This window comes from Acomys minous (genome assembly GCF_964271855.1).
Source record: "Acomys minous genome assembly, chromosome: 17".
Taxonomy (NCBI): Eukaryota; Metazoa; Chordata; class Mammalia; order Rodentia; family Muridae; genus Acomys; species Acomys minous.
Window position 1 is genome coordinate 31,144,823 of NC_140500.1, and position 457,797 is coordinate 31,602,619.

Consider the following 457,797-nt stretch of genomic DNA (forward strand, 5'->3'; position numbering starts at 1 on the left):
GGCCAGCCCAGGCTATTTTCTTGTCTCTACAACAAAAATAAAACAATAAAGGAAAGAGACTTTAACAAAATCTATGCTATATATACAACATTCTGGAACATACAGTAACCATAAAAGCAACCACCTTAAAGCATGGTCAGCCACAGCCCACCTAATGCAAATGTCACCTGCCTCCAGGGGTGGCGGGACCAGGTTGAATGTCTTCTCCCTTAGTACAGCTCTGAGTTGTTAGAATGGTGAACTTGGGTGTGGACATGCTTTGGGCAGGGGAGTGGCTGGCACCCCTAGGTCATCACAGAGTCTTCATCAGTGCATGGCTCCACTCCCAGGCCAAGCACATGGTGGCAGCCACACTGCAGGCTGCTGTGGTGATCCAGGACAGCACTGGGTGGCAGGCTTGTCCTGGTTTTAAGGACACCGAGTCCCTGCAGTGTGGAGGAGGCACTGCTGGCCCAGTGCCTGTATCCTCCCACAGGAGGCGCTGTCCTAGAGTGACCCCAGTCAGTCTGGAATGCAGATCTGCCACCTACCCTTTCTCCCAACCCTTGGGGCCCACTAGAGTGCCCACGGCTTTTCAGAATGTTCTGCAGGGTAGGCAGATGCATTTTGCCCCCTGGGGTCCTGCCACAGCTACTCTTGCCCTGACCAGACACTAGCTACGCAGTAGGCCTACACTCTAGCCCAGCACATCTCTGGTCACTTCTTGCATCAGCCCTGATCAGCCTGCCCCAGCAGCAGGACCAAGGCAGCCACCAGCCCCATAAATCCTGGTGGTGGTGGAGGTCATTGAAGAATGCCCTTCGTGGCCCACTCTATCCACAGTCTCTTAGCCCCTCACCCCGTTAACTCTGGAAACTAAACATTTTCTCCTACTCTTCCTCCAGGTCAGCCTAGGATCTAGGATCATTGCCCAGACCCGTTATCTCCCTCTAGGGATACTGAGGTCTCTTTCAATAGACATCCTATATTGCCTGACCCCCAAGTCCAAACTGCCTAGCATACTCCATCACCATAAGTCATTTCTTCCCAGCATCCTGCTCTCTGCAGAGACCTGGGTCTGAGCCGTCAGCAGATAACCTTCCCCCATAGGCCTGGACCCTACCACGCTGTGGCCTTGAACAAGGTACTCTCCTCCCAGGTGAGTCATCTCATTAGAAAACTGGCTAATAGCCCCTGTGCTACCGGGGGCAGGAGGATAGGCACCAACGTTCCCAGCTAGTAAACACTGTCTCTGCCATAAAGGGGAACATTCATTCATTCATTCATTCATTCATTCATTGCATATTGAGCATGTTCTATGAGCCTAGCCCTGGACACATAATGGTTGGCAAAGTGCAAGGCTGGACCAGCCTTCCTGAGAGAGGCCATTTGAGATCATTCACGTGTACAGCCAGCACGTCAGAACGAACACCTACTGATGCACAGTTTTAAAGGTCAATGGTGGCTCTCTCTGCCTACCAGAGATGCCACATCTTGATTTCAGCAGGATACAGGCCTCTGTGTGTGGGGAGAAGGGGGTGGTGTGCAGGCATCTGGAATCGAGCCTTTACATTGTGGAGAGGGAAAGCCAGAAGCTGAGACCATCCCTGAGAAGTTCATATGTGGAGCTCTTTCCCAGGCTTTGACCTCAGGCCCCATGCCCTGCACCCAAGCACGACAGCACACATGCCACCCTGGACCTGCAGAGAGAGCAGGAATGATGTCATGATGACCAGAGTGGATGATGACCAGAGTGGAAGTTACCCGTGCTGGGCTCCCTCTGTTGCCGTGCTCAGATTCCTGGAGTAACTCAGTTTATCCAGGGAACCTGGTTAAAGGGGATGGCAGGATTCAGGGGCATCACCGCATCTGCCTGGTTGGAACAAAGTTTCAAATTGTTCACACTGCTCCTGCTTGGGGGAAACTGTGTCAGAGCCCTTCCGGACCTGTCAGTATTAGCCGCCCACAACTTTTCAGAGTTTGGAACTGAGTAGTTCAGAGGGAAAAAAAATGTCCTAGTTTTGTAATTGGCTCCCATGGCACTGCTCAACGGTTATTAAAATACGGACACAAACCTCCCAGAGAAATCGCTCTGGGCTTCTATTTATCATGTACGTCTTAAGACAAGCAGAAGCCATTCCATGGAGTGTCGGCCACCACCGGATGCTTCAAGGTCAGGTGAGTAACTTTATCAGGAAGAGTTGAATTTGCAAAGCCAATGTGAATGAGGCCTCAAGAGCCTCCCCCTCAATAGGGGCCTAGCGCTGGCCTCAGCATGTGATGTTCTCAATCGCATCCCTTCTGAGGTGACTGTCTCTCCCATCCCCAAAGCCTGCCAAGAGGTCAGCAAACTCCTGGGACAACACACTAAGTTCTCTTCATGCCTCTGCTGTGTATTTTTTCTAGGTTAGTAGTTCCTGTGACTGTGAGGCTGACAGAGGTAGCCTGCCCTAGGAACATTCTAGAAATCCCCATTCTCGGCTTCCTTCCCCAGAGGCACTGGGCATGCAACCCAGTCCTGTATGTTTTCGCATGCACTCTATCCATGGTCAAGTATGATGTATGTGAAAGCCATGCTCCGCAGAAGGCAGCAGTAGAGAGTAAGGGTGCCACTTTGACAGGGCTTTTGTCACGAAGGGGCTCCCTTTAGGAGCTGTGGAGCTCTAGGTGACAATTGTTGCATATCTCAGGACCACAGACACAGCAAGTGTGACAGCTCCTAGGAGGGTGAGGAGAGATGGGAAAGAGACAGAATAAGGTGAGTGGTCAGGGCCAGAGGGTGAGATAATTCACTCAGCAAACATTTGCCAAGCTCCTATTATGTGACCCTAGATACACACCTTGGTAGGTCACATATTCATGGTGTTTGGAGGTGAGGCCTCTGAGAGACGAATAGGTCCTGAGGGCTCAGCCCCCATGGAGTAATAATAGGCTTGTGGGTCACACAGGAATGACTTTGCTATGAGAGTAAGCCCTGTCGGGCATGCTTGCTGTCTCACCATGCAGTGCTCTGTCACCTCTGGATCTTACAGAAGGCCCCTGTCACTTGCAGCTCCTTTTCTTAGGCACCTTAGCCTCAAAAAAAACTATCAAGTAATAGGGGGTTGTTTTACTTTGTTTTTTACCAAATGACCCACTCTCAGGTCAGTCTCTGTTCTAGTCTATTTTTAAATTAGATTAAATTTATATTTACGTATATATGTCTATGTTTGCACCTGTGTGTGTAGGAGCCCTCTAAGACCAGAAGATGATATAAGAGCCTCCAGTTGTGAACTAAGTCGATGCTGAGAAATTTAGGTCTGCTGCAAGAGCAAGTGCTCTTAACCACTGAGCCATCTCTCCAGCCCAGATTCTGTTCTGGACACTGGGAACATGGGCAACAGAGTCCCTGCCCTTAGGAAGGGTGTGTGCTTGCAGGATACAGGGATACAGGGGCCTTGCACTGATGAAGGCAGTGAAGGTGGTCAGAGAAGGAGCCAGCTCAGAGAAAATGGCAAGGACAGCATCCAAGACTGGAGGAGCCAGTGATCAGCTGGTGTGGGGAACGTGGAATGGGAGAGCAGTGGACTCTGCTTCTCTAGGCCAGATTGGGTCCTCCCTCTCCCGCCAAGATAATGCCCACCACTGACTCCAGGGACAGTTCAGTGTCCCTTGGTGTAACAGGAAGATCCTAGCTGTATATCAAAACCAAAATAAGTGTAGAATGGCAGCTAGAGACGATTATTGGCTCGGGTATTGGGAAAGGAGGCGATATTTGTCATCTGAGCATGAACTAAGGGCAGGGCCCTTGGGGGACAAGAGTAATGGGATGATCCTCATCCTTGGGATGCAACTAGGTCCACATTTAACAACTTCGTGGCCTAGGGAAACCCTGGCTTCCAAATACAGCTGCCTCCTCTGAAGGCAAGTGGGATGGCTCCCTCTGGTATGAACACCCATCCCCAAACTCATTTGAAAAATCAGTTGCCATAGGGGCAGGATCACGATTTAGGGCAGGGTCATTAAGAATTGATGGCTTCTGAGGGCCATCTGTGAATAGATTGATGGTGTGACTGCAGACGTGACTGCAGGTGTAACTTGATAGCCTCACTGCTTCACACCCTCACTTGTCTTTGCCTTCTCCCATGAGATGATCCAGCTCTCACAGAACTCTCACTAGATGCCTGCACGATGCTTGTGGGCTCCTCAGCCTCTGAAAACCATGAGCCAGACAGACCTTTACTGTTTATACATTACCCAGTCTACGCTGTTCTGTTACAAAAGTAGACTGTGCCAATGTCCACTGTAGGAAACAGTGTTTATGGGATCTGGAGCAAGGCAGGTGATAGGGTCCAGAGTTGACCTCTGGTAGAAGCATAGGTGAACAGTGGGAAGCTGTGAATTTGGAGTGGATCACTAGGAGCCATAGATGGAGTGACTGGCCACATTCTTTCAGTTCTTACTTCACCAAGCCTTGGCTTTCTCCCTTGTACAATGGGTGGGAGAGCCATCCATGTCTGGGGACAGATGTAAGGGTCAGGTAGGGTTGACATCCGACATCTTCCCCAATCACTTTTCACCTTTGCTTTTGAGACAGGTTCAGCCACTAAGCCAGGTGTTTGCTGACAGGCTAGAATTGCTGCTCAGCGAGCTGTAGGGATCCTTCTCTCTCTGTTTCCTCAGGTCTGGAGTTACACCTATGTGCCACCACAGCTGGCTTTTTACATGGAGCCTAGGATTCAAGCTTGGGGTCCCCATGCTTTCACAGGGAGCACTTCACTAACTGAGCCATCTCTCCAGCCCCTGGAATGTGTGGCTCTTAGCACAGTATCTGGAAGAAGCCGAGCCATCACTAAGTGGTTGCTGCTGTTATGGTTGTCACCATCATCCTTGACACTTGTGGGCAGAGAGCGATGTCTCAGGACTGCCTGAAGAGTGCCCTGAGTGGTGATGCCTGGGTCATCTGCTGCAGGGCCCTCTGATGTGACCCGTACACAGGAGAGAAGCAGGAGGAGACAGGGCATCAGCCATAACCCAAGAGTAGCAAAGCAGGGGCAGAAAGGAGATGAGTTATAGTCCCCTCTTCCCAGAAGCCTTCCTGGGTTTTTATGAAGTCTCCTTGCACTGACTTTAGGGGCCACAAGTCCTGACTGTGCTCTGATAGCCTGTCCCTCTGTCAGAGTGAATGCCGCTGGATGCTGACACCTGGGAATGCTTTACACTTTTGGGGTCAAACTCAGGGAATGCTCCATCCTTACACTTTTGGGGTCAAACTCAGGGTGTGCAGCAGGTACTTAAATGAAGAAATGCCTGATTAAAAAAAGAAGGAATGCCTAAATGAATGAGAGTCAATTCGTTGATTCATTGGTTGGTCCAAGAAGAAATAATCTGGCTTTGGAGGCAAGGTACCCTAGACCCTGGAAGCCTCTTGACAGCACCCAAACTGCATCTTCCATTTGGACACAAGGTGGCGCTACCACCATAAAGCTCTGCATGCAGTGATTGAAGAAAAGGCAACCTGGTTCTTCAGGCATACAGGCCTGTTCCCCTTGGCTCTAAGTTATCCTAAGAGCTTGAAGGTGATGACAGTAGCTCACAGCAGCAGTGATGAGCTCAGGAACACACCCAGGCCCTTTCCTGAGGCGCCTGTGCTTCGAGCAGCAAAAATCTCTCTCTGTAGTGAGAGCAGCCCTCAGGGTCCCGGCAGCCACTGCTGGAAAGGGAAAGTGAAGCTTTGGGGCCCTCCTCCCTTCTCCTGCTACAGCACATGATAGCTGGGAAAGCTTAGCCAAATAAGACCCACCTTCCCCATTTTTAAAGCACTCGAAACTTGCAGAGGGCTGCAGCTGCTGAACCACTTGAGAACTTAACATGATGCCCCATTGCCCCTCCCTATCTTGAGTGTGTATGTGTGTGTGTGTGCGTGTGCGTGTGCGTGTGTGTGTGTGTGTGTGTGTGTGTGTGTGTGTGTGTGAAGGTCCCTCCTCTAGGGCTGGTATGCTATCAACCATTACAGACTCTGAGGCTGAGGGACTCTGCCATCTACCCCTTTCCAGAGATCCCTCCCTAAGCCCTGGGAAGTTGCCTCACATGCTGTGCTAACCAGCACTATCTGGTCCTCTGGTTTTCTGCCTGCAGGCACTAGCATCTTTGAGCCCTGAGGAGTCTCCCTTTTGCCTCCTCAGCACAGGAGACGGATCTACCAATCTTCATTTTCTGTGGCCAGGAAAGTTCCACCAGAAAGGAAGCCTGGTGTCGAGGGCTCCCTTGTTCCCTCCGGAACACTGTGCCATGGTCCTACTCCCTCAGAGACAAGCACCAGTATTTCATGTAATGCAATGTAGTGTAGTCTTCTCTTCTTGGTTGGTGGTGGTACTGCTGCTGGTGGTGTTTTGGGTCCTGGTGGTGGTGCTGGTGTTGGTGATGGGGTGTTGTTGTTGCTGTTGATGGTTATGGGCACTGGCTATGGTGATGCTGTTGGTGGTGGCAGGGGTAACAGTGGTGCTGGCGGTGTTAGGGAGGAGGTTGTTAGTATTGTTGGTGGTGGTGGTGACAGTGGTCATGGTGGTATCTTATGGAAGGGAATTTTTCTTTAGGCCATGGTTTCAGAGTATGTCCTTCCAATTCCATTTTTCTGGGCCTTTGGTGAAACAGAGAATCATAGTATTCAGGAATCAGTGAGCAGGTATATCATTCAAAGTGACACCCTAGGGATTGATTCCCTTCCCCAGTGAGGTATACCTCTGATATTTCTACCAACCTGCAACATAGTACCACCAGCTCTATCAACCTTGTCTTGGACTTACCATCATGCCACCAACTCATTAAAGTCTCCAAGAACAAAGCCTCTACAGGTTGGATCCCTTCTTGTTAGGGATTCCCATACTCCCAACACAGAGACTGTCTCAGAGCAGCTCTTAATGCTTGATGAATGGATGGGTGGGTAGGTGGATGGATGGATGGATGGGTGGGTGGGTGGGTGCATAGATGGATGGATGAGTGGATGGGTGGATGCATGGGTGGGTGGGTGAGTAGATAAATGGATACGTGGTTGTATAGATAGATGGATGGATGGATGGATAGATGGATGGATGGGTAGATTAATAGATAAGTGTTGTATGTATGTATGTGTGTATGGATGGATGGATAGATGGATGGGTGCGTGGGTGAATATGTGAATGGGTGGGTAGATGAATGGATAAGTGTCGTATGGATGGATGGATGTTGTATGGATGGATGGATGGGTGGATGGATGGATGGGTGGATGGATGGATGGATGGATGGATGGATGGATGGATGGGTGGATGGATGGGTGGATGGGTGGATGGATGGATGGATGGATGGATGGATGGATGGATGAGTGGATGGATGGATGGGTGGATGGATGGATGGGTGGATGGATGGATGGGTGGATGGATGGATGGGTGGATGGATGGATGGGTGGATGGATGGATGGGTGGATGAATGGATAGATTGATGGATGGATGGATAGATGGATGGATGGATGGATGGATGGATAGATTGATGGATGGATGGATAGATGGATGGATAAATGGCTGCATAGGTGATTGTATTGTATGGAGTACAGACTTCAAACCTATGGCTGAGTTTCTTTTTAAATTTTGTATTTTCATTTGTGTGTGGGGGGGTATCTGATGTCTCAAGGTACCCAAGTGGAGGTCAGTGGACAACTTTCAGGAATCTGTTCTCTCCTCCACGGTGGGATCTAACTCAGGCTGTCAAGCTTGCACGGCAAGAACTTTACCTACTGAGCTACCCCCTGACCCAACGGCTGAGTTTCTTCACACAGGATCAAAAGTGGTTCCTCTTCTCCGTTCAGAATGAAAGCAGTGAGCAGGGCTTCCCTTTTTCTCTGGAAGGATTTCTGTGTAGTTTATCGTCTGCTTCGCTTTCCTGAGCTCTCTCAAGTCAGTGTGATCAATAAAGCAACTCACAAAACGTTTCTGAAATAGAATGAGCAGCATCTGATCTTGTGCATAGGAGAAATCTGCCTTAAGGGGGATTCTGGGGGGGGGGGAGTGTCTGGGTTATCTCCAGCCTCCCAAAGTGAAGCAACTACATTGCAACCTTTAGTCTCTATTAAACTTGCTAAGTTGGAACTAAGCACTTGTTTTTTTATGCGTGTTTGTGGGAGGATGTGTGTGTGTGCGCGCGTGTGCAGGTGTGCTCACCCACACATGCATCTGCAGAAGCCAGGCAGCTTAACTGGGTGTCTTTCACCATCACTCTCCAACTTTTTAAGATAGAGGGTGTTTGTTTGTTTGGTTTGGTTTGGTTTGCGCTTACATCTTTATTGAAATACAAAATGGTGCAAACAGTGAAGTGCCCGACTGGTGCCGAGGAAGTCATGATAAATGTGAATACTGGATTCACAGTAAGAGCACCCCCAGCTAGACACTGACAGACAGGGCAGAGGGCAGGAAAAAGACAAGAGAGGTGCCAAAGGCTCCTCAGTAAATGGAATGGAGATAGAGTTTCTTATTGGTTGACCTAAAGCCCATGGATTCACTTCAGTAGCTGGCCAGCAAGCCTGGGGAATCTGCCTGTCCCCACATCCTCCAGGGCTGTGGTGTGGGGCCACACTTAGCTTTACATGAGCTCTGGAGATCTGAACTCTGATGTTTATGCTTGTCTGGCATGCACGTTATCTCTAAGCCACCTTTCCACCCCTAAGAGTTATTGGACTTTTAAATTTTATTTTATTTTTATGTGCATGGATATTTTGCTCACATGTATACCTTTGCACATGTGTGTGCCAGGTGTCCACACACGCCAGAAGAGGGACTCAAATTGCCTGGAACTATATTTAGGGGTGATTGTGAGCTGTGGCCAGAATGAGCCACTGCCCGGACTTGAGCCTGTGTTTTGTTGGGTTTTAATTTGGTTTTTTTTTCTCTTAGATAAAAATATAAGAGCTGGAGAGACGATAGCTAGGTAGGTAAAGTGACTGCCCTGCAAATGTGAGTGACCTGAATTCGGATCCCCAAGCTGGGCATGGTGGCTTGTAATCCCAAAGCTGGGAGTGGCAAGTTCAGAGACAGGAGGGTCTCTGGGTCTCACGGACCAGCTAACCATCCCAAATCTGTAAGCTCCAGATTCAGTGAGAGACCCTCTAAAGGTAAGACAGAAGACCCCCACATTGGCCTTTGGCCTCCCTGTATGTACATTTGTGCGTGCACGCATGCATGCACACACACAAAATGTGGACATATACACACACCACACACACACACACAAAATATAAAGTAATAAAATATATTCTTAGCTGTGAATATATTGCCTGGAAATTCAGTTACTACCCTGGGTGTGGTTTGGGGGGAGCTGCCACTAGAGTTATCTTTGCAACTACTAAACACACAAAAAAATTAATTTCTCTCAAATTTTAGTGACTTAAAATAGCAGTTTTATCCTCTCGTGATTTCAGTGGGTCAGGGGCCTCACAGAAGCCTCGGCTGCATGACTCTGTTGCAGAGTACACCAGAAGCTGAGCAGGGTATGGGGTGGGACTGGCAGGGCTTCCTGTGTCTTCACAAGTCCCCAGGCCTGCAGGGACATCTTTGGGATTTCTCATAGCTCAGCAGCCTGAACTCTGCCTTCCACGGTGGCTTAGAACTCTGAAGGAGCATGTCTACAGACCCCTAGGGGAGATGAAATTGCCTCTTATGACCCAGCTGTAGAAGTCAAATCATGTCACTGATGCTGGTCTCTGTAGGTGCAAACAGGAAAGCCCACCTAGTCTGGGAGAGATAGGAGGAAAATACAGTCATATTAGCAGCATGTGGAGGGGCCTGGGGAGTTGGATCAGCAGGTGAAACACCTTGCCCACACGCAGGAATGAAGACTGATGTCTAATCTCAGCACCATCATAAGAACTGGGTGAGGGCCAGTGAGACGGCTCAGCAGGTGAAGGCATTTGAGGTGTGAGGCCTGTAACCTGAATTTGATCCCCCAAGCCCATTAAAGATGGGAGAACCAACTCCACAAAACCGTCCTTTGACCTCTACACACGTTCCATGTCATGTGAACCAACCCCCTTCAGTTATGCACATACACTGCAAGATTTGTTTTTTTTTTTTTTTTTCAAAGTAAAGCAGACATGGTGGCTCACTTGCAGTCTCAGCACTTAGGTGAAGACAATGAGTCATCACAGAAGCCAAATCAGCAAGGAAGTCCTGCATGCAGTGAGAGACCCTGGCTGTTGTAATGAAGTGGGAAGCGGTCAAGAAAGACACTGGATGTCAGCCTCTGACTTCTGCATGCACGTGCACTCCCTCAGGTATGCACACACATATGTGAACACATGGACACATGAACATACACCATATACATGTCAAACAAAGGAGGAGCATGTGGGGTGAGGGGCTTTCTTGTGTCTGTCTTTGCAAACTGGCCTGCCACTGCAAGCTTGGGAGACATGCTCAGGACAATTTTGATTGTACCAAGGGAATCTATAGAGTAATGTGATAATGTGCAACTACAGAGGTTGAGGTGGTCCAGGCCAGGAGGACTGGATACAGTGAAGCTTGTGGATCAGGAGTAAGAGATAAAATTTGTTAGTCAGGGGAAGGATTAAGGAGGTCACCACCATCATATGTTTGACATAGCTTGTGGGCAACAGGGCATCTCAAGGTCTTTTCCTCCTACATATGAGGTCTTTCCCACCCTGTTTTCATCATGGTATTTACTGACACCAAACTTAATTGCAGTTAATTATTTTCCATCTGGAAGAATTCTGTATAGCTTAAACACACACACACACACACACACACACAGAGACACACACACACATAAACACACAGACACACACATAGACACACAGATACACACACACACACACACACACACACACACACACACACACGTGCGCGATCATGATTTCCCACCAGGTGGGACACTGTGATAATTCTCTTCCTTTCTCCCAAGTGTCAGCAGCATGCAGAAGCATGTGTAATGTGTTACCATTAACTGAAATGTTGAGATGTGTGCACAGATCATTGTATTTTTCTGTAAACAAGTAATTACTTCAAGTACAAGTTTTTCCAAAATACCATAAGTTTACCTTCTGAAAGTTCTGGTTGGCTATTTTTATCTTGTTGTTGTTGTTTTTCATTTCTGTGAACAGCATTTGTACTGTTCCTGATGAATCTGATCTCTCAAGGTGTGTGTGTGCGTGTGCGTGTGCGTGTGTGTGTGTGATCTTGGATGCAGTTTCTCAGGCCTATCACTTATCTTTTAAGACAGAGTCTGTCACTAGCCTAGGGCCCACTGACTGGGATAGACTCTGGCTAACGAGCTCTAGAGATCCATCTCTACCTTCCCAGCTCTGGGATTACAAGTGTAGGTGGACTTTAGATAGCTTCCTACCAATGGGGCATCTGTGCTGTCTTCCAGCCACGTGACCTGCTGGTGCTGGGGATTGAACTCAGCTCCTCATAACACTGTGTATCAAAGACTGGGCCATCAGCCCAGATCATGAATATCTGTGTATATATGTGTATATATATTTGTGTGTGTATATGTATGTGGTATCTATATATATGGAATGTGTGTGTGTGTGTGTGTGTGTGAGAGAGAGAGAGAGAGAGAGAGAGAGAGAGAGAGAGAGAGAGAGAGAGAGAGACAGAGACAGAGAGACAGAGAGAGAGAGAGAGAGAGAGAGAAAGAGAGACAGAGAGAGAGAGAGAGAGCTCTTAGTTTTTCTAGCTCTTGCCTGTGATAGCTGGTTTCTGGTATAGTTTGTGATTTTTACTCTGAAGTGTCTGTTTTCCTTATAACTTTGTTTTTGCTCACTCTTTGAAGTCTTCAATAGAGCCAGATCCTTCCAGAATAGAAGTGTTTGCTTCTTCAGTCTAGTGGAGTGGTGCCAAGCCTGGGCTTTGTTAATTTCATTCTGCACATGTGGTCTGGGGACCGTGTTGGTCTGAGCTCTTAGAGGCTATTTCTCTTCTCTTCACCTGGTACCAGGGACAAGATGAGCAGATTTGCTTTCTGTCTGCTTCTATATGGGCTGTGCTTTTGAGAAACACATTCCAGCTCACTTTGCCTGCACTCTGGGCTGAGGTAATGGGTGTTGGCTCTGCTCTCAACAGCCTTGGTAGGATAGTGGACTTTGAAAAGCTTCCTACCAATGGGGACATCTGCACTGTCTTCCAGCCACGTGACCTGCTCAAATCAGCACCTGTGGTTCGGTTTCCTAAAGTAATGTAGAATCAGCCCCATTCCCATAGGCTTTGCTGAGGATTTAGCCACGCTAAGCCAAGAAATGCACTTAGGCCCGAAGCTGGCTTCAGATCGCCTCTCGGGGAAGCAGAGCTTTGCTGGAGAATGCCATCTGGTACAGAATCGAAGGCCCCATATGGTGACGTAGGAAGAACGTAGACTTCCGGGCAGACCCCAGTGCAAGGCCTGGCTGAGCCACTTTTTATCCATATTACTAGACAAATCACTTCACACATTGCCTTCATGCGTTCACCTACCCACTCCCACCCACCCGTCTACCCACTTACCTGTCCACCTATTCACCTACCCATCTACACATTCATCCCATCCACCCACTCATCTGTCCAGCTGCACATCTTCCCATCCGCCCATCTATCCACTCATCCATATACCTGCCCATCCATGGACCCGTCTACCCATCCACCCACCCACCTCTCCACCTCCACACCAATCTGCCCGCTCACTTAGCCATCTAGTCACTCCTGCAGCCATTTATGTACCTACTCACCCACTCATCCACTAATGAAAGCGCGCGTGCGCGCGGGCACACACACACACACACACACACACACACACACACACACACACACACACACACACACCCCACTCATCTAACCATCCACCCACCCATCCTTCTACCCGGCAGCTGTTTTCTCCACCTGAGGACTGGTCAGTAGATAAGGCAGATCCTGGCAAATGAGGCCTCTGTGACACTGCACCATAAATGTGTGTAAAACTGAGTTTTCAGTGTGTGTGTGTGTGTGTGTGTGTGTGTGTGTGTGTGTGTGTTTAAAGCCATTCACTGGTGGAGAGGGGTACATTATTTCACTAAATTGGGGTATTTCCTGGGTGCTGTGATTTGGTTGAGCTCAATTTGCTGCGTTGAGAAAGGGCCTAGACTGGTTAGCTGTCGCCCATCTCTCCCCCACCCCTGTCTCTCTTTCTCTCTTTCTTTCTTTCTTTCTTCCTTCCTTCCTTCCTTCCTTCCTTTCACTGAGTCACCGATTCACAAGAAAGGCCTGTGGATATAGTCCGTGAGCTGACGAGTCAATGTGATCCCAGCCCTGAGAGAAGAACATGAACATTCAGGACAGGTTGTAGGCAGGGAACCAACAAGGCCCAGAGTCTGGTGTCTGCTGTGAGGGCATCATCCTCTGGAAAGTCCCTTGCAGAACTGCCCTGTAGCAGGACGCTGAGTGACCTGGCCTGTGAACATGGGATCCTCACTTAGCTGGTAAGAGCAAACCCTTTGTGGTGGGTGCTACGCCTCCAGAAATCCATGGTTGGGTTCTACCAGAGGGCTTTGGGCCAAGTCTTGAGCTCTGCATATGCAGGGAGCATGGCCCCCTGAGGCTCTGGACTCAGTTACCTGTATGATGACGGGCAAGATTTTTAGTCTTATGCTTTAGGTCAGAAGCACTGGGGCCGACACAGAGTAGATGCTTAATAAATGTGTGCCATAGGAAACAAGGTTTTATTGACATGGTTTCTCCTTCCCTCTTGCTGGGACTGAGTATGGCACAGTGCACAGCTTCTTCCTCACAGTCAATCCCAGGCACCCTCAGAGCCACCCCTGTTCCAATGTTTCCTCTAGCCGCTGCCTCTAGCCCCATCTGACCCTCCATATGCCAACCATGCCATTAGTCCACTGCCCACCTCTCATTGCCCCCCCCTTATCTCTTGCCTTCAGTCTTGCCCCATCTGATCCAGTCTCACATGGCCAGGAGAGACTTCCCAAGATGGGCTGGTAGGACCACCCCATCCCAAGCATCATCACTCACTACCCGCCCGCCCCCCCCCTCCCGCCCAGATCAGAGGGCAGAAAAACCTCAGTCCTGCAGCTGAGCATGGGTAAGAGCTGAGGGGGCCACAGGTGCAAGGAAGATCAACTCAGAGGCCTCAGAAACATAGATCAGAGGCAGGGGCAGCCAGTGGGAGCTACATGCTTACCTGTCACTGCTCTGTGGCTGGACTCCAGACTCTTTGAACCTTCAAATGAGGCTAATGGAGTCCTCACCTCCAAAGGCTCCAGGATGACTCCCTGCAGGTAAGGGGCTTGAAGGAGCATCACGGCTATCGTGCATACAGGACACTATAGTCTATTATAGGCGTCTCCATCCTGAGGGCCATTCCTGGGGCAGAGCCTGCCATCTCAGAATCTTTCCCTTTCTGCCGCTCCACGTAATGGCCTGCCCCGCGAGACTGGCTGTGTTTCCCATTTTGGCTCTGAGGCGGGTACCAGTCTAGAGTGTGCTTTTTGAGGATGGATGAGTGGATGCCCAGCCACTCTGCAAACTGGCTCTTTAGCTCTAAATGATTCATGTGTCAGGTTACAAATAGTATCTTAGGCTCCAGTGTCTTGGGATCCCTGAGGAAGCATAAGGCTTCCTTAGCACTCTGGACTACAGCGCTGAGGCAAGATGGGGTCCTGTAGGCTAAAGTTAGGCCTAGCCACTCCTAGATGGAGCAGGGCACTTCAGGGGCAGGGCAGAGCTTGCCTCTCTCTTCTCTTGGCTCTGGAGCTTTGCTACCCTCTTAGTAGAAAGCAAGCAAGGCTGGGTTGGGAGTGAGATATGCGTTTGACCCTTGGCATTCTCTCACACGGCTGGTGGCACCTCTGTCCTTCCCCCTTCCCACTCATAAGACACAGACAGAAATCTCAAAGGCAAGGCAGTTGGAAGCTCTGGATCTGCCACTGGGCTCTGTAGTCTGAAGAAACATTACAGGACATCCGTAGTCACTTTAGGAAATGCTGTGGGCCAAGGTGTCTGTCAGCTCTGTCGCCATCATCAGACATCATCTCTTAGCACCCTGGGAAGCTCTCGGAAAAGTGCTTGCTGAGGACATGAGGCCACCTCTAGATAGTGAAGACCAGGTCAGCCAGACAGCCCCGCAAGGAGGGTGAACTGGAGTGAAACACCCCCAAGTCCTGTTTTGCCTAGTGGTAGCCATCATGCTGGGACAAGGGTCAGCAATCTTATCTCCCTGATGACATGTTTAGGTGCCAACTTCTGAGTTGTCTCACCCTAGTTGTAGCTGCATAGAAACCCCTTATGGAAGCCAAGCCTGTGGTGCCTTCATGTTAGAACATATACCAGTTAAAAGCCCTGGAGCTTTCTCTGCCATTAGGAATACGTATGTAAACCTGAAGACTTTTCTCTCTATTTGTCTCATTGCCAGACCTGGATGGGCCCAAAGGTAATACCCAGAATGCCCTGCTCACCAAGCCTCTGCAGCACATACAGTTTTCAAGGAGAGATCTGACCATCTCCTGTATTTTACCTCAGCTAACCACCTCAGTGCCTGTCTCCTCCTGCAGCACAGGGTATCAGTCTGTGTCAGTGCTAGGTCCTTGGCACCCAGGACAGAGTTTAGCATCCCTAAGCCACATGCCCACATCATGACCCTCACATGATGGTCCTGTAGGGTTATAACAGAGATGAGAAGTTGGCATTTCCTAGTGACATCTTAGCTGCCACAGCCTCATGACAGCATGTGACTGACACATCTTCAGTGATGCTAGGCTCATAAATTCATGCCAGTTGTGTGACAGCGGGGCACGTGCAGTGACGTCAGGCACTGTGGGTGATGGGTGACTATACTGTGGGTTTATGTACATTGTGATTTCAGCATTTCCTCCTGATTACGGAACGTGACTGGAGTGTGCTGTGCTCTACTGCCTCACACATCCCATGTTTACCTGTCTTGGGTGCTTTTTCTTGTGCTCTATTTAATCTGGGACTGTTTGGTGCATCAGTGCCCTAAGAATAGCAATAGAAGGTGTTCTTGTGTGCACACACATACACGTGAGGCAAGCACTTTACTGGCTAACTTTAACTGACTAACTGATAACTGGATCATCTAGGACTGTGTAAATAAACTCTCAGTAATGCTTCGCACCATGGGAAAATTGCCTGATGATGCATGTGACAGGCGATGCCCCAGTGATTAGCGAGGCGTGACTGCCTGTGCAGCAGCAGCAGCTCCATACGTGCCTGTGGCTTGGTTAAACACAGTGTATTCATTGGTGGGGCAGAATGAGCTTAGAAGCTCCATAGCTGTGTATGCAAAAAGGTGTCTTTCTTGGTTTGGTGATTCAGGCACTTTCTGATTCTGCCATCTTCACTCAATGGAGGTGGCATGTTGGCTTAGCAATGATATACACACACACCCTTGACCCACAGTCTGCAGGCCAGCTCTAGTCAGATGACTAACTTGAGGCTAGACACAGAGAGAGCCACATATAGCTCCCTAAGAGCATCCCTAGCCCTTTGGGTAGGACTAGACTAGGAGACAGGCCCGTTGGGACCCAGTGTTCCCTTGTATGTCTTCTCCCAGCTCTCCAGGGAAGTAGAAATAGTCATTCTGGGGATAGGAAGAAGGTTTAGTGAGGAAGGTGCTTGCCTCGAGAGCAGAGGACCTGAGTTTGATTCTCATAACACACAAGAACATGCCAGGCATGGTTGTAAGCTCATAGAACCCCATCCCTGGGGAGGCAGACAGGAGGATCCGTGGAGCTCCTTGGCCAGGCAGTCTAGTCTGATTGGTGAGAGAGCCTGTCTCAGGTGAGGTGGACAGTGTTTCTGAGGATGAATCCTGACCTCCCACCCCCACAACAGGTTCACACTTATACGCTTTCATGCATATACAAACATACATATAGACATCAATAAGAAGATAAATAACATCTCTAAGGACAAGTGAACCGAGGCTTGGTGTGGATGACCCCATGCCTAAGTTCACAGGGCCAGCAAAGGCAAACCTGAGGAGAAAACTTGTTTTCTCTTTCCAATCCCCCAGGCTCCCACAGAGCTCCAGAGAGCTTTTATCAGGGAAGTGGTTGGGCCTACATGGTGCAAAGAAAGTAGGGTAGGGACAGAACAGGGCAGGGGTCACACAGGCTGGCAGTAGCCAGAGGAAGCCCCATGTCTGCCATCTCCAAAAGAAGGAATCACTGTGCTGGGAGAAACCACTCCTGAGGTAATCAGAGGTGAATGTGTGTTTATAACATGCCAGGCCCTGGGTTCATCCCCGGCAGTGAAAATACAAACATACAAACCTCCATACATGTGCGTGTACATATATACTACAAACATGCATGCACATGTACACATCATGGCTTGATCTGTTGGCTACTCTCTGCAAAAGCTCCTGGACCCTCCATCAAGCCACTTGGGCTTCTCCTCCTCTTGGCGAGATGAGGACTTTTTTTCCCTAAGTTCTCAGGTTATTTTTGAAGCGAACATTCTCTCCACCCTGTGGAGAACTCATTATTCAGGGCTCTTTTTTCTCCCATCATCTTCTTTTTTAGTAGAGTTGAATCCTAGAGGGGATAATAAATATGTACATACAGTCAGGAGCCAAGTAGAAAGAAAGAGGTAAAAACAGGCTGTCAAGCCAAGGGCGGTGGTGGCGCACGCCTTTAATCCCAGCACTCCGGAGGCAGAGGCAGGTGGATCTCTGAGTTCAAGGCCACCCTGGTCTACAGAGTGAGTTCCAGGATAGCCAGGGCCACACAGAGAAACCCTGTCTCTAAAAACAAACACACAAACAAACAGGATGTCAACAAACCAGCCAGCAAACAGGTATGGACTGGACAGTGGCCTTTGGGGAAACAGCTAGCCTTCACAGGGGCTGTAGGAGAGTTTGCCTAGATTGAGGGGTCAAAGAGAGACATCAGCACATTCACTTCTATGCACACTTCATGGCTGCCTGCCTGGCCCCTGGCCCCCCTTTGCCCTAATTCTGCCCCATTTCCCTTCCCCGGGACAATCCACAGGGGCACTTGTTTGATCACATTTCCCACTCAGCACATGAAAAGTAGGTCACAGATTTGTCTCACAGAACCTGGAGCGCTGAGTGTCAAGACTACTGCATCAGGTTGCAGGTGGCAGCCACCTCAGGGAGCCTGGGGGCGGGAGGGGTAGTGTGGGAACCTAAAGGACAGGACTTTAGTCCTGTAGGGCTGCAAGGCCCTGAGCAATGCCCCAGCTCTACCAGGAAGCCATCTCTGCCACTCTGATTACTCAGAGCACACCCATGGCTTCCTGTCACCTGCCTGATGGACCCAGACACCGTGTGGACTCCAAAGCCTGTGGTGTTCTGGCCTCTCTGGCTCATTCTGCATATGCATCATGCTCCAAAAGCAGCAGTGCCTCTGGCCCCTTCCTGGCCCCTCCCTCCCCACCTCACTGCACTTGCTTCTCTGTGCCTGCCGCCAGGCTCCCCTCCCCTCCCACTCTATTCACCAGGCACACACGCATGATTCTCCACACACGGTACTACAGGACTATAGGACAGACGGTAATGTCCACAGATTCCTTAATAAAATCCTCATGCCCAAAGATAAAGGTTTTGGGATGTGGACCTCTGGGGAGGTGACAAGTCATGCAGGAGGAGGCCTTACAAATGGGATCAGTGCCCTTAGGGAAAAAGCAGCAGAGGGTCCCCTGGTGAGAAAGCAGCAAAAATGATGATTATGAACCAGAAAGTGGAGCATCCAGATACTGAGTCTGCAGATGGCCTTGGACCTCCAGCCCCCAGAACTGTGGGCAGCAAATCCCTTTTATTCTTAAGCTGCCTGGACTGTAGTTTTTTGTTCTTGCAGCTGCCATGAACTGAGACACATCAGCTCACGTGTGCTTCCTACAAGTGAGCACATGCTAGCGCATGGATACACATACAAAACAAAGGATACATGCACACACATATGTGAGGGCACATAAACAAACAAACACATTCACACACATGTATACACCTGAAATCATGCATTCATACACAAATACATGCCTGCACTCATACATAAACACAAACATGCATGTATGCACACACTTCTTCTCTTACGGACACAATCACAAACAGATGTGTGCATGAACCTTCAGACAGACACGTACATGCAAATGTGCTCAAGCATGCATACCTACACATGTGCACAAACATCCACCAGCAAACAGGAGAATGTGTACACACACACATAATAGCACATGCATGTACATATGTACAAACAGATACACAAGTGTACAGGTACATGCAAATGTGTAACATATTCATATATATACTCACATGTATGCAAATATACATGCATGTGCACACACACGCCCATGCACACACTCACAGAGCTGCTCACATGTGTGCCCAGACAGTTTCTCAAGGTGATTCTAGATTCTGTCATAATGACAATAGAAACCACCACAAGGACTGAGAACAATCCAATCAGTACACACGTAAGCAAAATAACCCCAGCGAGAGGCAGAGTGCTGAAAAATAAGGTGGGTAAGATGGAAGGAGGCTTCAGAAAAGGCAGGTGGGGGGGCTGCTCTGAGAAGATGAGATTTGAGCTTAGCTCCCAATAAAAAGATGAGATCAGGCATTCGAGGACCAGGGAAGGGCAGTCCATGCAAGTGCAAAGGTCCCAAGGCCCGAGCAAGCTTGGTGAACTAGGGGGATAAGGGGAAAGCCTTGATGGCAGGAGCTGGAAGGGCTGGGGAGGTAAGGGGTGAGAACGGGGCCTCCGCTTGTCCCTGTGAGGACTCCCAGCCACGCCCTAAATGTAGACACCCTGAGGGCTTGTCCTCACACACCAGGGGCTGATTAGCGTCCAACTTTGCCACCTTGCCCATGGGACCCCTTCCCCTGCCCCCCGACCCCCACCCTCCCAACTCCCAACTCCCACCCCCACCCTCCAACCCCCATTCCCCCACCCCCACCTCCCCACCCACCCCCTCTGCCCACTCTCCCGTGTTCTGCCCAAACTCCAAGCTTTTCGAGCTAGAGCTGCTGAGTCACCCTCCGCGCTGCCCGCTTCCTCTGTACATCGTATTATCCTCATTCCCTTTCTAAATGTTCTCCAGCCCGTTCTTGGCAGCCCGGCGCCTCTCACTGAAGCCAGTGCCCCTGGGTGACATTGCTGCTGTCACCGCTCCAGTTGTCTCATCATCCCCCCCCCCCACCACCACCACCACAAAGCTCCTTAAACTAAAACCTGGCTGTGTCACCCTCTCTGCTGAAACATTCCGTAGCTCCCTATAGCCAGTGGGTGTTGCGCCCTCCGTGCCTGGCCACGTAAAGACAGATTGAGTAGCAAGCTGATTAAGATTTAAAATTCAGCTACTTGGCCCGCATGAGCCACAGCCAGTGGTCTCAGTAGACACTTGTGGCTCAAGCTACCCTACGGGACAACACGGGTACAGACTTTCTTTTGCCATGGAAGTTTCACTGGACAAGTTAGGGCTTTGTGAGGGTAAATCTAAACTCCTTGGCCAAGTGATCTGGGCTCTCCTGGCCTATCCTGGCTCACTTACCACCAGCCCTTCATTTGTACACTCAGTTCTGGCTGCTATACACACCTGGCAATCCCCCAATGTGTCTAACATTCCCTCATAGCCTCTCACACCAACATGTGCCCATATGGACATGCTCCTGTGTGTGTGCCTGTGTGAGCCCATATGTATGCCTCCATGTAGCATGGTGCCCTTCCTTACAACCAAGCTTTCTTTGGGCAGGGTGAGAATATTGTAAGATTAGGTTACGGTTATAACTCTAAGCGCCCCAAAATTTTTGATTTGTCACTCACTCAAACTAGGTCAATGTTATATTACTAACATAAAGTATGTTTCAGTAAACTCATTAAAACGCAAGGCAGCCGGGCCAGGCAAATGGCTCAGCCATTAAAGTTTTTTTTTTGGTTTGTTTTTTATTTTGTGTTTTTTGTTTTTGTTTTGTTTGTCCCACAAGCATGAGGATTGGAGTTTGGATCCTTATCCAGGAGTCTCTGTAAATGCCAGGTTGGCACGGTGACCTACCCATGACTCCACCTTCAAAGGACAGAGGCAGCGCTCCTCAGAGCAAGCTGGCTAGGAAGACCAGCCCTATGGCAAGATTTGGATTTGACTGAGAGACCCTGCCTCAATGTATAAGGTGGAGAGTGACTGACATCAACCTCGGGCATGTGGGAGGGTGGGGAATAAATAAACACACTCTTGAAATGAGGTGTGTGAAAGAAAAAAAAAAGATAGAGGCACCACGTCACTCTCCACTCTTGTGTTTCATGGTCTAGCTTGCTGCTCTTTTCTGATCACTGCTCCAGAGTCCTCGTTCTTTCTACAGCTCCAGAACATTCCATAATGTGAATTCACCAGCCGTGATGTACTGTATCTCCTGTCAACAGAAACTCGGGGATGATTTCCAGCCCTTGGCTGCTGCAGTATCTTAACATACACCTCTCCAGGTGCCACTGCTGGGTCAGAGAAATGGTCCTTCGACTTCTTCTTCTTCTTCTTCTTCTTCTTCTTCTTCTTCTTCTTCTTCTTCTTCTTCTTCTTTTTCTTTCTTTCTTTCTTTCTTTCTTTTGTTTTGGTTTTTAGAGACAGGGTTTCTCTGTGAAGCCTTGACTATTCTGGACTCGCTTTGTAGGCCAGGCTGGCCTCAAACTCACAGTGATCCACCTGCCTCTGCCTCCCAAGTGCTGGGATTGAAAGTGTGCACCACCACCGCCCGGCTCCTGTGACTTCTTCTAACAGGTGCCATGAAGCTTGCTCCATGGGCTGTGGCTGTGCTGGCTTCCATGCTCCCACAGCAGCATGTGGGAGTGCACTTCCCAGGCCTCATTGGTGTATTACTGCGGCTTTAAATATGCTTCTCTCAGATGGGCATGGCGATGCACACTGTGATTCCAAAACCTGGGAAGCTGAGGCAGGAGGATTGCTGCAAGCTTAAAGCTGTCCTAGGATGCATAGAAAGACCCTTTATTAATAAACTAAAACAAAGACAAAATTTGAACCTGCCTCTATTGCCAGTGAGGTGCAGTAGCTGCCGTGTGGATCTGATTTGGGGACCTGCGTGCTGCATCCTTTGTACACTTTCTGTTAGGCAGCTCATCTTTTTCCATCTAGTCTTCTAGAACAACATCTATATCCCAAGGATCAAATCTTTGTGACCCCAGTTTGAAATGTCTTTGCTAACTTTGTTTACGGGGTTCTCTTTTGTTTTGATCACCACATAGAATGTTAAGAGGTTTTCTTTCATTGTACTGAATTCATCCATTATATATATATATATATATATATATATATATATATATATATATATATATATGGCTTTTATATTTCTAGTGAGAAAAAGACCTCACTCAATGCAAAGACCGAAAGGAGATTCCCTGTGCTTTGTGAGTTTGTGTTTTTACCTTTAGACTAAAACTGGAACCCTTAGAGGCCACTTTTTACCTCAGGGGAACCCCACCTTCTCTCAGTGCTGTACATTTGAAAATGTTAGATTTACTTATCTTTATGTGTATGTTTGTCTTGCATGAATGTATGTGTGTGCACCACATGTGTGTCTGTGTCAGAAGAGGGTGTCCAATCCCCTGGAACTGGAGATACGGGTTTGAGCCATCATGTGGGTGCTGGGATGTGCATCTGGATATTCTGTAAGAGCAGCTAGTACAGCCAGCACTCGAGAGGCAGAGGCAGGTGGATTGCCGTGAGTTCGAGGCCAGCCTGGTCTATGAAGTGAGTTCAGGACAGCCGAGGCTACACGCAGAGAGACCCTGTCTTGAAAAAAAGAAAGAAAGAAAGAAAGAAAGAAAGAAAGAAAGAAAGAAGAAGAAGAAAGAGAGTAGCTTAGTTCTCTTAACATGTGAGCCATCTCTCCAGCTCAGCACTGCTCATTAACAAGTCTTTTGAGGAGCCACTGGTCTGGGGCCTTGCCTTTATCTTATGCCAACTTTCTGTGAATTAGAACCCATGTCTGGAGAGAGATGGAGGCTGTGTGGGGGTAGGCTGAGGGTAGGAGGGTCTCAGCTGGGTGGGCCCAGGATGGAGGTGGTATTTAATCCTAGGTTCTCAGACCATACCTTCGAACACACCTGAACTGGGCCTATACCCTGGGCCCCCCTTGACCAGGAGAACAGTTGGGTACAGCTTTAGGAGTTGGAAAAACACCTCAAGGTGGAGCTGTACCCTGGCCTCGAGGCCTGGGAAAGGTCCTGACCGCCAGACTCAACTTGAAGAAGGAACAATTTGACCCTCCCTTTGCCCGGCTGCAGTAGTCCACCAGAAACAATGCCTCTTCTTGTGCTTCCCACAGAGGCCGCTGCTGCCGGCCACTGCGCCTCACCCAGCTGTGAACACGATTCCTGATTCTCATTGCCCGATTAGGCCACTCCAACATGTAGCACGACCGCCCTTTCCAGCTCCTGGCTGCACCAAACTCACCAAAATGCTGCGTACTATTCCGAAGCTTAGGGTCGATGCTTCAGCACCTGGGTGCCAAGACAGATGGATGGCGCTGGATGAAAAATCAAGCTGAGTCGCCAACCAGGGCGTCACACAGACCCTGCAGGGCCACCCTAAGGGCTGAAGGTTGTGGTTCCAATTATTTTAACACCAACACCCTCCCCAGAGGTCGACTGTATCCCAGGCTAGTTATCAACTCAATATGCAGCGGCAGATGACCCTGATCTTCTTGTCTCTACTTCCCAAGGGCTGACTACAGGCCTGTATATGCACCAGAACAACCATTTTTTTTTCTCCTGGGTTCTTTTCCTTTTGGTTTTGCTTTCTGAAACAAGGTCTCACTGTGTAGCCCAGGCTAGCCAGGGACTTGGAGAGTCCGTCCTGTCTCATCCCCACCTGGTGCTGAGATTAACTGGCTTACACTTTGTGACCTTTCTTACAGTTCGTTCTGTGCCTGTGAGAATTCTTGTCTTATTTGATTTTGGGCGGCAGGGGGAGGGTGTGTTACTAGTACTTCTCACAGTGTTTCTTAGGGACCCTCTCAGGGGGAATTAGATCTTGGCGTGGCAGATGGAGAAAATGGAATTATTGATAAATATAATTTCTTAAACAAAAAAAAATTTCTGCCTGCCTGATTCTGTGTGCCCATCCACACACTTCTTTCTGATAGCAGCTGGTTTTGTTAGTTCGAGTTTACAGTGAAACCTTTCTGGCTCTCCCTAGGCTGTCCATCTCTCATCCCTAGACATGTGGCCTTCCTCCTTCAGCCTCAGCATCTGATAGGGCTCAGACCTGCAGGTGTCTCTCTAGGGAACTTCAGCATTTTGCCAATGCTGGGGGTACTCCTGAGACACAGGACCCTCAAGAGCCTCCAGGGGCCACTGTTCCTGTGTTGTCGCAGAGCCTAAAGCCCCACAGAGGCAGCCCATCTGGTTCCGCCTGCTTTGCTCTGCAGGAAATGAGGCTGGAGTTGGCTTGCTCTTTCTCCTATCACTGTGACAAGGGTGTCCAGTGCTGCCGCAGATGGCCATGCCTCACTGAAGATCTTGGAACATCTTGGCAGACTGTGGCTACCATTTCATTTAAACTACACAATGCTGCTTAAAGGGGTGCACCACAAGTGCTTGTCCCCTTTAGCACATGACACCAAGATGTCTCTGACCTGCTCCTGGAGCATACACCATTCTACTGTGGAGTATTTGGATAAAATTAAAAACCCCACACTGTCACAGTTCATACCATGGGGTATCGTTTCTGGGCCTTGTTAGGCCCCTGTTCTTCTTAGGCAGCGAGTGGTACCCTGTGGCACTCTCCAGCAGGGTGACCTTAGCCTGGCAAGTCAACCCCCCTCTGTCCATTTTTCCAGCTGCCATACTGACTCTTCGGAGGTCAAGATACTCAAGGCCCCAGAGAGACCAACCTCTGAGCTTGGGGGATGGTGCCTGGGCCTCCTACCAGCCTACCTGCCATCTCCTGCCCCTTCTACTAAAGGCCCATCTGTCACCAATTCCCTTGGTACTGAAGTTTCCAGAGCCCAGACCAGCATCTTCTCTCCCCTGTATAATTTCACTGTCCCATCTGGTCCTCAGGAAAGCCCACAGGGTCATTGCAACACTCAGAGAATCCTCGCTGTTCTTTTATTAGCATTGGAAGCTTTAGTTCTGAAAGAACTGTATAGTAAGCACTGTGTAGGAGCCATGCGTACCCTTACCCTCTTTCCCCCAGTGGCAGCATTGTTTGGCTGTCCTGGACTCACTTTGTAGACCAAGCTGGCCTCAAACTCACAGAGATCCACCTGCCTCTGCCTCCCGAGTGCTGGGATTAAAGGCATGCGCCAGCACGCCTGGCTTTCTCTGTCACTTTTGAGATAAAGATAGAGGATTGTAGTACCATTCTAACTTGGATCCAGAGATCCAGGTTCAAATCTTGACTACAGATCAAGGAATTTGGCAACTTATATTGCTTTTCAGAGCTCTAATTTCTTTGGATGTAAAATGTAAACGAAGGCATTTCCCTTGAAGAGTTGTTTGAAGCTTATATAAGATAATGCAAAGTTCTCAAAAAAGAAACTTACATATGAGTAGCATTCAATAAATAATAATGACCTGTAATGGTCTAGCCTTGACAATCAATGCGTAATAGTGACCTGGATGGTCTAGCCCTTGCCTGCCCTTCCCTGTCTCTCTGCACAAGTCACACTGACTCTTTCCCCAGTTTTCCCCTGTAGGTCCCCCTTACCCCAGGACCTTTGCACATGATGTTCATCTGCACCATTTTCCTGGGAGCTTCTTATCCCCAAACCCTGTTACCTCTATTTACTCTTTGGTCTTCAGCCCACACATTTCTTTGTCTCCTTTAGCAGAGAAGCCTCTGTTAGCTGCACATGGACCTGTAGGAATTTCATCTCACAGTGCTGTGTGTTTAACTTTCCTTCATGGAGAGTCATTTCAGGGTACAAACGTCTAACTAAGCCGTATCTTGACTCTTGCCTCCACGGACTGTGAGTCCATGAAAATAAAAGTACATTTGTTTGCCCATCAAAGTTTTCCTAGAACCTGGTAAAGGTCTTGAGAAGAGAAGTAAGAACTTGTTGGAGAATTACTGAGCAAATGACCAAGAAGAAGATGGAAAGAAAGGGAGCAATAAAGGCCAGTGGTGACTATTGATCGGCAAACATTTATTGAGCACTTATTATGTACCCTAGGTATGTACTATCTCATTTAACCTGCCGAAGTCCTTCTTTATCCAGCTTTCTATTTCCTTTCAGCTTTTCATCCCTGACTGATTTTATATGTTCGTTTTATGTCCGATTTCCTCCTTCATGTAAATGCAGGAACTCAGAACTCTTATCTTCTGCCCTTCTCTGTCTCTAGGAAGGATACCAAATGCCTGGAACATCATCAGTGCTCAGCGGTTAGAGAAAGAAATATATAAATGGAAGAATTATCACAATAAAGATGTAAGGTCAGCATAGCTGCTATGTGACTTTAAAAAAATATTTTACTTGAGAATGTCCTAAATGAGTAATGTGTTTACATCATTTCTACTCTCCCTCAGCCACTGAAATTCCTCCCATTCTCCTTCTCTCTCTTAAACTATTGATCTCTCCTTTAATTATGTTACGTATGTATGTTTGTATGTATGTGTCTTAGTTAGGGTTACTATTGCTGTGATAAACACTATGACCAAAAGCTAATTAGGGAAGAAAATATATTTTACTTGCAGTTCACCATCACAGTTCATCAAAAGCAATGAGGGCAGGGATTCAAACCAGGAAGGAACCTGGAAGCAGAAGCTGATGCAGAGGGTATGGGGGAGTGTTATTTACCAGGTTGATCCCCATGGTTTGCTCACCCTACTTTCTTATAGAACCTAGAACCACCATCCAAGGGGTGACACTTACACATGGGCTGAGCCCTCCCCGATCAATCACTAATTAAGACAATGCCCTACAGGCTTGCCTATAGCCTGATCTTACTAGAGGCATTTTTCTCAATTGAGGCTCCCTTCCAGTGACTCTAGCTTGTGTCCACTTGACATTAAACTAGCCAGAATAGTATATGTGTATAAATACAGCCTCTGAGTCTATTTAGTGTTGCTCATATGTGCATGTGTTTAGGGCTGATCACTTTAGACTGGATAACCTATCAGGGGGATCATCCCTAGGAGAGACTGATTTCCCACCCCCCCTCCCTCAGCAGCCATTAATTGCCTGTAGCTCTTCATCTATGGGAGGAGCCTTGCGCAATTTCTGCATCCACACTGGATTGCTAACTGTTGTTGCCACTGTTCACGTCTCCTTTAGGGGACCATATTGCTGAAATCCCATTGAGCAACTTGCGCCATATATTAAACATAAGATCTTGCAGCGGATGTGCTGGGCCTCTGGCTCATGGTCTTTCTCCGTAGTCTTCCCAGTGTTCTCTGAACCTTGTGTAGGAGTTGTGTTGTAGATGTTCCATTTGGTGTGTGACACCTTATGGTCATTTGTTCTCTGCCTTTTGACCAGCTGTAACTTTCTGCGATGGTCTCTCTGTTGGCTGCACAGTGAAGCTTCTTTGGTGAGGGCTGAAAGATACATTTATCTGTGGTTAGAAGGGCACAGTTAGAGATTGTGTTGGTTTAGGAAAGTGACAGCAGTAGGTTCTCCTCTGAGACCCATGACCTCACTAGCCACAGATAGTTGGCTGGGTTTATAGTATGATTTCCCCCCTAGTGAGTGGGCCTTAAGTTCAATTACATGACATTGGTTGCCCCCAAGATGTGAGCGCCACTGTTGCATCCTTGGGGGCATCTTGCCATGCTGCTCACTGTTATGGTCCACAGGTTTTACATCTGGGTAGGACTTTCAATTGCTTTTCAACTTTGGCAGCTTACACGACTCCTTCAGGTACTATGAGAGCCAGTGCCCAGGGGGGAGGCTTCCAGGCCAGTTCCAGCTTGATTCCTCCAGATCCTTTTTCTGAATGCATGGTGTCTTGAGCAATAGGGTCTTACCTTCAAGTCCTGTGGGAACATGTATGACCCAACCAGTTGAGGAGCAGAGAAGGAAGAGCTGAAGATTTACAAAGTGTTAAAAAGGAAGAAGGGCATATGACTGACACTCAACAACAACAACAACAAAAGAATGCTCTGGGATGCTCTACACTTGGCCTTCAATAAATAACAATGGCCTGGAATGGTCTATCCCTGCCTACCTCTTCCTGTCTATAGTATCTTCTTGTTTCCCTAATGGCCAAACCTCTTCCTAGGAGGCCCCACCTCCTAAGGGCCCTGCTACTTCCCAGTAGCACCACAGCCTAGGGCCAAGTCTGCAGTGTATGGTCTTTAGAAATACTACAGGTGTAAGCCATAGTCAAAGGAAACTGAAAGTGGAAGACACTGAGCCGAGGCTAGGGATGGACCCAGGCCTTGAACCTAGGCCTTCACCCCTAAGTCTGAGCTCTTAACTGAGCTGATTAGTTTCTTGGATTTTCCCAGAAACAGACCTCCTGAGATGAGATGCAAGGAGTTTATTTTGTGGATGATTCCAGGAGAGTCCACAGGAGAGGAAGAATTAAGACGGGGCAGCACTATGGGTCTCCAATGGGAACCAATGGATAACACTACCTCAGTGTTACTGTGGGGGAAAAGGATTACAGAGTGCAGGCACCTGCTCTGCAAGTCACCGTGAGGATCGCTCATGGGGCATCAACTCCCCACAGGACTGCCTTGCCCTTCCATCAACATTAGCTTGGGGATGAGCCATGCCCAGACAAAAGGCCTCCAGTAAAGAACTGTTGTACTTTCTGCCAAGAGGACACAGAGGGAACCTGGCAGTGCTGTTTTGGGATGCTACACAGTCGCACTCCCAAAAGCCACTGCCTCTTCACCAAGATGACATTTAAAGGCCATATACACACTACAGAGAAACCTTTTCCTCTTGGCAGCCCTCCACCTCCACACCCCACCCATCTCCTCGCACTTCTTGATACTTAAGATTCTTCAAGGCTCAGCTTAAGCCACATGCTAGATCTGGCCTGGCCCAGGCTTAGCACAGCTCTACTGGGTTTAAGTGTTCTCCAAGTGTGAAAATTTTAAACTAGTTGGTGACATTTAGACATCAAAGTAGTCACACAAAAACTCCAAATGTCCAACTTCTCCTGACAACATAAAAAAGATTGACAGTCTGGGCTTCTATCCCTGCCTGGCCATAGCCACAGTGAGCTGCACACCCATCCTCCTCATTCAACAGGGAAGGTAGGTGTCACTTCCTATCCTCTCATCACCTCACCCCAAATCATCCTCCCTCATCCTTATACCCCTCAATTCAGAGCTTGGTCCTCACCTTCTCAGCCAGCAGTCACTGAGGAGGGTAAAGCCCTGACGAGGCCATGTTCTTAGGGGTGCAGGTTGATCTTGGGTGGCTCCATTCAGCCTCCTCTTGCCCTCTCCAGTCACAGCTGGTCCCTTAATGACTTAGAAACTGTCCTCTGTGCCCAGCTTTTTCTGTAGTCCCTGAAGTGATAGTATTCCCTGCCTACAGTTGTATCCACTGTTTCTACTGTCGGCCTGGCTAGTAGAGCCACAGCCTGAATTCCCAGCATCCCCTGACAAGGGTATGGCTCTTGATCTATGTGAGATTGTCCCCATCTGAACCTAGGGACTTGTACCCCTGGAATTAGTACAAGGTGGCCTTTTTACTCTTACCTCCATGCACACAGCCTCTCTAAGGAAGGGATCTTTGAAGCCTGGAATCATTCTTCCACAGACTGCCAGTGTACATTCAGGGTCTAGGTAACTCTCCCTTGTAGAGAGCTATGCTTGATGTGTGGTCCACACTTTTGCCTTCCTTTTTCCACGTCCTCTTATGTGGACCCTCTTGCTACCATGGCCCAGGCCTGCCGACCTAAGCATTTGGCTTTGGTACAACCCTGAGCCATATGGTTATGCCCCCTTATTTTCCCCCTTTTGAGTCCCAGCTTGAGGAAACCATACTATGCCTACACATCTTTGAGTCCTGTCCACATGCAAGGGACCACTCACCATGCTGGGCATGCGCACATGAAAAGCAAACAGATGGGTGAATCCTCAGCCTGGATCCCTCAGCTGTGACCACCTAGTCTAGTACAGATGTTGTTCAGTGTCTGGTGGGCTGGCGGTGGCCCAGGTTCTGCTTGCTTCAGGACAAGAATGGATGGACCTCAAGGTCAAAGGTCCCCTTCCTCTTAGGAATAGCTAGAGTACTTTAGAGCAAGGCCCATGTGCTAGGCAAGGTTCTTGATCTCACTGGGAGGGATGGAAATTATTTACCACTGGATGTTATCATTTAGCTCTTTTGGAATAAAATTGCTGGTATCAGACGGCAGTAGAGACTCAAGAGCTCCACAAGCCCATGATGATACTAAAAGTGTTACAGCCCTTTGTCAGAGTGTGAGGAAGCAGGTGGGTGTATGAAACCGGCCGGCTAACAGGTCAGGTGAGATGTGGCCCTGTGGAGCTTCATCAGCGGTCAGTACCGCCCGTGCCATAACGGAACAGATTTCATTGACTGCCAAGGCAGCTCTGCCATCACTGCCTTAACTGCCTTGGCAGCAGTCAAGCCCCAGGCATCCAGCAGTGGTTCTTCCTCAGAACAAATGGAGTCTCAGACAGTTATGGTGGAGGAATGGCATGAACATCCATGAGCACAAGCCAGACAGCCTTTATTTTTAAACCTTGGCCAGCAGGGAGAGGTTTGTGGGTTAATATATCTGATTTGCTGGGGCTCAGGGTGCGAGGGTACTTAGTCTACATGCAACAGTACAGTACCTCAACTACATGCAGTAGCATGGGGCCCTATCACAAGAAGGAAAACACAGAACTTAATGATCCTATGGCTGGGTGGAGGGTGGGGGGAGGGGGGAGAACTTCTAGGTAGAATTAAAGGTCATTTGCTTAAGGCTAGCATTCCTTACCATAGGGTGGGGGTATTCCAGGAATTCCCAGGTGCTTACTGAACAGGTTCTATCAGGAGAAGGTTGGGCCTGTAATCTTCCCTGGGGGCTATGTGATGCTCCTTAGGAAGCTGGGGGTTCCCTAGAGCAGGGAAGAGAGAACCCCACTGAGAAAGGACGTCTGTCATAATAGACCAAGCTCAGTTGGCTATCCAGATATGCCAGACTTTGGCCTCTCCAGCAGCGCCCCACATGCAGAGACGTCGTCTATAAAACTGCAAAGTGGGCATGAGTGATGATTGGTCATTTGGCTCTCTAGAAGCAAGGTCTAGTTTAGGAACTGTTTTATTTTAATTATTATAAGAATTAACATATTATAAAAATTAACAAGTTCCAGAGTAGCATATCCAGATGTGTATATCACATGTTTTGATCATGCCTGTCCTCCATGATCTCCGCCTCTCTATCCCCTCCTACACCAGCCCTTTCCCAGGCGTGACATTTCCTCTTCTATGCTCATTTTGTTCTTTCTATTTTCTACTTTCCCTTTCCTCCTCTTCTTCTCCCTCCCCTCTCCCTCCTCCTCGCTTCCTTTCTCTTTCTCCTCCTCCTCCTCTTCTTCAGCTTCATTTTCAACTTTAAAAAAAAAAAATAAATGAAACAGGATCTCACAGTATAAAATGTGACATTATACAGCTCAAGCTGGCCTTGATCTCAGCAGGTATCCCAGGCCAGACTAGAGCTCACGGGTAATCCCCCTGCCTCTGCATCTCAAGTGCTGGGATCAGAGACACACTCTGCATGCCAGATCTTCAGTATTTCAGTTTTTTTAATTCTCCACATATGAGAGAAAACACATGATTCTGTCTTTCTGCATCTGTCTTGTTTTGCTGATTATGATGACTTTCGTTGCATCCACTTTACTGCAGAGGACAGAATGCCAATATTCTTTATGACCCAATAAACCATCACACACACACACACACACACACACACACACACACACACACACACATACACACACACACACACACACAATTTTCCTATCCATCTGTAGGTGGGCACCTAGGCTGACCCAATATCTAGGCTGTTGTGAATCGAACTATAATGAACATGCATGTGCAGATGCCTCCTTTGTATTCTGACCTCATTTCCTTCAGTTATATTCCCGGGAGTGGCATGGCTATGTCATATGGTAGTTCTATTTTTAGGTTTTTTTTTTTTTAGGAAGCTCCCTACTGACTTCCATGGCAGCTATGGTAATTTACATCTCCACCAATAATGTGTAAGGGTTCACATTCTCCACACACTCATAGCATTTGTTACTTGTCTCTTTTATTATAAATTTTCTCATTGGATGAGACAAATTTTCAGTGCCATTTTGATTTGCTTTTCTCTGATGGCTTAAGGATACTGAATATGTTTTCATGTAATTTTTGATCATTTTTACCTCTTGGTTTGAACTGTAGCTGTTCAGTGTACCTGCCTACTTACTAGTCGGATTAGTAGAAGAATTCTGTTAAGCCATTGAGTTCTTTCTATATTGTGGCTACTAATCCCCTGTTAAATGAATAACTGGCAAAGACTTTCTCCTGCTTTATTCTGTCCCTCTTGTATGTGAATTTCATGGGGCGGGGGGAGCACTCTCCAGTGAAACTCATTGGGGAAAGGAGCTCTTTGGGGAGTGGAGTAGAAGGTTGGTACAGCCTGATACTGTGGTGTGCACTGACTAGGAAGTAAAACCTTCAGTTTATTGCCACCTGCTCATTCCCATCAGCTAAAGCCAAGGTCCTCTTCAAAGGGTGCAAGTGAGAGAAGCCAGAGCCATGGATCCAGGTCTTGGGGAGACTGCCTAGTGGATAGAGGGCAGGTGGGATCTGCCTTGTCGAATTGCTGGGCAGATGAGACCAATCCATGTGTTTAAATACTAAGGACAGGGCTAGGGATATAGCTTGGTGGTGCAGTGCTTGCCTGCCAGGTTTGAGGCCCTGGAGTTCTGAGGAAAACAATGCTGAGGGTCCTATGGTGAACCAGATGAGAAATGTCCCGTTGTCTCAGGTACTTGAACTCTTGTCTCCAGTTGGTAGTGCTGTGAGGGGAGACTAATACGTGCAGTCTTGTTGGAGGAAGCACATCACTTGGCCTGGGCATAAAGAGTGAAAGGTTTCTTTCTCTGCTTTGGGCTTTCAACTTCCAGGTCCTGCCACCATGAGTGCCATTTGTCGCCATGCCTCCACTCTGCCATCGTGGACTGTTAGCCTTCTGGAAGCAGAAGCTGATAACCCATTTCTTCTGTATCTGCCTTGGTTGTGGTATTTATATAAGGACAGAAAAGTAACTGATGCAGGTGGTAATTGAAACATTGCAAATCTTTCTTGGAAACCCAACTACTGATCCACCTGAAGTCTTCTTCAGTGTTATTAACTGCTCTTCAGAGTTAATTGGCTTCCTCATCACTTGGTGTGTGTGTGTGTTGTTGTTGTTGTTGTTGTCCTCTATGTGTATTCTACACACACACACACACACACACACACACACACACACACACACACACGCACACACATACACACGGGAACCAAGCAAATATCACACACATAAAAAAAAACCCTCCCAGCTCTGAAATGTGCATGGTGGAATGACCCTCCCTCTGTCCCATCTTTGCTGGTGGCATTTGGTACTGTGAATATGCCAGCTCTGAAATGTGCATGGTGGAGTGACCCTCCCTCTGTCCTATCTTTGCTGGTGGCATTTGGTACTGTGAATATGTCATCCTGCCTTATATTTGAGTGACCTTTTTTTTTTTTCCTGCTCTCAAAATCCCTTAAAGGTCATGGCCTGTTTTGTAAATTCCTTTACCCCTCACTCAAGAAATGCCCACTTAGCCTACGAGGCAGACAGTCTTGAGTTCTGCAAGACAGGGTGAGATGTGGGAAGCACCCTTCCAGCCTCTCCCACTGCACCCACAGAGTCCCAGTCAGGAGCCCAGGCACAGGCCTACAGCTTTCGTCACCAGAGTGGCCTGGTGGCAAGTTCTCTAGGTAAGTGAGGTGAAAACACACTTGTAGTGTGCTGGGAAAGGTGAGCTCCACCCACCAAGTATCGGACATCCACTCATTAGGGCATCTCCTGCGTTTTGCTTAGTGGGATTATTTGTGAGTGTGTACGCATGTGCATATGTATGTGTTCATGTCTGTGTGTTTGTGTGTGTGTGCATATGCACAAGTGTGGAAGTCAGAACAATCTCAGGTGTCTTTCTTTACCTTCCACCTTGTTGAGTCTATCTGTCTATCATCTGTCTATTTGTCTGTCTGTCTATCTATCTATCTATCTATCTATCTATCTATCTATCTATCTTGGCTCTTCTTCTCTCACAGTTATCTGCCTTTCCCAGGCTACCTGGCATCTGAGACTCCCCCTAGGATTACAGATGTGTTCTACTGCCTCTGGCTTTAAATGAGTTCTAAGGATTTGAACTCAGGTTCTTGTGTTTGCATGGCAAGTGCTTTACCCATTGAACTTTTTCCTCAGGCCCACAGTAGTGGGATTGTTTTGTGCCTATGCAGTTACTAATCTCTTGTGACTAAAGCAGTTTAACACATGGGCATTGAGGGGAAAGTGAAAGGCAGCTTTAATTCTGACATAAAAGAAACACAAGGAAGAGCTTTCCCTGCTGCCAGCAGGTTTCTCTCCAGCACACAAGCACCAGGACCAGCTTCCTCTCCTTAGGAAGTCAGGGATGCTGGACACCTCAGCTCATCCTGAGTGTGCTTACTCCTTTCTCTTCTTCCCAGTCCTGCAGACAGAAGCAGCCATTTCCCTCCTGCCTTCCAGTTCCATCTCCCAAGAAGGCTCCAACTTTCAGGAGTCTGTCAGGGCCCTATTTTTAGTGGAGTGAGACTTCTGCGGGGTGTCCAGATTGGCGCACTTCCTCTTTACCAGATGGGCTGCGGCAACCATGGAGCCTCCTGAGTCCTCAGTTCCCACTCTGGTCACCTCATGTGACCTTGACAGTTCTGTGTGCACTCCCTGCCCAGCACCAGTCCACTCCCAGATGAGAAAACTGAGGCTCCGAGAGGGCCATTGGCTACTTTGGATCCAGTTCTATATGCAATGGGGAAGGAACCAGGCCTGCCTACCTGGAGTCTCATCCCAGCCCCTCAGCTGGTTTCCCTCCTGATACTCACATGATCCCTTATGCCTCTGAAATGGGCAGGATCACAGCCTACCAGAGAAGAGAGGCTGTATGTGTCTAGCATGTTATTACCCAGCACTGATATGCCCCCTAACCAGGGCTGCAAGCTGCCAGCCTGAGGTCCCAACACTTAGCACAGCTAAGTGTTAAAAATTCGTTGATGGCATTTAAAAATCCAGAATGCTCATATAAAAAATTCAAACGTCCAGCTTCTCTGGTAAACACAAAAAACTCCCACACTGTCTGGGTTCCTATCTATGCTTGGCCTCAGTCGAGTGGAGCCGCGTGGTACCCATCCCCAGATGCCACAGTCTTTGGTGTGCCTGATGGCCTCCCTGCGGCCAGCACCTGATGCTGTTGGTCACCGTGAAGGCAGCATTGCTTTCTCTCATAGGTAGAGTCCAGAACAGAGAGGAGTAAACCCCAGCGAGCTCTGGGAATTACCTGATCCTCACAGGCATTTGAGGCTGCCCTCCCTGTTTCCATTGTACCTAACAGATCATTGTGGAAAATCCCAGCACCTTAAATACACAGTTGGTACTCAGGAAGAGCTGTGCCTGAATGAACCTTAGGTGTGGCCATGGAACGTGTCGTTCTTTTAACAGAAGAACCAGTGGATTCAGAGGCTTGCCCCATGCCACATGGAACTGACTCTCGCTTCCTAACTTTTGTCTCTCAGGACAGAGTATCATTATCTAGCCGAGGCTAGCATGAAATTCAGAGCAGTCCTTCTGCCTCAGCCTTCCAAGTGCTGAGATCACAGGTGTGAATTCACTTTTTGCCTCTTTCCAACTCGCCTGCTGGTTCCTGAAGATTGTACAAGAGACTTGCTAAGCCAGGGCTACGACACTCTGACTAGGAGGAGACTGCTCAAGAGAGGAAAGGGCATATCACAGGACAGCATGGCACAGAACTGGACATATGTGGGGAGGGGCGTTGAGACCTAGCAGAAGAGTGTAGGAAGGCATTGGATGGAATCCTGAGACTGTGGGGCTTCTAGGCCGTCTTAGTTAGGGTTACTGTTGCTGTGAATAAACACCATGATCAAAAGCAACTTGGGGAGGAAAGGGTTTATTTGCTTACACCTCCATTTCACTGTTCATCATGGAAGGAAGTTAGGACAGGAACTCAAGTAGGGCAGGAACCTGGAGGCAGGAGCTGATGCAGAAGCCATAGAGGGGTGCTGCTTACTGGATTGCTCCCCATGGCTTGCTCAGCCTGCTTTCTTATAGAGCCCAGGACCATCAGCCCAGGGACTGCACCACACACAATGAGCTGGGCCCTCCCCCATCAATCATTAATAAAGAAAATGCCCTACAGGCATGCCCACAGCTGGATCTTATAGAAACTTTTTCTCAGTTGAGACTCCCTCCTCTCCAGCCCGGCTGTGGTGGCGCACGCCTTTAATCCAAGCACTTGGGAGTCAGAGGCAGGCGGATCACTGTGAGTTTGAGGCTAGCCTGGTCTACAAAGCAAGTCCAGGATAGTCAAGGCTACACAGAGAAACTCTGCCTCAAAAAATAAAAAAAACTTAGAGAGAGAGAGAGAGAGAGAGAGAGAGAGAGAGAGAGAGAGAGAGAGAGAGAGTCTCTTCTCTGATTACTCTAGTTTGTATGAAGTTGACAAAACCATCCAGAACATAGGAGTCCTAGGGAGGCATGCAAGACTTTGGCAGGAATAGCATGATCAGTGTCTGGCTTCAGGTAATAGCACAGAGGTCGAAGCCATCGTGAGGACCTGCAAGAGCTAAGAGCAGAATGTGAGGCCGCTCCAGAAGGCTCTGCTGACTGGCAAGTGGGAACATCTGAGTGGCTTAGAAGGTCTACAGTGTCTTCAGCTGGGGTCGGGGACTCAGGAAGAGATATGCATGAATGTGGCATTGGTGAAGGGAAGACCTCTGGTGTGGAAGGTGTGGTGTGGAAGATACAGGTAGGTGTCACCTGCCAAGCTGAGTGTGGATCAGTGAGAACCCAGCCCTGAGCCAAGCCCAGCTTGAGGACACCTTCTGTCACACCTAAAGGGATCTCCACCAGGTGGCTGGCTCACAGCCCCCTCTCCCTTCCCTTCCAGTTTAAGCCCTACACCGAAGTAACCAGCGCTCTATCCCAGAGCTGTAGAACTCAGGCCTGGTGGATTTGGGCCCACAGATGGTGTCAAGGTCCAGAGTGTCCCCTGGAAACAAGTGTCCAGACATGAGGACTACAGGGTCTCCTCTCAGTGACCCTCCCTCACCCAGGGAAGCCAGCCAGGGGAGGTCAGTTACCCTGCTGGGTCCATCGGGTAGGGGCCCATCTTCTCTTCGCCTGCCTCCTGTGAGAAGTGCATTTGGCTTTTTATAAAGTCAATAAATAAATAAACAAGTGGGCATGATTAATTGATGGCATGGCGAGGACCCAGGCGCTGGGCTCCGAGTCAGTGGCCTGGCTTCTGCAGGAACTCAGCTTTTCTGCGACTTGGGGCCTGTGCCAAGGAGGGGAAGCCTAAGTGGAGAGGTTGTTTCCTGGGGTGCCTGGGTTTTTCAACTTGCTTCTTGGGCTGGGCCCCTTGGTCCTGAACTCCTCCAGGCCCAAATCGGACCATAAAGGAGGCTGAGGGCCAACCATTGTCCTTTCTAGGAGAGTCAGAGATCTCAGGACTAAAACTCCCAAGGTCGATCCGACAATCCCCTCCAAAGCTGGCCTTTCTGCAGACCCAGTGCCACCCATGTCACCCATGTCACGGGGGTGGGGGGGGGGGCTTTCTGACCCGCGGGCAGAGGAGGGGAAAGGGAAGTGTTTAGGTCCTCTCAGTGAGGGCTGTCGGGAGGGAAGGGGCTGTGACCAACAGACGGAGATGGAGCTGGTACCCCGGAGAGAGATGCGTCTTCATGGCCCACCCGCTTGAGTGGCCCGGCGCGCGAGGGCGGGGGGGGGGGGCGCTGTCCGAGCCGAGTTCGGGGAGGGCCCGAGGGGAGCGGGGGAGGAGGGAGCGGGAGGAGGGAGCGGCGGGCGGAGCGCAGTGCAGCGGCGGCGGCGGCGGGAGCTCGGGCGGGCGCGGGGCGCAGAGGCGGCGGCGGCGGCGGCGGCGGGGACGCAGGGCCGGGCCGGGCCGGGCACGCAGCAGGGGCGGCGGCAGCGGCAACGGCAGCGGCGGCGGCGGCATCGTCGCCCCGGAGCGGGCGCAGGTGAGGGTCGGCGGGACCGGGCCGGGGCCTCTCTTCCCCGCTGCCCGCATGGGTTCTGCTTCCTTTCCCGCGGCTTCTTTCCTGTCGCCCGGGGACTCCGCGGCCTCGGCTGCAGCAGGAGCGCGGCCGGCCCCCCACCCCCACCCCACCCCGGTGTCCGCGGCGTCCGCGGCGTCGGCGGTGACCTTGAGCGGGCACTCGCCGGCGGGCGCAGCGCGGGGAAGGGGAGCGCAAACTTTCCGGAGCTGGGGTCGTTTAGAGCGTGGCGACCCCCATCAGCCTGCTCCCCAGATATCCCCGGACTCCTGCACCTGGCTTCTCACTATCAGGGGACTTGGGGGCGAGGGTATGTTCAGACATCCTGGTGCCTGTGCGCCGGGATGCTTCTGACAGGGACCGGGCTGGAGACTTCTCTCCCCAAAAGTGGCTTCCCGGTGTTCGAGAGGGCTCTCTGTCCTGTGCTCTGTGCATCTCGGGCCTCACGTTTTCTGGATGCTCAACATCTGCCTACAGTCCTTCCCCAAGCTCTCACGGGTCCCCCACCTGGTGAGAGGAGAGCTCCAAAGCTCGGAAGCCCCAGCCATTTGTCACTAGAGCCGCAGTGTGGGTTTTCAGCCCCAGTGCACAAGCTGTTTATGAAAGCCCTAGACAGGTTTGCCTCAGGCCCTCATGGTGGACCACTGTGTTTCTGGACACCTGGGTTCACCCCAGGCCTGGTCACCCTAGAGAGCCTTGGTCACTCCAGAGAAAAGGATATTTTGGCCATAGGGGGTGCCCTTGCTCTAGAAACACAGCCTCTTAGATCATTACCCTTGGAAAAGGGAGGTAAGGCCCAGAGAGGGTGAGCCAGCTTCAAGGTCACACAGCCAGGAGAAGATGAACTGGGTTTTCTTGTCAAGATTTATCTGGTTCCTATGAGAGAAGGTTCTGGGATCTAGGATGCCCTGCTTCTTATTAGCCCTAAGATTCTCCTATAAATCATTGCCACTCTCTCTCTGCCCAGCTCAGTTTCCTTATATGTAAAATGGTAGTAGCTACCTCATTCGGGTTATTTTGACAACTAACGGAGGCAATATTCTTTGCTTTTGCCACAATGCTTAGTACATGGTCTGTGACAAACCAACCAACCCATCCTTGGTATGGTTCCTTTCTGTGCCCAGAACCGGGAATAAGGAAGGTCCTCAGCCTGCTTCCTTCCTTATACTTCTAGGACAAGGTGGGCTCTGCCCTGTGCCATCATAGATGGGTAGGCATAGTGTCCGCTGACCTGTGTCTTTATGTATCCTGTTCAGTAGAAATGAAGACCCAGCAACCTCAGGTGCCTGCTGCATCCACTAGCCAGCTTAACAGGGCTGTGTCCAAGGGGGAAATCAATACTGATTCTCAACTGGGACAGGAAGTTGGGTGCTACTGGGGAGGGGGGAGAACAGACCCCCTGCTCCCCTCTGCTGGGCACAGGCTCATTCCTCCATCTGATTAGTTTTTCTTACTTCAGTGAAAGAGAGGCCATTCCTCTGTCCCCAGTGGTCCTGGCAGCAAGGACTGGGGCTCGCTAGCTCACTCACTCACTCACTCATGTGTACGGTCTTGATCCCTGCCTGAGAAATATCGGAAGTCACGTACAGCTCCCAGTAAGGCAATTCCTGACAGATGCCAAGCATGTCTCAAGCCTGGAGACACATCCATTCATTTGATTTTATTAACTACATGCTAAGCACTCCTGAGTGTGCCAGGGGCACATTGGTAAATAAAATAGAGCTGGCCCCAGTCATCTAAGTGGAGACATGAGAGTAAAGTCATAACAGCACCAAGGCAGGCATAAACCAGGAAGGATCAGCCCTGCTGGGATATGTGCTATTCAACCTGGGGTGTTCACATGCTGGGGGGGGGGTGGGAGAGAGAGAGAGAGAGAGAGAGAGAGAGAGAGAGAGAGAGAGAGAGAGAATGTTAATATTTTTCTTAGCACTTGCCTTTTGCTAGGCTCTGTGCTGAAGACTTTAGGCCAGCATCCGATTTATCCCTCACAAACCCACAAGGCTGGTATCACCATATATATGCAGCTAGTCAGAAATGGAACTGGGACCCTTTAATTCTTTGACTGTTATGTCCCAGACATGAGGGGCACCAGAGAGAGCTTGGGGTGCTTGCACTCCTCTCAAAGACACCAGCAGGTGGCTGCCAGCCAGCAACACAAAGGCTGTGTGGTAGATATGTAAAAGTAAAAGCAAGCTGACTTGGGATTGGGCGGGGGTGGGGGGCTGAGGCATGGTACCCAGCTTCTGCATAGAGAAATCAGAGGCCGCTTCCTGGAGGAGGAGACCTTTGATCTGGACCTCAATGGGGGAGTTAGGAGCTTGATAGACTGTGGAAGTCATTGGGGAGTTGTGGAGGAGGTGTTTCAGACCCAGATTGCTAAGCAGAAAATGTGGGGGTATGCGGACTGTTTGGAGACAGCACTCTCAAAGTAGGTCCAGGACAAGACTCAGATCTGGAACAACAGAAGCCTTTTGAGGTTCCGCCTCAGCAGGGTGTGCAATGGCTTGTGATGTGTTGTGAAGTTCAGAAGGACTTGGACAGGTCCCATCATTACTGTATTTGGGAAGCAGAGACGGGAGTGAGGGTGATGCTGTATTGGGGTTGCAGAGAGAGAAAATTGGCATTCAGTGGAGTTTCCATCCAACAGGGCTTCTCTTTCGCTAGATCGATCCTGTGGCCTGCCTGCAAGGTCATGCAGTCAGTGGATGACATAGGATCACTGCAGAAGAAAAGGGCCCATATCTGGTAGCAGCGCAAGGGCTTCCCTGAAGCCGACTGACCGCCAAGAAGAGAAATACTAACCTAGCAGAGGCCAGGGCTTTTAGCAATGTTCTTTGGAAATAAGAAATATGAGCAGTATAAATTAAGTACTGCCCATTTGTTAAATCCCATACAAGCCACTTTAACACTCTACTTTCTGTTAACCTCAGTTGCCATATGAATCTGAGACTAATAAAATGCATTTTAGTAATAACTTATTTCCTGGGCTCTTCTGGTTTGCCTCTGGCCCTGGCTCTCCAGTTAAATGAGCATGGTCATCAAGAACCAAGCAGAGGGTTGGGGTTCACTGGGAATTTAGGGTTAGAAAATCAGAATAAAAAGATTTGGGAAGCAGAAGAGAATTTTATATAAAGGAAGAGAGGGCAGAGGTGTGTTTGTGTGTGTGTGTTTTGAGACAGAGTTTCTCTGTGTAGCCCTGGCTGACATGTACTCGCTTTGTAGACCAGGCTGGTGTCGAACTCACAGAGATCCACCTGCCTCTGCCTCCCAAGTGCTGGGATTAAAGGCGTGCGCCACCACACCCAGCTCTACAATTCTTATCAGCTGCAGAGGCCCATTGTTTGGTTTTGAATTGGATCCAAAAATTAAGTCACTGATCCTGGGCAGGGTTGGGGAAAAATTGGGAGGTAGAAAGAAGGGGAAAGACAACAGGAAAAAGAAAAGAAGGAGTGTTTAAAGCAGGGGTAGAACAGAGGAGGCAGCTCAGTGGTAGAACATGTGCTTAGCATATATGAGATGCTGGATTCCCACAACACGCACGCACGCACGCACGCACGCGCACACACACACACACACACACACACACACACACACACACACACACACACCCCAAATTTAAAAATAAAGCTCCTGCCAGGTGCCCACAGCTGTGTGAGACATTTTCTTCTGTTCATCTGTTATATCTTCTCAGTGATCCTATGGAGCAGGTAACTCTAGCCCTGGCTGAGCCCTGTTCAGGTGTGGTGAGCCAACAGGTAAGGAGAAGGCTGTTCGTGAAAGTAGAGTTTGTAACTTAAGGTCCCAAGAGGTGGGAGCCCTGTGCTGGCCAGGACCACCTAGAGAAGCATGATTGGCTAGGAAGTAGAGCATGCCAGGGAGGAACAGGCCAGAGCTTTGGTGTGGTCTGCCTGGGAAGGCAAGGTGGCCTTAGGGATGGTCCGGTTAGGGTCATTTCGGTAGACATAGGGGTATTAGGGCTGTTCCTAAGTGCCCTGGCACCTGGCCCCTGACTAGGGCAAGGGAATCCTGGTCCTGAGAGCTGCGTTCAGTGAAGGAGGTGGCTGAGCATCCATGCTGAACTGCTTAGATGCTGTCTCCAGGAACTAGTCACCCCTGGCAGGGACTCTTTCCAGATTCAACAGGGCCCTCTGGGTCAAAAACATAAAATATGGGGGGCAGGGGGGACGGGAGCTATTAGAATCCACAGTGACAGATGTGAAAAGTGAGACTAAGAAATTTTCAGTAAATGCCCAGATCCCTCCAAAGGTGTGCTGGGTGGAAGGCTTGCTGGGTTCCAGGGCTCTGGGGAGTGGCAGGTGTTGAGCCCTCATAAATACTATTGTTCTTCTCCACTCTTAGAAGGGTTTAGGGGATTGGCAGACAACAGAAATAGAGTCTCCTAACTGCCCCAACACACATTCCAGATCTATAGGTTAACATTCCTGGATTCAGCCAGCCTCAGATGAGAAATATTCATGAAAAAAATTTACATCTGTACTGAACTTGTACAGGTTTTTCTCCTTGTCATTATTCCCTAGACAATATTATTTGCATACTGGGAGATATTACAGGAGGAGAAGCCTGAAGGGAACAGCAGAGTGTGTGGGGTGGGGGTTGGGGGGGGCCTATGCAAACACTACACAGTGTTATATAACGTCCTTGGGCATCGGTAGATTTTCACACAGCGAACTGTCCTGGTACTAAAGGACAACCGTGCATTTTTTCTTCTTAATGGCATAGAGGTGGAGTTAGAGGGCAGGGCTGGGACAGGCAAAGGGGAGCCCAGGATGAGCTTTCTAAGACAGATTCCGTCCCTCCTGAGATGACTGCCTCCATAGGGTGGACCTAGGAAAGGGACGGGGAAAGTCAAAGGGAGCTGCAGAGTCTCTTTACAAAGAAGGGTCCCTGGGAAGTGACCAAAGAGCAGGTGTGTTCTTGCTCACCCGTGAACTCCCTTCTTTAGCTCAAACACAGTACCAAGCCGGGCTAGGCATCTTGAGACGTGTAAGGATAGGATGCCCCATATTTTCCCTCAGAGTCTCAGAGGATCCTTGGCTCAAGAAACAGGAAGCACATGAAAGACATAATGGAGGCGGGGAGGGGGGCACCAAAAAGGGCCCTTCCCACCTTGCTGCAGCCCTAGCCCAGGTGTTACAATAGCTGTAGCCTGTCACTAAGGCAGAGCTTCAAAAGTGGAGCCGAAGGGACCTAGGAAAGTGGTTCCATATGTAAAGTGCTTGCAATACAAGTTCAAGGGCCTGAGTTCAGACCCCAGCACCCACATAAAAGTCAGCATGGTGGTACACATCTGTAGCCCCAGTGCTGGGGAGCAAAGACCAGTAGATGTCATGCCCTTTGCTGTCAGCCAGTCTAGCTCAGGTTCAGTGAAGAGACCATCTCAAGCCCTAAGGTGCAGAGAGCAATAGAAGAAAACAGTCCACGTTATGTTAACTGCTGGCTTCTACATGTGCGCACACACACACACACACACACACACACACACACACACACACACACACGGAAGAAAAATATGGCACTTAAGAAATGAACATCCCCCTTAGTAGACTCAGCTTGATAAAAATAACTTTAGAAATGGCTGAACATGGCCAAGACACAGCAGGTCAGGTTAGCATGTCTCTGGGCATGCACAGAAGTGGACATCCATGCACATCTATTTTTCCATGCTGTGCTGTCTTTGTGTCATTCTGTCAGGAAGCGAGTCAGATCAGTGAGCAGTGTACACAGAAGGTGTCTATGGGTGTTTCTTCTGCATGTAAAGCCACAGTCGATGTTGCTTCACTGTGACTTTGCCTATGTCTCCGTAGCCAGGGTCTTCTGCTCTCTCTGGGGTCCATCTACATAATCTTACAGGCATCTCAGTCCAAGCTCCCCACCCTAGCCCTGTGTTTAACCTCCAGATATTTGGCCTCTAGTTTCCTCAGTGCTTCTGAGTTTACCAGACTAGAGAGCTGTAGTCAGAGGCAGAGGCATGGGGGTGGGGATCCTGGCCGGAAAGAGTACAGTAAACCCCAAATCCTGTCTCACATGACTAGGGAACCATGCCCGAAGAAGGTGGATCCTGGCTGCAATTCTATATGTATTTTTTCCTCTTTTCAAAATAAAAGTAGTTCTGTCTCCCCCTGGCTATGTAGATGTTATGTAATGATTATGTAAAATTCAAATGGTATCAAAAAGGATAAAGAAGAAAGTAAAGCTCAGATGAAATGTAGTGAAACAGGGCTTGCTCCCGCTAACATTCTGTCAGCTGTCCTTCCAGAAGGTTCTCTGTGGCTGATAAGTACGTAGATGACTTTTTTGAGCCTTTCTGTGACACAGTAATAGAGCTTGAACATCTTGGGTATCAATAGATACTTCTCTACCTCATTTTTTATGACTGGCCCAGCCGCCATTTGTTTGGTGCATCTCTTCCTGGTGGGCACCTAGGTTACATTCAGGATTTGCTATCAGAAGGAACACCGTGACGGTATCCAGGTATTCTAAGGATGCACTCAGAGAGGTGAAGCCAGCGAATCTTCCAGAAGTGACTATAGCAAAGGAAGAGAAGAAAGACACAAGATGACTGGGTAGAGAAGAGGCCTTAGGGACCATTCATGAAGATCTGCAGGAAGGCGGATGAAGGGAGATCATGGCTGGTTATAGACAGTAGAGAGTAGGAAGGCCCAGACTTCTGTGATGTTTCAGATGAGACATTCCGCAGGCAACGGTGGATGTGGTGGCAGTTTTACTCTCTGGGCAAAAGGCAATCATGCAGACTTTATCATATGCGATCTCTTTTGAGCCTTTCTACTACTCTGGAAAGACAAAGGACAGAGGGTATCTCCTTCTTTTATCAAATTCTCCTCCACTATCAAGCCGATTCCTTCTTGTATCTCATTGACAGACACTGGGTCACATAGCCATGCATAAACCAGTCAACATTTGCCAGAGAATGGACTGGCAAGACATAAACAAACCAGGCCCAATGTCTGAGTCAGTAGCCACAGGACCACACATTAAACAGTTAGGGTTCTGCCAGTCAGAAGAGTACAGGGAACAGCTGCTGGGGGGAGGCAATACCCAGAAACTGTTCACTGTCCACTCACCTGGTCAGGAATGCTGTAGGGAGAGGGATTCTTGTGGTCTTCAGAGACCAGCACAGTAAACTATGGATGTTGATTGGTTGGTTGGCTGATTAATTGGTTAAAATGAATTGTTACCTATTACTCCTTTTAACTCTGACTTTCAGGAGTCTCTGGGCATCAGGAACACTAATGTTCAGCCAACCGGGAAGGGTAGTGCAGAGTTTGCAGAGATTGCAGAGACAGTGTTTACCACTGAGATGTCACAATACAAAGCCTCTATAGGACATGCCACTGGGCTTGACTTTAAAGCAGACAGGTTCTCTTGGGAAGAAGCCACATCCATAGGTGCCAAAGACATTGGAGGTGGCCCACAGGTACAGCAGCAGGGCTGTGTGTGGACACCCTCAACAAGAAGCTGTGAGGGTGACAGAGCCAGAAGGGAGCTCTACTGCTCTTGAGGGATTACAGTGTTCAGGACACCATGGCAATCCTGCTGCTCCATTCCGCTTTCTCACGTCTGTGCAGTTGGCATCTTCCATTCTCAGATTGTAGATGAGGAAGCTGACGCTCAGAGAGTAGGGTGGCTTGCCCTTCATCGAGAGCTAGGAAGAGGCAAGTTCTGGTTTGGAATATGACTCTGTTCTAGAAAGTTGTGGAAAGTGATGAACATGGTGGACCCACTCAAGACCAGTGGGTAGTGGACTGTGAGTGGGCAAAGGGGGAGCCTGGAAACTGTCAGGAAGGCCTAGAAAAGATTTGATGGGAGGGGCACCTACAGCAGGATCCAAGGTAGGCTTGGGGAGCTGTGTCCATTGGCACTGAACATCATTTCAAACTCTTTCTGTACCAATTAGCTGTGTGACCCTGGACTGGATACTTCCCTTCTCTGTGCCCCAGTTTCATCATCTGTAGAAGGATCATGATTAAACATGTGCTCAGGGCCCAGCGCGTTCTGCAGATTTAATAAACAGAATCCTTGTTGTCATCATCCAAGGCATTGGGAACTCTGGGTATTGGGGCTTGGGCCTCCCTTTCAGCCTTGGTTAGCACCATGTTGGGTCCATTCCTTCCAGGCTGACTTCCCAGCATCTCTACCTATGATAGGAGTGTCAGTCACACTATTGACAAACAGGGGCATCTGCTCTGGAATCATGCTGTGTCTGCTAGAAAAGAGAGGTGGCCATGAGTGAGGGGCTCAGAATGGAATGTGTGTCATTGTTGGAAGAACTAAGTGTAAGGGATAAGGGCAGATGGAAGAACAGCCAGGAGACAGAGCAGGCCGAGTTCTGGGAAAGACCAAGTGGTGATGACCTGGGCTGATAAAGCCAGAAGGGTCCAGAGGTGACCAACAGGAACCAAACACAGTAGCAAGGCTAGAGAGCAGCAGCACCTGATGTGTGTGTGTGTGTGTGTGTGAGAGAGAGAGAGAGAGAGAGAGAGAGAGAGAGAGAGAGAGAGAGAGAAGAGCATCATGGCCCCTGATGGTTGTTTGATACCTAGAGTAGGTAGGACTTTGAAGACTGTGTTCAAAGCCTGAAAGTGAATTTCCCAGAAGTTTTTCAGGAATGGCAGAGGCTGTGCTTGAGTATATGCCTATGAATTCCCCTTGTGTTCTATATATGGGGCCAAGGTTTTATAACCAGAGTCAGAAATCGTGTGGAAGTGTGTGGGTGGCTGACCCTGGACAGCTTCCACAGCAGAGAGGAGGAGAGGGTATTTTTATCTGCAAACATGAAACCACAGAGGCTGAGGCCAGGAGGAGGCTGCTTCCCGCCCTGAGCATCTCACCCACTGTTGTGTTAAGATGCAAACTGTCTTTGACAGAAGTTGCAGGAGCTCCTTGCTCAGAGTGGGTAGCAGCGTCAGAGGCAGAACCAGGGAACACGTCTGCAGATCAGTCCTGAGAGCTTCGCTGGGTGTTTCCCCCTGCCTCAGCAAGACAGATCAGCCATCAGCGTGCACCAGACCAGCTTGTTTACCCGTCTGTTACCTTTGAATTTGCGGTCTATATGTCAGCACACAGCGGAGGGCATCCTGGGTCTTGGATGGCTGGCTCCCTCACTGTTTACAGTTTGCTGAGGCTGTGAAGACCATTCTGCAGAGCCTGGTGATTTCCTGTGTGGTGACAATGTGCTGGCTCCAGGCCAGGCTATGGTGACCTCAGCTGAGACCGCTCTGTTCCATGCAGGCTCATCCCTTAATGAGCCCGAAGTCACCTGTGTAGCAGTGGCAGAAGTAGGAGTGAACAGTTCAGGGCAGTTGAGAAGACAGTCAGAAGCAGCACCAGAGCAAGTCTTAGTTCACCACCAGTAAGCCACGTTATCCAAACATCCAAGAGAAGTCCCAAAGCGCCACCTGCACAGGGTGGGAATACTGAGGGCTATGGGTGCCTTCAGCCCCACAACAGTCAACATTGTCCCTGTGCTCAAGTGATGTTAGTGGAAGTCATCTCCTTAAAGTCTTGGTTGTGCCCACAGGTCTCTGGCTGTGCAGAGTTCTCCAGAAGAATCTAAAAGAAGACAACTTTTCTTATTTGGCTGAAAGGTGTTTGGGATTTTGTTTTTTTCTCCCCCTCCCCTCTGTGTGTGTGTGTGTGTGTGTGTGTGTGTGTGTGTGTGTGTATGTGAGTGTGTGTGGGGGAGAATGAGAAAAAATTGGACACTGACTGTGTACTCTGCCGAGCAGTTTCCACACTAAGAATCATTATACAGGGGCGATTAGGCAGCATCTACTTGGATTAACCCCAAGTGTGAATTAAGCAACAGTGGCATGCCTACTTAATAGAATACTACCCAGTAATGAAAAGGAACAGACTACTGCTATATGCAACCACCTGGGTGAATCTCAAAGAGTAAAAACACCACAAGTCATTTCCTACTGCGAAGTTTCATTTTTGTTAGTGCTGGCCAGATGATGTGAGAATAGGTGTGGTGATGGCCGGGGCTGGCTACTGGGGACTGAGGAGAGGGGCACTTGGCTCTAAGGAGCCAGGGAGGAATGTCGTGGGATAGTGTGGTGCCTTGAAGGCGGTTATGCACAGGTAGCATGATAACATTGCAGTAAGATATGTGTACATGTGCTCCAACAGACACAAGGCAGGAGCCTGGGCAACAGTGACATCACCTTGTGGCCACACCTGTTTGTTTGTTATTTTTTTAACTTTGATGCTTCACTCTTAGCAAGATGATAACGATAACTTTGGAAGAGGCCAGGGGAGAATGCATGGTCTTCTCTCTTCATTTCCTTGAAGCCCCTGTGAACCTGTAATTATTGCCAAACAAGAAGTCGATAATAAACACACACCTGCTCTGGCCCAGCAGGTGCACTGGGTAGTGTCTGCAGCCTAGAACTGGGAGTCTCACGAAGGTGGCCTTCCAGCAGCACTGAGAACAACCTGAACACATTCATTCACCTAATGAGCACTTGCTGAGTACCTACTGTGTGCCAGCTGCTGTGCCAGGCTCTGGAGGTACAGCCGTGAGCAGCATATAGTGCATCCCTGGCCTTGTAGTATTTGCGTGCTAATGACTGGCCCACAAGAAGGAGCTGGTTCTATCCAGCAGCCCCCATCCCAAGAAATTCCTCAGGCCAGAGAAACTTAGGAGGCAGTCCATGTCTCACCACTAACAGGGTTTCACCTGAAGGTCTCTTTTCCATGTGGAAAGGGCAAGAAACCAAAGCTGACATCTAGGACATGATTTGCTTAAAAAACAAAGGGTCAGAGTGAAGTATAAGAGAGACCAAGCTTTGTCGTGTACCTGGCCAGCCATTAAGTTGGTTCTCCTCATTAGAACCAAAGTCCCGTGGGAGGAGCACCATCCATTCTGTCCCTGTGTACCCTCACATTGGAGCAAGCCAGGCACATGGGAGATGGTCACATGTCTGCCAGAGTAGGGTGCACCAACCCAGTTTATATACCGGCATGTGGTCCTTTGCAGGGACATCATGGTTTGCCAGTATAAAGGGCTGTGCAACATGGATTGAGTGCTCAAGTCTTTGAGGGTCCCGGATTCCATGTCTGCCAACTTTGTCTCCAGGAACATACTTCCCACCCCAGATCTGAAAAGCAGTGTCTGCACCTAGACGTTAAGAGTGCTAAGTTATTAAAGAGGACTGGTGTTCAGTTTCCTGCCCAGCCCCTCCGAGAAGTCTGCAGCCAGGCACTGATAGATGCCTTGAAGCCAGAGTCTGTTTGGGGGTCACAGGGTCACAAGCAAGGACCAGTTAGTTAGAGGTGGCCACTCAGCCACCCTTGGAAAAATTCCCAAGTGCACAAGAAAGCCTTTGGAGGCTGGTAGGTGACTTCATTTCTCTCCGCCTCTGCTGAACCCATTCTCCTCTCCCACGTGTCTTGTCCTCGAGTGAGGGTGGCTTCTGCTACTTTCTGTGGTGTCTAACACCCACACGATCATCACAGCCCAGGACAGATCCTCAGAACCATTGCAGAGTCAATATGAGCAGATGCCTGGGGCAGGGGGTGGGGTGGGGTGGAGCATTGGTTTGATTGGTTTTTCGTGTGTGTGTGTGTGTGTGTGTGTGTGTGTGTGTGTGTGTGTGTGTGTGTGTGTGAAGGCAAGTGTTGGCTTCTCTAAGAACACGTGTATAGCACTTGGCATTGGAGCTAGGAGGAGTGAGTGTGATCATCTCTATTAAACCACCATGAGTTTATTTTCTTTGTAGGGTTGATTAAAAAACTTAACCAGTGAGGACATTAAGACAACAGCTTAGTACGTGTCCTTTGAAAGTCACACCTCTGCTTTCAGGGGTGTCTTACTTTCCCTTAAGCACACCCTCTTACTCCTATTCCTCCTGTTTGGGGCCAGGGAAGGTAGAGCAGAATAAAAGATCTAAGAGTTGATAATAATATCTTTTAATTATAGTATGCTTGTTTAATTTTTTATTTTGTTTGTGATGCACACGTAGAGGTCAGAGGATAACTTGGGAAGGATCAGTTCTCCTCCTAGCATGTACGTTCCAGGGAGAAACTCGAGTCCTCAGATCTTTGCCTACTGAGCTGCCTTGAAGACCCTTTTCTCATAAATTCTGGGGCTGAAGAGATGGCTCAGCAGTTAAGAGCGCTGACTTCTCTTGCAGAGGACCTGGATTCAGTTTCCAGCACCCACATGGTCGTTAATAAGCATCTGTAACTCCAGTTCTAGGCATCCAGGGCCCTCTTCTGGCCTCTGCATGTGCTAGGCATGCATGTGGTACACAGACATACATGCAGACAAAACACCATAAATGTAAAAGTAAGTAGTTTTTTTAAAAACATAGCTCATTCATTTATTCATTCATTCAATAATCATCCTTATGGCTGGTCCTGAGGACTTGATTCTCCTGAGCCTGCAGGTGGGTAAGGAGAGCAGTTTTCCCAATGTGGCCTCAGAGGCCCCAGAACTTGCATCCCAGGAATCATACAAGCCAGCTAAGATGATGATACTGGAAGACGTTCTGGGGGTTGTGAAGAGAATCATTGCATACCCAAGGACCTCTGCCCCCTCCCCAGGGAGAACATGGCCAGTAGCTATGACCATGACCTTGGCACGCCCCATCATCTGCTTCTCACTTGGTCCTTGTGAACATCTTTTAGCCTGCTACAGAAAAGCCTGCAGGGCCAGATGATTTCTCGGCAGCAGGCGAGCCCCAACACCCATGGAGAAGAAATTAATGAATGACACCTGGGAAAGAGTCAGGAATTAAGACAGCAGCTATTGTGAGCTCTCTGCCAAGGCAGCACCCAACACCAGCCTCTGCGAGGTGACTCTGTCCACACTTTGAGCAGAAAGGAGAATCACGTTGGCTGGCCCAGGTTTTTTTGGCTTGCCAACTTGAGACTTTGTGTCTTATAAAATTATGCATATTTTCAGCTAATAAAAACAGAGTTCAGTGCCACCCATCTCTCAAAATAGGATCCGTCTATGTCTTACTCCAGTGACCTAGAATAAGGCTGGATGAACTGGGTTCATGTCTTCTCTCCATTGGCTATTAACTTTATCTCTGGGCTTCAGTTTTCTCAACTGTAAAGCAAGGATTGGATGGTAGCAGTTTTAGGTTAAGAAGGGGTCTGTGCTTTCACATGAACTCTGGTGCCCCATATTTGACTACGTCCCCTGGATGGGGAGGCCTGGTGGCACTCAGAGGAAGGATAGCAGGCTACCAAGAAGAGACTTGATACCCTATGAGCATATGAGGAGGTCCCCCTCAGTCACAGTCTTAGGGGAGGGGAGTAAGGGGAAAGTGGGAGGGAGGGAGGAATGGGAGGATACAAGGGATGGGATAACAATTGAGATGTAATATGAATAAATTAATAAAATAAAATAAATAACTCAAAAAAAAAGAAGGGGTTTGTGAGCCGGGTGCAGAGGGCATACACCTATAATCCCAACACTCAGGGAGGCAGAGGCAGGCAGATCTCTGTAAGTTCCAGGCCAGCCTGGTCTACAAAGGGAGTCCAGTACAGCCAGGGCTACACAGAGAAACCCTGCCTCGAAAAACCAAAAACAACGACAACAACAACAAAAAAGAAGGGGTCTGTGTATAAATGTCCTCACCCCCCCCCAGTTGACGTTGGACTCTATAGAGCAAGCCAACACATGCACCACACATGCACTCACACATGCACCACACTAACAGTCTCTCTTATTTTTTAAGCGGTGTCCAAGCACAGAGGTTCTAGGGTGAGTTACTGGATGACCCTGAGCATTTTGCCCGCCCTGGCCCACTGGTTTAAAGTGTGCGTGGAGGAAATCCCCATCCTCTGACTCAGTCTGGAGCAGAGGAACAGAAACAAGACATTCTCTAGTTATCGGTTTCTCCTGGAAGGTCCCAACTGCAAGCATACATGACCCTAGGGGCTTCTGTAGGCCCTCGAGCCTGAGCCCAAGTGGCGTGAACTGTGGCCCATGCTCAATTTTTCAATATGTCTAGAAAGCAACCGTTTGTCTTTGTAGGCAACCTGAGCTTCACCTCTCCTTAGGATGCTGTGGAAACAGTGGAGCTTGTGTGGGGACAGAAGTGTCACTCATAGGTGATAACAAAGCAGGCTGAGGAAGACCCTTTGGGTACTACAGTAGAGCTGGTAGGTATTGAGGACCACAGCTGGAACAGCTGCAGGTCTCAGGTCCTCTCCTGTGGGTCTACACGGCTTCTTGTTTTAGTCCTCTGCCTTAGCTACTGGGTCACAACTGTCAGAAACCAGCAAAAAAAGGGAGCCTAATGTGGTAGTCCTGGGGACTCACTACATGGGACATAGGACCTGGAACCCTTCTTCTGTGACATGATCCTCTGTGTAGTGATTATGACCACCACTCTGTAAACAGGGGAGGTAGAATTTCCCTCACTCCATATTGCAAATGAGACCCCCCCCCCCCAGAGTTCTAGAACACTGAAAAACTCCCAAAAGCCACCCAACTGGGAAACGGCTGGGTCAGGGTTTCCCCAGTGCCTACACTGACATTTGTGTTCTAAAAGATGCATTCCAGCTGGGTATTGGTGGTGCAGGCCTGCACAGGCGGGATGATTGCTGCAGTTCCCAGGCCAGCAGAACAGGGCCTGGGGAGATGGCTCAGTGGATAAAGTGTTTGCTGCACTAAGGTGAGGGCTTGAGTTCATAATCTAGCACCGACATAAAAGCCAAGTAGGTGTGGCAGCCACCTGTAATCAGTGATGATCATCAGAAGTGGAGGGATGTCTGAGACAAGCTGGCCAGCTAGAGTAGCTGAGTCAGCAAGTTCTGGGCTTGTCGAGAGACCCTGCTCCTTAGTCAAGTGGAGAACTATGAAGGAAGGCACCTGATACCAACCTCGGGCTCCCACATGCATGGGCACGTGCACATGCATGCACACACTCACAGCATCCCACATACACGTGAGCCCGCCTACCCGCACATTTACCATGTGTCCCCACAACATTCACCCCTATACTTGAACATACATTTGTAAGAAAGCATGCTACACGTGCATACACATTTGAAAAAGGGAACTCTCTCTCCCTACCTCCCCCCCCCCCCTCTCTCTCTCTCTCTCTCTCTCTCTCTCTCTCTCTCTCGCTCTCTCTCGCTCTCTCTCTTCTCTTCTCTCTTCTCTCTTCTCTCTTCTCTCTTCTCTCTTCTCTCTTCTCTCTTCTCTCTTCTCTCTCTCTCTCTCTCTCTCTCTCTCTCTCTCTCTCTCTCTCTCTCTGTGCTGATCAGGCCTTCGGGCAAACAGCTCAGCCAAGGTTCAGCAGACACTAGAGAGCCTTCTGCATCCCAGGCTCCCACCTCGGTATTTGGGGGTACAGTGAACACAAGAGTGGCTGAACAGGTAGTTATGGGTTTGAGTTTTAAACACACAGTTCAGAGGCTCTTTGAAAAAAGTTTACCTCCCCTTGGTGGGGAGGCCTGATGGTGCTCAAAGAAAGAATAAGCAGGCTTCCAAGATGAGTCTTGATAGCCTATGACCATATAGTGGGGGAGGAGGGCCCCCTCGGTCATAGACCTAGGGGAGTGGAATAGGGTGAAAGTAGGAGGGAAGGAGGAACGGGAGGATTTAAGTGATGGGATAACAATTGAGTTGTAATCTGAATAAATTAATTAAATTTTAAAAAAAAAGAAAAGAAAAAAGGTTGGGAACCTTGTACAGCTTGAGAATTCCTTATCCAAAATTGTGGGACAACTGATGTGTGGGCTTTTTTTTTTTTAATTTGGAAATGTTTGCATAGATGTTATTGTTTATACATGCCTAATCCCCAAACCCCAAATCCAAAATGCTCTGAAATCCAAACCTTTTGAACATCATTTTGGTGCCCAAGGGCACTTTGGAGTTTGGATTTGTTAGTTTGCTTGCTTGTTTTTGGATTACATTACCAGGCAACATGTCCTGACTGTAGGTGAATACTTTTCCTCTAGGGGCCAAGTTTTCCTCCCTTCCTTGTTCCTCTGTTGAGTACTTGGTCAATCGGGTAGACTAGGCACCTGCCAAGTCCAATTTTATCTCCAATGGGCACCAACTTCACACCCTTTAATCATCAGACAAAAGAGAGCGCGCAGAGGCACCTTAAAGCCTCTGTGAGTGAGTGACCGGGGCAAAGACAATGTGCAGAAGCCTCAGTTTGCTCTTCTGTGGAATGGGTAGCTGCTTTTGCAGAGCATGACGGAGACATGAAGAGTCATGCCTGCATCTGTTTTCTCCATCTGCTTCTCAGTCACTCAGGCCATTCCCGCAGGTGCACATGCTGAGGATGCGACAGATGGGGGCATGCTGTGGGTTGCATACTGCATATTTTTTTTTATCTTAGAGACCTCTTTTTGAGGATCTAGTGTGTCCATCTCAGATTATGAACCAAGTCACTGGGACTAGGATCCTCTTGATGCCTCTTTGTGGTTGCCAGGGGCATAGGATTCTTTTGATGTCAATATTATTGTTGGTGTGTAAGTGCCCAGCCCCAGTCATCATGTCTGCCCTGCCGTTTAGCTACAGAATTTTCTGGGGGTTAGGGGGTGGGCAGGATTTTCATCTCTGCAAAGCTGGCTTCATTTCGCCTTGAATATTCTTCCTCCTCTGCCTTGTTCCCTCATTGAACACCTGCTGTGGGTTCTGCCCACAAAGCCCACGGCTGGGAAAGTGTGTGCCGAAGCATGCAGGGTAACAGATCAACATCCACAAGGCTCTCCATGTGTCAAAACAGCATCTTAGCAGTTGCTCAGCAACCAAGCCAGGCCAGTGAGGGGCTGGCCCATGGCTGGAGAACTTCCACGCAGAGGAAGAGAAAATGGGAGTGGTAGGGACTGTTCCACAAAGCTGAGATCTGGAGCCCCTTCTTCTCCTGTGTCCCCTCCTTCCTGCTCTGTCTGTGTTAAAGCATCCTTCTATGATAATGAGGCTAGAAGCTCTGTTTCTTTAAAAATATATATATATTTCTATTTGACAGTATTAGTTTGACTCACCCAATATTTTCTTCTGCTTGTTTTATTTTAATTTTACTGAACCTGCACTTCTCTAAGTGTGGAGGAAATGAAGTTACTGTACTTTGGGGGAAATGGTTATTTATTTAATTGGATCAGTGGTTCCATGAAATCAACATTATCATTCCCAGCACACAGCTGAGAGAACTGAGTGCTGACAGAATGTCCCTATACCCTCCCTGGGAGTTGGGGGGTGGAATAAATCTCCACAGAAGCAAAGGTGGGTCTCAAACTTCTTTTCTAAATCAGGCCTAAATCCTTGTCTGCCTTAGCCTCAGGCTTCTGACAGAAGTTCTGGGTGGCCTATGGAGGTAAACGTCCAAAACACACTAGGCTATGCCTCATCAGCCCACGGGTCTGTTTCACAGGAAGACCCAAGACCCAAGACCCTTTAGTTATTGGTAGGAAACCCTCCCACAGGGCACACTTGACCCTTGTGGGTCATGTCCTGCTCTCCCCAGATCCACAGCCAGCAACGTAATCATGACCCTGTTGGTTCTCACATCAACATGGTGATGTAAAAGACCATGACTGCTCTCTTTGTCCCTTCCAACAGAGGCCACACTGATGCTTTTGGGCAGTGCTTTATCAGGTCTCCACACTGTCCATGCATCTAGGAGTCTGTCTGGACAGTCTGCTGTCAGGGGAGGTTCACAGCCTCTTAGTACGTTGGTAGTTGGGGGCTTTGTGTAATGACTACTGGGACCAGGTAGCCAAAGACAACTTGTTGAGGGACAGGACAGCCATTGTGAAGGGCTGTTAGTGTTAAGATCTCTGAGAGCGAGTTCTCTGGCACCTGGTGGGTCTTTTGGCACAAACCCACAGAGACAGACCTTTAACTACCATAGATGAACCTTTTTTTTTTTTTTAACATAGAGTTTCATGTATTCTAGGCTTGCTTTAAATTCCTTATGTAGCCAAGAGATGATCTTGACTGATCACCCTGTGTCTACCTCCCAAGTGTTGAGGCTACAGGCATATGCCACCATGCCTAGTTTGTGGAATTCTGGAGAAATCAAACTCAGAGCTTTGGGCATCCTGGACAAAGACCCCACCAAATGAGCTACACCCGTAGCTCCATTCACCCTGACGTTTGAATGATGGGATTCTGAGATAAAAGGATATGAGGAAGATGTGCCCTTTATGTTGTGTGTGGCTTGAGAAAAACTGCAGGCTGCTGATAGACTCCTTAGGGACCAGACCTCTCCTGGGAATGGCAATATCTACCCACTTGGGCACTGTCTGTTGAGGGGCAAGTCCACATACATCATCTTCACTTATCATCTTCTGGGCATTTCCTGAACCCACTAAGTCAGTCAATATGAACTGGTCTCACTCACAATTGGAAAAACTGAAGCTAGAGACAGGAAGGTGATGAACTGAAACAAAACCCTAGGTCCCTTACCCACAAAATAGAAATGACATTTAATACCTTCTCCTCAGGAGTCATGGTGAGAATTTAATGAATACATATATGAATCCATATAATATTAATTAGTCAGTGAAATATTTTAATTATGAAATGAATGTATTAAATATTGTCAATGTTTAATATAATATAATGAATATGTAAGGTACTTATTATTCATTACTATTTAATGTAACGTATATATACATATATATAATCAAAATAAGTATTTGGTTTATGGAACGCATTCACTAAATGTTAGCTACTGCCTGTGATTATTCGTAATGACACCCAGGAGATGACTGGAGGCCTTTATAAGCCCCAGTGGCCCTTTTAAATTCTGTTTTATCACCAAATTCCTCCATCTGTTCTCAGCATCTATGAAGAGTCACTCACCTATCCTTCAGAGCAACACTTTGAGAAAGGTGGTCAACTTTTCTATGGGGGAGATCTGGGGTGCTGAAAGACCAGGTGTGCCCCTCCCACCACAGCAGTAAGAGGAGGACTGGTTCCAGATGTGCTCCTTTTCTGTCCCTGAGATAAAAGGACTAGGATTCTCTACACCTTTTCCAAACGCACTGGGGCTCAGTGTCATGGCAGAGGGAGGATGTGAGGGATGAGGTCGCTCACTTCATGGAAGGCAGGAAGAAGAAGGGCAGACAGGAAGAGGCCATGGCCAAAATACACCCTCAGAAGCATGTCCTCCTTAAATCTACTCCTCTAGTCAGTCCCCACCTCACCCAAAGGCCCACTGAACCCTGAGTCCATCAGTAGATGAGGGCGGAGTTCCAAGAGATGGTCACTTCCCAAAAGCCCCATATGACAGCATTGCATTGGAGACCTAGCCTCAACCCAGAAGGATTCTGGGAGTGCTCGTCATATATAAAGCAAGCCATAACAGGTGGCTCTACAGCACATCGTCACCCCAGTATCTCAGAACTAGCTGTTTCCCGGAAGTGGGCCCCATTTCACATGTTTTTGGCTGCATTTATCAAGAGGGACAGAAATGCTGGGTACCTCAGTTTACCCATCTGCGAAACAGGGAGGAGGGGGACATCGCTCACAAGCACAGTGCCCTGATCACAGTGACTAGGAACCACTCTTCATGAAACCAAACGGTGTCATCCTGTAGAGACACTTGTTCTAGATCCCCATTGGGGGTTGCCAAGGCACTGTCCCTCATCTACGAGCTTGCTGTCTCTCTGGAATCTCTACGGAGATTTCCTGGGGGCACAGGAGAAGCAGGAGTCTGCCTTTAATCCAGGAGACATTAGACATCCCAAAGTCCACTGCTCTTTGCCCTGAAGGTGGGATCAGGATGGAGGGAAGGAAGACAAGGGCTGTGAGGAGAATTAATAGTTCACTAAAAGGCATCCTGCTCCAAGTGAGTTCCTTTGAAGGCAGCTCCTCCGGGTGGCATCTAGAAAGCAATTAGATTTTAGAAATGGGAAGCTTCTTATTGGGGATTAAAGAAAGGATCAGTGAAGGACTTGAAAGTTCTGCTCACTAGAGATCAGTCTTACGGGTTGTCACCTCATTCGCCACTGCTGCTCCACATGCACGGGGTCATGTGACATTGGGGCACTGGATGTGCATGCATACCCAAAGCTGGACCATAGGACATGCTGGGAGCACATTAGGACAAAAACACCACTCTGGACAGAAGTGGCCCCAATGCACTCTGGGAAGTGAAAGGGCCAGCTGTAAGCCCTTTGGCATCCTGGCTCTGCAGGGCTGTGTGCAACACACACACACACACACACACACACACACACACACACACACACACACACACACACAGAATGCACATTCTTCTCTCAGGCTGCAAGCAGAGCTCTGAGCTCTGGCTCCTCACAGGTGGAGCCGCAGCCTGAGGCCCACAGGATACAGGCAGCATTTACTTTCTAAGAGTCCTTTCTGCAAAACCCACAGCTTCACTCTGCTTGCTCAGTGCCATCTTGAAGATAATCTGTTTTGTTCTGGGCCTCTTCACGACCCATCTGCTCCCTGGGAGCTCACTTGTTGCATTGACTCTGGAGAGTGATTTCTTCCAGTCAGATCCCTGCTTGTGCTAGAAAACAAACCTGACCACCTCCAAGCATCCTGACCGGGAGGCCTTAGTATGTCCCCTGGGCAAGTGGGGCCTCAGTGGTGCAGAGCTCAGGGGAAGGGTCTGGCTGTGGTCTCTGTCACCTGACCCTGGCAAGCATGAGCTGTCTCATGTCTCACGATTCCAGCAGTGGAGAAGGCAGAGTGAAGAGGCTCCATCCATGGTGGTGAGAGTGTGAAGTGGCCACTTGTTTACGTGGCGTTGACCAGGACACAGGGCGAGCCGAACAAAACCAGTGGAAGGTATAACCCTCAGAGGCAGCCTCTAGTGGCCCAGGTCCCACCTCCTCAACACTCCACAGCCATCAGAGTCATACCTCACACTGGAGACCAAGAGTTTGAAACACGAGCCTTTGGGCGGTGGTCCAAATGGAAACCATAAAACTGGTTCTCACTAGTTGTCCTTTATGAGTGCGCACAATTAAGGCCCAAATGTTGTCTTGATTGTATCTTGCTCCCAACATTCCCTTCAATGTGTTACTGGAGGCTGGGCTCTCTCTGTTTAGAAATGGTCTTCAGATGCCATGGCTGTCTCCTTGCCCCAAAGACTTCAGCAAATGATAATCCTGCCTGATATCTTCCATGAAGCTGTAGCTTATCAGGGTCATGCCCACAAAGAGGCTGGATAGCTGACGATTAGATGGGCCAGTTGTCCAGTTGCTGGTAAGTCCTTTAAGGGTCCTATTTAATGGAGCAATTTCTGTCCCTGAGACTGGATCATGCACAAAGTAGCTTAAGCAAACATGTCTATGTTGGCTCATACTAGTGCAAAGCAATGTGTGGGGGTGTGAGGAGTTACCCAGGTGACTCCAGAGGCTCGAGTCACCCACTAGGCCCTGTGCCCTAGTCTTGGCCTTGGCCTTGGATATTCCTTCCTCTTGGTTCTTACAACTGGCTCAACTCAGGCGGAGGTCAGTTTTCTCTTTCCCTGTCTGTAATGTTGGAGGAGGGACTGGGGTTGGTCCAGGTGAGCCCACGTGACCTCTTCTTCCGTCATTCACTGAGGAAAGAGGGATAGATTTCCGTGGTTTCCCGGTGGGCATCACTTCCCGCCTCCAGCCCTGAAGACAGGAAGGTCTGATTGACAGCTTTCCCCATGCACTGGGATATGGGCTGCTTGTTATCTCCGGTAGTGATGCACACCGTCAGGGTGGGTGAGGCTTCTGGAAAGGACAGGAAGTCTGCAGGACACTCTGGCAACTCAAGATTGCAGCACAGTAGGGCTGGAGAGATGGCTTAGCAGTTAAAAGCCCTGGTGCTCTTGCTGAGGACCTGGGCTCAGTTCTCAGCACCTGTGTTAGACAGCTCACCAGCATCTTTAATTCCAGATCCGGGAGATCTGACATCGTCTTCTGCCCATACATGAGCACATACACACAGACACGTTTTTTAAAAAATTTAAAGGATTGTATTTTCAAGCAATAAAGTTTTAGGTTAAATGAGATGAATAAGACACAAAGATGTATCTTCTCGAATGCTTTGGCATTCGATCTGGCAAACGGGCTTTGCAGAGGCACAGCAGAAGGAGTGGGCAGTACAGTGGGGAGGGAGGACCTTGATGGACATCTCCATATTGTAGATGCTAGAATACTATGCCTATGCCAGCCTTCTCTGCACAGCTTCTGAGATGATGACCACAGTATGCGCAGTCCTTAGCAATAACTCCGTGGGCTATATTGTGCCGTTGCTGTGCACCTGTACCCAGTCCCTTTTCATACCTTCATAGTCCCTCCACCCGAAAGGTGCCAGTTAGTATTAGTTCCACTTTTTTCAGATGGAAAACAGGCTTCACAAACATAAGGACAGAGCTAGTGATGGAAGCCAGGATCTATAGGACTCAGGGCTGTGCTTGTATCCCCAGGCTTGATGAGAGTGACGAGCATGGGAGGAAATGGGGGGGGTGGGGGGGGTGGGAAAGCTTCCTTTCACACAGGAGGGCCTGGGCAGTAATGACTAAAGAAGACATCTGCTGGCTCCGTGGGACCCGTGTGCTCATGTGTACAGTGGGAGGGCAGAAGCAGATGGGACAATCTGAATAATGAGATACCACATTTCTCTTGGAAACTCCCATGAGTGGCACAGTACCTCAAGGCCGGCCCAAATCTGCCATGAGGTACAGGTCAAAGCATCCCACAGCTGATAGGGAAACAGATGGAAAAGCTGTCCCAGGAGGCAGATGTGCCCTTGAGGGCCTCTCCCTCAGCCTGTGACCACTGTGAGGTCTCTATGGCTTGTTGATGGGACATCAGGATGTGGAGTCCTGGCTTAGGTACCTGTTTGTCTGGCAAACTCCTATTCGTCTGTCATGGCCCAGTTCTTGTGTTCAGTTCTCAAAGGAGCCATACCTGACTGCCTCAGGCATCTCCCACTGCCTACACTGCCTGGCATCTATTCATCTACTAGCCTCTTTAGGGTATCCCTGTGTGCTTGGACATCATCATCAATTCTGTTTATCAAACTGCAGATTCCCAAAGCCACAGCTAAGGTGAGCAGAAGAGTTCAGTTTTCAGGCTCTGGAGACAGATGGAGAGGTTGATAAACGGGCCTCTTTGTGCCGAGTACAGGAGTTACTGGTCACAATGCGGCAAGCATCCAACAAGCTTGCCAGGTAGCTTGTGCTTAGCACATGTCCCTGGCGGTGCCAAGCCCTGCTTTTCACGACTGCACCTTACGTGCAATGCCTGACATGCCTGTTGGAGTGTATGTGAACACACAAACCTCCTCATATGTGCAGTGGGCACACATTCATCTGCCTCCCAGCTTGCTGTGATGATTGATGGGGTACATGGGACGTGCCGTGCCTTAGAAACCCAGAAGTGGCCAGCACACCGTGGAGAGATCACAATCTTTTTTTCCCTTTAGTGACAGTGGCCTGGAGCCAGGCTTCCAGGACCCCAGCATGGGGCTGTGGGGGATGTGGCCATTCAGGGAGGGCATGGAGGGTTGGTAAGGCGTGGGAATCTGCCAAAGGGATCTGCAGCCTACAGGAGGCCAGCTCAGGGGAGAAGACCCTGAGAGCCGTCCTGTCCCTAGACACCTGTGAATCTGCCAGCCTGTACAGTGTGCCTGTCAGAGAGGAAAGACCAAATACCCTTCTCTTTTCTTTCGATGTGGGTAACATGCAAGGAGACCCAGTGCCACAAGGTCACAGGCCCTGTCTGGTGTGTTGAAGATGGGTGACAGTCCTCATTCTCTGTCCAATAGCGGCAAGGCATCGAGAGGTAGGTAACCTGCCCCTGGGTGCCACTCTGGCACACTCCACCATGCTTGGTGCAGAGGCAGCCCTGTGAGGAAGTCCTGTGGGGAGGTCCTCTGAGGCTCAACAGAGAACATCATTTGTGACACTCTGTGCCTATCACACAGTCTTACCTGACAGTTCCCAGGGCTTCTAGAATCCTGCAGATCTACAGACTCTCAAGCAGGAGGAAACAGATCAGCGTTGCACCCCTGCTCCAAAAACACTTTTCAGATGTGAAAGTGAAAGTACCGCTTCCTTCCCCAGGGTCTGGAGCACATTGGAGGCTGGGGCTGGGACACTGCCGTGATGTGATCTTTGAGACTTTCTTTTTAAGTGCTGTGAGAATGTTTTATTTTTGATTTTTCCAGAATATTAAATATGTATGCATATAAAATGTGCCTTGATCATATTTCCCCATTATCTTCTCTCACTTCCTCCCAACCTCAACAAACCCCTTTTTACCATGAAATCCCCCCTTCTACATTCTTTGTGTGTGTGTGTGTGTGTGTGTGTGTGTGTGTTCAAAGCATTTAATTAAACTTTTTTTTTGCACTAACCTAGGTAGAGGGCTATGAATTTGAGCAAGGGAAACCTAGTAGTGCTTACACCACTGAAGAATATGGCTCACACACACCTGCACAAACAGCATCCATGAACTGCCTGTCACTCCTCAGAGAGGGTGGGGCCTTCCCCCAACCATGACGGAATAGTGATAGTCTTACTTTTGTGCCATTCATGACCAGAAGACCGGGGTCCCTGCCCTCTTCCTCGTGTCAGGGTTTTGCAGAGGATGACAGCACCAGCATCAGCACCATTCACTCGAGTAATGTTTATTGAGTACCAACTATTTACCAGGCTTTTTAAAGGAAAAAAATAATTCTAGAGTTGCAGTAATGAGCTAAAGAAAACTCCCGTGGGGCCTAGTGCACTGTTAACATTCTCATATTACTGGCTGGGGATATGGCTCTGTTGGTAGAATGCTTGTCAGCATGCTGCAGCCCTGGATTCCTGTTCAGCATCATATAAACTAGGTATGGTGGTGTATGCCTGTCATCCCAGCACTTAGGAAGTGGAGGCAGGAGAATCAGAAGTTCAAGGTCTTCATCAACAAATAGAGTTTGAAGTGAGTCTGGGCTACATAAGACACAGTCTCAAAAAAAAAAAAAAAAAAAAACAAGACAACAAGGGATTGAAATCATTGAATCTTCCTCCTATTTCATTGCTTCTTTCTCCACCTGGACATGCTGTTCCCGCCCATCTGGTACATGTGCAGTTAGAGTTCTCCGTGCCATGCATCTGTGCACCTTCCAGGCTCTCACACAGCCCTGGGAGGCTCTGGCTGGTTGTACAATGGCTGTGGTGTGGTGCACAGGAGCAGGTGCTCATCCCTTCCGCTGCCTCTCAGCCATGACAGAGCCCAGTGAACGTTCCCATCAGCATCTCTGTCCACAGCATCAGTGCTGTCCCCCGAGCCAGAGGTGCTTCATGCCACCACTCCTCATCTATACTTCACTTGCCATCATGAATAATTAAAGACCAAACCCCACTATAAGTCCCTTATATGAAATAGTGTGGGCTTGACCTGGGACATGCACACGTCCTTATTTGACACCCACCTAATGCCTTGTCAGCACTGGATCCCCACTGCACTGACCAAAAAAAACCCCAAAAAACAAAAACAAAAACATGGTGACAAAACATCTATACAGCCTGTACAGATGGTGGGTTCTCCCCCCGCCCCAAATATTTTAACTACAATTTGTAGAATTCGCAGATGGAGGATGCATGAATGTGAAGGGTCAGTTGTAAGTGTAAGTGGACTATTGTCTCAGGTGATTCGAGAGCAGCAAAGGAGGGGGTGGGAGAGGTGGGGGAAGAGGAGAGGGGAGGGGAGAGAAGAGGACAAGAGGGGAGGTAATGGGAGAGGGGCGGAGAGAGGAAGGGAGAGGAGAGGACAGGAGATGAGAGGGGAGGGTAAAAAGGGAAGGGGAGAGGAGAGGAGGGGAAAGGAGGGGAGAGGAAAGGAGGGGAGAGGAAAGGAGGGGAGAAAGGCAAGAGAACCTGGTAGATAAATGTTAACAATCAGTGACTGCAGCTGAAGAGTGTGTAGGGCTTTGTTGTTGTTGTTGTTGTCATCATCGTCATCATCATCATCTTTGTCATCATCATTTTTTTTAGTTTTTCAAGACAGGGTTTCTCTGTGTAGCCCTGGCTTTCCTGGACTCACTTTGTAGATCCGGCTGACCTCGAACTCACAGTGATCTCCCTGCTTCTCCCTCCCTGAGTGCTGGGATTTCAGGCATGTGCCACCATGCTCAGCTAGAGCGTGTAGTTTATGAGCATCCATTGAATCCTTGGAAATCTATAGGATTGAAAATTTTTCATGATAAAAATTTGAGAAAGGAAAAAAACATACTATTTTAAATTTAAAAATCACCCGTCATGTTATGACTTTGTCATATTAGATAATTAATATAGATCATGATAATCTTCTAAGTTAAGGTTTTATAAACAATTAAAAATTCCAGCCAAATAATGGAAGTAGCCATCTTATTGATAACTTTTGGGCCAACATATTGAAACAACCCATAAAAACAAGCTTCGGGTCAGGCTTGATCTAGGACCAAAATAGGTGACCCATTTTTCTCTGCTCTGTTTCTCGGCCCCACTCTCTCTGGTTCATGCTCTCCTCCTGGGTTTTAGATGCTTCTCAGGGCCAACCAGTCAGAGGGACGAATCCCCAGAGGAGGGCAAGCAGATGCTGGAAGCTTGCCCTGCACCGGGATGTGACCAAGAAGCCCATGGCCTTATTATCCTCTTGGTATAACCGGAACTCAGAGCAGTGCAGCCCATCTAAGGCCTTATGCGGAGAGGAGGAGAGCTCTGAGGGGATTTGAATCTAGGCTGCCAAAATTGGCCTTTTCCTATGATAGGACTTCTGCAAGAAAGAAAGAAAAAAAAAAGAGGAAAGAGAATTCCTGACCTCCATAAGACACCCTCATTTTTATATGTTCTTTCTTACCTACAAATATCTGTCTCTCCCCCCTTCCTGTATCTCCTCTGTCTTCTCCCCTATTCCTTCTCAGAATATTGAAACTAAATGTTCTTGTGAGGCCCCCTGAAGACCCCTCGGCCACCTGGCAACACGCCATCTGCAAACTTACAAAAGTGCCAGAGATACCTGAGCTCAGGCTAACCCTTTCCCATGTGCCCAACCAGAGCTGTCCCATAGCTGACACATCCTTGAAGGAAGGAAAGCCCAGTGACAGAACTGGCAGAGACTTCCCTTGTGTTGCAGCTTCTCCTAGCCCCACTCACATCTAGACCTTCACAGCATCCTCAGGGATGCCAGCCTTCCCCATGCTAGCTTTCAGAAAAGAAAATTGAGGCTCTTGGAAGTGAAAGGGCCCTGAGGTCATCCAGCAGCAGGTGGCCGAGCCCCCATCTTCAGACCTCTGGGGTCTTAAGGTCCCTGAGAAGCCTGAGAACCCAGGCGCAGACCCCCCAGGTTGTAAGAACTGCACTCAAAGGCTGCTCTGTTTGTCCAAGGAAGCCTAGGAATTCTGCTCCAACCGGGGGACTTCTGTCAAGTGGGAGGATTTGCGCTAATAAAAACAAGTGTCGGTTTACAGCGCTCTCTGTAAATCTGTTAGTGGCCTTTAATAAAAATGTATGACCCTAATAATCTTGTTCTGCACACCCCGCTCAGATTACCACTCACCAGCCGGTCATCTGCTGGCCTTTGCCGCCTGGGGACAGCAGCCTGGGTCCTCGCCAGGGGTGGCTCCCAGGGATGTCAATGACCTGGTAATGACTAATCTAAACTGCCCTCTGCTGCTGGCTGCTGGAGGAGGAGGAGCTGGGCCCGTGAGGCAGGCTGCTGGCTGTACATCCTAGCCACAAGCCCAGGGAGACTTCCTAACGTTCACACCTATACAGGCAGTGAAGGGAGCCCCCAGCTGGGACCTGGGCCAGGGACTCTGCTGGACCAGTGGGTGTACCCACCACTGCCTCTAGGATGAAAGCAGGACGCGAAGAAGCCAAGTGGATCAGGGCCTCCAGATCATGTCTGGCCCAGGTCTCTTGTGGGAAAAAGAGGCTTTGATTTTTATTTACTTTATTGTGTGTGATGGGTGGGGGTTAGTACAGGGGTGTAGGGAGGCCAGAGGCCAACCCAGAGTGTCATTCCTCAGGCACTACTCACCATGTCTTTTGTTTGTTTGTTTGTTTTTGAGACAGTGTCTCTTACTGGCCTGTAACTCACCAAGTAGTCTAGCCTGGCTGGCCAGAAAGCTCCAATCTGTCCCTGCCCCCTACTCCCCAGCCCTAGGATTATAGCATGGGGCATCATTACTCCTGGCTCTTTCTTGGCTTCTGGAGGGTCAAACTCTAGTCTTCATGCTTGTATGGCAGGTACTTTATGGACCAAGTCATCTCCCCAGCCAGAGCCTATGATTTTAATCTTCTAAGAAGGCATGATGTCTCAGGTGACGGCCAGACCCACTGTAGGCCCCTAACTCCTTCTCAGGTGCACACTCGACTGTCAGGCCACAGAAATTGCTCCAGTGTCATGAAGACCCTCCAGCCCTCCCTGTCTTCTGACCCTATTTGTCGAAATGTGTAGTCACAGATTTAGGGAGTCCTCAAAGATCACCAAAGTCCTGAGGTCCCATTCACTAAGATTGCACATTTTGCCAGCCTCTTATTTGGAGGGGGACTCTGCAAGTCATCAAGACATCTATACTCACAGGGAGGGAAGCGAGATTTTCTACCATCGGTTGTCCACATGACAGACTTTCTGGCAACCCGGTCTGTAAGCTCAGGGTGAACCCCAGCCCAGAACTCTCACAGTCGGACAGAGATTTCCCATCAGAGCAGCATCTCAGCTTCTCTCCCGGGCAGCCAGCTGACCTAAGGTTGCCCAGGCCAGGGAAGTGGCAGGGGTCTGAGGAATAAGCACTCTGGATTCCCTAAGGAAATGGCATCAAGCCTACATAATGGGAGACAAAGCTGGGAAAGCTTGTCAGGAAGAGTAAAAAGAGATCTGTGGTAGGCACTGGGATGCAGGGTGGGTTACCTGTAACAGGCACTGGGGTGCAGGGTGGGTCACCTGTAACAGGCACTGGGGTGCAGGGTGGGTCACCTGTAGTAGGCACTGGGGTGCAGGGTGGGTCACCTGTAACAGGCCCTGGGGTGCAGGGTGGGTCACCTGTAACAGGCACTGGGGTGCAGGGTGGGTCACCTGTAGCAGGCACTGGGATGCAGGGTGGGTTACCTGTAGCAGGCACTGGGATGCAGGGTGGGTTACCTGTAACAGGCACTGGGGTGCAGGGTGGGTCACCTGTAACAGGCCCTGGGGTGCAGGGTGGGTCACCTGTAACAGGCACTGGGGTGCAGGGTGGGTCACCTGTAGTAGGTACTGGGATGCAGGGTGGGTCACCTGTAACAGGCACTGGGGTGCAGGGTGGGTCACCTGTAGTAGGCACTGGGGTGCAGGGTGGGTCACCTGTAACAGGCCCTGGGGTGCAGGGTGGGTCACCTGTAACAGGCCCTGTGGTGCAGGGTGGGTCACCTGTAATAGGCACTGGGATGCAGGGTGGGTCACCTGTAGCAGGCACTGGGATGCAGGGTGGGTTACCTGTAACAGGCACTGGGGTGCAGGGTGGGTCACCTGTAGCAGGCACTGGGATTCAGGGTGGGTTACCTGTAGCAGGCACTGGGATGCAGGGTGGGTTACCTGTAACAGGCACTGGGGTGCAGGGTGGGTCACCTGTAACAGGCACTGGGGTGCAGGGTGGGTCACCTGTAGTAGGCACTGGGATGCAGGGTGGGTCACCTGTAGCAGGCACTGGGATTCAGGGTGGGTCACCTGTAGTAGGCACTGGGGTGCAGGGTGGGTCACCTGTAGTAGGCACTGGGGTGCAGGGTGGGTCACCTGTAACAGGCACTGGGGTGCAGGGTGGGTCACCTGTAGTAGGCACTGGGATGCAGGGTGGGTCACCTGTAGCAGGCACTGGGATGCAGGGTGGGTTACCTGTAACAGGCACTGGGGTGCAGGGTGGGTCACCTGTAACAGGCACTGGGGTACAGGGTGGGTCACCTGTAGTAGGCACTGGGGTGCAGGGTGGGTCACCTGTAGCAGGCACTGGGGTGCAGGGTGGGTTACCTGTAGCAGGCACTGGGATGCAGGGTGGGTTACCTGTAACAGGCACTGGGGTACAGGGTGGGTCACCTGTAACAGGCCCTGGGGTGCAGGGTGGGGAGTTCAGTGAAGACCTCAGGCTCTCCTCCCAATGATAGCTACAGGCCTCTATCTGCCTCCCCCAGGGGTTCTGCTTTTAGAACCAGCTGGGGGAGGGTACAGGGGGTGAGGGAACATCTGAACCCCCACCTCCAGCCTCTCAGCACCAGCTACAGTCCTCCCCCACATATTCAGGTTCTGTACCCACAGATCTAACCAAGCTCAAGCAAAATAGAATATAAACCAGAAGAGGTCTGCACCCAACACGAACGGTCTTTTTCCTTGCTATTCTTAGAGTCCAGCAACCCACAGGCCCTTTACATAGTATTAGGTAGACATAAAGTACACAGGTGGCACATGGTATATGCTTAGCTTATATACCATGCCATCAGTATGTGGGACAACTGTAAATGACTTTGGAGATTCAGCACCCAAGGACTCAGGACTGCTGTGTTCAGCAGGAAAGCTATAAGCAACTGCCAACTGGACTTTCAAAAACATGAAGCAAGTCTTTATGAATTTTGCTTTCTTTCTCCTTGAAATGGGATTGAGGGGACCTTTCAAACAGCTCTGGTAGTCCCTTCCATCCTGAGGACACCTCTCTGGGTTTCTCTGACAGTGAGGACAGAAGCCCAGCCCAGCAGTGTGGTCAGGACATTGAGTGGAGTGGGTGGAAACCGGATTTAGGGCTTCTTTTTTCACTCTCCACTGCAAAGGGAGGTTTGAGGGGCAGGTGTAGGAGGTGATGGATTTGTGTTCTCAAAGATTGTATGCCAAGCCCAGGAGAGAGGTGCCAATGGCTAGGGTAGAGGTCGGGCAGCAAGAACAGGGGAGAAAGAAGGGGCTGAGGGTGAGGGCAGCTTGGGTGCTGATGATGCAGAATGGGCAGATGGACAGTCTAGACATCTCCAGGGTCCTGGTTCCCTCATCTGCATACATGTGCATGCCAGCTCCTGAGATGGGAGAGAGCAAAAAAGATCAGGAGGTTTGTAGAAGAAAGAGACCAACATCTTTCCTACACCACTTGAGAGTCCCTGTTGCTTTCTCCTTCTATGGGAGGCCCATGCGGAAGTGCATGTATTTCGTTCAGTCTGATTGCCTCTCTGAGAACAAGCCTATTAAGACCCAGCACTGGACTCGAGGCTCACGTGTTTTTTGGTGACCAGGATTAGTGCTTAAGTTCCAGCAAAGCTTCTGGGATAGGCAGAGTTTAACCTGCCTGCCAGCTGAGTCCCATGATCAAGGAGTCTGGGGATGGAAGTGCTGGCCAGTGCTTGGTGTCACTGGGACAACAGAACTTGATCTATGGGACTAGATCAGTGGCCTAGACTTGGCCTGGGAGGGGGGCTTTGCACTAATGGACAAAATGTTTGTGGGGGGTTCTGCGGGGGAACCCATAGCAGCTATGTTGGAAATAAGCTGTGTTCTCTCATAGGAAAAGCAATGTGATATCCTCATGGGGGAAGAGAGGGCAGAGCCATGCTGGGCTTGAATCTAGTTGCCTCACCCCTGGCCTTGTGCTCACCTTCCCATCTGTGAAGTGGGAAAGGGTGTCTGACCCCCAAGGGCCCCATGAGAAGGTTCACAGACCTGGTGTAGGATGCTGTGGCTCTCCTCAAGTTTATGAACTTTGGAATGAGTTGGCAGCACCCCAAATCAAGCAAAGGCTTTCCCTCATTTGTCCATGGCCTTCCATGGACAGTATAAGAAATACACAAAGATGGAGACTGCTCTCCGCCCCCCCGCCCCCGTGCACTGTGCAGAGTGGCCTTCACTGGGTAAGCAGAGGGTAGGCCCCTTCAGGGATTCCCTCCTCAGGGACCCTAGGCTATGATGGGAAATTCTGAGAAGGGCTTTGTCCCAAGTCATGACCTCCCTCCTCCTTTTGCCTAACCTCCCCAGGCAGAGGTCAAAGCCCAGCGGGCCTATGGGAACTATAGAAGGTGGTCTCCCCATTTCTAGCCACTGTCTAGAGCAACCCACTGTAAGACCCGCTGACCTGACCTGAGCCTTGTATTCAGAGTGGCTGACCTTAAAAGCCCAGCTCTGTCCTACATTGTAGGAACAGCCAAAGCCATCTCTTCCATTATTTCCTCTTTCACTCGGGGGCAGGGGCAGGAAATCTAAATACTGTTCTATGTCCACCCAACCCAGGGCACCTGGCCCCGCCAGCTTCTGCCCACATCTGTCCTGTTCCCTTCACTTGTTCTGACCAAATAGTCTCTGAAGAGAAGCTTATCCCAGGACCATTGCACTCACTGTGGCGCCTCCATATCCTCAATGCTAACATCTTGTCCTTGGGGTCTCAGTTGATGTCGTGTGTCTTAAAAGTTATACCCAGGACATGACCCTGATAGTTTCTTTCAAACCCTTGTAACAACTCCTGTCACACAGATTCCTTGTTCTCTTGGCCTCACTTTCTCTGTAATGTGCTTAGCCTGAGAGTAGGAACTTTGTCCCCCTCCCCTATATCCCGGGTACCTTTCGCGGTGCCTGGCGACGGTACCTGCTCTTATGAAAATGACTGTCCTTGTCCAGTCATGTGTGGAAGGATCAGAGACTGGGTAGGAGCTAGGTGGAAAGAGGCCTTGAATTCCAGGATCAGGCATTTGGACCTCGTCCTTTGAGCAAAGAGGAAGTTATTGGTTAAGGTCATCATCTCCAACTGTTGCAAGGAGGGGAGGGAAAGAGAGAGTGAAACATGGCTGGATGCTCTGCATAGCAAGGGCCATATAAGTAGACTCTCTCTATCCTGAATGTGTGTGCCATTCCTCCCTTGCTGCTCCTGACCACAAAGGGGATTGATGTGTGTTCATGTGGCACGAACCCAGCCTTGGATCATTCTGGAACTTCTCTCCCTGTGGATTACACTCCTTTGTATAAACGGGGACTATGCCACAGCCTCTATGGCCACATTTCTCTAACTGTCTTCATGGCTTTGTCAGGCCCTGTTCCAAGCTGTGAGATGCAGGTTCCCTTGCCCAGCCTCAGGTCTCCAGGGAATGGCAGAGTCTGTTTTTTGTTTGTTTGGTTGGTTGGTTTGTTTTGTTTAGTTTTTAACCAGCTTCCCAGGGGATTCTAATATGCCACGGAGACTATGGAACCCTGCTGCAAGATTCCTGGCACCTATTCACGACTTTCCTTCTAGAACTTATGCCCCAGATGGCATAAGATAAATATGCACTGTGGGAAGCAGAGGATGTGGATCTCCTCTGAGCCCCTGTTCTCTTGGGAATATCTTCCTTGTTCTCACCCTAGTAGTACCCCACTGGGACCCTTCTTTTAGGACCTGTCTTCTGCAAGCAGCCTCCTGACCATCTCTCCCCTGTGGGGTTTGTCCTGTCTCCTCTGAAGCTTTGTGTTTCTCTGCAAGATCCTCAAATGGCATTGTCACCTCTGCTCAAGTCACCCGGTCACTGAGAAAATAGTTACCAAGAACTTTCTATTAGTTACTTATATGTTGCTGTAAAAAAAAGAAAAACACAAAAGTAACAAGAAAGAAGTGGTTTACTATGCACAGATCAAGATTACATAGAGGTCAAAGTGATGGGGTCACAGCAGCAGGAACGTGAGGGTAATGTCACTTTATGTCCACAGTCCAGAAGCAGAGAGAAATTAACGCCTGGGCTCAACTTGCTTTCTCTTTTTCATACAGTCCAAGGCCCCAGCCCAGGGGATGGCGTCACCCACAGTGGATGTGGGTTGTCCTCCCATCTAACTTAACCAAATCATGCCCTATGGGCATACCCAGAGGACTGCCTGCCTTGCAGGCAATTCTAGATCTCAAGTTGACAATTAAAATTAATAATCACACCTCTTTTAGGTGTGCTCCTAATTAGATACTGAGTTATCAGACAGACACCACACCGTCCCCAGAGACACTCAACACAGTGAGGGAGACAGACTGACAGACACCATCATTAAAAACTCTTGGTGGCACTTTTGGCACTTGGTGGCACTGGCTGCCAGGATCTAAATCCTAGGCCAACCTCAATATCTGTATGTCCTTAGGTAGGATGTTTCTCACCTCTCTGTGTTTCAGTACTCTCATTCATAAACTGGGGTTGGTTCTAGTGCTGGTCCTGTGGGTTGGTGAGAGAGATGAATAAGGGACCAGTATGTATAGTTCATTCCAGGATCCAGCATGGAGGTATCAAGGGAGGCAGGGTGGATGCTGTGGAGAAGCCCTAGGAGAGAAGAGGCTCCTGTCTCACCCAAAGCAGCCTGGAAGCCCCTGCCCCAACCAAGGGTAAGGTAGGTATCACAAATGGGTGCTCGAGCCAAGAAAGTACTTGTGCAGAGAAAGGGTACAGAGGACCTGGTAGGCAATGGGAACAGCCTAGGCACAGGTCTGAAGCAAGGGAGGGAATGATGCCTTTGGGATGCACTGAGAAGGCAACAAGTGGAGACTACTCAAAGTCAGAATACCTGCCAAGCCTCAGTTTCCTCCATAGCTGCCTTGTGGGGACAGAGGACCAGATAGAAAGCACCACACATCAAAACTGAGCTAGGGGCAAGCTCAGGAGTTGTTACTAAATGCTGGGGAGCCTGCTAGGAACTTACTTAGGTCCTGCTCTTGGCAAGGCATTCTGTAAATTTCCTTGGGAACAAGCCGCATTAGGAGTGTGACTAACCACATCCTAGCTTTTCCCTGTTCCCAACCCCCATGGTCAGGCTGAGACACCCTCCCTCCCCTTCCAACGCCGTCTCTATCACATGGAGTAAAGATACTTTTATACTCTTATGCCACAGCTAGTAAAGACAAGGCTTTGTGCATTTCAGACAGAATGTCCCCAGCAGGGGTAACAGGTGTACCCAGCCCTGTGACAGAAGCTGCCTCCTGGCCTTGGCATATGCCCCCTAGGCAGAGGTCAGCAGTGACTTGCCTGGCTAGCTGGTTACACACCCAGGCAGGGACCTGTAGCTGGACTGTTGTTCTGAAATGCTTACTGAGAAAATTCCCATGAAAACCTACAAAGAACTTCCATGTAAGTGTTTTGGCTTTGATTTCCATTAATTGTGGTAAAACACACAGAACATGAAATGTATCCCCTTAAACATTTTAGGCTGTCAGTTCAGTAGCACGAAGCACACATGCACACTGTGCTGCCATTATATCTAAAACACTGACGCTCATTCACCATCAAATACCTTTAGCACCTGCCTTTTACCTTCTGTCTCTGTAGAACTGGCTTCTCTTGGGACTCCATAGAACTGGCATCATGTAGTGTTTTACTCCTGTGCTTTAATTTAGGGTTTCATTACTGTAAAGAGACATCATGACCACAGCAACTCTTATAAAGGAAAATATGTAGTTGGAGCCAGCTTATAGTTTCAGAGACTTAGTCCATTGTCATCATGGTGGGAAGCATGGCAGTGTGTAGGCACACATGGTGCTGGAGGAGAACCTAAGAGTTCCACAGGCAGCAGGAGACCGTGTGTCACACTGGGCATAGCTTGAACATATGAGACCTCAAGACCGGGGCCCCGTAGTAATGACCTTCCTCCAACAAAGCCACACCTACTCCAACAAGGCCACACCTCCTGATAGTGCCACTCCCTATGGGCCAATCATTCACACACATGAGTCTATGGGGCCATACCTGTTCAAACCACCACACTCTTGGCAACTTTGCCTAATATCCTCAAGGTTCACCTATGTGGTAGTGTGTGTGTCAAAAACTTTCTTTTATGGTTGAATAATATTCCATTGTATAAATGTACCACATTGTGGGTTTTTTTTTAATATGTAAAAACAAAGTTGACTTTGGGCTATTATGAATAATGCTTCTTTGGGCAGGTGTAGTGTGTGTATACCTGAAAGCCCAGCACTGGAAATGATGAGACAGGAGGATCCCAAGTTTGAGGACAAGTCCAAACTAAAGTAAAATCTCAAAGGCTTTCACCTCCTATCTATTGGAATGCTACCTTCCTGCCCTTTAAGTGTATGTTCTAGTAGGTCATGTGATGATTCTATAAGATTTTCTAGGACTATCCACTGCCTCCCATGGGAGCTGTGTTAGAGTTAGAGAGTGTTAACTGGGAATGGTGCGGATCTTTTGAAACCTAAAAGTCCACCCCTACAGTGGCACACCTCCTTTAGCAAGGCCCAACTCCTAATCCTTCCCAGACACGTCCACCAGCTGGGAACTAAGTATCCAAATATATGAGCCTGTGACAGTCATTCTCATTCAAGCCACCACCATCTAGTTTGTGTCAGACGCTAACCCCTGGACCAGCCAACCTTCCTCCAAGATGGGCTCATACGATTTGCATGGTGGCTTCTCAGTGGTTATGTGGACCTAGTGATGTGTCACAGTTCCCTAGGATGACATGGACTTCATGGGCAGACGGAGCCTTTCACAGAGCTTTCAAACTCATATTTAAGAACAGACAGCTGATTTTTTTTTTCTGCTTGAGGATGATGAGATGGCTAATCTTAATTGTTAATTGGTGAGATTTAGAATCACCAAAGAGACATGCCCGTGGAATGATCTTCATTCTGTTCATTGAGGGGGAAAGACCCGCCCATTGTGGGAGTGACCATTCCCTAGGCTGGGATCCTGGGCTGTGTCAAAACAAGAAAAACCAGCTACTTCAGGCTCCCATAGCTGTGGCTTCCCCATCATGGTGAACTGTATCCTCAAACTGTGAGCAAAAATAAAACCTTTCTTTCTTAACTTGTTTTTGTCAGTGTTTTATCACAGCAACAGGAATGGTAAGACAGATGGACAAGCCAGCGAGACATGGACCATGAAATTCCATGCAAGAGTGCTTGCCACATGCACCAACAGTCCTTCTTCAACTGGTCCAGATCTGAAGGGAAAAGTACCAGGATACCCCTTACTCACCCAGATACCAGACTGGCCTCTCAGACTCCACTGAGCTACCAGTCCCAGGCTGATCTCCAGGCTGCTTTCAGCTCTCTCCTTGTAATTTGCATTTCCACATGCTCCCAAATACGTACTCCCCTCTTCCCCCACCTCCATGTCTCCATGCACACATCTTTCATGGTGCATTAGATAGCCAAGCCTGAGCATCCTGAAACAGGAGATGCCCTTCATCCTAGCACCAGGACAGAAGCTTCCCACCCTCCCTGTGACAGTCATCTTTCCTTCCCTTCTGCCCCTTTTGTCCCCTAGAGTCCTATTTTTTTCATCTGTCCCCTTTCTATTCAACTTAATGACTTTCTGTCATCTCCTCTCAGAGATGAGGAGACGACGTCACCTTGACTATCTTGGCCCATCATGCCCTCTCCTTGCCTTCCCATCTGGCCGCTCCACAGGAGGCCTCTACATTCCTGCCTGCTCCTTACTCTTTCCTTAAAACTTTAGCTGAGCCCACATCTCTTCTAGGGACAACCTGGTGCCCTCTTCGCATCCATCTTCCCTGCTGCCTCATAGTTGCTGATGTGACATGGCAAAGAAGGGGACAGTGCCATCCATCCTTTGCTTTCTGGACTATGAGCCTCAGCTTCAGAAAATGACAAGTTTTGAATTAGATGATCAGGGGAGAGAGAGAGAAAAAAAAAACGTAAGAAATCAGAGCTCCCGTTTGCCACCCCACTTGCCATGCTCACACTTCTGTGCCTTCTCCCACACTCAGCTGCCGAAGTCTCTGAGCACACCTGAGTCCACTTCCCATGCTGCCAAGGCTCTCTCCTTTGTCTGCCTGGGGAAGCCTTTCTATACCCTGCGTCCTTGCTCTTGGTAAGTTAGGTTCCATCCTTCCCTCAGGCCAGATATACTCCACATCCTTTTCCTTCCTGCATTCTTGCTCTCAGAAGGCTCCTTCCTCACCTAGACCCCCACGCTTTCCTGCATCGTGGCGTGGAATCATTCTCCTTTGTAGTTAGTGCTTTCCCTTACCTGGCAATTAACCACATCCTGCCGAGTGCCTCTGATGTTGTGCAGGAGGGTGCTTCGTGCCTGGGGCTATTGTGCAAGGTGCATGTTGTCTTACCGATTAGTTCAGGAGGGGAGAGTAGGCAGGGTGCCTCACCGGCCCTGAGCAGGGATCTGTACACATGAGGAGCTTGATCCTGGAGTGATGATGGATGAGGTGGTTGCTGGTTTTTCTCCAGCTCATCTTTTATTATGCTGTCAGGAAACCTTTCTTCAGCTTGCTCTCATTATCCACCTCATCTGCTTCCTTCGATTGAGTCAGCCAGAGCACCGAGTCCGCTCAGTGGGTGGTACATTGGGGATGCAGAGGGACCCCCTCCTAGGGCCCTGCTTGCTCAGAAAATGATCAAGACATGTGGCATTGCACGGGTGATGACATATAAGATCTTGCCAATGTGACAGGACACTGTAGATGTGGGGTGCCTTGTAGCTCCAGGCATGGAGGCTGACCTTGAAGAGTGAAAGGACTTCAAGTAGACCTCCAGGATAATGGATTGGGGATGAAATAAGAAGGAACAAAGGAGTTTAAGGTGGGAAGCATTTAAGGAGCAAAGCAACTCAGATACCAGAAGCACTGAAACCTCTGTGTCTTCTTGGGTAACCCCAATACAGAGGGAAAGGTCCAAAGCCACCATGATCTTCAGAAGCTTATTGGTTTATCCGGGTTGTCATTGTCCCTACTTAAGCAATTTGCCCACATCCTAAGTGTCAGCTCTCTCAGATACCAGCCACTCTGCTCCCTTCTTGTTACTAAAGCCAGAACACCAAAGAGATGGGATTTGGTATTGTTTGTAGGAAAGGCCATCTGCTGAGGCTCCTGGTCACCCATGAAGAAGGTGTGGGTTGCATCATCCTGAATCTGATGGTCCAACCTATTCTAACAAGTTGTAATAGTTTTTGGGGTGTGTGTGTGTGTGTGTGTGTGTGTGTGTGTGTGTGTGTGTGTGTGTAAAGGTCAGGAAAAACTGGTGTGAATCAGTCTTTCCCTTACTCTACATGGGTCCTGGGAATTGAACTCAGTTCTTCAGGCTTGGTGGCAAGCTCCTTTACCCACTGAGTCATCTTCACAGCCCAAGAGATTTTCCTCTTGTCATGACTCCCTAAGTATTACCACTATTTACACAGCATTTACATAGTATTTGCAAATTATAAATGGTCCTTAGACTTATAAAAATTGTAAGAAAATCAGAGATTATTTAAAGTATATGGCAGGGGGCCAAGGAGATGGCTCTGCTTGCTGCACAAAGGGCACCTGAATTTGGATCTCCAGTAGTCACATAAAAAGCCAGGTGTGGCAGTATCTATCCATAATCCTAGTACTGGGAAGGAGGAGGCAGGACAGTCATGGGGCTTGCTGTCTAGACAGTCTAGCCAAATCAGTGAGCTCCAGATTCAGAGAAAGACCCTATCTCAAAAAGTATAGAAAGCAACGAAGGGAGACACCCATTTGACCGCTGTCCTCCATGTGCCTGTGTATTCACTTCTATATGTGCCTATACACACATATGAAAACATTTATGATCATGTACACACACTAATAATAACAGCAGTAGTGTCTATGATAGGACTGTGCAGGCTCTGTTGAAGGACTGAACAATTTCATGTAAGGTGCTTCAGCACCCTCATGTTTGGGATCATCAGTAGGTCATGGAAACAGTCCCCCATGAGTTCTGAGAGACACTTCTGCCAACCTAGCTGAGTTCTGTGTTTCATATGACTGCAGCAAAGTTCCTGCCAAGGGTCACAGATCATCCTGGGAAACACATGAACTGTGCTGTGAGTACCACGACATCACAAACAGCAGCAAGGGGAAGCCTCCATCCCATCACACCCATCCCGCACTGCATTTCCATCACACAAGGAGCTTGGATATGTTCAAGAACAAAAGGGCTCTTGCAGCTGGGTGGAGCTAACCGAAGAGGAAGAAATTGGGAGCGTGGCAGCAGGATCCCTTTCTAGAGTGTTCCTTGATAAAGCCACATGGCTGAAGCTACCAAGTTCTGCTTGCTAGGGCTGCATCAGCTTTCTGCTGCTGCTTGTTTCCTTCACTGAATTTTCCCTTTGATTCCTCTTTACCAGTTGGACACTTAGCTGGGTGATGTCTTGCCCTGAGGTCATCAGTCACTCCCTTTATTCCATTTAGCATCAGGCCTTTCTTTAAACATTTTATCTCCTTGAACACAGGACTTGGCTCCAACAAAACATTTCCTGGAGCTATTTTTCTCCTCAAACTGCACATTATGCACTTTTTCTTACCCAGCTTGCTCCTTTTCATTATAGATTTGCACAAGGGTGATTTATAAAAAGCCATGTGACACAGTCAATACTAGGCTGTCTTGAAATCTCCTCTGCCAATGCCATTAAAACAAATGTTTCAATTTGCTCTCCGGCGAATTTTTACGACAAGGGCAAAAAAAAAAAAAAAAAAAGCCACATTCTTTGCCAAAATATCACGAGGACGGTCTCTAGGACACTTACTATTTCCCTCCTTCCCTGAACCCTCATGAGATGGACATGCATTGCTCTCAGCACCATCGTCCTTCATGTTCCTACTAGGATGGCTCATTAGGCCCCACTTAAAGTGTTCATTACTTTCCTAATCCAAAGTCCACATTCTGCCAATAAGCAGCATGGTCAGGGCCTGGCACAGCAATGCCCAGTTCCCTGGTACCAACTTCTGTCTTAGCCACTGTTCTATTTCTGTGAAGAGACACCGTGACCAAAGCAACTCTTATACAAGAAAACATTCGACTGATGCTGGCTTACAGTTTCAGAAGCTTAGTCCATTATCATCATAGTGGGGAGCGTGGCCACAGGCATGGAAGGCATAGTGCTGGAGAAATAGTTGAGAGTAGCTGCTTTCTGATGTATGGACAGGGAAAGAGCAAGAGCCTGGGCCTGGTATTAGCTTTTGAAACCTCGAAGCCCACCCTCAGTGATGCACTTCTTCCAACATGGCTGCACCTCCTAATCCTAACTCTTAGTGGAACTAAATAGTTCCGCTCCCTCGTGACTAAGCATTCACTAAGCCTACGGGGATCATTTCCATTCAGACCACTGTACCTAAACTTGCTGTTTTGACTAGTCAGGATAACCAACTTACTGCAGGATTTCCTGTCTCTTCTTCTCAAGCACTAGGGCTACAGTCAATGCACGGTGTCCACCTGATGAGTTATAGAGACACAAATTTGGTACTCATGCTTGCATAGCAAGCACTTTACCACTGGGCTAGCTCCTTGGCCCTCTTGGCCCTCTTATGTGAGGTTTATGCTCTTTATGGTTCTTAGACACTGTGATGTTTATATTTTTTAAATGGAGAATCATCTCTTTTATTATTGAAAGTTGACTGTCCTTATCATTGATAGTGAGTGTAGTCCTGTAGCCTTTAACTGTGTGGGATAGAGTATATTTTTCTGCCATTTTATTGTTTATATCTATTTATACGTCTCTTAATATTTTAAATAGATTTCTTGTATAATACAATTGTACTTTGTACATCTATATATCTTTTCTCTTTATAACTGAAATACATTTTTATACAACATGTACCTTAATTATTAACTCAGTTTGGTGCTCTCTGCTTTTTAGTTGAGGTTTAAGATAATCACATTTATTTCAATCATGGGTATAGTTAGCTTTAAGTATCTTTCTAACTCTATCTAGATTTGTCAGATTTTACTACTTTGTGTCATCTATCCTCTCCATTTTCCTCATTTTCTGTTAGCTTTTGGATTAATTGAATACATGTTTATTAGTTGTTTTAAAAGGTGTGTGTGTGTGTGTGTGTGTGTGTGTGTGTGTGTGTGTTATGAGTACAGTGCCCTGCAGAGCCCAGAAGGGAGTGTTGTATTCTTGAAGCCAGAGTCACAGGAATTGTGAGCTACCTGACATGGGTTTTAGGAACTGAACTCAGACCCTCTGCAAGAGCTGTATGTGCTCTTAGTGACTGAGCTGCTTTTCTACCCTCTAGCTGAGTACCTTTTTTGATTCTCTTTTTGTATTTTGTCAGCATATTAGCTCTAGGTTTTTTCTCTTATATTAGTAGGATCTGTAGCTCTCACTTACTATGCTCTATTTTCAGGGGATATTTTCCCACTTCACATGCAGGGTGCTCTGCAGAGTTGCAGGTCTGTTTTCCCCTTTTTGACCTTTGAGCCATGATGTACTCTAATTTTTCCAGTTTTTTTTTTCAATGTTTACTTATTTTTATTTTATGTGCTTGGGTGTTTTGTCTGTATGTCTTTAAACTACACGTGTACAGTATCCATGACATCCAGAAGATGGTTAGTGTCTTTGTTATCATGTAGGTGGTAGGAATCAAATTTAGGTCTTCTGGAAGAGTAAAGAGTGTTCTTTACCACTGAACCATAAATCTAAGCCTATTTTTCCATCAATTTTAAATACCATATTTCCTTGTAATCATTTTTGGTTAAGCACTTAATCTCTTTTAAAGAGTTATTGTATGTGTATGGTGTGTGTGTGTGTGTGTGTGTGTGTGTGTGTGTGTGTGTGTGTGTGTGTAGGTGAAGGCTAGAAGTTGATGTCAGGTGCCTTCTATGATGGTTCTCCCCACTGTGTACTGAGACAGGATTTTTCACTGAACCCAAAGCTCATTGGTTTGGATAGTGTGGCCCCATTTCGCCAACCGCATCCTGGAATTACAGGCAGGCCATCACTTACCTGTTTTAGGGGTCTCCACCTGTGTTCAGCTGGCTCCAATGCTGTGGGCCTATGAGGTGGTGTCACATAGCAGAGAGGGCACCATTGAACACTTTGTGGTGGCCAGAAAACAGAGAGAGCACAGAGAAGGATCCAGGACATTTGTAGCCCCCACAATGCACCCCATTGGCTTAGTTCCTCCAACCAGGCCCCTCCACACAGTCTGCATTTCCCAGGAACGCCACTGGATTAAGGCTCCGGCAGCAGCTTAATCTTAGTCCATTGATCAGTGCAGAACCCTTTTGATCCCATTGCCTCTGTAACTGGACCTACCAGCTGGGGCCTGAGTCTTGAACACATGAGCCATTGGAGACCATTCCTGTCCAGACCAGTGGCCTTATGTAACACAGAGTTTACACCTGACTACTATGGGGAAGACAAAGTTGCTCACTGCCATCCTTGTGGCAGAAGCCTTGCAGGTTCAGTGACTCAAGAAGCGGTGACAGGAGGATTGTAAAGTCAAAGATTGCCTGGGCTACAGAGCAATTTTAAGGCCTAGAAAAAATGTATGTGTATATATGTATGTACACACACACACACACACACACACAACTCTCCAAGCTAACAAGAAACACATGTGCACATTAGATTGCCCTCTGGGGCCCACCTACTGGCCCTGAGGTCCAGTGAACTTCCCAGAGCCTGCTGAGCAGATAAAGGCCATGCCAGGCCTGGCACCTGACTGCTGCTGGCTCCGCCCACTCCTCCTAGCCCATTCAGCTCTGGGTTCCTTCTCTTCTTATGTAATGACAGAATCCTAGGGCATCCCTCCTGGCGTGACAGTCCTTCTGACCCCTTCAACTGCCAGAAGGGAAACTAGAAGGTAGAGAAGTGGCTCAGTGGTTAAGGGCACTGACAACTCTCCCACAGGTCCTGGGTTCAGTTCCCAGTGGCTGCTCCATATGGCTGCTCACAATGACCTATAATTTCAGTTCCAAGGAATCCAATGCCCTCTTTTGACCTCTGTAGACACCAGGCACACACATGGTGCACAAACATAAATGTAGGCAAAGCACTCATACATATAAAATACAATAAAAGGATCAGAACCACCTTTGCCTTTCTTTTCTGCTCCATATACTCTGAAGCACCAGGTCAGTTTGGATCCCAGGCACCCAGAGGAAGAGGAGATGAGGAAGGCATTAGGTTCAATCGCTGTCCCCCGTGCCCCACCCCTTCCCTCACCTCTGCGGTGGGCTGACCTCCCACCTGCCAACAATGACAGCAAAGTGGAGTCCACAAGAAGTGTGGCAGTGCTTTTAAGTTCTAAACAAACCACAGTCTTCACAGCAACGATGTTCCCTGAGCTGAGGAAACGGGGCCTTGGACGTCCAGTAGTCAGGATTGAGAAGCCATTACCATTAAGGCCCTCAAGTGTTGCCAATGAGCATTCAAGAGACTGGCTCAAACCAGCACAGAGCAGCGTCCCTCACACGTAGCAAAGAATGCCTGTTTTGTCCTGGGGTGGGGACTCACCGGGCACCCGGTGACATCCAGTGCCATTCTCTTGGACCTGGCCAATAGTCTTGGCAAGCTGACATGAGTGTGTTTACAGTGAGGCACTGAGCTGAGCACCCTCTGTGCATCCCGCCCCACCCATGTGGGTTGTAAAAGGATTGCTGCTTGGCAACATTTTGTTTCAATGAATCGAAGCCAGGGATTAATAGAGTTCCAGAGCTGAGCTGCCTGCTTGGCAGGAGGTGGAAAATAAACAGAGCTTGAAGAAAGTTGATGTGTGTGGTAACAGCTTTTATAAGGAGCATGCGCAGATAAGGCTTGGGGGGGGGGGCACAGGGGTGAGTCCAGAATTCCCGGAAGTATCCTGGGCTCTGTCCTTGCTTGACCTCTTCTCAGCTGTAGGGTCCTTAAACTGCAACCAACTCTCTGAAAATAGCTCATCAAAGGGACTGGGAAAGTGACATGATGCACGTGGTGGGGGCAAGGTGTCCTATAGGCTCAAAAGACGCTCAAAGAACATCTGTAGCGATCCCAGCCCTGAACTGTATGTGCCCTATAGAAAGCTCATTATGAAAAAAGGGCCATGTGTACACATGCCTGCTAGGACAGTTACCCAGATTATGAATTGGCAAACTCGTCTACTTGATGGGTGTGGTTTGCAATCCCAGCCCAGTGGCATAGTGCTCTCCTAGCCATTCATAGATAAAGGCAGAGTGGAAGCATGTTTCCACCTGAAGTTGAACAGGGTCACTCTCTTCTGGGGTCAGCACTAATGTTGTTAACAGTGTTCTGGTGGTGTACCCAAGTCCACAGTTTTCTCATTCTGTGCTTCATTCATGCTGATGGTGTGGCTGTTTACAATGGCTGCCACCTGAAGTGCTGGGAAAAAAAAACTGAAAAAGTTTTTGGGAAGTGTGATGTTTTCACACATGGCACATGGTACAGTGCTTGCTGCTGTGACTTCAAAGCCAATGAATACACTCCCTATGCCTGTAATCCTGTAATAAAATGTCTGAGACATCCCGAAAGGTATGGAGGTTTGAATGAAAAGATGTGTTTGAACACTTGGTCTCTGGTTAGTGGAACAATTTTGAAGAGATGACAGAAGTTTTAGGAGGGGAGACTTGCGGAAGATGTGCACTACTCGGGGAGGGCTTTGCATCTATAGCCTTGTCTCACTTGCAGTTTGAGCTCTGGGCTTCCTGTATGTGGTCAAGATGTGAGTGCTCGAGCTTCTTGCTTGTGCCAGCATCCGTTACTCACCACTGTGGATACCTACATCACTGGCACTGTAAGGCAAAATAAACTGTTCCTTGAGTTGTTTTGGTTGTGACATTTTATCACAGCAACAGAAAAGTAACTACCACAAAGGGTTTACTTTAAATTGGAGAGATGGCTTAGCAGTTAAGAATGCTCTTTGCTCTTGCAGAAGACCTGTGTAGCTCGAAACCCCTGTAAATCCAGATCCAGGGGACCTGGCACTCTCTTCTGGCCTCCAAGGGCGCTGCACTCATGTGCAAAATGCTAATACACACATACACATAAATGAAAATTGAGGAGAAAAAAAAAGAAATTCACAAAATGTTGGCTAAGTATGGTGGCACACTCTTACATTCCCAGAGGCAGGCAAATATCTGTGAGTTCAAGGCTTATCCGGACATATATAAGGAACCTTGTCTCAAAACAACAACAAACTGTTTGCTTTAGCTCATACCTTCAGATGTTTCGGTGTCTGCTTTATGCCTGAGGCAGCTCAACATCATAGCATCATGGTTAGAGAGGGAGGAGGCAAGGGACAGAAGAGGGCTGTTTACCTCATAGCAGGTAAGCCATGAAAGAGAAGATAAGGACGAGCCAAACTCTCTGCTTCTGTTCCCAGTGACTTGAGGTGACAGAGCTTACTTGAATCAGAGAACTCAGAGTACCAGGAGAGTTTCTATGGTTACTGTTCCTTTTTTTTTTTTTTTTTTTTTTTTTTTTTGGAACAGTTTGGTTTGGTTGCTTTTCTTTTGGTTTTGTGATGGGGGTTTCACTCTATTGTGGTTTCTTTAAAAACCTAGTTTTTGTTTGTTTGTTTTTTCTTTATTCCCAGGTGTGGGATAAGAGGCTGCTTCAAAGTAGGTGATTATGCTTTACCTCATGCACTAGCAATGTGTGATCTTTGCCGGCAGTAGATAGTTTAATTCTGGAGACTCTGAAGAGAGTATAAATGGGAGAGCCCTGAGAGGGCCTGTGGCAGTTGCTGTTCTCCATGCTGCCCCCCCTCCCCCGCTACTGGTTTGTCCTGCTGCTGCATCTGCTATTGTGTTTGCTATTGCTGGATTACTGGTTTGCTGGTTTGCTGGAGATTCTGACAGACAAAGACTGGGCCTGCCTCAAAGAACTCTACATCCCTAATCAGCAGGAAGTAGTCTATAGAGGTCTACACTCTCCCTTCCTCTCTAACTTTTCTCTCCTACCTAGTGTTGGGTGTTTGAAAGACATTAGGGTGGAATAAGGGTTTGAAGGGAGGTAGAGGTATAAGAATCCAATAAAATAGATTAAAAAAACACTCCAATACTCTATAGCTCTAGCTGGCCTGAAACACACTATTGTAGACTAGGCTGGCTGTCTACATCATCATTCTGGCCTTAAGCATTTTCATGTCTCTAAAATGAGTTAAAAAAGAAAAATTAGTTAGGGGATTGCCTCTCCACACTTGGGAGGTGGAGGCAGGAGGATCAGGGCTCTAAGGCCATTTGCTATTATATAGTGAGTTTGAGGCCAGTCCTGGCTACATAAGACCCTGGTTGGGGTGTGGAGTTTCAGAAAAGAGTAGAGTTAGGATTCTCACATTTTGACAGTTACTGTGATTGTTGAATACTTTCACAAAGGCCATAAAGGCAGGATGGAGCCTATTAAATCTGTGCCACTGTCAATGTCATCACCTTGTTCCATGAATGTCCCCCTCCGCTGTAGCCAGGCTCCCCCTTTTCTACCTTCCTCCCTCTTGTGGATCCCCATCTTTCTCAGGATAAAACCCAAGGTTCACCCTGTGCAGCCCTGGGTGCAGGTCCCTGCCCACATCTCTATTTTTGACAGATCCCACGTGACCCCTTATTCTTGGATTTAATGACATGATGATCACTCAGGTCCTCCAACATACTGTATGTACCCTGTCTGTTTCAGGTCCTTTGCACATGACAAGCTGCCCCTATGCCCATACCTACCCATCTTGTCCCAACACTTTTTCCTGTTTCATCTGTCCATACTTGAGCCCCACTTTGTCATTTTTTCCCAATGTTACTGGCCCTAAGAAGAAGTGGGCTCCAAATGTAGCTCTTAATTTGCCTCCTCCTTTCATAGCCTGTGTCTGGAGACCTCTCTCATTTATTTGCATGAGTATATGCTAAATGGGCACCAGATGATTTTTTTTAAAAAGCCCTGTAAGGCCAAACTCTGGGGCCATATAACACCACTGTGTCGCCAAAGCACAAGGTGAGCCCAGCACATTGGAGGCACTCACCAAACACTTCACAGTTCAGAAAAACACTTGTCACTGCTGCACCCTGGGGAGAATCCTAATGAGGAATGCCCCAGCCCTCCCATGCAGTTAATAGACAGGACAGATCTACTGACCTTGTAGGTTGTCACAAAAGTGAAGCTTCACCTGTTGGAAGCTATGGGGCTTGGAGGATCAGTTAGAGCACAAAGTCAGTGAGGGTTGGGCCTGGGCTCCAGCCCCTCCCTGCTGCCTAAGCCCCTCCCTGCCGCCTCTGCCTTGTGCTCTCATTCTGTCTGTCTGTCAGTTCCACAGTGCTGTTTGCAGTAAGGGGATGCTGCAGCTGAGGGCCTTAGCATCTGGCTTCATCACTCTCCCTGCCTCTTTCCCTTTATAGGAGCTGGGTCCAAAAGCAGAGGAAGTAGGGGCCCAGGCTGGACCATGTTCAGGGCCTTTACACACCCCTACAAAAGGGGCTCTCTGCATGGAGCAGCCAGTCTACCTGCCCAGCATCCCTGCAAAGGGTAGCCTTAGCATCCCTCAGCCATACAACACTGAGAGTGAAATTAACTTGACCCAACGCTCCTGTGTTTGACATGGGGAAACTGAGGCCCGTCCCTGAGTCACAGAATGGGTATCAAAAGCAAAAAGGAAAACCAAAAGCTCTGGACTCTCTGGCTACGACACCCATCCTGGCCTCACGGCTCCCTAGTGAATGGGGTATGGGAAGATGCTGTGTCTACCTGTCTCCCATGGGATAAGAGATGTCACCACACATTCTCTGGTCTCGGAGGACTTTCTTCAAGTTCTGTACAGAGTGGAAACATCCATGGATAGGTGAAGTGGGGCAGGTGATCGTAAGTGATCAGAGATGCTGTGGTTATTCACTCATGTATCCACTCATCCATTTACCATCTGTCCATGCCCTTCTCTCTCTATCTGTGTCTCCAGCTACCATCCATCCATCTAATCTAATCATCCATCTACCACCTGTCTATCCTCCCATCCACTCAGCCACTCATCACATGACAATCCGTCCACTCACCCACTCTACATTGATCCATTATCCATGCACCAATCCACTCATCCATTCACCCATTCACCCATCATCCATCCAAGTATCCACCCATCATCTGTCTCCATCTACTCACCCATCCATCTACTCATTCCCTTCTTTCTCCATCCATCCATTCATCTACCCATCTATCTCTTTCCTTGTCTGTATCGTCTCCACTCACCCATTCATCCACCCACCCACCTGCCCCCCTTTCTCTCTGTTGTATATCGGTCTTCCATCCAGGCATTTAGGCATGCCCTTTTGTGACTGTCACTGAGTGCTGCTGACTCTGTGACTGGCTTCCTGGGAGATGAGCAGGCTCATCTGCAGCTTCCTCAGAGCTTGAAGAACCCTGACAGCACAGGGCAAGAAGCTTCATTTCCCATGTGTTGAGATGGTTGTATTAACAGAGGAACCTGCTCTTGGCCTCACAAAGAGACAACCAAACAGAAGAAATGTGCAGTCACTATCCCTGAGAGCTTTGTCTCAGCTTTTGCTGTAAACACTGGCTGCTGAGCCTGTCAAGGGTCCTGACTTGTGTATGGGCATTTAGTGTACCTGTGTGAGCTATGGCAGATTTCTAGAGCCCAGTCCTTCACAGCCCTCCCTCTAGAGGTGCCAGTCAGAGTGCCTACACCGAAACCCCTGCCTGACTTTATTCAGATAAGCTAGTTTATTGTTGTTGCTGCTGTCATTGTTACCAAAATAGTCTTATTTTAGAATGAAGCTTCATTGCTACCATAAATGGACAAACCAGCAATAATAAATAGAAAATAGCAACTAGGAAATTTGAAGAAGAACCTGAAAGCCCAGAATTTGGGAGGTAGAGGCAGGAGGATCAAGAGTTAAAAGTTACTCTGCTACAAAATGAGATAGAGGCCATCCTGGGCTACATGAGGCCTTAACTTTAAAACATTTGGAGAAGGCTAGCAGCTAGGATCCTTAAATTCTGGGTGCAGAACACTTCCTGTCTGTAGGAGGCCACACTCCCTACTTCTGAATGATCCCCAGGAAGCTGGCGAGTGGATCAACCACCCACACTGAACTGACACCTTCTCCTCAAGTTCCCACAGTACACCACCTGTCACTAGGGGACAACAGAGATAGGTCACCACTGAAGGCCCCTGAGTGACATGGGGTCACTCCTACTCTAGAGGGAGCTCTGAGTGCCGCCCTGTGGATACCCTTGAGCTGGCCCCACTGAGACCTCCAGGAGGAGGTCAGGAAGTGGAATGGATTCTGTAACCCAACCTGATGGGTGTGCATCAGGCCCTGACCTCTGAGGAAAACCAATACAGACAGCAGAACCAAAGCCTTGTGAGTGTCAGGTATAGCCCTCCTTCCCAAAGAACTTGACCCTGGCCATGACACCCCTAATCCCCAATGCCCATGTACCAGGCCCCCAGATGTGGCCTTTTGAAAGCCTCACAGTATGGTCAAGTCTAAGCAGATACACCTTGCTCAGCCCTGCCTCTGCCCAGTGACCCATGCAGACCGTTCCTCCTCTGATAACATGTGTCTGAGGAACCAGAAGCCCCAAGCCTGGGCTAGGCTGGGCTCCAGCACCCCTCCATGTCCCCTGACCCTCCTCTGGAGCAGCAGAGGTAGTATCAATTGTGTCCCTTATCTGAAAAAAAAAATGTCCCACGATGGGCTCAGATTTCAGAAGGGTATTTGGGATCTGAGAACTGCCACTGGCTCTATTCAGACACAAAGAGGCCCACTTTCTCCTTTGGCCTTGGCTCCTGCCAGGTGCCAGCCAAGAGGAGGGTTGTCCCTGCCCTGTCCCTACCCCAATCAGAACAACCCAGCTAGGGAAGGCAGGGAAGACTGGCAAGGGCTAGCCAGTGCAACACGGCACATACCTCAATCCATCCTCCATCTTTCCATCCAGTCATGGCTGATGTTTGACACTCGAGCAAGGGAGAGCCCTGTGAGCTGCCTAGAGATCAGCGCTTGCCAAGGCCACCTTGGCCCTGGTCACACGTTCTAATCATGTTGAAGTAGTGTCCCCCAGTAGTTCCTCCTCAGGAGCACATGGCCTGCTGCTGTAGAGAAAACAGGCCTGCTAGTGCAATGCAGAGATTTAGGGGATGGAGAGAATAGGAGCGGGAGGGGGCATCCACACATCTTGGCCAGAAATGAAACAGGAACGTTGTGAAGAGAGAGAGGGTGAAATTCCACACCCCAGATTCTTATTGGCAGAGTGGGCAAGGTGCCTGAGACATCAGTGGAGCCGCCTCTCCTCAAGGCACACCCTGTGGAATGCTAGGTGATTCCAGAAGAGATCCTGACTGAGATCAAGTAGGGATGGGAAAGGCCGGGTCGGGCCAACCGAAGTTGGCATCCATCAGACAGGACTTTGATGTATTTGTTCTCTTGTGAAATTAACAAAGAGGCTCAGGTGCTCGGCATGAGACAGTCCTTCACATATTCCACTTGTGGTGTCAGATTTAGAGAATGCTGAAGATTAGTGTTCCCCAAAGCTCATTCTTGTGACTTAAATGTAACCCAAACCCCAGCCCACAAGCAGGGACACTCAAGCCCGAGACAGGTTGACATTTTCCCAGCATCCTACCAGAAGCCCTGAGATAAGGACCTAGGACTCCTGGAAACAGGCTTTGGTGGGGGAGTATATAGGCTGGGTCTTGGGAGCTACTAGCATGTGAAATAGTGGGTTTCACATGGGCTGACTCAATCCTGGAGGAAGCAGGAGTCCTGCTGAAGATCCAGGGAACATGAGCCAGTACCCTATGATTTGATGGGCCAGCCAGAAGAAAACCAGGTGCATGCTGGAACCTCATTGCCTCCCTATCTGCCCAGAGGGGACCTCAGGGTTCCCCTAAGTTTAGTCCCTATGGACTTGCAAAAAGTGCTATTGCTTTAAGTGTATCCCCAGGTGCCCTATTCCAAGAAGCCTCCTGATTGGCACCATACTGCCTTCCTACTTCACCTACCCAGATGACTGCTCTTCGGTGACTTTGGCCTTTACCCCACTCTTCCCTGTAGGCTTTTCGTTTAGCCCCTGTGGCACCCCCTTGTAGCTGCTGCAGAGTGGAAAGGGTTAAACTTCACACACAGGTCACCAGTGCCTTCCTTGTAGCCTCTGGCCTGCCACTCCCTCAGACTTAGCCATGCCACCTCTGTCCCAGTGCACAGAGGAGAGGCCTGTGGCTGAGGAAAGGAAGCTCCCTTAGGAACAAGGCCCCCAGCACTGCCCTGTTTCCTCTTCCTGGTCACTGTGACATCAGGGTCCCCTGCATTCTGCCTGATACCACAGGGCCATGCTTCTCTGCAGTGCTACTCAGCTGCCCTGAGGCCTGGGCTGCAACTGTGCTCTAAGGACGCTGTCCCCCCTCAACTGGCTGACTGGATAGAGATCAGGGTGATAGGGAGTCACTTGCAGTTCAAAAGGTCATGGAGTATGAGCTGACTGACACTTGTGACAAGCTCTGGCTTCATTCCTACTTCCCCATCCTGAGACCTAACTCCATCCTCAGGTCTCTCCAGAATCTTCTATGCTAGAAGGTTAGGGAATGGGTCCCTACAGAAGCTCCTCTCCCAGCCTTTGTCATTATTCATAAACAGAAAAATGTGGTTACAGGTTCATAGCCATGATCAGTGAGGACAAAACCTTAGCTGAGATGACACCCAAGAACTTCCCTCCTGGACTGAGAGATGGGGTCTCCTTTCCTTCATAATAAAAAATTCACCAGCCAAGGCAGATAACTCATCAATCTTTCATCCCGGTCCTTGCTGGGGGAGATGGGACACCACAGTGAACCAGAACTGGCTGCCTACAGCCTGGGGACAACACCCCCATCCCCATGAGCTCAGGCTCTTGGGTGACAATAAAGCCTTGGGGCTTCCCAGAAAGGGCACTAGGCAGGACAAGTGGCCGATTCTGTGCTTTCTGCTTGCTATAGGAGAGCAGAAAAGGAATATGTGGATAGAATATTACTCAGCCATTAAAAAAAGAATGAGATTCCCATCACTGATGGTAAAGTGGATGCAACAGGAGAACCTGGGGTTGAGTGAAATAAATCACATGCAGAGAGACAAATACTGTTTGTTCTTAGCGTTGAAAAGTTGATCCAGCAGAATAGCATAGGATAGTAGTTACCAGAGCCTAGGGAGGATGGGGGAAGGATACAGGACCTTGATGGGCACAGGGTACTGCTGGGTAGGAGCATCTCCCAATGGCTACAGAAAGCTGACTGTCAGCCATACAGTATCTATTTTGATATAACTAGCAGAGAAGATGGTGAGTGTTCTTAACACAGAAATGATGTATGCTTAAGCTGATGGGCATGGCAGTGACCCCACCAGATCAACACACGTGATATTCACATATTGAAGTGCCACCTCGCACCCTATGAATCTGTACAGCCTGTCTGTGGAGAGGAAGTATCAGGAAGCATTACAATGGTTGTGTGGGCACAATCTCAACTGGGCACCACATGTGAGGACCCCCGTGCAGGGCAGGCTTGGCACCACCAGCTGCCAACTGACTATGCAGTGTCTGTGTTGCCCTAGGGCTAACCTGCCCTGTCTGCACATTCTCCACAGCTTCCCTGGGACTCCTCCTCTGTATTATGAGATCAGCAGTATTAATAGTAATATACCTAAAATTAAAACAATCCAGAACATTATCTCAGTAGACAGAGTGAAGATACAGATGAGGATAATGGGCACTTTAAACAAACAAAATTTACTAGATCGACTCTGATTCCTATGTATTTACAACTATTTGTTCTCTATGAACTGTTTTGTGTTTGGAGGACTTAAATTATCTTTTCATTTTAATCTTTCTACTGGCCAGATTTATTTTATAGCTATAATCTGGTGTGGTGAGGCTGGTTCTAATCCTTAAGAAAGATTGGCATTTCATGAGGTCCTCTGGGTATATAGTATAGATATATTATGGCTTTCAGTTTACCATTTCTATGGGGCTCTTGAATATGTGGAAGAGTGGGTCTCTGACTCCTGTGCCTTTTCTTGGGCTCTTTTCCTTCTGATGGTCTGCCTTGTCCAATTTCAGTGTGATTGCCTCTGTTCTATCTTAATTTTCATTTTGTCGTATTTAGTTGTTTCCTCTCTTAGAAGCCTGTCCTTCTTAAATGGGAATCAAAAGGGAATGGATCTGGGTGAGAGGGGAAGAGAGGAAGGCCTGGGAGAGACGGAAAACTGCAATGAAGACATATTGTATGAGAAACAAATCACTTTTGAGAGAGAGGGAGGGAGAGAGGCTCAGCCTCAGCCTAGTGGTTGAGGGCAGCCTTGATGGAACAATGAAAGTCAGTCCACAGTAGCTGCAGCCAGGAGGGAGGGACAGCCCGCAGGCAAACAGACCCTAGGTTCTGCCACTTTCTGGCCACTGCAACCTTTGCCTTTGTCCTTGGTTTTCCCAGCTGTGAAAGTCAAGCGTTTGAGAAACACTTGGCTTTCCTCTGGTGTTGGGTTCTGGAGGCCTGGCAGGAGATTACTGCTTGTCTGCTCATCTTTTGCCCAGAAGAGCTCTAAGGAGGGTGTTTGGACTGCCTGCTCTGGCCCGTGACTACCCTACCCACCAAAGGCCTTATGTTCCTGTGACTCCACACCTAGCTCTCTGTGAACTCAGGCCAGGTGGCTTTTCCAGGAAAGGGACAGCCTGGCTCAGGTCTGAGAAGAACAAGAAGGGACACCATGACAGGGAACAAACAATGCGGTAGCAGGAAAGATTAAAGAGCAGGACTCTGGGCTGGGAGGAAGGTGAGAAACAGAGGCCCACGGTGCAGGCTGAGGCCACCAAGCAGAGCCAAGAGGGTCAACGTGCCCAGTGCTGATACATAGTCATAAGGTAGAAGCCAGCTTTGGGGACCATAGCGTTTAGTTCCTGGAGGCTTGTGACCTGAGGGGTATGGAGAGAGCGGGCTCTGTGATGAGTAGGGAGTAAAGGTGCAGGGGCACAGGGGCACAAGGCCAGCTGTCTGGTGTTTGCCCACTAGGATCTGCTCCTTGCCATCTTTCAGCCTTGTCACATGCCTGGAAGTGTCCTGGGTAGACTGTTTCACTGTTGTCTTCCTGTTACATCCAGCTGATGGAAAGCTCTAGAAAGATTGGAGTAAAGGTATGGGTGGAGAGACACTATAAAGTGTCTAGTCTTCTTCTCTTGGGATCACCTGGAAACTGGTGTTTGTGTGACAGCAGGTGTCTGCTCCTCACCACCCTCCCTGGGCCTCGGTATGGAACTCTACTCCCACCCCATCCAAACCAGAGACACCAGGACAGGAATCCCCAACCTGTGCTGCTGCTGAGGGGCCCCCTGCCTACACCTGTGCCATCCCTAGAGGACATGGTAGCCTCACATCCCTGATTGGCCCCTAGAGTCGGCTATACACATCATGCCCTTCTATTTGCACTGGTTCTTCTCACCCTTCACCTCCCAAAGAACAGGTCCAGCCCTCTCAATTCCAAGCCCCGCAAGCTAGCTTCTGACCTCTAATTGTTCATGGCGGCATGTGTGATCCCACACACAGACATCATTGTCCTGGCTGGTTATTTCACAACTTGACCCAGCTAGAGTCATCTGGAAAAAGGAACCTCAATTGAGAAAATACCTCTGTCAGATTTGTGTGTTATTTAGTAATGATTGACATGGGTGGGCCCAGCCCACTGTGGGTGGTGCCTACCTCTGGGCAGGTGGGCCTGGACTGCATAAGGAGGAAGAAGCTGTCAGCAATGGATCCCGTCAGCCTCTGCTTCATTTCCTGCGTCCAGGCTCCGACCTTGAGCTCCTGCCCTGACTTCCCTCAGTGATAAAGTGTGACCCGAGAGATGTCTCCCCAAGCTGCTTGGGGTCATGATGTCTTATACAGTAACAGGAACCATAACTAAGACAATTATACGTACACAAAAAAATTATGTTAACGTTTTTCAATTTAAATTTAAAAATTACGATCTGAACCCTTGGCAGCCGAGCCGCCTGATGTGCCTTTTTGCTTTTGTCTTCCTGCAGGGTTCGCCACCCTCGGAGTACGGAGCTCACAGCAGTGGAGGAGACAGGTGAGTGTGAGCGGCTTGCCCCTGTGCGCACATGCCAGCTCTGCTGAAGGCCTTGATTGAGAATTGCAAACCCGTGTGTGTGTGTGTGTGTGTGTGTGTGTGTGTGTGTGTGTGTGTCCTACCACCTGGATACTCTGCTCCTGAGAAGGGGGGATGGGGGAGGGGCAGGGGGAGGGGCGGGCCCGTGGGTGGTGCGTGTGAAAGTTATAGTTTGGACTGATTTTCTGGCTCTCTACTTTGCCTGGAGTTCTATGGGCCCTGAGAAATGCCTCTCAAAAACCAATGTGCTTGTGTGGATATGTGGCTATCTTATCAGCCATTCAGCCATAGTATCTTTTCATTACATCAGATTCATCCCATTATCATCACATTGAGGCCAAGAGGCTTTTTAAAAGCGGGGTTGGGGGAGGGGGTGTCAGGACCTTGAGAAAGCAAAACACTAAGCATGGAGCCTGCTCTACAAGGACTTGGGAGCCTGCCAAGGAAATTCCCTGGAACCCACTGACTGCTCTGGGCTAGCTACTTTTTGGCCTCTGTCCTCTACAGGACAAGAGCTCTGTGGGCTAGCCTGGGCCATTCACCCTCATGAAAGGTGTCTAAGGCTCCAAGGTACTTGTTTACAAACAAAGGTTTATCGACACGGTGCCTATGCCTGGGGGCCACCTTGGGCAGGCAGCGGCTTCTCTCTTGCCTGGTGGATGTGTGTGAAGCTGGCACTCCTCCCACAGGGGAAGGGTGGTAGCTGGAGGGTGTTTGACAGGAGGATAACCTTCCCTTGCCACCTGGCTGGCTAGTGAGCCCTAAATTGGTTTTCCATGGCACTCTCTGTGGGAAATGGGGAAAGAAGCCTAGAAACTTCCATCCAATCACCCATGGGGTGGCTGTGACAATTGTCAGGTATGGCTATGGTGCTATCGGCAAGGATGGCTTCTGTGCGCCACGATCCATGTAAATGGCATGCCTAAAGCTCCTGTTTCTATTCAAACGCCATCTGCACTGGTCTGCAAAACAGGCCCTATTTGTTGTAGAAATGGTCTGACTGGATTGGCCCAAGCAGGGGCCCCCAGGTCTTGGCAGCTGGGACCTTGCAGCTCTAGCAAGTGAGAGTGGGGCTGGCCTCTGTAGTTCTGGCAAGAGAGATTTGGTAGTCACCTGAGCAAGTCATGGTTGTTCTCTGGACACTACAAGGACCTGGTTTGGCACTTAGGCTTAGGTCCGAGGACAAGGCCTAAAAGGAACTGCATCAAAGGAAACTCATAAGGGTGTAAAAAAGAGTCTCTCATCAGCTCAACCAGAGGACAAGGTGGGAGGAGACAGGTGGAGAGACCTGAGGTCAGGCCACAGCAAGGAGGAAGGATTGGACCCCAGGCCCACACATCATCACCCTACCTGGAGACAGGAGATAGAATGCGCCTCCCAGCTTCACCCACTTCTCTCCAGGAGTATGCTGAGGGGTGTTGTTCTCCCCTGCCTTGTCTGTGTGACATGTCCAATCAGTGCATCCTCCTCCATTACCCCATGGTAATGGAGTTAACGTAGTCATGAGTGTTTGTAACCCAGAAGAGCAAATGGCAGGTGGGCATGTTGGCCATCACAAGTCTTTAGCATGTGAGCCTCTCTGGTTCAACCTCCACAGATATGGGCAGCCCCCATTCTCTGGCCTGGCATACCGGAGCCTTGTCATGCTTGTAAGAAGGCGCCATGATGGTCTGAGAGCATCCTACCAGCTCCCCGGGCTGGAGCAGAGACCAGTACTTATGGATACTGCCTCAGCATTGTGGGTAATGTGTGAGCCCCTGGTCTTTCCTGTCATGTAGAGGCAAATAGCAGACACTCAGACTTCTCCCTTTCCATCTACAAAATGGCTCCCCACTCCACAGTGTCAGAAAAGCACCCAGGCCACCCCTTTTCCTTATGCCCCATTGCCTCTTGTCTTCTCCTGTCTCCCTTCCTGGAATTCTTATTTAAAGGGCACCTTCATTTCAGCCAGTGACTGGGAGCCACTTTCTTGTGATGACAATGGACCCAGGTTTCTCTTCCTTTTCCCTTTTATCTTTGGGAAATGTTTATAATTATGCCACAGACCCTAGGAAATTGTCACACCCTCACCCTGCAATGTGCCTTAATGACTAGAAAGTGTTGGCACTTCCTCTTTCACAGTGTCAGTAACTCCTAACTAGTAATCCCCCTTCCAGGAAGCCCGCCCCGAGGAAGCTGCCTGAGACGTGTACAAAGATGCATTCAGGAGGATGTTTATCAGGGCGTTTTTATGTTAGTTAAAAATAGAAAGAAGTGCATGCCCAAGTAGGGCAGATTGCAGACTCTACTGAGCCACCTGCAGATATGGAAGATTCTGGAAGGCAGCCATTGAAAACTGCTTGAGAAAAACCTTTAATAATGTAGGGAACACCGTCATATTTCAGAGTTAAGGGGAAAATGCAGTTTTTGCCAAAATTATGTTTCTGTAAAAATATGGGAAAGAACACAGGTTAGAAAAAAGAGCCAAGGAGGAGGAAGGGAGGGAGGGAGGGAAGAGGAGGAAGGGCGAGGAAAACAGGGAGGAGGGAACGGAAGAAAACCATAGACAACTTTGCAGGGGGCATGAGGAGTTCATTTTCTTTGTTGTTCTTTTTTCTGTGATCCCTCAGTTTCCCATGGTGATTTATTCAGCATGTACACATTCACAGAACAGTTACCACTCAGCCACACGTCTGCCCCACCTATAGGATCCAGTGGGCATTTTACAATCTGATGTATGAAGTAAATGTAGTCTGATACTTTTCCTTCTAAAGTGTTTCTTTCTCAAAACCTTTTTTTTTTAAAGATGTGTTTATTTGTATTTCACGTATATGAGTGTTTTGCCTGTGTGTGTATATGTGAACCATGTCTGTGGAATTCCCTCAGAAACCAGAGGAGGACATCAGATACCCTAAAACTAGAGTTACAGAGAGTTGCAAGCTATTGTGGGCGATGGGAACAGAGCTCAGGTCCTCTGAAAGAGCAGCTGGTCTCCATGCCACCCCTGGAGCTGTGACTCTGAGGGCATTGGCTTGGAGAGTGTGACTGTGCTGCCCAGTGCCGGGGAGGGTACAGCGTAAGCAGTAGAGGTTTATTCTCTTGTAATTCCAGAGACTGGGAGTCCAAGTTCAAGGTGTGGCAAGTTAAGTTCCTTTTGAGGGCTGTGTACTGCTGTCCTCCCCGTGGTCCTCCTTGGTGATGTTGGTGTTTTGTTTTCTTCTTAAAAGGACCACTTGGATGGGATGTGGGTCCACACTCACTACTTCATTTTAATTCATATCCCTCTGCCTCTAATTAGGATGATTTACAGTGGGGTTCCCTCCTGATTGACTCCCCTAATGGAGACATGGATACTGAGAAATCACTAGCACACCTCACACACTTAGCATCGTAGTTTGCAGCACAGCATACATCCTCAGAGGGCCATGGTCCCCACACTGATCACAGGGTGCTATGACCAAGTGCCATGGCAAGCATTACCAGAGACTATGCCATCCTGGGGTAGTTGAGGAACATGCCAGAAGCATAGTAAAGAGAAAAAAACTAATTTAATTTTCATCTTAGGTAAGATATCTCCTGCACATAGGCAGGCTCCTGCACATAGGAAGAGACTTGGGGCTTCAGCAAGTAAGCCAAGAGAAGTGTTCAGTCTACAGCAGAGGTGCCCTGTCCAGGTGACTTTAGCCACTTAGTTGACAAAGCCACTCTAAGTTTGGAGAGGGAGCAGGAGGGAGGTGGTTCATTGTCCACTCCGAAAAACTCGTGGGAGGAATGGTGTGACCCCCAGCTAATCCTGTACGTGACTGACCTCAACCTATCCAGCAAGACCAGGAGCAGCAATGTGACCAACTATCTATCCCCAACTAAGCCCATCACTAGAGTTGGCCACCCGAAAGACATAGTAAAATCACTCACTGCTTACACATTCATTCTGTTTGAAATCCTGAAGCCTTTGAGGTAAGAAACACCGATATAAAAAAAAAAAAACATTAAACACTTACAGTTGTGGTCTAAATGTTAAAAACCAGACCTTAAAAAGTAATTTTTCTCCATGTCAACTCAAAAGTGATTTTGATTTATAAAACCAGTGGCAGAAAGAAAGAACAGGCCAGTTGTATCAGTCACTCTCTGTTGCTGTAGCAACATATCTAAGGCTGTATACTTTATAAAGAAAAAGGACATGTTCAAGCCCTCCCATTAAGAGAGACCTTTTGATCCTGCAGTCAGTCCGGGTAGGGGTGGCAGTTGACTGATTTCACCCTGAGTCCCTCCGTGGCTTTTTCATCCTGGCCTGCGTGGTACACTGTCCCAGCTTCGGTGTGTCATCTACTCACAAAGCATTCTTTGCTTTAGCACAGACTGCTAGAAACTGCCCAGTCCTTCCGTGATTCCTTCCACGTCTCTGTGAATAAATCTTCATTTAAGGTGGTTAGAAAGTAAAGTGCTGTGCTTACTGTGTTTCTGAGTAGCAGGTTGTCCGTGAGTCACCTTTGCTAGCCGCATCTAGGAAAGGCATTTATTTTTAACCTTGACAGCCCGTGCCTCTTGAGAAGCACAGAGGTGATGAGGCGGATGGGCCCTCAGGGAGGAGGAGTGGTTGTTGTTGTTGTTGTATGATGTTGTTTTATTACTTATAGAACAAAGAAAGTCAAAATAATCAAAATGTTTATAGAATGTATTGGCGGGGGTCCACAGGTGTGTTACATGCCAACTGCAGCTTCCTCTTCTCCCTCTTCTCCCTCTCCTCCCAATCCTCCCCCTCCCCTGTCCCTCTATCTACTTCTCCCTTTCTCTTCAGAAAGGGACAGGCCTCCTATGGATATCACCTAGCCTTGGCAATATAAAGTTGCAGTAAGACTAGAGGCATCTTCTATTGAGGCTAGATGAGGCAGACCAGTTAGGGGAAAGGGTCCCCAAATCAGGCAACAGAGTCAGACACAGGCCCCTGCTCCCACTATTAGGAGTCCCACATGATGACCAAGCTATACAATTGTTACCTATGGGCAGAGAGCCTAGGTCAGTCCCATACATGCTCTCTGGTTGGTGGTTCAGTCTCTACCAGTCCCTGTGGACCCAGGTGAGTTGATTCTGTTAAGTTTTCTTGCAGTGCCTTTGACCCCTCTGGCTCCTACAATCCTTCCTCACCCTCTACCACAGGGTTCACCAGGCTCCACCTAATGTTTGGTTATGGGTCTCTGCATCTGTTTTATCAGTTGTTGGGTGAAGGCTCTTTGATGACAGATATGCTAGCTCCTGTCTGAAAGTATAGCAGAATATCATCAATGTGTCAGGGGTGGGCTCCTCTCATGCCATGAGTCTCAAGCTGGAGTAGTCATTGCTTGGCCATTCCCTCAGGGAGCAGGCTTTCTATTGGAGGAGACAGACCATGAGCAAATGGATCCATATGTGTCAGATGCCAGGGACCATCCTGAAGGATGCAGGCAGTGAAAGGATGTGATGGAGGGGGAAGGATGGGGGAAGGGACTGTTTTATATAAGGGGGTCAGGTGAGCTTCCTTGCCTCTGGGGCCAAAATGAAGCATCATGAGGATTTAGGATAGGCTACAAGGGGCTCTGGGGGAGACATCCCCTCAGAGCTATTTGTAGAGTATATTGTAGGCTTCAGTAGAAGCAAGAGACCAGGAAATGGGGTGTTTCTGACAAACTTATGAGGAATGATGGTGGCAGGACCAGGGCAGGGGAGATGACCATGTTTGGAGCCTCTGGGAAGGTTGAATTGATGAGACATACTGTGATCGTTGGTGTAAGAAAAGAGGGAGCCGGGAAGACAAGGGTGACTCGGGTACTCTAATGCCAACTGACATCCTGCACTCCCTTCTAGGACTGTCCACCAGGAACTAATGGCGATCTCCCAAGTTCAAAGTTTACTAAGTCCCCGGTGAGACTGACTCCGCTCAGGTGCCACTCATAAGTGGAATCCCTAGACTATTGCACTTAAGATGAATTTGGAGTCCCATACCCTTTTGGCAAGATAATTTGGTTGAACATCTCACAGGACACATAAGTGTAGTTGTCATCATACTGTGGTGTAGTTGTCTATGACAACTCAAGTCACTCAGGTGCTGACTACACACAGGGTGAGTTCTAAGTGTGTGCTGAAGGCATGGCCCATGCCCATGAAGTAGGGCACCTTCCCATCCTGGGACATGGATGTGCTATGTAGCCAGGACCATGCTGAGTCCTCCTGTCCTTAGTTTGCAACAAAGTGTCACAAACCATAAGCCCTGAGATAGCACTCTATCACTGGCCCTCCCTGTGACACTGGCCGATTCTAAACGCACACCTTCTGCCCGTGCCTCTTCTATACTCAGGCACACATGTGTCTTCTGTACTCAGATTGTATCGTAAGTCTCACATCTCTCAGCATAAACCCACCTCTTATCTATGAGGCTTGTGACAGTAAGGACATTCTCCTCACTTGCAAAAAATTCAGTACCTCAAGGGACAGAAACCATTTTGTTTTCTTTCTGGGTGGCAGGGTGGGTGCCTCAGGCATTCTCTAAGAGCCACAGAAACCTTGAAGGAAGGGTCTGAGTTTGGCAGGTAAAGGTGGAAGGATAGGTCAGGGGCATAGGAACTTCTGGGCTCTAGTGAGACATTACATATGGGGAGGGGATGGGGCTGGAACATGTGGATGGAAGCTGGAGCCCAGGGAGAAACCAAGACCAGAGCCATGCCTCTGGGGGTAACTGCAGAGAGAAAGGAGCAGATGGCCGTGCTTGGGGTGCCCAAGAGCAAGTGATTGGGGAGGGGGGAAATGGGCAACTGGAGAGATCTTCAAGCACGTACTACAACGAAGGGCCAAGCAGTGGCTACTGGCCATGGCCAGATGGGGCCATGATAACCTTGAACAGAGAGCTTTGGAAAAGGAGAAAGGACCAAGGTAAGAATGGTTGGTGAAGTAGAGACAGAGAATAGGAACCCCAGTGGGACTGTGTCCTCGATGGGATTCAGCTGGATGCTGTTGTGGCCAGTCTGGTGGTTGCAAAGAGTGCCCTAATGGTTAATGGGTGCCAAGGCCTGATCAATGGGATACACAGTCAGCTAGGCCAAGCACAGATGTGCCACGGCCAGCCTACCAAGCCCCAATGACACCCGGTTCACAGAAGATAAACTAAGGCCCAGAGAGGGAGATCAGCCCCAGGTTCCTCCTAGCAGCCCTTATGCATTTCTTTTCCAAATATTTTCCTACACCATGAAAGCAAAGAAGGAGGAGTCAAGGGAAAGAACATTCTAGTTCACTTTCTGTTGCTGTGACAGGCACAATATTCTGACCAAAAGCAACTTAGGGAAGGAAGATTAATTTGCCTCACACTTTCAGATCATAGTTTATCATTCAGGGAAGTCAAGGCAGGAACATGAAGTTAAAACCATGAAGGAATGATGCTTGCTGGTTGCTCACTGGCTCATGCTCAGCTATCTTTCTAGCCCAGGACCACCTTCCTAGAGAATGGTACCACCCACAGTGGGCTGGGCCCTCCTATGTCAGTTAACAATCAAGACAATCCCCCAAGACATACCCATCAGCCAGCCTAGTCAATTTCCCAATTGAGAGTCTCTTCTTACAGTAGACAATTAAAGCTAACTAGAACAGACAGTGAAAGAAGGCAGGAAAATATTAGAAGAGGCAGTGGGGATTTGGAAGAACAGAAGCTAGCCTTTCTTTAGGAAGCCTGTTAAGAATTCTCGTTCCACAAAATGTTCAGAGTGAGCAAGGCCTGGGGCATTCTCAGTGGGGGAACGTGTCAAGCCAGTTGCTGTACCTGGAAGTTCATGACCAACTGTTTCTCTCTCCTCATACAGTGAACATGCAGTGCTCCAGTCACAGATCAGGAGTCAGGCTATGGACGAGAAGAATCTAGTAGGACCAGGGCACGATAGTTGGCCACTTCTGTGCCCACATGCTTTGAGAGGTTCTTATTTTGTGCTGAGTCTGACAATGCTTGTGGGCTGTAAGCAGGGAGCTCGGAAGACAGGGGACACGGACCCCCTCTTGCCATCTTCACCTGACAGCTATAGAGGAAATTCTTTAAAAGCCAGAGTCATGCAGTAAGAAGAAATTAGGTCTGGGTGTCCATCCAGAGCATAATGTGTTTGCCTTGCTTTGGGAATCCCTTGACTCCAAATACAGAAAATGCTCCAGAGTTCCTGAAAATGTCCCCCAAATGAGCCAAACAAATGGAGGCTCTGGGGGTGCCAGTGTCAGAACTGAAGGCTCAGGGAGCATGATTGACAAATAGTGCCCAGTGCTGGAGTGAGGTGGGGGAAATGGAAATTAACATGCATGCATACATACACACACACACACACACACACACACACACACACACACACACACACACATACAGTCTATGTATTTCCATTACTGTTACATATAAGAGTCCTAGGAAGAAAACATAGGTATGGAAAGACTGAATCAGATAGGCTATCTGAGCTCTCTGTTTTTCAAGAACTATGTCAAGCCAATGATGGATGTTCAGACCGTGAGGTGACATCAGAGGTGGTCCATTGTGATGAGGGCTGAGACATCACAGGATGAGATCCTTTCATGTCAGACTAAATATCCAATCACCTGCAAATCAGTGGAAGCTGCTACAGAGCCTTCCAGCCTCTTAGAGCCCTGAGGCACCCACCTAAAGACACCTAGGCCATGGCAAGATGTGCCACCCCAAAAGAGCAAGACCCATGTCCTGCTTGGTGTAGAGGCTGCCTCTGGGGGCTGCCATCCACCACTGTACCACCCCCCTCTAGTGGCACTTTGGTTTGTGGTGATGTGTGGTCTCTTTGAGGGTCTTTCTTAGCTTTTCCTTCTCATGCACTTGGAAAGCACCTTGGAAGTCTGGCCACCACAGAGGCTGCAGGAGGCTGGACCAAGCTGGACTCAAAGATGCAGGAAGGGAGGGGAGGCTCCTGGCTGCTGCCACAGCCGCAGTCCCAGGTTGGGGCGACCGCTCTGAGTGCCTCTGCCACCAGCAGCCAGAGCTCACAGCTCCAGGCCCTGCAGACCCCCCGGGTGGGAGCCACAGACAGGGGTTGTTGACTGGCCTGGCACACCTCACCTGGGGCACACTGTGAAGGGTAAGTGAGTGACATGGAGGCCTCACGGGCTCTAAGACTTCCTGAGAAATCACTGATAATGCTGTTGTGGTGAGCACTTGTGCTGTTGGGACTGAAGGAGGAAAAATTCTGTTCCTGGGGGTTCTGCGAAGCAGCCCAGGATTTGGCTCTATCCACACAGAAGGTGCCCTAGTTCTGGGGAAGGAAGGTTGTTCTTGGCTTGTGCCCAAAGCGAGGCCATTATAGGGCTTCCCTGAAAGTCCTGTGTTCCTTCCCTCACTCCTTGCCAGGTGTGTACTGAGGTGCTAAGAAATGCCAGGCTTTCTGCAATGTATCAGGGACTCAAGAAAGTCCAACACATAGCCTGTGCCCAGAGCAGCCCCCTGATCTTAAAATAACTGTAGTGCTGTGTGTGAAGTGTGTTAGAAGAGGGGCTGCAGAGAGGCAAGTTAGGTTTCAGAGTGCTTGAGATTTACAGAGGAGGGGCCATTTCAGTTGAGTGGTGAAGGAGGAGTCTGTTAATGGGGAAACAGTAGGAAGCCAGGACATTGTGGATGTAACATAAAAATACTTGGACATACAGCATGGGACAGTGTTTGGAGACAGGCTGGGCAGACCTAAGCAGGCTTCAGAGTGACTGACAGGGCTCTGTCACAAAGGATCTCTGATGCCATGTGTTTGGGCTCAGTGTTAGTGGGCACTCAGGCAGATTTTACAGCCATCAGTTTGTGTGCTTAGCCTGTGGATCGTAGAAGCTGCTGTGGAAGGGGATAAAGACAGAGGGAGGGAAACCTGCAACTCCACCTTCATGAGGAGTTGGAGCGGCAGGGTGAGGAGGTGAAGGGACAGGCATCTCTGCCCTGCTTGAATGGACGGGACGAGTCTGCTGGTCTCTAGTTGGTGAGGGACTTCTTCAGAATATTAGGGACCTAAGAGGAGAAACAGGTTGGGGTGTGGAGGTGAGGAGACGGGGAATAGCCTCAAAGGCAGCATGTTGAAAGATGCCAGGGTGCCTTATCTTCATGGACTCCATGGCAAACCCCTGGGTTTGCTGAGTCAATATAAGGCTGTCAGCTGCCTGCCTCCAGATCCCTAGTGTATCCCCACATACTTGCCACAGGTGGTATTAGCCACAGCCACAGTAAGATGGTACCCCACATCACTGCCAGGGCATGAAAAGTAGAGGAACAAATGTGGACATGGGCTCCATGTCCCAGTGGCAGGCATCTCCAAGTGGTGAGCAAGCAAGCAAGCAATCTGTGGCGTGCTGACAGCATAGAGCCTATGTCAGATAACTCATAGTGAGGATGGTCTTGAGTCCCAACGGGTACCAGAGACCCCAGCAAGGTAACAGGTGGGAAGGAGACTTGCCTAGCCTGGCTGGCCTAGCATGTCTCAGCCACCTCTGTTCCTTTCCCCCAGAATGTCAGGGGTTCTACTTGAAAAAGACCTAGGGTTGAGATTGCAGTGTAAGGGTCTAAGTTTCCAGCTTTGTGGGGACCCCCCCAGTGATATGAAGCAAAATAATACCTCCACCTTTTTGTGGAATTCTGTTGGCTTCTCGCCTACTGGTCTATTCAGTGTTCAACAGGCAACCAGAGTCACATAGCCAGAGTGTGACTACACCAGTCTCTGTCCAGGAGCCTGGTCTTCTCTCTTCCATATACAACAAGGCCAGGGTCACATATGGGACGCGGAGCGGGGGAACATTGAATGGCAGACATTGGACATAGTATAACATTTATACGTGAGTCATGGAATTGTTTGCTCAAACAGAGCCTGATGGGAGAGCAGAGGGTGCATGTGCACGTGTGTCCAAGTGTGTACTCAGGGCTCCACAAGTCATTACCACAGAATGTTAAACACGGGCTGGGGGTTTCATTATTTCTCTTTCACACAGCATTCACTGTGGGAATAGGTCATCAACCCCCAGTTTTGTGGAAGGGGAAGTTGAGGCTGGAGAGTGGCAGAGACTGGATTCAAACCCAGGACTCTTCCATTAGAAACAGGAGTCTGTGCTAATGTTGCTTAAGGTGCCCTGATGTCCAGCTTTTGGAGGCATACCACCTTGTGCTATTTATAAAGTGCTGAGGATGGGCCCCAGGGCTTGGTGCATGCTAGGCAATCGTTCTGCAGATTGGTCCACATCCCAACCTCCTGCCACTTTGTTACAGAAGAAAGACATGGGTCCAGAGAAGGGAAGATGCTGTGGAGGGCCACTCAACAAGAGGGCAGAGACCCTGGTGGCTGCCCAGCATAGCTCTTTGCAACATATCTTATGATGGGCCTCACTAAGGTGGATCCCCACCCCTCGACCTTGAAATATGGCACAAGGAGCTGAGGGGAGATGTGGAAAAGATAGCTGAGAGGTGGGGACAGTGAAAATGAAATCAGAGAGAAGGCCAGCCCTACAGTCTACAGAGGAGAGGAGGAGGGCAGTGCAGTGGGGTGGTGCCTGCTGGGTATGACCTAGATCAGCTCCTAGCTTTGCCACCAGTACCTAGGTGACATCCTTGCCGACTTAGTCACAGAAGGCACCAGTTCCCCTCAAGTGCCAGAAACTGTTGTTTTTCCCCATGTCTGCAGACCTCCCACACTGGTCCCCAGTTGGCCATTCATGTTTTCACTTTTGCGGTACTGAGGGTGAACCCAGGGCCTCACACATTGTACTAGGTGCATTACTGCTGAGCTACGTAGCCAACACAGCCTGATGTTTTTTGTTTTTTCTAAGTTTTCCATTTTATGGGATTCTATTAATTTTTTTAATCTGTTTTTTTTTTAAATTGTTGGTCTTTTGAGGCAGGGTCCAGGCTGGACCCAAACTCACTCATGATAATCCTCCCAAGTGCTGGCATGAGCTACCATGCCTGGCATGTCCTTAACCCTTCATGATGCTTCTTAATAGAGTACATAATATTGCTTATCACAAGTAGAAGCTCCACAACAAGACCAAGGCTAAGGAGGAAAGGAGGATGCTGGGAGGCAGCTCCACCCACTGCCTGCTCTGCCTATCCAGAGCTGGCCAATCAGTGCAGGAGGTTCAGTAGGTACCTGTTCCTGGAGCCCCTTCCCCTCCTAGAATCAGGTCCACCACTGTGGCTTGGTATCTCAGTGAGGCCTGTATGTGCCATGGAACAAGAAGCCTGTTGGAGGGTTTTGTAAATGCGGTTGCAGAGATATAAGAGCACCCTCCCCCAAGTCACCTCTCAGCACCCTTAGTGCAAGATCAGGCTCTGATGGAAGCCTAGCCAGCAACAGCCTTGTAAGTCCATCAGAGGAGGAAGGACAGCAGTGGGCTGGATTCTAGGACAGGTTTCCTTCAGGACCTGAGAATTGAGAGTGCCTCTGACGCTCCCCTTGGTGAGAGCAAGAGGCAGACCCAGTCCAATAGAGGTAGTGGGGGGAAAAGGGGTGTCAGGGGACTCCTTCACCCCAGTGCCCCTCAGCCTACCTGTAGAACTTGACCTCAGGTTAGCCCTGGCCACTTTAAGGAGCAGCGCTTGAGCCTGGAATCCCTTTAATCCCATATTAATGAGTTATGTGCCCATGAGCAGGCTTAGCTGGGGAGAAATGCAGCAGTTCCTGTCTCTCCAAGATGAAGGTGTGGCTGGAGGGAGCTGGAGTGGCTCCTCCCACCCCCTACCCCCACCCCCTACCTTCCTGCTTAGCTCCCAGGGTCAGAGGACCAGACAGTTGTGGGCTTCCCTATTGTCCTGTATGAACTGTTCAGGCAGATGCAGCCTGCAGATGGCCCTCCTTGCCTGTGAGGGGACCTTCCCACTGGCCTTTGATGGGCCGTGGCCATAAAGGGGAGCTGTTTAAGTGGCCAGGTTTATTCTGAATGACAAAGTAGACATTTTATTAAAAGGCTCTTGAAGACCTCCAGTTCAAAGGCATTCTTAGCCAGGGCTGCAAGTGATCTCCAATGAACAGGATGAGGGGAGGGTCTCACAGCTGTGGGTGGGGGGGCGAGAGCTCTCAGGTCCCCTCCCCCATTGGGCCTCCTCTCAGAGTTCTTGTTCAGTGTGCAACCTTAGCATTACAGCCTGTGCTAATGATCAGCCCAGTAGGGAGCGGTTTCTCAGCGCCATGCCTGGCACACAGTGGGTACATGGTGCCCATGAGGGGACTTGCACTAACAGCTTCCCTATGGGGTTGGTACGTCCTCCTTCCGAGCATCTCTGGGCCTTTGTAGAGGGATTGCTTGAATGCCGGGCGGAGGTCTGGGATCCTCAGCTGTGAGGTGAGACACACCACTGTTCCCACCACTCTCCTGGGACTTCTCAGCCAGGCACACGTCATCTCACCTAACTCTGCACCCTACGGGCACCCCAGCTTCTTATCCCAGCTCCGACTCTAACCTGTTTCCTCGAACAGAGAGACAGAAGACGGGGTTTCATATAAGCCAGAGCTGTTGAGGCCAGGGCAGGAGGAAGAGGACAGCAACAGAGCTGCCTGATGGGGAACCCAATCTTCCCTGGACCCCACTGGGAGTTTGAAACCAAAAGCTTGAGAATAAATCCACCGCGAGGCTGTAAGGGAGCCAGCTCCCACTGTGAAAGGGCCTTTTGTTTTAGCTCTGATCTGATGTGCCTGCTTTGATTCCATTTTAATTGACTCTGCTGTGCTTGGGCTGGTCATGCCACCAGGGCTTTCTGACTTGAGGAGTCTGAGAGACTGTGTCAGGCCTTGTAGACAATAAGATTGCCCAGAGCCTGGGAAGTTACACTTGGGGGTGGGGTGGGGGGCGTCGGGCAAGAGGAAGATAGGGTGGGGGGCGTCAGGCAAGGGGAAGATATTTCTTCTAACACTTCACCTACCCAACAGAGACTCCAGTGGCCGCAATGGTGGAGATGGCTTTTCTGCTCACTCCCAAGCCAGGCATCTGTGGAGTCCCACAGCCCTGGCCCCTCTGCTTTCTTGGACCATCTTCTTCACCAGCCACTCCCTGCTTCCCTGTCCTGAACACAAACACCACTTAGCCAAGCAGAGCAGACAGATCTCAGAGGCCAACACCCTTCTTACCTGTCTCACTTTGCACTGGAGTCTGTGGCTTTGAGAGATGCCTGTACCTTCCCCCCTCCCCCGCTGTGAGAAGCCCTTTGAAATCCATGTTGTCCCCTCCCACCCAATACTGTATCATGCACACTGCTCTAAAAATGATCCCCTGTAATTATCTGGACTCTTACAGACCGCCTGCCCTCTATGTGTGACAAACATCACTCAAGGACACAGACTCCATCTTCCTTATTCATCTTTGCTTGGCAAAGGTCATGTCCCCAGATGTGATGGGATAAAAACTCTTATAGTACCTGGTTACAGAGAGTCCACCTAATGTGACCTGATTGGAGGTGAGAGAGTCCACCTAAAATGTGACCTGGTTGGAGGCGTGTCTCAGTGGTACAGTACATGCCTAACGGGAAACAAATGCCTAAGTTCCACTCTCAGCACCAGGGAGGAACAAACAAATTTCACGTCATGCTTATTCTGATTTGAGAGCTTGCCCAGTCTCCAGAGCCTCCCTGGGTGACACTTGGCTATGCAGGTCCCCAAACTGGGTAACACTGAGGACTCAGGGGTGACACCAGAATGTCAGATCCCTAATCCCCAGGAGGATAGACATGAAACTACAGCTCAGTGAGACCCAGCTGTCATAGAGGCCTGAGGGGGCTCAGGCATGGAGCAGAGATCCTGAGCATGGATGCATCACTGGGGAGGGTGAGCCACAGTCTCCCTGGGGAAGAAGAAACCACAGTTAAGAGGAGAGGGTGGAAAGCTGAGGAAATCATTGAGGTGTGAGGGGAGCCTCAGGGGGGACCAGGATGGAGGAAGAGCTGGAAAAGACAATAAGCCCACTCTAATGAGCTTAAGTAACAAACCCAGCTCCCAGGCTTTGTCCTGAGATTTGTGCTCAAAGGGGACAGCAGAGGGGGCTAAGGCAGAAACTAAGACAAGGGCCCATTTACAGGGAGCCTCCCCAGCCCTGGGCAGACATGGACTCTTATTTTGCTAAACAAACTGTTGTCTTGGTGACCAACAGTTGGCATAGGAATGCAGGGTACATTATGGTTGTGTTCAATGCTTTTCTCCCAAAGGAAAATCCATACACACCAGGTAGACAGTTTTACTAAGTGTGGTAACTTTATGGAAAGTGATGGGGTCTCTTCAAATGCATCCTAGAAACTTGGTGTGATGATGGGTTCAAGTTTTAGCTCTGAGATGCCTTACTTGTGTGACCTTTGGAGGACATTTTAAGTCACTTCTTGACCCCTATTCCTTTTGAGTCCTTTCTTTATCTGCACTCAAGGTCATGTGATGTCGGAGCAAGATAAAGTCACAATAAGACATTGTGTATTCAGACAAGCTGTGTCAGCCATGAGCCCAGGTGACTCTGGTGAGAACTCTCCACCAAGGCACGGGCTGCTAATAAGAACTTCCATCACACCCAGGGAAGAGAGGCCCAGAGACAATTATTAGAAAGGAGAAGGGAGGAAGAGAGAGAGGGAGGCAGAGAGAGAAGGAGGAAAGGGGAGATGAGGGAGAGAGACAGGCAGGCCCACTGGGAGATGACTCAGTTGATAAAGTGCTCGCCACACGAGCAGGGGGACCCGAGTTTGATCTACAGGAACCATGCAACAACCTTGTTGTAATCCCTACACTGGGGAGGGAGAGACAGTGGATCCTGCAGGCTCACTGGCAAGCCAGCCCAGCCTGTGTGGCGGCCTTTGGATCCCAGGGAGAGACCACTCAGAAAACAAGGTGGATATCTCCTGAAGAATGACTAGGTGGCCTCTACACACACATGCACACACACACACACACACACACACACACACCACAATCATGCATCCACATGCACACACATACATAAACTAACTGACTAAATAAGTTAAATGGAGTCATTGTTTAAATTTTGTTTTATGCATATGGGTGATTTTTTGTTGTTGTTGTTTTGTTTTGTTTTGTTTTGTTGCCTACACATGTACACCATGTTCAGGCAGTGGCTGCAAAAGGGCATCAGATCCCCTAGAACTGAAGTTACAGTTGACAGCCAACATGTCAGTGCTGGGAATTGAACCAGAGTTCTCTGTAAGAACAGCCAATGCTCTTAGCCTCTGAGCCATCCTTCCAGCCCCAGAAAGTCACTCTTGAAGTGCCACGGCTTCTGTTTTAGTATCCAACAGTCTGCCTCTCGGATTGAGGGTCTCCAGCTCACCCCTTTTCCAAGAAGGTGCCCAGATACTTAGCAATGGCAGGCAGCTAACGGCCCAGGTTAGCAGAAGGTGCCAGCTCTTCCAGCTGGAGTTGGAAAACCCTGCTCAGAGAGTGCTGAGGTCAGCATCCTAGAGCCAATCAATATTTAGCAGCCTAGAGCTCTCCAGGGTCCTGACCAGCCCAGATTCTTGAAGCAGAGAGCGTACAGGAGCCATGTGGCTCAGTGCCACGGCTGAAGAACTGACTGTGGTCACCACAGCTGGAAGGACGTGGGTGTGTAGAAGAATGGCATTTAAAACCACGCAGATCATTTAATAGTTTAAGATCTTGTCTTCAAAGCCTCCGTCTACTTACCTATATTTGGGGATGGCAATCTCATTTTCCACCTGTGTGGATTAATAAGCACAGGAGGAGCTAATGCAGTGGCCGGCGCATGTACGTGCTCTTTACAAGGCTGATGCTCATGGGCTTCAGTATCCAAGGTCATAGTCATGAGTCCAGCCAGACAGATATTCTCAGAAAGGCTGAGGCCCTAGAGTGTGGCAGGAGAAAGACCAGAGACATTTGCTCCTCTCATTTTTATATGTAGAAGGGAAAGGAATAGAGCCATGGGCCTTTTGATACCTCAAATATTTCATCAGAATAGTACAGAATGAGTGAGTGAGCCTCTGTGTATGCTAAGGTCAGTATCTCAGGCCAACCAACCACACTCAAAATAGTATCTCTGTGTGTCAAGTAGCTTGTGGACCCCTTTTTCTCATGCGCCTCAGATTCATGTGTGTTTATATCAGGGAGCATTTTGTTCCTGATGGTACTCAGCACCAATGTCTTGGGCAGTATGTGTGTGTGTGTTTCTGCGTGTGTGTGTGTGTGTGTGTGTGTGTGTGTGTGTGTGTGTGTGTGTTATATATATATATATATATATATATATATATATATATATATATATATATATATATATATATATATGCCAGAGGAAACCTCAGTTGTCATTTTTCAATTGATGTACATTCTGGTTTTTGAGGCAGGGTCTCTCACTGGCCTGGAACTCATGAAGTTAACTAGGCTAGCTAGCCAGTGGACCCCAAGGATGCAACTGCCTCAACATCCCTGGTAATAGGGATGCAAGCATGTGCCACCATGCCTGACTCTTTTCACATGGGTTCTGTAGGTCAACCTCAGATCCTTGTGCTTGCATAGCTAGTGCTCCACTAATCCATCTCCTGAACCTCTCAACATTGTCTCTTAAGTATTTTCAAGTACAGTGAGGGGCCAACCGAAGGTCGCACTAGGCTGGCCACAGGTATAGGAGCCCAGCCTTTGGATGAGTGGCCATAAGGCTCATGTCTTGACGCCCCCCACATCACCTCCCTGTGTTGAACATTCAGACACTATCACCCATCCACAGAATAGCCTTGGTGCCTGGGATCACTACTCTATGGCTTGTGGTGTGTTAGGACCAGGAAGCCAGGGAACCCCAGGAGCTAGCTGGTTTGGGGAAGCTGTTCCCCACCTCTGAGCCTGAAAGACAGATGAAGAGCAGGAGCTTCAGGCTCCTCACCAGTGGCAAGTCAGTCATCTCCTTCCCTGTGGCTGTGGAGGAGAAGTACCTGGGGGCTATGAGCAGGAGAACTCACAAACCTGGGGTACCCATGGCCCTGGCAGCCACTAGGAATTCCCCACCCAAACAAGGCGCTGAGAGTCTGTAAGAGCCATTTCACCCTCTTTTCTTTGGCCATGCAGAGAAGCGAAGCCTGCTGTCCTGGACAGCCAGTGCTGCAGGGGATGATGGAGCTGTAGCCCTCAGCCAGCCCCATATGCACCAGAAAGCATTGTCTACAAATCATTATATTTCTTTATTTTTTTTCAGGTTTATTTTCTTTTTCTGTGTATGAGTGTTTTGCTTACATGTGTGTTTATGTACTACGTGCATGCCTGGTGCCCACATGGGCCAGAAGAAGGCTACTGAGTGCCCTAGAGCAAGAGTTTATAGTTGTTTGTTTGTGAGCTTCCATGTAGATGTTGGAAATCAAACTTACGTCCTCTGGAGGAGCAGCCAGTGCTCTTAACCACTATGCTATCTCTCCAGCCCTCTACTTCTTATCATGTGGTAGAATTCAGCTTTTATTTTTTTTAGTGTACAGTTCTGAGAGTTTTTACAAGTGCCTATGAGTGTGACCATGTCCCTGACTAAGGTATGAACAATTCCATCACCCTTCATGTTGCCCAGTCACAGTGGAGACAAGACAGCCCCTCCCCATTGAGATCACAATGGAGATTCAGTGCAATAAGGCCTGCCATTCCCATAACAAGGGAGCTCCCCCACCCCCACCCGGGAAGCTCTGTATGTGGGAGGGGAGGACATGGCTGAATCTTGCACTCTAGAGTTCATAATGATGCTGGGGTTCAGGCCTAGCAAAGCTGGCATAGAGGTGGGCAGAGGGGATTATTTATCAGCTTTCCTGTGGACTGGCTTCAAATGAGTTGTGTCCAGTGCCTCAGTGTCTAGCTGTGGGACCACTGGAGTCGCTGGAGAGCATCAGAATGTGTCTGGGGTGTGACAGGAGCGTGTGGGGAACAGAGGAAGTCCTGCGCTCCCGTAGTCCACGTGCAGGTGTTGACAATGTGTGCAGAGGATGCCCATGGCAGCGTACTCCTCCTGAATGACCACAACCTGAGACCGCTCGTCTACAGAGACCTGCTACTCAGATTGTCTAAGCATGCCTCCTCCTTCAGCTGTATAAAATACACCTGCCTTCCCTGATTCAGGCCTACAAAATAAATGAGCTGGATTTCAGGACTGCTTCTGGGGCATCTCTATCCATGCTCAGGGTCCACTGGACTTGGTCCCAGCTTTTCTATGTATGTGTCTGCTGATCCTTCACTCCACATTACCCCAGTTAGATCAACCCCTCATCCATGCAGGTCATGGAAGGCAAGGAGCAAGAATTAGGCACTTGAAATAACAAGCTGTGGAGTCCTTTTTAAACATGTGCTTTCTCTTTTAGACCAGGCTTCCACAGGGCAAGCTCCCCTTCCCATCCCTGAGGACACTGGATACCGTTAGCGAAGTTGCCAATCATGGTGGCCAGAGCAGTACTACCTGCCCTTTTCCCCCCACATCACTTTTCATCAGTGTTTTAGCACAGTAACAGAGAGCAAACTAGGACACCAGGCATGGGGCTGCCCCTATCAATGAGCTTTCTCACCCCAAACACATTCCTGAAACCTGCTCCAGCCTAGCGTCTCAGTAAGGACCTGTGCTAAGCACAGCAGCTGGAAGGCAGTGAATGTGTGCCTAGTGGTAGTCCAGTGAATGACTGACAGGTACATTTGAATCCATGGATAAGTGAAGTCTGGAAGGATTGGGCCTCGGTGCACACATGGCACCGCAGGGTCGATGCAGCTCCTAGTCTCCTTTGCTCATGCCAATAGTACTGTTTTTAAATGCCCTGCTATGGGGGCTGAAGAGTTGAGCCCATGGTGAAGAACACTGGCTGCTCTCCCTGAGGACCAGGGTTTCGAGTCTCGGCACTCACAATAGCAGCTCACACTGGTCTGTAGCTCCAGTTCCAGGGGGCCTGACACTGTCCTCTGGTACATGCAGCACATAGTACATTACACATACGCACATTCAGGCAAGCACCCGTACACATAAAATAAGTACAGTCTTCTAAATATCCTGCTATTATAAAGCAAAGCCTTTAACTATGGGAAGCAGATCGCAACGTTAGGAAGACACAAAAGTGTACACTGAAAGTATCCTCGTGCTTATGCATGACATGGTACTCACTCACCTCACCAGTGTTGACTGGTTGCTTGCCTGTGCACCAACTATGATACTAGGCAATTGGAGACATGTAACAGCAAGAGACACAGACAGGGCAGGAGAGAGAAGAAAGGAAGGGGGTGGAGAGATGGTTCAGTGGACAAAAGGGGTCACTGTGCAAGCATAAAGACCTGTGTTCTGATCCCAGCACCCACATAAAAAACCAGATATAGTGGAGCGCCGTGAAGGGAAGAGACTGGAAGATCAGTGTGGCTTGCTGGCCCCCATCCTAACTCCAGGCTCAATAAGAGAACGTGTCTCAAAGGAATAAGGCAGAGACTGGGATAAAAGGTGAGATGGGACAATAATGGCATTAGTGTGAGGTGGGAAGAGGCCTGGATACGTTGTTCTGGGTGGGAGAGTGGCAGGTACAAAGGCCCTGTGGCAGGAGTGAGGCTGCCTGCTCATGGCACAGAAAGAAGGCAGCTAGTGTCAATAGGGAAGCTAGAGGAAACGCTGGAGATGCTGCTGAGGGCCAGCCATGAGCAGTCCAGGCCAGAGAGTGGCTCCGCTGTGGGCCCAGGAGAATTGTTGACATTGGCATCTACACTTCCTAGGGTTTGGATTCAAAATGTTTGGGGACAACACCAACAAGACTCCCTGGCAGCTTGGATGCAGAGGCTGAGGGAGCTAGCGGGTAAGAGACTTCCTGTGCAAGGTGGTAGCCATTTGCATAGGTGGAGATGGGGAAATCCTGTCACTTTTGGGAAGTCTGCTAGATATCTGGTTGGGTCACGGCAAGGCATGAATAAAGAGAGGTAAGGCAGGAAAGCCGGCCATGCAAAGGCTCAACAGAGACGTGGAAGTGACAGTCCTGTGAGTCTCAGCTTCTGGCAAATGCCGCTTGTCCAGAGAGTGGCCAGTCTGGTTCTTCACAGTGACATGAAGCACACCCTGCCCTTCTCTAGCCCATGTGGGTGGACCCCTGTGTCACAGGCCTTTGGGTGTTAGGAATCACCTGGAGAGATCAGCAGCCCTCAGCCTCAAATGCCTGCGTGACCACAGAATAACAAGAAAGCACCGAGTTCCAACCTCACAGTCCAGGGATGGCCTGAGCTCCACACACTCACTCCTCCCTTCAGACAGCAGTGAACAAATGTATCCCCTGCCTCTCCTCATCCTACACCCACAGATGGCTAGCATCTCTCCCCCAGATCCTTTGCCTTCTCCAGTTGCCTGGGCCTTCTTGTCCCCTTTCAGTCTCCCTCTGTACAGACATGGCTTTGCATGGTAGTCCCAGCTGAGAGCCCACTGCCTGGCTTCATAGCCACTCCCTGCTCACATTACGTCTTTCAGAGGACAGTAACTGCATCTGTCTGTCTTGCCACAGTGTTCCAGGGCCCAGCAGGCAGCAGGCACACAGCCATCAGTGGCAGACTTGAACATCCTATGGGGTTGTCTTTGAGCAAGGTGGCACTGTGGTCTCCAGCCTGTGTCTGTCAAGGCCTTGCTGGTAATCTGGGTCCCTGCCCTGTCCAGCCTCCTCTAGTCCCATATAACTCTATACTTTTTCCTTTAAGTTGTCCCCTCTCTAAACTGCCCCAGGCCTCACTTTCCTTGTCTACTAATTGGGCCTTGTTTCTTCTCCCATCGTGTGGGTATAAGGAAACACCTTAAGTGAACTAAAGCACAGGCTTAAACTGCTGCTGTCAAGTGGAGTCAGCCCTTGGGATGTCAAATGCCGGGGTGAAATGTGGGGTGTAGATAGGGTACCCCAGTGCCAATATTCTCACCATGAACAACTGGGCTGGGCCTGAGGAAGCAGGGCTTGGGGTAGAGGGGACAGGCTTTGGCTTTTCTTTGTACCATTTGGATCTATTGCTAGGAAGGTCAAGGGTCAAGGGCTCCTCAGGCACTTGCCTGAATACTATGGAGAGCTCCAAGAGAAACCCTTCATTAGAGGATGTTCTTTTATTATCTCTTCTTTAATGCTCAGCCATCAGCCACTGCTACTCTAAGCATGGCCCCAAATGCAACACCCCGTACTCGAAGAATGGCCCCAAATGCAACCTCCCCAGATTCTTGGAAGGGCCTTGATTCTTGTCACACTGTGTTCTCTTCATCCCAGTGTCCAGCCAACTGAGTTTTGAGAGTAAATGCAAGAAGGCCATGAAGAGGAAGGAAGGTGCCAGAAGCATATGCCTTGCTTTATGAAGAAGTGAGCTTGCTGGGTGCAGCACAGGGAAGGAGGACCCTTAACTCTGCCTACCCCTGTAGCTCCAGCTGTCGCCAGGGTCTCCAGATGTCTGCTAAAAGAAGGTGCAGCTGCTGGGCATTCTATATAATCGTTAAACACTTACTAAGTGCCTGCTGCAAACTGAGCACAGCTTCAGTGCTGGACAGCAGCTCCTGAGGAACGCCATTCCCATGAAATGCTGATGCATAGTGCCAGCTCACCTATGCCACGTAGTGTCCCCCTCTATTCTTTGTATCTCTGCCCCCCCCCATTGCACCACAAAGGCCACCCAGAACCTCCAAATGGGTCTGGCTTGTCTGTTGGGTTGTGCCTGCCTCTTTCTCTCACTGCATCTCAGGTTGGTCTTCCTCCATCACACTGCACCACAGGCCTTTCCCTGAGTCACTAGGCTCCAGCTCTTTCTAAAACTTTGCAATTACCATTCCTCCCATCACCAACATGTTCCCCAAAATTTGTATGACTGGCTCATGTGCCCCATTACTCTGTCCAATCAAAGGTTGCTTCTTCCCTGTCCACCTTAGATTCACAGCCCTCTGTCCCACTTATATTATTTTCTGCAGAGTGCATAAAACCCGAGCAGGTGTCTCAGAGTAAGCAGCTAGCTCATTCATCTCCATGTGCATTGTCTCCCTGCTGGGACATGTACCCTGGGAACAATGGTCCTCCTTCCATCATGCTCACCCTGTGCTCACAGCACAGGCTGGAAACAGGTGCCCCTATGTGGTGGCTGACAGAGATGCCCAATCCCTCCCTGAGACCCCTCTTTGAAGAGAATAGGCCAGAATGCTGGCTGCCAATCCTGGTTCTGGGTCCGTACCTGCAACCTGTCTCCTTCCTGGCTCTGGAAGCTTCCAGTAGCTTCTGCAACAGCTCTGGTCAGCACACTCCGCGTCCAGGTGCCAGGGAAAGCAGTGACCTCAAACTGAGGATTCCTCCCCCTGGACGGCACACTGATGCCTCAGAATGGAGAAGGTATTTTTAAATGTTCTCGCAAGTGCCAAAGTATGTCTTGTTAAAAATAAGGTCTGTGCGCATTGAGATGCCGTTCAGGTTCGCATGCCGCCACAGTGTTTAAATTAACCACATTGTGCGCCCAGCGAATTCCGAGCAATGTGTGAATCATTCGGGGTGAAAAAGTTGGGAGCTGATATTTGCTGAGGTCCTTCAGTATTTACCCAGCAAACCCCTCCCCAGAACTGCTCCGTGCCCGGCTCCGCAAATATCAAAGCCTTCAGGAAGTCTAGGGCCAAGAGTTCAGTGGCTTGGCCAAATTCTGATGACTGGTGCCCTTAAAGGGAAGTCTTAGTGGCATTTGGTGCCCACATTTCCCCCACCTAATGAGGAACATGGGTCCTTGGTGAAAATTTTTTGATTCCTGGCAATGCCAAAGAAGAATCTCCCATGCGTGCCCTCGTTGGTAGCCTTTTGTGACCCATAAATGTCATTTTCAGAGCATCCATCTGCAGTTTCTGGGTCCTCAGCTGTGGGCAGTCATCACAGCTGGCTCTCACTGCCCACAGGCACCATCATCCCAACTCCGTAGTCCCTGTCCACCCAACGGGCTGGCTGTTCCTCAGGGGCTCAGCTCAGATTCCACCTGGCCTGGGGGTCCCCATTTGCCCTCCCCCAAGATGTCCCTATGCTGTCAATACTGCCAGCTGCACTGCTGTGTTCACCTTTGGTTTGCAGCTGGAGTTGGCTCTGGGCCACTAGGCCTGGTGCTGGCTTCTGGTAACATGACTTTGGGAAACCCCAGCACCTCAGATCCTCTGGTCCACGTTGATGACATGGGTGTGCAGGCATGGGTGTGTGGTGGCGGCACTTGGAGAGCTCCTGTAAGGTTCTCCACAGGAAGCTGGGGGCTCTCAGTTCGCACTCAGTGTGAGATGGAGGTCGGGAAGCTTTTCCTGTGAAAGGTCAGGATGCTGAGTGTTTTAGATCAATGCTGGATACAGGAGCACAAAAGCCCATGGAAAGAGCACATGCATTGCAACCATGCAAACTTCATTTAGAAAGGCTGCGGGCAGCTGGCTCGGCGGGGCCTTATGTGTGTGCTGTGGAGCAGCCTGGAGTTTTAGCCTCTTTGAAATGCTAAGAAAGATTAGGAAAGAGAAAGTTCTCATCCTAGCCTTTCTGGCCTTCTACCTGGAGCAAAGGACTAGAGGAAGGGAGGGAGGCACAGACAGAGATAGCGGAGGGACAGGGAACAAGGAGATAGGGGTGGGAAGTGGGGCCAGAGAGAGAGAGAGAGAGGGCAAAGGCCATGGAGAGAGAGGGACAGAGAGAGGCTGAGGAGGTGTAGCTATGGGTGCTGGGCTCAGGACAAGGAGACAGGAGTCAGTGGAAGGTGGCCATATGGAGGGACCTAAGAAGAAGCACCCGTCAGAAAACCCTTCCCTTAGTGACCCTGAACTCTGCACAGAATCAGTGATTCCCTTCCTATGATATGCAGTGTGCCATGTCCTGCCGGGGTCACAGGAAGCAAGCACAGATCCCATTACCTAGGGGAGCCTGATCAAAAGCAGAGGGGCTGACAATAACCTGGGCACCTGTCGGGGAAGCATTTTGTGGGTATTCAAAGCCTTCCTGTGTGTGTGCAAGCCGTGGTGTAGACATCTTTTTCCTTGATCTTTTTCTTTGGTGGAATTCCTGGGCCATTTGTAGCCCCATATCCTCATCAGACTTGGCACCATGCATCGGTTTCAGTTTAGCCATTCAGTATCCCATGGGAGGCCCAGGCTCCCAGGTCTGCCCTGTCCTTCCCTGGCAACATATGTCCTTGAGCCTGCCAGGACAGGCTATTCTTTTGTGCGCTCTCAGAACCGACACTGCATAACCAAGACCCTCCTTCCTGATTGGTCAAGCCTGAGAAAGTTCCCCCAGAGAAACAGCCTGTTCTGGGGTCAGAGAAGTAAAGTGGCACCAGCACTCTGAGGACACATGCCTCGCTATGGCCCAGCCTCAGGCTTCCCTAGGCCTGGACCCTTTAGCTGTGCCCAGGGGATTTAAGCTGGGACAGGAGGCACCAGAAATCAATATCTGAGACCTTCTCTCCACTGTGCCCCAGTGTTACATTACGAGCATCCCCCTGCCTCCCAACCCCGCATAGCCTGGTCACTACCCATGACCCAGAAAGAAGAAGCAGGCTGCTGTCTGGGGCCCCTGGGCATCTCTTGAGTTTCTGTGGCATGACAGTGGGGCTGCTACCCCACCCACCTACCCTCCCCATCCTAGCCACCACACCCACTGTTCTCCTATGCATGTCTCCATGTGATTCTCATATAGATCCTTTCTAGAAACACCAGCCTTGTGGCCAGTGTCTGGAGTCCCAGATTCCAATAAGGTTCCCAGAAGACATGGATGCTGCTGACCTCTGGTCATACAAGGTGCCCAGTTCCCAGAGCTCCCTCCCCATATGAGCAGCACCCACGTTAGTACCATCCTGGCCAATGCCTGAAAGAAGCTGAGGAAGAAAAAGATGCTGGCTCACTTGGTGTGGTGGCATATACTCATAATCCCAGCGCTCAGGAGGAAGTAAATTCAAGGTCTTCCTAGGCTACATGGTAATCTCAAGGCCAACCTGGGCTACCTCCTGTCACAGGAATGAACAAAGGAAAACGAATTGGCAAAGTAGAGCTGGGGAGACAGCTCACGTGTGTGTACACCAAGAACACATCCACATGCGAAGTGAAGAAGGTATTTTTGGTGCCCGCAGGGTTAGGGGCTGTCATTCTACCAAGGAAGGGGCTGCAAGTGGTAGGCCATAGCTCCAGTGGCCGGAACAAGAGGCATAGCTGGTTCATATAGCTGCAGGAAGGAAGCAGAGGAAACAAGAATGGGACCAGTAGTGGGTGTAACCACAGAGATGCACCCCCAGGAACCCACGTCCCCCGGCATGACCCTATCTCCTAAAGGTTCCTCAGCCTTCCAAACAGTGCCACCCTCAGTCCAGCCCCTGGGAAGTCAGAACCCGGAAGAGGAATCTAGACTGGCCATTTCCCTGACCTGTCATCCCTCCATGGTCTGACACTGGGAGGGTAGAGCAAGGCGAGGCCTAGACATGATCTGCAGATTTGGGCTTAAGGCCTGGACATGGCCAGCAGGCTTAAGTTAGGGTGCAGATGCGGCCCACAGGCCCAGGTCTGAGGCTTGATTCTCCCCCCAGCAGCTGGGAAGAAGAAGTAAGGCTGGTTGAAGCCTCCACTTTAGCTGTGAAATGAAAACACAATGTGCGGAAAGCATGCCCCTTGCTTATTAGGGGTAACACCCCCGCCCCCAGTGTAGGGTGATGTCACATTCTAGGACTTGTCTGGAATTCAGCACGTGTGCTTCCAAGACCCAGACTCTAGACTGGACAGCTTCTCCCTAGAGTTCTCAGCTCACCTTCAGGTTCTCCCAGAAGGCTCTAGATTTAGACAGGACTTGAAAACGTGCTGATGCATGGAGCCAGGGCAGCCCTGTGTGCCTAGCTTCTCTAGAGACAGTAGGCACAGTATGGCACACCAGCCCAGTGCCCAAAGCTCTCCCTACCCTTTCCTCCTGAGACTCCTCCCCACAGACTGATCCTCTCTGATCTCTGGTGATCCACTTTTCCTGCTAACTCCTGTATGCTTTTAAATGAACCATAAGCTTCGCATTATTCAAAGCAGGTATACTGAGATGGTGAGAGCTCAGGAGAGGTCATCCTGAGGTAACCTTGCCCAGTGTTCTCTGGGTGAGGGCACGGGGTGTGGATCAGGAAGATCCACAGGAAGGCCCAAAGAAACACCTATGGTCACTGCCAGGGCCACCCAGGGTAGAGCTGCAATCTGTTCAGTGGGAGCCTAGCAGCCAAAGCTCTAAGCCAGGTGACGTGCAGGCTTAGGAGACAGCTGTGCCCTTGTCTGAGGGATAAGGGGACAAAAACAGACCAAAAAAGAAAAAGAAAAAAGAAAAGAAAAGAAAAAAAAGAAAGAAACTGGGAGAAAATAGAGCCCATGCAAGATGCAAACGATAAGTTCTAAATGCCAGAGTAATTAGCTAATATCTCAGAGCACTGCTCCATCCAGGAAACAGCAGAGCAGTAAGAGGCCCCTTGTGAGGACGCAAAGAGCTCTTGGAAAGAAACATTTGAAAGTCACAGAAAGGACCCTTGGTAGAGTTCAGAATTAGAGCCGGCAAATGTGGCTCTTGTTAGCTTTTGGGGGAGGAGTGGCTTTGAGCAAAGGGCCAGGCCAAGGCCACCTTTGCTGGGCTGGCAATGTGTACAGAGGAAATCAATGGGTTCCTTTAGGTGACCTGTGCTCCAGAACAGCTCAGAGGAACAGTCTGCCTAGGATGGGAACCCATTGGGGGCATTGACCTTGGAGTGTGGAGCCGGGCACCCCGACCTGCCAGACTAGAGTCTGAGTAAGAGAAAGGAGCATGCAAACTAAGGCACCAGCCAAGGACAATACAGTCGGTAAACTTTAAACCCCTACCCAGATCTAGCCAATGGACAGAACATTCTCCACAGTTGAGTGGAGAGTGGGGTATGACTTTCACATGAACTCTGGTGCCTCACCTTTGACCATGTCCCCTGGAGGGGGAGACCTGGTGGCACTCAGAGGAAGGATAGCAGGTTACCAAGAAGAGACTTGATACCCTATGAGCATATACAGGGGGAGGAAATCCCCCTCAGGAACAGTCATAGGGGAGGGGAATAAGGGGAAAATGGGAGGGAGGGAAGAATGGGAGGATACAAGGGATGGGATAACCATTGAGATGTAACAAGAATAAATTAATAAAAAAATTTTTAAAAAGAGAAAGAAGCATGTATTTTAGCAAACTCTGGGGAATTTAACAGAACACCCTGAGAGACCCTGTCTGAGGGGAAAGGGAGCCAGTTGTCAGGGGTGTAGGTAGGAGTCAGAGGTGACTTTGAACCCCATGGGACGGTATTCTTAGAGGAGTAAGCCAGGCTGGGCCATGCAGGTGCAGGGAAATCATTACTAACTTCAAAATTGCAAAACTGCTCTTCGATATTCAGCAGCAAAATCATGAATTCAGGAAGCAATTAACATAGATGTTCAATCAATTATTCATGGCCTCACTGATGTGCAGCAGTAATCAAATTGGCCTTTTAATATGTATTTTTTTCTTTTAATTAACCCTACCCCAAACTAAAGATTCTACACAGCAATGTATTTGACTTAATTTTTAAAAAGGAGGAAGGTGGGAGTTGATTTCTCATTATCACTGTGTCAAAGAAACCCACAGGCAGGGCCTGACGTGCGTGTGTCTGTCTCTGGGTGTGTGTGTGTTTGTGTGTGTGTGTACTGGTTGATGTCATAATGACATGGCTTGAAATGTGCTCAGAGTCCCCAGAGCCATCTCCTTATGCCTGCTGGGGTCTAGCCTCCGCCATCCGTGATTGAATGCAATATGGTGTGCCCGTCTGTGGTAGATTAGAAAGTGCATACAGTAGGATCAAGGGTCCATATTCCACTTTTTAAATCAACTGCCATGTCACTGTGTAATCTTGGGTTGCCTCTTTGAGCCTCAGTTTCCCATGATGAGGGGATTGGAGCTAGACACTTTCTAAAAGCCTCTAACTCAGATATAATTCTCCAACCACAGTGGCCCTTCCCTGCTGCCCACGAGTGTGAACAAGCACTCCTTCTTCTAAGAAGTGGGCAAAGCAGGCAGCACAGCCCTCCCCTTTACTCATAAATAGTAGCTCCTTGTAGTAGAACATATGGGGTGCCCTACACTGCTCACCGCCTGGTCACTGCTAACACTTACCAAGCTCTCTGTGATGAGTGAGATTTTATTATTATTATGGTTAAATGTACATAACTTAAAACTTCACACTTAGGCTGTTTCTAAGTATGAAAGTCAGTGCTTGGGTTTGAGGTTCAAGGGGGATACTGAGGCAGATTGTCACTTGGGATTGAAGGTCTATTAGAAGAGATAATCATAACACAAATGCCCCTCTCCAAGTGCTAGGATGACAGGTGTGAGCCACCCTGCCCCCCAACTTCTTCAGCAGTCCTTTGCTGACAAGTCTGCAGATGGATGGGATTGACTGGTCCAGGCTTGCCTCCTTCGTCTCCAAGCCTCTGCCTAGGGTTGGCAGGCTCACTGTGGAGCTGTTCGCACAGTGAGGCCTAAGCACAAAGGCAGATGGACCCTGACCTGCCTGACCAGCTGAGGTCTAGACTCTAGCTGTACCTCTCATTCCGTTAGGAAAAGCAAGTCACAAAGCAAGAGAAGGGAACAGCTGCAGTCACCTCACAGGTGGTCTCTGGGAAAGCGCCAGAATATGTGTCAGTTTTACAGTCTTCTAGAACTTCATTTTAGGGTGTCAGTAATCCCAGCCTCAAAAGACCACTTGAAAGCATTAGCTGGGGTACTTCGAGAAGTCATAAGATGCCAGCATATACTGAGGATCCTGGCCATGCTGGCTTCCTTTGTGAGGAAGTGCATCCTATCAGGGCTGCAAGCTTAAGAAGACCAAAATTTCCCAAAGCAGTGGGATCCACCGTTCTTACACAGTAGAACTCTCTAGAACCCCAGCTTGGCGTTACATGCTGCCTTCCCTGGGTGCCTTCCCTTATGAGGTTGGGCTCTTACCAACCTGTCTGCCCTATATTCTGTCCCTACCTTGCTCCCACCACCTCTCAGCCATCTGCACTCAGGGCAGAAGACCCTATTCCAAGCCATCTGCCACTGTAGACTAGGCAAGGCACAATGCCCCAGGGCTCCACACACTGTGCTCTCCCAGGCCCCAGAATTCCTGCTGAAGGACTCATCCTGGACATCATCAGGCAAAGGCAATCTCCAACTTCTCCCAACCTCAGGGAGCTGGAGACCCAAGCAGTGTCACTGGCCTATAGATAGCACATCCATATAGAAAACATATACTGAGATGACCATAGCACAAGGAAACTTCTAGAACACCATCTCCGCCTTAGCACCTGAGTTCAGTGTGGGCTTTTAGAAGAACAAATATGTGGAGAGGTTTCCCTTTTTTATTGCGGACATTGGGAGTTGGGGTGGGGCATGTGGAGGTGAAGATGGCCAACTCACTGATACAGAAGGTGGAGTTAAGCCAAGCCCTCTGTACAAGCTCTAGTTTGGGCAGAATTTGTCTTGGTGATGGTTTGGGGAGCAGGGCTTGGGGACAAGGTGTTTCTCTCCATAGTGGAGAGCAAGACCATTCGAACTTGGGACACAATGGCACTGGAGGGGCTGAGGCTGTGTTTAAGGTGGGTCAGCCAGAGCCAGAGCCAGAGCCAGAGCCAGAAGCTCCTGACTCCAGGCTCTTTCAGGGACCTGCTCAGCCCAGCTCATTGCCAACACTCCAGGGGGTTCTCCATGCCACTCTTCCTAAGAAGCAAACCATGTGTTCAGCTCCTTCAGCTAAAGAAATTGAGGAGTCTTTGTTCTAGACCCACCCTTAATTGTGTGAAATCAGTAAAGGCATTCATAATTGTTTCAGGAGCAACAAATAGTCCTGTGATGATGGCCCAGCCCAGCCCGCTGTGGGTATGGTTTTCAAAAGCAGAACGAATGGGCCAGGCATTCATTATGACCATGGGAGTGTGGGGTCCTCTGTCATGTGACTTGGGAGTGCCGGTTATCCCCATTGTCACTTCAGCTCTCAGGTCAGAAAGTGCCTGGGCGGCTCTGGCTCTGCAGTGAGTTGTGGCAGAGTTGGGATGAGAATCCAAATGGTTAGCTTCTCGATCCTAGATATGGTCCTCATCCCCGATGGGTCTCAATCTGCCCTGTACACCTTTATCTCCTGGGGATTTCCTTACACATGGGCATGACCTGAAACCCTGTGTGTGATGGGCTGGGTGAGACCGTCCTTCCCCAGAGTCTCAGGCATTTGAACACTTGGTTTCTAGTTGGTAGTACTGTTTGGATAGATTTAGGGGGTGTGGCCATACTGGAGGAAGTACATCCCTGGAGCTGGCCTTTGAGGTTTCAAAGTTTCCCACCATCCGCAGTGTCCACTCTGTACTTCACGCTTGCAGTTCAAGATGTCAGAGTGGAGCTTCCCGCTTCTGCCACCATGTTGTCACCCGCCCCCCCATCATGGGCTCTAATCCCCTAGGAACATAAGCCCAAATAAACTATTCTATCAATTTTGTTGGTCACGGTGTTTCATCACAGGAAAAGTAAGTAAATACGATGGGTTTGTGATAAATGCCCCAAGTCAGTTCTCACTCCAAGACTTGGAGGGAGGGACCTGTCTGTCCCTGTTTCATAGAAAAGAAAACAGGGGAGAGGAAGCATAGAGGAGGATGTAGACTACCAGCTCCCAAAGACGTCAGCACTCTCATCCTGGGAACCCGTGAACCTAGGTGACAAAGGGGATTTCACAGTATGATGAAGGTCGAGGAAGCTGATGTGAAAAAAAAAAAGGCTGACTAAAGCTGCATCTTTGGCATGCAGAAGCTTCCTCAACTGTGGTCAGGAGCTGGGACCATAGCAAGGGGGTCAGGGAGGTGTTGGCATCGCTAGCTCTGCAGACAGGGAGGAGGGGACAGACATAAGCCAGGAGGGCAGACAGTGTGGAAAAGGTCCACAAGTGGGTTCTTCTAGAGCTCTAAGAGTCTGTGATCCTTCTGATAGGCAACTTCGACCCATTGAGGCCTGTGCTGAGCTTCCAGAGCTATCAGCCTCCAAGTCTGTGGTACACAGTTGACTGGGTAGCAGGCACAGCTGGAGTGGCAGCCAGGGCAGGTGGAATCAATGTCAATCCTTTCATCCTTCTCCTCTGGGCAGAGGCTGAACTCTAACTGACCACTTCTAGAGGGTGTTCTTAGAGGAACGATAAACTGGAATCCTAGAATTACAGAAAAGCCTGCCAGGCCATGGAGGAACTCTGAACATGGATTGGGCGCCAAGCTACGGGCTGCTTACCCACACTCGAGGCCTCAGCCTTCATGGTAGAAGGATCCTGGAGAAAACCAATTGTTCTAAATCACTGCCTGGAACCCACCAGCTCCTGTGCCATGTCCCAGGGAGGGAAGTCACAAGAGGGACAGTGTCCTCTGTCCACCATTAAAGTGGCCCAGCTTAGCACCCCGTTTTGCTCCTTTCTTCCCACTCCTAGAAGCTCTCCCGAGTCCTCTGGCTTCCCAGACATCCAGCACTGTATTTGGGAAATAGCACCCACAGACGCAGGCAGATGGGACCATAACTACCTCCTGTGGCCCTGTGTCAGTCAGCCTTAGAGCCCCCACTGCCCTGACAGGTTCCTGCACTTCTGGACGCTCAGCCCCTCCACCAGCACCCTTTCTATATTGAACTCAGGCCCTTTCTGGCTCCAGCACTCTGGAAGGCTCCAGTTATAAAGGCTCTATGGTCCTCCTTGGCCTCCCTGCCTGAACACCATCTGCAGTTTTGTCCTAGGGGCACCCTCTGTGAGCTCAAGTTTACATTCCAGTTGAAGTGAGAGGTGTGTGTGTGTGTGTGTGTGTGTGTGTGTGTGTGTGTGTGTGTGTGTGTGTGTGTGTCTGGTGTTTCATAAAAATAATCTGTAACTGATAATTACTTTAAAATCTGTTGAGTGCTGCCCAGGAGCACTAGCATACTCTGAGAAGAGGGAGATGGCTTCACAACATCCCCTTTCTACAGATCCTTAGGATGGGACCCGAAACAAAAAGTTTGAGGTGAGGTTTCCAGTTTGTCACCAAAACAATGTAGGCACTTGCTACACAGTGGCACTTTCTTTCCTGGCTATCTGTTTTATCACTGCTACTAGGGTGGGATGTACCTCGAGGCCACATGAGGTGCTGGTACATAGTTCTGATGTCGCTTTTGTCTGTCTCCTCTCAAAGGCTCTGCTTCCTCACCTGTAAGAGAAGGCAGGGCAAGCCTGCATCTGAGGTTCTGTTGAGATGACATTTTTGTTTTTGTTTTCCAGTTGATAGCAGTGGGAAGGTTTGAATTTTGCTGCCTTTGGTTCAAACAAAAGCCAGGTGGAAAGTGGAAAAGTGAGGCTTTTTAATAACCAGAACAACGGTCTGCAAGCTGAGGAGGGGCACACAGGAATGGCAAGCAACAAATCGGGGGAACCATTGTATGTACAGATGGGGTGACTGGTCTTATCAGGGACGTGCCTCATGCTTGCCAATCCAAACAAGGCCACAGCCCCAACAACAGACTCTTAAAAGGAGCCCCAAATATTCAGTTGTTAGACCTGAGGTATAGGATCTGAGGTCCCTCTTTAGCTTCTACTCCTGAGTGCCCCAGTCCTCCTGTATGTTGGGGACATGAAGTTTTCTGTGGAGTCTCCTGGAAAGAGCCTCTTCTTTCCTAGAAGTTCGGGTGTGCGGGTATCTGTTCCATGGTCACCCCTTCTGTCAATCCTGTAGATGCGGAGGAGTGGGAAACCCTCACGGGTGTACAGTCATTGGGTCAGTGAGCACATGAGGCAGGACACAGGGAAGCTCCCGTCTGCCTGCCATTGTCCTTACTTCCTGAGGCATAGAGCCAATCCTGACCCTGGATGACAAAATGTCCCTCTGCTCCGTCACCCTGCCCCAGTCTTTGTCATTAGCCCTACACAGCAATTGTTCCTTTGCTGATGCTCAGCATGAACCCAAGAGCCACCCACTCCTGCCCTGTGAACCTTCAAGGTACTGGCACCAGACTGGGTCCATTTCAACCCCTAAGGAGGTTGTGTCTCCCATGACTTCCTGCTGAGATGATGATGGATAGACCTGGGCCCCACCGGAGGATGTTAAGGCAGGAGCCAACTTGCTTTTAAACCTAGCTTTGCTACTTAAGAGCTGTGTGTCCTTGGACAAGTGGCTTAGCCTCCCTGAGGTCCACTTTCCTCTTTTGCAAAAGGAGGATGCCCTTGGAGAGTTGTTTGCAGGGGTTCTATGCTCATTATCTAAGCAAGATGCTTTGACATAGTGGCCTGGTTTACTTTGTGTCCTTTTAGGGAAGTCTGGCCTGAGTGATACTGAGAGCTCAAGAGCAGTGGCCCCAGTCCCTCCCTATCTGAATCTAACGCTGCAGCTGATATAAGGGTGGGCAGGGCCTAGGTTTTCAGCTTCTGGATGGCCAGATGCAAGGAGGCACTGGTTTCTAGATTGTACAAGGCTGACCCCAAACTGCCAGTGCCTGGCTGGGCCCCTAATGGAAGCCTGGCAACAACGGAAGCTCTTTACAGTCGATATGACAATACCAAAAGAAATGAAGCAAAAACTCAGAAGACAGTGGGAGGCCGGAGGAAGACAAGAGTGCGGAAGCTGCATCACAGCACGGCTGCTTTAAGTTTGGTTGTAGGTTTCCTAGCTGCCAAAGCAAAGAAGGAAACCAAAGTGGTCAAACACAGGCACGGTTGAGAGAGACTTGCTACATCATTTTTATCATATAATATGTGAATAGAGACTATAACTTAGTTTCTGCCAGTTGACATTCAGGCTGCTTGCAACTTAGCAGTTGCTCTAATGTAGCAATTTAGCCCTGGACAAGGTTCAAAGCTTAACTCTGCTGCTTGAAGTGGTGAGGCCTTAAGTAAACCAGTTCACTTCTCTGAGGCTGTTTCTCCATCTCTAAAGTGAGACGGACACACGCGTGTCAGGACCCGCAGGTGAATGTTGGGGTGCCAGGGAGTCATGGGTTGTGCTAACCTACAATGCTAACGTTAGAACTTGAGTGCACTCCTGACTGGGCATTCCTACATTGCCTTTCTCCTTTGTCGTTCACTGAGTCATTGGAGCGCATCCTATCTGTGAGGTGGTGCAGCACTAGGCCGCCCACAGAAACCTCTGCTCCTAGGAGCTCCAGGGCCACTGTGGAGATGGGAACTAAACTGCCACACAGGTACGTGGCAGCTCCCAGTGCAGTTCTGTCAGTCACGCACAGGGCAGCATGCAAGCATCATGGGACCGTTCCCTGCGAGTCGGGGAAGGTCTCCCTGCAGCAGTGACCCGGTGATCAGAGGGATTTAGCAGGACACAAGCTTTGCAGGCAGAAGGAACTGTACTTGCCAAGGCCCCACGGTAGGAAAGAATTGTGTGCCTAGCCGAGTCCCATACGTCACGGCACAGGAGGTAGTGCTGTGGAGAGGGCAGTGGAGACGGCAGGAGACACACGCATTTAGAATGGCATCCTCACTGAAGACGGGACCACCTTCTTCTATTCTTCTTAGTCACCACATGCTGTGCTCTTCCCCCCCCCACACCCCCCTTTCCCCACTCCCTTCCTCTAGCTTTCTTTCCTGATCCTCCATCCTTGCCCCTTAACCACAGTCCTCAGGACAGACTGCTTTGTCCTGGGAGGATCCACCTTCAGAAGGCTTCCTCTAATCTCTCCATGTGGCTATGCTCATGTCTGGCAATGGGGATGCTGACATATGTACGTGTGTGTGTGTGTGTGTGTGTGTGTGTGTGTGTGTGTGTGTGTATGTGTGTGTGTGCGCGTGCGTGCGCGTGCGTGTGCGTGTGTGCACGTGCGCACATGTGCAGATGCACGCATGCTCATGAGAATGAGAAGAGACGGGGTTAATGTCAAGTGAGTCAGCCACAGGACCTGCCAGGGAGCAGTGGGAAGCAGTGTGTGGTGATGAGCTAGGACATGGGACAGTGGCCCATAATATGCCCTGACAGACTACAGCATCAAGTGAAGGGAGGCACCCACAGGCTCTAGGCTGTAGGAGCCACATTCATGATGAGAAAAACAAAGAGGTTCTGTCTAGGTAGTGGGTCCAGCAGGGACCAAGGGATAAAAGAATGGAAACCCTTGGAATGTTCTTTGGCTTTCTGGTTACATCAGAACCACGCTGAGCTGACCCAAGTGATATGCATGTCTTTCTCAACCACCTGCCCAGCTCTGTCCCTCCCACCCCTGAGTCCAGGCCTGGGCATCTCTTCCCAGCCATTCTGAGAATCTGCGGACATATATTGCCTCTGCAGAGCCCTGGCTCCCAAGGGCTCCATCGTGAGTGGCAGCAACGCCTCATTATTGGTTATTGGAGGTGTCCACTACCCTGTGGCTCTCTGGTTCTCGCTGGCTTCTCTACAGCTCAGCGGCTGCCTTTGAGCCGCTCCCATCTCATTATCCCGGGAGTCCCTACTTCTTTTTGTGAAAATTTAATTGCCTTCTGTGTTTGAAAGGGTCTCAGCCAGCTACTCAGGTTTAGGGAGTTGGAGTTAAACGCACCCTGATCAAAGACTGCGTGAGGCCAGCGTGGTTCTCCTGAAGACTGGAGCCACTTGACTCCTCCCAAAATGGAAACCAAATTGCTCCGTGCGGAAACTTGAAAGGATCCTTGTTGCGCAGCTCAGGAGTGTGAGCTGCCTGCTGCAGACCTAAATGGAACTCCCTGGGAAGTAAACACTCGGGGTGCAGGCCTAGTTCCCTGTGAAGATGTGGGTGCCCAGCCCCAACTCCTGCATGGATTTCAGGTCCCTTGAACATTCCCTTTATTCTTTTTAAGAACCAGAAGACAGATTCTCCAGCCCAAGCTGGTCTCAAATTCTCTCTCTATGGCCTTCAATCTCTGGCCCCCCTGCCTCTGACTCCTAAGTCAGATGTCACAAGCGTATGCCATCACAACTGCTTTCTGTGGCTCTGGGATTGAACCTGGGGCTTCCTGAATGCGAGGCGAGGACTCTACCAATGAGCCACACGCCCCAGCCCTAGGCATTCCTTAACCATCAAGCCAAGATGAATTGCAAGGCACCTGTGGGCTCCATGGATCTTCTCCAAGTACTTCAACCCCCTCGCAGGGAGTTGATGTAAACCCAGAACCACAGGCTTTGCAACCTTGAGCATCTCTCTGTGCTGTAGCTACCTACCTACACAGACTAATGCTGGAGGTCCTCCCCTGTCTTCTGCCACACATCTTCCTGGGTTCTCTGGTAATGTACATAGTGTCAGCTGTTTCTGATATATCTAGGAACACATCACACCCACCCTAGTTAACATCATTCACCCTGGGACTCGCACGACATAACTAGGGACGCCAGGGGAGCAGGTAAGCGCTTCTCAGCAAGGAAGAATATCTCATCCGGAACACGTTGGGAAACAAATCTGTGTTCGAAGGGCAGAGATTAACAGGTGTGACGCTGGGCTGAGAGCCCCGGGTTTATAAATAGCAGAGGAGGTGACAGGAGCAGCTGGCCTCACTCCTGCAATGCGCAGGGCCACCTTCTGCCACTCTCCTTAGTCACCATATTCTGTGCCCTTCTCTCCCGCCTCTCCCCTTCCTTCTTCCAGCTTTCTTTCCTGTTCCTCTACCCTTGCCCCTTAGCAGACATTTTCCCCCACCCTCCCTAAGTTCTATTCCCATTTCTGTTGGTTGGCCCAAGAAGGCTCCCAGTTCCTCAAGCCAGGACTCTTTCTGTCTAAGTAACTCTGTCTGGCTTAAACACAAATGGGAATTGATTGGCCTGAGTGGACTTCAGGCATGGCTGGATGCAGGGATGGAGCAACGTCATCAACAGCTACTCCTTTTCTCTCTCTCACCTGCTGTGCAGGCCAGCAAAGGTGCCTCCTACAGCCCCAGGGTTCTTTTTCCCTACTGCAGCCTCACCAGCCAGAAGCGAAAGGCAAGCACTCAGCTCCCTGTGGCTCCAGCAGGGATCCCAGCTGCTGTGACTCACAGGCCATGTGCTCATCCGCAAATTGGCCACTGGTTTGGGATTGTTAAGTGAGAGTCTCGGTTTTATCCTAGGAGTCCCAACTGGGATCAGCTCATCAGAGCAGTCAGAGTGCCCTGCCCTGGAGGAAGAGGAGCCAGAGGCTGGTTGGGGCCCCACAAGGACCCACATGAGCCCACAGTGCCCCATCTCTTTGACAAGATCCTTCCTAACACTGCCTCATTTGTAACCAGTATCTCTCAGTTATTGCTGTCTGCAGCCGAGAGGTGACTCACCACCAGCGCCCTAACTAGCTGGTCTCTCCTCCACACCCTCTGCCTCCCCCCAAAATGGCCCACTCACCGCACAAGAACAACAGAGAGAAGACTCACTCTGCTCGGGGTTCCAGTCCTAATATGCCTCATCCTAAGATGAACAAAACAACAGATGTTGCAGTCTAGATATTCCTCTGTGACATACGCCCTTCCTCTGAGTCCTGCCACGTTCCCTCTCCTGAAAACAGCCCAATAATACTATGTCCCCTTGCTCTATGCTGCCAGATACCCAAGTGCAGGATGCTCCACTGAAGCCTTGGGGTCCTCTGTTTGTGTACCCCATAGTAGCTATCCCTTCTCCTGGCCTTTCTCTGGGAGCCCAACTCCACCCTTGGTAGCTCAGAGCTGCGAGGGCTGAGAAAGCTCAGCAGAGCAGCCCTGGTTGGCTTTCCTGGGAGTTCCTTTTCCAAGTCCGCAAGAGTCCAGCCTTCTAAGTCACCAGCCCTGCAGCATCTCTGTCTACCTCCTATGTAGGTGGCATCTCTGCACCCCTAAGACTGTGTCTTCCAGAGTGAAAGGATTGGAGTCCACACAGGATACATAAGACCAAGTTCTAGCACAAAGGAGATTTATTTGCTCCAGAGAGACGAGGGGCAGGGAGTAAGAGACAAAGACAGGAGACAGAGGCTGAAGGGGAAAGGAAAGGGAATGAGGGAGAGAGGGGAAGGGATATTTGCCCCAGAGGCACAAAGTACTGCCTCTGTGTAGAGAGGAAACAGACTTGGCCCATAGGCCAATCAGTTTCTGAAGGGAAAGGGGGAAACCCTGTGTTAGGATGAGGTGTTTAATTTTGATTGGATGGGTTTATTAAGGTAGCCAAAAAGGGGCTTTGGGTGACTGGATTTCAATACTTTGATAGCTGGACCTTGGTGGTCCGCCTCAGGAGGAGGAAGTTGCCCAATAGGGGAATAGACCTTGGTGGCTAGATTGAGAAATGTGGTCTAAGGGGGATAGGGAGAAGAGGGTGGAAGGGAGGAACAAGGAGGAAAGGAGGTAGGGAGGGGCTACTACCGGGATGTAAAGTGAATATATAAATTTAAAATAATTTTTTTTTAAAAAAGGAAGGTAACATAATAGTTTAGCAAGGCAGAGGGAATGGGGGAGGGCAAGACCTGCCAGACCCATGCTCGCTGTGCTCGGGCCTGTTGGAGCCGTTCACAGAGCCCGCAGCAGCCAGCCTGAGCCCAACTCACACACTCACCCAGCACCTCAGAACACAGACCTAGAGCCAGGGCGGGAGTGAGCCAGTCAATCCTGAGGGCCAACCATGATTCATGGCAACAGGAGTCAAGTTAGGCACGTGAGCAACTCGGCAGCCTAGAAAAAGCAAGAGGGAAAAAGCAAGGCCTAAAATGTTACCCAGTTCTTCATTCGGATTGTGCCCCCTCCAGCCACAGGCAAAGCACTTCACCTCTTTGGGCCTCAGTTTTGTTCCTCTGCAATGGCGGTAGGACAATTGTATTCTCCCTGGAAGAGTCACTGTAAATATACAGAGCCTCCTCTATGGGGAAGGGTCAGTATGAGAAATTCCTTATTAGTAAAATAGGAATGAATAAATCAGTAAGGACAACACATATTTTATGAAGTGAGTATAAATACCAGGATATAACATTTCAGCTCGTCATAGTTTTCTGAGCACCTACTACATGCCCCCTGTGGCCTCTTGATCATGCCTGGGCACGGTGTAGCCTGAAGGGTTTACTCTCGCTGCTTTCTGCCCTGAAACCCTCTTCCCTGATCTTGTAAGATTTACTCCAGTCTGTGCTGAAAAGCCAGGCTCAGAGACACTGTCCCAGCCCTTCTTACAGAGTCTGTGCTGGCTGCTCCCATTCAGCTCTGTCACCCGTGCCTGTAATAATCTCTTGTCTAATTGCTGTGGTAAAAATACCCAATGAGAGAGCAACTTAGGACGGGTTTATCATGGCTCATGGTTCCAGGATACAGTCCGCCGTGGCAGGAAGGTGTGGTGGCAGGAGCACGGGGAGACTGGTCACGTTGCGTCTGTAGTCAGAAAGCAAGGAGAATGAATGCTGGTCTGCAGCCCACTTTTTTTCTCAGGCAATGGAATGGTGCCAACACACACTCAGGGTGGGTCTTCCCTTCCTCAGCTAAGCCTCTCTGAAAATGCCTCACAGGCTTGCCGAGAGGCGTGTCTTCTAGATCATTCTAGATCCTACCAAGTTGGCAGTCAATATTAACATCACAGCAAACCTAGAGAAATCCCTCTCCTGAGGCTCTTATCTGATGTGTAAGTTGATCCACATTTGTCCCCCACACTCTCCACAGTCCTCTTGAGACTGCCTAAAGGAGATAGAATCGGGTCTGGGCCCCCTCAACAGGCATTTGCCATGCACCTTCCACATGGTGAGGCCCTTCTAGGCACAAAGCCCTTCTTGGAAGCAGAGGAAGCTGGCCTGGCTTGGAGAGACTGAGAGATAGGGTTGGTGTACCTTGTATGTTCCTCTATGCTGTCCTTGAGGAGTGCAGGGGCCCTGGGAGCTGGAAATGGCTCCTCTCCAGTTTCCATGAGAAGTAGCCAATGTCTCGAAGCCTTAAAGCAAGTGACATAGACTGGAAAAGACTTTTGGGGTTGGGGTTCAAGAGAGGTGGCCATTGCATCAGACTGCTAAGATGCCTGCAAAGGGGAGGGGGGATCCTATGAGGTCACTTCTCTGTCCAGCCTTCTTCATCCAGATTCATCATTCCCAGGCCCTGACTGGCTTCTCTCATGAGTAATGACTGGTAGAGGCCCATTGTACGGCAAGCAAGAGGGTCTTCTGTGCTCCACCACCAAACAGCCCTGGGCCCATGGCCTTGGACTTGCTTTCTCTGTGGAGTGGTAAGGACAGCATAGAGGAACATACAAGGTTTTGGTGAGCATGCTCTGAGGCTACTTCTCGTGGAAACTGGAGAGGAGCCATTTCCAGCTCCCAGGGCCCCTGCACTCCTCAGAGCATGCTCACCAAAACCCACTAGTCAAACACCTGGGAGTAAAATGGGTTGCTTTGGCTCACATTCCCAGATGGTCCAGCATAACCAAGTTATCTCATTTCCTTGGGACACTCTGCGCCACTCCGTGGTAGTGGTGGTGGTGGGTTCAAGGGCATCTTGTTGGGGGCATATGGTAGAGAAAAACAGCTCAACTCCCAGCCAGAAGCAAAGAGAGGAAAAGATGAGGGTCCTATGCCCCCCAGGGCTTCACTCCCATTGACCTCAGGCCTCTCAATCAGCCCCATCTCTTAAAGTTCTCATCACTACCCAGTAGTGCCCCCCACAGGGACCAATCCTCTACACATGGGCTTGGGCCACTCAAGACCTACCTGAGCATCTCTCTCCCCATTTCCATTCGTGCAGGCTCCATGAACACATCCATCAGCCTGCCATTGGAAGTCACCTCAGATTGGGCCTAGTAGGTTCCTGGTTGTGGGATTTGCCTATGGGCATCTTGGAGTGGCTTCACTGCTGCATGCCACACCCAGAAGTCGAGAATGGCTTGAGGGCTTAGGCAAGCTGGTCCCTGAGGACCTCAGCATCCTACACTGTGAAGTGAGAAGGTCGTTGTCGTCATCATCACCTTCTCTGGCAATTTTGAAAGTGGTGAGGTGACATGGGTCCCAGGGTCTTACAAAGGGCCAGGTGCTGGACTTGAGGTGAATTCTTTGTGCCTGGGGCACCCAGTAGCTATGGAGCTCATATCTCACTGGCACTCAAATCTTTATGTACTTTGCTCTGAAAAGCTATGCCCCACCCCCACAGCCCCCCCCATGAATGAGCATGGTTTGTCAACCGCTCTGCTAAATTATAATCTCTTGCTTCTTTTCACAGAACCCCAGGGGCCCCTGGGATTTGGGAACTGGGGAATGTCACTCAAGGCTGCTTATTGAGCACCAAACAATGGCCCTTCATGAGGTCAGCTGGCAGCCTAGCAACCGCTCAAGCCCTTAGTAACAGTCCCAGAAGTGTTAATATTTACCCGGTTGGAAAGTTTCTCTTATCTTGGTAAATGCCCAATTCCTTCTCCAGGGCACTTGCAAGAAGCCACTCTCAGAGAGTGGCAGCCCCCCTTTCCTGAGCAAACTACATAGGACAAGGAACCAAGGCTCATCCCAGCTCTGAACACCTCTCCAGGCCTCAGTTTCACCCACTCAATGGGTGTCAGACATAAAGAGCACTAAACAGCGTGACTGTATGCCCCCCCCCCCAGTTATCAGTACCCTTAAAAGTGTCCTTGCCATTCTCAAGTCTCCCCAGTGAGGAAAAATCACCCACCCATGAGGCCCCGGTCAGTCTTTGGTCCCATTATTTTCCCTCCATCATCTTCCTTGGTTCTGAATTAAACTAAAATAATCTAGCCAAATATTGGGGAAGAGGCTTCCCTAAGGCATACATAGAGATAGGCACTGGGGAAACTGAGGCAGACCAGACCTGGCCCTTGCTTTCTGAAGTTTCAAGTTCTGGAGAGAAAGTATCTAAGCACTCTGCAGACATCTAGGATGGAATCCAGGGCCTCCCCTGCTTGTCCTCACCAAGCTATTTTAGTCCGTAATAATACTCCTCAGTATGCTGGTGGCATTTTGCAGTCTCTAAAACACTTCCCTTGTGTTACCTCATTTAACCCTGACGTCATCTGAGAGTGAGAGTCTAATATGTCCCCATTGCACAGACCAGAGCTGAAGGTCACAGGGCCTAGAGAGCTCTGTCTCTACTTCCTCCTTCCTCTCCTGTGGGCTGGGATGCTAATGCCTGCTTCACAAGACCATCTGCAAAGGAGACAGGTGGCACTCAAAAACCTCCATAAAAGTGATGGCAGTTGTCCACCATGAGCACTTCAGACCCAAGCTGTGAGCAACCCCAGCAACCTCCTGAGTGTGCACATTCAGATGTGTCCGCAGACCCTCACGGAAGGTCTTCCTGTCCCATTTTAGGATCCAGGAAACATCTCTGGGCTGAAATCCCAGTTCTGCTGTGTAGCCTTGGCAACCTCCTGCCTCATCTTATCCATCTGAAAAATGGGTCTAAGTCCTGTTGTTCTGAGGATGGAATGGAATGAAAAAGACAACAGCAGCAGTGTACTGGGCTAGCCTGGGCTGGGCTGGGAGTGTGGTTTAGTTGGTAGAGTGTTTGTCTAGCTTACTGGTGATTCCCAGCACCACATCAGTTAGAATGCTGTTCTAAGCTTGTAGGGTTATTTGGGGGGAAGCAGGGGGATCAGAGGTTCAAGGTCATCCTTGACAGTATATGGAATTCGGGGCCAGCCTGGCATACATGGAGCCATGTTTCATAGTCCGCACACAGACAGCAGGCCTGCCTGGGGTCAGGGGAGAGGCTCTGTAGCATATTAGCATTGGGACCTGGCTCTGGAAAGGAATGGGCAGGAGATGCCCTCAGTCTGGGCAGGGCCCACTTTAGTGAAAAGCCCAGCAAGGCTACTGTGCTGCTTAGGGTTTTTTGTTTTTGTTTTGTTTTGTTTTGTTTTGTTTTGTTTTGTTTTCCAACTTGATACAAGCTGGAGTCATCTAGGAAGAGGGAAACCTGAATTTGAGAAGGTGATTCTATTATATTGGCCTGGATGCAAGTTTGTGCAGCGTTTTCTATTTTTTGAATAATTTATTTTTATTTTTATTTTTATTTTATGTGCATTGGTGTTTTGCCTGCCTGTATGTCTGTGTGCGAGTGGCAGATCTTTGGGCTGCAGACTGTTGTGAGCTGTCCTGGAGGTGTTTGGGGATTGAACCCGGGTCTTCTGGAAGAGTAGTCTGGGCTTTTAACTGCTGAGCCATCTCTCCAGCCCAAGCATTTTCTTGATAAATGATTGGTGTGATAATGACCATCCCACCCCGGGTGGTACCACTTCTGGCAGGTGGTCCTGGTGGCATTAGAAAAAAGCAGAGTCAAACGAATCAAGCCTGTGAGACATATTCCACTATGGTCTCTGCTTCAACTCCTGCCTCAAGACCCTGCCCTGAGTTCCCTTCATGATGGATGAACTGTGAATTATAAAATGATACGAACTCTCATCTCCCCCACGTTGCTTTTGGTCATGATGTTTATTACAGTAATAGAAAGCAAACTAGGACAGCCACCTTCCCTGAGCTTGGCATTTAGCCACATCCCCTTCAAAGAGTTCAGCTGATGCAACTGTTTTCCCAAGCCCACCTCACCATACAGTGGGGAGCTAGACCCCCTCACACACATACCCTTTCTTTACTAAACTCTACGGGAGCAAAGCTGTCAGATTCCCTGGTGCCACCTAAGTGGTTTCCCACCCACACCCCTGCCACGAGCTGAGTCACTCGGCACTGGCACCGAGGCGGACTGTGGGAAGGGTGTTCCTTCCTCTGCTGCGGAGCCGCCGCCGCTGCAGGCAAGCTCTCGAAAGCCAGAACCCAGCCCATGGCAGGTGCCGGGAGGGGCCTTATGCAACTTCTGACATTGTTCAAAATCACTTCTACAGAAAAGCTGGGACCCAGGCTGCAATAGGCAAAGCTAACGCTTTCTTATGTAACCTTTACCATTGTTAAAAAGCAATGCGTGTTCACAATTTCCATTTGCCCAGGGCCTCAGACATCTGGCCCGGCCAGACCTCCTTCCTGTTCTGCCCCCAGCAGCTCCAACAGAAGCTAGAGTCAGCTTTAAACTGGTGAGAAAAATAAGACAGGTTTGGGGTGGCATAGCCCAGACACCCCAGCGGCAGCTCCGTTACCCTCGCCCCCCCCCCCCCGTCCCCTCCCACCTCCACGCCCACGCCTCCACTGGCCAGCCCAGACACTGTTGGGAATTGAAAAGAAACAGAACAGGTAAATTTGTTACATTTGATTCTTCTCAAAATAAAATAATCATGAGTAGCTCTCAGCTAATGACCTGCAGGAGGTCTGAACTCTGCTTTCTGAAACAGAAAAGTGGGCTAAGGAGATGCCTCGGTGGCTAAAGGTGTGTGCCACCAAGCTTGATGACCTGAGCTTGACCTCCAGAACTTACACAGTGGGAGGGACAACTGACTTCTGCAAGTTGTCCTCTGACCTGCATGTGTGCACCATGGCACATGCACACTAATAATAAAAAAGAACTTTTTAAAAAAAGGAAAGGTTATCAGATTATTGGTGTAGAGCAAAAAAGTGTGTTTATTGCAAAGTCTTTTATTTGATTGATTGATTGATTGATTAGTGGGGTGTGTGTGTGTGTGTGTGTGTGTGTGTGTGTGTGTGTGTGTGTGTACACATTCAGAAGAGTGGTGTGTTCACATGCCACTGTGTGCATTTGGAGGACAACTTGCAGGAATTAGTTCTCTCCTTCCGCCATGTGCATCCCGGGTTTTCAGCCTTGGCAGCAGGTGCCTTTAGCAGCTGAGCTATCTTGCCACCCTGGGAAAGTGTCTTTACATGAAACTGAATTACTCTCAGGGGCTGTGTGACATGAGGGCCTGGAACTCAGAGTCGGGGGCCAGGGGTGGGGAGGAGCTGCAGCAGAAGGCAGTGTTCAGCAAGGCTGATGCTAAGCCTGACACCTCTGTCTTATTCTCTACTACACCCACCATGTGTGCCAACGCTGTCACCGGTCTGCACCAATGCCTAGCCACACTAAAAACCATGTCTCCTGCTTTGGTGAGGGGTCTGTCTTTCCCTGGCCACTCACTGTTCCTCGGCAGGTATTCTCACCCAATCCCTGGCTCAAGGATCATGGCCCAGAGTGGCTGCATACAGAGAATGGCAAAGCCCTACAGTCGTTTGGGTACAGTGTGAAGCAGCCCACCCACCCCTGTCCTGTCTTAACAGCTGCACTTGTCAATCACTGGAACAGGGGGCCTGCCATGTCCTGTCAACAAGGCAGCCTACCTAACAGGAGTATCTGCTAGGCCTTGCTGACTGAGCCTTGCAGCGTCTGTGTTTCCTAAAGAGCTGTGAATGGTCCCCTGAGAAGGCACAGGGACCTCACCAGCATGGCTTCCTGCTGTTGAAACCTTCTACACCTGACTCTGTAGATCTGGGAGTGGCATGCCTCTTGCTGTGACCAGACCAGCATATGATGCTAACGGCCAGGCCGTCAAGGAACCAGGAAGAGACATGCCAAGTCTGGACATGTGTTCTGTGAAGCTGGACTTTCTCAGAACCATGCTCTTGTTAACATTCCACAGGAATGGAAAAACTGTTCCAGATGGGGCAAGTGTTTATCATCAAAAGATAAGAGGCCTCCATGCCACAGGTCACACTGGGCTCTTTTTTTTTTTTTTTTTCCATAAAGTATTGTGTGGAGAAAAATGTACTTTCTGAAAGGGAAAATGAGGTTCCTGTTTATTTTGGTGTTAAGCAGGAAAAAAAAGAAGAAAACAGTTAATTTCTCCTCAGGGAACATTGAAAACATATTCCACAGTGAGGTGAAATAGCTTATGTTCCAGCATAGTCCTGACTCCCCAGCAAGGTGTGCGCCCACATGTCTGCTCTGGGGCTTAGTGCATGCTCAGATGTGTGTCTCCTGACCTCCTATTGTGTTGGACACCTTTTGCCTTTTATTATTCTCTGCTTTCTGGTCTCTCTGTCCCACAGTCTTCAGAGCCTCTGTTCCCTGTGACTAAGCCAGTCATAAGACTACCTGATGCCGACTTCCCAAGACTCAGGGTGTAAGTGGTAGCCTTCAAGGTCTGGACACTGTTAACACTGTGATACCACAGCAAGATATTAGAAACACATATGGAATTTGCAGCCAGACCATTTTCTTACTTGGCTCACTTGACTCAAGCTGGGAAAAGCCAGGCTGTGCCTTGAGCTGATGACTTCCCCTGTTGGAGGCACGTGTCTCCCTCTATGAACTCCAGGTCATTGACCAGGATCAGCCGCTGCTGTTGTGGACCCTTACCAGTGAGCTAGAATTGGTTCCTGTGCCGTTTTGTGCTTTTCACTTATTTGTCATTCCCAGCCTCCAAGAGCAGAATATATGTCACCTGTATGTCCTAAGAGCCCTGCACAGGACCTAACAAGAAGGGGAAATACAGAGGCAAGAAAGAAGGGGAAAAAGAGAGGGAGGGAAAATGGAATGTAAATTTTAATTGCTCTGCACCACGTAGCCATGTCCCTCTGGCCTAAGTAATATGATGTGCTGAATACAACAGTTTTGCTCCTGCGTCATATTCCCACATGCAGCCCTGCGCTGGACATGGTGTAGGTCACACAGGTTCGGCACCATATGCACTTGTGAGTCTGCCTACTGTCCCCAAAGGCTTCTCAGGAGGCATTATCTGATCTTCCACTTAGGTGACAGATCATGGTCCACAGGAGAAGTCTAGACACACTTTTCTGGCCCCCACGGGTACCTGTACTTAAATGCACATAAATCCTTTGACTGAGTGAGGAAGGAAGGAAGGAAGGAAGGAAGGAAGGAAGGAAGGGAGGGAGGGAGGGAGGGAGGGAGGGAGGAAAGGAAGGGTGGAGTGGTTAGTATTCCTCCGTAATCATTTGCTCCTAAGCCCTCCCATTTGTTCTTTGTTCTTACTTCCTATTGTGTATACGGGCTGAAACAAATTCTCTGGGACTGGATTCAAATCTAACCTTCTGATCATTAGCCACGGATCGGTCTGAAGGTCTCCTGTCTCTCTCAGAAATCAGCCTTGGTCTCGCCAGCAGTGTTTTTTTGTTGTTGTTGTTGTTGTTGTTTTCTTAATGGAAACCAATCTTGGCATTAGGACCCATGGGCAAGACAAAGGAAGGCTGGAAAAGGAGAGTAAGTGAGGCCAGTCAGGGACAGAGGTGTCACCAAGCAATTCCTTACCTCTGTGGGCAGTTGGTGCTTGGCACACTGGGGACAGTGGGAGCTAGAATAAGCCCTTAGCTCACAGTGTTCCCACCCAAGGCAAGGAAGCAGAACCATTTATGTACCAGCTCCCAACACCACCCACCACTGGTGAGGGGCTGAGCTGGGGTGTGATACCTGCTGGGAGAGACAGAGATGTGGGTGTGCAGTGGACCCTGCCTGCCCCTCTATTATCACATACACCTCTGGCTTCTGTCGCAACTCCATGCTGATATAAGGGTTAAGTGTGTGCATGTGTGTGTGTGTGTGTGTGTGTGTGTGTGTGTGTGTGTGTGTGTGAATGTGTGTGTACACATATGTACGTACGTACATAGAGCCAGGTGTTGATATCAGGTGTCTTTCTCAATCACTCTCCATCTTTGTTTTTGAGGCAGAGCCTCCTGTGGAGTCTGGAACTTGCTAACTCATGTAGACTAACTGGTCAACAAGCCCTAGGATTCTCCTGTCTCTGCATCCTCAGCACTGACATTACAGATATGCACTGCCATGCCAGGCTTTTTTAAAACGTGTATGCTGGGGAGCAGACTCTGGTCCTCATGCTTGCCTGGCTCCCAGCACTTTATAGACTGGGCCATCTCCCCATGCTGGGAGTCTTAGAGAGCTATCCTTGATGTGTATTAAGCACTTGATGTTCCGTGCCCTATGGAATCTTTGCCCAGCACCACGTGTGTGATACAGAATGGGTTCCCATGGAACCAGCTCCTCAGAACCCCCTCACCATCTGCAGGATAACGTGGCCCTAGAGAGTTCCAGGAGCTGGGATACAACAGGGAACCTAAAAAGTCGGGTCCTGGACACCCAGCCTGCATGGTCCCTCTAGGCGCATGGGGCAAGGCTGGAGCACTGAGGATGCTGGAGGCTGCCTCATTCAACCCCATCACCTTATGTAAAAAGGAGTGGTTGGTCCTAGGACACATGGCTACAGGGTAGCTCTGAGACCGGCCTCCCTTCAAAGTAGAAATCAGACACATGGAGGACACTAGCTTTCTCAGCCTTCCTGCTGGGTGCTCAGAGTTCATTTCATAGTGGTGACAGCATGCTCTGCCAATGCCTCACCTGAATGTGTTTCCTGGGTTGATACTCGTCCAGCTTTAGCACAAGATGATTTTGCCTTACAGGGGCTTTAGCTTCCTTGGGAGGCGTATGCAAAGTCCATGTCTATCATTTCCTTGAGAACAAGCACTCAGAAGTCCCATGGAACAGGTGATTGAGGAGAGCACAGGCCTGGGCCAGCTGTGTGGCCTCAGGCCATATCCATTCCCTCTCTGAGTCAATTTCCTTATCTGTAAAATGGGGGCTGCTGGGTAATAGCAGGCACAAGAACGCTTAGGAAGGTGTGACTTTCCAGGTCTCATGGATAATGGAATGGTGTTCTCCTTAGTGTTCAGGGGTGGAGGTGTGGGGTGACCCCATTCCAGCCAATTTTTGAGTTTCTGACTTTTTTTCTTCCCATGAGTTGTTGTCAATCCCTCAAGTTCCTAGGAATGTTCAGACAGCTCTCCACCCCCATGGCACACAGCCATAGATTGCAACCTCAGCAGATCTAAGGTGTCTACATCTTATCGTGAGAAAAAAAACAAGGTCTTTCCCAAGGCCAAGATACTCAGCAGCAGCCAGTTCTGGAACCCTGTGGGTTCCCAACGTCTGCTGTTTTCTAGCATCCTCTATGGGAGCTGTGCCCAGGCTCCTCAGCCCTCACCCCTGATCCCAGCTTCTCTCCTCTCCTCACACCATCCCCAGCCATGCAGAGTGCTGGGGTGTTCAATCCCCACTGCAGGCGTCACTTCCGCCTCTGAGTGTGTGTGTGGCAGATGGCTCAGTGGCTATTTTCAACTCAAGAGAGGACATTTCACAAGAGGATAGCGCTCACAGACGGGGGCAGCGGGTTTGGGACTCAGGCCAGCATCCATTGCCTGGTGGAGGAGCCCCATAGCTTCAGCTCCTGTCCTGGCTTGGGCCTCAGTCCTGTATACTGTGGAATATGTGAGCTTCTGGAGAGCCTCAGTCTCCCCACTCATAGACTAGGGCAGGGAGGCCATTAATAGAGCTTTAGCATCATCAGCCTGGACAAACGGACCCCAGGGAGAAGAGGCAGGTGTAGTGGGGGCTTTGAGAGAGCCTCACTTTCCAAACCGGGAAGGTCCTTGGGCCTGTGGAATGGAGCTGTCCAAGGTACACAAGTTTCTGTGCTTAAGTAGGCCCAGCAAGTGGTGAGGCTGGTGGCTAAGAGGCACTAGCTGGAGCCTGAGACCCAGCCAGCTCTTTGCTTCCACCTGAGGTCTCAGCCAGGACAAATGAACTGGGAGGGGAAGGCCCCAGGAGAACATGATCTGGGACAGGATGTAAGGGGTGGAACTCCCACCCCTGCTGGACACTGAACCTCAGCTACCAGGCACTTTATTGTGAATAGGGTAAGGGCATGAAGGAGAGTTCCATTCACAGGCCAAGGGCTGTATATCTGGTTTCCCATCACAAATACTGTGTGCAAATGAGTTTTCCTACATATCGTGTTTACTACAGAATATAAGGAGTTAGGGGCATATTGTAGAAGAACCAAAACCTTTGCCTTGTCAGTGTTGGCATCTGGAGGGACCCCATGTCCTTTTAGCATAATACCTTCTTTCTAGACACTGGACACAGTAAGAGTCTAGTTGGAGCCATACAAAGTGAAATCCTATTTAGTTTTGTTTCTGCATTTTTTGCTTGAGTTTCAGATATTTGCCTGGGTCATTAAATTTATTTGAAAACACTGTGTTTTGGTAGATACATAATAATTTACTGCTGAATAACTTATTTAACCAATAACCATCTCATAAAGACACCAGTTAGCTTGCCTCTCATCTTATTTAGTTGTCCCTTTAAGAGCACTGTTGCACCCACTGCTTGCACATAACCTGTAATTGCAGCAACTTGAAATAGGAAGATAGTGGGTTCGAGGATAGCCTTAGCTACATAGTCAGACCCTGGCTCAGATATCAAACCAGGGGGAAGAGAAATAGCTTGGCAGGTATGCTACTCACATAAGGCTGACTATCTGAAGCTGATGCCCAAAGTGTAAAAATCACTGGTGTGTACCTGAAGTCAATACCTGAATGTAAAAGTCACTGGTGTGCACCTGAGGTCAATGCCTGAGTGTGAGAATCACTGGTGTGCACCTGAAGTAAATGCCTGAGTGTGGGAATCACTGGTGTGCACCTGAGGTCAATGCCTGAGTGTGAGAATCACTGGTGTGTACCTGAAGTCAATACCTGAGTGTAAAAGTCACTGGTGTGCACCTGAGGTCAATGCCTGAGTGTGAGAATCACTGGTGTGCATCTGAGGTCAATGCCTGAGTGTAAGAGTCACTGGTGTGCCTGAGTGTGGGAATCACTGGTGTGCACCTGAGGTCAATGCCTGAGTGTGAGAATCACTGGTGTGCATCTGAGGTCAATGCCTGAGTGTAAGAGTCACTGGTGTGCACCTGAAGTAAATGCCTGAGTGTGGGAATCACTGGTGTGCACCTGAAGTAAATGCCTGAGTGTGGGAATCACTGGTGTGCATCTGAGGTCAATGCCTGAGTGTAAGAGTCACTGGTGTGCACCTGAGGTTCCACTTTCCTATGATAAGGTGGGAGGTAAAAACAGGATAACAGGCTAGATGCTCAGGTATGCAGCACAACAGCTGAAACAAAGGAGACTCTGACAAAGACACTGTGGGAAAGGAGGGATGTGATTCACCCCCACCCTACCCCAAGAGACATCATCATCAAAGAGAGCCATAAGGAATGAGCTGAGGCCATCACACACACTGAGCACCCTTTCTCCAAAGGCTTGGGCCAGACATATTCCAAGGCCACAGTTTTCCTGCTTTGGGAATGCACATAGCCTTTACTGGCTAAGCACCTCAGTGTATCCATCAGAAACTCAAAATCCAAAAGTTTGGGGGCAAACCTAATCATTGTTTCCACTTTGATAGCATTTTTGTGTTTCAAGTTTTATACTGGCTTTAAGGATTTCTTTTTTACTTTTAATTATGTGTATCTGTGTGGGAGTTTATACTCATGAGTGAAGTACCCACAGAGGCCAAAAGAGGGCACCAGATCCCCTAGAACTGGAGTTACAGGTGACTGTGAGCCACCCATTTATCTTACCTCTTGATGAATCCTTTGTTTTAGGGTGTGCTAACGAACACACGTCCTATATGAGTGTAATATATGGGCAAGTGAGTCACTGCACACATGTGGAAATTAAAGGAAGACTTTGTGAAATCAGTTCCTGCCTTCCACCTTTACATAGGTTCCAGGGATCAAACCCAGGTCGCCAGACTCAGTGCCAAGTATCTTTACCTACTGAGCCATCTCACGAGACGACTCACCATTACCTGATGACTCCTCTGCCCAAGCCCAGTTTTGTAACCTCACACCTTGTTCACTGAGTTGTACACACCCAGGTGTTTGCACATTTTCTCATATAGTCTTAATTTTAAGAAACCATGCTTGTTGCCTGACCACTAACCTCCTAAGAAAAACATTTTAAGAACTGGGGAGCCATCAAGCTTACAGTGGCAGGCGCCAGTTTTCCTGAAGCTTTTCATTTTGAAAGCTCAGACTCTTATCTTTGGTGCCAAGCGCTGTCCATTGCTTTCCTTGGAGAGAAGGGCACCCTGGGTATATTTTGGAGAAACTGCCTGCCTCAATTTAAATAGCTATCACTTCTTGCCAATCATTTGTATTCAAATGGCCTTCCGTGAAAACAGAGGCTACGTCAGCCAGCAATATGAAGGACGGAATGCACGTTCTTCCTCCTTCAGCCCCCATAGGCGAGTGCTACGTGCCACCCTCTGAGTTCGAGTGTGGAAAGTTCATATTAAAAAAAAACAACAACAACAACCATTCTCACCACTGTGTCTAGGATACTCAATATGTGTGACTGGTGGTGCAACCACAAGCAGGTGATGGTGAAGAATATAGTGACAGCCCACCCTGGCCTTGTGCTGAACCTCCAGGGTCTCCATCCAGCATTGATGTCCAACTGTTATCAGTGAAAATGGCACATAATGTGCTCTGGGGATTGTTTTGTCTGAGACCTCCAGAAGGCCTTGGAAGCTCTCCCAGGACACGAAGCACACCTTGAGAGTCAACAACCACACCAGTTACCTTTCTTTTGCTGTGACAAAACACCAGACATTGGCAACTAAAGAAGGAAGGTTATATTTGGGGTCACAGTTTAGGGGACAGTCCATCATGGTGGGGAGACCACAGTGGCAGGCTTGTGAGGCAGCCTGTCACGTTGCACCCAAAATCAGGCAGCAGAGAGATGGACGCTGGTCCTCAGCTTGCTTCCTTTGTGTGTTCATTTGGGGACCCCAGGCCATGTGATGGTGCCATCCACATTCAGTGGGTCTTGCTTTTTCTTCTGTTAAGCCTTTATGAGAAGGCCCTACAGACAACCCCAGAATTGTGTCCCTGGGTGATTCGAAGTCTAGTCAAGTGGACAGTGAAAGTTAACTATCACATGGACTTAGGAAAAAACACAGGAAACGTGGAACAGATCTTAGGTGCAGAACCCTAGGAATGTGTAGGGCTCAAGTCACGTGGTCTGCATGTGGCCGGTAAGAAACTGCATGGCCTAGGCCTGGGGTCAGCGTTCTGTTGGAGCTGGTACGGTATAAAGAAGGATTTGTTCTGCTCACAGTTTTGAGGCTCAGGGCACAGCATTGGCTGGGCTCCTGTGAGGGCTCTCATAATGAGCGGCCTCACTGTACAAGGTATGGGGGGAGGGCCCATTATGACCGACCAGGAAGCCAGACAAGAGAGACCATCTTGCTCCACTAATGCCTCATTCTAATTGGAGTAGCTAGATTCCCACATATCTCTCTGTTACTTTGAGGGCAGCATCCCCAGGAACCTGCCCACCTCCCTGTGGGTACCACTTCCTAAAGGTCCCACTACCTCCCAGCAATGCTACTTTGAGCATCCAGATGCTAGCGTGGGAACTGTTGGCAGACCGTTGGTTATGGGTAAATGTGCTTCTGCTGCTCAGAGAAGTGGAAGGGAGGTAAGCAGGCATGAGGGCCCATGCTGAAGGGGCATGCTCAACTGAGTCATCAGCTGCAGGAGCAGAAGCTGGGAGCAGAAGCTGGGAGCAGAAGCTGGGAGTGTTCACATCTTGATTCATACCATTGGTGAGGTCAGCACCGCCCAGATTCCCATGTTCCCTACACAGACCTAGCAGAGGTGGGACTTGAGACCCTGAAAACAATTCCAATATGGGTTTCTAATATGCACCAAGTCTGCAACTCCATGGGTTTGCTCCAAGCCACCATAAGCATCACCTTAACAGCTCTGAATGGAAATGCCTTGATGCTCCCATTTTCCTTGTCTCCTGACTGAAAGGAAGGTCCTCTCCTGAGTCGGGTGGCAAGCTAGGAGCCTTTGAAAATGGCAGGCATTCCTGAGAGCAAGGTTTGATTAATAGTGTTAAGATGAGCTGAAGTATGCTGGCAGATGCCTATGATCTCAACACTGGGAAGACTCAGTCAGGCACCTGGATCCCATGAGTTCTAGGCCAGCCTCTGCTACATAGAGAGTTTTGGGGCAGCTGAGGCTAGAGGGGGGAACACACACACATGCACAGAGAGAGAGACAGAGACAGAGACAGAGAGACAGAGACAGACAGACAGACAAAGACAAAGAGAGAGAGACAGACAGACAGAGAAAGACAGACAAAGACAGACAGACAAAGACAGAGACAAACAGACAGACAGACAGACACAGAAAGAGAGACAGACCGAGACAGAGACAGAGAATATGAACAGAATTCAGGAAAACCTCAGGCAGGTGCAAGCATGAGTTTAGAGGCTTCTGCCTCCAGGCTAGAGTCGGGTCACTATCCAGAATCTTCTCACTAAGAACAGCAGAAAGCCCCTGACACACTCAGAATAACTAAAAGACTGACAGGTGAATTGGGGACACAGGCTGACCAGGGGTAGAACGAGGCCCCAAGATCCCACAGTGAAAACTCTGGGTCTTTCCACGGCCAAATTTATCCCAGAGTCAAAACTAAAGAAACTAGAACTGAAGCCTTGGCAGCAGCTACCCCCAACAACTCCACCCCAGAGCAGCAGTTCTCAACCTGTGGGTCATGACCCCTTTGGGGGTCAAACAACCCTTTCACAGGGGCCCCCCAAGACCATGAGAAAACACAGATATTTACATTACAACTCATAACAGTAGCAAAGTTACAATGATGAAGTAGCAACCAAAAGTAACTCTCTGGTTGCGGGTCACCACCACATGAGGAACTGGGTTACATACAGGGCCGCAGCATCGGGGAGGTAAAACCTCAGGCCGGGAGGATGCAGAGCCCAAGCACATACTCCAGACACTGGCTGGCTGCTCTTTTTCAGCCAAGCACCAAGAAACATGGAATGGGGCAGTGGGACCTCCACCATCACCAGGCTATAATGAGGAAGGCCAACACCACCCTCCTACACACACAGACACACACACACACACATTTGGGGTTGTGTGAGAGAACACAAGCATCAGGACTGTTAGCTCCATGGTATGTGTGTGTGGGGGGGGGGTGGCGTGACACAAGACATGTCTTCAGTTCCCATGGCACCTGAGGAAAGCTCATGGGAGGCTGTAAGGACTCCAGACCCTCCAACTAGAGGGATCCCTGTCCCCACTCAGCAACAGCAAGGAACACACAGACACAGACACAGATACACACACACACACACACACACACACACACACACACACACACAAACACACACACGCACGCACGCACGCACGCACGCACAAACACCAGTAAAGGCTGACCTGAAGATGTGGATGTGGGCCCCTGTGGGAAATTAGTAAGCAGGCACTCCCCTGCAGCTGCTGAAGTAGGGCAGAGGAAATGGAAGGTGTGAATGAGTCTCGTGATGTGATAGGTTTCCAGGGAAATTGATAGGTTTCCAGGGAAATTGACTCGTCGGAAGCACCAGGAAGAAGTCTGGCTCAGTGGAAAAGAGCCATTGACAAATGCCAACCCAGATGGCAGAGATACCAGAACCAGCTAACAGAGATCTCACAGTGCCCAGTGTAAACATACTTCAGGGAACTGCTCTGATCACGCTGGAATCAGACTTTTTAAAAAATCAGAAAAGAATAGAAATCAAAGTACTCCTGAAAATTTAAAAAAAAAAAAAAAAGGCACACACTCAGTAGATGTGCTTGATAGCAGAATAGAGAGGGTTGAAGAAAAAATCATTAAACTGGAATATAGGGTGATGGAAATTACCTGATCTAAAAAATAAAGAGAAAATAACAGGGGAAAAATATGTCAACAAAGCCTTAGGACCTGTGGAACTATAAACAAGGCTCTTGGTACTAGACTTCTGCAGGAAGGCAAAGAGAAGGAGGCTGAAAAGCTAGTGTTTAAATAAATAATGGCTGAAAATGACCCCCAAATTGGTACACACACACACACATACACACACACACACACACACACACACACCTCTGAAGAGCCAAGAAGCTCAACAATTTCTGAGAAGTATGAACCCAAAACAATCTACTCTAAGCAGCAAATAAACTACTCAAAACTAAAGATGAAATTTAGAAAATAGTGGAAGAAGTAAGAGAGAAATGGTACCCGCTAGTAGGGTGACAGTATTAATACCTGGCATATACACTGAAATTTAGTTTTAAAAACACCAGGGTCAGTGAGATGGCTCAGCAGGAAAAGGTGCCAAGCCTGAAGGTCCCGATTTGGATCTCTGGGGTCCAATTTCCTCTTTCCATGCCCTACGACCTCTGCATGGAACTCAACAGACAAAATAAATGTAGCAATTTTTAAAAATAAATCACGACAATTAGATGCTGAACAGAATACATGGAGGCACTGCTCTGAAGGTGGTGTGTAGTCAGCAAAGTACACCTGCGAAGGTGCCCCGCACAGCTGGCCACTAGAGAAATGCAGATGAAAACCACAGCTAACGGCAGCACACTCCATCAGAGTGGCTGACTTGGAAAGTGATGACCCCAGCAGGCACTGATGAGAACGCCAAAAGACTAGGTCACTCAGATGTCCACTCAGAAATGTAACACAAGACAGCCACTCTGTAGGATGGTGTAGGGGTTATATCCAAAACTGTGCACTCTGTAGGATGGTGTAGGGGTTGCATTCAAAACTGTGCCTCTACCATCTGACCTGCCGATGATACTTTGGGGCATTTGTTACAAATAAATGGAAACTGTTTTTGACCCACACACAAAACAATACCTTACACAACTGTTTGTGCCAATGTGTTATTAATAACAACCTCTCCGATGTGGAATGACTACCCACATAGTATTATCAGTAAATGCTTACACCATTGTACATCATTCATAGTTGACCACTGAACCATGTATAGCCTGAACCACAGGGCAAGGAGAGGTGGCTGGCTCAGTGGTTATTGTGCAAGCATGAGGACCTGAGTTCAAATCCTCTGCATCTGTATTTTTAAAAAACGAGCATGGTAACATGCACACCTGTAGCCTCAGCCCTGAGACAGGATGAATGCTGAGGCTGCCATCCTAGCTCAGGGTTCAGTGACTCTGTCTCAGGGAATTAAAATCAAAAATGATAAAGCCTGACATCCTCCTCTGACCTCTGTGCACACTTTCTCTCTCTGTCTCTCTGTGTCTCTGTCTCTGTATCTCTCTCTGTCTCTCTGTGTCTCTGTGTCTGTATCTCTCTCTGTGTCTCTGTGTCTGTCTGTCTGTCTGTCTGTCTGTCTGTCTGTCTGTCTCTCTCTCTCTCTCTCTCTCTCTCTCTCTCTCTCTCTCTCTCTCTTTCTCTCCCCCCCACCCCCCCCCCGCATAAATAAAATATCAGTCTCCAGAAAATTATCCCAAGGAAAACAAAAAACCTACTTTCAGAAAGTTCATCTAGGCCCTGGTTTTATGTCTCTCACATCACTGATGAACAATATTCTGCAACCCGGGGTCAGGATGAGGTGGGGATGGAATGGGGTGACTGTAAAGGCAGAGCCCAGGGAGCCTTTGTAGTGTGAGACCGTTTGCATCTTGACTGTGACACTGGTGCCGTGGATTCACTCATGGGAGCATGCACACAGGCACCACTACTGCCTTGAGGATGAGCATTAAGAAGCATCCGCGGTCTCTTGCCTAGTTTTGGTGATAGACTGTGGTTACACAAGATGTGAACCTCATTTGTGGTGAAGGGATGGGGCACAGGGCCTCCCCGTGTATTTCTTTGCAACCTCCTCTGAAGTGATGACTACCTCAGAATAAAAAGTGGCAAAATAAATGGATGGATAGATGATGGATGTGTGGGAGGATGAGTGGGTGGTGATGGAGAAGCAGGAACTGGGGAAAAGTTGGATTCTTATGCAGAGAAGCTCTCTCTTCTCTCTTCTCTCTTCTCTCTTCTCTCTTCTCTCTTCTCTCTTCTCTCTTCTCTCTTCTCTCTTCTCTCTCTCTCTCTCTCTCTCTCTCTCTCTCTCTCTCTCTCTCTCTCCATCTCTCTCTCTCCAGAGTACACACATCCTCACACAGCCCATGCCAGCCACAAATGGGGAGACACCCCCCAATCACTGCCAACTGTACACTTGCCTGAGCCGAGCTTAGTCCTTGAGAGGGGAGAGGCCCACAAGGCAGCTTTACCGAGTGGGTGGCCTGATTCCTATGTGTCTGGGCCAGCCAACGGGGGAGGAGCAGCCTGCTTCTCAGGAGTTCACCTCCATCTCCACCCAACACTGCTCACCCAGTTCTAACCATGACCATTTTCTCCCCCTGTCCAGAGTTGAACTTGGTCACGTAGTCCCCAGAGCCAGCAAGTCATGGGTCCCATTGTGCCACTCCTGATGTCTCTGATGTGACCAGAAGATGTGGAGGGGTGAGTTGAAGGCTGGGGTCTTTTCAGGGGAGGGGGTCAAAGTGTGAGAAGAAAGCTACTATGCGTGTGTACACTTGCATAGGTAAAGAGTTCTGGTGGAGGGACCATGGAGCAGGAATGGAGTATGCTTGAAAACAACCACCTTCCTCTGCTGTCCTGTTGGGGACGCCTGTAACAGTTATTTAGCACTTGGTGGGTTTGGGAAATTCCCAGATCTCTTTGGCATTGAATCGGTACAGTAGAGAGAGCAGATCAACTTCTTCATGTCCATCACCTGGCTGACCTGGTCTCAGTCCTGTGTCTTCTCTTTCCTTTCCTGATGTTGGTGAGCCATGCAGATCTAGCACTGTTTTTGCCTTGGGAGGACAGATAGACAGCCGCCCTTGGCTCCTTTTCTATCAGTTGGGCTAACATGGAGCCTCAGAGGTGGGGCTCAGACTGGCTTGCTGTGACGTGTGCTGAAAGTTGAGAGGGGACAGTGCCATCCAGCCAGGTGGCAATGGCATATGTGGGGCCTGGACTCAGGTCTGGGCTCAGAGCATCAGTTGGGCAACTCTCAGTTGGTTTGCCCCTCTCGGTCTCAGTTCCTTCATTTGTAATGCGGGGACAATGGGGGCATCTTGTGGCAGTTGTGCAAAGGTGCTCCTGTAAAGTGCCAAGCAGAGCGAGAGGATCACACCAGGTACTCAGTTGACACGTGTTGAATGAATGGCCGTGCCAGGTGCCTAATCTATGTCATTGGAGAAACAGCCCGCTCTCCGGGGTCAGGATGCCACCAGGCAAAGCCACCATGGATGGAAACTCTTTGAAGGTCCCCTGGGAGGCACCATGCCTCTGTAGGCCTTCCTCTGCACCCTGTTTTTGCTTTGCTGTGCCCATATGTAATGTCTAAGCCTTGGGGTTCATGCCCTGTGCACCCAGAGCTGACACTATTCATCCTCCAGCCTCAGACCCAACTTCTGTGCTATGAGAGGATCCTCTGCCAAGCCCAGTCACCACCCCTGAGTTTGCATCAGAACGGGCATCAGTTGTGAGCCTCTATCCTGTCCCTTGGCATCATCCTCATGAAAAGTGGTTTCTCATCCAAGCACTTGGGGACTAACCAGATTACTTCCAAATATATTCTGTAATTGCTCATATATCTGCTTAATGTCATCTCTTAAATACCAGGCAATGGATAACTCAGAACAGATACATAAGCATCTAACCCCAGCAGTTTCATGTAGGCATGGATGAGGAAAGAGGTCAGACAATCATTGATGGGCCATCCAGAGAGGGAGGAGGTGACATGGACCCCAGTGTGCCCCAAGATTTCCCATGCCTGTAGCTAGCAACCATACGGTAGAATTTCCTCAGCGTGTGTGTGTCTCATTATGCAATGAAGACACATTACTTCCTCTCATGTAAAGGATGCTCAAAGCCAGGGCTTGGCCACCTGTTTATTCATTTGCCATTTTCACTGAGCCTTTTCTGTGTCTGGTCACAGTGAAAACCAAGTGTAAAAGATGACTTCCAAATATGATGAGCTTTTTGAAGGAAGCAGAACGGGGTAATTAGCTGAGAGGTGGCAAGTTGACAGAGCAGAGTGGACTTCTGAGAAGAGGTCTCAGTAGCAGAAGCAGCAGCAATGTAGGCCTGAGGCCCAGGAAAGCACTGGAGCAGATGTGAAGGCTTCTGGGAGCACATGAGGCTGGGATCGGAGGAACGGTAAGGAGGGGCAAGATAGCTAGGCAAGAGTGTGCAGGTCCAAGGCAAGCCTCGTGGACAGAGGATCACCTGTGGATGGATGGTCAGGCAGAGCCCAGGGGTTCCTAGAAGGAGCATGAATGCAGTAGGGAAGCTGTGAGTTCTGAGGCCTGGTGGTAGATGAGGAACACCTTGAGAGCTGGGGCAGGAGGAGCAGGGAATGTGTGGAAAGGACCACATTAGCTCTAGGTCCAGGGCCCAGAGCTAGCCAAGAATCAAGGAGGCCATAGAAGGGACTATGCGCCCCTTTCACTGCCTTCCAGCCTCAGAAACACACTGATCCAAGGTGATCCCACACCTTAGAGGCCACTCAAAGTAACCTTATTTTTCCCCCCTCTGGCCACTGTGGCAGGCTGGGTCTGATAGCCAGTAGGAACCATGATCACACCAATGCCACTAAGAGCACCTAGGTGCCACTAAGCATGGCTAGCTGCTGTTACATCAACTTGACCCAGGCTAGAGGGGACCTCAACTGAGGAAATGTCCCCACTGGATTGGCCTGTGGTGCGTTGTCCTAATTAGTGATTGATGTGGGAGGGCCCAATTCATTACGGATAGTGTCAAGGAGGCATAGTCTGTGTTTGCAAATAATCTACCATTTAGTCTTTACAATGATCCTGTGAGGTAGGCGGGATGTGACCTGCATTTTACAAAAGGCAAAGTTGAAGCACAGTGTGAAATCACATGCCCCAGGTAAGATTCAAACCCTGGCAGTCAAAGGGAATCTAGGTTTGGAGTGGAGTTTGGGAACTGGGGGTCTGCCTAACACCATCTAAATCTGGGTCACGACCTTCACCAGTCCAGCCAGTGTTCTCACTGTGCCCTGGGCCAGGCATGGCCTGAAACCTCAGAATTGTGTTCCAGGAGTTGCCAGATCTCCCCACCTCAGGATCTCTGGGAGCCAGGGAAGAGGCTGATCTAGCCTCCCACAGCCTCACTGCTCAGGACCAGAGCAGAGGTACCTCCCAAAGGCAGGCCCTCCAGCAGCCCTGGAAGGACCTACACTAGAGCAGCCTGAGGAGAGCAGTGTCCCCTCTTCCAGAGAGAGAGAGAGAGAGAGAGAGAGAGAGAGAGAGAGAGAGAGAGAGAGAGAGAGAGAGAGATGACGCATCCGTGCCTGTGTAGGAACATCACCTGAAGCCACCACAGCTGAGCCTGGTGGGAACCACAGGTGTCTCCTTCCACACAAAACATTTAATTGATGGTCTTCCACATCCAAACCGTATATTAAGCTGATCATATGGAATGATTCTTAGAAATGCAATAACCCCCAAATCAGCAGAAAAGTAGGAGCAGAAACCAGGGATGCATGTGGTGACCCCAAAACAAAATGACAATCATGAGTAATCAAAACCAGATTCAAGCACATATTAGCCAGGTGTGGAAGCCTGAGACTGTAATCCTGATACTCAGGAGGCTAGCCTGGGCTACCTTGTGTCAACAATCAAACAAAAACAACTCAGTTCTTAAAATAGCGATGATATACTGTCCCTCAGTATCCACGAGGAACCAGTGGACGTTCCAGCCCCTAACGTAACATGGTGCACATTGGCCCTTAGCCCAGCAGCAGCTTCCCACACACTTAAGCCATTTTCCTCTGACTTTCAAAGCCTAATGCAACACTGGCACCATTTAATAAGCATTGCACAGTTCAGGGAATAACAAGTGAAATGCCTGTATCTGTTCAGTAGAGGAGCCATCTTAAAACAAAAAAATGCTGGGGCCAGCAAGATGGCTCAGCAGGTAAAATGCTTAGGATGCAACCTTGATGACCCGAGTTCAATCCCCAGAATCCACGTGGTAGAAAGAAATGACTCCACAAAGTCCTCTGAGTTCCACACACTCAGGCTATGGCACATGTGCACCCCCCACGATGATGATGATGATGATGATGATGATGATGATGATGGCGATAACAGCTATTAATTGGATTAATTGATTTTTATTATTTTATTTTATTATCTCAGTATATAGCCCTGGCTATCCTAGAACTCACTATGAAACTCACAGAAGTCTACCTGGCTCTGCCTCCCAAGTGCTGGGATTAAAGGTGCACCACCATGAACATATTATAAAACAATGCAATGCTTTCAAGCCTTGGTTAACTCTGTGGGTATGGAATCCACAGTTGTGGGCACCGGCTATAATGCCAGGTGAGTCTGGTGCTGGGCTGTGGCCTGTAAGGAGCTTTGCAAGCAAAGTAGACTTGCCTGAGCAAGGCTGTGATAGCACCAGAAGATTCTAGCAGTGTGTCCAAAGAGGGAGCTTGAGTATTTCACACAGTCTGGGTTTCCTTGGGAGCCTCTCCATAGCCACACTGCCTAAAAGTCCAAATCACAGGGGACAGATAGACCTCAGAGGTTATGCCAACACACACCCAACACACACTTCCACACACTCAGGCCCACATGTAAATAATAATAATAATAATAATAATAATAATAATAATAATAATAATAATAATAATAATAAATTTACTTACTATTTACTGATTAATTGAGTGACTGAGAAAGCCTGGAATCAATGTGTGGATGCCAAGAGCAATAGCATGCCATGCCAGTTTGGTGAGATGTCCCTGTGCCACCAACACATACCTCTCGCACAAGTATGGGTCCTGCTTGTACTGCCCTGGGCAAGTTATTGTCACTCCTCTGATTTGGTTGCATTTTCTTTTGAATGGGAGTAAAAAGTCTACTGTCTGAGGATGCTTAGGAGGAAGTGAGAGAAAAGTTATGAGGTACCCAGCTTGGTACCTACATGGTAGCTCTGATTCCTTAGTGGCCTTGAGTTATAGGACCCAACCCTATGAGGCTGTGTAATTTGCTGTCTGTGATTAGATTTCAAGGATTTCTGTGACACAGAACCGCAAACTGAGTAGTTTAAAGTCACCAAAATTCACTGTTCCACTTGGAGGAGGCCAAAAGCACAAGACCAAGACATCCCTCCAAAACCAGAGCCTGTTCATTCTGAGCCTTCCTCCTAGCTCCTGCTAGCTCACACCAGCTGTCTCTGTCTCCTACCCCTTACTGTCACCTCTCCTTCCCTCTGTGCACCTGTCTCTGTGTCCAAAGATCCCATGTTATGAGAATGCTAAGTCACATCAGGTCAGGGCCACCTTGTGGCCTCATGTTAACTCCTCCAACTCTGTTAAGACCATATTTCTAAATGAGGCCACATGCATAGATCCTGAGTATTGGGACTCCAGTGTGGACATTAGGATAGAAACAATTCAGCCCCTAATTGCATTGTAACTGTGTGCACTTGATCTCCAGTGGCCATGAATTCACTTATGACTGCAGGAATCTCAAATATTCAAAGAACATTTACATCAGATGACAATGTTCCCCTCAAAACATCTGCCCCTTTGGCTCCAGAGGCTGTCCTGCTAGCTCCCGGCCTCATGAAATCCATCCAGGCTCCCTGGTCGAATTCTCCTGTGAAAAGTAGGAGGATTTCAGGCTGTTCTTTCCCAGCACAACTAGGCTCTGGACACCAAGATGGCATGACAAGCCAGGGTCTCCATCTGTGAGGCAGTCATACGTCAGAGTGTGGGTGGAATACCATTCCACTGGGGCCCTTTCCCAGAAGTGGCCTTCGTGGAGTGAGAGAGTCACTTCCTGTCTTGATTTTCCGAAGAGGACATGCTCTTTCTAGGTGCTCTGAGAGCCCTGAGGACTCAACCTGGCCCTGGTGTCTGTGTGTACTGAGTATGCCCACAGGAAGTTGAAGTTACCCAGAGACCCAGAACCATTGCCCAGTTGAGTTGGAATGGGTGGTTCACCCTGTGTTCTTTTTAATTCCTTTCTGTTTGACCTCTCCTGGCCTCTCAGGGGTCAGGACAGGTGAAATAAGTTATCCTAATCCCAATACTAGTTGCTCCCCTGTGCTCAAGCTGAAAGCTGTCTGTCTGTATTCCAATCTCATGCCACTACTAGGAGTCACTGATCCTGTGAACTGGTCAGATGCATCAGGCCAAGGCAGAAGCAGTCCAAGGTTCTGAGTTCAAATCCAATCCCGAAAGTCCTGGTAAATCTTGCCACTTCTTCAGCCTCTGTTTCTCAATGGCCAAAGGCCAAGTAAACCTGGTTCCTATCTCCCAAAACAAGGGGTGTCTGTGAAAAGCCTTGAGCAGGCCTCTGCATTCTGTAGAACCTCTCTGCTCTCTGGTCTTTAGTCTCCTCCCGGCTAACAAGGACACTGATATAGACAGGTCCAGCCAACTATGCCTGTCTCCTGGGGACTCTACTATCTCTATCGACCACCCAAAGAGGCTGAAGCAGGGCTGTGCCATGTTGAGCTTGTTGGAGTGGTACCTGCTCCACTTCCCGGCCTGTGAAGAAATGCCCATAGCCTCTATCTAGCCCAGCGGCCAGCCATGCGGACCCTTGTGCCTCACCAGGCACCTCCAACACCAGCTTCTCATTCCACTGGCCCCTTGGTTCTGAGAGTTCAGGACCCTTCTGTTTACAAAGGACAGTCTTGGTGGTAGGAAAGTCTCACTGCCTGCCCTCAGAACCCTCTTCCTCTGCCATTTTTGTCAAAAGTAAGACCCAACCTCAAGCCTGTTCTTGCCTTACCACCATCTCACCAATATTCTGAGCCAGAAAGAGGTGGAAACAGGAAAACACACAGGAAGTAGAATGGGCGTCCCAGGTAATAGGGAAAGCATAGTGTGAAGCTGAAGTCTGGCTCTGCTGGGTGCCCTCGCCACTGGCCTCCCCTCTTTGGTTGACTAATATGTGGATGGACCATGGACAGCATCACAGGTTGACGTACAGACCACACAGTCCATGTACCTTCCCCAGCCTACTGCTGCCGTCTTGCCACGTCTGCACCAGCCCACCATACATCAGGCCCTGCCCCCTCACTCGGCCCCTGGCATCTTGCAAGCAGCCTGACCAGACACCCAACCTCAGGATACCATGGAAAGGGGTCACCTGGGCTCTTCCCGCCCCATTCTTAACTAAAAGCACTCAGTTGGGTCACTGTGGGAGGAGAGCAAGTCACACCTGCCCCCAAGCACTGCAGAGCCTCGAATCGCCGCTGGGAGTGCCATGGCTCACAGTCCCTAGATGGGCAGCCTTCATCCAGAAAGAGTTCATAGAGTCTCAGCTTCAACCATAATTTTAACTAAGGTCTAGGAAGTAAAGGGAGAATGAGAAATAAAAATCACCGAGGGTGAGTTCCTGATATTCAAAATGCTTAAAATGGCATCCAAGCAGAGCAGGAGTTGACAGTCACCTGGGCACTCACTCATGTGGAAAGGGGCTGCTTCCTTGGGATGCTGGAAAGTTGGACAAGACACTCCCTGGAGAACAATGAGTGTTTTCTTTTTGTTCTTGATAGACCAGAGTGGCCGGGTGTGTTCTCAGGGAACAAGCAAGGAGTGTCCTGGCCAAGAGATGGATGGCTGCCATGCCCCGGTACCTTTTTTCCCCCTAAGCCCAGAGAGGCTTCCTGGAGGAGGCACATTCTGGCTTCTTGACCCAGGCCTGCCCATGGGCTGACCTCTACTAGCCTCTCACAGTCACATGGCCATCAATCAGGAGCCTCCTCAGGCAGGGCACCTGTAATCCTCCTGGCCTCCTTCCAGTTCCCAATGCAGCTCTTCGTCAGCCAGTTGTACAGGCTGTCCTCAGAAGAAAGGAACTTCCAGGTGGCTGGCCTTCAGCCAGGCTGTTACCGATAGGATCAGGGGGCCATGGAGGAAGCCCAGCCATGTCTACCACCCTCACTGCTTTTGGCAGAGTCTCCTGTTTTGTCAGGGAATGGAAGAAGCCAGTCCCCAACCACTGGTGCCCAGCCATGCTCCCCGCCCCTTGCCAGCCTGGCTTCCCCCTCCTTGCCAGTCCCTAGATCAGAAAGAGAAGTAGCTAGGTACCTGCTTCACCTGCCAGGGGCTTCTTCACAGGGTATAGCCACAGGCTACAGACAACTGGATTGCTGGCTCTGATACCAAGAGGTCAGAGTGGGAGTTTGTGTTGGGGGCCTGGAGCTCAGAAGGGACTCCAAGCAGGATTCCTCATCATCTCCAGATCAGGTATGAGAGGCTGGGCTCATGGGCCTCCAGTATGCCAGGGAGCCTAGGTCTCTGGGGAAGGCAGTTGACCAGCTAGAAAGACTGTGTTAGGGAAGACAACTGGGAAGTTGGAGTCTCAGGCCAGAGGGAAGCTGGAGGGATGGGAAAGCCTAATGGATGCTAAGACGGGACCCAGGGGACAGTCCCTGACTTCCCACAGCTGGCCCTCCAGAAGGCTGGGAAAGTATGTGAGAATTGGCCGAGAGCCAGGCTGACACCCTTGAGTCACTTACAACACTTATTTCAGGCCTCTGTGCCTCCGTTCCCTGCCCTGTAAACTGGAAAGAGGAAGGCATAATAGTGGGTACCTAAGTGATATGACCACTGTGAGGCTCAAGCGATACAAGAGGTGTGTCCCCTCAGCACAGGTATTTGCCAGCAGATGTATTCCCACTGCACGTGCAGCTTCAGCCACAGGGGCAGTAAGTCCACAGTGGAAGCTGGGTCAGACATCTGTAATGGCTCCTGTGCCTTCGTGGGTGGCTGCAGAAGAGGCCAAATCAGGCACGGTGGAGTTTGAAACTTCTAGCTAGCATGTCTTGGATTGTTTTCCAGCCTCCAATGCTATCTGTCTCGTATGTGAAATGGGCTTTGGGACAGGACTGTCTCACTGCTGCCTGTAAAGATGGAGTGGGCCATGTACATAAAGGGCTGCTCCTGCTCCTTGCATGCCCGCTCCTTCTGCCACCACCGCTATCACTCTTGTCACTGCTGGCCCTTGTTATTGTTATGGGGAAAGGGAAACTAAGAGAGAGGCAGGGGCTTGCCCAGGGTCATACAGCCAGGAAGCAGACAGGACACAGCCCCGCCCCAGGCTATGTTCCCCTTATCATCTCGGAGCCCTTGCTGGCCTTGTCCCCTCTCTGCTCTCCTGTTTCAGGTGGCTGTTAGTCCCTGCTAAAATGCTTGGCGTAACCCTTGCAAGAGGTTTGGCAAACCCTTGGAGACATCTCTCGTCTCCTTGTTTCCGGGTTCCAGTCTAGGGATGCCATGCAGAGGAAGATGGCATTCCCCCAAGAAGCTGAACCTGCAGAGCCTAGGTTGGGGTTTTGACTTGTCCCCATGGTATCCATGGCAACCAAGAACTCTGCAGCACTCTCCCCAAGGACTCCCAGCCAGCCAGAGTCTCTGAGAAATGGGTATAGCTGAGGGGAGGTGTCTGAGTACCACAGGGCACCTTGTATCTCAAAGGACAGCTTGAGCCCCAAATTCTACCAACGCATTCCTGGGGTTGACACCAGGTCTGAGATCTTCCTTGGGGATCTGTGGTTCTGCTTTATTGATAGGTAGGACCTACCTCAGCAAGCTTGTCAATGCCTCTATCATACTGGCCTCCCCTGGCAGACAGGGACAGGGACACAGAGCAGGCAAAGGAGGCAAGAAAGGAGCACTGGGTTTGCTTTAAGGACAGGGGACATGGCATACATGCTCATAACACCAGCAATGAGAAGATGGGCCCTTGGCTTGAATGGCCCCAGAACCCTGTTAAGAACCTGCTTACTGTGTATGTCTCAGTTCACTTCAGCCTCGGCTGATCTGGTAGAAGATCCTATGACATCCATTTCATAGATGAATAAACTAGAAAAGGCCTGTCTGTTTGCAGTAGGGAGACTACAGGTGCCAAGCAGTGACACAGGATGATGCGAGAAGCCGGGATGAGGCAAGAAGGAGCTCTGGGGGTAGTGGCCAACTGATGTCATCGGGTCATTGAGCTCTTCAGAGGTGTGACATGAATGTATGTGCTCAGTGAGTGAGGATGCTGACCTCTGACAGGCACTTGGTTACTGCCTGTGAAACCAGCATGGAAGCCAGCCTGCTTCCGGTAGCTGGCGCTTCCCCTCTGAAGTATCTTAATTTAATTTTTAAATTTCCTACACAACTGCCACATCTCTGAGGAGCCTAAGAATCTGAAGAAACTAAATATAGTGCAGGGGAAAGCAGAGCTGGGCATTGGCAGGTAAAAGAAAGCAATTTAGATCGCGTGTGGAGTCTCCTGGATATTAGCTCTTGGACACCGGTTCCCTGTGGGATGTTTGCCTTGCTGCTGTGAGGCACATAATGAGGGAAAGTGGGGGTGGGTGGGGGCAGCACCTCCATCTCATCTTCACAGCATTTGGACAAACTTAACATTGTTGTACAACAACAAGGTCTATGTAGAAATACGGCCTGCAGGGGGCTGGCGAGATGGCTCAGTGGTTAAGAGCATTGGCTGCTCTTCTAGAGGACCCAGGTTCAGTTCCTAGAACCTACCTGACAGCTCACACTGTCCTGTAATTCCAGCTCCAGGGAGATCTAGCACCCTCCTCTGGCCTCTACAAGCACAGCTCTCTCTCTCTCTCTCTCTCTCTCTCTCTCTCTCTCTCTCTCTCTCTCTCTCTCTCTCTCTCTCTCTCACACACACACACACACACACACACACACACACACACACACACACACACATTAAATATAAATATATCCTCCCAATAAGTAAATATGCCTGAGTCTGAATGGGGGGCATTGAGACTGCCAGTTTGCATCTTTTGCTGATATTGCCCCTCTTTTTTATAGAGAGGGAAACTAACGCACAAGCAGAGGGAGCACTTGTTTGAGACTTCCATCCAGAAGGCTGGTCCTTGCTGTGGTTGCAGAGGAAAGAATGAGACAGGGGTCTTCTGATCCACATGTGCCTTCCATGGTCACCCTGAAACAAATGGCCAAGCACACTTGCTTCCCTCAGCTTCAGCCTCTGGGGCCCCTGAACAATGGCTTGAAGATCTCTCAATGGCCCCAGACCCACAAAACATGTTCTGGAGGACTGTGTCACCTTTGACTGCAGCTAGGCTCTGTGTAGTTGCAGCCAGGGACCACTAGAGGTGTCTCTATGTCACCATGTCCATTGCAGAGTGGCCAGTCAAGGATACCATGAGTTTTGGATGGGTGGATGAGGGAGGATGCCACCTGTCTGGCTGAGGGCACACAGGCATTCCAGACTGCCAAGAGCAGTCTCCAAAGCTAGGGACCCAGGGTCACACCCTGGCTCTGCTGCTTTGGGCACATAACATGGACAAGTTGCTTCAAACCTCTCTGTGCCTCTGTTTGCTCACCTTCAGATGGGGGTAGCGGTACCTGCACCTGCCTTGGTTGCTGAGAACCCATCAAGAGTTAATGGGTGTGTAAGAGAGGGAAGTAATACAGCTGAAGAGAGAAGGAGAGAAAGGGCGGGTGATTATTGTATGCCACAGAGAGTTAAAAACTTGAGCAGAGCCATGGGAGTGCCCACCCCAGAAAAGGGGACCACTGTTCCTTGGTGTGACATATTTTTGAAAGAGGCAGGCTGCTGGTGTCCACATCCCAATCCCCCAACTTATTGATCATGTGACCTTGGGAAGTGGATTAGCTTGTATGTGTCTCAGTGTTCCCATTTATGAACTTGGGGGATACTTAGGGTGCTCACTTCACAAGGGCGCAGGAAATCCCCTAGTGCACAGTGCTTAGTGTTCCACCTGCCGCTGCTAGGACAAGCTCTTGTTGGGGTGAGTGTTTGTTGTGCACATGGGAAGGGGCATCCGTGATCAGGAGAGACAGGTCCAGGCAGTGTCATCTCCCCGTATCTCATGTCCAGGTAGCAAGGCTGGAGGGGACCCAGGAGACCAGTCATCCATCCCTGTGGCATCCTCCTACCTCCAGCCAGCTTCCAGGGTGAGCAGCCTCGGCATTCTGGGAGAAGCCAGAACTCTGAATTCCTAGGCACGGTCCTCCAATTTTTCAACATTGGCATTTAATTCAATTTTATTTTAAGCTCCAAGCAAAACAAACAAATGTATTTTAAGCTGCTCTTGCAAATGGGCCATTTGTGGTTTCTACTCCAGCCTGGCCCTGCCAATTTGCTTTCTTTCATTTTATGCTGTGGCGGGGAGAAAAAGGAAACTGAGGCTCGGAGAGAAATGTCTGCACCTCACTGTGTGTGACAACTCATGGAGCCAGTAGATATGGTCCTCACCCCACCCTACCCCCATCTAGCCATCCTAGGTCACACAAGCTTCCCCGTAACCAAACCACCCAGCCAAGAAGGAGAGGATCCAATGGAATTTTCCCCTTGGCCCAGAGTTTTGAAGTATGATGTCACTTCACCCAGTGACAGATGCAACAGGTATGGGGTGCTGGATGAAGAGGAGGGACATCCACCCCCTTCTAGAATTCTAGCAGAGATTGCTAGGTGTGGCAGGTTTGTAACCAGAATTCAGGGGCCCCTGGACCTCACCATATACCACAATAAATGCTGGCCAAGGTAGCCTGCCAGGGAGAAACTGTCAAGTTTGGCTAAGGAGACAAGAAGGAGAGGCAGAAGTTAGGGAGCCAGCTAATTGACAGGTGGGCCCTAGGCAACCCTCCAGTTGCTTTTTCCTTGCCTTGAAAGCTTACCACTTGGTTCCTGTTTAACCTGCTAGCACTTCCATTTTCTCACCTGTGAAAAGGACACTGAAAAAGTCCTTGTCTTGGGATGAGGGTAATACAGCACAACATAGGCAGGGGACAAGATGATGGAATCACCCCGTGTGGTCACCAGCAGCTGCCACTGCGCCAGCCCTTTTGAGACTCTCCATGCTGCTCTTTCTACCCCTCCCCTTGGGCATGTTTGTGACCTTCAGAAAACTTGGGTTTCTCTCCCATCTGGGGAACACCGCTCACATGTCAGGTCCTATGTGAGACTCTTCCACATTGTCCTCGTACTCAGAGCAAGCCTTGAAAGACAGTAGCAGCAGCTTTGCAGATGAATAGACAGAGTCTAGAAAGGATTGGTCAGATATAGCTGAAGTTACCCCAGATGAGACTCTGACACTAACCTCTCTGTTGAAGGACGCATGCCCAGGCTGCTACATGGTGCCGTTGGGCTGTGACTTGATCAGCAGGCAGTGTTGAGTTGAGACCTTCTCAGACTCACTTCTGTTTGGGGTTCAGTGTGTTTTGCAAGCAAGAGCTGTAGAGCTCTTGGACAGTTTCCAGAATGATCTCTTCCCCAAAGCCTATAAATGCAGTGCTGGCTTTAGCCGGGGCTGTCACAAAGCAAGGGCCTACAGCACAATGACCATGAAACAAAAGGGACGTCCGTAGACATGACAGTCACAGGGTGACAGGATCTCAGGGAGGACCTCAGGCTGGAGATTTAAGAGATGCCGGATAGATTCTGGGTCTTTTACATCCTAACTGTGTGACCTTGAGCCAACTATGGAACTTCTGTGAGCCTCTCAGAGAGGGCTGTTAGGACGAGAGGGATAAGCAGTTGAGAAGTGAAATCTGGATATGCATCGCATCTGTGAGAAGAGGACCAGGTCTAAGCCTGGGGCTAAGGATCTGGAGGCAGGCAGACCACACACAGTAGAAGCCTAGTTAGGGACCCCTGGGAGCAGCTTAGCTGAGGAACCCAGGAAGAGAGAGCTGGTTAGGGAGACCCACAGAAGATCCATGCCTGGAGCATACATGGCTGGGGGGCAGGCAAGGCCTCTGTATATAGGGAGCTGGGCTTGCAGCAGCCACACAGCGTATATCCACCAAGCTGGATTAAGCCTCCACTTCCCTGTTCTGACTCTGCCCTCCTCATCTTTCACCCCCAGAGAAGTGTGGAAGAACAGGGTGTCTACTACCACAGTACCTGGGTTCAAATCCAGCCAGCCTGCCCTAGCTGGTGTCTTGGGTTCCTCCTCTCTGACCCTCAGTTTCTTCTTCTATGAATGGGAGGAACAGCACTGCTTCCGTGGGGCTGCTGGGGGAGGCAGAGTGGCAAATGGCCTGACATATAGTGGGGATCTGGAAGATGCAGAGCAAATATTGATGTGGCATGCAAGGTTTGTTTTCTAGAGCTGGCACTCAAGTTGACTCTAGCCCTCAAGTGACACAGTGCCAGCACCATGGTGGACCACCTTGGCACTGAAGTTTCCTCTCAAGTGACACAGTGCCAGCACCATGGTGGACCACCTTGGCACTGAGGTTTACTCTGGGACCCCAACTCCTGTAACCAAATGCTTCCCATTAGGCCCCACTTGCCACATTAAGTGAACCAGCCCTCCCCAGGAACAAGAACAAGACATCTTCAAACTGCAGCTCCACCCACCTGGACTCCACCTTGCAGGTTCACACTGGCTAGGGTCTTGGGCAAATCCTTAGCCAGTGTCTAGCTAATGTTCACCAACCCAACATGCAGTACAAAGCTTGCTCTGGGAGATCCCTTCTCCAAACTGGAAATGGAATCCCCTTTTTATTAGCTTGGTGTCATGGGGGAATGTCCTCCCCTACCTACAAGGGCCTCCAACCATTTATCTACCAAAGCATAGCCTAAGGGCCACCCCCGTGCTGTGTGACCTGGGGAGGCCACAGACATATGTAACTTGATCCAGTGTGAACAGCAATAACCACAAAGGCCAGGCAAAAGCCCACAGCCTCGCCAGCCAGGTCCGCCTGGTCCACCTGCGGGAGACTCACTTCCCCTGAGTAGCCAGGTTCCTTGGCCTGTGTTGCCTAGAAAAACAGGGGTCTGATCTTGAATCTAGCTCACACCCTCCTTTGCCACCTGCTCCTCCCTGGATCCACCACCCAGACCTCTCCCTCTGGGCCCCCAAGCTAATTACATCCTTCTCCAAATCATCGAAAAGAAAAGCTAATTAAATCGGGGTCGCCCATCAATTTCCTGGCTAAAAACACACAGCCCGCAGCCTGACACCTCTCTTCCTCACTCTGGGATGCCGAAAGCGGCCGGCCTGCAGCTTCCTCTGAGATTGCGGTAGGGATTTAGTTCCCAGGGTTTAGTTAGAAAGCACAATAAGACAAGACAATGTTCAAACTGTTCTTGTACCTTTTTCTGGGTATAACTGGGTATTGAGGAAGCCCTATTCCCAGTTTTCTGAAAAAGCGCCAGATAGATTTCCAAAGTGGTTGTACAAGTTTGCATTCCCACCAGCAGTGAAGGAGTGTCCCTCTTTCTCCACATCCTCGCCAGCATGTGGTGTCATTTGAATTTTTCATCTTAGCCATTCTGATGGGTGTAAGATGGAATCTCAGAGTCGTTTTGATTTGCATTTCTCTGATAACTAAAGACATTGAGCATTTCTTTAGGTGTTTCTCAGCCATTCGATAGTCCTCTGTTGAGAATTCTCTGTTCTACCCAATGGACAGGACATTCTCCACAGTTATGTGGAGAGCGGGGACTGACTCTGACATGAACTCTGGTGCCCAATATTTGACCACCTCCCCTTGGTGGGGAGGCCTGATGGTACTCAAAGAAAGAATAAGCAGGCTACCAAGATGAGACTTGATAGCCCATGATCATATAGTGGGGGAGGAGGTCCCCCTTGGTCTTAGACCTAGGAGAGGGGAAAAGGGTGAAAGCTGAAGGGAGGGAGGAATGGGAGGATACAAGTGATGGGATAACAATTGAGTTGTAATCTGAATAAATTAATTAAAAAACAAACAAACAAACTGCACTTGTACACCATGTCAGGGTGCCAATGTAGATGTGAGCCCCATGACTGGATATGTGTAGACAACGATTGTGTACAAAGAGAGGAAGTCGGGTGACAAATGCCAAGTAGGATGCCCCCACATTCTGCTGGCATAGGGTGAGCATACAGCTTTGCATTTAGTACCAACCCTTTTATGCTCAAGCAGAATGCTCCAGGCCAGGGCTGCAACTTACAAAGAGCCTGCTGTTGGCCGGCATGGAGAAGGTGACAAGCCTACAGCTGTAGCATGAGCAAACAAGTGTACCATCTGTTGCACAGGCTAAAACAGAGTGAAACCCAGGCAATAGTAGGACAGTGTCCCTCTTGCCATGCTTTGGACCTAGAAGTGATCATGGGGCAGGGAGCTTAAAGTCCTCAAACCAGTACTTGAAGACATATATTGAGGTGTGTGGAGAGAGATGGCTCAGTGGCAAAGAACACTGGCTGAGGACCCCGGTTCAGTTCAATTCCCAGCACTTACAATACCAGCACCCATTACCATTTGTAACTAGATTTTCTGGGGGGGTCTGATGCCCCCTTCTGGCCTCCACGGACACTGCATGCATGTGGTGCAGAAACAGAGGCAAACATTTGTACACATTAAAATAAATAAATGTAAAAGAAGTTTTAAAGAAAGAGAAAAGAAATATTTTGTATGAGAGCAAGCAGAGATTGACACTGCTTAGGTGGAGCAAGGAGCTAAGTACCTACCACCCAACAATGTGGCCCCACCCACTGTCACTCACCTACAGACAGCAGATAATGCCCTTTCCTGGGCCTCTATGTCCCCTGTGTAAAGAGGTTGCCTGCCCTATGTGCCCCAGCTGTGACACGCACCTGTTCCTGCTCTGCTCCCATATCAGCCACATGCCGGGGAACTTCCCTGAGGGGTCTAGGCATTAGGAATTAGACCCTCCTCTCTAAGACGTCATTCTGTTACACAAACCAGCGGCTCCTCCTCTCAGAAGCTCATCTGACAATGAGAACTCACGTACCCAGCAGGCTGGGACTATGGGTAGCCACCATTGTTTATCCCCATCCTTGCCACTCTATTATAGGTGGTACAAGTTCCTAAAGGCCGGAAATTACTAGGGGAAGGTCTGCTCAGCTGAGGGGCTGCTCTGTGTGCCATGCTCAGCCCAGAACCAGGGAATTAAGACGCTGTGTCATCAAGCAAGCTGCTTAGCCTTTCTGTGCTTCCTCCTAATGGGTCATTGCAAGAAACAGATGAGCTCACATGGGCAAGTTCTTAGAACCAGGCCCCGGGGTACACTTGGTGATCTCAAATCTCAACCACTGCAACTTGAGGATGAGGGTGCCGCTTGTCCATGTCACAAAGTGACATCCCTGCTCCACTTCTGTCCCCAACGAGGAGGGTCTAGTAACACACCTTCATAAAAGAGTGGCTCAGGGAAGGGAGGCATAATGGGAAGAAGTCCTCGGCCAGTTGTGGTGGAGCACACCTGTGGTCCTGGCACACCTGTGGTCCTGGCACACCTGTGGTCCTAGCACACCTGTGGTCCTAGCACACCTGTGGTCCTGGCACTTGGTTGAAACAAGAGGAGTATGAGTTCAGGGTCAGCCTGGGCCACACAGCAAGACCCTGTCTGAGAGGGGCAGATACCTAAGCAGGGCTGGGCCTCCCTCTGAGGCATAAGTGGTATGGGGAGGTGCTATAAATATGAGAGGCGAGGGGCTTTCTAACTAGGCCAAGAATGTGTGTTAGTCATTGAGGTCAGGACGCCGTGGTGGTGCTTGGTTAGAAAAGGCTTATAAGGGAGCTGCTCTCCCTGGGTGCTGAGGTAGCCAAGACCCAAGGCTGGGGAGGAGGACTCTGCCAGGGTGACCCCACAATGCCCTCCTGACCAGAGCCATCCTCCCTACACAGGTAGCCCCTTAGAGAGCCTCCTATACCTTCTAGCCTCTGAAAAATCTCTCCACAGCCTAGAACAGCTCCAGAAAACCTAATCTCCCAGTGGGGTCTCAGCCAAGGTTCCCAAGGGACAGACAGGACGTCATCCCCTCCATGAACAGTGTGCCTGTCCTGCTTTAATAGCAGTGTGCTTACTGTACCATAATAGGCAAGCACAGCTTATGATAAGACAGTCATCCCCTGGGATCTAAGAGGGGTGGGCTCTGGGACCCCCAAGGCTGCTGAAGCCACAGCGAAAAATGTGGCAAGTGGTAGAAGCCTCTCCACATGACTTATAACACCTAAGACATCCATCTGGTGTGTAAATAATTCCCAGCACAGATGCATCTCTGAAGCTATTTCCAGTCACATTTGGTTGAATCTGAGGTGTGGGGATCCAAGGATACAGAAGGCCAGCCACACTTAGTTTTGATAAGGGAATTGTTTCAAAGACATGTTAAATCACACTCTGTGTGTTAATCAGATTTCTGTCACTATAACAGAACACTTCATACAATCACCTTATATGGCAACAAAATTTGGGGTCCGTGGTTTTGGAGGTTTCAGTCTGTGATGGAGTGGCCATTTGTTTTGGGCCTGTGGTGAGATGGTACATTGCAGAGTGAGAACCTGTGAAAGCTAAGCAAAACCTTCACTTAACTGCCAGCCAAGCAAAGGAATTGGGGAAGGGCACATCCCCTCCAAGGGCGTGCCCTAAAGGACCTTACCGTCTAAGTCCAACAGCCCTTTCACAGGGGTCGCATATCAGACATCCTGCATAGCAGACATTTGCATTACAATTCATAACAGTAGCAAAATTACAGTTAGGGAGTAGCAGTGAAAACAGTTTTATGACTAGGAGTCAACACAACATGAAGTTTGCAACATTAGGAAGGTTGAGAACCACAACTCTAAGTAGTCAGCCATCTTACAGTAACGACACTCTGGAAACCAAACACTTGGGCGTATGAACTGTCACAAGACTGATAACCTGTAGGCTGCAAGACCTCACTGCTGATGTTTGGGGGTTCTGCCGCAGAGTGGTACCTACCCTCTCTAGGTGCCTTCTGTGAGTGCCACTGCAGGCCCACATCCCTTTCTTCTGTCCTTGCTGCTGGTCATGCCTTCCCCTCTTCCAGTAGGCAAAGTCCCATGAGATCGCCATCCTCTGAAGGGCTTTGTTTAGTCAGTGGGTTTGGTCTTAGCTTTTGATGTTGTCCATCAGCAAAAGAAAGCTGGGGATAGAACCTGGAGCCCTGGGCATCTTACCAGCACTCTGTCACTGAGCCACAGCCCAGCCATGATAGTGACCTGACCCTCTGCCCCCACAAAACTGCCACTTCACAAAGCAAGCCTTAGGGCCTTCTGTGCCCTGTCCAGTGGGCCCTACTTGGAGCCAGAAATAGGCTATGGGATGGCGGGGGTGCGGGGGGGGGGCACCCTGTCTATACTCTGGAGCCAGATGGCTCAGCACCCCTGTCTATCACATGAACAGCAATCTTCCTTCCCTTGCTGGTCTTGAGGACTCCATGCTGTCAGCACTCCACAGATAGTGGCTCTGAGTGTCGCCTTCGTCCGCACCACTGTCATTTCCAGGGTCCAAGGGACATTCATAGTGTAAGCCCCAGGGGAGCAGGTCAAGCTTCTCCCTAGCCTTCCTCAAATCCCCCATGCCTATGGCCACAGCCAAGGCTATGGGCCATGTGAAGCCGCTGGGTGGGAGGTCTGACTTCATAGAAGGAGACACAATCCTGTCCCCTGTAGCTGCCTCAGGTAGGCGGAATAGACATGCCCTTTGTCAATTGCTATTTTTAGCGGAGCAGGCAAGGATCAACAGAATCCTGCACGGGAGCTGACTACAAATGACATTCCTGTGGTGGGTTGTGGGTTTTTTTTTTCCCCCAAAGCACATCTTAAATTGCCTGTAGAATCCAGCCTTGTCCTTCACAGTAGCCCAGCAGCTCTCCAGAGTGCTCTCCATGCCAAGCCCAGCTGGCAGATCTCTCGAGGGGATCTGTGTGAATGGGACGCCTCACCCACATTTTAAATGTTGTTAGTACACCTATGTATTTTTTATAGCGTGTGTGTGTGTGTGTGTGTGTGTGTGTGTGTGTGTGTGTGTGTGTGTGTGTGTACAGCGAGGGCAACTTGCAGAAATAGGTTCCATCCTTCCGTGATGTGGTTCCCATGGGTTGAACTTAATTCATCATGTTTAGCAGCAAGTGCCTTTCTTTACCACACAGCCATCTCAGCCGCCCCTCATGTCTCCATTTGTAGATGATAAAACAGGGAAAGGCAGCGGTCAGTAGAGCTGAGGTCAGTGCACAGGACTCACAAGAGCTTGTGGATAGCACCATCTCCCTGTTACACCCCTGCTCTGTGGGTATTGCCACCCCCCTGTTACACCACTGCCCCAGGGATAGCGCCCTGTCCCTATTACGCCCCTGCTCTGAGAGGCAGCCCTCTTAGGCAGTGCCAGATACACAAGCTCTGGATTAGAACTCATTCCAGGGTCAGTGGGCTTGTAGAGCATAGGAAAGTGACCATGGCAAGAAGAGGCCAAGATAGTGAGTATCTCGTGTAGTGGGGACACTGGGGAATTTAAAGAAGGAACTCTCAGTGCTCCAGAGGCAAAAGGAGAGGGCAGTGGCAGAAGCTTTGGGTCCAGGAACAAAGCAGGCAAAGGGAAGAGAGGAAGGAGAGAGGCCTTCACTGGCCAACCTAGGGCGGTCCTTCACCATTGTTGCCTGGAACCCTTGGGCAAAAAGGCAAGGTGGCAGGTCTTCCAACTGCCATCAGAGCCCAAGGCCAGAGCAAACGGAACAGACCAGTCAAGAATATGGAGGTCAGCCCCAACTGCCAACACTGCTGGTACCTATGCACATATGGCTCTTAGGAAAGCAGGTGTCATCCTTGTGGGGTTTGCTCCCACGTGGATGGGACCTAAGCTGCCAGTAAAATCATAGGCAAACACTGCTGGCTCTTGGGATCTGTACGAGCAACTCCAGGGCCCACTGGGCAAGACTGCCCCCAGACACACCATGCAAGGTGCTGGTGCTTGTGTCCCAGAGAAGGGGGTGGTAGGTAATTTCTCAAAGAAGGTTGTGCATGCCACACCTAAGAGGGACAATAATCTAGGCCTTGTCTCCATTCATTCCCAGGATATACTCTAAGATGGACGTTCCTGGCCACTAACTGATTTTAAAAAAAAAATAGGGCTCAGAAAGATAGGAAAGATAGAGCGACTTGCCCAGAGCCACACAGCCAATGCATGGCAGAGTTCAGATTTGAGCTTCGCTTCACATACACCGGTGTGGATTCTCTCATTATGCCTGTTGGCCTCCAGCCAGCACTGTTTTTGGAATTGGGTTGGGGCTAGATGGTCCTTAGGGACCGAAGTGTGGGATCTTCTATGGGGAGGCATGCCAAGCCATGGAAAAGATGGGTTCTAGCTACATGGTAGTCTCTAGGGTGCTTGAGGTACCCCAGGAGAGGGAAGAGAGAAAGTCTACCTACTCCAGGACCGAGGCACTCCTCAGCCCCTCCCCCAGAATTCCAGACTCCCTCCCTCCTTCCCTTTTTTGTAACCAAGTCACCCATAAGCCCTAGAAGACAGTCTCTATACCACTTGGCATATAGTGTGTGGGGAGGGGGCTGCTTACTTAATGCTGAGGCACAAAGCTGGTGCCAACTTGAGATTCAATCTCATTTGGTTTGAAATCAAAGGCCAGCTACATCTTCAACTGCTGGGTTTTTCTGAGCAGCTGTTATGTACCACATGTATATACACAACACACTCATGCCTCCTGGTGTTCCCGAAACCTCAAGAATTGTTCCCACTTGGCTGATGTGTAAGAATTGAGGTTCAAACCAACTCAGTAACCAGCTCTCAGCCACCCAGACCTAAATAGCAGAGGTGAGGTTCAGCCCCAGTCCCCTTGACCCAGAGCCCTGCTGTGCTCACCTGTGCCCCCCTTAAAGTACCTTGAAGCAGCTGCTCCTACTGGGGAGACCCTTCCACATCCTCCTTGCATTGGCCATTGTCACATGGATGACAGCTCAGGGGGGCTAGGGGATGAAGTCAGAATGTCCTAGACATCCCCGAGTCTCTCTCATCCTGCTGACTGCTGGCCCAGTGTTCTTTCCTGCCTCCCGGGCTACCTGCTGTTGGCTGGTGGCCTGCACTCAGACAGACTGTCCTGACCTCGCTGATGCAGCTCTCCTTGGAGAGCTATGGCTAGTAAAGATGGGCTCCAAGCAAGGTGGCCTCACGGGGTAGCTGGGGTTCCTCGTGGAGAAGACACACCCTATCCTTGGCTTTGTGGCGCATGTCTCAGAGGAAGCAAACCCTGAGCTGTAAGAGGGAAACATTGGGCTGAGTCAGGGGGAAGGAGGGGGAGGCTGGACCAGGTCAAGCCAGCTCTCAAAAGGAATTCTCAGCAGCCTCTGGGGAGGATGCTTAAGACCTGGTAGGGACCTGCTTAAAGAAACCAGCTAGGCTCCATCAGTATCACCCAGCTCAGCTCTAATGGGCAGCCAGTTCATGAGGCCCAGCTCTGCCCCCTCCACATCTCTCCACCTCACTGTTCCTCCCACGGCCTCCTGCAGAAGCCCCCAGCAGCAGCCAAACCTCCCCCAGACATATAGCAGGAAGACAAGTGTGGGCGGGGCTCCTCACTCACTCAGCCCACATCCCCAACTATGCCTGCCAGCCTGCTACACTTGAGCCCGACATCTCTGAGCCTCAGGCTGGTCATCTTTGAGATGGGGTTGCACCTCACACTGCCTTGAAGGTCCCAGAGAGGCTTTCAGTGCATTCTCATGTGAGGAGGTCCTAGGGGAAGCTGAGTGTACAGTGATGTGTCCAACCAGCTCATCTCTCAGGATCACTAAGCAACTATCCTGGCTGCCCTGAGGCTGGTGCCAGCAGGGCCACCGTAGTGGCCAGTCCAAGACCCTGTTGGGAGACATTGTGCCCTGACCGGTGAGCCCTATTCACAACCCAGTTCCCACTACTGCCTCCTCCACACTCTGGGCATGGCCACTGGTGTTTCTAATGTTCTCCACAGGCCCCTTTCACTCGCTAACAGGCTTGGCTACTGGACATGAGGGCGTTGCCTGGGAAAACAGCAGGTTACCCAGAGCAGATAGACCCCAGCCTTGTTTTCCTTTGGAAGCCTTTCTCTAATGTCCCTCCCCAAGATAAGGATGGGCATCCGTAGAGTGGTCCCAAGGCTGCTGCGTGCCACTCCTCTCCCCTCGAGTTCTTCAGCCTCCTTTCCCCATTCCTAAAAGTTGCATGGTGCTTCTCCAGCCTCAGGACCTTTGCACAGGCTGCTCCTGTTGCCCTGCTCAGCCTCCAGATCCTGCTTAGTCATAGGCCTGCAAGGAAGTCACTGAGTCTTGCCCTCACCAAGGCATCAGATGTGTGTCAACAATCTATGTCCTGTCTCCGTCTCCTGTGAGTGTACTACAGCCTCCTGTGTTCTCTCCATACCTGACAAATTCCCAGCAGCCAGGAAGTAGATGTGTTGGATACTGAGTCTGTGAGCCGATGGAGGAGTGGGAACTGTGTGGAACTGTACTTGTCATTTGGAAAGAGAAGCCAGAGAGGTGAAGGACTTATGCAGCTCCGCCGTGGGCTCTGGGCCAGGGCAGCTCCAGCCCTGTGCTCCTAGCACCTACTTGGGCTTCCCAGTCATCTGAGGGTACTGTGGAAGTCTGAGAGACAACGGAGCCACTGAAAGTCCCCAGAAGGTCTGAATGGCAGGGAAGGGCTGCAGTAGCTGGATGCAGCCCCAGAAATCTGGGCAAGAGTGAGCCACCCAGCTATAGGATGGAAGCCTTCCAGAAGAGTCTTAATTTCTGGTTCTTGTTCTGTCTATGGAACCCTGGGCTAGGGGTGCCCACACTCCACCCTGCTTCCTGAGCAGTACAATAAGGCAGTACTTCATACACTGGGGCTGGTGTGAGTGTGTGTGTGTGTGTGTGTGTGTGTGTGTGTGTGTGTGTGTCTGTGTAAGCACATGTGTGTAGATATATTTGTTGTATTTGTGGAAGCATGCATGTTAGGACTCAGGAAAGCACTAGAGAGAGGTCACTATGTGACACAGACATCCCTCCACCCTAATTTCTTACCCGTGGGTCCCCGACACTCGGCAGTTGGTTCCACCCATCACCTGTTACCCATCTGCCTCACTCTCTGGGAAACCCCAGTCTCTCCCAGGTCCCACAGCCTCCACAGTGAGGGAGAGCAGAGAGATCCCAGACAAGGAAGGCTGTGTTCCAATCTGCCACGCAGCTGTGTGCCTCTGGGCAAGCCACACACCCTCTCTTGGCTTGTCTCCTCACCTCTAGGTTGAGGACTGACAATAGTAAGTGCTCCTGAAACAGCGATGAGCAGCAAATGGCAATTCATGTGCTGCAAGCAAACAGGGAGTGGGGGGGGGCCTGACAAGTGCCCGGTTCCCTTCCTCCTTCTGCCATCCCAGGATTCATTGCCTCCAGCCTGTCTATTACCACCTTCCCACTCTTACTCTGTCAGGAAGCCAGCCACACGCACTTGAGTAAGCAGAGACCCCGGCATAGAGCCTCCCATGCAGTGATAACTGAAGGCTTGATTGGCTGGAGCACTGAGAGAAATGACCCTGTGACCTGTGGCTGATGGGACTTTAAGAGAAAAGAGCTCCAGCTTCCTGTGCCAGTTAAGGCATCTGTAGACAGGGGGCCCTGAGTGCCCTTAGGGGTTTCCCTGTATCCTCTCCAAAGTTGGCACGCAGAGGGAACCCCACTCGTTGGCAAGTTTCCTGCCCTAGAAGCCTCAGTTCAAAGAACATTTCCAGAGCCTACCAAGAAAGGCAAACATCAGGGGGACCTGTCCCAGGGATTGCATTTCCATTCAACAAACTTGTGCTCACTAATCCAATCAATATATGTTGAGGCTTTGTGTCCATTGCCAGGAATGCTATAGGCAAATGAGACCCAGGTTCCTGTCCCCAGGAGGGCATTAGCATGATAAATACATGTGACCAACTAGAAAGACCAGCGATGGAAAGGGGGAAATCCAATAAGTCCTCTTCAAGAAGAGACTGCCAGAGAGGACTCCTGAAGGCTGAGTAGGAGCTCTCTGGGCAGGGAGTGTGTTTGGGGAGCAGAGAGGCTGGGTGTGGAGTCGGGGGTGGGGGGGTGGGGAAAGGGGGTGTCAGAGCAGGGCTGCAGAGGGTAGGCAGGTGCAGAGTTGTCGGGAGAACAGGCAGAGACCAAGGGCATCAAGGTCATAAGGCACGGTAGACAGCTGAGAAGTGGCCATGCACAGTGACAAGGTTGAGCCGGCCTAAAGGAGGAGCACAAAGGAGATGGTTCCTGGCCTGAGATGCTTCATCCACGTAGTCCTCAGGGGCCACCATGCCCAGCTCTGCAGTGCTCACTTCTGCAACCTCTTTGGCCCCATTGCTTTGCGAGCTCAAAGCCCAGGAGGTCTTGGCTTCCCTTCTCAGAGGTCAAAGCACATATCTGCCCACTGGTTTGGGAGGCAGAGATGACAGCTTCTGCCCTCTGACCAGAGAAGAAAAATCCAGTTCCCTTCCCATACCCACCTTTGTGAGGTCTCTGGGCTGAGCTCACCAGGGCTGTACTTTTTGGGTACGAGTATCCACAATCTCTAGGTCTTTGACCCATTGCTCCAGCTTACTCCGCCTCAGTTTTCCTATCTGTAAAATGGGGCTGCAGCAAGGACCGACCTCCCAGGGTTTCACAATGAGGGTGTTGTGGCAAAGGCTTGATGGGGAATAGGTTGTCAATGTGTGGCAGTCACTGGAGACCACCTACACCCTCCCTCCCATGGAGGAACCTAAAAGCAAAAGCCAGGAACTGGGGGCTTGGGTGGGATGCCATCGTCCCCTCTAGAGAGGTACCTAGGAATGTCTTCTACCAGGGAAAGGGGATGGAAAAGACCCAGCATCTCATATTTCTATGGGGTGTTTCTCAGGGGCCTCCAAGTCCTGTGTTTACTCTATTATTCCTGCCGGTCTCTCTTGACTGACACCACTGCCCAGTAACTAGCTTTGTTCCCGACTGTGGCGATGGGCCAGCTGAGACCCAGAGAGGTTGAGTAGCTTGCCCAAGGTCACCTTGAAGGTGAAGGGGTGAGCCAGTTTTCAGATCTGAAGGACATGAAGCCCAGCTCCAGAGCCAGCTGGGTGCAAGGCTTTGAAGCAAGTGGTGGGAGTGTAGAGTAGGTGTGGACCCCGGCGCAGCTGAAGAGCTCTCGGGAGACCCAGGCCTAATGAGCTCCTGGGTACACATTCTGACCCACCAGAGGCATCAACTGCAGACTCCTTGGCTGCTGCCTTAGACTTTAGAGACCTATAGTAGCATCAGAGGGCAAGGCCTAGGACGGCAGTGGGACACATGTGGGTTCCAGCTTGGCTCCCCCTTCTGCCTCTACTTCTTACTGGGACCCCATATTCTCAGGGCTCCATTTTCTCTTCTGTAAAATGGGAAGGGGCCCATACGTAGTTGTGTAGGTCAGTGACAGGTATGGAAGGTGCCTTGGGAAGGAACATCTCCCCTAGGATACAGATGCTCTTGGTGGCAGTGGCCATGTTACCAGAGCTGCCTGGGATCCTACCCAGGAGCCTCAAGGGCACCTCCTATCTCTCCATGGAGAGTCCACTGGCCTCTGACTCCAGCAGTCTGATCTTGGCAAAGTAGATCTCTCCTATTCACCCCTGGCCCTGGCCCTAGATCCCTCCCCAGTGTAGCTAACCAAGCCCAGGAGTCATCAGGCGCTTGCCCGTTCTTTCTATTTTTTACCTCTGCCCTGTCCCTGACCCTCAGACCAGGTCCACCATGAGCCAAATCAGGCTGGATGAAAAGCTGTTGGTGACACTCTCTTCTGGCTACCTGTCTATGTGCCCTATTCCCTACGGGTGGCCCTGATCCGTCACGTCCAACCTCCCCAGGATTGCAACATAAATGCCTTGTTTGTCTGATTGCCCAATGCCCCAGCTTGCCCAGACCCTAACCCCTAGCACATCATGTAAAGGCAACACAGTGACCTAGAAGCAGTCACAACCAGCAGAGGTGAGCCAAGGTCCAAGGCAGGGCAGACAGGTGTCTGTGGCTACCTCCCATCCTCAAGGGCATCATTAGGCAAAGGATTTATAGCTCTTCCCTTGAAGCCTCAGCCTGTGCCACTGTACTGTGCAAGATCCAGTTCCCAAGGGTCTTGCTTGGTCTGGTGCTTGGTGGGTCAAAACTACACAGCAGTGATTCATCCGGGCCTTTATTTCATCTAGAACATGCTGGCACCCAGCATATGGGGCCCTAGGGACCCATCTGATGTAGACACAGCCCAGTGAGAGGCACAGACCTGCAGACCGTCACAGCGTGGTGTGGTCAGGGATGGGACGGAGACATGAACTGAGCATGTGGTATTACATAGGGCTGTCCGGCAAAGAAGCAGCTGAGTATGGCTTCGCAGGATGGGCAGAAGCACTTGGGCCTGGAAGCCACCGGGATGTAGACTAAGAGATGGAGGGGCAGGGAGGCTGGCTTGCCAAGGAGATGGGTACTTGGGCCCATTTCTGTTCGCTGCTGGTCTTAGACTCTAAGAAGCAAAATGCATGACTGATTGGGAACTGGAACTCTTGGTGTCTGTGAGTGACGCCAGCATGTCTCCACGGAGGGGACTGGCCAGGCTGCGCTCAGTTCTTCAAAATAGATGAGTACTAGGGCGCCTGCCAGGCACCCCACTACCTTCTACCTGTAGGCAGCCTGGGCTTGGGACTAACAACCTCCGTCACTGGGGCAGTTTATCCAGACGGCTGTGCAGCTTTGCCCTGACGGCCACACCCAGCTTTCTCCTCTAAGTGTTCACAGTAGCCCCCCAGGGTGCAAGGACCTGTGGTTTCCTGATCTGCAGGTGGCTCTGTACCCGAAATAGGAAAGGACATAATGTGGAAATCATGGCTCCCAGCCAGCATCCCCCACCCCAGGTTCTCTGTTCGCCAGGGAAAATAGCTTGCCCCAGAGACAGGGAAGCATGGTGGCAGACTCCTGCACACACAGTGAGCTGCAGAGGCCTCTCATTTGCTAACCTCTGGGCATAACTCCCTGAACCAAGGCCCAATGTCTTCTCTAGTCCATTGTGAGGACAAGGTAACCTCTAGCCTCTTAGCTTGGCTCTTGGTCCTGGGATGGGGATGCATAGGGACAGTACTGACTTGGAATTTAACCCAAGGTGTGACCAGTAGAAGACCCCAATAAGGGTGACGTTCTACCTACAGCTTTGAGGGGAAGCAGAGATGAGGCCATTTTGAGGGCCCCCAGCCCTGACAAGATTCCCTCTGATGGGGCCCAGGGCTGCCCAACGGGAACCCTCAGAAGGAATCATCCGTGAGTCACATTCTTGTTCCATGAGGCCTGGGCATCCTTACAGTCTTGGCACCCCACCCCGCACCCCTGGAGAGAGAGAGAGAGAGAGAGAGAGAGAGAGAGAGAGAGAGAGAGAGAGAGACAGAGACGGATGGACAGAGGCAGAGACAAAGACAGAGGAGAGGGGAGAGAGAGAGACAGAGAGAGAGAGGAGAGAGAGGGAGAGAGAGGGGGGAGAGGGAGAGGGTTCTGCTTGGCTGGGGGAGACAGGACCCTCTGAGCAGTATGGGGGGTGGAGAGTAGTGTCGGTGATGGTGGTTGGTGTGGTCCTGCTCTGCCTTGAGTTCCCCTCTGGTCGCTCCCTCCTCTGCCCCTCTGCGTGGCGGGTTCTGATTTTGGTGCAGTGCAGACTTTCAGCTTAACGAGACAAATTGATATTCCGTGCCAGCCAGGGATGGAGCAGCACCAGACCGCTCAGAAAGGCGGGTGGCTCCTAGGTGGGCAGAGGTGGGGGTGGGGGAAAAGGCAGCCTCTGTCTGGAACTGGCTCTAGGGGCCACACACACACACCCTTGCCCTGCCCCTACTGCACCCGCTCAGGCTGACAGGTGTTCCAAGGCATTGGCCTTGAAGGTCCTTCTATAGGCCATGCCCGCTTCCAGGCAGGATGCCCCTCCTGAGGTGTGGGGAGACATGGCCACCGGGGTGAGGGGTGCCTCAGTCAGTGTGGGAAATGAGAAGACACCTCGTTCAATGAGGCCCCTCACCTGACTGCTAGGGCCCTGATCCCACCTGTCCGGAATTAGAGTCCACAGGTTTGTCCTGTGAGGAGGTGAGGGAGGAGAAAGTGAGGGGGGGGGGGGGAGTCCATTCCTGCAGACTCCAAAATGGAATCACTTTGGAGTCCCCAGACACGGTTAGTCTTCAGTGCCGTCACTCCCCAACTCCTCACAGATACCCTGGCAAACAGTGGGAATGTGCCAGTACTCCAGAAGAGAAATGGCCTCTTCAAGGCTTCTCCTGAGTAGGCCAGTCCCCACCGTGGGCAAGTGGTCACACCCAGGCAGCATATGGGGCTGCAGAGGGGTGTTGGTAGTTGCACACTGCAGCTAACTGGGGCGTCTGTTCCATAGACCCTGTCACCATAGGCACGTTTAAGTGTGCTGCCTCGGGCAGTCTTTGCTCCCAGATATAGAGGCGTCGTGTCCTTATCCAAGGGAGGCTGGAACCCCAACCCTATCTAACAAAGTAGGAAGTGACTTAAGGAAGACATGAAAGCAGTGCGTCCTCCGTTGCTCTCAACGCCCCCCTGCTCGTCCGGGGCTGGACCCTGACCCCCCCCCCCACCTCCACCCCTACCCCCGCGCGTGCCCTTGACACAGCCTCCTGCACGAGGGGAGCGGGCCTCTCCCTGGGGCTCTGCGGGCGGCCACCTATGCGTCCCGTGGGAGCGATGCCCAGCGCTGTGCTCCCGGGCGCGGGGTGGTTCAGTCCGCGCTCGCGCCCCTCCCCCGGCGGCCGCGCCCCCCCAGCCTCAGGCGCGATGGTACAGTCTGCGCAGGGACCGGGCGCGCGGGCTGGGCTCCGCGCGGCGCCAGCTGCCGCACCGCGATTACGGGCTGCCCGCCTGGAACCCGAGCCGATCGCTGGCGATTGCCTTAGCCAAGTAAGTAACCGGCATCTCTCCCCTCATCCAAGCATGAGAAAATAAAAAATAAAAAGCGCCCGGTCCCGCTCTCCCTTCCTCCCTCACCTATTTTATTTGATTTGGTTGCATTTGCCGTTTTTCTTTTCCCTTAGTGCTGATGGTGGCGGCGGGAGGAGGGGGGTGGTAGGAGCTTGGCTTGTTTATCTGGAGGCAGCCGGGATGCTTGGGAGCCCGGGCTGAGGGACACTCCAGAGTGAGGGGCTAGGGTGGGGGCTGGGGACAGGAGCAAGGAGCCCTGCAGGAGAGGATGCAGGGTCTCAGGTGGATGCTGGTGGCCTCCAGACTGCACATGCCCCCAGGATGTTATGCAAGGGCTAGTGGTGGCAGCCGGTCAGCAGGGACACCAGTCTCCTCTTGAGCCTAGTCCCTGGGAGACAGAGTCCTGGAAGGTGTCCCGAGAAAGAGACAAGGAGAGGCCCCTATGGAGGGTCCCTTTGATGGTGGGTTGCTATGTGCAGGGATCCACTGGATGCGGAGAGCCAGGCAGGTGGTGGCAGGGATGAGTCCCAAGTCCCTTCCACGGAAGGAAGGAGCAGGAGTGGGTGGCCAGGCCATTTTGCAGCAGTCATGCTGGATGGATGGTGGAGTTGGCACTTTCATCCCGGAAGCCCAGCTCCTCACTAGCCTGCTAGCCTAGCTGGTCCCTCTGAGCACTGAGGCACCTGGGGCTCCTCCCTGCCTCCTTGCAGGGTCTGGACCTCCTTTGGTGGTCAGGTGCTGGCAGCCACCCTCTTTAAACCAAGTAACTGACCTCTGCTCCACACACTAAGTGGGGAGGGGACCCTGCAGCTGGCAGACCCCCATCAGGGGAGGGCCCCTCAGAGGCTGAGCCTGGCTCGACCTTCAGAAGGGTAAGTGAGTAGGCCAGCCACCAGCAAAGCTAAGAGTAGAGGGTCTTATTGTGATGCTGAGCCCCAGCAGTGTGGAAGGGGCTCCCTTCCACTGGGCATGGCTCTCCACAGCGCTAGGAGGAGGCAGAGCTGACGTTTGGGGCATTTCCCAGAGCGGCGGTTGCCATCCGGAGAAATTCTCTTTTGACGTGTGCAGTAGGAGGGGGCTTTGGAGCACAGGCCTCTGAGCTTGGGGCTTCCGCCTGATAACTTCCTTGAAGGAGCATTGGCAAGGAGGGGCTGCGGTCTGGGGACTCCCGCAGGGGGAGGAGGACTAGGGGAGGGTACCAACGGCCTCCCATTTATCCACCCTCACAACCCAGTCCATTTGCATGAGGGTGCGTGCATATGCATAGGTTCATTCCAGCTTACGCCGGCCAATATAGAACCCACAAGTAGTGCGCCATACGTGTTCAGATCATACATGTAAAATACCCAATCCCTGTACCAACAGATGCACTGTATTCCCTGCACACACAGCACACATCCCTGGCTTCTTAGGACCCTGTGCTGAATGCACTGTAAATAACCCAATGAGTGTAGCCTGCCCCTACACGCATGCAGCCTTCGCACACACAAGGATCTGCAGCAGCTACCATAGTGTGCTATGGTACCCATGTGAGGGCTGCCCCAGGAGTGCAGGTGACAAGTGTACAACACCCAAATGGCTGTCAACACAGCCCCCTGGAATGTGCCCCCACAGGTGAATGCCACATGTAAGACAGCAGTGGGGCATAGCTGCTGCACCTCTGCAGACACTGTGTTGCCCTCTCAGCTTCAAGAAGCAAAGGTAGCCCTGTGAGCTCTGGGGAGAGGCCCCCTGGGGAATTGACTGTGAGGCCAGAAGGACACTGGATCCTGAGTGGCTACCTTAGCTTCCTGAAGGCCCGAGGGGCGGGTCAGCCCATGTTTCCGGAGAGCTGTGATTGGACTGACCGAGGCCATCTGTGGTGATTGATGGTCTACAGGGAAGGCTGCCTGGACTAGGAAAGGAGACAGAGGTGGGGGGTAGGTACAGCTGCTGCCTATTGGTCAGACCACCTGCAGCCCAGAAAGCCCACCAGCCCTTTCTGGAACCAGGAAGCCAGCCCACTGGTATGTGGCATCTGAAAAGCCAGGTCCCCCAGAATTCCTTGAGTAGCCTCCAAGTCCTCTTGAGTTGAAGGCAGAAAAGCTGCCTATGATATAGGGTGCAGAGCCTGAGAAACCCACCCCTCATCAGCCTGCCCTCCACTCCCCTCACCCAGCCTTAGTGGGAGTCCTAGCAAATGCCACAACAGCTAGCATCCGCAGAGCTCTTTGCCCTGTACACATGGCTTTTGTGCAATTATCCTAATGTTCCCATGTCTCAGGTGAGAAACATGACACCACCAGCCAAGGTCACACAGTTGGAACTACTGACACCTCCTTGTGAGTGATCTAGCCCCCTCCCCCCCCATATGAGGTCAGACCCAAGGAGGAAACTGAGAGGTGCTAAGTAAGGTATGCTGTCCCCAACAGGGGTGGCTTTCTGTCTCTGGGCTCTGTGTCAAGAGCATGGGAGGTCCCGATGGGCTCTTTCAGATCCCACAAAAGAAGCGACAGTGACCCATGTGGACCCTGAGTGTCCCAATGTGTTACCTCCAGACCTAAAAGAAGAGCACCCGAGCTCTGCTCCTGGCCACCTGTGTGACCTTGGCTGCACACTGCAGCTCTCTGCCTCCGAGTCTCATCACCTGTAGCCAGGTTTCCTGCCCTCACCTCATCTTGCAGTTGTCTGAGAGCTGGACACTGTCGTGGGCTGTGGGCAAAGAACCAGCATCTGGATCTGCAGGCATGCTAAGGGCCAAGTCCAAGGTCAGACGGAGGAAGAAAGGAGAGGAAGGGAGTGTAGGAGCTGAAGGGTCTCTTCCCTTGGTGGCCAGAGGTCACAGAGTTGTCAGGAAGTCCCACGTCTGGCCCCTTTCTTCTGTGCTTTGGGAGGTCTGGGCTATCATTCCAAGTGCTCCCCGGTCTCCCCCTTTTACCTGCACCCCAGGAGCTCATGGGAGCTGGAAGAGGACTTGGGGAAGCTAGGTGGGCTTGGATATCATGCTGGGGAAAAATGTCTTTAGAAAATGGCCCCTCCTGTCTTAATTCTTGTTTCTCTATAATTGAGGGGATTAAAGTAAACTATGGGGGAAATTCTAATTGCTGTGTGACCAGCCTATAGGATATATAGGGTCAAGCTTAGGAACCCGAAAATATAGAATGAGGCTCCTATCGTCCTCCACTCCTAACATTACCAGCATCCAGCTTAGTGTCACATACACACATGTCATGGGGGATCAGATTCTCCTATTTTTACCTGGAGCATCCAGCTCAGTGTAGGAGGTAGGGTGCCTCTCCAGCTTAGAATCTGAGTACCTGGCCCACCCTGCTCTTCCTGCAGACCAGACCCTTGACCCTGTAGAAATCCATTTCTTCTTCCCGGTGAGATCCTCAGATAAGAAAGTGGTTAGGGAGAATGGACAGGGACAGCTAAGAGCATGTTATGTCCCTTATGGAGAGCTGATAGAAGGCAGGGGAGTCAGCAAGGCACTGCCAGGTTGCGGAAAGGAGGACACAGCCCCAGGTCCCTAGGTGACAACAGAAGAATGACAGTACCCACTTATCGGGCTAACGTGAGGGAGACTAAAGGACCGCAAGGAACTGGGTGGCAGTGCCATACTGCCAAGGCACCATGGGAATGGTTAAAGGCGGAATCACAGAGTGTGGGTAAGAGGACCTACCACTGCTGATACCACCACTCAGGAGTTGCCCTGGGCTAGCAGTTTTCTGTCAGTGGGAGTTGTGCAAACCCGTGCACTGCCCAGAACAGCTGTGTGATCATAGTAAGAACAGAGGACCCTGTATATAGCAAGATCTGCCCTGGCAAGAATGCTGAGGCCACCCTTGGCGTCCAGTAAGGAGCCCTGTGATGAAGGCTTGCAGAGTTTTAAGACATCAAGGGTATCACACGTGAGCAGGGAACCCCTACTGGGATAGAGAGCTGCAGACATGGCCAGGGAGCGTGGTGGTAGGAGTGGGGAGGCAAGATGGAAAGGCATAGATAGGACAGACGTCCCCTGAGACAAAGAGGAAGCCTTGGCCTGGGAGACAGAGTGGCTCACTGGCGGTCTCGAGCTTATCACTTGTGAGAGGCCACCAGGGTGCCTGCGGGTGGTCTGCAGGACTGATGGTGGAGGCCACAACAGCTGCCACAGCTGTGGCTCTTTCTCCAGCTGCTGCCACAAATTCCTTCAAGCTGTGTGGCTTAAACAACAGAAAAGTTTTACTCGTGGTTTGGAGGGCAGAGGTCTGGTGTTGGGCATGCCCAGTTGATGCCTCCTGGAGGGGCGGGGCTGGGAGAATCTGTCCCTACTTATCCCCTAGCTACTGGCAGTAGTTCTAGTCTCTAGCATCCCTTGGCTTGGAGCGTGTGGCTGGTCCCTGCCTCTGTCTTCAGGCCCTTTCTTCTCTATTACCCAGTGTCTCCTATGAAGATGCTTGCCCTGGGCTTGGGGTCAAAGAGTTGTAACGAACACTACGTAGAGACCCTGTTACGTTCTGAGGGTGCTGGGCCTGGGTATTTACTTAACATTTACAGCTAAGAACTGGCTTCTCCATCATTTACACCCATTTTACAGCTAAAGGAAGCAAGGTATGGGGAGGCTAATATGATCCCCCAAATCACACAGCAAGTGAGAGAGCTGGGTTGTAAACCCGCAACTTCTCTATATTTCCAGAGCTCTTCTGGGAGCCATAGCCAGAATTCCAAGTGGCAGGGGGCTCCTGGGCCCCAGAGAGGGGCGATGCACACAGAGGGAAGAAGGACCTACCTTACCTGTGGGATGCCAGCATGCAGTAGTGGGTCCAGAGCCACAGTCCCCTCCTAAGAAACCCCACCTGCCCCCGTGTCCTCATCCCTGTGGAATCACAGTCACGTACCAATACACTGGTTGGTCCCCTTGTGAGTAGCTATGCTGTATCCTCAGTGTTTGGTAAATGTTTCTTCCGTTTGCTGCGTGGGAGGGGATTGCTTCTTGCAAGTTGCATCTTGGGGAGCTGGCTCCACCACTCAGCTGCATGTAGTGACACTAATGGCCCACCCTCAGTTTGCACATCCATAAAGTGGGCATGACACTAGTGCTCATCATTCTTGTGGTGGGGGGAAGACTGTGAGGGGCAAGGGGAATCAAATACTCACCTTGGCACAGTCCATGTGGAGCCTTAATGCATTCCTTAGCTGTCAAGTGAGTCTGTCATGTTGTCACGTCATAGTTTCCTTGTAGCAGTTGGCTCTCTAGGAACATGCGTTTCCCCTTCTGTGGATTCTCAACAGCAGCCTAAGAAATACTCGGTGGGCTTGGGAGAGAGCTCAGTCAGTAAAATGCCCGCCGTGCAGGCATGAGGACCTGAGTTCATATCCCTAGCATCCCCATACAAAACTGCCCATGGTTGGTCGCAGCTGCTCTCTTAGTCCCAGGAAAGCACAAACGGGCATATCTTAGGGGCTTGCTGCCTGGCCAGGCTAGCAAATCAGTGACTTCGGGTTCAGTGAGAGTCCCAGTGTCAACAACTAAAGTAAATAATGAGAGTGGAACAGTCCCAGTGTTGACATCCAGCTTCCACATGCACGTGCACACGTGTGACACATACGCACACAAAACACTCAAGGAAAATTTTACATCTGTGCCGAGCATCCCAGACATTTTTATTATCTTTCCCCAAAATATCACAGTATAGGAACTGTCTGTGTGGGGCTGGATATTATTGGTCACCTGGACCTGGTATTAAGTTTATGGGAAGGTAAAAACCAAACATGGTGGCACACACCTGTAATCCCAGCACTGAAAAGGTAGAGACAAGAGGGTTAGGAGTTTAAGATCATCCTTAGATGCACAGCCTGAGCTATATGTGACCCTGTCTTGACCACAACCACGAAAGATCTCTGAGAGGATGCTTGTAAATTACACACAAATGCAGTGGTGCTATGGGAAGACCAGAGACTCTGGGAATTGTGGGTTTGCAGGGGGTTTATGTGGCCCAGCATCTAACATTTCCAAGGCTGCACGAGTCCTCCTTTGCTGTGTGAGGGTGTGGTGAGGTGTTTCATGGGAAGCAAGCACTCTGATGGGTTTCCATGCCATCAGAGAGCCTTGAATATAAACCCCAACTGAGTGTGACTGCTGTGTGACCTTAGGCCAGGAGCTTGGCTTCTCTGGGCTCAGCATTCTAATCTCTGAAAGAAGGGTTGGCTTCAGATATCAGCGAGGAACGCATCTGAATGGGGTCCTGCTCATGCCAGGGTATGCTAAAGGCAACCCCAGAAGGGCAACCCTAGGCCAAGGAGGAAAGTTTAGGAAGATTCCGAGGCTCCACCTCCTGTCTTTTTGGTGCTGTGGCAGAGCCTATAGGAGGAGCCACAAGTGAATGACCCCATTTTGCTTCTAAGCAGCACAAATCTCTGAAGGAGGAAGCAGGTGTGCCCTGTGCCACATTAGAAGGCGGGGTTTATAGGAAGGCTTGTCCCCCTATTGGGGGCCACTCTAGGAGCTTCCTGGCTGCCCCACCTGGCTCTGAGAGACACCTGCCTCCTTTGGGCCAGAGCTCAAGGGTGACGTGGGGAGCTGAGCCATTGAGCTGTGCAGGACTGTGGGATCTACTGGCGATATTGGGGGACATCAGCCTTCCTGGGCCTTCTCGAGCTTTCAGGCAGGGTACAATCCTCATGGCCTGGTAGGTGGCACAGTGGTTAGAGACAAAAGCTAGGCCCAGGCTGTTTGGGGTCATCTGGGCTTGACCACATGGGTTGTGCAGCATTCATTTCTGTATCTGAATTCTCACAACTGTGACCTGGGCAGTAAGTGTCCACCATGCCACGGCATGTCCATACAGACAGATGGTCTCTAAGATGTCACTCTGACATTTTGGCATATTCACCCCTCTACCATGGGGGTATGTTTACTTAACCACTTTAGCTTTCTTAAGCATCTGTGCATCTTAGTACTGATATAGCTTAGAGTGAACAAAATCCAGGGAGCAAAATGAAAGGTTTAGCAGGGGTCACCAGGTTGGGGGGTGGGTAAAGGAGCCTCTACCTCCCACATTCCCGGGAGCCCCTGACTCCCCCTAAAGCTTGAGAGTACTCACCCCTCAGAGCTGCTATCACGGTGTCTGTGTGCAGTTGGTGCTTAATAAATGCCAGCTCAAAACAGTAAACACCGCAGTGCAGGGAGGACCTGCACTCTGAGATGCGCTGTGAGATTCCAGCGCCCGTTCCTTCTGTTTCTCTTCTGTGTGATCTACTGTAAGTTCCTTAACTTTTCTGTGCCTCAGGCCTCCTGCCTTTGAAGTAAGGATACCAGAAGTCTCCAACTCAAAAAAAAATAATATTAATCAAATAAAAAGGAAGTACTTAAGTCGAAGTGCCAGCAACTGTTCCGTCATGAGCATCTCATGTGTTCCTTCTGATCCCATAAATAATAGAAAAATGCTGCTAAAAAAGTAACAGCCACCAGGAATCCCTAAGGGCTAAATGTTGGTTTTCTGTGGTTGTGTAGCTGGCCAGGAGCTGGTCAGTGTGGACTCTTTGTCATGGGGGTCTGGGGCTCTGTGATTCTTACTGAGGAAGGAGTTTGGTGAGAGGGAGGCAGGCATTGTTGATCCAGATTACTCTGGAGAAGGAGGACCCTCATCAGACAGGGTTTCCCTGCCTGTCCCCCATACCAGAGGAAGCGACAGATCTGGATTGCACACCAGCAGAGCCTGCTGACCACCCTGCCCTTTCCCAGCCAGCTCCTGACCTCGTGGAGGCTGCCAGCAGTTGCTGCAGAGTGACAGGAAGAACTCTCTCCTAGAGAGACCAGAAGCCCTGGGGCACCCTATTTAGGTGCCAGGCAGGGATGAGCCACCAACTGGCTGGTGGAAGGCAGGGAGCTGCAGAGACCTGGGAATGGAATGGCCTGGCATTGACAGACACTCTGGCTAACGTTGGACAAGCCCTTCTCTAGATATTAGTGTCTCATCTCTGGAACAAAGACTTGGCCCCAGATGACTTCAAAATTCTCAAGCTCAAAGTTGCTCGAAGTTTCTGAGAGTCAAGGTCATAGGAGGGGGCAGGTGAGAGGAAAAGAGCTGGTATCTGTGCAGGGAGGGCATATCCGTCACTATGTCTCTTTTGTGGGACGTAGCTGAGGACATCACTCGGGAGGAAGTGGGGCAGGACAGTGAAGAAGCTATGATTGCAACAGTGCGTGCCTCCAGCTTGAGCCTCGGCCTCATCTTTTGGGGACTCTGAGGCATAGCCTGTACCCCAGTACATCTCCTGAACTGTGGCAAGTACAGTGACCCTTGGTGCCCTGACTGGGAACAGTTGGTGGCTGTGTCTGCCCTCTGAGCATCAAGCTGTGAAATGCGAGCAGCCTCTTGTCCTAGTTCAGGCATCTGTATGCATAGGGAAAGCAAGTGGGATTCCTGTGGGTCAGGGGCCTTGGCAGAGAAGCCCAGGCTGGTGAAGGGGGCCTGCTGGGACCCCACTCTGCCCGCTCTCCCATGTGTATCTGGAGCCCAGGCTGCCGTGTCACAGTCTCCCTGCGAGTGTCTGAAGGCAGGATATTAAGAGCTCTTTAGGCCACTTCTAAATTTATCAACTTCAGTGACTCACTTCAGATGGAAATGAGTCCCTTCTCATGCCGCCCCAGCCCTGGCTTCTGAGCTTGCAGCATCTTGGAGAAGGGAGGGACTACAGAGCTGGAAACAAACATGGGCTGAGCACTTGGGGGTGCCAACACTCTGGCTGGGGACCGGCTATGTCAGGCAGTCGCTGATAGCAGGTGTCCAGATGGGACACACTGGCCCCTGAGCACCTTATGGGACTCAGATTTAGCCTGGCTGATTGATTGGGTCCTCCAGGGCCTCCATTTCTCCATCTTTACAATGGGCCAGGTTAGTGCAGAGTTCACAACCTAGACTGCCCTTGTGTTTCAGCACCAGGAGTGGTGTGGACTGTGGCTAGGCACTGGGGTCCACAGCTGCTTACGGGCCTTCGTTCCCTGGGAGACCTAGGTCTCTGATAGCTTCGGAGGAAGGGGATTCTACGCTGAATGAAAATGTTGGCATCCTTGTCCCTGGGGCTTCTCCATTCTCTGAAGGGAGAACGGCAGGCATGGTCACTTCCCCTTATCCTCTCAAGCCTTAAAAAACCATATACTCTAACCATGAAAATGTCTTCCAAGAGAGGCCTTGGTGACCGGACTCATATGCAGGCATAGTCTGGTAGAAGGGAGACATCTAGAGCTGAGTACCCAGGCATCCCCCTAGACCAGACCCCTGTTCTCCTCGCCCTCCCAAAACAGAAGCAGAGGAATTCACGCCCAGAGCAGAGGCTCAGAAGGCTGGGCGCTGTCCATGGTACCAGTCGCTGGACTCAAGGCCCCAGCCCTAACAGACAGAAGAGAGACAGGGATAGATGATTCCTTCTCCACAACACTTAAGGTCGCGGTGTCCTTGAGGCTGAGTACACCTGAGAACTAAGGGCAGCCCTGACCTTTGTCCTTTCTCCCACCAAAGATCAGAGTCCAGCTTTGGAGATGGGTGCTTTATTGTGTAAGCATCAGCCAGCCACAGCTGAGGTAATTCCAGCGTCACCATAGACAGGTTGAGTGCTCCATGACTGTAGAGAATTATCTGAGAGTGAGGAGGTGGCTGTGCCCAACCCTGCCCAGTGCTTTTTACAGTTCCTGGGCTGTCACCATGGCTAGCAGCATGTGCCCTTGCTTCATGGATTCCCAGAAAGGTCTCAGGACTTGTCCGCATCATGGGACAGGGAGGAGGTGGAGCATAGGTGGGTGCTGGTCAGATATGGTGCTCTGCGGTCCACGTTGTGCTGTTTATGAGGTTTCAGAGGGCAGCCGGACACTGTCAGAAGGCTTTCTCTGCCAGTATAGATGAAGGAGCCAGCCTAGGACAAGCACACTCTTAGCCCAAGGGCCTAGACTGGATTCTCCAATACTTCCTTGCTATGTGACCTTGAGCAGGTGACCCTATGCCTCAACCTCCTCACTTTGGGAAGAATGGAGGTAAATAAAAGTACTGATTTCCTCGTACAGGAAGCAGTCTAGAATAATCCCCGGCAGAGAGTATCCTCCACAAAGTCATAGCTATCACTGTGCTTGTTAATGAGGGGTCAGAATGCTAAGGGAGAATGAGACCCTAAGTCCCTCCCTGAGTCTCTCCCCAACCTCTTTGACAGCCCCCATGCCATCAGGGCAAGCATCACTCAGTGTCCATCTGGCCTATCACTTTTGTTTAGTCTTCAGTAACCCTCCTCTACCTAACAGACAAGGGAAGACTAGGATTCTTTCTTATATCTGTGCATATGAGATGCCACAGGCCCTGGCCACCTTCCCAGCCCACTACTCCACACCTCACCTTTGCGCTCCATTTATTGACTGCTCAGTTAGTTAGTCAAGAGTTCAGCCATCAGAGAGAGGGCAGAGGACAGTGTCCATTCACACCAACCTTCCCCCTGCCCTCCCCCCACCCCACCCCCTGACAGCCTTTGCTGTCACTGTGCCCCTCACCCATCTCCAACCCCTTGCTGAGTGCTCCCTTCCTCAGTCAGCCTCCCAGGGAGGCAGTCCCAGGGCCTCTAGTACTAGCCCTCCAGCCTCCATACTCTGGTTGCTTCTGTTGATGTTTAGAGGATTCACCAGAAAACTCTTGAATGCGCACACCCTGGGAAGGGACATGCTTCCTTTGTGGTCCCCACTCTCTCTTCCTCACACCATCCAGATACCCCATCAACAATAGAAAACAGGTTGTCCTGCCCTGTAGTCCTCCCCTCAAGGCTCCCTGCAATCCTCCCCACAGTCCTCCCTGCAGTCCTCCCCCACAGTCCTCCCTACAATCCTGATGCACAGACTCAAGCCCAGACTCCTCTTCATAACCTAGAGTCTCTTCTGGGTTTGGTCCTCACTCCACCCACTCACCACTCCCCTCTCTTACTGTCATCCTTTCCTCAAACTCACTTGGCTCTTTGCTGCCTCAGGCCCTTTGCACGTGCCGCTTCCCCATGGAGAGCATGGTTTCCCCTTCACTGTATATTATGTGTTTGTTCTTAGGACGCTAAGTGGTATCTCCTACTTAAGACCAAATCTTTGGTCTGTGTGAAAGAGCGGCCCCCATCCCTGCTGGCATTCTCTGCCACTGGACTTTGTCACTAGCGTTCATCACGATGGGCACCTGTTTTTATCTGAATTCCCTTGTTTGCTGCCTGATGAGCAAGCACTTGAGGTAAAGATGGTGTTTTATTCACTCCTGTGTCTGAGGAGGGAGGTCTGTGTGAGCATGTGTGGAATTAATTAATTCATTCATTCATTAATTCATGTGAATCCACCAGAACACTGTTGAATGAGCCACAGGGTTGTCACCAAATGGCCCCAGGACACTGATGTCTCTTCTCTTGGGAAAATTCTGGACCATCCCAGAAAATGTCCTCCAGAACTGTTCTGTGCTGTGGTCTCTGCCAAGCTTAAGTTCTGACTGGTGACTTCTGTGTGGCTGTGAAAGGAGCAAGTTTCCTCAGTGTCAGAATCCAGTACACACATCCAAGACAGAGGAAGACAGAGAAGCCACTTGCCTCCCGGGAAACCCCTGAAAGAGAGAGGAGGGGAAGGAAGGGTAGAGGGTATGGAGGCTTCCGCCATGGTGTATGTGGGGAGTGAGCTGGTGAGGGTGCTGCAGAGACAAGCACTTGGTGGGGTCTAGGTGTGTGTGTGGAGGGGTGCTGTTGAGGCTCAAAACCAGGTAGATATCCCTAGATCCCTAGTGAAGAGCTCTCTGCATCCTGTCCTTTGGCCAGTTTGTGTGTTGTCCCATTGTCTGTAGCACCACACGGGACTTTTGGACTCAAAGGAGCCCTTAATGGTGGGTATGGAGACCAAGCCTTCATTAAGTGACATTTCTGCTGACAAAACCCACACAGAAAGAGCCTAGTGTCGGTCACCAGACACCTACCTGCCTTCTTCATTTCCAGCCTTCTCCGCTTGCAGAGGATACCTCATACATAGTCCCCAACCCATACAGTGGCCAACAAAGAGCCTGTAGAAACATCTGGAAATCCTACTTTCCTTTTTAAAGCCATAGCCATTAGACTTTCAGAAAGAAAGCTTGTGAAAAATGGGGGTGGGGGGGAGTGTGTGTGCTGGGGGTGACAAAACTCTACAGCTTCCCAGGTGTATGGGAAGCCCTTCTCTCTTAATGGGATATGACACCACAGCGGCTCTTAAAATCCAGCCTCCAAGTGGTGATGCGGCCACAGGCTACATCCCCATCTGCTTGTCCTTTCACATCCTGGCAGACACAGGTTTTGTTTCTTTTATTTATTATTATTCTGTTTTATTGTGGAGATGTGGGCATGTATAAGTATGTGTTCATGTTTGTGTGTGCGTGGGCACACAGGTGTGCTCAGGGGCACACATATATATGAGGTCAATCTCAGGAGTCATCTGCATTGCTTGTGAGGGGACAGGGTCCCTTGATTAGGCCAGACTGGCTGGCCACCAAGCCTTAGGGATCTTGCCTGTCTTTACCTACCCAGCCCTGGGGTTATAACTGTGTCTCACCACACCTGTCTATGGACCCATATCCTAATGTTGTACTGCAAGCACTTTGCAAACTGCACCATCTCTCTGTCCTCCTTTGCAACTGTGTTCACTTTATTTGTAGCCGTGGTTGTTGGTCACTTTGTTGTATGTGGTGTTATGCATTCTGGGGCTTTGCAGGCTTTGAACCAGAAGCTGTAGAGGCAAGCATAAAGACAGGAGTCTGAAGGTCCCATGCTGTTATGCATTGACCAGTGTGTGCGTCCACTCTGCACCCAGTGACCAGATTAGAAGCAAAGACACATGGAGCTGCGATGCCCAGGTTCAGCACTTACCACTATGCCATCATGGAACATGTCACTATTTCCACCACAGCCAGTCCTCCATGATACCCTGGGCCACAGCAGGGACGCTGAGCTCATGCCAAAAGCCAGCTAAAAGCACAAACAGGAGCAGGAGGCAACATCAGAGCACAGCTCAAAGGTCAAAGAAGAAAACTGAATGGCAGAAAGCATGGGTGCAAAGACTGTCCCCTCACCCCAAAGCAAACAAGTTGTGTTTTTAAAATACCAACAGAAAAAAAAATAGAGGCCTCTTAATAAGGAGGAAGTTACAAAAAGGACAAGGTGATGTACCATGCCCCCATGACTCCAATGGGTGTGAGAGGCCTGGGCAGCTGGGCAGCTGGGCAGCTGGGCAGCTGTGCGCCTGTAGGCTGCAGCTTGTGTGCAATACCGGCTGCTGTGTCCTGGCCCTGCTCTGTAAGTTCTGCATGTTTCATTAGAGGAAACTGAGGCTTGTTTTTAATCTTGCCCTACTGCTGCCATCTCAGGTTCCGAGCTACCTACAGGCCCACTCCTAGCTGGCAATGATGTCACCGAATTCCATTTCATCCGTTTAAGGTGATCCCAAGGCCCCCCATGTGGATAAATAGGCAAGAGAGAGCTGGAGAGCCTCTGTACAAATGGGTAGCTAGAGAAAGAATGCTGGCAGGTCCCTCAGATTAGAAGAGAGATGGACCAGCCAGGCTTGGGACCACATGGCCACCATGGACCTTGGCTGTAATCCTGCTGTTTACTTAGAAGTCCCAGACCGTGAGCAGGGAAACAGACTGGAGGAGCCATGCATTCCATCCTGATAAGGGCTTCAGGCTTGTCATCCAGAGACCTCTAAGAGCCACAGGCAGAGGAATGCACAGGTCCTCTGTGGCATGGAGGTGACAACCCATAGCTGAAAGGGTGGGTGCATGCATTCATTCCACAAACATGAGTTAACATCCCACTGTATGCCAGTGCCCGGGAGACACCAGAATGGGTAGAACAGGCTGTTAACTATTTGCACACATCTGTTTGAGTAAGTGGAGATAGATGACAGCCCAGGATGCAAGCCTGCCTAGGAACCCCAAGGACATGGAGAATAAAACTGAGGGAGGAATCAGTGAATGCTTCCCTGAGGAGGTGGCATTTTTTGCCAGGAACTTAAAAGTTGCTATGTGGCCATCTGGGGATAAGTTTTGGGCAATATTAAGGCCTTACCCGGTGGGTCCAAGGAACAGTGAAGGGGTTGAGCTGTGGAGCCGAGTAAGGAAGGCAGGGCCAAATGAACTCAGAGAGGCTCGGAGTGGCCGGGATCACACAGTGACCTACGAGCCGCCATAGGGACTCTGTGGTTTCCTGAGAGGGTAGCAGGAGATACAGGAGTGGCTGAAGTGGAAGAGAGCTTTGTTGTGGCTCTGATGTATGAAGAATGGCCTGGGAGGAAAACAGGAACCAGGGGTCCTCTGTAGCTGGTGAGATGCGGCAGGGACGTGAATCAGGCTAGACATGGAGGTTGTAAGATGTACTCCCATTCAGAAAGTGTCTGAGAACAATGCAGGCATTCATGGGCGACACTTGATGATACTATAGTTATGGAACTGAACTGAAGGTATTGTTCAGAAGATGGGAAGTACTCAATAACAGTGGGAGAAAGGATGGATAGGGAAGTCTAGATGATAGATGATAGATAGATAGATAGATAGATAGATAGATAGATAGATAGATGATATGCAGACAGACAGATGGACACATGGGTGGGTGAGTGTATATATTGGTGAGTGAAGGATATATGGATAGATGCATGGGTGGGTGGATGGGTGGGTAGGTGGATGAATGAATTGGTAGGTGGTGGATAGATAAATGAGTGGGTGGATGGATGAGTGGGTGGATGGATGGATGGGTAGATGAATAACTGGGTAGATGCATGTATGGGTGGGTTGGTAAATAAGTAAATGAATTAATGGATGGATAGACATGAAAATGGGAGGGTGACTGGATTAATTGATGGGTATGTGGGTGGGTGGGTAGATAGATGGGTGGATGGATGGGTGGGTAGGTTGGTGAATGAGTGGATGGATGGGTGGATGGAATGGGCAGGCATATGGGTGAATGGGAAAGTGGGTAAATAGACAGGTAGATAGAGGGGAAAAGAGACAGAAAGCAGGGAGAAGATAAAGCAAGCATACTATGGCTACCAGACTAAGAATCAGTGGGAGCCCTGCATGTTCTTGAGTAGTGGTGTGACAGGAAAGACACTGTTGGAGCTACAGAAGCATTGGATGGCTCCTGGCACATGTCCCAAGCTATGGTAGCCCATGAGTACTGGCCAACAGTCCTCTCTCTTTCCTTCTGCCTGACCATCACCTCACTCATTGATTAATAGGTTTGGGGGCAGTACTTAGCCTGAGCTGAGGATTGGGGGGGCATTGGGGACATGTGTGAATAAACCAGGCACAGTTCCTGACCACAGGGCACATTCTCCAGTCACTGGCAGGGTCACAGAACCAGAGATTTAAGGCTCACCAGGTTTGTACCAAGAAGTGTCAGGTTACTCTGCACTTTCCAGGGACCTTAGTTTCCTACTGCCCCCACAGAGGTGCCGGGTAAGCCAAAGATTCCTGGCAGCTGGCCTTGACCTTAAGACTCCAGCATTGCCTTGATGGCAGGGTTTGCTTATACAGGTGGGAAAAGGGGCACTTGATTTACCTGTATATTTGTAATATGTTCGTGTGTGTGTATGTGCGCGCGCGCGCATGCATGCCCATGTGTGCATGTTCAAGTGTGTATATGTATGTGTATGTGTGCATGTGCACACATGTACATGTGTGTGCATGCACATGTATGTGCATGTGTGTGTGCTCGTGTGCGTGTATGTATGTGTGTGAGTGTGTATGTATGTGTGTGAGTGTGTGTGTGTGTGTGTTTCTCCATCTGTGTATGGAGTGAGAAGGCGGCTCTGCTGATGTGCACTTCACGCCCACTGTGTTCTGTGATCTATGTATATTTATCTGTTTATTTAACTAATACTCTTGAGACCCTGCTCTGGGTCATCATGCTTGTGGCAGTGGGGACACAGTGTTGACAAACATAGGCAGTGTCATCAGTAAAAATACATAATTTTCAGCCACTGGTGATTGCTATAAGGACAACTAGCAGGGTCCTCCCAGGATAGGTTAGGTAGGGCAATCAGGAGAATCTTCACTGAGGAGGTGACACGGAAGAGGATGGGGAAACCCTCACCTTGCCTCCATCTAGGGAACAGCTGTCCCAACAAAGGAGCCTGTGCAAAGGCCCTGTGGTGAGAACAAGCAAAGATCCCAAGCCATTTGTGGCCCAGGAAAGGGCAAAGGGCAGAGAAACGGGGGTGGGGGAAGAGCCCAGACCATGTGAGATTTTGCAGGTGATAGTACAGAGCTCAGCTTTTATCTTGACATTGGAAGATCTTCATCCAAGGGTATACACACCCCATGTGCCTGCCATGTAGAAAGCCTTGTCCTCCCTTACTTGATCCTCATGCTGGTCAGTGGATGGTGACACCTCCATTCTACAGACAGGGAAACTGAACCCGATAGCTAGCGAGTAGCATAACAAGATCAGTGTAGCCATGTCCCAGCTTGACCAGTGACACCTCAACAGGCTCCCAGCTAGCAAGTGACATGAGAGTGCAGATGGCGGATGCTGCCAGGTGGGGCCATGTCCACTCACTCCCACCCCTGCCACTGGCCACCTCTGTACATGACCCATAGCCTCCTGCCCCTCAGCTTCCAGTTGTGTCCCTAGTGTCCTGGCACAGCACTGGCTCTGGGCCATTGTGAGGTGAGTGCAGGGAGTATGGATCTCACAGGACTGTTCCAGAAACTTCTGCAGAACGTTCCCTTGCCGTTGGCACCTGGCATCCTTTCAGGGCGGCTACTCCCACGAAGCCTGATCCCAGCTTCAGGTCGTAGGGTGTGATTCATGCAGGCTTCCCACTCCAAGCACAAATAGACAGTACAGATAGGGTTCAGCTGCTGGGGTCTCCATGGTCAGCTGTGGAGCTGCAGGAGGAATGACCCAAAGCAGAGGAAATAGATGTAAGTGGGCAGCCTGCCCAGTATGCCTGGCTAAAACAAGCCATGCCAGGGAGTGCCCTTCATCCCCCACCAGGGTATGGGTCCAGCCACTCTCATGCCTTGAGCTACCCACCTGTGCCTTCACCCATCCCAGAGCTCAGGGACAAAGACCCTTATCCTGTGATATTCAACTAAGGAGCTTCACCTCGCCAAGTCTAGTCTCCATGGCTATGAAATGAGGAGGCCAGGCTTGAGGGAGGAAGCTTCCGGAACCTTGCTGTCCTAGTTAGCTTTAACTGTCAACTTGGCACAGCCTAGACTCATCTGAGAGAAAAGCCTCAGTGGAGGAATTGCCTAGATCAGATTGCCCCGTGGGTACATCTGTGGGGGGGGGGGGGATGTTGTCTTATTATTTGATGGAAGAGGGTCCAGCCCACTCCAGGTGGTGCCAACCCTAGGCATGTGGTACTGAATGAATAAGAAATCTAGCTAAATGTAAGCCTGTGAGAGCCAGAAAGCAGCCTTCCTCCATGTTTCTGCTTCCAGCTTCTACTTGAGCTCCTGACCTGACATCATCCCTCAGTAATGACCTGTGACCTGGAAGTATAAGCCGAGTAAACATTTTCCTCCCCAAGTTGCTTTTCATCGGAGTGTTTTTGATAGAGCAATGACAATCAAGCTAGAATGCCTTCCCTCAGCACCTTGCACAGGATTGCAAGGTCTAAGTATCCCTGGGAAATTTAGTAAGATCATATTTCTAAATTTTAAAAAGATTTTAAGGGTATGGGTGTAGCTCAGTAGGAAATGCTAGCCTACCACGTGCAAGACCCTGGGTCCCATGCTGACCGTACGTGCACAGGCCCTAGGTTTCACCCCCAGAAATCAAGACCAAATACATTTTTATGCCAGTGATAAATGCTTTTTTTATTTTGACCAGCCTTCAGAAAACTCCCTCCCAGCCAATCTTTGTTGTCACACCCTTCCTACCTGTCCCACGGAAGTGACAGCAGACTTGAATTGGAGCCCTCATCCAGCCCTTTACTGAAAGGGCCTGCGTCAGCTCTTCCAGGCTGTCGCCCTGGCCAGGCTTTGTGCCCAGGGGCTTCTATCTTAGCCTTTAGGGATCCTAACCCACAGTGTGAGGATGTGGCCTTATGCCCACATCATGGCCCAGAGCACAGGGCTTGGCAAAGTAGAGGAATCCCTTCTCAGCATCCAGGGCTCAGATGCAGGTCTTCACAAGGTTTCCTCTCCCTCCTGCAGGGGCCATACCTTGGCTGTTGGTTCTTCCAGGCTCTATATATGGGAGGTACCTTCCCACTAGTGTAGAAAGCTTGGAGTAGGGCAAGGGGTGAGACCCCAGCTCTGCCTACTACAGTCAGTTGGTTACCTGCCACATGCAGGGTCACTGGGGCAGGGGGCAGGCCTGGCATATAGGAAGAAGAGCGTGCTGGTGGGATGAAAGACTGGTAGATTATGGTAGAATCTAGGATTGTGGCCAGGATGAGGGAAGAGGGAGTCTGGAGGGTCTCTCCAAGAGCCTCACCATCCTGCAGATACTCAGCCTGTCCCTGAGGTGATCTGGGTGAGTCCCATGCCCTCCCAAGTCACACTGAGGGACCACCTTGCTCCCCAAGTTAAGACCCTCTGAGTCTTGCTGCAGGGTGTGTTCAGACCCTTCTCCTCTTGGGAACCTCTGCCCTACAGGTGCCTTCAAAGCTCCAATGGCTCCATTTCCCCCACAGTCCTCTTGGACTCAGGCTCAGGAACTCAGGAGACTTAAGGTCAGACAGCACAGCCAACCACATCCAATCCCAGGCAGAGGTTCTGCTCAGAGAGGCCCAGTAGCCTTCAAGGGCACAGAGCAGACAGAGCAGCAGTAGAGAGTCCAGGCTGATATCCCCTGGGTAGTATCCATCTTTACTCTTTCTCGATTTCCTTGGGAGAGAAAGAGGTCCCATGCTTGACCCATGACCTCAGCTGTCAACCTCTGTGTGGTATTGGAGCGTGGGGAGGAAAAGGCTATGTCTATATTCAGGGCCTGGCCCTCCCAAGGGCGTCTCCAGTCACCAGGCTGCAGTGGGCTCGTCAGGCAATTGAGTTCCATTTTGGAAGGTTTTCTTCAGGAAGGCGGCTGGAGGCCGGCCAGCAGGCCTTTTCCACCACCATGGAAATTCCCAACAATGGAACCTTGACAAGCTCGCAGGGCCCTTCTTCCACCCACGTTGTTATGAAAAACACCTCCTTGGTGGCCTGGCAGGGGACAGAGCAGCTGAGATCCCACAGTTAAACCTACTGAGAGTTCCCTGTGAGCTGCTCCAGGGTATATGGCTAATCAGGCCCAGGGGTGGCAGGTGGGGGAGCTTGGCCTGCAAGCTGGTGCCTGGCAGGAAGGGAACCAGGGCAGCTGCGGGGTCTCTCTTGCTATGGTGCAGGGGCAGAGTGGGCACAGCCAGCCTCACACACCACTGACGTCATTGATAGTGGAAAATATGTTGGTTAGTTGACAAGGAAGTAGGTAGATTCCAAGAGGCACTGGTGGGGGCAGGGCATGCTGGGAAGAGCACCTGAAGTTGGCGGGGGTGGGGGGGTGGGGGGGTCGGGTGGGGGTGGGGTGGGCATGGATGTTGTGCCAGACAGCTCCTCTGAAAAGTGAGGACCGTTACACCCACCACACCAGGGGCTCTGACATGAAGAATGTAGCTCAGTTGGTAGGGTGCTTGCCTAGCTTTCATGAAGGCCCGGGTGTGGCGGTGCCTGCGCATGCTCCCAGAAGTAGAGGCAGGGGACACGAACTTCAATGTTAGCCTTAGCTACATAGCTAGCTCGAGGCCTGTCTGGGCCACATACGATCCAGGGAGGTGGGAAAAGGAAGGAGGGATAGAGGAAGAAAGGGGAGGGAAAGGATTGGGACGGCTATACATTTTGTCACCCCAACATCACCTTTCCAAAGACACATGTTGGGACAAATGTCAGACAAGCTCAGGAGACAAACTTGAATCCTCCTTCCCCCCCTCCCCCATTAGAACTCTAACTGTGCCCTACATGAGCCATATTGCCTTAACTGAGGGACCTTACCTCTCTGGGTCTCAGTTCCCTCCTCCATAAAATAGGGAGAAGAGAAGTTACTTCTCTCTCTTCTTGTGAGTCTCCATATCTGACCTAGAGGGCAGGGCTACAAGACCAAGTATGTACAGCAGGCCCAAAGGGCAGTGACAGGGCTAAAATGGCTGAGAAGCCTTTGGGGGAACTGACAGAGGTCAGAGGTACCTGTAGGACATGGGTAAAGGTGTGGCCACCACACTCAGGGATCCATCCCTACATGCCCTCTGCTACTCTCTCCCCAAATATCTACCTGGCTGCAGACAAGCTGCCTTCTATCAGTTCCCATGCACCTTGCAGTGTGTGGTTAGCTGTAGGTTGCCTTTGGCCCATGGGTGACTGCGGGTAATAGGACAAGGGTTAGTGATGTGAGCAGAGATGGTGAAGACAGAGTCACGGCCTATGAAGCAGCTAGGATCTGGCCTTGGGTATGGGAGAGCTAGTTCTGTCCTGATCTTCCTGTGTGGCCAGGCCAGCCTCATTTTGTAAAATGGGGCAGCAAGAGTGCCCCCTACAGGCTAGATGTGGGGATGATGTAGCTCAGGCTGGACTGCCTGACTAGAGCCTACCTACCCTTAGTCACCTACTCCCCTGAGTACTAGGTACCTGTGATGTGCCAGGCAGTAGTACACAGAGCAGTGTGTAAGGATCCACATGCCATTTGCCCAAGGCATTCCCACTTTTGACTTAGGAATCCTCATTTGCCAAGAAGCTCCTAGTCTAAAACAAGCCTGGGCAGTGGGCACTCTGGCACGCTCTCTTCCCTCTAGGCAAGAGACAGACAAGTAAATGTCACATACACAAAAGCTACAATTCTGTTAAAAAACAAACAAACAAAAAAAAGTCAGCGAGTAGAGGCAGAAGCCTACTCTTCTCCATGGAGATGTCAGGACAAACCTCTATAAGGAGGTGACAGATGAACAGGGACATCATGCGGCGTGGGGGGGGGGGGAAGAAGATGCGTGGACATCTAGGCAGAGCAAACAACACCCACAAAGCCAGATGTGGAGAGGCACTGGCCTGCTGGAGGGAGCAAGGGAGCCTGTTGTGAGCAGGGCTGGCCGACTGAGTTCCTTGGGACTCCCTCAAGAGGCAAGTGCTGTCTATACCAGTTCTGGATACCCGAAGGAAAATGGATGTTGTAGGGGATTAACTTAGGGGAAGGTCAGAGGGATGTGGCTTCAGGCTGTGCTTGACCAAGTCTTCCTGTCTCTGCTTTGCTGTATGTGGGTCGTCTTTGTTCTCAGGACCATCCACCCCTACCAGGCACAGCTCACACCTGTCTATACGCGAGCACACAGTCAGTCACTCTGTCCTGAGGTCCAAGTATGACAGGTGTAACAAACTAGAGTCTAGTGTGGTTGAGCAATAAGTGAAATGAAATAGTGGAAGCCAGATAGGGCCAGGGACCCCAAAAGCCTTGCAAACCCAGTAAAGGAGCTGCTAAGCATAGCTCTACACATGCTGGGAACCCCTGGAAAGTCTTGGGATATTTTGTTTAGTTGGTTGGACTGACTTTTTTTCCCCCATTACTGGAGGTTGAGCCTAGGTCTCGGGCACACTGGGCATGGTCTCTACCATTTAGCTACATCCCCAGCCCTGCTGGGAGGGTTTAAGAAGGAAGATGACACCATTGGCTTATGTCCTCTGGCTGCCGGGTTAAGGGCAACAGGGCTGAAAGGGCAGCAGGGACTTTGGTGAGAAGCTGGTTCAGTTGGCTGGCAAGGATGCTCGGATAACGGAGAGATGGAATGAAGGGCCTGAGTGTGTGTTGAACCTAAGGGAAATTCTGGCTGAACCTGGGTCCGGGTGGGGTGCTGATGAGAACTCGGCAAGGTCTCATCAGTTAGGGAAAAAATGGATGGGAGAGAGCTGTATGTCACAGACATGTTGGAAGCCCTGAAGGCCTGGGGGCCCTTTGCTGACTCCTGGGTAGTGGAAGGTTTGGCCCTGAGCCTAGATCCCTGCTCTGGGAACAGAGGTGGACAGCAGAGTAGAAAGGGCCTCTTGCTTCATTTCTTCTGGTCTTGGGTCCAGGGCAGGCCCTAATTTCTAAATGCAGATTCCTGACTGGTCCCAGTGCTTCCCAGCTTCCCTTCAACTGGGAACCAACTACTGGGGACAGCCAAAGGAGCTCCCTGTCCCCAGAGAGCCTCCTGTGGCATATGCCAGAGCCACCTGCAAGAGAAGAATTTGCTCTTAGCAGGCCCACTGCAGGATGGCCCACCCAAGCTGGACTAGATAGCTCCGCCCCTCCCCCCACTGAAACCCACGGTTGTGGATACGCAAACAGATGGGATGTTTCCGTTTTCCACAGCTCTGCTCCGGGTGGGAATCAGACTTCAGCCATGGCTGTGTCTGGTTTACAACGAGGTTAACGGGTCTGAGGTAGGCATCCGGAGCATCTCCAAGCTTTCTTTAGAAGAGGACTGAGTCTCCTTTCTCTGTTCTGGGCCATGCCCGGGCCCCAGTGTGGCAGCTGAGAAAGGGAGCCTGAAGCACAGGGGCCAAGGGAGAGTCTGGCATTGACAGGTCTACCTTCACCCAAGATCATTTATGGTACTTTTTGGGGGCCTGGTGCTTTCACACACATTTTTTTTTCTAACACCATAACCCTGCAGGGTGGCGGTATTATGTCTACCTTACAGAGGAGGAAACTGAGTCCGAGAAAGGGCCTGGGTGACGTTTATCACATGGTTCCCAAATTCATAAAAAGTTAATATCACCCCTCCTGTCGCCCCTGAGGCCATGTGCTTAGCTGTGGGGGGACCTGAGTGTGCCTGCTGCAGAAAGGAAATCTGCCTAGCTCGGTGTGACTGCCACGTCCCATTCCCACCCCCTTGCGCCTCTCGCCTTCCTTCTCTCTTGAATTAGTAACTGAGGCCCATCGGTGTGCTATGAGTGATGATCAAATGAGGCACAGGCCTCGCTCTCAGTGGTCCAGAGTCAAACATTAACGCAGTAGTCACACGAATCCACAGAAAATACATGTGGCAATGGGACCTGGCATAGGTACATCAGTGGGGACCTTCTGGAGGAGGTGGAGTTAAGCTGAGAGCAGGGGGATGACAGGAAAGGAAAGCATTCCAGTCGAAAGGAGCAGAACAAAGGTCATACAGAAGGGAGAAGTAGTGTGAGGCTCACAAGGAACAGTGGCCCCAAGGCACTCGGAATCACACTAAGGCATTGTCTTTAGCCTAAGAGCAAGATGAGCAGTTGAGGTTGCTGTGTGACCAAAGATGTGGGGAGGCCACTTAAGAGCTGTCATAGTCTTCTGAGCAAGGATAAAAAATTCGGTGACACTGGGGCTGGGAGATGTGACTTGAAGGAAATAAAGCAGACAAGCAGAACCCCGGGAATCCGATGATGGAAGAGAGAGTGGCAAAGGCCACTCGTGGTGCCTGAGCGGTGACATGAAAAGAAGATGAAGCCCCTGGTGGTCACTGTGATCCCCAGAAGCGTGAGCTCAGAAGGCAAGCTTGGACGTTACCATTTCAGATGGGCAGACTCGGAATCTCCACCTCACACTACACAGAGAACTAAGCCAAGATGGAAGAGGGCATGGGGCTGCTTCATGACACTAGATTTAACAGTGATTTCCTAGATATGACACCAAAGGTACAGATAGCAAATGAAAAAAATTAATAGTTAAGTTGTACCTCATCAAAATTGAAATGTTTTGTACATCAAAAGATGTTCCCAAAGCCAGGCAGGGGTGGTGTGTGCCTTTAGTCCTAGCACTCAGGAGGCAGAGGCAGGGGATCTCTGAGTTCAAGGACAGCCTGGTGCATGGAAGGAAAGATACTCCCACAAAAAAAAAATGGAAGTAAAGCCAGAAGACAGGAGAAAATGCTTGCAAGCCATGTGCCTAAGAGGGGATGAGTAACCACAATGTATAAAGAACAACCACTGCTCAATAACAAAAAGAAAAGGACTGAAACAGGTGTTTCTGTAAAGAAGATATTGTCACACAGGAAGAGAGTCTCAACACACTAGTCCTCAGAGAAGCAAAGTGAAGCCAAGCCTCACGGAGACACCACTGCATACCCTGTGTCAGATACCTTGAAAAAGCATTGGAAGTGTGTGGGGAAACTCACACCCTGTGCACTGCTCATGAGAGAGTAAAATGGGACGGGGGGCTTTAGAGAAGAGTGTGACAGGTCCTCAAAACAGTTAAGCACACAACTACCACAGGATCTGCAGCTCCACCGTGGGACACACACAGAACTGAAACTCAAACAGACATATTTGTGTGCTTGTTTACAGCATACAGATTGTTCACAGTAGCTAAAAGATGGCAACAGCCTGAATGTCTGTCTGTGGATGAGTGAGTAAACCAAAAGCTTGGGATGGAATACAACCTACGGATACTCTGGTGCGTGCTACCACGTGGTGGAACCCGTGGACAGCCTAGTTAAAATAAATCGGGCGTGGAAGGAAAAGGACCATATGATTTCACTCACATGAGGTTCCGAGAGTGGCCAAGTCCATAGACAACGTGAAGCCAAAGACAGCATTGGGAAGAGGGATCATACGGGGTTAGCGTTGATGGGGACAGAGATTCATCTGGGGGAGTTGCAATGTATCTGGGGAAGGCAGACTGGGCTCAGTTCCCAGTACTACATGAACTAGGCACAGTTATGCGCACTCATGAGCCCAGTGCTGCGGAGGTAGAGGCCGGAGGAGCAGAAGTTTGTGTTCATAGGGAGTTCAAGGCCAGCCTGCGATGCACGTCTTTAAAAAAATAAAATAAAATTAATTTAATTAAATGGCACCAGCAGCTGTATGACATTATGAATGGGCTAAACACCTGTGAGCAGAGCAGTAAAACTGGTTAAAATGGTGAATTTGTCCCATGTAAATTTAACCACAGTAAAAAAGAAGAAAAAAAAAAGGAAATTAGATGAAAGGGCTACATCAAAGGGCTTGTGGGCCTAACTAGAAAAGTACAACTATGAACCTTCTAGAAGAAAATAGAACATCTTCGCCAGCTAGGAGGAAGAGATAACACCTCAGAAAAACAGAAGACATCATGAAAGGGAAAAATGGATACAGTGGGCTTGAGAGCTGTTGGGTGTGTGCTGAGAAGACACCCAGGTAGAAGGGATGGCAGGATGCAGTATTAGTCACCCGTGGAGTGACCTGGGCCGCAGGATGTCTGTGACCAAGTGATGTTTCGAGCTACGAGGCTGCGCTTTGGGTCTTGTGTTACTGTTTTGTGTTGCTGTGGCAAAATGCCTAAGAAAATCGACCCAAAAAGTTGTACTTGGGTGCAGGCTCGCAGGGGGTTCCAGCCCCCGTGACTAGGCCTTGCGTCTAGGCCTTGCTGAGGGAGGGTGCCAGAACTGCTCATCTCAGAGTGGTCAGGAGGCAGAGGTGAGCATGAAAAGCCCAGGACGGAGGCACGCCCACGGCCACACATCCCCAAGCACCCACTCTGTTCACCCAGATCCACTTCCTGTCACTTCCTATTGTTCTATGAAATGAGGACCGGGGAATGGATGGGCCCGTGTGTGAGGTCAGCAGGAGGCCAAAGGAGACCACAGACTGTGCTTAAGAGACCTGGCTGGCTGGCCCCAACCGCCATGCAGTCACAGTCACTGCTGATCACTGGGTCTAGAGAAGCTATGGAGGCCCCACCCACCTCACCCCACCCCACCCTCCCCCACCCCTGATAGTCTCAGTACGGTCCTGGACTCTAGGTTAGCCCAGTCTTGAACCATGCCCCTCACTGTCCCATGCCCCTGCTATTCTGTGCTTTCAATGGCTCTGGGACTCATTAGAAAGCAGGAAGCAGCTGTGTCCCACCAGAGACTTCTTCCGACCTGGAGGTCCCCTAACCTCCACAGGCCCATCTTGAGAAGCCCCTTCCAGGGCCCCTGTTCACAGTAGCTAAGTGTAAATAACCTCATCTTGAAGATGGAGCACGGCAGTCACTTGGTCCTGGGAGCCAAGATCAGGGCCCAGGTCAGCCAGCCCAGCTGCATGCTGCCCTGAGGTGCAACATGGCAAATGTTTGTCAAATGCACTACCTGCTAGGCACACTTTGCTGGACAGCTTCTGCCAGCCTTTGTTGGTGGTGACATGGAACAGGTAACAGAGCAGCAGCCAGGGACAAGGGGTTTTTGAGTTTGCCCTATGACAAGGCCCTTGACACCCTGTGCACTGTTTCCTGCATAATAAAGTCTCTTGTCCTGAGCTCAGGGCAGTAATGAAAGGATGAACTTGAATGCTGGGTTTTGGGGTTTGGGGATTTTTTTCCCTCTTTCCCATGTTTCCCCTTCTCCCATTTCTGTGGCAGGCAGGAGGCAGCACCCACTCTGCGTGCTTGTCATACCTGGTCCTCTTTGCCACTTCCTACTCTTGACCCTTCCTTCCAGCGGCCCAGGCTTGAAGCAGACGGGTATCAGCCTATATAGACAGAGCAGAACCACATGTTTACCTAAGGATTTTAAAGCTCGTTCTGGGGACAGTAGGGAACCATTGACGGCTTCTGAGCAGGGAGACACCTATGGGGGCTGCCAGCATGGCGTGTGGCTCTTTGTCCTCTTCTCAACCTTCAAAGCCAGGCCTCAGCCCTGAGCCTCCTCCCAGCTGTCCAAGCTCTCTCCTGCGATGATCTCACCATGTCCCAGCCTGTGAGCCCTGGCCATGAGCTGCTGATGCCCACATTTCTGTCTGCAGTTAGGGCTGTCCTCTGAACTGCCCGACGTCCCCCTCGACGTCTCGCAAACCTCTCAGTGTCACCAAACCCCAAACCAGACACTTGGCTGTGTTCACCGGAGCCTCCGCACCCATCTCCCCTCACTCCCCCACCCCCATCTTCCAGTCTCCTCCTCTCCAGCCCCATCCTGTGGGGTCTACTTCCACTCCCTCCTCTGCCACCACCATGTCACCGCTCGCCGCTGACGCAGGAGCCTCCTCGCTTCCGCTGCTCTTGATCACACTCCTGACAGAGGTGGCAGATCTTAAAAAAAAAACAAAAAAAAAAAACACAATTTACTCTCCCACCAAGGAGTCGTCAGAGCTGTCCCTCTGGCACGGGAGGGAACCCAGGCTCTAGGCATAGGTCTGATGCTGACCATGACCTCTTTGGCTTCCATGGGTTATTAAAAGCAACTCTCGGCCCCTTCTCACCCATGGTTGGCCCACTCCACCTGGCCACACTGCCTGGCTCTTTGACATCCGCTCTGCAGCTTCCCTCATAGCAGTTTTGCAGTCTGCCCACCTGAAGAGAAGCCTACACAGTAGGTGCTCATTTAATCACATTTGGGTATACAAATCGCTAAGTAGACGGGGTTAGAAGTAGATCAAAGGGAGACCGAATGACACGTGAAAGGATAAGATGAATAGAGGAAAGCACCGGCGCCAGAAAGAATGTTTGGTTTTGGTCTTAGGAGACCCTAGGGACCCAAAGGAGGCTCTTGAGCAGAGACATGGATGTGGCAATGAGAGAAAGGACTATCTGTCTGATGATTGAGCGGGCTCTGAAATCATGTTGCCTTGGGTGGGATCCTGGTTCAATGATTTCCATCCTACAACGTCATCAGAACACATGGGGTGCTGATGAGGCTCACACAACTGGCCCCTGGGGCGCTCAGGGAAGCGGCACGTTGGGCCACCCTCAGTGCTCGCCTCACATAACGTGAAAGATGTCTAGGAACTTGAACCGACCCTGCCACTGGGAAACGCACAGCTGATGAAGGCGGGGGATGGCAGACCGGCCTCTGGTCAGAGCTCCCCAGACCAAACACCCACAGTGCAGAAGGCTCGGCCCAGACAGAACTTTCTCTGAGACGGTTGGAGGAGGTTCCCAGAAGCAGGGACATCAGGGAGACTATTCCTTGAGAGAATGTCATCGTCAGCAACCACTGGCCCCTGAGGAGGGAGGGGGAGTGTGTTCTGGCTGCGCAGTTCCCAAAATAACTCAGATCTGAGGGCGGACAACCCAGCAAGCCACAGAAGCTGAGAGCTCCCGGTAGCTTCTGGTGACCTTGGAACAATCCTTGTCCTGTTTTCCCAGGCAGGTGGGACAGAGGAATGGTGTCAGGGACAAAACTGGCCCATGCTAAATACCGGAAGCAGGGTGCAGACCCTCTCTCCTACTGACCCCTGTGGTGGTTTTCCTTCTATCTGGCCAGGCAGGGCCTTGGCCACCAGGGTTCCTCCGGAACACCCCTCCAGCTTGGTCTCTGAGTCTCTGGTTCATGTCCCACAGATCTGCTTCCCTCCCTCTCTCTGAGCCTCTAAAATGTTTCTGTTTCTTGCCTCTTTTCCTCCTTGTCCCACTCAACCTCTCAACTTCCCTCTCACCTTTTGCTTTCCCACCTTCCCTCTATTCCTTTCCTCTGTCTAGTAAAAAAAAAAAATTCCTAGAAAACTTACACACGTGTGCACACACTCATAATCACACCGTCTAGCTGAACCCTCTTTAAGACTAGAGGCCAAGCTCCCAGTTCCCTGGGTCCTGGGACTCAGAGATGAGGCCAGTTGGGTACAGAGATGGGTACAGAAGGCACTGTGCTGGGGAGAAGGTGTTTCTGAGCTCATTCTCCTCCTGAGGGCAGTAGCTGGGCATCCAGGGCAGGTGGGCCTGCACAGCGGGTCACTGGGTGTTCAGTAGACTCAGAAATAGCAGCTTCTGTGAAGTCTTGACAGAGAGCAAGCAGGCTGTTCTGAGGCTTGAGGCCGCTGTTCTCTACCACTCCAGCCATCCCTCTGGGGTAAAGCCTGCTATCCTTTGCACACCAGTGGGTCCCCAGGTCAGTATCCAGTGTGCTGCTGCCATGGTAGCAGGTGTGTCTCTTTCTAGCCCAGGCTCGGGTTTCACGAGGTGAGGGTGAAGGAGAGGGGGTGGGGAGAACAGGTCTGAGTCTCCTGGAATCAAGGGTCACCCATTAGGGAGTGCTAGCTTTGTTCAGGGCTGGAGTTTGTGGTATTTTTTTTTTTCCTGGAGCTTGAGGAGAATGAGACTGGTATCCCTGAGGCTAGGAGGCCCCTGGGCCTGGCAGGAGACTCTACTGATGGGCTGGGTACGGTGAGCCAGGCTCAAGCCTTCAAGCATGAGTTCAAACCCTTCATCCTTGCTTCAGCCAGCTGGCAGACAGTCTCCCCGCCCCCGCCCCCCGAACCCGACCCAGGCCCTTGGGAACCTTGCTTCAGTCGCCTTGCCTTGGCTTGGATCTGTCAGGCCTTCATTATTCACCGGGCTGGTGGCCTTAGAGAGGTAATGAAGCTTTTTCAACCTTCAGTCTCTCCATCTGTGAAATGGGCATGAGGCATCGTCTGTCCCCTATTAGGTTGCTTTGTAGGTGAGATGGGCCACCGTAGAGAATCGATGTAGTCACCCCTCCCCCAAATGAGGTGGTATTTGTCACTTTGTAGGCTGTGATTTCTGCCTCAGCCTCCAGGTTGGAGATGGCCTTCATGGTCCTCACTAACTTCCTGGGTCACTTCAGGTTACTTACTTTTGTTCTTGGATCTAGGTCCCCCTCCTGCCCCCCCCCCCACATCCACACAGTGACCAGAGGACAAGTGCTCAGCTCTGAGATGTTAGCACCACCCCTACACAAACTGCCTTAGGCAGTTGCTATGATGTCACACCCAGGAGCCTGCCTCAGGAAATTCAAGCTTGCTAAAGGTGAGGGATGGCATACCTGGTTACCTAGCAACAGAGGTGTGAGCCAGGGAGGCTTGAGTGTCAGGGTGTCCAGTGGTGGCAGCACCCATCCAGGAGGCACTCTTGCCTGAGCCAACCTCAAAGGGATACCCTTCCTTGCTTCCCATGGCTGCCCAAGTCTACCTGCAGGGAAGTCCTTGGCTCTGGGTCATTTCATAGGTGGAATACATGGCTGGGCTCAGAGAGACTTGCACCCCCTCTGGCTGCCAGTTGACTTACTGGCTGTCACCACCACCCTCTCCCTGGAAGCTCCCAACCAAGTATGCCTCAAAGGTAAAGGACTTTTTGACCTCCCCCGCCCCCTCGCCCCCTTTTGAAAGCCTGGTGCCAACTCCCAGGGTGCCACACATAACCCTACCAGACCTTCATACCTTCAGCCTCCCCTCGGGGTCTTTTTCATTTTTGCTCCTTCTACCAGCACCCACAGCTCTGTGCTCCACCCAAGTAGCCTTGGCAGGTCACCGATTTCCTTCCTTCCTTCCTTCCTTCCTTCCTTCCTTCCTTCCTCCTCTTCCTCTTCCTCTTCCTCTTCCTCTTCCTCTTCCTCTTCTTCTTCTTCTTCTTCTTCTTCTTCTTCTTCTTCTTCTTCTTCTTCTTCTTCTTCTTCTTCGCCTTGGTTTTCTTATCTGTAAAGTCAGACAGCAAGAAGGTTGGCCTCATAGCTAGGGGGTGCTGACTCCTATGGAGTGGTGAACATGGAGCTTGGCATATAGAAAAACCGTTCCCTGGCAATTCCCTCCCACTAGTCTTACTAAACTGCTGCAGTATGTATGCCCTGTGCCTAGCAGGAAGGGAACCACACCCAATTGCTTAAGAATAATTAAATCCTGCCTCAGGCCACAGGCTGCCTATGGGAGGCCCCCCTGGAAGAGTTCATCAGATGTGTGGAAATGAGCATAGCCCCTGACATTAGCCATTACTCCAGGAACCGAGCACAAAAAAAAAAAAAAAAAAAAAAAAAGTCCCATTAGCATCATTTATGGAGCTACTCCAGTATCGCTCGGCCCTCCCGAAGCTGTGTCACTCACAAGGGACCCAAAGAGCACTTACAATCTCCACATAGACCTTGCTCTCTGCCCTGGGCTGGGTGGGGCGAGAGCAGGCCCCTGGGTGCTTCAGGCAGACGGAAATAGCCCGGCAGACAGATGGTAGTGGAGCGGGAGCTGGCACCACAGAGAACCCAAGCGCCAGCAGTGTCTCCTTGCACGTCCCGCCCTCGGTGCTTCCTTGGCCTCCAGGCCCCACTCTGATCCCAGCACAGCACCTGAGTGACCTTGTCAAACACATCACTGTCCCTCCTGGACCCTCAGTCTCCGCATCTGTGAAGTGGCCACTTTCCTCCAAGCTCCATGGTTACAGACCCAGGAGGTTAGACTGTAGTGTCCCTTCAAGTGACAGCCCCTATTTATAATGAGGTAACAAAGCAGCCATGGAACGGGGCCAGGCTGGTGGCTGAGCCTCCCCAGGGCCTGTCATTCGTCAGCAAATCCGTACTGGGAGGCTGCCAGCCCTCTGACCCACAGCCAGGCTGGCAGCTACCATGCCCCCCCCATTTGACTTCTCTGAGCACAGTAAGGGGCTGCCATCTGTTTACCGCCTCCTCCTACACAACGCAGGTCAGCCAGAGCCCCTCACCTGTTCCTGCTGTAGGGCTGGCCTCATACCTGGCCACAGAGTTGGGCAAGAGATTCCCCTCAGGGGTTCCTTACAGTGCTAGAAAGCAAGAGGCTTCAGTCCCTGCATGCCTCCCTCTGGTTGGGAGGAAAGAGAGGGCAGCCTTGATCTTTCCTCTTCATCAGAACTCCATCTTGCACTCCACAAGGCAACTGTACGTGCCCCAAGTCCAACTCCAGTGTCACCAAGGCCAAAGTACAGGCTTGATGGTCTGCCTGCACCCAGCTGTGTGACCTTGGCTGGTCACCCCACCTCAGTGAACCTCAGTTTCTTTATTTTTAAAATGAAGGAAATCAGGAAATCCATCTGGGGACCTCTGTGTGCATCCTTAAAACATGCACAGAGAAAGGGAAACTACAGGAAGCAATCCTGGGCAAGACAACACATGGAGATTCCTGGTAAATTTACTGCTCTCTCAGATGGCATTATCCATCTGGCCAGCTCCTTGCCAGAAAGGTGACCCTCCTGACCTCTGTGTCTACCTCAGTTCTGACCCTCCCTGGGATCAGGGCTAGGTGTACAGCAGGCACTCACCGCTCACCCAGCCTTTGTGTTTTAACACAAGTGTTGGGGTCTCAGACAGTTTCTCGGGACAAGGCTTGAATTCCTGCGGGTGCTTTTCTGTGTGCCTACACTTGCTGTGTTGTGGCTATGTCTGTCAGGTATGTGCAGGAGACATGGAGGTATATGAGCCCTGAGGGGGCACAAATGGCGAAGTCTTATGGATGGCTCAGTTCACTGTGCCTGGAGAGTGGAGTCAGCACATGGCTTACCGAGGAAGCATTTGCTGAGTTGGGCTCTGGAGGGTGAATAGGAGTGTACAGGCTCACCAGCACAAGCGATGGAACCGCATATGCCTAGGCTTAGTGGACAATCCACAAAGCGTCTCAGAGTTGATGTCTATGGTTTTATTAAATGAGAAGCTCTCCATGCATTTATAATGATGATTATTCAGGGTTCTCACATGCCCACTGGGGCAAAGCGTGCGTGTGTGAGTCAGGGAGCCCACTTCTCTGTGTCAGAGTCCTGGTGGCAGTCAGTGTGGAACTATTACAGCAATCTAGCCTGACTTCCCTGTGAGAAAGTTAGGGGAACTGAAGCCCAAAGAGCAGACTTGATGGAGCAGGGATGGCTAACTGTGGGTCTCCTTGACATGGTTTTCAGGGGAGCCATGGAGGTGTGTAGTCTATGGATGGCCGCGAGCCTTGAGGTCACACCTGCAGGTGTTACTGCCTGTGGCACCCACCACAGACCCATGTGTTCTCTCAGCTTCAGTTTCCTCCTGTGAAATGGAAATTACAAGTGGATCCTCTGAAAATTCAAACAAAAAGCCATCAATGAGCACTCGCTTCAGATGCTGGTATGTCCCAGGCTTTGTTCATGGTCAACCTTAATGGCAGATTTCCCTGGAAACCAGTTGCCAGCAGGCATGGTTTGGGAGCCCTGTGGCTTAAGGGTTCAGGACCACCTGTGGTGGCGGTCACAGAGAGAGTGACAAGGTTCAGTTGTGAAACAGCCTTCTTTCTGGCCCTGAGCCCTACCCACCTGGTTCCCAACCTGGGAGGATCAAAACCCTACTCCAGACCAGGGAGGCTCTGTCATCTTTCCTGGTTTTATCATACCTAACATACACACACACACACACACACACACGCACATGCACTAACATATACACATGTGTGCATGTCCACACACATGTATACATGTATGTATACACATATGCATACGTACACAAAAATCACATGAACATGTGTGTATGCACATACATGGGCATACTTATGTGCATATATGCAAGCGCACATACACACATATACATGTGTCTTCCCATCTCAGAACCCACCCCACTCACACAAACTCAAAGGCAACTATTTGGCCCTGCTTGACACACCCAGACACACACACACACGTGACCATCCACACATGCATTTGCATTTCGTCCTGCTCTAACACATAGTTTCAGTCTCTCTGTGTGTGCACCTCTTGCACAACTGTATATATTTTTCCTGGGGGATGCACCTGTGTGGTGGAGAAAAAGTGGTGATGGCCTATGCAGTGTTAATAAGACACACTAGGGACCTAGATAACAATTACAGATGGTTAGTAATAGGAGACCCCCACTTATCCCAGAGGACTCTGGAACCAGTGCATTGGCACAGACTGCCGTGGACATGACGTGAACCCCCTGTCAAGGGAACCGGGTACCACAGGGACTTCCACCTCCAAGCTCTACCCCCAACTCTACATTCAAGTGAACTTGGAGACTTGGGGTCACTTCTGAGCCTTGTGAGCATGTGGACTCTGGGGCCACCACTGGTCTGGAGGTGGCCTTTCTAGTTTCCCCCTAGGCAGGAAATGAGGGTCCACTACTAAAGACACAGCTGAGCCTAAAGGGTCCACTACTAAAGACAGTTGCATCATTCTCAACCCTGGAGAGAAACTGAGGTGGCACCCCGACCTTGCCCATTTCTTGTAATCTGGAGTTCACACTCAGAGGGAATCACAGCTTGGCGACCTGCATTTGAGCCCCAGCCCTGAACCTCACAGTCATATTCTAGGAGAAGCAACCCCGAAGGCAGCAGGATCTGAGCCTGGCATTGGAAGGGACTGTGGTAGACAACATGGCAGGACTCGAGGTGAAAGCCCTCCTCAGACACAGAACTACAGAGAAGGGAGCTTCCAGGCAGGGAGAACGGAGCTGAAAGGTAGAGGGTGGCATCCTTGAGGTTTGAGGTTTGAATCTATAAGGGGACTTGAGAGTTTAGGCTGGTTCTTGGCAAGAAGTGAGGACAGGGCACTCAGGCTCCTTCAAGCCTGCCAGGCCTGGCTCAGAGGGGAGGGGTTGACACTCAGAGAGAACCATGCCCAGGATGAAGGTGGGTGCGCCACTGGTGCATTGGGAAGGGAAATGAGGTTGGTGGCTCAGGAGGGTGACGCCTCTGACAGGCCTTGGGCACATGTCCAGCTCCACCAACAGCTGCTCCGTGGCTCTGAGCCAGCACCTTCCACTTCTCTTCTAGAAATCTGTCATTCCAGGTCAGGGTGAGCTATCACTGACCTCCCAACGCCACAATGGAGGGGAGGGATAGGAGACCCAGCTGTACCATGGTGACTCAGGAGAAACAGAGAGAGCAGCCTGACTGAGGCCTGCGTGGCCACACGCACTGAGCAATGGAACCCCAGCCCTCGTCACTTGCAAGGGAAATGGCCCGTGCTTAAAAGATCCACAGAGTAAGATGCCCTTGTGGCTAGAGAAGTTGTCTAAAAGAGCCATTACTGGAAACTGTGGGGCCTTAGAGACCAGCAATGAGGTGGAAGGTGACAGGTGCAGGGGTGGGGGTGGGGGTGACGACACTGCAGGTGTGATCTCAGAGCTCTATGTGGGCCACTGGGATAAAGTTGCTTGAGGGTCACAGAAGGAGGAGTCCAGAAGAGAGCCATTCATCTTGGAGCCTGGGCATGAAGCCCATGGCTCTGCATAGCTTTAACAAGGCTAGGGTCCTCTGGGCCCTTGTTCCCCAGGAGGCTGCATTCACATCTGTCCTCTCACAGATGGCTGGTGAGAGCATCTAGCAGCCCCCACCCCTACCCGGACCCCCTTCTGTCGCAGGCCTCGGCTGTGCCTGGGAGTGTGGTACAGCATAGTTATTTTTAGAGGTGGCACCATCTGTTCAACGTACCGAGTGGATTCTGTGTGTCTCCGCAATGGCCGGGGACAGCCGTGCCAAGTCAGGGGAGGGTTGCAGAGTGAGCTGAGCCCACCTCTGTTGCTTCTAGCTGGGATTGTTACTGACCAGGCTACCAGCCTGAGGTCTGCAGGACATGTGTTTCTGGGGGTGCCAGAAACCAACAAATGACACAAAGGACAACCCTAGGGAGGCATCATAGGCTCCCACACTCCCTACTGGATATATCCTTGTAGATTCTGAGTGTCTTGGTTCTTACCTCCAGGATTGAGGTGACCAAGGGAGAGACTAAGGAAAATGCTGGGAGACAGTCCGCAAGTACCCCTACAGGACCTGACACTGGGTATGGTGAATACCTGTGGCTGACGCCATTGGAACAGAAGAGCTGGGACACTTTTCTACTTGATTCTCATCTGTGTGTCCCAGCACCAGGGCAGTCATTATGTCACACTGGTAATTTGGAACAGTGGCCTAGACAACAGTCTTCTGGAGTTCAGATCCCAACAACAGGTGACCCCCCAGACAACTTCCTCAGCTGGCCAAGTCTCTGCTTCCTCATATAGGAAGCCAGGTCCTAGTAGCTGCTGTGCCACAGGGCTGGATCTGGGCTTGCAGAGGCCATGCCTGCATGCAAGGTGCAGTAATTACCCTTGGTGAGAGAGCCCTGGGCAAAGGCTGTCCAGAGCAGAGGACTCCCAGAATGGTAAGGGCATCTCCGGAAGCCTGGGGGCTTGGAGCCCCTCCACAGGGACTCTTGGCAACCTCAGGAAGGCCACCAGGTTCAGCTGTGAAGTACAGACCTTTCCGTGAGACCTTTGTTCTGGGTCCCTTCCATCAATTCAGGGCACAGCCAGCAGTGGTGGAGTCCAGCCTGGCTGAAGACTGTGTTCGCAGAGTGCTCACACTTCTAAGGGATGGGTGTGAGCTGACAGATGCCAGCCGGGGCTTTGGTGTTGAGGGGTGAACTTGTGTAGGTGCTGGCAGCAGGAGGGTAGGACTTTGGAGTAGAACGGGATATAGAGAATTTTACAGAGAAGTTGGCATTAGGGTTTGTCTTGGTGGTAAGGTTGTAGTTAACAGAGACTGGGTGCCTGGGCATTCTGGATGAGGGCACATATGCGAAGGTGGGGGGAGGGGGCAGGAGCATGAATTAGATCAGAAATGGCAGATGTGGCCATCAGACCAGAGCTCCAGGGGTTGGCATGGAGCCAGCTGGGCCGGATCCTAAAGCCCAGGCCCTGAATAGGTTTCTTAAGAACAGCCACTAGGGAGCTATTGAAGGCTTTTAGTGTGCAGGGTCAGAGGGATGATGTAAGAGTGGGCGTGCAGTGTATTGTGGGTATTGCGGGTATAGTGTGTGTGGAGTGGTGTGTGTGTGGTATATGTGTGTGGGGTGTGTGGAGTGGAATGTGATGTGTGTGTGTATGTGTGTGTATGTGTGTGTGCTGGCATGGGTTTGTGGGTATGTATGTGGTGTGTGTGGTGTATGTATGTATGTGGTGTATGTGTATGGTATATATATATGGTGTGTGTATGTATGTGTGTTTATGATGTGGTGTATGATATGTGTGTGTATTATGTGGTATGTTTGAGTGTATGTATCATGTATGTACATGGTGTTAGTATAGACATATGGTGTATGTGTGTGGTAGGATATGAAATAAAATGGTAGGATGTATGTGGAATATGTGTATGTGTGGTATGTGTGTGGGGGGCAGGGTATGTGTTGTACATGTGGTGTGTATGTACGTGTATGTTGTGTGTGTGATATATGTGGGGGGGTATACGTGAAGTGGTGTGAAGTGTGTGCATGGTAATATGTGGCATGAGTTTGTGTGTACGCATATAGTATGGTATATGTGTAGTGTGTGGATCTGGAATGTGTTTCTAATGTATGGGAATGATGTATGTATAAATGATATATGTGTAGGGTGTGTATGTGTGTTATATGTGTATGGTGTGGTGCATAGAAGTGGGTGTAGTATGTGGTTCTGGTGTACGTATTGTGTATGTGTGTATAATACATGTGCGGTGTGTGTGTTATCTGAAGCATAACAAGAGAGCGCGTGCAGTGGCTGGCCTATGCTGAAAGGAACCGCGTGGCACAGGATCACTCTGACCACCCCACTCCTGTGACCCAAGAATCCTACTTTGTCTTTTTTATCAGCAATAGTTCCACAGACTTCTACAAACTCGGGCTGCATAGAAGCATTTTTCTCTCTGCCTCTCTAGATCCCAAGAGACTCACTGAACTATTGTAAACAGTGTCCCAACGTAGGCACTTCCGGATATAGATTTTCCTCCCTTCCCCATGGAGAAAAGAACTTAGTAAGTTCAGTGAGAGGCTTCCCAAAAGCCCAAGACTGTAGGAGCCAGGGCCCAAGGACTGTGCTCCGAAACAAAGAATAAAGCACTGGTTACTAGCACTTCTGCAGTGAGATGCTGATGGGTTACACCCATGTACCCAAGTGGCAATGAGTGGCATTTTGCAGGGTGCCATCTTTCTGCCTGGTTGTGTCCACTGCAACAGGCCCTATTTTCTGAGAAACACCCTTTGAGCATCACTGTTGGATGTGAGGGACATCCTCCCTGTGCCCTTCCCAGCACCCACATATTGCATCCCAGATCCACAGACACTTTAACTCTGACCTTCTCAAACCCCTCTGCCTGGCAGCTAGCCTTACTGTCCTGGAGAATATTTGCAACACTTTGTCTTATCAGAACTAGAGCCTGTGGACAGCTTCCTGCCAGGCCCTCCTTCAATTCCACCCTCCCTCTGGATCAGCACCTGGGCTATGAGGACAGCTCCGAGTGGAGTCTGTGGCCCTGGTGTCTTCTTGGGGTGCTGGACTGGACACATGAGCCTATTTCAGCATAGAGACCATGTGGACAGCTCATATGCCAAGGTCTGCGGTCAGCTTGCAGGGAGTGGCACAGGGCTGATGTTATCAAGTTCCCTGACACTCTGTGGCTCTCAGCACCTTCCCCAGTCATCTATCAACACTTCCTCCCCAGAGGCAACTCCCTGGGCCCCAGCCTCCCACAGTCAGAAGTGACTGTAGACACATCAGCCAGCTGGAGGGCTACCTGGGATAGTATTCTGTCCACAAGAGGCTTGATTTACTGAGACCAAAGAGAAGGGTAAGGATCCTGAGCTGCTGGAGAGAAGATGCCAGCGTTGTTGAGATTACATTTCATAGCCCTCAGCATGCAGGGCAGCCCCAATGTGATTATTCTTCCTTTTTTCCCCCAAGGCTCTGCTTGTAGCCTGTGAGGACAGAGCAGGAAACTGGGGAGAGCAGAGAGAGCGCAATGCCTGAAAGGGACAGAGTCACTGTGGTATCTCAGAGCTGTGAGCTTTCGAGACGGCAGAGAGAACCTAATGAAGTTCTGTGCTGTGGTGGCGCAGGAAATGAATCTGAGAGGTGGTTGAGGCATATGGCTGGACTCAGGGATAACATCAAGATCACTCATGCCATCCCGGGTCCACCACTCAGCCCAGCCTTCTTGCTATGCATCCCTCTCCTGCACCTTCCCAGTGTTTTGTGGCATTGAAACCTTCTCCTATCCATCTGCTAGGGACTTGACTGTTTTAGCTTGGCCAAGACACTCATAGATTTCTTCTATGGGAAGGTCGTTGAGCTGGAAGCACACAAAGCAAGCACACTGTAAGTCAGACATTGCTGTACAGACGCCTCAGCGGGAAGCTGTGAACATCACAGACAGAAGGAGAATTATAACCAGCACGTGCATCTAATTACAGGGTGTTTCCTCTTCCTTTTGCCTCTATCCAAACAGGACTTGCCCTGCAGCTGGGATAGTCCTTTCTGGAGACCAGTAGCAAAAAAGAAAGCCCAGGAAATTGTGTTCCTAAGAAACAAGCGTCAAGGGGCAGGAGGGAGGAGGCACTGTCCAATGATATGCTTGGCAAAGGGTTCTGATGCACAGATAAACAAAGGCTTGGGGCCATAGCAGACCTGTTTCAGGTGTTTGAAATTCCACCTTATGACCTTGACCATTGTTACATCTTGGATCTCTAGCCTCCTTGCCTGGAAATTAGAAACAACGTGGAGGGCACTTGCCATGCGGTTGCCATTGGCAGTAGTTTAAGCCACAGCTGAGACCCAGAGGACGTGATGGCCAGGCAAGGGATGTTTTGTTTATATTCTTAATTAAAAAGCACTAAACCAAATTTTGGTGTGAATTTTCCAATTCAAGCTCCAGATCCTGACCTGCGGGTCATGTGAGGGCTGTGTGGCATGATGAGCAGATCCTGTACAGAGGAAGAAATATCTGAGAACTTTGCTTCCCTCCCTATGAGCCAAGTGTCCTGGATAGGACCTGAGATGTTCTTTGTTGGGTGTGTGATTGGGTGGGTGGATGGATGGGTGAATGGATGGTTAGGTCATGGTAGGTAGATGGATGAACGGCTAAGTGATGGATGGCTAGATGGTGGGTGATGGTTAGATGGATTGTTTGGTAGTTGTGGGTGGGCGGTGACTAAATGAATAATTAGGTGGATAGATGGCCAGGTACTGAGTGATGAATGGGTGGTTGTGTAAATGGCTGGATGGGAGGATGGGAGATAATTGATGTATGGATATTTGGGTGTATGAGTGATTAGGTGCATGGATAGGTATATTGATGAATATTTAGGTGAGTGGGCTGTGGATGGATAGACAGGTAGGCGATTGGTTAGGTGGATGAATATATAACTGGATGAATTGTTTGATAGGTGGGTAGGTGGGTGGGGAGATGAGTAGATGGCTGGTTGCACAGTGGATGAGTACAGGGATGGATAAATAGGTGGACTGATAGATAGGTGGTAGGTGGGTCTATAGATGGATAATTAGGTGGATGGATGGATATACTAGAAGATGCTTAAATGAGTGTGTGGGTATATGGTTAGGCGGGTGGTAGATGGATGTTAGGTGGTAGGTGGGTGTACCGATGGGTGAGTAGATGGGTACGTGGGCACATTGACAGATGGTTAATTGAGTGGATGGATGGTTAGGTGGGTGAATAATGAGCATGCAGGTAGGTAGTTAATTGATACATGGATATGTGTATGAGGAACCTGGAGAACCAGAGATAAATGTTTGTCCCTACCACCTACCATGGGCAGCTCCTCTGGAGACCAGTGACAATGGAGGAAGTTGACACTAGAAGAGATGCTGTGGAGAAGCCCCAGGTCCCTAACTACCTACCCTGCTTCTGCCACCTGTGTCTACAAGGCTTTCAAGGCTCTCTCTGTGGGAATTTTCCCTTTCTTTCCTTCCTTCTTTCTTTCTTTCTTTTTTTTCCCCCTTTTCTTTTTTAGAGTTTCCTTTTCTGGTTAACAGAATAACAGTTGCCTAAAAATAGCAGTAACGTTGCTTCTGAGGTATTCATTTTCAGCTCCTCTTACCCTGTTCTCATTCCTCAGCTGTGAGGATACAGAGCTGAGGTTGTCAGCACCCGCTTTGACGAGCCCTCATGCACTGCAGGACTTGAACGTTTCGATAGGAGTAGCCCAGATCTCTCTCGCTCAGTCATGTTTCCACACTCCCATGGACCTATCCAGTGGCCTGTGTGGTTCCTCATTCTTTGGGGACCTTCACACCAAGCACACATTTGACATGCTATACATAATGCATACCTGCTGAGCCAAGCCCCATACTCACCTGCACAATTTCACCTATGCTCACCCAAGACCATCAGCCTCTTTCCTTTTCAATACATGTGTGCAGAGAAAATTACCTCCTCCCAAAAGAGATGTACAAGAATCTCCCCTATATCTCTGCTTATTGGGCTGAGCTTGCTGCTTCTCTGGCCTCGTACCCAGCTCCCCTGTACCTCCAGAATTTGTAGCTAGGAGAGAAAAGAAAATGCCTTGTCCCAAGGGGGCAGATAATTAGTTCACTTATACCAGAGCAAAGGAGACAACACCTATGTGCTGAGCTGGGCAGCAAAGCCCACTTTGGCTTGCTTTAAAGGCAGCACTCAGGGGGACAGGCCAGTTTAGCACGTTAGAAGCAGAAGGTGAATGAAATGGCCATTCACCAAGTAACAAACACTTCCTTATTGCCAGGGCCTGTACCAAGCTCTGCTTCACTTAACCCTTACAAAGTCCAGCCAGATAGGATGCTCTCTATCAAGGAAAGATGGGCACTAAGACACAGAGCTTAGAGTCCTGCCAGAGCCATAGAAGCAGCAGAGCCAGACCTGGGTGGCCTGGGACCTCCATTCTTGTGTCCTCATATCAGTTCTTGCCGCTAGAGATGATTCAAAGAAAGTGGTGACTTTAAAAATACATATTCAGGTGGCATTTAAATTCAGCACCTCTTAAAACAGAAGGATTTGGCATCCAGGGGTTATTTTTAGCAGACAGTTCATTTGCAACCATCCCAGCTACCAGGCATGCCTTAGCTCAGATCAGAAAAGCTGTTGGTTTGAGCTAGGGGTTGGTTTTTTTTTTTTAATCTTTCCTTTGAAATATAGATTCCCTGTTTGTTAAGTTAGTATATATATATATATATATATATATATATATATATATATATATATATATATATATATGGACTTATATATTCCCTTTCCCCTGTCACTGTCTCACTGTATCTCCTGGTGAAGACTTTTTCTGAAGCACCCTAACCTATTCTTGAATCACTGATTTGACTCATTTAAATGCTAAAATGAAACCAAAATTCAGAAATCCAATATTGTCATAATGTTCTGGTTTCTGAATGGCTTGGGACTTCAGAACCTGAAGGGACCCTGGAGAAGGCTAGTCCACTCTCTTCACTTTCCCCACAGGAAACTGACGCACAGAGACAAAGTTTGATCAAGGTCACACCACAGAAACTGGGTATGTGGGGAGGAGGGCTCATAGTGTGACCTGCTCTATTATGCAACCTATCTTCCTCCCTCCTTCCATTCCATCCACACACCTATCCACCCATCTATCATTCATACATACATACATACATACATACATACATACATACATACATACGTGTGTGTGTGTGTGTGTGTGTGTATAAAACATCCTTCCACCTATCAATGTATACACCCATCTCATAGACAGCAGCCGGAAGACTGACCTAGCTTCATTCATTCACTAAATACGAATGGAACACATGTTGATGCCCGTACTATGCTGTCTCCATAGGAAGCATGGCTTTTGCCCATGTGTGGCTCTCCAGCCCTCATGAAAAGGGGACAGTTCACCAGGGCTGAACAATAAAATGTGATTTGTACATAGAGCCAGGGGCGCATATTTAGGCTGGATGGCCAGAGACACTTCTGAGAGAAGGGCAGTGAAGCCAAGAAGGACAGCAGCTGCTAGGAAGGCCATTGCCTGGGTAGAGACAAGCGTTACAAATGTGACCACTGCAGGGCTATTGGCATCAGATGGCTGATAGGGTTAGCACACACTTTCGAGTCATTGGTTCCTTCTGCCTCCCTGAGATCACTGGGGTTCTACCACAAACTTCTGTGGCTATGAACCCCATGATTTTGAATTGGTTATCTCTCCCAGGCAAAGGAAGCCCCAAAGTAATCTGTGCAACTTAAATTTTTTAAAAGGTGCCTGCCCAGAACAGGGTGACCTTGTGCAGGTACCTGTGAGATGTGGAGATGGGGTATAAGCTGCATCAGAAGAAGAGAAGAGTCACCTCAAGTTGTAGCTCATTTGGTTACCCCAGACTTTCATCTCTCTGCACTTTCTCGCCCAGTCCTTCCCACCTTTACTGACAACCAGTTATGCATTTCTATTTCTTTCTGGCACAGCTTCCTATTTACATGCTAGGTGTAACTATTTACCTACTCCAAATTCCTACTTACCTACTCAAGGGGTCTGCAGCACCCAGGACTCTCCATGGTGGCAAGCACATCAAATCATGGAAGTCATGATTTTCATTGTCATCCTGTCTGTCAGCTCGTAGATGGCAGGGCCAAGTCTTGACTGTTCATTGCCTGGCACCAAATGGGCTCCCACAAAACTCTCATTGAAAAGCTGGGTGGGTTGAGTAGGAAGATAGATACCCAGAGAGTAGACTGATAAATGGTTAAAAGGAAGATGGAAGGGAGGAGGGAGGGAGGGAGAGAGAGAGGGAAGGAGGGAGGGAGGGAGGGAAGGGAGGAAGAGAAGGAGGGAAGAAAGGATGGGTGGGCCATGGATGGATTAACTGAGAGGCAGTAGAAGGATGACAGACAGATGAATGTGTGGGTGGGTTGGATGGTATATGGGTGGATGGGTAGATGGATATATGGATTGATTGGTAGGTGGGTAAAAAGATGATAGATATAGGGATGTGTGGGTGGGTGGACAGATGAGTACATGGATAGATAAGTGGAGGGAAGCAAAGAAAAAGAGATGGTGTGTGTGTGTGTGTGTGTGTGTGTGTGTGTGTGTGTGTGTGTGTGTGTGTGTGTGTGTAGGTGGATGGATGGGTGGTTAATGTGTAGGTAGGTAAAGGGAAGAAAGTAAGATGGTGAGTGGGCAGATGGGCGAGTGGTCAGGTGGATAGGGTTCAAAATCGGTTCATCCTAACCCACAGTCCTTAATGTCAGTAGAAGCCCATTAGCTCATGCCTGCTATTGTGATCATAGAGATAATTGCTGCTAGCACTTCTCCTGGCTTGTGCTGTCACAGAAGTAATTATCAGTGCCTGTAAGCCATGCCACAGGTATCAAGGGATGGAGAGAAAACAGCACCTTAGGTTTAAAAGCCCCTTGTGGTTTGCAAGCCACTTTGCTTCCCATATGGTGCCTGGTTTAGGCCTCGTGGAAAGTCCCTGAGGGAGCGTCACAAGGCAAAGGCCCTGGAAGCTCCCAGAATAAGTGAGTCTCTGTACCCATGATGCCCAGGCTCAAATTCCAGAGTCATTGCTGCCAGCCCACATGAGCCTGGGTAGCTTAGCGGCATTCCTCAGCCTGAGTTTCACATATGTTCTGTGATGATATCCAGGTCTTTGGTGGTTGTACTGATTAATAATCACTTCCTTGTGCTTCCTGGGCTTGGTCTTCAGCATGTCAGATGCAATAACTCACCAAGGCAAAGCAGTACCTGTGAGAGAGATGCTCTTATGTCGCTATCTTTGTAAGATGATGAAATTAAAGTTAGTTTGCTTTCCATTCCGGTAGGAGGTGGAAAAGCCACCATTTAAGCCAATGCATGGAAGTTTCCAGAGCCACTGCTCTTTAGACTTCATGTTATCTCTGAAATGATGCCCCTGTAACATACTATGGTGCCTAGCATCTATTGAATGATCAGTAAATATCTTTCCATGTGCCAGTGGTGTGTATCACATGCAAACCACAGTAGCACTCAGGCCCACGGTGTTCTTTTTGCCACTAAGCACTGGGCCAGGGGTTGCAAAGATGCACTTTCTGCCTCCTCTACCTCTGCCTCTGCCTCTGGTCCTGCCCCTGCCCCTGCCCCTTCCCCTGCCCCTGCCCCAGCCCCTGTCTCTGCCCTGCCCCTGCCCCTGCCCCTGCTCCTGCGTCTGTCCCTGCCCCTCCTCCTGCCCCTGCCCTGCCCCTGCCCCTGCCCCTGCCCCTGCCCCTGCCCCTGCTCCTGCGTCTGTCCCTGCCCCTCCTCCTGCCCCTGCCCTGCCCCTGCCCCTGCCCCTGCCCCTGACTCTGCCTTCTATGCACACTGTTGCCTGGGCCTGAGGACCAAGAGGCCTCCCAGGTTGCAAATAAAAGCTCACCTCTTATCCTTGAGAAAACAAAACCTGCTCTAGAAGGTTTCTAGCCAGCCCCTCCCTCCAGCCATAGGTCCACCTACCCTAAGCTCAGACCCAACGCCATCAACAAGGGTCCAAGATGCTCCACCTCACTGGATCTTCATCTAGCTCACAAGTCTCTCTGGGTTCCTTATCCCGTCATTGTCCTCTCCAGCTGTGCGGTGTGTCTCTTATTTTCTTGGACTTCCCCAAGACACAGTCTGCAGAAGGAAGTGTGTTGCTCATCACACAAGTCCCTGTGTCCCTTCTGTGTGGGTCCCAGGCCTCCTCCAACCTAGGGCTCAGAGAGAGCTCCCCACACCTCTTAACAGCTGATGTATGCTGGGTGCAGGATCCTACGGAGGACTTGCAGTTTCTTGTAGCCATGGGGAAAAAAATAGTGAGCCTGTGTCTCAGGTGCCAGCACTTCCCTAAGAGGCTTTGCTCCTTAGAACAAGCTCTAGACAGGCCCTTCCTATGGCGTGGTGGGCCACAGTCCACAGTTTAAAAATTCCCTAACATCTCCCCTGTTGTGTTACCTTGGATACATTTCTTCAGTCCCACGGGGCTCATTCTTTTTGTCAGTAAAATGGGCTTAATTATCTTATCTAGAGACCAGAGCATCCGGAGTTCAAGGTCGTTGCATGACAGCCTACATACAAGAGATACTGCCTCAAAAAGGGGAAAACCCCTCAGTGATACATTGCTTTCTTTTTATTTCATTCATCCATCCATAGTTATTTACAGGATAAATACTAAGATATCATTTAGCCAGGGCAACACATGAAATGCACTGCGTGCATCCTTGGAACATAGCTCTTAAAAGATGATACTATATGGTGTGTGTGTATGTGTGTGTGTGTGTGTGTGTGTGTGTGTGTGTGTGTGTGTGTGTGTGTGTGTGTGACCTGTGTGTCTATATTACTAGGGATAGGTCCCAGCATGTGACGTAAGCACTGCACTGCTTACCTGCATGCATGACATGCATATGTGGTATTACATATTCAGAGACCTTTTAGCATGTCATCTGATGTGTGGTACTTGTTTAAGAAATAGAGGAGAAAGGCCGTGTGTGGTAGTACCTACATGTAACCCCAGTACTTGGGAGGTGAAGGCAAGGAAGATCCTGAGCTCAAGGTCAAGGTCATCCTCAGCTACATAGCAAGTCTGACTCTATTTTGTCTCAAAGAGAAATGAGGGAGAAGGATTAGTGTTTCTATTCATGTACAGTTGGCCTTCACATCACCTGGTGCCATGAGGTGAGGCAGACCTCATGAGCTCTGGGGACGGTGCCATTGCAGGCCACCGCTGCATTGAAAGAAAACTTCAGGCATACATTGTTTCTGGTGCCCAGGTCTCCTCTTGGAGCATCATGTGAACACTATGCTCTGCTCTGTGGGATACCTATTGGTCTCAATGTGTATAAGCCATGATATGCTTCCAAGCTCTGCAAGTAGGAGTGTCTCCTAGTAGATGACATGGGATAACTCAGCCAGGATGCAGCAGAGTCCCTTATTAACTCTGACATGGCTTTCCTGCCAGTGTTCACCTGCACAGTCCATCCTTACCCAGCACATCTGAGAGAACTTTCCCAAGAAAGGAAGAGGAGGGACATCAGCCCCACTGGTCTCTGATCAAGCTCCCTTCTCTCTCTGGGGTTCCTCACCGAGAAAATGGAACAAACCAACCTGATACCGGTGCCTCTAAAATGTGGGGGAAAGGCCTGTGGAGAGAATGGTCAGAGAGGTGCAGGGTGGAGTGCTGCTTGCGCCTTTCTTCCTCCTTCTATCACCTGCTCCTCACTGCCCACTCAGGGTGGCCAGCTGGCTGTGACTGATGGGAGAGACTGATCCCTTGCCAGGCTCAACTGAGCTCAGCGGGGCCCTTTGTCACCCAACTCTTGCCGGGGCCTCGGCTTCTGGTGTTGGGTGTCCTGGCAGATTGAATTCTCTTCCTGGCAGCCCACAGACACTACACTCCTGAACAGGCAGCCTGGACAGCAGGGAGAAGTGACTCCTTCCCTGCTTGCTTCCAGAGGGACTTGTGGGCTGCTGTCTGCTGTCCTTGGTGCTGACCAGTGAGTGCTCCAGGTGAGGGCTCCACGGATGCCAGCTCTTGTTGGGAACCAAAGCTCTGGGCTCAAGGACAGCCTCGTGAAGACGTGTGGTGACTCCTGTGTCACCGGTCTGAGTGCCTGGAGGACTGTGGTGGGGAGCTGTGGGTAGACACGGGGCTTGTAAGAGGGAGTGTTGTAGGAGAGGTGTCGGGGACTCGTGGGGCCTGCGAGAGAGGGTGTTGTGGAGGAGCTGTCAGGGACTTGTGGGGAAAAGAGTTGTGTCCCAGACTATGTGGACAAACAACATGTGTAAATACATAGGACCAGTCAGAGAAAGGAGATGGGGTCTGCTGTGTGTCTATGAGGGGACATTCAGTTACATGCCTAGAGATGCGACTGTGTGGCTGTGTGTACGGAAGGTGTCCCTGTCAGGGTGACACAAAATGGAGCCCTGTGCTGGGATGTACGTGACAATGGAATGAGTACAAAGAGGGCAGTTGGTGTGTTGCATTGCATTTTGGTTGTATTTGAAAAGAGGGCATCTGCACCCCATATGTGTGGGAAGTCAGTGTGTCATGTGGGTTAAGGCATGTCCTGAAGTAGTCCCAGGTTATACCTTAAGACCTGAACAGCACGGTAGCCAATGGACTGGCAGCATGCCAGTGTGTTGAGGAGATGTTGAGACAGATATGTGTGGTAGACTACATAGGTATGTAGACAGTGATTCCTGAGGATGGCGTGTTGACGCCTGCTCCTTGACCCTCCTAAGCACCTATCCCATGGGACCTCAACTTCTGATGCTCATCACTCACTCTGTGATTGTCTCCACAGGAGCTGTCCCGACCATGTAGATGCCAGCCCCAGGGATCAGCATGGACCCCACTGAATGGAGACTCCTGGGTCAGCAGCCCTGAGCCTCTCCGGCCCCTGGACTTCACCCCACTCCTGGGGACACTCCTCAGAGCTCTCCAGTGCTGTTGCTAGCCCACCTCAGCCATCACCTCCTCCTGGGACTTGGAGTCAGCCACCTCAAGCTACTACCCTCTGGTGAGAGTATACTGAGGACAGCCACACGCAGCCATCACCCTGAAGCTCCTTTTCCAGTGCTGACCCTCAGGCCCAGCCTGAGCAGAGACTTCAGCAAACATGGGTGATATGACCAACAGCGACTTTTACTCAAAAAACCAAAGAAATGAGTCAAGCCATGGGGGCGAGTTCGGATGCACCATGGAGGAGCTGCGTTCCCTCATGGAGCTGCGGGGCACCGAGGCTGTGGTCAAGATCAAGGAGACATATGGGGACACCGAAGCCATCTGTCGGCGCCTCAAAACCTCGCCTGTTGAAGGTAGGTGAGGGAGGCTTATACCTCGGCTGCTGTGGAGTTAGCTCCAAGGGCCTGTGTCCATGAAGTCTGACAGTGGGGATGTCTCTAAAGTGGGTGGAAACACTTCAGATCCCAGCTGTGTTCTATCAAGGAGGTCGAACCTCATCACAGGTCATGCCCCTTGTGGAGAAAATGTCAGTAAAACAGTTGGGTGAGGGCTGTACTCTGGAAAGAAGGTGACAAAGTCAGCCTGGGGTGGGGGGTAGGGGGGTGGGGGTGGGGTCACTGTCACCTCTGTGAGAACCAAGAGGCATCTGTCTTTGAGGTGGGGAAGTTGAATGACTGGAAGGGACTCAAACAGAAGCCATGTCCTGCTTGCCTGTGTCCAAACACTGCATGAGTTCCATACTGTGGTTGTAGCTCAGAGTCCAACCTCCAGCCCACGTCTGTCTACCATGCCCTAGCCCTCCTGATGGCAGGCTTGGGCTTGGGCGTGGACCCCACCCCCACCCCCTCACTGCAGACAGGCTGCCAGTTCCAATCATCACAGCATTCTCCACACAGCAGTGGCACTTGGATGTCCCAGATCCAGATTCTGAATGAAGATCACTGGGACCCTGGAGGGGAATGGGCTGGGGAGCCAATTACAGGCTATAATGGACAAGATTGATGGGTGTCCTCGTAGGTAGTGTCTTCCCTGGAACATAGGAGTTGGGGGAAATGTTTTACAACTTCACAGAGTTGTTGTGAGCAGTACTCTTCTGCTGCCTTTCCAGAGACAACCAAGAGATGGGGCATTTTCAAAGAGACAGAGTAGAGAGAACCTAGCCCTGCTGGGCCTCCGTTTCTACTCTGTCTGCTACTAGTTACCTTCCTTACACAAAGCCAGAGGCACAGACAAGGGGCTCTACCCCGAGTCTCCGAGTCTCCCAGGCCTGAGACCTAGAACAGTGGCTGCCCTGAGCCTAGGTCTCTTCCTCTGGAATATGAAACCAGTGCTCCCCATGTAAAAGCTTTTGTGCAGACTTGGGCATGCAGTAGGCACTCAATAAGTGGCAACTGTGGTTTTTCCTAGTGGACAGCAGTTACTCCCTCAAGTAAAGATTTCAGTCTAGGATATGGGTGGCAACTAGGTTTGGAGAAAGCTGTCCATCCCACCCCCACCCCAACCCCCACCCATGTCCTGTGCTCATAGCTGGGCATGACTAGGCACCATCCCTGGGCCATTAGTGCTGGAATTCCTTTGTGGAGCTCATGAGGCCCTTCAGGCCCAGCCAGGTTGACTGATGGTCACATATTAGTACCCTGCCATTTCTCAGTGTCTATTGGATGTCTGTAGTTTTCCCTCTTGGGCCAGAAGGTGACGCTGAAGAAGGTTTCCTCTTTTCATTCTGCCTGCCCTCACTGATACCTTGTCCTTAGGCTGAGCCAGGAGTCTGAAAGGATTATTCGCTGGGGAGAGGAGGCACAGAGGAAACGTCTATTCTGGCTCTAGACTTCAAAACAGCCATGGGGGCCCTAAAAAGGGTAGGGACTCAGCTTGGGGGATCCTGCATCATACCCCCACATTCCTACCAGTCAATTTTTGGCACAAGGGACCATGTTCACCTGCCATCCGGCTGGTACCTAGCCTACCAGGAGGCAGAGATACCTGAATGACCTTTGCCTTTGAATGGGGGACCAGTGTTGCTTTAAATGCCACTGAGCCCTAGTTCTAGGAAGAAGCTGATGGAGGCTGTTACCATCTCCGCAGGCAAAGAGCAGACTGTTGAAAACATATGTAGCTCACTGCTTTAGGGTCTCACATAGGTGTGGGCCCCAGATTAACAGCCCCACTTCTACTAACCAAGCTCTCTGAATTCCAGAGTGTGGGGCTATGCATGACCAAACTCTAACACTAAACAGAACCATTTCCAGATAGTTGCCTGCTCTGTACTGCTGGAACTGGGTGGGTGAAGCAGGTATGAACCAGAGGGTAAGAACTTGGTCTCCTTTCTTTGTGCCTGCCACCAAAGAAGGCTGAATAGCTGTCCAGGGACACCCTGACATGTGTCCACTGAGTCCCTGCCTCACAGGGAGCCCTCTCAACAGCTGGGTGTCCACGCAGCAAGTAACTGGAAGTGAGTACAGGGATGGTTAATGTTCCCAGGAGTGGTGAGGCAAGTGGAGAGGGGGAAACCTGGAAAGCTTCCTGAAGGAGATAGATGTTTGGGCTTGGCTATGGAGACAAGAGACAGGAGTGTGTGTATCATGCCACAGAATGCTGCTTCTTGCAAAAGTCCAGACATAGGACATGTTGAGAAGTTAGATGCGAGGTGTAAATGAATGGGTTTTTTCCCCTGTCTGTTGCTCAGCCAGTCCCATGCCTCTGGGTCTTTGGCCTCTCTGGGCTTTGCTTTGCTTCACTGGACCTAGGAGCTCTGAGGAGAGAAAGCCACCATTGGATTAATCAATCCCGCTACACTGGTTTCTAGAAAGTTCTTTCAGGGTGGCAGGTGGAGATGGAAATATGGAGAGTGGCAAAGAGGAAGACTGCTGCAGATCTCCAGGTGTGGCGGACCTGGGTTCAATTCCCAGCTCTGCCACTCACTGGCTGTGGGACTCTGGGCATGTTATTCAATCACTCTGTACCTGTTTCCTTGTCTCTGTGGAGCTAATGGTTGCAGTGACCGTCTAGGCTTGTGGTGGGAGTAACATGAAGCAGCTCAGACTGACAGTCCAGTCAGTCCCAAGACAGAACACTGCCACTTTCTGCTGAATACAGTTGGCTGTGCACGCTTGATTTAAACCAAGTACCCAAAGTCTAGGTACCCAGCAGCAATGGCTCTTTCTGTTCTTGGAGTTATGGAAGAAGCCGTCGTGCCCTCCCAACAATGATGTATGAGTATTTGGATCAACAGCTGGTGTTCTGCAGACATGTGGAGGCTACCACTACCACTCAGATTGGTACAATGTCACACCCAGGGGCACCTCCTGGTAGACCAGGCATAAACATGGCTGAAGTCCTATAACACTTTTCTCCCTGCTGTCTCAGGTTCAGCATCTACTCTGTTGTGTTTGACCTTATGGTTTAAAGAGCCCCAGCCTCTAATTCAGAAGCCACATAGTCTGGGCTGCGCATGCTCCAGATGGAGACTCATACTGGCTGTTCTAATACCCCCCTGCCATTCATGGGCTGTGTAGATCAGAGAGCTGGTACAGGAAACTGCTCCGGCCTTGTTTGTGGCAGTCTCCTCCTCATCCAGCTAAATTTAGGGAGAAAGGTCTCTGAGTGATAGATGGGATCTGAGGCTTCCAGCAGTGTGACTCTGCCTGCAGCACTGCTTTCTGCACCCAAGGGCTCCTGTGGTCAGCAGCACTGGGTTGTCAACACAGAGGTCTGACTTTAGAGACACACCATGAGGCCAGTGCACCCTGTTCCTCTCTGCACAGTGCACAGTTCCTTTCTGTGTCCACTGCTACGCAACGCCTTTCCCTGCTCACTGCTGAGTCGTCTTCTTCCACACTCTTCCAGCCTGGGATGCTAGGGTTTCAATCCTGCACGGCTTTCAGTGAAACTTCTAGGGTCTCTGATGCCTAGTCTAGGGATAGGGAAAACAGCAGCACCTGGTGGCCATTTGATTCCGTAAGTCACTGATGTAGCCAAGGTGATGCAGGTCACCTTCGCTACCAGCTTACGGAGGAGTGCTTTTAGAAGCAGTACACATAGCCCTGGCCCTGTGAACAAGTTAGGGGGATAGATAAGGTAGTCCCCAGTGAAGAGTCTATGAGCTCTCTGAGGTAGTAGAAATGGGGGACCAGTGTTGGGGGCCCAGGCCTGGAACAGAATCTTGCATTGTTTCCTCGGGTGTACCCATATTACAGGGGCTTAAGGAGTATCCACAGAGAGGAAAAGGGATGAGGGAGAGACAACCGTGCCTTGTGACTCTCCCTGCAAGGGATGGAGCTGGGGCCTGGGGAAGGACATGGAACACTTTGTGTCACTCATGAGACAGGTAGCTCTGGTTTCCCTGTGCCCAGCATGGCCCTGAGCCACATGGGGCTCTGTGGCGTCACCCTTCCCTCCATGACCCCACAGGAAGGATGCCTGCGACAGGTCCCTGTCAGGTGTTTATCACCGAGTGTCTCATGGTGGGGAGAGCAAAGAAGACAATAGGGCCAGGACAGCACTGGAACTTGACACCATGCCGGGCGGGCGTTGTAAAGGGGAGCCTGTGGTTAATTTTAGATGACTCCCAAGCCAGCCTACACCATGGGGCAAGAGGCAAGGGATGGGGAGCAGGTCGTGAGAGATGGGGTATATGCCTTGTGCAGAGGAGGTGTGATGGAAAATGGCTCTTGTGTTTTAGAACCAGAACCATCCATGGAGCTGCCATAGCCTGGGGACCCAGAATAGATGGGGTAGTGAGTGGAGCCTTCTATCTTTCTGTCCTCTTGTCCTATGTCTTCCCACGGGACACTGGACCCATAGAGGGTTAACCGGGAAACCAAGGCAGCCAGAGATATATCAGTGTGCTGGGCAAGGTAAAAAGGGGGTACCAGAATGCAGATTCCACATGGGGACACCTCCACAGACTGGAGACAGGTGACACGGCTCCCCTGTGACCCAGAAGTTTTTCTAGAAGAGTTTATACTCCATTGTAGGGCTTTTAACCCCATATGGTGTAAGGCCAGAAGAGTGGGACTCACACGGGTACTCCTAAGGCCGAGAGGTTTAGCCACCTTCTCACACAAATGAGGAGCAAGAAGAAAGGACTGGAGGGCAGTCCTCACCTCAGCCCGCCTGCTAAGGGGGCTTGAGAGTTTGTGGATTTGTTTTCTTCTGTGAAATGCTATTTGGGTCCCCTTTCCTCTGCCTCAAGGAGACAGTGACTGAAAGCAGCCTTGAAAAATCATCATTTGGGCCTGGGGGTGTGACTCAGTGGGCAGAGTACTCATCTGACTTGCACAAGCCCTGAGTTCCATTCCCAGCACCACATAGACCAGGCATGGTGGTGCACACCCATAATGCTGCACTCAGTAGGCAGAGACAGGAGAATCAGAAGTTTAAAGTCATTCTTAGCTACATAGGGAGTTCGATGCCAGCCTGGGCTACAACAGACAACATCTTAGTGGAAAAGAAATACATTCTCCTTGTAGGACTCACTGAGTTGCTGTTGACTGGTGATTGTCTCACATAGGCTTTTGCCGTTTAGAAGGGTTTTTCTGTCTGCACGCAGACAGGTCAGTCACAGGCATGGCAGGCTCCAGGGCTTCCGGTGCTATCTGGATGACAGCCCATCCCTCCTGCTCTGCCTAACGTCTACTGTTCCTGTGTTGGCTTATTTCACAGACGGACACTGGGGACTCTTGTAGACTCAGACTGAAGTCCTCCTGTACCAGTCTCCCCAGAAGCGAAAGGCATCGCTTTCCTCATAACTCACCCATTTAAACCCCAGAAGAGATTCTCACTGGGCCACTTGTAGTCACATGACCACCCTCAAACCAATGGAATCTGTCTCCCCAAGACCAATAGAGGTTAAAGAGGGGGCTAGAGCCAGAACCTCAGTGACTTCTAGGACCGCTGCACATGTGACCAGGGAAACAAAAAGTAGACACCATGCGCCTGAGGAATGCTCAGCCTGTGCAGGAAGAAGAGGCAGAGGAGGCAGCTAAGGGACATGGAGGGTTACATCAGGTATACCCCAACTCCAGTCAGCAGCCCAACTCCACTCCTTAATAATCACACCGAGGAGATGCCAAGGTAGCTGGCATGTTCCAGCCTGTGACAAGTGTGGCAGCCGTGGGGAGACTGGCTGGGGTCATGGCCAAGTCTTGCTTCCTCTTCCTGTCTAGGTGTGGGTCTTGGGCCTCAATTCCCTCATTTGTAAAGTGGCATGAGACTGTGTCACTTTCATGACATTGCTGTGTGGAGTAAAGAAATCCACACAGTGTGGTGTGCGCCTGACACGTGGTGACTGTGGCCTCAGCATTAGCTATTGTTATTCTTCTCTGGTGATTTCCACGTGACTTTAGGGAACGTGTTAGGCTTGAGTTAGTGGTGAAGAACCATCACCCAATCCTGGCAAGTGAGTGAGCTTGTACAATGCATAGGAGTCTATGGGTTTTTTTTTAATAGCCTGCTATTTGCTTTGGAGTGCATACACACCCTCCCTGAGACACCCCTGCCATGGAGAAAAACCCTCTAAAAGCGAGTTGATCTGGACGCCTGTGAGTCAGTGGAGCAGCTCTCCAGAGTGGCGCCCACACAGCATCTGAATCATCAATAGAATAAATCTAGGAGCCCATCGGTACATGCTGGGGATTGTCTCCAGTATACGGCTCTGCAGGGGTACAGGGGAGAGCAGAGAGAAGTTTAAGAAAGGGCCACCCTGCAGCTGGCCAGAAGGCTCCTGGGTAATCTCAGCAGGATGAGGAGGCCCTAATGGCCGTTCAGCAGTGCTCTGCACAGCCATGCACACAGCAAGGTCACAGTGTTTGCAGGAGGGGGCCTTACTTTAGGCAGACCCACTGAGGGTCAATGCTAAAGCTGAAAGCTGCTGGGTCGCTGTCACTGACTGTGGGCACAAGAGTTCCATTCAAATGCTTTCAGCACAGGCTCCTGGCAGCCTCAACAGAAAACAGAAGTGTGGAAAGGGAAGGTCGCCTGGTTCTCAAAACAAAGCCATCATTGTTTTACACAACAGATATGCACTAAACAGTAAGCACCTACTATGTACTCAAAAAAGGAGGAAGAATGAGAACGTTGGCTTTGCACCCTGACTCTCTCATGGAGGCCCTTGAACCAGTCACTCCTTCTTTGAGCCTTATTATAAATTGCATATCTACAATGTGCAGGTTTAGACCACATCTCTTCTGTAAAGAGATGAGCTATCTTCCAAATGTTTCCTAGGGAACAATGTTTGTGCCACATGACTATACCTGGGATGCTGAGGACCAGGCAACCTTTACAGACACCCACTTCTGGTCCAAGGTCAGGTTAATCGAGCCAGAAAAACTAGTGTAAGAGTTTGTAGGCAATCTGGAAGCCACGGGCAGCCAGGGCTTCAGTCCAGCCAGTGGAAAGGATGCAGGGGAGATAGAATCTTTCTCAGACAACCTCTCCCCCAACCTCCTAAAGATCCCAAAGGGAGTCACCAGCGGGCTATAAGCCATGCATACCATATCACTCTGTGGTCTAGGAGAAGTTCTATTTACAGCAGGGGACCGACCACAGCTGTGACACCACGGACCAGTTAGAGCGTGCTTACCCACAGAGTCCCAACCTTCATGGCTTTGTGTCCCATTGTCCTCCCATCATCCTTGAGAACCAGGAATTATTTCCATTCCAGCTGACACAGGAGGAAATCAAGGCTCAGAGCCTCTCAATTAGCATGTTTCTCTGAGGCTACTTGGCTGTGAATGTGACAGACAGAAGAAACTACAATGAGAGGGAAAGTGCCAGAAGTCAGAGGAGCACTGGTCCTGCCTAGGGAGGGTTAAAATTGGTAGAGGCTTCCTCTGAGCTCAAAGGTAGAGAGGCCTTAAAAGCCCAACCATGGGAAGAAAGTATGATGTCATTGGGGAAACAGCAAGAATAAAGACCCTGGTGTGAGGGCTAGGGTGAGTGTGAGACATGAGCAGTTCCTAGGGCAGCTTTCCAAGAGCAGAGGCCTCCAGCCACCAGTTGTAGATGGGGTTTGTTTTTGTTTGTTTGTTTTTGTTTTTATAGTCTGGGATTAGCTGATGTGAATGTGATGTGAGTCTAAATTGTCAACTTAATAAAGTCCAAAAGTACCTAGAAGTCAGACTTCTGGGCATGCCTGTGGGAGAGTTATCTTGTTTATTAAAGAACACCTGCCCACTATGGGTGGCATCATTCCCTGGGCTGAGATCCCAGGATATATAAAAAAGAGAAAGTGACCCGAGCACAGGCCTTCATTCTGCCTCTTGACTGTGGATTAATGTGGCAAATTTTCCTATTGAGACTCCCTGTTCCCCTCCATGATACCCTGTATCCTCCTCAAACTGTAAGTCAAAACAAACCCCTTCTCCCTTAAATTGTTTGTGCCCGGGTATTTTATCACACAAAAAAGAAAAAGGAATGAATGCAGTTAGCTTGTTTGTGCTGCATGTTTAGACCATTACCTGAAGTGGTACTTACTGGTCAGCCCAGTCTGTGTGGAGTATGAAAAGGACCTCAAGCTCCCTAAGGATGGAGTCTTGGCAAGTCCATCTGCAGGGGCCAGATGAGCCAAAGAAGTGAGAACTCAGGGAAATGGTTCTCATAGCAGGTTTCCTGGTGCTCCAATGTTCCATGGAGGTTCTAGAGAACAGGAGGGTATCAAGTGCCTGGGCCTCCCACTCCACTGTAGACCCAAACCCCCAGCATCCTTATCTGTCTCGTGTGGTGATATCTGTTGAGTGATATCTTATAAAATGTATTTCCAATAGTTCTGGAGGTTAAAGGTCAGGGTCAGGGAGCCATGGTTGGTGAGGTCCAGTGTTCCAGAGATAAGGCAGAAGGGATGAGAGCCAGAGAAAAGGACAGAGGGAGAAGGAAAACATCTTGGCCTGTCCTTTCCTCGGAACTCGCTCCTTCACTGACTAGTCTCACTCATAGTTACTAACCCTGTCCCACCGCAACTAATGATCTGTTCATGAGGGCAGAGCTCATGTGACCTCTTCACCCTTCAGAGGTCACTGCCATGTGCAATGCTGGGCCTCCAACAGGGGACATATTGAGAATTCAAGCTAGAGCATGCCCCTGGCCTGGCCGTCTGGCTTCGTGGTGAGCCTGCACATGGGTATCCCCTGGTAAGAGATCCTTGGTTTCTGAAAGTTCAAGGGCCTGATCCTCAATTTTCAGTTACTTCCCCTCCCTGGGTCTCAGTTTCCCCATATGTCAAAGGGGCTAAGGGAAGAGAAATATTGCTTAGTGTTTGGACCAGCTCTAACATTTATGGAGCTTCAGCTCTTAAGACCAGCCTGGGTCCCATGGGGCCAGGTGTGGCTCAGGACAGCCGAAACTGCCTCTCTTTACAGGTGCCTGTCACCTGAGAGGCCTAGGCAGAGCAGATGAGTTACCTACACAGGCCCTTCACCTCCCAGTGGTTACCTTACTCCACCTAGTGTAGTCCTGGCCCCTGCCATGGTTTCAGACAGTTATTTATAGCCCATGGAAATGAGCACCCCAGGCCCGTGGCTCCCTAGTACCCAGATGACAACATTATCTTCCACCTTAAAGAAAGCTCTCCACAAATCCCTGTGGTCTACCCAAGTAGCCCCATAAGGTTGGTGGAGAGAAGGGCTGTCCCCTCTGTAAGATGGCTTTGGACAATTCTTTGCAGAGTTAAGAGTCAAGAACTGGCATTTCTGGCTGGAGGATCTAGGAGGACTTGCATGGAAGAGGCACTGTCTGAACAAGACTGTTTTGAAATGTAAACAGTTGCAGGAGGAAAAGGTGCTCCAGCATAGACAGGAGGTGCTCCAGCATAGACAGAGTTGCGGAGATGAGGAAGAAAGGACTATGGAATGGGTTTGGGACAGAAATTGGAGAGGGAAGTTGTAATCATTCAGAGTAAGCCAGTAAGCAAGGTGTTTCATGCAACCTTCTGAGGCCCTGAGAAATCTCTGTCCCATTGAATCCCCACAGTAACCCATACAAATAAGTGCAAGCATCCCATACTTGCAAACAAAGAAACTGAGGCACAGGGAAATTAAATCGCCTGCCTGAGGTCACACAGGTAATGTACAGAGAGGAACGGAGGCTCACGGTGGGCTAGAACCCAGTCACAGGAGGGACAAGATGGCTCATCAGGTAAAGGCGCTTGCTGAGAAGCCAGACGACCTGGGTTCAATCCCCAGGACCCAAATGGTAGAAAAGAGAACTGACCCCTACAAGGTGTCCTCAAATCTCCTTACACATGCTGTAACACACATGTATTCACACACATGCATATGTGCACACACACACAAAAAGTAAAATACATTTTAAATGGTTTGATAAGAATACACAGAGATATGGATATTGAAATGAGAAGCTTGCATGGTAGTGGCACATGTCTTTAATCCCAGCACTCAGGAGGCAGAGGCAGGCAGATCTCTGTGAGTTCAAGGGCAGCCTGGTCTACAAAGTGAGTTCCAGGACAGCCAAGGCTACACAGAGAAACCCTGTCTCAAAAAAACAAACAAACAAACAGCAACAACAACAAAAACTTAGGGTAAAAAGATTGGGCATCTGGCAGAAATCCAAGTGACAGCCAGGTGCCCCTGGGGGCTCAGTTCTTCCTTGTGTGACGTTGGGAGCTGGAGATGACAGGTGGTTCTTTAATGCCAACATGAGGACAGCAGCAATGTCTTCCCCCCCCCCCCCCCCCCCCCCGCTTCTCCGAGTAGCTACTTGGAACATTCTGACAAATGATATGATAGTTAAAGAGAACACAAGACAACAAGGATGAGCCTGGCAAAATAGCATTTTAAAGGAAAGAGAGATGCTATGGGCTGAGGAGATAGCTTAGCTGGTAAAGTGCTTAGCACACAGACGTGAGGACCTGATTTTGGATCCCGGCACACACATACAAAGCACCAGAGAAGTGGAGACAGGGGGATCCCTGGGGCTTGTAGGCTAGCCAGTCCAGCCGAACCAGTGAAAGAGCCTGCCTAAAATATAAGGTGGAGAGGAAGACACACGTCATCCTCTGGCTTACACACACACACACACACACACACATACACACACAGAGAGAGAGAGACAGACAGACAGACAGACAGACAGACAGACAGACAGACAGACACACATACACACTTATGAACACACACAAACACAGAGAGAAAAATGTGGGGTTTGCCTTGTGCATGCCAGCTAAAAGAAGCATCTAGAATGTGCCTGTATTGGGATGGCTCTTTCTTCTCTTGGTCATGTCTTTCCAAGAGTGTTGTCCGCTATGGTTGCAGGTTGCGATCCACAGAAGGGACCTAGTGACATAAAATAGCAGGGGTATAGTGACTGTAGGCTCTCAGAAAAGGAACCCCAGGAATCCTAGCCAAGTGTTGCAGAAGGTTTAAAACTGAGATGTGTACTGCTCAGTGGCAGGTCTGACAGAACAGCTGTCTTTTGGAGAGCTTGGGGTGTGTGTGAGGGGGGCCATGGGGGTAAGGAACAATCAACTCCTCACATCACTGAGGATTGATTCTCAGCCAAACTGTGGTGGAAAGTGTGCAGCACCTAGCTCTCCGTAGCAGGAGTCTCCTTTGTAGTGTGCGTCACTTCCCATGGTATAAATACTACTACTGCCCTGGTGTAGGGACAATAGTAAACAAGGGGCTGGGAAGATATGGGCTGCATTGTGTCCACACCACACAGTCTCCCCAGGAGAGACACCTAGAGAGACGTGTTCAAAGAGGAAGAAAGTGATGACCTTGGAGTATCTATGTCTTCTAAATAATTTTTAAGTGGGTGCTATCCCTGTATGTATGTCTGTGAATACTGTATGTGCAGTGCCCATGGAGGCCTGAAGAAGGTGCCAGATTCCCTGGGACTGGAGTTTCAAACAGTTCTAAGTCACCCTGCAGATGCTGGGAATCAAACCCAGGTCCTCTGGAAGGGCAGCCTGTGCTCTTGACCAATTTACCATCTTTTCAACATCTCAGTTGCCTTTTAAGTGGAAGTTGATACACTTACACACTTATACCACAGAGTTCTAATGGCCGTTTAACAACAAGCCGGAATGAGCCACCCCAGCCAGGAAAGAGCATCTCCTCTAGAAGGTTATTGGCTCCATTTGTTCATGTGCTCACCCCCAGGCCAGGACGGTGGTGTATCTGATTGACAGCTCTTCCATGTTGGCAAGTCCTTATGTCCTGCAGGAAAGAGCTTTGTACAAGCCAAACCTGGAGTGCATTTTGTCTGCTTCTTCATCATTTCTTTAAGATATGTTTTCCAGTTCTATTTTCTCTTTCCTTCTGCTTTTTGCCTTTCACCTTTACTTCCATTTCCTTCTCTTTCCTCCCCACTGTCCCCTTTTTTTCCCTTCTCTTTCATCTCTCCTGTCCTCTCCTTCCTTCCTTCCCCTCCCCTCCCCTTTCTGCCCCTCCCCCTCTCTTTATTTCCTTTCTGACTCACAAATGCACAAACTCCCAGGGAGTTTTTAAGGGTTCCAGGTGTAACCTTGAGAAGGGCAATCAGAAAGAGCAGTCAGAGAGGTACAGGGACTCTGCGTAGCCGTGCTTGGCCCCACCCATGCCTCGTCTTCTCCAGGGGCAGAAGTAAGTGAGATAAATATGTCTCCTCGATACCTGTCCCTGTCTGGATGTCTTCTTCTGGAAACTTCCCTAGACTATAGACACCCAAGGTGACAAGCAAACTGGAGCAGACCCAATGAGAATAACAGAGGTAAAAGGATACCGGAGGCTCTTTGGTGGCTAAAAGCTGGAATAGTTGTTCTTCAGATTTTGGCCCTTTCTCAACACACAGGCAGGTGGCCATGCTGGGCCTGCCTCATCATGACATAACCAAGAGCCCGCTGATATGCCAGAGGCAGGAGTCCAACTGCAGACCTCTACTGTCTCTTACTTGAGACCATGTGGTAGACGGAAGGCTATCGGGGGACCTGGAAAGGAAGGGAGCCTGTAGGGAGAGGGCACTGCCCTTCCTCCAGAAATAACCAAGAAGATACTGGCCTTTTGCCAGTAGTGCATACCTGTAGGAGGGAGACACCTCCACTTACCTCATTTGGTGGATGAGGAAACTGAGGCAAAAGAGATTGGCTGACTTGCCCAAGTCACGTGGTTTTTGGAAGAAAAACTAGTCCTGGACACTAGCCCAAGGGGCATGTCCCATGAAAGTCTTCACCTACCAGGAAAGTAGGATAGAGGTGAGGACATCCTATTGGGATTCTAGGTGAGAGAAGCATGGGAGAATGGGGAAATAGAAGGATCCAGAGGGTCCTAGAAACCTACAAGAAGAACATTATGACGGCCAGATCTGGGCCCAGGGGTTCTGCTCAAACTATGGCACCAACGAAGGGCAATGCGTGCAGTAAACATTGAACCCCTACCCAGATCTAGCCGATGGACAGGGCATTCTTCACAGATGAGTAGAGAGTGGGGACTGACTTTCACATGAACTCTGCTGCCCCATATTTGACCATGTCCCCTTGATGGGGAGACCTGGTAGCACTCATGGGAAGGATAGCAGGCTACCAAGAAGAGACTTTATACCCTATGATCATATACAGGGGGAGGAGGTCCCCCTCAGTCACAGTCATAGGGGAGGGGAATAGGGTGAAAGTGGGAGGGAGGGAGGAATGGGAGGATAGAAGGGATGGGATAACAATTGAGATGTAATATGAATGAATTAATAAATAAAAAAGGTAACAAAAAAGACTCAAAAAAACTAGTCCTGGGTAAGTGAGAACCTGTGGTCTTGACCATCCATCATGGAAGATGAGGGAGGGCATCTACAGGCCTCTGCCCGCCTTGGAGGCATGGGAGTCCAGCTCAGGAACCCGACACCTTTAACTTTCTCCTAAACACACCAGATATGAGTGGGTAGGTGGGATGCCAGGTATGTGGTCTGCCCATGAGACTGAGATGTCATTTACCTGAACCACACCCAATGTGCTAGATGCCTAAAAGAGCCTTCTGTGGATACTGAAGGTGCATGAAGCTGTTTTCGGGTCCCTGTATCTACTTCTTGGGTCTACTAGTCCCTCTATGAGCCAAATAATCTTTGTGGTCTTTGAACATCACAGAAGTTCTGGAGAATAAGCTCATTAGCCTCCTATTTTATTGAAAAGAAATGGATTCTCTGGGAGAGACTGGCCCTGGACCAGTGGGTAATCCTGGGCTTTTGTTCAGGGGTCCTGCCCTTGCTGGCCCTCTGGTTTTTCCTCACCACCCTTCTTGTTGGGAGGCATTTGGAGAATTCACAGTGGCCAAAAGAGAAGCCTCTTGATGCTAAAACCAAAAGGTAGCCAGTACTATGGCCTGTGCCCAGGGAAGAGGCCTGGAGGAGTGTGCTGGGTATGGCTTGGGGCAGAAAAGAAATGACCCTGCAGAGGTGTGCTGCTGAGCACCATGCATGGCTTTAATGTTCTCAAACTTCCTCTCAAGTTATGAAGGCCCACGTGTCTCCCATTCCATAGAGAGAGGCAGCAGAAGGCATCTCTTGAGCAGAGACATGGCCCTAGGTATGGGGTTTCCCACCTCTTGAAGGCAAGGGAGATTTCATTCCCTCTGAAATGCAACACCTAGAAAGTGTGTGTGTGTGTGTGTGTGTGTGTGTGTGTGTGTGTGTGTGTGTGTGCGCACACACACACACACACACACACGCGCGTGCAAGCTGAGGGCTCCCTTCTACCCAGTCTTGCCAGTAACCACAGCCTAGTCCCACTTCAGCCATCTCCTCCCCACAGCTTCCTCATTCACATCCCTAAGGGGCCTCCCTGTCCCTGATGAGAAAAGAAAGCTCTGTCCCTTTGACCCCACTGACCCCAAGCACAGAGAGCCTCTCAGCTGGCCTGAGCTGGCAGAGGTGCACTCCAGCTCCCCCCTCGTTAGCCTTGGGTCACAGAGGGAGGCTGGCCAAGATCTGGGCTTGGCTCTTGTGGGAGGTGGAAGGCTTCCTCTTGAACAGGAAGACGGGAACTCCAAGTACCCAGACAGAGGACAGAGCAAGGGAGTGTGGTGCTTGGATGCTGCAGGACCAGGATGTGAATTTGTCTCTCTTGCGTTCCTATTCTGGGTCTGATGGCTCTGTGACCCCAGACTTTGAGCTTCTCTACTGTTCCACCCCCACCCAGCCTTGTCCAAAGTGTGCTAACAAGCACCGTGGGAGAAGCCAGGCTTCAGGTCGCTAATGAAAAACATGCAGCTATGTGGAGCCGGATAGAGGCCTCCCCTGGTTGAGCCAGAACAGCTGGGAGAAGGGAGGAGAAGCCCTTTAGGGCAGCAGCTGCTGTCTGTATTGTCAGCAACCTTCAGATGAAGGGACCAAGGCACTGTGTGGCAGGTCACACTCTAGCAAGTGGCAGAAGTTAGACAGGACCCTAAGCCTGCTGCCTCCAGCTCTGTTCACTCAGCCTTCAGGTTGGTTCCAGCTCTCCAGTTCGTATGGCTCCTCAAGGCCTCTGGGAAAACATGCCGCCTCAGTCCTGGAGTTTCAGCTCTGTCCCTGAATTTGCCAGGGATGGTCACCTTCTGTTAACATGCTTTCCAGTCGTGGATGGTTTAATAATGCTGTAAGTGTCTGAAAAAGAATTGCCTCCAGTAGATGTTAAGCCAATGAGCATAAGGTTTAAGGGCATTGGCCTGGCTCCTTTGTTGGGGGGGGGGGGCAGGGACAAATAAACAAACAAACAAACTCAAGATGTAACCAAGGAAGCTGAGGCCAATGGAAACCTATTAAGCCCCAGGTATTGGGAAACTAGCTTTAGTGCCAAAGGCAATGCCCTGGCTAAATGTGTACATATCTACAAATGACCTTTAGTTCACCTATGGTGTCTTGAGCACCTATTGTGTGTCAAGCACACTCCAGGCCCAGAGATATAAACAGCAATTAATAAGTCATCAATGTGCCTGAGTTCACGGGGCTGGCATGCGAGCATGGGCGGCAAGGAAAAGCCAAGGAACAGAGCAGTGTGAGAGCTTACCCAGGGTTCTGGAGGATCTTAGGGGTTGAGAGCAAGAAACTACATTAGGAAACAGCAGAGCCGGATGCGTGGGCACCAGGATGTGGAGGCAGTAGGAGCTGGAGCGTGGACCAGAGAGGGTGGCAAAGGCTGAGAGGTAGCATCTAAGGGGTGGGACCAGGGGCTTGTGGGGGGGGGGGCAGTAGACATGGAATGGAGGCCACAGAAGGACTAGGGACTATCCTCTAAATGTGAGGTATTGGAGGGGCTGCATATTCTTGTTTAATTTTGGCCAAAAGCCTGCATCAGTCTTCCAGGGAGGGAACAGCTGAGGCCTAAGGGAAGAGGTGGCTTGCCCAATGAGATGCGACAAAGTCACTATTTTAGCACAAACCTAAAGCTACCCACACTGCCTACCCACTGTGGTCTGCCCAACCTGAGGATGTCCCTGGCTTCCAGCATCATGCTCTATACCTGAGCATCTAGGTGTGCTGTTCTGTCATTTTTGTCTTCCTGGCTGAGCCTCGGGCGGAACATAACTTGGTGGAATGCGATTTGAGGGTTCGTTCAGAACATCCTGTCTCCCATATAATTGCAAGTAGTTACATTCTTGGTTACTAGGCAGCCAGGTGCAATCCAGTGCAGGGGGGTTGGAGATGGGGGGGATGACTCATCCCAGGCACCCACCCTTCTTTGCCTATGTGCTTCAAGATACAGCCCCTCCTAGACAAGCAAAGGAACCCACCCCGCCCCCCCACCAGGCAAAATAGATGCAAGCAGAAAAGGTAAATACTTCAAATCAAATGGCTTCTTCCCCAAGGGTTTCCTCTAAAAATAATAAGAAAAGCTCTTCGTGGCCATCATAGTGGTCGATGTTTTTGACCAGAAACCAAACACTGTTCCCAGCAGGTTCACATATGTGATGGGTGCATCTTTTCCCCCACAATAGCCCTGTGGGGGTGGTACTATTCAACCCCTACTTTATAGATATGAGGAATAAGGCATTGTGGATGTTAGTATGCACAGCCTGTGCACAGCAGGGTGAGGCATCACAGCCCTAATCCAGCATCAGGACCAACAGATACATGGCAGGCCTGGGGCCTGGGTTGAGGACCAGTGAGGAGACATAAAAACCCCTGGGGAATCTTCTCAAGACTAGAGCTAGATCAGTTGACTTGCTGAGGTTGGTGAAAACAGTCCAGGGGACAGTAGACCTGATATGGACTGTGGCAGGTACAATTAAGGAGAGAGAAGGAGGCAGAAAAGGGTGGAGGTGGGTGTCAAGCAGAGTGAAAAGTAAGGAAAAGTAGAAAAAGGGAAGATGCTTCCACAGAAATCAAGATGAGCTACCACCAGCTCACCATTTGAGGCTTAGCACCTCCAAGCAGGTGAGGGACAGTTCTCTGTACCCTTTGTAGACAAGATATACGTAAAGCTCTGGATACAGCAGCTATAAAATGTTTACTTGAATATGTGATCAAAGAAGAATGGAAAGGGGGAATGGGAGGAAGGAAGGAGTGGGGAAGTGGAAGTTAGTTGTGATCCCTTGGGGAGGGGAGCCCTGACTACACAGTGAGTCAGAAGTGGGGCGGGAGGAAGGCTCCTCATTGAGGGTCCATTGTAGAAATAGACAAGAGAGAAAGGTTTAGAGTCTGAATTTAAGTGTGACCTCAAGAACAAAGAAAGGACAAATCCAAAAACACCAAGGAGGCTGATCTTTATAGCCAGCCAGAGGAGGAGCAGATGTGCAAGAAACAGTGAGTTTGGCTGACAGGCATGTCCAAAACCACAATAAAAGGCTCTCCTTGTGTGCGCTATGAAATTCTGTCCCCGGTATTGAAAACAAAATAGAGACAGATTGAAAGACATTTCAAGTCTTCCCTTTCTTAACCCACAGAAATGACAGACATCACTAATCAATCCCAGTGCTCAGATCCCATCACAGCTCAACCCTAATAGCAGGTCCTGTGATTCTCCTGCCCTGGGATCTAGACCCAGGCAATCTCTTGTCGGAGCTTGTGATCTAGGTCTCCTTGCAGCCAGAACCCCAAGCCCTGTCTTATAACCCAGAAGGACACAGACATAGTCAACCCAAAGCCCCTTCTCTGCCGAAGAAGGCCACTCATCCCCAGCAGGAATATCACCAAGATGTACTCAGAGGCTTGTGGCTCAGTGGCCATCCAGGGCCCTGGTGTTCTGATCCCAGTGTGGTGCTTCAAGAGAGCCAAGCAGTAGAGCTGGGTGCAGACAGAGGCACCCGTCATCACATCACACGGGCTAGTAAATCTCACGACGAGACTGTGGCTGGTTCCCCACAGAGGCCTAGCGTTTTGTCATTTTGAGGAGGCAGACTTGGTGATGATGGGCCCAGCTCTACCCAGATGTTCTTTCCCCTCAGTCACTATGGCTATTGTATTTGCACAGCCCAGCCCTTCACCGATCCCACAAGAAAAGGAAGTTTCTTGTTTTCTGCCACACTGAACTGCAGACCATGGCACCCAAAGTGAAGAGGGAAGCCCTGGGAGGGTCCGTTGGGGAAATGCACTGGGCATTTTGGTTGCTGACAGAATTCCAGTGAAGCATGGTGAAGCATCACCAGGCATGCTTTGTAAACACTGACCCATGCCCAACAGAGTCTAACATGCACCAATGCAGAGCTGCATGACCATGGAGAATTTAGCAGCCACCTGAGCTCTGTGGAGTGTGACCTCTGCAGTTGAATCAGGGTCTCTACCCTTTAGAGACATGAGGTACTACTGTTCACCAAATGTCATCCTGTGCAGAGCACTGGCTGTTCCACACTGCCTCATAAAGCTCTCTAGAGCCTGAAGAAGCCCCTTGCTTTAAGCCTGGGAAGCCCAGAAAAGGTAGATGACTGTCCCTCACACCACACAGCTGGAAAGTAGAAAGGCCAGTCATTGGATGCTGTGACATGCCACTCAAAGGCCTGAGGACAAAAAAGAGATGCTGTGTTTTCTCTGTGCATGCCCCAGCTGCTCCCATAAAATTTTCACCCAGCCTATGGTCACAGTGGTGCCTCACCAGGCTTCCAAATAAGTGCAGAAAACCAAGGGAGATGGCTCTGGGTGCTTCTGCTCACTGGTATGTGACCCCTTACAACAAAGAGCAGTCACAGCTTGGTAAGTGGGAAAGTGAAGAGGTGGTCACGGGGAGATAGTACCCCGCAAGGGCATTCTGCACACTCTGTTGGCACACAGGCTTCAGCTTAGGAAATCGGTACTTTACACACAAGGAAACCAATGCAACTTGTTGGTGGTCATACAACTAGATGACAGAGCCCAAGTTCTACCCCAGGGCCCTCCAGAGCCTATAGTAGTGGTAAAAATGGGGCATTCAGGGTTCAAAGAAGTTGCCTCTTAAAACAGTAACATTAGAGATCTTGGGACATGGCTCCTTTGGTAAAGTACTTGCCTGGCAGGCACAGAGCCCTGAGTTCAATCCCCAATACAAGATAAGCAGGCTGTGGTGGTGCACACTTACAATCTCAGCACTTGGGAGGTGGAGGCAAGAGAATCAGAAGTTCTAGGTCATCCTCAGCTACTTATCATGTCCAAGGCTAGCCTGGGCTACATGAGACCCTGTCTCCAGGAAAACAAAATGAAACAACAAAGGTGATAGTATGCTGCTTTGAGCAATCCAGGCTGTCCACCCAGGCACATCACATCAGTGAGTTGCCTCTCTCTCTCTCTCTCTCTCTCTCTCTCTCTCTCTGTGTGTGTGTGTGTGTGTGTGTGTGTGTGTCTGTCTGTCTGTCTGTCTGTCTGTCTGTCTCTCTCTCTCTCTCTCTCTCTCTCTCTCTCTGTGTGTGTGTGTGTGTGTGTGTGTGTGTGTCTGTCTGTCTCTCTCTCTCTCTCTCTCTCTCTCTGTGTGTGTGTGTGTGTCTCTCTCTCTCTCTCTCTCTCTCTCTCTCTCTCTCTCTCTCTCTGTCTCTCTGTCTCTCTCTCTCTCTCTCTCTCACACACACACACACACACACACACACACATTTTGCTGCTTTGAACAATCTAGGCTGTCCATCCAGGCACATCAGTGAATTGCCTTCATGACTCTCTCTCTCTCTCTCTCTCTCTCTCTCTCTCTCTCTCTCTCTCTCTCTCTTATTTTTTCTATTTAATTCACACTGTCCTTGAACTCACTGTGTAGCCCAGGCTAGCTTAAAACTCATTTAGCAGGCCTCTTGCCTTGGCTTGCCAAGTGCTGGCATTTGTAGGTGTGAGTCACCATGCCCATCTGCTTTCCCCTTTCTTCTGTGACTCGGTTTCTTCACTCAGAATGTGAAATAACCCCATGCTTTCACAACCTCCCTCATGGAATTCTATCCAGCCATAAGGACCTAAATTCATGCTCACCGGTAGGGGCCATGATTCCGGGCATTAGATCCTGGATTTCAAATGCAGGCAGACCCAGTGGAAACCCAAAGGAAGTGACTTTATACAGCTCCATGCCTCAGTTTCTCCATCTAAAAAACAGTTCACAAGTGAGGTCACAGAGAAGCCATAAGCAGTAAATTGTGCAGTACACACAGAGTAAAAGACAAGGATACTGCGACCATTGTCCAACAGCGTTGGCCAGATATGGACCAGAGCTGACTCTTCTATCTGCCTCACCCACAATGGCCCCGTGAGTACTGTGGACCTGGGAGGCCCCTCAGGAGACTAGGGATGGAGGCAGCTTCTACACCAGCCTCCATGGGGACTCAGTCTCAGCTGGCTGCAGTGAGTTGCCTCACACCTGGCCCCCTAGAGCCCTCAGAATTCTTTCATTTGTGAGAGAGCATCCATTTCCATAGTGTGTCTCCTGGCCTGGTCCTTAAGTCACCATTTGTAAAAGCAAGAAGGGCCTAGTGGCTCTAGAGTTTTCTGGGGCGTTAACATCTGGAGGCCGCAGGCATCTATGTTAAGGCTCAGGCCTCCAATGGGCATCTGTTCAGCAAGCCGGCCCCTGGTCCCCACAACCCTGGGGCTGTGCCTGGAGCCTCTCCTACCCTACTTGTCAGCAAGAACACAAAGCCACTGAGAGTAAGCTCAAGCACAGAGGGATGGCCAGAGGAGACCCCAAGTGTCCCTCCAAATTTCTGTCCCTTTCACAAAGACACCTGTCTTGAAGAAGATGTCACTTTATAGATTCAAGTAGTGTCCCCTCCCCGTCTGGTCTTCCTAGGTGTGTGTGTCTAGGAAAGGCCATCTGTTTACTCCTGTAGTTCAGAACAAAACAGGCCACACTGCCCCTGCCCTCACAGAGCTGACAGTTGGCAAGGGAGCCAAGTATAAGAAAAAAAAAAACACTTGTGTTATTAATGATGTGAATGGAAGGGATTTGGGCGACAAGAAGAGCATTGGAAATGGAGTCCACCCTCACCAAGAGAGGCTCAGAAAAGAGGAGGACATTCCCAGCAGAGGAAACAGCACATGCAAAGGCCCTGTGGCAGGACTGCACTGAGTCGGAGGCTCAGGAAGGAGGCTGGTATCACTGGAGCATAAGGGTGGAGATGGGGCAGTGAGCCGGCAGAGAATGGCAGGGACCAGGCACTGGGTCTTGGATAAGGATTGTGACTTTTAGCTGGATGTGATGGGAGCCACTGGAGTGTAGTTGATAATGGTTTAACGCAGTGCACTGCCCGCTGTGAAAACACAGACTGAGTGTGGGAGCAGAGGCAGCACTTATCCAGGGCGGCAATGACGGTGACCTCACTGGCTGTGGGAGCCAGGCAGGAATAGTATGGCCAGAGATGAGGTTTTTCTTTGCACAGAGTTTTGCAAAGTATGTGCATCAGGGTTAAGAGGCTGAAGAGAGCCTGGCGTACCCTGGGATAATGATGGCACACACCTTTAATCCCGGCACTCGGGAGGCAGAAGCAGGCAGATCTTTGAGGGTTCAAGGTCAGCCTGGTCTACATAGTGAGACCCTGCCCCCCTGCCCCTAAAAAAAAAGAAAAAAAGAAAAGAGATGGTAATGAACCAGAAGGAGGGGTGTAGACAAGCTGCAAGGGGGAAGGAGAGGTGATGGGGCCATCCACAAGCACCTGGCAAGTGCCTGGCTTGCCATGCTCTGTCTTCATCTTCATGACTAGGCTGTGAAGTAGGCACCATCCTACCTCTGACACTGAAGTGCTGAAAAGATCCAGTCAGAAACACAAAGATCACAAATATGGCTAAAATATTAACCCAGGAATGTTATCGTCAGGTCCATTTCACCTAAAAGTGACATGGGAAAAAAAAAATCTTTGTTTTCTTCCATGTTGATTTAAAAAAAATAAATTAAACTTTAGTTACTCAGATAAAACATACTCTCCTGTTTCGAGTATCCATTCACATATTCCATGTTCCATTCATGGATTCCAATCAGAGCCCACCACCACAGCCATCCCACTGCCTCCTCCAGGAGTCAGTTCCTCCTTCGTGAGGAGGAGATCCTTGCACACCTCTCGCCACGTACTCGTGTGTGTGCAGGCAACGAAATGTGGCATTTTCTGTATTACACAAATGGAATTGAACTGTACATATTGTTCTAATGCTTGTTTTCACTCACCAGTTTCCCTTGGAGACTTCTATGTGAGTGAACATAAACTGAGCACATTTTTAAATAACTGCCATATAGTATATTGTGGGCTAGATGCACTGCAGTTTATTTAGCCCACTCAGTTTCCAAAGACAGAGGCTCATTTTTCTATAAATGTAGCACTTAAAGGGCTTGTAGGGGTTTTTTTTTCCTCAAAATATAAGGCTTTTATTTATGCTAATGGAAGAACCCACATCACACCGACAACACAAATATTTAGCAACACCCAGCTTGTTGACTACATTGTCCAAATCCCCTTCAGGTGCCTCGGAGCTAGCTCTCATCCTCAACTAAGACTGTAGAGTACAAGCCTGTCTCCAGAGCAGCATGAGAGAGGCAGGGTTCTTGCCTTTGACTTGGGCACTGGGTTCTGATGCAGGCAGCTAGTTCACACGGAAAGAGCAGCCATGGAGCCTCCATGAGGCAGGCTTTCGCTATGTGTCATGGCCATCAGAAGGCAGGCAGCCTTGCTGCCAATTCAGTGTGGTCAGAGCTCAAAGAGGGGAAAAGTAGAACTAAGTTGTCCCTAGCCCCACTTTTACAGAATGGAGAGGCTCAGAGAGAGGCACCCACCTGCCCAGTGTCCATTGTGCAGGGCGCCCCCTCCTGGAGATGTGAGGAAGTGCTGCTAGCCAGGTTTGGGAGCACCCCACCTGTGGGGGTCAGATGGGCAGTGAATTCAGCTTTGGGGGTTCTCTACTTTTCCAAGGGGCATGGACCAGCCACCAGGCTGAATAAAGTGTCTTCTATAAGGTTGACCGAATATGAAACAGAGTTTGTGTATGTACAACAAGGCTTAGTCTGAGGGAGATAGGCACCCAGTAAGTCACACCTCCTTACCTCTCTACCACATGGAGAGGGCTACAGTGGAAGGCAGCCCAGGCCTCTTTTGCAGACAAATCACTTTGCTGAAAGGCCACGTCCCTTCCATGTGTCAGTGCCTCAGTTTCCTCCCCACTGAGTCACCATGGAGCCATGCTGCTACAGCAAGGTAGATCCGAGGGAGGCCTAGAGGAACTCTGGGAGCATGCTGGGCAGATCAGTATCACTTGTGTTTCAGGTGAACAGCAAGTGATTAATTTGCTACTTGTATGTCCCAAATATCATACAGGACATCGCTCACACTAGAGAACTTGTTTGCTATTTATCCTAAATGCCAAGAGGCTGGCTCCCTGTTTCATCTGGGAACTCATACTCCGGCATCTAGCTCTTTCTTAGTACAAATAATTGACATTTTCACAGCATCTAGAGATTCCCACTAGCCAGCCCCACATGCGCCCTACCCATGAGCCCCCTTCCCTGCTCACATAGAACATTCTGGATCCATGAACTGAGATGTTCACCACAGCAGTCCCATCATGGAAGAGCGGCAGTAACTCAGCTTGACTTGGATCAAAGACAGTAGGGGTTTTGAACCAGTGAACCACATGTCTGTGCCTAGAACAGGTTAGAGGTCCATGTACTGCACCATGTCCCTGTGTGTGCACTACACTAGAGGACTTGGCTTACAGAGAAGCTTGTCTGTATTGTGGCCATGCAGTGTCATGTCTGCTGTGAACCCTGAGTTCACAGGCGGGTGCATGTGTGTGTGCATGTGTACGTGTGTGTGTGCACGCGTGTGCATGTGCATATGTGTGTGTATCCACATGCATGTATATATATACCAGGTCTACACACCAGCATATAACCAGTAAACATGCTCACTGCCCTGTGAGCATTTATAATCACTACAGACTCTGGATCCACAGGGTACCCCACTTAAGACTGCCAAGTATCAAGAGGGCATGCTTTCCCACCCTTCCCATCAAGAACCAGGATGTGATCACAGGCTGTACACATACCTGACATGCACACTGGGTAGCAGCTAACTCTGCTACCTAGCATGGCCCTAACAGACCCAGGCCACAGGGAAGGTCCACATGTTTGCAATTTTCCCACAGAGGCTACGCTCACATGGCTTCCGTAAAGTACAGGCTTTCTTTCTACTGTGTTCCAGTGTCTCTGACCAGCCTAGGCACCCACATCCCCATCCATAAAGAAACAGGGGAGGATGGACGGCTTCTTGGGGACCCCCCTCGGGATGCCACAGTGTCCAAAAGATGGTAGCAGCAAGGTCGGGTCTCAATCAGGGTTCAACTTCCAAGGCCAGAGTGTGGCCCAGGGGTTAGCCTGGGCTAACAGTGTGTATGACTGAAGGTAGGAGGTGATGATGGGGGATTGCAGGGAGCGGTGAGAAGCCTAGGTTGTTCTCGCTGTGTAAATCAAGAAAGGCTCCCAGGAGGAGGTGGTAAACTCCCACCAGGGTCTCTGGAGACTAAACATGACAGTCAACAGAGGGAAAAGGTCAGGAGAGGGGGTTCTGGGTAAGAGCCAGTGAGCCAAGACTGAGAGAGCAACTGCAGAGATGAGCAAGGCTTGGGGCCTGGTAGAGAGGGCAGTAAATGTGATGCCTTGAGGCAGAAGGAGGCCTTGGAACAACCTCAGAGAGGCTACAGTAACCCAGGAACAGGGAGGTTGTGAAGGGCTTGGGCATGTGTTCAAAGCAGAACGTGAGGGTGAGTGTCTGACTGCCTACCGCCCTCACCTCCTCTTCCCGGCCCCTTTCTCTCCCTGCTGGAGTTTTGGCTTCCTCCTCCAGTCTTCCTCAGCCCCAAGTGTGGCTCTGTTGTGTTCTCAGCCAGATGCATCTTCTGCACTGACAGTGGCCTCCTGGAGGCTATGAAGCTAAAAGCGGCTTAGAAACCCCAAGAAGTCAGACAGGTCCCACGGAAGCTGGGAACCGTGCAGAGTGAGCACAGAGCTGACTCTGATCTGAACCAGTTGCTGTTCTCATCAGGCCAGCCAGTGACCCAAGGCCTATAGGACTTGTGGGCCCAAGGTCGCCTAGCAGCCATGTTCCTTTTGTCCTGCTTCTACAGGCCAACAGAACCTGCACTCCCCTCTCCTGAGGAAGCTGGCAATGACACAGATAGCAGGCCCACCCAGCGACCTATGCAGCAGGTCCAGGTAGCATCTGAAAACCTTGCATTCCCACGTCCCCGTCCCCACCCTCCCCCAGTTCTTGGGAAAGGCTTCTGTCTGAGGACCACCATACCCCAGCAGCGTGGCAAGATCCCCAGGGAGTTCTTTCTACACTGAGACATGGCCCTGCCCAGTTCAGTCACAAACTTAGGACCCAGGCACTTTAAATGTCCCTAGATGCCGGGTTGGGACCCTGCACCTGCAGGTGGTTACTATGTCGGTGGCTCACAATGATAGTACCAGCAGCCAATGGGCCCTTAGCACAGGAAAGGCAGGTGTTAATTGCCATTCAAATGTCTGCCATAAGGAGAATGAGGCCCAGAAAAGGGAGGCCACCTGCTCAAGGGCACAGAACTAAGAACAGTCCAGGTGTCTTATCCTATTTCATCATTTTAGCCAATTGCTGCAAGTCCCTAGTAGTGGGCTCCTGGGAGCTGCCCATTGGGCTAGCCTCTGGCAAGGGATAGAGCCTGTGGACTCCCACAGGCAGCTGCACCATGAGACTGTCAGTGCCCACCCTGCACACCAGCACAGCTCCTAGAGCTGATATTATCACTGAAGCACCACCAAGGTACAAATGGGGTCCTGACCCAGCCACACCCTTGGGCACACATACAGGCAACCCACAGTCCTCTGCTTGTGCTAGGTCCCACAGCTAGCATCTGAGGCCTCTTGGACACTGTCTAGTTTGAACCACTGTTGTTTTGTTGAATTAAGTAGCAGGGCCCTGAATCTGTCTACATGGTTTCAATTCCCTAGATACCTGGAGGTTGCGGGGTCCAGGCTGCTGTGGACCCATTATCAGATGCAGGCACTATGGGCTGGTAGAAGCTTCCTTAGTCTGCTCCACCCCCACCCCCACCCCAACCACATCAGGCTAGGGAGGGCCTGGTGGCTGCTGGGTTTGTCTCACTGGCCTTCCCCACAGCAGGTCCCTAGGCCTCAGTGTGCAGGTCTGTACAATATGGCCCAGGCACTTGACTATGTACAAAGCTCTGCCAGAGTCTTGGTTCCCAGAGACCTTCAAGGACAGTTGTCCAAGGCCAGCCAAAGAGAGTGTAAAATCTACTCAGAGTCGAACGGCAAGGAAAGATAGGTCCCAGCCACATCTCCTGACCCAGAGGAGTGCTGATACCCTGGTGGGGTTCTGACACCTAAGACAGGTGCACATAGGGCCTGGGCTGGGGTGTAGCTCCAAGGAAAAGCATTTCTCACAACACATGCAAGGTGCTGAGTTTCTAGCATGGCGAGAAAAACTGTGTCCAACATTCCAGGACCGCAATAGGAGTGGTGACAGTGGGGACACGGCAGTCAGTGGAAGTGGTGAGAGTGTGGTTGTTCGTGGTCAGCAGTCGTAGCTGTGGTAATGTGACATTTTGTAGCCCCCAGTTGTTAATGTCACATGGCCTTAGATGGCTCACATTGGCAACTGGAAGCTGAACTCAGCCCATAGGTAAGTTGAATTTGGCCCCAAAACATCTTCAACAGAGATCTCGTATCAAATTCCAGCCTTCTGCTTTATAAAACACTTGGAAGATCTCTCCTCCGGGACCCGCATCCACCCTTGCAAGCACCAATATGCTTTTTGCCTTGGTCACCACTCCTGACTGCCTCCCTCCTCCCTCCTGCCTCCTTCACTTGCCACTAAACTTGTCATCTCACAGCTGTGACGTCCACAGTCCCAGTCCTGAGCTCCTGTTCTCCCGTCTAACCACTCAGGTCTTCACAAAGATAGGGTTCCCAGGTAGTCCTGGGGGTTCCTGAGCAGTGGAATTGGGGTTCTGTTTTTACACATGTGCCTTCTTGCAACCTGGTGTGTGAGTAAAGAAATTGGACATATAGCGTTAGGATTAAGACAGGGTCTAAAACTCATCCATACTTGGTGTACACAAATAAGGGGTGCATCTTCCTCCAGGGAGTTGGAAAACAGGGGATTTTGATTACAAGAATAAAGCCCAGAAAAGCTGGGACGCAAGGCAGAAAGGAAGCCTCAAGACCTCTGAGGTTCCCAGGAGCAGGCAAGGCTGGGTTTGTTTTCTCTGTATGTGGACATCCCAGGTGGGAAGCCCAGCACGGACAATGGGGACAGCGCTTCCATATATGGACCACAGGGCTCACAGGGCCTCAGGGAAGCCCCCATCCTCCACAAAGTAAATGGCACAGCCGGACCCTGACTGCACATTTTTACTACGCAGATGGTAGCTGGGCTGCCCAGGGCATCCCTTGCCTCCCAGAGAGATCACTGCAGGATCCCTGGGTATCAAGTAAGGATGCTCCCTCTCCCTCTGGGCCTTGAGAATGGTCTCATTGTGACCTTTCTCCCTGCTTCTTGTGAAGCCCAGGCCCAGATTACAGCCATGGGCCACACACCTGCTGCCTGTACACCAGGCTCCTTCAAGGCTCAGAAACTATGGACTGATGAATGAGTGGATGATCCTACAGAGGACTAAGACACAACCCAAAAGCCATGTTATATTACCTTCTAGGGGCGGTCCAGCTGGCCCTGTGGGTAAAGGCTCTTGCCACCAAGCCTGCTGACATGAGGTGTGTGGAAACTCAGAGTCAGGAAAAGCACTGGCTGCATGGTTACCTCCACACTCACTGAAGCAGACTACCTCCTGCTGGGGTCACCCTGCGACAGGAATGGCTTCTCTCATGGCTCTGGAGGCCCAAGTCCAAACCAAGCTGGAGTGGTGGCTGGACTCCGCCCTGGGCCCATCGGGAGAGGCCATTCACAGCTTCCTTCAGCTCCTGGTGCCTCTGTGAGGTCCTTGTCTGTAGCTCTGTCACTCAGATCTCCCTACCCATCCTCTTCTGCGACTGTCTACCTGCCTGGGTCAGCATCACCCAAGAAGACACTTATTCTGGACAGAGGGACACATGGATAATCCAAAATGCTCTGGCCTTATTCACATTTCAGGAGAGTGTTTCCCCAAGGCAGGTCACTGGCCAGGTCCTGGGAATTAGGCTTAGATAGTCACGGATGTGGCGACTTTTAAAGGCCTGGCTAAGAGTTTTCAACCCTGTCACTGGGTAACAGCATACCCAGACAGCCAGCCTGGTGATCACCTTCAGTTCATACCCAATAAATTACAGCAGATGGTTAACACCTTAGTATGAAGGAGGCCTTGCGTGGTATGACTCCGCTGAGCTATAGCGGTTTGGGCGGGGCTGGGATGTTTGGAGTCAGGTGTGTGAGATGTTCTTTGGCATGTGTGTTTATGGGATGGATACCACCGTGAATTTGGAACCATCCACATCTCTAGGTTCCTCTCTATTCCTTTAGCCCCCGCCTAGTATGGATCTCTTGGAACACTGGGCTCCTAGGCAAATGCCTGCAAAGTTCCTACAGTGTTTGCACATTCCCTCCTCAGCTCCCAGCACTAGGCGTGCGTCTCTCCTGGCCCCAACCCAACTCATCTGCCCTCTGTCCACAGGTTTGCCAGGCACCGCTCCAGACCTAGAAAAGAGGAAACAGATTTTTGGGCAAAACTTCATACCTCCAAAGAAACCAAAAACCTTCCTGCAGCTGGTGTGGGAAGCACTGCAGGACGTGACGCTCATCATCCTGGAGATCGCAGCCATCATCTCCCTGGGACTGTCCTTCTACCACCCACCCGGAGAAAGCAATGAAGGTAGGGTAACCAACAGCACACGGCACGTAAAAGGGAACATGTGTGTGCAGCGCTCACAGCACTGCACAGAGGGAGCGAGCTTCCCGGGGCCCAGGACACAGAGACCAATACATGCCCAAGACCCCAGTCAACCCATGAGTGCAAGGCTAGGCCAACAGTAGTAATAGCTAAGGTAAACATTTATTAGGCACTTTCAGTATGCCCAGCTCTGGACTTGCATCTACTTTAAAGAAGAGAAAATGGGTATAGTGAGGCAGTTACGCTGCTCTGGGCACTCGGTGCCTAAGTTCATTCTTCTTTTATTCTCACAAAATATCATAGACTACGTGATTTGTAAAGAGGCATGTCTACCATTCTGGAGACTCTCAAGTCCAACAACAAGTTTGGGGCTTGAGCTGCACTATGATGTGATGGGGGCGTTACATAGTAAAGCCAGGCATTTATGCTGGCTCAGCTCTTTCTTTGTCCCAGGTTGGACCCACCCTGTGACTTCGTCTAATCTATGTTGCCTCCCAAAGACCTATATTGGAACCTGGAGGTTAAATGTCCATCATGGGACCACAGTGTCTACCCAGAGAGAGGCCTCAGGCTTGGTTGTGGAGCACGTTACATCATGCTTCCAGGCTTTTTCCGAGGCCATTTCTTTCTGTCACCAGGGGTCAGTTCTCTCTTTCCACCGTGTGGGTTCTTGGGACTGAATTCAGGTCATCAGCTTTAACCACTGAGCCATCTATCAGGCCCAGTCTTCTTTTTTTTTTTCCCCACATGATCTCTTTCCATAGAGGATAGGAGGGAAGGCAAGTAAAAGTGTCAGGCAGAAACAATGGAAGCAAATAAACCAGTTATCATTGCGACTGTGACTCAGATTTAAGCTTGACTTGAGCTTCCTAGCAGCCAGGGCACAAAGGGACGGTGGATGATTTTCAGAGGTCAAGTTATCAACAAGAAGGAAGGTGAAATTTTCTGACAATAGACACTAGGATGGACGTTTCCATAGGGTAGTAAGGCGGATGCACTGTGGACAGCCTTTCTTATGGGTTCAGCAGGTGGTAAGACTGATATACGCCCTCCAGTTTCCATAGCTACCCCAAGTTGGGAGCTGTTATGGCAAAAGCCCATTGCCTCCTCACTTAGTCCACACAGTAACTCTGTAGACAGGTGTGTGTGTGTGTGTGTGTGTGTGTGTGTGTGTGTGTGTGTGTGTGTTTATTTGATTTTGAGACTGTATTTTAATTACATTTCTCCTTTCTTTTTCTTCCCTCCAAATCCTCTCACTCACCCCTCCCAGCTTCCCTTCAAATTTATGGTCTCTCTTTTTATCAACTGTTACTGCATGCATATATGTATGTATACATGCATATATATTCCTAAATATAACCTATTGAGCTCATATAATGTTAATTGTATGCATATTTTCAGGACTGACTATTTGGCACTGGACAACTAATTGGGGTGCTCTCTCCTAGAGAGGCCCACCTCTCCTGCTCCCGATTGTACTCAGTTGTCTGTAGTGCTTTGTGTAAGGTTGAGGGGTCTCATCGGCTTTTCCTTTTGGCAGTTTAGCATGTTTACTGGTGTCACCCTTGTTCAGCTCACCTTTGGGTGGTCGCGTTAACGAGACATTATGAGTCTCCCTCGAAAAGCTGCACTACAGTGATATTACACACTATAGTGACGCTACACAGTCCCATAGCAGAATTCCTGATCCTCTGGATCTTACAGTCTTTCTGCCCCTTCTTCCTAAATGTTCCCTGACCCTCAGGTGTGAGGATATTTGGTCAGTGATCCATTGGGACTGGGCTCCACTACTCTGCATTTTGATTGGCTGTGGTTTTCTGTAATGGTCTCCATCTGTTGCAAAGGGAAGTCATCATTGACGAGGAATAAACACTCCATTTATCAGGCTAGACCTAGGAGAAGTTAGGTGCTATTCATATGGTCCCCTGAGCCATGGAGGATGTGCCAAGGTCACCCACCAAGGGGCTGAAACTCTGTGGCTCTGGCAAAAAAAAAAAAAAAAAAAAAAAAAAAAAAACAAAACAAAACCAGCTCCTCAGGCAGGGCTGGGGCTGAGTCACCATATCATTGGCCTCCCATGGCCCTACTGAACAGGGTAAGATGAGAGCAGCTGGCAGAGGCCAAGGTAGAACATGACAGAGATCCTGAGATGTACCAAGAGAGAACCCATGGCTCCAGGCAGATGGCTGCTGCCATGAACATCTATGATATACATAAACCCAAGACCCAGTGATCACGGCTTTGTGGCTGGAGTGTGGCCCCAGTTGGCCTGGCTCTGCCCCTGCCTCATCTCACTTCTGCTCCAGCCACACTTTGGGTAGAAGATCTGAGCTTCTATGTTAGAATATTGGTATTTTTCTTTTTCTCACTGCCCCTGTGAGACTGGCCAACCTTGAGAGTCATAGGCCCATACTGGGGACTGTCTAGTGCCAAGAATGGGGTACAGGGTCCCTTTGGGTCAAGTAGCAGCCTATTGTCTTGAGTCCCATTGTCCTTGCTGTGGCTTGAGTTGGGGAGAACCTGCTATGTGCTAGGTGTGCCCAGGAGTTGCCATTTTCCTGCCCCTAGGCCTCAGCAGGTGGTGTCAGCAGTGCCCCTCCCCCACTTCCATGGTATTGCATACAAGCAGGCATAGCGTGATCTCAACACTGAGAAGTGGAGGCAGGGGGATCAGGATCCCAAGATCATCTCAACTACATAGGCAGTTTGAGGCCAGGCTGGGCTACATGAAATCCTGTCTCATGAGAAAACTGAAGCTCAGAGAAAGAGTCATTCATTTGAGTTCTAACAGCTGGGACAGAGGTGGGAGCAGAGGGACATTCCGATGGTGGCTTTGAAGCCAGGCTGGCTGGGTGGCACTCTCACTTTCTACTTGCCCTTCCTAGTTAGTAGACCTCTCTGAGAATCCTTAACATCCCCATCTGTGGAAGACATAGAGCAAACACCCTATAAGGTGACTAGGAGAAGCCCTGTGCCTGGAGCACGGCACACAGAGGCACCTGACCAAATGTGTCGCCGTCACCTGATTGCGTGATTACTTAACATAGCTAAGCTATGTGCCAGCTCTTGTCAGGTGGCCTGGGAACCCACTGCCTCCCCTTGTCTCTCTACAGGATGTGCCACAGCCCAGGGTGGGGCAGAGGATGAAGGTGAGGCAGAAGCAGGCTGGATTGAGGGGGCTGCAATCCTGCTGTCAGTCATCTGTGTGGTCCTGGTCACAGCCTTCAATGACTGGAGTAAAGAGAAACAGTTCCGGGGCCTGCAGAGCCGCATTGAGCAGGAGCAGAAGTTCACTGTAGTCCGGGCCGGCCAGGTGGTCCAGATCCCTGTGGCTGAGATCGTGGTCGGGGACATCGCCCAGATCAAATATGGCAAGTGTCCTGCCCATCATTCTAGAGCTGGAGTCTGGGTAGAGGTGGGACAGGACAGGCAGATACAAAGAGCCTAACCCAGGGAATGGGGCGGAGGTTACCTCAAAACTGATTTTTTCCTGTAGCAGACATGACTAATCAATCATGCTCATAGTCTGAAAACAACCTCAGAAGGCTTTCCCAGCACAGCGTCACTAATACTCAGGGTGGGTTTTTGAGACACAATCCATTTCTCATCCATGAACTGACTTCAGAGAGATCTGTCCAGGCTGATGGAAGTTAGCAGGAGTACAAGTAGGTGGGTGAGGATCCCAGGCCAGTCAATTTCTATTTCAGTTGCTATTGAAAAAGCAGGTAGGCTGGCTCCAAAGGGGGGAGGGGGAGGTTGGATAAGGTATGTCCTGGGTCAGTAGACACAGAATGGGAAGATTGGAGTGGGCCTCCTAACTTGGTCCTAGAGGCTCACTTGGTTGGGGTATCCTCAGTCTACCCAAAATATCCTTCTCTGTCATTAAAGACCTCCAAGCCATAAAAAGACTACCAAAAAAAAAAAAAAAAAAAAAAAAAAGAACCGCAGAGCATGCTGGGCCCAGAGACACATGCAGGTCAAAGGTATATGATATGAAGGACATGCCTGCATGGGGTAGGGTAGCTCTGTGTGTCAAGCCCCAGAGTTGTCACTTTAGCTGCCCACTGATCTGCAGGCACCATCTTGGTTCTGCATGCTGGGGCCGAATAGGTACATCTCACATGGATGCCCCAGCTTCTCTGGCCACCTGACTCTGCTTGACTTCCTCCAACCAGGTGACCTCCTTCCCGCCGACGGCCTCTTCATCCAGGGCAATGACCTCAAGATCGATGAAAGCTCGCTCACAGGGGAGTCTGACCAGGTGCGCAAGTCTGTGGATAAGGACCCCATGCTGCTGTCAGGTAAGCTGAAGCCTACAGTGCCCCTGAGGCCAGTTTCCCACTGGCCACGGGGAGGCTGGTGTGGTTCCTGGCTAGGGGGTCACTGACAGTTCCCCTGTGAGCGCTCCACCCTTTTCCAAGCAAGCTCACATTACACCCGCCATGCATGAACCATGGCCAGGCCTGGCGCTACCTCGACAAACATCACAGGGCGTCCTACCCCTGCAACATAGCTTCTACTGACTTGGTTTCCAACAAAGCAATAGTATTTCTGGACACCCACGCTGCACCAGGCTCTGTGACAGGGGAGGCCGTGAGAGGGCGCCAGCCTTGCCACTCCTGGGGACGAGCTGACAGAGCAGGAAGGAAAGCAAGTGCAAAGGGCCAGAGGCAGGACCACCCTGGAGCCAGGGATAGAAGGGGGTAGATGTATGGATCCTGGTAGCCGGGAATCTGGACCTTATTCTGAGTAGGATGGGATTCCTCAGATGGTGTCGCCTAATGACTGGCATTTTTCTGTCTGCCATGGGAACAAGATATGGGCTGAGGGGGAAACCAGCTCTGTGAAATCCTTCCCTACAGAGGCCTCATTCCCTGACCATGCTGTTGTGATCTCCAGCCCAAAGTAGATTGGGAATGCCCCCCCCCCAAGCAGATAACACCACAGGAGAGATATGAAACAGTATGCAAAAACCAAGTAGGAAGCAGAGAGGCCAGAGAAGGTCATATTGAGCTGGGGTTTAGAGGGTGAATAGGAGCTTGCTTGGTCCCTTTCCCTGCAGGCGAGTGGGATGCCCTGCCAATACAAAAGAAAGATCCGAGAGTTTTTCAAGTAATGGAAAGGTTGAAGTGCTTGCTTATCTAGAGTTTATCGCTGTGTGTCTTAGTCAGGGTTGCCATTGCTGTGATGTAATAACATGGCCAAAAACAACTTGGGGACAAAACGGGTTATTTCACTCGCTGTTCCATATAACAATTTATCAGCAAACACAGTTAGGAAGCCAAAGAGGCCAGGGTCCTGATGCACTGGGCCATGGATAGGCACTGCTTTCTAGCTTCCTTCCCATGATTTACTCAACCTGTATTTCTATAGAACTCAGGACCACCTGCCCAGGGGTGATACCACCTACAACAGGCTAGGCCCTCCCCCATCAATCACTAATTAAGAAATGCCCTCCAAGCTTGCCTACAGCCCAAGATCATGATGTCATTTTCTCAACTGGGATTCCATCCTCTCAGCTGACTCTAGACTGTGTCAAGTTGACATAAAACTAGCCAGAACACCCCTACATCTATTAAGCACCTACTGTATTCCGGTGGCTAATGGGACAGACAGGTCTGTGCTGGTGAGGGCGGCAGTCCGGGAATGAACACACAAGCAAACAGCAAGGTGATCTCCAGGACAGTAGATCAGAGACACAAGATTGCAGTGAGAAGTGACCCTGAGGCCGGGAAGACTCTCAGCAAGTCAGGGACCACCTGACTTATGAGGTTACATTAGATCAGTGATTCTCAACCTTTCCGATGCTGTGGCCCTTTATTACAGTTCCTCATGTTGCGATGATCCCCAACCATAAAATTATTTTCACTGCAGCCTCACAACTATAATTTTGCCATTGTTATGAATCACAATGTAAATATTTTTGGAGATAGAAGTTTGCCAAGGAGGTCACGACCCGCAAATGGAGAGCCGCTGCTTTAGAGCTAAAATCAGAACACTGAGAACTGCATTCTGGGCAGAGAAATAGCAAGTGCAAAGGCCCTGGCGTCTTTGTGAGGGGTCATGGAGGATCTCGAATGCCCTCTGGGAGCACAGGGTCATGTGATAGGTCAGAAGGTAGTCCCAGCCCCATTGGCCCTGGTTCTGGCCTCTGAGCTACAGGAGTTGACAGGCGGGCACCCAACCTTGGGGGAAAGAGTGCAGTGGTTTCCATGGGAGGCCAGGGCCTGAGTAGATGGCAGTAAGTCTCCAGACAGCATGGAGAAAGATGCTGGCAGAAGCCTGTTGGAGATGGCATCCAGAGTCACTAGTTAACAGTGTCACAAGCCAACCAAGGAGGACTGCAGGGCACAGAGAGATCCCAGAATGATAGAGTTGCTTGGGAATCTGGCCATCACCTGTTTAGGAAGACTCACAGGGTCTTGGGTCCCTCACAGAGGCAGGAGGCCCAGGGGAAGACAGGAGGTTGTTCCAAGGAGGAGGCAGGAAGGGAGCCATGAGGAGGAGTCTGGGGAGCACAGATAGAGCTTTTGTGGTTCCTGTTCTTTCCTTCTCTTAAGGAGAAGGGTAGAGCTGGGGACATCTCAGGGGCTGGAAGTGCTAGAACCAGAAGAAGATGAAGGTCCAGGGTCCTAGGAGAGGAGATAGGAAGCACACCCCAGATGAGCTAAGATGGAGCTGGGGACAGAGAAGACACTCTAGGTCTCATCATGATTCAAATGGGTCCTTGAAGCATAGGCTGGTGGTCAGGTCTGGAGCAGGTGGCATGTGAGGACCAAGACAAGGCGGGGAGATCTATAAAAGCTACCACAGGTCCCCAAGGCTATGTGGAGTCAGAGAAGTGAATTTGCTTTACCCTCCAGATATCAAGGTCCAGGGAACATCCTTAAGGGCAAGATGTAGAAAGATGGCTAGATCAAAGATTCCCATAGGTTGTGATGACCTGGTGTAGGGGGTGGGGGCTGGGGGGGTGGGGGGAGGGGCAGGGACTGGTGAGAAGAGATGGAAAACATTCTTCTCAGCTTGAAAGGGCCTGCTCACAGGGAGGGTAGAAAAAGGAGAGCTGGACAAAACCCTCAGGTACATAATAAACTAACTAGGTGGATGAGGAAGAAGCCAGCCGCACACAGACACCCAGCTGGGTGGCAGAGCATGGGCAAGGTGTGGTCAGCAGTAGGAAACAGAACAGATACAAAGAGAATAGGCAGATAGTGCGTCCCCATGCTGGCTGCATGAGCAGAGCCTGGACCGACCAGAGTGACCTGCTGGGAGGGCATTACATCTGATGCCCTCTCAAACCTGACCTGTTTCGCCCACCACCCACTGGACCTCACTACAGGCCCATAGGATTTGTTTCCTCCAGCCACTGGGGACAGACAGACCCTCCTCCCATTACCCATCTCTCCTCCTCTTTGCCTATTTAGCTGCTACCATCTATCTGCTCAGGACCCGCCTCACTAGGAAGGTCCCCATGACCACTGGTGCCCTCCACAGCCACGCCTGTTCATTCTCTGGATACTGCTTTGCAACGTTGGTGAGGTCTACACTGTGCAAACCATCAAAAGTCAAGAGCAGAACTGACGTCCCCACCAGACCTAATCTAACTGGTCTCTCACTGAGGGGCCCTGGCCACAGCAGACAGACTTCTAAACCAAGTCTCCAGCAAATCAAGTCCAGGGTAGAGGGAGCTCTGAGCCTCAGGCCGCTGCCATCGGGAGACTGTGCCCAGCTGTAGCCCTGAGCCCTGCAGAGGGAGAAGGGGGAGGACGGTGCGGAAGGTAGAAAGAGCAGGCAACGCAGATGAGTGGAACCTGAGCTCTGGAATGCAGCTGCTGTGTGGCCTCAGTTTACCTATAAGTCTCATAGCGTGTCAGGGGTGTCTCAAAGGAGGAGCACTGGCGCAGGGTCAGTAGAACACACCGAGGGCTCCTATGGATGTCCTTCCTAGTGGCTGGTGGAGACAAGGCTGTGTTCTAATACTCTTTGACTGGGGACCCCAAACAATCTCTTTAATCTTCCCTCAGCCTCTATTTGCTCGTGTGTAAACTGGGTTGGTTGTCCCAGCTCATAGGAGTGTGTGGAAGCAAGGAACTTTCCTTCATCTCTGTGTCCTGCCCCGCCCCTGCCACCTCTCAGAGCTGTCCCTTTCCACCCCAGCTCTTCTGGGTGGAGCTTCTGGGGTTGCTGTCATGACTAGATGCCTTGAATTCTCTACCCCTGCCAGGAGGCCTTGCCAGCCTTCCTGTCTGCTGACCTTTAGGGATGTATAGGCACTCATTTTGGGGTATCTATGGACCTTCCCCAAGCCCCATTTTCAGAGCCCCCTGCTGGCACATGACACATCTGACACCTGGACACATCAAGTTCTACTTGTTTGTCCCAGCCGTGCTCAGCTGTGGTCCTAGAAGGACCCTGAGCCTCTAGGAGCTTGTGTCTATGTCTTTGGTGAGGAGTTCTTGTAGTCTTTAGTGGGGACCACAGTCCTGCACTCACTTTCCAGCACAGCAAAAGTGAGGAGAAAGAGAGAGAGAAAGTGAGTCCTGGCTTAGCACTCGCCGAACCCCAAGTTCATCCCCAGAATCGAAGGGAAGAATCTAGAAAGAACTCAGATTCAGGCTAGGTTGTGGGCATCCACACACCTGACCCCAGGATGGACAGGTGGACAAACACCAAATCGTAACACATCAGAATACCCTGAGAGAAGGGCTAAGAAATCCCAGAAGCCCAAGTCTGTGGCCCTAGGGGTCCCAAACACCAGGACAAGGCTGCAGTTGCTCTATTGTCACCTGGAGAGGCACCAGCCACAGTACTCACCCAGCAATCCTCCTGCAGCAGCTGAAAATCTGGAAGTTTACAAACCAAACCATATTCCAGTGTTTACACATAGGCCAGAAATGTCGGCATTTCATAGGTACCTGAGAGGCAAGTGATTGGATAGACTCTGGAATATGAATATTAGCCTGGGTCAGTTTGCTTCACTTTAAGACCCTCTCAAACTTTCAAAAAAAAAAAAAGCTTCACATCTGCCAGGGTGAGCAGTCAAGTGCCAGAGGTCAAAGGACAAGCAGCACAAGATGGCTGGGATCTCATCCCAGGCTCTGATTGCATCACTGGGGCCTCAGGGAGCCAGCCCAGCCCTTGGGACAGTGGTTCTTAACCCATAGGTCTCTACCCCTTGGGAGTCAAATGACCAGCTCATGGCTGCTGCATATCAGATATCTACATAATGATGCATAACAGTAGCAAAATTACAGTTATGAAGTAGCAAGAAAAGAGTTTTCTGCTTGGGAGGCACTGCAACAGGAGGAGCTGTATTAAAGGGTCACACTTTGGAAGCGCCAGGAAGGTTGAGAACCACTGCCTTGGGAGGCATCTGCACACATTGTCAGAGTGCTATTTGGAGGACAGGAGCTGTGTCTGCCCCTCCCCCACCCCACCCCACCCCTGCTTCTATCCCTTGGTAGGCCTGAGGAGCCCCTGGGGGGGCGGTTCCCAGATCTGGTGAGCTCTTTGTCTTCCACGCCCCACCCCCTTGTTCTCTGTCCCCCTATCTACTAGTTGCCCAGGTTACAGGAGCTGCCAGCCCCCGGGTGGTGATGGGAGTGATTAGATTAGCAGGTGATTTGAGGCCTGCTTATCTTGGGTGGAAATTGGCCCCCGACACCTTTTTCCATCCCTTCTCTGCTAGGCAGGTGGAAAACAGCTTTCCTGTGGCCTCCAGACCCAAGGAGCAGCGCAGCCATCTCCTGACTAGCCTCCTCTCGCTTGGATTTTAGGGCTAGCTATTGGGGCCTTTCTCCTGGAGAGAAGTGGGCTGTGGCTAAAATCTTAGGCTGTGTGGAGCCTGGGGCAGGCCTACTTCACCCTTCCAGCCTCAGTTTCCCCCCCATGTGAGAGCTGAGATTACTGCTTGTAGGGTGGGGGTCGACACGGTGCCAGCACACAGTCGAAGTTCCAGATATTTCCTTTGTGCACACAGTAGGTGTTCCCAAGATTTCCTGGGCCTTCAGTTTCCTCATCTGTCTCATGAGATAGCACATGAGCAGAGTCGATACCCAGAGCCCTGGGAGTGGTGGGTCCACTTAACACTGATAGTCTCACAGACCAGGCATGGCTACCGATGCGCCAGAGCTGGCTGAGGATCAGAGGGCAGAGGCCACCCTGCACTTCCCTGTGGATAGACTGGTTGGTGAACATGGCTGCTATCTGCTTCCCAGGCAGTTAGATCCAGTGGTGTTTAGCATCTTCCTGTAGCAGAGACACGCTCCACCTCCAGAGACTTCCCATGTTCCCCCCAGATGAAGCTCAGCCTGACCTCATGAAACTCCAGCATCCCGGGTACCCTCCCCTGGCAGACCCTGGCAACCCCACTCTACTTCCTATCTCTCAATTTGGAAGCTTGTGGAACTCATGGCTTTAGGATTCCAGTTAGCTTAGTGTCCCCAGGGTTCCTCATGTCTCCGTGTGTGGGGGCACTGCCATCTCCTGAAGGCTGACAGTCTGTGTGCAAGAGAGGCAGAGAAAACACCTTTTCCTGCCTTTGTTTTGTCTCATTGTTTCTTAAAACGATTTCATGTAGCCCAGGCTGTCCTCAAACTTGCTATATAGCTAAGGCTGACCTTAACTGAGCATGACCTGAACTCTGATCCTCCCACCTCTTCTGCCTCCCAAGTACAGGGATGACAAACATGTTGCCTTTCTCCCTCTCCCACAAGTTCTCCATGGTGTCTAAGACACCCACTCTCTGAGCCTGCACATAGAGGCCTGCCTTCCAAAAAAAGAAACTTGGTGATTCAGAAGCCCCAAAGGTGCTGGCTGGAGACACAGATCGGCAGTTAATAGCACTTGCTGCTCTTGCAAAGGACCCAAGTTCAATGCCCAGCACCCACAAGGTGGCTCACAACCTTCTGGAACTCCAGTTCTGGGGCACCCAATGCCCTCTTCTGACACTTTTTGGTACTGCAAGCATGTGGTACAGAGATACATATAGGCAAAACATGTATAAACATAAAAAGTCTTTGAAAAATAACAACGATGTATAAATGTAGAAACACTTCACTCAGTAGTGCCCCTCAAGACCCATAAGAATTCTAGGGATTTCTGGAACTCATATTGAGGAACTTAAGATTCTAAAAAAGTATCTGAATGTAACACAGGCCTACAATCACAAACAATCACAGTGGCTGAGGCAGGGGGATCACAGTTCAAGACCTGCCTAGGCTCAAGTGAGTTCAAGACCAGCTTAGGCAGGTCTTGCTTAAGACACTTGCTTCAGACACTTAATGAGACAGTGTCTGAAAATTGAATGCCCAAAGGCTAAAATGTAACTGGCAGACTGCTTGCCTAGCGTGTACTGGTTCCATCCCTAGCAACATATAAACTAGGCATGGTGGAGTATGTCTGTAAAACAGCATTGGGGAGACAGAGGTGTGGGGATCAGTAGTTTAAGATCATCCTCAGCAGCACAGCAAGTTCAAGGCCAGGCTGGGATACATAAGAACCTGTCTCAAAATTGGATGGGGAGGGCACTCTGAGTATTAACCTCAATTGCACAAGGCCTGGATTTAATCCCTAGTACCTCAAATAATAACCATGACAATAATAATAGCAGTAGTAGTAACTTTCTAGGGAAAAGGCCTGAAATTTTCTTTTGTAGCATAAATGCCCCAGGGAGTCTGATGTCACTGTATACCCACCTCCTCAGCATGAAACTCGAAAGGCCATAAAACACAATGCACAGGATGACTTACCGAAAACAGTTATACTGAAGTAAAGTAGTTCTAAAGTGTGTCGCACAGTAAGGTCTGTGTTTCTAGATTAGCATAAAAAACAGGATCCAGCAGGAAGATAATTTACTGGTAAACTGTCAGAGGGATGATAGTCAACATCTGCCACAGCTGCAAATCATATGAAAAGAACCTGGAGTCTTTATAAGGCATCTACAACTGTGTGTTATGTTATTGATGCTGGGTTCTATTTTTTTATGTGTACTCATAATGGGGGTGGGGGTAAACACTGAATTTCACTTTGAGATTTGTGAAAACATATATATGATTTGAGGTTCGTCTCTGTTCACAGATCCCTGAATTCTCCATTAGGGGGAAGGCGGGCCAGTTCTCAGTAGTACTCTCTAAGCTTTAGTTCCCATTTCTTCCTGTTTGCAGAATGAGGTCTGATTCTAAATACTATCTGTAAGAATTGTTCTCTGGTTGGCCTATAATGGTGGAAGAAGAAGTGGGAGAAGAAGACAAGCAAGGGGTAATTGCCCGGGCTAGAATAGGAGCTTCTGTGGAACAGAAAACTGAGAGGCAACAGCAGTCTTGTAATACTGTCACAAGCCCATCTCAGCCTCCCCTGAAGTAGTATCACCTACAAAGTCCACACCGTGCCCATGACGTGGCCCCCTTACCTGAAGGTGCCACCCCATGATCTCAGTGGGAAAATTGGTAGAAGCTGATGGACACCTGTTACTTCTGTTCATTTGGGGAGGAGTCTTTGGCAATGTGATAGTAATAGGGCTTACACCTTCCTTCCCCAGGGACCCACGTGATGGAGGGCTCAGGACGAATGGTGGTGACTGCTGTGGGTGTGAACTCTCAGACTGGCATCATATTTACCCTGCTGGGAGCTGGTGGTGAAGAGGAAGAAAAGAAAGACAAAAAAGGTAAGCCTCCCATATGCACACACTCCAGACACCAGGAAGGGAGCTTTTAAGGCCACATTTTCCATTCACCTGTTCACTACGCATCATAGAATGCCTACTATACCATCCCCTGTGCCAACAGCTACCACCTTTGTCCTCAAGGCCTGCTGGAGTTGGGTGGGTCCTGTATGTTGCATCATCCCTAGTCTCTGTCTTGTCCAGTCATGTCACAGAGATCCCTCCTTTCCCTCAAGGCCAGGCTCAGGATGCTGGGCATGCCATTCAATTGCCAAGCTCCAGCAGTAGAAACAACCAGCAGGGGCTGGCTCCTCCTCACCTCAGTATTGAGTATAAATCCTCACCCAGAGATGTTCCTTCTGACGTTGTCAATTCTACCAGCAAAGATGCCATTCCATCCAGCATAGACGAGTGCCGGGCATGGGCAGAGAAGACTGTTAGGGAGGTGGGGAATTGGTCCCACGCTTACTGCTCTGATTCCCCTTCCCCTTTCAAAGTATGAGTACGTCTCACCTGGTGTCCCTCAGTGCAGTGAGTAGCAGTCTATGATACAAATATCTTTCAGAACAGAGGAGACATGCTCACACAACACCCTGAGCCCAAAGCCCAAAACAGCCACCTCCTTACCTGGAATCCACACTCAGTCTCAAGCAAAGTCTCCCTTCAGACTCTCAGTCTTTTGTCATCTTTCCTAAGCTCTAGGGCAGCTCCCCCAACTGAACTTTGGAAGTTTGGGGAAGGTTAATAAGAGAGAAGATGGCCCTCCCTAAGTTCAGACACATATGCTTCCTATGGCCAGAGGCTACCAGAATACAAAACCTGCATCAGGAATGAAGGCAGCTGGTACCTGAGGGAAGAACTCCTTTCCAGGGTATCCCTGCTAGGGTCACGGCTATCCCTTCAACATCCAGCATGAATAGTGAAGATGAGCTGTTAGCTGGGAAGTCAAGAAGCTGGAGAGAACAAAGTAGGACTGAGTTCAAACTGGCACACGGTGCTGGCTGGGAGTCCCAGCAGGTATTGGGACAGGATCTCATGTAAGAGTGAAGTCCTGTAATCTGGGTGAATAGAGTGTATGCAGTGAGGCAGATCTAAGAAGCTGTTGGATTACAGTAGTTTGTACTCATGTTCCAATCTCTGTGGGGCTGGGCTGAGGGACAGATACCCAGAAGCTCATGAAGGCCAGCCCTACATCTGACAATGTCTTGAGGAAGACAGGCCTCAGTGGCCCCTTGGGTATCATCTGAGGTCCTTTGCTGAAACTGAACCAGCATACAGAGAGGCACAAGATTCACTTCTGGCTAGGGAGTCAAGGTGGAGTAAGAGGGCTTGTGGCAGAAGAGCCAGAACTGGAGCACTTGGTCTTCCCGTCCTATCATGTCAGCCTGAGACACAGCTCAGAGTCCAGGATGATCTCGTGTATGGGTGTGTGTGAGTGTGTGTGTGTGTGTGTGTGTGTGTGTGTGTGTTTGTGTGTGTGTATGTGTGTGTGAGTGTGTGTGTGTGTGTAAATGTATATGTGTGTTTGTGTGTGTGTGTGTGTGTAAATGTATATGTGTGTGTGTGTGTGTGTAAATGTATATGTGTGTGTGTGTGTGTGTGTGTGTGTGTGTGTGTGTGTGTGGTCTGGCGTGGTGTACACATGAAGCTGTATGTGATTCTCCTTCATTAACATGTCTCAAAAATCATCACACAGGTGTGAAGAAGGGGGATGGCCTTCAGCTACCAGGTACAGTAAGACAACCCTCAGGGAAGATGGGCTTTTAGAAATAGCTGCAGCTGTGGGCCCTTAGGCCTTGTCCCCAGGTCAGGAGCACACAGTTGGAGGAGACCTCATCCCTACTGGAGATTATCCCCTCTAGACATTCCTATGTGATCTCCTATATTCCAGCCCAGAAGGACAAGGAAAAAAAAAAAAAACCTCCCTCTGCCCTCTTGTCCTTATGTCCCAGGCCAACTGGCACCTCCATTGAAGCCTCACACACTAGCATGCAGCACCTCTCTTCTCATAGCACTCCTGCCCCCCACAACCAACTAGCACCCCTACTGAGCTGCCTCAGCCCCTGTCTCCAAGCACACAGTGTGTGCACCTCACTCATTAGTGCCCCTTCCTCTTGCTTCCCATATAACTGTATCCCGCCCCCCCCCCAAGAAAGAACTCCATAGGGCTGAACTTGGTGGTGCCATACAATTGTTAATTTCTAAGTTAAGATCTCCCTGATAGCTGGGCGTGGTGGCGCACGCCTTTAATCCCAGCACTCAGGAGGCAGAGGCAGGTGGATCGCTGTGGGTTTGAGGCCAGCCTGGTCTACAAAGCGAGTCCAGGACAGCCAAAGCTAACACAGAGAGACCCTGTCTCGAAAAACCAAAAAATAAAAAAAAAAATCTTCCTGATTAAAAAAAGGAGACGTCTAGAAGCCCCTTTCTGGTGAGATACCTCACATGGGGGATACTGCAGAGATCATCAGTGAGCTGATCAGGGAAGCAGAAGCAAGTGGTGAGCCGTGGCCTGATCCTATGTCACCACCATTGTGGTCACAGGGAAGGCCTCTTACAAGTTACTAGGCTATACAGCATCACTGAGCATTTTTAACTGACTTCTGGTCATGGGTCCCTGGACTGGAGTTTTCTTATTCCGTGGGGTTCCTGCCTGACCAGCTAAGCCAACAAAGTCCAGAGGTCACCATAGAACTGCCATCCCAGCTGGGTGTGTGGCACATGTCTTTAATTCCAGCACTCAGAAGGCAGATGCAGGTGGATCTCTGTGAGTTCAAGGGCAGCCTGGTCTACAGAGCCAGCCCCAGGCCAGCCAGGGCTGCACAGTGAGACCCTGTCTCAAAAATAAATAATCAAGTGCCATCCACCTGACCATCTGACCACACTCCATGCTATCCTTCACAGACCCTCTGTGCCTGAGTCCCCGTCCCCACCCTCCCTGTGACATCCATAGGAGCATTTCACCCCACCCCCGATTTGAGTTCCTCACTTTCCAGTAGAGGTTTCTTTTTTTGTTTTGTTTGTTTGTTTTTAAGAATAGGCCGTGTGATTATCCCTCAGTAGGTTCATATCTCTGTCGTCGCCTTCTCCATTGTGACATTGCATTTTCCATCCCTCCCACCCCCACAGCGGCCGACGGCGCAGCACCTGCAAACGCTGCAGGTAGCGCAAATGCCAGCCTAGTCAATGGTACGTCTCCACGGCGAGCTCTCGGGCTGGGTTGCTGGGTGTCTTCTTCTCTTACTCCCTACTTGAGGCTTTACCTATCCTGGGTCCCACAGACCTCTGACATGCATGGCCACCCCAGAACACTCTCCCCGATATGGGACAGGCACCTAAAAGTAGAACCATGACACAAGAAGTCAGCTCCACGTGACCTTGGCTTTAGATCTAGCCCTATGCAAAGCAGCATGCCACCCGGTGTGGCTCACCCATAAGCAGAACTCTGGCTCTGGTTTTTAGGAAGGTAACCTGGGGTCAGGAACTAAACAGAAGCCAGCATTTGAGTCCCTAGCAAAAGCTCCAAGCCTCCTCTAAAACTCCTCAATGGCGGAGGAGACTCAGGCTGGAGTCTAGCCCCTTAACCCCACCTAGCATGGCTGAGCCACGGGTAGACATGTCTTCTTCTGTCTCTTTCTCTTCTCTCTTGCCAAGCCAGCAGGTGTTGAGGCTTGTGGGACTTGGACCTAATCTGTCTCTCTAGTGGGAACTGGTGTGTCTCGCTGGAGCCTGGGCTGGAGTGTCTATGGATCTCTATATTCTTGCTTCTCCATGGGTGGCTGGCGGGTGTGGCTGCCTATGTTCCTGGATCTTCATCATCTTCGCCTCACACACAAACATAGAGGATTGTAACCACTTATCCTAGGGGTCTCTGCTGTCCACAATCTTCAGATAAACCCCTTTTCCCAATTAGGTCCTATGGTAGCCACCAAGGCTGCACCTGAATGCTCGGGGCATTAGGGTTTGACTGTAAAAAAAAAATGGGACAGAAACATCACTGAGTGTCGAACGTATTTCTTATCTATTAACTTCCCAGCCCTCTTGCAGAATGTGGAGGCCCTGCCCCACCCTATCCTTTCACCCTATACCCGACACCTCTAGCCAACCTACCTGCCTTCAAAGCAACCAATACACCCACCCAGGAGATGTCAGGGGCTGCACAAGGAACCTCTGCAAGCAGTTGCTAATTCTAGTGTGGGTCTATTTCAAGCCCAGGAGGAGGAAGGAAGGCAGCTGGGGCTGTGGGTGGTGTCAAGCAACAGGGAGGGGTAGCTTAGAGGTGACAGAAAGAGCCAGCATGGCCAAACCCACAGCTGAGGGAGAAGGAACCAGGAACCCACTTTCCCTAGGAGACCAGCACACAGGCATCATCCACCACAACAGCCAGTTCCACAAGAGAATGGGAGTTTCACTTACAGGCTGCAGCCAGAACCCACAGAGAGGAGGGGGAGCTTTAGTTTCTGGACCGACACTGCTGTGAGCGTTTCAAGCTCTCCATCTCTTTCACCCTCATGAAGGCCCTGCAACACAGCTGTTATTGTCCAAATAGGAAGAGGCTGACACTCAAGGAAATTAAGACCCTAGCCCAACCCCAGCACAGCAGCACATTCCTCTACTCGCAGCCCTCAGGAAGCAGAGGCAGAAGGATCACTATGAGCCCCAAGACCAGCCTGATCTACAAAGTGAGTTCCAGGACAGCCTGGGCTACGTAGAAAGACCTCGTCTCAAAGACAACAACAAAATAGCACTAGCTTCTAACCCATGAGGATGCTCACAGCTGCCCTGTAGCTCCAAGTAACAGAAGATCCAGCATCCTCTCCTGACCTCCACAGGCACCAGCCATACTTGAGGTCCATAGCCATACATACAGGCAAAACACTCACACATCCCGGAGGCATCACCATCACTATTTTTATTTCATTATTTTCATTTACTCTCATGTTCATATCACTGTCAATCAAGACAGATGATGCATCCCTGTGACTTCCTGGCCTCTTCTCAGTTCTCAGCAGGTGCTTTTCCTAAGCATCCCTTTGGTTGCCGTGGGCCCATTTCACAAAGAAGGGAAGAGAAGTGGTCTTCCTAAGGTCTCCTAGCCTGCCACCACCCAAGCTTGATTATCATCACCCATCCAGGGATCTTCCCGGTTCCAGACGGCTCCATCTAGAATATATGCAGAACAGAGCCTCTGAGACCCCACTCGCCTTCTATCCTGGGTCCTCTCGCTCACCCTCAGGGCTTCCAGGTTCTGCACGGTGACAGGGCCGGCTGCCACAGTACAATGCAGGGCCAGGTGGGCACCAGTTTTGTAAGAGCCTCAGATAAGTCCCTTGCTTCTGATAAAACAAGGCCATCTGCAGCAAAGCGCTCCCAGAGACGGCTCCCTTTCTCCAGCATGTGCACTGGTGATTATTTGTCTGGCCGTGTAATCACTGTGGCAATAAAAGAGAATTGCTGGGTTTAACGGGCGCACACAGCGGCTAGGACATCTGCTAATATGAGGCAAAACAAGCCCTTCCTGCATTCCAAGGGTGCTTCTGGGAGCACAGTCCCTTGGCACCCCTTAGCCTAGTTAGTGAAATTGTTATAAGAAACAGAATAATTGCTGCCCATTATTCTTTTCTTTTTAAGAAAAACTTTTCTCTCGTATTGTTTCTAATCCAAAAGAAAACATTTTACAATAGGAGATGGATCGTTAGCCTCAAACCCCAGGTAGGACACTGGCACTCTGCTGGGAGTTAGGGGTGACAATTAGAGAGCCGGGGTCTGTCTAAGTCACCCATCAGGTGTCCACAGTGATGGTAGCAGGCTAACCACAACGCCCTGGGGTTGTTCTGGAAGTGTCCTGTGAAGACAAGCTGCCTCTGGGCATCCGTCAGCCTCAGTTTTCTCATCTATAAAATGATGAGGCTGCCAGGACAGCCAAGGCTACACAGAGAAACCCTGTCTCAAAAAACCAAAAAAAAAAAAAAAAATGATGAGGCTGATGGTCCCTCCCACGTGACCTTGTGTGGCCTGACAAGACAAGAGAGGACACTTGCAGAAATGTCCTCAGCCAGATGAAGGCTGGACTCTGGAAGTGGTTGTTATCAACGTAAACCCCCCAGGTGCTCCTAGGGCTTACATACATCACCCCGCAGTGGTGCCGAGGTGGGAACAGGCTAGGAGAGGCAAAGCCACACAGCTGCTTGGTGTCAAGACAAGGTTCTCAGAAACCCCTCACAGTACCACCCCAAGCCCCCTGCCCTGGGCTCAGAAGATTCTTGGCAGAAGGAACTGCAGAATGGAAACATTCGCACCCCAAGGCAAGCTCTCTGCCGAGGCAGCCCCCCTCCCTCTCAGGCTCTCAGTTTCTCCTCTATAGACGGGCGGGGGGGCGGGGGGGGGTTGTCCAACATTAGCATCTTTCTCTGAAGAGAACAGTGACAAGAACTAAATCAGTGATTCTCAACCTGTGGGTCACCACCCCTTTAGGAGGCCCCATATCAGATATTCTGCATATCAGATATTTACACTGTGGTTCATAACGGTAGCAAAATTGTGGTTAGGGGGTAGCAACAAAAGAAAGGATCGCAGCATTAGAAATGTTGAGAACCACTGCACTAGATGAAAGTGTGGAGGCCATGTAAACCCAGAGCCTGGTGGCCTGGCAGAAGATGTCATGGGTAAACTGCCTTCACCCACCCCTCCTGAGGGATCAAAGCTATAGGAACAGTTTTAGTGGGTGGCACAAGCCTAGTGGGTCTCAGGCAAGAAACAGAAGCCTTCGCGTCTGCCTACAGTGGCCAGGTTGGGGCAGAGGTTCCCGCACAGCACTGATGGCCAGTAGCAGGCCTCACACCCAGCCCCACCCCCACATCCAGCAGCATCAGGCCCTGGCATGGTCGGTAGCATCCAGTGTAGCCACTGGTTCTTATCCTGCCTGTGGATCTGGAGCTACTGCTTAAGACTTCTTCTCCAGGGGCCAGGGGCTTCCTCCCAGGACCAGGGCATTCCCATAGACCTTCAGTGGCCATTGCTGTGGACCCCTTGCTCGCTCTCTGTCCTGTACACTCTACAGGACTTTAGGCAGGGGCGTCCTTAGTGTCTTTAGCATCACATCCTTCAGAGGGATAAGGAGACTCCACACCCAGCCCAAAACAAGGGACAAAGAGATATATTGACCTTCGTTTCTCTCCATTCTAGAAATTTGATCATTGATCATATTCCATATTCTCTCTCTCTCTCTCTCTCTCTCTCTCTCTCTCTCTCTCTCTCTCTCTCTCTCTCTCGTTCTCTCTTGCTCTCTCGCTCTCTCACCCTAAAATAAAGATTATGTAGCTAAAGGGCGAACCAGGAGGATCATGAGCAAGACCTTGTCTCAAAAGTCAAACATAAAACGTAGAGGGGCTGGGTAGAGTGCCTGCCTAGTATACACACGAATCCTCATTACTGCATAGGGATGGGAGAGGGGAAAGAAGGAACGGAGAGAGGGAGGAAGGAAAATTTTGAAAGTTTCTCTTTCAGCCATGAGCATCATGCCAGGCTCAGTTTGGGCATCTGGGAGCCTTCCTCTGCTTCCAACTCATTCTTTCCAGCTATAAAACACTCGAGGCCAAGGTTATTCCAACAGAAACACGCTCTCCCCCATCCTGCCCCAAAGAGAATCCAGAGCCTTCCGGCCCCACGGCCCCCTGTGGCTAACATGATGGCCGGGCTGGCCTTGATTCCAGTTTTCCTCAACACCTCCCCCAAGCAGCTTAGCCTTTCCTGTCTGTGACATGAGTGTCTGTGGCCTGTTGCGTCCTCGTGATGACCTGTGCTGCCTGTTGTTTGTTGAAATTCTCTGTTGTGTAGGTAAAATGCAGGATGGCAGTGCCGACAGCAGCCAGAGCAAAGGTAACTGCAGCCATGGGGCTCGAGTCACACAGAGATAGGGGCTCCCCGGGGCCAGGGGCAGACACACCCACGCCTGCAGGGAGCTCTGGCATCTTTGGGGGGCGCAGTCATGATTCTCATGATACTGGGTAAGATAAAGAGGTTGTCATAGTGAAGTGAGGGATGCACCAGAGTGCCTACCCATCAGCTGGGGTCTGGAAGTTGGCTCCACTATCACAAGTGGAAGGTTGGCTGGCCTCGGCTCAAAAGAGCCCCAGGTCCTTCTGTCCATCCCACACTAGCAAGGACCCCCTTGACTGGAGATGAGGGCTTGATACTTGTGCCTGGGGCACCTTACTTTCTTTGTAAGCCATGCTTTGTGTCCTTCCTATTGCTAGCTCCTAGCAACTCAACGGCTTGGCCTCAAGAACACCCAGGGGAGCCCTTCTCTTCCTATGTGACTGTAAGAGGGCCAAGGGCCCATTTAGTCCTATAAAATCCCAAACGTGTCTCTGGTCCCAGGATCCAGATACCACTGGGCCCCAGAGACTGCAGCTGGAAGGGGCAGGCCCCATCGAGGCTTCTTTAGCAGCCGTGCAAAGGTCCAGATGGGGCACTCAGCGTTTCTACTGGGCAGGCAGGGTGGGTGCTAAGCATCCCCAGCCTATAGGCTAACCTGCATGTATGTGTCTGTGTGCACATGCATGCTCTGCCCCTACAGCCAAGCAGCAGGATGGGGCAGCCGCTATGGAGATGCAGCCCCTGAAGAGCGCAGAGGGTGGTGATGCGGATGACAAGAAGAAAGCCAACATGCACAAGAAAGAGAAGTCGGTGCTTCAGGGCAAGCTCACCAAGCTGGCTGTACAGATCGGCAAGGCGGGTGAGTTCACAGCAGGGACCTCCCTGCCTAGCCCTGCCCGACTCTGCTCTCTATCTCCTCACCTATAAAAGAAGAATCTTGATTGCAGTGGTCCTCGATGGTCCTCGATGGTCCTCGAGGCCTGCCCTCCTCCAGATATACAAAGCCGGCCCCCTGCAGATAGACCTCCCCAGTCACAGCTTTGAGGATTTGGGCTCGTGGCTTCCCCAGCTCTGAGGACCTGCCTACTCCTCTGTGAAGGGGGACAGTTCTTGTCACAGTATGGCTGATTGCTTTGGGAATTAAAGGTGACTATGTAGATAGAGGGACCTAGACTGTGGCTTATATAGTAGTGGGCCTAGAGTTTCAGACAACGAAGACGTTTATCCTGAGGACAGTAGGAAATATGGAAGATGTAACAGCAAGAAAGCCCCCATGGATTTGGACTAGGTAAAGACCACCCTAGCTGTAGGGGAGAAGGAGGACTGATGGGTTTGAGTACAGAGCCAGGAGCCCATGCGGAAGGACTTGTCTGAGCCCCAGCAAGCAACCCAGGTGATAGCTGTGGCAGTCTTCTGGACCCCGGAAGCCAAGCCCAGCTGCAAGGTGAGCCCAGCCCTCCGGCACAGCCTTGACCTCCCCTTGCACTGAGAATGTATGAAGGACAAGGCCTCCCACCTGGCTACCGAGGCCTCTGTGGCTGTCTCCATTTCTAATTATAGACAGCGCAGCAGGGGACAGCTGCAAATTATAGGCTCAGCGGTCTATATTTAAACCCGGTGACAGCTCTCTCTGGCTGCCGGCTGCCGGGAGCTTGGCTTCCCGCCCCTGCGGCTGTCAGGCATGGGTAGAGCCAGGCTCTGATGCTCCGCAGCTGGAGCTGGGGTGGGGAGATACGGGCTCAGGGATTTCCTCCTTCGCTGCCATTGCTGTCACAGGCAGGTGACTCCACAGTAGCATGTGGCACCAAGGGACCAAGAAACTAAGTGATGACAACCTCTTGGCTTCTGAAGACCTCAGCCCTCGCTCCCACTCCACCCTGCCAATGATAAAGTTCACAGGCAAGCTTCCTGGGCTCCCAGCCTCCCGCTCCCTCCCTCTACGGCTGAACCCTGGTGGCCAGGAATTTATGGATGGGCACTCCAAGCTAAGTCTGCTAAGCAAGAAATGCATATCAGAGAGGGAGGATGGAACGCCAGATTTTTAGATTTGTGGAGAAATCCTAGTCTTTGCTTCACGTCATGGGACCCCTTAGAGCAGAAGCTACGTGTCAGGGCACACCCATCATGCAGAGCTGCCTGGGCTTTGAGACCCATATATCAGCCAGGGGATTGTGGGCATGTTTGGGATGGTTGCACCCACAGGCCCTTACCATCACCCCTCTTTCATTAGAGAAAGGGGGTAGAACAGTCCCCACAGCACCTGTGTGGGCACCCACTGCAGGTCAGGGAGAGGTACACTGATCTGGCAGGAGGGACCCTAAAACCCAAGTATATCTCTTCAGCTGCAGCGTTATCTGAGCCCGTGTCCATCAGCTAGTCACTTCCCCTATTTGAGCTTCTGTTCCCTTATCCAAACAATCTGTTCCCTCCACCTGGGCCACTCTTGCCAAGACCAACACATATTCCTGATGCTTCTTCAATTACCATCTCCTCCAAGACACCACCCCTGGTCTTCCTAGCTGCCGCAGCCACTCTGTAGCACCCACATCTTCCTGGCATTTTTCCTCACAGCATCAGTCCACATCTATAATCTTACTATAGCCAAGCATGGTGGCGCGCGCACACACACACACACACACACACACACACACACACCTATAATGCCAACATCTTGGCATGTACTTATTTTACCAGATTCTTACCTACCTCTGCCTGGGCAGGGTATCCGTCTTTGGTACTGCCAGATCTCTGTGTCCTAGATGAAAAAGTTCCATGCACCTGGCATATCAAAGCTGTCTGTTGAGCGAATGAGTTAAAAGATCTCAACCTTACCTCTTTATTGTGTATACAGATGCCTCTTGCTGTACCCATGTGTTCTCTGGCCACATGTTTTAGTGTGGCTGAGTGCCGTGTGGGCAGGCACCCTGCCAAGCACTTTATCTGCATTTCCACATAAGTGTTAACAGAACCCTAGGAAGGAAATCCACCCCCTGTGCCTCACTGTACAGAAGAGGCAGCTGAGGCCCCTGAGGACCAAAGCAAGGCTCCTGACCACAAAACAACCAAGGGCAGCTAGGAGATGAGCTGAGGTCTCCCCAAGAGGCCGTTTAGTGAACACCTCACCCCCGCCCCTCCCCTGGAGCCCTCTGAACAGGTGTCCCCATGTCACAGGCCTGGTGATGTCGGCCATCACGGTAATCATCCTGGTGCTCTACTTCACCGTGGACACCTTCGTGGTCAATAAGAAGCCGTGGCTGACGGAGTGCACACCCGTCTACGTACAGTACTTTGTCAAGTTCTTCATCATTGGTGTGACGGTGCTGGTGGTCGCTGTGCCCGAGGGCCTTCCCCTGGCTGTCACAATCTCACTGGCCTATTCCGTGAAGGTAAGAGAAGAAAAGAGCAGTCTTGGGCAGCTGGAACAGGCCCGGTTGGGGTTCTGTTGGGGAACCAGGGAGGGCATGGCACTAGAACTTGGAGATGGTCTAAGAAGTGTGCCCCTGTAACAAGGACTTGGAGAGAGTATCTGAGCAAGTACCCCAAATTCAGACACCTCCAGAAGCAACCCCAGAGCTAGGCCCTGGCCACAGGAGCCCACTTAGTCAGCCCAGCCAAGCATGGCTTTATGGGGATGCAACCTGGCTGGCCAGACCTTCAGAAGTTTTCTCAAAAAGGAGCCAAAAAGTCTATATTTCTTACAAACCATCCAGATCCATATTGGCTATTGACTCAGACTTGAAAAATAAAAATGGGACTGGGGGCTGGCTCAGACAGATCGCTCAGTTGGCAAACCCAAGGCCACAGCACTGCAAACTGTCAAATGCAGACATCACCGTGCGAGCCGGAACACACCCCATCCCACCAAACCCACAGGCCGTGCCCTAAGATGTGGAAGAGGTGAGGAAAGCCAAACACAGGAAACCCTTACCCCTCCCTCATGTCGGATGGGGGATGCTGAAAACACAGAGGGGGGGGGCGGGGCGAAGAGGCGGGTTACAAGCAGCTAAATGATGTGCCATCTGGGTGTCTGCTGGCCAAGTGGGAATTAGGGCCTTCCCTAAGCACCACATACCTGCCGAAGCAGTGGCCATCAGAGAGCTCACGTGCTACAAATCCCGCCCACGGACCACTGCCAGAACATCCTGCCTGCTTACCTTCTTCTTCCTTCCTTGGGATTTCCCATCCTTGGCAGCAGGGACATGGATTCCTGTTTCCCAGGATCCTAACACCAAGATTTCACTGGGAAGACTTTCGCTCTGAGACACTGACAGCTCTCAGCCAGAGGGGTGAAGCGAGCATCACTTTCCCAGCCAGAATTTGGGCTGTGCTCTGCGATGTAATTTCATATAGAGAGCGATCTCCCTGCAGGTGCCAGTGAGTGGCCATTCTGTGTAAAGGATACAGCCCTTATCAGCTCCCTCTGCAACAGGTCTCGAAGAAACCCTCTCTCACAAACCAAAGCCCAAACAGGTCACAACACAGTGTGCTGCCGCTCAAGGGCCCAGAGCCTGGCAAGGCTTAACTCTCGCATGCAGTGAGTAGTTCCCCCATTGCCACACCACTGAGCTCAGGGTCTCTGGGAACCTTGGCAACGCTGGTCTGGGGACATTATGAGCAGACAGATTTAAGCCTGAGCATCTTCTGCAGCTTGGGTCATGTGACTGGCAAAACTACATGATAAACAGTGAGGCCAACACTGCTTCTTTGAGCTTGCTCTGGGGGCCACCATCAAGAACACAGCGTGCGCACTTCAGCTCTTCTCAATAGGAACATTGTGCGATCCAGAGCGAGGTGCATCGTTTTAAGTATCCTAGTAAACTGCCTTTTTTTCCAATAGGGCTAGGGATCTCTCTCTCTCTCTCTCTCTCTCTCTCTCTCTCTCTCTCTCTCTGTGTGTGTGTGTGTGTGTGTGTGTGTGTGTGTGTGTGTGTGTCTCTCTCTCTCTGTGAAAAGTGCCTGTTCTACAAGTATAAAAACCTAAGGTCAGATCCCAGCATCCACATAAAGGTCAGACCTGGGAGCATGAACCTGCGGCCCCAGCACTGGAGAGACCCACACAGTCAGGTGCTGAAGAGACATGCGGGACAGTCAATCTAGCTGACATGGCAAGCTCCAGGTTCAGTGAGGGCCCCTGTCTCAAAACCCACTGATGTCAATCTCTAGCCTCCAAGGACACCTGTACAGGCAAGTATACCCATATATATGAGGGGGTGCACAATGTGACCGAGCATATAGCTCAGTGGTAGGACACTTTGCCTAGCATACACATGGCTCTGGGTTTCATCCCCAGCACCACATAAACCAGGCACAGAAAAAAAACTGTGACCCTGCCCCCCAACACTTGTGAGGTGAAGCAAGAAGACCAGAAGTTCAAGGTCATCTTCATCTGCAATAGTAAGTTCAAGGTCAGCCTGAGATACATGGGACTCTCCTCAGAAAACAAACAAACAAACAAAACTAAAGTAGCATTAACCTTCATAACACAAATTTACCAGAGTTATGTCCATTTATCAGCAATCCAACATGTGATCAGCACAAGAGCTGTTTCCTTTGGGTACCTGTTTTCATCATATCTTTAAAGCCCAGCATCCTTTATACACTTTGGGCCACACTTCAAGTGTCTATCATCCCCCCCCCCCCCAGCAGCTACGGTGTTGGACAGTCCTGATGAGAGATTTTTGTGCATTTTGTTTTGGATTTTGTTTTGTTTGTCAGAGAGGTTCACCGTGCAGCCCAGGCTGGCCTCAAACTTACAGTAATCCCCCTGCCTCTATCTCTCAAGGCTGGAATGTGCCACCACATCTGGTTTCCAAAAAGAGGTTCTTAAAGAGCCAGGGCTCCTTCAGTGAGGGCAGGTAGGCTGGCATGTGATGATGGAAAGAGCCAGACTGCCAGCTTAGGCAAGCTGGGAAGTTATGAGGAGCAAGGGGTGGGGCTCAAACTCCAGGCTGCCCTCTCACCACACATGTCATTTTTCTCAGCTCATGTTGCCTGGAATTTGTCCATTGCAAAGTCGGTTTCCAGGCTCCTCCCAGGTCTCACGGGGTCCTTATAGCAGAAAAGAGACCATAAAGCACGTTGCAAACTCAGATTGCCATTGGTCAGACAATTGCCTTTTCTCCTACCGATACTCATTTATAGTAACATAAATATCTATTTAAATCGTCCGATTGCACTCTTTTTAACCTAGTAATAAAGAATTACTGTGAGGAACAAGAATAAAGGAGATCAGCTCCCTAGGCACAGACTCCATTTGACTTTGCCTCTAGGGACATTTCACAAGCTCCTTGCCACATGGGGTCAGCATGTCAGCAGGGCGTGCCTGGGGATTACATCAATTTCATCACTTGTGGAAGAATCTATTGTATTACTGTGTGTGTGTGTGTGTGTGTGTGTGTGTGTGTGTGTGTGTGTGTGTGTTTAATTTGGACCTAGGGCGATGGCCTAGTGGATAAGAGTGTTTGGTGAGTGAGCCCGAGGACCTGAGTACAGATACAGTAACCATAAAAACAGCCATGTGTGGCTGTGTGTGCCTGTGCCTCAGCGCTTTTGGCAGGCAGAGAAGGGAAGATGGGTAGGGCTCGGTGGCCAGTCAGTCAAGGCCAAAAGCGGAGTGCTCCAGGTTTAGTGAGAGACTCTGTCTCAAGTGGATAAAGCAGAGAGCCAAAGAGGGCACTCAACATGCTCCTTTGACTGTCTCACACATAAACACGTGTACACACCCAAGCATGGGCACGCACACACGATATTTATTATGCATGCCATAATAAATGTTCATTACAGAAAAGACGATATGCAGACTTGAAAAAGTCAGTAAGACTTTCAGTTCAATCACCTAGTTAAATGACATTACTGTTTTCATATTCTTACAGGCATTTTCCTGTATCTGTAAGCACATATGCATCCTAAATGTATCTACTTAGAGTGAAACTGATGGGTCTTTCACCAGCACCAGCATTTGAGAAAGCCAGATCCAAATAAGGAGCAGTTACTGGCCAAGCCTTAATTTTTTAAGTCTTTTCTACTACTATTTTTTTTTCTATAAATAATGTAGATGAGGAGGCTGGAGAGATGGCTCAGAGGTTACAAGCCCTTGTTGCTCTTCCAAAGGACCCGGGCTCAGTTTCAGCACCTACATGGTAGTTATCTGTACCTCCAGCCCCAGGGGTTCTGGGGTGTCCTCTTCTGACCTATGTGGGTATCAGGCGCACACATGGTGCACATACGTTCATGGAGGCAAAACACTCATACACATAAACTAAATAAAATCTTTTGTTAATGTTTCCTGAGACTGTGGTTGAGCAGGTGGAGATGGGATGGTCATGAGTTCAAGGTCATCCTTGGCTGGGTTGCTAGGTCCAGGCCAGCCCATGTTACATGAGACCTTGTCCCCTACACAGAAAGAGAATGACTTCTGTGGTGAAAAGTAAGGAATTCGTAATTCTGTCATAATACAAGAAGTGCCACACGAACCACTGGAGCACCAGTCTCAGTGAGATATTGATGGTTTATTAGAACACTACGCCCCAAGACTGACCATGGCCAGGGACACAGTGGACTCGGGAGCCAAAGTGTGATGTTGGTCTGCTTCTAAGGCAGGCTTTTTATAAGAAAAAACTGTAACCAGGTAACCAGGTAGGAAGCAACAGGGAGGGCAGCGTTACATCATTTTGATTAGCTAAACACATGAAGAAGCAATTTTGTTCTGAGCACAGTGTCCAGGTAGCTAGACAAAGCATTTTAAGCTGATTGGCTAGGATATGGGCTTGGGGACTTTTCGGTTCAGAGAGAAAGGAACAGCAGGGTATTGTGGTTTTATTTAAGTAGGACATAAACCATTAATTCAAGCAGAATGTTCAACAAGTATTGAATTTGAATTGTAAGTAAAAGGCTAATCAAGCTCCCAGCCAGGCAGGGCCTGAGAAGCTGAACGTAATCTCACTTTCTGATCAAAATGGAGACTTGCAGGCAAAAATGGCTTCTGGTATGCTGAAGGCAACAGCAGGTGTTATCAGAAGAGCCACAGTTGTGCTGGGAACTAAAGTAGGTCTCAACAGAAGGGCTATAGAGTTTAAGTAGGTTAAGCAGGTGACAGAAAATTCAATTCAACTATCAGAATTTAAATAGTCCGGATGATTTCCCAGAGCTCATCTGTCCATGCGGGTCAAGGGGAGGCTGACGCCCAGGGAGCCGTCTCACTCTCCCTCTTCCTCACAGTTTCCCTCTCTCACTTAACCCATTCTCTAGAAAATGATGAAGGACAACAACCTGGTCCGCCACCTGGATGCCTGTGAGACCATGGGCAATGCCACAGCCATCTGCTCAGACAAGACAGGCACACTGACAACCAACCGCATGACCGTGGTCCAGGCCTATGTCGGCGACGTCCACTACAAGGAGATCCCGGATCCCAGCTCCATCAATGCCAAGACCATGGAGCTGCTGGTCAACGCCATCGCCATCAACAGCGCCTACACCACCAAGATCCTGGTAAGCAGGCATGGGAGCATCCTCCAGAAGCAGAGGGGCCTGATTGAGCTGCTGGTTCTGAGAGGCTCACAAAAATAGGCAGCTCAGCTCTCAACCTTCTGCCAACTTGGCTGCGATGTCTGTGGACCCAAAAGAAACTGCCATGGTTCACTATTACTGATGAATGCTGTGGTTTAGATACTTTATTTTAAACCCCTACCATTGACCCCCGTAAAACACACACACACACACACACACACACACACACACACACACACACACACACACTTTACAAAATAAGTAAATGTGCTTTTTTGAGAAAGGGTTTAACTATGTAGCCCTGGCTTAGGACCCAAAGATCAGCCTGCCTTTGCCTCCTGAGTGCTAGGATTAAAGATGTACACAACCACGTCCAGCCATGTTTGGTTAGTTTTTGTCATATGTCAAACTCCTCCCAATCAGAGCTCAGAACAGCTGTATACAGTAGGCATTCTGTGTGAACGGACTCCAGGCGCCCATTGAGTCAGTCAACACTGGCTCACAAATATGCAGGAGAGGATTTGGGGATGGGGCACGGGGGGGCGGGTGCAGGTGGAGCAAACACAAGGACCCGACTGAGTTCAGTATTCAGATGCACTTTTAAAAAGCCAGATACATGGGCCAGTGGGGTGGGTCACTGAGTTAAAGGAGCTTGCTGCCATGCCCAGCCAACACAGGGAAGGTGTGGGCAAGCACACCTATAATCCCATCACTAGAGAGGTACAGGTAGGGGGATTCCCCGGGATTCAGGGGGGGCCAGCCTCGCCTGCTTACCAAGCTCCAGGTTAGTGAGTGATTCCGTCACAAAAAGCATGCTGGAGGGCTCCTGAGGAAAACACCTCCACTGTCACCGTATGTGCACATCTGCCTGCCCACATGGATTCACACACACACACATGCACACACACACAAGCAAGCCAGTACACAAACACACAACTACATGCATTAGCTCTGACAGCCTCCCTACAAGCCAAGTTTGGCATCTCCTCCCCAGTAGTCCAGTTGAAAAAAAAATTAATAGAGAAAAGTAGAAAGGTGGGGGGGGGGGAGGTTTATTCAGTGTGGCCACATTAGGAAGAGCAAAGAGGTCTAGAAACTTCACCGTAAGTCCACCTTCAGGGTCCTGACATGAGGCTTATGTTTAGAGGACAGAGGGTTGGGCATAAGTAAATGGCCCTCCGCTGAGTTGCACGGACACTGAAGATCCACAGGCTTAATTTCTTGGCCTTACAATACAGAAAAAAACCAGCCATTTCTTAGCCTTTACATTCCACTGGGTCTAAGTTATCAAGAGGTGAGTTGAAGTGGGTTCTACTACGCCATTTTATCGGAGGGGCTTGAGCATCTGTGAGCTTCAGTGGGAGTCCGTGACCAGTGCCCTGCAGGTGGACACTGAGCATTCGAGCTAAGCCTCACCCCACCTCTCCTGGCCTTCCTCATGCCTCTCAGCTCAGGTGGACAGCTGTGCTACCAGTGTAGAGCAGTGTAGACAGTGTGTAACACTACGTCCAGGCTGGTTCAGCTCCAGTCTGATTTCTGTCGCCTCCTCTGCCAGGCTAGTCAGGGCATGACCACAGAAAGACAACAGGGTTCTGAGAGACACGGAGGCTGTGCAGGGACTCTGGAGGGCTGGGCTAGGAACTGCCACTATGTCATTTCATGGTATTGGTCAGCATATGCAAGTCAGAGGATTAGCCTGAGAGGGATGGCCAATGCCCCCCCTCATAGGGAAATTCTAGAAAAAGCCTGGGTTTGGAGCCGGGAGTCGGGGTGACCATTTTCCCCCTCTTGGAGGATGTTATTGTTACTGGTTATGGAAGCACACCCCCTCCTCACCCCCGGATGAGACCTAACTCCGTGTCTTAGCTACCTGGCCTATGCGCTCTGTGCTGAGAGCCCTGCCTGGTTGAGAAGCACTGGTGGCCGCTTCTCCTATCCAGCCAAGCTTCTCCTATCCAGATGCTCCCTGTCGCCCACTTGTAGGATGTTTCTCCATCCTGGGCAGCTGAGCAACCTTTTCAAATGTGCTGGAACCCTGGCCTCCCCTCCTGTCCCTAAGCCTACCGTAACCCTCCAACCCACGTGCGACCGTAGGGACCACCAGATGTGCTGTGTTGTTGAAGAGCCTTGAGTCGGCCGCAGTGGGCCAGCACTGGTGAGGGAAGGAGGAGACGGCTTCATCTTCCACTAGCTGAGCAGCCATCCCTGCTACCCTGGGGCTACAGGCTAAGGAAAGCAAAGTGACAAAGGGGGAAAGTAGGTCGGAGAGCACCATATGATAGAGCACCAGAGGGGGCGGGGGTGGTTATGCGAGAAATGGTGACATTCTTATCTCCTTTCCCCCAGTTTGGAAGCAAGGGAGATCAGCGGCGCTTTATTCTGTTCCCCGAGCTTTCCGAAAATAACCGAGACACTGTTAATGATTTTTGTCCTGCAGATTTGGCAGAGAGGAGTAGGCAGTTCCCAGAGCAGGGTGGTGGGGGTGGCCATGTGGGCACAGCCCATGCCGTGGGCTTGGCTTGAGATGCCTGTGAATCAGTTACAGCCAGAGAAAGTTCTTGGAATCTGTCTAGAGAGCTGCAGAGACGCTTCTGGCTGCAGAGTGGCGAGTCTCTGTGGAACAGCTCTACAGAGGCTGATGGGACACTCTGGCCTTCAGATAAGATGGGCTGAAGCTGTGTCTAGGTGCCATCAAGGTCAGAGGTCAACAGTCTACCAGGGTGCATGGGGGAGGGGGTGGGGAACCATGTTAACTAGAGTTAGAGTCTGAGCATCAACAAGCTCCTTACAAGCCAGGCTCGGCCACTCATCCTCAACAGTCCAATTAAAGACAAAATTAACAGAGGAGAGCAGGAAAGGAAAGGTTTCTTCAATGTGGCCACATTGGGAAGAGGAACAGAAGGCTCTTGAGACCTACTCCTACCCCAAGTCCTGAAACAAAGTTTGTTTACATAAAAGGCAAGGGGTACTCATAGCTAAGCAACCCTGGTCAGGGTGCCATCACCAACCCATCACTGTCTGGCCTCCAGTCTCTCCTTCAAAAGTCAGAACTGCATGAGATCTCTTGTAGGGGACTAGTGCCTCCTCTGGCTACAGCCAGGCTTTGGCCTTTTTCCTTTTTATAGTCTAAGGTTCTTGGGAAATTTTCCAGTTTCTTGGCCTCTGTTGTTTCAATAGTCTGATTGAAAGAGAGGGTCACATGTGTCCCTTTAGAACAATGGTTCTCAGCCTATGGGCTGAGACCCCCTTTGGGGACTGAAGGACTTTAAGGGTTGTCTATCAGACATCCTGCATATCAGATGTTTACATTATGCTTCGGAACAGTAGCAAAGTTGCAGTTATGAAGTAGCAATGAAAATAATTTTATGGTTGGGGTCACTGCAACATACAGAACTGTATTAAAGTGTTACAACATTAGGAAGGTTGAGAACCACAGCTTTAGAATAGCTTCATTCAGGGCTGGAGAGATGGCTCAGTGGTTAACAGCCCTGTCTGCTCTTCCAAAGGTCCTGAGTTCAATTCCCAGCAACCACATGGTGACTCACAACCACTATACTGAGATCTGGTGCCCTCTTCTGGCATACAAGCTCACAATGCAGGCAGAACACTGTATAAATAATAAATCAATCAAAAGAAGGAGGAGGAAGAGGAAAAGGAGAAGAGCTTCATTCTTGCTAGGACCCCAGGGACTGGGGTACTGGATTTGTAACACAAGTGAGGAGGTCGCTTAGCTCTCAGGCAACAGGTTCCTTGATTATGTTGCAAATCTTGTCACTCTAGGACCCCTGTGCCTGTCTTTCTGGGTCTTTCCAAAAATGCTCTGGCCATACAGTTCTCTTTGCTGTGGGCTGACGTCCGTTAGCATAGGAGTTAGTGGTATAAGTGGGTAGTGGTTAAACCCTGGCTTCAAACCCTCCCGAAACTGTGTAAAGAAGAAGAAAGTTACTCAACTTCTGTGTTCCTCAGTTTCTCAAGGGAAGAGGTTAGGTTGTGGTCAGGGTGCAGTGCATTTGTGAGTGACAAGTGCCAGCCCAAGGCCTGGTGTGTGGTTGGCATGGGGTAGAATTGCTGTCCTACTCATCGGTGAATCAGCCTGCTGAGCGGACTCTACTGGTGACACAGCAGAGGCTGGGAACCAACCAGACAATGGGGCATTGCTCTGGACAGGAAAGGGTTCTTTCCCAATGCCTGACAGGCAGCTAGAGGCAAAGCCACGCGCTGAAGATGCCTGCTCCATCAGAAAGCCCAAATTGGGTTCTGGCTTTCAGAACCAACCAGCACACCCTCCTGTGCTGGACTAGGGGAAGGCCTGGAGTCCAGAGGGTCAGCCTCACACCCAGGCCCTTCCATCCATATAAGGCTAAGGGTGTCTTGGGGATTCCTTTCCTAGTCCAGGTGAATCCTGAAAAGAGATAGAAGTCCATTGTCTTCTTTGGTTTCTGTTGCTGTGATAAAAAAAAAAAAAAACCACCATGACCAAAGCAACTTGGGGAGCAAAGGGCTTATTCAACTTAAACATCCAGATACCAGTCCATCACTGAGGGAAGTCAGGGCAGGAACCTGGAGGCAGGGCACTGATGCAGAAGGCCATGAAGGGATTCTGCTTACTGGCTTGCTCACTCACGGCTTGTTCATCTTGCTTTCGTATATTACCCAGGGCCACCACCCCAAGGGTGGCATCACTTACCATGTGCTGGTCGTTCATTAAGAAAATGCACTACATACTTGCCTGTATGTATGTAAAGCCCTTTTTCAATGCAAATTGCCTCTTCTCAAGCCAGGTGTGGTGGCACATAACCTTTAAATGCAGCCCTCAGGAGGCAAAGGCAAACAGATCTCTGAGTTCAAGGCCAGTCTGTTCTACAGAGTGAGTCCCAGGCCAGCCAAGGCTACACTGAAAAATCTTGTCTTGGAAAAATAAAAACACAAGCAAAACAAAGACCAGGCCAGGCATGGTGGCATACACCTTTAATCCCAGCACTCAGGAGGCGGAGGCAGAGGCAGCTGGATCTCTGGAAGTTCGAGGTCAGCCTGGTCTACAAATCAAGTCCAGGACAGCCAGGGCTCTGTTACACAGAGAAACCTTGTCTGAAAAAATAAAGGAAACAAATAAACAAAGACAAAAAAAATTTCTCTTCCCAAATGACATCTGTGCACTAACCAGTACATCCATATATCCTTCAAGCCAAGGTTGATGTTCCAAACTGAAAGACAGACTGAAACACACAAGGGGAGGTGGCAGGAAAGGTGCAGTGTCTTTCTCCTGGAGTTAGGACAGAAGCTTGGCCAGTGCCGGACTCCTACCTACATCCTGTTTAAGCCTCCATGTGAAAAGCTATTTCTCTGTATTCTTGGTGTCTCCTGAAGGCTGTATGCTCTTTGACAGTGAACAGCAATGAAGTCACATCTGGTCCACTAGAATGTAGCCTTCTGAGAGATAGTAGATGGAGGGTAGGTTACTCTATAGGTAAATAAATATACTATCATTGGGATGAAGGAGAGAGGTAGGAAGGAGTGAGAGAGTGATGCCATGAGTAAACGGGTAGGATGAAAGGCTGTGAATGGACAGATGAGGGAGGGGTGGATTTTGATGGAAGTGGGTGAGGTGATGAACGTGAGTGGAGGATAAATGGATGGATATGGTGGTTAGATGGATGGACTGTTGGAGAGATGGATGGATGGATGGATGGATGGATGGATGGATGGATGGATATCAGTTGTTCTATGCGCACAGGTAGTTGAATGGATGTGGGTGGTGAGGTAAGTAGATGGATTGTGTAGGTAAGCCAATGGATAGATAAAGGTGGATGGATATATGGATGTGAGCGGCCGGTGGGAGGATGGATGGTTAGATGGATGGATGAGGATGAGGATGTAAACCCCTGGTTGGGTGGATGAGCATGGGTGGGTGAATGGATGGATGGAGGTAGGTGGAAGAATGGGTGTGTAGATGTTGGTAGTGAGTGAATGAGAGTAAGTTAGTAAGAGTCTCAGGAGCATCCATATACCTCTTTCCATGGCAGCAAGATGTAGACATGGACCTCAGATCCAGACTATGGCAGCAGTTGCTGCCTCCAGACTATTGAACTGCACTCTTCTTTTGTTGTTTGTTTGTTTGTTTGTTTGTTTGTTTTTTCGAGACAGGGTTTCTCTGTATAGCCTCAGCTGTCCTAGAATCACTTTGTAGACCAGGCTGGCCTCAAACGCACAGCGACCCACCTGCCTCTGCCTCCGGAGTGCTGGAATTAAAGGCGTGCGCCACCACGCCCAGCTTGAACTGCCTTTGATTATGAAGGCTGTGTTCAGTGATTCAGAGACCCCTTGATTTGCTTAGAGGCCAAACTAGCAGAGCTGGGGGTGTGTCTTAGTTGGAAGAGCGCTCGCCTAACACTCACAGAGCCCTGTGTGTGATCCTCAGCATTACATGAACAAGGTGTGATGCTCACAGCTGTGGTCCCAGGACTCCAGCAGGTGGTAAGACGAGGATCAGAAGTTCCTCTGGAAACAAGAGGATAGAAGATGAAACTTGGGAGCTAAGAAGTTTTAGGCCACGTATAAACCTCGGATAGCCACCCCCCACCCACCCAGCCCCCAGGCCGAAGCACAGATGGAGGGTGTTCGAGGGCCAAGGTGGCAGGCAGGGAGGCTGGGAGAAATCCTGCAGGCCAGCTTCAAGCTCAAGCACCCTTCAGAGAATGGGGGTGTTTTCTTTCCACTCCCACTGTGCATGGTTATGAACTAGACTTGACCTCCAAGGAAAGCTGCATGAGTCATCTTTTTGTCACAAATTGCTTCCCTGCCTCAGAAATCCTATCGAAAGCTCTTTACCCACACGCCTTTGCCTTTGTAGTCTCCAGCTCTTTTGAGCCACAAGACTTCTCTGGCTTCTTGTCACCTTGCCCTTCTCAGAGCCGCTGCCAAGTGTTCAATGGAAATGACTTTCCTCCGAGTCAAACGGCTCTCGGCCTTCTTGGAAAGACATGCTCTTCCGCCCACATTCACTCTTGCATCGCGGATGCTCCTGAGCAGACGTGGGCTCTTCAAAGCAGGCAGGCCTGGCACTTAACATCTGAGTGTTAGACAGAGGGTGGCTGTGTGAAGGGCCGAAGCCACGTGAGAGCCCACTGAGAACATGATCCTGAAAGCATGAACTATGTTTTCATGGACCTCCCTGGAGCCCAACCTGGAACAGAAGGAACATCACCCTGGCAAGGAAGTTTCTGAACAGATGAGCCCAGTTGTGCCTTGTTAGAAGCCCGAGGTTCCCAGAGTGCCACCTGACCAGGGAGCCTGGGGAATACCCATATGGTAGAAAAGATATGAAGATTGTATCACTGTGAGTCCTGGGGCCAGGCTGATGATGGGGAGGCTGAGGGAGAGTGAAGTAGCTTTGGGATGTAGAAATGCCCTTGAGCCAGCGTCTGGCTCCTGACCCAGAATCTAGCCTAGCTCCAGTGAGTCTCAAGGGCTCTTAGTCTGAAGCTGGATTCTGGCCAAGGCAAGGACACCAAAGAGTGTAGAGAAACCCAAACGGGGCTTTTTGTTGTTGTTGTTGTTGTTGTTGTTGTTGTTTTGTTTTGTTTTGTTTTTCAAGACAGGGTTTCTCTGTGTTAGCCTTGGCTGTCTTGAACTGCTTTGTAGACCAGGCTGGCCTCGAACTCACAGAGATCCGCCTGCCTCTGCCTCCCAAGTGCTGGGATTAAAGACGTGCACCACCACCTGGCTGTTGTTGTTGTTGTTGTTGTTCCTTTTCTGTACATTGGTAGGGGTTTTTTTTTTTTTTTTGGCCTGGATTTCTGAGAGATTGCATCCACTGAAACCAGGGTTACAGATACTTGTGAGGAGCCATGTGGACATTAGGAATCGAACTCCAGTTCTCTGGTTCTCTGCTAGAACAAGCAAAGTTCATAACCGCTGAGCCACGTCCCCAGGCACCAGAAGGGGCTTTGTAGGCATGAAGTAGGTGGCGGCTTCGGGGTGGGTGAGATGACAGGGTCCACCATGTTAAACTCAGCAGCAAGCCTGGTTTTCACCTTTTACAAATAGGCTCTCTGGGGAAAGATGTAAAGAGTAAGGGACCCAGATGGGCATCTTAGTCCTGATAGAGATCTTAATCCCAGCACCCTCTACCCCTCAGCCTGTGACCCACACTCCACCTGCACTCCTGACACACCAGCTCACATTCACACAGGCACACACCTCACTTCAGTACACAGCCTCACCCCAGCTCACACTCACACAGGCACATGCCTCACATCAGCACACACTCTTACACCAGCACACACTCACACACAGGCGCACTCCTCACACCAGCACACACACTCACACTAGCACATCCTCTCACACCAGCACACACTCACACTAGCACACACCTGACACCAGCTCACACCTCACACCAGCACACACCTCACACCAGCACACACCTCTCGTCAGTACACATTCTCACACCAGTACACACTTTCACACCAGCACACACATCACGTCGCTACACAGTCTCATACCAGCACACACCCCCTGGCTGCACCACTCTCAGTGAACTATAAAGGAAGGGTCTGCAGTATTCCAGAGAGAGACAGGAGCTATCAACAGTCGCCAGGAGTGCAGATCAGAAACAGGTGCTGGCTCAGCTGCGTCTGGGCAATGCCACCCCTCCCCCTGGAGCCTCAGAGCACACAGCTGTAAGCTGGGAACAGCCACCCCACCTCCTGGGAGCCGTGAGGATGCAGCCTGAAGGACATGTGAGCAACTGTCCAAGTAGTCCGCTTGGAGAGAAACGGCCATGTCTGGTGACTAATCCAGGCATGTGGGGGCTTTCGTTGCCAATGTCTGTCCTTAAGGGTGGTGTTTAGTCCCATAAGCCCATCATGTGGACAATTGCCAAACTGCCCTTTATCAACCTTGGTGTCTATGTAACAGATACCCAAGAGAAACCAGCTTCAAACAAGGGCTAGGTCATTTTGGTTGGTTTCTGTCATCAGCCAGGCCTTTGCTTTGGGCCTACGGTGAAGCCACATATCGGAGTGGATGCATGTGTCAGAGAAAGCCAGTCACCATGGTACCAAGAAGCCAATGAAAGCAAGAGGAGGAGACTGGCGTTCCAGAATGCTCCCCTTTGGGGGACACTCACTCGGTGACTCTAAGACTCCCACTCTGCACCTCCTGATGGTGTCAGTCTCTAAGATGACTGGGAGCTTTGACCCTTGGAGAATACTTACTATTCAAATCAGTGGTTACCGTGGAGTCTGTTTGGGTGTTTTTCTCCATTTGTCATGTACCATGAAATCTGACCGTTTTACCCATCTTGGCCCTTTCAACCATCTTTAAACACATGAGTTAGGATCGCATGTTCTCTCATGGCTGCGACGCATCCATACACTTGTCACCTTGCAAAATTGAACCTCTGGCTGCATTAACACCAACTTCCAATGTTGAGCTCCGGGCAACAGCCGCTCAGCTCTCCATCTCGATGAGTTGACACCTGTTAAGATCAGACCACTGATGTCTGGCTTATTTCCCTTAGCGTAATGTCCTCAACTTCATGAAATAGCAGACGTCAGAATCTCTTTCCTCTTTGAGACTCGTAACATTCCATTGTGTGCTGAAACCACAGCCATCAGTTGATTCCACCGCTTTGAGGCTATGAATGTGAGTGCACTAAGGTCTCTTTGAGTCCCCTGTTAGAATTGTTTTAAGAAGATACCCAGAAGTGTGCTTTACTGTGTGACATCGTTTTTGTTTGTTTGTTTGTTTGGGTGGGTGGGTGGGGTGGGTTTTTTTTTTTTTTGGTTCTTTTTTTTTGGCGGGGGGGGGGGGGTTCAGTTTTGTTTTTTACATCAAGTGTTTCCGGGGCCTCCAGCTTTCTGTAGTATCTACATCCACCTCACACCCCTACCAACAACACACGGGAGCTCCAGGCACTTCACGTCCTTCCCAACGTGTGTTACTCCTTGAAGCTTTTGTTATTTAATAGTAGCATCAAAATGGATGTGAGGTGATACATGCCGGGTATTGGGTTTTAATGTTATATATCTGTGGCCGGGTAGGTGTGAGTATAGGGCCTCCCAGCCATGGCACACTTGTGGAAGTAAGAAGGCAGCTTTGTGAAGTCAGCTCTCTTCTTCAACCGTGTGGTTTCCAGGACTCGAACTCAGGTCTTCAGGCTTGGCAGCAGGGCCTGTACCCGCTGAGCCATCTCACCAGTCCTTAATCCCATTTTTCTTTCTAACGGTATTTATTGTTTGTGGCTCTTCAGGTCAGCATGTATTGCTTTTCACTGCATTCACTCCCCAGCACCGAAAGATTGGCCCAGATACAATAGGCCCATGTCTGTACCCTGCACTGCTCAAGGGCTTAATACCCAAGGTTGGGGGTGGGGGGGCGGTGCGCCTGGAATAGAATCTGGATACTTGCAACAGCCCCAGATCTGGCTTCAGCAGCTTATTTCTTCCCCTACCCTGAGGATGGGGGAGGGGAGCTGAGCCCCCACCCCCACCCCCACCCCCTTCAAGCAGGCACAGTCCCAGCCACAGAACAGAAGCCCCATAGAGCAGACACCTCCTACAGCTGGAACACAGGAGCAAAACCTCAGAGTTTGTCAGGATGAAAAAAAGTCAAGAGCAAAGAGGGGAGGGCAACCGCTTTCTGAATAATGTACGTAGGCGATTTCAGAGCTCAAGTTCAGAGAAACAAATTGAATTACGGAGGAGGCAGCTCTGCCATTTGCAACACTGGATTGTTTGAAATCCTTTTAGAGGAAAATTAAAATATTTCACAGAGGGTAATAAAATGCTGGGTGCTTGGCAAGCATGACTGCTCAGCTCTCTTGGGCAAATAAGTAATTAGGTATTTTTATTTAAGGCCTCCGTGTCGTCATTTTCTTTCATTAGCGGAGGGGTGAAAGGCTGTTGTGGAAAACACATAAAACTCTGAAATCTCAAGAAAGTTAGTTATAAAATTGGGTTTTAAAGTACAAAATAACCGCATTTCAGTGAGCCAAAGGGAAGTTCTTAGAATTTATTATCGATGGGAATTTATTTTCTATGCAAAGTTTAAGATGCGTCTGCTTCCCCATGACCTGGACGTGGGATGTCTTCCAAGGCACTTAATGCTGAGTCTCAGGCTAGCCAGGCTGAGGGAGCCAGGAGATGGTCTGAGCCTCATGCTTGTTCTAGAAGCTGGGTCACCCACTGAGGAACCTGCCGCTCCATCCCACGCCAGCATCCCTTACCATGTTCTACAGGTGTGGAAATGGCTGGTGTTTCTCCTCTGCTCCAATCCCTCCGTTTCACAGATGGAGAAGCAGTTTGAAATGTTCTTTCCTTCTTGGCATTCCCTGGGTCTTGGGGCCACCATTCTGTCCATGTCAATATCCCCACATGACTCTAGTCTGCTCCCCAGGCCTGAGCCAGGCCTTCAAGAGTGGAGAGTAAGCCATCCTATTGCTGATGGAGGGGTGACCCCAGTCCTGAGCCACTGGTAAAGGCTGGCGTCTTTTTTTAAATTAAGTTTTCTTGTGTTTTTACCTCTGTGCACCTTTGGGTGGCTATGTATGTGTGTCTATATAGGTGTATACAGGGGCCAGAAGAGGGTATGAGATCTCTTGGAGATGATGTTATAGACATTTGTGAGCTACCCTGGATGGGCTCTGTGGTCCAAACTCTGGCTTCATGATTGAATAGCAAGCATTTGTAGCTAACTGCTGAGCTCATCTCTCCATCTTGAATCCACCTTTTTCTTGCCCCAAATGCTCTCCTTGGCAATATCAAGGAGAGTAAGGATGGGGATTCAGAAAGCCCTTTTGTAGGACCGGCATAAGACCAGGCAAAGCCACTTCTGAGGTGGAGGAGACACAGATATGACCATTGCTATTTGTCCCTCTTCAAAATTTCGCCAAGCTTAGGGTAATCTCTAGCAGCCATTAACTGCTCCCGAAGGCCCACTACCCAAGTAGCTTACACTGTAATTTTTAGTGAGATGAGTGGGTGTGTGGCTGGGGTTGGAGGGTGCAGGAGAATGAGTGTGCATTTGCAGAGCTGCACTCCCAGCAGCCACTTCCTAACCCCATTCCTAGTGCCCATTTGCAAGCACCTTGTAGTGACCTACTGTCCTATGTCTTTCACAGCCAACTAGTCTACCTTGAGCCATCAGCGAATAGTAAGTAAGCACCTGGAAGGTGCCGTGGGCTCCATGCTTGCCCTGGGAACTTGGAGGGAATTAGAACACAAGAGACGGACTCAAGTCCAGGAGATATTTGAGTATGTCCTTAAAGAAGAGAAGGTCTTTGCCCACCAGGGAAGGGTAGGAGATTCTTCAGGAGCAACCCATGTTTTCCTAAATCTCTGGGACAGGAAATGCTGCCAGAGGACCAGCAGGTGCCGAAGGGGTATCAAATAAGCAACGAGAGAGAAGGAAAAGAGAGAGGAACCAGGAAAAAGGATGAGTCGATTGCGTTTATTTGTAGAGTAGTTTAAAAGGAACGCTCTGGAGCAGCAAACACAGAGCAGCCTCACAAATGGGCTGTGGAGTGGCAGGGTAGCAGCAGAGATTCAGCCTCCCGATAGGAAGCTTTCAACCAGCAAGACAGAGCTACATGCCCACTCAGACCCTGGGCTAGACCTCTCGCAAAGGATGCTCTGGGGGTGCAGGAGGCGAGGTCAATATCAGACATCTTCCTCAATCACTCTCCACGTATTTATTTATTGAGACAGGGTCACACTATATAGGCCTGGCTGGCCTTGAACTTACAGAGATCAACCTGCCCCTGCCTCCGGTGCTGGGATTAAAGGTGTGCACCACCATGCCTGGCTCCACCTTACTTTTTGAGACAGAGTCTCTCACAGAAGCTGGGCTCACCAATTTTGCTTGGCTGTCAGGCCAGCGAGCTCTAGAGATTGTCCTTCCCAGCACTTGGATTGCAAGTATACACTGCCACTCTCTGGTTTTCATGTGGTGCTGAGAGTCCAAAGTCAGATCCTCATGCTTGTGTGGCAGGCTAAGCCATCTCTCCAGCCCCGTTTGGCCAAATATTTTTATGTAATAGCTGTTCTGTCTGTTCTAACCTAAATCAAAACCAGGAGGATGGTCCACCCACTGAAAGGCATGAGATACATGGGACACCTGGCCTCAAGGGGCTTACGCTGATTGAAAAAGCCAATCTCCATCAATGGTATTGTGTATAATTTCATGTATGTACCATGCTTGACATGACTGATATGGGCTGGAGATGTAATGCAATGGTAAAGCACTTGCTTAGCACATACAAAGATCTGGAGTTGATTTCTATCACTGCACCAAAAGAAAACGAAAAACGAGGAACGCAGAGGGGTGGAAACTGGTGGCTAAAGGCAGAGAGAGGGCAGACTATGGATATCAAAGAATGAGACAAGGTCACGTGTTAAACTCTCATAATGTTTCCTGGTATTGATGTCATGCCTTGATGAAGAACCAAATACGCACGTATGCATGTGAGTCTGAGTGAGGTTGCTTCGACTGTATCTGTGTCCCTGCCTTGTTGTGATACTGTTGCTATGGTGATGTGAGGGGTGATGTGAGAGGTTAACGCTGGGAGAAGCTGTGAGGAGAGTATCAGAAGACTGCCTGTGTTAGTTTTCATCAGTAGTTATCTTAAAATAAAATGCCACCATACACATCCAGTAATGATTAAAAACAAATTGAAGGTTGAGACCAATTCAGGGTCAAATGGTGAGTTCTGAAGATGAGAAATATTCAGCGGGGTTCAACTTTAACCCATGTTTTACTTTTTTTTTAAAGATTTATTCATTTATTATTATGTAAACAGTGCTCTGCCTGCATGTACACCTGCAGGCCAGAAGAGGGCATCAGATCATATTCTAGATGGTTGTGAGCTGGAAATTGAACTCAGGACCTCTGGAAGAGCAGCCAGTGCTCTTAACCTCTGAGCAATCTCTTCAGCCTCAAGTTTTACTTGAAAGAAAGAAAGACAGAAAGACAGAAAGAAAGACAGACAGAAAGAAAGAAAGAAAGAAAGAAAGAAAGAAAGAAAGAAAGAAAGAAAGAAAGAAAGGTCGATCTGGCCAGTCGTGGTGGTATACACCTTTAATCCCAGCACTCGAGAGGCAGGTGGATCGCTGTGCGTTTGAGGTCAGCCTGGTCTACAAAGTGAATCCAGGACAGCCAATGCTACACAGAGAGACTCTATCTCAAAAAAGAAAAAAAAAACCAAAAAGAAAAATCTGGCCAGATATAGTGCCATATACTTATAACCCCAGCACTTGGGAGCTAAGAATGTGTTTGGAAGCCGGGCGTGGTGGCGTACGCCTTTAATCCCAGCACTCGGGAGGCAGAGGCAGGTGGATCGCTGTGAGTTCGAGGCCAGCCTGGTCTACAAAGTGAGTCCAGGACAGCCAAGGCTACACAGAGAAACCCTGTCTCAAAAAACCAAAAAAAAAAAAAAAAAAGAATGTGTTTGGCTGTGCAGCAAGTTCAAATTCCACCTGAGCTATGTGAGACAGACCCAGTGTCAAAACAAGCAAACATGAAGAGTTTGAAACAAAAAAAAAAAGTTTGAAGCATTTATGTAGTTATCTGACTATGTCTTACATCATTGTCTTTTTTTTATGCTGAGTATTGTGTTGATTGGGGTTTGTTAATGTGACACCAGCTAGAGTCATGTAGGTAAAGACTGTGCCTCCATCTCCAACTGAGAAAGTGCCTTTATCAGAATGTCCTATGGACAAGCTTGTGGGGCATTTTCTCGATTAACTGACTAATGTGGGAGAGCCCACTGTGGGCAGTGTCACAACTAAGCAAGCAGGCGTACTGCACTGTCTGAGAAAGCAGGCCAAGCAAGCCATGAGGAGCAAGTCAACAAGCAGTGTTCCTCCATGGCTTCTGCTTCAGTTCCTGCCTCCAGGTTCCTGCCTCCAGGTTCCTGCCTTGGGTTCCTGTCCTGGCTTCTCTTAATGATGGACTATGATCAGGGCACATAAGATGGAACACACCATTTCCTCCCCAAGTTGCTTTTATTCATAGTATTTTTTTAAAATCACAAGATAAAGTAGAAAAAAAAATCATTCATAATTTTTTAAAAGCAAATTCTTAATGAGCAGCCCAAGAACCAGAAGTGCCCTGTGATGCCTCATAGCCCCACGTCCTAGCCGCCCTGGACTTCTGGAGGCTCAGCCGTGCAGCAGCCTCAGGGTCAAAACGATAGCCAGGGCAGAGACTCCTCTGTGATGAGTCTCACTCTGCATACACCCTGCCTTTCTCCACAGCCCCCAGAAAAGGAGGGTGCCCTGCCCCGGCAGGTGGGCAACAAGACAGAGTGCGGCCTGCTGGGCTTTGTGCTGGACTTGAGGCAGGATTACGAGCCGGTGCGCAGCCAGATGCCAGAGGAGAAGCTGTATAAGGTGTACACCTTCAACTCCGTGCGCAAGTCTATGAGCACCGTCATCAAGATGCCGGACGAGAGCTTCCGCATGTACAGCAAGGGTGCCTCGGAGATCGTGCTCAAAAAGTAAGCCACCCAGCACAGCTGTGGGTATATCCGGGTCACGCATCACCATCCCTACCCAGGCTGGACCTAAGCAAGTTACTTTGGTCCTGCACCTCACTTTCCCCATTTGTACACTGGTCAAGCCCAGAGATTCTCAACCCTGACTTGTAGAGTACATTAGGGCCACCTCGATTAAAAGAGAAGGGAAGGAGTTAGGCATGGTGATGCACGCCTTTAATCCCAGCACTCAGGAGGCAGAAGCAGGAGGACCTTTGAGTTAGAGGCCAGACTTGTCTACACTGAGACCCTCTCTATCAAAGAGAAAACAAGAAGGATAAAAGGGAAGAAAGGAAAGACAGACAGACCATCGATTCCCCCAGATCACTCAAATTGGAACCATGAAGGCTAGCCTATACCTTCATTTTACTAGATGCTTGTCAGGCATTTTACTCGATGTTCCTGGTACCTGAGCAAGGCAGAAAAGCACCAGCCTGGGTTTAGGGCTTCCCAAACCATCGCGCCTGTGGTACTGCCCCACCCGCCCGCCCCCAATCGGAACCTCCCAAACACTGCAAGCTGCAGACAGCTGAGGGACCTAAGGCAAATATTGCAAAAAAGGCTACCTGGTTACACGCCTGCCTGTGCTTCCCTGGCCTGCTGCACGCATTGGGGGCATTGTGAGAGAACGATCAGGGGGGCATTCAACAGGCAACCTAGGTGGGCTTCGTTCATTTCCTTCCCTTCCCTCCCCAGGTGCTGCAAGATCCTCAGTGGGGCAGGGGAACCCCGTGTCTTCCGGCCCCGCGACAGGGATGAGATGGTTAAGAAGGTGATCGAACCCATGGCCTGTGACGGGCTCCGAACCATCTGTGTGGCCTACCGTGACTTCCCCAGCAGCCCTGAGCCTGACTGGGACAATGAGAACGACATTCTCAACGAACTCACGTGCATCTGCGTGGTGGGCATCGAAGACCCAGTGCGACCTGAGGTAGGCCCCTGGCGCCAGTGAGCCCACAACAGGGCAGGGCTAGAGCTGGGCCCATGAGTAACCTGGGAGCTCTGTCTGCTCAGCTCTCTGAGCTTCAGGTCCCCAGGCAACAGGATCAGGATCCTTCTGCTCGCAAACATTTCCACTCTAAAACCAGTGTAGCCACACTTAGCAACTTTCCACTCAGAAGGACTGGGAAGAGCCCCCAAGCAGGCCATGTGCTGTTCTGAGTGAGAACAGTATTCATACTGTTCCGCCAAGTCACCAACAGTGTTTCCCCTCCTGTCTGCCTAGGGAATAGGTGTAGGGCCTGCTTGGTTCCAGAAGCCTCTCACCTCGTGGGATATAGCTGTTGTCATGATCTGCATCCCAAGCCTCCATTACAGCTGGATACACAGGGCATCCTTCTAGGAGAACCCAGAGCATAGCCTTCTAATAGTGCTGTAGTCTCTGTCTGCCCAGAGGTAGCTTAGCAGTAAGACCCGATGTCCATCCTCTTAAGCCTTTCGCTATTTTCTGGGAGACAAGACTCAAAGCTAATGGCAGGTCACATTCTCAGCAGGAGGGACAGGTGACTTCACTTGCATGATGAAGATAAAAGTGATACGTGGAGTGCCAGGCCTATCATGGTCACAGAAGAAGAGTTATGTGGTCCGTGTCTGCCAATGCAGGATTACGCATCATGAGAAGATGTTAGTGCTATGGGCAAGCCAAACATTCACCTCACACAGGGTGCCAAGAAAGCACAGGGCCTGAAGCAGACAGACACAGGAGCTGGCTCCTCTTCTCCTCCGGGCTCCCATGGGTCCATGTAGGCCTGTGAGATGTAGTGTTCATACCCAGAGGCATACCCTAACCTTCCTCCAACAACGGTGGATCCAGCATCCTGCCCTTCCCTGTAGTGTTCTCTTTGGACCTCTGCCTACTCCCTGCCCTTTCAGAGCCCCAGTGGCCCCTTTTTGAAAGTGGAGATAGGTGCCGGGCTGTCTTCCAGGTTCCTGCTTGGTGCTGTAGGATTCTGTCTTCCAAAGAACAAGTGAAACCAGGCCACAGACATGGATTTTTTACATCCAGGCAGCTCTGAGAGGCATCAGAGTGTGAGCACAGACACAAGACAGACCTGGACCCACATGTGCTAGAGTGGCTAGGATGTGTGACACTGAGCCAATTACATAGCCTCTCTGGGCCATATTGGTAGCCTGGGCATGACAACATCCTCCCATGCCCACATGTGACCATGAGATAGTGTAAGGGAGCAGACTACATACATATGAGCACCAAGACCAGCATATAGGCCAGTAGCCCAAGAATGAGGATGCCTAATGGCTTCCTGAGCTAAGTCATTTCTCAGGGTCCTGTATTGGCAAACAGCCTGGCCTTCAGAAGATGCATGAATGAATGAATGAATGAATGAATGAACAAACGAACAAACGAACTTGAACCCAACTCTCCAGCACTGTTCTACTTTTCTTGCTGCGTCTGTCTGTCTGTCTGTCTGTCTGTCTGTCTGTCTCTCTCTCTCTCTCTCTCTCTCATCCATTTGTAACCCCTCTTCCTATCCATCTGCCTGCTGGGGATCTGTCTAACTCCTCGTCCCAAAGATGGTTTTCAGACTCCAAGGACAGCTGCTTGTCACCAGCAGTTAGTGGGCTCAGGCCTCCCAGAGGTCGGTTATCTATTATCACCTCACTGGAAGTCACTGATCCCCACCTCCCCCCAGCCTCTTCCAGGCGCTCCCTTCTGTGCAGCCTCCTCCAACTCCAGACTGACCCAGGCCCCCACCAGCCTTGGAAACATCCTTATAGAGGATGCCAATATGAGTTGCTGAGAAAGCTGTGACCCGCCTTTGAGAGTCAGTAACACACTTAACCAACCGCACATCCCATAAAGTCAAAAATTCCAGAAGTGTCTTCTGCCCTCTTCTGTTTTGGTTGCTGGTCATTGACTTCACAATCACTGCAATGAGTGGAGGGCTAAAAGTTAGTCTCACTCAGGCCATTTTTCCACTCATCAGTTTATAGACAAGTACACTGGGCCCTGAGAGACTGGGATGGTCCCAAAGCCTCCCTGTAAGTGGCTAGACAGATCCAGAGTAGACCTGGTGTTCTGGACCTTGACTGAGGTGCCGTAGAAAGAAACAAGACAGAGAAGCTACAGAGAGGGAGGCTCCATACCCAGGACTTTGGAGCAGGGTTGAGTCCCTGGTACTTTTTGATGACAGCATTGTCATCTGGAGTTCTTGCTTCCAACACAGATCTGGCAAGGAGCAGTTGGACAGAAGCCTAAGCTTTGCCCCCAACAAGCCACCTGCTTGCCTGGGACCTTTATCTTCTACCTATAGAATGTGGGTCAGCTGGGGGAGGGGGTGACCTTTCCTCCCAGACAGACCAGAGGCAGCTGTAGAAGCCTCACACCCACACCCGCCAGGCTTCCATCAGTCCACCAGCCTGCCCATCCATCTTCAGTCATCCAGCCCAGCATCCCAGCTCACCCTCGGCCCACTGGGCTGTGTATTCAGAAATGCATGTTATGATGCTAACAAGACAGCTTGGGTGGATGGGTGAGAGTGTTTATCATGCCAGCCAACAACTTAAGTTTAATCCCTAGGACTCTGGTAAAGGTAGAGAGAGCTAAGTCCACAAAGCTGTCCTCTGACTTCTACACATGAACTGTATCATGTAAAAAATCATAGTCTCTCTCCCTCTCTCTTTCTCTCTCTCTCTCTCTGCACCTAGTCACTGTGACCCTGAGATATGGATTTTAATTATTTGGCTTCTCTCCCTCTCCTTCCCCCCACTCTCTCTCTCTCTCTCTCTCTCTCTCTCTCTCTCTCTCTCTCTCTCTCTCTCCCCTCTCTCTCCTCTCTCCTCCTTCCCTCCCTCCCTCCCTCCCTCCTTATTTTAATTTCTAAAGAATTGAAAGTAGTGGGGGCTGTAGCTTCCTCAAGTGACAGCTTAGGGTCAGGACACCAGCTTTAACACGTCCTGATAGTCTCTGATGGGTGATGCATCAGTTCCTTTTCTCATCAGTGAAACAAACTACCTGGTCAGAGCGCCCTAAGGGAGGAAGGTTTACCTGAGCCTGTTCTGGAGGGGAAGCCATGGTGGCAGGAATGTGAGGCGATGGTCACATCGCATCTGTGGTCAGGAACCCTAGAGATGAGTGCTGGTGCTCAGCTCATTTCTCCTCGTTATTCAATCCAGGACCTCGGCCCATGGAAAGATATTGCCTACCTTTAGGATGGATTTTCCTACTTCGGTTAACATAATCTGGAAAATCCCTCACATACATGGCCAAAGATTTGACCCCAAGACGACTGCAGATGCTGCCAGTGCAACCAATATAAAACATCACAGGTGGCCTTAAGTAACATCTGCTCCAAGGCTCCCATTTTCCGGTCTGAGAATGAAAAGGTGGGATTGTAGGACTCTCAAAGTGTAACCAACAGAGCTGTGAGGTGGAGTGGGGTGGGGGTCCTTTCTTCTGTTGAGACTTGAACCGAGAGCCTCATTCTGCTGAGGCCCCAGTTCTCACCTCACAGTGAGCCCCCACCATACCCAGGGCCCAGTTCTCCCCTCACAGTGAACCCCCACCACACCCAGGCCCCTGGCCCACCTCACAGGCAGCCTTATCACCCATTTTTGTGGGTGACTTTTCCCAAAATGTTCCCACCAGTGTCAGCCATCTCATGCCGCTTTTCCAGTCTGCCCTTTGTCCCTTTACCCATCAAAAGGTTCCTGGAGTCATGTAACAGGCACCTTGTACTGGACTCCAGCAACGTGAGGCCCAGACAGTGGAGCTCTGTGATGGCTCCCCACACTTTCCCAGGTGTACTCTTCGCTTACCTCAGTTTTCCCGACTGCCACACTGCCTTCCTCCTCCAGGCCCACCACAGGCCAGAGCAGCATCAAACATTCACCGAAGTCTCTACTCAAGACAATCCCAGAGCTAAGAGAAGCTGGTATGGAGGAAGCTGTCAGGAGAGCATCGTTCTGGGACATGCTGGGGGTTACCCTGGGGGTGTTCAGAGCCCTTGGAGTCAACAGACACCGGCTGTCACCCAAAACAACAGATGTTTAAAGCCCTTTATGTAATGACAACAGGAAGCGCCCATTTCCTGCTTTTTCTCAGTGAGAAGATCTAGGATAATTTTAGCAGAGGAAGCCACTTTTTAAAATAGTTAACACTGGTTTTATTTATTTGGAAAGCATATTTCAAGCCAGACCCATGCCCCTGAGATTTGAGTCTTAATCATCTCAGTGCTCAGAGCTCAGAACAATTGAATAACACCGCTGCTGTTTGTTGAGTGAATGGTGGAAGAAAATCCTCAGAAAAGTTCAAGGAAGTGTCCCTCTGGGGTTGGCGGGATCTAGATGCTTCCTGAGTAGAGAGCATTGAGTGTAGAAGGCAAGTAAACGCTGGCATATAAGGGCTGAGGGAAAAGGGTGTCCCAGGCAGCAGGGCAGAGAGGGCGAGGAAAGAAAAGGAAATGGTAAAACATAGCTTTTCATTACTGTAACAAATAGTGCAACAAACAGACATATCTGCTTATAAAAAGGGAAGGAAAGGTCCAATGGGCCTCACAATTTCAGAGGTGTCGTAGTCACTGGGCCCCACTACTTTGGGGTCTGTGGCGAAGCAGCACATGCTAGGGAGAGCACTTGGCAGAGCCATGCATACAGTTCATGTCAGAGCTGAGAGGCAAGAGACAGAAGGAGAAGCTGGGGCCCCAGAGTCCCCTCCCAAGACGTATTACATGCACAACCCACCTCTTAAAGGCTCTAGCAGCTCCTCACAGCACCACCCTGAGGACCTCACTTCAGTATACAGGCCCTTAGGGAACATTCCAGACCTGAACTGCCACAGATAGGCTGCATATCTGGCTCTTGTAAGAACTCCTATTGCATTTCTGAGAGGAAAGCCTAGAAAGGGGCGTGGAGCCTTGTTCTTCTCCCAGAACTGTTGCTGTTGTTTGGTTTGGTTTGGTTTAGGTTTAGGTTTTGGTGTTTGTTTGTTTGTTTGTTTTACAAAGCCTAGAGTGTGGTCAGCTTTGTCCTGTGAGGCCATTTAAAAACTGTGTGAGGCCTGGGCCTGATGTGGTGGTGTGGTGGCGTACACCTTTAATCCCAGCACTCAAGAGGCAGAGACAGGAGGATCTCTGTGAGTTCAAGGCTAGCCTGGTCTATGACAGTTTCCAGGCCAGCCAGGACTATACAGTGAGACTCTGTCTAAAACAAAACAAACAAGGCATGAGTCCCAAACTACACTACAGACTACCATGCCCCCAGTGCAGGGCTTTCCACAGAAGCAAGCTCCCCACCTCCACCCCATGTGTATCCTTGTACACACACACACACACACACACACACACACACACACACACACAGACAGAGAGAGACAGAGAGAGAGACAGAGAGAGAAAGCGAGACGGAGACACACACACACACACACACACACACATACACAGAGAGAGAGAGACGGAGAGAGACTGACACACACACACACACACACACACACACACACACACACACGCACCTCAGTGTCTGACCTCGGGGTCCTGGAAGCTTCACAGCCACCAGCCCCTCCTCCCACGCTTTCTCTCAGCTTCCGCCCCTCCTCATGGCCTACAGCACAGCCCCAAGCCCCTCACACCTGGAGCGCTCTCTGTCTTTACACCTTGAGATCAACGCTGTGGGCAGGATGGCTCTCTTGTGCTGTCTGCATGGCTTGAGCCCAAATGTACCTGGAGCTGCTTTTGACAAAATAGAACTGGCTCAAACACCCCTTCCGCCAGGAAGCTCTCCGTGATTTCTCCTCCATACACCGTCCCCTGTGCTTTCCAGGGCCCTCAGTCTCCGCCTGCACTAAAGACCATGTCTCCGAAAGACCCCATCTCTGTAGGAGAGTTCAAGTATGGCAGAGTAACATTCCATCTGGAAAAAAACATTAAGGTTCTTTCAAAGAACAAGCTAAACTAGCTTTACTGTGGAACCGTAGAGCTCAGAGGAGGGAGCATCCCATCACCAGGGGTGTGTAAGCAGAGACTGGGCCAACCGTCCGCTGGGGATGTCTGGGGAAGACCTAGGCAATGAACAGAGGCAAGGGGTCAGATGATGCCAAGCCCCTTCCCACGCTGGGACCTTTTAAACACTTGAATCTATCCCTAGGGACCAAAGCCAGACAAGGGGCAGGTTTCTAGAATAGGAGCTCTGGGGCTGAAGGCAAGTATGTTGCCTACACACACACACACACACACACACACACACACACACACACACTATACACATATATCATACACACATATACACAATACATCATATACACACATGCATACATAGTCACATATACATACATACATCATACATACATATAAACACACATGCATATACATATGTGCATATATACATACAGTCACATACACAGAGTCACACACACACACACACTGAGTCTTGAGGGCATACTAAATTATATAAACCTGATCTTGTACAGTGGGGCAGACCCAGAAAGGGCATTTCAAGGCCCACTTCCTTTCTTACAGTTCCTGGGCTGAGAAGGGGCTGAAGTCAATAATTGTCCGTGTAAGACTTCTGCTAGCCCTGCCCAAACAAAGCGCTGATGTTTCCTGAGTTAGGATGAATCCATGTCAGACCTTCTGACGTCATGAAGGCACAAAAGCAAAGCATGCCCATGAAAACCATGCCTGGAGACTGACTCTGACTCTAATGCGGGCCAGAGAAATCAGACACAGCACACTGTTGACACTGTGCAGGGTAGCACCTACTTCACCCCAAGACCGTGAGAAGAAGGGAAAGTCTGCTCTAGGCCTGCCTCATAGCCTCTAGAGAGCTGCTAGCTCTAGAAGGCTCTTTCCTGACCACTATGACAAAACATTTGACAGAAGCAACTTAAGAGAGAAGGGTTTGTCTGAGCTCACTGTTTCAGAGGGGTTTTAGTTTGACAGTGGGAAGAGCATATGACAGGAGGCACACAGTGGGTCTAAAGCCAGGGCCAGGCTGTAACCCTCAAAGACCTTCCCCTAGCAACCAGCACCACCTCTTGAAAATTCATAGCCCCGCAGCCCAGCTGGAGACCAGATGCTCCAGCATAAGAGCCTGGGGGCAGTTTGCATGCAGACCAGGATGCTGGCGTTTGGTACCATCTCCTGGTTGTAGACACTTAGCATGCCCGTCATGAGCACCCCTTCGAGTGTACATCTCTGTATCCTCATCTCCCCCTCCATAAAGATGCCAATTGTGACCTCATCTCACGTTGACTACCCCCAAAGGTACTTTCTGCCAATAAGGTCTTGTCACAGAGAGAGCAGCTCAGAGGACCCTGGAGGGATCCTTTCCAGTGGCTTGGCAGGGTGGGGTAGGAGTGAGTGCTCAGGTCCACTTGGGCAAGAAGAATTGGGTCTCAGGCTTGTCTGACAGGCCCAAGATTCTAGCATGCGCCGGGTCTTGTATGCTGTGGCATGTTCACAAAGATGCTTTATAGCAGATGCCCCCAACTATGTCTCCGCCACGGCGTTGGGTCACAGTTACTCATTTTGGTTATCTATGCTATATATGAACACTGCATTGCCTCTCGGCCATGTTCTACATCCTAACCAATCTAAGGGGGAGACTGCTGAGAAGAGTGGGCCTTGCCACCTTCTGACTGGCTGACTAGACTGGCCCAGATGTTAGTGTGTCATTTCAGCCAGCAAAGGCCCAGTGCTTTCTCCCTCTTGGTCCTGTTTAGCATGAAGAAGCGCCATTTGCATTTATTTTAAATCATTGTAAATAAAGTGACCTCAAATACATGTGACTCTCCCCACAAACATTGAAAATACACAAAGGAACTGATCATAGAGTTTGTAGATGAAGCCTGGACAAATTCAGTGCACTTAGTCCACCACTCTGCACTCCTGTCCAAGGCCAGACATAAGGGGTGTTTTTTAAGCGTCTTTCCAATGCCTTTTGTCCAGGTCAGAAACCATAGGATAGACTGTCATGGGCGGTAGGTAGTGGCTGCCTGGGACCCTTAGGGCTGAGAATTCGGAGACTCTAACAGATTTAACCAGAGGATGTTGTGAACAATTGGTAATGCCTGTCACAGCCATAAAAAGAAGACCACTGGCACCACCAGCCTCGCCTGGTTAGTGGCGCCCTCCCACTCATCCCTTACCCTCTTCTGCAGGTCCCAGAAGCCATCCGCAAGTGCCAGCGGGCAGGTATCACGGTCCGCATGGTCACCGGTGACAATATCAACACAGCCCGGGCCATCGCCATCAAGTGTGGCATTATCCACCCTGGAGAGGACTTCCTGTGCCTGGAAGGCAAAGAATTCAACCGGAGGATCCGCAATGAGAAGGGGGAGGTACGCGCACGCGCATGCGCGCATGCGGACACCGCAAAGGCTCCGCTGTGGGCCAAGCTCGAGAGGGGGCCGGGAGGCGTGGGCGCTGCATGTTTGAACAGAAGCCATCTGGTGTGCCCCGAAGAGCCCAGTGACTTTGCATGGGGCCCAATTTTTCTCTGTGACCCCCACCGACATGCCACACCCCTCTCCAGATCGAGCAGGAGCGGATTGACAAGATCTGGCCAAAGCTGAGGGTGCTGGCTCGTTCCTCGCCCACGGATAAGCACACACTGGTCAAAGGTAAGACTGGGGTGACTGGGGTGATTTTTGAGCCCAGGACCAACCCAGCCGAAACCAAGCCTAATTTGCATGGCGTTGCAGCTTCCGCCAGAAGGGAAAAGGGCACAGCAAGGATTCTCCTCATCTGGGGACCTTCTGACTTGTTCCAAGGGGACTTTGGGAGACTGAGACTCTCGTCTGATCCTCCAGCTTCCTCTAGGTAGCAGTGGGCCTAGGCCTGGGATCTCAGACCACCTGACAGAAGGCTGGGCAGCTGGCAGCGGGGCTCTTTCTAGTCCAGATGCATAAAGCCTTCGCCCACCTTCAGGCACCTTCCCAGCTTGGCAGTATTTGCTGTTCTTTGCCATCTGAAAGGCAGCCCGTTTTCCTCCTCAGTCGGGCCCAGAGCTCATGAGGTTGAGACCCTTCAGAAACTTCCAACCAACCGCTGTGAGCGGACCCAGAGGATGAGAAGTCCTGGGAACATCAGAAGGCTAGAACCTTCCTCCCCGACCCCACCATGAGAGGGATCACACTCACAAAGCCTCAGCAAGTCCAGTCAGCATTCATTTCTGCAGTCACAGCCCTGGTTCACACCCTGATGGTCCTACTACCCTCTCTGAGGCCTTGGCAGATCCATCCACTCTGGGTCTCAGTTTCCCTGTCTGTAAAGTGGCTAGAAGGTGGGGTTCTTTCTTCTGCCTGGGATCACCCCTAGGTACCTTAGAATCATGTGTCTTAAAGCTGGAGACAGGCGTGGCCTGTGGATAAAAAAAAAAAAAAACGTGGAGCCCTGGGACTGCAGACACTACCTCAGGGGACCCTGGCTTACCCTCCCTCCTCCCTGACTTATCAGTTCAATCTCTGACTCTGTCACTGCACATTTATGGAGGACCTACTGTGTGCTAGGACCCACTTCACTGTGGATAGCAAAGGCTCCACAGCACAGGCACCAAGTCGTATCCCTGCACAGCAAGAGGCTGTTCTGCTCCAGCCACCGGACTCTTGCTCAGGCTGGGGAGGATACGAAGCCCAGGGGTGGGGGTGGGGGGGTGGGGGAAAGCTCTGTGTTCCAGACACAGGGAACTACACTGTACAGAGCCCCTGGCGTCATCAAGGAAGGGACTAGAGGAGCCCAGGGGAGACTGACCTTGGCCATGGTGAATCAGGGCCACTGTCACAGAAAAGGGTGGGGGGGCATACAATGGAGGGCCAGGAGAGGAAGAAGGTAATTTAGGATACTGATCATGCTTTGGGAGTGTGACCTGAAGGCAGAGGGGTCACTGGGATCTTCCAAATGCGACAGCTGCAGAATGGATGGGTGGCGTAACTGTGTGTGGGTAGATGTGTCCAAGTAGGTTGTGTGTGGATGTGGTGTGGAGGGAAACAGCAGGGAATCCCATAGAGTGCTCCTGTACAGACCTTGCTACAGGCCCAGCCCCCTCCCCTGGGTGTCAGGTGTGAGAGATCTGGTAAGATGCTGATCTTTAATGTAGCTTTGATGTTCTAGTATGACCATCTGCCACAGACAGCCATTGTCAAGAAAATGCGGGCCTCAGCTAAAAACCTATGGGGTGATGGACATATGGGGAGGATGCAGGGAAGTTCCCAGAACCCGGGGCACCTACATGAATGAAGGCAGAAGTAAAACCATTAGAGGCCAAGGAGATAGGTTGGGGGAGTAGCATCCCAGGGGTGAGAGGTATACAGGAAGATGGGAGGGAAGCCCACACAGTGGTCCACTGTGAGGCCAGCTGCTGAGAGGCCAGGAAAGACAGGATGGAGATGTGACCACAGGGAGGCCCTTGGGGAACTACCCAGTGTAGGGCCTTGTGAGTTCCTTGCCTTGTGGGTGCCCAGTGCTGGTCAAGGAACCAAAAGAGTCAAAGACTGGCCTGCCAGCTCCAGGGGCGGAAGTCCAAGCAGGCAGAGCCTGGGACAGTAGCATGTGGACTGGCCGCCCGCCAGTGAGACAAGCCAGGGTAACTCCTGAGGAGCCAGGCATGGAAAGTGTGCTTTGTGCCGGGGTAGTTAGAAGAAATGGTGCCCCAAATCTGGAAACTTGTCCCCTGCCCCCACAAGCTGTTGCTGTGTGCCTGGCACAGACAGGGCAATCCCTACACCTGGACAAGGAAACCAACAGCTACAGTGATGGCATGAGGGGCAGATGTGGTTGTGTTCAACCTCTTTTTCACCAATTACAGTACAGTCTGACTGTGTGTGTACAGAGAAAGGTCAAGGCCATTGGGGCAGCATCCCCAGCAAATGGCACAGCCATGGCCTCCCTGTGTGTGGGAGGAGTTCCCAGGTAGAAGGTACTGTAGATGCAGAGAACTCTTCCTGCGTCTTGGGACGAACAGCTAGGGGATTGTTTCTTGGCTCTGGGGCCCTGAGCACAACCTCTTACCCACTAGGCATCATCGACAGCACACACACTGAGCAGCGGCAGGTGGTGGCTGTGACAGGGGACGGGACCAACGACGGGCCTGCTCTCAAGAAGGCAGATGTGGGCTTCGCAATGGTAAGAGTATCTCGAAGAGGGCTTCAGGTGGTGTCTGATTGGGTCTCAAAGGCGAGGATGGCAACTTCAAACTGGGTTGTGGGATTCCCTATGTACACTTAACATTAGCCATCCTGCACCACCACCCCCATCCTGTCCTCCTATGCAAACAAAGCTTTTGAGCCCTAGCCTAGCCTCAGAGGTCTTCCTGGAGGGGGCAGGCAATGTCCTGCTAGGGCCAGCCCTCTCCTGCTGGGTGCTTACAGGTCAAGGAGGAATAGGGCAAGGCCAGGCTTCCCAGGGAGAAAGTTGGCCTCAGAGGGGTGGCTGTGTGTGCACATGCATACCTGTATATATGTACATGTTTGTATGCATATACACGTGTGTGCGCGTGTGTGTGTGTGTGTGTGTGTGTATGTGTGTGTGTGTGTGTGTGTGTGTGTGTGTGTGTGTGTGTGTGCAGTCTGACTGTGCTGGTTTCTTTGGATCAGCGATGAGGTGCACAGGACTATGGCTGTGTGTGCACATGTATACCTGTATATATGTACATGTTTGTATGCATATACACGTGTGTGCGTGTGTGTGTGTGTGTGTGTGTGTGTGTGTGTGTGTGTGCGCAGTCTGACTGTGCTGGTGTCTTTGGATCAGCGATGAGGTGCACAGGACTATGGCTGTGTGTGCACATGTATACCTGTATATATGTACATGTTTGTATGCATATACACATGTGTGTGTGTGCATGTGCGTGTGCGTGTGTGTGTGTGTGTGTGTGCAGTCTGACTGTGCTGGTTTCTTTGGATCAGCGATGAGGTGCACAGGACTATGGCTGTGTGTGTAGAGGTACGAATGACCAGATGGAGCTACTCACCTCTCCGGCTGCCCCACCAGGCTCCTGTCCCTGTCCCCACAGGGCATCGCAGGCACTGATGTGGCCAAGGAGGCCTCAGACATCATCCTGACGGACGACAACTTCAGCAGCATCGTCAAGGCAGTGATGTGGGGCCGTAATGTCTATGACAGCATATCCAAATTCCTGCAGTTCCAGCTGACTGTCAACGTGGTGGCTGTGATCGTGGCCTTCACAGGTGCCTGCATTACACAGGTGGGTCCTGGGAGAGTCATACCGAAGGCTGGGAAAGGGCAGTCTCCAGCCTCCAGGACATCCTGTGTTGTTGGGATCACCACACTGAGGATGGATGCACGTCATGGCATGCCTCCCAAGAACAGACTCTGTCAGTCCTTCTTGTAGCCACCAGCCCGATGCAGTTGAGAAATCGGGCCTAGCCAGGTAGTGGGACTCAGGTGGCCCCAGAAATGAGGGGTATCAGAGACCTCATATCTCGCCACCTGCACCAGCTCGACCCTTGCTCCAGGGGCTGGCAGAAGAAGCTGGGGCAGAGGCAGTGCAGGCCCAAGGGAGATCAGTTGGTCAGCTGAGGACCCAGAGCCAGCCATGCTCCGTAGGCCCTTCGCTCTGGAGTGGAGTAAATTAGGAGAGACCCTGAGTGGGAGAGAGGAGACAGTGAGGTCTGCTCGCTGAGGCAGGCAGAGCTAGGTGGAGAAAGTACCATTTCACAGAGGCAGAGACAGCCTCGGAGGAGAGAACGGGCGGGCGAGCAACCACTCCACTCCTGATGTCTCCTGACACAATAGCCAGACCACATCTCCCAGTCTGCTTTCTGGTCTGGAGAAGGAGAGTGGCTTCAATTCTGAGGGGATCTGAGAGGGCTGACTGCCCCCAGTCACCATCTTCTTACAAGCCCCTACCCACAAGGAAACCCAAAGTCCAATGTGCAGCCATCGCCAAGAGCCACATGGCCCATAGGACACTGCTCCCCTCTGCTGTGACCGCCATCACAGCGATGCCCGTGGCCACTACAGTATTAACTTTGTGCCACCCAAGCCATGAGAAGTGGTTTGGGGGTTCCCTGTCTGCTAAGGGGGCCTCTCACCTGGACTGTGGGTGAAAAGCTCCCTCTAGTGGTAACTTAGAGACATTGCCACAACAGCTTCTGAGAGACTGGATGGATGCCAGTAAAAAAAAAAAAAACAGGTTCAGAGAGAGACAAGGATCAGTTGGCCCAACATCCCTGACTGAGCAGGGCCATGCAGACTTTGGTGGGAAAATTGCACACCTGAGCCTGAGGTTCCTGAAATCAGATAGTGTGGAATGGCAGGAGAAATCCCAGAGCCTCGGTCCTACAGGCAGGAGTGAGATGGCAGGAACAGCCACGGAAGCACAGGGAAGGCAGACAGACAGGAAGCCCTCAAGCTTTCAGAGTGGGGAGGAGGCTTCCTTGGAGAGGTGTTCCGTGGGCCACAAGATGACCAAGGGTAGAGCCAATAGTGAGGGGCAGAAGGTGCTGGGTGAGGCCACCTCCTGCTACTGTGATCAAGGCCTGCCCCTGTGAGAAGTGAAGGACACATGAATCAGCTCCTTCGGTTAGTGTACACAGGGCGTGCTCTCTCCAGCCTGGACCCCGGAGAGCGGACCCAAAGGCATCCACACTGGCATGGTGATCGTGATAACCTCTCTATTAGCTCCCCGTTTTGCCTGCTGACAGACCTGCTGTCATGGTAGAGCATCTCTCCTGGAGTCGTAGTTATAAAATCCTTTGAGCTATAAGATGATGAGAAGCCGGGTGGAACTGAGAGCAGAGGCCAGGGACATTGTCTCCAGGACAGGCGAGCCTTGAGCCCCTGAGACTGAGCGGCAGAGGCAGCAGGGAGTTAAGAGGGTGGGTGTAGGTGTAGGCAAGGATGTGGCTGAGTCTACCAGAAATCAGGGATTTGTGGCCACTGAGCCCGTGGGTCCAGGACTGAGGTGAACAATTTATAGTGTTCTCCATAGAAGCTTCAAGAACCTGGCACACACATGCTCAAGGCACCAAAACCTGGGCAGCCTGGATCCTGTAATGAAAACCTGCAGTGTGCCCATCCATCCCATACTCTGTGACAATCCTCTTTCTGCCACTGTCGTAGGACTCCCCTCTCAAGGCTGTGCAGATGCTTTGGGTGAACCTCATCATGGACACGTTTGCCTCCCTGGCACTGGCCACAGAGCCACCCACCGAGACTCTGCTCCTGAGGAAACCTTACGGCCGCAACAAGCCTCTCATCTCACGGACCATGATGAAGAACATCCTAGGCCATGCCGTCTACCAGCTCACCCTCATCTTCACCCTACTCTTTGTGGGTGAGCACCCCAGTACTCACCCCTCTGTGGCCAGGTCACCAACTTTTGGGCACACCATGGCCCACATCCAACATCTGGCTTTACACATGCCATCCTGTTTTGCTCCTGGGGAAACCGAGGCACAGGAGGAAAATGTAGATTACCGCACACAGGGAGCCAGAAGCAGGCATGCCCTGTCCCAGGCTGCCTGGCCTTAAAGCCAGCTGTAGTGTTAGCATACACCACTCAGGGCAACAGCCTCCAGAACTGATGAAAGCTCTGAGAGCCAAGGCTCTGGGCCGAGCAACGTGCCCCTTCCCTGATGCCTTCTGGCAACTTCTCCTTGCCCCAAGAAAGTGTCTTTATGAGGAATTTAGACTTCCTTGTTGGACTGCTGAGTTCTTTTCCCATACCCTCCACTGAGGGCTAGCTCCCCAGCCACTCAGAGCTAAGTGCCTCTCTGTCTGGGCCTTAGTCAGTGTTCCTTCATTAACATAAAGTCCTTGAGATAATTAACTTAGAGGAAGGGTTCATTTGGACTCTTCACCTGGGAGGTCATATTCAGATGACTAGGCTGGGGCCAGTGACAAGGCAGGGGCACACGGTAAAGAAAAACTGCTCGCCTCACGGCCAGGACGCAGAGAAAGGTGTGGACATAGGCACCACAGCTCCCTTTAAGGGAATACCCTTAATGGCCTGAAACCTCCCACCAGGCTCCACCCCTTACCGGTTCCGCCACCTCCCTTAAGGGTTAGGAATGTGGTAGCACCATTGTTCAGTGTGCCTCAAGTCCTTGGTTCTATCCTAAGCACCATAGAAACAGGGTATGGTGGTACCTGCCTGTAATCCTAGCACTCAGGAAGCAAAGGCAGGAGGAGCAGGAGTTCAAGGTCATCCTTGGTTACATAGTGAGTTCAAGGTCATCCTTGGTTACATAGTGAGTTCAAGGGCAGCTTGGGGTCCATGAGTCCCCTGCTCCACTACCTTCCCACAGCACCATAGTCTGGGCACCAGGCCTCAAATTCATGGGTCCCCAGGCCATGTTTGCTTAAGCTATAGTGGCTTGCCTCAAGAATTTGCATTTTCCCTTTATAAGGAATGTCAGTCTGTAATGTCGCTGGCATGCCACCTTTTTCAGATATCCACAGAAAAGGTGACAAGTACCAAGCCATTTATCCTCTAGCCCAGCGCTTCTCAACCTCTCTAACACTGTGACCCACTTAATGTAGTTCCTCATGTTGTGGTGACCCACCAACCAGGAAGATATTTTGTTGCTACTTCATAACTGTAGTTTTGCTACTGTTATGCATTGTAATGTAAATATCTGATATGCAGAATATCTGATTTGCAACCCCTGTTTAAAAAAAAAAGGTCACTCAATAATCCCCCCAAGGGTCACAACCCACAGGCTGAGAACTGCTGCTCTAGAGAAAGGATTGGTCACTCAACAGGAACCACAGGCCAGACTCTGCCCCATTCCCCCACCTCAGCCTGGTCCCGCCCTCTGGCTTGGCAGGTGAGAAGATGTTCCAGATCGACAGTGGGAGGAACGCACCGCTGCACTCACCGCCCTCAGAGCACTACACCATCATCTTCAACACCTTCGTCATGATGCAGCTTTTCAACGAGATCAACGCCCGTAAGATCCACGGCGAGCGCAATGTCTTTGACGGAATCTTCCGGAACCCCATCTTCTGCACCATCGTTCTTGGCACTTTTGCCATCCAGGTACCCAGCCCCCACGTAACCTGGGCTGGGCAAGGCGGTGGCTCCCCAGCCCTTGTGCCATCTCCGTGTCTGTCCCTCCAATCTCTGACCTGCAGATAGTGATCGTGCAGTTTGGCGGGAAGCCCTTCAGCTGCTCCCCACTCCAGCTGGACCAGTGGATGTGGTGCATCTTCATCGGCCTGGGAGAGCTCGTCTGGGGCCAGGTGTGTGGCAGGGAAGGGGGACTGTTGAATTAGGGAAGAGGAAGATCAACAGGCCTGGCCCTGGATGTAACGTTCCTACTGTGCATGCCAGGAGAGGCCATCGCCAACACTGGGCTCCAGAGCGGTGGAGTTGGTCCAAGGCTCCAAATGCAGGTCACATGGGTACCAACTAACACTCTTTTATCTGTATTTCTCTGCTGGTGGTGTTTTCTTTTTTAAATTGCGGCAGTTTGTTTTAACTTAAATGTATGCCCAAAGACAATGCTGTTAATTACTGGCACAACTTGCCAAAAGTAGAAGCTTATGGAAAAAAAAAACTTACTGTAAGGATCATGATGCTATCAAAGGGTACCTAGGTGCTCAAGCCTTCCACAGCCCAGAACCTGATACCAACATGCTAAAAGTGGATCATCTAGTGGTTTCCTGGGGTAGTGACCTGATGGCACCAAGCAGGGACACACACACATCTGCCATATTACAGTGTGACTTGAGGCGGGCCTGTGACTACCTAGGGATCTCCTAACTTGAAGGTGCTCTCTGCTAGCCACTCCATCGCTGACCCTACAACATTCTCCCACCTGCTTCATTCTCTACATCTACCCAAGTTCTAGGCATACATGTACATGTGCATGCACATACAAGTGCATACACACACACACACACACACACACACACACACACACACACTGCTAATAGCTTGAAATTTCAGTCTTCTGACTCAGGAAACTACACAGGAGATGTGTCTTTGTCATTCAACTGAGCTAAAGTACTAGTCCCAAGGTGGCCAGGCATCTAGGCAGTGAGTGGACTCATCAAAAGCCTAAGATGATTCTCTTCTTCGGGTTGTCCCCAGGCTAGTGTAAGGAACCACACTGGTAAGCCAGGTATGGTGTCACGTATTTTCAATCCCAGCACTCGGATGGTTGAGGCAGGAGAATAGCATATTTAAAGGCAGTGTAGGGCACATATCCAGACCCTGTCACAAGGAATAAAAACTAAAAGGAAAAGGAAGAGGAGATGGTAGAGAAAATGCTCGTACAATGGCAACTAGGTCTCGTGATTATCGCCTGTAACCCCAGCACCTGAGAGGCTGAGGCAGGAGGTTTCCCACTAGTTTGAGGCCAGCCTGGACTATATAGTAAGACCCTGTCTCAAAAATCCAGAGAGAGAGACAGGAATTACAATGGAATCACTTCCCAGCCTTTGGCTAAGATTATGTTTAGAGATTGCAGAGGCAACTGTTAGCTCAAAGATAAAGTTCAGATCCATCCAAATGGCCTTCGGCACTTCTTTGGAGCATTAAGAACTAAGTTAGATTAGGACCCTTTCCCTATTTCTTGGGCACCCTAGGTCCTGCATCCTGAGGGGTCCCTCAGCATCCAGGGGAACAAACTCAAGAGTAACCAGCACTGACTGTGAACTCCTAGGGGGCCCGAGCATACAGCCCAGCCCTTGCCTGTCCTCCCACATGTAAGGGGCCCCTGGTGCCTGACTCTCAGGCTTTAGTCTGGGGAACAAACCCTCTGGGGAAGAAGAAAAATGAGTGCATCCCACACATATATGGCCTCCAGGTCCAAGACTGATGGCCGCCCACCGAAGGCTCTGCATCATGTACACAGTACCTGCCCATGTCCTCACAACTCCTAAGCTACCTCAGCCTTATCCACAGGAGCCCAGTGCTCAGCAGGACCACATGACTTGTCCTGGATCACATGACCAATATGGCCTGGGGTATTCCAAGTCACAGTGGCCAGTTCCTCAAGGCCAAGTTGGTCCACTCTGTCCTTTATGTCCAATAAGTGGGTAGAGTAAAAAGGCTATTAATAAGAAATAACAGTTGAGCCGGGCATGGTGGTGCACACCTTTAATCCCAGCACTTAGGAGGCAGAGGCAGGCAGATCACTGTATTCAAGGCCAGCCTGGTCTACAAAGCAAGTCTAAGACAGCCAAGGCTACACAGGGAAACCCTGTCTCAAAAAACTAAGACCAGAAAAAATCCCCCATACACACAAAAAAACACAACAGTTGAGCTGGAACTGGTAGAAGGTTAAAAATGAAGCTTTCATGTGACGAGGGAAACAGGCAGCAAAGGAGGGACTCAGGGACTGGGAGGAGAGTCCTCGGTCCTGACCTTGGCCGGGTCCGTCCCTTGCAGGTCATCGCCACCATCCCTACGAGCAGGCTCAAGTTCCTGAAGGAAGCAGGCCGGCTCACGCAGAAGGAGGAGATCCCTGAGGAGGAGCTAAATGAGGACGTGGAGGAGATCGACCACGCGGAACGGGAGCTTCGACGTGGCCAGATCCTGTGGTTCCGGGGCCTAAATCGGATCCAGACACAGGTATGGGGAGCTCCTAGGGCTGGGCCAGACTTGGGGGTGGGGCCAGTGTGTTCCAGTGCACCCTCACACTCTGATGTGTGGCCATAGGAGCCTGGGTGGGGCTCAATGAATGAACCCCATGCCCATCGTATGGTCTCAAAAGGGCCCTTACTGTCCCTCCAGCCATGTGTGTGTGCACACGTGTACACACACACACACACATACACACATACACACACTTCTGCTACAGAAACAGAGTGTGGCCTCAGGAAGATCGTTACCTTCTCAGCCCAGCTAGGGGGATGGCATGAGTCTCACCCACCGTGGTTTTCCAGAGGGATCCCCTGAAAGGACAGGGGTGGCTATGAGGGCTTAGGTGAGTGAGGGTTCTATTGCGGCTGGAGTAGATACCAAGAGGAGCAGACAATAGTGGAGGGAAACTGTCAGCCGAGAAGCAGCAGCCACTTTACAGACAGCGCACATTCTCTCTGCCTCTGTGAGGGTCTCCAGGCACTGCCCTTGACTCCGCCTAGATGCGGAACAAAGGTTAAAATCCCCATATACAGAGGTACGTGTGCAGGTCAAGCTTACACATAAGGATACCACAGTGCACAGTGCCTACCCAGCCAGAAGCAGGCTTCTTCCCTAGAACAGACATTATGTGGCCACCATGTGTGGTACATGATGGTGCAGGAAGGCCACACACATGCACATTCCGTGCTGTCCCAAACCCCACATGCCTGGGGCAGGTATAGTTTATGAATGTGCTGTAGGAAACAGAGAAAGAGATCTCTTGCCCAGAAAGACACCTACGGAGCATCACCCTCAGATTCCTCCGTGCAAGTGATGCACAACCCAACCACTTCATCCCCATGGTCTGCAACAAACAGCTCCATTGGAGTTCCTTACATCTCAGAGACTCATTGACTTATACAGCCCCCGAGAGAAGGTATGACGCCCCTGTTCTGCCCAGTGGCATTTAGGGGAATGGGTTTTAGACTCACAGCTGCCTCACATAGGCCTGGACTCTCTTGCTGTGACCAGGACCTTGGCAACCCCTGTTTCCTATGAGGGCTGGCGTAGGTAGCATTGCCCACACTGGTCTCGCATCTAAGGAGGAAAAGGGGGCTGTGGTCCCCTGATGATTATAATCCTGGGTAGGTGTGGGTGACTCTAAGCCTGCCTTCTCTGAACACTGTTGTTACACTTCCACTGCATGGACAGCATAGCCCTTCCTTAAGGAAAAGAAACAAGACTTTCCCAAGGAAGATAACCTAGCTAATAAAAAATAAAAATAAATAAAAATAAAAAATAAAAAATTAGACCTTGGCCCAAGATCTGTCCATTCCAAGGTCTCACCACGTCACTCTGGCTTTATGCCTAAAGCCACTCTAACATTCTGATGCCACCTCCACCCCAGGCCCTGAGCCACTACTGAAGGAAGAGGTCACACCCCACTCCCCCTACCTCCCACCCCTGTTTGGGATCCCAGGGGGCCTACAGATGGGCTCAGAGCTGAGCAGACATCTTTCCGAACCTTGGAGTGTGTCTGGTATTTTTGTTTTAAGTGGTGTTGTCCTTGTCGCCATGGCTGCGGCTGTTGTGTGATGTTGCACTCGTCAGTTGTGTAGCTGTGGTGTTCGTTTCTTCTCGCAACTTGTCTCGTTCTCTCCTCCGTTGCAGATTGAAGTAGTCAATACTTTCAAGAGCGGGGCCTCCTTCCAGGGGGCCCTGCGGAGACAGTCCTCCGTCACCAGCCAGAGCCAGGACGTAGCCAGTCTCTCTAGCCCTAGTCGCGTGTCGTTATCCAATGCTCTTTCCTCTCCGACCAGCCTTCCTCCTGCTGCAGCTGGGCGTGAGTGTGACTCCTTACCGCCTCCGCTGGCACCGCCAACGCCAGCTCCTGGGCGGGCAGGCGGGCAGGGGCCGGGGTTCCAGAGAACATGGGGGGACAGGGGTCACTGTGAGGCCCAGGGGCTAAAGGACCACAGACACTGGAGGCAGTGCCATTGGTCAAGAATTCTCAGGCAGTCTTGGGGTTAGTTGGGGGTCAGGGGGTCATTAGGATTATAAGCATTCAATAGGTCTGAGTCCATCAAAGGGTCACACCATAGTCAAAAAGGTTCTAGAATCCAAAGGGTCCCAGTCCCCCTCAGCACCTGAGGCCAGAGAGAGGCCATCACCAAGAGAGGTACAGCAGTAGCCCTCACTCTAGCCTCTTACCTTTTCAGGAAAAGCTTGGCCCATGCGGGAAAGGGTCAAAGTTCAATGACTAAGGTCTTCTGGTCAGTCAAAAGGTTATTTTGTGGGTCAAAGTATAGAAGCCTCTCGGGAGTCAGTCACAGTGGGGGCTCAACACAAGAGGGGTCATGTGAGCCACGCAGTCACTGCAAGTCAGATGTCACAGGCCGGAATGGCAGAGTACCGAGGAAACCACAGCCCTTCATGATCACCTGTGTCCCTCCCTGGTGCATTGAGCATATCAGCTGCCTCACAAGCCCTTCCCCCACAGAGGGGGGAGCATGCAAAGTCCTGACCCCTTCCTGGAAGAGACAAGATTCCTGTTCTGTCCAGCTGATCTCACGTAGAAAATAACAGGACACACACATCTTGCCTGGGTGCCAGCTAGTCCCAAAAGAGCTGGTCTAACCTTAGTGTCCTTGTCTTATCTGAGAGGTAGCTTGGGACTCTGACCTCCTTCTGCCAGTTGCCTTGGCTCTTTGGGTTGGTTGGTTGGGTTGGTTTTCTTTTTCTTTTTCTCATCTGCCAAGCACATCTGCCCATACCATTGCCTCTGATCTAGGGCATCTGGTCTCTGGCTCTGTCTAGGTCTTTGCTGGACCTCTCCATGGCCTCAGGCACCAAAAGATTCCATCTATATTTTCTATCTGCCTCCATACAAACCTTATCAAAGTACACGGAGCCTCAGTTCTGGCCTCTTAACACAGACACACACCCCGCCATGCGGGATAACCAGGAGGCCCAATAGTGTTCTCCCACTGGCACAGAGTGAGCCCAGATGAGGCAGAGGCACACCTGAGCTGATGGTGTCTGAGTCACTGGGAAGTCATGGCCAGGATTTCCCTTCAGAGCAGATGGCCCTCCTTTATGAGTGACCCATGGTCAGCTGGCTTTTCCTTCTTCTCTGTTCCATCAGCCCAACCCTGGCCTTGCTTGGCACCTCCCATCTTGAAGCACAGTCACCAGGTGTTCCCATGGAGCTGCCCTTGTTGGTGATGCCTTGTGTTGCCCTGAGTTCTGACCACTAGGGATCTGGCTCCAGGACACAAGCTCAATTCTTTATTCATCCTGGTTCGCCTCTTTTATGTGGCATTCCCGAGCACCCACGCTCCTCTAAGGTCACCCTGGAGCCAGGCCCTCAGCTTAGCACGCACATTCTAGAATAAAAACCCGCTCAGCTTCTTTCTCACCCTTCTGTCTGCATCACCATGGAGCCATCAAGGAGGCTGTCCCTGACACACTTCCATAGACAGGCCTGTGTGCCCCACTCTCCTGTCCCCACACAGACTAATCCCTCCTTCATTCCATGTAACTCTCTAACTTTGGAGCTGTTGTAGGAAGAAAGCCTAGCTGGGATTGTACCAAAACTTATCTACCATCTTGGCCCATGATCCTTCATTCCCTCTCTGGGCTGAGAGAGAGTGGGCAAGCTCATCTCCCTCAGCCATCATCCTCCACTGTGTCACCTCCTCAGCCTCCTTAACAGTCTCCCACTTGAACCATCTGCTCGAAACTCCAGTTTGTAATTCCTGGTGTCTTTGGGCCCTTTGCTGGGTGTGAGGTTTCAAAAAAATAACTTGACCACCCCTCTGCCAAGTACACTGCCTCCTAGAAGGACTGGCACCTGTGTGGTTTAAAGAGGCATTTTGATCACCAAGTCACAATTCCGATGTCAAATAGGCATCGCCTCGTCCTCTGCATGTGTAGTTTCTGTCTTCTACTTTCTTGGGACTCTTTGGACCCTCTAGATATCAGGCAAGGTCCCTTTAGAGGTCAAAATGCTTTCTTCCACCAGGGGTAGTGTCACATGCCTTTAATCCCAGCACTAGGGAGGTAGAAGCAGGCGAATCTCTGTGAGTTCGAGGCCAGCCTCAAGTTCCAGGTCAACCAGGACTATAGAGAGAGACCCTGTCTTGAAAAACTAAAACTAAAACATTAAAATTAAAATACTTTATTCCCATAGGAGGATCTGATAGGCAAATGAAAGCAGAGGGGTGGGTGGGCTGGGCCAACAGACTCTCTGTGCCAGATCTCTCCAGCAGAGGACTAGCTGCACACCTGCTGAGTCTGTGTACCACAGAAGGAATCATTTTTCCTTTGTGTCATTAGGAGTTGATCATAAAGAGGTAGAATAGGAAAGATCTATTGGGAAAGCCAATGTGCACCCCTCCACAGCACAGTTGTTAGATGGCGGCTCCAGGCAGACAGTTTATGGGGGTTGGGGGCAGAGACATGGTCCATTTGGGATGGAACCAGAGCATTCGGGAGAGGACTCAGGGAGGGTGCAAGCTTTTCTCATCTCGACTCAAAACTGAATTTGGTTTTCCACCCAGCAATCCAAGGGCACACCACTAATACCCTATTCAACACGCCCACTCCTTTGGCTTCACATACATCTCACCATGTGGAGAAGAGACTTCCTCAGGGTAGCCAGAGACACCACTTGGCCAAGGTGGCACAACAAGGAGAATGATGGGAAATGGGTCCTGAGGCCTTCACAGTCCACTCTACACCACTTTCCAACCAGGCTTGACTTGATAGCACAAAGGATGGCATTAGATCTGGGAGCCAATGCTGGTGCCCACAGCCTTCCAGAGGAGGAGGAGGAGCAACCCTTCTATCACTCAAGGGGTGGAGAGTAGGGAGGGTGTAACCACTGGTGTTCTTCTAGCCCACAGAGGCATGGAAGTACCTCCACTGATCAACCAGGCCAGCCTCCTCCTCCCGTCCTCCTCAGCTTCCTCACTTGTCTCAAGCCATCTCTGTCCTTTGCAAGTCTGAAGAGACTCCACACTGAATGTTGCTTCAGCCCCACTATGCCAGAGCAAGACTCTACATGCATGCATGCGCATGCACATGCACATGCGCGCGCGTGCGCGCCCACACACACACACACACATAGCCCCAAGGACCCCCATGTCACCTTTAGACTTGGGTTTCAAGAACTGCAGTGTGTGCGGAGCAATGCAGACAGTGGCAAAGAGGAAAGCTGGGTTTCTCCTTAGCATTCTGGTACCTGGTTTGGTGCGAGCTTGGGTTGGAAGGAAGTGGCTTGCTGCTGGGGGGACCCTTGAGCTCTCCGACTGTCTGAATATTCCATGTCTTTGTTTCCTAGAGGGCTAGAGAACCCTGGACACAGAGTTCAGCAAGAGAGAGTGAAATTAAAAGAGGTTGTGAGTCTTTACCCTTGAGCCTGAAATGAATGTGAATCAATCCCAGACTCTTGGCTTCCTTGAAGCCGGGTAAACATTCGAGTATGCGGAGCCCACCTCAGAGCAAGGCTTCTGCCTCTCCAGAGACCCCAGTGGCCAAGAGCTCCAGGTCCCTCAGGCTGTTGAAAGCAAATATCCACAGTTCCATCCACTAATCCCTCCTTGTCCCCTGCCCACATACTCCCTGAAACCCAACTTTAGAGCAGGCAGGCAGGGGAGATGGAAGAGATTTTTGCTTTTGTTTTTTGTTTTTTTCTTCCCCTATTTTTTTTTTTTTTTTAATTTTTCCATTTCAGCTGCAGAGAGAACCGAAGTGGAGTCTTGAGATGGCCATGGCGGGGTGTCCCGAAAAGTCTTGTCCCCACAGTCTTGTCCAGGGCAGTTCATTCTTTCTGTTGTCTCCATGCCAGGGGGAGGGGGGGAGGGGCTTCATCTCATTGTGTGTTGTCCCCTCTGCGTTGTCAGTCATATGACAAGGGCCTGCCACTGTCCCTTAACTTCCTTCATATGCTAGGCATTTCAGCCAGCCAGCTAATGTAGCCGAGCACCGGCTGCAGATGTAGGGAGGGGGGCATTCGCACGCCCACTTTGCAGATGAGGAGGCCAGCAGCTGGGCTTTGCCTAGTGTTTGCTGAGTGCTTGCCTGCGATGCAAAAGGCCTGGGAGTAGATCCCCAGTCCCAGCCTGGGTTATATGAGACCTTCCCTTAAAGCAAGCAAACAACAAAGATCAGCAAACTAAGGCTATAGCTTTTTTAAAAATTATCATTTTTTTTATTTCCAAGGGTTTGATAGCCCATTTATCAGATCAGAAAATGAACCATCCACTGAAGCTGCATAGGGAATCCAGAGACAAAGATAGTCGAAAGCCTCACAGAGTAGCAGCGTTTAGTCTGTCTGGCTCCACTGGCCCCGGCTTGATTGCCTGCCTGGATTCCGGTGAGCAGAGTTCTCTGGGGTCACTAGTGATAGGGAGGAGAAGGGGCAGGGTGTTCTTCAGGAGGTAAACAGACATCGTAGCTGAGAGCAGACTGGTGGCAAAGGAGGACTTGACTGGGAAAAGAGAGCCAGGCAGCACAGCCCAAGCAGGGCAGCTGACCAATGCCAAGTCGAATTCTCAGCTCTGCAGTCTGACTTAGCTTAGGAACAGAAAGCCATCTCTCAGCTGTGACACAGGCTCAGCAATCAGAGCCATCTAGAAGTTTCTCCTGGGAACAGGGATCTCCCTAACCATGGCCCACAGAGGACCTCCCCGGTTTAGCAAAGCTCTAATCTGGGACTCCAAGGACCTCCCCACAACTGTCCCTGGCGGGCTTCCTGCCCTCCCCCCCCCCAACCGTGGCTAAGGCCATGTGACCCTCAGCTGTTGGGGGCATTGGGCCATCTGGTGTTTTCTTTTTTGCCCTACTCTAAGCCAGCATTGGGAAGAGAGCAAGAGACACCTTTAATCCAAGTCCCATGGGGTCCCTTAAGACATGAGCCATGTTCCTGTCCCTCTGCACCCTGTAGGCAGTTTAGAACACAACCACATACGTGATGTACCTCTCTACAGCCAAGGCATTAGGGATGGCCAAGCCAGGACTTCAGCCTTTTCCAATCCAGGGCTCTGTGCACCAGCCTTGGAGAGCAGAGGCCAGCCTCCTCCTATTCTTCAGAGGAGAGAATAAAGGCCTGAGGACCCGAAGTTCTCGGCTTATTCACTGTGGCGCAGTGCCAAACCCTCGCTACCCTATCCCTCTTCCCAAAGCCCACAGGGGACCCTGGGGGTTGGCTGTCCACTTCCGGCCTCTGTCTTTTTTTTTTTTTTTTTTTTTTTTTTTTTGGTTTTGGTTTTGTGTTTTCAGAACACAAACAGAACAATAAACCCCAAACTCCAGGAAACAAGGGAGCCCCTTAGCAAGCTGCAATGGCTGGCCAGGGCTTTGAACCCATACTCGAGTGTTTACCTCCCAAATGCATGAAGGAAAGAGGCGCTGGGCACAAACAACTTTTCGTTCACATTGTGCAGGCTTCCAAGTGTAGCTGTGTGTCGGTGTGTGTGTGTGTGTGTGTGGCCCCTGACCCCTGTGGCATGCTCCCTGCCCCTCATGTCCTGTGTGCGGCTCCTCTGTGCTTCCCGGCTGCTGCAGCCCTGCACCTCAGAAAGCCTTCCCTGGCTTCGCTCTGCTCTGCTGCCTCGGCTTGATGTCCCCCTTCGATGTTTGGCCCTCGTGTGTCCTCTCATCCCACCTCATCCAACTGTCTCTCCTTCCTGTTCCTTCTCTGTGTGACCTGTAACCTGTTCCATGTGGTTTGGTTTCTTAACTGTGTGTGGTTTTTGAAGATTCTCCTTTTTTAACAAATAGACTCTTTCCTACTTAACCCCCAAGCCCCAACCCCTCTGCCCCCCTCCCTGCATGGTCAAACTCTGCTGTGACGTTAACAAGGCTCTGTCTCTCACTAGGTCCGGGTGCCCTCTGGAGTGGACCATGCTCCCGTTTACAACTGCCCAAAGCATCTCTGTGGCGGTGCTTTACAGTCCCCACTAATACCAAAGTTCTGACCCAAACCAAAGCCACTTAAAAACCAACTCATGGATGCTCCCCCCAAGCCCTCTGCCATCTGTCCCCATCGATGCTCATAACACCAGCGACTGTGGATCCCAGCCGCCTGCGTGCCCTCCCCTCCCCCAACCCTCCTCCAAGTACCGCGAAGAAGCCAGCCCACTCCTGACCAATGTGTTTTCCTTGCAGATCCGCGTCGTGAAGGCGTTCCGTAGCTCTCTCTATGAAGGGTTAGAAAAACCCGAGTCTCGAACCTCCATCCATAACTTCATGGCTCATCCTGAATTCCGGATCGAAGATTCCCAGCCCCACATCCCCCTCATCGATGACACCGACTTGGAAGAAGATGCCGCGCTCAAGCAGAACTCGAGCCCGCCGTCCTCGCTCAACAAGAACAATAGCGCCATCGACAGCGGGATCAACCTGACGACCGACACGAGCAAATCAGCTACCTCTTCAAGTCCAGGGAGCCCCATCCACAGCCTGGAGACGTCGCTTTAGCTGAGGCCGCTGTCACTTGGCCACCCTCATGGACCCGCTGCCACCCGCCGCCTCCGGGCGCCTCCGGACGCACACCCTTCCAGGCACCGACACCCCGACGCAGCAAGGAGCACTGGGCAGAATCTACACAGCAGAGAGAGAACCCGTTTCCACACACAGACCCTTTCTCTGGCTGCCAAGCTGTTGGGACTCTTTTTTCACTCCTAGGCCGCCACGGGCGCGGTTGCCCTGGGGTCATCTGGAGCAAGAGAGTGGCGTGGATTTTTTTTTCCAAAAAAAATAATAATAATAATAAATTAATTTTAAAAAAAGAGCCTTTTCAGGCTCCAGCCCAGACACGGACCAGCAATGCACCCGCCGGCCACTGCGTCCCCAGCATGAATGTACCTGGACACTTTTAATCCCCTCCCTCATTTGGTTCTTGGAGGGCTGGGGAGGGGAGTTTTTCGTTTTCTTAGGCGGGAACTGCAAACAGGAACTGCGGAACAGACTGCTGTTCACTCAGTCCACTGGTCTATGAGGTTTCAAATGCTTGCCCAGCATGGTCTCAGATGTCTAGATTAATTTAATAACTTTTTGAAATCACAGAATAGGTTTGCACCAATGGAACCCAAGAACTCCACAGACACTCATGAGGTTATATCCGTTTCTTTGTATCTATATCAACGTATACTTCTTGGAGATTGTATACGTGTATATAGATAAGTAGATATTATATATATATATACATATATATACATGGATATATAAAGTTCCTTTGCCGGCATGTTGCCTTGTTTCTGCTTAAATTGCTCTATTTTAACTTATGTCCTAAAAAGAAGAATGTAATTTGTTTACAAACCTGTAGATAATGTCTTTGGCTATTTGTGTGGTTTAAAAGACACTGGTGGCCAAGATGCTTATGAGCAGCTCGGCCCAACAGACACATCCCCTGGATCGCATCCTTGAAGTTTTACGATAGCCATGCTCTGATTTTTGCCTGCTATTTCCGTTCAATAATGTCACTACTGTGGGAAGCTCAGGCAGGAAGCCAGTGGCTCCCAAGGATCCACCCAGAGGAGCTTAGCAACCCGCTCCACCGTAGACAAGGGAGAAGAGGAGAGAGGGTTTCCCGGGTTTGCAACAAGAGTGACTGTCCAAGTCCCATGACATCTGTAGTGCACCCGTAGAAGGCTTTTCTCTCAATGAAACTCGCTTGAGTTTACAGAGAGCATTTCAGAACTGAGTTGTCTTTGGCACTGTCTGTGAGTCGAGGTAGTGTTCAGATATTACAAATGCTATTGTGTTGATTTTTTTTTTAATTAGTAATTTAGACGTTCCTTTCCTTATATACGGCAGCATAGGCACTGCCGGCATATTGGATGAGGGTTGGTACGGCTTGCTGCTTTTGTTTTTCTTTTTCAAGAAGAATAGCCTTTTTTCTCTGCACTATTTAGATCCGAATGAACCTTATGATGTGTACATTGAGATGTATTCAGTGTGATTTTTAAACCAAATTGTCTTCCTGTAGTCACAATATATACTGTAGCCTTTTAACAGCAAGTCCTGCTTTCCCAGACAGAAAGCCATTCTGATATCTTCCCATGTCACAAGTGAGAAAAGGTGGCTATCCCTTCCCCCGACGATAACAGCACTAGTAACCCCACTCAATAAGAGCTTGTCTGTTGGCCTCTTAACTGCTAAGCACTTTGTGGGTCTCAGCTTTTTTTCATAAAAGAACTTTTGTATTTAATACAAAGTTTGCTTTGAGACTTTTCAGCATACAATCTTTTTCCATAAACTTGTACAGTGCAAAAGACATTTTGAATACCATGATCGATGACGTCCCGTGCTTCGAGGAAAACCAAACACTTCCCACCTCACTTGTGAATGCCCTCCTTCACCCTCACCCACCCACCCTTTCCACAACCGGTCCTTGCTCTTCAGCCTGGCCCCCAGCCCTCCTCCAGGCCCAGAGACCTTTTCACTAAATAAGATGACAGCCACTTGGGAAAAGAGCCATAGTCAGCTGGGAGGGCCCATGTATGGATGGCTGTGAAAAAAAAAAAAACTTGAGTTTTGGTTTGGGGTTCAAAGTCTGCCCATCCCACCTGGCCACAATCTTTCTGTAAGGAAGAATATCTCGAAGGATTCTGAATCCAGGAGAGAGCTGCCTCTCCAGCAGTGGTGGACCAGCCCTAAATGTGCTCACTGGATGCAGGTACAAATGCCACCAGAGCCAGCCCACAGCACCCCTCCAAGAAAGGAAAGAAAACCTGGGGCAGCCTTGGAACAGGATAGGTTTTTGGTTTGGGGTTTTTCATTGCTGTTGGTTGGTTTGGGTTTTTGGTTTTGCTTTTTTTTTTTTTTGAGGGGGGGTCCTTTGTCACATTTTTCCATCCTGCCCTTCTTCATTCAATCATGCATCTTATGGCCTCATTCCATGCCACCAGGGTCGTTGTGCTTATAAGCCAGGGTCCTTGGGCTTTGGAGCCAGGCCTCAAGGGCAAACCGGAAGGGGTTTCCAAGCAGACCCAGCTTCTCCGGCAAGGGAGCAGAGGAAACTAGTCTGGAGGCCTGACACCACTGTTGGCTTCCCAGTGTCAGGAATGAGGGATAGCCTATGCCCCAACCCCTCACTCTCCTATATTCGCACCCTTCTACACACGCACAAACCTACACAGGAGATGGTTGGTTTGTCAGAACTCACTGTAGTACACAAAGCTTGCACTTCCGCGTTCTATATCTAGCAGCATGGGGTACGTTTGGCAGTTTACCCCATTAGGGGGTCAATAATTTATGACCATTCATCTGTTTTTATGAATTTTTTTATCTAGACAATAATTGTAAATAAAGAATTCACCGTCTCTGCTCATTTAATACTATGCAATGGTTATGCTTTCCATGGCTGGCTCTTCTGACTCACGCAGGTGTTTCTGGTGTGTCTATGGTATTTAAAAAAAAAAAAAAAGTCAAGCAGAACATAGGCAATCTCTCCTCTTTTCCAGCGTGGATGGACCCGCCCCCTTCTTTCCTGTCCTCTGTGCTCTGTAAGTGCATCAACTCCCCAAGCCCTCGGATAGGTGAGGGACAACAGGAGAGCACCCAACAGGGAAGCTGTCCTTTGGCTCTGGGTACTTCAGTCACCTACCTGTGCAGGAGGGGAGGAAGGCTCACCTGGCTGCTCACAGCGTTTCCAGGATTCAGGAGCTTCCTCCCCTGCCTCCACCACCCCTTCAGTCCTCTGCTCACCCCAACCACAGCACGGCAGCACAGCCCTGACTGGAGGGAGGGGCCCTGCTTTATTAAGAGCCACTGCATCCCCATGCCTGTTGAAAAGCCGCCTTTGCCACCTCCTGATTTCTTACACGGACTTAAGCCCAATTCTAAAATTCCTCTTTTATCCCTTTACCTGGCAACAGTCACATGTTTTAATTATTGTCCCTCTCAAATGTGTTAATATGCAGTGGAGGGAGGCACAGGGGCGAGTAAGTCCCCCCTCCCTGTTCACAAGATTTCCCCTGATATCTGTTCTTCTGAAGAAATGTTAAATTTTTTTTTTTTACCAGATCCTCTGCCCTCCTCTTACCCGATACTCTGGACCCTGTCACTGCATGTGCCACCTCCACCACCCCCCCCCCACTGTAATCACTGTCCATTCAGAGCCTCCATGTGCAGAATGTCCTGTCAAGACAGACAAAACAACATCCTGAATTCTGGGAAACCATCAACTTACTTGTCCCCTAAGCCCTGGAATTTTCAGGAGAGGCCACCAGGCCCCACCCAACAACGAACTCATTTCCTATAGTTGTGCCAGAGCAGGCTCCCATGTGGCCCTTGTCTGGATGGATAGAAGGACCTCTCCCAGACCCAGTACTGGGGGGGAGCACTCTGCCTCATCAGAACTACCTGGCAGGGGACACTTCCCGGCTACCTTTTCTAAACTGGCTTTTGGTTATTTTATTTGGGTTTGACGGGGTTGGGGGGTCACTTCTTATTAATTCAGAGTTTTAGCACCTCTGGGATACAAAAATGTCTTAGCACCTTTGCTGTAGCTACAGGAAGCTGCCAACTGAACCACACACTGACGAGCTTCCACCCAACTCTCTCTCGTTCTAGTATCTGAAGCCCCACTTTTGAAGAACCCTAGCAGTGAGGGTACTTCTTGAAGCACCAAGACCCCAAACAGTCCCTAAGAGTCCCCAGGAATTTTTCCAAGGTCCAAATGGAGCCCTCTGGTTTAATATAGAGATCTGACCCACCCAAGGCATTGGACCCCAGGCTTTGGGTAGCTGCCATCATCCACTCCCCCCAAAACAAAAAGTCTGAGGCTGCTTGGGCCCTTCCAGGCCCTTGGTCTGCTTTGTAATGTCTGTGGTGCTCTCCCTCCAGGGCCCTTCCTCTCGGGGGTCACCACACTTTGCTAACTCTTGTGTGCACATCTTTTCTAACAGAGTAGCGAGGGAATGGTGCCGCCTCCAGCTTCCATAAGCTGCCTGGGCTCTGGGGGGCTCTGGGACAATCGGGGCTGGGAAGTGACTGTGCTCTTATTGTATACTCTTTATTTCTCTGTATCTCTGGCTTGTGCTCTTTGTAACTAACAGGATTTGTCTGCCTTTTCAACACTATACTAAGCAATAACAATAAATGCACACGTGAAAACGCAGGCATGGTACCCATCCCAAAGCCTTTTTCCGAAGGACAGCTGGGTCCCCACTCTCTATTGATTTGAACTCGGGAAAGTTGAGACTCTGGTTGGGAAAGACATTTTGCTCTAGATCAGACCTTTGAGGGACCTCCCAGGAGTCACCTCAGAGAGACTTTTGAGGAAAGGTCTCAGGAAGAAAAGAGTTACTGAGAGGCAAAATGTCAGAGAGTGGGAAGGAGGCACCTGGAGGAAACTGTGAGTGGCCTGACTATGGTCAGACATAAACCAGAGGAAAAGGGCAGAAAATGTGGACACAAATTAAAGGTGGCACTGCTTACAGAAGAGGAGGAAAACAAAGAGGAACCTGGTACCCTAGTGTTTTAGCTTGCATTCTATTGCTGTGATAAAACACAATGGCCAAAAGAAACTTGAGGTTGAGAGGGTGTGTCTGGTTTTCGTATCCTAATCATGGTTATCACTGAAGGCAGGAGCTCAAGCAGGGCAGGAACTGGACACAGGAACCAAAGCAGAGAATGTGGAGGACTGGTGCTTCCTGGCCTGGTCCTCGTGGCCTGGTATTTTATACTGCTAAGAACAACCTACCTAGGGGTGTCACCAACCACAGTGGGCTGGGCCCTCCCACATCATCACTAATTTAAAAAAAAAGAAAAGAAATACCCCAACAGATTAGCCTATGGGCCAATTGGATTGATGAAACTACTCAGTGAAATTCCTTTTTCTCAGATGACCCTGGCTTGTGTCAAGTTGGCAAAACCAAACCTAACCAAACAAAAAAACAAAACTAACCAACACACCTAGTAATTTGAATGTGGCAAACCTCTCACACAAAAGGAAATGTGCCAGACTAAGTAACAAACAAGTTATATACACAAAATCCCAGCTCTTCACAAGTTGAACTGGTCCCCAGATCAGTGGCTCCATCTGATTTCCAAACACGGTTTTAGTACCCGTGTTTGGCTTATTTAAACCAACATCAATTTTGAGAGTGGGTATTACAGGTGAGCATCCTGAATTTGAAAATCTGGAACTTTCTGAGTGCCAACATGATACCTCAGGCAGGAAACCCCACACCACCAAACTCTGCTTTGGACACACAATTATTAAATATATGTGAATTCCAACTATGTGTGTAAGAGTATATAAAACATATGAACTTTGTAATCAGACTTGGATCCCATCCCAGAATATCTCATGAATATACAAATATTCACAAAACCAAACTAAAACACTGCTGGTCTCAAGTATTTCAGATAAAAGATACTTCACCTGTGCTATGCTTCTCACATAACACAGAAGGAGACAGCCACTCAAAGAGGCGAAGAATGAGCCCTCAGAAATAGAAGATGAGGTTCTGATAACTTCCATCTTCAGCCAGAGTCAGCACTCTAAAGCTTTATAACCATGCCTTTCAAACTACCTACAAATATCTTACATTGTTGTAGATTATCCCAGATCCTCAAGGTCTTCTGCTTCAGGATTTATAGCAGGAAATTTCCTCAATAGCAATGACACCTAATGTATTATATTTACATGTAAGATTCCCACCGTCACCACTTTTCACTGAAGAAGAGTAAAGCTCTGAGAAAAGAAACTTGGCCCAATCAGTTGAAGGATTAGTGGTGCGTCTACAGAGGGGCCTGGGCCTTGCAGAATAGAAAGCCAAGGAGCCCCCTCAAGTTTATTTTCTGTTTTACCCTAAGTACCACCTCGTCACATCCCTGCAATGCTTCCCCACTGGAGAAAAAAAAAATCTCAAAGGTGCTGCAGTGAGGTGAGGGGTGGATATAAAACCGCCACTCTCCTGGCCCTTCTCCAAATCCCTTTACATTCCTCGAGTTTGGGCATCTTGTTGGTAGATATCTTCAGCCAAGGTTTTTAATCCCAGTTTCAACATAGGACCAGAAAGGAGTTTGACTTAACTGGTGGCAGAGTGCAGGTTCCACTCTGGACCACTTCGCTTCTAAGTGTCTGAAGTGGGTGAGAGGATGGGGCCATGTGCATCTGAGGAACTACCGTGCATCTGAGGAGCTGGTGTGCATCTGAGGAGCTGTTCCGCAGCTCCTCCTCCACCACCACCACACACACGCCCTTACATTCCTTGTGTGGAAAACCAAAAGCTACGGGCAAGGAGTCGGGGTCTCTAGTTGCCCTCCCTTGGAACAGTCAGAGTCCCAGGGATTAGAGACTGCCTTGCCTTTTAAAAAGCTGCAGACACTGGGGGTTGGGTCCTGATCTCTCTACAGGACTTCCAGGATCCCAGAGGAGCCCTCTGGAAGTCTGGGATCTCTGAGGACATCGGCCCTATAGCAGAGCTGTCCTGCCAAAGACCCAACAAAGCATTAGCCTAGTCCACTAACGAAATTAACCTCTACAACGTTCGTGATATACCAGCGGGACACAAAATCAGCAGAAAAGGGCGAAGCTGTAATCACTAGTCATTTTATGTATGCATCTCGGGAAGCAGAAAAGCTTGATCTAGATAGAAAATCTGCTAGTGACAGCTTCAAGTTATAAAATCCCGCGATATGGGTTGCCACAGCAACTAGGGCCCCACACTTGGTCAGGGTAATGGCGGAACCGCGGGAGGACGGAACGCGGATTCTAGAAGACGCGGAACCTTTGTGTGAATCGAGTGTGTTGCTGACCGGAAGCTCCTGGGCGACGGCCTGCGGGCTGCGGGCCGGCACAGGAAGTGAAGCGTTCTGAGCTGCCACGTCCTAGGCCGTGAGTCGCCGCTGCCGCCGCGATGGTGAGTGTTGCGGTCCGGGCGATAGCCGTGGCCTTCGGGCCATCCACCCTCACCTCCTCAAGGTTTGCATGTCCTGCCAACTGTGGGTCTCTGAGCGGGAGCTTATGGCAAGGCTGCTAAGGCCTCCCGGAACTCAGAGGCCTGGAGTGTTGTGCCACCTCCTGCTCATCCCGTGTCTTGTCCTATGTAATTGGGGGGGAGAAAAAAATCCTACGCTATCGTAGGAGCTGCTGTCTAACTAGACTTAGCACGTTCCCCACTATCTCTTACAACCCCTGCCTGTGCGTAGCCTGAGGAGCAGGCGCTGCTATCATCAACACTTGCTCTGGCAGTGGCAAGCTAAGATCCAAACCCTAATCATTCGTTCCTGCCACCTGCTACCCCCAGCTAAAGTGGTGCGGGGGATCAGTTGCTTGGGCACAAAGCTCCCAGGTGTGATGGACCCTTCCGGAAACTGAGGAGAGGCCTAGCTGAGTGGCATCGTCTCGGCTTTTTATTTTTATTTTTGAACCTCTTTGGTGTCTGTGGCGTATCTTCACTGCCCCGAGTCACTGAGTAAATGAATGAGAACCAGCCGCTGCAAGTCTTAGTTTAGACCCTGGTTGGCACAGCGGTTCAGGGAGCTGCCTCCCTCTTCTGTTGACCTTTACTGTTCTGTTGCAGAGTTGGGGACTTTTTGTTGTTGTTGTTTGTTTGTTTGTTTGTTTGTTTTCGAGACAGGGTTTCTCTGTAACAGCCCTGGCTATCCTGGAACTCATTTTGTAGACCAGGCTGGCCTTGAACTCACAAAGATCTGCCTACCTCTGCCTCTGCCTCCCAAGTGCTGAGATTAGAAGCGTGCACCACCTCCTCCGGCTAATTGGGAGGCTCTTACGCTGGTTCCTTCTAAATTTGTAACTGGTGTGATTCTGATGAGCTGAAATTGTTTTGAGTGCTGTTTCTTACCGTGTTCCAGTAACCACATAAGTGTCAGAGCTTTAAAACACATAGCATCGCAAAGTGTGGATCACAGCTCGTGGCTGCTGGGTGAGAGAGGTCAGAAATGTCAGCTCTCAAAGGTCCTTCACGTCACCAATGTCAGATTACTTTTCCTTCAGCTAGTCTGGCTGGTGGGAATTCTTGAGCACACTCCCAGCCTTATATTGCTGTGTGTTTGGGATTGGGGGGGGGGGGGCAGTAATCTGGCAGCATGTACTGTGGGCTAGATTTTCGAGGGTTGGTAGCTAGGTTTGTTCACGGCAGTGTAGCTTCAGTTGTCTCTTCACTGGTTTCTTGGGTTGCTTGGTCTTTCTGTTGCCTCTCAGTGTTCAAGGGAAAATGTCACTGTCTGCAGGCAGGTTCAGTCGCTCGTCTTCCAGTCTTTGCAAGACCTTCAAGCCCACATTTTTGAGCGTTTAGAATTCTCAACCTGTACTGCTGAAGTGCGTGCCTTCTGAATGCCTTGCTGCCAGACTTTCCCAGGGAGAGCCTACCTTTCTGGAAAGTAGCCGAGGCTAGCCTAGAGTTCTTGACCCACCCTCCTGAGCTTCCGAAGTGTTAAGGACCTGCATCACCACATCTGTCTTGAAGAGGCAGGCTTCATAACTATAAGGTTTGCACTGGAAAAGGTGACATATGTGAAATGGTGAGAAATGCCAATCTCAAGTCAAAGCTACCTTTTCAGTCCAGTTTTCTCTCTGAGCCAAATGTTACTTATTAATTCAGTGGGTAGTTACTGAGTTCTTTCTATCTGTAAAACATTGTGCTAAATAAAGAGGTTCAAAGCTGAGGGATATGATGGCTTAATCCCAGCTCTTAGGAAGCAGAGACAGGTGAATCTCGGAGTTTGAGGCCAGCCTGTTTCTACACAGTGAGCTGTCGGCCGGCCAGAACTATGTAATAAGACAGACTGAGACTATGTCAAAGCTACAGCTACTTCAAGGGAGCCTACCTCTCCTGCACAGAAGTAACATAGCTGTCCAGGGCTTTTGTGTGCATCACACTCTAGCTAGCTGGGTCAAGGGAGATTGATTTAAAATGAGTGGGGAGCTCGCTGGCCATCGCAGCTGTTTTCTGCCTCAACAAACTGGGTCTTGATAGGTGAAAGTCTAGGCAGCCCTTTCACAGTTCATAGTAGACAGAGAGTAGTGTGGTAAGCAATTTAAATGGAGTCCTGATCTTGAGTGATAACCTGTTGGTCATAATTGTCTGAGCCATGTGGAAAGGGAATGTGCACTCTGCTCCTGCAGATTCCACCTCACCGCTGAGAGCTGCCTGGCCTGCTGCCAGGCTCACTGGCCTCACAGTCTCAGACTGTCAGTGCCTGTGGGATCCTTTAGTGCTTGGATTCTATCTTCTCCCTCAGCAACAAAGTTCTCATCACTTACGGCAGCTGCGTATACTCCTCATCTTGGGCTCCTCCTGCCCACACAAACCACAGTATGGCTACTAGCAGGTTGTTTACACACGAACTTCTCTGAGGCAAGAACTGCCATTTCACTTCAAACTGTGCAGTTCTTCATGCAGTGCTCAAAGAAGGTCCTTAGCTGCAAGTAAAAATGCACATATATCCTGGCATTTGGGAGGCTGAGGCAGGAGGATACTGAGTTCAAGGCCAGCCTGAACTACATAATGAGAGCCAGTTTTGTGATTGAAGAGGTCATAAAGTGAGCATATCAGTGAGTGAGTGAGTGCGTGAAGGAATGCCCTAAGAACGCAGGGGTAGTTGACTATTGTGGCTGCTGTCAGTGAATTCACAGGATGTCTTTGTTCTAGGTGTCAGTAATTAACACCGTGGACACCTCTCATGAGGACATGATTGTAAGTATCCATTCAGCCCTTCTCCTAAGCCTGCACATGAACATTTCCTTCGGTGGGAGTTTGGACTGTGAATTAGTTCCCAGCAGGTCATAGCCTCCAGGGTTTACTCTTTCTCCTACATGACGTCTGAGTTGGCAGGGTTTTGACAGTGGCTTGTCTCTGCCGTGAGAAACTGGCTCTGCTGTGCATTTCAGGCCCTTCAATCTTTGGCCAGCCCAGTACCCGGCTCTGAGAGTAAGGCTGTAGAGGTGTGGCAGTCATCTTCCCACTGTCTTCTTAGCTCCATTGAAAGGGAGCTAATGAAGGAGAGTAGGAAGTCTGGCAGCTACAGTGAACAAAGCCTATGGCAGAGGCTACTATACTTCTGCCCCAGAGAGTAGGCCACTCCAGGCCCTTGAGCCTCAAGTCATTACTCAGGGTGATTTTTGAGAGGCCAGTACAGGACACAGTGTAGAGCTACTGGAGAAGGTACAGAGGTTGAAGTCTCCAGCTGGAAAACTCATTCGCTTCCTGGAGCCAATAGTGCAGGCAGCCTTTGAGCAGGGCCCAGGCCCAGTGACCTCAGTCTTTCAAGTGAGATCCCTGACCTCCTAGCCTGACTACGGGAACTTGCTCTGGGCTTCTGATACAAACCTGTACATGTTGCTGGTTTAGCTGTGAAACAGCCTGGATGAGCTGGTGTGGGCTCAAGGGCAATAAGACCCAATCTAGACACCTTGCCAGTGCCCCAACTTAGTTTCCTCCTGGGAACCAGATGATGCAGTTAGAAACATTTGCACACTCACTAAATCTGCCATTACACCTAAGTACTTTCCGTTCAATACCTTGTTAAGCCTTTAAGGACCATTGCAGCCAGTGTGCTTATTAGTCCCTTCTAATGGTAAGGAAACTGAAGGGTAAAGAACTAAGCTAATTTTTCAAAGGTTGTACAACATATAAGCTAAGGAGATAGAATCTCCAACCTAGATACTATACCTTTTTCCCCAGTATGATAGTACTCTGCTAAAAAGGGTTACCAGGAGAGCAAAGCCTGACCCAGCAGAAAGATAACCTTCCAGAAGAATCCTTATACTTGAGTACAGAGGTGACAAAGGACTGTCATGTTAATTTCATTCCATACAGCACCTTCTTTGAAAAGTTATAACTGTTCCAGTTGATAGCTGACATTCCTGAAACCTGCAGGGTGGGACAGATAGGAAAGCAGCAAGCACTTGGATAGGTGAGCCAGCCAGCATAGGATTAGTGTTGAAAGAGACCATACAATGTACTACAGAAATAGGCCCAGAACTGAGGCAGCAGCTAGCCTTAGCCTGTGTATCCAGTAGGTATCAAAGTTGGTTCCATGGGAGCAGTAATACTTAAGCATTGCTTCCCATCCAGGACTTTGGTGCAGTAAAAGGATCACATATCTGTATGGAACCCTGTGTCCAGGTCCACAGTGCCTCAGAGAGGAGTCTGAAGTAATCTGAGGCCTATTTTCCATTATTAGCCTTGGGGCCTGGGGCTAAGCTGAACCTTAGGGTATCTTGCCCAATAGCCCATGGAGCCTGCAATCAGGACAGGGCCTGAAAGGCAGCAGAGGACAGAAGTCAGGTTTTCCTCCTGTACCCTCTCACAGAACAGGATTGGAAGGGGTGCATGAAGGCCTGGACAACCAGCTCAGTATGGCTTGTTTAGTCTCTTCCAGAAGGACATTGCCTGGCACTGAAGTGAGAATATCAACATTCTAGCTTCTTGTCTAGGGGTGATAAGTCTTTGAGAGCAGTTTGGGTAGATTCTGGTCTAGTCTAGGCCCTGACTACTTCACCCGCTTCCTCAGTTGCCTTCCCCTTGCAACACGATGCAGACAGACTGAGTTTGGGTAGATTGTGGTCTATCCTAGGCTCTGGCTAGGTGTCTACCCACCCGTCCTCCAGGCTTCCCCAGTTGTTCTCCTCTTGCAGCATGATGCACAGATGGACTATTATGGCACCCGCCTAGCAACCTGCTCCTCGGACAGGTCCGTCAAAATCTTTGATGTGCGAAATGGAGGGCAGATCCTCATCGCAGACCTCAGAGGGTAAGCTTAGAAATGGTCTCAGAGCCTCTGCAGCCACGCAGGGGAGCTGGCCGTCTGGGGGCAGAATGGGCGCAATTGTGGCAGCTTGGCTTGGGCTCGGGCCCGGGCTGGCGGCTAGCCAGCGCTCCCTCCCTAGCACAGAGGCGCGAAGCGTAGGCCTCAGAAGCCGCGAAGCCAAGCAGCGGCACCTGCCTGTCGAAGTACATGGCGCAGCTCCCAGTCAGTATAGCGGACACTGGGCAACCCAGGCAGTGGTCTTTGCCCACTCACAGCTCGGGCCCAGCGGCTCTTCCTCAGCTGAGCGAGGCCGGACGCGCTTGAGATAGGAGGCAGACGGAGGGTCACGGCCCGGGGCCGCTTAGATCGGTGCAGGTGTGGGCGCACGCTGCGGGTAAGGAGGACCTGCAGGTCCAGCCCGGGTAGCCCTCTTTCTATGCCGCTCGATTCTGGGTTTTTAATTCATTGCTGGAACCTTCTGGGCCGGCAGAGCCGAATTGACTCCGTATATTCCGAGACTGTCTTGGGGAACCTTCTGCAGGGTCACTAGTGGCGCACGGTCCCTCCTTGTGCGTCCATATGGGTAGGCGTGCTGTGTGAAAATGGGTAGAGTCCTGCCGGAGGGAATTCGATGGTGACCTTCCTCGCCCCCTCTCCGCGGCACGTTGGGGTGGCCGGTTTTGGTTCCTTAATGTCAAGCTGTGGACTGGTGAGGAGGTGCGTTTTTTAATGCGCTGTTTTGTTTGTTTTTCTTTCTGTTTTGTGGGGGACAAGGTTAGAGAACATTTGGTAGGGCCTTGGTCAGTCCCTACCCCACACCATCTGGATGACCTTGGCTCTCCTGTGGTCTGTACTTGAAAGCTTAACCTGCTGGTGGCTGAGGTCTCTTCCAGGCCAGTGGGTGTATGGGTGTAACTATATAAAATAAAAGTCTATCACTGATGAGAACTCTGCAGAAAAAAAAAAAGGTCTCAGATAGCTGGATTCTCAGGCATGGGAGGAAGGGTCAAAGTACGAATCCAGAGTAATCACAGACTACATTCAGCAATGAGGATGCTTAGAGCCTCTGGCCTTAGCAGGGGTGCAAGCATCCAGGTATGATTCTTAGCTCTACTACCAGGAGACCAGGGCAAGTGAGGCACTTTGCCCTTTGGAGCCCTCCTCTGCTTAACCCCAGATTGGATAATCCTGACTCTATTCAGGGCCCATCCTCAGTAACCAGTGCCATGTTAGAAGCAATGAACGCTGTATACTACCATCCTGCACGTTTGACCTTTGACCTGAAGTGTCATTTAGGAAGTATGGTCATGAGATGAACTTACTTGGGGCACGCATGCAGCCTCATATGTGGCAGTAAGAAGACAACTCTGTAGAGTTCTCTCCTTCCACCTTTCCATGGGGTCTAGGGATTGAACTCAGGTCTTCAGACTTACACAAGTGCTTTCTTTACCCACTGGGTCATCTCTCTGGACCCATAAGACAAACTTCATACATCCTGTTGTTTGCCTCTAGCAGATGTTTACTTTTCCCTCCCCCACTGACCCTTGAAGTCTTAGTTCATTTTCATGGTCATGGTCCTGCTTTCCAGCAGCACTTTTCACATAGTGTGGGTTCCTAACCTGGGTGTCTGGGCCTACAAGCATTCTGTGAAGAGAATCCAAGGTTGGATGAACTGGGATGGGAAAACAATCACATTTATTTGTATGATTCTGACTTTACCATTTCCTTTGTTTTTTTGTTTGTTTTGTGGATGTAGGCTGGAAACTCCAGTAATGACTATAGACCTGACTTTGTCACCAAAAGTCAGATGTTTTCGTCTTACATGTAGCTGTCTGAGAATATCATTGTGCTCATTATGATGATTAAACCTGCCACTTACTACTTGGCTTTGGTGAAGAGGCAATTTGATGTTTAGTAACTCATTTCAAGATACAGAGTTCTCATTCTAAACTTAGTAGAACATAGACCAATACGTATGGTGACACATACCTTTTGTCCTAGCCTTTGGGAGGATGATAAACTCAAGGCTAACTTGAGCTACATAGTGTGAGACTCTGCCTCAAAAAACTAAGACAGTGGGAATATTCTGTTGTCTCTCCAAAGGGAAGTAGCACTGTGGGTCTCCTGACCCTCTGAGCAGCCTCTGATCTCCTCCCTTGCAGACATGAGGGGCCAGTATGGCAAGTGGCCTGGGCTCACCCTATGTATGGCAATATCCTGGCTTCCTGTTCCTATGACCGGAAAGTCATTATCTGGAAAGAAGAAAATGGCACTTGGGAGAAGACCCATGAGCATTCAGGACATGACTCCTCAGGTATGTAAAATTGGCAGGTGCGTAGGAGGGTCCTGTGAGTAGGAAGGGCCCCTGCTCTGGTCACATCCCAGGCTCCCTCCCCTTTTGGACATTTATTGGCTTTCCACTAGTGTGGCCACAGCTGAGGTCAGTCCCTAAGACCCAAATCCAATCCAGAGAAAGAGGTTTAATAAGAATAGTGAGGCTTTCCAAGACCCAGTCTTGAATCTCAGGGTACCCTTCTTTCTCATTTTGTGAAGACAGAGTTAGGAAATGCTAAGTGTTAATTTGTCCTTATTTGGCCAAATGTCAACTGGCTGCTGGCAATCCCTGTGGTTTTTCTAAGAATTTAGCAAAATAGTAGCTGTAGGATGAAAGCTGCTTACTGTGCCTCCTTTCCACAGTGAACTCTGTGTGCTGGGCCCCTCATGACTACGGCCTGATCCTGGCCTGTGGGAGCTCAGATGGGGCCATCTCCCTGCTGACCTATACAGGGGAAGGCCAGTGGGAAGTGAAGAAAATCAACAATGCTCACACGGTGAGTCCAGCCCCTCGCTTTTGCATGGAGAAGAGCATAGTTGTTGTGCTAAAGTCCTCTGTGCTCTCAGGAGGAGACTGGTTGTTCCTGCTGAGTGGTGGCTGGGAAGAGTCATAGGTTAGATATGCTGGACCCTCTCTGCTCTGAAGGACAGCAGCTGCACCAGCCTTCTCAGCCCAAGGCAGAGGTGGCACTGGGCTCTCTAGTAAGCTCCCAGGTTGGGGATAAAAGTGTAAGATAATTTACATTGGGAAACCAAGGTAGAAAGCCCAGCCTAGACTACATAGCTAGATCCTGACACCAAAAAGAAAACTTAAGTAAACCATGATCAGAGTTACTATGAAAAGTTACCTAATTTGAGTCCCCTTTGATAGCACCTTCTCTAGCTCATCTGTTTTGATGACTCACTGTATTAAGTGTGTCTTATTTACATGTCTACTTTTCTAGTCATGTTTATTGTCCATGTGCTCTAAGAGTAATCTTTCTTCCCCTCTGGCATAGGACCCTCCACCACTCACAAGGCTAGTCTTATGGCTGAGTCTTAAGCACTTACCAAAAGCTCATTTCTTTTGATTCTGCACTGTAATCTATTTTCTTTCAGGACTTGAAACATAATACTTTATGCCCTCCTGACCTTTAGGGTTTTTTTGTTTTGTTTTGTTTTGTTTTTTGATAAATTTGTTGGTTTGCCTTTAAGGCTAATCCCTTCTCTCCTGTGTATGTGTGTACACGTGTGTACGTACACATACTTGTTAGTAGGATGGGTGTGTGCAGCTGTATGTGTCTTTCCTTGTTGCCCTTCACATTTGAGACAGGGTCTCTTACTGGATTTGGCTAGGCGGGTTGGCCAGTGGCCTTAAGCAATCTGCTTATCCCATTTCCCCTAATCCTGCCTTCCATGCTGGTATTATAAGAACATGTCAGTGCCTAATTCTTGTTCATCACATTATCTGTGTGCTGTAACCCAAGTCCTGACTAGAGGGAAATCACCAGGAATCCATGGGATAATTTTCCATGCTGTGTGAGAACACAGCCTCACCACATGGTCCCTCTGCAGATCGGCTGTAATGCTGTCAGTTGGGCCCCTGCTGTCGTTCCTGGAAGCCTTATAGACCAACCATCAGGGCAGAAACCCAATTACATCAAGAAGTTTGCATCAGGTGGCTGTGATAACCTTATCAAGCTGTGGAGGTCAGTGAACTGTGTGGGCATCTCTTCTAAAGGGCATTTCTAGTCTGCCTGTCATTGCTCAGCCAGAGTATACAAGCAGCAAGGTTACCATTCCCTCTATCTGTGTTATGTTTTCAATCTGTTAGGACTTCCTTCTTCAAACAAACACCTTGTTCTTTCTTTCTAAGCTCTTTCAGTATTCCCCAAACTTTGGAGCTTTGGAGGAAAGGTCATTTCCTGGGAACTTTATGGACAGCTTAGTGAGAGCTAAGTGGAATTCCACTCATTGTTCTTATTGAAGAGAACATGAAAGGTGGACTCTTCAGCCAGGATGGGGATGCCTGCCTGCTTGCCACTGCATTCCCTGCTCTGGTTTCTTCTGCAGGGAGGAGGAAGATGGCCAGTGGAAGGAGGAGCAGAAGCTAGAGGCACACAGTGACTGGGTTCGAGATGTTGCCTGGGCCCCCTCCATTGGCCTGCCCACCAGCACCATTGCCAGCTGCTCTCAGGTCAGCCCACCCTGTGAGAGCATCCCATATCTCCCTGAGTTCCTGCCAATCTGCCCCAAGGGAAAGGGGAAGGCGGGCAGCAGACATGTTTATAGACCTGGGCAGAGAACAAGAGGAACCTATAGGGCCAGTATATAGTGAAATGTAGCTTTAAAACTATCACCAAGCAGCAGGTCCCTCCTGACCCTCATGTAGGGGATGGCCTTGAGTTCATACACTTAGTCACTCTTCCCAGACACTACCACCTTATTCCTGCCATCACTGGGATGAGAGATAAGAGGAAAGGGCTTCCAGAGGGTCTGTCAGTGTTTTATTGGAAGTTGATCTTGTTTGTTCATTTGTCTGTTTGGTCTCTGAGCTTGGTTTAAAAGATGGCAGTCCCTATTCACATGAGAAAGACTAGCCAAGCAGGAAGAAAAAGACTACCCATAGCAATTCCCTGTTCGTCCCTGAAACCACACAATCCATAGCCCCTGGCTCTGGATGTGTTCAGGATAAAAACATCAGAAACAGTACTCTAGAATAGACTCTTTAGTGTGGCTGCCCTTTCTCTGCAGGTACAGATGACTCCATGGGGAGAATGCTTGTACCCCATCTCCTCATGTGTGATTTTCCCTAGGATGGTCGAGTGTTTATTTGGACCTGTGATGATGCCTCAGGCAATATGTGGTCACCCAAACTCCTTCATAAGTTCAATGATGTTGTGTGGCATGTGAGCTGGTCCATCACAGCAAACATCCTGGCCGTGTCAGGTGGAGACAACAAGGTATGTCCCATTACCAGGGGGATAAGCATAAAGGCCCTAATGTTTTTTCACTGGTTTACATGTACAGTAAAGGGTCCCACCTAATCACAGAGGTGGATCTAAATTGTATCTCAGTCTCTCAACCCTCTGAGGTACTGTGTCCCCTGTTACACAGAAAAAGAAGGGTTATATAGCTGAAATGTAGCCTGGGCTCTGAAAGGAGATCGTGGGGCTCTTTCCTAAGGGACTTTTACCATCTCCTATGCCTCCACCGCCTGCTTCTGCTATGAGCCAAGTGTCCATTGGGAAGACCAACACAGGGCAGAATAAGGAAAGTAGGGAACACCTCCATTATTTTCTGGAACTAGCAAAATAGGTACTTTTTTTTTAAACTTTTGTAATGACTAAGTGCTATGTGTTGACCTATGCAACTGACCGCCAGAACTCTTAAGCTTGTAAAACAAACTCAGTATCCACTAGCTAGCTCGTTTCACTACCCACTATACTTTCTGTCCTTTTCATTTAGCAAAATGGCTTCCCTTTTTACAGCTAATACATAAGATAACTTTGTTCATTGCTAAGAGATGAATGAACAAACATCTCTTCACACCCTCTGTAGGTAGCCTTTTCTGCTCTGCAGTAGTTCCAGCACAGACTTGCAGGCTCCATCTCAAAGCAAAGTCATCCCCCTTCATTTCTTTGTACCAGAGTCAGGACCTGGTATTTAAATTAGAATTCCTGAGGCATTTTACAGCCTGCCTTCTCAGGCCACTTCTCACCCTGTGTGTGACAGGTGCAGGTGAGTGCACAAGGCGATGCACTTCTGAGGAGCCACAGGACACTGTTGTCAGAGAGCAACCTCCAGGAACATACCTTTTCAACTATTTGTTCTGCAGTGATCCCACATATAGTAGGTGTATCCTGTCTAACTTGTGCTGACATAGTGGTGACACAGCACACTCCTGGCCGGCTCTGAGCCACATGCATCTTCTCTCACTGTAAGTCTAGTTAAAGCAGCATTCCATGTATGCTGTTCTACTGTGCTCAACTGTGCTCAGTAACATGGGTTAGTCCTTTGCCTGCATTTTGAGCAAGTGTAGTGAAAGGTAAATGCATTTTCCCATGGCTTCTGTGTTTGCACTGAGGATGAAGCTGAATAGCAGCACAAACAGAGTAGACCTGTAACTTTGTGTACTAACTTGCAGGTGACCCTGTGGAAAGAGTCGGTGGACGGACAGTGGGTGTGCATCAGTGATGTCAACAAGGGCCAGGGTTCCGTGTCAGCCTCCATCACAGAGGGTCAACAGAATGAGCAGTGACAACACAGGCAGCCTGGTCTTCCTGTTTCCAGGACTGCCTGCTCTAGAACAACATCCAAACAACTGGGAAGAAGGGTTCAAATGCTCCCAAGATTCCACATCCAAGAGTGCCCACAGATGCAACATGGGTGCTTACCTGCCTTACTGGGATCCATGTGTTTAGTAATTTAATGTCCAGCTGAAAGTATTCATGTTAGAAACAAATGACTATTATTTTTAAATATTTTTGGCCATTTTTAACTATCTTTTTTGGTTCAGGCTGTTTCCAAGCTAATAAAAATCACATTGCATAGTAACTTTATTGTGTCATCCCACACACTGCATCTGCCCAAATTGGGCTGCTGTACACACCTGTGTAAGCCATATTCCAGGCCCCACCCAGCACTATATAACAGGAGCTTCTGCAAATGGGTAGTAGCCCCCTCTGTATATTTACTCCATAGGATGGGATTGATGACTTCTCCCTAAAAATTGCTTCTGAAAGACGGGTGTGGTGGTGCACACCTTTAATCTCAGCACTCGGGAGGCAGAGGCAGACAGATCACTGTGAGTTCGAGGCCAGGCTGGTCTACAAAGTGAGTCCAGAACAACCAAGGATACACACAGAAACCGTCTCAAAAAACTAAAAATAAAAATGAGTCTGAGATGCTAACACATACTACAGGTGACCAACCAAATGGCAGGCAAGGACTGTTAACCCTACCCTGGGCATTTCAACATACTGTTATGATGAAGTTCTGGTCCTAACTGACCTTGAGCCAGGTACTAGCCCCCAGCAGAGGTCTTGGAACCCTCACCTGACAGCAGTCACAACAGCAGCTACCACCTACTGAAGCCTATTTTACTTAGTAGACCTTCACACTATATTTCAGGTAAGTATATAAGGAGAGAGGACCTACCAACTAGCTAAGGAGAAAGCCAAGATTAAAGTTACAGTCCACCTCACTCCAAACCTGGTCTTACTCATACCAAACCTTCACATAGCTACTAGCCAGTTACCTCAGGAGAACCGCAGAAGAGCCACCCCCCACCCCCCACCTATCCTTTTACTTTTCATGAGCCAAACTTGTTTTGCCATAAAATGTTGAATGGAACTGAAATGAAATGATGGGACCTGCCCACATAGTCTCCCAAGTCACTTCACAGAACCCACACCCTCCAGAAATTGCATGAAACCCACAGCTTCATTTCTTCCACAATGTGCATGAGAAAAAAGGTTTGGGAAAGAACTTTCTTGTGCTGCTCAGCTCAAAGAGAATGCATGGAAGTCTATCAGCCTAAGGACAATCCTGGCTTCCTATGCTCCTTGCTGCTGTCAATACCAGGGGTTCTTTATAACTTAAACCTCTAGGATTAGTTAAGATGGTACAGGGCTGCAGTAAGTGAAATTATGACCCTAAAAGCTTTGGGTTAGGAAGGTATGTGGCCAGAAAGCAGTAGTTGAAACAATCTCTGGAATCCACCCAGGAGGGTAGTCAATGGAACAACTTCATAGTACTACACAGGGGAAAGTTCCAAGAAAGATGATAGTCAGACATGGTGGGTACATTTGTAATGCCAGTCAGAGGCAGGAGGATTGCCACAAATTCAAGGCCAGCCTTGTCTGCAATAGTGAATTCCAGGGCAAGCAAAGCTACATATTGTAGTCCTATCTCAAACACCTTACCAAGACACCCTCAATTAACTTTAAAGTTAGCTTTTTTTTTTTTTTTTTACTTTTGAGACAGGGTCTCCCTGTACAGTTCTCACTGTCCTGGAGCTGGATACGTAGGTAGCCTAGGATGGCCTTGAACCTGGCTTGGTGAGTACTGGGATTAAAGCCATGTACCACCATAACCAGCTTCAGCCATGAACAAGGCCAAAGTGATCTGTACTAGTTTCACTGTATGAGAAAGCCTAACACTCTTTAGATCAGTGACTTGTGACCTTTTATACAGTACACAGAGTGTGCCTGCAGGCCAGAAGAAAGCACCAGATTTCATTATAGTTGGTTGTGAGCCACCTTGTGGTTGCTAGGAATTGAACTCAGGACCTTTGGAAGAACAGACAGTGCTCTTGACCTCTGAGCCATCTCTCCAGCCTGGTTTGTGACTTTTCTAATGTTGTGACCTTTAATACAGTTCCTCATGTTGTGGTGATCCCCCAAACATAAAATTATTTTCATTGCTACAACTGTAATTTTGTTATGAATCATAATACAAATATCTGATATGCAGGAATATCTGGTAAGTGACTGCCCCAAGGGGTCACTTCAAGGTCAAAACTAACAGGTATGCAAAGAGAACAATATGGTTCAACCAAGAGAGGAAAGTATACATGCCCGGGGTCTTGGCTCAATGTAAAACGCTTGCCCAGCATTTTTGAGTACTTGGGTTCCATACTCAGATACAGGAAAAAAAAAAAAGATGGGGAGTGTGTCTAAGGCAGGACAGGAATTTCAGGCTAGCCTGGAATACACAGCACTATTTTTTTTGTTTAAACAGACCAAGCAATTAGCAACTAAAGACTTTTAAAATAGCTATATTTTCAAGACTGGAAAGGAAAATTAACATAATCAGAAAAATACCTAAAAACTCAGCAGTGGAATTTCTAGAATATACCCTGGTTAGGAGTATGCAGATTGGACAATACACTTTTAAGAACACTTATCAGAAGGAACCAAACAAGTACAGGAAAAGGAGATTGAGAGAATAAACCACTGATATGGCTTGTGGGGAAATACCATGGTCTAACCTGTGAATGGCTGAAGTCCCATGGGGGAAGAGGGAAAGGAAAGGAAAAGAAGGATGACATCTGAAGAGACAGCTAAATATATTTCCACACTTAAAATTAAAACCCTAATGTTCCACAACAACTGGGCACATTCAGTGTTACAGCAGCAGTTAGAGACATACTATATTCAGGAGAATACGTAAAAGAACAGCAGCTAACTTCTCATCAGAAATCACACAAAGCAAAAAATATCTCTAATGAAAAAAAAAATTCAATATCTGCTAAAATAAAGATATCTTTAAAATAAAGTTGTTAGCTTTCTGTTACTGTAACAAAGTACCTTAAATAAAAATAATTAACTTAGCTCAGTTTCCGTTTTTGATTTGTGTTTTGTTGGGTCTGTTCCTTTGGCCTATGGATTAGTTATTGTATGTACAATGGTGGGTACTTGTGGCCAAGGAAGAAACCTGTTCACGTCATGGCGGGGATAAGCAAAAAGAGAAAGAGCAGGTCCTCTAATTATTCTCTCACTAGCTTAATATTCTTCCACTATACCACACCTCTCACTAGAAGTACAGGCTAGCAAGCAGCATTTACCTGCTTCGTATGGTGGCACTTACCCAACACTCTCAGGAGACAGGCAGGAGAATCAAGGGTCAATGCCAGTTTCAGCTACATTGCAAGTTCAAGGCTGGTGAGATAATAATAATCATCTTAATAATAGGCAGATGCTAGACAGACTCTACATAAAAAGCTAGCAAGATGGAGACAGTATTCTGAGGACATGCTAGGCAGCCACTCCAGCCAAACTAGCAAGCTACAGGTTAAGTGTCAAAAAATGAGGTAGAGGGCTAGAGAGATAGCTCAGTGGTTACGAGCACACAGTGCTCTTGCAGAGGACCAGAGTTCTCTTCCCAAGTACCCACATCCAACAGCTCATAACTTCTGTAACTCCAGCACCAGGGGAGTCAATACCCTCTTCTGGCCTCTACAGGTACTCGCATACACATAAACAAAGCTACATATAGACATACATAGATACATATAAAAGATAAAATTAGGGGGAAAGGTGGAAAGCAAATGAGGGAAACAGCTGATGCCAGTCTCTGGCCTGTATATATACCAGCACATAACCACATACCCACAATATTAAACCACAGTAGCTGGGTATATCAATAATCGTAGCTACTCAGAAGACTGAGGCCTAAGGAGGACCAAATGAGTCCAGGAGTTCAAACCAGCCTTTAAAAAACAGCAAAAAGTTGTTCCTGTCTCCCCACCCAATAAGAAGAGAAGAGAAAGAGGAAAAGAAGGAGGAAGGAAAGAGGCGGAAACAGCCCAGCAGAGGCACATGCAGGAAGATTGCCAGGCTATGTAATGACACATCTCTAAATTCATAAGGCAGACTTTATTAGCTCCACCTTAAACACAAAGGGAAGAAATAATAATAATGCTGAAACAGGTATTAGAGAGCCATCAAAAGGAAAGAATCAAGTATCTGTTTCTATCAAATAAACGAGGTTTTAGAAGGAGAAATGCCAGAGACACCAGAACATTATAAAATGGTCAATTTGGGAAGACATAACAATCTAAAATGTGTCTGCACTGAACAGGCGCTCCCAGACACTTGGAGCAGGAACACTGCAAAGAAACTATCTACAATTTTAGCCTGAAATCTCACACAATAACAGAAGAAAGAGATCTCAGAACTCAGAACATTTACAGAACATACAAACCATCCTTGTACTTGACCTCACATATAAAACAGTCTATCCAGCAATACTTCAATGCATTCATTTGCTCCTACAATACTCAAACAAAACAACTTGTGACCTTAAACATCAACATATAAAAATTAAATTCAGAGGGTTGGTGTTGGATCTGCCATGTATGTGTCTCTGTTTGAATGTGTGTCCATGAATGACAAGTATTGACAGAGGCCAGAAAAGGTCACGGGATTTCCTAGAGCTGGAGTTACAGGTGGTTGCAAACTATGCCAACAAGGATGCTGGGAACTGAATTCAGGTCCTCTGCAAGAGCATTACATACTCTTAACCATGAGCTATCTCTCCAGCCTAGTATTTTTCCTTTTAAAAGTAGGCATTGGGGTGGGAGTTGGGGGGGGGTGGGTGACAAGGTGGATCAGCAGGTTAAGGCACTTGCTTATGGCATGTGTATACCCATATACATGATAAACACACCCAAATGTACTTTAAATTTTTTCATTTCTAATCTTAGTGCTGAGGATTGGAAACCCCAGTACAATATACTTAATACAGTCTCAAAACTGGTTCCCAGGCTGCAGCTCACCTGAAATCCTAATTTCAGGATGTGGCCAGGCCAGAGGATTACTGACAAGCTGGCCACCTAGTCAAACTCAATTTGCAAGTTCTAAAGACAGACTGTTTGCCTCAGTAAATAAACTAGAGAGCAATTGAGGAAGACATCTAATGTCTAACCACCACCATCATGTATACATAGTACATATAAAGGTGTACACACAGAGACACACATGCAGTTCCCACTAATGGAAACCAATGCTTCTTAGGCACATGTTTGATTTCAGGTCTGAGGAGGAAATGCACACTATGTACTTGAGGGATCTCAGTGGAACAGAAAGTTATTTAAAATTGGGGTCATTTCAAAAGCACACAGGATCAGCTAGTCAGTTGAAAAATCGTTGGACAGAATGAATAAATTAGCTGAAAAGCCACCATGTAATTTATGATTTTGTGTTAAGAAAAGCAAGAATCAACCCTAACTTTGAAAATGAGTAAAGAAATAGAAACCCAAGTAGTGATCTTACCTTCTCTGTGCAAACAGCATACCCAAGTAATACAGTAACTGCAAATGCTCTCAGAAGGTAGTAACTGCTTCTGAGTCCAGACTAGGCAGGCATGTATGGTGGCAGTTACTAGCATTCAGTACAAGATCTTGGGGAATCTTAAATAACGTTCAGTGATACCTCTGAAGCCTACAGGAAAATCTTGTTCTTAAAACACCACAAAAAGGGGGCTGGAGAGACAGCATTAGGCTGAGGACAAACACCATTGGATAGAATCTGAAGATAGAAAAACTGCAACTGGCTGGGGCTGCAGTTCTAAGCTGGTGGAAGGGCAAGAAAGTCAGTGGGAGATGCTGGGCTTTGAGAGGACACCAAAGAGTGCCAGCACTGCAGGCACAGAAGCCTGGACACTACAAAGCACCTGCAGCAGGATCAAAAACAAAATATCTACTGGATTCAAAGGCGATAAAAGTCAGAGTTCACTAACAACTCGTCGTTAATCACGCATTAAAACAAAATATTTTGGACATAACCGTTAAATACAGTCATGTATGTGTAATAAATAATTTTGGTCATCAACTTGATTACATCTGGAGTCAACTAAAATCCAAGCAGGTATACCTGGAAGGGACTGTTTTTTTCTTTCTTTCTTTTCTTTCTTCTTTCTTCCATTTTTCAAGACAAGGTTTCTCTGTGTAGCCTTGGCTGTCCTAGACTCACTTTGTAGACCTGGCTGGCCTCAAACTCACAGCGATCCGCCTGCCTCTGCATCCCAAGTGCTGGGATTAAAGGCCTGCGCCACCATGCCCAGCTAAGGAATTATTCTTGGTTGGATAATTTGAGGTGGGAAGACTCACTCTAAATCTGGGCCACACTGTCTGGTGGCAGCCCCTATAAAAGGACACAGAAAAAGGAAGCTTTTGCTTTTTGCCTGTTGGCCCTCACCCTGAGGCAAGTTCACCTATCCTGCTGTGGCATTCTTCACTGGCATTAGAGCCTACTTCTCCATTCAAAAGTAAAGTAAAGACCAGCCAACACATCCACATCACGTCTAAACAACTAACAGATTCTTGGCCTGTCGGCAGAGCCATTGTTGGACTAGCCAGACAACAGCCTATAAACCACTCTAATAAATCTCCTTTACCTAAGTTCATTCTGTCAGTTCTGTTTCTCTAAAGAACCCTCCTGACTAATATTACATACTTTAAAATGTAGTCTACCTATTTTGGTCTTGCCTTTGTTTACTGAAACTAGATCTCACATTGACTCACATTGTAACCCAGGCTAGCATCAAACTTGTGTCAATCTTCCTGTCTCAAGCTCTAGATTATAGGTATGGCATGAGCCATCATGTCTGACTTTTCTCCCCCTGTCCCCATTCAGCCTGAGACTAAGATTTAGCCAAATTGATTAAGAATACAAAACACGGGCTGCTCTTCCAAAGGTCCTGAGTTCAATTCTTAATCTCTAGCAACCACATGGTGGCTCATAACCATCTATAAAGAAATCTAGTGCCTTCTTCTAGAGTGCTGGCTCACATGCAGACAGAATACTGTATAATAATAAATAAATGAATAAGCCATTAAAAAACACAAACAGGAGCTGAAGAGATAGCTCAGTGGTTAAGAGCGCTGCCTGCTCTTCCAGAGGCCCTGAGTTCAATTCCCAGCCACCACATGGTTGCTTACAACCATCTGTAACGGGATCTGATGCTCTTTTCTGCAGAAAAAGTACCCATATACAATAAAATAATTTTTAAAAATACAAAATAGTTGTTGAGCCAACTACTAATCAATGACGTTAATGACAAGCTAATAAATGTTTGTTCCCCAACCCCCTATCCCACAGCCTCTGGTCCTCATATTGAGGCCATTAGTACAGTGGGCATCCAGGGAACACTGGGGCACCTGCTGCCAGGAGAGAACAGCCTGGCTCCCATTCTTGGAGATGTAACATTGGTTTTGGTCACAATCAAAAAGGAGAGAAAGAACTAGAATGATGGTTCAGTGGTTAAGAATGCTGGCTGTTCTTAAAGGTCTTGAGTTCAATTCCCAGCTCAAAACTGTAGTCCCATGTGATTTGATGCCCTCTTCTGGTGCACAGACATAGATGCAGAACAAAATACCCATATACATCAGTAAATCTTCAGAAAAGGGGGCGGGGGACCAATCCTTTCCTAGAGTCATACAGTCTTCCCCAAGCCCCTACTGCTAGGATAGAGGTGCATTTCCCACCCACTGCCCTCTTACACAGCTGTGGGTGGTGGTTATTTTCTCATACCTTCTCCCTCCATTCTTCTTCCATCGCCAGACCTTCCTCCCCACTAACTACACTTTGGATGGCAAGGTATGTGACTAGAGGGTATCCCTAGATAGCTAGCAACTTGTGTGTTTACTCGCTTGTGGCCTTATCAAAGATCAACACAGCACCTCCTGCCTCCAGAGGCTTCCAGGGGCTGAGTGGACAAGCCTCATATCTCAGCCAATGCCTGGTCACCATGGGTGCTGTCCTCACACACTGGAGGGCTGCAGGTATTTCCACACCACCTCCATCGTCAGCTCCTCTGGGCCTCAGGGCCAAATGGTTTCTAAGTTCACTCACATGGTGACAGGTCTATAAAGGTGCCTGGTAATAGAATTATGTGAGACTAGGACTAAACATAGGATTTCAGCTACCCTTGCCAGATGGTCTTTTTTCTCAGAGGAGTTGCAACCCAGCTCATGCCTTACCTGTACCTAGAGTTCCCACATAAGGGCCCAATCTCCTCCCAAGACTGTCTAGTAGGTCAGGATATCATGGGGTCCTGAATCATTTGTTTGCTATCAATGGCCCCCTAACTGGACATCCATCCAGACTGACCCTGTAGCTGTACTGGCACAATCACTGTGGCAGCAGGGACAGGACAGAAAGCAGTGCATCAGGAGTTAGGAGCCTGTACTGCGCCAGGTAGACACTGATAGGACCCAGCCCTCAGGCCATCCTATTTTTATTTCTATTTTTCCTTCTGTTTTTGAGACAGGGTTTCTCTCTATAGGCCTGGATATCTTAAAACTCACTCTGTAGACCAGACTTGCCTCAAACGCAGAGATCCACCTGCCCCTACCTTAGGTGTGCAGAAACCACTGCCCCACCCTATTTTTCTGAGGTGCATCATAGAAAGGTATCCAACTACATGAAGCCTTCCAGAAGTAGCAAGTCCTAGAGCCAACAGACCTTGGCTTATGTGTGTCAAGCCATGGGCACTATTTAACACAGCTGCCTCCTGCAGGCCACATTATCAGATATAAAGTGCTCCCACACCTATACTGTCACTCAGTACTCAAAGAGCTAGCAGGCAAGGGTAGGGGATCTTTGTGGGAAACGTTTCCAATGATTGTCCCCTGTCAGAGCTATACTGCAGGACTCCTACACCAAGTCCATTTCGTCTGCTCCTCCACAATGAGGACCCTTGTGTTAGAGCCTTGATAACTACTAGACAAGAGAGGCAAGCTGCCAGGCTAGCAAACACCAGAACGGGTTGGGGTATGGCTCAGTGGAAAATGCCTACCAAATATAAGGCCCTGGGGAACTATGCCTAACAGTGCAAACAAAAACAAAAATAAAATCACCAGTAAGACCAAGCATGACACAGAAGACCAATAAAGCATGGCCACCAGGTGAGTGATCCCCAGTATTTGCTTCTTAGGAAAGGCAGTCAGCCTATCTTGGGGAACGCCCCAGAAGCAAGTCTCAATGTGGTCAGTGTGTGGAAGCCACAATAGCCTCAGTGGCAGGGAAAAGCTGGTCAAAATCTTGGAGCTCTCCTGGTGGCAACACCATCTCATATAGAAGGGGGCAAGCCAAGGTCATACCACAACTAAGCCAGACCTCAGAGCTTCTCACCTGCCACCCCTCCACCAGGGCCAAGCTCACAGGGGCTCCACAGAGACATTAGGAGATGATGCCCCACTAGAAGCCAGCTGCATGCGTCTCAGGGCCCTGATCTCTACTGTTGTTCTTTAACATGCAGGGGAGAAGAGTATTTAGTTCCCAAGGAACGCAATATTGCCCACGCAAACTACATAGCCTCAGAGCCAAGGCTACCGGATCCGAACAAACACAAGGCTTCCTATGTAAGGACCTCTACTGTTGTTCTTTAACATGCAGGGGAGAAGAGTATTTAGTTCCCAAGGAACACAATATTGCCCACACAAACTACATAGCCTCAGAGCCAAGGCTACCGGATCCGAACAAACACAAGGCTTCCTATATAAGGAGCAGCCAGCCAGCAGGCACCACATCCCCAGGCATTCCAGGTAGGCTCTCTCTGCTGTGTTTGTCTGTCTCTGTGTCTGTGTGTGTGTGTGTGTGTGTGTGTGTGTGTGTGTGTGTGTGTGTTTGCATGAACACGCGTGCTTTCACGTGCTTCTAAATTACTTACTACTAGCCACTTATTTATTTTCACTGGGTGTCAGTGAGCTCACTGAACAAAAGGAACAGTGGACAACCTAGGTCAGCCTAATTAGCTCTATTATCAGTCTCCTAAGGACAAGCCACACTTGAATGGACAGCCCTCCAGCACATCATGTTCTGCCTCTATAGTTTAGAAAAGGCAGCGTTCAAGCCTTCAGCTCTCCTACCCTTGTAAGATGGGGACAAGAGAGCCTTGCTTCTACCCAGCAGTCCTACCCTTACTTCTAGAAACTTATTGGGATCCAATCTGAGCAAATTCTGAGGCATATCATCCAGATGAGGTATGATACCAGAAGACCCTCTCTCCCCAGGGCCATCTGTCCCCACCACCAAGGCCATGCTGTCTTCAGGGACCATCTGCAGTCTGCTTCTCCTCAGCATCTTCTGGGTGGATGTGGCCATGGCAGGCTCCAGCTTCCTGAGCCCAGAACACCAGAAAGCCCAGGTAAGCCTATCTCCCCAAGCCTCACATCATCCTGACCTGGGGTCTGTTCTTGCCTATAACCAGCAACAGTGGCTCCATCTCTCTGGGCTTCACGCCTTTTCACAACATAAAGGAGGCCTCTTGTTATGAGCCAATTCTGCTTTTAGAAGGATATGCAGATTTAAGACCTTAAAAAGAAAATCTTAGCACACAAGTAAGGGGAGATAAGGACCAGTGGGCCTCAAGTTCAAGGCCAGCCTGGGCCACATAGTGAGACTCATCTCAAAAAGGCTAAAACTAATTTTAAATGTTAAGAAAAATAAAGAGACCCTCTTTTCCTTTCCAGCAGAAAAAGGAATCCAAGAAGCCACCAGCTAAACTACAGCCACGAGCTCTGGAAGGCTGGCTCCACCCAGAGGGCAGAGGACAGGCAGAAGGGGCAGAGGATGAGCTGGAAATCAGGGTTGGTACCCAGGCATCAGTATGTTCTTGTAGCAGGAAAGGGTTTGGGGGTAGAGGCTAAACTATACACACTTTTCAAGCTACTCAACGACTGGAGCCCAGCACCAACAGCTCCATAAGGGGCTTAGGGTTTTTCCCCCAAGAGTAAAATATCCACAGGTAACTATGCTACAAGGGTGACAAGGGAGCAGCCATGAGCAAAGACAAGACATCAGCAGATCCCAGGGGTCACAAAGAGTCAGAAAGCACAGATAGAGAAACAGAGACAGAAGGAACCCTTCTGTTTGTCCCCATGGCCTTTCAGGCCTGCCATGGTGATGGAAAAGTGAGAGGGCTGCTAGTGCAGGCTGACTAGCCTACACCTGTGGCCTAATGGACTCAGTTTTGCTCTGAAAAATCTTGCATGGAGTAAAGAAAAACCACAAACAGCTTTAGCTGGCAGGATTGAGGGAAAGGAATTAAGAGACCATAGGTGTCGCTTAGCAGCTCACCTAGGATTTCCCTGGGAACTGGAAGTAGCACCTGACAACGCCAGTCCCAGTACTGTGTGTCTGCATGCAGCAACTTCAAACTTCAACACAGAAACCATGACTAACTGGGCAGCAGGGGGTACAACCTAGGGATTCACAATTGCTAGGCATGTACTCTACCAGGGACCACATCCCCAGGCCCTGTTCTACCCTTATCATGAATCATTTACTCTCTACAAAACCCTGTGAACTAAGGAAGGCTAGCATTACTTGCTAAACTTTGCGGATAAGAAACACAAGTTGGGAGGTGAACTCACTTGACCAAGGCCATCAGGTCAAGGTTTGCTGTACTCCTTCCCCCATCTTCCTCTCTGGTTAAGGTTCTTTCACTAACATGGCATGGACACAGTCTTACAATACAACCAGGTCCACCCTGGGCAGGTGGCCACCCACACCCAAGAGCCCTGTACTTAGTTCTCATAGGGAAACACACAGGCCTGGGAGTAACATTTCCTAGTTCCTATGATTCTCAACAGGAGCCAGACATGTGGCCTGCATAACAAGTCCCGGGCACAAGCAGACGGGAAGGCCCGCAGCACAATGGGCAAAGAATATGACCATTGCCCTCCCTCCCATCTGGGGCTCTATCCCTCCTCAAAGGTTTTTTTCTCCAAAATCAGGTCTAGAGACAGCCAACAACCTGCACCCCACTAAACAGATGGATCCTGAACCAAGGAAGGGCCTTTACCAGGTTGTGTGAGAACCTAGAATGCTGCCACTTCTCACATGCCCCCACTGTTCAGTCCTAGGCAACTCTCCTAATGTGTGTGTGGTTTTCTTCCATGATGATTAGGTGATCTGACCAGCTTGCACTGACAATGGAGTGTGAGAAGAAAAGTTAGCATTTGCTAAAGAAAAGGCTAGAAGGGCCCCAGGTACCTTAAAAACACCATAGCACTCCACACATCCATGCCACTCTTTTATCTCCTGCAGGCCAAAACTGCAAAGGAACAGGCTACCATCTGCTATAGAAGCCTAATCTCTACCTGGTGCCAAGCAGCCTGATAGAGCCTGTGCCCATGCTGAGCAGGGACTTGGGGCTGGGCAGATTTCAAAGTCTTGCTTTCTAAATCCTTGGCTATCACCTCTGTTTGTGACAGAGGGAGGCCACCCAGCCTCTCTGGGCTTCTGCCATGAGGACAGGGAGAGTACTAGACCAGTTAGCAACCTCTTCTGGCTTTAAGATTACATTCACAGACCACTCAGATATCTAGAGGGGAAACATGGGCAGGCCTCCCTGATGGGAAGACAGGTTGGAGCAAGGTAGGCAGGATGAGGCCTCAGGCCCTCCCAACCCTACCTTCTAGTTCAACGCTCCCTTCGACGTTGGCATCAAGCTGTCAGGAGCTCAGTACCAGCAACATGGCCAGGCCCTGGGGAAGTTTCTTCAGGACATCCTCTGGGAAGAGGTCAAAGGTGAGTCAATCTGAAATGGCGCTTAATCTATTTAAAAGTGACACAAATTTCCTGTCCCAACCCAACTTCTCAGGTTCTAATCTTCCTCACTACCTGTGGGAAATGGCGCTGAGCTGGTGCATGTAAGCAGCTCAGCACCAGCCCTGTGTTCCAGGGACTAGTGTGTTGGCTAGCTGTTTGGCCCCACCTGAGCCTTGTTCTTTTAACTGTGAGATGGTGCTGATGCCTATTTCCATTGTTTCAAATTATCTGGCTTTGAAGCACCATAAAGTGAATCTATGTCACAGTGGCATTGAAAATGCCATAGCAGACAGAGAAAGATCTTACTTTTTTGTGCTAGGATAAAAACCAAGGCCTCATGCACACTTCACAAGCACTGAGTTGTACTCCGGCTTTTCAGTATACTCTTACTTTGTGAAAAAGATACCCAGCTTCTCCATGACTGCGAAAGCAAACATCTCGAGAACAAACTACATCCTTTCCCTAAGCATCTCCTCACATGGCAATCACACATACCACACAGATGAGGAAAGCAAGACTTGGAGATTATGAGGACACTTACCCAAGAGCGAATAGTCCACACTCAAATGCCATCTTCCAAGTCCAAGGCCAGTCATCCCCACCTCCATCATCACATGCTTGGTTCCAGCATACCATGAAGAAAAGCCACTTTTGCTGGCACATGCAAGATGGGTCTACTGAAGACTGACTTATCTCTTGCTTTTCAGAGGTACCAGCTGACAAGTGACCACTGACAGGACTGGCCCACTGTGCTTTCCTCCCAAGAACTCATATCCGGTCTTAGCCTCCTCTCCAACTCCCAGATTCTCCTACTGCCTTAATAATAAATATTCAATCTGTGTACCAAATGTTCAATATAACGATTTATTTCATCTACATGGTTGATGAAAAAGTTCACATTTTACTTAAAAATTATTGGAACAATGAAATGAAACAATGCTTTAAGTTTATGACCCATGAGAAAAGAAAAAAAAAAATCCACAGCAAGGCAGGTCAGCATGCTTGAAAACAAAAGGAAGCCTTGCTAATTCTAGCAGCAGGATGACAGGACTGTATAACAAAGTTCTGAAAATGGGGGTTGGAGGCCACAAACAGTTCACCACATGAGGAACTAAAGCTACACTAGGAACTTCCAAAGAGCCAGACCTGTCTGGGTGATCAGAATGGATGCCTGGCAATGGCTTTTGACAATACCCTCAGGGCTAGGTAACCATGTTCTCCACTCATCAACTCCTGGAAAAGTCTGGCAAAGCAGATGTTCCATGTGCTCATGGCTGGCCACTGCCTGGCATCAGGTAAATGCCCTAAAATATTTCCCAAACTCCAGTTCACAGCTAATGAGCCTTGATTCCCAAGTCTTATAGCTGTATTCCAGTTGCAACACTAACTACTCAAACCTTAGTGCAAATCTTTAGACAATGTCCAAAGTCCAGATAGGACCCAAAACTGATAGAAGATCACAGAGATAAGCTCTCCAAATTCCTTGTGCAGCCCAGTAAGCTAAATAGAGAGGACACCGAGTGTTGCCCAGCTAAGGCAACACTACCTCAGTAGAAACCAAATGCCTCCTCAAGCGAAGCCTTGGCCACCTAGAACCCAAGGCGTGAGATAAGCAAGGCACACTTGGCAGGCACTCTGAAATCTGAACACATCTCTGCCTGGGAACTGAAATGCTGCTCTCCATTACCATCTGGGAACTCCTTACAAATGAAGGCTTGGCCCTACCCCAGCCCTCCTCCACAGAACCCTTTAACAAAGCCCCAGGATGACAGGACTGTATAACAAGGTTCTGAAAATGGGGGTTGGAGGCCACAAACAGTTCACCACATGAGGAACTAAAGCTACACTAGGAACTTCCAAAGAGCCAGACCTGTCTGGGTGAACAGAATGGATGCCCAGACTTGTTCAGAAGTCACAGGATCCTGTTCAAACAACACAGCACATGGAACCAGGTGGCTGTAGGGTCTTGGCGAATCTGGAAACAAGGAGACATAAAGTCCACTGTGCTTAGTTTTTCATCAACTTGACATAAGCTATAATCATCTAGGAAGGAAGACCTCAACTGAAAAGATGCTTCCATCAGATTTCTTGGGAGGGTTTTTCTAGATTTCTGGTTTGAGACAGGGTTTCACTGTAGGCTTAGCTGTCCTGGACTCACTTTATAGACCAGGCTGGCCTCAAACTCACAGAAATCTGCCTGCTTTGCTAGGATTAAAGGCCACCATTTCCCGGTCTCAGATTTCTTAAGCAAGTCTGTGGGGGCATTTTTTTTTGGGGGGGGGGAGTAGGCCCAGCCCACTGTGAGCAGGGCCAATCCTACACAGGTGGTTAGGGTATTTAGAGCAGGGACTGACTCTGACATGAACTCTGGTGCTCCATATTTGACCACCTCCCCTTGGTGGAGAGTCCTGATGGCACTCAAAGAAAGAATAAGCAGGCTACCAAGATAAGACTTGATAACCTATGACCATATGGTGAGGGAGGAGGTCCCCCTCGGTCTTAAACCAAGGGGAGGGGAATAGGGTGAAAGCAGGAGGGAGGGAGGAATGGGAGGATACAAGTGATGAGATAACAACTTGAGTTGTAATCTGAATAAATTAATAAAATTAAAATGTAAAAAAAAAAAAAACAAAAAAAAAAAACACCAAGCTGAGCCAAAGTGGAAGCAAGCCAAGAAGCAGTATTCCTCCAGGGTCTCTGTTTGGGTCCCTGCCTCTAGGATCTTGCTTGAGTTCCTACCCTGGCTTCTCTCACTGGTAGACTAACTTGTGAGCTGAGATAAACCATTCTCTTTCCTCAAGTTGTTTTTGGTCAAGGTGTTTTATCATGGCAATAGAAAAGCTAATACATCTATCTTCTCTTTTTCCCTCCCCTATCCTTACAACACTCGCTGGTATCAACTAAGTCATCCCTAAGATATGCAAAAGCACCAATGCCCTGCTGCTCTACCAATAGCATCTGTCTCTGGACCACAGAATAGCACAGGCAACAACACATGTAACCACTGTAACATACTGGAGAGTAGAAATGAAGGAAAAGAGACTTAGCAAATGGAGGGGAAGAACTTGAATGGAAAAGTTGGTCACATGGTGCTTCCCTCACCAAAAATTATTACTTATTTCTCTTTCTCTTGCCTGTGCACTGTAGTCATTCCTTCAAGAAGCAGGTGCTAAGTGCACTATGGCCAGACTCTACCTATCAGGTGTTTAATGTGGGCATGGGATAAATGTGAATACCAGCTATACAATCCACAACAAGACTCTGCACTTCCCTGGCTCCTCGCTGCCAAGATCATTGCCAAAACTGAACTCAGGATCTGGCACAGGGTGCCTGGAGCACAGGCACACAACTATCCTAAAAGCCACCACTCAGTGATCCTACTGTGTACATTCAAACAAATGAGTTTAATTTCTATTCATTTTTACAGCAATTCTATTTATGGGAGAATTCAGAAAAAGGAAGTAACTCTCCCAAAGTCATACAACAAATACCTGAAGACTCACAACCAGAGCCTCAGACTTGAGGCATGTGGCTTTTCCATCTTAACACTGCTTCCCTGGCCCAACTGCCAAGGACCCAGGGCTCCATGGGGGGGCTTTCAAGGCTAGGCATGGAACCCAGGGTCTAGGTATGCTAGACAAGCACTCTAGTTATGCCCCTACTTTTATTTCTCATTTTCCTTGACAACTTATCAAGTGAACATGATGAGGGGGAATTTTCAAGTTAACAATTGGCAGAAATAAAATGTATCCAAACACATGCTTAGGGGACACAGTACCAAGAAAATACATCGTTCTGAACATGTTCCCCCATCAATTTTCTTCCTTTTCCTTGTTCATGGCTGTTTTGCCTCCTTGCTAAGTCATCCATGACTGGTGGCTTTGAACTGTCAACCTTCCTGCCTCTGACTCCCAAGTGCTGGGACTGCAGGCATGTATCATGGCACCCAAGCCCCTAAAGGCCAGGGACTCAAGCCCATTCCATCATGGGCTAATTAACAATTCTACTAACTTAACGATCCCTGGAGTAGGGAGTCTCTATCTCTAGAGGAAACAAGGTATTTTAAAGAGGAAAAAAATTCTTCTGTAAGTGAAAACTGTTTTATAATTAGCATAAGAGCACAGGTATATCACTTACTATACACTTAAAGCTGCATGCTTAAAGATTCTAACAAGCATAAAAAAAGGCCAAACACACACAATGTTCTCCCTCTCTAAATCTTTATACCCAAACATCAGTAAAAAATAGCCAAAGGGACCAAGTGGAAGCAGCCAATGCTGATTATCATCCCTAACAATTTGTCTGATCCATGCTAGTGGCCAATTGCCCTTACAAAACACATGAAAATGCTGAAAGTAAATGGTTGAGTATCAAGTCCCTAAACCAGTGCAAAATGAGGGAAACACCAGAAGAACTGCAAACCGAGGAGGAGGACAACCATCAGAACCAAACAGGAAGAAAAGCCAAGGAACGTGATCTATGCTCCATGACAACCACCTGACCATGTGTGCAGACACAGTGGGAAGGGAGCCTGCTTATCTCACATAACATCTTCATTTCTACCTTAAGGTCAAGGACAGCTTAGCCCAAGGCTACACTGCTGCTCTATGGTAGAGAACTTGCTTATTATTATTAGCACAAGCATGGAAGGCCCTGGGTTAATCCCCAGCCCCACAAACACCGAAAAGCCCTATTTTAAAAATACCTTAATAGAGGTTGAAGATATAATGCAGTGTTTAAGTGTACTAGCTGCACTTCTAGAAGACATGGTTCAATTACCAACACCAACATGGTGACTGACAAACCCTCTTTAACTCCAGTTCCAGGGGATCCAATGCCCTCTTCTGGCCTTCATGGGCACCAGGCAAACACGTGGTACATAGGAATACATGCAGTCAAAACACTCATATAGATATAAAAAAAAAAAAAAAAAGTTTAAATACTACAGTATAAAGAGATGCCTATCTGCAAACAGTGAAACAATTCCCCATAATTATCTGGCTCATCAACAACACTGTGTGCAGCACTTCTCTTTCTTCTGCTGAACTATGTACTGCCCAAAGGGTAAGCAGCTATAGCACACCCAAATCTAGGAAAGTAGCATGGACATCTCATTCCAAGACAGCAGACAGGACTGTGTTCTCATAGACACTTAAATCTTACAGTAGCATGACAGTATCTTCAGACATTCCCAAGTATGTTGGTTAGTTTGTCAACTTGACACAAGCTAAAGTCACCTGGGAAGAGGGAATCTCAACGGAAAAAATGTTCCCATGAGATCAGCATGTAGGCAAGCCTACGGTATTTTCTTGATTCATGACTGACGTGGCAGGGTTCAGCACATACAGGGAGGTGTCACACTGAGCAGGGGTCCCAAGTTGTATAAGGAGACATCCTTAAAAGGCCATGGGAAGCAACCAAGCAGTTTCCTCCATGAACTCTGCTTCAGTTCCTACCAGAGTTCCTGCTCTGACTAGATTGAGGATGGATTATATAATCTGCCAGATAAAAATATCTGTTCCTTCCCAAGTCGGTGTTTCATCATAGCAATAGAAAGCAGCATAGAACACCATGCTACCAAGCTGACTAGACTAGCGCCTGCATCACTTAGACTATCTAGATACACAAGATGAGCATGGAATGGGGAGGTGGATTAGGAACCCAGCCTTTATTTTTAGAAAGAAGGCCAAAGTCTGGGAGAGACGAGGGGGCATCTGAGCAAGGCAGTGGCTTCCAATTTGGTGTAGTGGTCAACAGTAATGCCCTGTGGTAAGACTAGCAGTGCCTCAAAGTATCAACGGCCTGCTGTCAAGATCGCTCGTGCAGCTTGAGTTGACAATGAAGTACTATGGTAGACTGAGCAGACTCCAAGTCTTTCAAAAAGGAGGCAAGTCCCCTGTTCTTCCCACTGTGACAAAATGTGAGACATAGACAAAAAGTAGCTGACCCAAGGGAGGTGGACAGGATGAAAGCTATTTCCCTGGCCTGACAGAGTCCCAGAGTTAGATGGAACAGTCCAGACAGGCAATAATCAGTTCATCTACTTTACCACACAAAGTTCAAGCACACCTTCCAAAGATAAAGCTACCTAAAAGAGCCCACTGGTAAGTGCTGGACTACACATCCTAATCCTTCTGGACCACGAATAGGGTTCTCCTCACAGTAAAGCCTGGGCCTGAAGTGACTCCACCTTTACAAGGTACCACAGAGACCAGAACAAAGCTACCAATTTAGATTATACACTACTCAAACAAATGAAGGCTCCTAAAATACAAGCAGGACACAAAAAGCAGCCAAGGGAGAGAGGGGTCATCTCACCTAGACTCTAGAGTACTTGCTCAGCACTTACAATCCAACAGGACCAAAATCCCCAGTGAGCTTTGGGGAATGGCAGCATGAGTGGGGATACAGGGAGTCAGAGAAGTGTAAAAGGACAAAAATATCCCTAGCCCGGTGTTTTATGAAATAAGACACAAAAGGGCCCCAGATACTCAGCTATCTGTCATAGGGGCAGACTTCCTACTCTAGGGTTCATCTACTCTAGGAAGGCCTCTTTCCTTAGTCCTCATAGGGCACACCACCACATATCCATGGGATGACAAAGATAGGCACCTTGGAGACACAGAGCCAGTGGCAACCACAGAAGAGAAATGTAAGGTGTCACCTGAGCAAAGGCTGCAGAGAACACCCAGACCTCCCTCAGGAAACTCCTTTCATGACAGAGAAGCAGGGACCAGATTACATATCCACATGTGCTCAGATAAAGAGGTGATTTTATTTAGACTGCAAGGAAGCCCAGGTCAAGGGCCAGGGATCCAGACTGGCCATCTCACTGCACTCTGTGTCACAAATGGTTTTGTTCACTCACTACCCTAGGTCCTTGTAGCCAGCAAGCAAAACTACCCCTCACCCCAAATCCATTCCACAGCACCCACCCACCCAGCAACTAGCAGGTGAGTCTTGTGATGAGGTTCCAAGGCAACATCCCATCCTGGTTTGCTGAGTTTGACAGGATCTCCAACACATCCTTCACCCTGGACACAGGCAGATGGAACCTGTCCTATACTATCAGGCCACTGGTCATCCTAGAGGGTTTAAAAGAGAAAAGAAAAGTTCCAAGTTGAAGCTCAACAAAGCAGGTTTAATACCAACCCTAAACTTATGGACTGTGCATATTTGAGAAGATGTGCATGCTGCAGAAGGCATACAGAAATTCTGTGGAATTGGTTCTCTTTCCACCTTTATTCACATGTTAGGGATCAACTCAGTTCAGCAGGCTTGCACAGTAATTGTTTTTTACCCACTGAGCCATCTCACTGGCCTATGATTTACTTTCCCTATCAGGTGAGTCTAAATGATCACATGTAAGAAGCAGGCAATCTCCTTACAAAATATATAAATCTCAACGTTTAATTAAGTTTAAGCTCTTCTATTCAACTGTATTGATAACTTTCCTTGGCCACATGCAGCCCACAGGCTGTGGACTAGACATGACAATTAGTAGTTTACACCATAAAACAGCCAAAGACTCCCATGGCTGACTGCTAAGAAACATGGGGGCTCTTATGACCTTTGTGAGAAGATGCCTGCTCATGCTCCCTGCTCAAAGGCTGTAGAGGCGACTGGTGTTCTCTCTGAGGACCGACAGAGTTCGGGAAAGTGACTCTTCTTTGACCCTGGCAATCTCTCGAACTGTGTGCAAGGCCAGGCCTGGATGGGCGTACTGACAAAGACTTCTCGGCACCTGGAAAACAGCAAGCATTCACATCATCGCTGTGCCTCCTAAACATTATCTGTCACACAGAATGTCCCCCATCCCATCCCCAGCAAGGACCTCTTTGGGGCTGCCCTGTAGAGACCCCTTTACCTGCAGGTGCAGGGAGAGTCCTAGTCATGGGGGGCTCTGGGTGAGCAGGGTCCCACGCTTCCATGGACTACCCTCTACAGGGTAGGGCTTTGCACTGCCTGGAAGAGAGTGGTTACCCTTCAGCTTCTCAGCCCCCAGGACTTTTGGTTCTACAGAGTAACAACAGGGAGACACCTATATTGCACAACAGGGTGGACCAGGAGGTCACTGGGACTCGGGCCCAGCCATCCTCCCACCCACATGACTCAGTGCCTCAGGTTGGTCTGAAGACAGTCCTACCTGGCGAGGGAGGAAGTAGGGTGCATCTGTTTCCACGATGATCCTCTCCAATGGGATCTGTCTAAGGGCATCCCGGGCCTCCCAGGCGGAGGAGTAGGTCAGCACTGCTGTGAAGCCCACCGACATGTTAGGGAAGTACTTCAACAACGGCTCAATGACTGAGTAGCTGCCAGTGAAGCAGTGCCTGTGGGAGAACATGGTTCAGGGTTTGCTCCCAGGCCTCAGCACCAACCCCTAGCTGCCTCCAGGCCTGCAGCCCTCATTAGTGGACCCTAGAAAAGAAAAGGTTGCACCCAAGCAGACTCCAGAGCAAGCTGAGAAAAAAGCCAGTCCAAACACAGCAAGACCAAGCTGGCATAAGATTCAAATACTGAACTCCACCCGTCTCACCTTCACCCCAAAATCTGGGCAGCCTCTAACATGACTACTACCATGACACAGGCTGGAAACATGTGGGAGAGGAGATTAGCAGAAATAAAGACTAGCCCTCAAGTTACAACTACAATATGGAACCATCATGCCTGTGCTGGTTGGGTTTCAAACCTGGGGCCTCTAACTCTAACCCTGTTAGTATACAGGCAATTCCACTGGCCTTTCTCAGGGACCCTGCAACAGCTTACATCATCACCTGCTACAGCCAGGTGCAGCAGGTGTGTGCAGAGGATAAAAAGAGCCTGCCAGCCACCCCAGATTTCTCTCCCTGCAGTTCCTCTCCTTTGCACATGTATTTTCGCTCTCTGCTTACCCGTCCCCTCCTCTCCCCGTCTGTATGGCAACTTCGAGACCAGTGAACCCACCACCAGAGAGCTGCCCTAATAAGCCTGCTTTTTATTTTTAACTCAGCCTGAATTGGTTTATTTCATTGGCGAAGAAAACCCATTATCTTGGTGCCGAAACCCAGGAGTTGAGCCCCAAAATTCCTTTCCCCCCAATCTTTCTTTACACCTGACTCAATCAGCTTCGGACTAGTTGAGTAATCCTTTATCCTTTAAACAGCCAAACTTTTTCTGGGTATAAGACCCCACAGGATCCTTGCCAAACCTGTTCTGATAAAGATGATCTTTGTTCTGGGGAGACTTTGAACACAGAGACATCTGGCCCAAGGCTACCCCAACACTCCCAATGTATGACCCCAGGACACCACACAGGATGCTTTGTGGTAAGTCTTTGGTCTCCAGCACAGGTTGGGAAAATGGGCACAAGTTCTGAACCCCTATCGCCAGACACCCTGGGGGTGGCCTGCTGTGAAATTTTCCCAACTGGGACTGTCTCAGGCCTTGTGCTCCAAAACACCTGATTTTCCTTTGTTCTGTGTCCTAGCCTCAGTAACTAGTTTAAATGGCCACCAGTGGGCACTCTAGGCTTTAGCATCCTCTGTGATCCTGAAAATTCCTGCAAGTATGCAGGCAATCGGTCTGAACTCCCTAAGTTTTTGGGGGCCTGTGCTCTCATCCCTCCACTCTGTAGCCAGCATTCTAAGGCTCAGGCTCAAGTCCTACTGGCAGGGACAGTCATAGGGGCAGACCCCTTGCCTCCAAAGGACTTGGATCCCAAACCCTTTATCTGGTGCACTAAAACACAAACTTATCTGTTCCCACCTCAGCAGCTGCTCAAATGATCCAACTATACCTGAGGTATGTATGGATCACTTGTCTACAAATTCAATTCCAAATTACAGAGTCCAATTCTTTAGCCCACCATGTCCTACACTGCAATGGCACTCACAAGCAACCTACATGGACCTAGTCATTGGCCTTCTACAGCTGTCCTGTGCTAAGCTAAATGTGCTCTCTCTTCCTTTATGTATTCAATTTTTTTGTTTTTTTATTTTTTTGAGACGAGGTCTCTCTGTATAGCCTTGCTGTTTTGGACTGACTTCGTAGACCAGGCTGGCCTCGAACTCACAGCGATCCGCCTGCCTCTGCTGGGATTAAAGGCGTGTGCCACCACACCCAGCATGGACTCAAATTTTATTGCAACACTTTGACCCCATTCAAAAGCCAGAAATTGGCACACTGACTTCTAAATATTCACTGCTACGGACATATGATTTCCAAATATCTTATATCTTAAACTTGCTCTGTGCTACACTTAGAATTCTACTTTCCAACTCTTAAAAATCTTTTATCTCCGATTTGTTTGCACTCTGCTCTCTACGAAGGAAGGAAAGAAGGAAGGAAGGAAGAAAGGAAGGAAGGAAGGAAGGAAGGAAGGAAGGAAGGAAATTTAGGATTACACTAGAAACTCATCTAAGGATTTGTAAGTTGCTCATTAGGTAGGTATGGTTTTAAAATCTATATAATCTGCAACAATATTTGGCTTTAAACAAAATGCTTATAATAAATTTATATATGAGTATGTATATATGTGTAATTCAACTCTTGTTTAGGGCATATATATGTGTGTATACAACTCAGATTCAACTTCCTGTGTGTATATGTGTATATGTACATGTAACTTGGATGCAACTCTTTAAAAGTAGATAGATAGATTTACTAGGAAAACGAATGTTTTTAAACAGCGACCATATCGGCCACATGGCTTGCAACATGCCATATGACTTTACCATCTTAAGATGAACATATGGTATAAAGCAACAATTATAAAATTTCTTAGTCCTAATGAACTCTGTTTATTACTGTATCTCCGTTTAGACTAAGAAAGCAACAAGTCTCAAATATTTTACATTAGTATGGACTTTTGTGTGATGATGATAAAAAAAAAATTCAGCTATATTTGCTACAACATAGTATATACGTGATTCAAGTCTAACTTACAATTTATATGATGAAATTTTAAGGTTATAAAGATCTATTCAAATTAACAAAAGCTAATTAAAGATGTATGTCTAACTACTTATGTCTCTGCTCAACACCAAGCTGCTAGAAATCTAGGTAACAACGTATGTTTGAAGTACAAGGTATATTTAATAGTCAAGATCTATAAACTCCTAAGGTCTGGTGAGTTTCACAGTTTATTTTGCTTATTTGTCTCTTAACCCTTAGCTGTTTGGATAAACTAAACCACATAAACAAAACAAAACTGCAATACTCTACAATACTGTGTCTGGTCCCCAAAGAAAGTCCTTTACCCAAGGTTGGACTGTTAGACAAAAGCCCTAATTTCCTCAGGGGTTTGACGTTCCTACTTGCTAAAATGGGAGTCATTCTCTTTATCTCTGGCAGGAGGAACTTGTGACCCTTCCATTAACATAATATAACAATCTATTAGCCTGTCTCCAGGGGAAAGCTCCCTGGTTCTAGAAATGCTAGGTTAAGGTCAATGCTGGCCAGTAGGCTCTCGCAGTCCCTGTTCACAAGCCTTACCCCAGCTCACAAGCCCCCTTTCTCTCAGACAGCCTTGGCAGTTTAGAATAAACTTTCTCCATTTTCACCCAATGAATGACTATTTTGTATTTTTTGACTGTGCTCATTTTCTGGAGCAGTAAAGTTGCCAGTCTCTATGGACTGTATCTATGACTAAGTTTTATTTTGAGCTAGGTGTGGTGGGGCACGCCTTTAATCCCAGCATTTGGGAGGTAGAGGTAGGCAAATCACTGTGAGTTCAAGGCCAGCCTGGTCTACAAAGCAATTCCAGGATAAACAGGGATAAAGCTGCAAAATCCTAATCTTTTATATAGGCTATTAACTAGCCATTAAGATAATTAAATGCCAAGTAAATTCTTAATTTAGTTAAAAATTCTTACTTTTTTTAAAAAACCCTCCCCCCTCCCCCAGACAGGGTTTCTCTGTATATCTTTCACTGTCCTGGACTCACTTAAGTAGTGCAGGCTGACCTCTAACTCAGAGATCCACCTGCTTCTGCCTCCAGAGTCTAGGATTAAAAGCGTAGGCTACCATGCTGGGCTCCTCATTTAATTCTTAAATTAAGAGATGCAAAATAATTATAAATGATCAAACCTTTTAATACGTTCAGAATTATATTTGTAGCCATGCTAAGAACTGACGTTAATTACAGAAATAAGCCTTTTACATTTTCAAAGTAGAAACAAGTAAGGCTTGTCTATTTAGATATACTTTAGATCGACAAGTCCTCATAAACACTTCAGAGATCTGCAAAATAAGGCATTTAAAATGGTTTGTTTGGTTTTTTTTTTTTTAAGATTTTCATAACAGAGACATCAGCACCCCTAATCTCCTCCAAAGATGATGGGCACAGAAGAATCTCCACCTGAAGCTTGCTTTAAATGTGGCAAAGCTGGCTATTAGGCTATAGATTGCCCTTTGCCTCAACTACTGACAGCACTCTGTCCAAATTGTGCACAGGCAGGACACTGAGAAGCTGATTGCCTAACTTTGCCTGGACAAGGTGGGAGAGTCCCTCCAAAATTCCTGCGTCACAGGAAAGTCTTTGGGGCCTGGCAGCCAAAGATGTATGCCCCACTGTCCAGAAAAACCTTGGGTGACTCTGTCCAGTTAGCAGATAAGTCTGTCATTTTTAATAGATTTAGAAGCTTCTTGCTCTGCCCTTCCTGTTTACTAAGGTAAAATTTATCCTTCTCGGTCTCTGATGGGTTTGAAGACTACACTAGTACAAGACTTATCAATTTAGTAGCAGCAACCAGATTTCAACTAACTTTTTGGTCATCTTCATTTGTGAAGCTCCAGCCACAAGCCTCACTCTCCTAGAGCTGCTACTACTAGGTCTAGACAGTCTACCTTGTTTCCAACCTCAGGAAACAGGTTTCTAAGTAACTTCTTACTATTCCCTCAGCTAAAGAAACTGGTTTTACAATGACTGCTCCCAGTAATCAACCACCTGTGTCTCATGATGACTAGGACCAAAAAGATGTAAAGTTTATGTAAGGTCTGAGGATACAGAAGCTTAAGTTGTAAGGATCTAAGAAAGTGTTTTAGGATCTAAGATGGTTTAAGGTTTGAATAAATGCAAGGTTGGAGGCTGGGAAACATAAAAACTTAAATAATGATGGGAAAGTGATTTAGGATATATAAGGAATGATAAATACTTCAGAGTCCTTTCCCTTGCTATGATACTATTTTATTACGAATTCAAAAATTCACAGTTTTGACACTGAATAATGGAGTTCTAATACCATAGTCATAGCTTAGGATTTTAAGTTTCCTTTGGTTGTCTTCTAAGTATAGACTTTAAAAAGTGCTTCTCATTGTGCTAAATTTATACACATCCATTCTTCTGAGTAGAGAGAAGACTCTCTTTCATGGTTTGAAGTCATACTAAAAATCAAGATAAAGTGAACTTTTACCCCTTCTGCTCCACAGAAGGCTTGTTGTCCCTGAGCTCACATGTTCATGCCTTTAACCCAAAAATGTTTCCCAAGCTTCTACTAAAACACAAAGGTATGAGTCTATTGCATTCTATATGTAGGTTTCAATACAGATTACAGACAATGGTGATGCTAACGTGTCTGAAACTTATCTCTTGTAAACTTAAAATTACTCTTGTAAGCTTAAGAGAATGGACTCTCATGGGTCAAATGGACTCCAGGTAAGTACCCGTCAAGCAGCCTAAGGCTCCTCACTATTGCCTATTTCAGAGGGTGGGAATCCCTTCCCCTTTCCCCACGTTTGGGACTCCCCCGCACCCCAATTACAAGGAACATGTTCCTAAAAGTCTCAAATGTACACAGGAAAAAAATGTCCCCCAAATTCCTTAACTTAACCTTCTGCTCCTTATATCTGTCCTAGCAGATTTCCAACCAGTTAAAGACTGCAAACTGCTCCAACTGCTGTCTTCACATCCCTAGCCCAAGATGGTCCTGAAGAACTTGGACACAGCCTGTTCTTCCTGGACTAGGACAACAATCCAGCTTTTTGGGTTCCCAATAATGACGTCCCAATATCAGCAGGAAGTAGTCATAGACAATTCATCACTCCTTATTCATTTATTAGCAACAAAAGACTGGATGTTGGGTTTCAAACCCTCGACCCCTTACCCTAGCCCTGTTAGTGTAAAGGCAATTCCACTGGCCTGCTCTCAGGGACCTAGCAACTGTTTATTACCTGCCACTGCCAGGTGCACCAGATGTGTGCTGCAGATTAAAGGGCTCACCAACAACCCCAGATCTCTCATTCTCCCTGTATTCCTCTCCTCTTGTACTCCTTCATCTCTTCCCTCCCTCACTCTGTCTGTCTGTCTGTCTCTTTCTCTTTCCCCCTCTATTTTCCTGTCTGCATGGCAATTTCCCTGGTCTTGTTCTCTGAGACCAGTAAACACGCCTAAGAGCTGGCCCCAATAAACCTGCTTTTATATTTTTTAATTTTTCAGATTACATCTCAATGCTTTTATATTTTTAATTCAGCCTGAATTGGTTTGTTTCATCAATGGAGAAAACCTATTACCTGTGTTGTCAGATGTACTAAAAAAGAAATGGCCAAATGAAAATAACGGGGAGAGTATCACAGTTGGAAAAAGAAAGTTTTTTTTTTCTTTTTTCTTTCTTTTTTTAAAAGATGGGGTCTCTACACAGCCCTGGCTGTCCTGGAACTCATATGTAGACCCGGCTAGGCTAGCCTTGAACTCACAGAGATCCACCTGTTTCTGCTTCTCAAATGCTAGGATTAAGAATTTTATACTAAAATGTGATAGTAGTTCATGTTCTTAGGCAACAAATACTGTCAACTCATCTGCAACTCAGGGCTTCCTGCAGCCACAATTCCCCATCAAGCTGTCTTAGCTTTCATCCAGTTGTCTCTTTAAAGACAGCCATTGTTAAAGCCCTGAAAACCCAACTAACCATTTCTCCAACAGCATCTCAGCCAATGCTTCAGTGGGTGGCAGCGTAATGGCTGAAAGCCCAGCCTCCTGCTATCTGACAAGACCTAGATTTGGTTCCAGCTACCCTGAATTCTGTTCATCCCTCAGGCCAGCTAAAGCATATCTCCTGACCATTTCTAGCCAGGCTATAGGGCAGCTACCTGGGTTCCCTCTATATGTATGTCCACCTCTGCACTGCACTCTGCATACTGAAGCCAATAGTGGCCGTTGTCCATCTTTCACGACACCTCAATGGCATACCCAGAGGAGGAGCCATGCTTGGTACACACAGTGTAGGAATCATGGGAGCTTCCTAGACTAAGATTGTGGTTGCCATTGAGGTAAAACACAACCGGGACCTTTAACTGGGACAAATGGGAGTTTTCAATCAGGTGTGGTGGTGCCTACCTATAATCCCAGGAGAAGGGGGTCAGAGGCAAGAGGTTCAAGAATTCAAGGTAATCTTTGTCTATATATCTGAAATCTGGCCTGGGCTAACATGAGACCCTATCACAAAATAAAGAGCTTTCAAAAACAAGTAAGGAAAAGAAGTGTAAGAGGTACCTTTTCAGAAACCTTGGAGGGTTCTCTGTATCCTGAGCTACTGAAGCCTACAGCAGCCTCTCCCACATCTGAGACCAGGAAGCCCTTTCTAGCTCACTTGTGATTAAAAGGCATTAAACTGTTAGAAGGTCATTGCTAAGCCAGGCGTAGTGGCACACGCCTTTAATCCCAGCACTTGGGAGGCATAGGCAAGTGGATCTCTCTGAATTTAAGGCCAGCTTGGTCTACAAAGCAAGCTCCAGGACAGGACAGGCAAGGCTACATAGAGAAACCTTGTCTCAACCCCCTCCCCTGCAAAAAAGTCACTGCTGTATGAACAAAGTCAAGTACAAGTTTCAAGTGGTTCTACTTAGTGTTTGATCCCTTTAAAAATACACTAGGAAGCCAGGTGTGGTGGCATACCTTATAAGCCCAGAACTTTAGAGGTTGAGGCAAGAGATGATATCTACTGACCTCCGGGCTAACATAGGGTTTCAAGACCCTGTCTCATAGCTCCCAAATTTTTCTTAAACATATTATGTGGGAAGAGGTAGAAACAATGTAAATAAAGGATGAAAATCTAAAAGAAACAAAAAACAAAAAAAACAAAAACAAACAAAAAAAAACTTCAAGTTACTTTAAAAAATGTAGTAAGGGTTAAAAATCACAAAAGGTCTCATAAACCACCCAAATGGAATAATTGCTCTCCTTGAGTTTCATCTGCAGCTAGTGCAGGAGTGCCATGTGCCCACTGAAACTGCAGCTCCTAACCTATGGATCTTGTAGTCAGAGGGCACAAATTTTTTCATGATGTCCAACAGATCTTCATCAGCTTCACGGCAGTGAATGACCAAGGGCTTCTTCAGAGACACAGCCAGCTGCAGCTGCCTCTCAAACACCTGAGAGAAAACAAAGTGATAGCAGCTGATTAGTGGGCCTCTGTCTGTTACCTCTAGGTACTTCTGCTGTCTCTAATTCTTTGCTTCTAAACTATGCAACAGAAGTGTGAACTCAGCTACCACCTTCCAATCCTTCCTACACTGCAGAGTCCTCAAAGCCTGCAATCCTCACTGGTTCCCTGAGGAGACACTATGGGCAGCAGGAACCCAGAGCTAGAGAACACCAGTGCCCCAGTTTGCTTCCCTGAACATCTGGCAATGAACACTGGGCAGGGGTGCAGAGGCAGAGATCTAAAATGTATAATACCAAGTTGCTGTCCTTCAGCTCAACACCTCACCAGTACGTTCAGGAGGTAAACTTCTAAATGTTTCTCTATGCAAGAGTTGTACACTCACACAACCCTCCAACAAAGTGTCTAAGTCTGAGGGTTCACAGTTCCTGAATGTCCTTCTAAATAAGTACCTGTGGATCTACTTCATTCTGTAAAACTGGTAAAATCTGCAGTTAATAATGCAAGCAAACAAGTAAAGCTAAACCTCACCTCTGCTCTACCATGGCCAGAGTTAGACTAAATAGCACCAGAATTTTTCCAGCAAGTTGCCTCACCTAACACATAATACTTCCATAAGCAGTTTTTTTAACATGGAACACAGCTCATGTTTGCATCTTCAACATCAATACAACACACTTTTGATAATACCCACTTACGAATGACATTTGCAATTCTAAAGCATATGCCAAATCATCTCAAAATGGGGGGAACAGGCCAAAATCAATTCTGATGTAGCTTTTAGCTTTTTTTAGTGATTTATTTTTATTTCATATGCATTGGTGTATTGCCTGCAAGTACATCTGTATAAGGGTGTCAGATATCTTGTAATTAGAACTACAGACAGTTGTAAGCTGCTATATGGGTGCTGGGAATTGAACCAAGGTCCTCTGGAAGAGCATCCAGTGCAGTTCACTGCTAAATCATCTCCTCCAGCCCACTTTTAACTTTTAAAAAAATTATTGCATCTTAGTTGAGTGTGGTAGAGCATGCCTTTAATCTCAGAACTGGGGAGGCAGAGGTAGGTGGATCACTGTGAGTTCGAGGCCAGGGTTTCTCTGTATAGTCATGAATGTTCTACACTTACTTTGTAGACCAGGCTGGCCTCAAACTCACAGCAATCTGACTGCCTCCACCTCCCCAGTGCTGGGGCGTGCACCACCACGCCCAGTGCATATTTTCTTTTTTTGTTTCTTTCTTTCTCTTTTCTTTTTCTTTCTTTCTTTCTTTCTTTTTTTTTTTTTTTTTTTTTTTTTTTTTTTGAGACAAGGTTTCTGTGTAGCCTTGGCTGTCCTGAACTCCCTTTGTAGACCAAGCTAGCCTTGAACTCAGTGATCCACCTGCCTCTACTTGCCGAGTGCTAGGATTAAAGGCATGCACCACCACGACAGGCTCTATTTTCTTTTCTTAAAATTGTTGCAGAAGGGAAAAAAAATTGTTGCAGAACATCTGCCCAAGGACCTGGATTCTAGCCCACTGCAGGAGAAGTATACACCTTTTCTTGAGTCTTTGACAGGTAATTTTAAGACAAGCCACCAATTGTGCCTTGAAACTTACCAAGAGATCTAACATTAAATATACAATAGCTGGACACAAACATCCAAATTTTAAAAACACTAAGAGTAAAAATTCCCAATGCTCTGATCATCAGCTGATGTCATTTCAGGGATTGCAGACTTAACCTGACTCTCCTAAGGGAGCCAGGCCTTTCTTGCATCCTTATTAACTAAATAATTCATTCCAGGTGAACACAAAAAGAGGCACAGATGCCCAGGGTTCAATGAGCTGGTTGGGGAAAGACTGCATTCTTCTAGGAATGAAGAAAGATTCTGATCCTCTTAATGGCTCATCTGTGCAACGCACTCAGGAATAGCTAGGACCTAATCCTAAAAGTTAAATAGTTTTTGGTTTTGGTTTTGGTTTGGTTTAGTTTTGGTTTTTGGTTTCTCGAGACAGGGTTTCTCTGTGTAATAGCCCTGGCTACTTTGGAGCTCTCTTGAGACCAGGCTGGCCTTAAACTCAGAGATATGCCTGCCTCTGCCTCCGGAGTGCTGGGATTGAAGGTGTGAGCCACCATGCCTGGCTAAAGTTAAACAGTTACATCTATGACCACACAGATAAAAACAGGAGAACTAACTACTCTACTCATCTTTTTCCTTTATTGTTTCAATCCTTCAAGAAATATCAGATAAAACTAAGCCTCATTTCAGCTCCCAACAGCTACTCACCCCTCCTGTGTACTGTGCATCAGATCCAGAAGCCAAGCATGGCCCATGCTAAATGCTTAAGCACTCACTCTGGAAGGTCTGACTCCTCCCAATACTGCTAGACACAATCCTTCCCTCAAAGTAAGACTTTCAGCCAGTGCAAGCAGGTTGCTTACTGGTCACTATTGACTTTACCAAGTGTCTAATTTAAGATTTACATCAGAAACACAGCAGTCACTTCCTCTCCCCAGCTTAGCACCCTCCATGTTGACAGAAATAATCTAAGCCTCTAAGTGCATGCAGGCGTGTGTTCTGCCCTTCTCCAGCCAGCAATCTACTTCCTGACTCATCTTTCATCTTGAGTCCCATCTCAGTAAATCAAATAACAGCTGGGAGACCAGCGGCCAAGCTCAGCTCGAGCAGAACGACCCTGAGACTCTAGATGTGATCTGAGCCCCTCATAATCTAACAAAGGATTTAGGTACTGTAAAGTCCTTTTAGCAGGATTCCTGGCAACAAACAGGTATCAGTAAACATCCACTGTACAACTCTGTGACATTCCAGTGAGGAGCTCCCTGAACTGCTCCTCTTCCCTTGGAACACCTAACCTGCGCCACAGGGATTATCTCTCTTAGGGTTTTGTCAGTTTGACATAAGCTAGTCTCATCTGGAAAAAGTGAACCTTAATTAAGAAAGTACCCCCACCATATGTTTGTGAGGAATTTCCACCATTGATGGTTGATATGGGGAGGCCCAGATCATGGTGAGTAGTAGCACTACCCCTAGACTGGTAGTTCTAGGATACATAAGAAAGCAATCTGAGCAAGATATGGGGAGCAAGGCAGTCAGCAGCATTTCTCCATGGCCTCTGCTTCAGCTCCTGCCTCTAAGCTCCTACTCTTGACTTCTTTTGGTCATTGTGTTTATCACAGCAATAGAAACCCTCAGAAAGATAGGGCCCAAGTGGAAAAGTGGCATTATGTCTCACTGTCCTGAGACTCTATTTTCCCCCATATGCTCAGATGTAGTTACTTTATATATGTGTCATATGGCTAATACATTACCGCCTTAAGCCAGATATGAAAAGAGCCAAAAGAAAACCACAAGCTAAACTCTGTAGAGTCAGGACCCCAACACTCGAGCCCCAAGGCCTGTAGCCTATGGGATTTATAGCCTAAGACCTCACAGGCCTCCCAACTGCTCTAGGAGCTCAGCATACATGTTCTACCACAAACTTCACCTGGCAACAGGGAAGGATGTGTGGGAGGGTCATGCCTCCTACTCTGCATTAGAGTAGTCCACTGAAAGGCTACAAAGACTCTTCCCCTGCCTAACTGCCAAGTTCAAAAGTACTCAGGAAAAAAAATTGTTATGTTTAACAGTCATTATCTCAGATTGAATGAGAATTACCATATTTGCATATTTTTTACTTTTTAAAATATTCTGTAGTAGGCATTATTTCATTTTATAAATAAAAGCAAACCTGTGTGTAGGAGAGGTAGACAAAAGAGTTAAAGGTCATCCTCAGCAAGATCACTAGTTCAAGGCCAACCAGGCTACATGAGACTTAATCGGAAATAAAAAATAAGTAAAACATTTGCTGCTTTCAGATATAAAACAAATGTCTTACCACTGACATTAGCCATAAGAAGCTTCAAAAGGCTGGGCGTGGTGGCACAAACCTGTGATCCCAGCAGTCAGGGAGGCAGAAGCAGGCAGATCTCTGTGAGTTGGAGGCCACCCTGGCCTCAAAGTGAGTCCAGGACAGCCAAAACTACATGAGAAACTCTGTCTTGGAAAGAAAGAGAAAAAGGAAAAAAGAAAGAAAGAAAGAAAAAAAAAAAAAGAAGCTTCAAAAGTGCTGGGCAGAGTTGGCTCATACCTTTGATCCCAGTACTTGGGAAGCAGAGTAGGAAGATCCCTGAGTTCCAAGGCCAGCCTGGTCTACATAGTGAGTTCCAGGACAACCAACGCTACACAAACAAACCCTATGTCAGAAAACAAAACAAAAAGTAGTAGTTTCAAAACATGCAGCTGGAGAGGTGGCTCAGCAGGTAGGTCAATGTCCTATTCTTCCTGAGGACCTGAGTTCATCTCCCAGAAACCATATCAAGCAGCTCACAGATACCTGGAACTCCACCAGGGGTTCTAACACTCTCTTCAGGCCTTCACATACCCACCCACATATGGACACATGCACATCACTAAAATTAAAATGGATCTTTAAAAACAGTTGTTCCAAGAAGGGCCAGGAAGATGGACCAGTGAATAAAGGCACTTGACATCAAACCTGACAACTGAGTTGAATCCCCAGGACCCACACAGTGGAAAGAGAAAACAAACTCCTCTAGCCTTCACTCACCAAGGCACATGTGCATGCACATGAACACACATATATAACTATGTAGATGAATGTGATTTTTTTTTAAAGTCTCAAAATGGGACAGGCAGTGGTGCACACATTTTTAATCCCAGCGCATGGGATGCAGAGGCAGATGAATCTCTGAATTAAAAGACAGCCTGGTCTACGGAGCTAGTTCCAGGACGGCCAGGGCTACACAAAGAAACCAACCCTGTGTCAAAAAAACAAAAACCAGCCAGGCGTGGTGGCACACGCCTTTAATCCCAGCACTGGGCAGGCAGAGGCAGGCAGATCGCTATGAGTTTGAGGCCAGCCTGGTCTACAAAGTGACTCCAGGACAGCCAAGGCTACACAGAGAAATCCTGTCTCAAAAATACAAAACAAAACACTCTAAAAACAAAAACAAAAAAGGAATAAACTGTCTCTTCTCCATCTTACTTTTGTAAAACTGCTAATGGAGTCAGATGTGGTGGCACATGCCTTTAAACATACCACTAGAGCAGAGGCAAGAGATCTCTGAGTTCTAAGCTAGCTGGGATTACAAAGGGAAATGCTATGGTATGTGTCTCTGTGGCAGAGCACATTCCTAACATTTGCAAAAATACTGGATTTAATCTTCAAAAATGTAAATTTCGAAACCAAACCCTACACTAAAAGATAATAGTCTGTAAATTAGGCATGGTGGCAAGGGTTTATAATCCTAGCACTGTAGAGGCTGAGGCAAAAGAACGACAATTTCAAGGCCCACATTAAAAAATAAATAAATAAATAAAAATAAATAAATACATACATACATACATACATACATACATACATACATACCAAAAAAAAAAAAAAAGGGGGCTCTGGTGGTACAGGCCTTTAATGCCAGCACCTGGGAGGCAGAGGGAGGCAGATCTCTAAATTCAAGGCCAGCCTAGTCTACAGAGCAGGGCTACACCAAGAAACCCTATCTGGGGAAAAAAAAAAAAAACCCAAGTTTTGAAAAACAGTTGAAGAATGGCACCCAGGAGTTTCAAAATGCAGAACAGCCTTACTGGGAAGTTCAATCACTAAGAGAACGCTGAAGGAAAGCAGCCTAGAGGCAGTACCTGGTGCTGCTCGGGAACTGGCGTGGTGCACTTGTGAGAATAGTCCAGGCCCATCTCCCCAAATGCTACAGCCTTGGGGTGCCGTAAGGCATGCAAAAGCTTCCTTTCTTGACTATCATTATAGTAGCGTGCAAAATGAGGGTGACAGCCAAAGGCTCCCCAAACCAGATCTTCTTTTAGGAGTTCCTCCCAAAGGCCATCAGTCAGTGTCCTTGGATCACAGAAGTCAGAGATGCAGCCCTGAAATTCCTTAGGGAAGGAGCTGCTATAAATCTTTCTGAACTTTGTAAAGGTCCCCTTGAAAGAAAGCTTGGAGTAGAGCATGTCCAGGTGACAGTGGGTATCAATGAAGCCCTCCTCCAGGCTCAGCTCCCGGTGGCTCCTTGGCAAAGAGCCGGATTTGTGTTCTCTGGTGTGGCGAGGTGGTGTCTCCTCTCGGAATGTCCTTTTCCCCTTCACCTCTTCCTTCTCCTCTGTGCTTCTGGAGAACTGGAGAGAGTGGGAATTCTGGGACCTACCTTCCTGGGCAATGTCCAGGCCTTTGGAGATGCTCTGGGTGCTCACTGGGGACTTGGAGGAGTGAACACTCAGAGGATCCTGGCTGCTCTTCCCAGCCTGTGCTGAGTCATGGCTGCTGGATTCCACCAATGGATAACCAGGGGGCTTATGGCTGCTAGTCCAGTAGCTGGCATAGTCACACCATGGGCTACTATACAAATGAGGAGGGTACATAACATAGTCAGTGGGGAAGGAAGAAGATTCCTGAACTGTTGAGTACTTCAGTGAGACAGGTTCCTCTTGGGAGAACTTCACAGTGGCCAGCTCATCCACATCGGACCAGTCACTCCCTGAAGAGGAATGCTCAATAACTACCTCTCTGTCTGTGTGCTGCAGAGAAGAAAAACAAGTTAGCCCTCCTATGGGAAACCCTCTGTCATCCTATACTGTGGTTCCAGAATGGTCTCTCCCCTCCAGAATTCACACTGGCCTTACTCCCATTCTGAAGTTACACCAGAGAGTTTACATGTGAGTTTAACCTAACCATGTGATTTAGAGGCAAGGCCTTTGCAACGCAATCAGATTCAGAAAAAAGCATCAATGCGGAACCTGATGATACTCAGGGCTCAATGCAGAATTTCTCAGACTCTCTTAAAACCAAATGTTAACTGGGTTTCCAGATGCTTCTCAATAGGTGTGAGAAGATTCAACACATACAGTTTTTGAACCAAGTTCTCAAGAGAAAAGATGTGCATGTACATTTCCTTTTCTCTCATTTGCTTTCTATTGGCCAATGTCTGTAGCAACTCAATTCTATCAGTGTCCCCACATCAGGCTATAAGATGGACACCGTATTTAGCAGGGCAGAACATCACAACAGAAGACACCAAGATCCCTGAACCCGGAACCCATACTTCTTAAGGCAAAAATCTATTTGGTTTAAGCCACAATCATGTTGGTCTTTTTTTTCCCCCCCAAGACAGGATTTCTCTGTATGGCCTTGGCTGTCCTGGTCACTGTAGAGCAGGCTGGCCTCAAACTCAAGAGATCCACCTGCCTCTGCCTCTCTGAGTGCTAGGACTAAAGGCGTGCACCACCACGCCTGGCTATGTTAGTCTTTTTCAATACAAACAAACCTACACCCCTACCACATTTAATAGAATTTTCAAAGTATTTGTTAAAAAGCTAATCTGAAGTTCATTAATAACTGAAAGGAATGGCAAAAGAGAGGCACTAATTCCCTGGAGTCCATATTAAATAAAGTATTGCTCTTAATACTATCCTCTGAGGAGCTAGGAGTTAGTGTTAGAGGTAACAGGTAATGTTCATGCCTAGTATTGCTAGAGCCCTGAGTTTGATCTCATCATGGTGGTAAAACAGGCCAGGAGGGGGGAATGATATCAAGAATAGTACCATCTATATCCCTTAGGATGAAACTAAAAAGAATAAATGCCAAATATATGCAATTATGAGAATTCAAAACTCAAAACCCAAAATGAAAAATTTGGTGTGCTCAATTACCTTTTGAATATCTTCATGAGAGTCAGAGTTATCAAAAAACTCTAGGGCTGGAGAGGGCTTGTCAATGACTGTCCTTCGGTCACCAAGCAGCTCCTCATTAGTTTTCTTCACAGAATCTATGATCACTCTTCTGTCACAGAAGCTGCTCCTGTCCAGTACATACTGCTCTTTCTCCACTCTGACCTTTATATGTGACTCCTCTTTTTGAGGTACAGTGACTGTAACCTTTCCAGCTGGTCCTTCAACACTTTTCACCAGTTCTTCCCGGCTCCTGGCTGGTCGGTCCACGCTTCTGGCCGGCCCTTCCGCATTCCTGGCTGGTCCTTCAGTGCTCCTGGCCAACCCTTCCCCACTCTTGACCAAGGGTCCTTCCCTGCTCCTAGCTGGTCCTTCCACCTTCCTGATTGGTCCTTCCTGGATGGGATATTCTCCCAGATTTGCCTTCCCCTGAGTGGTGGTGGCCTCTCCCTTCCTCTTGGGCATCGACTTCCCCAGGATACTCTGGATGGCCTTCAGGTAGATCACTGTTGAGCCCTGGTCTCGAAGCCTGTCCCTCTTCCTTTTCTGAAACTTGTTGGGTTCCTCCATAGCATCACTCTTACCCTCAGCTTCAGTTGCAAATTCAGAGTTCGTAGAGTGACAAGAATTATCCTTAGAATCAACCTGGAATTTAAAAAGAAACTTTCAAAGGTTTGTTCTAATAGCAATTTCCTATCTGCAGCACTTAGTCAACTACAAGTCATGAAGGGTTCCGTCAGCACAAGGGAAAGTGAATGTGGGGAAGGTAAGACTCTCCCAATCAGGAGTTTCTCTCCACTCCACTGGAGAAAGCTAACAGAATAAGGCTGACTTAGAATTCACTCCAAAGGGCTGGGCATGATGGCGCACACCTTTAATACCAGCACTTTGGAGGCAGACACAGGCAGATGGCCGTGAGTTCTACGCCAGCCTAGTCTACAAAGCGGTTCCAGGAGAGCCAGGACAAAGAAGCCCTGTCTCAAAACAAAAACAAAAACAAACAAACAAAAAAATTCATTCCAAAGTGCATCATGGCCATCCTCTTACCATATTGGGTAGGAAGCATGAGGACAATAAACAGTACAGTTGCACTACACTGCAAGGTGGGAAGCAATGGCACACTTCAAAATAGACAAAATCAATGTTTTCTCACTAGAACTAGCCCACTCCCATTATAAAAATCAGGAAACCTAAGAACCTGACAAGGGGAAGGAATGGTCCAAGGAACCCAAGTCCCCCAGCCGTAAGTGAGTTCTGCCCCTATAGCCTAATCTTCCTTCAAGTCTTTTAACTCTTTACCCAAAGTATAACCTTGCTGTTAAGAGGATACTCTCCCAAAGATGACATAAGGGTGCACCAAGTCATTCCCACTCCCCACTTCCAGAAACATAGGTTAGACAACCCCATTCTCATTTCTGTATCCACTCACTCCAAGAGTCCACAGGGGATAAACTAGACTATGATTTGTTTGTGTTAACACGCAAGTCCACCCTTAGCCTAGCATGGTAGGCAATGGGACAAACTTCCCTAGCTGTAAACTACAATATCCGTGAACCCAGGGCATTGTGGGAAAGATTAAGCTTTGTCACAGGTGGAAGCAGTCTTGGCGGGCTTTACCCTTGGGGCACACCATGAATACCTTGTGAGAGACTGCTTGGAGCCTTCCTGGGCTTGGAATTCAGGAAGCCTACCTGGGAACCCCACCGTGGCTATTGTTTTCCTAATTGACCCTCGAAGGGAGGAGGAGACCGCCCTTTGCATGTGACTGGGAAGGTGGTGAGGAAAAAAAGAAGAGGTAGGGAGGAGAAAGGAGAAGGCGCGGAGAGAGAGGAAGGGACTGGACCAGCTCGTGGGACTGAGATACCTAAGGACCCGTCCTGCCGAACGGATTCCAGGAGGTTTTAATCTTCTGTCCCTTTAACCTTTTTTTCCTTCTTGTATATGCTAGTTGGGTTGTATAATAAAGTTTAATTGTTAATAAACAGAGCCAACAGGGCATTCTATGCCCACTACAACTTGAATATTTATATTAAGTCCCTCTCAAAGTAAATATACTCACTGAGGGCAAACATAGTGTCACACACCTACAATCACAGCACTAGGCTAAGGCCAGAGGATCTTTGTGAATCTTGAAACATCCTGGATAACATATTGACTTCCATGTAAGGCTAGATTATATATTAAAAATTGATCTAAAAAGCTGGGCTTGGTGGCACACACCTGTAGTCCCAGCACTCTGCAGGGCAGAGGCAGGCAAATCACTGTGAGTTTGAGGCCATCCTGGTCTACAAATCAAGTCCAGGACAGCCAAAGCTACACAAACAAACCTGTCTCAAAAAACTAAAAAAAAAAAAAAAAGCTCAAAGTAAAAATCAGAACCAGTGAGATGAGTCACCAACCTAAAGTTACTTCCCACTAAGCCTAATGATATTATTTTCCAGTACCCACATGGTAGAAGGAGAGTCCAATTCCTAGAAGTTGTTCTTTGACTTCCACAGGTGTGCTATACACATGCACACACACAAAATAACTGCAATTTAAATAAGTAAATAACAAATAAGCAAGCTCAGGAAAAAAATGTACATATTCCTGGATACACCACATGCTCTGGTTGCAGAACATCAAGAAATGAAGCTGCAACTCTCCTCTGTGCTGGCTAGCTTACAGAATGCCAATGGGGCTAGTCCTGCTGTCAGTGGCCTTAGCATGCTGTGGACCCTGAATGCTACACACTCTTGATCTGTTAAGCAAGGTACGGCCACAAGTGTTAACAGATGTACTACTATTAATCAATTTCTGGTTAGAGTTACAGCCAGCTCAACTCAGGATAATTCACATCCAATACTGCAAAACTGGTCAAAAGCCAATGGCTGTGAAAGCCATAGGCTCTAATGTGGACACCACTACTGTTGTTTTGTTTAATTTTTTTTTTTGTTTTTGTTTTGTTTTGTTTTGTTTTTCCAGACAGGGTTTCACTGTATAGCCTTGGCTGTCCAGGACTTATAAATGTAGACCAGGCTAGCCCTCAACTCACAGCGATCCACCTCCTCTGCCTCCCTGGGTGCTGGAATTACAGGCATGAACCACCACAACTGGCTGATTTTTTTGTTTGTTGTTTTTGTTTTTTTTAGGCAGGGCTTTAGCCTTGGCTGTCCTGGACTCACTTTGTAGACCAGGCTGGCCTCAAACTCACAGAAATTCGCCTGCCTCTGCCTCCCAAGTGCTGGGATGAAAGGCAATGCGCCACCACTTGAGTCAGCAAGATAGCTCTACAGGTAAACACTTGCTGCTAAGCCTGACAACCTGAGTTCAATCTCCACAATCCACATGATATGAGAACCTGTAAAAGTTAACTTTTATTCTCCTGGCTCAATTGTTGTCTGGGAGGCTTTCTGCCTCTTTCTGCTAGCCTAGGCCTAGTCCTGGAAGCTTCTAGCCTCCATACAATCTAACCTGGGCCTAGAATCAGCCTGAGATTTACTGCTTAACGAACTCACTCTTACTTGTTCTTCCTGAGCTCTGGGCTGGCTGGTTCAGCTCAGCTGTTCTGGCTCAACTCTTCTCCCAGCTGACTCATTTAATCTGGCTTCTCCCTCGGCCTGGAATTGTTCTGCTTGGCCTCAAAGTAACTCGGCAATCTGCTCTAATCTTCTGGCTTCTTCTCATTTTCTGGTTTGTTCGTCTTTTCCTGAGTTCTCTCTCTGCAACCGATCTCTCCATTACTGTCCCAGTAAAACTGCCCCTTAAGTATCCTATTGTGTCAAATCTTCTCTGATTTGTTACTCTTTCTGCCACTCAATTAGACATCACTTTCAAACATGAGTGCTTCCTTCTACTAACTACCTTTACCTTTGTTTGGGATTAAAGGCATATACCACCACACTAGGACCTAACCTTTTCTTTACCTGATACTTGCTCTATACCAGGATAGCCTTGGACTCAGATCCCTTTGCCTCTGTCTCCTGGATTAAAGGTGTGTTTATATTCTAGCTGGATCACACAGAAGGTCTTTGGATGTGATCTCTTACAAGAACAGCCATGTTCTGAATTAACATTTCTTTACAAGAACCAACTCCTAAAAGGCTAAAAGTTGTCTTCTGACTCCCACCCAAACACTGTGGGCTGGACACACACAATTAAAAAAAATAAAAATGGCCGGGCGTGGTGGCGCACGCCTTTAATCCCAGCACTCGGGAGGCAGAGGCAGGCGGATTGCTGTGAGTTCGAGGCCAACCTGGTCTACAAAGTGAGTCCAGGACAGTCAAGGCTACACAGAGAAACCCTGTCTCGAAAAACCAAAAAAAAAAAAAATAAAAAAAATAAAAAAAAAAATAAAAATAAAAATGGAACCAGGCGTGGTGGCACTAATCTTTAATCCCAGCAGAGGCAGGTGGATCCCTGTGAGTTCGAGGCCAGGTCTACAAAGTGAGTCTAGGACAGCCAAGGCTACACAGAGAAACCCTGTCTCAAAAAACAAAAATAAAAGCCGGGCGTGGTGGCGCACGCCTTTAATCCCAGCACTCGGGAGGCAGAGGCAGGTGGATCACTGTGAGTTCGAGGCCAGCCTGGTCTACAAAGTGAGTCCAAGATGGCCAAGGCTACACAGAGAAACCCTCTCTCAAAAAATAAATAAATATAGATGTACTAAGCAAACTTTTAGTAACAAAAGTATTTTTCTACAGTTTTGAGAATCTAAGGGGCAGAGCGGGTGTTAGTTTAGTGGTAGAGCGCTTGTGTGAAATCCCATGTTCCATTCCAAACAAGGTAAAAAGAAAAACTTTATAAATATTTAAAATAAACTTCCTGGTTGGGAGATGATTTAATTTTAGAAGGAGGTGGAGACAAGTGGATTTCCAGTTTGTTGGCTAGCTAGCCTAGAGTGGAACCAGCAAGTTGGATTAAGTACTGCCAATCAAACTTGAGTTTGATTGCCCAGGACAGACATGGCAGGCAGAGAACCAACTTACAAAAGTTGTCCTCTGATCACCACATGAATGCTTCCCAAACACACAAATAAACATTTTAAACAACTTTCTTTTAGATTTAATTAATGTACATGAATGTTTTGCCTCCATGCATGTCTGTACACCACTTCCATGGAGGCCAGAAGAGGGAATCAGATTCCCTGAAACTGAAGTTACAGACAGATGTTAACTGCCATGTGGGTGCTGAGAATTGAACCTCTGGAAGAGCAGTCAGTGCTCTTAACCACTGAGCCATCTCTTCAAGCCCAATAAATGTTATAAAGAACACTTGAAGAAGGAGGAAGAGGAAGAAGAAAGAAGATGACACCAAGTATAGTGGGCACATTAGATAGGAGGATCAGGAGTTCAAGGCCAAATTCAGCTATAAGACCCTCAATCAATAAATAAATAAATAAATAAATAAAGAGTCAACTTCAGACTTAATAACAAAAGGACTAAGTGAAGTAGGCATCAAGACTGTCTATTAACCAGGAGCTGGGAATGTAACTCAGTGACTCAGCACTTGCCTAGCATATCGATGTCCTGAGCCGATCCCAGCAAGGAGTTAAGTAAAATAAAATGTTCCTTTTGAACATCTTCCTTTGAACATTCTGTGCCCCGACCCTGAGAGCTCTGAGCTGAAAGCCTGGGGTGCACAAAGCCAAGTGTGCACCTGTGGAAGTCAAAGTAGGCAGAGCTGGGAAGAACAGAGAATAAGTACCTGAGATGGCCTTGGGAAAATGTTTTCATCAATGTTCCTCAGCTATGCCAGCTCACAACACCTGAGACTCAAACAAAGTCACATATATCTGGTAAGCAAGGAAGAAAGGCCTACACTTCCTGAGGTCATGGGACCATCTCTCCAGTCCTCTGATCACACAGTGCCTTAGAAACTGGCTCTGTGACCCAAAAAAATGCTAGGCATACAATACCAGTACTGCTTGTTAAGTATCAAAGGAGACCCCAGTGGCCTTCATGAAAGATAGAGCCAGGCTAGTATTAAACTCAGATTAGAGGTCATACCTTCAATTAATCGGCAATCAGCAGCATAACCTGAGAATGAAAATTCCTGTCCCTAACACTGGGGTTCTCTGTGTTAATGATGCTTAATGTAATCATCTCTACCTGGATGGCCTACTAACAGAATTAAGTTGTATGAGTAAAGGCTCTATTTACCTGACTTACATCTGAGCCATATTCAGTACTGTTCTGCCAAAGACAACATTCCAACTTAGAAAACCTCCACTTGCTCTCCAGAGCTCAGGCTATAAAGTCTATATTGAGAAAACATGGTACATGGGTTGAAGATTAACTCAGCTGTAGAGCATGTGATTAGAAAACAAACACTTGCCAGGTGTGGTGGCGCATGCCTTTAATCCCAGCACTCAGGAGACAGACGACAGACACAGGAGGGTCTCTGTGAGTTCGAGGCTAGCCTGGTCTACAAACTGGTCCAAGACAGCCAGGGCTATTACTCAGAGAAACCTTGTCTCGAAAAACCAAAAAATAAAGGAAGGAAGGAAGGAAGGAAGGAAGGAGGGAGGGAGGGAGAGAGGGAGGGAAGGAGGGAAGGAAGGAAGGAAAGAAAAAAAGGGAAGCAAACAGTTGGGGCTGGAGAGATGGCTCAGTAGTTACCAGCACTGGTGGCTCTTTCAGAGGACTCAGGTTCAATTCCCAGTACCCACATGGCAGCACATAACTGTGTGTAAGTCTGGTTCCATGGGATCTGACACACTCACACATGCAGGCAAAAGATTGATGGACATGGAATAAAAAATAAACTTTATGTTTGTTTGATTTTGGTTATTCAAGACAGGGTTTCTCTGTGTAGCCTTGGCTGTCCTAGACTCACTTTGTAGATCAGGCTGGTCTCGAACTCAAAGGGATCCACCTGCCTCTGCCTCCCCAGTGCTGAGATTAAAGGCGTACACCACCATGCCTGACCCTAAATTTTTTTTTTAAAGAAAATACTTATCCAAAGAGCTAAGTTAAAAAGCCAAGACTCAGCTTCACTTATGAAAAGTGAAATGTAGTGATACATGCCTGTACCTCCAACACTCAGGAGACCAGAAGACTATGAGTTCAAGGTCATCCTTGGCTACATATGGAGTTCAACCTAGACTTAATGAGCCTATCTCAAAAAGAAACCATCAGGAAACGATTTTAAACTCCTTTTCTTTACAGACTGTCTTTATTGTTCTCCCTAAGGGCAACTCATCATTCCCCCAAAATGATACTTTCTCTACACACTCTTCTACATGCACAATGCCCACTAGATCTTTGTTACAGTTTCAGACGAACCCCACCCTGCCTGGCACAAAGCAGCCCTCAGTAAATCCACTCAAAACCTGAAATGGATCTGCTCTTAGAAGCACTCTTCAGTCAGCTTCAAAAGCTTACCATGGGGAACTAAACTTGAGTTGATCTCCAACAATTACTAAGAAACTAAGAAGCCACCCACACGAGCTATAGTGGCATATGCTTTTAAACCAGGCAGAGACAAGCAGCTATCTGTGGGCTCTACACCTTGGTCTACATAGAGACCCTGTCTCAAAAATCCAAAACCCTGTAACCAAACCACCCAAAGAGAATGTCGACATGTCAGAATGCACAACTTTAGTGAAAAGCCTCAATGAGTCCAGTTCCTGAGCTGAGAAACAGAGTAGTTCTAAGTACAAAGAAATGTTCTTATTTTATTTTAATTAATAGTGTATGTATGCAGGTAAATGCACATGTAGATGCCCATGGAGGCCAGAGGAATGGGATCCTGGAAGCTAGAATTACAGGGGATTGTGAGCCACGTGACCTGGGCTCAAAACTTTGGTCCTCCCGCAAAAGCGGGCTCTGCCATCTCTCCAGTGCCGAAGGCAAATTCTTTAAACTGACCAAACTCTACATCCTCTTTCCTAGGCATTATCCCACCTTTCACTGTGGTCCCGCCCCGCCCTCTCTAATCACTCTCAATGGGATAGCAGGCCACAAGCATTGTCAAGCTTTCCTAGTAGTTCCAGATGTCCCCAAGTTTGAAAACTCCCTCCACACTGAGCCCCATCCCCGACAATCCAGCCCCCCAAGACATACACACAGGGCCTTACATACACAAAAAGATCTCATTTTTATTCACCTCCCACCTCTCAAGCCACATGAAAGGAACCTCACCATTTGCTAGATTGTGGGCGCCACCTACCTTAACGCTGCAAGCCTCCTTCCGGAGAGAAGCCATTTCTTCTAGGGAGGAATGGGCGGGGTGCAGAGGAGACCCCTTGGACGTAAAAAACTTGCGAGGGTTCGGAATCAGGAAGCCAGGGGAGCCGGCCCCGCCCGCACCTGAGCCAGAAGAGAGAGAAGACGACGAAGAGGAAGAGGAGGTGCGGCGGCGGCCTGAGCTCCGAGAGGGGCGAGCCACATCGTCCCCCCGCCGGGCTTTCGGACGCTGGGGGCTGCTGGCCCCTAGAGAACGCGACGTCGCACACCTGCGACCTGGCCGGCTGGAGGGGGCCACATTGCCGGGCTCCCGGGGGCGGCTGCGCTTGCTGGGACACCCTTCCGACGTGCTGCCCCAGTGGTACTTGACCTTGCGCCTCTCCGACGCCATGGGCACCTGCCAGGGACAGAGAGACAAGGATTGCGGCACCAGCCTTCGCGGCTGCTCACCCCACGCCACCGGGAAGCCACCCGGGGCAACCGCGGGGAGCGGCCCCACTAACCTTTCCCGTTCTTGTCGTCTGCCCATCCCAGTGCTGCGGGCTTCAGGGACGCCACAGCGCTCCGAGATGAGCCTCTGGGCCGAGCCCCCCACGACGCGTGGCCGAGGTCCCCAAGCGCTACTGTCAACACCGCGCCACTCCCAAGACGTCGAGGCACTTCCGGCGCGGCGCGGCGGTCAACCTTCCGAGGCCCCTGGCGGGGGGTCCCAGCGCCTGCTAAGCCGCTCCACGGGCTGCACGCGCCCTCAGGCCCGGAACGCCAAGGGCGGGCCGCGGGCGGGGTGGCCCCTCGGCTCCCGCCGCCCCGTCCCGCCCCGGGCCTAAGGGAACCTCTAGCCTCCGGAGCCGCGCGCCGGAAGCCACCCCAGCTCGCTCAACAGACCCGGCCCAGCGCCGCGCCGCGCCCTCACCCAAGGCCTCCGCCCCGCTGCCTACTCCGCAGCCTCGGCGTCAGCCCGGCTGAACCTGCCCTACGGCCGGGGGCCGGCGTGCGGCAGGGGCGGAGCCTGCGCCAGGGACAGCGCCCATTGCTCCAACGGGAGAGGGGCGTGGCTCCGTGCAAGACGGAGCGCGCCTATTGGTCAGGCGTCCTGGGGCGTGCCCCTGCGCCTCATGAAGCTTTCTGGTTGGTTGGTTGGCAGTGACGTGGGGCGGAGCCTCTCACGTGGCCTCAGAGCAGCGCGCCGAGCCAGCGTGTGATGACCGTACCAGGCGTTGTCTCCCTCTTTTTTTTTTTTTTTTTTAAACAATGCGGAGAACTGTAGTTCAGTGAAACCAAATGACAGAATTGGGGTTAGAAGGCACAAAGCCACACACAAAATAGAGCTAGGCCTGCTGGATAGACCTGTAATCCCAGCTGCTCAGGAAGAACAACAGACAAGAGAGTTGCCAAATTCAAAGTCAGCCTAGACAATTTAGATCCTGCCTACAAATTAAAAAAAAGTTAACGGCGGAAGGGGGCGCAGGGAAGGGAGGAGCAGAAGCAGCCAAGGTTGCTCACATCTGTAATTCCAATTTGGGTCGCTGGGGCTGCAGAACCACTGTGAGTGGAAGCCATTTTGCGATATCTAATGAGTTCCTAGCCTCTAACTGAGACTAGACCCAGCCTAGCTAACTGAGACTACCTCTAGAAATAAATACTAGTGCCGACCTAGAAAGGCGGGCACCGGAGCATCCAGAGTTCAAGGTCACCTCCAACTACTTGAGACCCTGTCTCAAGCCTCCGCACACCACTGAGAAAAGGTTAATAGTTTAGCTGAATAGCAGAATACTTAAAGGAGAGTTAAGATTTTGATCCCATCACCGAATAAACTAGGCGTCATGCTAGCCTGTAAATCCCAGCACTAGGAAGTTTTGAAGGGGAAGATCAGAAATTCCAGGCCAGCCTGGGATACATAAGACACTCCACGCCGGGCAGTGGTGGCGCACGCCTTTACTCCCAACACTTGAGAAGCAGAGGCAGGCGGATCTAACTTGAGTTCTAGGATAGCCCGAGCTGTTAAACAGAGAAACCCTATCTGGGGGGCGGGGGCGGGGCGGAGGGAGGGAGGACACCCCACCCCCAACCAAAGCAAGTAAAGAAAGACAAGGAAGACATTGTCTTACTGATTAAGGTACAGACCATCATTCCAGGGCCAGCTCACAGCTGTTGAGGTAGAAAGGGCACTCAGCTGGCTTCCACTTATTTTTTGTTGTTTTGTTTGTTTTATTCAACACAGGATGCTATCTTATGGAATGGTGCCTCCCATACTCAGAATGAGTCTTCCGTTCTTAGTTAATTCTCTCTGTAAGCACCGTCATAGTCACAACCAGAGCATATCTAGCTCCTAGGTGACTGTTAACCCAAGTTGACAGTGAAGGTTGACCATCCTAGAAGCCATCACTATTGGTTTTTTGATTGTTGCTGTTGTTGGGGTTTTGGTTTGGTTTTTGGTTTCTCCATATCGAGTTTCTCTGTGTAGCCTTGGCTGGCCTCAGACTCAGAGAGCCACCTGCCTCTGCCTCCTGAATGCTGGGATTAAAGGCATGCACCACTACACCTAGTAACTATCACTATTTGTAACAACAAAAATGTAGGCAACTTTAATATCCATGAAGGGTTCTACAAATGCCCCACCCCCATTACAGTGGTGGCACTGCTGATGAAATCCTCCCTAAAGAGACATTGTCCTAAGTCACTTGCCACAACCATGAGGCCTTGAGGTCTTGAGTTCAAATACCAGGACCCACAAAAGAGCGGGGTGTGTAATAAAGCTATATATAATCTCAGAGCTCCTACTTAGACAGAGATGGGCCAGTTAGCCTTGTGTAAGAAGTAAAAAAATAACAGACCTTGTGGAAGATGTATTGAAAACTGAAGTCATTCCCCTGAGCTCCACAAACACATGGTGGTTTGCACACTACATTCACACATAAATGTGCACAAACATTGTACAAAAATGAAAATACAGAAATAAAAGCAGAGTCCTTGAGTCAAACACATTCTGTACACATTCACCCAGACACAAAAGTAATTGTATCTGCTCGATTACAAACGTTTTTATTTTACAAGAAAGTCACTAGGGTGGAATTATGTTAAATAGCGAATTAGAAATAACTCTGTTTCACAACCAAGGTTTGCAACATGAGTTTTCAAATATATATATACACTGCATAAACATTTTCTACATGGCAGAAACATGAGCTAAATACTTTTTATTTATTTTATAAAAACAGGATAGATGCATTTTCAAAGTGCTTCTTTAGCCGCTGCACCTTTCCTCCCAAGAGCCGCGGAAGGGAGAATAGAGCAGGGGATGTTATCTTACAAGAATACTGAGTTTCCACGCATTGAGTGATTAACTTAACTAGCAGCAGAATCAAACATGAGACTGTTCTCATGACTCTTCACCTAGCTATAAATATACCACACAGTCTCAGGGTCTCCATAAAAGACTGATCATTGATGAGATGGGAGGATGAATGTGAGAAGCAGGCAGTTCATACATACCAGTGGCTCGCAAGACCACCAGCTGAAGAAAGAGAAAGCCTACTGAGTCCTTTGCCAAGTGTTTTGCTTTTAGAATCTTGACCTTGAGAGGTAAGTCAAGAATTGCACTGAGACACCAGCTGAAGGTCTTTTAAGAAGTGGACCTTTGCAGAAAGCTGTCTTCAAATGTGATTGACAGATGAGAACTCTGGAAAACACCATGGGTGCTGCAGGATGGCTCTGTCAGTTGTGGAGGAGTGGGAGCTTCTAGGGCAACGGCAACAGCGTCCCTTGGGGGTGGTAATCAACATGAGCTCTTTGGAATCACAAAACCACCTTGGGTCACGTACCAGGCATTCTGCTTCATAAGCCCTTGCCTCAAAGAGGAAGAGTTCTTCCTAGAGTTTGGTGACTGTGTAAGTCACGATCCCCCTGCCCCCTGTCCCTGCAACTCAACTCTGATGAAACCAAGTTTCCTTCTGTTCAGGCTGGTATTTGGCATGTATGGGTCTCAACAAACCTCAGGCTGCCAAAGACCTCTTCCTTGACTGGACACTGTCTATCCAGTTGAGGATAAGGGTCCTCAGATGTGCTCTGGTCATCAGGGTCCAAAAAGCTCAATGCTGTCCAGTTTCTCCTCTTTGTAGAGTAGGATATCCTCCATCAGTTTCCTTTTGGCCTCATTGATCTCAATTTTCCATGAATTCTCTGTAGCTGATGTTCAACGGAAAGTAGAAAAAGAGTAGCTTCAACAAGTGTTACTATTAAAATCCTTTACGTCACACTTGATCAGAGTTTCCTGCCAAGTTTGTGAATCTGGCCCCAAACCCAAACAGCACGTCATGGCTTCTGCCTTTGCAGGAAAGTCTGCACTCTGCCCGACAACCCCCAACCCCCAACCACACACATACACCCTTTCCACAAAGAAGAGGCTCCCGTGTTCCTCCACAAAGAGGGGAGAAGTGTGGCATCAACAATACTGATAGCGGTTCCTAACTTCTCCCTCCCTAAAGAAGTGGTCCGAGAGCCTAGACTACTAGCAGGTCACGTTTCCAAGGCATGGTGACACTTCACCAAAAAGGCCTCAACTTCCATTTCACTAGGAAGCCTGGCATATTTGGACTCAAGTGCCAGTGATGGAAGGTGTCTTTAGAAGTGATTGACAAGGAAGAGGAAGCAGTCAAGAGGGAACCACATACACAAGGTGCTGCTGAGCCCAGGGAAGTGTTTTTAAGTATAACAGCTACATGCCATACAATGTGCTGTTATAAAGCACTCTCAGCCAGGCGTGGTGGTGCATACCTTTAATCCCAACACTTGGGAGGCAGAGGCAGGCAGATCCTTGTGAGTTCAAGGCCAGTCTGCTCTACAAATTGAGTCCAGGACAGCCAAGGCTACACAGAGAAACCCTGTCTCAGGAAAAAAGAAGAAGAAGAAGAAGGAGGAGGAAGAGGAGGAGGAGGAGGAAAGAAAAAGAAAAGAAAGGAGAAATAAGTAACTATCACTCTCTGGATCCTGGAGGAAGAACTAATGAGCCAGAGGCAAGAGTGGATCAAGGCTGAGGGAGGCCACACAGTTGTCCTGGCAAATGGGCAGTAATTGTGACCAGGGCTCAGTACAGAGACAGAGGTGTGCAGGGCTTAAGAGACAGGGAACAGACAGAAATAAATGGTCACTGGTGAACTGGGCTTCCTCTTTGTACACACACTTAACAGTGAACACCTGGATAACTGAACAAAGCCATGAATTAGGAGCAGAAGGGAGGGATGGCCTAAGGACCACAGGAGATGAGCCTGCATGCGCACCACACCTTTCCAAGCTTACCGTCCTGGGGTGGCTGTGCACATGGGCAGGCTTCTGAGGAGGAGTCAGCCTCCTGTCTCTCACTGGTAGATGATTGTGCTGTTCCATTTCCCATGGAGAGTGGAGAGGAAGCAACCCTTGCACATGACCCCACCATAACAGAAGAGGGGACACTGAGGCTGGAATTGTCAACGTCGTCTGTCTCCTCTGGGGTATTGGACGATGAGCCTGTGCCTTCTGAAAGCCTGCTCCAAGGGAAGGACAGCTGACCTCGGAGTTGGTCCTCCACCTCAGCCATGGAGACTCGTGCCTTGGGGAAGGAGACAGACAAGACGCTGGTCAGGCACTTGGTTTAAGGCTGAAGGGGCCCTCTAGGCCAAGTATGGCAAACACAGCCCCCTCCTCCCCCAGCACAGCAAACACTGCAGACAGGTTTTGCCCTTTTTACCCCTTTTCCTCTCCCTCACTAAAAACTTACATTCCTAAAGCCTGCCCCCAACGTCTAGTCCCTTATTTGGCCACTGACTCATCCCCGAGGCAAAACACCAAGGTGCAATCATCAAAATTCATCTTTTGGCTAACCTGTCCAATCAGGACTTACCAACTCATCACAGCACAGACTCCCCTTTCTCCCCTTAAAACTCCACTCCTGCACAAACACCCTCTCCTGCTTCCCTTGCTCTCTTGATTGTCTTACTTGCCGCTGCCGCCGCTGCCTTTGCAGCCTCCCCCAGGTCCCCTGATTGTCCCTCTGGGGAAATAAATCTCCTTTGTGCTAAGAACTTGGGCTTTGGATGTCTTGTGCTGATACAGGTATTTTCAAAAGCCAAAGGCCAGCACCTGGTCTTCTGGGAGTTACAGTCAAATGCCAGCTGCAGGGGGGGGGGGATTAAAGGTGTGCCCCACCACTGCCCGGCTCTTGTCTTCTTGAGACAAGGTTTCTCTGTGTAGCCTTGGCTGTCCTTGGATCCTCACATGGGATTTTCAAATTAAAATTAGAAGGGTGTGTGTGTGTGTACATGTGCATATGCTTTGACACAGATATCAAGGTCAAAGAACAACTTCCAGGAGTTATTTCTCTCCTACCATATGGATCCTGAGGTTTGAGCTCAGATTGTTAGTCTTGGCAGCAAGTACATTTACCTACTGAGCTATCTCACCAGTCTACACACTGAAATTTTTGCAAGGCACTGAGGAAAAAATTTTTTTTTCCAAATAGGATTTCTCAGTGTGGCTCCGGCTGTCCTGGAACTTGCTCTGTAGACCAGGCTAGCCTTGAACTCAGAGACCCACCTGCCTCTGCCTCCTGAGTGCTAGGATTAAAGGTGTGGGCCACCACCACCCAGCTGAAATTTCTTATTAAGGGTATGTATGGTGAGTGTAGTGCAGGTCAACTGAACCACAAGTTTAAGGCCAGCTTGGGCTACAAAGTGAGTTCGAGGCCTAGAGGCAATTTAATGAGCTCCTAGCTCAAACATGAGAAGGCATGGTGGCACACGCCATTAATCCCAGCACTCAGGAGGCAGAGGCAGGCAGGTTGTTGTGATTTTGAGGCCAGCCTGGGCTACAAAGAGAGTTTCAGGACAGCCAGGGCTGTAACACAGAGATACCTTGTCTCAAAAAAAAAACAAAAACAAAAAACAAAAAAACATCTTCTCCAGGAAGTTGGAAGAAAAGCCACAGGAACAGATCAGGAGAGAAAACAAGCACAAGGGAAGAGAGGAAGAGGTTGGCTCCCGTGAGAGGCCCCAGCCAGACACCCACCCTCAGGGTCCCCCATGACCCACATAGCAACCCTGACTGCCGACATGGCTCCAGCAGCCTAAACATGCCTTATTACATCACCAGCATATGAGCAGCCCTAGATAAGGCAACAGGCAGCAGAGAGCTCACCTTCTCCAGGCTGGCATTGCGCCTCTGCAGGCAGACACACACAGCGGCGGCCCAGGCTTCCACACAAGCCTCAGGCAGCAGCCCTGCCCTCCTCTCCACGTGCTTCCGGCAGATCTCTTTGGCCACCACCTTTCCCATGCTTGTCTTCTGGGAGCAGAGAGCAGAACTGCTAGGACTCTCACCGAGAAGCAAATCCTTCTGTTGGAAGAGAATGAGGAAGTCCAGGTGAGGTGCTGGGTGTGGCAAGATGTCTTTAAAAGAAAGGTGTCCTAGAAACAAGTTCAGCACCCAAGCACTGGAGAATCATGGGACTTGCTCTGTGCACAGGGCACTCCCTAGGACAGGCACAGCTCATCTGCAGTGGCTTAACCTGTCCGGCTTCAGTGGTTCCATTAGAAACTGGGAACATGAAATGCCTATTCCTGGGTGTAACACAAATAGAAATCCAATAACAGACCTAAAGTATAAAGCGTGACACCAGACAGAAAAAAAAATATCCAAAGCCCATTTCCGATATGTCTTCTATTTGTAAGATTTATGTACAGTGAATAATAATAACCATCATTTGCATAGCACTTATCGTATGCCCGGCACTAACAATTTAATCGTTTTAAAATATGTATTTATTTGTAGGCATGTGTGTCTGTGAATGGGTATGCATGTGTGAGTACAGATGCCCTCAGAGGCCAGAAGAGGGTGTCAGATCCTCTGGAGCTGGAGTTACAGAGTACAGGTTGTAAGCCACCGGATGTGCGCTTTCGGGGAGCCAAACTCAGCTTCTCTACGAGAACAGCACGTGCATTATTAGCCACCGAGCCATCTCTCTAGCCCCAATCATGTCTTATTTTCTTAAAGATTTATTTATTTATTTGTGGTTTTTTTGAAACAGGGTTTCTCTGTGTAATAGCCTTGGCTGTCCTGGAACTCCCTTTGTAGATCAGGCTGGCCTCAAACTCAGAGATCTGCCTGCCTCTGCCTCCTGAGTGCTGGGATTAAAGGCGTGCACCACCACGCCTGGCCTTTAAGATTTATTTTTATCTGTGTGTGTGTGTGTGTGTGTGTGTGTGTGTGTGTGTGTGTGTGTCCGTGTCCGTGTGTGAGGGTTCCTGCAAGGCCAAAAGGCACCATCAGCTTCCCTGCAGCTAGAGTTACAGCACCTGACATGGGTGCTGGGATCTGAACTCAGGTCCTCTGGAAGAACAGCAGGCGCCTTAACTGCAAAACTATCTCTGCAGCCTCCTGGATTAATTTTTCTAACACGTACACGGGCCCTTTTTGTTTCCCCTGGTACCGTAGTGCCTGGGATAAATCTTAGGGTGAAAGCGGACAAGAAGCAGCAGGCCCTGAAGGTCACCCTTGACTGCACCCGCCCTACGGAGATTGGAGTCACATGGGCACTGCAATTGCAAGCAGCTTCCCCAAGAAAATTAAAATGGGGTGAGGGGAGGGGAGGGAGGCTGGGGACCCAGGAGAAGGGGTTGTAAGCATCAAAAGGAACAAAATGGGATCATAAGAAACTCAGAGGTCCCTTTTTCTTTTCTCTTTTCTCTTTTTTTTGGGGGTGGGGTGGGGGAGTGGTTGTTTTGTTGGGGTTTTTTTTTTTTTGGTTTGGTTTGGTTTGGTTTTCTTTGAGACAGGATTTCTCTGTATAGCTCTGGTTGTACTGGACTCACTTTATAGACTAGGCTAGCCTCGAACTCACAGCGATCTGCCCACCTCTACCTCCCAAGTGCTGAGATTACAAGCATGCACCACCACACCCAGCTTCACAGGTGCCTTTTTCAAAAGGGTATTTGAAACATCTTACTAAGAAATATGTGGGGAAAAAAAACCACAAATAAAAAGCAAAGAGACAGCCTCCATGAGATTGTTGCTGAGGACTAACAACAGAGAATTCCAGGAATTACATCCCCTGCAAATGAAGCAAGAGGAAGAACGCAAGCTCATGCGGAGCAAAGGCTGTATGCATATGTGGCTTGCACAAAGCCAGATAAGGAGGGAATGGCGATGTGTGCCTCTTTTTTTTTTTTTTTTTTTTTTTTTTTTTTGGTTTTTCGAGACAAGGTTTCTCTGTGTAGCCTTGGCTGTCCTAGACTCACTTTGTAGACCAGGCTGGCCTCGAACTCACAGCGATCCACTTGCCTCTGCCTCCCAAGTGCTGGGATTAGAGGTGTGCGCCACCACGCCTGGCTATGTGTGCCTCTCTTGAAGGCAGGAGAATCAAAGCCAACCCCTCCATTTTTTGTATCAAACTACTGTATACTTATTTATTGTTAGTGTGTGTGTATATTATAATCACTGCTACACATGTGCATATTTATAAATACATATTATAAGACACATGGCATTTTAAAGCTAGGTGTGTGACAAACACCTGTAACCCTAGCACTCTATAGAGACTGAAGGTGAGGTTTGTAAATTCGAGGCGAGCCTGAGCTATATAGTAAGGCTTGTCTTCTCTGCCTAAAACATACTCCTACTCTGTCCCTCGGCCCATTCTTGTCACTTACTCAGCCATCCCTTCCTCTGCAAGGCCTTCTCCAGCCTCCAAACATGACTGGCAAAAAAAAAAAAAAAAAGCCAATGAAATGATGATTCCTAATGACATTCTGCTCTAATAGATCAGTGCCCAGCCCCGCTATCATCAGAGAGGCATCATCCAGCAACTGATGAGAGCGGATGCAGACACCACAGACAAACACTAGGCAGAGCCAGGGGAGCCAGAGAGGTTGAGGACACCATGAGAACACAGCTCACAGAATCAACTAAATTCATAGGGCTCATAGGGGCTCGCAAAGAAAGAAGCAACAATCATGGACCATGTACGGGCTTGAGCTAGGTCCTCCGGATACTCCTTAGGATCCTGAAGGTTGGTGTTCCTGTGGGTCTGACAGTGGGAGCAGCAGCTGTCTCTGATTCTGTTACCTGCTCTGGGGACCCATTCCCGCCTACTAGGTTGCTTTATCCAGCCTTGATATGAGGGTTTGCGCCCGGTCTTTTTTTTTTTTTTTAAGATTTATTTATTTATTTATTTAATGTATATGACTGCTTTATACCTGGAGGCCAGAAGAGGGCACCAAATCTCATTATAGATGGTTGTGAGCCACCATGTGGTTGCTGGAATTGAACTCAGGACCTCTGGAAGAGCAGGTGGTGCTCTTAACCTCTGAGCCATCTCTTTAGCCCACGCCCAGTCTTATTGTAATTTGTTATGTCATGTTCAGTTGATATCCCTGGGAGGCCTGCTGCGGTTTGTTGTTGTTGTGTTTGTTTTGTTTTGTTTTGTTTTGAAGGGAAATTGAGGAGAAGTGAATCTGGGAGAAAGGGAAGGGGGTGCTGGGAGGAATTGAGGGGAAGAACTGTGGTTGGGATGTAATGTATGAGAGAAGAATAAAAATAAATAAATAATAAAAAAAGCTAGGCCAGGCATGGTGGCGCATGCCTTTGCGCATGCCTTTATTGCCAGCACTTGGGAGGCAGAGGCAGGTGGATCTCTGTGAGTTCAAGGGCAGCCTGGTCTACAATGTGAGTCTAGGACAGCTAGAACTGTTTATACAGAGAAACCCTGTCTCAAAAAACAAACAAACAAACAAAACCCCAGCCAAACAAACAACAAACAAAAAAGCATTGCTTGAATCCAGCAGTTCAAAGCTAGCTGGGCAATATAACAATATTTTGTCTCAGAAGGAGAAAAAAAATAAAATAAAAACATAAGCCCCAGCTGGGCATGGGGGGACATTCCTTTAATCCCAGCACTCAGGGAGGCAGAGGCAGGTAGATTGCTGTGAGTTGGAGGCCACCCTGATATACAAAGCAAGTCCAGGACTGCCAATGCTACATAGAGAAACCCTGTAAACCTTGTCATGAAAAAAAAAAGAAAGAAAGAAAGAAAGAAAGTAAAAAAGTAAGCCCCACTGTGCCTCCGTTTGTCCAGCCAGAAAGTAGTGTGGTTTCAGGATCTGAGGACACAGCATGCCTGACACCATCAGGGATTCAACACCTGGAAGAAAAGACCACTAATGCCGGCAGTTCCTGTGTGAGCATGACCTTTTAACTATCCATCTTTGGGTAAACTCAACAGCATTCAAGAAAGGGGAAATCAGCATGCAACAGTCAAGCACATGAGTGGTTTAAGAGAGGCAAGTTACCACCAGAGAGAAGGGATCCAGAAGCAGTTCACCAAGCCCTACCTCCTGGCCCTACAGGGAAGAGAGATCTTATCTGTAGCCAGTGCTGAGAGAAGGCAGTGACTCCACTGCCAGGGCTGCACACAGGCTAGGACAAAGCGTTCTTGACAGAAGCATCAATCATGAACCTAAGCAAGTCTCGAGCCAACTCTCAGGGCCCAGGAAGTTCGAAGGAAAACCAATAAAACCAGTGAGTGAAACCACAGGATGAAATCAGTCAAACTCAAGCTGGAGAGATGGCGCAGAGGTTAACAGCACTGGCTGCTCTTCCAGAGGTCCTGAGTTCAATTCCCAGCAACCACATGGTGGTTCACAACCATCTATAATGAGATCTAGGGCCTCTTCTGGCAGGCAGGCACACATGCAGGCAGACATTGTATACATAATAAGTAAATGTCAAAAGGACAGTCTGCATGAGATGAATGATGCACTTTATTGGAGCATGTAGGGACTCAGCAAAGGAAAGGAAGGCAGACTGAGAGCAGTAAGGGGCTCACTCGGAGGGCTGCTGCTGAATGTGTGGCACATGCCTATAACCCCAGAACTCAAGAGAAGGCCGACGCAGGAGGATCACCAAGAATTCAAAGACTCTCCCTGCCTTGGACATGTGCCCAAGGATACCAGCCAACCAACCAGAAGTGACTAGATCTCTTACCAGGTAAACTGGACTGCGGTCTTTGTCCATCGCAGGGATTCCAGTGAGGGCCTCGGCTAACACCTGCATAAGACAGAACAGAGTCAGCGTGATCCACATATGCCCACAGTCAGGTGAAGATGTAGGCAATGACAGAGGCGTTGTCTTTTCTGTTTTATTATTATCATTATTATTACATTTACTTATTAATGTATCTATTGAGTGAGTATGTGTGTGTTTGTGCCTATATGTGTGAGTGTGTGAGCATGTGATGTGTGTGAATGTATATATGTGTTTGTACGTGTGTGTGAGTGTGTATATGTGTTTTATGTGTATGTATGTATGTTTGTATATGTGTGTGTTTGTATGTATATGTGTGTATGTGTGTGTTGGTATTCGTGTGTCACACCACCTGTGTAGAGGTGAGAGTGTGACCCGTAGGAGGTGGATCTCCTGCTACTAGGTGGGTCCCTGGGCTAGAATCAGGTTGTCAGGCTTGGCAGCAAGTGCCTTTATCCACTGAGCCATCTTGATAGCCCCACGTTTTGTTTTTGAGACAGTAGTCCAGGCTGGCCATGAATTTACTCTGTAGCTGAGAGTGGCCGTGAGTTCCTGGTTCTCCTGCCACACCACCATTTTTCCCTACTTCATTCACTCACAAAGAAGCACAGGCCTGAGCAGCTGAAAGCCAACACCCCAAACTATGGTATGTGTCTGTATGAAGAGCAAGCCTGCCTTTCATGGAATTCTCAGCAGTGTAAAAGACACAGGACTGAGCCGGGTGATGGTGGCGCACACCTTTAATCCCAGCACTCGGGAGGCAGGGACAGGTGCATCTCTGAGTTTGAGGCTAGTCTGCTCTACAGAGCAGATTCTAAGACAGCCAAAGCTACACAAAGAAACCCTGCCTTGGAAAAACACAACCGCGTGCTTGCACACACACACACACACACACACACACACACACACACACACACACACACACAGGCACGCAGGCACATGTGGGAGGATCCAGAGCCACAGAAGTCTGGACTCCTAAGTCCTACCCTGCGCAAGAAGTGAGCCCAGGGCTGGGAACTGAAACCTGGGCCCAGAGTCTGCATCAGTCACGTGTGGTAGAGCAGCTGTGCTGCCGGGTAAACAACTATCTTTCCTGTCACGTCTGCCCCACACCCTCCTGCAACCGGTTAGAGCAGTTCACAGCAGGCCAGGCACTGAGGTGACCCTGCTCTTAGGGGACCGAGGAGCACACTTGGCAGGGGCCAGGAGGGGGCAGCATAGGGCACCACACTAGAAAGGGGTTGCAGCCAGTTGAAAAGGGACTGCCAACCAGGTCCTTGCAGGAAGAGAGAAACCCTCAGACAGAAGTCTCCTCTGTCTCAGCCATGTGGTTCTAGAAGGAACAAGTCCCTGGCAGGGGCCACTTAGTGGGCATAAAAACACAGAGACAGAGGGGACAAGATGAGGCCCTGGCATGCAGGCCAGAGTACTTGAGTTTAATCCCACTAGGTGACAGGAGAAAAACAACAACTCCAGACAGTTGTTCTCTGGCCTCTACACCAGGCAGTATGACATGTACGCAGCAAGCAGGCAAGCACGTGTGCGTGGGCTCACACACACACACACACACACACACACACACACACACACACACATACACTTAATACCCACAATATCCATTCATATACAGTATCTCATTACTCTCTTGTTTATTTTTTATTTATTTGGGGGGCGGGGTTTGAGACAGGGTTTCTCTATGTAGCCTTGGCTGTCCTGAATTCGCTCTGTAGACCAGGCTAGACTTGAACTCAGTGATCCACTTACCTCTGCCTCCTGAGTGCTAGGATTAAAGGTGTGCACAACCACCACCCAGCCACCCATTGGTCTCTTGTAAAATGTTTGTTTGTTTGTTTGTTTGTTTGTTTGTTTTTACATAGCCCTGGCTGTCCTGGAACTCACTTTGTAGACCAGGCTGGTCCACAAGTGAACTCACAAATATCAGGTGCCTCTGCCTCCTGAGAGATGCGATTAAAGATGTATGCTACCAGCTGGGCACAGTGGCACAAGCCTGCAATGCCAGCACCCTGAGAGGTAGACGCAAGTGGATCTCTGTGAGTTGGAGGCCAGCCTGGTCTACAAAGTGAGTCCAGGACAGCCAAGGTTACAGAGAGAAACCCTGTCTCAAGAAACAAAACAAAAAGGTGTGTGCCACCACACTCAGCCCCATTACTGTCTATAAGCACCACTAACCCCATTTTACAGAAGGCGAAACTAAGGCCGAGACATGGAGTCTCTGACTACATGCCTGAAGTGACTGTACTGGACTAGGCCATATTGCCTTGTGGCTAGAGGGTCTGCTGTATTAGTTTGTTTTCACTTTTTTTGTTTTTTGTTTTTGTTTGTTTTCCTTTGTTTTATTCTATTTTGTTTGTTCGTCTTCCTAAATTGCCTAGATTCTTGGGGAACTCCCACTGCCTCCCCACTGGTTCCCCAAGAAGGGGTGCTTGGCCTCACTGAAGCACACACAGGGAACTTACCGGGGTGGGGCAGGGGCAGGGGAGACATGGGAACCAGCAGAGTGGCCAGCTAAGGGGCAGAAGGAAACTGAACAGGAGGAAAGACAGAGGTTGAGGGTTTCAGAGGCAGATGTGAGCAGCAGACAGGAGACTGTGGTCACAGAGAGGAGGAAGTTCAGAGCTCAACACTGGGAGGAGCACAGGGGCAGAGGGCTGAGTGCGGCCCTCTGAGTTTGGCTGCAGGCAACAGACTGTTTCCCAAGCAGGTTCTATGGAACGCCAGGCAAAAGACACACCAGGAAAACAAGGTTCCACCATTAAGTGAAGTTGGGAAAGCCTGCATAGCATTCTCTGGTGAATTTAGGTCATAGAGTCAGGATCCCATTAACTCTATAATAGAAAATCTGCTTGGCTTTGTTCAACAGTGTCTTCCTCTAAGTGATCTGTCCTCTAAGCAAGCACATGCACACACACACACACACACACTTTTTTTTTAAGTGTTTTTTTTTTTTTTTTTTTTTTTTTTTTGGAGACAGGGTTTCTCTATGTAGCCCTGGCTGTCCTGGACTTGCTTCATAGATCAGGCTAGCCTCAAACTCAAAGAGATCTTCCTGCCTCTGCCTCCTGAATGCTGGGATTACAGGTGTGTGCCACCACACCCAGATCTTTTTAACACACCAGTCCTGTAGGCATTGAAAGGAGTCAGTGTATCCCAAAGATAAACTGTGCAGATCATCAGGCTCAGACTATACCACATTTTACAGTACCTGGTCCCTGGTCCCTGGTCCCTGGTCCCTGGTCATGGGCGGGGAGTATGTAGGAGAGGTGGATGAACACTGACTGGATGAGGGACTATGATGGGAATGATAAATGGGTGTTGAAAAGATGGGCTGAAGCCTGGGCCTGGTGGCGCACGCCTTTAATCCCAGCACTCGGGAGGCAGAGGCAGGCGGATCGCTGTGAGTTCGAGGCCAGCCTGGTCTACAAAGCGAGTCCAGGACAGCCAAGGCTGCACAGAGAAACCCTGTCTCGAAAAAGCTAAAATAAAAAGACCCCTGACTTACACCCCCCACCCCATCCCCCACCCATCACACATCACACACCCACAAACTAAAAACAAATAAATAAAATAAAAATATTGTAAAAGATTCCCCATTAGGCTTTGTCTCAGATCTGGCCTGTAGGCCAGAGTCTGGCAGCCTCTGTTGTGGCTCCATGCAAGCCCCATGCATACAGACAGCCTCGGGGCAGAGAAGGAACCGCTTACAATTCCACAGCTGAAGGTGTCCACTTGCTTGGTCAGCTGCCCCACTCTGATGAAGTTTTCGGGCAGATACGCAGCTGAGACCTGGAACAGGTGGGTCTTCATTACAGTGTATTTGGTCTTTTTATTGGCAGGACACGGATGAGCTACTGGATGAGCCAGTTTGGGATTGAGATGCTGGTCCAGCAAAATGTTGGCACTATGGGAAAGCAAGTGAGGAGAACCTTTGAACTCTGGGAAGAAAAGGTTGCCATGGAGACACTTTAGCCAAACAGTTAAGCCATGGGCAATGTCAGCCCTGTGAGTGTGTGTGTGTGTGTGTGTGTGTGTGTGTGTGTGTGTGTGTGTTAGGGGGAGTGGTCACAGAAGACCCTCAACATAAAATAGCCACCCCTAAATGGGCAAGGCCTTGGAAGCCCACTCATTCGACTAAATGGAAATGGAGTTGAACATTAGCCTAGTTGCCCCAGGAACGTGGCCAGCAATGCAAACTCCCACTCCCCACAGATGTCAGCCCTGGACAGCACAGCAGGCCAAGCCCAGGGCTTGTGCTGGCCTGGACTCTTCCTACTACAAGCTCTGGCCTCCCCGGTGCAAATTCCAACCCTGACATCCTTTCTAGGTCAGTGTGCTCAGGCTGCACAGGAAGGGGACACTTTCTAAATTTCAAAAAGAGAAGTTAAAATATCCTTTGATCCAGTCCTAATTGAAGGGAGTTAGCGCAGAAAAAGAAATTCCTGAGGGACAAAAAGTTAAGCTTCGTGTTTAGGACTAACCTTAGCAGTATTTTATGACATTGATTTGTGGGAAGGGAGTCCGCGTGCTCCAGGGGAGCTCAGGAGGACAATTTGCAGGGGCTGGCTCTCTTCTTCTATCATTTAGGTTCAAAGGATCAAATTGAGGTTATTGGGCTTGGCAGCAAGCTTCTTTACCCACTGAGCCATCTCACTGGCCCATCCAACAGTATTTGAAAAAGAAGAGGCCACCAGGCCAGACCCAGTAGTCGCTCATATCGAATCCCAACACTCAGGAAAAGGAGATAGGAGCACTGTTGGAGGTTCGAGGCCAGCTTAGGCTACATAGTGAGCTCAGGTCAGCCTGGGCTACATTGTAAGTTACAGGCCATGACCTTATCTCAATAAACCAGAAAAAAAAAAGTTTAAAAATTCTTTTCGTAATAGCCAGCAACTCCAATATCTACTATTAGACCTATATAGGGAAACGTGGGCAACCCACTTCACCACAAGACAAGGAAGTCACAGCAAACCACGATGCCTTGCAACATGGGGAGATGGCTCCCATGCTCAAATAAGGTGGAAAGGCAGAGGAGGAACTGGGAACCAGAAAACCATCTTAGGGGTAAGGGCTAGTATGGGAGGAAAGCAAGAAACTGAAAATGTGTGAGGGTGCAGCTTGGTGGCAAAGCTCATCCGGCACACTCAATACTGAGTTCAATCCCCTGACCTATATACATAAAAAGAAAATCAGAAATCAGCAGACCCACTAAGCCGGTCAGCGGGTCAGCGGCTGGCTCTCTCCCTCTGTTCCTTTCTCAGCATGGGTACAAGTGCCATCAGGTGTAATACAGGAGAGGAAAGAGCTTTCGAGTTGACATGTGCCACATGGGAGGGAACTTTGAGGAACCACGAGACCTCCGGCGGAGGAGCTGCTTCTGCTTTGGACTCTTCTGGAATCACTCCCATGCTACCAGTTGTCCTGCTCTTGGACATCTGATGCTAAGATGCTGGGAACAAGAAGCCTCCCTGACAAGACCTATCCTCAACAGACACAGGCAAGGTGGGTACTGAGAAATGTTTAAACAGGGGAGCTCAAATCCTGAGCCTGAGCACAGCTCCCAGACTCCCTGGCTCCTAAGTAGATGGACAAATGTTTAGAGTGTTGTGGCCTGCGGGGAAACTAACTCAGAATGGCCACACACATGGTGACACACAGCTCTGAATTCCGGCCGTGAGCAGAGGGCACACCTCAGAAATACTGGATTTTTGAAGGCCTAAGGAGAGAGCTAAGGTCCCCAAGGCAGGGGCGGTAGAGGAGATTGGGAGGGGGGGGGGGAGCAAGAACAGAGGCTGGCCTCATTCTTGAAGCCCGGCCTGGAGAGCAGGCCCAGCTCATCTGGCCCTCTCACCTCTTGACATTGCAGTGGATGATGTCCAGGCTATGCAGGTGTTCCACAGCTAAAAGGAGCCCTGAGCAGATGCTGGCACGCTGCGGCCAGGGCAGCAGGTCTGAGTCACCCTAAGAGAAAAGGAAGGAACAGAAAAGGTCACTCCTGTACCACTCTAAAGTCTTCATGGCCTGTTCTTGGACTCCATCGAATCTGTCCTTGGTCGGTCACGGGGCTGAGCCAGTGTGATGTACTAGCTTGAAACAACAGTATTCATATCAGACATATCAACTTGCAAACCCAACCTCAGAGACATGGGCTGTGTGACTTTGGGAAAGAGACTTGAAGCCCTCGGAGCCTCCATTTCCTTGGGTGTGAAATGGAAATGTAAGGCTGGGGGCGTCACTTGTATAAAGTCTTAGCTTTGATCTTAGCAGCAAAAGGAGGGAGGAGGGAAACAAGGGGATGTCGTCCAGTTATAAACCGTCTGCTGCCATCAACGAGGTCCTGGGTTTTATTCCCTGGCACTGCATAAACCAGGCATGCTAGCATACACTTGGACTCCTAGCACTCAGGAAGTAAAGGCAGGAGGATTAGAAGTTCAAGGTCATTGTCTGCCATATAGAAAGTTTGGAGCTAGCCTGGCTATTGGTACTCCTGTCTCAAAAGGAGGAGGAGGAGGAGGAGGAGGAAGAGGAAAGAGAAAGAAAGGATACATTGGTATCTGTATTGAGGGTTTTCTGAGCTTTTGAGAAAGTTCACGCTCTTCTAAGGCCTTAACTTGACCCCTAGGCAGCTATCTGCTCCGTCCTCTGACCACAGTTCACACCCCAGGGGTTTACCTGAGCCCGAAGTCTGTCGTGCAGAGAACCATTGGCCATGTAGGGGTAGATGAGGCTGTGGAACTGACGTCCGGTGCAGAAGCCCAGCAGCGGCAGGATGTTGGCGTGACAGCATCTGAACCCAGCAGGAGTGTACAGTCAGGCAGCAAAGAGCAAGCGCCAGAGGCAGACCCTCCTTTCCCAGCCCCGGCCACCAGCCACCTCCCAGCACCACAGGCTCTGGACCCTGATAGCTTCACCTTACTTCCCTGCTGTGCAGTCTGGCACCACCCCCACCCCACTTCTGGGAACAGGCTGAAGGATGAAGAACCTGCTAGAGGCCACCACACCCGCCTCAGGTCGGTTTAACTTGGGGACTCCCACTGTCTGAGTCACCTTCCTCCTCTTGGCTTTCCTCATGGCTCCAGCCACATCTCATGCTCCACACGTGAACCATCCACATGTCTCTCTGGGCAAAGGACACTTCTGTCCTGCCTCCCAGAAACCCCATGCCTCCGGAATCACCGAGCACGGTCACACACAGCTTCCTATGCCCTTCTCACGGTCACAGCCCAGCTGACCTCCCTGGACAAGTACAAATGGCCTTGTGCCAGATCTTGCTGCCTTCCTGTGCTCTTCTTCATGCCTGTCTCATTCTGCACGCCTGTCTGTACTGCACCATGATATAGGGGGCGGGCTACCTGGCTTCAAGCGAGCATTCCCTGTAGCCTGGGCAAGCCTGGGCTACTAATGAATGGAGGAGTGCCCACCGAGCTGGTACGAACACAGAGTTGAAGCAAGGGCACATCCTCATGTCTGGTTTCCAGTAAGTGAGTATATACATGGTTACACACATGTGTGCTCTTTCACATGCACGACTAGAAAAAGTATTAAGAAATAAACTAAGCCAGACATGGTGGTGCATGTCTTTAATCCCAGCTCTCAGGAGGCAGAGGCAGGCAGATCTCTGAGTTTGAGGACAGCCTGCTCTACAGAGTTCTAGGACAGCCAGAGCTATCTAGAGAAACGCTGTCTCAAAAAACCACAAAAAAAGCCGGGCGTGGTGGCGCACGCCTTTAATCCCAGCACTCATGAGGCAGAGGCAGGTGGATCGCTGTGAGTTCGAGGCCAGCCTGGTCTACAAAGTGAGTCTAGGACAGCCAAGGCTACACAGAGAGACCGTGTCTCGAAAAACCAAAAAAAAAAAAAAAAAAAAAAAAAAAAACCCCACAAAAAAAAAAAGAGGGTAAAGAAGAAATAACAAAACTAAAGCCATGCACACCTTTAATCCTAGCACTCAGGAGGCAGAGGCAGGAGGATCTCTGTGAGTTCGAGGCCAGCATGGTCTATAAAGTGAGTCCAGGACAGCCAAGGCTACACAGAGAAACCCTGTCTTGAAAAGCCAAAAAATAAAAATAAAAAAATAGAGTGAGTTCCAGGACAACCAGAGCTACATAACAAGATCCTGTCTCAAAAAAAAAAGAGTACAGGGGGCACTGGAGAGATGGCTCAGAGGTTAAGAGCACTGACTGCTCCTCCTGAGGTCCTGAGTTCAATTCCCAGCATCCACATGAAGGCTCACAACCATCTATAATGAGATCTGATGCCCTCTTCTGGCCTGCAGGTATATGTGCAGGCAGAGCACTGTATACATAATAATAAATAAATAAATCTTTAAAAAAAAAAGAAAATTAAAAAAGAAGAAAGAAAGAACAAATCAGGTCTGGAGGACCCAGGAAGCTGAAGCACAGGACTACGAGTTCAAAACCAGACTAAGCAACTAGTAAAAGCCTAACCCATTATAAAAGAGGGCTAAGGATATAGCTCAGGGGTCAAGCTGCTGAGCATATGGAAAGCCCTGGCTAGGCTCGGTCTTCAGGACCATGAGAAGCAAATGCCACCAAACCCCAAAACAACAACAGAAAATAAAAATTACAAAACCAGTAAACGTGATAGCTCACAGAGATCCGCCTGCCTCTGCTGGAATTAAAGGTCCGAACTACCACTACATCTCGCGCAATTTTTCTTATAACTTTGTTGAGCTTCTTTTTTTTTTTTTTCAGGGTGGGGAAGTGCTGGGGATCAAATGTGAGGCTGCACACCTGCTAGGCTAGGTAGGCACTTTGAGGGTCACCCCTCATACCCTTCTGCGTTTCTCAAAATGCTCTACAGTGCAGTCTTATTTGTCTGTGGCACTTCCCACACTCGGTGGCAGCTCATGATGTCAGGTGGTCAGGGCACATCTCTCAAGTCACGAGTCAACTATGACCAAAGCCAGGGCACATCTCAGCCCCCAACTGTCCTCTTCTCTTTCCAGGCCCCTTCCAGCTCTGGGGTAGGAAGCCTTGAAGGGTGCAGCCTTCCTGCCTCACCCCCCAAGTGCTGGGATGACAAGAGGGTGCCACCAGCAAAGTGAACCAATTGGAAGGTAACTTTTGGAGGCTTTATTACTTTACACCTGTAATCTTTGGGGGGCAGTAAGGTAGGGAGCTGGTAGGGAGCTGGTGGGATTGGAAGCCAGGGCCCTGTGCATACTTGGCTACATCTCCAGCCCCGCAGGCAGCTTGTAAAGAGTGAGTTAGTAAACACGTTTTCGCCACAGACCGTAGACTCTAGCAACTGCCCTACTGTGTGTTCTGCCCAGAAGGAGCCACAGACACTGGTAAACACAGGCATGTACCAATAAAACTTTATTTTATGATATCTCATGTTTGAGGACTCTGAGATATTCTTTTGATTTGTTTCAACCATCTTAAAATATACAAACTGGGCCAACTGTAGTGGCACATGCCTTTAATCCCAGCACTCAGGAAGCAGAGGCAGGCAGATTTCTGTGAGTTCAAGGACAACTTGGTCTACAAAAACAAGTCCAGGACAGCCAAGGCTACACAGAGAAACCTTGTCTTGGGAAAAACAAAAAGAAAACACAAAACAAAAAACCTCTCAGGCTATAGAACACACAGAGAGGCATATTTAGTTCTGTGGGTCCCCACATATCTAGAGAGCTAGTGTTAAGATGGATTTGCCATCAGACCACCAGCCACCTGTTTCAAAATGGCATAGAAAGGGCCCCTGTCTTCATACATGGAAGGAGCTGGAACAAGCCAAGGCTTCTTGAGAATTCTAACCCAAGAATAAGAAGAGCAGGGACTCTGGAGACAGTCCACAAAGACTCACACTCTGGCCCTGCCACTTACTTTCTATGTGGTCTTGGGCCAAACACTGAACCTCTCTGGGCCCCAACTCATACACCTATACAAGTGCGGCCCTGGTATCTGTGCTGTAGCATTCTGATGAAGATGGAATGAGCTTGTCTATGCTATGACCTAAGCATGTTCTGAAGCATGTTGGAAACTTAATCCCCAACTTATAGTCAGAGGTATTTGGAGACAAGATGCTTAGGAGTAATTGGGGTTAGGTAAGGACATGGGCTAGGGCTGACTGCTGTGGTACCACTCTGAGGAGGCCTCACAGATGCTCTCTGACTTCCCACCCCTAGAACCAGGAAATTAGCAAACTTGTGCAACAGAAGATGGCCCCAAGTAATCATGGCAGTGCTAACCACCTGCCTGGCACACAGGAAGTACTGTGCTGTCCCCTGTCATCATTAGGCCAGGAGCTCCACTCAGGAAACTTACCTGAGGCATAGCCGCATCTCTGCCTGCAGGAATCTGTCCATGGACCCTGGATTCGAGCCGGCCATCTGTGGGAAAATACACAACCCCTGAAGATCCATCCAGCCTCAGGCCCCAGGCCTTGCCCTCCCTGCGGACACCCCCAGCTCACCTCCCTGAGCTTCTTGAAGGCGAAGGTCACACCATGTCTTTGCCCCCGGTAGACATCGGCGAAGGTCCCCTCACTGACTCGGTGGCTTTGGTCAAAGTCTTCAGTTGCTTGGATGACATCTGCCTCACTCCAGAAAAGCCTGTCTCCAGGCAAACTCAAAAGCTTTTCCTGCTTGGGGACTGATGTAGAGGTGCTGAGATACTGGGGGTTGAGAGAGAAGAGTGGGTCATGACCAGGGGAGTTGGCCTTCCCTGCTCCCCAGGGGGACCTGGAACACTAAGGGGTATTCTCATCTCGCTGTAAGTGGTAACAAAGACACCACAGGCATGCCCTTACACCTGCACCTTCCAGGCCTCCAGAATTCTGGAAGCAATGTGTATAGTCAAATAACCACACAGTTCTCTAAGCAGGGCTTTGGAGATTGGCACATAGGGAAGACCATAATCAGAAGTCTGGCTCCTATCACGCCCCTTTTCAAACACAGGTGCACAGAAATGTATATATACATTATGTATATATATATACATAAATAAATTAAAGATTTATTTATTATGTATACATTAGATCACATTATAGACGGTTGTGAGCCACCACGTGGCTGCTGGGGATTGAACTCAGGGCCCCCGGAAGAGCGGACAGTGCTGTTATCCACCGAGCTATCTCTCCAGCCCCGAAAGGTATATTTTTGAAGTTACATATACCCTTAGTAGTTCTAGGAAAAACTGGGCAGTTCGAGACGAATGTGTGTCCTGCCAGGTAGATACAGTAGGACTTGTTTATCAAAAATGAGAATGGTGGGGAGGCAGAGGCAGGTGGATTGCTGTGAGTTCCAGGTCAGCCTGGTCTACAAAGCAAGTCCAGGACAGCCAAGGCTACACAGAGAAACCCTGTCTCAGAAAACAAAAAGCAAAAAACAATAACAAAAAAAATTAGAATAGGCCAGCAAGATGGCTCACCAGGTAAAGGCACTTGAGAAGCCTGGCGACCTCAGTTCAATCCCCAGGACACAAATGATTCACTCCTGAAAGCTGTCCTCTAACTCCACATGTAGGCATGCTAGGCACGTGCCCTCACACATTCACATACATACATACATACATACATACATACATACATACATACGTACATAATAAATAAATAAAGGTAGAATAAAAATTTAAAGATAATGCACAAAAAAATTAAAAGAAGAAAAGAAAACATTTGTTAAGGGAAACTTTTTTTTTTTTGAGGCAGAGTTTCCCTATGTAGCACTGGCTAGCCTGGAACACACTATGTAGACCAGGCTGCCTTGTTTAGAGACCTGCCTGCCTTTCCTCCAAGGGCTGGGACTAAAGGTACACAATGACTCAACCATCCCTGAAATGATTAACTGCATTGCAGAAGACACTTATTAACCAGTCCCAGGAACTGCTGATTTCTCCCCCAGGTACCGAGCCCAAACCCTAAACTTTTCAAGAATACAGAAACTTTTAATATCTTAAAAACAAAACAAACAAAACACCAGGGTTTCACTGAGCCAGGCATGATGGATCACGTCTTTAATCCCAACACTCAGGGAGGGAGAGGCAGGCAGATCTCTGAATTCAAGGGCAGCCTGGTCTACAGAGCAAGTTCTAGGCCATCCACAGCTACACAGAGAAGCCCTATCTTGAAAAAACAAAACAAAACAAAATCAAACAATCAAGCAAGGTTTCACTATTTTGATCTGGTTGGCCTAGAACTCACTATGTGCACCACACTAGCCTCTAAGTCACAGAGAACTGCCTACCTCTGCCTCCCAAGTGCTGGCATTAAAGGCCTATGCCACCGCTCGAGGCTTTAATTATCTTTTCAAATCAGAGGAAAAACTGGGCATGGTACTACACACCTATGATCACAGCGTTTGGGACACAAAGGTGGAAGGATTCACAAATCCAGACTGAGAGACATAGTGAGAGCTTGTTTCAATAATAAAGATGCAGCTCATTTGGTGGAGCGCTTGCCTGACATGCACGGCCTTGAGTTCCACCCGTAACACACATAAACTCTGTGTGTGCTATGCCTGCTATCCCATAACTTGGGAGGTGGAGGCAGTAGAATCCAAAGCTCAAGATTATCCTCAGCTATACAGCAAGTTCGAAGCCTGCCTGGGCTACATGGAACCCTGTCTCAAAAAGAGCAAAAAACGACTTCCTCCTCCGCCCCCCTGCCCCCACCCCAACCCCTGCCCCCCACGCCCCCACCCCGTGCCGCCTTGGCTCGGGTAGAAGCCAGGGCTGTACCACAGAGCTGCACTCCAGCCCAATGCTTTCATTCCAAACCCAGTGTGAATCACCTCACTACCAACAGAGTCACACCAAGCTAGCTCACACTGCCTGGGAGCATTAATGAATGAGGGTTGAAAGTGCCCACAGGAGTAAAGTCACAGCACATTCTGAAAACCCAAGTCTCAGAAGCATGGAGTCTCCTCCTCGTCCTCCCTACCCCGACACTAGTCTCAGGGAATAAAGAGTCTGTGTTTCCGAGAGGACCGCAAGCCAGGACACAACTGAGATAGAAGTGAAAGGTGGGTTTACCTTAGATTGGGAAGAGTCAGGTAGGTCAGTTTTCAAGGAACAAGGGGCATCCTCCTTGTGTGGAAGCTGGTTCGAGGCCTGCTGCTGGGCCCCAGCCACGGCGGTCCCTGGAAAGGATGACAGGGTCAGCACTCTGCCTGGGACTCACCCCAAAGTAAACTTCTCTCTCAACCAGTGCTGTCACCTCCTGACACCATGGGCCAGCCGACAAGCTCCTTGGGTGTCAGTTCCTTTAAGCAGCTCCTCATCTCTAGGGACAGGAGGGGACCAGGAAGCGGGAGATGCAGCGAGCACCCAGGGGATGCCCCTGTGCTGTCCCGCTGCCTCGCAGAGAACAGCTGAGGACACAGAGAAACCTCCACGGGTAGCCGCATAGCAGGTGCCATTCACCACCCACTCCCCAGGGAAGCTGGAGGTGGGGGGGGGGGCGATGGCCGGATGGAGTAAGGCCAGGAGCAGAAGGGGCCACACAGGCTGGGTGACAAGGAGCAGTCCACCTGAGATGTCCTGCAGGATTGGGAAAGTTAAGGGTACTGAGGAAGGCTGGGTGTGGTGGCGCACACCTTTAATCCCAGCACTCGGGAGGCAGAGGCAGGCGGATCGTTGTGAGTTCGAGGCCAGCCTGGTCTACAAAGCAAGTCTAGGACAGCCAGGGCTACACAGAGAAATCCTGTCTTGAAAAAAAAAAGGGGGGGGGTACTGAGGAAGGGCAGGGAAAGGCCCAGCACTCACTCAGGAAATCCTAGGCGCAGTTACTTAGCAAACACCTCCATCCTGTGGGCACCAGTATCCAAGGGGGACATGCACATATCATGCCACTTTGCAGCAAGGACTTGAGTATGCATAGACTCTGGTACCCTCAGGAGTCCTGGAAACAGCTCCTCGGTGGCCACTGGGGCATCAGATGTCAGATCATCACTGAAGCTGGCGGACAGCAGCATGAATACTCTACGCTTGGGGCCGGTGTTGTTTGTTTGTTTTTTGGTTTTGGCTGATTGGTTGGGTTTTTTGTTTGTTTGTTTTTGTTTTGTTTTTTATTTATTTGGTTTTTCAAGACTGGGTTTCTCTGTGTAGCCCTGGCTGTCCTGAAACTCACTCTATAGATCAGGCTAGCTCTCTCCCAAGAGCTGAGATTAAAGGTTTGTGCCACCAACACCCGGCCAGTTTCCCATTTTTAAATGTTTTGTTTGTTTGTTTGTTTGTTTGTTGTTTTTGTTCTTTTTTTTTTTTTAATTATCTGGCACATGCCTTTAATCCCAGCACTTGGAAGGCAGAGGCAGGCGGATCTCTGTGAGTTTGAAGCCTGCCTGGTCTACAAAGAAAGTCCAGGACAGCCAGGGTTCTGTTACACAGAGATACCCTGTCTCGGAAAAACCAAAATATAAAAATAAATAAAAAATTGTCTAAGCCTTTCCCAGATGGTGGGGCAAGGACGAGTAACGCGGGTGATGAAGTAGCCATGGGCTGTGTATGCCACCTGGACAACAGCACAGAGCCTTCAATGCACTGCTTTCATTGTATAGACACCGCAGATTCGTGAAAAGAAACATCACATGCGCGCACACACCACACCATAACACACACACACACTACACCAAACTCTACACATCACACACACCCCTACACCATACCATACACACACACACAACCTACACCACACCAAGGCACATCACACACACCACACCTATAAAGCACACCAAACTCCACACATCATGCAAATACACAATCCACACTATACCACACGCGCGCGCACACACACACACCACACCTCCCACACACAGTGCACCACAAACACTACACACACCGCAGGCACTGTCACCATAGCTGGCTCACAGGAGCCTAGTGTATGGCTTTCAGCCTGCTGAGTGTTACCCAGGCTCATGGAAGGACAGGAACACCCTTTGGGGCCCATTCATCTCAACACAAAAGTCTTCAAAACAAAACCCTCAGACAAATCCCAGCTTCCCTGGACAGCACATGAGCCTGGAATCTGGGGCTTTCCCAGGGCTCACCGGGCCTCAATAGGAGACGGAAAGAATGGCTCTTCTTGTTTCAACTACGAAAACAAAAGAGCAACTTCCGCTTCTGTGGGAAGGACTGCAGGGACAGCCCAGTGACTAGGCACACCTGCTTCCCAGGGCCACCCAGAAAAGTGAGCCATACAAAAGCTGACAGAGGTGAAAGTACAGAGAGGGGCACCCGTGAATTCCCCCCCGTTTCCCACCACCACCACCCACCCTCTCAGTCTCTCTCCCTTTAGCAAAGAAACAGCAGTGTGGCATGGTTCTAAGGACCCGGTTACCTGTTAGTAATTAGAGTTCCCAGCTTAGCATGTTTTTTCTCCTTCCTTCAGTGTCTTTAGTAACAGGAAATAGTCCTTGGCCTAGCTCTAACTGCCTCCCCAGCACCCTCTGTCTCTCTCCCTGTCTCTGTCTCTCTGTCTCTCTGTCTCTGTCTCTCCCTTTCTGAGACAGGGTCTCACTACGCAACCTGGCCTGGAACTCGATATAAAAAACTCCAAAAGGCACAAGGTCCTTGGGCCCACAGTCTAACTCCAAGTGTGACCTAAAACACACTAGATCCTTCCCTAACCCCTTAAGCTATAAGATTAATTATTTTTTTCCTATTCTTTCCTTCTTTTTTGTTATGTGTTTGTTTGTTTGTTTGTTTGTTTTGAGACGAGGTTTCTCTGTTTAGTTCTGGCTGTCCTGGAACTCACTCCGTAGACCAGGCTGGCCTTGAAGTAGTAGTGCCACCACCACCCAGCAAGAACCTGTCAGGACAGGACAGCCAGCCCTAACCTGATGGCACTGTGTTTATCCCTGCCCAGAGTGGTCTGCACTGGCCCAGTCATGCTCACACCTGAGTGATAATTTACACAGGCCCCCTGTGATGACTGAAGACACTTACTATGGACTCAGGCTCCCATAAGGGCCTGGGATGCCTGGGAGATCATAATGGGCTGCAGGTGAGATAAGAGGACAACGGGCTATGAGGCAGAGACAGCTGCCTCTGCTTCTGTGCAGCCTGCCTATTGACGTGCAAAAGGGAAGAAAAATAAGAAACAACTGAGGGAAACAAAACAATTTTCCAGCCTTGCCCTGGATTCCATGGACAGCTGTAATGCACATCTTTCTGATGTTAAAACCTCACCTGAACCCCACTTCCGCTCAGCACACTGTTTGGCTCTAAGGCTGTATCCTTCTGCTAGTGGTAAGAATAGATTCATTTCATTTAATTTTTTGTTTGTTTGTTTGTTTTTGTTTTTCGAGACAGGGTTTCTCTGTGTAGCCTTGGCTGTCCTGGACCTGCTTTGTAGACCAGGCTGGCCTCGAACTCACAGCGATCCACCTGCCTCTGCCTCCTGAGTGCTGGGATTATAGGCGTGTGCCACCACGCCCGGCTTCATCTAAATTTTAATTGAGCCTAACTCTCTGGTTTCCTCCCAGCGGATTCAGATGCCTTATGGAACAGGTCACATGTACTTTGCAAAAGAGTTTCAATATATTCACACCTTAAACTTTATTGTGACAATTATCACCAGGAAATTTCCAAAGGTGCACTGTGTTTAAGTATGTCTAAAATAAAACTGCCCAGGCTCAGACTCTAGAAGTTTGAATAAGACTGGCTACTGAGTTGTTTTGAACCAGACCTCTTTCTTGCCTCACATAGACTGTGACTTGCAACCTCTGGACTTGGCAGAGACCCCCCATGGAAAGCAGGTTGGCCTGGAAATTGCATTCACCCTCCTGCTTCTGGCTCCACCCAGCTGAGGTGCCTGATTCCCTGCAACAGGAAGCAATGGGCTCTGGCCTCACGCTATTTACAGACGGAGGAACTGAGCAATGAGTAAGACGAGTGAGTCACAGGTGGGTCAGCCTCAGACCCAAGCCTCTAAGGATGGCTTCTCCATGCAGGGCTGGCTAGCTTCAGAGCTCTCAGTGAGCTGCATTTCCTGGGTCTGGGGTCTTGAGCTTGCAGGCCACAGGCTACAGGAGAGGAGAACAGAGCCCTGGGGGAGGGAGTCTTTGCTGGCTGCCCTCAGGTCATCTGGCCGACTGAGCCAGGCGGTGGGGGTGCACGCCTTTAATCCCAGGACTCTGGGAGGCAGAGGCAGGCAGATCACCAGCCTGGTCTACAAAGTGAGTCTGGGACAGCCAAGATAACACAGAGACCCTGTCTCGAAAAACAAAACAAAACAAAACACAAAAACAAAACAAAACAAAACAAAACAAAAAGGTGGGGGGAACTGGAGAGATAGCTCAGAGGTTAAGAGCACGACTGCTCTTCCAGAGGACCTGGGTTCAATTCCCAACACCCACAAGGCAGCTCACAACTGTCTATAACTCACACAGACATGCATGCAGGCAAAACACCATTGCACATAAAATAAAAATAAGTAAATTTTTTTTTAAAAAAAGAAACACTATAATCTCAGCACTGGGGAGGCAGAGGCAGGTGGATTGCTGTGAGTTCAAGGCCAGCCTGGTCTACAAAGGGAGTCCAGGACAGCCAAGGCCACACAGAGAAACTCTGTCTCAAAAATAAATAAATAGGGGGCTGGAGAGATGGCTCAGAGGTTAAGAGCACTGACTGCTCTTCCAGAGGTCCTGAGTTCAATTCCCAGCAACCACATGGTGGCTCACAACCATCTATAATGTGATCTAATGTGCACTCTATACATATTAAATAAATAAATCTTAAAAAATAAAACAAACCTAAGAGAAATTTTAAAAATAAATAAATAAATAAATAAATAAATAAAAAAGAAACACTTAAAATCAATAATCTGGCCGACTGTCCCACAGCTGTAGCCTGGGCACACATATACTGTATCCTGCAAGGCCCTGGGACACCAGCATATGCTTTATGAGTGGTAGGAGTGCTCAAGTCCCATGATTTAAGTTGCCTTGAGCAAATCCTTATTGTTTTCTTTTGATGAAAATGATTGGGGTGGGGCAGGATGGCTCAGTGGTAGAGCACTTACCATGTCTGCCTAAAGCCCAAGGTCTCATCTTCAGTTTTTCCTTCCCCCTCCAAAAATGGTATTTATAAACTTAACACATTTAAGGACTGGGGGATTTTGATGCTGAGCACTGAAGCTAGTCCCTGTGCCTGCCAAGCCAACGCTCTGCCATGGGTCACAGGGATCCCTGCCCTCAGCCTCTGAGCGAAACCCAATTACAGCCACCCAGTTATATAACCCAGAATAGGGTTGAAATCCCAACCCTCCTGCCTCAGATTCTCAAATAGCTGGGATTCCAGGGATACACCACCACATCTAGATATTTTCCCTTTTCTAATTCACTGTACAATGTGCTCTGATGCACACACATACCCTCAAAAGAAAAAAAAAATAACTTAAAATAATCTATGGGGCTGAAAAGATGGCTCAACAATTAAGAGCACTGGCCGCTCTTGCAGAGGACCTGGATTTGGTTCTCAGAACCCACATAGTGGCACGCTACCATCCCTAGGGGATTCTAGGGGCCCTGATGCCCTCTTCTGCCTCCATGGGCACTGTAGGCAAGCAGTCTATATGCATGCATTCAAGCAAAACAGCCATACACATAAAATAAAAATAAATAAATCTAAAACTCAGAAGAGGAAGAGGAAGGGAAGGGAGAGCACCTGTATCCAGAAAGGAAGCCGGCTCCAAAAGCTGCTTCTTTTCCTGCTCAATCTTGAGGTTTCTTCTAGAAGTAGCCACAGGCCCTGGTCTCACAACCTCTGGTAAGGACGGGAGGGGAGATGCACTGTCAGGAACCAGCTTCCCTGGAACAAGGCATAAAAGACATTGTTACTTCCATGACCGGGGAAGCCATGGAGAGGAAGGTCTGGGAGTCAGAGACTTGGGGTTCAACCCTGGCCCCAACAAAAACTCTCACTGCACTTCATGAGCTTTTTCCTCGGGGTCATGGCCTGCCCATCTGTCTACTGGGGTGACGGGCTGTGACAATGACACATGGTATGGCTCTGACATTTTGAAACACACACACACACACACACACACACACACACACACACACACACACACACAGTTTCTGACTAGGCTAGTTGTGTAGCTTCAGAAAAGTCACTTTCCATCTGTGAACCTCCTACAAGATGGAGACCATTAGAGCTAGAGAGATGGCTCAGTGGTTAAGAGCCACTGGTGATCTCCCAGAGGACCCAAGTTTGATTCCCAGCAACCCATATGGTAGTTCACAAATTGTAACGGTAGTTCTGGGGGATCCAACACCCTCTTCTGGCCTCTGCAGGCACCATGCATGCAGGTGGCACACATACATATATGCAGGCAAAACATTCATACACATAAATACATCTTTTAAAGTAAATAAATCAAAAGCAAATGGAGACCATGAAGATAATGCCAGCTTGTCTCCTTCCCAGGGCTGCTGGGAGCTGAGACGTGAGAGCCCAGGTGTGCAAGGGCTTTTGAGAAAGGCAGTACAGTTTCCCGAATGTATAGGCAAGTTGAAGACATCCATCTGGGAGTTCAGTGTGGCTCAGGGTGAAAACACCTACCCAGCATGTATAAGACCCTGGGTTCCAGGAGCCACAGGTACCAAAATCCTGGCTGTCCTGCAAAGTCACTTTTCCACTTCACACAGGCCCCACCCAGCATGCACACAACTGTACAGCTCATCTCTAAACAGCTTTGGGGATTCGCTGAGGATCACAGAGGCCAGGGTTATTGGGCTGGCAGCAGAAGTCACCTACCCTAAGAGACCTCACTTCTGCTTAGCATGAGTTTGGAGAACCCCAAAGATGTTGGGAGGTCTCTTGCATGCCAGGTCACATTCAGATCCCAAAGCAGTACTGTCAAACAGCTTTCTCTTCCACTAACACCCAGACTTACCCTTCCCGCCTCCAGCCCACCTGCCCTTCCGTTGTCACCAGGCAGCAGGAGACTGAACTATATACGTCTCATCTCATCCTGGCCACATCTCATCCTGTTGCTCAAAGGGGAACACTATGGCTCCTCAGTGCCTGGATAAGGTCTAAACTCCTTGGTCTGGATTCTTCAATATTCCTGCTTCTGATAAAAACCCAACTTGTAAGAGATGTGGATGTAACTCAAAGGTGTTAGAGCAGTAACCAGTGTGTGCGCGAAGGCAAAGAACCAAGGCCACAGTCCTGGGCTCAAGGTCCTTGGCTCTCCATTGGTTTGGAGTAGACCCATGTGTGAAACAACAAGACTGAAGGCCCATAGGGAATCTGACACGCTCTTCTATCTTTCCCCAGCACTGTGCACACATGCGGCCATGGGCAAAACACCAAAATGAACCAGCCATGGCTGCACTCGTCTTTAACACCAACATTGAGGAAGCAGAGGATCTGGACAAGTTCTAGGCCAGCCAGAATTACACAATGATACCTTGTCCCCAAAACAAAACAAAACAAAACCAACAACACATACATATCAAAAAAAAAAAATCTTGTGCACTGGAAAGCTGGCTCACTGTAGGGGTGTGCACTGCTCTTGCAGAGGACCCAAATTAGGTTACGAGCATTTGTGCGTAACTAGATACAGGGGATATAATATCTCTGGCCTCTGAAGGCACCTGCACCCGTATGCACACACACACACACACACACACACACACACACACACACTCTCTCTCTCTCTCTCTCTCTCTCTCTCTCTCTCTCTCTCTCTGTTCAGTTATTCCATTTCTCAGCAGCACCAGGCTGAGCTGGAGTGAAAGAATCCGAGCGCCATTTGCTCCACGTGATAAATGGAGTCTCTCAGAACAAAGCACCGTTGTGGTAGTCATTTTGCGAACCCAAGCTCTGCCAAAGCTTTTCCACAACAGAGAACATTCATCTGGCACTATGCTTTCATGAAAGCTGGTAGATATACTTAACTTCCACAGCAAGTTCCCTGCATTTAATAGAATTACTTGCATGCATGCATTTACTTTTTAAAATATCTGTCAATGGGGCTGAGGATGACAATCAAGCCCTCAAATATGCTGGGCAGGCACTCTGTCACTGAGGTGTACCCCAACACTCTCCCACTGCATTTTAATCATCTCTAAAAGCTACGCATGTTGGCTCGTATTTATACTCCCAGCACTCAGGAGGCTGAATTCAGAGATTCAGAGTTTAAACCCTGCCTGAGCAGTTTAGTGAGCTTGTTTCAAAATAAAGGGGCAGGGGCAGGCTCCAGAGGCCAAATTTAGGTTGTTAGGTTAGAGGCAAGCACCCTTGCCCACTGAGTCAGTTCACGAGCCCACATTCCTCTTTAAAATAAGCCTGTCTTAGGCCTGGCATGGTGGTGCATGCTTTTAATGCCAGCACTCAGGAGGCAAGGGCAGGTGGACCTCTGTGAGTTCAAAGCCAGCCTGGTCTACATAGGAGTTCCAAGACAGCAAGGGCTACATAGTGAGACCCCAACTTGACCAACAAAATCCTATGGATTGCTCAGCTCCCAAACTGAGCTAGGGAGTGGAAGACAGAAGCCCTAATTGTTCACTGAACTCTGTTCTGAATCATCTTTAAAACTTTTTAACATCTTTGTGGTAGCCAATAGATAGATGGCTTGCAGCCAGCAAGATGGCTCAGAGGATAAAGATACCTACAGCTAAAACAAACCTGAGTTTGATCCCTGGGCCCACATGATAAAAGGTGACACAGACTACTGCAAGCTGTTCTCTGTCCTTCCCATGCATCCCATGAAACATGCATGCATGTGTGCACATGCACACACACACACACACACACACACACACACACACACACAATAAATACATGTACAATATTTTTAAAATATATGACTTGGGGCTGGAGAAATGGCTCAGAGGTTAAGAGCACTGGCTGCTCTTCCAAAGGTCCTAAGTTCAATTCCCACCAACCACATAGTAGCTCACAACCATCTATAATAAGATCTGGTGCCCTCTTCTGGCCTGCAGGCATACATGCAGGCAGAACACAGTATACATAATAAACAACTAGACATAGTGACACACGCCTTTAACCCCAGCACTCCGGAAGCAGAGGCAGGTGGATCTCTGTGAGCTCAAGGCTAGCCTGGTCTACAGAGCAAGTTCCAGGACAGCCAGGGCTACATATCAAGAACCTGTCTCAAAGCCGGGCACGGTAGTGCACGCCTTTAATTCCAGCATTCAGGCAGATCTCTCTGAGTTAGAGCTCTGTCTACAAAGTGAGTCCAGAACAGCTAAGGCTACACAGAGAAACCCTGTCTCAAAAAACAAACAAAAAAAGTTAAGAAAAGTCAGAGACAGGCCGGGCATGGTGGCGCACGCCTTTAATCCCAGCACTCGGGAGGCAGAGGCAGGCGGATCGTTGTGAGTTCGAGGCCAGCCTGGTCTACAAAGTGAGTCCAGGATGGCCAAGGCTCCACAGAGAAACCCTGTCTCAAAAAACCAAAAAAAAAAAAAAAAAGAAAAAAAGAAAAAAGAAAAAAAGAAAAGTCAGAGACAGAGATGAGCAGAAAGGATTTTCAAACACTCAAGCTGGGTGGGCTTAGGAACAAGAACATCAATCCATCCATCCAGGGAGCAAGCACAGCGAGGGGCCATCTGTGGCTCCACCCATGATAGCCCAGAGAACTAACCAGTCTCATAGCAATTACCTCAGCCTTTGTCTTGTTCCCACCAAGGCCCTATAAAAACCTCTAGAGAAGTAAGATTTTTTTTTTTTGTTTGGTTGGTTTTTGGCTTTTGGTTTTTGGTTTTTGGAGACAGGGTCTCTCTGTGTAGCCTTGGCTGTCTTGGACTTGCTCTGTAGACCAGGCTGGCCTCGAACTCACAGCGATCCGGCAGCCTCTGCCTCTGCTGAGATTAAAGGTGTGTGCCACCACACCCAGCCCTAGAGAAGCAAGTTTGACAGCATTTTCCTCTCTTGGAAAGCCACCCCCTCTGAGGAGTTTCTCTTACTGTTCCTCAATTTCTCATGATTCTGCATGTCTTTCTTTTTCCTAGATTTATTTTTATTTATATGTATGCACGTCTGCCACATATGCACAGTACCCAAAGGGGCCACAAGAAGGAGTCAGAGCCCCTGGAGCTGGAATTACAGGCAGCTGTGAGACACCCAATGTGGGTGCTGGGAACTGAACTTAGGGCCTCCAGGAAGCACTCTTAACCCCTGGGCCATGTCTCCAGCACTGCTCCTTCCTGTTCTGGTCATTTAGGAAATGTGCTTTGTTTTTGTTTTAAAATAATTTATTTTTATCTTATGTGCATTGGTGTTTTGCCTGCATGGATGTCTGTGTGAGGGTGTCGGATTCCCTGGAACAGGAGTTACAGACAGACAATTGTGAGCCACCATGTGGGTGCTGGGAATTGAACTCAGGACCTCTGGGAGAGCAGTCAGTGCTCTTAACCACTGAGCCATCTCTCAGTCCCCGTGTTTTGTTTTGTTCTGGTTACTATGTTGTTATCTGGGTTAGAGTTTTTGGTTTTTGTTTTGTTTGTTTGTTGAGAAAGGGTCTCTTGTAGTCCAGGTTGGCCTCAAATCAACCGTGGACTGAGAGCAAAGTCCCAATCCTTAATGCCTCCACTCACAAGTACTGGGATTAGGGAATGGTGCTTGTTGGGTCATGACACCTGGAATGCAGTCTCTAAACCAGCCACTTCCCCACAGCAGCCAAACCACATAGTCTGTGCCTTGTAGATTAAGCTGGCTTTGAAGGCCAGGAAGAGAACAGACAGTCTTTGTAAGAAAATGTCAACAAAAACCATTTGCTGATTTTCATGGGCACACCTGCCACCAAACTGCCGAAACAGGGAGTAACCAGAAGGCGATACTAAGCTGTCCCCAGAAGGCAGGCCCTCTTACCCACCTCTCACCCAGCCTCCACTCCCTGCCAGGGACGCTGTCTCCCGTGTGTTGTTCCTCTCTCCCCAGACAGCTGGAGGGGAGGTCCCGTGGTCCTCAGAGGGCATACCAGAAGCGCCTCAAGACAGGTGTGCGAAGCAGAAGGGCCATGGTGTGTCCCCGGTAAATAACCCTCAGGTTGAAGCCACACCCACAACAGTGGGAAATGACACCCCACCTGTCCCCACACTGCTTGTGGGCCCAACACCCACAAGCACCATTTTTTTTTACATTTTTTATTTATTAATGTACATAATGTGCACACACCAGCATTTGAGAGAGAGGGGGGAGAGAGAGAGAGACAGACAGAGAGACAGAGAGAGAGAGAGAGAGAGAGAGAGAGAGAGAGAGAGAGAGAAAGAGAGAGAGAGAGAATAAGGACATGAGTATGTATCATGGAGCTTGTATAGAGTTTGAGGTCGTCTCTTTGTTTTTTTTCCACTGTGTATACCAGGCTAACCAGCCTGAGGCTTCCAAGAATTTTCCTTTCTCCAGACAGTAGAGGCGTTTTCTTCTTCTTCTTCTTCTTCTTCTTCTTCTTCTTCTTCTTCTTCTTCTTCTTCTTCTTCTTCTTCTTCTTCTTCTTCTTCTTCTCCTCCTCCTTTTTTAGACAGGATTTCTCTGTTACACAGAGCCCCGGCTGTCCTGGACTCTCTTTGTAGACCAGGCTGGCCTTGAACTCACAGAGATCCACTTGCCTCTGCCTCTCAGAGTGCTGGGATTACAGGCGGGCGTCATTAAGCCTGGCTGAGGCATTTTCTTGACCGCAGCCTGGCTCAGCTTCAGTTTCTTCATCAGTAACATGGAGGCCAAGGGTCAGCCCATCCTTACTTAACTTCCACATCCTATTCCTGGTGACGTTGTCCTTTCTCCTGCTGCTGGGAATGGAAGCAGTGCTTGGCACTGAGCCACATAGCCCAGCCCCTACGGATTTTTGGTTTGTTTAATACAAATCTGTGTCTCCCTGTGCATGTATATTTGGTGTGGACATCAAGGGTCCCAGCACTCATGGCCGCCCTTTGCAAGCCCCACCCATAAGGTACACAAAAGTTTCATTATGTTTTCATTCCACAGAGAGTCCATCTTTTCTCTCTCTCTCCTGTTCTTTCCACGGTGACACGCCACAGCCTGCACCTGGCCGTGTGTCACATGGAAGTGCGCAGGGTTGGGGTGGAAGGGGGGGAAAGGGCAGCATGTAAAGACCTGGAAGGAACCTGGCAGTACATTTGAGGTTAACACTCCCGCAACCACATAGAGACGCCTAGTGACACTCGGAGGGCCACACCCAGCCACAGATGTCAGCTGACAGGCCAAGGTCAGGCTCCACTACGTCAGGCCCCATCAGCTTCCTGAGAAATCCCCGGCAGGGTGAGCTTTGGGTTAGATCAAGCTGTACACATGCAAATGATAAATAGCCCTTGTAAGGTTCAGACGTCTGGGCTGAGGATACCTCTCAGAGGTCACACATCCCCAACATCAAAATAAGTAAATAAATAAAACATTTAAAGAAAGACAGAAAGGAAGGAAGGGAGGGAGGAAAACATTAAACACCCCAATTTGTCCTGCCCGGTGGCCCCTGCACCATGTGGCTCAGAAGGTACTAGACTGTGCCAAGCAGTCTTGCTCTTTTCCACTGTGAAAACCAAACGGGAGAAAACCTGGCCTCTCTGTTTCTGTTCCCAGGAACTCAGATCAGTCTACAAACCATCCCACCCACTCATTCAGCCACCAGGAAGATGGAAGATACTGGAGAGATGAAAATAGAACACCACAAGCCCAGAGGTTAAGAGCCGGTGGGTGAGAGTTTTACCTCACCCAGAGCAAGCTGGTGATAGAATTCCCCTGGACAGCCTCCCACTGCTGGGGCCACTACTCTTTTTCCCCTTAGAGATTAAATTATCAAGGGCATCCGGCACATGTACTGATTCAAAGTCATAAAATCCAAAGGCAGTGGGTGCTGGAGAGATGGCTCAGCAGTTAAGAGCACTGTCTGCTCTTCCAGAGATCCTGAGTTCAGTTCCCAGCAACTACATGGTGGCTCACAACCATCTATAATGAGATCTGGTGCAGGATGCATGCAGCAGAATACTGTATATGTAATAAATAAAATAAATCTTTTTTTTTTTAATCCAAAGGCAGAGTGTGGCCAGAGGTGTAGACCTGGGATGAACAGACATAGCTTTCCCAGTCAGCTGGAAGCCAGTGTGGGGTCTCAATCCTCGAGGCTTCCTGCACCCTCCAAGGAAGGTAACAGTAATCCTAACTGCAGAGCTCTAAAAGCACGGCAGGTCCTAACGAGATGAGACAGAAATGAGACCCAGCTGGCCAGGAACCACGCACCACACAACACACAGCCCCAGGCCCAACAACCTGGACCTGAGCTCAGGAGGCGCAGGCGTTCTAAGCTGCCTCTGCTACACGGTGCCCTTGAGAACTCAGGCTGGACCACATGAGCCCACACGTGGCAGACTGGACGAGAACTACCCCCAATAACCTCCAGCAACTGAAGACGCGGTACCCAGTTGGTGGTGCTTTTGGAGAGGCTTAGGAGGCCGGGCCTTGTTAAAGGAAGTACATCACTGAAGGTTGGCTCGGACAGATTAAAGACTCATGCCCCTGCCAGTTGGTTCTCTCTGCTTCATGTTAGTGGTTCAATACGGAAGCTCTCGGCTTCCTGCGCCATGTCTGCCTGACGCCGTGCCCGCCCCGCTCCCCTTGCCAGATCCTCATCCCTCTGCAGAAACTCGAATTCTTCTTCTCCTTCTTCTTCTTCTTCTTTTTGTTGTTGTTTTTCCAAGACACTGTTTCACTATGCAGTAGTCCTGGCTGTTCTGGAACTCTCTTTGCAGACCGTGCTGCCTTAGAACTCACAGAGAGATCCACCTGCCTCTGCCTCGCGAGGGCTGGGACAAAAGGCGTGCGCCACCACAGCCGGCTGACTCTTGCTTCTTTAAGCTGTCTTGGTCACAGTGTTTGATCACAGCAACAGAAGAGTAACTAACAGACCTAGTCCCAACAAACCTCCAGCAGCCACACAGGAAGACAAACATCATGTGCTTTCTCTCATAAGCAGAATCTAGAGCTAAACATAGACAGACAGAAAGATAGAAAGGGGACAATGAAGGGGAAGGAAGGCGTCTATGGGGATGGGAGGAAGAGAGGAAATTGGGGGAGACAAAATAGCTATTTTCTCTCATATGCAGAATCCATATTTAAATATATTCATATATACATATATGTGTATATATACATATACATACATATACACATTACACACACACATATATGTATATATGAGAAAGCAAAAAAAGGGGAGAAATTTGGGCACAGTAAAGGGACCAGCAGAATGGGACAGGGTGATACGTAAATATATGCTAAGTATACTGATACATATGTATGAATGTCAAAATGAAACCCATTATTTTTTCATTTTGTTTTTTGAGACGGGGTTTCTCTGTGTAGCCTTGGCTGTCCTGAACTCACTTTGTAGACTAGCCTGGCCTCGAACTCACAGAGATCCGCCTGCCTCTGCCCTCCCGAGTGCTGGGATTAAAGGCGTGCACTACCACGCCCGGCTGAAACCCATTATTTTTAAAAAGGACCTCTGGGCCAGGGATAGCTCACCTGCACCAAGCTACTTCAAAGGCCACGGCAGGATGCTCATTAGACCCAGAAGTTCAAAACAATAAATTACCTGACTAAATAAAGTCAAAAGAACCTCTGACTTCCAGTGAGGGTCTATGTGGAGGCTTTGGAGTACAAAGCTATTCCCAACTTTGTTTTGTATTTTTAAGACAGGGTCTCATATAATCCGGACTGGACTAAGACTCATTATGCAGCCAAGGGTAACCATAAAACTGATCGTGGACCGGGCATAGTGGCACACCCTTTTAATCCCAGCATTAGAGAGGCAGAACTACATCGGACAGCCTCTATATGCATATGTTATTTATTTATTTTTTTTATTTATTTTGGTTTTTCGAGACAGGGTTTCTCTGTGTAGCCTTGACTGTCCTGGACTCACTTTGTAGTCCAGGCTGGCCTCAAACTCACAGCGATCCACCTGCCTCTGCCTCCCGAGTGCTGGGATTAAAGGCGTGCGCCACCACGCCCGGCTATATGCATATTTTAAACCCTCACAGGAAGTAAATGTGGGTGGGAACAACCCCTCGAGCACAGGAGATGGATGGTGGGAGAAATGGAGTTCACTGGCCTAGCAATCTCCCCACCCCAGAAAGAAAAGGGGTGCTAGTGTCGTTTATCTACAGCTCTGGTAACGCGTGGGTTCTCAGAGCCTGAGACTTTCCTCAAGCTGGGCCCAACCCAGAAGGACCAGGTTAGCATCTTGGACAACAAAATGGCACAGCACTCTGTCCAAGCCCCATTGCGGTTGCTAGGCTTGTGTACAAAGGGAATGTGGTTCTTTTTTTTTTTTTTTTTTTTCTCTCACTTTGTTGTATCCTGTCACCGTGTGTAGGTGTCTCAATGGAGCAAGAACCGTTTCCTGGAAGCCAGCCGCGACAAGAATCTCTGGCCAACATCCCACCAGCTAAGGGCTCGCAGTGGGCTTACTGCCAAGCCAGGTCCAGGGAAAAGGGGATTGAGAGATGTAAGCCACTGGGACTGAAGAGATGGCTTAGTGGTTAAGAGAGCTTACTAGTCAACCTGAGGACCCAAGGTTCAATCCAGTACCAACATCAGAGAATTGGGATCTCAGCATCAGCACCAGGTGGCTCACAAATGCCTATAACTCCAAGGAATCATACCTCACCCTCACCCCCACATCTCCACTCTCCAGGGTGCGCCACATGCACACACATTAAAATAAATCTTTTTTTGTTTTGTTTTGTTTTGAGATGTAGGCCGTTGGTACTACCCACTTTCCCACTGTCACCCTGTCTCCCAGTATGCAAGCATCTAACTCATGCTCTGGGACCCAGGTCCAACAGCAGCCTTGTATGGTTAGAGGTATCTCACCTGCAACCCCAACCACTCAGGATGGTAAATGAAGGTTATTTTGAGTTTAAGAGCAGCCCGGAATATACTATGAGCTCTAAGCCAGCATGGATTACACAGTGAGACCCTTCCTCAAAAAGCAAAGATGCTAAGGAGATGGCTCTGTGGGTAAAGTGTCTGCTGGGCAAGCATTTGGACCTGAGCTCAGGTTCCCCAAGAGCCCATGTGAAAAGCCAGGGGTGGGGGCACGTTCCTGTAACAAAAACACTGGAGGGCTGGGCGTGGTGGCACATGCCTTTAATCCCAGCACTCAGGAGGCAGAGGCAGACAGATCACTTGTGAGTTCAAGGCCAGCCTGGTCTACAAAGTGATTCCAGGACAGCCAAGGCTACACAGAGAAACCCTGTCTTGAAAAACAACAACAACAAAAAAAAACCAAAACAAAACAAAACCCACAAAAACAAAAACAAACAACAACAACAAAAACCCAAAAAGCACTGGAGGGGCTGGGAAAGCGAATTCCTGAAACTCAGCCAGAAGAGCCAAAATGTTGAGCTCCAGGTTAAGTGAAAGTCACTGATTCAAAGCATACAAGTGGAGAGTGACAGGAAGTCCTGGGGGGTGGGGGGACCCCACACATATGGACACCCACGGGGGTACGCACACGCTCACACTAGCAAATATAGCCCCCTCATACTCTCACACAGGTCCAACAGCAACGCGGCCATCCACTTGAAGAAAGTGAAAGCGAAATGCTCATTTTCTCTGGAGTCATTTATTTCTGCTCCACTTCCTTCAGTGGAAAGGATACAAGGCAGTTCACCATGCTGAAGCCTTGGCTGACCCCAGGGAAGTCTGGGCCTCCTCCCCTGGTTGTCTGGGGATAAATAACACAGTGGCAAATCCCAGCACTGCTCCCTGGGGCAGAGGAGCCTCCGGGGCTGCCAGCAAGGTCCTTATGCTATGAACAAACACATTCTGGAAATCCTGCCCTTTACCCACCCAAAGCAAACAATAGCGCCATAATTAGGTATTTATTTTAATTCTTAAGTTGACCTGTAGCTGGAATGGATCCTTTCTAAACAATCTAAAGTGATTAACCACAAACTAAAGGACCCTGGAGTCAGGCGCCCACCTGGGGACAAACAGTTCACTAGGCCCTTGATTTTTACTTTTCCAACTAATCCCCAGACCTATTCTGTGTATCTGTGGTTTTAACACCACATGTCTCTCTCTCTCTCTCTCTCTCTCTCTCTCTCTCTCTCTCTCTCTCTCTCTCTCTCACACACACACACACACACACACACACACACAGAGCATGCACAAAACTCCAGATTCAAAAGAGACACGGGCTGGAGAGATGAGCAAGCTGTTAAGAGCACTCACTGCTCTTCCAGAGGATCTGGGTTTAATTCTCAGCAACCACATAGTGGCTCTCAGTCGTCTACAACTACAGTTCCAGTGAATCTGGCTCCCTCTTCTGGCCACTGTGGACACTGCACACACATGGTACACATACATACGTGCAGGCAAAACACTCAGACATAAAATAAATAAATATATATATTTAAAAATAAATTTTTGAGACAGGATTTCTCTATGTAGCCCTGACTGTCCTGGAGCTATCTCTGTAGACCAGGCTGGCCTCACACTCAGAGATCAACCTGCCTATACAACACAGTGACAAATCACAGCATTGCTCACTGTGGCAGGGGGACTCCTGAGGTAGCGAGGTTCTCAGTCTATAAACATTCTGGAAATGCTGCCCTCCCAAGTACTGGGATTAAAGGCGTGTACCACCACGACTGACTCTAAACAAAAAATGTAAAACTCCTCCTCCTCCTCCTCCTAGCTGCTTCATCCCTGGATGCCCAGAGAGTCCATACCTACCCATGGTTACAAAGACTCACCATGACTCATTCATTTAAATGTCAGAGACAGGGTCTCTGCTGAGACAAAACTCAGTGCAATGGCTGAGTCAGTTCCCAGCACAGGGTGGTGGGGGGGCAGGGGATCAAGCAGTTTACAAAGTGGGAAGTCTCATGCACACAAGAACTTGAAGGACCCCATAAGCTTCTGTGAGGAGAATCCCTTGAAGCAGAGGCCCAAAAGATGACTAGCAATGAGGACTGGACTCTGGAAGAAGACAGGAAGATGTGAGAGAGACCAGAGCTCCAGAGAACAGCATGTGCAAAGGTCCTGAGGCAGAAAACATTTTGGTAAGTTTCATCAAATGGATGAAGACCCACTGGCTAGCTGAAAGAAAAGGCAGGTAGTAGAGGTAAGGTCAGAAAACTGGACAGGCTGGGCGTGGTGGCGCACGCCTTTAATCCCAGAACTCAGGAGGCAGAGGCAGGAGGATGGCTGTGAGTTAGAGACCAGCCTGGTCTACAAAGCGAGTCCAGGACAGCCAAGGCTACACAGAGAGAAACCCTGTCTCAAAAAACTAAAAAAAAAAAAAAAGAAAAAAAAAGAAAACTGGACAGGAGTGAGACTGTGTGGGGCTGTGAGGGGTTAGGCAGAACCTTGTCAAAATCCCCTTGAACCAATGTCACCTAGAGCTGTGACCCACTTGCCCCCTCTCCTATTCCAGACTCCCTTGCCATTAGATTGAAGCCACGTCCTGGCAAATCAGGAACAAAAAGCCACTGAGTGTCATCCACTGCCTCCCCTGTCACAGTGACCTTGGACCCAGCTCCAAGAACACAGAAGCCGTCCTTTCCCGGGGTTGGAGCTCATTTTAGGGTTTCTGTTATGCCGTGTGACGCAGCTGACACTGACTCACAAATCCTCTGAGGCCAGCTGAACCTCACACTCACAGGAGCCTGGTGACCACAGCATGGTTCACAGTCAGAAACTGACAGATGAGCCTCATGGTGCCCCAGTTTACTTGCGCTGCACGTGGCCCTCTATTCATTCACCCACCACTCTCAAAACCCACAGCAGCTGAAGAAGAATCATTTCAGGGAAGGAAATCAGGTAACCTGCCCTATACTAGCATCAGCACCTTAATAAAAAAAAAAAAAATAGAGTGGCCATCTCTTCATGCTTCCTGCTGTAAAAGCAAAGCAAACAGGGGCATGCTTATACACGTATCCATTTGATTGTTTGCGACAGGGTCTCTTGTAGCCCAGGATGGCTTCAATGAAGCCCAAGCCTGGCCTTGACCTTCGGCTCCTCCTGCCTCCGCCTCTCAAGTGCCACCACACCTAAAGATGCCCATTTCTCTGAAGGGGAAACTGAGACTTGACTGAACAAGCTACCCAAATACAGATTAAGGTCATGCTGACCTCCCGTTGGTATCTTGGCCACTTACATATTAAATGACTTAGGGTAAGTTTCTGGGCCTCGGTTTTTACATCTATAAAATGGGAGTAACTAAAGTCATGAGGAGGGCCGGGCGTGGTGGCGCACGCCTTTAATCCCAGCACTCGGGAGGCAGAGGCAGGCGGATCGCTGTGAGTTCGAGGCCAGCCTGGTCTACAAAGTGAGTCCAGGATGGCCAAGGCTACACAGAGAAACCCTGTCTCGAAAAACCAAAAATAAAAATAAAAAATAAAAAATAAATAAAGTCATGAGGAGAGGTGCTTGCTGGGATACGCCTAGGTACTAAGTCCCGTTATTCACCTGACGCTGGGACTAAAGTCTCAGCCCAACATCATGCCAGCTCCAAGGCCATGTCCCTGGTGTCCCAGGAATGAACCTGACCCACATTTTGTTGTTCCCTCGGGCGGTGAAAAACCTTAGACAGGGCGAGCGCAGAGAGTCTCAGAGTATACGTGAGAGCCCTGTCTGCCACCTCTGTGCAGCATGGCCTCTGTGGAAAAGGAAGGGACACACTTCTCTACTTTGCTCAACAGCCACCCAAAGTCCCCTGTCCACAGAGCCCCAAGCCAGAAAGGAAGTGACTTGGGGCCGCGTGCCAAAGCCAAAGTCTGAACGGCTGGAGTTGCACAAGCACAGCTTCCAGGAAACAACATAATGCAGCAAGAAGATCCCAGCTGAGGTTAGAGACTTGGCCGCCTAGCTCCTCTCTAATGTGTGAGGGTCCCATGGCCAGCACCCACAGAAAAAGGAAAAGAGAAACTCACAGGAAGATAGCAGTGGCCGATGGGAAAGGCTTAGTCACTTCCCACATCCCTTCAGATTCCCCAAGGGTCTCCCCCTACTCAGTTGACAGGCAGAACCACACAGCGACATGGCAGCAGCACGGTTTCATAAGATATGTTTGATAAGTTGACCTCGTCAACCTGATGGGAGTTAGGGTCACCATGGAAGCAAACCTTTCTCTGAGCACATCTGTGAGGGGTTTTCCGGTTTAGGTTAACTGAGATGCAAAGACCCACCCAGTACGAGGGCAGAACCGTCCTGTGGGCTGGGGTCCTGGGCAGCATACAAAGGAACTGAGCACCAGCTCTCCTGACGGGGCTGCAGTGTGACCATCATCCTAGGTCCCAGTGGCATCCCTTTCTCACAGGGATGCCCTCAAACTCCACCAAATCAGCCCTTCTTTCTTACAGCTGCTTTTGTTGGGATTTTGTTACCGCACTGAGAAAAACTACTAATAAAACAGTAAACACACACACACACACACACACACACACACACACACACACACACACCTTTGATTCCAGCACTAGGTAGGGGCAGGATCTCTGTGATTTCAAGGCCAACCTGGTCTATATAGGGAGTTTCAGGCCAGCCAGAGCTCTATTACACAGAGAAACCCTTTCCTGAAAAACCAATAAAATAAAAATAATAGTAACAAGAACAATAATAGTAATAGTAATAAACAATGAAATAGCTATAAAATGAAAATAAACAGTAGGATGTGTTCCAAGGCCTGAGGAAAGTAGGTTTGTTCTATTAACAGAGAAAGTCTTTTTTTGTTTGTTTGTTTGGTTTTGGTTTTTTGTTTTTTTGTTTTTTGACACAAGTTTTCTCTGTGTAATAGCTCTGGTTGTCCTGAACTCTCTTTGTAGACCAGCTTGGCCTTGAACTCACAGAGATCTGCCTGCTGAGATTAAAGGCATGCACCACCATCCCCGGCAACAGAGAAAGTCTTTTTGTTTTGTTTTGGTTTGCTTTGGTTTCTCTGTGTAGCCTTGGCTGCCCTGGACTCTCACTTTTGTAGACCAGGCTGGCCTCGAACTCACAATGATCCACCTGCCTCTGCCTCCCGAGTGCCAGTGCTGGGATTAAAGGTGTGCGCCATCACACAGGGCCAAGAAAGTCTTTAAAAAGCCAGGAACACACACGAGACCAAACAGCAGGTTCCTCTTTTCAAATCACAAGTGGGGAGGATGCTTGCCCAGCATGCAATGGGCCCTAGGTTTGATCCCCAGCATTCTATTATCTGTGTGTGGGGGTACACACCTGTAATCCCAGAATTTGAAAGGTTGAGGCAGGAGAATTGGCAATTCAAAGGCCTCTCTTGGTCTTCAGAAGTGCCTCCTGCCCACCACGGGTTCTGTGAACAGGCCCTCCTTCCAGCCCCCCACCAGCCCTTCCCATCTGTCTCTGGAAGCCCCCCTCCCGCCCACTCATGCTCCTCCCAGTGCGTGTGCTGCTATTGGCTACGTGTATGCGTGTTCATGTCATTACCCTCTATCCACAAAAGCACCGTGAGACCTAGGCTTACGCATGCACTTCAACCCTCTATCACTAAGCCACATCCAAGCTACTCTGTCAAGGAGAAACAGATGCCCAGGAAGCCTGAGAACCAAGGACCCACTAAGAACCAGAGACTGCCCTATAGACTGGCCAGGACCCGCGATCCCGGCAGGCAGTGGAATCATTGGCTGCTAGAGGCAAGCAGCTTGTACATGGACTGCGGCTTCCTGTTCCATCCCAGCAATGGATTGTGGGCACACTGGCAGGAAGGCGGTGCAGACAGTCTCTGGCTGAAGCCCTATGGGTTAACAGAAGCTGATAGGAAAGAGTGACAGATTGCATCAGATGGTGAACTGATCTAAAGAAAGGGCCTGTAGATGCCAGGCCTGTTTCCCTTGCCGGCAGGGCACGTGTGGGAAGACAGCTGTATACAGATATCCGGGTGGCCATGTGGAAAGACACGTGTGTGTGTGTGTGTGTGTGTGTGTGTGTGTGTGTGTGTGTGAGAGAGAGAGAGAGAGAGAGAGAGAGAGAGAGAGAGAGAGAGAGAGAGAGAGACTTTCTATCTTATTCTCTTAAAGCAGTGACCCTAATGCTGTGCCCCTTTAATACAGTTCCTCCTGTTGTGGTGACCCCTCAACCATAAAAGTATTACTTTTAATCATTTATTTACTTTTATGTTATGCACATTGGTGTTTTGCCTGCATGTATGTCTGTGTGAGGGTGTCAGATCCCCTGGAACAGGAGTTACAGACAGTTGTGAGCTGTCATGTGGGTGCTGGGAATTGAACTTGGGTCCTCTGGAAGAGCAGTCAGTGCTCTTAACCACTCAACCATCTCTCTAGCCCCATAAAATTATTTTTGATGATGCACTTCATAACTGTAATTCTGCTACTGTGAAAAATTGTAAATATCTGTGCTTTCTGATGGTCTTAGGTGACCCCTTTGAAGGGGGCGGAACCTAAAGGTTGAGAACCAGTGCCTTGACCACCCACAGCCATGGCTGGGCTAGGGGCTGCTTTCCACCGCCTAGGTGCTTTGTCCAGAGCTGGGGGCCTTGGGTATGGCCTCCTATGGGGCACACGACACCCAGTTTCCGGATGCCTATGGGAAGGAGCTCTTTGACAAGGCCAACAAACACCGCCTGGCCCTGTTACTACAGCCTGGCCCTGTTACTACAGCCTGGCCCTGTAAGGGGTACCCCATTGCAGACAGCCCCTCTGGGCAGGATTACTGCTAACTTCTGGAACCATCTTATTCCACACCAGCTTTTGTTATCAGGCCCTGAGTGGAGACACTAGCATCCAGACTGTGGGTCCTGTTTAGGGGACCTGCTAATCTTGGGCTGGCTTGTCTTGGCTTTTTGCAGTGTCTTGTTTAAGTGCCCAGTCCTGGCCTTTCTGAGTAACTACACGCAGAAGGGGACGGGGAGATGTTGAACCAGAAAGGAAATAAAAAGATAAAAAGCACATTAAAAAAAAGAAAAGAAAAGAAAGAAAAAAAAAAGAAATCTTTAAAAAAAAAAAAGCAAGAGAAAGAAATGTGTAGGAGCCAAACATAGTAGCACATGTCTTCAATCCCAGCAGCTGGGAGGCAGAGGCAGGCAGATCTCTGTGTGTTCAAGGCTAGCCTGGGCTACAGGGGGAGTTCCATGCCAGGCAGGCAACACAGTAAGACCCTATATTATACCACACACACACACACACATACATACATACAAATGCACACATACATACACAATGGGGGAGGGGGGCTAAGTGTGTAGTTTAGTGGTAGAACAATTGTCTGGCATGTATGAGGTCCTAGGTTCCATTTCCAGAACAACAACAACAAGAAATGGTGGGCAGAAGTTAAAATTTTAAGTTAACTGCAGCTGGGCAAGTTAATAGTAACCAGGTAAATGCAAAATAAAATTAAATAGCCTGGAGCCAGGTGTGGTGGCACATGCCTTTAATCCCAGCTCTCAGGAAGCAGAGGAAGGTGGATCTCTGTGAGTTTGAGGCCAGCCTGGTCTACAAAGAGAGTTCCAGGACAGCCAGGGCTATTAGGCAGAGAAACCCTGTCTGGAAAAACAGACAAGCAAACAAAACAAAACAAAGCTTGGTTAGAAAGGGGGGCTCTGAGCATTCCTAATACAGGAGCTTGAGTGCCTGCACACATGCCCTGGGTGTTTACCTCTAGTACGGGCAGGCATTTTTGTTTTTTTCTCTCTCTCTGTCTCTTGAAAAAAAACAGCAAGAGTCAGAAAAGGGAAGTGTGAAGCCTGAAGATTTGATGCAGAGGCAAGTACACAGCCAGAATCCCACAAGGACGGCCAGGGGATAGGGTAGTGGTTAAGTAGGTAGCTTCAGCGAGCAGAACTGAATATGTTTGGGGAACCGGATTCGGGAGGGGGGCTGGAGGGGGGCTGGAGGGGGGCTGGAGGGGGAGGGGTAAAAAGGCAGAACAGGAGGTCTGGGCTGAGAAGGAGGTCTAAGCAACCAAAAGCCAGGAGTGCTGCTTCCTGCCAGGCCAGAGATCCCACAGTTCCTGGCAACCAGGCCAGCTCAACTTTGGACCTTGGACCTTGGGACTTCAAGCCATGTAGCCATTCTTTGGCTGTTTGTTTTTGAGACAGAGTCTCTCTCTAGGTAGCCCTGCCTGGCTAAGCCAGAACTCATAGAGATCAGCCTGCCTCTGTCTTCCAAGTTCTGGAATTAAAAGTGTGTGTGTGCCACTGTGCCTGCCATCGGTGCATTTCTTTAAATCTGGAGCTACAGTAGTCTTGGTTGACTTCTGATGGTAAAGATTTTTCCTAGATTAGTCAATGACCCTGGCTGTCAAAGGGAGGTGTGGCCAGGAGGCTCTGGGGCTCTTCCTCTGCTATCACACATCCTGATGGGACACCACTGCCTTGCCTGGCCTGCCTATCTGACTCCCCAAAGTGAACCAACTGTAACCACACTGTGACCACAGATGAGCTGGCAGCTCTTCCCTACCCTCTGTGGATTTTCCCCCCCCCCCACCTTCATCTCCTCTGGAGTCATTAAGAGTTTATGGTTAATTCTTTCAAAATGCAAAAACAGTTTTTCTTTGGAGGCAGGAGCTCACGTAGCCCAAGCTAGCCCCGAACTCCTGATCCTCCTGCCTCTGCCTCCCAGACGGCAGCTATTTGCCACCGCACCAGCTTAGCATTTATCATTTCTCAGCATCGGCTCCAGTTCAGGTTTCTAAGAAGACAGGGAAACCAAAATTGAGGTCATAATCCTCCAGGGTTGGTCAACAATGATCAAATGACCATGGGGACCCAGGCTCAAAGAAACCCAGAGAGGCCTCAGCTTGGCATCCAGGCTGGTCCATTCGCAGCACAATGGTGGGATCTAAGCCCTTGAAAGGAGAGTCTCTCAGGGCTGTGTACCCTGGGCCAGACCTGGACTCACTCAACCATATATTGCCCAAAGCCCCTCTGGCTGGCCTCTGGGGAATGGTGGCCTCAGCACTGTCGAGAGCCGCGATGTTGCCACGCCTAAAGATGGCGCTGGCTTCCGCCTTCCACCCTCCCGCCGGTGAGTGCTCTCCCTGGTAAACAAGTCCTTATACGGCTATCAGCACGGGCATCAAGCCTTACGGTCTCCGTGACTCATTTCGGACCTATGGAGAGGCTACACGTGGCTCTCCCTGATTGGCTCTTGCTGAGGGTATAAGGCTTTGCCTGCCTGGGGGCGGGGCCATTCTCTGCCAAGCGATACTGCTGTAACTTCATTCCTGAGTAAACCGCCTTGAGAAGGAACCTGGTTGTCTTGAGTCCTATTCCTGCTGGTCAGGAAGGGCACGGACACAGAACAGGACAGGATGGGTTCCAGCTGGTTCTAAAGAGCTGTGAGCCAAGCAGACTACCCTGTGCAGTCTGAAGGGAGGTGGACCTGGAAGGAGACTGGGTATGCAAGTACAAACAACAGAGACAGAAGCCATGCCCAACAGGCCGGGGCTTGGTTTATGGGACGATTTCTGAGAATGCAGAAGCAAGCCAGGCTGCGGTCTCTCCTACTAGAACAGGTACCTCCTATTTAGGTCTCAAAGGAAAAGCCATGGTGTGTAAAAACCCTGGGTTCCCACACACACTAAACTCTAGGGAGTCACCTGGTACCTGAAGAGTGAAGACACAGCCCCAGGGTGGCCCTGAAAGCCCACGCGTGCTGCAGCTCTGAGGCTGGAGCCCTCTAACCCCCTATCCCTGCTCTAAAAGAAGCCTTTAGGAAGCTGGATGTGGAGGGGCATGCTTTTAATCCTAGCACTCAGGAGGCAGAGGCAGGTGGATCACTGTGAGTTCGAGGCCAGCCTGGACTACAAAGCGAGTCCAGGACAGCCAAGGCTAACACAGAGAAACTCTGTTTTGAAAAACCAAAACATAAAAAATAAAATTAAAAAATAAAAAAATTTTTTTAAAGGGTGGCTTTAGGGTCTTCCAGGCAAGGGTCTGGTGGCAGGGCAGGCAGCCATTTTCCATCCCCACATAGGTCAACTTCAAAGCCCACATGGGGGTCTTCCCAGGCCCCATCTTTTTTGCCAGGCTGGAGAGAGTTGCAGGGCCTTGCTCCTACTAGGTGAGCGTGTTACCCCTACGCTATATCCCCAGCCCTAAGACCACCCTTTCCCCTGCGGGCTCCTCCTTGGGCTTTCTGACCCGTGGCGGTTTTCTTTCCACTCTTCCAGTGTTCTCTCTTTGGACTGGCCATCCTTGACCACAGTCCTAGGAGGCTTTCCTACCCCATCGCTCTCATCTCTTGGTTTGTTTATTCTCCCTTCTCTCCTGCTGCCTCCTAACTGCTCCTAACTTTTATTGATTTATTTTTATTATAGGTAAGTGCCCTTACCTATTGACCCACCTCCCTGGCCTCCAACCTTTTTGTTTTGTTTTGTTTTTGTTTGTTTACAGCAATAAAAGTTTTAGATCTCTGGCTAGTTTGGTGTTTCTCCTGATAAACCCAGTGCCAAGTAGAGTACATAGAAGGCCTGCAGATAATGTCTGATAAATCAATGACTCAGTGTGTGAATTTTAACCTGGGGGGAAAAAGGGTCCTAGGGCTGTCATGCACCTTAGTGTCAGCGAGTTCACTGGGCCTAAGTCAGTTCCACTGCCTGTGTTGATTAAAAAAAAAAAAAAAAAAGATCAACTGGGTCTTCAGACAGATAGACAGACACACAGCCCTTGCTGAGACTCCCTTGGGGACAGATGGTTACTCACAGCTCAGGACAATCTGCGCAGCTCGGTAGAGTTCCAAGTGACACAGGAGGTCCACCAACTGCTGGACGGTGGCCTGTCGCATGGCCCACCACCACAGCAGCTCCCGGGTGATGCTCACTCCCTGGACCCTCTCCATGGACTTGATCTTCCTCAGCTGGGTCAGGTCTGTGATCACATAGGAAGCTGGAAGGCAAAAAAAAAAAAAAAAAAGAAAGAAAGAAAGAAAGAAAGAATCTGCTTAGCGCTGGAGATACTGGCTCCGAGGGAGAGTCTCCGCCTGGTCCCTGCTCCCCCCAGACGGTTAAAAATCACAGGACAGGAGCTTGGGAGCTTGGGAGCCCTTTGCTTGTGATAGTCTCTTCCCCAGTACAAGGCTCAGTGAGGAGCAGAGACGTGCCCACTCCACCCAGAACAGAAGCCCCCTGCAGGCAAGGAGTCTCATCTGCTGCCTTCATCACCACCACACCCCCAAATGGAGAAACTGTCTGGCTCTGCGTGCGCAGCAGGTAAGGACGCAGATAAGTGGAAGGCAGCCAGGTAGGAAGACCCTCAGCCTTAGGGATGCCCAGTTCTTGCAGGACCCCAGCAAGTGTTCTCTGATGTTGTTCCCCAAGCATCTGACTCACTAAGTCTCAACCCTGGTGGGAAAAATTAGTATGTCTATGGTTGATAAATGAACAAATGAACTTATGGCCACCATCCGTGTGGAAATGTCACAGCACTTTGCTAACTCTGAAGTACTGGGAAGGACTGCAAGGAACTGTATTGACAATAATACAAAATTATGCATTCATTTGTTTGTTTGTTTGTTTTTTGAAACAAGGTCTTTTTAAAAAATAACTTATTTGCGTCAGCCTGGTCTACAAAAAGAGTCCAGGACAGCAAAGGCTACACAGAGAAACCCTGTCTCAAACAACAACAACAAAATCAAAAACAAATAAAAAAAAATTTGTTTGCATTGGTGTTTTGCCTGCATGTGTGTCTGTGAGAGGGAGTCACATCCTCTGGAACTGGAGTAACACACAGTTGTGAGCTGCCATGTGGGTGCCGGGAATTGAACTCAGGACCTCTGGAAGAATAGTGAGTGCTCTTAACCACTGAGCCATATCTCTAGCCCCCCTGAAACAAGGTCTTGGCTGTATATACCAGACTAGCCTCCAATGTAGCAATTCTCCTGTCCCTGTCTCCCAAACATTATCATTACTGGTGTGAACTAACACACCTGGCTTCCCTTTGCTTTTTTTTTTAATAAAATAGTTGGTTGTTCTCATGGAAAACACACTGTATCTCACCATCCAATGCCAAGTCCACTAGACTACCTTCTCTGTGATCCTTCACACAGGTGCTGGCTTTGGACAGATTTTTGACAGACAATAGGTCCCTGTCAGTACTGTATTTCAAGCCTTCTGCCAGTTGACCCAGGCTTATCATAAATGGCTACTCTTTGCCCCAAGCTTGATGCTGCACACCTATAATCCCAGGACTCTGGAGGCGAAGACAGGGGGGCACTTCTGTGAGTTTGAGGCCAGCCTGCTCTACATATTATGTTCCAGGAAAACTAGGACTATATAGTAAGACCCTGTCTTGAATTAATTTTTTATCAAAAACATTAATTTTATTATTGTTGTTTTTATTGGCATGGTGCTGGCTGGGTATTGAACCCTGAGGCTGGTTGCACATGACTGCACTCCGAGCTTTTCTCATCAGCCCATAAAGAGTTTGTTAGTTTGGTTGAATGGATTTTTGTGTTTTGCAGAACTAGGGCTCAAAACCAGGACCTCATGCACGCTAAGCTGCACTCCCAGCCCTTAAATGTCATTTTTAATTATGACATAGTATCCCACTGATTTTTCTTTTTTGAGACAGGGTCTCATTATATAGACCAGGATGTCCTTGAACTCACAGTGATCTGTCTTCCTCTGCCTCCCAAGTGCTAGGATTAAAGGTATGTGCCACCACGCCCAGCCCTGCCATTGAATTTATTGACATAAAGGAAGCACTTAAGAAAAAATTGAGAATGCTATGAACTGGGGGGTGTGGCATGATGAAAGAATACCATGCAGGGGACCCTAGGCCCCATCGCCAGTACTGCAAAGAGAACCGAACAAAAATGAGGAATTTAAAAATCAAGCCTATGAGTATACTCAGTCGATAGAGTGCTTGCTCCCCGTGCTCTGGGTTTCAACCCCAGCACCACCAAGGAAAATGCCATTAAGTGCTGAACACAAGACCAGGACAAGCCCTAGAGAGAGCCGGTGACCCCAAAACTCCATGGAGCTTTTCTCTCTGGAACATGAGTTGGGGAGCGGGGGAGGGAGGCCAGAGACAAAGCTCAGAAATCTGTAGGACTATGGAAGACGTCAGAGCCAGGATAGGCACAATGGACTTTACACTGTCAGTCCTCCCTGGCTGAATAAGGAAGGGCTATAACATTCTCCCACAGAGAAAGCCTCCAGGAGAAGTGCCCTGTAGGAATGGAAAGTTCCAGAGTTGCAGTTTTAGTCACTGGAAACTCCAAACCAGGTCCCTCGCCAGAAGGAAGTGATTTCAGCGGGCCCAGAGTCCCCTTCCAACTGTTCACAAGGACCAAAGAGTTAGGTGTGATGTCATGCCAAAGCTAGCCCAGCAAGGACACCGGTGGTAGGGACCTCCGCCAGCCACAGCATTGACCCTCTATGAATTTCAGTATCCTCCTAGGAGAAACAGGAAGTGAACCCCAGGGTGCCTCCGAAAAGGGACAGTTTAGTTCTGTGAAACTGATGTCTCCTAAGGTACTATTGATCCATCAGCGCAGCACCCGGGGGCAGAGATGGGAGATGGGGTGACTCAGTCATTGCCAAGTCCTCCCCCACCCCATCCCACCCCCCCCACCCCCCACCCCCGGCCATGGCTCTTATTAATCTGGTCATTTTGGAAAAGAGAAAAATCAAAGTCCTACCCGGGAGACCCAAGGAAATCATTGGCTGCATCCAGGCAGCTCAACCCTCCAGACTTTCACACATGTGTGAATGCTACCCTTCAGATCAAAGGGCCTTATGCTAAAAGCTTGGTCCCAGCTTGCTACCTGGAAGGTGAGAACTTTAAGAGATGAGATCCAGGGTGAGTCTTCCAAGCACTCAGAGACGTGCTGCTCTCAGAGGGGGCTATAGGAGTCCAGCACCTTCCATGACGTGGCTTTGCCTGATGACAGAGCTCCGTGCCATGAGACACTGCCGCAAGGGCAGAGCAGAATCAAGAGACTGAAATTTCTCAAAACTGTGAGCCCACCTTTTCTCTTTCTAAGGCGACTGATTCTCATAGATATTTGTCACAGTGCCTGAGAGCTGACAGACACAGCATATGAGCAGTCCTGGTTCAAATTGGCCCACGCACTTCCTTGCTGTGCATTTGGGGAAGGCCTGTCACCTCTCTCACAGCCTCAGTTTCCTCATCAACCCCAGAGGTGGTTACATGGAGTACATGAACTCTGTACACTGGGGCACTTGGGATAGCATTTGGCAATTATATCCACAGGGAAACCACTGGTTTATGCTGATTCCAGAATCCTGGGGAAATTCTACCCACCCTTACAAGTCATCCAGAACAGGGGCAGCCCAGCCTCCTGAAATGACCCTCCTCTAGGTCATAGGCCCCTCTCCTGACTAGACAAACTCCTTCCAGTAGAGAAAGAGAAACCACTGTGTTCCCTCAGCCTCTTAACAGATGAATGGCTCAAGGACACACAGTCACCTGGTTGAAGTCACACAGCTAGGCAGTGAACAAAGGCTGGAGTGCACCAGTGAGCAAGGGGAGTGGTCCCTCCGCACACTCCCAGGTAGACGAAACTTGAAGGAACGCCTCCCCCCCCCCCCCATTTTACACAGGCTCACACAGATACTACAATTTGATGTTATCGCTGTTGTTTGTTTTTCGAGGCAGGGTTTCTCAGCATAGCCTTGGCTGTCCTGGACTCGCTCTGTAGACCAGGCTGGCCTCGAACTCACAGAGATCCACCTGCCTCTGCTTCCCAGAGTGCTGAGATTACAGGCATGGGCCGCCGCCGAGCCTGGCTGATACTACAGTTCTTTCCGCCGGGAGCAAATGAGGGCTGCTATGACTACAGAGGTGGGGAGTCTGCCAACTGATGCAAACGTGTGCAAGTTTGTGGCTGTGGGGTCTCTAAATCGCTTTAGATCTTCCCACAGCCCTCATAGCGCCTCTCCCAGGACCACAGCACAAGATCATCTGTTTCTAGAATAACTGAGCGGCAGAGATGTAGGAGTAGAGGGACAATCATCTAAGTTCTTCCTCCTTTGGGGCCTGAAAAACCAGAGTCCTAAGACTAGCTGGCAGCTGCCCAGCTGCCCAGGGACTCTGACCCTCAAAGGAGGGCCAGAGCAGCCTCAGAGCAGCCTCCCACCCCTCTGCATCGTTCTCTGGAGTGGATGCTGATCACCTGCCTGCGATGTCCTTGACTCCAGAGACACCGTGGAAGAGGCAGATCGGTCCCCACCCACAGGACATAGGTGCCTCAGGGAAAGATGGACGAGCGCAAGAACAGGGGCGTGGTGGGCTAAGGGGATGCACCGAGAAGTGGGAGGCAAGAACTGGTCCCTCCAAGAAGCAGAATTAGGGCAGATATACCAATACCAAAGGCATCTGTGCCCTAAATCCAAAGACCCTTGAATAAGGTGTCCTACGAAACCAAAAAGACTGTCCTGAGGGGACTAGTTAAAAATGTACTAGGAGGACTGAGGAGGCAGAGGCAGGCAGATCTCTGTAATTTGGGGGCTAGCCTGGCCTACAAAGTGAGTCCAGGACAGCCAAGGGCTACACAGAGGAAACTCTGTCTCAGGAGATTTAGGAAAAAAAAAATGTAGAGGGAATGGGACGCTCCCAGACTGCCTAAATCAACCCTGTCATTACCGGAGTCCTTCTAGAAAGAGGGCAAAGAGCTGGGTATAGTGGCTTTTGAGACCCTGTAGCAGGAGGGAGAGAGGCAGAGAACACGGAGGCAGAGGAAAACAGGTCAGAGAGGTCTGAAGATTCTATGCTTCTAGCTTTGAAGATGGAAGGAGGGACCAAAGGCCAAGGGTCCCTCTATGTGGGTCAGAAGTCTGTGCTGTTTGAAACAGACACTCAGTTTGTGGTTATTTGTTACAGCTACATGGTACAGCTACAGGCATAGTAACATATGCCTGGTACAGGTTACAAAGCCGGGCAGAGGGAAGAGCACCTCAGGCAGGGGAACAGCAGATGCAAAGGCCCAGAGTCCAGGGGAGGCCGGGGAGGCCGAGGCAAGGTGAGCAAGGTGAGAGGGCCAGAGCTGGCAGCCTGCCGAGAAAGCTGATATCCTCAGTCACGGTGAAGCCTCAGAGGGCTGTGGGTAATTCTGCCATCTCCAGGACTTGCAAACTCACAGCAGTTCTCAGAAAAGGGTGGATATATGGCCAATAAGCTAGAGCCAAAAAAGAGGGGCAAGGCAGGCAGACAAGGCGGAGAAAGAGCAGCCCTTCTCTACGGATGCTGGGGCTGTGAGCCACGGCAGCCCCTCTGGAAAACAACTGACAGTGTAACCCTATAACGGTGCAGGACAGAGAGCGTTCCGGACTCTCCGCCACGCTTAGGTGTACACTCAAGGAAAGTGAAAGCATGCGTCCACACTGACGCTCGGACACGAATGTCCTGCAGCGTCATCATGACTGCCCAAGAATGAGAAGACCCCAAATGCCCATCAATGGGAAAATGGAAAAGCAAAACGTGGGGCAATCCATACCATGGGGTATATGACTTGAGTATAAAAAGAAACTGGGACAGCTGGGCCGTGGTGGCGCACGCCTTTAATCCCAGCACTTGGGAGGCAGAGGCGGGTGGATCTCTGAGTCCGAGGCCAGCCTGGTCTACAGAGTGAGTTCCAGGACACTGAAGACTACTCAAGAGAAACCCTGTCTCAAAAACACTAAGAAGAAAAGAAAAAAACTGGGGCAAGGGGTATGGCTCATTATTAGTGTAAATTCTCAGCATGTGAGAATTTTCAGCACTGGCGGGGGGTGGGGGGGGGAGGCGGGTTGTGGGAGAGTAAATGAGAGAAATGGGAGGGGTGGAAGAGAGGCCTGAGGGAGGGGACAGGAGGAAGGTGACTAGGAACTCATCCACCTCAACACTGGTGACCCTTTAAGACTCACTGAAAGATGAAGCCAATCGTACAGGGTGACACACACACTGGACAGTCCCACTCACATAAAATGCTACACCACAGAACGCTGAGTGAGGGGGCAAAGTCGGGGTGCTGAGGAGACTGCAGGGTCCGTTTTGGAGTAATAAAAGTAAACTCACAATGCTGTGAATGTTCTAGATCACCGAGGTGCTCTTTAAATGTGTGAATTATACGATGCTTGATGCTGGGTTTGTTTGTTTGTTTTATCGGTTGCTTGCTTGGTTCTCGGCTTCTTGAGACCAACCCTCACATAGCCCAGGCTGGACTGGAACTCAGTGCTGATCTTCCTACCTCTACTTCCTAAGTGCTGGGACTACACATCTGTGCTACCATAACAGGCTCTTTGTCCAGTTGGTTCTCTCCTTTACATGGGCTCCAGGATTGAACTCGGGTGCCTTTACCCATTGAGCAATCTTGCCAGCCTCCAGGAATGTAAACAGTTTAATTAAATATGTATACATTACTGAAGTCAGGCATGGTAGCACACACATGCCCGTAATACCAGCACTCAAGAGGCATCGATAAGAAGACCAGAAAGTCAAGATCATTTTTTTAGCTAGGTAATGAGTTCAAGGCCAGCATGGGCTACATGAGACCCTGTCTAAAAAAGAAAAGAAAAGAAAACAATAACAACAATGGAACATACATACACATGTATTAATTTAAGAAATTATATAGTTGTAATCCCAGCACTTGGGGCGGGGGGGGGTGGGGGGCCGAGGCAGGTGGATCACTGGATCACTGTGAGTTCGAGGCCAGCCTGGTCTACAAAGCAAGTCCAGGACAGCCAAGATAACACAGAGAAACCCTGTCTCAAAAAACTAAAAATAGACGAAGAAAGAAATGATATAGCTCAGTGGCAGAATGACTGCCTGCCACACACAAGGCCTTGGGTTCAATTTCCAGCACCACAAAAATAAAATAAAGTCTATAACAAACACACACAAATTATTGCCGTGCAGTGGTGGCCTTTAATCCCAGCACTTAGAAGGCGGAGGCAGGTGGATCTCTGAGTTTGAGGCCAGCCTGGTCTACAGAGTGAGTTCCAGGACAGCCAGGGCTACACAGAGAAAACTCTGTTTTAAAATATGAAAGGGGAGGGGGGGGCGGGGAGAGAGATGTGAAGCGACAACAGTTAAAACAGAGCACATCACCAACATGATGGGGATGCGGCTGCGGCTCACTGGGTTCCTTCCCCAGAACTATATACACGAAGCCTGTAATCCCAGTATTCCAAACTGGAAGTGGGGGGATCAGACATTCAAGGGCATCTTGGCTACATAGCAAGCGCCAGGCTAGCCTGGGCTACAAGAGTCCTTACCACCACCACCACCACCACCCCCCAAAGAAAAGAAAGAAAAGAGAAAAATACTAAGGCACTATGGTTCAAATCTATACTCCCACATGCAGCAGGCTGATAGGAACGTGACAAACTCCAAGACAACCTAGGCTACATGAGGAAACCGTGTCTCAAAAGACCAAAAAAGTCACCTGGGATATGGTTCAGTATGATTGCCTAGCAAGCGCAAGGACCTAGGATCAGTTCCCTCACTGCAAAAGAGAAACAGCCACGAATGGTGCCGTATATCTTTAATCCCAGCACTTGGAAAGCAGAGGCACGTGGATCTCTGTGAGTTCCAGGCCAGCCTGGCCTACATAGCAAGTTCCAGGGCAGCCAGGGCTACCTAATGTGACCCTGCCTCAAAATAAGAAAGAATAGAAAATAAGCCACAGAACGGCAACACCAAGGTAGGGAAGGGACATTCCTGACACTACTTTTATCTTTATAACCGTATAAAGAGTCTACAATTGTCACCTGCAGTTTACAAGTTAAGCCAAGTTTCAGGGAAGTTAGCAGAGCCATGAAACAGGAACGCAGCTTGGGCAAGAGAGCAACTGCGCAGGCAGCCTGTCCTTAGACGCCATAGCTCCACAAGCAAGACGACAGCCCAAATGGCCCCAGTGGGAGTGGACCAGGAGCCTGGGTTCGAACACCCACCCTTCCACTTAGCTTGCCTAGGCTATGGACAAGTTAGTTCACAGGCAACGAGGTCGGTCTAGAAAACAAAGCAAAGCAGCAAAGGCATCCCCACCCACCCACCCCCACCCCGGGCCTCAGGTAACACGGGTGGGCGCGTCTGATCGCGGGACCCGGCCGAGAGTAGGCGGTGTCACACTCACCGAACTGCATCCAGTCCCACTCACTGAGAGTGTCGATGTTGCGGCACAGGTCGTCCAGCACCCAGGACGGCAGCTGGTAGATGTAGCAAGCCATGGCGGGACGGCGCGGGTGACTGAACTGAAGGCAGAGGGCCGCGGCTTCCTTAGCCAGGGGCGGTGCTGCGCTTGGCCACACTGGGCAAGCGAGCGAGCGCCCCCGAGCGGCCAAGCGCGGCAGCACGCTTCACCCAGCTCATGGCTGAGAGAGGGCAAGCCAGCGCCTCCTCGTGGTTGCATTCGGTAGCACATGCCACCCGACCCCTGGACCAATGCCAGGAATGGACTCCAAGGCCACGCGAGAGGCACATTATCACCCAGAGTTCCAAGGCAGTCCTTGAGGCTGTCTAACTTGAACTCCACGGCCACCTGGAATGCATTCATCTAACAGGTGTTGGTGAGACATAAGGGCAGAAAACCCAGGGATTTTGCCTTCAGTGTGAGGAAAAGGAATGAATTACACAATATGCGAAACAATGTAGAAGTGTGCTGGGCATGCTGTCACACACTGGCCACCTCGGGTGGCTGAGGCTGAAGGATTGTCAACAGTTTGAAGCCAGTCTGGTTACACGCACTGGGCACCTGCCACAGGGCAGGCCAACTCTCTCTCACTCTCTCTCTCTCTCTCTCTCTCTCTCTCTCTCTCTCTCTCTCTCTCTCCAAGTGGATCTCCAGTTGGAGGCCAGCCTGGTCTACAAAGTGATTCCAGGAAAGCCAAGGCTACCGAGAAATCCTGTCTCAAAAAATAAAAATAAATAAATGAAAAGAAAGAAAGAAAGAAAGAAAGAAAGAAAGAAAGAAAGAAAGAAAGAAATGTAAAGTGGGCAGTGGTGGCGAACACTATTAATCTCAGCACTCCAGGATCTGAATTGGAGGCCAGCCTGGTCTACAGAATGAGTTCCAGGACAGCCGGGGCTACATAGAGAAGCCCTGTCTTGAAACACTGCCCCCCCTAAAAAAAAAAAAAAAAAGGTGGGACTGGAAGTCGCTCAGTGGTTAAGAGCCCTTACTGCTTTTGAAAAGCAGTTTCTAGCACCTACATGGCAGCTCACAATCATCCCTATTTCCAGTTCCAAGGGGGCTGATGCCCTCTTCTGACATCCTTGGCGACCAGGCTTGCACATGGTACACAGACATATGTGTAGTCAAAACACTTTTACACACAAAATAAAATAAATATAAAACTTAAAGAAGTTAATTTTAGCTGGGTGGTGGTGGCTGTTTTGAAACAAACAAACTTAAAATTTAAAAACTAAAATTTTAATTTGTTTTTTGTTGTTTTGTTTTTGTTTTTGTTTTTCAATACAGAGTTACCCTGTGTAGCCCTGGCTATCCTGGAACTCATTCTGTAGACCAGGCTGGCCTCGAACTCTCAGAGCTCCACCTGCCTCTGCCTCCCCAGTGCTGAGATGAAAGCCACGTGCCGCCATTTCAGTCTTTAGCTCATTGTTCTGAACTTTATTGCTCCTACCTTGACCGGAATCAAGGCCAGGCTCTCGGCACGCTAGGCAAGTATTCTATTGCTCTGCTTATCTTCCTAGGTTCCTGAGACTGGAGTTTGTGGAGCAGAAGTGAGCCTATCTAACAGTGTGATGGTCTAACCCACTACCCTCCAGGAAGATCGTGTCTGTCTGCTCTCCAGTCTGTCAGGCACGATGACCTTGGATCCTCTTCACAGCCTGCTCAGCACAGCACGTGTTTACTTTCCTGAGTCAGGTAAAAGTTTATGGACCAGTATACATGTGGCTTGTGATCACAGGGCTCACAGCTCACCAGTGTTTGTTTGTTTTAAATATTTATTTATTTATACAGTATTCAGCCTATATGTGAGCAGAGGGCATCAGATAGCTATGAGCCACCATGTGGTTGCTGGGAACTGAACTCAGGACCTTTAGGAAGAACAGCTAGTGTTCTTAACCTCTGAGCCATCTCTCCAGCCCAAGCTCACCAGTGTTTATACAAGCAAAACAAGGGGCTAGAGTGATGGCTCCGCAGCTAAAAGCACTGGCTGCTCTTCCAAAGGACCCAGGTTCAAATCCCAGCACCCACGGGGCAGCTCAGAACTGTCTGTAATCCCAGTTCCAGGGAATCTGATAGCTTCACACAGACATACATGGAGGCAGAATGCCAGTGTAAATAATAATAATAATAATAATAATAATAATA

The 457,797-nt window shown here is 49.4% G+C and overlaps 5 protein-coding genes, 1 long non-coding RNA gene and 1 pseudogene across 22 annotated transcripts; 4 read left to right on the forward strand and 3 right to left on the reverse strand.

Annotated features, from left to right (window-relative positions):
• The first annotated feature begins 38,085 nt into the window (after positions 1-38,085).
• On the forward strand, positions 38,086-336,280 carry ATP2B2 (ATPase plasma membrane Ca2+ transporting 2). Of its 11 annotated transcripts, none has more exons than XM_084766143.1 (27): positions 38,086-38,199; positions 93,870-93,916; positions 152,740-152,834; positions 229,731-230,244; positions 258,872-259,069; positions 262,201-262,458; positions 263,263-263,388; positions 271,626-271,751; positions 273,445-273,477; positions 274,875-274,934; positions 279,582-279,623; positions 280,324-280,482; positions 282,795-283,009; positions 287,871-288,113; positions 303,386-303,627; positions 304,360-304,594; positions 312,776-312,955; positions 313,150-313,237; positions 315,631-315,737; positions 316,627-316,818; positions 318,699-318,912; positions 320,408-320,619; positions 320,715-320,822; positions 322,978-323,160; positions 324,823-324,998; positions 328,496-328,550; positions 331,324-336,280. In XM_084766143.1, the coding sequence occupies exons 4-27, from the start codon at positions 230,046-230,048 to the stop codon at positions 331,633-331,635; spliced, it is 3,963 nt and encodes a 1,320-aa protein (XP_084622269.1). In that variant the 5' UTR covers positions 38,086-38,199; positions 93,870-93,916; positions 152,740-152,834; positions 229,731-230,045; the 3' UTR covers positions 331,636-336,280. The 11 variants fall into 11 exon arrangements, with proteins under 11 accessions (XP_084622269.1, XP_084622275.1, XP_084622274.1 ...); XM_084766149.1 differs by having other exon boundaries at positions 324,823-324,994; positions 331,324-331,408; XM_084766148.1 differs by lacking the exon at positions 328,496-328,550 and having other exon boundaries at positions 324,823-324,994; positions 331,324-331,496.
• Positions 194,681-199,225, reverse strand: LOC311588080. The gene is made up of 3 exons (XR_014776075.1): positions 199,129-199,225; positions 198,833-198,980; positions 194,681-195,060 (listed from the first exon to the last, which is right to left on the reverse strand). It is a non-coding gene; the product is annotated as an uncharacterized lncRNA (long non-coding RNA).
• A 2,618-nt stretch (positions 336,281-338,898) lies between the features above and the next one.
• On the forward strand, positions 338,899-350,757 carry SEC13 (SEC13 homolog, nuclear pore and COPII coat complex component). Of its 3 annotated transcripts, none has more exons than XM_084766452.1 (9): positions 338,899-339,032; positions 341,787-341,831; positions 343,775-343,890; positions 346,050-346,201; positions 346,585-346,718; positions 347,776-347,909; positions 348,274-348,397; positions 349,017-349,163; positions 350,348-350,757. In XM_084766452.1, the coding sequence occupies exons 1-9, from the start codon at positions 339,030-339,032 to the stop codon at positions 350,459-350,461; spliced, it is 969 nt and encodes a 322-aa protein (XP_084622578.1). In that variant the 5' UTR covers positions 338,899-339,029; the 3' UTR covers positions 350,462-350,757. The 3 variants fall into 3 exon arrangements, with proteins under 3 accessions (XP_084622578.1, XP_084622580.1, XP_084622579.1); XM_084766453.1 differs by lacking the exon at positions 338,899-339,032 and adding an exon at positions 339,077-339,094; XM_084766454.1 differs by lacking the exons at positions 341,787-341,831; positions 343,775-343,890 and having other exon boundaries at positions 338,959-339,032.
• A 9,557-nt stretch (positions 350,758-360,314) lies between these two features.
• GHRL (ghrelin and obestatin prepropeptide) lies at positions 360,315-368,166 on the forward strand. Of its 2 annotated transcripts, none has more exons than XM_084766469.1 (3): positions 360,315-360,855; positions 361,181-361,297; positions 363,134-368,166. In XM_084766469.1, exons 1-3 carry the CDS (start codon positions 360,694-360,696, stop codon positions 363,254-363,256), a joined length of 402 nt encoding a protein of 133 aa, XP_084622595.1. In that variant the 5' UTR covers positions 360,315-360,693; the 3' UTR covers positions 363,257-368,166. The 2 variants fall into 2 exon arrangements, with proteins under 2 accessions (XP_084622595.1, XP_084622596.1); XM_084766470.1 differs by having other exon boundaries at positions 361,184-361,297.
• A 1,853-nt stretch (positions 368,167-370,019) lies between these two features.
• Positions 370,020-396,434, reverse strand: TATDN2 (TatD DNase domain containing 2). Of its 2 annotated transcripts, none has more exons than XM_084766461.1 (8): positions 396,026-396,434; positions 395,506-395,919; positions 387,337-387,999; positions 385,318-386,205; positions 379,480-379,607; positions 371,410-371,593; positions 370,834-371,007; positions 370,020-370,348 (listed from the first exon to the last, which is right to left on the reverse strand). In XM_084766461.1, the coding sequence occupies exons 2-7, from the start codon at positions 395,911-395,913 to the stop codon at positions 370,867-370,869; spliced, it is 2,412 nt and encodes an 803-aa protein (XP_084622587.1). In that variant the 5' UTR covers positions 395,914-395,919; positions 396,026-396,434; the 3' UTR covers positions 370,020-370,348; positions 370,834-370,866. The 2 variants fall into 2 exon arrangements, 1 of the variants encoding a protein (XP_084622587.1); XR_014776276.1 differs by lacking the exon at positions 370,020-370,348 and adding an exon at positions 371,131-371,228 and having other exon boundaries at positions 370,870-371,007.
• Positions 396,435-398,538: 2,104 nt separating this feature from the next.
• On the reverse strand, positions 398,539-455,751 carry IRAK2 (interleukin 1 receptor associated kinase 2). Of its 2 annotated transcripts, none has more exons than XM_084766463.1 (13): positions 455,596-455,751; positions 447,219-447,401; positions 426,209-426,352; positions 420,578-420,684; positions 418,023-418,223; positions 417,875-417,939; positions 414,258-414,372; positions 413,437-413,546; positions 411,294-411,489; positions 407,532-407,594; positions 402,690-402,887; positions 400,818-401,106; positions 398,539-399,701 (listed from the first exon to the last, which is right to left on the reverse strand). In XM_084766463.1, the coding sequence occupies exons 1-13, from the start codon at positions 455,687-455,689 to the stop codon at positions 399,595-399,597; spliced, it is 1,872 nt and encodes a 623-aa protein (XP_084622589.1). In that variant the 5' UTR covers positions 455,690-455,751; the 3' UTR covers positions 398,539-399,594. The 2 variants fall into 2 exon arrangements, with proteins under 2 accessions (XP_084622589.1, XP_084622588.1); XM_084766462.1 differs by having other exon boundaries at positions 398,539-399,707.
• Positions 441,990-443,433, forward strand: LOC311588748 (transmembrane protein 256-like; annotated as a pseudogene). Its single transcript has one exon. The product of its transcript is annotated as a transmembrane protein 256-like (transcript).
• Positions 455,752-457,797: the final 2,046 nt, after the last annotated feature.

What these genes read in the sequence shown, in the direction of transcription:
- TATDN2 (XM_084766461.1), bottom strand. Translation starts at nt 395,913, where the DNA reads ATGGCGTCGGAGAGGCGCAAGGTCAAGTACCACTGGGGCAGCACGTCG. An exon ending in CAGTTCCCGAGCAGCACCAG is followed by an intron (nt 379,608 to 385,317) that starts GTACTGCCTCTA and finishes GTTTTCTCTCAG; the next exon opens with GTGTTTGAGAGGCAGCTGCA. An exon ending in CCTACTTCCTCCCTCGCCAG is followed by an intron (nt 371,008 to 371,409) that starts GTAGGACTGTCT and finishes GCTGTTTTCCAG; the next exon opens with GTGCCGAGAAGTCTTTGTCA.
- SEC13 (XM_084766452.1), top strand. An exon ending in CTCATCGCAGACCTCAGAGG is followed by an intron (nt 343,891 to 346,049) that starts GTAAGCTTAGAA and finishes CCTCCCTTGCAG; the next exon opens with ACATGAGGGGCCAGTATGGC. An exon ending in AACCTTATCAAGCTGTGGAG is followed by an intron (nt 347,910 to 348,273) that starts GTCAGTGAACTG and finishes TTTCTTCTGCAG; the next exon opens with GGAGGAGGAAGATGGCCAGT.
- GHRL (XM_084766469.1), top strand. Translation starts at nt 360,694, where the DNA reads ATGATACCAGAAGACCCTCTCTCCCCAGGGCCATCTGTCCCCACCACC. An exon ending in CAGAACACCAGAAAGCCCAG is followed by an intron (nt 360,856 to 361,180) that starts GTAAGCCTATCT and finishes TTTCCTTTCCAG; the next exon opens with CAGAAAAAGGAATCCAAGAA. An exon ending in AGGATGAGCTGGAAATCAGG is followed by an intron (nt 361,298 to 363,133) that starts GTTGGTACCCAG and finishes CCTACCTTCTAG; the next exon opens with TTCAACGCTCCCTTCGACGT.
- ATP2B2 (XM_084766143.1), top strand. Translation starts at nt 230,046, where the DNA reads ATGGGTGATATGACCAACAGCGACTTTTACTCAAAAAACCAAAGAAAT. An exon ending in AAATGCCAGCCTAGTCAATG is followed by an intron (nt 274,935 to 279,581) that starts GTACGTCTCCAC and finishes TCTGTTGTGTAG; the next exon opens with GTAAAATGCAGGATGGCAGT. An exon ending in CAGATGTGGGCTTCGCAATG is followed by an intron (nt 315,738 to 316,626) that starts GTAAGAGTATCT and finishes CTGTCCCCACAG; the next exon opens with GGCATCGCAGGCACTGATGT.
- IRAK2 (XM_084766462.1), bottom strand. Translation starts at nt 455,689, where the DNA reads ATGGCTTGCTACATCTACCAGCTGCCGTCCTGGGTGCTGGACGACCTG. An exon ending in GGCTTCCTTTCTGGATACAG is followed by an intron (nt 420,685 to 426,208) that starts GTGCTCTCCCTT and finishes CATCCTTTCCAG; the next exon opens with GGACCGCCGTGGCTGGGGCC. An exon ending in GAGATGCGGCTATGCCTCAG is followed by an intron (nt 414,373 to 417,874) that starts GTAAGTTTCCTG and finishes TGCTGGGTTCAG; the next exon opens with ATGCTGTCACGCCAACATCC.